Below are 576,716 nucleotides of genomic sequence, written 5' to 3' on the forward strand. Positions count from 1 at the left end.
TAATTTAGTTCATCGCAAAATTTAGAACCTAGAAAATGGGGCTAGAACTTTAAATCTAAGACTTTTGAATTTTCCTTCTGTCAAATTAAGCTCTGCTCAAGAAACATTTCATAAATTTTTTTAAGTGGTTTTCAAATATCCAGAAGATGGTTATCCACCTTTACAGAAACGATATTTTTTACTGGTTTTGACTATGCAGGTAGAACCCTGGAAGGGCTGATTGTGGAAGAACTTTCTTCAGAAAGCTTAGTTGTGTCAGCACTTTTGGAAAGCTCCCAGAAGGAAGTAGCATTTAGGGCTACCCTCTGGTACCTTTTGTCTTTTTGCAGGGTAAAGAATCATTGCTTAGGTTATACTTGAGACAAACCACCTTAGACCATGTTTTTGAGAGCTAAGATATGAATATTTCCAGATGTCTCCCAGATGGACACACGAGAGAAGGAACAATTTCTTTTAATGAGACAGGAGGCAATAGCCTTTGGGGCAAGATTTCAGTTAAGATTTCTATGTAAATGTGTTTGGAAGATAGATAACACTGTATATTACTTCTTTGAGCCTTCTCAGTTACACCAGTTTTTGGTGGAAGATTTATTATAAGCTAGCCAAATAAGCACAGGGTAGAATTATTAGTTCTAGGTCCTGCTTCTTTTCCTAGGCAGTTTATTTCTTTTATGCTCCCCTTATGACTATTGCAATGACCACACCCCACTACTGATGTGGACTATAGGCCTTGATTTATGTTTTTTTCTTTTGTCTATGTTTATATTACTTCTTTATTTGTTTCTATAGGGTACAATTTCTGTTCAAAGTTAATCTTTGTGAGCATATTCAAAACTGCATACAAAAAAATCATGCAAAACAAATATAAAATATTCTTAAACAGAATTTATTTTAACTACTTTGGAAACTATTGATAAAATTATAGTATCTATGAATATTTTTTTGAGAAGAAAATAACATGTAATCACTTTCAGTGAGAAATCTGAGATTGATATGGGGTTGAATGGTAGGCAAATTCACACTATACTTACTGTCAACATCAAAAAATCTTCACCTCTCTGAGGGTCTATACAGGGCATAGAGCTTACAGCTTGTCATACAAAACAAAGATATACTCAAATTCTGGCGTTACCCCACTAGCAGCCAAAATCAGTGCCAGATACAGGGGGTCTTTTACTAAAGCTTAGTTCGAGTTATCTGCAGCAGTGCCCATAGGAATAAAATGAACCCTGGTGCAGATAACTCAAGCTAAGCTTAGTAAAAGACCCTCACAGTGAGTTAAGTAACACAAAACCCTGCGAATATGCAACTCAGAAACTATTTAGCAAACAGATCTTATGGACAGCAGACCTGCAACATTTCCAGTTGGGGCTGGTGGCAATACTTATTATTGGCGCTAGTGGGGAAGCAGAAATTGGAACCAGTTAAGGAGATTTCAAGTACCTGATTCTCTGGTTCTCTGTTCTTTCCAGCTTGCAGGCACAGATGGTAGATGAGGAAAGGATAAGTTTGTTGTCTGCAGTGCAGTTTATGCCCAATTTTTGGTGACACAACTCCTACCTCTTTGTGACACATCAGTGTGTCCTGACACTGGTTGAGAACTGCTGGTCTTAATGGTAGCCCATGTTGATTACTAAGCCTTTAAATGTTTTTCTCCCAATAATATCTTGAAAATCTGGTACATCAGAAATAATTTTTTTAGAATTTTTAAAGTGCACATTAAGGTTTGATTTTCAGCTAGGGTAGCCATCAATTACAGTTAAATACTTAACTTAATTCATCCATTCAGGAGCATTATCCATTTAAGAAGCAGCCCAGTAGCCCGGCAGTACTTCCTGTATAGCAAGTGGTAAGCCCACATTGGGCTTACAGCTGCTTAGTAAAAGGAGCCCAATGTGCATACATTCTGGTAACATCTCCCAAAACTCCCATGTCCACGTCCCCTTGAAATTACAAACTATAGGAGTTCTGCATACAGAGTTATAGAAAACGATGTGCACATAACTCCCAGCTAAGGCCAATTAACCCCAATAATTGGCTGTTAGCAGCCTATTATTGGCACTGATTGGCTCATTAATCAAGTTGCACGTGCAAATCGGCAATGCGTGCTGATTTGCGTGCACAGCTTAAGTCCTGGACTCCTCTGTATTTTTGCCTCACTCCTTCTATGTTGTTCCACACGTTCGTGAAGTTTGGATTTTCTCCTTCTTTTGTTCTCTTTAACTTTAGTCACCATATATAAAATCTTGGGGACAGTAACTGAACATGCCAGCAAACGTATAACTTGGTTTGAATATTGATGCCTAAGATCCTTGGTTCATGCTAACTAATAAAGAGGGTCATTTTCAAATGATTTCTGTAGGGAAAGCACAGAAATAAGTTTAGGCATATATTTAGGCATGTAAGAAGTAATTTTATAAAGTCATTTCCACTCATATGTGGCCACATGTGCATGGCCTCTTATAAAACACTAACCAGCGTAAAAGTACAAGCCTTGATATAATAGTATTTACTTTGCCAGTGGGCATGCACAGGAGCAGAGTTTGGGAAGAGCAGAGACAGAATTTGCAAGTACCTGGATTACTCTCTTGCCTGCCGCCTGTATACTGACTGCCGCTTGTACCTGGATTACTCTCTTGACCTGCTGCCTGCCTGGCCGATACATTCATCACCCCGCTTCCAGCTCCGTCCCGTAAGTCCTGCAGGCCTCTCGCACCTAGGGGATCAACCTCTGGAGAACGGCGGTCAGCGCAGGTGAAACCCGGGATTGTCCAGCCGCCAAGCAGAACCTGGTCCGAGTACCGGGCTCAGCAGCGCTCTACTTGATACAAGAACTCACAAGTCTGACACCATTACAGAATATTAGCATAAGTCAGCAATTAGGTGCTTTAATTTAGGTGTGACTGCTTAAGATTGCTCTATGGCAGCTATAAATAGGCACACCTAATACAGTAGTTTGGGGTCTTTTTACTTAGCTGCAGTAAAGAGGGCCCTGCACTAGCGGCAGGGGCCATTTTTGACCACATGCTGATGCCCTTTTTATAGCAGTGTGTAAAAAGGCTGAAAAAAAGACATGGTCATGTGGTAAGAGTGCTCTTACTGTGGGGCCATGTGGGGGGAGCACTTACTAACACCCATTGAGGTGGCAGTAAGGGCTCATGCACTAAACCAGCGGCAACCGGGTAGCAAGCAGTACTGCCCATCACTGCCAGGTAGCCCCCAGTGGGAATATTTTTTAAATATTTCTGCTAGCACCAGAAATGCCATGCGCTGGTGGTGGAACTACCACCGGAGCCCGCATTGGGCCAGCAGTAGCTCCAGATTGGCACATGATAAGCCCACAGTGGGCTTACCGCCACTTAGTAAAAGGGCCCTTCAGGCAGCTAACCAAGGAAGTTTAATTGACAGGAAACGGCATTATCCAAGTAGGTTTAATTGCATCCCTACCCAGCTGCTGCCATCTTGATACACTCAAAATACATTACTTTGAATGGCAGCAAGCTCCGCCTACTGGCTTCAGGACAGATAATGGGTCAAGCACGCTTCCGCCGTCTCCTGTCAATTAACCCTCCATGCAGTTAAATGACAGTATATTTATGTTTATATTTATTAGCGACTTGTTATACCACCTTTAATAAGCGAGTGTATTCAATAAAGCATGCATTTAAAGTCAGAATGCCCATGACCCATTCATGCCTCTCCCATGTGAATGCCCCCTTACTAGTTATGCTCTAGAGCACTTAAGCACCAAATTATAGAATAGTGCCTATGTACACTAAGGCACTCATTTCGAAAGAGAAAAAAACATCTCAAATGTAGTACAAAGCAGCAGATGGATGTTTTTCATGAGAAAACATCCAAGTTGCGATTTTTGAATCTCAGATTTCAGATGGTTTTCTCTGCAGTTCATCTAAATTGCAAGGAGGTGTGTTGAGGATGTGTTTTGGGCAGGATTTGAGTGGAACCAGAATATGGGCATTTTTCAGGAATTATGGAACAAGGTAAAAATGCCTAAGTCAAAAATTGGTAAACCAAATGTTATTAATATAATCCCCTATTATACCACAGGTACACAAATTATCAATCAATAGCATAAATCAGGGTTTTTTGAACTAACAAAGAGGTTATGGGTAGACAGATTAATACAAATAAAATCATTATGAAAAAAATGTTTGTGAAAAGGAGAAATGCTCAGAGTAAGAACTCACCCAAGCGGAATGCCACCCTAAGGTCAAAGGCTATTCCGAGAGGTTGGACAAGCTTCTCTATCAAAGAAAATCTCCCAAGTACCAATGTACACAAATGTGAGCAAACTTAAGTGCTCCCAATCCAATCCAAAACAGTGACAAACATATCAATATCTGTTCAAATTATTATTTTTAACTAACTGACTAAATCTGTCTATCCATATCCTCATATATGAAAAATACTCACACATACCCATACACATACTCACACATTCTCAACTGCACTTTGTTGACTCTATCTTTCATATAGCAAATTTGTATCTTAGAGATTTGATGGCTAAATGCTGACTCTTATTCAAATAAATGCTGACTTTTATGCTAATGATGACTACAAATACTACCTATATTTACTAAACCCTTATACTTTGAACGCTGTAACTTTAAAGGCGTCACATAGTTCAATGGCTACAATGACTCACTATAGTATAATCCAAGTCTAGCAATAATATATTCAGTACTGATGTTATAAAAATATAACAAAAATATGAAGAGTGTGCATATATATGGAGATGTGAAGGCGCACTTATCTCAGTGCTGTCGGGTGTGTACACTACACCCGACAGCTGTAACTTTTCCAGGCGTTGTTATACTCTCTTCAACGCCAATACATTGCTGAGACTGGCAGAGTCCGTCTATTGTCCGACACTGCAGGGTTCTGAAGCGATCTTCATCAGGGACCAGGATCAAATCTACCACAATCTGTAAATAAATGTAAACTGCGCCATAATGGCCTAAACTGCGCCATAATGTGTGAAAGGCAATACTCTTTTGCACAGAATTACTTAACTGGGAGATGCTTTTTAACCACATTTTCTTTAAATTTGTTACTATTTAATTTAAAAAAAAAAAAACAATAGCAAATAATGATTGCAATAAACAATGTATATGAATACTATACCCCTGGTTCCCAAACCTGGTCCTGGAGGCACCCCAGCCAGTTAGGTTTTCTGGATACCCACAATTAATATTCATGAGAGGGATTTGCATGCACTGCCTCTATTGCATGCAGTCTCTTTCGTGAATATTCATTGTGAATATCCTGAAAACCTGACTGGTTGGGGTGCCTCCAGGACCAGGTTTGGGAACCACTGTACTGTACTATAGTATACTATACTCTAAAACACTCCTATTCCGCAAAACACCGGACCAGTTCATTGCGAATTACATAAAGAAGACTGGATCAAAACTTTCTAGAAACTACAATAAATTTCAAAAATAAAACAAACTTTAACTCCAAAAAACTCCTTAACAATTTATGAAAGGTAAAGTAATTTGAGATAATGTGAATTTCCAGAGGCAGAAGATTCCAAAGTACTTCAGCCTGATAAGAGAAATTGAATATAGATTTATATCTAAGCTGTCTAATTGAAGGAAACTGTAGCAACATCAATTTACGCATAGAATAAGAGGAATTAGAATAAAGCAAATTTGCCCAAGCAGTAAGATAAGTACATAAGTACATAAGTACATAAGTACATAAGTACATAAGTACATAAGTACATAAGTAGTGCCATACTGGGAAAGACCAAAGGTCCATCTAGCCCAGCATCCTGTCACCGACAGTGGCCAATCCAGGTCAAGGGCACCTGGCACGCTCCCCAAACGTAAAAACATTCCAGACAAGTTATACCTAAAAATGAAAGGGGCTAATCCAGTTAATACTGTAAACAAAAGAGCAAAGTTTAAACTGAGCTTCAATCGTAAGCCAGTCCCTTCCTCTCTGAACAGACCACCCGCACCCTCGTCCACTCACTCGTTACCTCTCGTCTTGACTATTGCAACCTTCTCCTCGCTGGCCTCCCGCTTAGCCACCTATCCCCCCTTCAATCTGTCCAAAATTCCGCCGCACGTCTTATCTACCGCATGAACCGATACTCTCATATCACCCCCCTCCTCAAGTCGCTTCACTGGCTCCCAATCCACTACCGTATACAGTTCAAGCTTCTTCTATTGACCTTCAAGTGCACTCAATCTGCTGCCCCCCATTACCTCTCTACCCTCCTCTCCCCGTATGTTCCCACCCGTAACCTCCGCTCTCAGGACAAATCACTCCTATCTGTACCCTTCTCCACCACCGCTAACTCCAGACTCCGCCCCTTCTGCCTCGCAGCACCTTATGCCTGGAACAGACTTCCTGAGCCCATACGCCATGCGCCCTCCCTGCCCATCTTCAAGTCCTTACTCAAGGCCCATCTCTTCTCCCTTGCTTTTGGCGCCTAACCACCTTCCCCATTCCTGTTACCTACACTGACTGCGTAGTCTATTACCGTTAGATTGTAAGCTCTCTTGAGCAGGGACTGTCCCTCCCCGTGTTTAAACTTGTACAGCGCTGCGTAACCCTGGCAGCGCTATAGAAATGCTAAGTAGTAGTAGTAGTAGTAGTAGAATCTTCCTAAGAAGTGGAGTAGCAGATTCAAATCTAGAAACTGAAAATCTAAGACGTGCTGCAGTATTCTGTACCAATTGTGTTCTAGTCACTAATTTCCGTAGCCAACAAGTACAATATTACAATAATCCAATCTGCTTAGAACTGATGCTTGAACCAGCAATGTAAATTCAGCAAATCCAAATATTTTCGAATTATTCTTAGTAAAGAAAGATTTTTGTACAATCTGTTTAACATGATTTGATAAGGTCAATAAAATATCCACTTCAATTCCTAAGATTCGTGAAGAATTCTCAAAAACAAAAGAATCAGTTCCTATTTGAAAATTATATGAAAAGTTTAGACACTCCAGTCCCAGCCATAGAAACTAAGGGTCCCTTTTACTAAGCCGCAGTAAAAAGTGGCCCGCGGCACTGTAGGCGCGTGTAATAGGCGCACGTCAAGCCAGTTTTTACCGTGTCTGCAAAAAAGGGGTTTTTTTTAATGTGACGGGAAAAGGGCATGCGGTAAAACTGAAACCAGCGCGCATCTAAAACCGGCCTGAGCCCTTAATGCCACCCATTGATCTAGCGGTAAGGGCTCACGCGCTACACGCACGGTGACGGTTCAGTGTGCGCCAACTGCCAATTATCGCCAGAAACGGCGCATGTGAGAGGAAATAAATAATTCATCCAGGCGTTATGGGCGTGCACCCAATCTGAAATTACCACTAGGGGGTGTGCTGGCCTGGCGGTAATCTCATTTGACTGCACGCTGCACAAACGTAGAGCCTACCGCGGCTTAGTAAAAGGGCCCCTTGGTTTTTTCTCGATTTAGTTTTAAACAATTAGTAGTAATCCAGTATCCATAAGTCTGACACAGTCCATCATGCTATATCTTTAGCTGTTGGTAACAATAAAGTGATGTCATCCGCATAAATAGAAAATGGTATTTTTAGTCGCTCAAGCTTAGAGCAACAGATTAAACAAAGTGGGAGACAGTGCAGATACTGACACTACTTATAGATTTTGTGATTGATGACCATGGATAAGTTCCATCTGAAGATGTTTTAGCTTACAGTTTTGGCTGCAAACTACATACGCTTCTACTGAATGCCTTATGATATAATCTTTAAAGAATTCTATAAACACAGGATATGCAATATGGGTTAACCACTTGTCAAGGAAGGAAAATAAGCAGACTGCTGCCCACAGAACACATCTTACACATAAACTAGCAACTTAGCCAGAAAAGTCATAATTCTAAATGTGAGTAAATAATACCCAAACCTCAAAAAGTGTACCGCAGCTCAAGGCATTTGAATGGGCGTTATTCAACCTAATTCAAACCAAACTGTTCATGCTCTTGTATTTTTTCTTTTCTTAATATTCCTACATCCAATCCAAATTAATTGGCATGGTGTGTGTCATTTTAAAGACAAATGCACAATTAAAGGAACAGTTTCAACTCTCATGGCATTAAGTAGCCCCCAAAATATAATTAGAAACATGAAGCCAATTTTAATAAACACTGTACAAAATGTGGATACCCTTGAAGAAAAATGATTTGCACAAACTAGAGAACACCATTTACATGCCTTCTTTGAGAAATTCCCTATGCTTCACTCTGTTGTAATACAACAAAGCACTTCAGTTAACTCAAATCTTACAAAATATACTCTTTTCAGAAAAATTGTTTTCTGCCAGAATTGGATCTGGTAAATATCTCCTCTCCAAACTTACCATAGCTAGATTTTTGCATTTCCTTATTTTTTCTGTGTATGCAGATATTCCCTTTGCATTTTCAAAAATGTTATTATTACTTTTATTAACCCTTGTTAACACAGGTTGCAACAAGTGCTACAGAGGTGATTCAATCTGTCCATATATCAATAGAAGCATAATAACTTCCACTAATCTGCATCGATTATTCTGAACATTAGGGGGAAAGACCACCATGAGGGTTCCTGTTCTGGGGCAGAGGGAGCAGGGAACCAGCGGAACCGACAGTCACGCGGCTGCTCCCAGCTTGTAAGAATGCACCCGGGGAGGGGGGGTGTCGATGCACCGGAGGGGGGGGGGGGACGCCGCTGCACCCGGTGGGGGGGGGGGGTGCACAGCGGCGATCCGCCCCGGGTGGCAGCCGACCAAGGATCACCACTGAAACAGGGTGAAATGGATGCATGAGTGATCAGAATATGATAGAGCAGTATAATTTTATGCTTTAATTTATTGTTTATATTTTATGACATTTTCAAATAATCAATACAAGTATCACTTGTTTACAGAAACATAAAGAAATAAAGGACTGAAATCAAAATAAAATAAAGGAATAAAATATCTAAGAATATAGGGGTTGATATTCAAAGTAATTTAACTGGCCAGAAATGACTCCTGGCTGCTTAAATCACTTGTTCAGGGTTAACCGCTAATTTTCAGCGGCACTAATAACTGGTTTGCACTGAAATGAAAACCAGCTATTTTGGGGGCATTCCAGGGGTGGAGTCAGCACTTGGCTGCTTAAGTGCCAATATTCAACATTTAGGGCCCTGTTTACAAAGGCGCGCTAGAATCCGTTAGCACACGCTAATGTGTAGGTGCCCACTATGGGTGCCTACCCAGTAAGCGTGCGTTAATTTTTAGCTCACACTGACAGATGCTAGCGCGCCTTTGTAAACGGGGCCCTTAGGCCAGGACATAAACCGGACTGCATAAAAGTCAGTTCTGTCTTCATGCGGTAGCCCATAGCTGGTTAAGTGCTGAATATTACACTTAGGGATCCTTTTACCAAGCTGTGGTAAAGGACGCCTTTGGTGGCATTGACAAGCAGGTTTGCCGCATGCTGAGGCCCCCTTTTACCACAGCAGGTAAAAGGATTTTTTCAAAAAGAAATGGCCGTGCAGTAAGTTATCCATTTGCTGTGCAGCCAATTCCCAAGGGAGCCCATACTGCCACCTATTTAGGAGGTGGTAAGGGCTCCCACGCTAACCTGGCGGTAATCAGGAAGCACTGCTCAGTAAGCCCCGGGTGCTAAACATTTTTAAAAACTGGTGCATCAGAAATGGTACGCTGTAGGGGAAAGCACTACCAACAAGCTCCAGCGGTAGGCAATACTACCATATTGGCATGGGCTTGCCGTGCCTTTGTAAAAGGGCCCCTATACCAGCTATGTGTTAGCTGGCTCTGGAAACCCATAAATTCAATGCTGGTGGCTAGACATGGCCCAGCATTGAATTTCTGGGCTTGTGGTTGGTAGTGGTCAGCCAAATGGTGATCACCACTGGCTGAATATTGGGATCATAAAGTCTGTATCCTTACTTTCTCTCATTAGACCACAAATGGATAAGGCAGACAGGAATTATCATTTAATTTATTCTGGTCCTTCACAACTTCTGACTCATCATCTTCAAACTATCCAGAATATCGCTGTTCATATTCTTTCAAATGCTAGCAGATTTGACCATATCACCAGGGCTTAATTTGTGCTGGAATGGGGTGAAATGCTGTTCTGGCACTTCTGGCAGGTCCTACAGTGACATCATCATCACCACCCTCCCTTTATTCTCCCCAGCAGCTGACTTTCCCATGATCTGGCTTCTCTCTCTTCCCTTTCCACTCCCCAGCCATTGATCTGGCATCTCTCCTGCCTCTAACCCCCCACATGTGTACCTTTCAAATGTCATTTTTGCTTGTAGAGCCTGCCAGCAGCGAGCAGTGATGCATAAGTGCTACTTGCGCCTTCCCCACAGCCTTCACTCTGATGCAACTTCCTGTTCCCGCATAGGCAGGAAGTGTCAAAGTGAAGCTGTGGGGAAGGCGCAAACAGCGCTTATGCACTGCTGCTTGCTGTTGATGGCCTCAAGTAAAAACAACACTTAAAAGGTACACGGGGGGGGGGGGGGCTGGATCACCGACTGGGTAAAGGGCACCATGTAGAAATTCTGCACCTTGGGGGGGGGGGGGATTGGGGTGGAGACATGCTACACTATTAGGGGATGAGGAGAGAAGGAAACAAGTCAGACTATTAGTGGGGAGGGAGGAGAATTGCTGGACCATTGAGTGAGAGAAAAAGAGGCATGCTGGACTGGAGGGGTGGGGAGAAAAGGAGACATGCTGAACCATTGGGGGGGTGGGGAGAAGGAGACATGATGGACCATTGAGGGGGGAGATAGAAGGAGGCATGCTGGACCATTGGGGTGGGTTATGGTGGAGTCAGGAGAAAAAGGAGACATGCTAGATCACTAGGATTGGGCCAGGAGAAGGAGATATTATGGACCTGCTGGGAATGGGAAGAGAGGGAGAGATGCTGGACTATTTGGGGATGGGGAGAGAAGACATCCTGGACCATTGGGGGAGGGAGGAAGGCTACATCCTGGACCATTGGGGAGTGGGGAGGGAAAGGAGATAATTTGGATCATTGATAGGTGGGGGTATGGAAACAGCTAGACCATGGGGAGGGGGAGAGAAGAAGGAGTGGCCTAGTGGAGTGGCCTAGCGGAGGAGTGGCCTAGTGGTTAGGGTGGTGGACTTTGGTCCTGGGGAACTGAGGAACTGAGTTCGATTCCCAGCACAGGCAGCTCCTTGTGACTCTGGGCAAGTCACTTAACCCTCCATTGCCCCATGTAAGCCGCATTGAGCCTGCCATGAGTGGGAAAGTGCGGGGTACAAATTTAACAAAAATAAAAATAAGAAATGCTGGACCACTGGGAGGAAAGAGAAGGTGAAATTCTGGACCACTGGAGGGGGTTGCAGGAAAAATGCTGGATAGGGAGGATAGGGGAAAACAGGATACAAGTGGAGGGAAAAGACAGTGGGATTCTGGATATGAAATGGGGAACAGCAGGAAGAAGCTGACTACGGGGGGGGGGGGGGGGGGAGCAGCAGCTTCATCAGAGGAACCAACTGTCACACAGCACATTTACTCAAGTCAATGTTTCAAGATGGTGCCAAACTTTATCCAATACGTCAAGGGTGAAGTGGACCAATGGCATTTAAAGTGACAACAAGCCCCTAACACTGTCCATAACACTGATTGAAAGGATCGTCTAGTAAAAATTGTAATGTACCATTGTTTTAAGGGAAATGGGACTTAAAGAAAGTCTTCCATCAGTTTGTGTGTTCAGCCCATGAGGCTCCATGGTCTTTAAAGAAAAAATTAATTTTTGTTCTTGTTGATGTAGAACTCTGAAGATATATCCCCCGTCTTGATGCAGACTGAAATTGATCTATTACATTACACGTTAAAACTCAGAGAATGTATGTTGTTTTTGTAGGCAATGTTGAACCAAAAGGTCTTCCAATTTGCCATGACAATGTTCTATCATGCATGTCTTTTGGGCTCATTTTCAAAACAGAAAAACATCTAAAAAGTGACATAAAGCAGCATTTGGACATTTTTCTCACAAAAACGTCCAAATCAGTTTTTCGAAACCTATTTTTAGACGTTTTCTCTGAAGTTCATCAGAAGTGCATCCAAATCTCAAGGTGGTATGTCAGGGGTGTGTTCAGGGTAGAACTTGGGCATTCCTAAGACCTAGATGTTTTTCAGCCATAATGGAACAAAATAAAACCATCCAGGATTAAAACTAAGATGTTTTGATCTAGACCTGTTTTTATAACAAATAAAACACAAAAAGGTGCCTAAATAAGCAGATGACCACTGGGGGGAATCAGGGATGATTTTTCCTTATTCCCCCAGTGGTCACTAATCCCCTCCCACCCCCTCCACAAAAAATGTGATGAAAAACATTACTTGCCAGCCTCTGTGCCAGGCTCAGATGATATACTCAGGTCCATTAGAACAGCATGCAGGTCCCTGGAATAGTCTAGTGGTGGGTGCAGTACATTGTAGACAGGTGGTTCCAGGTCCATACCTCTCCCTACCTGTTACACTTGTGGAGGAAACTGTGAGACCTCCAAAACTCACCAGAAACCCACTGTACCCACATATAAGTGCCCCCTTCACCCAGAAGGGATATGGTAGTGGTGTACAGTTGGGGGTAGTGGGTTTTGGGTGGGTTTCAGGGGGCTCAGCAGACAAGATAAGGAAGGAATGGTGAGATGTGTACCTGGGTGCATTTTATGAAGTCCACTGCAGTGCCCCCTAGGGTGCCCTATTGCTTTCCTGGGATGTCAGGGGGACCAGTCTACTAAAAATGCTGGCTCCTCCTACATCCCAATGACTTGATTTTGTGCATTTTGCACTTGGACATTTTTTGTTTGAAAATGGACCAAACAACAAAACGTCCAAATCACAAAACCTTGTATTTTCGAAAACAAAAGATAAACGTTTTTCTTTTTTGAAAATGACCTTCTTTCCAATTGAGATTTTCTGACTTAGACGTAATATCAAAAATGCCCCTCCATGTCTCCTATAACTTGAAGCTGAGTACTAAATGTATAAGTCATTGCTTTTAAAAGAAAGGGATGGTAAAAGAGGGAACGGGGTGGGAGGTGGGGAGGAAAGGAGGATGGGAATTTAATACTGGAGATGATGTTTTGCAATTAAGTTGTACATATCAAAAACGTCCAAATGCAAGCCATTTGGATGTGGGAGGAGCCAGCATTTGTAGTGCACTGGTCCTCCTGATATGCCAGGACAGCAACCGGGCACCCTAGGGGGCACTGCAGTGGACTTCATAACTTGCTTTCAGGTACATAGCTCCCTTACCGTGACCCCAAAACCCACTACCTCCAACTGTACACCACTACCATAGCCCTTACAGGTGAAGGGGGGCACCCAGATGTGGGTACAGTGGGTTTGTGGTGGGTTTTGGAGGACTCGCTGTTTCCTCCACAAACGTAACAGGTAAGGGGGCTATGGGCCTGGGTCCGCCAGTCTGAAGTGCACTGCACCCACTAAAACTGCTCCAGGGACCTGCATGTGCTGTCATGGACCTGAGTATGACATCTGAGGCTGGCACAAAATATTTTGAAAGATGTTTTTTTGAGGGTGGGAGGGGGTTAGTGACCACTGGGGGAGTAACATGAGGTCATCCTTGATTCCCTCCAGTGGTCATCTGGTCATTTTGGGCACCTTTTTGTGCCTTATTCATAAAAAAAAACACATCTGGGTGAAAACGTCCAAGTTTTACTTTAGGACGTCCCTGCTTTTATCGATTATGGCTCAAAAACGTCCAAGTATTAGGCATGCCCAAGTCCCGCCTTCACCATGCCTCCGACATGCCCCCTTGAAATTTGGACGTCCTTGCGATGGACTTCAGTTAGAGATGTCCAAAAATCGGATTTCGATTATATCGATTTGAACGTCTCTGGGAGATGGATGTCCAAGTTCCGATTTATGTCAAAAGATGGATGTCCATCTCGTTTGAAAATGAGCCTGTTGGTCTGTTCAGATCTAAGCACAATTGAGCCACTAATACTTCCATATCTTTTGAAAGTGTTATTCCTAATACAATTCTATGAAGCTCAGCTACCATTCCCCTCATACTCCTGCCAAAAACTCTCTAATCCTATGACCACGTCTAGAACTTAGACCTTTCATATTCAAAGAGGAAATATAAGGGCCTTTTTACCAAGCTGCAGTAAAAAGTGGCCTGCGGTAGTGTGGACACATAGGATTACCGCGCACCAAGACAACTCTTTACCGCGGTGGGAAACCTCTATTTTAAATGGCCATGCGCCAACTTTTCAATTGGCACATGGCCATTTATTGCCTGAGGCCTTACCGCCACCTATTTAGTAGGCAGTAAGGGCTCACATGTTACTCCCGTGCTAATCGGGTAGCATATGTTGATGGCTGTGTACTGCCCAATTACCACCAGTAACGCCTACTACCTGCCCCCGCGCTAGAAAATAAAAATGATTTTCTAGTGCCGAAAATGGTACACACCAAAAGCAGAACTACCACAGGGCACCTAGATGCACCCAGCAGTAGTGCTGTTTTCCCATGCGGTGGCCATACCACCCTTTTGTAAAAGGGCCCCATAGTGACTTAGTTGTCTATAAGCAAAAATATCCCTCAGATGTGTCAGGTATTGTACTGCTATGGATTAACAGCCTGTCTCACTAACACAGACTACTCAATAATGACTGTGGATTCTTTTGGATTTGTATTAGGTAAATGAGACCTTTATTAGAGGTGCTAAAATCTACAATGATTAAGATATATATACAATGATTAAATCATCTAACTAAAAGAAAGCTATGAGACAGATATTTACATATTATACATACAACATCACTGGTCAGGAATGTCAGGCCCTTATCTCATCAGCTGGGAGGCCCGTTGCAGCGAAAGCCCGAAGGTTCCTTATGACCAGGAACAATTCCTCTGCGCAATATGTCTACCCACAAATGAGCCTCAAAACTCTGCTGCAACAAGCCCCCCTTTTTATAAGGCTTAGAACTCATATTCAGAGCTAAGGAAAATTACAGAATGCTTCTCTGTTTAGGTAAACAAGCCATACTGTGGGAACGTGGTCATATGTTTTCCAAGTCCAGGTGGCCAGGCTGAACTCCGAAAACAAGCATCATCCTCCTCTTCACATACCAAATTAATTAGAGCTGTATCTTATCTGCTGCATTCCAATTTATTTTCATAAAATCAAAGTTAAACAATCATTTTTAAACAGAATTACTTCTAATCAACAATACAGACCCCGAGTGCACTGGTCGGTCAAGACAGAGTTGAAAAACAATCTTTAAAATTCACTTTTATTACATTCGGTCCTTGATTTTCAACTCTGTCTGAACGAAAGTCCATACATAAGTTATTACTCTACATCAGGTAAAACAACCAAAAAAAAAAAAAGGAACAAGGCAGATTATACAAATGGATAATATACTGAGCACTAATTTTAACAAACATACTAAAATTATAATTCAAGGGCAAATGGTAATATTGCTGCCCACTAATAACTAACCAAAATTCAGTATTACAAATAATACACACCGCTTAGTTATTATTATTAATAACTATATCACTTTGAAAATGGACTTTTTGTATTATTTTGGCAAAATATGCACAAATTGTCATGATAATGATGATTCCTTCAAAAACAATATATACAGGGTGTGTGTGAAATATAAATCTCTCTCTCTCTCTCTCTATATATATATATATATAAACAGAATGAAAGAAATTGATAGAGTGAGAGCTCAGTATTTCTTCTAATGCTAAAAACAATCTGACATTAAGGTGCCTTTTTACTAAAGTGCAACAAGTTTTTGTTACACACAGTATGAGATAGTGGTGCTCCTGCACTATCAGGCACTGCACATAGGGGTCCTTTTACCAAGCTGCGGGAAAAAGGGCCCTGCACTAGTGGTGGGGGCTGGTTTTCCTGCGCACCAGGGCTTTTTTTTTACCGCAGCAGGTAAATGCCCCCAGACAAACAAAGCCATGCGGTAAGAGAACTCTTATCGCATGGCCATGCAGTGGGGAGCCCTTACCACCACACACTGAGGGGGTGATAAGGGCTCCCTTGGTAACCCGGTGGTAACTGGGTAGCTGGGCAAACCATTTCCAGGGGTACGGCGGCCACACAGGGCTGGTGGTAGTCCCAATTTAGTGTTTGGTAAGCCGGCGCTTTATAAAAGATCCGCATATTGCAATGCTGAGCCACTCCAAAGGATAATTAAAGATATCACCGCTGTGAAAGTGAAACCCCCCATGACACATCTCCCAGCCTTCTGATCTCCTCTTGAACACATCTCTCATCCATCTGATGTCTCCTCACAACACCTCCCCAACATCCCTTGCACACCTGATGCCCCCTCCTGACACTCCCCCGACACCCCTTATATAAAAGAATGCCTCCTACTCATAGTACCAGGGGCCATGGTGCCATTTTTGATCCCTGCTCAGTCCTGAGCAGGAGCAAAGGGGTACCGCTCCCACCCAGGTTCTACTGGACCACCAATGGTAACCCTTGGTAGGTCCCAGGGGTGGAGGGAGGGGTAGGCTCCTGTGGGGCAGTGCTTATGTGTGTGTGTGGGGGGGGGGGGAGATTTTAGACTTTGGGGGTGGTATATGGAACATCAGTGGGTGTTGGGGGGATGGGGTTCTTCCCTGAGGGAGACCGGATGTTGTGGGGATATGTGGCCGGGGGGGGGGGGGGGGGGAGGATCAGATGGGAGGGTGTCAGACAATAAGGTAGGAGCACTGCCAGAGAATTTGTCGTGACAACAGCCATGCTACCATTCTGCTGACAGTGTGGCTATATCTACTGCTTTGTCTTGAGTTGGCATTAAATGCAGCTGCACTACTGGCAGTCGAGACAGCTAGCTCCTGGTAATGACTTGTGTGCTAGCTGTCATTACAGGCTACTGCTGCACTCTGCCCTGGTCACATCCACTCCTGCATTAAGCAGTTAGTGCAGGTTTTCTTTTAGTGCACTTGCTGGTTTAATAGTGTATTAGACCTTAGTGCACATCCATGCTGACTTTTACTAGGCAGTAAAATACATACTAGCTTAATGCAGCACAGTAAAAAATGCCCTTAAGAAACCGATTTACTTTTCCTCTATTGACACAGAACAAGAAGAAATATTATTACATCAGGTCCTAATTGCCTATTATACTGCAAGTAGTTAGAAAACATTGTCATTGTCATTTAATGACCATTTATTTGCACAGTAGTGTTTTATATGAAATTTTTTTATTTATTTTATTTGTTACATTTGTACCCCACATTTTCTCACCTATTTGCAGGCTCAATGTGGCTTACATAGTACCATAACGGCATTCGCCAGTTCCGGTATGAACAAATGCAAGGTGTAATAGTGGTAGAATAAGGTTCATGTATGATAGATAGGTTGGGGGAACAGTAGAGAGGAAGAGGGAGAGTTGGGGTGTGCCCATTACGATCTTTGGTTTAGTTGTGTTGCAGGTAACTTAGGTTCTTATGTTGGGTCGGTGGGATATGCCTTTCTGAACAAGTTTGTTTTTAGTACTTTCCGGAAATTTAGGTGGTAGTTGTGCATTGTTTTTACTATTTTTGGCAGTGCATTCCATAATTGAGCGCTTAAATAGGAGAAGCTGGATGCATATGTTGATTTGTATTTGAGTCCCTTGCAGCTTGGGTAGTGAAGATTAAGGTATGTTCGTGCTGATCTTGTTGTATTTCTGGTTGGCAGGTCTATGAGGTCTGCCATGTATCCTGGGGCATCGCCATAGATTATTTTATGGACCAGGGTGCAGATTTTGAAAGCAATACGTTCTTTGACAGCCAGTGCAGTTTTTCTCGGAGGGGTTTGGCGCTTTCAAAACATGTTTTTCCGAATAAAAGCCTGTCTGCTGTGTTTTGAGCGGTCTGAAGTTTCTTTTTAATTTGTTCTTTGCAACCCGCATAAATTCCACTGCAGTAGTCTGCATGTTTTAGTACCATTGATTGTATCAGGTTGTGAAATATTTCCCTCGGGAAGAATGGTTTCACACATTTGAGTTTCCACATAGAGTGAAACATTTTCTAAAAATCTGATTTGGGGAATATTTTGGCCTCTTATTCATCAACTGGTAGAGGCTAGAGATCTTTTGATGCTCCTGGGGTATGGGTACAGGCTGAAGCGTACTGCAAAACCATCAATGGTAGATATTTTTGAGCCGCATAAGACCTGCAAATACTGCTAGACTACCTTCCACTAAGGACTGTGTGCTTGCAAGGTTATAAAGGAGCAGCAGAGAATGTGGGGATTATGGGGAAGAGATAAAAGAGGTTTACAGAGCAATAAAATAAAGAAAAAAATCCCCCAAAGAATCATTTTGCTTTGAACTAATACAAACAAGTGGGAGTCTTGAAAATGGATATAAAGAAAGAGGAAGCACAGCAACTTTTTAATTCTTCCATAGGTTTCAGTATATATTTAGCAAATAAGTGTGCAAATAACTGTACAAAATGATAATCTCTTAAGACCATCCTATTTAGAAAAGCCTACCCCGAAGACTCAGCCAGTGTTACCACTACTTGATGCTCATCAATCTACTAATAATCTTGGACACACTTACCCTTCCCACCTCTCTCCCTGTTTTCCCTGATCCCTCTTGTTCCTCCCCTTTCCTCCCCATTCTTTCTTATGTAGAATTTATCTTCTATTAGTTTAATTTACTACTACTACTACTTATCATTTCTATAGCGCTACTAGACGTACGCAGCGCTGTACACTTGAACATGAAGAGACAGTCCCTGCTCAACAGAGCTTACAATCTAATTAGGACAGACAAACAGGACAAACAAGAGATAAGGGAATATTAAAGTGAGGATGATAAAATAAGGGTTCTGAACAAGTGAACAAGAGTTAGGAGTTAAAAGCAGCATCAAAAAGGTGAGCTTTTAGCTTAGATTTGAAGACGGCCAGAGATGGAGCTTGAAGTACTGGCTCAGGAAGTCTATTCCAGGCATAGAATTATTTATTATTTATTTACCGGATCGGCGTCAGCCTTTGCGGTACGATGTAAGCCACATTGAGCCTGATGCTGTTAGGAAAATGTGGGGTATAAATGTGATAATAAATAAATAAATAATTCAGATAACAAAATAAACCTAAAAATCTAAAGGAATGAAGGTGATGGAAATGAGAAAAGATACACATCTCCCACTACTAGAAAATAAGATTTGCATAGTTTGTTAAAAACTTAGAGCCAGGTGTAATAAAGGGTCTTCCTCATTTTGTGGTCTGTGTACTACTGGTTTGTTTTCCATTGTGTATCTATTGGAAAAATGCATAGTGAACAGGCCCCTTTCTACCCGGATTCTATATAGCGTGCCCAAAGATCCGTGCATTCTATAACTATATGTGCAATTTAACAAGCTTAATAAGCTAATGAGCGCTGATAACAGCACTTAACAAGCAATAACGAGCACTAATTGGCAGTGATTATAATTTAGGAGCACAACTCGCTAAGTGTATTCTATAACAACGTGTGCCGAACTTCTAACATGCACAGGCAAAAAGGGGTGTGGTTATGGGTGGGGGAAATGAAGCTTTATGGGCATTCCGAAATTTCCGCACCTAGTTATAGAATATGGCCCAGTGCACCTAAATCTGTGCACCAGGATTTACACCACGTTTTCCTTGGTGTAAATGGATGCGCGTAGATTTAGGCACTGAAATATCAACTAAGTGTATCCTATAATTGGCACCTAAATCTAGGCGCCGATTATAGCATGCACTTAGTCGGCACTGATTTCAGCGCCAATTTTTTAGGCACCATATATACAATCTCCCCCTTTGTGTCTACAGCGAAAATACATCTGGTCCTCTAGCGTATTTTGGTCATTTGTAGAAAGCATATCTAACACTTCAACCCAGGCTTTCTTCAAGTGAATCCCTACTGACTTTTTCTCAAGCAATCCCTGGCAGAGAGAAAAGTGTTAGAGGCAGCAGGCATTAATCTCCTCAACAGTCAAGGAGGCAACAGGCACAGCTATTTGTTTTCCTGTTGTTGTTGTTGTTAAGTGAATGTCACCAAGGAAATCCAAGGCTTTTTTTTTTTTTGTTACTGGTGCTTCAACCACAACTTCCTTTGACAACTCTATGCTGCTAACAGCAATAAGACAGCTACAGATGGTCGGTGTTGGTTACAAATGAAAAAGTAAATCATATTTCATAAAAATGACCAATTTAACAGTACATATAACACCTTCTCCACCCTATAATATACAAGTTGTGAGTAAATATTGATGTTTTGGGAAGGGAAAAAGCCTCAGAACTTCTCATGGGCACTCTCTTAGGGCCCTGTTCACTAAGGTGTGCTATCGTTTTTAGCACATGCTAATACTAGACACACCCATTATTCCTATGGGTGTCTCTAGTGTTAGTATGCTAGTTTTTAGCGTCTGCGAAAATCATTAGCACGACTACAGCACAGCTTGGTAAACAGGGCCCTTAATTTTCAGTGCTCAGTATGTCCAATCATCGGCAATACTCCTTCCCTTTTAGCAGAAACATTGCAATTAAACGTGCTTTTAAATCACAAAAACTTATTTTAAATGCCCTTATTTGACACTGGCTAGTGTTTCACAGTCCTCAAATTGCTGCATCAGGGAATGTCTTGGACATTTCAATCCTCCTAAGAATATAAATGTACTGCAGTTGGAGACATTCAAAATCAGGTTTCGATTATACCGATTTGGACATCCCTGGGAGATGGACATCCATGTTCCAATATATGTGGAAAGATGGACGTCCATCTCTTTCAAAAATGAGCCTGTAAGAATTAAGGCATAACCTCCCCCTTACTCCCCCAGTGGTCACTGATCCCCTCCCACCCCCTAAGATGTGACAATGATAGTACACACCAAACTCTACGACAACTTCAGATATGGTGGCCATTCCTATTAGAGCAGCAAACAGGTCCCAGAAGTAGCCCAGTGGACTGCAGAGAAGGGGACTAAGGCCCATATCCCACTCTAACTGGTATACTTGTGGTGGAACGTGTGAGCCCTCCAAAAAACAATAAAATACCTACTGTACCTATGTGACACCTTCAAACCTGAGAGCTATTGTAGTGGTGTACAGTGAGGTACAGTAGATATTTTTCTGCTCTTGGAGGGCTCACCATTCAATATAAGGGGGTTATGGTGAGATGTGTACCTGAGACATTTTATGTGAAGCCCACTGCAGTGCCCCATAAGCTGCCCCACTGCTCTGCAGGGTTGTCTGCGTGGCCAGTCTACTAAGAATGCTGACACCCCCCCCAATACATCCCAATGACTTGTTTTTGCGCATTTCTCCCTTAGACGTTTGTTTTTTTCCTGAAAATGGTCCTAAAAGATGCACTGAGCACAAAAACATCTAGCAAATGGCCATTTTCCAAACAAAAGTTGGACATTTTTCTGGTTTGAAAAATAGCATGCTTTGGGGAATGCCTAAGGGGCATGGCAAGATGGTGGCATGAACACTGCCAGCTGAACAGGTCTCTGTTTTCGGCCTTACCTTTGATTTAGATTGTAAGCTCTGTTGAGCAGGGACTGTCTTTTCATGTTAATTTGTACAGCGCTGCGTAAGTCTAGTAGCGCTATAGAAATGTTTAATAGTAGTAGTAGTAATTCCCTCAAGCAATGCTTCATATTAAAAGGGGGTCATCAGGACAGCACCCCCCACTGTGAGGACCTCCTCACCGGTTCAGCAAACGAAGGACCGATATGCTGTGCAGAAGTTTGTTCATTCTGGAGTACTGGACTCGGCTTCTTCCCACGTTTGGGTCAGATGTTTCACTCTCCCCTCCGGTTCTCAATCCTCTGCTGCAATTGACCGATAAGCAGGCAAACTCGGGAGCTTCTCAAGTGGAACTAATGTGAAAGCAGGCTACAGGCAGGGGTGAGACTGTTGAGCGAATTGGTAGACTACCAATTCGTGGGTTGGCGTCTCTGGACCCAGCAAGAGCTCCTGCAGCGGTGTCTCTAGAGAGCATATGAGATGCTCTCCAGAAGTTGAGTAGAACTGTGGAGAAGTTTGTGGGGTCGTTGCAGCTCTTGTGAGTAAATGGACAATTTGACTTCAGTTTTAGATTTTACTAAGAAGGAATTTACTATACAAGTTTCAACTCTCAAGGAAGAAGTTTTTGAAATTTAAAAGGTGGCTAGCTGCCTATTGTGAAAGATAAAACAGCTCTACATATGAGAATTGAAGCTATTGAGAACTTTAACAGAAGGCTAAACTTGTGTATTCTTAATTTCCCAAGATCCACTGGGACCTTTCCTATAGAAGCTTTCAAAAGATACTTGGTGGGTATTTTGGGCGTTTCCCCCTTTAAATAGTTTATTATATATTTTCCAAAAATTCACCCCATGAAATAAGTTCTGAGTTTTTGGATGTTTCAGCAGTTTTGGAGGCCTCTTTATCTGAGGATTCTGAGAGACATATTCTTTTTGTTTCATTTGTTCTTGAGCAAGACTTGAATTCTGTTTTGACGTTTTATTTTTGTAATTCCCAGAAACTTTTCTTTGGAAAAAGGATTTGGATGTATCCAGATGTGACGAGATAGACTTAGGAGGGTAGAAAAGTTTTTTTGGCTTAAAGGAAAGAAACTATCGGGCTCATGTTCAAAAGAGAAAAACGTCCAAAAAGTGGCATAAATCTACATTTGGACGTTTTTAAACATCCTAATTGGTATTTTCAAAACCAATTTTTAGACGTTTTTCTATGATGTCTGTCAGAAGTGCATTCAAACCACAAGGGGGCGTGTCAGGAACAGGATTTGGGCATTCCTAACACTTGGACATTTTTCAGCAATAATGGAACAGAACAAAACCGTCCAAGACTAACACTAAGACATTTTGAGCTGGACCTGTTTTTATAACGAATAAGGCATAAAAAGGTGCCCTAAATGACCAGATTACCACTGGAAGGAACAAGGGGTGACTTTCCTTACTCCCCAAGTGGTCACTCCCTCCCCCCCCCCCCCCCCCCCCAAAATGTGATTAAAAACATTACTTGCCAGCCTCTATGCCAACCTCAGATGTTATACTCAGGTCCATTTGAACAGCATGCAGGTCCCTGGAATAGTCTAGTGGTGGGTGCACTGCAGACAGGTGGATCCAGGCCCATACCTCTCCCTACCTGTTACACTTGTGGAGGAAACTGTGAGCCCTCCAAAACTCACCAGAAACCCACTGTACCCATATATAGCTGCCCTCTTCACCCGTAAGGGCTATGGTAGTGGTGTACAGTTGGGGGTGGTGGGTTTTGGAGGTGCTCAGCAGACAAGGGAGCAATGGTGAGATGTGTACCTGGGTGCATTTTATGAAGTCCACTGCAGTGCCCCCTAGGGTGCCCTATTGCTTTCCTGGGTTGTCTGGGGGACCAAGGTACTAAAAATAATGGCTCCTCCTACATCTCAATGGCATGATTGTGTGCATTTTGCACTTGGACGTTTTTTGTTTGAAAACGGATCAAAAACCAAAACGTCCAAATCACAAAACCTTGTTCAAAACAGTATTTTCCAAAACAAAAGATAGACATTTTTCTTTTTTGACCTTTTTTCCTATTCAGATTTTGGACGTTTTTTGCAAAACGTCCAAAGTTAGGCTTAGACATCATATTGAAAATGTCCCTTTTTGTCACTTGGTGCATCGTTTCTTTTTGCTTATCCTTGTAAATGTCTTGTTAAATATTTGGGAGTCAAACATGTCTATTTGAATCTGGAGCAGCTGTGAGCCTTCATAGACCTGAAGAAGATCATCTATGAATCTTATGGCTCTGTTTACTAAGGTGTGCTAGCATTTTTAGTGTGTGCTATCGCTAGAGACACCCATAGGAATATATGGGTGTCTCTAGCATTAGGATCATCACTATCTGTCTCCTCCCCCTTCCTCCTCCGTTTTTCTTTTTCTTCTGTGCCTTACTTTTAATTTGTTTTTGTAAACCGCATTGAAGCCTTGGCTAGGCCCTATGTGGTATATCAAGCATGTGAAATAAATAAATAATAAAAAAGAAATTGTACAATGTGATACCCGCCATCGAGCTTTCTCAGGAGTAGCCCCCATGCTCTGGAATTTACTCCCAGAGGGACTACATGTAACTCAAGACTATGTCTACTTCAGGAAGCAGGTGAAAGCCTGGTTCTTCTCCCAAACCTTTAGTACATAGGGTGACTGTACACTCATTCTGCACCTGGACTAGCTGCAACTACGATCAGTTACTTAAATCTTATTTAACTGTACAAAGAACTTGCCTTGAGTTTAGCCACCCATCTATTTATCAGAGATGGGTAGTAATGAGACTGCCACTGAAACTTGCAGCAGCTATTTTCAGTACAGAGAATGCATGTAGGAGCATATTAGGGTTGCTCCTCCCCAGCTCACCCCTGGACCACCAGAGCTCTAAGATAAGCCTGGGGAGGGGGCTATGCACAGTGTTCCCTCTAAGCTGCGCACCTTTTGGTAAGAGGCCTTGCAGACGTTCAGCCCCACCGCACAGCCAGCACACCGGGACCTCTCATACAGCAGCAGCAACAAACCAAAAATACAGCAGACACAGGAGTGCTAGTATTTTCCTCCACTCTATCCTGAGCTGGGGAAAGCCCACAAAGCATTTGAGCTTTTGCCTTTTCTGCTGCCAGTATTGTTATGGGAGTCAGTGTCAGCAGCACTGTCTCAAGAGAGAATTTTTTTAACACTACTTATTAAGATCTTTTTCCCGTCCCCTCTTGGTAGTGCAAAATTATGGACTGGGTACGAGACTGCAGTACTGCTACAAATAGTAGCTGTAAGTGCATGCCTGGCTTCTTTGCCGTAAAATTTTGTATTCATTGCACAGATCCTATTGTCTTTTTTCTTTGCAGTGGAGGAAACTGAGGTTTTTTGTGTGAATATGCACAATCCATAAGGTCTTAAGTATTTAAAATCTGGATAACTGACACATTGATTGATTTGAATCTGGGTAATAGGCTCTGAAAATGGTGAGAGATGCAGATGGGGAAGGTTGGAATGAGTAGTATTTTTGTACTCTTGCTATACCTTTTTGTTAATAATAATACCCAGAAAGCCTTCAGAATAAAGACCGTTATCTAGCTGTGTGTCTTTGGGGAATTATCCCAGTGCAGGGCAACTTGTGGCAGGTGGTGTGACGGAGTGCTTTCCATGTTTTAGAACGCATTAGCCTGAACTTGAGCAGGTCGTAGATCCATCCAGACCAAGATCCTGCCTCTGTTTAGAGGAAATGAATGAGAAAGAGGGCATATGTAAAACTGTCCACCAGTTAATACACAGTTTGCAGCTGCCATGCTGGCCACTGAACTAGTGTAACACCCCAGACCCTCATGCTAAATGTTTGAACAGGCAGCTGAAATATGGTCCATGTCTAATAATAGCACTTTTTTGCCCACCACTAAGTCCTCCCAAATGGTCCTCTTGCTATGGCCAGCTCTCCAATGATACTACCCCCCCCCCCCCCCGACTGCTGGGGCACCATTAAGTAATTAAATGACAAGCACCAGAAAGGTTAGAAGTCTGCAGCAGGCACCTCCATTTTCCCTGGTGTTTTATTAGTGACTTGTCAGCTTTCAGTTCAGGGGTTCACCAAAATGTTTCTGGCAGCTTCCAGCATGGTTTTCACAATTAGAAATGAATCACTGGCCATGCAATCTGGGAGTTGTTTGTTGTGGACTGTGCTGCTATTCATATTAATTTTTGCAGCGTGCAGTTTTTCACCTTCAGATCTAAAAAGCTCCAAGGCCCGAACGTGATATCATCAACCGATGCCCCTAGAGGATTAAAATGATGCTTTTGTGTCAATGAAGGAGTGCTATAAAGGGGCACACTCCTTCAACTGACCCAATGTGGTAACTTTATTTAAGCTGCAAAATTTGTAACAGTTTAAGATTCGCTTCTGAATGATAAGAATTTGCTATCTGAAATAGCTGATATTAATTTGGTATGTCAGGCATAGAATATTTTCCTACTGAGGTGCTATATGGTAATAGCCGCTGCTTTTGACACTGTCGATCACAGCATACTTCTCGATACCCTGTCCTCACTTGGATTCCAGGGCTCTGTCCTTTCCTGGTTCTCTTCCTACCTCTCCCTCCGCACCTTTAGTGTTCACTCTAGTGGATCCTCTTCTACTTCTATCCCTCTGCCTGTCGGCGTACCTCAGGGTTCTGTTCTTGGTCCCCTCCTCTTTTCTATCTACACTTCTTCCCTTGGTTCATTAATCTCATCCCATGGCTTTTCCTACCATCTCTATGCTGATGACTCCCAAATCTACCTTTCTACCCCTGATATCTCACCTTGCATCCAAACCAAAGTTTCAGCGTGCTTGTCTGACATTGCTGTCTGGATGTCTCAACGCCACCTGAAATTAAATATGACCAAAACCGAGCTTCTCATTTCCCCCCCCCCCCCCCCCCCAAACCCACCTCCCCGCTCCCCCCCGTTTTCTATTTCTGTTGATGGCTCTCTCATTCTCCCTGTCTCCTCAGCTCGAAACCTTGGGGTCATCTTTGACTCTTCTCTCTCCTTCTCTGCTCATATCCAGCAGATTGCCAAGACCTGTCGTTTCTTTCTTTACAACATCCATAAAATCCGCCCCTTTCTTTCCGAGCACTCTACCAAAACTCTCATCCACACCCTTGTCACCTCTCGTTTAGACTACTGCAATCTGCTTCTTGCTGGCCTCCCACTTAGTCACCTCTCCCCTCTCCAGTCGGTTCAAAACTCTGCTGCCCGTCTCATCTTCCGCCAGGGTCGCTTTACTCATACTACCCCTCTCCTCAAGACCCTTCACTGGCTCCCTATCCGTTTTCGCATCCTGTTCAAACTTCTTCTACTAACCTATAAATGTACTCACTCTGCTGCTCCCCAGTATCTCTCCACACTCGTCCTTCCTTACACCCCTTCCCGTGCACTCCGCTCCATGGATAAATCCTTCTTATCTGTTCCCTTCTCCACTACTGCCAACTCCAGACTTCGCGCCTTCTGTCTCGCTGCACCCTACGCCTGGAATAAACTTCCTGAGCCCCTACGTCTTGCCCCATCCTTGGCCACCTTTAAATCTAGACTGAAAGCCCACCTCTTTAACATTGCTTTTGACTCGTAACCACTTGTAACCACTCGCCTCCACCTACCCTCCTCTCTTCCTTCCCGTTCACATTAATTGATTTGATTTGCTTACTTTATTTATTTTTTGTTTATTAGATTGTAAGCTCTTTGAGCAGGGACTGTCTTTCTTCTATGTTTGTGCAGCGCTGCGTATGCCTTGTAGCGCTATAGAAATACTAAATAGTAGTAGTAGTAGTAGTTATAATGGTAAAATTATGTATAATCATACCTGATAATTTTCTTTCCATTAATCATAGCTGATCAATCCATAGACTGGTGGGTTGTGTCCATCTACCAGCAGGTGGAGATAGAGAGCAAACTTTTGCCTCCCTATATGTGGTCATGTGCTGCCGGAAACTCCTCAGTATGTCGATATCAAAGCTCCATCCGCAGGACTCAGCACTTAGAGAATTACACCCACGAAGGGACACTCTGCCCAGCTCACCACCGCCGAAACGGGGGAGGGGAATTAACCCAGCTCATCCCCACACAAGTGGGGGAGGGGAATCCGTCCAGCTCATCCCCGCGGAGCGGGGGAGGGACACCACACCCGCCGATGCGGGGGGATCTGGCTTATCCTGCAACCGCAACCGCGGGAGGAGCTGACTGACCCTAACACCACCGAAGCGGGAGGGGTACAAAGCTGCCCTACAGCCGCACGAAGCGGGAGGGAGTGCCGGCAGAATTTTAAGTCTCAATCCAGCCCCGTAAAACGGAGGGGAGAGGAACGCAGCAGCTCACTGTAACACAAACTCGTCTTAACTCTTGAAGAATCCAAGTGAAAAAACTCGAACACGAAGTCTTTCTGAAGTAACTGAAGACTAAACTTGAACCTGAAATGCAACCAGAATAAAAACAGTACAGATATCTGGGAGGGGCTATGGATTGATCAGCTATGATTAATGGAAAGAAAATTATCAGGTATGATTATACATAATTTTACCTTCCATATCATCAAGCTGATCAATCCATAGACTGGTGGGATGTACCGAAGCAGTACTCACCCAGGGCGGGACATTGAAATCCCTGACCTCAACACTGAAGCTCCAAACCGGGCCTCCGCCCGTGCAGCCACAGTCAAACGGTAATGCTTGGAGAATGTATGAGCCGAAGCCCAAGTTGCCGCCTTGCATATCTCTTCCAAGGAGACGGATCCGGCCTCTGCCATCGAGGCCGTCTGAGCTCTCGTGGAGTGAGCCTTCAGCTGGATAGGCGGCACCTTCCCCGCGGCCACATAAGCCGCTGCAATGGCTTCCTTGACCCATCTTGCCACTGTAGGCTTAGCAGCCTGCAGACCCTTACGAGGACCTGCAAACAGGACAAACAGATGATCCGATTTCCGGAAATCATTGGTCACTTCCAAGTATCTGATGATGACTCGTCTCACATCCAGATATTTAAGAGCAGAGTACTCCTCTGGGTAGTCCTCCCTACGAAAGGAAGGGAGACAGAGCTGCTGATTCACATGGAAGCGAGAAACAATCTTGGGCAGGAAGGAAGGCACTGTGCGAATAGTCACTCCTGCCTCAGTGAACTGCAGAAAAGGCTCTCGACATGAGAGCGCCTGGAGCTCGGAAACTCTTCTGGCTGAAGTGATAGCCACCAAAAAGACTGCTTTCAACGTCAGGTCTTTCAGAGATGCCCTCGACAAGGGTTCAAAAGGCGGCTTCTGCAATGCTCTTAGTACCAGGTTGAGATTCCACGCAGGCACCACTGAGTGCAGAGGAGGGCGCAGGTGATTAACTCCCTTGAGAAAGCGCACCACATCTGGCTGCGAAGCCAGGGAAGCACCCTTCAGGCGGCCCCTGAAGCAAGCCAGAGCCGCTACCTGGACTTTAAGGGAACTGAGCGACAGGCCTTTCTCCAGACCTTCTTGCAGGAACGCCAACACTGAAGAAATTGGAGCAGTGAAGGGAGAAAGTGAGCCTGCTTCACACCACGCTGCAAAGATACGCCAAACCCTGGCGTAAGCAGTAGAAGTAGAGCGCTTCCTCGCTCTCAGCATAGTGGCGATGACCTTGTCTGAGAAGCCCTTCTTCCTCAGACGCTGCCGCTCAATAGCCAGGCCGTAAGACCAAAGGGGGAGGGATCCTCCATCACCACGGGACCCTGATGTAACAGGCCCTGCTCCACTGGCAGCCGCAGAGGATCGTCGACTGAGAGCCTGATCAAGTCCGCATACCAGGGACGCCTGGGCCAATCCGGACCCACCAGGATTACCCTGCCGGGATGCTTTGCCACCCGGTCTAGCACCCTGCCCAACATGGGCCAGGGCGGGAACACATAGAGAAGCTCTTGTGTCGGCCACTGTTGGAGAAGAGCATCTACTCCCAGGGATCGAGGGTCCCGTCCTCTGCTGAAAAAGCGCGGCACTTGGCAATTGGCCGATGACGCCATCAGATCTAGGCTCGGCTGGCCCCAGCGCTTCGTGATGTCCAAGAACGCCTGAGCAGATAGCTGCCACTCTCCGAGCTCCAAGGTATGGCGACTGAGAAAGTCCGCCTTGACATTCATGACTCCGGCAATGTGGGCCGCTGAAAGCTGCTCCAGGTTCGCTTCCGCCCACTGGCAAAGATTCATAGCCTCCTTGGCTAGAGGGGCGCTCTTGGTACCTCCCTGGCGGTTGACATAGGCCACAGCCGTGGCATTGTCCGACAGGACCCGTACAGGCTTCAACACCAGTACCGGGATGAACTCCAAAAGCGCCAACCGAATGGCTCTGAGTTCCAGGAGGTTGATAGACCACTTTGCCTCTGCAGGAGACCAGAGCCCCTGCGCTGTCCTTCCCAAGCAGTGGGCTCCCCAGCCCGACAACGAGGCGTCCGTCGTGACGACAATCCACTCTGGGGTCACCAGAGGCATTCCCTCAGACAACTTGTCTGTCTGCATCCACCAGCTCAGCGCCTTGCGCACTGCTGGGTCCAAGGGAAGGCGCACAGCATAATCCTCCGACATCGGAGTCCAGCGCTGCAGCAAAGAGTGTTGAAGTGGTCTCATATGAGCCCTGGCCCAGGGCACAACTTCCATCGTGGCCGTCATAGAGCCCAACAGCTGCACATAGTCCCAAGCCCGAAGGGGAGAGGCTACTAGGAACTGGTCCACCTGAGCCTGAAGTTTGACAATCCGATTGTCTGGCAGGAACACTCTGCCCACTTGAGTGTCGAATCGAACTCCCAGGTACTCCAGGGACTGAGTCGGGCGCAGCTGGCTTTTCTCCGAGTTGATGATCCATCCCAGGGAGCTCAAAAGAGCAACTACCCGGTCCACAGCTTTGCCGCACTCTGCATAAGAGGGGGCTCGGATCAACCAGTCGTCCAGATAAGGATGGACTTGTACCCCTTCCTTTCGTAGGAAGGCCGCGATGACCACCATTACTTTGGAAAAGGTCCGCGGAGCAGTAGCCAACCCGAAAGGGAGGGCTCTGAACTGGAAGTGTCGTCCCAGGACTGCAAAACGCAGAAAGCGTTGATGAGGAGGCCAGATGGGAATATGCAGGTACGCTTCCTTGATGTCCAAGGATGCCAGGAACTCTCCTGCCTTCACTGCCGCTATAACAGAGCGGAGAGTCTCCATGCGAAAGTGCCGCACTTTCAAGGCCCGATTGACCCCTTTGAGGTCGAGGATAGGCCGGACAGAACCTCCTTTCTTTGGTACCACAAAGTAAATGGAGTAACGTCCCTTGCCAAGCTGACTTTCTGGCACCGGAACGACCGCGCCCAGGCGGATCAGATTGTCCAAGGTCTGCTGCACTGCCACAGCTTTGACCGGAGACTTGCAGGGAGAGAGTACAAACCCGTCTTTTAAGGGTCGGCAGAACTCTAGTTTGTAGCCGTCTCTGATGACTTCCAGCACCCACGCGTCTGAAGTTATTGTGGTCCACTCGCCCAGAAACGAGGACAGCCGTCCTCCAATCTGCACTGGGGCGTGGACCAAGACCCCGTCATTGGGTACGAGACCCTGGGGGAGGACCGGAGGGAGCACCTCCGGGACGGCGGTCTCTGCGAAAGGAATGCTGCTTGGGGGAGAAATTCCTCTTGAAGGAAGAGGGGGCAGAGGAACCCGACTTGCCCGGGCGGTACCGACGGGCTTCCTGCAACCGTCCTCTGGAGGTACCGGGACGAGTACTAGCCCGAGCCCTGACCTCTGGTAACTTCTTGCCCTTAGACGTGCCGAGATCGGTCACGATTTTGTCCAGCTCGACCCCAAAGAGCAGCTTGCCTTTAAAAGGCAACCTAGCCAGGCGGGATTTAGAGGCGTGGTCAGCAGACCAATGTTTCAACCAAAGCCACCGCCGCGCAGAGATTGTCTGAGCCATGCCTTTCGCTGAGGCCCTCAAGACATCATACAGCAAGTCTGCCAAATAGGCTAAGCCCGATTCCAGGGCCGGCCAATCAGCCCTCAAGGAATGATCCGAGGGGGAAGCCCGCTGCACCATAGTCAGGCACGCCCTGGCCACATAGGAGCCGCAAACTGAGGCCTGCAAACTTAAAGCAGCCGCCTCAAAGGACAACCTTAAGGCCGCCTCCAATCTTCTGTCTTGGGCGTCCTTTAGGGCCGTGCCACCTTCCACCGGCAACGCCGTTTTCTTAGTCACCGCAGTGATTAAAGAATCCACGGTAGGCCACAGATAGGCCTCACGTTCACTCACAGCCAAAGGATAGAGGCGGGACATAGCCCTAGCCACTTTAAGGCTCGCTTCTGGGACATCCCATTGAGCCGCAATTAAGGTGTGCATGGCATCATGCACGTGGAAGGTTCTAGGCGGGCGCTTCGTCCCCAGCATAATGGCAGAGCCAACAGGGGCTGAGGGAGAGACGTCCTCCGGAGAGGAAATCTTCAAAGTGTCCATGGCCTGTAACAACAGGTTGGGCAAATCCTCTGGGCTAAAAAGCCGCGCTGCAGAGGGGTCATCCGCTCCATCCGAGCGGGGATCCGTCTCCTCCAAGGAATCCGCAAAGGACCGTTGGGAGACCTCAGACACGCTGCCCTCATCTACATCGGAGGAGACAAATTCCTCCAAGGCCTGGGAATCAACCCGAGGACGTTTACCTCTGGGAACCTCAACCTCTTTACCAGACGAGGGAGCAGGGACAGCGTTGTGCATGAGGAAGGCCTGATGCAGCAGCAAAACAAACTCGGGGGAGAAACCCCCCAAACTGTGCACTTCCGCAGCCTGGGCAACAGCCCTAGACGCACCCTCAACCGGCGCTCGCAATAGCGGGGGAGAGACATGCTGCGCATCCAAAATGGCGTCCGGCGCGAAACTCCGCGAAGGAGCCGCGCGGGAAGAACGGCTCTTAACTTTAGCCGCTTCTGTGCCGTCGCCCAAATTAAGGGCGTTCATGGCATTAATGTCTCCAAAATCAAGGGCGGCCCAAGAAGAAGCCGTCCGAGCCGCGTGGCCGGCCAAGATGGCGGAGGCGAGGAGCGGGGGATGGGCGTTTATGGCGGGAAAAACCGCCACGCCGGAGGAAGGACCGGGACAATCATCGGTCACGAAACTGTCACCCAAGAAGGGCGAATCAGGCTTTAAGACCCCCGCATCCCCTCTAGAAGCGCTCAAGCGACCCGGGGAGCGACCCTTTGCGCCCTCGCCCTCCGACGCCATATGCCACGAGGAGAAGAATCGGGGAACCCCCTGCCCGCTATAAAAAGGTAAAAAGTACCTGCTGTCCGCTCCGAGTTGTAACGACCTGGTGTCCCAGTGAGTAGCTGCAATAGACGCTTAAATAAACGTCGAAATAAACGCCTTTAAGGACGTTCAAAATTTTTTTTTTTTTTTAACGGAGCCAGCGGGAGGGGGGAGAAAAGGAGGGACCTGGCACCACCAGGTTTGCACTTGCTCAAAAGAGCCCTCAACCCCAGGCACTCAACAAAACCTAAAAATTAGGCTTGGAGGCCTAGCCAGAGCTGCTGCTGTGTGTGACCACCACCTGCTGAGATAGAGAACATACTGAGGAGTTTCCGGCAGCACATGACCACATATAGGGAGGCAAAAGTTTGCTCTCTATCTCCACCTGCTGGTAGATGGACACAACCCACCAGTCTATGGATTGATCAGCTTGATGATATGAAAATGGCCATTCTTGTACTCATTTGAGTAAGATGTCATAGTTTGTGTTGTTGTAGCACTGTTTTCAAATTTTGGATATTTCCCCATGTAAGCTTTTTAGTCTCTTCTGTGTATTTCTTTTCTTCTTCTAAGCCGAGCTGTAGGCACGGTAGCATTTTTAGCATGCACTAATGCTAGGGACACCCATATATTCCTATGGGTGTCTCTACCGTTAGCACGCGTTAAAAACACTAGTGCACCTTATGGGCCCTTAGGATTTCAGTACCTCTTTTACGTTCCCATTATAGATTTTCTCATATGATTTTGCACTCTCTTTAGTATCATTTTCGTACTGATAGGTAGCTATTGGTACACTGCTCAATTGAGTATGCTGCCCTTTAAAGACCATTTGTCTATGCAATAAGGTATGTTTTTTATGCTTAACAATCGGTTGCGTTCTGCTTTTTACTCTGAAATGCATTTATATTTATGAAGGATGGTATTTCCATTATTTGTGCGTTTTTCATGAGTACATATGTATGGCCATACTGGGACAGACCAAAGGTCCGTCAAGCCCAGCATCCTGTTTCCAGTAGTGGCCAATCCAGGTTACCAGTACCTGGCAGGATCCCAAAACAGTACATTTTATGCTGCTTATCCTAGAAATAAGAGTGGATTTTCCCCAAGTCCATATTAATAATGGCTTAGGACTTTTTTTTTAGGAAGCTATTGAAACCTTTTTTAAACCCCACTAAGCTAACTGCTTTCCCTACATTCTCTGGCAATTAATTCCACAGTTTTAATTGCATGTTGAGTGAAGAAATATTTTCTCTAATTCGTTTTAAATGTACTACTTTGTAGCATCATTGCGTGCCCTCTAGTCCTAGTATTTTTGGAAAGAGTAAACAAGCGATTCACGCCTACCCATTCCACTCCACTCATTATTTTATAGACCTCTATCATGTCTCTTCTCATCCATCTTTTCTCCAAGCTGAAGAGCCCTAGCCGCTTTAGCCTTTTCTCATAGGGAAGTCGTCTCATCCCCTTTATCATTTTTGTTTCCCTTCTCTGTACCTTTTCTAATTTCACTATATCTTTTTTGAGATGCGGTGACCAGAATTGCATACAATATATTCAAGCTTTTATGTTTCTGTTCCATTGTACCCTCAGAGATCAAGACAGATCACAAACTGATATGTACATATTCAAAATACAGTACTGCTGCTTGTAAACATACTAGATTCTGTGGTTTGACTTAAGAATACTCTTTACTTTGTAATAAAAAAGTTGTTTTAAGAGCTGTACTTTTTTACTTTTTCTTGAGTATTTTTGGATAAGACTTTCTACTTTTATTTCACTACTTCTGAAGCCAGTACTTTCAAAAGTAACAAACCCATCTCTGCTATTTACCTCAACTGACTCTGTACCGTGCATTTTGTCCCCATCTATATATCTGCACTTGGCCCCTTAGCTATATAGTAAACTGTATTATAGAAAAGCATTAGTATCGTAGCTATGCTATTTCAATGTTCTAATGGGTGCTTATTAGATATTTCATTAGTATTATGCTGACATTGCATTATATCTCTGTTATTTGAATTTCATTGCTAAGTGTGTATATTTTTTTACTTGTTTCATGGTAGTCTTACATAGAGGCATATTTTCAAAGCACTTAGCCTTCCAAAGTTCCATAGGTTTCTATGGAACTTTGGAAGGCTAAGTGCTTTGAAAATATGTCTTCATGAGTCACAATTGGGTTTTCGACCTGCACACAGCACTGAAACAGTACTACTCACCTTAATATCCAAGTTCAAGCAAGAAATTTCATTTGGCAAAAACATACTTCTGCAGTTCGACCTATCCAGCGCATTCGACATGGTAGACCATGATATTCTTACAAAACTACTGGACAAATTAGGGATAGGCGGAAACATCATTAAATGGATAAAAAGTTTCATCACTACAAGAACCTATCAAGTCAAATCGACCTCATTGATATCATCTGCGTGGTCCTCACAATGCGGAGTACCCCAAGGATCGCCTCTATCCCCGATCCTCTTCAACCTCATGATGATTCCTCTGGCCAAGTCCATATCCAAAGCTGGCCTAAACCCCTTAATTTACGCTGACAAAGTCACTATATTCATCCCCTTTCAATCCAACCTTGCTGAAATCTCTGAAATAGTAATCACTGGCATGAACATCTTAGCCTCCTGGGCCAATGCCTTCAAAATGAAACTGAATAAAGAAAAAACTCAATGCTTACTCCTCTCTTCATGACACTCCACTCTACTCCCAACCACCTTAATCACCCCTGATGTCACAATTCCAATATCTGACAACTTGAAAATTCTAGGAGTAATGTTAGACAACCATCTAACTCTAGAAACTCACGCAAAAGCCATGACGAAGAAGATGTTCAACATGATGTGGATATTGAAAAGAGTAAAACCATTCCTTCCCCAAAAAACATTCTGCAATTTGGTACAATCCACAGTACTGACCCAAGCTGACTACTGCAACAGTATCTTCATTGGCTGCAAAGCCCAAATCCTAAAAAAACTCCAAACCACCCAAAATACAGCAGCCAGACTCATTTTTGGTAAATCACGGTTCAAAAGTGCAACACCTGTTTGAGAAAACTCCAGTGGCTCCCCATCAAGGAACGAATAAACTTCAAATCCCGCACACTGATCCACAAGATCCTCTACGGAGAATCTCCAAGTTACATGACCAATCTAATCGACCACCCAGCTAGGAACGGGTCCAAATCTTCTCAAACATATCTCAATCTTCACCTGCCTAATTGCAAAGGTCTCAAATACAAAACCTACTATGCATCCAACTTCTCCATTATAGGCAGCCAACTTTGGAACACCATACTAAGATTCATACGAATGACAAAAGAACATCTAAGCTTCAGAAAGATGCTGAAAACACACCTCTTCAAACAAGCCTATCCCAACGACCCAATTTAATTTATGACCATAATTCCATACTACTAACATTAAACATGCCTCAATACTCCCCCTACTTCTCTTCATCTTGTCCTTCTCTATACAATTGCATTATCTCTGTGACTTTTTTTTACCCACATATTGTATTACCTCTTTGATACCTTGTATTACCTCTATGACACTTTGTACCCATACATTGTGTTATCCCTGTGATACTTTGTACCCAAACATTGTGTCATCTCTGTGATACTTTGTACCCCTACATTGTAAGTCGCACTGAACCTGCTATCGAGTGGGAAAGAGCGGGTTATAAATGCTATAAATAAATAAACATAGTAACTGACGGCAGATAAAGACCTGAACGGTCCATTCAGTCTGCCCAAGATAAACTCATTTTACATGGTATGTGATACTTTATATGTATACCCAATTTTGATTTGTCCCTGCCTTTCTCAGGGCACAGACCGTAAAAGTCTGCCCAGCACTGTTCCTGTACTAAAGGTTCTGAAGCTAACATCGAAGCCCCTTTAAAATTTACACTACAGCCCATCCAGACTTATACGGTCTGTGCCCTGAAAATGACAGATACAAATCAAGGTAATGTATACACAAAAAGTAGCACATATGAGTTTATCTTGGGCAGACTGGATGGCCCGTGCAGGTCTTTTTCTGCTGTCATCTACTATGTTACTATGTATATCTATTCAGCCATGATCAGGGCGCAGACCGTAGAAGACCACCCAGCATTGCTTTTACTCTCCAATTACTGCTGTTGCCACCCAATCTCCGCTAAGATTTCGTAGATCCATTCCTTCTAAGCAGGATTCCTTTGTGTTTATCCCACGTGTGTTTGAATTCCATTACTGTTTTCATCTCCATCACCTCCTCAATAGGTTGCAGTAAGGGTTCTGAATGGTAGTGGCAGTAGCACACAGAAAACCCATGCCGACAGCAATGCTGGTCACTTTTTAGCATGGCTTAGTAAAAGGATCCCTTAGTTTATTTACTAGCCGTTGAGCCCGTTAAAACATAGTAAGATAGTAGATGACGGCAGAAAAATACCTGCACGGTCCATCCAGTCTGCCCAACAAGATAACTCATATTTGCTGCTTTTTGTGTATACCCTACTTTGATTTGTACCTGTGCTCTTCAGGGCACAGACCGTATAAGTCTGCCCACCACCAGCCCCTCCTCCCAACCACCGGCTCTGGCACAGACCGTATAAGTCTGCCCAGCACTATCCTCACCTCCCAACCACCAGCCCTGCCTCCCAGCCACCGGCTCTGGCACAGACCGTACAAGTCTGTCCAGCACTATCCCTGCCTCCCAACCACCAGTCCCGCTTCTCACCACCGGCTCTGGCACAGACCGTATAAGTCTGCCCAGCACTATCCCCACCTCCCAACCACCAGCCCCGCCTCCCGATCTTGACTAAGCTCCTGAGGATCCATTCCTTCGGCACAGGATTCCTTTATGCTTATCCCACGCATGTTTGAATTCCGTTACCATTTTCATTTCCACCACCTCCCATGGGAGGGCATTCCAAGCATCCACTACTCTCTCCGTGAAAAAATACTTCCTGACATTTTTCTTGAGTCTGCCCCCCTTCAATCTCATTTCATGTCCTCTCGTTCTACCATCTTCCCATCTCTGGAAAAGGTTCGTTTGCGGATTAATACCTTTCAAATACGGGCTAGTATTGGAATGGGGGTCTTCCAAGCCCCCCCCCCCGAGGTCACCGCTACCGGTAACCCCCCCAGAGTCACTGCCGCTGCCACCCCTCCACCCGGCCCGGGCCCTCTCTTCGCTATTCAACTTACATCGCCGCAGCACGCAGATCAGCTGAGCTCCCGTCGGCCTTCCTTCTCTGCCTGTGTCCCGCCCTCGTGTGACGTAACGTCGGCATGCTCTGGGGGGGGGGGGAGCGGTAGCGACCTCGGTGGTTCCCTCCCTCCCCTTTGCGCAGTTTCCCTCTCTGTCCTGCCCCCGTCATCACGTATTGACGCGGGGGCGGGACAGAGAGGGAAGTCTCTACTGTGCATTTGCGGGTGAGTACGGTCACTTGCAATTTATATGTTTGATTTGTAGCATTTGTATCCCACATTTTCCCAACAATTTGCAGGCTCAATGTGGCTTATACAGTATTTGCCATAATGGCGGTTGCCATTTCCGGGTAACAGAATTACAAATGGTAATGTGTTAAGTTGCATGTACATGGTAACATACATGTAACATAACATACGTGAACAGATCATGGTATAGATATATATCATGTGCATATATACGTTAAGAAAGAATAAATTATGGTAATACATGAAAGTTCCTGAGTAAGAAATTGGAAGAATAAATTATAGTAATACATGAATGTTCCTGAGTACGAAATTGGGTTGTATCATTCTTTAGGTCATCGACTATGGAGAGACCATATTCGACATAGAGATTGAAGTGGTTATGCTTATTCATTAGTGGTAAGGAGATTGATCAGTCAAGTGATAAGATTTCAATTATGTCTATGTCGTGTAAAGTCTTATTTTTTGGTGTTTAAGATGGGGGTTTATGGTATGCCTTCTTGAACAGATCTGTTTTCAGTAGCCTTCGGAAGATAGTTAGGTCTTGTGTTATTTTTATGGCCTTCGGTAGTGCGTTCCATAGCTGCGTGCAGATGTATGAGAAACTGGTCGTGTATGTGGATTTATATTTTAGTCCTTTGCAGTTAGGGTAATGGAGATTGAGGAATGTGCGTGCTGACCTCTTTGCATTCCTGGTAGGCAAGTCTATAAGGTCTGACATATAGGTCATATTTAGACATTTATTTCTTTACTAGCCGTTAAGCCCGTAAAAACGGGTGAGTATTGCAGCCCTCCTCTCTCCCCTGGCCTCACCCCATCCACCGATCCTCCCCCCCCCCCCCCACATCCAGCAACCCTCCTCTTTCCCTTGGCCTCCCCCTCCCCCCTCGTCCAGCAACCCTCCTCTCTGCCCTGCTCTCACCCCATGTCCAGCAACCATGCTGTCTCCCCCTGCCCTCCCCCCATGTCCAGCTACCCTCCTCCCTCCGTGCCAGGTCCCCTGCAATGATAGATTGCTCTGCTGCTGCCTGCAGCGCTTCCACACGGAGGTGAGAGGTGCTGTCAGGTCAGTGCAGGGGGCCCGATACAGAGGGGGGGGGGGCAGGGGCGGCAGCGATGGGGAGAGGGTGGAGGTTGGTTCGCGCGATGTTCGTTTCCAGAGGGCGTGCGACAGTCCGACTCCGTTTCCCCCTCTGTTCCGCCCTCTGACATCATGACATTTTGATGTGAGGGCGGGACAGAGAGGGAAGTCTGTACTGCACATATGCAGGTGAGTCGGTCACTTGCCGTTTATATGTTTAATAAGGGGACAAACTGGTAAAAAATGCAAATCTACAAATTCTTATTATTAGATTTCAATTTGCTGTTTTCAAGTTTACTTAATTTATTGTATTTATGTTTATACTTGGTCATTTTACTATTCTTATGCTGTTAACACAATTGTAACTGTACCTGCTGTACACTGCCTTGGGTGAATCTCTTTATAAAGGCAGCTAATAAATCCAAATAAATACGCATATGTGGGGCAACATTAGCTCCCTGTTAGTTTTAATTAAAAGTTCTAATTTTACCAAACTACTTTACAAAGTGTATTTAAATTACCCACATAATATCAGATATAATAAGTCACAGCAGCTTCTGAGGCACTTGCCTTTTCAGCTCTTCTTCAACCCCGATAGTGAACCCCTTCATCGTAAGAGTAGTCATTGCTCTTCCTACATCATGGCAATCATTTAGCTATCATCCCCTATATCAGCATGATTCTATCCAAACGCCCACATTTCATCCTTTTCCGTTCAAAAACACTAAAAGCGCATACTTAAAATTGCCCTAATGTGGAAATCAGTGGGTTGACAGATATTTTTCCCCGTTGCCCCTCTCCAGGAATAGGAAACACTATCTTCAGAAAAAAAAGCGAGAAACGAAAACTATGCATACAACCTTCTAGCACCAAAATAATGCTAATCATAATGAAAAAAAAAAAACACCCCGGCGAGGCAACCTTCTTCATTCACAGAAAGAATAGTGCAGTCTGCCAGTAAGGAAATAGCAGCTCAACGCTCCACCCTTCTCAACAGTCTACTGCACCATTCACTACTCCGCGTCCGCACCTCCCAAACCCGCCCCTTTCCAGCTCCCGCGAGACTCTAGTCCTCTTCGCCGGAGTCCCTTACTCAGCTGTCGCGAGAGCTCGCAAAGTTCCCACGCCTGTTGTGTCTGGGAGCGTGACGGAGTTCCCCTGCCCCTCCCCCATTCCCTCCTCCCCCCCCAGCGCCGCGGAGGACCGGCGACGGTGGTGGTGGCCCCAACTGCAGCTGCACGAGCGGTGGCCGTGGGGGAAGATCTCGCGAGGCTTGGAGTTTGAGCGAGAGTTTGTGGAAGATGGCGCCTGTTGTGACAGGGTAAGTGTGAGATTGAGGGTTATGGTGGTGGAGCTTTTCGCCTCCTCGGCTGCTTCCCGCTGGTGGGGCTTGCTCCTGCGGAGACGTGGGAAATCGGCGGTATGAAGCCGAGACCAGGGCTCCGTTGTTTTTTTTCCTTTCTTCTTCCTCTCTACTGTTGCTTCTTGTCGCTGTCCCTGTGCATGTCTGCCCGGCCGTCCCTTCTCTCCCCGGAGGCGGGGAAGGGACGGGCTCGGGCTGCAGAGAGGAAAGCGATGGAGAGTGGCCTAAGAAAGGGGTTCCTAAGTCTGAAAGGGTCGGTTGCTGGAGCATCGACTGTCTCCCCCCCCAGCTGCCGTTACCGTGGGATCTGAGGGCCTGGGACACCTCTATGGTGATAATCCCGAGAGGGGGTGTGGGGTTATCGGGTGAGTTTGATAGTGGTGGTAGTTCCTTATGCTGTCTTTTCGTCTCCTGCTCTGCTTGCGGCTCTAGAAGCGGTCGTGGGCTTTCCTCATACGGAGCAGGAGTGAGGCACCTTTTGTTTTGACATGAGTCGGAAAGTGGCAGCGCCTGGTCTGTAGTTTCATTGCTCAGCTTGCAGCAGCCTGTGGATTTTAGATATATGTATACATCAGTGTCGTTGCGTGTAGAAAAAAATTGCGTACAAGTTTTTGGAAAAGCATGTCGAGAAAGCTGATGAGTTTACACTTATGAGGTTTCTTTCTAGCTCTGTGCTCATCATTGAACCTTGTTGTAGGCATCGTATAATTTTGTTTAAATCCAGACATGTTTTGGTAAGAGTTCGTTCACTTGTATTGATTTTACCCCATGGGAGCTAGATGGCAAGCCATTGACCATTCTTACAATGTTTTCAACTTCATCTTTTATCACAACTATGCTTTAATAGTAAAAGAAAAAAATGCATAGGGTATAGTAATTGAAGGGCTAAGTAGGATTTAGGGAGGGAAGAACCAGAAGCAAGACTGAAAGATCTGGGGATTATTTCTGATTACTTCAAGTTAGCAAATCAGTGTGACAGATCAGCTGAGATAGTATACTTTGCATAAAGGGACCTATATGCTAAATGTGCACTGTTATGTTTTTTAAAATCTCATATTTCATAATTCATATGTTAAAATCAGGAAGAACTATTGTTGTACTGAATTAATGGCGCTGTATTTAGTTATCTTATACTTTGCTCAAGCCTTTATTTAAAATGCTAGCATCCCGGTTGGCATGACAACTGTTCATAAGTGGGCAGAAGGAGGAAGAGATCTTTAACTTGGGTCTTCACCTCCACCCTCACTTACTAGAATCCTGTTTCCTCCCTCCCACTTGATTGTGAACCACGCCAACTGTCATCTCAGTCCTAAGTTTCGTTCTCAGTACAAAATATTTGATCCCTCCAACCCTAAGCCATCTACAACCTCTTTAGAACCCTTCTCTTCCCCTCAACCCCACCCTGAGGGGAAATTTCTTTTTAAAAACCTGGACATCATCCAGAATTCTTAAACTCCATTGAGAAATCATTATAGCTTCTTTTCTGTTTTTCACCTTTTATCCAATTATTTTGTTTTAACATTTTTTCCCCCTCTACTTCTGCAGCCTAGCAAGAAAGTTTAGGCTTGACCTTGGTAGCAACTTCTCATCCTAGGTCTAATTTCTGCAAAAAGCACCTGGTAGACCTGGCACAAGAGTCTGCATGGGTAGGCTAGGGGTAGGTGGGGAATTGGGAGTGGGATTGATGTTGAAAAGCAGGATTGAACCTGGGGGGAGTTGGTCCCACTCCAAGACATGGCCTCACCTTCTTGTGAATAGTAAATGAAGGCAGATGACCATCCAGCTCATTTTTGAAAGTGATCGCTGGCCATCTTCCAACACAAATTGGAAGATGGCCGGCGATCTCCTGAAACCGGCCAAATCTGTATAATCGAAAGCTGATTTTGGCTGGCTTCAACTGCTTTCCGTCGTGGAGCCGGCAAAATTTCAAGGGGGCGTGTCAGTAGGGTAGTGAAAGCGGGACGGGGTGTGCTTATGAGATGGAAGGCTTCGCCCGATAATGGAGAAAAAAGCCAGGCTTGATGAGCATTTCGCCGGCTTTACTTGGTCCCGTTTTTTTCACGACCAAAATTCAAAAAGGAGCCCCAAATGACCATCCGAGGGAATCGAGGATGACCTCCCCTTAATCCCCTAGTGGTAACCAATCCCCTCCCACCCAAAAAAAAATCCAAGTGCTCGTCAGGGACGTCCTAAATCAAAACTATTTTTGCTCGGCTTTTTCAGTAGTACCAGTGGGATTTGAACCAGCCACCTCTGGATGGATTACAAGACCGGTACTCTAACCACTTGGCCACAGCACCACTTACTTGGATGTCCCTCCCTTTTGATTATGCCCCCTTCAGGTCTCTCTCAGCCAATCACAGCGCATTTAGCTGTCTGTGAGTGGCTGAGAGAGACCCCTGTCTGTGATTGGCTGAGAGAGACCTGAAGGGGCATAATCAAAAGGGAGGGACATCCAAGTAAGTGGAGCTGTGGCCAAGTGGTTAGAGCACCGGTCTTGTAATCCAGAGGTGGCCGGTTCAAATCCCACTGGTACTACTGAAAAAGCTGAGGCACTTAGATTTTTTTTCCACTTTTTTGAAGCCGGCCATCTGTAAACCCGGCGATCTCAACATTTGACCTAAACGTTGTGATTTAGCCGGCCCCAACCGTATTATCGAAAGAAAAGATGGCCGGCCACCGCCTCTTTGCGGAGTCAGCCCCGAAGATGGCCGGCGCCGTTCAATTATGCCCCTCCATAAGGCCTATCTAGTCTGCCCATCCATGTCATCTACTATCCCTTCCTCTCCCTTAGAGAGATTCCATCTATCTGTCCCAAGCTTTCTTGAATTCAGTTACTGTTTGTCTTTAACACTTCCACTGGAAGGCCGTTCCATGAATTCACCACTCTTTCCAAGAAGTATTTTCTTAGGTTGCTTCTAAATCTGGCTCTTTTTGCCTACAACCTATGCCCCTTCATTCCAGAGCTTTCTTTCAATTGAAAGAGACTCACCTCCTATGCATTTACACCACAGAAGTATTTAAACATCTCAATCATATCTCCCTTCTCCTGCCTTTCTTCCAAAGTACACATATTGAGATCTTTAAGTCTGTCCCTATTAACTTTATTTATTTATTTATTTATTAGGATTTATTAACCACCTTTATGAAGAAATTCACCCAAGGTGTTGTACAAGAGGTACAGTTTAACATAAAACTTACAATTTTGTTAACAGTATAGCAATAGTAAAATGATCAAATATAAACATAAGTACCTAAGTATTGCCATACTGGGACAGACCAAAGGTCCGTCAAGCCCAGCATTCTGTTTCCAACAGTGGCCAATCCAGGTTACAAAGTACCTGGCAAGATTCCAAAACAGTACAATACATTTTGTGCTGCTTATCATAGAAATAAGCAGTGGATTTTCCCCAAATCCATTTTATGGACTTTTCTTTTAGGAAATTTTCCAAACCTTTTTTAAAACTCGCTAAGCTAACTGCTTTTACTGCATTCTGTGACAACGAATTCCAGAATTTAATTAGAGGTTGAATGAAGAAATATTTTCTCTGATTCGTTTTAAATTTACTACTTTTTAGCTTCATTGTGTGCCCCCTAGTCCTAGTATTTTTGGAAAGAGTAAACAAGTGATTCATGACTACCCATTCCACTCCTCTCAGCCGTCTTTTCTCCAAGCTGAAGAGCCCTATCGCTTTAGCCTTTTCTCATAGGGAAGTCGTCCCATCCCTTTTATCATTTTCATTGCCCTTCTCTGTACCGTTCCTAATTCCACTGTATCTTTTTTGAGATGCAGTGACCAGAATTGCACACAGTATTTGAGGTGTGGTTGCACCATGGAGCAATACAAGGCATTATAACTTCCTCATTTTTGTTTTCCCATTCCTTTTCTAATAATGCCTAACATTCTATTTGCTTTCTTAGCCACTGCTGCACACTGAGCAGAGGGTTTTAACGTATCATCAAGGATGGCAACTAGATCCCTTTCCTAGTCGGTGACTCCTAATGTGGAACTTTGCATTAAGTAGCTATAGTTCGGGTTCCTCTTTCCTAGATGCGTCACTTTGTACTTAGCTCACATTAAATGACATCTGCCATTTGGATGCCCAGTCTGCCAGTCTTGTAAGGTCCTCTTTTGTTTTCACAATCCTCTTGCCATTTAATCACTTTGAATAACTTTGTATCCTTAGCAGATTTAATTAGTTCACTAGTTACTTCCATCTCTAGATCATTTATAAATATGTTTAAAAAAACAGCGGTCCCAGCACAAACCCCGGGGAACTCCACTATCTACCCTTCTCCATTGAGAATACTGACCATTTAACCCTCCTCTCTGTTTTCTATCTTTTAACCAGTTTTTAATCCACAATAAAACACTACCTGCTATCCCATGACTCTCCAATGTATTCTGGAGTCTTTTATGAGGTACTTTGTCACATGCCTTTTGAAAATCCAGATACACAGTATCGACTGGCTCACCTTTATCCATGAGTTTGTTCACCCCTTCAAAGAAATGTAATAGATTGATGAAGCAAGATTTTCTTTCATTAAATCCATGTTGGCTTTGTCTCATTAATCCATGCTTTTGAATATGATCTGTAATTTTGTTCTTTATAATAGTCTCTACCATTTTGCCCAATACCGACGTCAGGCTCACTGGTCTATAATTTCCCGGATCTCTTCTATAACCTTTTTAAAAAATCGGTGTTACATTAGCCACCTCCAAGACCCACTTGTGCTATCTGGATTGATTTTGTGACATTTGGGAGTTAAGGGCGGGAGGACTTGGGCCCACATGTGCCACCAGGGAGATCATCTTGAGTTGACGTGCCACACTTCACCTCAGATGGTCCTTTGCTTCTCTGCTGCATATTTACTCCGGTCATGAAGTGGAGTAAAGACTTGGTGCTGCAAAAGAAGGAAAAATAATTGCATCCAAATTTAGTACATTATTTTACATCAGGAGTAATTAAAATTTGTCCATTGGCATGCATTTTGTATGCAGTAGTTTTACTTCAAAATCCTTTGCTGCATTAGAAGTAAAGGTAATGCCATAAAATCAAAAGTAAACTTCTGTGCTAAAGATAACATAGCTTATTATATTTGGCCCATCATGAATAATTACATCACAAACGTATGCTTTACACATTTGCCTACAGTACCTATTACTTTGGGGTGCTCAAATTTTGTTAATTATTGAACCACCTGAGCAGTGATTAAGATTTCAAATGGATTTATTCAAAGCATAACTGATTTTTAAGCCATGTATTTAAGTATAACTATGAGGCATATTTTCAAAGCACTTGGCCTTCCAAAGTTCCATAGGTTTCTATGGAACTTTGGAAGGCTAAGTGCTTTGAAAATATGCCTATATGTGTATCAAAATTCTGTGATGTATTTGTCTGTATGCTAAGCGGTTAATCGGAGTATTGCTGCTGCAGTTGACAATAAATAAAATTGATGTTTTCGGGTAGAGCATGTTTTATTTGTAGGTTATTTTTACAAGCTAAAGAATGGTTTTATTAAGGGATCTGGTCCAGATGAATAATATGGCACTTATATGTGTAAAGGCAATCCAGTTTCTTGTGGAAAAATCACATTGGAAACAGTGATGTAGCTAGACAGCCAATTTTATTTTTTTTAATTGGGATTTATTAACCACCTTTATGAAGAGATTCACCCAAGGCAGTGTACATTAGGTACATTTTAACATAAAACTTATAATTTTGTTAGCAGCATAACAATAGTAAAATAACCAAGAATAAACGTAAATACAATAAGGTAAATTGAAACCTAATAATAGAACTACTGTGAAACAGTATAAAAATGCACACATTTAACAGTACTGGAATTCAGATACCAGAGATATAATACAATGTTAGCATAATGCTAATGATACACCTAATAAACATGCATTAGAACAGTGATGGCGAACCTATGGCGCACGTGCCAGAGAGGGCACGCGCGCCGTCACCTCAGCCAGTTCCAGCCCCCCCCCCCGCCCCGCCCTCTGAGCACCAGGGCCCACCTCCGAAATTTAAAAGTCATACCTGGTCGGGGTTTAGGCGGCGGCGGCAGCAGCAGCAGCAGTAGTGAAAAGCGTGCTGACTCGGTTCGCCTTCAGCCTTCCCTTCTGTCTCTCAAGCTCTGGTCCCGCCCTCATTTCCTGTTTCTGTAAGGGCGGGACCACAGAGCTTGAGAGACAGAAGGGAAGGCTGAAGGTGCGCCGAGTCAGCACGCTTTTCACTGCTGCTGCTGCTGCTGCCGCCGAAGCCGCCTTAACCCCGACCAGGTATGACTTTTAAATTTCGTAGGGGGGCCCTGGTACCCAGACGGAGGGAGGGCAGGCTGCTCAGGAAAAGCTTTTGTCTTTGACGCCATTGGAACTGGGATGGAGAGGGGAGGGGGGATACTGGCCCTGGAACTGGGAGGGAGGGGGACCCTGTGGAACTCAGAGGGAGGGTGGATCCTGTTGAACTGGGATGGAGGGGGACCCTGGAACTCGGGGGGGGGGGGGAGGTGGAGGGGGACGAGGGGGAATGGCACTTTGCGATAAATAATTAGATTTTGGGTTGCTGTTTGGGCACTCGGTCTCTGAAAGGTTCGCCATCACTGCATTAGAACATTCAACTAACATAGATATTCCATATCATCAAGCTGATCAATCCATAGACTGGTGGGTTGTGTCCATCTACCAGCAGGTGGAGATAGAGAGCAAACTTTTGCCTCCCTATATGTGGTCATGTGCTGCCGGAAACTCCTCAGTATGTTCTCTATCTCAGCAGGTGGTGGTCACACACAGCAGCAGCTCTGGCTAGGCCTCCAAGCCTAATCCTTAGGTTTTGTTGAGGCCTGGGGTTGAGGGCTCTTTTGAGCAAGTGCAAACCTGGTGGTGCCAGGTCCCTCCTTTTCTCCCCCCTCCCGCTGGCTCCGTTTAAAAAAAAAAAAAAAAATTTTTAAACGTCTTTAAAGGCGTTTAATTCGACGTTTCTTTAAACGTTCATTGCAGCTACTCACTGGGACACCAGTTCGTTACAGCTCGGAGCGGCAAGCAGGTAATTTTACCTTTTTAAAACGGGCAGGGGGTTCCCCGATTCTTCTCCTCGTGGCAATGGCGTCGGAGGGCGAGGGCGCAAAGGGTCGCTCCCCGGATCGCTGGAGCGCTTCTAGAGGGGATGCGGGGGTTTTACAACCTGATTCGCCCTTGATGGGTGATAGTTTAGTGACCGATGAATGTCCCGGTCGTTCCTCCGGCGTGGCGGTTTTTTCCCGCCATAAACGCCCATCCCCCGCTCCTCGCCTCCGCCATCTTGGCCGGCCACGCGGCTCGGACGGCTTCTTCGGGGCCGCCCTTGAGGTTGGAGACATTAATGCCATGAACGCCCTTAATTTGGGCGACGGCACAAAAGCGGCTAAAGTTAAGCGCCGTTCTTCCCGCGCGGCTCCTTCACGGAGTTTCGCGCCGGACGCCATTTTGGATGCGCAGCATGTCTCTCCCCCTCTATTGCGAGCGCCGGTTGAGAGTGCGTCTAGGGCTGTTGCCCAGGCTGCGGAAGTGCACAGTCTGGGGGGTTTCTCCCCCGAGTTTGTTTTGCTGCTGCATCAGGCTTTCCTCATGCAAAACGCTGCCCCTGCTCCCTCTTCGGATAAAGAGGTTGAGGTTCCCAGAGGTAAACGCCCTCGGGTTGATTTCCAGGCCTTGGAGGACTTTTGTCTCCTCCGATGTAGATGAGGGCAGCGTGTCTGAGGTCTCCCAACGATCCTTTGCGGATTCCTTGGAGGAGATAGATCCCCGCTCGGATGGAGCGGATGACCCCTCTGCAGCGCGGCTTTTTAGCCCAGAGGATTTGCCCGACCTGTTGTTACAGGCCATGGACACTTTGAAGATTTCCTCTCCGGAGGACGTCTCTCCCTCAGCCCCTGTTGGCTCTGCCATTATGCTGGGGACGAAGCGCCCGCCTAGAACCTTCCACGTGCATGATGCCATGCACACCTTAATTGCGGCTCAATGGGATGTCCCGGAAACGAGCCTTAAAGTGGCTAGGGCTATGTCCCGCCTCTATCCTTTGGCTGTGAGTGAACGTGAGGCCTATCTGTGGCCTACCGTGGATTCTTTAATCACTGCGGTGACTAAGAAAACGGCGTTGCCGGTGGAAGGTGGCACGGCCCTAAAGGACGCCCAAGACAGAAGATTGGAGGCGACCTTAAGGTCGTCCTTTGAGGCAGCTGCCTTAAGTTTGCAGGCCTCAGTTTGCGGCTCCTATGTGGCCAGGGCGTGCCGGACTATGGTGCAGCGGGCTTCCCCCTCGGATCATTCCTTGAGGGCTGATTGGCCGGCCCTGGAATCGGGCTTAGCCTATTTGGCAGACTTGCTGTATGATGTCTGGAGAGCCTCAGCTAAAGGCATGGCTCAGACAGTCTCTGCGCGGCGGTGGCTTTGGCTGAAACATTGGTCTGCTGACCACGCCTCTAAATCCCGCCTGGCTAGATTGCCTTTTAAAGGCAAGCTGCTCTTTGGGGTCGAGCTGGACAAAATCGTGACCGATCTCGGCACGTCTAAGGGCAAGAAATTACCAGAGGTCAGGGCTCGGGTTAGTACTCGTCCCGATACCTCCAGAGGACGGTTGCAGGAAGCCCATCGGTACCGCCCGGGCAAGTCGGGTTCCTCTGCCCCCTCTTCCTTCAAGAGGAATTTCTCCCCCAAGCAGCATTCCTTTCGCAGAGACCGCCGTCCCGGAGGTGCTCCCTCCGGTCCTCCCCCAGGGTCTCGTACCCAATGACGGGGCCTTGGTCCACGCCCCAGTGCAGATTGGCGGACGGCTGTCCTCGTTTCTGGGCGAGTGGACCACTATAACTTCAGACGCGTGGGTGCTGGAAGTCATCAGAGACGGCTACAAGCTAGAGTTCTGCCAACCCTTAAGAGACGGGTTTGTACTCTCTCCCTGCAAGTCTCCGGTCAAGCTGTGGTAGTGCAGCAGACCTTGGACAACCTGATCCGCCTGGGTGCGGTCGTTCCGGTGCCAAAAAATCAGATTGGCAAGGGACGTTACTCCATTTACTTTGTGGTTCCAAAGAAAGGAGGTTCTGTCCGGCCTATCCTCGGCCTCAAAGGGGTCAATCGGGCCTGGAAAGTGAGGCACTTTCGCATGGAGACTCTCCGCTCTGTTATAGCGGCAGTGAAGGCAGGAGAGTTCTTGGCTTCCTTGGACATCAAGGAAGCGTACCTGCATATTCCCATCTGGCCTCCTCTCCAACGCTTTCTGCGTTTTACAGTCCTGAGACGACACTTCCAGTTCAGAGCCCTCCCTTTCGGGTTGGCTACTGCTCCGCGGACCTTTTCCAAAGTAATGGAGGTCATAGCGGCCTTCCTGCTAAAGGAAGGAGTACAAGTCCATCCTTATCTGGACGACTGGTTGATCCGAGCCCCCTCTTCTGCAGAGTGCGGCAAAGCTATGGACCGGGTAGTTGCTCTTTTGAGCTCCCTGGGATGGATCATCAACTGGAAGAAGAGCCAGCTGCGCCCGACTCAGTCCCTGGTGTATCTGGGAGTTCGATTCGACACCCAAGTGGGCAGAGTGTTCCTGCCAGACAATCGGATTGTCAAGCTTCAGGCTCAGGTGGACTAGTTCCTAGTAGCCTCTCCTATTCGGGCTTGGGACTACGTGCAGCTGTTGGGCTCTATGACGGCCACGATGGAAGTAGTGCCCTGGGCCAGGGCTCATATGAGACCACTACAGCTATCTCTGCTGCTGCGCTGGACTCCGATGTCGGAGGATTATGCTGTGCACCTTCCCGTGGACCCAGCAGTGCGCAAGGCGCTGAGCTGGTGGACGCAGACAGACAAGTTGTCTGCAGGATTGCCTCTGGTGACCCCGGAGTGGATTGTCGTCACGACAGATGCCTCTTTGATGGGCTGGGGAGCCCACTGCTTGGGAAGGACAGCGCAGGGGCTCTAGTCTCCTGCAGAGGCAAGTGGTCTATCAACCTCCTGGAACTCAGAGCCATTCGCTTGGTGTTATTGGAGTTCATCCCGGTACTCGTGTTGAAGCCTGTACGGGTCCTGTCGGACAATGCCACGGCTGTGGCCTATATCAACCGCCAGGGAGGTACCAGAGCGCCCCTCTAGCCAAGGAGGCTATGAGTCTTTGCCAGTGGGCGGAAGCGAACCTGGAGCAGCTTTCAGCGGCCCACATTGCCGGAGTCATGAATGTCAAGGCGGACTTTCTCAGTCGCCATACCTTGGAGCCCGGAGAGTGGCAACTATCTGCTCAGGCGTTCTTGGACATCACGAAGCGCTGGGGCCAGCCGAGCCTAGATCTGATGGCGTCATCGGCCAATGGCCAAGTGCCGCGCTTTTTCAGCAGAGGACGGGACCCTCGATCCCTGGGAGTAGATGCTCTTCTCCAACAGTGGCCGACACAAGAGCTCCTCTATGTGTTCCCGCCCTGGCCCATGTTGGGCAGGGTGCTAGACCGGGTGGCAAAGCATCCCGGCAGGGTAATCCTGGTGGGTCCGGATTGGCCCAGACGTCCCTGGTATGCGGACTTGTTCAGGCTCTCAGTCGACGATCCTCTGCGGCTGTCAGTGGAGCAGGGCCTGTTACATCAGGGTCCCGTGGTGATGGAGGATCCCTCTCCCTTTGGTCTTACGGCCTGGCTATTGAGCGGCAGCGTCTGAGGAAGAAGGGCTTCTCAGACAAGGTCATCGCCACTATGCTGAGAGCGAGGAAGCGCTCTACTTCTACTGCTTACGCCAGGGTTTGGCGTATCTTTGCAGCATGGTGTGAAGCAGGCTCACTTTCTCCCTTCACTGCTCCAATTTCTTCAGTGTTGGCGTTCCTGCAAGAAGGTCTGGAGAAAGGCCTGTCGCTCAGTTCCCTTAAAGTCCAGGTAGCGGCTCTGGCTTGCTTCAGGGGCCGCCTGAAGGGTGCTTCCCTGGCTTCGCAGCCAGATGTGGTGCGCTTTCTCAAGGGAGTTAATCACCTGCGCCCTCCTCTGCACTCAGTGGTGCCTGCGTGGAATCTCAACCTGGTGCTAAGAGCATTGCAGAAGCCGCCTTTGGAACCCTTGTCGAGGGCATCTCTGAAAGACCTGACGTTGAAAGCAGTCTTTTTGGTGGCTATCACTTCAGCCAGAAGAGTTTCCGAGCTCCAGGCGCTCTCATGTCGAGAGCCTTTTCTGCAGTTCACTGAGGCAGGAGTGACTATTCGCACAGTGCCTGCCTTCCTGCCCAAGATTGGTTCTCGCTTCCATGTGAATCAGCAGCTCTGTCTCCCTTCCTTTCGTAGGGAGGACTACCCAGAGGAGTACTCCGCTCTTGAATATCTGGATGTGAGACGAGTCATCATCAGATACTTGGAAGTGACCAATGATTTCCGGAAATCGGATCATCTGTTTGTCCTGTTTGCAGGTCCTCGTAAGGGTCTGTAGGCTGCTAAGCCTACAGTGGCAAGATGGGTCAAGGAAGCCATTGCAGCGGCTTATGTGGCCGCGGGGAAGGTGCCACCTATCCAGCTGAAGGCTCACTCCACGAGAGCTCAGACGGCCTCGATGGCAGAGGCCGGATCCGTCTCCTTGGTAGAGATATGCAAGGCGGCAACGTGGGCTTCGGCTCATACATTCTCCAAGCATTACCGTTTGACTGTGGCTGCACGGGCGGAGGCCCGGTTTGGAGCTTCAGTGTTGAGGTCAGGGATTTCTATGTCCCGCCCTGGGTGAGTACTGCTTCGGTACATCCCACCAGTCTATGGATTGATCAGCTTGATGATATGGAAGGTAAAATTATGTATAATCATACCTGATAATTTTCTTTCCATTAATCATAGCTGATCAATCCATAGCCCCTCCCAGATATCTGTACTGTTTATATTCTGGTTGAATTTTAGGTTCAAGTTTAGCCTTCAGTTACTTCAGGAGGACTTCGTGTTCAAGTTCTTCTTTCACTTGGATTCTTCAAGAGTTGAGACGAGTTTGTGTTACAGTGAGCTGCTGCATTCCTCTCCCCTCCGTTTTACGGGGCTGGATTGAGACATAAATTCTGCCGGCACTCCCTCCCGCTTCGTGCGGCTGTAGGGCAGCTTTGTACCCCTCCCGCTTCGGCGGTGTTAGGGTCAGTCAGCTCCTCCCGCGGTTGCGGTTGCAGGATAAGCCAGATCCCCCCGCATCGGCGGGTGTGGTGTCCCTCCCCCGCTCCGCGGGGATGAGCTGGACGGATTCCCCTCCCCCACTTGTGTGGGGATGAGCTGGGTTAATTCCCCTCCCCCGTTTCGGCGGTGGTGAGCTGGGCAGAGTGTCCCTTCGTGGGTGTAATTCTCTAAGTGCTGAGTCCTGCGGATGGAGCTTTGATATCGACATACTGAGGAGTTTCCGGCAGCACATGACCACATATAGGGAGGCAAAAGTTTGCTCTCTATCTCCACCTGCTGGTAGATGGACACAACCCACCAGTCTATGGATTGATCAGCTATGATTAATGGAAAGAAAATTATCAGGTATGATTATACATAATTTTACCTTATGCTAAGGTACCAAATACAGATATATGATGGGAACAAGATGCGTAGTACAGAGTCAGTTGGGATAATTTGATGGTTTGTTAAAGACAAGGCAAGTACATTTTATAGTCAAGCAAGAGATAAGGAACTGATCTAAGTTACAGTGTGTGTAGCAAGCTAGTCCAGGTGCAAAATGAGTGTATAGTCAGTCACCCTATGTATTAAAGGCTTGGTAGAAGAGCAAGGCTTTCACCTGCTTCCTGAAGTAGAGGTAGTCTCGAGTTATACATAGCCCCTCTAGGAGTAAATTTCAGAGTGTGGGGGCTACTCCTCAGAAGGCTCGCTGGCAGGTGTCACATCATACAATTTCTTTTGATGAAGGTACAGATGGTGATGATCCTTGAGAGGACCTTAGAGGTCTTAAAGGTGTTTGAAGGGCTAACTTATTCTTTAAGTACTCTGGCCCATTTTGTCCGAGGACCTTGAAAATCAAACATAGAGTTTTAAATTTAGCCCTGTAAGATACTGGTAGCCAGTGTAGCTTTTGCAGGAAGGTTGTGATGTGGTCACGCCACTTTCAGCCTTCTATTAGTTGTGCTGCAGCATTCTGAATTAGTTGGAGCTGATACAAACTTTTTGGTTTGGTCAGTGTTCAAGACATTACAGTAGTCTAGTCAGTGATATTATCATGGCATGGACCACTGTGGTCAGACTCGTCTTTTCAATATATGGAGAGAGATTTCGTAGCTGCCGTAGGTAATAGAGACGGTTTTTGAAGGTTGTTTGAATTTGTCGAATAACAGTGGGAGTGGTGAGTCTAGCAGTATCCCAAGATTCCTCACCTGTGATTTTAGGGGGAGTTCATATTTCCCTAAAGGTATTTTGAAATTGAGTATTTGTCCATTTGTGTTTGGTACCCAAAGATCTGTGTTTTATTTAGATTCAGGCAAAGTTTGTTGTTGTTTTCCCATTCCTGAGTTGCAGTTAGGCAGCCAGTTTATTCAGAGCTGTGGGTAGATCTTGTTCATTGGGTATGAGTAGTTGCATGTCATTAACATAGATATAGAATTTTGTGTCCATTCACCGAAGCAGCTGAGGTAGATATTAAATAAAATGGGAGACAGTATGGATCCCAGTGGCATCCCACAGTCCAGTGCTCAAGGTGATGATGTGCTATTGCTGAACAGAACGGATTGTTGTCTATCTGACTGATAAGGATTTGAACCAAGTAAGTACTGTGCCACTGATAACCTGTTTCTGCCAGTCTTATAAGCATGATATGATCCACAGTGTCGAAGGCTGCCGAGAAATTGATAGTATCGAGGCAGATCCCCAATCACAGTTTCTGTGCAGATCATCAAGAAAGGGACACAAGAACTGTCTCTGTTCTGTACCCAGGTCTGATGTCAGATTGACATGGGTCTAGCCAATTACTTTCAATTAGCCAGTCGAGTTTACTGTGGACTGTCCATTCTATAAGCTTTGCCAGGAAAGGAATGTTAGAGACTGGTTGGTAGTTTTTGAGCTTGTCCTGGTCCAGTGAGCTCTTTTTCAGTAGGGGGCGCACCACAGCTCTTCTTTAATCATTTATTTATAATTTTTTTTCATTTTACAAGGATCACTTGCAAAATAGTAAAACAGAGATGATTGTTTTCTTCTAATATTGTTTTAATGTACAATCTCAACAAGATAAATGGATTTTACCACAGCTCTTTTTAGTGTTGTTAGCAGCTGCCCTTCTATAAGAGAGGAGTTAACAGTTTTAGTGGGCCCTTCAATGAGGCCTGTGCTCATTCATTTAGGTGGGCCTGAGCCCAGACTGGCTGTTCACAAAACTTTCTCTCAGCCTCCACCCTCCCCCTACTCTCTGCCATTCTCACTCCCCCCCCCCCTTTTGAGGGTTGTGTTAAGTCAGAGCCATGGCTGTGTCAGTAGCCCAGTTGAGGTCTTCCTCTATTGAAGGAATTTGCAAGGCATATGATCTTCAATCCACACATTCAAATCCCACCACTTTCTTGAACAGTATACCCAATGCGATAGTTGGTTTGGGTAGACAGTTCTGCAGAATATGTTTGGGGTCTAGAATCCAACTCCACTCCCCTTGGCCAATTTTGTTTTGTCCCAGTCTGCACTCACACAGTTGTATGTGGTTTCAGGGTAATTACTGTTTTGCCCTCTTCATTTCGAGGTCCAGTTGCCTATGGTGGTTTTCGGTGAGCTTGGTAGCTTGGGATTCCCACATGTGAGAATATGGCCTTTGTCCTCAGAGTAAGTGAAGATACTTACCTGTAGCAGGTATTCTCCAAGGAAAGCAGACCATTAATTCTCACATACCCTCCCACCTCTCTTTGGAGTTGTTTTTCATGCTATGTTATTGTACAGAGAGTGCTTTGCTCTTCCAGTGGGAGGAGAGGCACCCATTCATGCACCGTGGGGATGCTGCGTGTATTTTTAAAGCTATACTAGTTTGTTTAAGTTCCATATCGGGCAGTGTTCATTACATCATCCACGTCTGCTGACCTCATAGAATACCTGCTACATGTAATTATCTTCACTTTTTCTGCTTCTGTTGTCTGGACATTTTATTTTTCTATATCATGTTGCTTCTGGTTTCTTCTGCTAGTTCTTCGTTTCCTCCTTTTTGCTGTCTTGTTCCATTCCCTCACTGCACTTATCTTTGACATATTGACCCTTCACTTGTAGCTCTTTTCTGCCTCTGTCCACTCAAATTTCACCCTCCTTTCTCACCCTTCTAATTCTTTTTATTTTTCACCTATTGATTTTCCATCTCTTTCTTTCACCCCATAGTTCTCAAATTCAATATCAATATCAGGGTAATGTTTTTATACCTCTGTATCCCCTAAAAAGAGTTCACTAAGGCTTAGAAATCAACTGAATGCAGTATAAAATATACAAGAATAATAATTGCAACAATAAAATCTCAATCATTGTGACAAAACGCCTAGCCTCCCGCTTGGGGTTATCCTGCGGCCACTTAGAGGGTCTGTCCCCAGCACCTGCCGCTCATGCTATACACTAGCACTCTCCTCTCACTGACTGGGTCACAACCGCCTCTGGTTGAGTCTCCTGCTCTCAAATTATAGCCATTGATTTCTAGGTTGCTGGGACCACACTCCCAGTGCTCCCACAGTTCCCAGAAAGCACTCACAGACCCAACACACAAAACACCAGGATTCTTTATCAGTCCAGACAGGCAGAACAAACAAACAATTGTGTTTATTCTCATGAAAATATTGAACAGTGGAACAAAAATGTGCAAATAGCAAACAGTAACAAGTAACTGAAAAATGGATCAATTAGAAAGCTAACTAAACATCTATATACTGTCTAAACAGTACCTGGGAAGATCAGGGTCCAAGAAAGTTTTTAGTATAGAGACTCTCTACATCGAGAGTCACTAAAAGCATGTCTTTACTTGGTAGAATTGTTTCGAGTGTATTAATCATATCTGCTGAGTCTCGTATGTATGATGGAATCTTATGTACCAAAGGACGTAGGAATTTGTCAGTAAAAATAGACAAAGGTTCTAATAGTGAGCCACAAGCAGACACGATAGGTCTGCCTGGAGGTTTGGACAGGGACTTGTGTATTTTTGGTAGAATATATATTGTCGGTATCACAGGTTCTTTTACTGTTAGGAATTTAGCTTCCTTTTCTGTTAGATTTTGCGCTGCTCTGCCTATTTCAACTAATGTAGAAATTTCTTTCTGAATACTCTGTCGGATTTTTTGTTAATACTTTATAAAAGGTGGTGTCATTTAATTGTCTATGTACCTCGCGAATATAGTCTTCCCTATTCATAATAACTATGGCCCCACCTTTGTCTGCTGGTTTAATAACAATACTTTGATCTTTTTGTAGATTTTTAATTGCGGCATTTTCTTCTTTAGTCAGATTATAAAATGCTCTTTTCTTACCTTTTTTTTTCTAATGCTGCTATTTCTTTGAGTACCACGGTTTCATAGGCACTTCCTATTATCTGTGTGCCAAATAAAAGAAAGAGAAGTCAGTCCTCTGTAACATCTTTAAGCATAAACATACAACATCTGCTGTCCAAACAGGAGAAACACACTTCGGACATATTTAAGACAGGAAAATATCCAATGCAATTTGCAGGCTTAAAACACACTGTTTCTTTACAATCATCAGATAGAAAAGTTTTCAATTTCCTCCTAAATACAATGTAAGAGGATTCAAGACGCACTGGAACAGGTAAAATATTCCAAAATGGAATAATACTAGTGAGTAATTAATTAAAAATGTTAAAAAATAGACACTTTTCATACTTGGAGAACAAAATACCAATAATCGTTGTAACCATATTGAGTAGACAAATAGAAAGTTTTTTAACATATTTATTAATAACTCTGATGTAAGGCCATAAATTACTTGGAATAACAAGCAGGCAGCTTTAAATAATATTTATGAATTGGAAGCCAGTGAAGTGAACACAAGCAAGGAGAGATCAGTCAGACTTTTTTAACCTGAAGATTAAATGAGCAGACATATTCTAAATCAGTTGTAATTTAGACATCAACCTAGATGATAATCCTAAATATAAAACATTACAATAGTCAGTATGAGATAGAACAACTGCTTGAACAAGCAAAGTGAAAGTTGACTTGTGAAAATATGATCTGATCAGTCTTAACTGCCTGAGTTTAAAAAACGCTTTTTGCCATAGATGACTAATCAGTGGTTCCAAAGTTAAAGATGAATCCAGAATGAAACCCAGTACTCTGGATTTGGTCTCCACAGGACAAGACAAATAAGACTATCGGGTCAGGAACCATGACACTGGGATTATGAAACCATAATGATTTGGTTTTATTTGCATTTAATTTTAGCATTTTATTAATAGCCCAATTTTGAATATGATCCACACAACACAATAATCTTATAGCAGTTTCAGACGAATCATCACCTGCTAGGGTTAATATAAAGATATCGTCCGTGTAAGAAGGTAATAATGCATCTTTCTCCAACCTAATAGTTCCAAGAGATGACATAAACAGATTGAAAAGAAGAGGTGAAAGTGGGGAGCCCTGAGGCACCCTACAAACTGGAACCCAAATTTGAGAAGTTTCTTTATTCTTATGGACACAATAACTGAAAACCAGTTAAACACTGATCCAGAAAGCCCAATATCTCTCAATTTCTCTAGGAGTAGATCCTGATCTACTGCATCAACAATGGCAAATTCCACATCTTGCTACTTCCCCAGTCTCCTGTTCTCTTCCATTTTTCATCTGCTCCCCATTACCACATTTCTGCCTTTTAAAGTTGCTGTTTTCCTTTTTTTTCATCTCTTTGCTACCCCTTCCTAGGCTCTCCCTCAGGGTTACACCATTCCCAACATCTGCTCCCTCTTTCTCCTCCCCACCCTCATAGTCTAATACCTCCCTGCCCCTTCCATTCCATCCCACAGCATTTTTCTTCTCTCTTTCTTTCTCCCCCTCCGCCCTATGGTCCCGCATTTTTCTTCCCCCCCCCCCCACATGTTCCAGCATCTCTCCCTCCCTCTTTCCTGCTGTCCTTTCCCTCTCCCCAATGGTCCAGCATATTTCCTGCTTTCTTCCCTTGCTCCTTTCTGTCCTTGGGTCCAACATCTTTCTTGTTCTTTTCCCCCTCCTGTGCAACATCTCTGCCTCCTCTCGCAACCCCATGTTCAACATCTGTCCTTCTCTCTTCCATTGTTCACCATATCTCTCTTGCTCCCTTGTGCCCCAGATACAACAGTTTTTTTTCTCTCTCTCCCCTGCACCCCACCAGTCTACCTTAACAGACCTCTGTCTTCATGGGGTCGCTGACAGGAATTCACATACACTGCCTGCGGCTAATCCCGAAGCGTTCCCTTTGCCTCATTCCACCTGGACGGAAAGAGGAAGTTTAATCAGAGGAGGCGTAACACGATAGAGGGAAGGATTCTGGGTTGACTGCAGGCAGTGTGAGTGAATTGCTGCCACTGCCATTGACCCCATGAAGAAAGAAATCTCTTAAGATAGACTTGGGGAGGGAGGGAGATGCTGGACCAGGGGGGCCCAGTTTCCTCCCCACTTCCCCACTGACCCTGACAAGGGTGCACTGCTGCTAGGTGGACCTGAGCCCAAAGTGGACGAGCCCGGGCTCACCTGTTGCTTCACCACAGATTGAAAATCTTTTAAAATTCTTATTTTGTAGGATTATGTAATTTTCTGTTTTGCATAGCAGCTGAGGCAGACTTGACTAGTGCAGCTTCAAGAGCGTGAATGAAGTTGCTTGCCCTGAACACATTGGACAGAAGAGGTTCTGGTAAATTTTACCCTTAAGTATATGCTAATCCAAGTCCTGACAGGTTCCTGCTGGGCTAGTGTTTTTATTGGAGAGAGATTTGCTTTTCAACAGAGTTTGTTTAATAACTTCTGAAGAGAGATGTATTTTATCTTTTTTTTTTATTTAAGGTTTATCTATTAGCCCTTAAACAGGTCCATATACAGTTGTTTAGGGGTATGTTTACTAAGGCACGTTAGCGTTTTTAATGTGCCTTTAAAGTTAAAGCGTGTTAAATGCTAACGCGCCAGTGCATTCCTATAGGCACGTTAGCGTTTGACACGCGTTAAAAACGCTAACACGCCTATAGTGCGTGCCTTTGTAAACACAGGCTTTAAAGTTTAATGTTATTAAAGATATTTTACCCTTTAATACTATTTACCATTTCTCTAGTGATACTAGACACGAACTGCTGTATACATAGAGATAAGAGATGATCCCTGCTCTTAGGAGATTACATTTATTCAGCGCTGTATCTGTATCTGATCATTCTTATGGGATCTAAAATTAGATGTACATTTCACTTTTTTGAACTATTCAAAAGAAATTTAGTGTGCAACATTTATTCTTAGTATCCAGTATACCTCACAACAATGAGATATTAAGATACTGAACAGAGAGGCAGGCAAGGTGGGTAGTTTGTGTAGGAATAGTAAGGTAGTTGAGCAAGTTGGTTGGCTGATTGGAGGGTATAAGAGTAGAACTTTATCTGCTGCAATACAAATCTGGAGGCTATTGTAGCATCATCACCATGAATCCAATGCTCGACTGATCTTGACATGTACGGGATAGATAGGGATGAGAAGATAAGGGACAGATAAATGTAGTTGTTGGGGATTCTTGTTTGGAGCACAGTAGTATACACTACTGTTCGCTCTGTTTTAGTATGTATATGATGTTGGAGAACAGTTTATTTTGAAATTTGTTGTCTTTGGATTTTGAATGTATGTGATATTTTCTTAAAAAGTAAAAAAGATTTTGCATTAAAGATGCTGAACACTATAATAGGGCATGGGTGTACATTTTTGCATGCCTGAAAATTTAGCATTTGGGTCAGAAGGAAGATGCTAGTCAGACTTGAACCTGGAAGAGAGTTGCTACTACTTCTTCAGAAAGCTTGGAAGAAGCTGTTGCAACTTGGCCCTCTCTGAGCACAGAAGGGAAGCTGCATGATCGTTACAAAGTAAAAATGTATAAATAGATACAACTGGATAAAATCTAGGTGCCTAAAATCTGATGTTTGATGCTGCAGATATTGGGAATTTGCTCTGAGAACTGAAGCCTTTTTCTCAAATTGGGGGACTTGGCTTGGGCTGAGAAGCAAAAGCTGATGTTAGGGACCTGGTTAGGCCCGAGAAGCTGCTGCTATTAGGACCCAGCCCAAGATATGGTTGCTGCTGCCTAGTCTCTAAGCCTGTATTAGTGTGTTTGGAGGAGTGGTTAAACAAAGGATTAGAGGTGTGAAGGAGGAGACCTCAAAGATAAGCTAAAGGAAGGAAAACAAAAGAATTATTCAAACTAAAAGACAAAAAGAATGATTAAGAAAATGTTCCTCTCCCTTGCTAAATAAAAATGTAAAAACAAATCAAAGGTAAATAAAAATAATGAAAAAATAATTATCTGGCTGTTAAACTTGTGGCTGGTGCCTTGGGTTTTAGAATACACAAAACACCTAAGAGGCCCTATTACTAAGCTGAATTAGGCACTAATTCTCGTCTAATGCAACTTAAAGTGGCATACTGTGGGATGTGCTCAGGCATCCTGAGCTAACTGCTAAATGTGAATGTGCTAACCACGTGTTAATTTTTTGTTTTTGAGAATGGGCATTCCTGTGCTAATCAGTTAGCGCAGGGAAAGCACATGAGCTCTTACTGCCAACAAAATGGGTGGTGGTAATTGCTCATGCAGGAAATATTTTTAATGGCTGCATACTAATGACAGTGCATGACCATTAATACAAAAATACAAAAAGGCCATTTTTACAGCTACAGTTAAAATGGACTTAGCGTGCGTGAAAGACCCACGTAAGAGTGTGCTAAGGCCACTTTTTACGATAACTTAGTAAAAGTGCCCCTATGTAAAAATAGAATCCAAAAATGACAAAATAGAGCAAGAAAGCATAAAGGACAAAACAGTGGAAAAAACTTCCAAAATATAGACAGAGGAAGAAAGTCCCCCTCTCCCCAAAATATAAAAAAGCAACAAAAGGATCACAAGTTGTATGGCAAATTACATTTTTGCTTTGGCTTCCAGAAAGTTTTGACTGGTGCCCAAGTTTCCTAAATATTTTTCCACCACTGGTAATCAGTCAAATAAATTGTATAAAGAAAAGCAAAAGAACTTGGCATGCTAAATTCACCAGTGAATACTATTAATCCATAAACAGAATGAGTATTTTGATTATAAAGTCTGACTTTTTCATGGATTAAAATTATTCTTTTGACTTCTGGCATGTCAGGGTATTTTTTCTTCTCTTTCTTTTATTTGTTTGGATTTAGCTTCCACCTTTTTGTTTATTCAAGGTGAGTTACATTTTAAAGTCTCAAAGTTTGTGAGGGCGCACCATTGCTGTTGAAGTTGCACTGCCTACGGACAAATCGCATATTGCTTTTAAATTATGCTCATTAGTTTTCCTGATATTGCCAAAGAGAAATTCAAAACTAGAATCTAGAAAAGTTTTGAATTTTGCATTATCCAAACTCTAGGAATATTGTTTACAAGAAGATATTGTTAGTGACATTTTCATATCATTCTGCAAATAGATGGATTAAGTTACTGCAAATAAGATATCAGACAAATTATAGCAAATTTTGGAAATTGTTGAAGATTTAGAAATTATGTGGATATTATATAATTTTACTGTAACTTTCTGGGAAGGCCCAGCTTCTTAGCCTGTTTATCCACACGGAATTCAAGAGGTAAGTGTGGGATACAAATGTCATAATGTAATGGATAGTAGATATTTCTCTGTTCTCCTAGGACTTAGTCTAAGGACACAATGTAATAACTGTGCTAATCTCAGTACAGTGATTTACTTCCAGTTTAATGCTGATTTTTCGGTGTCTTATGCAAGTCACTTAACTTTCCATTTCCTCAGGTACGGAATCAATTGTAAGCCCCATCCCCACCCCCCAAGGACAGGGAAATACCTAGTATCTTTGAATGTAACTAGATTTTCCAACTTTTTGCCAAAGAAAAACCTGACACTTGCCCCGCTCCTGCCTTGCCCCAAGTCCCTTGTCACGCGTACTGTTGTAACCAGCTTCCGCCCTTCTACAACCAACACACTAGGGTTGACATCTCAAAAGAAAAAACTGCCACGTGTACATACATTCTATGATTATTTCACATACTTTACATAACAGAATTCTAGTAACCAAACTCTGCAGAAAAAACAAACACATTCTGGACTTATATAATTGTAGAAAACCTGTCCTAATAAAGCAGTACTAATGTCCAGGGTAGGGCAGGGAGTAGCTTAATACAGTAGCAGTCTGGGAATCAGATGGCCCAAGATCATAATCCCACCATAGTCCCTTCTAGCCTTAGGCAAGCCATTTAATTCTCCATTTGCATTGGAATGGCCAGGGGTGGCACTGGCAACCTTCCCCCATTCAGGGTCTGCCATCAACCATTACACTTGCAATTGCCCCATAAGCATTCCTTAGCAGCTCTCCTGACTGGGCCAGAAAATGACTGAGACCCCTGAGGGTTCTCTGTAAGCCTTGGGGGTGTCACACTCAGGTGGCTGAGTCCTTCTCTTCCCCCCCCCCCCCCCAAGCTTCCTCCTGTTAGTATTTTTGCTGCAGACAAGACTGGCTTACTTGTGAGAAACTGCACTAACCTTGACCCCTTTGAGGGAAGGGTGTTCATAGGTCTAGGAGAGACTGCCACTTTCTTCTCTAAAAAAAAAACAAAAAACTGTAGCGTGAACGTGCAAAGCAGCTGTATTTCAGGCTTGCCGGTTTGTGTAGCTCTTAGTTCTCCTGTTTGGTGCGATTTAGCGGTTGTCTTCGCTTTCTGTTAGGGGGGTTTCCCATACATTAGAAAAAAAAAAAGGTGAATGCTATGGTGGAAATACTTCGGCATTGTACTGTTTTGTCAACATCGGGATCTCTTGGCTTCTGGAGTCTGTAAATTTTGCACCGCTAGAGAATTGCTGTCTGTTCTGTGCCTTTTGAGTCCACATCTTTGACCTCATTCGTGATTACAGGTCCTTGCGAAGCAAATGCTTGTCTGCCTTGAGCTCTGGTTTCGGCGGGAACCACAGCCATTTTTGAGTAGCAGTCTGTCTCGTTAGAGCAGCCTGCATCTGTTCAGATTCAATTGACTGAGTCTTCTTCACAGCCCACGGCTGAGCACGAAGGTGTCCGTGAGGGGGGGATTTCCTCCTGAATTTGTTTTACAGATGTATCGGGCTTTTCTTTTACAAAAGTCGGGTCACAGCTCAGGAGCCAGTTCAGGAGATACTTCAGGTTTGTCTGAAAGGGTTTTGTCTTTGGTCAAACGGTCTAGAAGAGTGATGGCGAACCTTTTAGAGACCGAGTGCCCAAACAGCAAAGTGCTGGTACTCATTATGGGCGGGGTCACCACATATGACTCCACCCCTATGATAGCCACACCCCTTACACCAGCCATGGCGCATATAAACAGACATCATTGAAAATATTATACTAGTGTAGGAGAAAAAAATAACATGACTTTCTTCCATTATAAATCATTTCTGTAAGCTGTTACAGCTCCAGTATGCCCAGTGCAAAATAAGACAGCAGATGTAAATTCTCCAATTCGACATATTCCAAACACTAAAATGAAAATAAAATGATTTTTCCTACCTTTGTTGTCTGGTGATTTTGTTTTTCTATCCATATTGGTTCTAGTCGCTGATTCTGTTGCTCTCTATCTGTTCTCTTAACTCCGTTTCCAGGGCTTCCTTTCCATTGATTTCTTTACTTTCCTCCTTTCTTCTTCATTTCTTGCCCTCCATCCATGTCCAGCAACCATCCTCTCCCCTCCAGCCACAAATGTCCAGCAGCCCTCCTCTCCCCCCTGCCCTACCTCGCAGCACCCAGCACCAGGCCTCCCTCCCACCCAGCATGCAGCAGCAGGCCTCCCTCCCACCCAGCACCCACCATCAGGCTTCCCTCCCACCCAGCACCCACCATCAGGCCTCCCTCCCACCCAGCACCCACCATCAGGTCTCCCTCCCACCCAGCACGCAGCAGCAGCAGGCCTCCCTCCCACCCAGCACCCACCATCAGGTCTCCCTCCCACCCAGCAGCACACAGACAGCACCAGGCCGGCCTCCCGCCCTCCCTCCAACCCAACGAGCATCAGCCCGCCCGTCCGTCCTCCCTCCCTCCCAGCACCAGGAACCCCCCTCCTCCTAAAATTTAAAAAGCGTACCTCCTCAGTCGGGGTTAAGGCGGCGTGCGTCGGCAGCGGCAGCGAAGCGCCTGTGCTTCGCTCGACGCGCCTTCGGCCTTCCCTGTCTCTCAAGCTCAATGTCCCGCCTTCTTCTGATGTCATTGACGTCAGAAGAAGGTGGGACATTGAGCGAAGGGAAGACTAGTAGAGACGTTGGGAGCGCCGCCTCCTTTACTGACGCTGCGCCTTCGCTGCCAGCCGGACGGAGGTAAATTTAAAAGAGATTTTGTTGGGGGGAGAAGAGGGCGGGCAGTTGGGACATGGGAGCGGGAGGGCAGGGGAGAGAGGACAGCGATCATCTTCACGGGGGGGAGGGGCGCGCGCGCTCCAACCGCTTGTCTGTGGGGGGGCGTGGCACCCGATCCCCTGCGGGGGGGCGTGGCACCCGATCCCTTGCAGGGGGGCGCCACAGACCCTTGGCACGGCCCTGGTTTCGAGGGGCTGATGATCCCACTGCGGCTCAGTTGTTTCGGCAGGACGAATTGGGAAGCCTAACTGTCAGCGCCTTTGAGGTTCTGAATATAGTGGTTCCGGCTCGGCGGCTCCATCTATAATGTCAGAGACTAAGAGGCCGCCCCATACTTTTCACATTTACGATGCTATGAAGGTGCTCATTGCGGCGCAGTGGGACACTCCGGAGGCAGGGTTACGTGTGGCAAGAGCTATGATGCGTTTATATCTGCTTCTGGAAGGAGAACGAGACGGGTGGCGTTTACTCGCAGTAGATTCTTTGATCACGGCAGTGACTAAGAGAATGACTTTGCCGGTGGAAGGCGGGGCAGCCCTTAAAGACCCTCAGAATAGGACGTTCTTCGATAGTGTTTCCTACTTGGCCTCTCTGCGGCCAAGTTTATTTTGGATCACTCGCCACCAGGGTTGAGTCATTCTGGTAGCTCCAGATTAACCATGGTGCCCTTGGTATGCGGATATGATGTGGCTCCTGATGGCACCTTTGTTTTGGATCAGCTTGACTCCGGGCTCTTCCTTCTGGGTCCATTCCTTAGTGGATGATCCCTCTCGCTTTGGTCTTACAGCCTGGTTTTTTTGAGAGGCCTACTTTGAGGAACAGAGTTCTTTGGACGCTGTGGTTACTGTTCTATTGCGATCTTGTATGTGGTCCACAGTCCACTGCAACCGCGTATCCTCAGGTGTTGAGAATTTTTTGAGGCTGGTTGCGCCCCATGCTTGGTCTTCATTGTGGGCATCTGTTACTCAGCGATTGAGTTCTTTCTGTGGGATGAGTTGCAGAAGGGCCTGGCCTTGCACTCGGAGGTGGTGCATTTCTTGCAGAGTGCTTTGCTCCTCCGCTGCTGCGACCTTCTTCTCCCTGAAACCTCGTTCGTATTCTGTCTAGCTTGGGACTCCTTGTCTACCGAGCATTGCTTCGGACTCCTTTTGTTCCTTTGCAGAATGCTTTGCTTAGGAACTTACAAGCAGTGTTCTTGGTTGCCAGTTCTTCGGCACACGGAGTGTCTGAATTTTTAGCACAGCCATGCTGAGCTGTTTTTTTTTCTGCAATTTGCTGAGTCTGTAGTGACCCTGCCTTCGGTTCCTTCTTTCTTTTTCGGCTGTTTTGACTTTTTCAGCCTCTTTCTTCCCTCCTTTTGGGAGAGGGATTTTCATGCGGAGTACACGGTGCTTCGTCTTCTGGATGTTCAGAGGACTCTCCAGTATTCGCAGATGTGGCATGTTTTTCAGCGTTCAGATCTCCTCTTTGTCTTTGTTGCTGGTTCGTGCTGTGGGACCTCAGCTTCTGGTCTGATCTGATTTTTTTCTCGTTGGATTGCAGATACTTTGTGGATTTTTTGGAAAGGTTTCATCCCGCCGGTGGCATTCCAGGCTCATTTCTTGAGTTTGCTATCTACTTGGGCGGAACGGGTGTGCATTCACTATTCAGATGCTGCCTTTGCAGCTGCAGTTCTGTCTTGGGGAGCGGCGACTTCCCACCCTACTTAGGGATTGCTTTGGTACATCCTACCAGTTCTTGGATTCAACTGCTGCATACGGTAAGGAAGGTAAAATTATGCCTTACCTGCTGATAATTTTCTTTCCTTTAGTAGCTTCAGATGAATCCAGGATCCTGCCTTTTGTCAGCTGCGCTTGTTTTGCCTATCTGTTCTTGTTCTGGTCTTTAATTTAAAAAAAAAATAAAGGAGAAGAGGAAAGAGAACAGAAACCACTGAAGAGGACTCCATCGCAGTTGTGGTTTCTCTTAAGTCAGACTGATGAGTTTCTGTTTTGTATGGTTGGTGAGGAAGACTTCCTGGTTTCTTGTCTGATTCTGCTTGGTGATGAGACATGTACTGAGTCTGTCTGGTATCACTGCTTTCAGCTTTGTAATCTCTGGTAGATGAATACAACCCACCAGTTCTTGGATTCATCTGCTGCTACTAAAGGAAAGAAAATTATCAGCAGGTAAGGCATAATTTTACCTTAGAAAGGCTGGCAAAATTTTTCCTATGCATCAGGACGTCGGAGATATCATCCAGGCTCAGTGGGATGTTCTGAATGCTCTGTTTTGACTTTTAAGATCCATGGTTTGATTCTGTCCGGTTCTCGATCAGGACTAGTCTCTCCTCGAACCGCTGTTGGTGGATGTTATAGTTTCTGCAGATACCAAGAAAACTACTGTACCCTTGGATGGAGGCACGGCTCTTATTAATGTTCGGGATCAACGTATATGGAGACTCTGTTGAAGAATAGTTTTGATATCTCTGTTCTGCTAGTACAGGCTGCTATCTGTGGTTCTTTGGTGACCAGGGCATGTTTTCGCTGGTCCAAATAAGTTCTTGATAAGAGTTTGGATTATTTGACCTTTATTGACGCGGAACTAGCTAAGATTGAAATGGGTTCTGCTTAGGCTTCTTCAAAATCTGTGGCATTATGTGTGGCCGCAGGTAGATCGCTTTAGCTTTGTGGTTGGTCGACTGATGCGGCTTCTAAATCTAATCTTAGTAAGTTTCCCTTTCATGATTCTTTTTTGTTTAGAGAGGAATTGGACAAGTTGGTTAAGAGTCTAGGAGATACTAAATTTCCTCGACTTTCTGAGAATCATCCTAGGTCATCCGGTTGCGGTTTTGTTTCTGGTCGGGGCTGTGGCCAGGATTTTCGTTGGTCCTGAGCAGGTAGAGTATCTTCTGTTCACAGGTTGCAGTTTTTTCAGAGGTTTCAATCCTTTTTGGGCACCCGATGTGGATGCAGAGATGCTGGATCTTCCTTTCAGGCCCCAGTACGGCCTTCCCAATGAAGGTCTCCGGGCCCAGCCTCTATTTCCTGTGGGTGCTTGCTTACCTCCGATCAGTGGGTTCTTGAGGTTATTCGTGATGGTACAAATTCAGCGAGATAAACAAACTCTTCTGTTTAGTTAATTATTCTAGATCTTATGAATTATTTGTACAGCAGAAAATGCATCTTCATAAGTACATAAGTATTGCCATACTGGGAAAGACCAAAGGTCCATCGAGCCCAGCATCCGGTTTCCAACAGTGGCCAATCCAGTCACAAATACCCGGCAAGATCCCAAAAATGTACAAAACATTTTATACTGCTTATCCCGGAAATAGTGGATTTTTCCCAAGCCCATTTAATAACGGTCTATGGACTTTTCCTTTAGGAAGCCGTCCAAACCTTTTTAAAACTCTGCTAAACTAACCGCCTTTACCACATTCTCTGGCAACGAATTCCAGAGTTTAATTACACGTTGAGTGAAGAAAGATTTTCTCCGATTCGTTTTAAATTTACTACATTGTAGCTTCATCGCATGCCCCCGAGTCCTAGTATTTTTGGAAAGCGTGAACAGACACTTCACATCTACCCGTTCCACTCCACTCATTATTTTATAGACCTCTATCATATCTCCCCTCAGCCGCCTTTTCTCCAAGCTGAAGAAAAGGCGGCTGAGGGGAGATATGATAGAGGTCTATAAAAGAGAACAGAATACAGCATCAGTATCTAGTAAAGTGTTGGTTCGTTGGTTTCTATTAGCCCAAAATATTGAGGAGATCCAATAGTAAATAAGGATAAACTAAATACAAAGAAAAAAAGACAGACAGCCTTGTCTTAATTTTGAGGCTTGGGAAAAAGAAAAACTGATGCCACATAAGGCATGGCACAGCGTGGTTGATAGGTAATGGACTAAATTTCCATATTTATCTGTTGGTGAATTTTCATGCTTTCCTTTTGTGATTGTTTCTGTCATAGGCCTCCTTTGAGCTCACTAATTGCTCCAAATTGTGACCGAAGCAGCTTTGTGGTTTTGAGATTTTGATAAATATCCACTTAGGGCCAGGTGAATCCCACCATACTCATTTTGTATTGAGGTAAATTGGGTTTAAACCCCCCTAATTATGGTTAAAGGGCAGTACACTATGATGCTACCTGGGAATATACAATATAATGGTAGATTAAGACCTTTAGGCACATCTAATCTGCCCTTTTTATTCCTGGTGTAGTGTGCCAGAGACTCAAGATGATTTTGAGCCCTTCACTTATTTCTTTGCAAGCAGAGCCAGTCTTAAAGAAAGCATATTAAGGCATTCATGATGAAAGTACAAGTCAAAAGATGCTTTTTTCATTTATGTAAGACCCCCCCCCCCCCCCCTCATTTGTAAAGAGTGGTGATTCTCAAGCTCCTCTTTAAATCTGATCTCACCCTTGAACAATGTTCAAAAATAGGGCTAAAATGTTTCATACTACTTCTGGTTTTATCATTTAAGTTTTATTACTTTTATTAGAATCGAGTTATAAATCATTATTGAATGTGTGTGATGTTGAAACACTTTGCTTTGTTTTGCATTTTGAAATCAAAAGTAATCAAGGGATTACTTGTCCTAGGAATTGTTTCCAGTGTATGACTGAAAGGTTGTGTCTCAGTAGTGGAAATATAGGTTTGTGGATCACCTTGTAATTTAACTGAGGAAATGAATAGCAAATGGGACATTGAGGTTAGTTTTAATGGTTAAGATCATGAATATTCATTTCTGAGACCATGCTTAAAACAAGTCATCTGCTGATACTACTGAGTTCTGCTGAGAAGCAATGGAAAAAGACTTTCTAGGGCAAAAAGCATATTAAGATGTCATCCTTGGCATATGGCTCATGATTCAGGTTTGTTGAGATTCTGATCAGTAGGTTTTCTAATGGCTCTCTTGAGGGTCGTGACTGTTATTTTTTTTTTTTTTGTAACTGTGCAGTTGACTGACTGAATTTCCACAGCCATCTGACTCAGTGTTACCTTAATAACCTGAAATAATTGTTCAAATGGGGGTTGTTTGAAGTAGGATTAGTTTAGCTAGACTTGAGACAGTTCTAACCAATTTTATTACTTTATTTTTACATAATGCTGATAAATCAGGGAGTCAGGGCTGGAAGATGCCTTGGAAGCTAGGTGACCTGCCTGCTTATAATCGAACGAGAAAAACGCCCAAGTTCCGACCTAAATCGGGAGATGGACGTTTATCTCACAAAAACGAATAACGCGATATAATTGAAAGCCGAACTTGGACGTTTTCAACTGCACTCCATCGTGGAAGCGTACAAAGTTGACGGGGGCGTGTCGGAGGCATGGTGAAGGCGGGACTGGGGCGTGGTTATCACCCGAACAGAGATGGGCGCCTTTCGCCGATAATGGAAAAAAAGTATGCGTTTGTAGCTAGAATTTAGGGCACTTTTCCTGGACCCTGTTTTTTCACGAATAAGGCCCCAAAAAGTGCCATAAATGACCAGATTACCCCCAGAGGGAATCGGGGATGACCTCCCCTGACTCCCCCAGTGGTCACTAACCCCCTCCCACCACAAAAAATGATGTTTCACAACTTTTTATCTTCACCCTCAAATGTCATACCCACCTCCTTCGCAGCAGTATGCAGGTCCCTGGAGCAGTTGTTAGGGGGTGCCGTGGACTTCAGGCAGGTGGACCCAGGCCCATCCCCCCCCTACCTGTTACAATTGTGCTGCTTAATGCTTAGTCGTCCAAGCCCCCCAAACCCACTGTACCCACATGTAGGTGCCCCCCTTCACCCCTTAGGGCTATAGTAATGGTGTAGACTTGTGGGCAGTGGGTTTTGAGGGGGATTTGGGGGGCTCAGCACACAAGGGAAGGGTGCTATGCACCTGGGAGCTCTTTTACCTTTTTTATTTGTTTTTGTAAAAGTACCCCTTGGGTGCCCGGTTGGTGTCCTGGCATGTGAGGGGGACCAGTGCACTACGAATCCTGGCCCCTCCCACGAACAAATGCCTTGGATTTATTCGTTTTTGAGCTGGGCGCTTTCATTTTCCATTATCGTTGAAAAGCAAAAACGCCCAGCTCACAAACTGTCGAATAAAACATGGACGTCTATTTTTTTTTGAAAATACGGTTCGGTCCGCCCCTTCACGGACCCGTTCTCGGAGATAAACGCCCATGGAGATAGACGTTTTCGTTCGATTATGCCCCTCCTGGGCTCCTAATGTTTGAAAATTTGTTCCTATAATTTAGAAAAGAAAAAAAGCCACTTGTAAAATTAAAAGAAAAGAAGTTCAAAATTTAGGGCCCTGTTTACTAAGGTGCGCTAAAATTTAGCATGCTAATGCTAAAAACATCTGTATATTCCAATGGGTGTAACTATCATTAGTGTGTGCCGATTTTCTGCACTTGAGAGTGATAAGATATTTGTCTTTGTTTATATAACCTTTTCACAAATTGTGCAGCTTGAAACCTCTTTGTAAGTTATTACAAGGCAGTAATTGACTGCCCAGTAATAATGATTTCAATTAAACATGAAATGTTTTCAAAAAGCTAAAAACGCCAGTCCCCAGTGGGCTGGTCAGTCATAGTTTCAGGTGTCACTTTTCTATTTCTGTATTCCTGTCAATACCGTTAGTAAGAACTAGGAGTTAAAAGGAAGCTGGTGCTTGATTTTTGGAAGCTAGGAACATCTGTGAAGTTACCAGTTAGCCAGGCACTGTGAAATTTAGCTTCCATATGTTGGCTTTTATATAACTAATGTCGTATATTACCAGGTAGTCCTCTGTTGCTCAGCAAATAATTTTTGGCGATTGTTTTATACCATCATATTAGTAAAACTGGGTCACATCAACCCAAGTCAAAAAGGTATTTGTTATAGGCAGGGAAATTCACTTCCTCAAAGATTTGGGGCCCTGTTTGCTAAGGCACAGAACAGAAATTAGATTGGAGACATCACAGTGTGACCTGCATGAATAGGATGAGAGCTGATGTGGAGGACCAGGATTGGGATTGATATCCCCAGCGGAGAGCAGGAGAAGAGTAGAGAGGCATGATGACAGCTTTGAAGGCAAGATTTACTCAGATAGATTGGAGATGGTTGAACGGCATGATAAAAAACTAAGCTGTGCAAAATTTTAGTTCAAAAGACTAAAAATTGGAGGTTCTAGGGACCTCAAGTAAAGGGTTGCAAAATGTCGCCTGAGCAAAAATGACATTTTGGGCCAACTTCCAGAAGCAGTAAAACTGGAAGTTTTAGTAGTACAAGGGGGATATTTGGAGAACCTGCACTACTTTTAGGGCTTAATGAACTGGCAAAACCCCATGTTCCTAGTCCCCTTACTTTTTGAATGGTTTAGGCTCAAACTTTGCCAAAAAAACCCGGCAAAAATCAATTTACAGTGATGTTGAGGCTGCTGTAGTTTCTAAACTAGTTGGCCTTTCAGGTTGATTTTTGGTAGGTGTACTAAATGCACGGCTGTAATGAGGCATTCCAATTTGCAGCACTTTCCTTCAAGTGGTTGAAAAATTATAAGCGTTCAAAGTTGGTATAAAAAGCATTTTTGCCCATTTTGGGCTATCTTTGATGCCCTTGATCTCCAGTGGGACAGCTTCAATATTCTTTCTTTTAGCACCATTAGAAAGAGCAGATTTCCTTCTATCAGAATATGTAGTTTTCAATTTGGAGTCTTTCCATATAAGGATTGCAAAAAAAGTGTTTTTTGGCCAGTATTGTTGAATGATAGATGAAACGGATATAGGGCCCATCGATGTTTCTAATTGCTGTATAAGTCAGTTGCTTTAAGCACGCGTTGGTCCGTGGTGGCTACGCCACTACCAATTCAATAGGAAGTGGCAACCTCATCGCCAAGAGGTCACGCCCGATAGCCAGGCAAGTCCAGCCACTTGGCACAGGTTCCCAAGCCTGAAGGTGGGCATCTTACTTGAGGTTCCCAAGCCTCATTTGGTTGTCTTTGCCTAGTTTCTCAAGCCTAATGGGGGTGGGTTAATGGTTCCCAAGTAAAACCTCAGTGCTGAAGTGACAAGAATTTTTCACTGATAAGTTTCACTGCTGTTTCTGGAAATGTATACTGTCGTCCAAGTGCTGTAGTTGCTGGTACTGGAAGAACTGCTAGAATATGCTGTTCAGAAATCCAACAAGAATCTCTTCTGCTAGGCCAATGAAATGATCGTGCAGGACCGCATGGATGGATAAAGTTGACCAAGGCATCATGTTCTTCAAATGATGTGTCACAGACATTGCCAATCCACCATTTGTTGTCATAAACACAGGCAACATACTGCCCAGGCTGAAGTTGAGACACATTTATGCCAGGTACACTCACTGGGTCATCTGACTGACAAAGTTTGACAACAAAAGAGGAGGAATCATTTGACACTCTACTGACTGAAATTTGGTTCAAGTCAGTGGGAATAAACTGGTGATTTTCACGAGTTCCAGCAACTGTGGAAGCTTTACTGAATCTTTCCTCTTGTGCAGATCTTGAAGATTCAATTTCATCCTTGGAAACAAAAATGAACTTGATTTTATTTATTTTTTGATCACAAAATTCAAACAAGCCTTGTGCTGTGAGAATTTGGCTATTTTTAGGTCGTTGCAAACTAGCCTGAGCAGCTAGTCGCTTTGTTGTACCACCTATGGCATCACATGGTAACTTGCCATGGCTTGTGCCAAAGAAATTCCACTGTGCACTTATTCCAAATTCTGTTTGATGATAGCGATAGCACAAGTTGGCAAAGTTTTTGAAGTTCTTGTATTGTGCAGCTGAGCCATCACTAAAGTATGTTACATATTTTATTTCTCCAATTTTGCTTTTCAAGAACGCGATTAATTTTTCCAAGAATGCATGTTCAGCAGCTGCATCATGCCGCAAGCTGTCACTTATTATGCAAACACTTATGCACTGAATTTCACTTGAAGCATCACGCAAGTACACAACAAATGGATGCAGTGTAGCTTGACTGTTTTCCCAGTGGAAACCTTGAACAGCATCTTGGACAATAAAGGAGTAGTTTTCAGCAAAGTCCAAGAGAACAACAATTTCACAAGGATTTAGGTTTTCTTTAACAGTTTTTAAGTATTGTGTCTGATGTTTGGAAATGTAATGGTGAATTGACAGGTTTGAAACTTTCAATGCAAGCTCAGATACAAAATCATCAACATACATCTGTTTGGTCTCCAGTGTGGTGCGATCTGTATGAACCCACTGCTTAAACTCGATTGTTTCACCTGGGTCAGCATCACTGAACACTTCTGTCAGGTAATTTTCAAGCACATCTTTACCTGGACATATTTCACACCTGTGAAGCATGCATTCTTTGCATTCCAAATTGCACACAGTTTTAGCCATCAGTGCATTGTAATCTTCGTTCAGCAGATGGCTTCCAGCAAGCATAAGCTTCACATTTTGATGAATGACACAAACACACACTGAATGCATACCAGATGAGCCAACAGTGACACACCATTTTGGCCTTAGCTCACAAAATTTGGAAAAACTCACTTCTGGCCCATTTCGAGTACGATATGCAACATACATTTCTTTTAGACTTTGCAAGGTCTGATTCAGTTAGGGGCCGTGTCCCCGGTACCTCCCGCCGAACACGGCTACGGCCGATACTCCATCTACTTTGTGGTGCCGCGAAAAGGTGGGTTTTTTCCACATGGAAACCCTGCGCTCCGTCATTGCTGCGGTACAGCCAGGAGAGTTTCTCACGTCTCTAGACCTGAAAGAAGCTTACTTGCACATACCAATTTGGCCCCCGCACCAGAAGTTTCTGAGGTTTGCGGTGTTGGGAAAACATTTCCAGTTCCGGGCCTTGTCTTTTGGCCTCGCCACAGCTCCCCGAACCTTTTCGAAGGTAATGGTGGTAGTAGCTGCTTTGCTCAGGTGAGAAGGTATCAGGGTTCACCCGTACCTAGATGACTGGCTCATCAGAGCAGACTCTGTAACAGAGAGCTATCAAGCTACAGTCAGAGTGGTCTCAGTACTTCAATCTCTAGGCTGGGTCATCAATATGGCCAAAAGTCACCTGACCCCCTCGCAATCTGTAGAATATTTGGGGGCCAGGTTCGACACAGACTCGGGCTATGTATACCTACCTGAGCTAAAGCAGTGCAAGCTTCAGAATCAGGTCCGTCTGCTCCTGAGGATGCCCCGCCCACGAGTTTGGGACATTGTCCAGCTGCTGGGATCGATGACAGCCACATTGGAAGTGGTGCCCTGGGCGAGAGCGCACCTGAGACCTCTACAGTATTCCCTACTTCAAAGATGGTCTCCAGTTTCTCAGGATTATCAATGCAGACTTTCTTGGCTTCCTGCGGCCCGACTCAGCATGGAGTGGTGGCTCTCAGACAGCATGCTGCGGCGAGGAATGCCGCTGATGCTCCCCGATTGGTGTCTAGTAGTGACAGATGCCAGCCTGAAGGGCTGGGGCGCACATTGTAAGGGGAAGCATGCCCAGGGTCTATGGACACCCGAGGGGTCGGAGTGGTCCATCAACCGCCTGGAGTTGAAAGCGGTGTTTCAGGCGCTTCTGGCCTTTCAAGTGACCCTGGAAGGATTGGCTGTCAGAGTGATGTTGGACAACACGACAGCAGTGGCCTACATAAATCGACAAGGCGGCACTCAGTGCAGAGCACTGGCCGCGCAGGCCGAACAGATTTGCCACTGGGCCGAGCTGCATCTGCAGTTTCTGTCGGCAGCTCACATTGCAGGTCAGAGCAACGTGCAAGCCAATTATCTAAGCAGGCATCAGATCGATCCAGCACAATGGGAACTAGCAGACGAAGTGTTTCTGCAGATATGTGCCAAATGGGGCAAGCTCGTGATGGATCTTATGGCAACAAGTTCAAATGCCAAAGTCCCGTGCTTCTTCAGCAGACGGAGAGATCCTCGCTCAGCAGGGTTGGATGCCTTGACTCAACCCTGGTGTCCCGTCCCGGGTCTTTACCTGTGCTCCCGCGGGGGGGAGCGATGGTGGGCGGGGCTCGCGGGGTCCAGGACGGCGGAGACGTGCCGCCGACGGGGCCGGCGCTGCCGCGGGTCGGCCCGAGGCCAGCGACCCGCTGGAACGAACGCCGGCCTCGAGGAGGGGAACACGCCGGCCAAGATGGCGGCGCCGGCGTCGTCGTCTCCCCGGGCCGGAGCGGACCAGCGAGCAAGCTCCGCCTACTCGCGCCGGATTGGCGCATGGAAGTGGAGACTCCGCCTGATAGGCAGGCTGGCCAATCCAGGCGCTCCTTGCCTGCCAGGGCCGGGGGGATTTGCTCCTCTTCCTGGGAGGGGACGGACTGGCGGGAAATTTAAACGACGGAACGGGAAGGGTCCAGTGCTTCCGTTTCAGATGTCAGAAGCCGACACAGTGGATCTCGGAGTGTTGCTCTTCAGAGACTGTGTTCCTCTTCAGCGCTAGCCGTCCTTGCTAGCCACCTTCAGAGACTGTGTTCCTCTTCAGCGCTAGCCGTCCTTGCTAGCCACTTTCAGAGACTGTGTTCCTCTTCAGCGCTAGCCGTCCTTGCTAGCCACCTTCAGAGACTGTGTTCCTCTTCAGCGCTAGCCGTCCTTGCTAGCCACCTTCAGAGACTGTGTTCCTCTTCAGTGCTAGCCGTCCTTGCTAGCTGCCCTTCAGAGACTGTGTTGCTGACTACCAGCCAGGCCGGCCGTCACCCCGCGGTTCCAGCAGTCCTGCTTGGCCGCCTGCAGCTGGGGGCTCAACCCTTGGTGAACGGCGGTCGCCGCGGGTGAAGATTCGGTGTGCGCGGCTGTCCTCTGAGGTCTTGCGGGGCCTCAGGGAACCTAAGGGCTCACCTATAACAGAAACAGGACAGGAAACGGAAGCCATGAGCTCGCCTACGCAGCCTGATCTACGGGACCTAGCCAATGTACTTCAACAACAGCAGGAGCAGTTGAATGCCTTATCAGGGGCGCTCCAAAACGTGTGCTCTCAACTTTCCACGCTTCAGGTACAGACTCCCCGTTCGGGAGGGTTCCGCGCGGGACCTCGGTTCCCTGAGCCGGCACGATATGATGGGGCCCCCGGAGGGTGTCGGGGGTTCCTCAATCAGTGCAACCTGGCCTTCCGGATGCAACCGGAGGCATTTGCTTCAGACCAAAGCAAGGTGGGATTTATCATGGGCCTGTGCGAGGGGAAGGCCCTGGCATGGGTGTCACCATTAAACGAACAACAGGACCCCATCTTGGACGATTACGGCGAATTCCAACGCCGCTTCCGCATGGTGTTCGACCTACCGGGCAGACCGTCTTCTGTGGCGTCAGAACTGCTGCGGATTCAACAGGGGGAGGGGACGGTGGCGGACTATGCCATTCGTTTTCGGACCCTAGCTACGGAACTGCGCTGGAATCAGGAGTCCCTGGTGGCCATATTTATGGAAGGCCTGCAAGAGCGGATCAAGGATGAATTGGCAGGAAGAGAGGTCCCGGGACAATTGGATGCTCTGATTTCGCTCTGTATACGAGTAGATACCCGGTTCCAGGAGCGAGCTAGAGCCCGGGCGGAACGGCAAAAGTGGGCGCAGGGCGCCTCCCGGACCGGTAAAGGCCCGTCCCCCCGCCATGGGAACCAGGACTCCAAGGGGAATGGGGAGGAACCGATGGTGATTGGCCGGCAACGGCTGGCTCCCTCAGATCGGAAGAAGCGCTTGTGGGACGGACTGTGCCTCTATTGCGGTGAAGCAGGGCATTTTGTCCGTACTTGTCCTGCTCGGGCGGGAAACGCTTCCCCCAAGGCACCTTGAGGGGAGGGGTCTTGGGGCATTCCGCTCCCCTACCGGCTTCCCTGATAATACTGCCAGTAACTCTACGTTGGCACGAGACCATGATCCAGACCCAGGCCCTGGTGGATTCTGGGTCAGGGGGCAACTTCATTGGGCACGAACTACTACTACAGATGGGCTGGCCCACACTTCCTCGTCGACCGGCGTTGCAAGTCACCTCTATTCAGGGAACTACCTTACCGCAGCGGTCACGGACATCACCCCCTTTTTGGGACTTCAGGTAGGGGAGGATCACCAGGAGGAGGTTAAATTCCTGGTGCTGCCCCGGACCATTCACCCGGTGGTCCTAGGGTTGCCCTGGCTACGGTGTCATAATCCCGTGATTGACTGGATCGGGGAGAGGATCCGGTCTTGGGGTGACACCTGCCGGGAGACTTGCTGCAGGGGCCGGACCGACGGCTGCCCCGCATTAGCTATGGCGCCCGAGGGGGCCCGGGCTGATCTAGGCTCCCTGCCAGTGGCCTATCGGGACTTCATAGATGTATTCAGCCCCGTGGAGGCGGAGAGTCTACCGCCTCACCGCTCATTTGACTGTGCCATTAGATTGATGGCAGACACTATGCCACCCCGGGGCCGACTGTATACATTGTCCCGGGGAGAGTCCAAGGTGATGCAGGAGTACATCCAGGAAAATCTGCAGAAGCGGTTCATCCGTCCCTCTACGTCCCCTGCTGGGGCCGGATTCTTTTTTGTTACCAAAAAGGATGGCTCCTTGAGGCCCTGTATTGATTATCAAGGATTAAATGCCATCACCATCAAGGATCGGTTTCCTCTACCGCTCATTCCTGAACTCTTTGACAGGCTGCAAGGAGCCCAGATATTTACTAAGTTGGATCTGTGGGGGGCCTACAATCTGGTTCGGATCCGGCAGGGGGACGAGTGGAAGACTGCATTTAATACTCACGAGGGACATTTCGAGTATCGGGTGATGCCGTTTGGACTATGCAACGCCCCCGCGGTGTTCCAGCGATTCATCAATTTTGTGCTCGAGGATTTGTTGAACTCCACGGTGATAGTATACCTGGACGACATCCTGATCTACTCCAAGGATCTCGCCGAACATGTGGGGCATGTTCGTGCGGTGCTGCAACGGTTACGGCGGTTTCGCCTGTTCGCCAAGCTCAGTAAGTGCGCTTTTCATCAGCGGTCTCTGCCATTTTTGGGACATATTCTCTTACCCGAGGGGTTGCGGATGGAGCCTGACAAGCTCCGCGCTATTCGGGAGTGGCCGCAACCGCTGGGATTGAAAGCGCTACAGCGTTTTTTGGGATTTGCGAACTACTATCGCCAGTTTATTCCTCAGTATTTACAAGTGATGGCGCCGTTGACGGCGCTCACTAGAAAAAACGCGAATGTCCGGGATTGGCCGCCAGAAGCACAAGTGGCTTTCCGCCAGGTAAAGGAGGCGTTCAACTCAGCGTCCATCTTGTCAGCCCCGGATCCAGAGAAACCCTTTATTGTGGAAGTGGACGCGTCCGCTTTGGGAGCCGGGGCGGTCCTCTCTCAGGTGAATTCCAAGGGCCGGCGCCAACCTGGCTCTTTCTTCTCTCGTAGATTCTCCCCGGCAGAACGTAATTATACAGTAGGGGATAGAGAACTCTTAGCATTGAAGTTAGCCCTGCAGGAATGGAGACATCTGCTGGAGTGAGCTGAACACCGGTTCACGGTGATCACTGACCACAAGAATCTGCTGTATCTTCAAGAGGCTCAACGGCTCAATCCCCGACAGGCCCGTTGGTCATTGTTTTTTGCCAGATTTCATTTTCAACTGGTTTTTCGGGCTGCTGCTCAAAATACCCCTGCGGACTCTCTCTCCAGAGCATTTGAGGTTCCAGAGGAGACCAGGGAGATCCATTCCATGTTGGATCCGGCATGCCTCAGCGCGGCCGTGGGGGAGGTCGCTCCTACGAAAGAAGTAGTGCCGGCCGCCGATCGAGCGAAGGTAATGCAATGGGGGCATTCGTCCAGATGGGCCGGGCATTTCGGGTATCAAAAGACTCTTCGTCTCATTGCCCGACAGTATCGATGGCCTCAGATGAGGCGAGACATTCTTCAATTCGTCACCACCTGTCCTGTGTGCGCCCGAACTAAACCAGTAATCGGGACCCCCATGGGGAAGTTACAACCACTGTCCGTACCGACAGTCCCCTGGACAGAGCTATCCATGGATTTTATCACCGACCTCCCCAGCTCCTGGGGACACACGGTGATTTGGGTGGTAATTGACCGTTTTTCCAGGATGGCCCATTTTGTTCCCTTGCCGGGACTTCCTTCGGCAGTCTCCTTAGCCCAACTCTTCATTCAACACATTTTTCGACTTCATGGGCTGCCTCTTCGGATTATTAGTGACCGAGGACCACAATTCACCTCACGTTTCTGGAGGGCCTTGTGTACAGCATTGGGGGTACAGACCCATTTTTCATCAGCGTACCATCCTCAAACCAATGGCATGGTCGAAAGGACGAACCAAACATTAAAGGGGTTCTTGCGAGCTTTTGTCAACAAGCATCAAGATAACTGGGTCTCCCTGCTTCCTTGGGCCGAGTTTGCATATAACCACAGCGTCCACTCGGCCTCGGGAGACTCTCCATTCTTCTTGGTATATGGACGACATCCTCGGCTTCCAGCACCTTTCCCGTCCAGATCTCCGACCCCCATGGTTAATGTAACTCTGGCGGATCTGCAAAGGGTCTGGGAGATGGCCCGAGAACAATTACAGAGGGCAGCTGCCAAATACAAGATCTTCGCAGATCGTCGCCGGCGAACCGCTCCAGTCTTACAACCAGGGCAGAAGGTGTGGTTAAGCACGAAATACCTCCGACTCCGGGTGCCCTCTCGGAGATTGGGACCTCGGTATATTGGACCATTTGCAATCCAATCGCGAATTGGAGCTGTGACATATCGGTTGCGATTACCTAGTACCCTGCGGGTGCATAACGCCTTCCATTTTTCCCTATTGAAAAGTTTTCGAGGATCTCGATGGCACCCCTAACGGCAGGAAGCCGAAGCTCTAGAAGCAGATCCCGATCCGGAGTATGAGGTGGAGGATGTTCTGGATTCAAAGAAGCGGCGGGGAAGGCTATATTATTTATTGTCCTGGAAGAATTTTGGTCCCGAAGACAACTCCTGGGAGCCCGCGGCGAATGTACATGCGCCAGAGTTGATCAGAGCCTTCCACGCCCGGTCTCCTTCCAAACCCGGGCCCGGGGAAAAGGGGGCATCCGGGGAGGATACTGTCCCGTCCCGGGTCCTTACCTGTGCTCCCGCGGGGGGGAGCGATGGTCGGCGGGGCTCGCGGGGTCCAGGACGGCGGAGACGCGCCGCTGACGGGGCCGGCGCTGCCGCGGGTCGGCCCGAGGCCGGCGACCCGCTGAAACGAACGCCGGCCTCGAGGAGGGGAACACGCCGGCCAAGATGGCGGCGCCGGCGTCGTCGTCTCCCCGGGCCGGAGCGGACCAGCAAGCAAGCTCCGCCTACTCGCGCCGGATTGGCGCATGGAAGTGGAGACTCCGCCTGATAGGCAGGCTGGCCAATCCAGGCGCTCCTTGCCTGCCGGGGCGATTGGCTCCTCTTCCTGGGAGGGGACGGACTGGCGGGAAATTTAAACGACGGAACGGGAAGGGTCTAGTGCTTCCGTTTCAGATGTCAGAAGCCGACACAGTGGATCTCGGAGTGTTGCTCTTCAGAGACTGTGTTCTTCTTCAGCGCTAGCCGTCCTTGCTAGCCACCTTCAGAGACTGTGTTCCTCTTCAGCGCTAGCCGTCCTTGCTAGCCACCTTCAGAGACTGTGTTCCTCTTCAGCGCTAGCCGTCCTTGCTAGCCACCTTCAGAGACTGTGTTCCTCTTCAGCGCTAGCCATCCTTGCTAGCCACCTTCAGAGACTGTGTTGCTGACTACCAGCCAGGCCGGCCGTCACCCCGCGGTTCCAGCAGTCCTGCTGGCCGCCTGCAGCTGGGGGCTCAACCCTTGGTGAACGGCGGTCGCCGTGGGTGAAGATTCGGGGTGCGCGGCTGTCGAGGTCTTGCGGGGCCTCAAGGAATCTAAGGGCTCACCTACAACAGAAACAGGACACCTGGCCTCCGGGCCTACTATATGTGTTCCCTCCGTGGCCCTTGATAGGGCACGTGCTCCTGCGGATTCGTCTGCACCCAGGAGAAGTGGTCCTTATCGCCCTGGATTGGCCCAGGAAGCCTTGGTATGCGGACCTCCGACAGATGCTAGTGGAGGCTCCCTTTCCTTTACCTCTGGTACCGAATCTGTTGTCACAGAGCCCGGTAGCCATGGAGGACGCCTGCTGCTTTGGTCTTATGGCATGGCGATTGAGAAGGCGCAATTGAGGGACAAAGGCTATTCAAACACAGTCATTTCCATTCTCCTGCAGGCCCGCAAGCATTCCACTTCCGTGGCTTATGCCAGGATTTGGCGCCAGTTTGAGTCTTGGTGTGCTTCAAAAGCGATCACACCCATGCGGGCTCCTGTCTCGCCGATTCTGGACTTTTTGCAGGATGGTGTACAAATAGGCTTGGCCTATAATTCCCTGCGGGTGCAAGTGGCAGCGTAGGCCTCCCTTCGTGGTAAGGTTGAAGGCGTGTCTTTAGCTGCTTATCCAGATGTGGCATGGTTTCTTAGTGGGGTGCTTCGGCTCCGGCCTTCCGTGCGAGCACCCTGTCCAGCTTGGAACCTGAGGCTAGTTTTGAAGGCCCTGCAGGCTTCTCCTTTTGAGCTGCTTCGGCAAGCATCAGAGAAAGATTTGACACTGAAGGCCGTTTTTCTTGTGGCCATTACTTCGGCGAGACAGGTGTCAGAGCTCCAGGCGCTGTCCTGTAGAGACCCATTTCTGCAATTCTCAGAGTCCGGGGTCACGGTTCAGACCGTGCCTTCCTTCATGCCTAAGGTGGTTTCAGCATTTCACCTAAACTAGCCTATTTTCTTGTCCTCCTTTGATAAGGAGGAGTTTCCAGAATCTTTTGGGCAGTTGCACCTGTTGGATGTGCGCAGGACTCTGCTGCAGTATCTGCGAGTTACTATCTCTTTCAGGATCTATGATCATCTGTTTGTTTTGCTATCAGGTCCTCGCAGAGGGTCTCCAGCGTCTAAAGCCACTATTGCCCACTGGCTCAAAGAAACTATCTTTTCAGCTTATCTGCTTGCCGGCCGGTCTCCGCCTGTAGCCATTAAGGCGCATTCTACCAGAGCGATTTCTTCCTCTTGGGCTGAAACTGGAGCACTCTCTCGTCAAGAGATATGCAGTGCAGCAACATGGGCTTCTAAGCTCTCTTTTGCTCGACATTACAGGCTGGATGTGGCTGCTAGGAGGGATGCGCGTTTTGGAGCACAAGTGCTAGCGCGTGGTGTGACCTGTTCCCACCCTATATAGGGATTGCTTTGTTACATCCCATACGTAATGGCTTCATCTGCTTGATGACAAGGAAGGGAAAATTAGGTTCTTACCTTTGGTAATTTTCTTTCCTTTAGTCATAGCAGATGAAGCCATGAGCCCTCCCTGTATGATTGTCTGTATGCTGTGAATTTGTTTCAGGTTCTGTTCTTTCCTGAAGTTCCTTCCTTGGGAGAAAGTTGGAAAACAGTCTTCAGGATTCATGTTCACTTATAGGAGGATGAGTCCATTCCTTCCAGTTTATGTTTTGGAGGATGAGTTTATTCCCTCCAGGAGGTTGCGTGTATCCCCTCCAGTTATACAATAAGGAGGACGAGTTCATTCCCTCCAGGAGGATGTGTTCATTCCCTCCTTTTGAGTTCATGCCCTTGTTATGGGGCCATCGTTCGCTGTGAGGAAAGTTCATGTTATTCCCATTGCGGTTTGCCATACTGCTTTGGAAGCTTCAAATACTGAAGAGGCAGTGGAGCTGGCTGACCATGAGGCACTGTGAAAAGTTGAGTTCTCTCTATCTCCCCCTGCTGGTTGATGGGCACAACCCATATGTAATGGCTTCATCTGCTATGACTAAAGGAAAGAAAATTACCAAGGTAAGAACCTTATTTTCCCATCTTTTGAGACTGGCAGCTTTTGTAGGAGCATTTTTATCACTGCCTTGAATATGTGCTGATCTTGGCATCACAGTATTTGTCTTCATCTGGGTCCTCTGTCATACATTGACACACAAAATATTTTCCATCTTGAGTTATGGTGAAATGCTCAAATACAGCTGACTTCATGGGAAGCTTCTTTGGCATTATGAATTTTTATATTTAAAAAAAATAGCCATATAAAATTCCAAATATCTCTCCTTCCCTTCCTTTCAGTTATTAGCTGAAGAAGCTAATGACTGTCTGAGGTTTGTTTATGGCCGGTATTTAAGGCCATCATCTATCAGAGAGCATGCCACATCGGGTTGGGGAATTCTTATTGATTAAAATGGCCCTGGAAAAAGTGAATTGATATTGGGCTTCAACAGGACAAAAAATATAAAAAATAAAAAGATAAAATACAAAAAAGATAAATATAAAAAGTATAAAATGTTGTAAGTTTTTATTTTGAAGATAGTCAGTACATTTTTACCAACTCCAACTTCACCCAAAATTGTTTCTGACTCCACGGCCCTGTGTTCTAGTACTGGTGGTTGTTCTAATTTTTATTTTGGGTATTGATACCACTGGGAGAAGCCTCTTGTTGGCAGATATAAATAAATGAGATTTTCAAACAAGAGTTATTGAATTGGACCTATCGCTTCACTGATAGTGTTTTTCTTCAGGACCAAAGTAGATATGGTTGTCTAATTTTATTGGTTCTTGATACACCACTTTTCAGTGTCTATCAGTCAGAGTGGTTTATATAAAAACAAAGGGGGAAAGGAACATCAAGTTTTTCAGAGGAAAGAGAAGAGAGGAAAATGGAGTGAGGTCAGTTAAGTCTGGCTGCAGAGTTCTGGATTAAGTGCAATTTATTTACATTTCTCAATTTTTGACTATTATAGAAAGTGTTAAAATAAATACAATATTTGAATCTTGATAAAAGTAAGACAGGTAATATGGGCACAGGCCACGTGCATTTAGTCCTGTAAAGTCCACCTCTGTCTATATGGTCCCCTTCATTCTGCTTATTCCCAGTTGGCCAGGGCCCTGATTCCTTAGTACACATCCCCACTCATCACTCTTCCTTATAAACTTCTATTTGTGAAGAGGAAAGAGGTATGGAAAAACAGAAACAGACATCGTTTCCTGATCTGGGTCTCTGACTGTTAATAAGGAACCTGAGAAAACTCCTCTGTGCATAGGTAGTTTATTATGGAAGAACAGAGAAAGAAACAAATCTCAAACTCGGGTAATAAGATACACAAATACCCACTGCAGGTACACAGACCTCTTGTTTGCCAGCTAAGGTCTAATTTATGTAGATAAGCAATAAAGTAAATTACTGGGACCAGAACATCAGACTACTCCCTCCCCACACTTTACAACTAAATCACTTTGCCTAGCTAACCCTTGTAGAAGTATGAATTAAACCATTCTCCAGCCTTTTAGTGACTGATGCATCCTACTCCAGATCTAGACCTCTCTGAAACCAGAACGTTTCTCGTCACAAAGACTACCAGCTGCCTCCAATAAAATAGTGAATGCTTTGTAACTGACAGCTGGGTCACCCAGGTACTAAAAAAGGGTTCCATTTCTCTTCAGGATGCTACCTAGAAGAGGAGCAAGGGGTCAGAAAGCTCTCCGTATCTAGAACAGAAAAAGAAAAAGGCCAAAGTCTGACAAAAGAGCTAGAACACAAAACAGAGCTAAGATGTCAACAAGAGCAGAAGAGTCCCAGAGCTGCTCTGTTCCTTTCTCTGCTGAGTTACAAGATTTTTCCAGTCCTCCATGTGTTTGGTCTGCACTTAGTAAACACATCCTGATTGACTGCATCTTTAGACATCAGTTGATAATGATATTAATCTCCTGGTACGCAACACACAAGGAAGAACCAGATGCTGTTGCAGAAACTGCTGTACCTTGTCCATGATGTTTCATAACAAGAGGTATATGCTTCAGCTTGGACCTTAGGTGCACACCAAAAGCTTGGCTCGGCGTGGCCTACATTTGCTCCCCTTCAGGTGAGCTTCCACATGGGGACAGGTTGCATCTTAACCTAACTAATAATACAATTGTGCAGAACAGGACGAGCTGATAGAATGTTGTTATTGTTATTTGCAGTTAATACTGGTTGTAATATATGACAAAGCAATAAATGCAATGCTCATGAATACAAATTGCAGGTGCTCAACACTAAGGTATACTTGCATATAAATGTAAATTCAGTATGTGATATAATTAAACTTTTGCGATACACGCAGTGACAGCCAAAAAAGCAAACAGAATGCTAGGAATTATTAAGAAACAGATAGAAAAAAAGGCAAAGAATACTATAATTCCTCTGTACCACTCCATTGTGAGTAGTTCTGGCCACTGTATTTCAGAAAAGATATAGCGGACTTAGAAAAGGTTCAAAGAATGTCAACCAAAATAATTAAGGGGTCCGTTTTCTAAGGTGTGCCGAAAAGTGGCCTGTGCTGGTGTAGATGTGTGTATTGGATGCGCGCAGGTTCATTTTTCAGCACATCTGCAAAAAAGGCCTTTATTTTTTTTTTTGGCCAAGAATGGACGTGCGGCAAAATGAAAATTGGTGCATGTCCATTTTGAGCCTGAGACCGTACCGCCACCCATTGACTTAGTAGTAAGGTCTCGCGTGTTAACTGGGCGGTAATCGTCAGCATGAGTACAAGGCCGATTACCACCCGGTTAGCGCTGCACGCCAGAAACTTTCTAGCGCGCATAGGGAATGTGCATAAAAAATGAAATTACTGCCCCCAAATTGGCGTGCATTGGGCACCTACGCGGCTTATTAAAAGGGCCCCTCAGGGAATGGAACTTTTCTCATATGAAGAAAGACTTAAGAGGTTTGGGCTCTTCAGCTTGGGAATGAGGTGGGATATGATAGAGGTCTACAAAGTCTTGAGTGGTGTAGAATGAGTAAATATGAATTGATTGTCTATTCTTTCAAAAAGTACAAAGATAAGGGGACACTCAATTAAAGGTCGACTGGGGGGGGGGATTCAGTTTCAGCCAAAACCTTTGCCTGGTTTCAGCTGAAATGAAAACTAAAGTATGGTTGTGTGAACAATGAGGTCCACACTGGGGAGTGCCAGAGCTTGCAGGCGGCGGCCCTCTTCTAAACCCACAGGAGATTATTACCCTCCAGTCCTAGGAAGTGCACGCGCAGGCTGACAGCTGGAGGAGCCATTTTAACAAAGACTTCTCAACAAATCTGGCATGTTTAGGTTCCCAAGTCAATAGAGATGTAGTTAAATATCATGTGAGACAATTTGTTCTTCAGATGTACCAGGCCATTTTGTCTGCTCCAGCTTCGGCGGTGCTCCGGCCTGTCAGTTTCAATGGGAATCAGTCTGTGGCAGGGCCTTCTGCATCTGGGGTTCTGGAGGATGGTTTTTCCCCACAATTTGTTCTTCAGATGTACCAGGCCTTTCTTTTGAAGCAGTCTGGTTCCCAGTTATTTCCTTCTGTGGCTTCAGGGAATCCTCCTCCGCCCCAGTGCAGACCGGTCAAGCGAGTTAGAGAGGCGGACTGTTTAGAGGAATATCAGGTATCGGAGCAAGAGCTGGATATGCCCGCTTTGGAGGATTTCGAGTCTGAGTCTGAGTTGGAAGAATCTGGTCCAGCGGAGACAGCATCAGATTCGGTGTTTCCAGGTGAAGATCTGTCAGTGGTGCGGATTTTTCATAAGGAAGACCTTCAGGAGCTAATCTCCTTAGTGGCCGACACTTTGCATTTTGAGGAAGATTCTTCTGCAGTTCCTGAGGTGCGTAAGGTTGATCTTTTGGTCAAAGGAATTAGGTGCTCCGGAAAAACTTTTCCTATGCATCAGGATATTAGGGATATTATCCAGGCCCAGTGGGATGTTCCTGATTCTCCCTTTAGGTTAGCTAGATCCATGGTTTGGCTTTATCCAGTTCCTGAACAGGATAGATCTCTTCTCAAGGTGCCTGTTGTGGACGCTGTAGTTTCAGCGGTCACTAAGCGCAATACTGTTCCGGTGGACGGTGGTACTGCTCTTCGGGATGTGCAAGAGCGTAGGCTCGATTCCTTGTTGAAGAGTACTTTTGATGTTTCTTCCCTGGCAGTGCAGGCGGCCATTTGTGGTTCTTTGGTAGCTAGAGCCTGTTTTAGTTGGTCTGAGTGAGTTTTAGACAGGTCCTCTGATGACTTCTCTTCTGTTGATACGGAAGTGGCTAAGATTGAGACGGGTTCCGCTTTTTTAGCAGATGCCTTGTATGATTTGTTGAGGGCGTCGTCGAAGTCCATGGCTCTTTCAGTCGCGGCTCGTCGGTCTTTGTGGCTGAAAGGCTGGTCTGCGGATGCAGCTTCTAAGTCTAAATTGAGTAAGTTCCCGTTTCGGGGTTCCTTTTTATTTGGTCCTGAATTGGATAAACTGGTCAATAGTTTGGGAGATACCAAGGTGCCTCGTCTGCCAGAAGATCGTCCTAGAGCTTCTCAGCACTATTCTGGTTTTAGTTGGGGTCGAGGTCGGGATTTCTGTCGCTTTAGGCCCGTCTGAGCTGTTCCACCGCAGCGCTGTCATTTTTTAGAGGAATCAGTCCTTTCGCGGGTCCCGCCGGGGAGGTAAGGATTCCCTCTCTTCCTTTCAATCCTCTACACGTCCAGCCCAATGAAGGTGTGAGGGCCTTGCCTCTGGTTCCAGTGGGAGCTCGTCTGGCTCTGTTCTTTCAGAGGTGGGCCCAAATCACTTCAGATCAGCGGGTTTTGGAGGTTATTCAAGATGGGTACGCCTTAGAATTTGCTCGACCTCTCTCCGATGCCTTTCTAGAGTCTCCCTGCCGTTCTCGGCTAAAAGCGGGTGCAGTTCGGGACACTGTTAAGGCTTCTCCAGCTGCAGGCGGTTTGCCCTGTTCCTTCGTCGGAAGTCAGGCAGGGTCGTTATTCAGTTTATTTTGTGTCACGATTGTGACATTTTGTAGTTCCAAACAAAGAAGGATCCTTCTGGCCAATTCTAGATCTCAAGGCAGTCAATCGGGCGCTTCGGGTTCCCAGTTTTCGGATGGAGACTTTGCGCTCGGTGATAGTGGCTGTCTGGAAGGGAGAGTTCCTTACGGCTTTGGATTTGACGGAGGCCTATATGCATATTCTAATTCGAAAAGTGCATCAGCGATTTCTCTGATTTGCAGTCCTGGGACAGAACTTTCAGTTCAGGGCGCTTCCCTTCGGTTTAGCCACGGCGCCACGTACTTTCACCAAGGTCATGGTAGTAGTTGCAGCGTTGCTCAGATGGGAAGGCATTTTGATTCACCCATATCTGGATGACTGGTTGATTCGGGCAAAGTCATATCAAGAGAGTCTGCATGTCACAAATCGGGTAGGTCAGGTGCTGCAGTCCCTTGGTTGAGTGGTCAACTCAGCCAAGAGTCGGTTGGTGCCGTCTTAAACACTGGAGTACTTGGGAGTGGTATTTGACACGGGACAGGGTCGCATTTTTCTTCCTCAAGCGAGAATTCTCAAGATCCAATCTCAGATTTCCGCCTTGCTGCACAACCAGATCCCGTGTGCTCGGGATTATTTGCAGGTGTTAGGCTTCATGGCAGCAATGATAGCGGCAGTTCCATGGGCCAGGGCACACATGCGCAGTCTTCAGGCTTCACTCCTGTCCCGGTGGTCTCCTCAGACAGATTCAGTTCAAGTGAGGTTACCTTTGCTGATGCCAGAGCGCAGCAGCTTGTTTTGGTGGTTGAGGAAGTCCAACTTGGTCAAGGGCATGCCATTAGATCAGCCCAGATGGACAGTGATAACTACAGATGCCAGCCTCAAAGGCTGGGGGGCTCCTTGCCTGGGACAGTTTGCTCAAGGTCAGTGGTCTCAGTCGGAGACGTCCTTATCCATCAATCTCCTGGAAACCACGGCGATCTCGCTAGCTCTGGAGGCGTTTTCTTCCCTAATGAAAGGCAGGTCGGTGGCTTATGTCAACCGGCAGGGAGGAACGAGGAGTCGGATGTTGCATCTGGAGTCGTCGAGAATCATGTCCTGGGCAGAAGTTCATCTGAGTGCTCTCTCGGCGTCACATGTGGCAGGAACAGAAAACGTGCAGGCAGATTTCCTCAGTCGGAACCTTCTAGATCCAGGAGAGTGGGCTCTGGGAGCACAGGCCTTTCAGGTGATAATAGATCACGGGGGGCGGCCAGTAATGGACCTATTAGCGACTCAGGCCAACGCCAAAGTCAGTCATTTCTTCAGTTGCAGGAAAGATCCTCGGGCGGAAGGCATAGATGCTCTTTTTCAGCCCTGGCCTCAGGGTCTGCTGTACGTGTTTCCTCCGTGGCCCCTTTTGGGAAGGCTTCTCCAGCGCATCCAGGCGCACGCAGGAAAGGTGATTCTGGTAGCTCCGGATTGGCTGTGTTGACCATGGTACGCGGATCTTCTGCGTCTCTTGGATGCTCCTCCACTTCGGTTGCCAGACCATCCCGGCCTGCTTGTTCAGGGGCCAATTCTTCATCCAGATCCGGCTCGATTTTGTCTTACGGCCTGACTCTTGAGAGGGTGCGATTAACGAAGAGAGGTTACTCTTTCAAGGTCATTTCTACAATGTTTCGTTCGCGTTGTCGTTCCACTTCTCTTAATTATATCAGAATTTGGCGGATTTTTGAAGCCTGGTGTGCGGATCGAGATATTTCTCCTTTACGGGCTTCGGTTCTGCAGATGTTGGACTTCTTGCAGCATGGTTTTGATAAGGGTTTGGCTCTGGCTTCCCTTAAGGTTCAAGTTGCAGCGTTATCTTGTTTTTGGGGGCGCGTACAGGGCAAGTCCTTGGCGAGCCTTCTGGATGTTTCTTGTTTCTTGAAAGGGGTAGGTTTTTTGAGGCCTCCCTCGAGAGTGGTGTTCCTGGCTTGGGATCTTAATTTGGTTTTGTCTGTGCTTACTAGGCCTCCTTTTGAACCTTTAATGGATTGTTCTCTTAAGGATTTGACTCTCAAGACTGTGTTTTTAGTGGCCATTGCTTCGGCCAGACGGGTGTCGGAATTGCAGGCTTTTTCCTGTAGATTGCTGTTTTTGGAGTTTTCTAAGGAGCATGTCGTGTTGCGGCCAGTTCCTTCGTTCCTTCCTAAGGTGGTTTCCCGTTTTCATCTTTCTCAGTCTCCTTGATACGCTGTCCTCACTTGGATTTCAGGGCTCTGTTCTTTCCTGGTTTTCTTCTTATCTCTCCCAGCGTACCTTTAGTGTATACTCTATTGGATCCTTCTCTACTTCTATCCCACTGTCAGTTGGTGTACCTCAGGGATCCGTCCTGGGACCTCTTCTTTTCTCCATCTATACTTCTTCCCTTGGTCGTCTGATCTCATCCCATGGTTTTCAGTATTATTTTTACGCTGATGACTCCCAGATCTACCTCTCCACACCAGAAATCTCAGTCGAAATCCAGGCCAAAGTATCAGCCTGCCTGTCTGACATTGCTGCCTGGACGTCTCGGTGCCATCTGAAACTAAGCATGACCAAGACAGAGCTTCTTATCTTTCCCCCTAAACCAACCTCTCCTCCTCCCCCATTCTCTATTTCTGTGGATAACACTCTCATCCTTCCTGTCTCATCAGCTCGTAACCTTGGGGTAATCTTTGACTCCTCCCTCTCCTTCTCTGCACATATTCAGCAGACTGCTGAAACCTGTCGTTTCTTTCTCTATAATATCACCAAAATTCACCCTTTCCTTTCTGAGCACACTACCAGAACCCTCATCCACACTCTTATCACCTCTCGCTTAGACTATTGCAACTTGCTTCTCACAGGTCTCCCACTTAGCCATCTCTCTCCTCTTCAATCTGTTCAAAATTCTGCTGCACGACTAATATTCCGCCAGTGTCGTTATGCTCAGCCCTCTCCTCAAGTCACTTCACTGGCTTCCTATCTGTTTCTGCATACAGTTCAAACTCCTCTTATTGACCTATAAGTGCATCCACTCTCATCTCTCCCTACATTCTTCCCAGGGAACTCCGTTCACTGGGTAAATCTCTCTTATCTGCACCCTTCTCCTCCACTGCTAACTCCAGACTCCGTTCCTTTTTTTATTATTTTTTAATTTTTACTTTATTAACAATCTATAATTACAAGCACAAATACTTGAATAGGCAATACAGGCTATCCAGTTAATTATTACATTAATTCACATAATAATATGAAACATTTGAAGAAAAAATATTAGCCTTCTTTAGACCACTAATAGTGGGGAGAGAGTCACGCTATCAGAAGATATATAGAAAAATAATAAGTAATAATGAATATAGCTTAGCACACTATAAGCCTGAACAAACATTATATTGGCAATCAAACTTGAAAAGATATCAAGCCTTTCCCAACTTTTTAAGATCAACAAAAGCTTTTAAATGTTCTGGTTGAAAGAAAATGTATTTAAGCCCTAAGTACTTAATCACACATTTGCAAGGATAGTTTAGGTAAAAGTGAGCTCCTATTGCAAGTGTTTCTTTCCTTAGGGTCAAGAACGCTTTTCTTCTTTCTTGAGTTTGCCTGGTCACATCTGGATACATCCATATCTGTTTCCCATAGAATGGAGTCTTTGATTTTCGAAAGAAAAGCCTTTTTATAGCTTCTACATCTTGTTCAAAAACAAGTGATACTATTAGAGTCTTCCTTTCAGAGTTTTCAGACATGGATGAGTCAAGAATCTCTGACAGATTTAAATTTAGATCTCTTTCATCAAGTTGTTGAAGTTGTTGAGGATTTTTATCCAAGTCTGCTTCTGGGATCTTTTTTGTAGGCGCATAAAAAATGCGATTAATTGGCGGTATATGTTCAGGGGAATATCCCAGTATTTCTATGAGATATTTTTAAAAAACATCTAATGGTGCAATTCCAAACGCATAAAGAAAGTTCAAGAAACGTAAATTTAATCTGCGAGTTGGTCAGCTTGGTATCTAACTTTTGGAGAGCTTCCCATATGCTCTCCAAACTAACCGACTCCGGTCTTGTTATTGAAGATTTTCTTTCAGCCCTTAGGCTCAAAGGCCTCGGACCTCCGTCAGCTTGATTTTCCTCCGAGCCTCTCATCCAGGAACATTTATCACCGACTTCCGGTGCAATTATTCCTGGCGAAGAAAAAAAGCCTTCGGGCGGAAACGGTGGATTGCGCTCCGGGGGAGATAAGGTGATATTTAATCCCAAGTCACAGGGTTCTCCTCCTCCTGTGGCAGCGGGAGTCCCTCCGGTTTCTCGATCAGGCTTCCTCACGGCGAATTTCTCGGTTCTGGTCTGGAAAGGAGAAGAGATTCTGTTCGCTGAGGCTCCAGCTTTGACCAGACCCTTCCGCTTAGTGTGAGGCATAATGGGGGAAAAAGATTACACGCAGCTCAGCTCGAGATGTTTCAGCCGCGAAGAAAGCGTGCCGCCATCTTGACTCCCGCTGCTCTCGACTCCGTTCCTTTTATCTTGCTGCACCATATGCCTGGAATAGACTTCCTGAGCCGGTACGTCAAGCTCCATCTCTGTCAGTCTTCAAATCTAGGCTAAAAGCCCACCTTTTTGATGCAGCTTTTAACTCCTAACCCTTATTCACTTGTTCAGAACCCTTATTTTATCATCCTCACTTTAATATTCCCTTATCTCTTGTTTGTCCTGTTTGTCTGTCCTAATTAGATTGTAAACTCTGTTGAGCAGGGACTGTCTCTTCATGTTCAAGTGTACAGCGCTGCATACGTCTAGTAGCGCTTTAGAAATGATAAGTAGTAGTAGTAGTCAGTCTGTGGTTTTGCCAGTCTTAGGTTCTTCATCAGGTTCTGATGATAAACGTAGATTGTGGTCTCTTGATGTCAGACGGGTTCTTCGGCATTATCTGAAAGTTTCGGAGAATTTCATGCACTCTGATCATTTGTTTGTCCTTATCGGGGGATTCCGTAAAGGCCTGGCAGCTTCTAAGCCAATTCTGTCTAGGCGGTTGAAGGAGATGATAGTCTGCCTACATTCTTTCAAGTAAGCAAGCTCCGCGAGGGATCAAGGCTCATTCTACCAGAGGACAAGCGGCGTCTTGGGCCGAACGTTTTTTGGTACTCCCATTGGAGATTTGTAAGGCGGCAACCTGGTCTTCTTTGCATGCGTTCTCGAAGCATTACAGATTGGATGTGCAGTGCCGTCAGGAAGCGGTTTTCGGGGTAAGGGTTCTCACGGCAGGATTGCTGGGGTCCCTCCCTTAAATTGTACTGCTTTGTTCCTTCCCACGAGTCAGTTACTGGACCGGTCCGGAGGGACGCTAAGGAAGGAAAATTTAGATCTTACCTGCTAATTTGCTTTCCTTTAGTCCCTCCGGACTGGTCCAGATCCCTCCCAGATCTGTGTACGGTGTATATCTGTGTTGGTTGTTCCATATGATGTTGGGTTTTTGGTTCAAAGTTGGAGCTGTTTTGTTGTTTACATTAAAAAAAAAAAAAGAATTATAATAACAAGGAATTCATTTTCCATTGGGCAGTTCGGCACGGAAGTGTCGCTATCTTGCCTTGTATGGATTGGCTGCTCACATTCCCAGTGGCACAGAGGAAGGGGAAAGTTCTTTATTCTTCTGCTTTGTTACTTGTTTACTGAATCTGGGACTAGTGGCTTAGGGCTCTTACTGGCTCCCGAGATTCACAATTCTCAGTCTCCACCTGCTGGAAGGAGTACACAACCCATGAGTCAGTTACTGGACCGGTCCGGAGGGACTAAAGGAAAGCAAATTAGCAGGTAAGATCTAATTTCTCCTTCAGTGCTGGTGCCCAAACATGACCTGGCATTGAATATCTGGGAATACTGCCAGCAGCGGACATAAAAACGCTGATCTCCATTTATACATACCCAAACTGTGCACAAGTAATGAGAGAAAATAACATTGAGATGTTTCCTGTTTTATATTTAGTTGTTCTAACTGATTAAGGACAAGCATGATATAGATTCTTTCTAAAATAAGGTAAAGGAGAGCAGACACTGGTCTACACTACAGACATTATACCAGCCTGATGCACAATCCAGAATAAAAAAGTTCACTGATGTTACTAAATGCAAGGACACTGAAAAATTGCAAGCAAGAGCAATACATTTCTCAAATTATTTTAATTTCGTTGTAATATTTCCTATTAACACTATAAGCTGACCAGTACTTCTGCTTGCAAACAGTCACTGCATTCCACAAGTTTGATTAAAATGTTGCATTTTCATTATACCCAACAAAGCCAAAGAATTCTTTAGAATTATCCAAATAGTATCCAAGCCAGAAATATGTAATAATTTAAATAATGAAAGACCGTATTTAACTCCAAACAAAATTGCCTCTGCATACATGGACCTCAACTAATAAAAACTGGAACTAAAAACCACAATGTTTTTACAGTGGCTGACTTTGCACCACATTTAAGGCCCTGTTTACTAAGCTGCGCTGTAGGCATGCTAACTAACACTGGAGACACCCATAGCATGCGCTAAAAACACTAGCGCACATTAGTAAACAGAGCCCTTGGAGTGATAGCTGATATATCTCAATAGAGAGGGTAATTCCTAAGGAGCTTCTTATCCCAAATTTACAGACTTAAATTCCTGCTAAACATTTGAATCAAAAGCATTTATTTGGAGCACTCTATCATATAAACTACTATACAAGATCATGACTGTATTACTTGCAATCCTATTACACATACACACAAAAAAAGAATGCAAAGAGTAGTGCCACTAGAGATCATGGCAGTTATTTTGAGAACAGAGCCAGCATGGACAAGAGCAACTGGGGATCATTCCTGCCCTGACTATACCCCTAGACCACCAAGGATTGTAACATGGGCCTCTACAGGTGGGCGGGGGCAGAGGCAACTCCTGTTCAGAGGAGAGGCAGTGAGAGGAGACAAACAGTAGAAAGCACAGATTTTCAGCTTCCACCGAAAACATAGGGTCCATTTCAACCAAGCAACAATCACAGCAAGGGCGACAAAAAGAAGAGGGAACAACTGATGATATAAAAGATATCTGTTTGCATTCATCTATGTCCAAACGTTTATTGGAGGATTTTCTACAAGACAGAATATAAGGAATAACCTTTGAATATACGTGCACCTATCTAGTTTCATTTATATACACCCGTTTCAAGTGACTCCTGAGGAAGGCTTCTTGTAAGCTGAAACACGGCTCGTGTCGAGTTCTGGATGCTTAATAAAGTACTGTCTTTTATATTATCGGTTGTTCCTTCTTCTTTTTGTCGCCCTTGCTATGATTTTTGTGTCTGTACGACTGCAAGGGTTCCTGTTCTGTTTTTCGGTTGTGCCATTTCAACCAAAGCCATGGATCTTTTAACCAAAACCAGGCAGAAAAAAAAGATTTTGGGGAGTTTCAGAACCAGATAGTCATGCTCTGGAACTTGTTACCAGAAGATGTAGTAACAGTGGTTAGTGTGGTTATTGTACACTGCCAAGAATGGTAGATTGTGCGGTATAGAATTTTATAATAAATACATCTGGGTTTAAAATAGGTTTGGACAAGTTCTTGAAGGAAAAGTCCGTAGTCTGCTTTGAGATAGAAATGGGGAAAACTGGTTCTCTCCATGGGATTGATGGAATCTTTCTACTATTTGGCATTCTGCTAGGTACTTGTGACCTTGATTGGCCATTGCTGGAAGCAGGATACTGGGCTAAATGGACCATTGATCTGCCCCAGTATAGCTATTCTCATGTTCTTAATTAATAAAGCAATGTAAAAGCTCATATGCAAACCATAATAAAGCAAGATTGAATTTAATATAAGCAGTAGTTATACTTGTACATACAGTGGGGGAAATAAGTATTTGATCCCTTGCTGATTTTGTAAGTTTGCCCACTGACAAAGACATGAGCAGCCCATAATTGAAGGGTAGGTTATTGGTAACAGTGAGAGATAGCACATCACAAATTAAATCCGGAAAATCACATTGTGGAAAGTATATGAATTTATTTGCATTCTGCAGAGGGAAATAAGTATTTGATCCCCCACCAACCAGTAAGAGATCTGGCCCCTACAGACCAGGTAGATGCTCCAAATCAACTCGTTACCTGCATGACAGACAGCTGTCGGCAATGGTCACCTGTATGAAAGACACCTGTCCACAGACTCAGTGAATCAGTCAGACTCTAACCTCTACAAAATGGCCAAGAGCAAGGAGCTGTCTAAGGATGTCAGGGACAAGATCATACACCTGCACAAGGCTGGAATGGGCTACAAAACCATCAGTAAGACGCTGGGCGAGAAGGAGACAGCTGTTGGTGCCATAGTAAGAAAATGGAAGAAGTACAAAATGACTGTCAATCGACAAAGATCTGGGGCTCCACGCAAAATCTCACCTCGTGGGGTATCCTTGATCATGAGGAAGGTTAGAAATCAGCCTACAACTACAAGGGGGGAACTTGTCAATGATCTCAAGGCAGCTGGGACCACTGTCACCACGAAAACCATTGGTAACACATTACGACATAACGGATTGCAATCCTGCAGTGCCCGCAAGGTCCCCCTGCTCCGGAAGGCACATGTGACGGCCCGTCTGAAGTTTGCCAGTGAACACCTGGATGATGCCGAGAGTGATTGGGAGAAGGTGCTGTGGTCAGATGAGACAAAAATTGAGCTCTTTGGCATGAACTCAACTCGCCGTGTTTGGAGGAAGAGAAATGCTGCCTATGACCCAAAGAACACCGTCCCCACTGTCAAGCATGGAGGTGGAAATGTTATGTTTTGGGGGTGTTTCTCTGCTAAGGGCACAGGACTACTTCACCGCATCAATGGGAGAATGGATGGGGCCATGTACCGTACAATTCTGAGTGACAACCTCCTTCCCTCCGCCAGGGCCTTAAAAATGGGTCGTGGCTGGGTCTTCCAGCACGACAATGACCCAAAACATACAGCCAAGGCAACAAAGGAGTGGCTCAGGAAGAAGCACATTAGGGTCATGGAGTGGCCTAGCCAGTCACCAGACCTTAATCCCATTGAAAACTTATGGAGGGAGCTGAAGCTACGAGTTGCCAAGCGACAGCCCAGAACTCTTAATGATTTAGAGATGATCTGCAAAGAGGAGTGGACCAAATTTCCTCCTGACATGTGTGCAAACCTCATCATCAACTACAGAAGACGTCTGACCGCTGTGCTTGCCAACAAGGGTTTTGCCACCAAGTATTAGGTCTTGTTTGCCAGAGGGATTAAATACTTATTTCCCTCTGCAGAATGCAAATAAATTCATATACTTTCCACAATGTGATTTTCCGGATTTAATTTGTGATGTGCTATCTCTCACTGTTACCAATAACCTACCCTTCAATTATGGGCTGCTCATGTCTTTGTCAGTGGGCAAACTTACAAAATCAGCAAGGGATCAAATACTTATTTCCCCCACTGTAGCACAGTTATGCATTCTGATGAGGGTCCCCGAGTTCATAAACCGCATAGAAAAAGGCACAGGTTCCTTGGGGGAAAATAGTATGGTGTATAATCAATACCCGTCGACTCAAGTAAGTCACAATCAGAAATAATGTGGTCCATAGAGTGATGAAACAAGAAACCATGAATGTAGTAAGTACATCGTTATGTAAAATGCCCTCATCATGTATGCCAAAATGATAATGAACAACTTGTATCTCATGTTAGTCAGCAGCTCTACTGTATGAACTGCTAATTATTTATGTTCTCATTTACTTCTGGTTTTAAATTAGGCTTTATCATTACTTTGTATTTCACATGGAGTAACATAGTCTGTGTTTATTTACTCGTGTTTTTATAGCAGTAGGCCTTATTGATTTTATTGTGTATTCGGTTATGTCTGATTTATATAATTTAAGTTACTTATTCCTTGAAGCGTCAGTCTGCATTTGCATTAATGCATATCATTATTGCTCATGTAGTCATGTATTTGATTAACATTATGCCTTATGCATGATTCTTTACCTTTAACACACAGAGGCTCATTTTCAAATTATATAGACTTACAAAGTTACATAGGTTACAATGTAACTTTCTAAGTCTATGTGCTTTGAAAATGAGCACTATAGTGTCTTATACTTTATTGTTTGTTACCTGTAGTGTGAAATCCTGACCATTATGTTTATGGTGTTAAGTTGCCTAACACTACAAACAAAACTGCCTTATTTACTTACATGTATGTAGCTTTTGCTCTAGGTGCTACTTGGTTCTGGCTAATGGTAATTTCCTTGTCATCAGCAGCAGATGAATCCATTACGAATGGGTTGTGTCCACCTACCAGCAGGGGGAGATAGAGAACACTGAAAACCATAGTGCCTCTAGGACGGCTAGCTCCATCTGCCTTTCAGTATTTTTCTATCTCCCAGCAGGGTAGGACGCAGCTTGTTCAGCTCCTTGAAAATTTCTGCCTGGGGAGGCTCCTGTGCTTGGCCAGTTGAGCTGGGGTGTTGTGGCTGGTGGTGCCCACTTTAAAGGCACATAGGTTCGCCCTTTCCCTGCCTTACCCATTGTGGATGCAGGCACATAGGTTCGCCCTTTCCCTGCCTTTCCTACTTCCCCCTTGTGGATGTAGGCATATAGGTTCGCCCTGTCCCTGCCTTTTCCACCCTCTGCTGCCTCCGGAGTACCTCTGTAGCTGTTTGCCTCCAACTTTCCTCACAGCGTAAAAAAAAAAAAACAACAGCAACAAACAAACCCCCTGCGCTTTTTATGTGCTGCTATTCTGAGGCTTTTATTGACGTGCAGCGTGACTGGAGCTCGGTGGAGAAAACCCTGGAGGGACTGGCTGTCAGAGTTCTGTCGGACAACACGACAGCAGTGGCCTACATAAATCGACAAGGCGGCGCTCAGTGCAGAGCACTGGCCGTGGAGGCTGCTCTAATTTGCCACTGGGCCGAGCTACATCTGCAGCTTCTGTCAGCAGCTCACATAGCAGGTCAGAGCAACGTGCAAGCCGATTTTCTAAGCAGGCATCAAATCGACCCAGCAGAGTGGGAACTGGCAGACGAAGTGTTCCTTCAGATCTGTGCCAAATTGGGAAAGCCCGTAATGGATCTTATGGCATCAAGTACAAATGCCAAAGTCCCGTCCTTTTTCAGCAGACGGAGAGATCCTCGCTCGGCGGGGTGGGATGCCTTGGCTCAACCCTGGCCTCCGGGCCTCCTGTATGTATTCCCTCCTTGGCCCTTAATAGGGCGGTTCCTCCTGTGAATTCGGCTACATCAAGGAGTGGTGTTCCTCATTGCCCTGGATTGGCCCAGGCGGCCTTGGTATGCAGACCTCCGGTGGATGCTGGTTGAGGCTCCCCTTCCTTTGCCTCTGGTTCCGCACCTGTTGACCCAGGGTCCGGTGACCATGGAGGATCCCTGCTGCTTTAATCTTACGGCATGGCAATTGAGAGGGTGCAATTGAGAGACAAGGGCTATTCTAACAAGGTCATCTCCACTCTCTTGCAGGCCCGCAAGCGTTCCACTTCCGTTGCCTATGCTCGGATCTGGCGCCAGTTTGAGGCTTGGTGTGCTTCTAAAGCAATCACACCCATGTGGGCTTCTGTCTCACCGATACTTGACTTTTTGCAGGATGGTTTACAAAAAGGCTTGGCCTATAATTCCCTGCGTGTTCAAGTGGCAGCATTGTCATGCTTTCGGGGAAAGGTCGCTGGCCTCCCCCTGGCTTCACATCCGGACATTGCACGGTTTCTGAGAGGGATGCTTCGGCTCCAACCTCCCGTGCAGGCCCCTTGCCCAGCCTGGAACCTGGGGCTAGTATTAAAGGCTCTTCAGTATTCGTCCTTCGAGCCGCTGAAGCGAGCTTCGGAGAAGGATGTGACTCTAAAGGTGGTCTTTTCGGTGGCCATTGCATCGGCGAGACAGGTATCTGAGCTCCAGGCGCAGTCCTGTCGAGACCCTTTTCTGCAATTCTCAGAGTCCGGAGTAACGGTACGTACTATGCCTTCCTTCATGCCTAAGGTGGTTTCAGCATTTCACTTAAACCAGCCTATCTATTTGCCCTCCTTTCCTAGGGAGGAGTTTCCAGAATCCTTTGGGCAGTTGCACTTCCTGGATGTGCACCGGGCTCTGTTGCAGTATCTGCAGATGTCAAATGCTTTCAGGACCTCTGATCACCTTTTTGTAGTGTTGTCAGATCCTCGCAGAAGGTCTCCAGCGTCTAAAGCCACTGTAGCCCGTTGGCTTAAGGAAGCCATTTTTTCTGCATATCTGCTATCTGGCTGGCCTCTGCCTGACGCCTTTAAGGCGCATTCCACAAGAGCGATTTCCTCCTCTTGGGCTGAGACGGGAGCACTCTCTCTTCAAGAGATATGTAGTGCAGCTGCTTGGGCTTCTAAGCTCTCTTTTGCCCATCATGACAGGCTGGATGTGGCTGCCAGGAGGGACGCGATTTTTGGAGCACAAGTGCGTGCATGTGGTGTGGCTTTATCTAGGGATTGCTTTGATACATCCAATTCGTAATGGATTCATCTGCTGCTGATGACAAGGAAGGGAAAATTAGGTTCTTACCTTGGTAATTTTCTTTCCTTTAGTCACAGCAGATGAATCCATGATCCCTCCCTGATTGACTCTGTTTTGTGTTCAGTTTTTCCTGCAGACATGTTCCCTCATTGGGAGAAGTTGGAAAACAGTCTTCAGGATTTCTCTTCTACTACAGGAGGTTGAGTTCGTCCCTCCTGTATGTTGTTGCTCCTGTTCTGGGGCGTTCGTTCGCTGTGAGGAAAGTTCATGTTATGCTACTTTGCAGTTTAACACTGCTTTGGAAGCTTCAAAATACTGAGAGGCAGATGGAGCTAGCCGTCCTAGAGGCACTATGGAGTGGAGGAGTGGCCTAGTGGTTAGGGTGGTGGACTCTGGTCCTGAGGAACTGAGTTCAATTCCCACTTCAGGCACAGCTCCTTGTGACTCTGGGCAAGTCACTTAACCCTCCATTACCCCAGGTACAAATAAGTACCTGTATATGTAAGCCACATTGAGCCTGCCATAAGTGGGAAAGCGTGGGGTACAAATATAAATAAAGTAAAAATAAATACATTTTCAGTGTTCTCTATCTCCCTCTGCTGGTAGGTGGACACAACCCATTCGTAATGGATTCATCTGCTGTGACTAAAGGAAAGAAAATTACCAAGGCAAGAACCTAATTTTCCCATTGTTAGGTTTTCAAGGTGTGATATGCCCTTTGTGCCCTGTCCACCTTGAAAAGGGGGGGGGGGGGGGGTATAAGCGTTCCCAGTATTCTTAAGTTCAGCACAGAACCAAACTTATCCAGCCAAGATGGATTTCTGCTGCAGTCAGAAGATAGTGTTGGAAAAAATTGATGAAAGAAAACAGGATGGTAAAAAGTCTTTAATAACGTATAGCTGATTTGCTGATACAAAAGTCACCTGTCTGGTGCTGCCACATTTTGGCTTGTGCCTACTTCAGGAGCATATGATGTTACCTTAATAGGGAATCTCAAATGTAATTGACAAGATTTCAAACATCCAGCAATGATATCTAGTCAATTCTTTTCTGTAGTTCAAATAATCTTTTGAGCAAATGGGCATTCCCATGTGTCTCATAGTGCATTTGTTTTAGACAGTTGCAGCTTAGTTTGTGGGACAGTGGTGAACAGAGGCACTGTGCTCCTGTGTTTGTTCCTTGCTATGAACTAGTTCAAGCCAGCTTGAGACTTAGTGCCTTGAGAGAGCCATTTTCTGAGCAGAACTACCAACCAAGCCAAAACATGACATTCCTGGATGGGATTTGTCATGAGGACATTGATCCTTGGTATCCCTCGTGAGAAACTTTCTGAAATACTCAGTCTCTTGCTTGCACACCCTCTGGATTCTTTCAGCTCTCCACCTCTGGTTGGCTGGAAAAGAAAGAACAGTGTCTTATGAAGGATCACAGCTATAGCTAGGGCAGTGTTTCCTTTGGCAAAAGCTACTGCTGTACAAGATTGGGGTAGATAACTGTTTTATTCCTTAGTGTTCTTCCGGACTGGCCCAGAATGTGACTGATGGGTTGTGTACGCCTTCCAGCCGGTGGAGACTGAGAAGAAAACTGTGACTCTAGGAGCCAATAAGAGCCCTTGCCAGCCATAGAAAGATCCAGTGATCTCAGTCTCCAGCAGGTGGAAGATGGTGAGCCTTTCAGTCTCATACTTAATTTCTTTTATTTTTTATTCTTGTCTGATATTTCTTGATTCCTGTGCATCTTAAAAAAAAACACCCCCCCTGGTTTTCTGAGGCAGAGGTCCGTGGGGGTTTCTTGGTGCCTCGGGGGTGTTACACTCGGGAGGCCGAGTCCCTCCCCCCTTTCCCTCCCTGATCCTTGGTGCTGCTGTCTGCATTACTTGCTAGAATTCTTATTTAAACAAACAAAAAAAAGGATCGATTCCTCAAGCTTTTCAGGGGAAGAACTTTTGAGGTGGGGAGAGGTAGCCATTAAGGGAAAAAGTCTAGAGAACCAGCCGGTCTGCGTTTTATGTTCAGTGCTGTGCTGTAGTCGGTTCCTTTAAAACGAGCAGTGCAGCTCCTTTCTCAGTCGCGCCTTTTGTTTTCGGTTTGAGATCAGCTGTTAGCGATGTCGGAGAAACTCCGCCGCTGCTCCGTCTGTCAGTGGCGGGGTCTGGACGCGAGTAGGGTGTGTAAATACTGCACCGCTGCGGAGGAGCAGGGTGCAGGAGCTGTGAAATCATCGGCGCCGTCGGTGGGGGGGGTCAGGTTTGGGCGTTCTTCCGGCGGTCGCGTCTCCTTCGATCCCGGTGTAATTTTCGGCTGCACCTGAAGCTCCTCTCATTGCTGGGCCTATGTTGGCTATTCAAACGCCCGTTTTGGTATCAGCTGAAGGAGGTTTTCCTCCGGAGTTTGTGGTACAGATGTACCAAGCTTTTCTGCCGCTCCTGTGGATTTTCCAGAGAAAAGATCTCTGGAGGGTGCCTCTGTGGCTAGAAAATGAGTTAGTAGTGGATGCCCTAGTTTCTGCGGTTACCAAGCCAAAACACTGTCCCGGAAGGTGGTGGTACGGCTCTGCGAGATCCCCAGGATCGCCGTATTGAATCCTTGCTGAAGAATTCGTTTGATGTTTCTGCTCTGTCTGTGCAGGCTGCTATTTGTGGGTCTGTGGTAGCGAGAGCTTGTTTCCGCTGGTCTAAGAGAGTGTTGGACCGTTCTTCAGATGATTTTTCAGCTATTGATACTGAAGTTGCCAAGCTAGAAATGGGTTCAGCTTTTTTGGCAGATGCTCTTTATGATTTGCTTCAGGCTTCTTCTAAGTCTATGGCTTTCTCTGTAGCGGCCCGTCGTACGTTTTGGCTGCGTGGTTGGTCGGCGGATTCGGCTTCTAAGTCCAAGCTTAGTAAATTTCCCTTTAGGGGTTCTTTTCTTTTTGGCGAAGAATTAGACAAGCTGATACATAGCCTGGGTGAGGCTAAGGTTCTGAGATTGCCAGAGGATCATCCAAGAGGCTCCGGTCATAGCAATTTCTCAGGTCGTGCTAGAGGCCGTGATTTTCATTGTTTTTGGCCAGGCAGAGTTTTTCAGGATCAACGCTCCAGATTTTTCCAGAGGACTCAGTCCTTTCGAGGAGGGCGAGAGCTGGGCAGTTCCCTTTCCTCCTCCTCCCACTCTCAACAATGAAGGTTTGCGGGCCCAGCCTCTAGTCCAAGTGGGTGCTCGGTTGGCACAGTTTCAAGAGAGGTGGGCCCAGATTACTTCAGACCAGTGGGTTTTAGAGGTTATTTGAAACGGGTGCACATTAGAGTTTGCTCATCCTTTGTCAGATGCTTTCCTACAGGCTCCTTGCCATTCTTGCGTCAAGGCCGGGGCCGTCCGAGATACTTTCAACAGACTTCTGGATTTTCGAGCCATTTGTCCAGTTCCTTTGGCGGAGCAGCGTCAATGCCGTTACTCCATTTACTTTCTGGTACCCAAGAAAGAGGGCCCCTTCCGACCGAGTTTAGATCTCAAGGTGCCCTCGTTTCGTATGGAGACCTTATGGTCCATCATTGTCGCGGTCCGGTCCGGGGAGTTTCTGATGTCTCTCGATCTTACAGAAGCCTATTTCCACATTCCTATTCGTCCTGCACATCAACGTTTCCTTCGTTTTGCGGTTCTAGGTCACCATTTTCAGTTTTGGGCTCTTCCCTTTGGTCTTGCGACTGCTCCTCGTACATTCACCAAGGTCATGGTAGTAGTGGCGGTGGCTCTCAGAACGGAAGGCATTTTAGTCTATCCTTATTTAGACGATTGGTTGATCCGGGCAAAGTCTTACCTCGAGAGTGTTCAGTTGACGGCTCGAGTGGTGGAATTTTTACAATCCCTAGGTTGGGTAGTCAATATACAGAAGAGCCATCTTCAGCCTTCTCAGTTATTGGAGTATTTGGGGGTCCTGTTTGACACAAAGCAGGGTCGCGTGTTTCTTCCGCTGGCCCGTGTCATCAAGTTACAGACTCAGATTCGTCTGTTCTTGCAGTGTTCGAGTCTGTCAGCAAGGGACTATCTTCAGGTTCTGGGGTCTATGGCGGCAACAATCGAGGCGGTGCCCTGGGCCAGGGCTCACATGAGGCCTCTTCAGAGATCACTTCTGTCGAGGTGGTCGTCCCAGTTGGATTCTCTTCATCAAAGATTGCCACTCTCGCTCCAGGTGCGGACCAGTCTTCGATGGTGGCTCTGAGAGGCCAATGTGTCCAAAGGTATGCCTCTGGATCAGCTCAGCTGGACTGTGGTGATGACAGATGGCAGTCTCCATGGCTGGGCAGCTCACTGTCAGGGTCAGTTTGCTCAGGGCCTCTGGTCTCATCAGGAGACATGTTTTTCAATCAACCTGTTGGAAACCAGAGCGATTCGTCTGGCACTCCAGAGGTTCCTTCATCTTCTGGAGGGCCAGGCAGTCTGAGTGATGTCGGACAGTGCCACCGCGGTAGCATATATAAATTGGCAAGGAGGGACGAGGAGCCTGCCACTGGAGCGAGAGGCGTCACTTCTGCTTCAGTGGGCGGAGGTCCATCTGGTAGCTCTGTCAGCGGCTCACGTAGCAAGGGTGATAAATGTTCAGGCAGATTTTCTCAGTTGTCACTGGCTTGATCCCATAGAGTAGTCACTAAGCGAAGCGGCGTTTCGGCTACTGGTCAATTGTTGGGGGTCTCCCAGGATGGATCTGTTTGCCTCTGCCTCCAATGCAAAGCTTCCTCTGTTCTTCAGTCATCGCAAAGATCCCAAAGCGCAGGACGTGGATGCTCTTCTTCAATCCTGGCCAACCGGTCTAATGTATGCTTTTCCTCCTTGGCCTCTGATAGGGCGTCTTCTTCAGAAGGTCGATACTCACAGGGGGCGTCTGATTTTAGTGGCACTGGATTGGCCTCGCAGGCCGTGGTACACAGACCTTCGGCGTCTTCTTGTAGAGATTCCCTTCAAAATTCCTCTCTCTCTCTCGAGATCTGTTGACTCAGGGTCCGGTCGTTCTTCCGGATCCGGGTCGATTCTGTCTTACAGCCTGGCTCTTGAGAGGGCTAAACTGACTAAGAAAGGTTATTCCGCTAAGGTCATTGCTACGATGCTTCACTCTCGTCGCCATTCTACTTCGTCCTTTATGACCAGGCCCAAGATGAATTAGCTATGCTGAGACAGGAGAGACAGTCTAAGATATCTAGTGTTCTGGAAAACCAAACTGCACTGCATCATATAGAAGAGGAAAGGAATAAAGCAATAACTGACCTCAAGAAAGTGGCAGCAGAGAAGGAGAATCTACAGAAATTAAAGGTGAACTTTTTTCTGTTATCTATATGCTAAATAACTCTTGCATGTTGCATGCAAATACATCTCATGCATACTCATTGCCATATATCTATTGTTGATGCAGTTCTTTTCAAATAAACATAGTCAATAGAAATAAAACAAAATAAAACATGGAAAAGAAAATAAGATGATACCTTTTTTATTGGACATAATACATTTCTTGATTAGCTTTCGAAGGTTGCCCTTCTTCGTCAGATCGGAAATAAGCAAGTGTTGGTAGATGACAGTATATATAAGTGAAACATCAAAGCATTTCAGTGACAGTCTAACAGGATGGGGGTGGATAGGTGAGAGGGGGGTGACAAACAGAGCAATACAACTTTGTGGTTTATAATGGCCTAGAAAACCCAGATCTTTGTTAAGTCCTGTCTGGTGGGTGTCAAAATATTTAATCATTCTGACTTCAAAGGTCTTACGTTCCTGAATTATTTTAAAGTTACCTTTCAGGATTCTTACTATGAAATCACTGGTACAGTGTTCTGGTTTTGTAAAGTCAGTGGTACGCTGGTAAATTTTTAACAGGCGCTCTCCCCGGTCCACCTCGTCCCCCCCCCGTCCACCTCTGCGCCCCCCCCCCCACATCCACCTCTGCACTGCCCCCCATCCACCTCTGCGCCCCCCCAAATTGCAGAGCTGACTATAGTGGGGGGGGGGGGGGGGGGGCAATGCATTACTCTCTCCAGGAAAAAAATTAAATGATCCCAGGTTCCAATCTAATTCATGTTTAATATGGGATAAAATGCCATAAATAAGTAAATAAATATAAACTTTTAACGTTCAGCACCTGATTCTCAAAGTCTGGTGACTTTGTTTCTCTGATCATGCTGGCCCAGTATCTGATTCTGCTGCTCTCTGTCTGTTCCCTTGACTCTGTTTCCAGGGCTTCCTTTCCATTTATTTCTTTTCTTTCCTCCTTTCTTCTTCGTTTCTGGTCCTCCGCAGACTTGACTGTACAGTGGATTCAGCTTCTGCCTATTTTCTCCATCCATGTGCAGCTTCTCTCCTCACTTCCTTTTTCCTCATCTAAACGGTAACGGAATTCAAACATGCGTGGGATAAGCATAAAGGAATCCTGTGCAGAAGGAATGGATCCTCAGGAGCTTAGTCGAGATCGGGAGGCAGGACTGGTGGTTGGGAGGCGGGGGTAGTGCTGGGCAGACTTATACGGTCTGTGCCAGAGCCGGTGGTGGGAGGCAGGGATAGTGCTGGGCAGGCTTATACGGTCTGTGCCAGAGTTGGTGGTGGGAGGCGGGGCTGGTGGTTGGGAGGCGGGGATAATGCTGGGCAGACTTATACGGTCTGTGCCAGAGCCGGTGGTTGGGAGGCGAGGCTGGTGGTTGGGAGGTGGGGATAGTGCTGGGCAGACTTATACGGTCTGTTCCCTGAAGAGCACAGGTACAAATCAAAGTAGGGTATACACAAAAAGTAGCACATATGAGTTATCTTGTTGGGCAGACTGGATGGACCGTTCAGGTCTTTTTCTGCCGTCATCTACTATGTTGAATTATGTGCGTACCTGGAGAATTTTTGAGGCTTGGTCTAAGGAGTCTAGTCTTTCTCCTTTTCGTACCTCCGTTCCACAAATTTTGGATTTTTTGCAGCGGGGTTTTGACAAAGGTCTTGCTTTAGCTTCTCTTAAAGTGCAGATTGCGAGTTTGACGAGTTTTTGTGGTCATATCCAAGGGAGATCTCTGGCTAGTCATCCGGATGTGGTGCGTTTTTTTTTGAGGGGAGTTAATCTTCGTCCCCCGTCTCAATGTTCTTTTCCTCATTGGGATCTGAATTTGGTGCTGTCGGTTCTTACTAAGTCTCCCTTTGAGCCTTTGTCCTCTTGTACTCTGAAGGCGGTCTTTTTGGTGGCCATTACTTTGGCTAGGCAAGTTTCGGAGTTGCAGGTGCTGTTGTGTAGATCACCGTTTTTGGAGTTCTGTTCCGATCGAGTAGTCTTGCGGCCAGTCCCTTCCTTTCTTCCCAAGGTTGTGACTCATTTTCATGTGTCTCAGCTGGTGGTATTGGCTGTGTTAGGTTCTTTCTCCGGTTCTGAGGAGCAGCGGCATTTGAAGTGTTTGGATGTCAAATGGGTCTTGAAGCACTATATCAAGTCTACGAATGACTTTCAGCGCTTGGATCGTTTGTTCTGATCGGAGGCTCGCACAAAGGATTCATGGCCTCTAAGCCAACTATTTCTAGGTGGCTTAAAGAAATGATTGCCTCAGCTTACCTTCTGACCGGGAAACCTGTTCCAGAGCATGTTAAGACTCATTCCACAAGAGTTCAGGCAGCCTCTTGGGCAGAGCGTTGCCTGGTGCCTCCAGAAGACATATGTAGGGCAGCGACCTGGTCGTCTTTGCATTCTTTTTCTAAGCACTATCGTCTTGACGTCCTCGGTTGTCAGCAGATTGCTTTCGGAGCGCACGTCTTGACGGTGGAGCTACTAGGGTCCCTCCCATAATTTCACTGCTTTGTTACTTCCCATCAATCACATTCTGGGCCGGTCCGGAGGGACGCTATGGAAGGGTAAATTAGGCCTTACCTGCTAATTTGCTTTCCTTTAGTCCCTCAAGACCGGCCCAGATCCCTCCCTTCAGATATCTGTCTTTTTTCAGAACTTATAAGAGATTTCTTTGTTTGGAGTTGTGTTGCTAGTTTATTGCTGTATTAAAAAAATGGTTTACTAAATGTTCTATTATGCAAGAGCATGATAAGTTTGGAGGTACTCACCCTATGTTGGCAATGTGTTAATGGCTTCTCAGGTTTTTGGATGCACAGGTTATGTATTTCTTCAGTGCCTTTACTTCTGCTTTGGTACTTTATTACTGGATCTTTCTCTGGCTGGCAAGGGCTCTTATTGGCTCCTAGAGTCACGGTTTTTTTCTCAGTCTTCACCTGCTGGAAGGCGTACACAGCCCATCAGTCACATTCTGGGCCGGTCCGGAGGGACTAAAGGAAAGCAAATTAGCAGGTAAGGCCTAATTTACCCTTGGGGTGAATAAATGTGGCTAAAGGTGAGCCTGTCAATATGTGTATCTGGATTTTCAAAAGGCATTTGACAAAGTATCTAGATTTTCAGAAAGCTTTTGATAAAGTTCCTCATGAGAGACTGTTGAGAAAATTAGAGTCATGGGATAGGAGGCAAGGTTCTGTTGTGGATTAGGAATTGGTTATTGGACAGAAACCAGAGGGTCAGATTAAATGGCCATTTCTCTCAATGGAGGAGGGTGGAGTGCCGCAGGGATCTTGTGCTGGGACCGATGCTATTTAACGTATTTATAAATGATATGGCAATCGGAACAACGAGTGAGTTGATTAAATTTGCAGATGATACAAAACTATTCAAGATTGTTAAAATACGTGCAGGCTGTTAAATATTGCAGGAAGACCTTAGGAAATTGGAAGACTGGACATCCAAATGGCAGATGAAATTTAATGTAGACAAATCAAGGTGATGTACATTGGAAAGAATAATCTGAATCGTAGTTACCTGATGCTAGGTTCTACCTTGTGGGTCAGCACTCAAGAAACAGATCTAGTTGTCGTTGTAGATAATTCACTGAAATCTTCTGCTCAGTGTGTTGCAGCAGCCAAAAAAAGCAAACAGGATGCTAGGAATTATTAGGAAAGGGATGGTGAATAAGACCACAAATACTATAATTCTTTTGTATTGCTCCATGATGCATCCACACCTTGAGTATTGCATTCAGTTCTGGTCGCCATATCTCAAAAAAGATATAGTGGAATTAAGGTTCAAAGAAGAGCAACCAAAATGATAAAGGGGATGTCTAAATGATAAAGGAAAGGCTAAAGAGGTTAGGGCTCTTCAGCTTGGAAAAGAGACGGATGAAGGGAGATAATGATTGAGGTCTACAAAATCCTTAGTGGTGTAGAATGAGTAGAAGTAAATCGATTTTTTACTTGTTCCAAAAGTACAGAGACTAGGGGACACTCGAGGAAGTTGCATGGAAATACCTTTAAAACAAATAGGAGGAAATATTTTTTCATTCAACATGTAGTGAAGCTCTGGAACTCTTTGCTGGAGGATGTGGTAGCAGTGGTTAGTGTATCTGGGTTTAAAAAAGGTTGGACAAATTCCTGGAGGAAAAGTCCATAGTCTGCTATTGAGACAGATATTGGAAGCAACTGCTTGCCCTGGGATTTGTAGTATGGAGTGTTGCCACGATTTGGGGTTTTCCAAATACTTGTGACCTGGCTTGGCCACTGTTTGGAAAACAGGATACTAGGCTAGATGGATCATTGGTCTGACCAAGTATGGCTACTCTTAAGTTCTTATAAAGACTCATGAGGTAAATAAAAATTCATGGGATAGGAGGTAATGTCCTATTGTGGATTAAAAACTGGTTAAAAGATAGAAAACAGAGAGTAGGGTTAAATGTTCAGTATTCTCAATGGAGAAGGGTAGATAGTGGGGTTCCCCAGGGGTCTGTGCTGGGACCACTGCTTTTTAACATATTTATAAATGATCTAGAGATGGGAATAACTAGTCAAGTAATTAAATTTGCTGATGATACAAAGTTATTCAAAGTTGTTAAATTGCAAGAGGACTTTACAGACTGGGAAACTGGGCATCGAAACGGCAGATGATGTTTAATATGAGCACGTGCAAAGTGATGCATGTGGGAAAGAGGAACCCGAATTATAGCTACGTCATGCAAGGTTCCACGTTAGGAGTCACCACCCAGGAAAAGGATCTGGGTGTCATCGTTGATATGTTGAAACCTTCTGCTCAGTGTGCAGTGGCATCTGAAAAAGCAAATAGAATGTTAGGAATTATTGGGAAAGAAATAGAAAACAAAATTGAGAATGTTATAATGCCTTTGAATCGTTCCATGGTGAGACCACACTTCGAATACTGTGTGCAGTTCTGGTCATTGCATCTCAAAAAAGATATGGCAGAATTAGAAAAGGTACAGAGTAGGGCGCTGAAAATAATAAAGGGGATGGGACGACTTCCCTATGAGGAAAGGCTAAAGCGTCTAGAGCTCTTCAGCTTGGAGAGGAGACGGCTGGGGGTGAGATATGATACAGGACTACAAAATACTGAATGGAGTGGAACGGGTAGAAGTGAATTGTTTGTTTACTGTTTCCAGAATACTAGGACTAAGGGGCATGTAATGAAGTTACTAAGTAGTAAATTTAAAACAAACTGGAGAAAATATTTCTTCACTTAACATGTAATTAAACTCTGTAATTCGTTGCCAGAGAATGTGATAAAAGTAGTTAGCCTAGCAGGGTTTTAAAAAGAGTTGGATAATTTCCTAAAAGAAAAGTCCATAAGCCATTATTAAGATGGACTTGGGAAAGTCCACTGCTTATTTCTAGGATAAGCAGCATAAAATCTGTTTCACTGTTCTGGGATCTTGCCAGGTTCTTGTGACCTAGATTGGCCATTACTGGAAACATGATACTGGACTTGATGGACCTTGGGCTGTCCCAGTATGGCATCGCTTATGTTCTTAGATAAGAACTGTTTTATTTTTCATATAAGTGTGAGCCAAGCCAATTTGTGTCCTGTCTAATCTTGTTAGAGGATAATTGAGTGGGGTTTTTTTTTTTTTTTTTTGCTTAGTTAATCTAGATAACATGGACATTGGTAATAGGAATTTTAACTGAACCATTTTAGGAACCTGCATTGTATTAGTATTTATTAGCCAAGATAAACTACCATATTTTTTTAAAAATACTGGGTATCAGTCTCGTTTCCAACATATCAGGGCATAGTTGTCAACTTTTCAAAATGATTGGGGGTGCTCAACTCGGCATAGTTTACCAAGTCCATATAAAGGAAGTATGGTGGGTTGTGAACACAACTAGTCAGGCTGTCTTTAAATGAAGAGCACAGCAGGTGGTGCACACGCAGTGAGGGCTTGTGGGTAAAAAAATGCTAGGGGTAGCACTGTCCCACCAGTTTCTCTTCCTCCTCAACCCCAACTCATGGTCACAGTTTACCATCCTACTCCGAGCCCGTCTACACCACACTCATGCTGTGCCTTCCAGTCCAGTTTCAATAATTCCTCTTCCTTACCTATGCACACCATACACTTTCCCTACTTCTCTCTGTCCCTCCTCGCCTTAATGTCTACTTCCTCCTCTTATCTTATTCTTTTTTCCCCTCACTTCTTTTTCCAGTGCAGTTTGACTTTTGTTTTGGGGTAGGATGCTTAATTACCGCCTCCCCCCCCCCCCCCCAATTTCCCATATATACTCCATTCCTCCTTTCTATACTTCTCTGATCTCTATTTCTTCCTGACCTGACTTGCCCCATACTAATTCCTCCCCCCCATTAGGTTTCCTCTCACTCTGCGTTGGTCAGTGCCCCACCCCTGCAGGTTGGGCTCACCCTTCCATTATACATCCTATGCAGATTTATTGCACATTTCAGATTTTTTTAATCCTTTCCCAGAGCCTCAGATACCATTCATAACTAGAACTCACAGACTGAAATACGATAGCAATTCCACATTCAGAAAGGCCTTATGAGCTGCTCCACCACCTGCCTGCACAAACCTTACAAGCTCAGTAATCAGTTGCTCCATAGCCCCTAGGGCCACATTTGCATGTCATGCTTCCTGCCCTCAGACTGAAAATCCCAAAGATCGCATGCTGAGCAGGAAATCAGATGGTAGGGTTAAGTGGAAATTTTTCCTCATTGGAGATGGGTGAATAGTGGCATGCCTCGGGGATCTGTACTGGGACTAGTGCTATTTAACATATTTATAAATGATCTGGGAAATGGAACAATGAGTAAGATGATTACATTTGCAGATGACACAAAACTGTTTAGATTTGTCACAGCACATGTGGATTGTGAAAAATTGCAGGAAGACCTTAAGAAACTGGAAGACTGGGCATCCAAATGTCAGATGAAATTTAATGTGGACAAATGCAAAGTGATGCACATTGGGAAGAATAATCCGAATCATAGTTACCTGATGCTAGAGTCCACCTTAGGTCGGCACTCAAGAAAAATATCTAGGTGTAATTGTAGACAATATGCTGAAATCTTCTGCCCAGTGTGCAGCAGTGGCCGAAAAAGCAAACAGGATGCTAGGAATTATTAGGAAAGAGATGCAAAATAAGACCAAGAATATTATAATGCCTCTGTATCGCTCCATTGTGCGACCTCACCTTGAGTATTGCATTCAATTCTAGTTATCACAAATAAACAATCTGCAACGAGTGTGTAGTTATAACAAAGAAACTATCAAACACATCACTCCAATATAGTGTCACACTGGGGATTCAGATCTGAAAGATAAAATATTTTAAATTTTAAAAAATAGCCTCAGTGTAACAGGGAGCCTGACTTTTATGCTCCACTGTAAATATTACCATCACAGGCTTCCACCACCTTCCGAGAAAAGAAACACAGAGAAAAACTCCCAGAATATTTCAAAAATTGTAAAGAAGTGGGAGAAAAGTCTGTGTTTAAAAAACAGAAGGGAGGGTAACACAATTTAACACAATACAGATCCAAATACCCACAACACTAAATCTCACTATGAATATAAATCACCCAAATAGACGCTAATTAGCAATCCCTCACTAGACTAAAATCCTCATTCAAAAAGAGAAGCCTTCCTGCAAGTAAAGAAAACTAAAAAAAAAAAAAGTTTTCTTTACTTGCAGGAAGGCTTCTCTTTTTGAATGAGGATTTTAGTCTAGTGAGGGATTGCTAATTAGTGTCTATTTGGGTGATTTATATTCATAGTGAGATTTAGTGTTGTGGGTATTTGGATCTGTATTGTGTTAAATTGTGTTACCCTCCCTTCTGTTTTTTAAACACAGACTTTTCTCCCACTTCTTTACAATTTTTGAAATATTCTGGGAGTTTTTCTCTGTTTTTTTTCTCGGAAGGTGGTGGAAGCCTGGGTTGGTAATATTTACAGTGGAGCATAATAGTCAGGCTCCCTGTTACACTGAGGCTATTTTTTTTAATTTAAAATATTTTATCTTTCAGATCTGAATCCTCAGTGTGACACTATATTGGAGTGATGTGTTTGATAGTTTCTTTATTCAATTCTAGTTGCTATATTTTAAAAAAGATATAGCGGAATTAGAAAAGGTTCAAAGAAGAGTGACCAAAATGATAAAGGGGATGGCACTCCTGCCATATGAAGATAAGCTAAAGAACTTATGGCTCTTTTGCTTGGAAAAGAGATGGCTGAGGGGGGATGTGATTGAGGTCTACAAAATCCTGAGTGGTGTAGAATGGGTAGAAGTGAATCGATTTTTCACTCTTTCAGAAAAATACAAAGACCAGGGGACACTCAATGAAATTATATAAAAATACTTTTAAAACAAATATGAGGAAATATTTTTCCACTCAAACAATAGTTAAACTCTGGAACTCGCCGGAGGATGCGTTAACAGCAGTTAGCATACATGGATTTAAAAAAGGTTTGGACAGTTTCCTGGAGGAAAGGTCCATAGTCTGTTATTGATATGGACATGGGGGAAGCAACTGCTTGCCCTGGGATTGGTAGCATGGAATGTTGCTACTATCTGGGTTTCTGCCTGGTACTTGTAACCTGGATTGGAAGCAGGATACTGAGCTAGATGGACCATTGGTCTGACCCAGTATGGCTATTCTTATGTTCTTATGACCCCAAGGGCATGCATTCATATGAATTCACTGTGTGCTAGCCCACTTGCTAAAGCTCTAGCGGTCACAGAGTAAGTGGTTGGCTTGGGGAGTTGAGTTAGCATTAACTCTAGTGCTGTCTGCAAAAATGGAAATTGGCACCTCATCTGGTGGTCACAGCTTTGGCACAATGCTTCCTCCTTTATTAGTGGTGACTCCAGCACAACATCCCTCTTACTCTGTCCGTTTTACCAAACATCCCCTTCTTTCTCCTCCATTCTCTGCCCAGCACCGTTATCCACCTACTCCCCTTTTTCCCTGGTTCACATGATGTAGAAGGATAGGGGGGTGGCACACCACAACAGCAGTACCCTCTTACTCATGGTGCCCCGCACATCCACATAGGTCACACACCCCAAAAGCTAGCCTGTAGTAGAGCTGTGCTGGGAGTGAGAATGGAAAGCCAGGGCTTGGTAGCTGAGCCAAGAGGAAAACTGAGCAAGAACCCCTTACCCCTTTCCAAACTCCACCCATCTGTCCTGTAACCTTTTCCTGCAGCTGCCATGCTATTTCTTTGGGTCGATACAGCATAATGAACCCACTTAGTCCAACACCACTGTCTCCCATAAGATGTAACAAGAGAATGGCTGTGTGTTATTTTTGTGGAAGAAGGGAGATGGTGCTATTCTCTATTCCCCTTTCAATTTGAGACTTAATCATCGGTCTCTGCATTTCAGAGTTGCCAAAGAGAAGCAATTTTAAAGATTTGTTTTTCTGACTATGGTATCTGATGCTGGCACAGTGGCCTCCTGCTTCCTTCCACCCTCCCTTCAACTCCATATCCTTCTAGTAAAATAACATTAATTCTGGTGACTTTAGGCTTGGAGGAGAAGGCCAAAATGTAGCTATTGCCTGCCTTTGATCCATCAACTGGTAAAGAAATCTTTACTAAAAACTTAAATAATTTCCCAACCTTTGTGGCTATAGCTTAACTTCAGACCTCTGTCTCTACTTGTTTGGTTTTTGCTCCGTCTTCACATTCCTTTTAAGTATTCTCTTTTAGTCGTCCTCCCATGTCATTATCTTGTCTCTTTCCTCCATGGTGTACTTGTCTCTGCATGGTTTTCTCACTTTCTTCTAGTCTTTCTCCCTCCTCCACTTCTCACCCTTTTCTCACTTTCATGTCTGTTCTCTCCATCATGACCTCCCTTTCCCTCAGCCGCTCTTTTCCCATCCCACACAGCTGCTCTCCATCTCTTTCAGCTCCTGTCTGCAGCTTGTGTCCTCTATGCCTACCTTTTTTACCTCTCTCCTAGATCGTCTCCTCCTGCCAACAACCTTCTCCCACACATCCCATGCTCTCTCTCAGTTCCTCTCACCCTCACAGCCTGTTTCTGCTTTCTCTTCCTGAGCTGCACTATCTTGCCCCTATCATCCACCCTCTCTTCTCTTTACAGCTCCTTTCTGCCTCTTCCAGCATTTCAGAGAATGGAGATAAACAGATGTACAGGGAAACATATTGGGGTGCTCTGGCACCCATAGAGTTGGAGCTTATGTATTAAGGAGGGCTATTAGACCTGGAGCTGGGGATAGGTGTGAGTATCCCTGGATATCCTGTGAGCTACAGTCGGACCTATCTACCTCACACATCCTCCTTCCCAGAACTGTAGAGGGTCTCCAACCTTCTTAACATGCTGAATCTTATACTTAGTGGTGTACAATTTTAAGGAAGAGAGCATCCTTTGAGGTAGCAGAAGAGTTTATATGGGTGGGACAGATGTCTGGTGGTGTACAGGATGTGTGTGTATATACTCATAAGGGTGTGTTCTGTGGTGAATGTAGTTGTGTGAACTTTGTGAGTGGATAGAGCTGTATCTGTGGGGGGTGTCTTGAGGGTATAGATTGGATTTATTAATTTGATATACTGCTCAGTACGATTGTGTTAAAGCGGTGTACAATGAAACAATTCAGAATGTAAACATTTCAAAATACAACAACATTTTTCAAACAGCAGCAATATAATGAATTCACTATTTGATATCGACAACAAGTCCAGTGTGAGTGATATGGTGTCTGTGTGTGTGACTGAGCGCTCTAAAACTATCTTTCTTCTTCTGTCTCCCTTTGTCTGCCTTGCCCAGCCATGTCACCTTGACTTTCCTGTCTTCTTTCCCATCACCCACTCAGTTCATGGATGCCTGATCCTCTAGTCCATAGGACTATTGCCCTTCTTCCTCCATGCTTTTATCCCAGAGCAAGCACCAGACACCACCGGACATCTGTCCCACCCAAATAAACTCTTCCACTACTTCAAAGGATACCCTCTTCCTTAAAATTGTGCACCACTAAGTACATGATTCAGCATGTTAAGAAGGTTGGAGGCCCTCTATAGTTCTGGGAAGGAGGATGTGTGGGGTAGATAGGTCTGATTGTAGCTTACAGAATATCAAGGGGTACTCACACCTATCCCCAGCTCCAGGTCTAATAGCCCTCCTTAATACATAAGCTCCAACTCTATGGGTGCCAGAGCACCCCAATATTTTTCCCTGTACTTCTGTTTATCTCCAGGGCCGGGAGCAATGCTAGTTGTTCTTGTGCTGCTGGCAGTGACAGCAAGATGCAAGCCTACTCTAACATTGGACTGTGCATAGCATTATGTACTATATGCAGTCTGCACATGAACAAACTGGCTTATGTGAAACACATGTGAAAGCCAGGTACTGATCTGTCAAGAGCAACCTATTAACATCAAAGTTGAACATCCCCACCTATTCTGTCTTTGAGTTGTTATATCTCTATTTTAACTTCTCTCTTTGCTTTACATATGGTTGATGCTGTGGATGAATAAAATTAGTAAAATGTGTCTTGTTAAAGTTAGACATCACCAAATTAATTTAAAAAACAAATGACGCTGCATGGGGAGATTAGAAAAGAAAGTGCAAGTTGGCATGCTGAGTGGGCAGAAATGTACATACTGGTGTTCGCTTCATCTTTTGGTTACTAACTAATGAGTAAAGTCAGTTTATTCCTCATTTCGTAGATTACCACCTGCTCAAGTCCCGCTTAGAGGAAGAGTGTTTCACTGAGATGGAAAGGTAAAGGCTAAAATGGGGGAGAATATGCCATTTTCTATTCTGACTTGAAGTATGTAGATAGATAATAAAGTACTGTACCTTAATATACACACTAGGTTAACCCAGTATTAAAAATGGTCTCTAATATATATTCTTTATGTAGTGGATTCTAGTTGATTTTAAAGCACTTTAGAAAACTTCATATTTATCAGAGGCACAGACTAAAGAAAAATAAGAGAGTGTTGTCTATGAACTGATGTGGGGGGTTTTTTGTACCCTGAAAGGATTAATGAAAAACTAGAGGGTAAAAATCGCATAATAAGAAATGATATTTATTAGAGCTTTATAATAGTTGTAATTATTTTGAATGAGATGCCAGATTTTGATCACAGTAAAAGTACTCTCTAACTAAGCTTAGTTATATGTTTTTAATGGCCTTTTTGTGAGAGAAGTGCTGTTGCATCTGTCAGTCTGTACAAGGGAGATGTCCAGCATCATTCTCCAAAGGGCCATTAGTTGGCCTATTATTCAGGATCCTAATGAATTTGCATGAGGGATTTTCATCAGTACTGCTGCATTTGTGTACAGATTTCTTTTATGCACATTCATTAACGGTTTCCTGAAAACTCAACCAGTGTGTAGGCTAGAGGACTGCAGTTGACCACATCCACTGTAGTGGTGAGCAAGTCCAGGACCACAATTGGTATAGTTCTATATAATTTCCTTTTTCAGTCAAACTCAGTGGGATCACTCTGGTCTCTCAGATAGGCGTCACCTCTGCCACACAAAAATAAAGACTTACTGCAGAACCAAAGTGAAGAGGAGGAGCATTCAGAAAAAAAAGTCCTGAGAAGAAGTTGGATATAGGAATATTTTATAGAAAGACTGCTGCTAGTTTGCTGAGACAGCAACACTACTACATATGGTGCATCTTGGGAAGAGAGAGCAAGATTGAAATTTACTAGTCCATTTACGTACCAATTTTTATATTGACTACACTGTCTTAAAACACTTTCATTGAAATTTTAATATTTGCTAAATCAAGTATAGCATATGTTAGAAATCTATATTTAAAGTACTCTTTCTTGTACAGTGCAGACTGATGTGAATCATTAAAATGCAAAACAACTTGAGCAGCATCAGGACTAACAATTTTCAAAACATTTTGTAGCAGGATTGTCAATTCATTTGTTAAATAAAATATTCTGATACACTAATTTAAGTGGTACAGCAGAGTCCCATCAGTTATTGTGCAAAATTAAGAACAATTGAAAATTAAGTAGGAAAGAGAATTTGATGTGATTATGTTCAGTGATTTAAAGAGAATGAATAATAAAGTGCGGCCATAGCCAGATGGGATGCTAGGGTTCATTTGAAGAGAAAGTGATCGTTCTCCGAGGACAAGCAGGCTGCTTGTTCTCACGATTGGGTGACGTCTACGGCAGCCCCAGGATCTGAAGATCTTCCTAGCAACAGGTTTGCTAGCTCTCGCTTGATCCACGTGCATCGCGCAGGCGCGACCGTCTTCCCGCCCGAACGTGAGCATACTCGCCAGTCTCTCTTTTTCCGCGGTTCAGAATGGACGTGTACCGCTCGTTCTCTGCCCCAGAGAGGCCCCGCTGCGTTCTTTGCTGCGATCTTGCGCTTTTTCGGCTGTTTTCTTCAACTCTCGTGTGTTCTTTTTAAAAAAAAAGTTTCCGCTACTTCGTAGTCGTTTTCCTCCTTAAGTTTTCTTTCTTTTGTGTAAGCGGCTTTTTTGCCGCCCGTACGGGTCTTTCCCCTTTTTGGTGCCTCTTTTTTGGCATTATCGCGTTTGACCTCGCCGGCGTGATTTTTCTGCTCATGTCATCGAAGCCTGCCAGTGGCTTCAAGAAGTGCACGCGGTGCCACCGGACGATCTCGCTAACTGATAGACATGTTTCGTGTCTTCAGTGTCTCGGGGCTGGTCATCGCCCAGACGCCTGTACTTTGTGTCTCCAGCTCAAAAGGAGGACTCAGGCGCCGAGATTGGCTCAGTGGAACATCCTGTTCGGAGCCTCATCCGGTCTTTCGACGCCGAGGGAGCCAGCGGTACCGAGGTCATCGCCGGTATCGATGTCGGCATCGGAGGGAGCATCGACGTCCGGAGCGCAGGTGATGGCTGTCCAGAGATCCCACGCTGGTAGCAGTGAGCCATCGAGTAAGTCTCCACCTGCCTCGAGGGCTCCTGCGGTGCAGGCCCCCGGGACCGACCTCCTTCGGACCCGGACCCGAGGTGACGTTTGGATTCCACGTCGTCCTCTTCGGTACCAGGAGGTACCGCTGGCATGCTTCGAGCGAAGGTGAAGAAACACCACCATTGATCACCTTCCCGCCACGGTACTGAGAGCTCCGGGTCACCGAAGGATTTGGTACCCGTGAAGCGTCAACGCTGGGAGGACCGCTCGCCCTCCATACAAGAGGTGTCGATGCGCTCTGCTCCGGACAGCCTGGTACCGCCTCCGCACCCCAGGCAGGTTCTTAGCTCATCGCCGGTACTGGCCCCACTGCCTTGCTCGACAGCTACTCTGGACGAGCGCCTCAGAGCCATACTTCCAGAAATTCTGGAAGGGCTGCTGCGACCTTCTCCTCCGGTACTGCTGGTGCCTGCGCTGGCGGTACCGTCGAGAGATGCGGCAGTTGGCTCTCTGCCCGTGGTGCGGACTGCGATGCCGGTACCGCTTGCGGCATCGGCGTCTGCTGCCACCCAGGAGGACTCCCTGCCGACGTCGCTGGAGGGAGCTTCGTCGCCGCCGGCGCTGGTGTCTTCCTGTCGGCACCGCCATTGAGGACTGGGTTCCTCGGCGTCGAAACGGGCTCGGCTTCGGACTGAAGTTCGTGAACTTGTGTCTGATACCGACAGTGAGGCCTCGTGGGAGGCGGAGGAGGACACCAGGTATTTCTCTGACGAGGAGTCTTGTGGTCTTCCCTCCAATCCCACTCCTTCGCCAGAGAGAAAGCTTTCTCCCCCTGAGAGTCTGACTTTCTCGTCCTTTGTCCAGGAAATGTCTACGGCCATTCCCTTCCCAGTGGTTACGGAGGATGAGCCCAGGGCTCAGATGTTCGAGGTCCTGGACTATCCTTCACCACCTAAGGAGTCGTCCACTGTTCCCCTTCATAATGTCCTGAAGCAGACATTGTTGGCGAACTGGGCAAAACCATTAAGTAACCCCCACGTTCCCAAGAAGGTTGAGTCCCAGTATTGGATCCATGGGGACCCGGACTTGATGAGGACTCAGTTGCCTCATGACTCTGGAGTTGTGGATTCGGCTCTCAAGAAAGCCAAGAGTAGTAGAGATTACGCTTCGGCGCCCCCGGGGCGTGAGTCTAAGACTCTAGATTCTTTTGGGAGGAAGGCCTACCATTCTGCTATGCTCGTGTCCAAGATTCAGTCCTATCAGCTCTACACGAGCATCCACTTGCGGAACAATGTGCAGCAGCTGGCGGACTTGGTTGATAAGCTCCCGGCGGAGTAGGCCAAGCTTTTTCAGGAGGTGGTCAGGCAGCTGAAGGCATGTAGGAAATTCCTGTCCAGGGGTGCCTACGATTCTTTTGATGTAGCGTCCAGGGCCGCTGCCCAAGGTATAGTGATGCGCAGACTCTCATGGCTGCGTGCCTCTGACCTGGAGAATAGAGTCCAGCAGCGGATAGCGGATGCTCCTTGCCGGGGGGATGACAGTTTTGGTGAGCGCGTCGAACAGGTGGTAGAACAGCTCCACCAGCGGGACACCGCAGTTGACAAGCTCTCCCACCGGACGCCTTCAGCATCTACCTCTTCAGGTAGACGTTTTTAAGGGGGTCGGAAGAATGCTGCCTACGCTTACAATAAGTGCAGGTACAATCCTCCTTCCCGCCAGCCTGCTCAGGCTAAGACCCAGCGCGCTCGTTCCCGTCAACAGCGTGTGACTCCACAGGCCCCTGTGGCTCCCCAGCAAAAGCAAGGGACGGGCTTTTGACTGGCTCCAGGCGAGCATAGCCAAGATAAAAGTGTCTGTGCCGGACGATTTGCCGGTCGGAGGGAGGTTAAAGTTTTTTCACCAAAGGTGGCCTCTTGTAACCTCCGACCAGTGGGTTCTTCAAATAGTCCAGCTAGGATTCGCCCTCAATTTGATCTCAAAACCTCCAAATTGCCCTCCGGGAGCTCAGTCCTTCAGCTTTCCACACAAGCAGGTACTTGCAGTGGAACTCTCCGCCCTTCTCAGCGCCAGTGCGGTCGAGCCCGTGCCACCGGGGCAGGAAGGGCTGGGATTCTATTCCAGGTACTTTCTTGTGGAAAAGAAAACAGGGGGATGCGTCCCATCCTAGACCTAAGGACCCTGAACAAATATCTGGTCCGAGAAAAGTTCAGGATGCTTTCCCTGGGCACCCTTCTTCTCATGATTCAGAAAAACGATTGGCTATGCTCTCTGGACTTAAAGGACACCTATACTCACATCCCAATACTGCCAGCTCACAGACAGTATCTTTGATTCCGCCTGGGAGCATGGGACTTTCAGTACTGTGTGCTTCCTTTTGGCCTCGCCTCTGTGTCCAGGGTGTTAACGAAATGCCTGGCGGTGGTGGCGGCGTCTTTATGCAGACTGGAAGTGCATGTGCTCCCTTATCTCGACGATTGGCTGGTAAAGAACACCTCGGAGGCAGGAACTCTACAGTCCATGCAGGTGGCTAGTCAACTCCTGGAGCTACTAGGGTTTGTGATAAATTATCCAAAGTCCCACCTTCTTCCAGTTCAAAGACTAGAATTCATAGGAGCTCTGCTGGACTCCCAGACGGCTCATGCCTACCTCCCCGAGGCGAGGACAGACAATCTTCTGTCCCTTGTTTCCTGGGTGCAAGCGTCGCAGCAGATCACAGCTCGGCAGATGTTGAGATTGCTCGGCCACATGGCCTCCACAGTTCATGTGACTCCCATGGCCCGCCTTCACATGCGATCAGCTCGATGGACCCTAGCTTCCCAGTGATTTCAAGCTGCGGGAAATCTAGAGGACGTGATCCAACTGTCCACGAGTTTTCTCACCTCCCTGCATTGGTGGACAATTCGCTCCAATTTGACCCTGGGACGTCCCTTTCAAATTCTTCAGCCGCAAAAAGTGCTGATGACGGATGCGTGTCTCCGGGGGTGGGGAGCTCATGTCGATGGGCTTCACACTCAAGGGAGTTGGTCCCTCCAGGAAACAGGTTTTCAGATCCAACCTCCTGGAGTTGTGAGCGGTCTGGAACGCGCTAAAGGCTTTCAGAGATCGGCTGTCTCATCAAATTATTCAATCGGTTGGGCCGCTGGATGACCGAGGGGTAAAAGGGGCGATCAAGGAAGACAAAGACGTAGCGGAGAGACTGAATGAATTCTTTGCTTCGGTCTTCACCGAGGAAGATTTTGGTGGGATACCGGTGTCGGAAATGGTATTTCAAGCGGACGAGTCGGAGAAACTTACTGACTTCACGGTAAACCTGGAGGACGTAATGGGGCAGTTCGGCAAACTGAAGAGTAGCAAATCTCCTGGACCAGATGGTATTCATCCTAGAGTACTGATAGAACTGAAAAACGAGCTTGCGGATCTACTGCTAGTGATATGCAACTTATCCTTAAAATCGAGCTTGGTACCGGAAGATTGGAGGGTGGCCAATGTAACGCCCATTTTTTAAAAAGGCTCCATGGGAGATCCGGGAAATTATAGACCGGTGAGTCTGACGTCGGTGCCGGGGAAAATGGTAGAGGCTATTATCAAAAACAAAATTACAGAGCACATCCGAGGACATGGATTACTGAGACCAAGTCAGCATGGCTTTTGTGTGGGGAAATCTTGCCTGACCAATTTACTTCAATTCTTTGAAGGAGTGAACAAACATGAGGACAAAGGGGAGTCGGTTGATATTGTGTATCTGGATTTTCAAAAGGCGTTTGACAAGGTACCTCATGAAAGGCTACAGAGGAAATTGGAGGGTCATGGGATAGGAGGAAATGTCTTATTGTGGATTAAAAACTGGTTGAAGGATAGGAAACAGAGAGTGGGGTTAAATGGGCAGTATTCACAATGGAGAAGGGTAGTTAGTGGGGTTCCTCAGGGGTCCGTGCTAGGACCGCTGCTTTTTAATATATTTATAAATGATTTAGAGATGGGAGTAACTAGCGAGGTAATTAAATTTGCTGATGACACAAAGTTATTCAAAGTCGTTAAATCGCGACAGGATTGTGAAAAATTACAAGAGGACCTTACGAGACTGGGAGACTGGGCGGCTAAATGGCAGATGATGTTTAATGTGAGCAAGTGCAAGGTGATGCATGTGGGAAAAAGAACCCGAATTATAGCTACGTCACGCAAGGTTCCACGTTAGGAGTTACGGACCAAGAAAGGGATCTGGGTGTCGTCGTCGATAACACACTGAAACCTTCTGCTCAGTGTGCTGCTGCGGCTAAGAAAGCGAATAGAATGTTGGGTATTATCAGGAAAGGTATGGAAAACAGGTGTGAGGATGTTATAATGCCGTTGTATCGCTCCATGGTGCGACCGCACCTTGAGTATTGTGTTCAATTCTGGTCGCCGCATCTCAAGAAAGATATAGTAGAATTGGAAAAGGTGCAGCGAAGGGCGACTAAAATGATAGCGGGGATGGGACGACTTCCCTATGAAGAAAGACTAAGGAGGCTAGGGCTATACAGCTTGGAGAAGAGACGGCTGAGGGGAGACATGATAGAGGTATATAAAATAATGAGTGGAGTGGAACAGGTGGATGTGAAGCGTCTGTTCACGCTTTCCAAAAATACTAGGACTAGGGGGCATGCGATGAAACTACAGTGTAGTAAATTTAAAACAAATCGGAGAAAATTTTTCTTCACCCAATGTGTAATTAAACTCTGGAATTCGTTGCCGGAGAAAGTGGTGAAGGCGATTAGCTTAGCAGAGTTTAAAAAGGGGTTGGACGGTTTCCTAAAGGACAAGTCCATAAACCACTACTAAACGGACTTGGAAAACTCCAAAATTCCAGGAATAACATGTATAGAATGTTTGTACGTTTGGGAAGCTTGCCAGGTGCCCTTGGCCTGGATTGGCCGCTGTCGTGGACAGGATGCTGGGCTCGATGGACCCTTGGTCTTTTCCCAGTATGGCATTACTTATGTACTTAAATTCAAACAGACAATCAGGTTGCTATGTACTACATCAACAAACAGGGGGGCACCGGATCTCGCCCCCTGTGTCAGGAAGCCGTCAGGATGTGGCTTTGGGCTCGCCAGCACGGCATGTTTCTCCAAGCCACGTATCTGGCAGGCGTAAACAACAGTCTGGCCAACAGGTTGAGCAGGATAATGCAACCTCACGAGTGGTCTCTCAACTCGAGAGTAGTACGCAAGATCTTTCAAGTGTGGGGCACCCCCTTGGTAGATCTTTTTGCCACTCAGATCAATCACAAGGTCCCTCAGTTCTGTTCCAGACTTCAGGCCCACGACAGGCTAGCGTCGGATGCCTTTCTTCTTCATTGGGGGAAGGGCCTCCTGTATGCATATCCTCCCATACCCTTGGTAGGGAAGACTTTGCTGAAACTCAAGCAGGATCGTGGAACTGTGATTCTGATAGCTCCCTTCTGGCCGCGTCAGATCTGGTTCCCTCTTCTTCTGGAGTTGTCCTCCGAAGAACCATGGAGATTGGAGTGTTTTCCAACCCTCATTATATTTTATTTATATTTATTTCAAATTTACATTTATGCAATACAACATAAATCAATCAAGATAACATTAAAGGAACTTAAATCAAAACGGAAATTATCCTACATTATATCGACCACAAATTATGATCCAAGATCTAGGAAAATAACTAAAATCAAAAAGCAATCAAATTAAGTGAACAGAGAGAGATGGCGAAGATTCGCAGCCGAATAGCGCTTAATACAGTGCCTATTACAACATTATTCTTTAGAGGTAATAAATTCTTGTAATTTTCCTGGGTCAAAAAAAATATATGATATAGATTCAATAGTAATAAAACATTTACAAGGAAACCTCAATTGAAAAGTTCCACCTAAACGGAGAACTCTTTCTTTTAGTAACAGGAAAACTTTTCTTCTTCTCTGGGTATCCTTGGAAAAGTCTGGGAAAATCTGTATTTTTGACCCAAGAAAAGTGGAGTTCATATGGCGAAAATAAAGTCTCAAGATGTTATTACGGTCTGTTTGCAGTGCAAATGTAGCAAGCAGTGTGGTTCTCTCAGTTATGACCTCCATAGAACTTTCCAGGAAGTCAGTTAAATTTAAAGCAGCTTGAGGATTTTGAGGAATATCACCCTTTCTTGCACCAGAAATATATTGTACTCTTATAATAGGAGGGAATCCCTCAGAGGGGACACCCAATATCTCATGCACATATTTCCTCAACATTTCCAGTGCTGGGATGAGTGGAGATTTAGGAAAATTAAGAAAACGTAGATTATTTATGCGAATTTGGTTTTCAAGGAAATCAATTTTACGCTGCTGAAAGTTGAAACTTTTCATCAACATTTCTGTTGAAGATTTCACTGCCTTAAAGTCATTGTCCAAAACATTCATTCTAGATGTGTGCTCTGCAACTTTAAGAGAAATATCTTTTTGAGTTTGCTTTACCTCTGCCAACTCTCCCGTTAGGATTCGGGCAATCTGTTGTACGTTGAAATTTAGGCCTTGTATCGCTTCCCATAAAACTTCTAGGGTAATAGCTGAAGGTTTTTTCAAATCTCCCAGCACGACAGAGGACGCATTCAGATTCACTGCAGGCAGTACACTTGCCTGCATCGATGTTCCTTCTGGCGTTGAGGAAGCAGCGGGGTCTCCGCAAACAAGCGCAGGGGACCGACTTCCGGATACCACGCTCCGTTCCACCGCTGAATCCTGCCTCTCTCCTGGCCTTGGGGGAACAGCCATTGGGGGTGGGCTCAACGAGACTCCCTCAGCGCTCAGGTCTGTAAGATTTTCCGGACCGCCCGTAGCGAAACCGCCAGCTCCCGGCGTCAGCAATCCCATCTCTGCCAGAGTCATCTGCCGCAACGGGGCTGGTTCCACCCTGCGCGCGGAGACAAGTGCACTGGGTTTACCCTTTCGCTTGCCCATAACGGCAAGCGAAACTCCGTGTGCAGGTTTCAATGGAGGGAGGAGAGAGCTCGGCGCACATCCGTTCAGCTAGACGCCATCTTGGTTTCCAACCCTCATTACTCAGAAAGAGGGGGCGCTTCTGCATCCCAACCGCTGATCCCTGGCTGTCACGGCCTGGATGTTGAGAGCGTAGACTTCGCCTCCTTGGGTCTTTCTGAGGGTGTCTCCCGAGTGTTGCTTGCTTCCAGGAAAGATTCCACGAAGAGGTGTTATGCTTTCAAATGGAAGAGGTTTGCCATCTGGTGTGACAGCCAGGCCCTAAATCCTCGTTCTTGTCCTACACAGACCCTGCTTGAATACCTTCTGCACTTGTCCGAGTCTGGTCTTAAGACCAACTCTGTAAGAGTTCACCTTAGTGCAATTAGTGCTTTCCATTATCGTGTAGAGGGTAATCCTATCTCGGGACAACCTTTAGTTGTTCGCTTCATGAGAGGTTTGCTTTTGTCAAAGCCCCCTATCAAGCCTCCTACAGTGTCATGGGATCTCAGTGTCGTTCTCACCCAGCTGATGAAACCTCCTTTTGAGTCACTGAATTCTTGCCATCTGAAGTACTTGACCTGGAAGGTCATTTTCTTGGTGGCAGTCACTTCAGCTCGTAGAGTCAGTGAGCTTCAGGCCTTAGTAGCTCATGCTCCTTATACCAAATTTCATCATAACAGAGTAGTCCTCCGCACTCACCCTAAGTTCTTGCCAAAGGTGGTGTCGGAGTTCCATCTTAACCAGTGAATTGTCTTGCAACCATTCTTTCCCCGGCCTCATACCCGCCCTGCTGAACGTCAGTTGCACACATTGGACTGCAAGTGAGCATTGGCCTTCTATCTGGAGCGGACAAGCCCACACAGACAGTCCACCCAATTGTTTGTTTCTTTTGACCCCAAAGAAGGGGAGTGGCTGTCGGGAAACGCACCATCTCAAATTGGCTAGCAGATTGCATTTCCTTCACTTATGCCCAGGCTGGGCTGACTTTTGAGGGCCATGTCATGGCTCATAGTGTTTGAGCCATGGCAGCGTCAGTGGCCCACTTGAAGTCAGCCACTATCGAAGAGATTTGCAAGGCTGAGACGTGGTCATCAATCCACACATTCACATCTCATTACTGCCTACAGCAGGATACCCGACACGACAGTCGGTTCGGGCAGTCGGTGCTGCAGAATCTTGTTTGGGGTTTAGAATCCAACTCCACCCCACTAGGCCCATTTTTATTCTGTTCCAGGCTGCACTCTCAGTTAGTTGGTTGTATTTAGGTCAATCTCAGTTATGTCCTCGCCGTTGCGAGGCCCAATTGACCAATGTTTGTTGTTTTGAGTGAGCCTGGGTGCTAGGGATACCCCAATCGTGAGAACAAGCAGCCTGCTTGTCCTTGGAGAAAGCGAGGTTACTAACCTGTAGCAGGTATTCTCCGAGGACAGCAGGCTGATTGTTCTCACAAACACGCCCGCCTCCCCTTTGGAGCTGTGTTTTCCCTTGTTTTTTGCTATTTACTGGACTGGCGAGCACGCTCGCGTTCGGGCGGGAAGACGGTCACGCATGCGCGATGCACGTGGATCACGCAAGAGCTAGCAAACTTCTGTTGCTAGGAAGATCTTCCGATCCTGGGGCTGCCGTGGACTCACCCAATCGTGAGAACAATCAGCCTGCTGTCCTCAGGGAATACCTGCTACAGGTTAGTAACCTTGCTTTATTGTACAGATTATTAGTGGTGCCTCAGTTCTGGAAACCTAATTTCCAGAATGATATAGACAGAATCGAAGCAGTTCAGAGATCTACCCACCCTTCCACTCACTTTTCCTCTTAATCTCTAACCCTCTCATTTTCTGTCTTCTCTTCCCATATCTTTCTCTACATTTTGCTTGTCTTCTTCCCCACCTTCTCTCACTCCTCTTTGCTCCCAGCAAGTTCTGTGTGGCAACTCCATGTATTCTGTCTCCTCCTCTTCCTTACTCATCCTGCTTCGTCTTCTCCATTCCCCTTCTCAATTTCTTTCCCTTCTTCAGAAAAATGAATGTATCACAGGTACACTGAAAGATCATGTGCCATCCTTGCAGTGGTTCCATCTCCATCACCTCCTAGCTTCAGCTTCTAGAGTCAAATTGGCATTGTGAAAGAGGAAGCTGCAGTGATGGAGATGGCATACCTGTGCTCTGTCAGACCCCACAGTGCATCTTTAGGTTTTGATTACCATTACTAAACAGTATTTTTGGAACTCTTTGAATAATGATGTACCAAATCACCTGTTGCATATGCTGAAACTTTTAATGATGTTGGGAAAACCATAAATCATCAATTAAAACTTCCTTTTTTTTAAACACACACTTTAAAACCCGTAGCACAGAATTATGAGTTTAGGTGCTGATGATCAGAAGCCCCACATTGTTCTAAACACTCTAAAAATAGAACCGGAACAGCGTGGGGCTATAACGCCCCTATTAGCATGCAAATTTACACATGCTATTAGCTCTGAACATGGGGATACTTATGCGGGAGGATTGTGCCTGGGCATCCTCCTGCAGAAGTTGTTTGACAGCCCGGACCTGTCAAACAGCAGAAAAGGTTTGACTCCGGACCTGTCAAACCTAAGCCCGCCCCACCCCTCCAAACAAGACCTGGGAGTCCGATGGCCCCCAGACCCCCTACCCCTAAAACACAAAAACACTGGTGGTTCAGTGGGACCGCTAGTTATTTTATTTATTACATTTGTACCCAGCGCTTTCCCACTCAAAGCAGGCTCAATGCGGCTTACATAGTAATAGGGGTTACAGAGTGTTGCTAAAGAAAATATACGTGAAGTATATTAGAATAATGAGAGAGAAGGGAGATGGGATACGGGATAAACATAGGGAATTTTGGTGGGCGGTGTAGTTTGGTTCATTGTTTTTATCTCTTGGATATGTGTTAGGGAGATGGGTTCATAGGGTTAGTATTTGGGTAGGCTTGCACCCCCTCCCACCCCCCAACATCAAACAGAAATGTCGTGGTGGTCCAGTGGGACCGCTATCTAGCTAGCTAGCCCACCCTCCCTCCCCCCCTGTGACCTGCCGCTCTGTAGTAGTAGTTGGCGGAGGGAGGGACTAGCATTACCTCCCCTCCTCCTCGATTGCCTTCCCAAAATGGTGACGCCCTGCCTGGGATGCGCTTGGCGGGGCTTTTGAGAAGGTGCCCGAAGAGGAGAAAATCCTGGATCTGTAAAACCTCTTCAGTGGGTCTCCCTCATTCATTCCTCTCTCTCTAGCAAACCCTAATGCCAGCTCCAAGCTGATGTAGGGTTTGCAGCAATAACAGCACCCTTGTTTGGTGTGCTACCCGCTGATGATGAGGAAGGAATGTGGGCAATCCTTGTTTGCATGCATTTGTATACAATTACCATTCAGAGCTGGCGAGCGTGTTACTACACGCACTCGCCGGCTCTGATCATTGGGCAGGAGCAAACGCGAGCACTAGTACGGTGTTATTGACCTCTAGTGCCTGCGTTTGCTTCTGATCATTGGCCCCTTAGTTCTGTATACTGCTGTACGTTTATCAGCTCACAGAGGTCCATTGAAATGAGGCTGTAAAAAGTATCTGCGAAGCTTGCACTTCTGTTCTTAACACACTATTGTGACATGATTTACTTGATTTTAAGGGTCATCATCATGTTGTCAATATATGGTAAATACACCTTTTTGCAGAACTGTTGTTTTGTTCTTTTAAAAGAGATGCTAAAAGTTGTTTACTACTTCTGAATGCTATACTTTTAAATTGAAAAACATTAGCATGCAGGATATCACAGAAAAATAAACTAGGATTCAGAAGGTATGTTAAAGTTCTGTATGTTACCAAAGAACTTAAATGGTTAACTGTTTACTTTCTTCTCCATCCAGCCTAAGCTCGCTAGTCTAAACCTATCTAGCAAAACTGAAATATAATTTTAGCATCCGTTGAGGCTGTCAGTATTATAGGTGGCAACCCCAGGAGGTGCAATCACAGTTCTGCAGTACAAAACAAAACATCTTGTTTGTTTTAGCAAAGTGGAAGTAATAGATTGGATGTAATAGAGGGCAGGTGTTGGCATCAAATTTGTCTCAGTAGAGTGAGTGCTGGCATGGGATTTGTTTTTTGTCTTAAGAACACTGAACTACAAGTCAGGAATCTTCCTAGGGCTTGCAAGTTGAAATCCTGCTCTCTTGTTGACTCTGTGGCCACCTTCAAGCTACTTGATTCCTTTGTATCCGATTTTAACCATCTATTGTAGATAACACATTGTTCCAAGAAGCTTTAATGCAATCCACTTGCTAGATTTATGTAGATCTGAAGCATTAAAATATAAAGAGATTTGAGATCTTGTTTTGATAAGACTTTATAAGTTGAAATTAGTCTTAACTTTCTCTAGCTGAATGGTATGTCTGTCATACGGTATTATCAGTGAAATGTACAGTAGCTTTCTGAAAGAGAATTGATAATTTTATTTGCCTCTGAGGTTTGAATGGTTACATATGTAATATAGTATAAATCTATTTTATTGTGCTTATGTATATGATAAATAAAATATCTATTCTACTATATAAATGAAGAGTGACCGACGTGCCGCACATGCGCAGAACAGCGCAGCATGTCACAGATCTCTTCCGACGTTCTTACAGGCTGTAACAGCAGCACATATCGCCGGGACCAGCGGCACATCACAGCTGCCTCGCAACGTTGTGACAATAAAAACTGTACTTTTAAAGAACAATACACACTTACACAGACGACTTTCTCCTCCCGGTACCAGGGGCGTAGCCACGGGCGGGCCTGAACGGGCCCAGGCCCAGCCAGTTTCCCTCCAGGCCCGCCCAGCCAATGTCCGCCCTGCCCCGGGTGTCAGCAGTACTACTACTATCTTACAATCTAATAGAAGTTGAGGAGGGGGGGTGCTCTGCTGGCGCTGCAGTCCCCACCTGCCTATTAGCTCCATGATCGATGAGCAGACGACCCTTGTCTTCCACCCGGCACCAAGCCTTTAAAAAACAAAAACGGAGAAACGCCTCGTGTCTGCTTTGCGCTGCTGTAAAGCAAGCAGCAAATCGCTTCGTCGTGTCGGCCCTTCCTTCACTGTGTCCCGCCCTCGAGGGCGGGACACAGTGAAGGAAGGGCCGACGAGACGATTTGCTGCTTGCTTTACAGCAGCGCACCTCAGACATGAGGCATTTCTCCGTTTTTTTTTTTAAGGCTCGGTGCCGGGTGGAAGACGAGGGTCGTCTGCTCGTCGATCATGGAGCTGGTAGGTTTTTAGAGAAGTTTTAAAGTTCTTGAGAGAGGATACCAATCTAATGCCCTTGGGCAAACTGTTCCAAAGAGTTGGGGCATGTACGCTAAAGCAAGAGGCTGGTGTATGATCCATTTTTAATAATTCAGTGGGAAGGGGCAACTAAAAGGTTTGGCTGGTGGTAATGGAGTAGTCACAACAGTATTAGCAGATTAGATAGAAATAAGTGGAGACAAGAAAAAGAAACCTGAAATCAGATGGTTAGAATTTTAAACGGAATTTGATAGGGAATAGGAAGTCAGTGTTTAGATTGCAGGAGGGGAGGAACATGATCAGAGTGTTTCTTTCCAAGAAATAATTTAACAACTGAAGTCGACAGTAGTAGAATTGAAGGGAGCCCCTGATTGAGTTATAGTGATTCAGTTTTGTTATGATACGACCCAAAAGTAAGGTGCATAGTGAAGGGAGATCCAAGACAGAATGAACAAAGTATATGCGTTTCTGTGAGAGAGAAATCACTGAACAACAGATTTGATTTGAGGAAGAAAGCTAAGTTCTTTGTCGGTTTGTGATTCCCAGAATATTCATAAAGTCTTTCAATGGAAGTTAAATACTTTTAATAGATGGGCCATGAAGGGGAAAGTCAAAGAACATCAGGTAAAGAATATGGATTCAGATTGGCTTCTGCTCAATGAATTAAAGATAAATGTAAATAAATCTGAGATTTTATTAGAGAAGATGAGGCCAATAGAACCCAGGATAGAAAGAGTGAGTCAAGTGCATAGAGAAGTTGAATATCATCAGTATAAATGAAAAATATGTAACATTGAGTTTGGAGGAGCAGCGCAAGGGTGGACAAGATAATTATTAAAAAGTATAGGGCTTAAAATAGAACTTTGAGGAAAGGCAGTTGGCAAGGGCATGGGGAAAGAGTTTTAGGAATGCTAGTGGTCAAGGGCATGGGGAAAGAGTTTTGGGAACCATGAGACTATGAACATTCTGTTGTCAAGGTAGGGTTGAAAGCAAGACGGGGACAGTGCCAGAAATAGGGAAATTAGAAAAATGCTGTAGAAGAATAGAGTGATTAACCAGATCTCATGCAGAGGATAAATTAAATGAAATGAGGAAGACATATTTCCTTGAATCATGATGAAATTGATGATAAAAAAAACAGGGTAAATTCTGTGGAATGGTGAAGACAGAAACCTATTTTGTCTGGGATGAAGGATGTTAGTTTTCTCAATTAAATCACTTAATTGGCTTGTGGCCAATATTTCAAAAGGCAAAGTGAAGATGAATGAAAAAATAGATGCAGGGTTTTTGAGGTGAATATGAATGACTGCTTGCTCATGCACTTACCTGGTACATAACCATTTGTAAGATTGGAAGAGATCGTGGAGAGGAAATGCAGCAAAAGGGGCTCAGTGATACATTTAAGAAAGTAAGTAAATACTGCGGGTCAGTAAAAGGAAAGTGAGCTCCATTGGGAGCTATGGTTTTTGAAAGGGAGAGCTTAATGAGGGGGTTGAAAGTAGTGAGAGAGCTACAAGAAATAGATGGAGCAGTGTAGGAGGGAGTTACGGAATGAGGGGCTAGAGATATACGAGCTGAAGAAATGGGAGGAAAAAAATTGAGTAGCTTGGTGATTTTAGCTGTGAAATTAACTGAAAATTGTTCAGTGAAAAGAGGACACAATGATGTGGAATATAGAGAGCTTATGCATGTGGTTTAGTATCTTGAAGTTGAGAAGAATTGGTATCACATTGGGAAAGAAAGGAGAAATAGTGTTTCTTAGCAGCAGAATGAATTTGGCCATGGCCACAACAAGATAGGACTTCTGTTAGACTGTGTCGGAAATATCTTTTGCCAATCAGCATGGCAGAGGAGTTTTTAAGAAGGTGAAGTCCTAAATAGTACCAGAGATGGTATTTTTACCTTTGCTGATTTTGTGTGTGTGGGGGAGGGGGTGTTATGTTCTCGAGCTGCCTGGTCTAAAGTAATATGTAGAATGGAATTCCAGAATTAGGATTGATCAGATAGCAGGAAGGGATCACAAAGTAAAAATAAAGTATCAGGGTTAAGGGTAGTCAGATTTCTGGGTTTCCTGGGATGAGAGCCAGAGGAATGGGATAGTTAGGTAGGATACTTCCAAATCAGGAAAACCAGATAGTGATCAGACCAGGGGACAGGTGTCATATATAGAGAGCTAATAGAAAATAAAGAACTATACATGATGACAGCATCAATTATCTGGCTTGCAATGTGAGGGAGAGGAAAATAATTGAACCAGGCATGTATCCTTTAGAAGCCAGAGGCGATTTTGCATACAATTATGGGATGTATGAATTGAACATTAAGATCACCCAATAACATGGAGAAGGGAGAATCAAGAAGTTGTTGAAGACCTACATTCCTTGTCATCAAGCAGATGCAGCCATTACAGATGGGTTGTGTCCATCAACCAGCAGAGGGAGATAGAGAGCACACTTTTTTCAGTGCCTCATACCAGCTTGCTCCATTGCCACTCTTCAGTATTTTCTATCTCCCCTAGCAGAGTGGCTGCAGCTTCTTCGAGCTCCATCTAAAATCTGCCTGGAGGTTGCTCCTGTGCTTTTGCCAGTTGTTAGCAGGGGTGTTGGAGGCTATAGCAGCTTCACTTTAAAGGCACATAGGTTCGCCCTTTCCCTGCCTTACCCATACCTCCGTGGGTGTGGACACATTGCTTAGCTTTCCCTGTCCTTCCCCACCAACAGTGGATGCAGGCACATAGGTTCGCCCTTTCCATGCCTTTCCCACTCACCTGAGCCTCCGGAGTTCTATTTACCTCTGCTTTCCTCACAGCGTATAAAAAAAAAAAAAAAAAAAGAAGAGGTTTTTCCTTGCCTTTTTCTGTGGGACCGGAGCTGTGATACTCTGTCCAGTGAGGTAAGAGTGTTTTCTGACTCCTCCAGGGTGGGCCCGCGATCGGGGCGATTTTGAATTTTACCGCCATTTTCGGCGATGGCTGCGGAGACAGTAAAGCGCTGTTCCAAGTGTGGCAAGCGCAGATCAGCATCGGGGCTCTGTAAATCGTGCTGTACAGACATTAGAGCCGGCCCGAGCATGGCGAGCGACGATGCGCTCTGAGCTGGCAGCGGGCGCCATTTTGAATTTACCACATGGCGCGACCTCCGCTGAGACTGAGAGTCCTGAGCCTGGGGGGAGGCCTCTGAGTGAGGCTGATATGGGAGCTACTAGCCCTGGCAGAGATCCGGGTGCCCAGGGTGAGTTTTTCTCCCCTGATTTTGTCTTATTAATGCATAAAGCATACATGCTTAAAAGAGCTCTCCCACAAAGCCTGGCATGGGCCTCTTCTAATGCCCCCCCGGTGGATTCTAGCCTGGGTATGCCCTCTGAGGCGTTATTCCCTGATAATTGGCAAAATATGAAGCGCAGAAGGGCTCATTCCCCTTCAGAGAGTGCTGCACCTCCATTCCCTCCCCCCCCCTGGTCGGGCTGCGAGGATTCGGAGGACTCTGGTAGGCCTTCATGGTTTGAGGAGCCAGAGTCTGGTGCAGAAGTGACTCAGGATCTGGACGATCCCTCCGCGGTGAGGATTTTCCACCGTGATGAGCTGCCAGCGCTTATTTCTGATGCCCTGCAGGCTGTCTCTATTGAGGACCCTGCCAGTGGCACAGCCTCCTCTGTGAATTCTAGGATGGCTAGTACCAAAAAGCCTGGTCGAGCCTTTCCTTTGCATGACTCCATCCAAGAGCTTATTTCGGCTCAATGGGCTGACCCCGAGGGACCTTTGAAAGTTTCCAGGGCTATGGGGCAATTATACCCTCTGAGTGAGGAGCATATGGCTCGCTTTGCTATGCCTAAAGTGGATGCCCTAGTCACAGCTGTGACAAATAGAACTACCCTCCCTGTTGAAGGAGATGTTGCCCTGAAGGATATTCAAGACCGTAGACTGGAATCAGCACTTAAACGGTCATTTGAAATTGCAGGTCTCACTATTCGGGCGTCTGCATGCAGTTGTTATGCTGCTAGAGTCTGCCTGGCTTGGTTGCAACAGGCAGTGGAACAACCCTGGTGATGGAGCGGAGCCCTTTGCAGATGTGGCTCCGCGGACGGAGTTGGCCTTGTCTTTCTTGCTGACGCCCTTTATGATATTGTCAGAGCTTCGGCTAAACAAATGGCAGTAGCAGTGGCGGCTCGCCGTCTTCTTTGGCTATGACATTGGGCTGCGGACATGGCCTCTAAGCAAAGGTTGGTGAAGTTGCTCTTTCAAGGCCTTCTCCTATTTGGTGAGGAGTTGGAAAAAAAAATTGTTAAAGGCCTGGGAGATCCTAAACCCCAGCGCTTCCCCGAAGATAGGCCGAGGCCTTCCTCTAAGGGTGCGGCGGTCCACTCCTCTTACAGACCTCGGTTCCGTGAAGCTCGAAGGTACCGCCCGGGGCGTTCTACTGGGTTCACTTCTCGTGCCCGTTTTCAGCAGAGGAACTCCTTTCGCTCGGACAAACGTTCCACAGCCACTGGCTCAAGGCCTGGAGTTCAGGGGCGACCCTCTCAATGATGGTGCACCGGCCCTCTCCTCGAGTCCTGTCATCGGAGGACATCTTTCCCTCTTTCCCGAGGAGTGGGCCAACATTTCCTCAGATCAGTGGGTCTTGGACCTGATCAGAGACGGTTACAGAATAGAATTCGACGCCCCTGTAAGAGACGTGTTTGTGGAGTCCCGATGCAGTTCTGCCGCCAAATGGGCGGCGGTAGAGGAGACTTTACAAGGTCTGATTCAGATAGGGGCCGTGTCCCCGGTACCTCCCGCCGAACACGGCTGCGGCCGCTACTCCATCTACTTTGTGGTGCCGCAAAAAGGAGGGTCTGTTCGCCCTATTCTGGACTTAAAAGAATTAAACAAGTCCCTGAGAGTGCGGCATTTTCACATGGAAACCCTGCGCTCCGTCATTGCGGCGGTACAGCCAGGAGAGTTTCTCACGTCTCTGGTCCTGAAAGAAGCTTACTTGCACATTCCAATTTGGCCCCCACACCAGAAGTTTCTGAAGTTTGCGGTGATGGGAAAGCATTTCCAGTTCCGGGCCTTGCCTTTTGGCCTCGCCACAGCTCCCCGCACCTTTTCGAAGGTTATGGTGGTAGTAGCTGCCTTTCTAAGGCGAGAGGGTATTCGGGTTCACCCGTACCTGGACGACTGGCTCATTCGAGCAAACTCTGCTGCAGAGAGTCAGCATGTAAGAGCCAGAGTGGTCTCAGTACTTCAATCTCTGGGCTGGGTCGTCAATTTGGCCAAAAGTCACCTGACCCCCTCGCAGTCTCTAGAATATTTGGGGGCCAGGTTCGACACAGCCTATGGGTATGTGTACCTACCCGAACAAAGGCGGTGCAAGCTTCAGAATCAAGTCCATCTGCTCCTGAGGATGCCCCGCCCGCGAGCTTGGGACATTGTCCAGCTGCTTGGATCGATGACGGCCACCATGGAACTGGTGCCCTGGGTGAGAGCGCACCTGAGACCTCTACAGTATGCTCTACTCCAAAGATGGTCTCCAGTATCTCAGGATTACCAATGCAGACTCTCTTGGCTCCCTGCGGCCCGACTCAGCATGGAGTGGTGGCTCTCAGACAGCATGCTGCGGCGAGGAATGCCGCTGGCGCTCCCCGATTGGTGCCCTCCTCACCAACTATTATCCAAACTCTACAGATCTCACCGTGACCTCTCTAATCTCATCTCTATTCCTCTACTCCCCTCCTCTTCTCTCCCCTTCTCTTGCGCCCTATGGAATGCCCGCTCTATCTGTAACAAACTCCCCTATATCCAGGACCTCTTTATCTCGCGTCACCTCCATCTGCTCGCCATAACAGAAACCTGGCTCTGCCCTGATGACTCTGCTTCAGTCGCAGCCCTGTGCCATGGCGGTTATCTATTTTCACATACTCCTCGCCCTGCTGGCCCTGGGGGTGGTGTTGGACTACTTCTCTCTCCCTCCTCCAGATTTCAACCCCTTCTTCCACCTCAATCTCACTGTTTTTCCTCCTTTGAAGTCCACTCTATCCGCCTTTTCTCTCCTCTGCCTCTTCGAATAGCGGTCATTTATCGTCCCCCTGATAAGTCCCTTTCATCCTTTCTCAGTGACTTTGATGCCTGGCTTGCCTTCTTCCATGATCCTTCCTCCCCCTCTCTCATCCTTGGTGACTTTAATATTCCTGCTAATGATCCTTCCAACTCTTATATTTCCAAGTTACTCGCTTTAACGTCGTCCTTTAATCTCCAACTATGCTCCACCTCCCCCACTCATCAAAATGGTCACTGTCTTGATCTCATCTTCTCCTCCAACTGTTCACCTTCTAGTTTCCTTGCCTCTGATCACCATCTTATAACTTTCACACTTAAATCTTCTCCCTCCCAGTCCCGTCCTATCCTATCTAATTTATCTAGGAATCTTCACGATATTGACCCTTCATCTCTATCCTCCCATGTTTCATACCTCCTCTCTACTGTGGCACCATCCACGTCTGTCAACGAGGCTGTTTCTTCTTACAACAATACTCTGTCCTCTGCCTTAGACACTCTTGCACCTTTGATGACCCGCCCTGTAAGGCGTACAAAACCCCAACCTTGGCTGACTTCTAATATCCGCTACCTACGTTTCTGTACCCGCTCCGCCGAACGCCTCTGGCAGAGATCTCAGGCCCTTGCTGATTTCTTACACTTTAAGTTCATGCTGACCTCCTTCCAATCTGCTCTTTTACGTGCCAAACAGGATTATTATATCCAACTGACCAACTCTCTTGGCTCTAATCCTCGACTTCTCTTCACCACATTGAACTCTCTCCTCAAGGTGCCCCCTCCCCCAACTCCCCCTTCATTATCTCCTCAGACCCTTGCTGAATTCTTTCACAACAAGGTTCAAAAGATAAACCTTGCTTTCTCTACCTCACCACCTCTCCCTCCACTAGTCCGTTCCCCTCTCTCTCCTTCCCCTCATTCCCTTTCCTCCTTTCCTGAAGTTACTATTGAGGAAACTACACTTCTCCTTTCTTCCTCAAAATGTACCACCTGTTCCTCTGATCCCATTCCCACCCACCTTCTTAATGCCATCTCTCCTACGCTTATTTCTTTTATCTGTCACATTCTCAACCTCTCACTTTCCACTGCGACTGTCCCTACTGCCTTTAAACATGCTGTGGTCACACCTCTCCTTAAGAAGCCTTCACTCGACCCTACTTGTCCCTCTAATTACCGACCCATCTCCCTCCTTCCTTTTCTCTCCAAATTACTTGAGCGTGCTGTTCACCGCCACTGCCTTGATTTTCTCTCCTCACATGCTATTCTTGACCCACTACAATCTGGTTTTCGCCCTCTCCACTCAACCGAAACTGCGCTTACTAAAGTCTCCAATGACCTATTACTGGCTAAATCCAGAGGTCAATATTCCATCCTCATTCTTCTTGATCTTTCCGCTGCGTTTGACACTGTCGATCACAGCATACTTCTCGATACCCTGTCCTCACTTGGATTCCAGGGCTCTGTCCTTTCCTGGTTCTCTTCCTACCTCTCCCTCCGCACCTTTAGTGTTCACTCTGGTGGATCCTCTTCTACTTCTATCCCTCTGCCTGTCGGCGTACCTCAGGGTTCTGTTCTTGGTCCCCTCCTCTTTTCTATCTACACTTCTTCCCTTGGCTCATTAATCTCAGCCCATGGCTTTTCCTACCATCTCTATGCTGATGACTCCCAAATCTATCTTTCTACCCTTGATATCTCACCTTGCATCCAAACCAAAGTTTCAGCATGCTTGTCTGACATCGCTGTCTGGATGTCTCAACGCCACCTGAAATTAAATATGTCCAAAACCGAGCTTCTCATTTTCTCCCCCAAACCCACCTCCCCGCTCCCCCCGTTTTCTATTTCTGTTGATGGCTCTCTCATTCTCCCTGTCTCCTCAGCTCGAAACCTTGGGGTCATCTTTGACTCTTCTCTCTCCTTCTCTGCTCATATCCAGCAGATTGCCAAGACCTGTCGTTTCTTTCTTTACAACATCCGTAAAATCCGCCCCTTTCTTTCCGAGCACTCTACCAAAACCCTCATCCACACCCTTGTCACCTCTCGTTTAGACTACTGCAATCTGCTTCTTGCTGGCCTCCCACTTAGTCACCTCTCCAGTCGGTTCAAAACTCTGCTGCCCGTCTCATCTTCCGCCAGGGTCGCTTTACTCATACTACCCCTCTCCTCAAGACCCTTCACTGGCTCCCTATCCGTTTTCGCATCCTGTTCAAACTTCTTCTACTGACCTATAAATGTATTCACTCTGCTGCTCCCCAGTATCTCTCCACACTCGTCCTTCCCTACACCCCTTCCCGTGCACTCCGCTCCATGGATAAATCCTTCTTATCTGTTCCCTTCTCCACTACTGCCAACTCCAGACTTCGCGCCTTCTGTCTCGCTGCACCCTACGCCTGGAATAAACTTCCTGAGCCCCTACGTCTTGCCCCATCCTTGGCCACCTTTAAATCTAGACTGAAAGCCCACCTCTTTAACATTGCTTTTGACTCGTAACCACTTGTAACCACTCGCCTCCACCTACCCTCCTCTCTTCCTTCCCGTCCACATTAATTGATTTGATTTGCTTACTTTATTTATTTTTTGTCTATTAGATTGTAAGCTCTTTGAGCAGGGACTGTCTTTCTTCTATGTTTGTGCAGCGCTGCGTATGCCTTGTAGCGCTATAGAAATGCTAAATAGTAGTAGTAGTAGCATTCAGTGATAGCATCAGTGAGATCAGGTTTGTTTTTGATCTATCTTGTCTTTTAGAGGCTTTCTTTCATGTCACCATCAGGGACATACACACATGCTTTCTGGGGTTCTACATGCTTGGGAAGCATTTTCAGTTCAGAGCACTTCAGTTTGGGCTCCCACTGGTGCCTTAGACCTTCTCAAAGGTCATGGTGGTGGTGGCAGCATACCTGCACAAGGAGGGAATCAAAATTCAAACAATGTGGAATTACAGCAGATCATCAGCAAGCAGGTACAAAAACACATGCATTCTCAAAGCAAGTTTATTAATGAAGGAAATAAATAACAGAGTCCCAACATAGCCACATTTTGTCCAATTGCAAGCTTTGTCAGGACACCACTAGAAAGAAATTGTACAGCAGCACTTGACATCTGGAGATAACAAACAAATGACATTTAGCTACAGGTTCCCTCAGATTCGGCTTTGCAGTAATAAACTTGCTTTGAGACTACATATGTTTTTGTATCTTCTTTCTTGAAAGGTATTAATCCGCAAAAAAATCTTTTCCGGAGATGGGAAGGCGGTAGAACGAGAGGACATGAAATGAGATTGAAGGGGGGCAGACTCAAAAAAGATGTCAGGAAGTATTTTTTCACGGAGAGGGTGGTGGATGCTTGGAATGCCCTCCCGCGGGAGGTGGTGGAGATGAAAACGGTAACGGAATTCAAACATGCGTGGGATATGCATAAAGGAATCCTGTGCAGCAGGAATGGATCCTCAGAAGCTTAGCTGAAATTGGGTGGCGGAGCAGTTGGGGGGAAGAGAGGTTGGTGGTTGGGAGGCTAGGATAGGGGAGGGCAGACTTATACGGTCTGTACCAGAGCCGGTGATGGGAGACGGGACTGGTGGTTGGGAGGCGGGAAATACTGCTGGGCAGACTTATACGGTCTGTGCCCTGAAAGACAGGTACAAATTCAAGATATGAGTTTATCTTGGGCAGACTAGATGGACTATGCAGGTCTTTTTCTGCCGTCATCTACTATGTTACTATGTTACTATGTATCTTCTTTCTGGCAATCTGCTGTAATTCCACATCATTTGGAGTACTGCAGATCAGAAGCCTCGTGTCCATGTCTATCTGCATTTTTTGAGGATCCAAGTTCATTCATACTTGGGCAGTTGGCAGATTTGGAGGAAGATTCTCAGGTTCCAACAGCCAGGGTGATGGAGTTGCTGAAAATCTATGTTTGATAATGAATTTCTCCAAGAGCCATCTGGTTCTTGAGCAAGTCCTGGATTTTCTTGGGTTGTGCTGTGTTACAGGGATGGGACCAATGTTTCTCACTCAGAAAAGGGTAGACAAGCCCTTAGCTTAGTCAAAAGTTGTGACCTGGATAAAGATGCACATGAGGCTGCTGTAGCATTCTTTTCTCTCTTGATGATCTCCCAAATCTCAATAGTTAAATTCAGTCTTCCTCTCTTGTTGGCGATTCAGGAACAGTTGCTCTTGGTGGTGTCATTTGTCTCATCTTCTTAGGTGAATTCACTTGGACCCTCCAGATTCAGTGATGGTGAAGACCTATCATCATAGCCAGTTAACTTCCTGAAGGTGAGAGCCATTCACTTGGCTTTACAAAGGTTCCTTCCTCTCATAGAGGGCAAGGCTATCTGGATGATGTCCTACAATAATGAGTGATTTCAATTACCCTGATATTGATTGGGTAAATGTAACATTAGGACATGCTAGGGAGGTAAAATTCCTTGACGAAATCAAGGACTGCTTTATGGAGCAGCAGGTACAGGAGCCGACTAGAGAAGGAAAAATTCAAGACCTAGTCCTTGGTGGAGTGCATGATCTGGTGCAGGAGGTAATGGTGCTGGGGCCGCTTGATAAGTGATCATAATATGATCAGATTTGATATTGGCTTTGGAGTAAGTACACACAGGAAATATATGTTAGTGTTTAACTTTCAAAAAGGAGACTGACAACATGAGAAGAAGAGTGAAAAAAATTAGAAGAGCAGCTACAAAGTTAAAAAATTTACATCAGTTAAAAAATACCATCCTGGAAGCCTAGGCCAAATATATTCCGTGTGTTAAAAAAAGGAGGAAGGAAGATCAAAAGATTTGGGAGAGATGTCAGAAATGGTATTCAAAGCTGACGAGTTGGAGAAACTGAATGGAATCTCTATAAAACTGAAGGATGTAATGGAGCAATTTGACAAATTGAAGAGTAGTAAATTCATCCCAGAGTACTGATAGAATTGAAAAATTTACTTGCAGAACTATTGTTAATAATATGTAATTTATCTTTAAAATCGAGAGTTGTACCAGAATATTGGAGGGTGGGCCAATGTAACTCCGATTTTTTAAAAAAAAGTTCCAAAGGAGATCCGGAAAATTATAGACCGGTGAGCTTGACGTCGGTGCCGGTCAAAATGGTAGAGACTATTATAAAGAATAAAATTACAGAGCATAATCAAAAGCATTGTTTAATGAGACAAAGCCAACATGGATTTAGTGAAGGGAAGTCTTGCCTCACCAATCTTATTACATTTCTTTGAAGGGGTGAACAAACATGTGGATAAAGGTGAGCCGGTTGATATTGTGTATCTGGATTTTCAAAACATGTTTCACAAAAGTACCGCATGAAAGACTCCAGAGGAAATTGGAAAGTTATGGAATAGGAGGTAGTGTCCTATTGTGGATTAAAAACTGGTTAAAAGATAGAAAACAGAGAGTAGGGTTTAATGGTCAGTATTCTCAATGGAGAAGGGGTCTGTGCTGGGACCACTGCTTTTTAATATATTTATAAATGATCTAGGGTTAGGAGTAACACGTGAGGTAATTACATTTGCTGACGACATAAAGTTATTCAAAGTTGTTAACTCGCGAAAGGATTGTGAAAAATTACAAGAGGACCTTGTGAGACTGGGAGACTGGGCATCTAAATGGCAGATGACATTTAATGTGAGCAAGTGCACAGTGATGAATGTGGGAAAACATCATTATGTTTTTAATTACTGGCATTCAGTTTGATTCTTACATGTTACTTTTCTGTTACAAGGTAGCTTATTATTATAGCTATGTAATGCAAGGTTTCATGTTAGGAGTCACCGACCAAGAAAAGGGATCTAGGTGTTGTCGTTGATGATACGTTGAAACCTTCTGCTTAGTGTGGTGTGGAATCTAAGAAAGCAAATAGAATGTTAGGTATTATTAGGAAAGGATTGGAAAACAAAAATGAGGACATTATAATGCCTTTATATCGCTCCATGGTGCGACTGCACCTCGAATATTGTTTTCAGTTCTGATCACCGCATCTCAAAAAAGATGTAATGGAATTAGAAAAAGGTGCAGAGAAGGATGACAAAAATGATAAATGAGATGGGACGACTTCCCTATGAGGAAAGGCTAAAGAGGCTGTTCAGCTTGGAGAAAATACGGCTTAGGGGGAGATATGATAGAGGTCTATAAAATAATAAGTGGAGTGGAACGGGTAAACGTGAAGCGTCTGTTTACTCTTTCCAAAGATACCAGCACTAGGGGCATACGATGAAGCTACAAAGTAGTAAATTCAAAACGAATTGGAGAAAATGTTTCTTCACTCAATGTATTGTATTGTAACATTTATAACCTGTGCTTTCCCACTTGTCAGCAGGCTCAATGCGGCTTACATAATATAGCTAATTTACAAGATAAAACAAAATGAATAAAACATCTAAACATAGTATATAAAGAGGTGAACAATAAAAAAGGATAAGGGAGAAAGGTGATAGAGGTAGGGAAAAGGGAGAGGGTGAAATGTGTAAATAAACTCTGGAATTCATTGCCAGAGAATGTGAGTTAACAACTTTGAATAACTTTGTGTCGTCAGCAAATTTAATTACCTCACTAGTTACTCCTAACGCTAGATCATTTATATAGCGTGGTTTAAAAAAGGTTTGGATGTCTTCCTTAAAGGAAAAGTCCATAGACCACTGCTTATTTATGGGATAAGCAGCATTTATTTATTTATTTTTTTGTTGCATTTGTATCCCACATTTTCCCACCTATTTGCAGGCTCAATGTGGCTTACATAGTACCGTGATGGCGAATGCCAATTCCGGTATGAGAAATAAAATGTTTTGTACTTTTTGGGGATCTTACCAGGTATTTGTAACCTGGATTGGCCACTGTTGGAAACAGGATGCTGGGCTTGATGGACCTTTGGTCTATCCCAGTTTGGCAATAGTTATGTACTTATGTAAAAAGGTTTGGACAAGTTCCTGGAGGAAAAGTCCATAGTCTGTTCTTGAGATGGGCATAGGGAAGCCACTGTTTCCCCAAGATTGGTAGCAAGGAATGTTGCTTCTAATTGGGTTACTGCCAGGTACTTGTAGCCTGGATTATCCACTGTTTGAAGCAGGATACTGAGCTAGATGGACCATTGGCTTGACCCAGTATGGCTATTCTGTTATGTTTTTAGATTTCCAACAGGCCCGAGAAGGTAATCTATGGCCATTAAGAGCATGCATGATCCGAGAGGGAGCATAAGGAACAGTAAGGGCATCCAAGTAATCAGGGATACCATTATGTACTGCTCTAAAGGTCAAAATAAGGTTCTTAAATCATGTAGTGCCCTAAAGGTCAAAATAAGGATCTTAAACTGTATCTAGAATTTAATGGGCAGCCAATGAAATTTCAGGAACAAAGGGGTCACATAGTCTCAGTGCCTTGCCCTAAAGAGGAAATGGACTGCCATATTCTGTAAAGACTGTAGGCATTTAAGAGTACTCTCAGAGGCTCCCCCATAGATTATATGATGACAATCCAAGTGGGAGGTCAGATTAGCATGCTAAAGTGTGTGGAGAAACTTTGTGTCCACAAATTTATGAATATTGCAAAGTTGTCTCAATATGAAAAAAAAAACTTTTTTAGAACTGAGGAGATATGTTGACAAAAGGTAAGGTAGGAATGAATTATTACCCCTAAATAACAAAAGGAAGGGTCAGGAGAAATCTGTTTGCCAAACAGAATAGAATGTAACGTCGGAAGAGAGCCATGTTCACTCTTTCCCCACAGACAATGGTCTTGTCCTCATTGAGGATTAGATGGTTATCTTTCAACCAAACAGCCATTTTATCCTGACAGATTTGAAGAGGTGAAAGGTCAATGTTAAGAGGGTCCACGTAATGAACCAATAAGATGTCGTCGGGATATAGGTAGGATGAGATACTGCAGACTTGGGTGGACTTAAAAAGATATTAAATAATATGGGGGAGAGAATTGATCCCTGTGGGACTCTACAATGAGTTGAGTGAATGGCTAAATGATTAGCAGATATATGGTCTGAAGAAGAGTGATCCTCTAAGAAAGATGAGAACCAACCCGATTCCTTCCCTGCAATACCAATAGCTTCTAATCTATTCAACAAAAGAGAATGATTAACCAAATCAAATGCAGCCGACAAGTCCAATAAAACGGTCAAGGCTAGCTTACCAATGTCGGGACTGCTGTGAATCTTGCTTAACATGGATGCCATTATGGTCTCACAAAATGTCTTGCAGTAGCTGCAGCATAGCGGTGCAGAATGTGAGTACCCGTGTTTCATTACCTAGATGATTGGTCAAGAGCAGATCAAAGGAAGGCACTCAGCAATCCATGTGCAGAACTGTTTAGATGCAGTAGCTACTAGGGTTTGTCATAAAAATACCCAAAATGCCATCTCCTTTCTGTACAACAATTGGAATTCATAGAGCCCTGCTGGACATGGTTCAGGCTTGAGCTTTTTTTCCAGAATAGTGAGAAGAAGCATAGCCTCTTTAGTGCTGCAAGTTCCTTAGTCAGCTTGGCAGATGTTGAGATTGTTGGGCCACATGAATTCCACTGTGTACATCGCACGAGTAATGAAATGCCTTCATTTGAGGCCAGCCCAGTGGACTTGTAGCTTCTCAATGGTCCCAGGCCACAGGGAACCTAGCGGATGTCATTACTGTCACTCCTCTCCAGGAGTCTCTGTCTTGGTGGACAATTCAGTTGATATTGTTGGGCCACATGACTTCCACTGTTTACATCACACACATGAAATGCCAGTGGACTCTAGCTTCTTAATGGTCTCAGGCCTCGGGGAACTTAGCGGATGTCATTGCTGTTGCTCCTCTTCAAGAGTCTCTGTGTCGGTGGACAATTCACCTTGGGACTGCCATTCCAAATTCCTCCCCCTCCCCAAGACATTGATAACAGATGCATCTAATCTGTGCTGGTGGAGCCCATGCACATGAGCTTCCACACCCAGGATCAGTGGGCCTCCCAGGAGGTTCAGCACCACATCAACTTCCTGGAACTTCAGGATTTCAGAGATTGGCTGATGCACCCACTTATTTTAACCCAAATAGATAATCAGGTTGCAATATATTATTTCAGGAAGCTGGGAGGCATTGGATTGTAGCTCCTGTGTCAGGAAGCAATCAGGATGGGGCGTTGGGCATCCAGTAGTGGAATGGAATTCAGAGCCATGTACCTGGCAGGGAAGAAAAACTGCCTGGCTAACAGACTAAGCAGGACAGTGCAGCCACATGAGTAGTCTCTCCGCATGGTCATAGTCCCGATATTTTGAGAGTGGGACACCCCTCAATAGATCTCTTAATCACTCACCTGAACAACAAGGTCCATCAGTACTGCTCCAGACTGAGATCACACTGCAGACTAGACTCAGGTGCGTTTCTCCTTGATTGGGAAGAAAGGGTCTACTATACGTGTACCTTCCCATACCTCTCATATGGAAAACTCTCCTGGAGCTCAAAGCAAAATAGGCAAACCATGATTTAGCCTAGTATCCCATTTACAACAGTGCCGGTCCAGGTCACAAATGTCTGATAGAGTCCCAGAAAGTACCAAGGTTCCACACTACTTAACTGCAAGGGTTAGCAGTGGCTTTCCCCAGTTGTACCTCAATAAATTCCTTCAGAAATTTGTCCAAACATTTTTTTAAGTTAAGCTACATTTATTTATTTAGATTTTGCTCACACCTTTTTTCAGTAGTAGCTCAAGGTGAGTTACATTCAGATACTCTGGATATTTCTCTGTCCCAGGAGGGCTCACAATCTAAGTTTGTACCTGAGACAATGGAGGGTTAACTTGCCCACGATCACAAGGAGCAGCAGTGGGATTTGAACCGGCCACCTCCTTTAACTGCTTTTATCTCTTGCTCCAGTGGAGGAGTGGCCTAGTGGTTAGGGTGGTGGACTTTGGTCCTGAGGAACTGAGTTTGATTCCTGGCACAGGCAGCTCCTTGTGACTCTGGGCAAGTCACTTAACCCTCCATTGCCCCATGTAAGCTGCATTGAGCCTGCCATGAGTGGGAAAGCGCGGGGTACAAATATAACAAAAATAAAAAAGAGTTCCAGAACTTAAGCAATACTTTGAGTGAAAAACATATTTTCTCCTATTTGTGCTAATGTGCTGCTGTGTAACTTAATGGAGTGTCCCCTACTTTATATATTTATATTTATTAATTGCTCTGTATTTGCAGTCAACTGCTGTTATTAAAAGTTTCCTTTGGTGTTACCACATATTACATCATTATGTTTTTAATTACTGGCATTCAGTTTGATTCTTACATGTTACTTTTCTGTTACAAGGTAGCTTATTATTAAACTTGCAAAATAGGAAGGGCTCTTATAGGAAGGTACAAGAATCAAACACTGTGCAAGTTAAGCAATAATCTACTATAATAAAACGCAGCCTCAACGTTCTGAAGACACTGACGTCACTGAAGTCACTCACACACCGGTTCATGGTTTCATGGTGGTGAAGCCACCACAACATCTTCATGCCCCGCCCTCGCGTCACACGTGATGACGTCGAGGGCGGAACACGAAAACAAATTTACGCACGGGGAGCAGTCTCTTCCCCTTCCAACAAATCCCAGCCGCCGCTGACGTGCACGTGAACCCCGCCCCTTTCGTCACATAGCCCCGCCCACGGTAGCACACGCTTAACCTCACCAACCTCCCTCCCTCCCTGTCACCTCCCCTCCCCTTACGCGTGTCTCCCTGGTGGTCTAGAGGTACCTGTTCCGTCGGCCCAGGAAAGAAAGAGCCCCCTCTTTCCTCCCGTAGCGGTGGCTTCCTTGCTGCATGGTGTGGGAGTCCGGCTCTCGGCGTTTCAAAATGGCCGCCGAGAGTTCAAGCTGCCTTGCGAGACTTCAACTCTCGGTGGCCATTTTGAAATGACGAGAGCCGGACTCCCACACCATGCAGCAAGGAAGCCACCGCTATGGGAGGAAAGAGGGGGCTCTTTCTTTCCTGGGCCGACGGAACAGGTACCGGAAGGGGAGGGGAAGGGAGTCCCGTGCCCGCTAGCGCCCGTTTCATCGGCGCCAGAAACGGGCCATTTTTACTAGTAATATAATATTTAAGTAGATTGAAACTGATTAGCTTAATTTTCTATTTATATTAACTAGTAAGGCCAAGTAGTGACTTGCTGCTTGGCAAATACAGTTTCTGCCCCAGGAGCTGGTAGTCAGTGTATGGTTAAACAATATTTCTGTAAGCTTTTTTTTTTTTTTTGTAGTACCTTTAATTGTTAGAGAAGATGATCATAAAAATTGGTGGGAATAATTCAGATAATATAGGAGCACATCTGTTAATGTTTTGACTGTGCCTCATCTGTCCTGGAGGAAAAGTCCATAATCTGCTATTAAGATAGACATAAGATACATCACTACTTATATCTCAAATCAGCAGCATGGAATCTTTCTGCTATTTGAGATTTTGCCAGGCAATTGTGTCCTGGATTGACCACTTTTGGAAGCAGGATCCTGGGCTAGATGGACCATCAGTTTGGCCCAGTGTGGCTGTTTATTATTTTTTTTTTTTATGCTCATAGAGAGGCATAACCAGCAGAAGGAGGAAGTGATAATGTTCCTGTACAAGTTTGTTTCTGAAACTCCATTTGATGTACCTTGTTCAGTTTCCATGGCCTTATTTTGCGAACGATATAGAAAGACTTGATGTGGCTCAGAGGAAGGCAACCAAAATGGTATGTTTGTTTATTATGTACGCTTGATAAATCCAGCTAGCAAGCCAAGGTGGTTAACAAATAATAAAATCATAGATAGGGAGAAGAACACCAAAGTAATCAAATAGATGTCCCTCTACAAGTCTTTGGTGAGGCCCACCTGAAATATTGTGTTCCATTTTGGAGGCCATATCTAGCGAAGGAAGTGAAAAGACTTGTAGCAGTTCAAAGAAAAGCTATAGAAATGGTATGGAGTTTGAACTAAAAGATGTATGAGAAGTGACTCGAACTAAATATATATACCCTAGAGGAAAGGAGGGATAGGGGTGATAAAGTTACAGATGTTTGAAAGGTATTAAGATGCTAACAAATCTTTAAAAAAAAAAAAAAAAAAAAAAAAAGGAAAGTGATAGAACTAGATGACATGAATTGAGGTTGCAGGGGGAGGGGTCCACTTAGGAGTAATGTCAGGAAGTACTTTTTCACAGAGAGGGTGGTGGATGCCTGGAATGCCCTCCTGCGGGGGAAGGTGGAGACGAAAATGGTAATGAAATTCAAAAATGCATAGAATAAGCACAAAGAATTCCTATATAGAATGAGTCTGGTATCAAAATAAAGCTTTGAAATGTTTAGATAGTAACTCCAGTAAATGAGAAATAAGGCCAATGCCGGGCAGACCTCTGCAGTCTGTGCCTCAGTTGTGGCTAGATAGATCTGGATGGGCTGGAGTGGGCTTTAGTGGTATTTCCTTTAGTTGGGGAGTATGTTCAGTGCCAGGCAGACCTCTGGAGTCTCTGCCCTGAAAATGACAAGGATAGATCAAGAATATATATGTTATATTGTATCATATGCTATGAGTTTATCTCATTGGACAGATTGAATGGATCGTGCAGGTCATCTGCCATCATCTATTCCTTAGCGTCCATCTGGACCGGCCCAGGATTGGACTGATGGGTTGTGTACGCCTTCCAGCAGGTGGAGACTGAGAAAATACTGACTCTAAAGAGCCAATAAGAGCCCTGGCCATGCGACCCTAGCCTCAGTATTTTCTCAGTCTCTAGCAGGTAGGAGGTGAGCCCATTAGTCTCTCTCTTTCTGTCTCTATTAAAAAAAAAAAAAAAAAAAAGATTTAGTTTAATCCTTCTGTGCCTGGGGAATCTAGTGGGGCTAGGTTAAAGGATTTTTTCCTCTCCAGCCTCCGGGGTGTAAACTCGGGTGTCCCGGGTCCCTCCCCCCTTCCTCCCCATCTCCCTATGCTGTTCTGGGAAGGGCTATTGGGTGAAAGGGGTCCTTGCCTTTAAGGAGAGGCAGCCACTTCATTTTAAAAAACTTTCCAACAAGAGAAGCCTTTCTCTCCCCTTAGCACTAACGAGCAGGCAGCTCCGTTGTGCTCCTTGTATTTTTTCTGTGCTGTTTCCCTCTCAGCTATTCTTTAAAGCAAAATAAATAAATAAAGAAACCCGAGGTCTAAACGAGCAATTTGGCTTGAACTACCTTAGCTCCTCGTGTTTTCAAGGCTTTTCGGGTACTGTTTATTAAAAAAAAAAAAAGGCGCCAAGCTTTTTTATTGTGGGGAAACGGAGCGCTCAATGGCGGAAAAATTGAAGCACCGCGCTGTTTGCCACCACCGGGGAGTAGGTGTTCTCGGCGCTTGTAAATTCTGTACGGCGCTTGAAGTTCCAGCTGTCCTTCTCCGGTCACGTCTTCGACCATGCCTCTGTCTGCGCCTCTGGCCGCGTCTTCTCGTTTGCTTCCCTCTGCCTCAGTGGCCTCACGTTCATCAGAGAAACAGCCGGCTTCATTCGTTTTGGCGGGGAAGGCCACCATCTTGCCTCTGGCTGCAGTTCCTGTAGCGTATGATGTTTCTCCTGATCTGCAGTCTTCAGCAGTGCAGGGAGCAATGGAGACAGCTTCTCTGGTGCAGTCTGGAGGGACTCAGGAGGGGAGCTTTCCCCCTGAGTTTTGTCCTCCAGATGTACCAGGCTTTCTTACTGAAGAAGTCGGGTTTTGGAGTAGTAGGGACAGGTGAGTCCTCCTCTAACTTTTTTCCTCATAAAAGGCCTAGATGCTGGGATCCTCAGGGGGATTTACTGTCTGAGTAGGATCAGGATATCCCTTTCCTAGAAGAGGGGGAAGGTTTATCAGATGAGATTTGGGAGGAACAAGGTGCTACGGACCCTGGTGCAGATCCCTTACCTATAGGAGAGGATTCTTCTGTGGCTAGGGTTTGTCATAAGGAGGATTTGCAGGAAGTCATATCCTTAGTCTCCTCCACTCTTCATTTTGAGGAAGAACCACACCCGACTCCCAAGGTTCACAAAGTGGACCTGTTAGTTAAAGGCACCAGAACTTCAGCAAGAACTTTTCCCATGCATCAAGACATTTGTGACCTCATTAAGGCACAGTGGGAGATTCCCGACTCCTCTTTTCGTCCAGCCAGGTCGATGACTCGCCTATACCCAGTGCCGGAGGTGGACAGGACCCTTCTTAAGGTCTCAGTGGTTGACGCGGTGGTCTCAGCGGTGACCAAACGTAATACAGTTCCGGTAGACGGTGGAACAGCCCTCCGGGATGTCCAGGACAGGAGGTTAGATTCTCTTCTTAAGAATAGTTTTGATGTTTCCTCTTTGGCAATGCAGGCAGCTATTTGTGGTTCCCTCGTGGCCAGAGCTTTCTTCTGCTGGGCAGAGAAAGTTCTGGATAGGTCCTCGGATGATCTGTCTGCCATAGATTTGGAGGTAGCCAAGATTGAGACGGGATCTGCCTTTTTGACGGATGCCTTGTATGATGTCTTGAGAGCATCTTAAGTACATAAGTAATGCCATACTGGGAAAAGACCAAGGGTCCATCGAGCCCAGCATCTTGTCCACGACAGCGGTCAATCCAGGCCAAGGGCACCTGGCAAGCTTCCCAATCTTCCAAGTCTTTGGTGCTGGGGGTTGCGGCTCGGCGCTCCCTTTGGTTGCGAGGTTGGTTGGCGGATGCGGCTTCCAAATCCAAGTTGAGTAAGTTTCCCTTCACAGGTTCTCTGTTGTTTGGAAAGGAGTTGGATAAATTGGTGCGTTCTTTCGGGGATACAAAGATTCCTCATCTCCCGGAGAATAGGCCTCGCCCATCTAGTTGGGGTGCTTTGTTTGGTCGTGGTCGGGCGAGAAATTTCCTTAGGTTTCACGCTGCCCGGGGAGCTCAGGCTCAGAGGTCCAGGTTTTTCAACAGAACTCAGTCCTTTTGAGGATTCCGTAGAGGAGGTCGGGATTCAGGTGCCCTATTCCGGTCCCCCGCCCGTTCTTCCCAATGAAGGTGCGCGGGCCTCTCCTCTGATCCTTGTAGGGGCTTGGCTGTCGCAGTTCTTTCAGAGGTGGGCCCAGATTACCTCTGATCAGTGGGTCTTGGAAGTCATTCGAGACGGCTATGCCTTAGAATTTGCCAAGCCTATTTCAGACGCCTTTCTAGAGTCTCCCTGTCGCTCTCGTCTCAAAGTGGCCACGGTGCGGGACACTCTACAGAGGCTCTTAGATCTTCAGGACGTTTGCCCGGTTCCTCCTTCAGAGTTCAGGCAGGGTTGTTATTCCATTTACTTTGTGGTTCCCAAGAAGGAAGGCTCTTTTTGTCCTATTTTGGATCTCGAGGTCAATCGGGCTCTGAAGGTAACAAGTTTTCGGATGGAGACCCTTCAGTCGTTGATAGTGGCCGTTCATTCTGGAGAGTTTCAGACGGCTTTAGATATAACAGAAGCGTATCTGCAAACTCCTATCCGAGATATTCACCAAAAGTTCCTGAGGTTTGCGATTCTGGGTCACCACTTTTAGTTTCGGGCTCTGCCGTTTGGCCTGGCTATAGCTCCGCGCACGTTCACCAAAGTCATGGTAGTGGTGGCAGCGGCTCTCAGGAAGGAGGGGATTCTAGTCCACCCATACTTGGACGACTGGCTTATCAGAGCAAAATCTTATCAGGAGAGTTTGCAAGTCACAGACCGGGTAGTGAATTTCTTGCAGTCTCTAGGTTGGGTGGTAAATTTAGCCAAGAGCCGCCTGGTTCCTTCGCAGTCCCTGGAGTACTTGGGGGTTACCTTCGACATGGCGCGGGGTTGTGTTTTTCTTCCCCAGGGCAGAGTCATCAAACTGTGATCTCAGATTCTAGGGTTGCTTCACAGTTGCGCCCTCTGTGCTTGAGATTATCTCCAGGTCCTGGGGTCAATGGCAGCTACTATAGAGGTAGACCCCTGGGCCAAGGCACACATGAGACCTCTCCAATTTTCTCTTCTGTCCAGTTGGTCCTCTCAGATGGACTCCCTTCAGGTGAGGTTGCCTTTGCATTCTCTGGAACGCAGCAGCTTCTTCTGGTGGCTGCGGGCGGAGAACTTTACCAAAGGAATTCCGTTGGAGTCTCCTCAGTGGATAACGTTAATGACCGATGCCAGTCTCAGAGGCTGGGGGGCCCATTGCTAGGGCAGGTTTGCACAGGGTCTGTGGTCCTCTTTAGAAGCGTCCCAGTCCATCAATTTCTTGGAGACCAGAGCGATTTGTCTAGCTCTAGAGGAGTTTCGGTCCCTGGTGGCAGGCAAGGCGCTGAGAGTTCTGTCGGACAATGCCACGGCTGTGGCCTATATCAATCACCAGGGGGGAGCGAAAATTTTACTCTTGCGTCAGGAGACGGCGAGTCTCATGGCATGGGCGGAGCTTCACCTGTCCGCCATTTCTGCTGCTAATGTGGCGGGGGTTGAAAACATTCAGGCAGACTTTCTCAGTCATCACAACCTAGATCCAGGGGAATGGTCTCTCAGCCCTCAGACTTTTCAGTTGATAGTAGCTCAGTGGGGCATTCAAGTGCTAGACCTTTTTGCCTCCAGTCGCAACGCAAAGGTCCCCTGTTTCTTCAGTCGCCGAAGAGATTCAAGATCAGAAGGGATAGACACGCTCTTACAGCAGTGGCCTGCTGGACTCCTGTACGCGTTTCCTCCGTGGCCGCTTTTGGGTCGTCTCTTACAATGGATTGAAGCGCACGGAGGTCCGGTAGTTCTAGTGGCTCCAGATTGGCCTCGACGCCCGTGGTACGCGGATCTCCAGCATCTTCGGTCCGCATCTCTGCTTCGGCTACCTGTTCACAAGGACCTTTGTCGCGGCTCTGAGGTCCCGTTAGTGTAGGTGAGCTCTTGAGTTTCCTGAACTCCGCAGACCAGGAAAACCGAGCACCCCGAATCTTCACCCGCGGCGACCGCCGTTCACCGAGGGTTGAGCCCTCAGCTGCGGGCGGCCAGCAGGACTGCTGGAACCACGGGGAACGGCTGGCCTGGTCGGATCTGGTTACAGCGTCCTAGGTAACGTGGACTAGCGGGATGGCTAGCGGACAACAGGAACGTACGCTGACTAGACAGTAGCTAGCACAACGGCTAGTAGACTTGAGGCACCGCACAGTCTTGGAAAAGGCTAGCCGGACGGCTAGCTGTCTTGATGAACAAACACAACTTGGAAAAGGCTAGCAGGGCGGCTAGCAGTCTTGAAAAACAAACAAACTTGGAAAAGGCCAGCCGGACGGCCAGCAGTCTTGAAGAACAAACAAACTTGGAAAGGGCTAGCAGGACGGCTAGCAGTCTTGAAGAACAATTAACCTTGGAAAAGGCTAGCAGGACAGCTAGCAGTCTTGAAGAACAATTAAACTTGGAAAAGGCTAGCAGGACAGCTAGCAGTCTTGAAGAACAATTAAACTTGGAAAAGGCTAGCAGGACAGCTAGCAGTCTTGAAGAACAATTAAACTTGGAAAAGGCTAGCAGGACAGCTAGCAGTCTTGAAGAACAATTAAACTTGGAAAAGGCTAGCAGGACAGCTAGCAGTCTTGAAGAACAATTAAACTTGGAAAAGGCTAGCAGGACAGCTAGCAGTCTTGAAGAACAAACAGGCTTGTAATCCTCTTGGCAAGACGGCTTCAGACAGGAAAACGGAAGCACTGGTTCCCCTCCGTGCTTCCGTTTAAATCCCCCGCTTGCCTTGCCTGCAGAACAGCTGGCGCCCATCGTCTCCACCCCAGCCGGCCACTGGAACCGGATAGGTCCCTTCATTTGATGGGCGGTGTTCCCAGGAAGATGCGCCAATCCGGCGCGGGTGGGCGGAGCCTCCTCGCTGGTCCTGCTGCAGCGAGGAGGACGCCGACGTCGGCGCCGCCATCTTGGCTGGCGGGTTTCACTCTCCGAGGCCGGCGTTAGTTCTTTCGGATCGCCGGCCTCGGAGCACTCCATCGTCGCGGTGATCCCCGCGGCAGCCCCCACCCGTCGGTCCGCGCTCCCCTGGCGCCTTTGACGACCGCCACGGGCCGCGGGGCGCCAGGTAAGAGCCCGGAACGGGACAGTATCCTCCCCGGAAGACCCCTTCCTTCGAGGCCCGGGCTTGGATGGATATTGAGCATGGAAGGCTTTGACCAGTTCTGGAGCATGAACATTAGCCACGGGTTCCCAGGAATTATCTTCGGGGCCAAAAGATTTCCAGGATAATAAGTAATATAGTTTTCCCCGCCGCCACTTTGAGTCGAGAATCTCTCTTACCTCGTACTCCGGTTCTGGGGACACCTGGAGATCCTTTTCCTGGGCTGGAGGCGGGTGCCATCTGGATTCTCGGAACCTCTTCAATAGCGAGATATGAAAGGCGTTATGTACTCGCAGGGTGGCGGGTAGCCGCAAGCGATAGGTTACTGATCCAATTCGTTCTTGGATGGCATACGGTCCCACGTATCGCTGACCCAGCTTACGGGAAGACCCTCGGAGTCTCAAGTGTTTCGTGCTTAACCATACCTTCTGTCCTGGCTGAAGCACGGGGGCGGGCCGCCGATGACGGTCAGCAAAGAGCTTGTTCTTGGTCGCGGTCTTCTGTAATTGTTCCCTAGCCATTCTCCAGACCTTCCGTAGGTCGGCGACCACTTGGTCCCCAGCTGGCGTCATGGCGGTAGCCGGGAGCGGCCCTGGAACTCGTGGATGTCGTCCATATACCAGGAAGAACGGGGACTGTCCTGAGGAGGAATGGGTACTTTGGTTATATGCGACCTCGGCCCAAGGAAGTAAAGAAGCCCAGTTATCTTGTCGTTGGTTAACAAAGGCTCTTAAGAATCCTTTCAGGGTTTGATTTATCCTCTCAACCATGCCATTGGTTTGTGGATGGTAAGCGGATGAGAAATGGTTCTCCACTCCCAAGGCCTTGCATAACATTCTCCAGAAACGGGAGGTAAATTGGGGCCCTCGGTCACTGATGATCCTGGTGGGCAGTCCATGTAATCGAAAGATGTGCTGAATAAATGCTTGAGCTAGAGCGGCGGCCGTCGGAAGGTTCACAAAGGGAACAAAGTGAGCCATCTTAGAGAATCGATCGATCACCACCCAGATCACCGTATGACCCTGGGACCGTGGTAATTCCGTGATAAAGTCCATGGATATCTCCGTCCAAGGGCTGGTTGGTACGGGCAAGGGTTGTAGGTCTCCTACGGGAGGTCCTCCTATTGGCTTGGTTCGGGCACATATCGGGCAGGAAGTCACAAACTGGAAGATATCTCTTCTCATCTGTGGCCATCGATATTGTCGCGAGATGAATCGGAGCGTCTTGTGATACCCGAAGTGCCCGGCCCATCTTGACGAGTGTCCCCACTGCAGCACCTTCTTCCGATCCGCGGCCGCCACGAATCTCGGGATTTGGGTAAGCTTCCCCGTGGCCCCACTAAGACAATCGGGGTCTAGCATGGGGTGAGTCTCCGTAGTCTCTTCTGGTACCTCAAATGCCCGAGAAAGCGCATCGGCCGGAGTATTCTGGGAGGCTGCCCGGAACACCAGTTGGAAATGGAACCTAGCAAAGAATAATGACCACCGAGCCTGTCGGGGATTCAGCCGCTGGGCCTCTTGGAGGTATAGGAGGTTCTTATGATCCGTGATGACCGTAAACCGGTGTTCCGCTCCTTCCAGTAAATGTCTCCACTCCTGTAGTGCTAGTTTCAGGGCCAAGAGTTCCCTATCCCCCACCGTATAGTTCCGCTCGGCTGGAGAGAATTTTCGTGAGAAGAAGGAGCAGGGTTGACGCCGGCCCTCGGAGTTGATTTGAGAAATGACCGCTCCGGCTCCTAGCGCGGATGCGTCCACCTCTACCGTGAAGGGCTTCGCAGGGTCAGGAGTCACCAGAATAGACGCGGACTCAAAGGCCTCCTTGACTAGACGAAAAGCCGCTTGCGCCTCTGGCGACCAATCCTTGACCCTTGCGTTCTTACGGGTGAGCGCCGTCAGCGGTGTTGTCAAGCTGGAATAATGGGGAATAAATTGGCGATAATAGTTGGCGAAGCCCAAGAATCGTTGCAAGGCCTTCAGGCTCTTCGGTTGGGGCCACTCCCGAATGGCTTGGAGCTTGTCTGGTTCCATTTGTAACCCTCCTGGGAGCAGAATATGCCCCAAAAATGGTAAGGAGTGCTGATGGAAGGCACATTTACTCAGCTTCGCAAAAAGGTGGGCTTGACGTAGGCGGTGCAATACCGCCCGGACATGGCCCGAATGCTCCCTGGGGTCCTTGGAGTAAACTAGGATATCGTCCAGATATACAATCACCGAGGAATGGAGGAATTCTTCTAGAACACAATTGATCAGACGTTGAAATACCGCAGGGGCGTTACACAGACCGAATGGCATTACCCGATATTCGAAATGTCCCTCATGGGTATTGAAGGCCGTCTTCCATTCATCCCCTGACCGGATTCGTACTAGATTGTAGGCTCCCCGTAAATCTAGCTTCGTGAAGATCTGGGCCCCTTGCAGTTGGTCTAAGAGCTCCGGAATGAGGGGCAGAGGGAACCGATCTTTCACGGTGATGGCATTTAATCCCCGATAGTCAATACAAGGTCTCAGGGTTCCATCCTTCTTGGCGACGAAAAAAAACCCCGCACCGGCTGGGGAGGTCGACGGCTGGATGAATCCTTTCCGTAGATTTTCATGGATATAGTCTCGCATAGCCTTGAACTCTCCGCGGGACAGTTTGTACAATCGACCCCGCGGAGGCACGGTGTCTGTCTTCAGATTAATGGCACAGTCAAATGACCTATGAGGAGGTAATACTTCCGCCTCCTTGGGACTAAACACATCGGCAAAGTCTCTATACTCCGCAGGCAGGGAGCTCCCTTCACGTGGTTCTTCTCCGGGCACCGTATTTAACGCCGGACAGCATCCAGCCCGACCCTTACAACAGGTCTCTTGACAGGAAATGCCCCAAGCTTGAATCTTCCCTCTGGTCCAGTCAATAACTGGGTTGTGGTATCGTAACCATGGTAGCCCCAGAACCACCGGGTGAATGGTCCGGGGTAATACTAAGAATTCGGCCTCCTCCCGATGGTCCTCTCCAACCTGCAATCCTAAGATCGGCGTAATCTCAGTGACCGGTTGTGGAAGGGTAGTTCCCTGGATGGAGGTTATTCGCAGCGTTGGTCTCTGGGGGAGCATGGGCCAGCCCATTTGCTGGAGCAGTTCGAGTCCAATAAAATTACCCCCAGACCCCGAGTCCACCAGGGCCCGGGTCTGAAGCGTGGCCTCCTGCCACCGCAAGGTCACTGGTAGGACGAGCAAGGTCTCCTGTAGGGGAGCGGAGTGCCCCAAGAAACCTCCCCTCAGGGTGCCTTGGGGGAAGCATTTCCCGGCCGGATCGGGCAAGTCCGGAGGAAATGCCCAGCCTGTCCACAATAGAAGCACAGCCCCTTAGACTGTCGTTGTTGTCTTTCGGCGGCCGTCAACCGCTGCCGGCCCATTACCATGGGCTCCTCTCCGGGCTCCGTAGCGTCCCGGCTCGCCTGACGAGAGGCCAACCCTTTGCTCGTCTTGGGGAACCCTCGTCCCCACTTCTGCCGCTCCATCCGAGCTCTGGCTCGCTCCTGGAATCGGGTGTCTACCCGGATACAGAGTGAGATGAGGGCATCCAATGATCCGGGAACGTCCCGTCCGGCCAATTCATCCTTGATTCGTTCTTGTAATCCCTCCATAAAAATGGCCATCAAGGATTCCGGATTCCAACGCAGTTCTGCAGCTGCGGTACGAAACCGGATGGCATAGTCGGCCACTGTACCCTCTCCCTGATGAATCCGAAGCAGCTCCGATGCCACGGAGGAGGGTCTTCCCGGAATATCAAACACCATCCGGAACCGGCGCTGAAATTCGCTATAGTCCTCCAGAATGGGATCCTGTTGTTCATCCAGAGGAACCACCCAATCCCGGGCCTTTCCTGTACACAGGCCCATAATGTAGCCTACCTTACTGTGATCTGAAGCAAAGGCCTCCGGTTGCATCCGGAAGGCCAGATTACACTGGTGGAGGAACCCTCGACAACCTGCTGGGTTCCCGTCGTATCGTGCCGGCTCAGGGAACCGAGGTCCCACGCGGAACCCTCCCATACGGGGAGCTGCTGCGGCCCCTTGGACCGCAGCGGCCTGGTTCTGTACCTGAAGCGTGGAAAGTTGAGAACATACATTCTGGAGCGCCCCAGACAGGGCATTAAGCTGTTCCTGTTGCTGCTGTAGAACCTTGGCCAGGTCCCGCAGATCCGGTTGTGTCGGCGAGCTCATGGCTTCCGTTTTCTGTCGCGGCTCTGAGGTCCCGTTAGTGTAGGTGAGCTCTTGAGTTTCCTGAACTCCGCAGACCAGGAAAACCGAGCACCCCGAATCTTCACCCGCGGCGACCGCCGTTCACCGAGGGTTGAGCCCTCAGCTGCGGGCGGCCAGCAGGACTGCTGGAACCACGGGGAACGGCTGGCCTGGTCGGATCTGGTTACAGCGTCCTAGGTAACGTGGACTAGCGGGATGGCTAGCGGACAACAGGAACGTACGCTGACTAGACAGTAGCTAGCACAACGGCTAGTAGACTTGAGGCACCGCACAGTCTTGGAAAAGGCTAGCCGGACGGCTAGCTGTCTTGATGAACAAACACAACTTGGAAAAGGCTAGCAGGGCGGCTAGCAGTCTTGAAAAACAAACAAACTTGGAAAAGGCCAGCCGGACGGCCAGCAGTCTTGAAGAACAAACAAACTTGGAAAGGGCTAGCAGGACGGCTAGCAGTCTTGAAGAACAATTAACCTTGGAAAAGGCTAGCAGGACAGCTAGCAGTCTTGAAGAACAATTAAACTTGGAAAAGGCTAGCAGGACAGCTAGCAGTCTTGAAGAACAATTAAACTTGGAAAAGGCTAGCAGGACAGCTAGCAGTCTTGAAGAACAATTAAACTTGGAAAAGGCTAGCAGGACAGCTAGCAGTCTTGAAGAACAATTAAACTTGGAAAAGGCTAGCAGGACAGCTAGCAGTCTTGAAGAACAATTAAACTTGGAAAAGGCTAGCAGGACAGCTAGCAGTCTTGAAGAACAAACAGGCTTGTAATCCTCTTGGCAAGACGGCTTCAGACAGGAAAACGGAAGCACTGGTTCCCCTCCGTGCTTCCGTTTAAATCCCCCGCTTGCCTTGCCTGCAGCACAGCTGGCGCCCATCGTCTCCACCCCAGCCGGCCACTGGAACCGGATAGGTCCCTTCATTTGATGGGCGGTGTTCCCAGGAAGATGCGCCAATCCGGCGCGGGTGGGCGGAGCCTCCTCGCTGGTCCTGCTGCAGCGAGGAGGACGCCGACGTCGGCGCCGCCATCTTGGCTGGCGGGTTTCACTCTCCGAGGCCGGCGTTAGTTCTTTCGGATCGCCGGCCTCGGAGCACTCCATCGTCGCGGTGATCCCCGCGGCAGCCCCCACCCGTCGGTCCGCGCTCCCCTGGCGCCTTTGACGACCGCCACGGGCCGCGGGGCGCCAGGTAAGAGCCCGGAACGGGACAACCTTCTGTTACAAGGACCGATCCCTCATCCGGATCCAGCTCGATTTTGTCTTACGGCCTGGCTTTTGAACAAGCTCGTTTAACTAGGAGAGGTTATTCCGCTTCAATGATTTCTACCATGCTTCGGTCGTGCCCTTGGTCTACCTCTCTGAATTATATTTGCACCTGGAGGATTTTGAGGCTTGGTGTTCAGAGGGTGATATTTCTCCCTTCAGAGCTTCAGTGGCGGAGATGTTGGATTTCCTGCAACGGGGGGTTGATAAAGGATTGTCTCTCTCTTCTCTTAAAGTGCAGGTTGCGGTGCTTTCCTGTTTCTGCGGTAGAATTCAGGGTAAGTCGTAGGCTAGTCTTCCTGATGTCTCCCGTTTTTTGAAAGGCGTTAGTCTCCTTCGTCCTACTACTACTACTGCTTACTACTTAACATTTCTAGAGCGCTACTAGGGTTACGCAGTGCTGTACAAATTAACAAAGAAGCCAGCCAGGTCGATCTTTCCATCTTGGGATCTAAATCTTGTGCTTTCCGCTCTGACGGGTCCTCCTTTTGAACTGCTATCTTCTTGTTCCCTTAAGGATTTGACCCTTAAGACTGTGTTTTTGGTGGCCATTGCTTCAGCTTGGAGGGTCTCAGAGCTGCAAGCTTTTTCTTGCAGGTCTCCGTTTCTGCAGTTTTCCAAAGAGCGAGTGGTTCTTTGTCCAGTTCCTTCTTTCCTGCCTAAGGTAGTCTCTCGATTTCATCTTTCTCAATCTGTCTTCCTTCCTATCCTGGGGTCTTCCTCGGGTACGGAGACTCAGAGGAAGTTGCATACATTGGATGTTAAGAGAGTTCTTAAGCGCTGAGGGTCACTGAGGATTTTCGACGCTCGGACCGTCTCTTGTTCTCCTTTCCGAGTTGCGTAAGGGCTTCGCCGCTTCTAAGCATACTTTATCTCAGTGGCTTAAGGAGGTCATAGCTTCTGCTTACATTCTAGCCGGTAGAGCAGACCCTGATAGAGTTAAAGCTCACTCTACAAGGGGACAAGCAGCTTCATGGGCAGAACGGTTCTTGGTTCAACCCGCAGACATTTGTAAGGCGGCAACGTGGCCCTCTATTAATTCTTTTTCTAGGCACTACAGGTTGGATGTACAATGTCGTCAGGAGGCGGTCTTTGTGACTTGAGTACTCATAGCGGGTTTGCTGGGGTCCCTCCCTTAGGTATACTGCTTTGTTACTTCCCATCAGTCCAATCCTGGGCCTGTCCGGAGGGACGCTAAGGAAGGGGAAATTAGACTTTACCTTCTAATTTGCTCTCCTTTAGTCCCTCCGGACCAGCCCAGGTCCCTCCCATGTTTTCTGTCAAGGGTAAGAACTTGTACATAGTTTCAGAGTCCAGCTCTTTCAGTCTTTGTGATGAAGCTGCTCTGCAAGTTTTTCTGTGCAAAAAAAAAAAAAAAGAATTGATAGATTAAAGTTATGTTTCAGCCATACCTCTCCTCTGTTTGGAGTTGGTGGTGAGCATTGTTACATGGCGTAGCCGTGAATTAAGTACGCTTTATGAGTGCTTTGTGGCTGCTCTGATGCCACAGGTCACAGAAGATTGGTCTTTCCTTTCTTTCCTGCTTTGTTAGTCAAATACTGAGGCTAGGGTCACATGGCCAGTGCTCTTATTGGCTTTCTAGGGTCAGAATTTTCTCAGTCTCCACCTGCTGGAAGGCGTACACAACCCATCAGTCCAATGCTGGGCTGGTCCAGAGGGACTAAAGGAAAGCAAATTAGCAGGTAAGGTCTAATTTCTCCTTATGTTACTACGTTAATGACAGAATTCAAAAAGGTATGGGATAAATACAGAGAATCCTTATATAGCAAGTATATGGGATGAAAGAAACACAAATGATATAGAGGGGTGTAACCTGAACAGAATGGCAGGTACAATCCTAAACACAGGTATAGAGGAAGTAACCTTCATGTTCTGCACAAAGCAGCAGATACAGCTCTAGCCACTTTTCTAGTCAGAATAGATGAGCCATGCTGTTCTTTATCTACTCTTTGTTGTGTAAAGTTAATATTTTCCATGTTAGTTGGGTTTTAGGAAATGAGACAACACTGAATCAGCTCATCCTGCTATGATCATCTGAATGCAAATAGAGGCAAAGGGGAGAGAGAGATGTGCCCCTTTATCAGTTTTGATGTATTTGCTTATTATCTGTTTACATGTTTTGGATGCTTGATATCAGAGTGTGTCAAATTAGTTACATAGTAGCTATACACCATGCAGTTCCAGTTATAAAATAGTACAATATAGCATTCTCATAAATATATTTTTAAAACATTAAAAATAGTGAAGGTATAGTCTAATGCAGTGGTTCTCAAATGTGTCCTAGGGGAAATCCCAGCCAGTCAGGTTTTCAGTACAGTATATCCACAATGAACATTAATGAGAGAGAGTTGCCTTCATTACCTCCACTGCATGCAAATCTCTCTCATGAATATTCATTATCAATGTCCTGAAAATATGAGTAGCTGGGTGTTCCCCCAGGACAGATTTGGGAACCACTGGCCCCATGTTTGGAGTAGTGAACTGAGAATCAGGAAAGCCAGGGGGCAAAATGCACTGACCCTCCTTGTGATCTTGAATAAATTCTTCACCATACATTGCTTCAAGTACAAACTTGGGAGTATGCTTACTAAGGCGTGTTAGCATTTTTAACACTCCTTTAAAATTAAGGCGCGTTAAACGCTAATGCGCCAATACATTCCTGTAGGCACGTTAGCATTTAACACATGTTAAAAACACTAATGTGCCTATAGCACGCCTTTGTAAACACAGGTGTTAGATTGTAGGCCTTCTGGGGGCAAGGAATCTACTGTACTTGAAGTATAACTTGCTATGACCTAAAATACAAAAAAAAACCCAAAAATCTCATTTTGTTAGATTTGTTTCTCTTGGCTTTATCACTGATAATTCAGGAGCAGGAAAGGATTATCCCAGGTGTGGTCAACTGGATGAAAACATTGGTTGACTGACAGACAACAGAGGGTAGTTGTAAATGGAGTTTATTAGGAAGAATGAAAGGTGAGTTGTAGAGTGCCTTATGGCTTGGTCCTGGGGCCTGTTCTGTTCAAACATCTTTGTGTGTGACATCTGTAAGGGGCTAGAAATAAAATTTGCCTCTCTGCAGATGACATGAAGATCTGTAATAGAATGGACACCTTGGAGAGAGTGGCCAAAATGAGAAGTGGTTTACAGAAACTAAAGGTCTGGTTGGATGCTTTTCAAGGGTTAGTACGGTTTTCAGCTCTAAAACTGATGCATTTGTGTACTTCCTTTCAACCAACACTTTATGGTGGCCCTAAAAATAGCTCCCCAACAGTTTGGTACATATTTGCCCTTATAAAAGAAAATGGTAATAGCTTCCTGAGCACAGTTGTCAAGCAACACCTGTTTTTTAGCCCCTGTGCTGACTGGCATTTTTAACGTCTGAGGTATCGTGGCTGTATATCTGGTGAGAATGACATTTCTTTTGCAAGAGGGATCTTTACAGCACTCCTTAAGGTAAGTTGTATTGTGTCCACTGCTGGAAATCATCCTTAGATGTGCAAGACATGGGAAATTATCATTCAATTTTGAGCCTATCCCTATTGGCTAAAACAGTTGATTCCTTGTCATCAAGCAGATGAAGCCATTACGTATGGGTTATGTCCATCAACCAGCAGGGGAGATAGAGAGCACTCAAACTTTCACAGTGCCCTCTTGGCCAGCTAGCTCCACTGCCTCTTCAGTATTCTCTATCTCCCTTAGCAGGGTGGCTGCAGCTTGTTCGAGCTCCAGAAAAATCTGCCGGGAGGTGGTTCCTGGCTTGCCAGTTGTTAACCGGGGTGTTGGAGGCTATAGCAGCTTCACTTTAAAGGCACATAGGTTAGCCCTTTCCCTGCCTTACCCATACCTCTGTGGATGTGGACATATTGCCTTGCTTTCCCTGTCCTTACCCACCAACAGAGGATGCAGGCATATAGGTTCGCCCTTTCCCTGCCTTTCCCACTCATCTGAGCCTCCGGAGTCTTCAATACCTCTGCTTTCCTCAAAGCTTAAAAAAAAAAAAAAAGTTGCGTCGCGTTTTTAAACGCAGAGACGCTGGAACAGAGGTTTTTGACCTGATTTTCAGCAGGATCGTAGTTGTACACTAGATCCTTTGAGGTAAGAGTGTTTTCCAACTCCTCCGGGGTGGGCCCGCGATCGGGGCGATTTTGGCGCGCATCGCCATTTTGGATTTTACCGCCGTTTTTCGGCGATGGCTGCGGACAATGTAAAGCGCTGTTCCACTTGTGGCAAGCGCAAATCAGCAGCAGGGCTCTGTAAATCATGCTGTATTGGCGTAGGAGCCGCCCGAGCATGGCGAGCGATGTTTCTTTCCGCTCTGAGCTGGCAGTGGGCGCCATTTTGCTTACACCGCATGGCGCGGCCTCCGTGGACACGGAGAGACCTGAGCCGGGTGGGGCACCTCGAGATGAGGTTATTTCAGGAGTGGCTAGCACCGGACAGGATTTGGGTGCCCAGGGTGAGATTTTCTCCCCGGATTTTGTGCTTTTGCTGCATAAAGCATACATGATGAAAAGGGCCCTTCCTCAAGGGTCGCCTGAGGCTCCTCTGATTGCCCCCCCGATGGATTCTGGCCTGGGACTGCCCAGTGAGGTTTTTTTCCCGGATGCTTGGCCTAAAGATAAGCGCAGAAGGGTTAATTCCCCTTCAGATTGTGGTGCACCTTTTTCCCCCCCGTGGTCGGGGTGTGAGGATTCGGAGAACTCTGACAGACATTCTTGGTCTGAGGAACCAGAGTCAGGTGCGGATTTACCACAGGATCTGGATGATCCCTCCGCGGTGAGGATTTTCCACCGTGATGAGCTGCCAGCGCTTATTTCAGATACCCTGCAGGCCCTCTTGATTGAAGATCCTGACAGTGGCATGGCCTCCTCGGTTAATCCCAGGATGGCTAGTACCAAGAAAGCTGCTCGGGCCTTCCCTTTGCATGACTCCATCCTAGAGCTTGTTTCGGCTCAGTGGGCTGACCCCGAGGGACCTTTGAGAGTTTCCAGGGCAATGGGACAGTTGTACCCTCTGCGTGAGGGACATATGGCTCGTTTTCAAATGCCTACAGTGGATGCCCTAGTCACTGCGGTGACAAAGAGAACTACCCTCCCTGTTGAAGGAGGTGTTGCCCTGAAGGATGTTCAAGACCGTAGGCTGGAAACAGCGTTGAAACGGTCCTTTGAAATTGCAGGTCTCACTGTTCGGGCGTCTGCATGCAGCTGTTATGCTGTGAGAGCCTGCCTAGCTTGGCTGCAACAGGCAGTGGCTCAGCCCGGAGATGGAGCGGAGCCCTTCTTGGATGTGGCTCCGCGGATGGAGGTGGCCTTGTCCTTTCTGGCTGATGCCCTTTATGACCTTGTCAGAGCTTCGGCTAAACAAATGGCAGTAGCAGTGGCGGCTCGCCGTCGTCTGTGGCTACGACACTGGGCAGCGGACATGGCCTCTAAGCAAAGGTTGGTGAAGTTGCCTTTTCAAGGACTTCTCCTATTTGGTGAGGAGTTAGAGAAAATTGTGAAAGGCCTGGGTGATTCAAAACCCCAGTGCTTGCCCGAAGATAGGCAGAGGCCTTCCTCTAAGGGCCAGGCGGTCCACTCCTCGTACAGACCTCGCTTCCGTGAAGCTAGAAGATACCGCCCGGGGTGTTCTGCTGGGTTCACTTCTCGTGCCCGTGGTCAGCAGAGGAACTCCTTTCGCTCGGACAAACGTTCCGCAGCCAGTGGCTCAAGACCAGGAGTTCAGGGGCGACCCTCTCAATGATGGTGCGCCGGCCCTCTCCTCGATGCTTGTCATCGGAGGACGGCTTTCCCTCTTTGTCGAGGAGTGGGCCAAGATTTCCTCAGATCAGTGGGTTCTGGACCTGATCAGAGATGGATACAGAATAGAATTCAACGCCCCAGTAAGAGACGTGTTTGTGGAGTCCCGATGCGGTTCTGCCGTCAAACGGGCGGCGGTGGAGGAGACTTTACAAGGTCTGATTCAGTTAGGGGCAGTGATCCTGGTGCCTCCCGCCGAGCAAGGCTGCGGCCGATACTCCATCTACTTTGTGGTGCCGCGAAAAGGTGGGTCCTTTCGCCCTATTCTGGACTTAAAAGAAGTGAACAAGTCCCTGAGAGTGCGGCATTTCCACATGGAATCCCTGCGCTCCGTCATTGCGGCGGTTCAGCCAGGAGAGTTTCTCACGTCTCTAGACCTGAAAGAAGCTTTCTTGCACATACCGATTTGGCCCCCGCACCAGAAGTTTCTGAGGTTTGCGGTGTTGGGAAAACATTTCCAGTTCAGGGCCTTGCCTTTTGGCCTCGCCACAGCTCCCCGAACCTTTTCGAAGGTAATGGTGGTAGTAGCTGCTTTTCTCAGGCGAGAAGGTATCAGGGTTCACCCGTACCTAGACGACTGGCTCATCAGAGCAGACTCTGCAACAGAGAGCTTACAAGCTACAGCCAGAGTGGTCTCAGTACTGCAATCTCTAGGCTGGATCGTCAATATGGCCAAAAGTCACCTGTCCCCTTCACAATCTCTAGAGTTTTTGGGGGGCCAGGTTCGACACAGTCTCGGGCTATGTGTTCCTACCCGAGCTAAGGCGGTGCAAGCTTCAGAATCAGGTCCGTCTGCTCCTGAGGATGCCCCGCCCGCGAGCTTGGGACATTGTCCAGCTGCTGGGATCGATGACAGCCACGATGGAAGTGGTACCCTGGGTGAGAGCGCACCTGAGACCTCTACAGTATTCCCTACTCCGGAGATGGTCTCCTATTTCTCAGGATTACCAATGCGGACTTACTTGGCTCCCTGTGGCCCGTCTCAGCATGTAGTGGTGGCTCTCGGACAGCATGCTGCGGCGAGGAATGCCGCTGACGCTCCCCGTTTGGTGCCTAGTGGTAACAGATGCCAGCCTGAAGGGCTGGGGCAGGGCGCACACTGCAAGGGGAAGCATGCCCAGGGTCTATGGACACCCGAGGAGTCGGAGTGGTCCATCAACCGCCTAGAGTTGAAAGCAGTGCTTCAGGCGCTTCTGGCCTTTTCAAGTGACCCTGGAAGGATTGGCTGTCAGAGTGATGTCGGACAACACGACAACGGTGGCCTATATAAATCGACAAGGCGGAACAAGGTGCAGAGCACTAGCCGCGCAGGCCGAATTGATTTGCCACTTGGCCAACTGCATCTTCAGTGTCTGTCGGCAGCTCATATTGCAGGTCAGAGCAATGTGCAGGCCGATTATCTGAGCAGGCATCAGATCGATCCAGCAGAATGGAATCTGGCAGACGACGTATTCCTGCAGATCTGTGCCAAATGGGGCAAGCCCGTGATGGATCTAATGGCGACAAGTGCCAATACCAAAGTCCCGTGCTTCTTCAGCAAACGGAGAGATCCTTGCTCGGCGGGATTGGATGCCTTGGCTCAACCCTGGCCTCCGGGTCTACTTTATGTGTTTCCCCCATGGCCCTTGATATGGCGCCTGCTCTTGCGGATTCGGCTGCACCCAGGAGAAGTGGTCCTCATCGCCCCAGATTGGCCAAGGAGACCTTGGTATGCAGACCTCCGACAGATGCTCCTGGAGGCTCCTCTGCCGTTACCTCTGGTACCGAACCTCTTGACTCAGGGACCGGTAGCCATGGAGGACGCCGGCCGCTTTGGTCTTACGGCATGGCTATTGAGAGGGCGCAATTGAGGGATAAAGGTTATTCCAATAAAGTTATTTCCACTCTCCTGCAAGCCCGCAAGCAGTCCACTTCCGTGGCTTCTGCCAGGATTTGGTGCCTGTTTGAGTCTTGGTGTGCTTCCAGAGCCATTGTTCCAATACGGGCTCCTGTCTCGCCGATTCTGGACTTTTTGCAGGAAGGTGTACAAAAAGGCTTGGCCTATAATTCCCTGCGGGTGCAAGTGGCAGCGTTGGCCTCCCTTCGTAGTAAGGTGGAAGGCGTGTCTTTGGCTGCTCACCCAGATGTGGCACGGTTTCTTAGAGGGGTGCTTCGGCTCCGACCTCCAGTGCGAGCACCCTGTCCAGCTTGGAACCTGGGGCTAGTTTTGAAAACCCTGCAGGCATCTCCTTTTGAGCCGCTTCGGCGAGCATCAGAGAAAGACTTGACACTGAAGGCCGTTTTTCTGGTGGCTATTACCTCGGCGAGACGGGTGTCAGAGCTCCAGGCGCTGTCCTGTAGAGACCCATTTCTGCAATTTTCAGAGTCCGGAGTCACGGTTCGGACCGTGCCTTCCTTTATACCTAAGGTGGTTTCAGCCTTTCACTTAAACCAGCCTATTTTCTTGCCCTCTTTTTCAGAGGAAGAGTTTGCAGAATCTTTTGGGCAGCTGCACCTTTTGGATGTGCGCAGGACTCTGCTGCAGTATCTGCGAGTTACTAACTCTTTCAGGACTTCTGATCATCTGTTTGTTTTGCTATCCGGTTCTCGCAGAGGGTCTCCAGCGTCTAAAGCCACTATTGCCCGCTGGCTCAAAGAAACTATCTTTTCAGCTTATCTGCTGGCCGGCAGGGTTCCGCCTGTAGCCTTTAAGGCACATTCTACTAGAGCGATTTCTTCCTCTTGGGCTGAAACTGGAGCACTCTCTCTTCAAGAGATATGCAGTGCAGCAAGATGGGCTTCTAAGCTCTCCTTTGCCCGACATTACAGGCTGGATGTGGCTGCCAGGAGGGATGCGCGTTTTGGTGCACAGGTGCTAGCGCGTGGTGTGGCTTGTTCCCACCCTATCTAGGGATTGCTTTGTTACATCCCATACGTAATGGCTTCATCTGCTTGATGACAAGGAAGGGAAAATTAGGTTCTTACCTTGGTAATTTTCTTTCCTTTAGTCATAGCTGATGAAGCCATGAGCCCTCCCTGTATGATTGTCTGTATGCTGTGAATCTGTTTTTCAGGTTCTGTTCTAATTTCCTGAAGTTCCTTCCTTGGGAGAAAGTTGGAAAACAATCTTCAGGATTCATGTTCAGTTTAAATTTAGGAGGATGTGTTCATTCCCTCCAGCATGTTTTTTTTGGAGGATGTGTTGATTCCCTCCAGGAGGCGCGTGTGTTCCCCTCCAGTTCTATAAATAGGAGGATGAGTTCATTCCCTCCAGTGTGTTGGGAGGATGTGTGATTCCCTCCAGGAGGCGCGTGTGTTCCCCTCCACTTATACAATAAGGAGGATGAGTTTATTCCCTCCAGGAGGATGTGCATTCCCTCCTTTATGAGTTCATGCCCTTGTGATGGGCCATCGTTCGCTGTGAGGAAAGCTCTTGTGATTCCCATTGCGGTTTGCCATACTGCTTTGGAAGCTTCAAATACTGAAGAGGCAGTGGAGCTAGCTGGCCAAGAGGGCACTGTGAAAGTTTGAGTGCTCTCTATCTCCCCTGCTGGTTGATGGACATAACCCATACGTAATGGCTTCATCTGCTATGACTAAAGGAAAGAAAATTACCAAGGTAAGAACCTAATTTTCCTATAAATGGTATTTCAGCAAATCCAAGGTTTCTTGGAGGAGCATAGTATACTCTATTTTCAATCATATCCATACAGAATGTTTACTTGTTGGCTTCCTTGCTAGATGTTTGGTGATATCTTGAAAAAAATAGGGGTATTGCTGCCATGTTACATATATCGGTGGAATTTGACCTTCCAGAGAATTTTATTCTGATTACCAGATTGGAGGGTTTGGGATAGGGGTGGCAATCCTGTAAGTGGTTTGTTATACCTGCTTGATTAGATGCAAAAAATATGAATAGATGAGGAGACATGTAGCTGATTTGTTCAGTGCAGAAGGATCTCTCAGGCACTGTTCCCTCTGCAATACTGTTTAATCTTTGTTTGGTTCCCCTTTATGTGGGATATTATCTGATCTCGGGGCTACTTTGAAATCGCTTTCTGAATGCATCTGTTCGGTTTCAGTATGACTTGGCACTAATGTGTCATGCCTGAATTTGAAAAAAAAAATTGTTGAAGGCGATTTCTTGATGTGTTTAGTTTGTCTAAGCCAATTACGGCAGAAATTAACTTTCTGAGTGTATTAATTGATGCTCAGTTTTAATAGTTCTGCAACAGTTGGTGCATGATCCAGTAGATTTCCCATGTCTTAGTTTGGAGCATTACAGATTGTAAGCTCCTTTGAGCAGGGACTGTCCTTTTTTGTTAAACTGTATAGCGCTGCGTAACCCTAGTAGCGTTCTAGAAATGTCAAGTAGTAGTAGTAGTAGTGATTCAAAATGTGGCTGTTTTGATTGTTGGTTTGAACAAGTCCTGAGGATCTTATCACTCCTCTTTTATCCTCACATTACTGGTTGCTGGTAAGTTGGCCTATAAAACTTTAAATTGTCTTCATTCTGCAAATCACAGATTACTTGAAATTCCTTTATCAAACTAGCTCATAAGACAGACGCACTGAACTGTACCTTTTCTGTGGCAGTTGTTAGACTGGTAAATATCTTAAAATCAACCACCTGCTTGGAGGTTAATATTTTTGCTTTTTGCCAGTAAATGATTTTAGGTGATGTTCCATGTGTGGCAGTGTTCATTATTTTTGTTTGATTAAACCTTTTATATGCTTCTTTCTAATTAATATCAAAATGACTCACATTGTTGCACTGTAACTGTAACATACATCCAGATATAATTTTATACTCCAGGGCCGCCGAGAGACTGGGCCAGGCCCGGGACAAGGCCGCCCCTGCCCCCCCCCCCCCACCTGCCACTGGGCCCTCTCTCCACTCCTGGGCCTTCTGCACTGACCTTAAGCGCCTCACCTTCGAAAGCACAGCAACAAGCAGCGGCAGACCACTCCTTCCTTCCGTGTCCTGCCCTCGCGGAAGTTACGTCAGGCGAGGGCAGGACACGGAAGGAGTGGTTTGCCGCTGCTTGTTGTGCTTTCGAAGGTGAGGCGCTTAAGTTCAATGCCAGGGAGCGACGGTGGGCGGGCTGGACTGCGGCGGCAGCCCCCCCTGGAGGCCCAGGCCCGGGGAATTTTGTTCCCCCTGTCCCCTCCTCTCAGCGGCCCTGCTCCAGTCCTCTCAAATCCATGAACAGTAAATTGATACTCCTCTACTAAGTAATCCCACTCTAAGATCTCAGTCTGTTATTAAAGCTTGCCTTATATCTCTGCACCTCACACTGCATGCTACTTTTCGAGGACCATGTATGTGACTACTGTTTAAGACTGTGTTTGACTATTGTTACCCGCCTTGGATAAAGGCAGGATATAAGTGTAGTAAAATACTCTGTGTACTGGTAACCCACCATACGTTGTTCTAATTGATAATTGTATTGTTTGTGATTGTTTTTAGTAGTGTTATATATGGATTTAAAATGTGTTATTTGTCTCTACGAAGTTTGATATCGGAATATAAATTATTTATAAAAAGCAAAAACATACTTTTATTTGCTCCTTACCTGCGCACCTGATAATGCCTCTGCTCTGTCCAGGTAAACACGTGCAAACAGGCAGAACTCATATAAGTTTATACACATAATGGGCAGGCAGTTTTGTAAAAAAAACATTTTTTCTTGGTAAAGCACTGTTTTACTTAGGGAAATAGTATTGAAAATGAGCTTTTGAGGATTTTTTAAAAGATATTTTTCTTTAATAATAGAGGAATAGCCTAATGGCAAGTGCAGTCAGCTGAGAACCAGAGGAACAGGGTTCAATTCCCACTACAGCTCCTTGTGACTCTGGGCAAGCCACCTCCATTGCCTCAGGTACAGAAACCTTAAGATTGTGAGCCCAATAGAGGCAGAGAAAGTACACGTATATAATATGTATACTGCTTTGGTTGCACCACAGAAAGGCGGTATATCCAAATGCATGGCCCCATACCCATATTTGATGTTTCATATATTCTCTATGTAATGCTATTCATTTAGTAAGAAAGAAATACATCTCATTTGTTTTGGAGAGGTGTTTCAATATATGGAGTAAATGTATTCACTTGATCAGGTTTATTCATCAGTTTTCTTCCACTGTAAAGTCATGTGTTTTAATCTGTTACTCTGCATTATTCATGTTTTCCTTATTGAGAGAAAATATGTGTACTAGAGAATGACACGGTCACTTACTATGGATATACAGCGGTAAATCAGCAGTAAGAAAATCCTTTCTTCCAATGATCAGAAGCGAACACGGGCGCTAGAGGCTATTAGTGCCATACTAGTGCTCACATTTGCTACCGCCCCATGATCAGAGCCCCCGAGTGAGTGAAACAACGCGCTCGTAGGCTCTTACCTGCGAGTAGCACGCAAATGCTTGCTAAACAGGACTTTTATTATTCCTCCCCAATGATCAGTGGGCAGCTTGGACCTGGCGTTAGGGTTTGCAGACCATTGGAGAGGAATGAGGAGCCCTATTCAGCATTCATTTGCATGCTAGCAGGCCCCCCATTCCCCCAATGGACCCCCCCCCCCCCGCAGGAGCCCCCCACATCAAGCCAGCGACACGGAGACTGGAGGTCCAGCGGCCCTCCAGTCCCCCCACTCCCTGGCACAAGTTCATGGGGCTGGAGATCCGGTGGATCTCTAGCCCCTAACCCCCTTTGCACTCCCCCAAAAAGCCCTTCTCTTCCAGCACCGCCTTCAAAATGGTGGCACACAGCCCTGCCCAGTGCATCCTGGGCTTGTGGTGGGTGTTCAGGGAGGCACTAGGCCACCAGGGCCTTGCATTTGCAGGGGGATATGGGGGTCCCATGGACCTCCAACCCCTGCGTTTGACAGGTCTGGGCTTTTGACAGCCTGGACCTGTCAAACAAGTGTGGGAGGATTGTGTCGGAGCACATGCTCAGGTACAATCCTCCCGCATTTTTACACTATGATGAAGATAACGTGCTTAAATTTGTCTGCTGTTATCTCTGGTCTTAGAGGTGGTAAAGCCCCACGCTGTTCATTTTTAGAGTTCTGTTTGGAATAGCATGGGGCTTTTGATTATCTGCACCCTAGTTTGCCATGACACTGACAAAACTTCCTCTGCAGGAACTCTTCTTCTAAGGGAGTTTTGAGCATCACAGCTGTGACACCTCAAGCAGCATAACAAAGGGACTCCAGAAATCATTCCCCTACCTACTTGTCATGCATAGATAAGCCATTAGGCTAGTCCCTCTCTACCTCTAACGTCTGGATGTATAGTTGTTTAAACTACACATCCAGATATTAAGAACCTTAATGAAACTCTAAAACAAATTCTACTTGCCCTATTCTATAACAGAGAAATCTCATATATCATATATAGCTCACTTATTTTCATATGCTTCAGAGACCAGAGTACTGAAATTATTTTATGTATATCATGTGAGTAAGCATAATAAATCTGCTGTCAAAAATAGATCTAGCAACTCACTAAATTATTGGATTTGTTTTTACATTGGTAGGTTCAGGGCCGGTCTTAGCAAGTGCGGGGCCCTATGCAGACCAATTTGGTGGGGCCCCATCATAGCCCTGCCCCATCCTAGTCCCGCCCCCACTCCAGCTCCACCCCATTGATAATATTATTCAATTTTTAGAAAATTTTTTATTTATGAAATTTCAAATAAAGACAAATGAAGCTAAACTTGTACAGAAAAACTGATTGAAATAATAAGCACAATGCTATCATGACCCCCCCCCCCCCCCCCCCCCCCCGAAATTATTCAGTTCAAGTCCACTACAATTAGTTCCAATTCTCATAACCCCGGGGACGGGGGGGTCAGAGGTGCGGACACACAATCTCTCCACTGCAAAACACTATACACAAACTTGTGCAAAAACACACTCATAACCTTACCAAACCATAACAGCACTAATTCCATGGACAGGACGAGAACAACCTTATGCGTGGAAAGGCAGAACTGTAATTACACCAGGCTCTAAAACACCAATACACTACCTTGTGAAAACAAAACAAAAAGGGCTGCAAATGCTACACGCTAGCAGGATACTGCACCTTGATCACACATAACACAACAGATATGAAGGCAAAATACGGAATTGAAAAGTTACCTCAAGAAATCAGAATCAGCATGCAGCAATACTAGAAAAATTGAAACTTACATTCAAAATATCACAGATGCACATTTCCAAAAGCTGACATATTCTGAATAAAATACTTTTTTCTACCTTTGTTGTCTGATCATTTGTTTTTTTCTATTCGCTTTGGTCCCAGTGTCTTCTGTTTTATGCAGTGTCTTTCCATTTGATATTTTTTCTCTCACCATGTCCACCATCCTCCTGTGTCCTTATGTGTCCTGTCTACCATCTGTAGCCCTGTCCCTATCCTTTCTCCAGTTTCAGCATCTGCCTTCAAAGTGTTCCGATCCAGCCCTTAAATTCAGCAATTTCCCCTCCATGCATATCCAGCATTTCTCCTCACTCCCCTCCTTCCGTGTACATCTACTTTCCTCCCCTCCCCTACATCCATGTCCAGCATTTCTCCTATATCCCTTCCCCTCCATCCATGTGCATCTCCTTCCTTTGTCTTTCCTTCCCTCCATTCCTGCCCAACATTTCTCTTCTCTCCCCTGCCCTCCATGTCCAGCAATTTCTCCTCTCTCCCTGAGCCCTGCCCTCCCATCCATGCTCCTCTCTGTCCTCTGCCCCCTCCATTCATCCCTATCCAGCAATTCCCCTCTCTCCATGAGCCCTGCCCTCCCCTCCCATCCATGCTCCTCTCTGGCCCCTGCCCCCTCCATTCATCATCCCTATCCAGCAATTCCCCTCTCTCCCTGTGCCCTGCCCTCCCATCCATGCTCCTCTCTGGCCCCTGCCCCCTCCATTCATCCCTATCCAGCAATTCCCCTCTCTCCATGAGCCCTGCCCTCCCCTCCCATCCATGCTCTTCTCTGGCCCCTGCCCCCTCCATTCATCATCCCTATCCAGCAATTCCCCTCTCTCCATGAGCCCTGCCCTCCCCTCCCATCCATGCTCCTCTCTGGCCCCTGCCCCTCCATTCATCATCCCTATCCAGCAATTCCCCTCTCTCCCTGAGCCCTGCCATCCATGCCCAGGTCCTCTCTCCCTTGCCCTCCCGCTCCCAAGTTCAACTTCCTGCCTGTCCGCCCTGGCGCCCTTTTCTTCTCCCCCCAACCAAGGATTTTTCTTTTAAATTTACCCTCCGTCGCCGGCATCCCACAGCAGCGTGCTTCACTGAAAGCGCTCCTCCCCTACCGAGTCCCCCCGACGTCTCTAGCAGAACGCAAAATCTCTTCCTGATTCGTTCATTCTCGAGGGCGGGACACTGAGAATGAACGAATCAGGAAGAGCTGTGTTCTGCTAGAGACGTCGGGGGGACTCGGGAGGTGAGGAGCGCTTTCAGTGACGCACGCAGGACGCTGCTGTGGGATTCCGGCAATGGAGGGTAAATTTAAAAGAAAAATCCTTGGTTGGGGGGAAGAAGAGGGCACCAGGGCGGACAGTGGCGGTAAGCATGGCACGACGGCGCCCTCCAGCCATGCTTACCGTCCGTGTCGGAGTCGGACCGGCCATGGGAAGAGGCTGACTGAGGCACGCCGCGCGGGGCCCCCCTAAGCGCGAGGCCCTATGCGGCCGCCTCGGTCGCCTCGGCCTAAGACCGGCCCTGGGTAGGTTGTAAGTTCCCCTTTTAAGTGTACAAGTTAGCTCTTTAATGAAGTATTCAAACAGGATTTGAGTTTTACCTCACAAGCATTTTGCTTAGGAGGTGATACTTTTATTTTAGGATTAGCAAAATCTAGCATTATTGTAAACCACATTTTACTGGAACTTACTGAAGTTTATTTTTGTTCTAAACTAGGGTGCACACAAAGAAAATTTTATTATGGAAAGAATATAACGTTTTTAGGGATTGTTCTAGAACTCTTGCCTTTTGCACCTAAGGAAGCAGGTATTGGCAACCATTAGTCTCGTACAGTCTTTGGCTGAACCACTTTTTAAAATCTGGTGTGAAGTGTTCAGGAAATCTTTGAGCAATGTTCCAGTAGTAATCTTTAAAAAGAGGCAAAATAAAATGTGCCTTTAATCAGATGATTTAAATGGAAATGCACATATTTGTAATTTTTATTTTTCTATCATAAACAAAATGGAAAGCTTGCTGATTGACTACAAGTGTGGGTGTTTATAGCCAGCTCTTCTGAAGAAAGACATTCTTTTTTTTTAATTTCCATGAAGTCTTTATTAATTATTAGTACACAGAATCTGAAACATATTACAACATGAGTATCATATTACATGTCAATTGTGCAGAACATAGGTCTCCAGAAGTATAGCAAGTAAATAATACAAAGAGTAGTAAGAGTCTCATGCTATACCAAAAGAAGACTGCTTACTGTGTTAAAATTCCGAGTGAATTATTCAGAATAACCAGTTCAGAACTTCAACTTTTTTACTAAATTTTTTATGTATTAAACCCCGCTTCCATATCACTCTTGTCACTCAGAACCCCAACCCACCCCACCCCTCCCACCCTTCGGGCACCACCATAACATAGGACATCAGACAAATTACACATGAAGGAGAAAAGGGTCCCAGGTCAAGTGCCATCTACACAGTTGATTGCGCCATTCCGCTAGGAGTCTCTCCATCTCACAGATATGCCTCAATTTTTGAATCCACCTATTAATCGGTGGAGCTGTGGTCTGCTTCCAATGAGCAGCAATTATGACTCTCGCGGCACTTATGGCCTGTCTCAAGAAAATTTGCTGGGTGTGGGAGAGACCTGCAGCTAGAGCAGAAAATAGGAAAAGAGTCGGGCTCCAAGGTAACAGACTCCCCGTCCACCTCTGCAACCTGCTATGAACCGCTCTCCAGTAGGCCTTAACCTTCCTGCAGGTCCACCAAATGTGTCCCGCTGTGCCCCGCACCCCACATCCCCTCCAGCACAGCCCCGTCAATGCGGGATAAATACGCTGAAGACGCTCGGGTGTCAGGTACCAACGGTACAAAACCTTTACTGCATTCTCCTTAAAGGGTACATGAGACGACACTCCCATCACAGCCCGCTCCAATTTCTCCCACCCCACCTCCTCCAACTCCATGCCCAGCTCCCTCTGCCAACTCTTCCGGTGAAGTATATATGTCGGGGATTGCCTGTTGATAATGTGGTAGAGGCGCGATACCAACCCGCTTGTCTTAGGTGGGCCTTCACAGATGGTTTCTAGTGCTGTTTGTTCCCTGGCCACTACCTCCCGAACTGCCCTTGTCTTAAGAAAAGAGGCTAATTGAAGATAGGCATATCGGTCTGACCCCACTATCGGGAACTTCTCAAGGGCCTCAGAGTACGACAGCAAATTCTCCCCATCAAACAGTTGACCCCACATTCGTAAGCCTCCAGTGTACCATCTTGTGAACACTCCTTTTATCATTCCGGGGTAAAACAATGGATTGTGAGCTATGGGAGACAGACGAGATAGTGTAGTACGTCGATGGGGAAACAGACTGTCCCAATTTAAGAGGGTGACATATATAGAAGGACAGAGTCCTGCCTCCAAAGATCTATGCGAGCCTGGGATCCACATAAAAGCCTCCAGCGGCCTCTCACCCAAGGTGTATTGTTCGAGCTGCACCCATTGCCGATCCGGATAGTCCTGAAACAATTCCACTGCCGCGCGTGCCTGAACCGCTCTATAGTAGCAAGCCAAGTTGGGTACTCCCAGCCCTCCTCTCGTTCTGTCCTGGTATAGGACCGAGTGTGCCAGACGCGGTCTTTTCCCCGCCCAAATAAAGCGCATGATACGGTCCTGTAATGATGATAAGAATTTACGGGGCATTTTGATTGGGAGTGCCTGAAAGAGGTAGAGCAGGCGCGGTAAAACATTCATCTTTACTCGGCCAAACCAGGAAAGATCAAGATCACCCCATTTTCCCAAGTCCTCGATGAGTGCCCCTGCCAAGCCCCTATAGTTAATTGAGAAAAGATCAGAGAGGTCTGCTGACAAGTTCACCCCCAGGTAACGAAGGCTTCTGTTGGTCCACCTGAAGGCATAGGAAGACCTCAGGGTTCCCACGAGCTCCTCCGGAAGGGTCACATTCAGAACTTCAGATTTGGACATATTGACTTTAAATCCCGACACATTAGAGTATTCCTCTATCTCTTTCAAAAGCCCAGGGAAGGTGGTCAAGGGACTAGTGACAAACAACAATACATCATCCGCAAAAAGGGATAGTTTATGATTTCTCCCACCAATAGAAAGTCCTGAAATATTTGGATTGGTTCTAAGCCTAGTTGCAAAGGGCTCCATAACCATGGCAAAGAGCAGGGGAGACAAGGGGCAGCCCTGTCTAGTGCCTCTGTATAAAGGGATCATTGCTGAGTTACCCCCATTTACTCGAACACAGGCTTTAGGAGCGCTGTAAAATGCTTGGATCCACCCACTAAACTGCGGTCCTATCCCGAAGGCCTCCATGACTTTATACATAAATGGCCAGTGAACCCGGTCGAAGGCCTTTTCGGCGTCCAGACTAAGGAGACAGAGAGGCCTCTTCATTCTTTTGGCCAAGTATATTAAATCGACCACTCGCCTAGTATTGTCTGTGGCTTTCCTATATGGGACAAATCCCACCTGGTCAGGGTGGATAACAGCTGGAAGCAGTGGTGCCAGACGGTTGGCCAAAACTTTAGCTAAGATTTTAACATCGGCGTTTAAGACGGATATTGGACGGAAGGACCCACATTCTGTATGATCTTTGTTCGGTTTAGGCAATACCGCAATCCAGGCTTCCAACATGGAATTAGGCAAAGACTCCCCTTTCCCAATCATGTTAAACAAATCCGCGAACAGCGGGGCCAATTCGGGGGCGAATTTCTTATAGAATTCGTTAGGTAAGCCATCTAACCCTAGTGATTTACATGAGGGCAAATGTTGTATAGCTTTTTGTATCTCAACTGGGGTAACTGGTGCATCAAGAGCGGTCCTCTGTTAAATATTTATGGACGCTAAGTCACTCTCAGCTAAGTAATCTAAAATAGTGTCCTCAGAAGGGTTAATCTCCTGTGCATATAGTTCCTGGTAAAATTCGCTAAAACGCCTCTGTATGGACTCAGAGGTGTTCAGCAAGTTGCCCCTCGTGTCCCTAATGTGAGTGACCGTTCGATCCACTTTTCGCCTACGCAACTTTATAGCCAGGAGGCGTCCTGCTTTATTGGTAAATTCGTATGTTCGAACTTTATTTCTAGATTGTAACCAAGTTAATTGTTCGGAGTAGATAGAGTCCAGCTGGAGCCTCTGCCCATGCAGCTCCTCCAAAATTGCAGAGGAGCCGCCTGATTTGTGCTGCGCCTCCAAGATCCAAATCTTTTCCATGCACTGCGCCAGCTGGGCCCTACGAACCCTCGCACGCCTACTAGCTATCTGTATAAAGTAACCTCTCGAGACTGCCTTCATAGCATCCCATACAACACTGAGGGGTGGGCCCGATTCTATATTAAGCTCCAAGTACTCCTTCAGGACCTTCCTACAGCCCTCCACCACCTCTTTCTCCTGTAGTAATTCTGTGTTAAGCATCCATTTTTTTATCTTTGACCTCTGCTCTAATGGTCGGCAAAGTGACCCAGACTGGGGCATGATCAGAGATTGTTGCACTACCGATTCCTGCTTTCGGGCCTCTCTCAACTAGTGTAACGTCAAGAAAAAGATAATCGATGCGTGAGTACGACTTGTGTACGGGGGAGAAAAAAGTATAATCCCTAATTGTCGTGTGACTCAGCCTCCAGACGTCCAAGGTCCCCAGAGAGTTCAGTGCCAAAGAGTCCTTAGAGATCGGGTGTTGGGGTCTCCCGGACCTATCTAACACATGATCCATAACTTCATTAAAATCACCCCCCATGATCAGAGAGCCTCGGGTAAATGTAGCTAGTATGTTCTTCACTTTGGAGTAGAATGTCCCCTGTTGTTCATTAGGTGCGTATAAGGTTGCAAGAGTGAGCTCTATGTGTTCTAGGACAATTTGCAAAAACAAAAAACGCCCTCCCGGGTCTCGTTTGATATTTCGTTTGATATTCAGTATTTGGGCTGTTATGGATTTATGGAACAGCACTGCCACACCACTCTTTTTGGAGCCATCAGCGGAGGAGGCAAAAAAGGCACTAGGGTAATCTGGATGGGAGAGGAATCGCTCATGCACCCTGCGGAGATGGGTCTCCTGCAGGAGGACAATATGCGGTTTTAGCTGCTGTAACTCTTTAAACAACTTCTGCCGTTTTTGAGGCATATTCAGGCCCTTCACGTTATATGATAGAATTTTTAAGTCTGTATTCATGCCTGGGGCAGTATATCAGCTTTCTCCCCCATTATATAGGGTCCATCCATTTCACATGCTTGTGCTTCCTTATACCAGTGGTGCCCCAAGAAAGACATTCTTAAGGCTGCATATGTAGCCACAGTAACTTCATGGTTGCATGGTTGTAGCACATTAAAGAAAAAAGACAAATTATCATCTCCTACCTCCATGTCTGTGGCCCTTTTTCTGCTCCTTTCTAACCTCCACTCCCTTACTTTTCCTCTTCTAAGTGGACTTCAAATCCTTCTCTTTTCTCCCATCCTCACCATCTCATTTCCTCACCTTACAGTTTCTTATGTCCCCATCCTTTTGCTTTCCACAATCTAATTTCCCCTACACCCCAGAAGGTTGTGATTGCTGTTAACCCTTGCTTCCTTTTACCTACTTCCTCCCATTCTGCAAGACTTCATGTTGATCCCTAACACTGATCCATAACAACTGTTATGAAAAAGTCCAGGAAATGGGGATATAACTATGGAAATTGCCCTACTATATACATGTACACAATAAGCCAACAAGGTTCGTCTCTGATACTAGCAATTTTGTATATTCAAACAGATTATGAACTACTACAGTGGATAAAGTGATAGAGAGAGTAGATATATATTGTGGATTTCTGGTAAAATGTTTATTCAACCACTGCTTTATACTTAGAAGAGCTAAACTGCTGACTAACACAAAATATGTTTATAGATTAGTTTTGCCCAAGAATGTTCCAAACTATAGAGTCCACCAAGCTGCAGTTCCTGGAGACACTAGTCTGTTTCCTCATGGTCATCTCTCTTGTTTGTTCTGTTGCTAGTATTCCTTCTTCGACATAGTTAATCAGTAAATGACAACAGATAAAGACCTGTACGCCCCATACATTCTGCCTAACAAAGGTGAAGCTACACCCACCACTCTGTGCAGGTTATCGTCATTCATGCTTAAACACAGGTTGGTAATTACTATCATGCCAGCCACATATAGGTAGTTAAATATGATGCAGTTTTAGGACAATATTTTATAATCAAAAGTATTGCTAACAGTATTTTACTTGCTAATCTCAGTGTTAAGATTTTTCCCTCCTTGAGACGCACAGCACCTTCATTCATAGCATATGGTAATAAAGTGATATACAATACGCAGACTTGATCCTCATATGTCTTTTGCCATTTGCAAGACACAGACCGTAGAAGTCTAAGGCACTGGTCTTGGCCAATATAATACCTCATAATCCTAATAGGGGATATATATATATAATAGGAGGTACCTAAAACATCAACAACAAACAGTACTCCTGTTCTATATAAATTACAAAATCTTTATTAGTGAAAATAAGTCAGTGCATTAAAAGAATTACTAAATAATATCCCTGCAACTCACACTGCCATCCACACCAAACTTATACCCTGATCACATATGTAAATCCCACAAAGAACATTAAACATAAACCCTAAATTGCAGTTTCTTCAGTCTCTGTGTATCATCAGAGCACAGTCTCAATAAAGATCAGTCAGTGAGCCCTAAAAAAACAAGGGCGCACTAAACCCAGTTCTTAATAATTGTAGCAAATGTTGAACATTGCTGATCTTTGTATCCAACAAGTTCTCAAGTGAAGAAAGAAAAAAAACTCCACTGCAATATAGAGCCACTGTTCTTATCCCTGTGATAAAAAAAACCACAGAGAAGCACTGGGAATTGCAAAGTCACAGAAATCTTCCTGCACACGATCAAACCTTTAAATTAAAGGCAGCCAAAGAATGCTTCAGGTAAGTGGGAGGCTTCCAGGGATAAGTAAATTAAACCCATATAGTTGGTATACTCCAAAGTTCCCCAATATAATACCTCAACAGCCATGTTTTGTTACTGTCCTCCTATTTAGGCAAACCGTGTGCTTATCCCATGTATTTTTGAATTCCATCACTGTTTTTTTTCCTCCATCTCTCCTGGAAGGACATTCCAGGCATTCACTACCCTCTCTGTGGAAAAACTAATTTCTTGACATTACCCCCTAAGTCTACTGCTCTGCAGCCTCCATTCATGTCCTCTAGTTCTATAGCCTCTATATCTCTCAAAGAGTTTGGTTTGTATATTAATACCTTTCAAATACTTAAATGTCTGTATTGTATCTCCTCTCTCTCTCCTTCCCTCTAGTATATACATATTCAGGTCTTCCAGTCTTTTTTCATACGTTTTATGGTGCAAGCCCTGTACCATTTTTGTTGCCTTCCTTTGGACTGCCTTTGTGTCCCTTGAGAGATACAGCCTTCAAAACTGAACACAATACTCCAAATGGGTCCTCACCAATGACTTGTACAGGGACATCAACACCTTCTTTTTTTCTGCTGTTTATGCCTCTCTCTATTCAACCTAGCATTCTTTTGGCTACAGCCTTGTCACATGGATTTGGCTCCTTGAGATCCTCTGACACTATCTCCCCAAGGAGTCTCTCGCAATCTGTACACATCAGTTTCTCATCTTAGCACATACTGCTGTTCTGGATTTTTACACCCAAAGTGCATCACTTTGCACTTTTACATTAAATTTTAGCTGCCAAACATAATTTTTGTAGATCCCTTCTCATGTTGCCAACTCCCTCCGGCATGTCCATTCTGACGGAGATCTTGGTGTCATCGACAGAAAGGCAAACCTTTCCTTCTAACCTTTCAGTAATGTCACTCACAAATATGTTGAATAGAATTGGCCCCAGTACCGATCCCTGAAGCACTCCATTACTTACCTTTCTATCCTCTGAGTAAACTCCATTTACCACCACCCTCTGCCATCTGTCAGTCAAACAGTTTATGATTCCAGTTCCCAACTTTAGGTCCTCTCTTAAGCTGGCTGAGTTTGTTCATGAGCCTTCTATGAGGAACCCTGTTAAAGGCCTTACTGAAATCTAAATAGACTACATCTAGCACGTGTCCACGATCCAGTTCTCTAGTCACCCAATCAAGGAAATAATCAGATTTGTTTGGAACAATTTTCCTATGGTAAAACCATGTTGCCTTCTGATCTTATCTTTCTGCTTTTGCTTTCTTCAGTATTGATTGATAATTGCGTCACATAAATCCTCTCCAGTTGAGTGATTCACTTCTAGGAAGCCTAGGAAATATTCTTCAATGTCTACGTTTCCTTCTTTGCAGGAAACAAAGCAAATAATAACTGTCATCTGCTCAGTGTGACTGACATCTGGTGTACAGTCTAATATTATAGAATAGTACTTGTCTGAAGTCAAGAAAGCACTTTTCAGTGATGGCCTTGCCCAAAATTGCAATAATTTCATTTTGTATGTCTTTCCTGAAATAATGGATTTTGGAGTCCTTTCTTATAGCTCTCCTTATATGTGCCACCATGACAGAATCAAACTTTCCAAACAGTTGAACCAGTTTAAGAAAGTTGCCATTATTTTTTTTTGAAAAGCTTATCAGATGAGCCTTCTTGAGATCCAAGAAATTTGATTATTTCTATGAGCCTTGCAATCACATCCAACCAATTATTTGTTACTACCACATAAAGCCTTTGATGTGACTCAAGTGTAATTTTATTTTTGAGATTCCTTTCTGTAGTCGATCCACATTTTTGAATGTTTCATATGAGCCAGAGTTGTTTCATATACATGCAGTGCCTTGGATACTCTCCTCCAGTTGTAGCCAGTCGATATAAAACTACTGGATGATTTGCATGGATCTGTTGGTGAAAACAGTTTGCAACAGAAACAGAACACACAGTCTGTGGAAACCGAGTACAGTAACCACGGTCTTGGCAGTAGTTCACCATGTTCCACTTGCGTCCTCTAGAGTTTTCAGGATACAAAATGCCTTTCTTTAGAACAGGTCTTGATTCTGTGAGAATAGTTCTTATTTTGTCAGTGAGTTTTGGCCATTTTGCTGGATCAGATAGCTTGTGCCAATGAATCTTAAGTTGATGAAGGTAATGCTTACTGTGGCCTATGCTGTTCGTCCTCAAAGGTATCTAAATGCATGGCGGCCCAGTTTGCTCTTCCACGCATAATGCTTTTCCTTTTGAGAAATCATCAGTGAGAGTAAATGAACCAGAAGCTGCTGATTATTGGTTGGCAATGAGCTGCTTTGATGGGGTTGCTGCAGAGTTACTTGCACCTGGTTGGTCTTCTTTCCTCTTCCTCCTCCTGAGAGTGCTCACCAGTTACTTTTAATCTATATATATAAAACTCACCCTCAACATTCTATTTGCACTGACGTCACTGAAGCCAGGTTCGTAAGTTCGAAGCTCTGAAGCCACACAAAATCACAGTCTGTGGGCCCCGCCCTCGCGTCAAACGTTATGACGTTGAGGGCGGAGCACATTCTCAGCTCCAAGTTCCGTTGTACTGCACTGTAGCTCTCGCACGGAGGCTGCAGGGGGGCCGGCGACACACGGAGACACAAAGGGACAGAGGGGAGCCTTGCTAGCGCCCATTTCATTCCGATTTGAAACGGGCCTTCATTACTAGTCATTTGATAAAACCATATAGTGCTCCTGCTTGCCTCTGAATAGCCTTTTCTTTTCCTGCTTTGCCAACATGAAAGTTTCTTTTTGGTTGCCATCACAGCCACCGGTTTGTGTGAATCTTCAGAGAAAAGCTTTCGACTTGTGAACGGAAAAAAAAAAAAGTCAGTTTGTAGGCTTGCTTCTGGGATAAGTTTTGTCAAGAAATGTGGACCCCAGCCTGGCTGTATTTTACAGCTTTCATGACTGCACAAGATCAGAGTCCTGACTTCTGAGATGTCCCCAAAGTACTCAGAACCGTTAATGGCTGCTGTATGGGAAAATAACTGAAGCAGGCTGTTTCTCTCTGTACACCCCCCCTCCCCCCCCACACACACATGCTCAGGCAGAGGCAGCAGCTGCAGTTTCCTCCAAAAGGAGTATGACCCACAGAATTAGGAAAAGCTAACCAGAAACTGATGAAGCACTATGAACAAAGAACCAAAATCAGACAGTGTCTCAAGGGAAGGGATAAATGTGGGAACTCTTATTTGAATACATTTAAGTATTTCAAAAACATCACAAAACCTCACCTGGTCATTTCAAATGATATCTGTTCACAATGCTATAAATAACTAAAGTTTGTTCAGTGCATTCATTCAATCTTGGTGCTGTACATATTATAAATTTAACAAAAGGAACCTCAAATCTCCCAGTAGAGGAATTCTTACTGAGTATATAACCCTCTACTACATCAGGAGTCCATTCCTATCATCGGTTCCACTATCAAGGGGGAAAAAGGATTAATGTAAAAAAAACTCCCAATGAGAGAAAAAACATTGAAAAAATTCCCCTTGGTTTTAGGCTAGCACAACCTACCAGAGTGAATGTGCTTTATCAAATAAGCCTCAGTTCAAATTAAAAAAATCAGGCATGTGAGAAAAAGGTTCTATGGAAAGGCATCTTCCTGAGGCAGCAGAAGATTGGAAAACAAGGCGCTCTTGTTGAAGACAAGAGAGGAAGTTTGGTGGATCGACAGTGCGCTGCATCATTTGAAATATGAAGAGAGCTGGATTTGCGGTGGATTTATGAAGCCACACGTTGAGCTGCGGTAGCAGTTTTTTGCCGGCTAAGTATAATTTCCTCTTTTACATTACAAAATGGGTTCAAAACTGCAGCCCAGCCCACACCCTCCCCACTTTAAACCTGCAGCCCGACCCGTTAAACGTTTCAATCCCCTCCCCCCCCCCATGCCCATGGAAAAGATAAGGTGCCTGGTGACACGTACCTAACCTAGTCTTGTCCTTCGAGGGCATTCCAGGCATCAACCTTCTCCATGCATTTTTTCAGCATGGATCCTCGAGTGTCTTTAGCTTTCCAATTTAAAAATTCTGTTTTGTTGCATGCATTGTCATAGAACTTATCTTTGCCATCTTCTGCACATTGGAAGTTGCTGCTGCGTTATGCAACTGTTTTTCTCTTTCAGCTTTATTTTCTCTACATTTGAGTAGTTTTAAGTTTCTTCAGCTTGAGATTGTTACATTCCATGAATTCTGCTGTTCTATATGTACCCAATTATTGAAATGTTAGGTTGGAGGAATTTCGACACTCAATTTTTTATATCGCTGGGCCACAACTTTAGAATTGGCTTCCTTTGTGTATTAGAGAATTGCAGGAGATGAGTAGGTTCAGGAAATCGTTCAAAAGATTTCTATTTCGCCAAGCATAAATGCAGACTGATGTTTCTTGGGGGGGGGGGAGGGGTCTTTGTGTTGGTGACTTAGTTGTATTTAAACCGTATGTATGTAAACCGTTCTGTTTTGCAGTTGCAATAAGACACGGTATATAAATCAACATAAATAAAAAAATAAAATTTAGTTTATATTTTAGTTATGAACTATATTTGTCTTGTTTAGGTTGAGTTTGTGTTGATGGCTTAGTTTTATGTATTAGATCTTCTTATTATGTCTGTGTTTGTTGTACTCCGCCTAGAAGATTGTGGATAGAGTGGAATATAAATTTTTAAATAAATAAATATCAACCTATATTTCATTTGGTACTCTGTTGTTGGTATCCAGTGTGCCAAATCAATTTTGCGGCAGTCTGTAAATTCTAGTGGTATATTTTCAAGATCATACTTTGCTGTGCTCATGATAGGCTTGCTCTTTTTTAGCTTTATCTTGAGGTTACATACTTGCAGCTTACGATCTGTCCATATGTACAGTTGCTACTTGTGTTGCTGGAAGAAGGTGTTTGAAATGAACAGTTTGCTGGTCTTGCAGAATTCTGTCAAATGTTCACGGGCTTTCTTATTTGTTCCCAACTTTTGTTTTCCATTTGCCCATGACTATTAGTGCATCTTGTTTGCATGTTCTGTTGATTTCGGGTTAAATGTGTTCGTAGAGCTGATCAGCTTTGTCCTTTTCTGTATCTGTTGGTGCATATACCTGAATAATTATTGGTGGGTATTCCTCTTAGCTAGTGTAAATACCTTTAAATTCTATTTTTTAAATATTTACTTTGCTCAAGATGTAATGAATGCATTGAAGATATGCTGTGACTTTAGTGCTTTCATGTAGTGATGTGCCTTGTGATTTTGGGCAAGTCATATAACCCTCCATTGCCTCATATACAGAAATTAGATTTTAATCCCTCCAGAGACACAGAAATGCCTTCTGTACCTGAATGTAAAAAAAACATGCTTGGTTGATATCCAGTCCTTACATCTGTGAACATCTTGCTGGCATTTTCAATTACTGTCAAATACTAAAGGCATCAGTGGTCCTGTATCCCACAAGTTCACATATTCTAGTAGATGCATTACAAATAAACACATTGAGAAAGATGCAGTCTGTTAATATAGTTTCAGTGCTTAGATTAGATTCTTTCAATAAAGTACAGAGCAGAGTCCAACAAGCAGAAAAATGCCCTTCTGTGCTGTAGTCTAAGTCTCAAGTATGTACTTTTCATGATATTAATGTCTGAAATTGATCCTTTGAGATAGTCCTCACTGTGTGGAAATTCATCCTAGAATGAAATAAATTTAAATAAGTGACTATAGTAAAGTGAAAGTTAAATAAAAGCTTTTTGTTTTCCCTGTGTAGATCAGCCTCTGTTTTGACACACATTAATAGTGCTGCATATTGGAGGAATTGTAACATGTCTTTTGAATTTTAAGTTCATTTTATTATAATGGCAAATTGCTTTAAATTGATATTTTGTTGACAGTTTTCTAGCATACCTTATTTTGTTACTGTCATGTCAAAGAAATTAGATCAGAAATTCTTTGGTGACAGAGTTGTGGTCAAAAAAGCCTCAGGTTCATCTGCATCCTTCTTGTCCTTCAAGTTTCATATTTAGTCATAAGTTTACTGTCTACCTGAAACCACATAATGACTAATAAACACTCTTACACATTGGATTTGCACAACACCCAATGAAATATGGTGTGATGCTGCTACTAGTGCTACCCAAGGAAGAAAGTATTGATTCAGTTCTAGTCTCATTTAGTAGGGCAGCTGGTAGTTTATCAGTGTAGACTTTTTCCCAGTGTAGAAATAAGGGATGATTTGTAGGTGATAGCTTTTTATTGGGAGGACTAAATTTATCTTTTTTTTTTATTTTTATTTTATTTTATTTATCATTTTACTTAATTACATTCACATTTATCACATAAATGTAAGGAAATACAGAAATTAATATAAAAAGGAAAATGACTAAATTTATCTTTGACAAGCTTTCGAGAGCTGTCTTCTGTTCATCAGGTCAGTGGGAGGGTAAAATGCAGTTAACCTGGGTTTAAATAGTACAAACATCTGGGTTTTAGGTTGTCTGCATGTTAGTACAGCTCAATGAAAGGGGGTGGGGATGGGGACTAGCAGGAGGTGGTGAGACAGTAGTGATTCACATTCAAAGTCATCCTATGTCTGGTAATGGATGAGAAAGCCAATGTCTCTGAGCTCTTTTGTGTCAGTCTTAAAATGTTGGATAATTCTAATTTTTGAAAGTTTTCTGTTCCTGCGTGCTGCTGATATTTTCTTTAGACACTTTAGACAGATGAAAAAAGATCTGCGGAACCTAGAAGAATTGTCTAATGTTTGGTAATTAAAATTCAATGCGAAGAAATGCAAAGTGATGCACTTAGGGAGTAGAAATCCATGGGAGACGTATGTGTTAGGCGGTGAGAGTCTGATAGGTACGGACGGGGAAGAGGGATCTTGGGGTAATAGTATCTGAGGACCTGAAGGCGAAGAAACAGTGTGACAAGGCGGTGGCCGTAGCTAGAAGATTATTAGGCTGTATAGAGAGAGGTGTGACCAGCAGAAGAAAAGAGGTTTTAATACCCTTGTATAAGACGTTGGTGAGGCCCCACCTGGAGTATTGTGTTCAGTTTTGGAGGCCGTATCTTGTGAAGGATGTGAAAAAAATGGAAGGGGTGCAAAGAAAAGCTACGAGAATGGTATGGGATTTGCGTTACAAGACGTATGAGGAGATACTTGCTGACCTGAATATGTATACCCTGGAGGAAAGGAGAAACAGGGGTGATATGATACATAGTAACATAGTAGATGACGGCAGAAAAAGACCTGCACGGTCCATCCAGTCTGCCCAACAAGACAACTCATGTGTGCTACTTTTGTGTATACCCTACTTTGATTTGTACCTGTGCTCTTCAGGGCACAGACCGTATAAGTCTGCCCAGCACTAACCCCGCCTCCCAACCACCGGCTCTGGCATAGACCGTATAAGTCTGCCCAGCACTATCCCCGCCTCCCACCACCGGCTCTGGCACAGACCGTATAAGTCTGCCCAGCACTATCCCTGCCTCCCAACCTCCAGTCCCGCCTCCCACCACTGGCTCTGGCACAGACCGTATAAATCTGCCTCACACTATCCCCGCCTCCCAACCTCCAGCCCCGCCTCCCACTACCGGTTCTGCTATCCAATCTCGGTTAAGCTCCTGAGGATCCTTTCCTTCTGAACAGGATTCCTTTATGTTTATCCCACGCATGTTTGAATTCCGTTACCGTTTTCCTCTCCACCACCTCCCGCGGGAGGGCATTCCAAGCATCCACCACTCTGTCCGTGAAGAAATACTTCCTGACATTTTTCTTGAGTCTGCCCCCCTTCAATCTCATTTCATGTCCTCTCGTTCTACCGCCTTCGTATCTCCGGAAAAGGTTCGTTTGCGGATTAATACCTTTCAAATATTTGAACGTCTGTATCATATCACCCCTCTTTCTCCTTTCCTCCAGGGTATACATGTTCAGGTCAGCAAGTCTCTCCTCATACGTCTTGTTACGCAAATCCCATATCATTCTCGTAGCTTTTCTTTGCACCGCTTCGATTCTTTTTACATCCTTAGCAAGATACGGCCTCCAAAACTGAACACAATACTCTAGATGGGGCCTCACCAATGACTTATACAGAGGCATCAACACCCCCTTTCTTCTGCTGGTCACACCTCTCTCTATACAGCCCAACAACCTTCTAGATACAGCCACCGCCTTGTCACACTGTTTCGTCACCTTCAAATCCTCAGATACTATCACCCCAAGGTCCCTCTCCCCGTCTGAACCTATCAGACTCTCGCCACCTAACACATACGTCTCCCTTGGATTTCTATTCCCTAAGTGCATCACTTTGCATTTCTTCGCATTGAATTTTAATTGCCAGACCTTAGACCATTGTTCTAGCTTCTTCAAATCCTTTTTCATGTTTTCCACTCCCTCCGGGGTGTCCACTCTGTTACAGATCTTAGTATCATCCGCAAATAGGCAAACTTTACCTTCTAACCCTTCGGCAAGATCACTCACAAATATATTGAACAGAATCGGCCCCAGCACCAATCCTTGAGGCACTCCACTACTCACCTTTCCCTCCTCCGAGCTAACTCCATTCACCACCACCCTCTGGCGTCTGTCCGTCAACCAGTTCCTAATCCAGTTCACCACTTTAGGTCCTATCTTCAGCCCATCCAGTTTATTTAAAAGCCTCCTGTGCGGAACCGTGTCAAAAGCTTTGCTGAAATCTAAGTAGATTACGTCCATAGCTCGTCCCTGATTCAATTCTCCTGTCACCCAATCAAAAAACTCAATGAGATTCGTTTGGCACGATTTCCCTTTGGTAAAACCATGTTGTCTCGGATCTTGCAACTTATTGGCTTCCAGGAAATTCACTATCCTTTCCTTCAGCATCGCTTCCATTACTTTTCCAATAACCGAAGTGAGGCTTACCGCCCTGTAGTTTCCAGCTACTTCCCTATCACCACTTTTGTGAAGAGGGACCACCTCCGCCGTTCTCCAATCCCTTGGAACATTTCCTGTCTCCAAGGACTTATTAAACAAATCTTTAAGAGGACCCGCCAGGACCTCTCTGAGCTCCTTTAATATCCTGGGGTGGATCCCGTCCGGTCCCATGGCTTTGTCCACCTTTAGCTTTACAAGTTGTTCATACACACAGACGTTCAAATATTTGAAAGGTATTAATCCGCAAACAAACCTTTTCTGGAGAGGGGAAGACGATAGAACGAGAGGACATGAAATGAGATTGAAGGGGGGCAGACTCAAGAAAAATGTCAGGAAGTATTTTTTCATGGAGAGAGTGGTGGATGCTTGGAATGCCCTCCCGCGGGAGGGGGTGGAGAGGAAAACGGTAACGGAATTCAAACATGCGTGGGATAAACATAAAGGAATCCTGTTCGGAAGGAAGGGATCCCCAGAAGCTTAGCCGCCAGTGGGAGGCAGGGCTGGTGGGTGGCGAGGTGGGGATAGTGCTGGGCAGACTTATACGGTCTGTGCCCTGAAAAAGACAGGTACAAATCAAGGTAAGGTATACACAAAAAATGACACGTGAGTTTATCTTGTTGGGCAGACTGGGTGAACCGTGCATGTCTTTTTCTGCTGTCATCTACTATGTTACTATGTATTGTAAGTCATTAGGAGAATGATCTTCCTTTGAGAAATATTTTGCCTACTTTGCTGTCATTCTGGGTTTTAAAATTTTTTTTTACTCTAATAACGTCTGTCTGTGAAGATAGCTGTCCTCAATTTTAGCTTGTTTCTCCAGTGTAGCATCCCATGTCACCTTTTTTTTGTTTGGATTCTATCTGTCTGTCTGTCTGTCTATCCATCCATCCATCCATCCTGGTTAAGTGGTTGAGGCAAGGTTGGATTTTTTTATCATTTTCCTTAGGATTTCTAATTTATACAAAGAATAAGGCAGTTGTATTATACTTGCGCCTGTGTTTACTAAGCTGCACTATGGGTGCGTTAGCGTTTTTTAACTCGTGTAAATGGTTTACCTGTGTTAAACGCTAATGCGCCCATACAAATGTATAGGCACGTTAGTGTTTAATGTGCCTTAAATTTAAAGGTGTGTTAGAAACGCTAATGCATCTTAGTAAACATACCCCTAGATGCCTTCTGAGAGAGTTTGGGGGTACTACTTACTACTACTACTTATCATTTCTAAAGCGCTACTAGACGTACGCAGCGTTGTACACTTGAACATGAGGAGACAGTCCCTGCTCAACAGGGCTTACTATCTAATTAGGACAGACAAACAGGACAAACAAGAGATAAGGGAATATTAAAGTGAGGATGATAAAATAAGGGTTAGGAGTTGAAAGCTGCATCAAAAAGGTGGGCTTTTAGCCTAGATGTAAGGTACCAAGATGACATTAATGAATGCTATGCCTGATTGTGTTTTATACGCTTTCTTCTTTTTTTTTTTTTGTCCTAGTGTTTGTGATGTGTGCTTCCTTAACAGGTTGGAAGTGAGACGTAAGCAAGAAATTGGGTTTTCCTTTCATTTTTCCTGTGTGGCCAAACATTTTTGAATACTTTTTACATTTTTTTTTACATACTTTTCTGTTAAGAGAGAGAAAATACTCGTTCTGATCTTGCTGGAAATGTTGCTGCAGAATATGTTTTGGGAGTAGAAACCCACGAGAGACGTATGTGTTAGGCGATGAGAGTCTGATAGGTACTGAGGGGGAGAGGGATCTTGGGGTGATAGTATCTGAGGATCTGAAGGCGACGAAACAGTGTGACAAGGCGGGGGCTGTAGCAAGAAGGTTGCTAGGCTGTATAGAGAGAGGTGTGATCAGCAGAAGAAAGGAAGTGTTGATGCCCCTGTACAAGTCGTTGGTGAGGCTCCACCTGGAGTATTGTGTTCAGTTTTGGAGGCTGTACCTTGCGAAGGATGTTAAAAAAATGGAAGTGGTGCAAAGAAAAGCTGCGAGAATGGTATGGGATTTGCGTTCCAAGACGTATGTGGAGATACTTGCTGACCTGAACATGTATATCCTGGAGGAAAGGAGGAACAGGGGTGATATGATACAGACGTTCAAATACTTGAAAGGTATTAATCCGCAAACAAATCTTTTCCGGAGATGGGAAGGCGGTAGAACGAGAGGACATGAAATGAGATTGAAGGGGGGCAGTCTCAGGAAAGATGTCAGGAAGTATTTTTTCACAGAGAGGGTGGTGGATGCTTGGAATGCCCTCCCGCGAGAGGGGGTGGAGATGAAAACGGTAACGGAATTCAAACATGCGTGGGATATGCATAAAGGAATCCTGTGCAGTAGGAATGGATCTTCAGAAGCTTAGCCGAAATTGGGTGGCGGAGCAGGTGGGGGAAGAGAGGTTGGTGGTTGGGAGGCGAGGATAGTGGAGGGCAGACTTTTACGGTCTGTGCCAGAGCCGGTGATGGGAGGCGGGACTGGTGGTTGGGAGGCGGGAAATACTGCTGGGCAGACTTGTACGGTCTGTGCCCTGAAAAAGGCAGGTACAAATCAAGGTAAGGTATACACATATGAGTTTATCTTGTTGGGCAGACTGGATGGACCATGCAGGTCTTTTTCTGCCGTCATCTACTATGTTATGTTACTATGAAATGTGACCATCTGAATATGTTGTGAGGTTGAACTAATGCAAGAGGTGTTATGGATTGGTGGATATATGACTCTGCAAAAAGTCTTTACAGGTATGAACAGTTCTCTCATTTTATAATCTTTCAGTTCTTTCACAAGTAGTCTTCATATCACTTGGTTCATCACTCTTTCTCTCCTGAGGTCTGCAGACCAGTTTTGGAAAGAACACATACCCACACTACTTATGTTTGAAGTCAAAATTAAGTCAATTCTTCAATGAGCTAACTTAAGCTGTCTGTTACTTTTGATATGTAAAACTGCAGTGCTGCTAAGCTTTGCTGGGCTTTATTTTTACATTGAGATGGTAATGGGTGTTGCTGGCTCTTGTGAAATGGTAGATTCTGAAAAAATTGTTAATGAATGTAGTTTTTCTGTGCTTGGTACCAGTGCAAACTGGAAAATAATTTTGAGAGTAAAGAAGTAAAATGTATAAAGAGAGGTCTATGGGTTAATATGCAGGGTAGGTGAGACTTCCACCAAGTGAGATGAACAGTATTATGCGTAGATAGAGAGAATTTATAATCTTTGCATAATGCTCTTCATCTCATTTGCTGGAAGTCACATGTACCCTGCATATATATAAAATAAAAATGACTTTTCTCTTTTACAGGATATAGGATATGTATTTTTTCATGGATCATTTTCTTATGTTTTATCTTGGAAAAATTAATGATGATAAATGTTTGGGGAAAACCTGTATAACACAAAAAGATTCTGTCTACCTTTGCAATGTGTTTTGTATTTTAATCATGATTTGAATAGTATGTATAGAGTGAATTTAAATGATGAAAAGCTTTTGGTAAAGGAAACTTGTCCCGTTGTTCTTTTTCTGTATTGTTTTTGATTTTTCTTGTCTATTTTCACTGTATTTTATGACTGACATTTTAATTTTGAAATAATATGGAAATGTGAATATTTGATTTCTGATTATGTAAACCTTTGACTTTCATTTGTTTACAGAAAGTTTGGGGAGCGACCTCAACCCAAACGCCTCACAAGGTAAGCTGTGACCTGTTCATCATTTACTACAGAATTTACTTTGACGTGTGTAAATCTTTTCATTTAAAGATACTGCACCACAAGTTGAAATGTGTGCAGATGTAAAGGAGAGTTTTCAGTAGCTCAACATTTTTTTACTCTCAATGTTCTTAGGTAATAGAAAAATACATGTAACTTTGTCTTTGTAGAATCACACTTTAATATAGCCACTTACTGCGAACTGAGTTCGATTCCCACCTCAGGCACAGGGAGCTCCTTGTGACTCTGGGCAAGTCACTTAACCCTCCATTGCCCCATGTAAGCCGCATTGAGCCTGCCATGAGTGGGAAAGCGCGGGGTACAAATGTAACAAAAAAAAAAAAGGGGAAAAGGTAATTTTGGGGATGTTATAGAAATAACTATATAGTGGTTCAACGTCTAGAGGGAGGAGTGGCCTAATGTTTAGTGCAGCAGGCTTTGATCCTGGCAGCCTGGGTTCAATTCCCACTACAGCTCCCTGTGACCTTGGGTGATTCACCTCTATTGCCCCAGGTACAAAAACTTAGATAGATAAAATACTGAATTATAAAATTTACATTATAAGGATAACAGAATAAAAATCCTGCTGTTAGTATTTTGGGAAAATAGAAAAGTTTCATGAGTTAACTGAAAGCATTCAATCTAGACAACTGAGACATAATTGACTAGCATTTCTAGAAAATTAAAAAGCATTTACAGAATGTATTTGTAGGTGGCAAAGAAACTTTACTTTTTAAAAGAAAAATAAACTTGCTGATTTGTGGTATAAAATTTATAAAACATCAGTTATGCTAACTTTCCTTGGAATAACTTTGATAATATACAGTTTTTTAAATCTTCATAAAAGATGACCAAATTAACTTAATCTTAGAGCAAGGGTAAAGTTGAATGTTAAACAAAGGGGGATTTTGTAGAAAACTGAAGATGTCTCAGTTCTCAGCTTTTGGGTTAGTTTTTTTTTTTTATTCTAAACTTTAGGTTCTATACAGTTCCAACTGGTGTGATTAATTACTGCTACCAATTCCACCAGAATATCTCTGTGAGTTTGTGGTAACACAATTTTTGTATTTTTTATTATGCAGTGCTCAGAATTTGCTCAAGTGCCTTTATTCCATAAAAAATGGATTTGGCCCGTAGCAACCCTCCATCATAGCACCAGTCCCGCCTACCACCTGAGTCTCATAACTCGGCTATGAATTGTTCAATGATGAAATGAATCACTTATCTGTATGAGGTTTGCTGGTTGCCTGTTGTTATTTACTTTCATCGGGTTGGTTCCGGACCGTCACCCTTGTGCTCTAGTGTCATGAGGTTAAAATATCTGTCTCTATTCCCGACGTGGAGCCACGTTTCTCCATCTTGGCGTTATCAAGAGAATGTAACTGATCTGTAAAAAACAGGATGGGTCTCTTGACTGACTTCACCCTGTCTAAAAAACAGGTTTTTTTTAGTCAATTATTTCTTTGATGATTTTTTTTTTAATACAGCATGATGCATATTTTTAAAGCACTCACCTTCCAAAGTTCCATAGGTTTCTATGGAACTTTGGAAGACTAAGTGCTTTGAAAATATGCCTCCATATATTCAGTGTGTAGGGGTTAGGTTTGCATGTCATCAGCCACTGAGGATGTTATTTTGATCATCATTAATTCTAGTACTTAAATTGTATCTTAATATTATTACATGTTAGATTTGTATTTTTATACTGAATAAAAAAACACGGAGAGAACAGATTTGAAGAAATGGGAAGGATGGTGGGTGGGGATTGAAACTGGATGGGATAAGGTTGATGAAGAATGTGTTTTGAGAAATAAAATGTGTGTGAGGGTGGGTGGGGATTAGAAATTTTTGTTGTAGTGTGAGAATTTGTTGGACAACTAGTTTGTGGAAGAACAGACTTCATTTAGTAAGGAAAAGTGGTAAATCCAATGGTGTAGTTAAAAATGCATAATTTATTATACAGTAAAACAAAATGAAGAGGGTTTCCAAGATGGCAGATGAGAAGGACGTTAGAAGCTGAGCTCTAGTATCTTGCTTGCTTTTGTCATTCTATACCTAAGCACAAGGGGACACTTTGCAGACACACTTCCCTGCAGCAGTCTACCCTAGTGCTCAGCAAGCGATAATAGACAGCTATACCATGGTCCGATCACTACAAAGCAAACTTTTCCCTTCACTGGCGAACAAAAGATTCACAACATAAAGAACAATTAACCTACACCGCAAGAGGCAAAATTGACACGCTAATATTCTGGCAACAATTCTGTAACAACAAATGGACAACACCAACAGACTCATACCAATTTCTTCATGAATGGGACAACAGATGCAGAACCATACTAGACAACATAGCACCACTTCAAACCAGAACCTCACACAGAAAAAACTCAATCCCATGGTTTACTGAAGAATTGAAAGAATTAAAAACACAAGTCAGAAGATTAGAATAAGCATGGAATGAGAAAAAAGACGACTCAGCTCTCAACGACTGGAAACAACTACAAAGAAAATATAAATACACCATCAGACAAACTAAAAGATCATACTATAAAACTAAAATCAGACCAGACTACAAGGATACACATAAACTCTTCCAGCTCGTAAATAAACTATTAAACACCACACCGGTCACTTCTGACAACACAGACACCCCATCAGCACACAAGCTTGCGAACTACTTCAAAGAGAAAATTATAAAGCTGCGACTCATGATACCTATCAACACTACTGATTATGTAAACCTCCTTGAATGTTTAGATCCAATACCTGGGGAACATCCAGCAGACCGATCATGGACCAACTTTGACACACTCTCGATCGATAACATCTCTCAATCGCTTGGAAGATACGCCAAGTCCCAATGCAAATTAGACATCTGCCCTACTAACCTTATAAGATCTGCCCCCCAACAATTCAAAACAGACCTCACGAGGCACCTGAACTACATGCTACAAAATGGTCTATTCACAAAGGATAAAGGAAACATTCTACTTACGCCTTTACCTAAAGACACAAAGAAAAATACAAATGACTTAACCAACTATCGTCCAGTAGCATCTATTCTTCTGATAACCAAACTTATGGAAGGTGTAGTGATTAAACAGCTCACTAATTACCTAAATCAATAATTCTTTACGAGTCTCAATCAGGATTTTGGTCGAACCACAGCACTGAAACAGTACTAGTGACTTTAATGAATAAATTCAAACAAACAATTGTAACTGGCAACAACATACTTCTCTTACAATTCGACATGTCCAGTGCCTTCGACATGGTCAACCATGGAATATTACTACATATCCTAGAGTACTTTGGAGTTGGAGGGAATGTTCTTAACTGGTTTAGAGGATTCCTGACCACAAGATCATACCAAGTAACAGCCAACGCGGCCATATCAGCCCCATGGACACCTGAATGTGGAGTCCCCCAAGGATCCCCCCTCTCACCAACCCTCTTCAACCTAATGATGATACCCTTAGCCAAGCTGCTAGCCAATCAAAACCTCAATTCTTACATTTATGCAGATGATGTCAAGGTCTACATCCCGTTCAAACATGATCTAAAGGAAATCACCAATGCTATCAACCAGAGCTTCCAAATCATGCACTCCTGGGCGGATGCATTTCAGCTAAAACTTAATGCAGAAAAAAACACAATGTCTTATACTTACCTCACAACACAATACAAGTAATTTCACCACTATAACCACACCAAACTATTCACTCCCCTTCTCAAATACTCTGAAAATTCTTGGAGTCACCATTGATCGAAATCTCACACTCGAAAACCACGTGAAGAATATAACTAAGAAGATGTTCTACTCCATGTGGAAACTCAAAAGAGTAAAACCTTTCTTCCCAAGATCTACTTTTCGCAACCTAGTACAGTCAATGGTACTAAGTCACCTAGACTATTGCAATGCACTCTACGCTGGCTGCAAAGAACAAATTGTCAAGAAACTTCAAACAGCCCAGAATACTGCAGCTAGACTCATATTTGGAAAAACAAAATATGAAAGTGCAGAACCCCTAAGAGAGAAACTACATTGGCTCCCACTTAAAGAACGTATCACGTTCAAGATCTGCACGATGGTGCATAAAATCATTTACGGAGATGCCCCGGCTTACATGCTAGACCTCGTGGACCTACCTCCCAGAAATGCTAAAAGATCTGCCCGCACGTTTCTTAATCTGCACTTCCCCAGCTGTAAAGGATTAAAGTACAAGCTAACACATGCGTCCAGCTTTTCCTACATGAGCACACAGCTGTGGAATGCATTACCAACTAACTTGAAAATAATTAACGAAATAACTAACTTTCACAAATCATGAAAACCTATCTCTTCAATAAGGCCTACCACGAGAATCCTTAGCTTAATTATAACACTCCACCCTTATTCGGAAGTCTTCTTTCTATAACTGTTGCTTAGTTCTTTTATGTTAACCTTAATCTTTTTGTAACAACAGCTGTATCTTTTACCCTGGAATGGCGTTGCCATAACAGGTCTTTGTAAGCCACATTGAGCCTGCAAATAGATGGGAAAATGTGGGATACAAGTGCAATAAATAAATAATCAACTGTGCTTTACTTGCCATGTTGGGTTAGCCCATATCTACCAAAGTGAGGAAGTATTTGGCAGCAAAGTATTGTTGAGCCCACATGGTCCAGAGGTCCCTTCAGTACCTCAGGGAACCAGTGTTGCTGAGTTGTGTGACTTTACTGTGGAAGTGCAGCCTATCTAAGTGGCTGAGGGTGAGGCTTATCAACTGGCCTGTGCATGGTTGTGTTTGGAAATCTCATTAATCATACTGATACCAACCAAAGGCAATCTTGCAAACAGCTTGGTAGGTCTGAACTTCAGAGAGAGTCAAATGTGGACCGTGGCTCGAAGACAAGAGGAGGAGTTGGAGTCACTGTGTCATCGGGCACTTGTTGAAACTGACAGCTATTAAATTGTTTTTAGTATTGTAGCTTTGTTAGATTCTGAGTGATTGTATTTGCTTTTAGCACGGTTTGTTCCTGGTTATCGTCCAGCCTCTCGAAAAGTGTAATCCACATAGAACCGAGAAGTTAACTGTGGAATATACATGGCTGTAATATAATGAGTTAATTTGGTCATTGTTACTCTTTGCATAAGTTATGTTAGATTTGTAAAGTGGAACAAACAGAGTAAGTCAGAATACCATACAGGAAGAATTGCCGTCATCTGTGGAACAGCTTAAGGTAACTGAGGCTGTGATGATTAAGGACAAATTGATGACTTAGAAAATCAGAAATGTTTAATAACTATACTTAACATTTGAATCTAGGATTATTGAATGTTCCTAAGCTTCTTTTATTGCTTCTTCTAAAGTCCTGTTTTACAGATTTTACATGAAGCATTGAGTTATTCAGAGACTAGGCTTCTTTCATTACGAAAGGTTTATTACTTTCCAACTTCTATCACCATTCCTTGGGGAGAGCAAGTACTTCCTTAGCGCAGGCAGCAGATGAATCCATCAACTGGTGGGTTGTATCCATCTACCAGCAGGCGGAGATAGAGATCACTGACTTCAGTGAGTAGCATTGGACTACCAGCCCCTCTGTACGTTAGTATATCTCTATCTCCAGCAGGTGATGGACATATCCTAAACCAGCTCCTGGATTCAGCTCCTTGGGACTCCTGGGCTAGTTTTGGGCTAGCCAGTTGAGTGTAGGGGCGTTTGGCTATTGTGCCATCCTTAGGGGCATATTTCCTCAGGGGTCCCTGCCTCACCCTCTGTTCCCTTCAGCCTCCCTGCCTGATAGCTGTGTCCTTCCTCACCAGATTAAAAAAAAAAAAAAGAAGGAAATATACAGAAACAGCTTCAGGATTTCTGCTTCAGCTTGTCTGTTCTAATCAAGAAGCAAAATTTCAACCAGTTTCAGAGTGACAGCAGGAATTCAGGCTCGCTGTTGCTGGGAGGTTTGTTTGGTCCGTTTCAGCGGTGGGGTGAGTAGTATAATTTGTTTCTTCCCAGCGGGGAACATGGGCTATGGCCGCGGAGTTAAGCGTTGCTCCCGCTGCAGTAAGAAGAGATCCGCAGCGGGAGTGTGTGTAGCGGGCTGCGCTAAACTTTTGCCGGCTCTGCTCGAGGATTCAGCGTTTTCCCGCGCTGTGGGTGCTCCGTTGCGTGCCATTTTACCTTCCCCCGAGTCGGCTCCCGCCAGTCAGCTGATGGCGGTTTCAGAGCCTTTGCCTGCGGCGGTTTCGGACTGTGTGTCTTCCCTGTCAATTCGCCTGTCGGGGAAATCTCCTTTGGTGTCTGGGGACTCTGAGGTTCCTTTTTCCCCGGAGTTTATTCTTTCATTGCACCAGGCTTTTCTCTTAAAGAAGGCTCCTTCTCAGCAGGCCCGGAGACTTTTGCAGCCTTTGACTTCTACTATGCCAGAAGTGGAGCAGATTCTCTCCTCTGAGTCTGATTCTCTTAAAAGAAGGAGAATTTCCTCTTTTTCTGAGGACACTTCTTTGGGGCACGGGTCTCCCTTACCTTCTTTAGCTGCCCGCTCAGGGGATTCTCTTCCCCCTTCTAGGGTGTTATGTTCCTCACCTGATTCCAGGCCTGCGCGTCTGATTCTCCGGCAAGGTGCGGTCCGGCAGAGCTAGCCGGCTTTTTGATGTTTCTCCAGGATGGGTCGGTTTCAGTTTCCCAAGTCTGGCAGCCGTCATCCGGCTTAGAGCACAGGCAGCGGCCATCTTGGCTAGCTCAGGAGGGGGCGGCCATCTTGTATAAACAAGATCAGGAAGGAACTCCATATTTGGTCTTGGGAGGATCTCCTATGGGGGCAGCCATGTTGGCTTCACCTGAGTGTGGTTTGCTCAGATTTCCTCACTATTTAAAGCACTGCCTCCAGGCCTTCATTGCTTCGGCCTCATTTGTTCTGAGGAGTTGCTGTCGGAGTGCTGTTCACCGACTTCCTTCTGTTCCTGTTTTTCCTGTGTAGCAGACCTTGGCTAGTTATCTCGTATTTCGCTTGTTTGCTGCCTGCCTTGACTCTGGACTGATTTGACTATTTCTTTGCCTGTTGGTGTACTGGTTCTGGACAGTGTCTGTTTCCTGCTATCCTGGTCAACGGCTGTGCAACCCCGCCGGTTCCTGAAGTCCTGGTGGCCGCCTGCAGCTGGGGGCTCAACTCCCGGTGAACAGTGGTCGCTTCCCAGGTGAAGCTAGGGGTTGTCTGGCTGCTTGACCGATTGTGGTGTCACTCCATCTCTGCCGTGCTCAGTCGGGGCACAGGGGCTCACCACTACCGGGTCATAACATAGGGCTAATGAATTTGAGGAAGGGGATCTCAAGCAGGAAGAGCCGGATGGCCCTACTGCGGTGCGGGTTTTCCACAAGGAAGAGCTTCCTTCCTTGATTTCTAATGCGTTGGCAGCTTTGGATATTTCTGATACAGAGCCTCCGGTTTCCTCGGTCAATCTTAAGATGACCAGTACTAGAAAGCCTTCTAAGGTTTTCCCTGTGCATGAGGCTATTCAAGAGCTGATTTCGGCTCAGTGGTCTGATTCCGAGGGTTCTTTTAAGGTTGTTAAGGCCATGTCTCTCCTTTCTCCGGTGGTTTCGGATCAAGCGGACAAGTATAGTCTCCTTACAGTGGATGCCTTGGTAATGGCTGTTACCAAAAAGACTACTCTTCCTGTGGTAGGTGGAGTAGCGCTCAAAGACATGCAGGATCGTCGCCTTGAGGCTTCTCTGAAGTGTTCTTTTGAAGTTTCAGCCTTGGCTCTACAGGCATCTATCTGTAGTTCCTATTCTGCCAGAGCATGTCTTAGTTGGCTTCATCAGACACAGGAGCAGGAACTGGATGAAGGCTTGCGTTTAGAGTCTGTTTCTACTTTCTTGGAATCAGGGTTAGCTTACTTGGCTGATGCTCTTTATGATCTATTTCACTCTTCTGCAAAGCTGATGGCCCTTTCAGTTTCTTCTTGCCGTTTGTTGTGGTTGCACCATTGGGCGGCAGATTTGCCATCTAAGCAGAGACTCATTCGTCTTCCTTTCCGAGGCAAGCTTCTCTTTGGAGAAGACTTAGAAAGGATTGTTAAGGATTTAGGTGACTCTAGAGGACAACGCCTTCCAGAAGACAGGGCTTTGCCAATGCAGAGGACTTCCACGTCTTCTTTTTCTCATCCTTGCTTCTGTGAAGCGCGGCGTTATTGGCTGGGACGCTCTTCTCCTAATTTTCAGTGCAATCGTTTTCAGCAGCGAGGTTCCTTTTGGAATGATAAACGTTCTGCAGCCCCCGTCTCTCGACCTGGGGCTTCAGGACGTGCTTCGCAATGATGGGGCGCTGGTCCACTCTTCTGTTTTCCGAGATTGGTGGTCTGCTGACCCTTTTTTACGAAGAGTGGGCCAACGTTACTTCAGACCAGTGGGTGCTGGACATAATCAGAGAAAGGGTACAAGCTAGAGTTTTCTTCGCCTATCGGCGATGCCTTTTTGGAATCCCACTGTGCCTCTCCCGCCAAGAGGGTAGCTGTCGAGACTACTGTTTGGTCTCTCATGGAGCTTGGGGCAGTGGTTCCTGTCCCTCCTACCGAAATCCAGAAGGGCCGCTAATCCATTTATTTTGTGGTGCCTCGAAAAGGAGGTTCCTTTCGTCCCATCCTCAATCTCTGCAAGGTAAATCAGTTCCTGAGAGTTTGGCCTTTTGTCATGGAGACTTTGCGGTCCATGGTGGCTGTGGTTCAGCCAGGAGAGTTCCTCACAGCTCTAGATCTGAAGGAGGCTTATCTTCATATTCCCATTTGGCAGCAGCATCAGCGTTTCCTACGTTTTGCCTTGTTGGGGTGTCATTTCCAATTTCGGGTGCTCCCCTTTGGTCTGGCTACAGCTCCTCGGACATTCTCCAAGGTCATGGTTGCGGTTGCTGTGTTTCTGAGGAAGGAAGGGGTCAGGGTTCATCCCTACCTCGACGACTGGTTGATTCGGGTGGATTCGGCTCTAGAGAGCCGTCGGGCTACCGACCGAGTCCTTTGTTTGTTACAGTCGTTGGGCTGGGTGGTGAAGTTAACTAAGAGTCATCTGGTTCTGTCTCAGCAGTTAGTTTACCTGGGAGTTCGATTCGACACGGCGTGGGGACAAGTTTTTCTTCCAGGGGAACGTGTACTCAAGCTCCAGACTCAGATTTCCAATCTTCGTCAGGTGTCCAGCCCTCAAGCCTGGGATTATGTACAAGTCCTAGGTTCCATGGCAGCGACCTTGGAGGTTTTTCCTTGGGTCAGAGCGTACATGAGGCCACTTCAGTCATCTCTTCTATGCAGATGGTCTCCGATCTCTCAGGATTATCAGCAAAGACTTCCTTGGGTCGATGCGGCGAAGTGCAGCCTGTCTTGGTGGCTTCACGGCCCCCACTTGTGGAGAGGAATTTCTCTTGCAATTCCACAGTGGATAGTTCTTGTCATGGACGCCAGCCTGTTGGGTTGGGGAGCTCTTTGTCTTCAATGGTATGCCCAAGGAGTTTGGTCTGCGACTGAAGCCAGTTGGCCGATCAATTGGCTCGAGCTCAGGGCTGTGTTCAATGCCTTCCTTCAGTTTCAGTCTCTATTGGAGGGAAATGAGGTTCACGTGTTTTCGGACAACATGGTGGCGGTGGCTTATATCAATCGTCAGGGTGGCACTCGGAGTTCAGCCCTGGCAACAGAAGCGGGTCGCCTCCTTTGGTGGGCAGAAGTTCATCTGGAATCCCTGTCGGCAGCATTCATTGCGGGTATCAACAATGTCCAAGCGGATTTTCTCAGTCGAAGCACTCTGGATCCGGCCGAATGGGAGTTGTCAGATGAGGTGTTTCTCTTGATCTGTCAGAAGTGGGGAAGTCCAGCAAAAGATCTCATGGCAAACCAAAGAAACGCCAAGGTGCCCGTTTTCTTCAGCAGAAGAAAAGAGTCAAAGCCGGCAGGACTAGATGCTCTTATTCAACTGTGGCCGATAATGTTCTGCTTTATGTGTTTCCTCCCTGGCCCTTGATAGGGCGGGTTCTCCTCAGGATCGCTCGACATCCGGGTCGAGTCATTCTGGTGGCTCCAGATTGGCCTCGACGGCCATGTTATGCGGATCTGGTGCGCCTTCTAGTGGCGTCGCCCTTTCGGCTGCCAATTCTAGCCGATCTCCTTCATCAGGGCCCAGTAAACATGGAGGATCCCTCCCACTTTGGTCTTGCGGCCTGGCTATTGAGAGGTCACGTTTGAGGAAAACGGGCTTTTCTGATGTTGTTATAGCTACTCTTTTGCAGGCTCGTAAGCGGTCTACTTCGACTGCACGTTTGTGGCTTGGTGTAAAGCCCGCGAGTGGTCTCCTTTTCAGGCTTCGGTGGCTCAGCTGTTGGATTTTCTTCAGGACGGCTTGCAGAGGGGTTTGGCCTATAACTCTCTTCAGGTTCAGGTAGCAGCCCTAGCATGCTTTCGGGGTCGAGTGTCCGAATCCCCTTTGGCAGCTCATCCGGACATAGTTCGGTTTTTGCGGGGGGTGCTTCATCTCCGTCCGCCTTTTAGGCGACCCTGTCTGCCTTGGAATCTTAATCTGGTTCTTAGGGCATTGCAGACTTCTCCTTTTGAGCCTTTACTTGAGGCTTCGGAAAAAGATATCACCCTGAAGACTGTGTTTTTGGTGGCTATAGCTTCAGCGTGTAGAATCTCTGAGATTCAAGCACTTACTTGTTGAGATCCTTTTTTGCAGTTCTCGGAAGCGGGGGTCATGTTGCAAACTGTTCCTTCTTTTTCACTGAAGGTCATCTCAACTTTTCATCTTAATCAGCCGCTTTTTCTTCCTTATTTTCAGGAAGAGGATTTTCCCGGGACTTTTCGGACTCTTCATCTTTTGGATGTACGTCGTGTTCTCCTCCGCTGTTTGGCAATGACGAATGACTTCCGTCTCACAGACCATTTATTTGTGCTTCTTTCTGGTTCCCGGCGTGGGCAAGCTGCTTCTAAACCCACCATTGCTAGGTGGCTTAGAGGCTATTTCCTCAGCGTATTTGTTGGCTGGGTGAGTCGCGCCGGAATCTTTGCGTGCCCATTCCACTAGGGCGCAATCTGCCTCGTGGGCGGAGTCTTCAGTTTTGTCCTTGCAAAAGATTTGTCGGGTGCTAGTTGGGCCTCCGTTCACTCCTTTTCCAAGCATTATAGAGTGGACGTGGCGGCCAGATCTGGTGCTTCATTCGGTTCGGCGGTCTTGACTAGAGGGGCGACGGGTTCTCTCCCTGTTTAAAGACTGCTTTGGTACATCCCACCAGTTGATGGATTCATCTGCTGCCTGCACTAAGGAAGGTAAAATTATGTTCTTACCTGATAATTTTCTTTCCTTTAGCTGCAGCAGATGAATCCAGCATCCCTCCCTAGATTGCCATTGCGTTTTTCGAGTCTATTCAATCTGTCAGTTTGTTGTTCTGGCTGCTTTGTTTGTTTTTTGCAGTTAAGACATGAATATCAACGATTGGACAGTGTTGTATTTACAATTTATAATACTTTTGTTCTGTTGAAGTTTTCCTTCTGGTGAGGAAGGTTTTTTCCTGTTTGTACGGAACTATTCTTGCTTTGTGATGAGACATACTAACGTACAGAGGGGCTGGTAGTCCAATGCTACTCACTGAAGTCAGTGATCTCTATCTTCACCTACTGGTAGATGGATACAACCCACCAGTTGATGGATTCATCTGCTGCAGCTAAAGGAAATAAAATTATCAGGTAAGAACATGATTTTACCATCCAGTGTCTTCGGAATCAGCTGTGGGCATTTTGAATTTGATTGAGGTTTTGGAAAGATCTGATGATATTGAGGTGTATTTTCAAAGCACTTAGACTTACAAAGTTATGTAGTAACCTATGGAACTTTGTAAGTCTAAGTGCTGAAATGAGCCCCATTGTCCCTGAATGTAGACCCTTTTGGTGTCTTTCATTGCTACAGCTCCATTATAGAACTCCCAATCTTTCATTTCTGGAAGTGAAGGTTCAATTGTTTCCTGATATGTATAGTGTTACCCAGGGAATGAAAGTTGAATTTTTGTCAATGCAGCCAGAATTTCTACCTCTTTCACCACATTTTCAGCTTAGGTTTCTATATAAATTTGTTTGGATATTATTACCTATGAATCCTTCCAGTTGAGGTTTTTTTCCCCTAGATTACAGGCACATTGTGTAAAGGTTTAACTATGGACTTCAATTCTGGGATTTGAAATTATGGGTAGGGTTTCCTTTTCTTATTTTCTTTTTATCTTTTCCTTGTATCTTCCCCTGACATATTTATTGGATTCCTCCCTTTGGTGGGCTATCATTTATTTATGTTTATGTATATTCCGCTTTAATCAAAGCGGATCACAAAATAAAATTTGGCATAGATGTTTAAAAATATTTTATGAAATGAATTTGGGAGATATTTTCTGTATTTTAGCTTATTATATTTTTCAAACTATGTTTGATTTGAAAATCTGAAAAGCTTAAAAAAAAACCCAGAAGAAAACAAAAATAAAACCCTACCCCATTTTTGGAATCACACCATCAGGGGGTTAAAAATTACTTAAAATCTCCCCTTTAAAAGACTAAAGTGAATGATGTAGTATCTTGTTTTATTTTTTGAAAAAAGAAACTGCTTCTTTGTATAAAATCAAAATCAATTGTTTACATTGCTGATCATGCATCTTCAGAACAAATTAATGAATTGCAGCACATATCCCTCCTGATGAGCTTATGACTGTTCTTAAAGGAAATAAGACAAGGTACAACCCTGTTCATTTTAGTCTTTGAAAGGGAAGATTATAAGTAATTATTTAACCCCTGATTAAGATGTGATACTGAAATATGACCATTTAGGGCTTTATTTTGTTTTACTGTAGCAATAAATTATACACTTTTAACTATATTTGTTTGATTTACTACTTTTGCCTATCCTTTGTGTGTAAATCCCTGCCCTTTTTGACTAATGTAGACATCATTTAGTTATGAGGTGCTCATAAGTGCCCCTGAACAGCTGAACCAGCTCTAATATTACAGGGGGGCCTCCCCCTTGTCCAAAATGCCAAACTGCTTTTCCTACATGAGCACACAGCTGTGGAATGCATTACCAACTAACTTGAAAATAATTAACGAATTAACTAACTTTCGCAAATCATGAAAACTATCTCTTCAATAAGGCCTACCACGAGAATCCTTAGCTTAATTATAACACTCCACCCTTATTCGGAAGTCTTCTTTCTATAACTGTTGCTTAGTTCTTTTATGTTAACCTTAATCTTTTTGTAACACCAGCTGTATCTTTTACCCTGGAATGGCGTTGCCATAACAGGTCTTTGTAAGCCACATTGAGCCTGCAAATAGGTGGGAAAATGTGGGATACAAGTGCAATAAATAAATAAATAAAACTGGTCCTGTTCCTTAAATGGAAGTTGTGTTGAGAAAGTAGTCCCTACTTGAAAAATAGTGAAGTTTTATTGTACTAACCTGACCTGTTTGTATTAGGCTACCACTTCCTCACATTTATATCAGCTAAACCTGCCTAAAGCACTTATGAGATGCAAGATAATTTTGAGAAAATAAATAAACCAGACCAAAATTGAGCTCGTCCCTTTGTTTCCCCTCAAGCCATAAAACTAACAGGCATTTACACACCTGTGTTCTACTGCTACTGCTGTTAATTGCAGTTCTGTATAAATGTTTATCATTTGTATAGATTCAAGTATGGAGGAGATATATGAAAAACTACATCAGCTTGATTTTCTGACCAAAAAATATACATTAAATAGATTAAAGGAGATGTTGCCTCAAGAAGCCCCCGGCTCTATTGTATATGGAGCTCGTGAGGGCTGGACCGCTTCATCATTGGCAACACCCCCACATATATAAAGCAGCCTGTACCCAACATATGTTTTTATTCTTTTTTTCATATAAATTTTTAGCATATGATGGGCAATCGTAAAGTTAATACGTATCAGCTACTTAGCTTTACATGGTCCAATCCTTCTTTAGTTAGTTAGTTAGTTACATGCTGGACGCGACCAAGACCAACAATGGCCAGCGTTTCGTCGCCTGCGTCAGGGTCAGATGGTCTGCGTCTAACTAAAAAGGAAAAACACAAATGTTATAGTATTGGAACCTTCATACAACACTGCATTACTTATTTCTCTTCCAATATTCTTTACTCAACCACCTCAGCTGAAGGATCCAACATTTCCAACGGACCAACTTAAAATAAAGATGGCTTCACACATTTAAAGGTTTTGTTACGTCAGACGCCAATGGTTAGCTAGACCAATCAGCTTGTGTTCTTCACCCTACCTTCTAACTACGCGGAACACAATTTTTCAAAAAGCTATTGATGAATAATCTGAGCACTCTAAATGAAAAAGTATGTTTCAAATAATGTTACCAACTGTACATAATGTTTCTAATTTAGGAAAGAATATCTCCAATTAGAAAAAATGCCCCCATTCAATTTTTGCATTCAGACCCATAGGGGTTAATGAATTCAAACGGTATATCCACTTTTGTTCACATTGGAATAAGATCCTCTTTCTGTCAACCCCAATGCGGATTCGGGATGCTTCTATTTGTTGTAAAACAAAACATCTTAGTTCAGCAAAGGAGTGTTGTGCTGTATTGCAATGAAGTACCAGAGGTGTAATCATTCTTTGTGTGTTCCTTAGACCTTATGGTGTTGATTATCAATAAGACTACATCGACAGCGGTTTTAATCAAAGAGGAGATTGGAACGACCCTAGAGACGTTAAAAACTCAATGTACAGCGGATGTTTTCTCTAAACAACACGAGGAACTAAAGGCTAAGATTGATTCATTTCGGAGGTCTCTTCAAGAATCTAAGATCAAAAAATTGCGTAGAGATGAAGAGGATTATGGTAAGAATCGCGTATATCCTTGGTTACAACAAAAGGATAGACAAGAGGCTCCCCCTCCCTTTGGTGGTGAAGAGAGCGAACTTTCGGATATGAGCTCCTCTGGCTCCGATGGACAGCCTTTTTTAGGAGATTCCAGAGGGAGAAGAGGAAGAGGACACGGAAGCAGAAGCCGGCGAGGCCGGAGAGGAATGCGGAGAGGAGATCAATACCAACAAGGGAATTAATCAATGATCATAATTTGGAAGAAGAAGGATGTATAGTGATCAATTTGTCCAAATATTCCCTTTCAACTACTGAATTATCTTTATTGTCTAAAGGCCTCTCTTTTGTTCCCACTCATTGCCATGATTCCTTCCAATGTAGAGTTGATCTGGAAAAATTTCTACGTAAATTGCACTTGAGAGTCCACTTCTCACAGCTAACTGAGTCCAGAAGTAATGCGGTGGACACATCGAGAGTCAAATTAAAATCGACTTGGTGTCCTCCAGCCCCACCGGACCCTGCCCTTTCCATCTTTCGTCGAGTTGTTTTACAAGACCTTGAGAGTGTTGAGGAAACAACTAGCCGTCGTAATTTTAATCTGTCTAAAGAAGAATGGAAAGCTTTAAACCATTTAAAGAATAATACCCAATTAGTAATACGACGGGCAGATAAGGGATGTGCGGTGGTGCTACAAGATCGTTCTGCCTATGAACATGAAGTATATAGGCAATTAAATAACACGAATGACTATATACTTTTGGACAGTGACCCCACGGAGATGTTAAAGACTGTCATCTTCCAATTGACTGGTGCTGCTTATGCAAATAATTTGATTACTCAGAAAGAATTTCAATTTCTCAATTCAAATACCCCTCATATACCTGTTTTCTATACGCTACCTAAAGTACACAAGACCTTATGCAATCCACCTGGACGCCCGATCGTTTCAGGGAAGTGTTCGTTGCTGGAACCTCTCTCTATTTATATAGATACCTTTCTGCGTCCACTAGTTCCTGCAGTTAAATCATATATAAAAGACTCGACGCATTTTATGCAGAAGTTAAGCATGTGGAATAAAGACTTAGAGGATACTTTGCTAGTAACCCTTGATGTGGTTGCACTTTATACATCTATCCCTCAAGACGAGGCTTTGGAAGTGATAGAATTGTCACTACTGGAGAAACATGGAACGGCGCTCACGTCCTTCATATTGAAATTAGCTACACTGGCTATGAAGAGAAATTATTTTCAATTTGATCAAAAGATTTTCCAGCAGATTTCGGGTGTAGCGATGGGTGCTACTCTAGCACCTTCAGTGGCTAACTTATTTATGTCATTCTTTGAGGAGAAATTTGTATACACCTGCACTTTCTGGTCCCACATTAAGATGTGGTGTAGATTTATTGATGATATATTTTTTGTCTGGGAGGCTGATACACATACTTTAGAACTGTTTATTGAGTTTCTAAATCAATGCCATCCCATGATTAAATTCACAGGACATCATGAAGTACACACCATCAGCTATCTGGATGTGCAAATCAGTAAAGCTGAAACGTCCTTCGTCACCACAATATACCGGAAGGAGACTGATGTCAACAGCTTGTTACAATATACAAGCTGTCACCCAAGGTGTCTCAAGGATAGTCTCCCCTTTTCTCAGATGCTGAGATATCGTCGCTTATGCTCAGAAACTTTAGACTTCCAAGTACAAGCAAGAACACTCAGCAAGCGTTTGCATCGAAGGGGCTACCCGAAGAATATCGTGAGACAAGCATACCGAAGAGCAAAATTTAACCATCGAGAGACATTACTATGCCCGAATGACAACAATGAGAGATCTAGTGATGAAGAAGACTTTATCACTTGTGTTTTACGCTTTGATAAAGATGCATACAGAGTTAGTAAAATCCTTAGTAATCATTGGGGCATATTACAGACCCTTCCAGTATTCACTAATAAGAGAATTCGTTTTGCCTACAGCAGATCTAAGAACTTGAAGGAATTATTGTGCCCGTCGGTATTACCTTTTAATGGAGATGTGCTCCCTATTTTTGTAGGGCATAAAAAATGTGGTTCATGCTGTATGTGTGAGATAATGCTAGAGAAAAAGACCTTCATCCATCCAAAATCCTTTCGAGAATTTGACTTGAGAGTGAACACTAATTGCAAATCTGACCATGTCGTCTATTGTTTAGTTTGCCCATGTGGTTTACTGTATGTGGGACAAACGTCAAGGACTCTTTATGTCCGATTGATTGAGCACCGCAGTGTGTTAAACACACAAAGAATGATTACACCTCTGGTACTTCATTGCAATACAGCACAACACTCCTTTGCTGAACTAAGATGTTTTGTTTTACAACAAATAGAAGCATCCCGAATCCGCATTGGGGTTGACAGAAAGAGGATCTTATTCCAATGTGAACAAAAGTGGATATACCGTTTGAATTCATTAACCCCTATGGGTCTGAATGCAAAAATTGAATGGGGGCATTTTTTCTAATTGGAGATATTCTTTCCTAAATTAGAAACATTATGTACAGTTGGTAACATTATTTGAAACATACTTTTTCATTTAGAGTGCTCAGATTATTCATCAATAGCTTTTTGAAAAATTGTGTTCCGCGTAGTTAGAAGGTAGGGTGAAGAACACAAGCTGATTGGTCTAGCTAACCATTGGCGTCTGACGTAACAAAACCTTTAAATGTGTGAAGCCATCTTTATTTTAAGTTGGTCCGTTGGAAATGTTGGATCCTTCAGCTGAGGTGGTTGAGTAAAGAATATTGGAAGAGAAATAAGTAATGCAGTGTTGTATGAAGGTTCCAATACTATAACATTTGTGTTTTTCCTTTTTAGTTAGACGCAGACCATCTGACCCTGACGCAGGCGACGAAACGCTGGCCATTGTTGGTCTTGGTCGCGTCCAGCATGTAACTAACTAACTAACTAAAGAAGGATTGGACCATGTAAAAGCTAAGTAGCTGATACGTATTAACTTTACGATTGCCCATCATATGCTAAAAATTTATATGAAAAAAAGAATAAAAACATATGTTGGGTACAGGCTGCTTTATATATGTGGGGGTGTTGCCAATGATGAAGCGGTCCAGCCCTCACGAGCTCCATATACAATAGAGCCGGGGGCTTCTTGAGGCAACATCTCCTTTAATCTATTTAATGTATATTTTTTGGTCAGAAAATCAAGCTGATGTAGTTTTTCATATATCTCCTCCATACTTGAATTTATTATTTTGTTAAGAGAATTAGAAGGAGATTTCCTTTAGATTATTGATTATCATTTGTATAGGACATACCAGATGGCTGCAGCAGTGCACAAGACACACATAATGGATAGTCCCTACTGTTTAGAACTTAGGATCTAATAAAGACAGGTAGACAAAAGGCAACAAAATAAATAAGGGGCTTTGAGCTGAGAAAGCAAGGCCGTGGTTGAGGAAGTCTAAAGTAGGTTTTTGCAGTTGAGGTTAAAATGAGAATTTTGATTATCTATTGGAGCTGCAAATATGGAATATGTATGTGGTGTTATTCAGTCAAACATAAGAAGTAGTTCCTACCCTGTGGAGCTTACAATCTAATCAACACTTTGTCATTCTCCTTTATGTTCCCTCTGCTCCTCTAACCTTGGCCTTCAGTAAACTTTATTAGGTATTTACTCTTAACATTTGCTGTGGTCAGCTTACATAGCTAGTAGAACTGAGCATAAAGGAAAAATAAAGGCACAGAAGTTAGAAATTAGCATTTTAAGTAATGACAGCATTTTTAGTAATAACAAGAGATGCAGAGAGTTTCTTAAAAAGATAAGTGAAGACCTTTTTAAATTATGTTTATAAGAGAAAGGGAAGAGATCAGCTATAGAACCGATGTATTGAATGTGATATAGCATTAGTTAGAAATGAAGTGGCCTTGATGAGGCTATTTATGGTTTCACATAATCTCGAATGGCTAGGCCATTTGCTAACTCCCACAGTTATTATTTTCTATGTTCTTTTTTAGGCGTTTTTTTACAGTTTGCAGTCTGGTGTGACAGCAAGGCCTTAGATCCCCTTTCTTGTCCTACACAGACCCAGATTGAATACCTTCTATACTTATCAGAGTCTGGTCTCAAGACCTACTCCGTAAGGGTTCACCTTAGTGCAATTAGTGCGTATCATCAACGTGTAGAAGGTAGGCCCATCTCTGGACAGTCTTTAATTGTTTGCTTCATGAGAGGTTTGCTTTTGTTAAAGTCCCCTGTCAAACCTCCAGCAGTGTCATGGGATCTCAACTCGTTCTCACCCAACTGATGAAAGCTCCTTTTGAGCCACTGAATTCCTGCCATCTGAAGTACTTGACCTGGAAGGTCATTTTCTTGGTAGCTGTTACTTCAGCTCATACTACTACTACTACTTAACATTTCTAGAGCGCTACTAGGGTTACGCAGCGCTGTACAGATTAACAAAAAGGACAGCCCCTGCTCCAAGGAGCTTACAATCTAATGGGTCAGTGAGCTTCAGGCTTTAGTAGTGCATACACCTTATACTAAGTTTCATCACAACAGAGTAGTTCTCCGCACGCACCCTAAGTACCTGCCAAAAGTGGTGTCGGAGTTCCATCTGAACCAGCTGATTGTCTTGCCAACATTTTTTTCCCGGTCCCCATGCCCACCCTGGCGAAAGCAGCTTGCATATCTTGGACTGCAAGAGAACATTGGTCTTTTACATGGAATGGACGAAGACCTTCACATAGTCTGCCCAGTTGTTTGTTTCTTTTGATCCCAACAGGAGGGAGTCACCATAGGTAAATGCACAACTTCTAGTTGGCTAGCAGATTGCATTTCCTTTGTTTATGCCCAAACTGGGGGACTCTAGAGGGCCACGTCACGGCTCATAATGTCAGAGCCATAGCTGTGTCAGCGGCTCACTTAAAGTCAGCCTCCAGGAAGGGGGGCGTATCAAGATGGCGCCGAGAATGGATGGGTTATAAGACGCTCCAACAAGATTGACTCAAATCTTTTTCTTTCGTATCAAAATGCCTCATTCAAAACGTAAAGGGATGCTGGGGTTAGGTCCCCCGCCTACCTCAGCCTCCTCACTGATTCAATCAAGTTTGGAGCGATTCTTCCCCGGGACTCCCCAAGCATTGAGGGGAGGGGAGCCCATAGCAGGGATATCCAGAGAAGCGGATCCACTGTGGGGGAAATGAGACATCTCTCTCCCCCCCATCATTGTCGTCAATTCCTCCATGTCCAGCGTCGACAGCGATCCTAGAGGGAATCCAAACTGACACCGGAAGTGTGACGGGGGGACTGCCCAGCGGGTAACTAGGTGCGCTGCAAGGTACTCTGAGACCAGAGGTTTAGGATTTGCCTGAATACTCTGAGAGAAAATCGGAAGATATGGCTGAAGCTTCTAGAAATGAACTTGACCCTACAGAAATCCTCGGGAGAGGTAAGTACTCTTAATGTAAAATTTGAAGAACTAAAAACCACAGTTAATCGGTTAAACAAGAACTGACTTCAAGAGTTACAATTTTACAAAATGAAGTAGAACAAATTCAAGAATTTAAAGCAATAGTTGCTAAAGACAATATGGACATATGAGGGAAAATAGAGCAGATAGAAAAATATAACAGAAGATTAAATCTATGCCTGTTGAATTTTCCTTAGCTACCCAGGATTAGTCCACTGGACTTATTTAAAAGATTCTTAACAGAAAATTTAAAAATACCACAAGAAGCTATTCCCCCAATTAATAAGATCTTCTATACTCCTAACAATCCCAAGGGAGCATAAAGAGAAGGAAAAGGTGTAGAAAATTCAAATATTGATTTAAACAACATATCTGCAATTCTAGAACAATCCCTGGATGATGTAACGGAAAGGGCTACATTGGTAGTTTCTTTTATCTTTGAACAAGATCTGAACTCAATCATGAGACTTTAAGAATACTACCTCTCAATTTGGAGGCGAGAAAATTTGGATATATCCGGATGTTACTAAATTAACACAACAGAAGAGGAAAGCATTCCTGTCTATGAAAACCAGAACAATAGAACTAGGAGGATCATTTTTTTCTTGCCTATCCCTGCAGATGTATAGTTAGGTTGGGACAAACGAAATATGTCTTTTTCTTACCTGAACAGCTGAAATCTTTTCTGGATTTAAAACAACTAAAATAACACATTTTCCTTGTCATCAAGCAGATGAAGCCATTACGTATGGGTTATGTCCATCAACCAGCAGGGGAGATAGAGAGCACTCAAACTTTCACAGTGCCCTCTTGGCCAGCTAGCTCCACTGCCTCTTCAGTATTCTCTATCTCCCTTAGCAGGGTGGCTGCAGCTTGTTCGAGCTCCAGAAAAATCTGCCGGGAGGTGGTTCCTGGCTTGCCAGTTGTTAACCGGGGTGTTGGAGGCTATAGCAGCTTCACTTTAAAGGCACATAGGTTAACCCTTTCCCTGCCTTACCCATACCTCTGTGGATGTGGACATATTGCCTTGTTTTCCCTGTCCTTACCCACCAACAGTGGATGCAGGCATATAGGTTTGCCCTTTCCCTGCCTTTCCCACTCATCTGAGCCTCCGGAGTCTTCAATACCTCTGCTTTCCTCACAGCTTAAAAAAAAAAAAAAAAAAGTCGCGTCGCGTTTTTAAACGCAGAGACGCTGGAACAGAGGTTTTTGACCTGATTTTCAGCAGGATCGTAGTTGTACACTAGATCCTTTGAGGTAAGAGTGTTTTCCAACTCCTCCGGGGTGGGCCCGCGATCGGGGCGATTTTGGCGCGAACCGCCATTTTGGATTTTACCGCCGTTTTTCGGCGATGGCTGCGGACAATGAAAGCACTGTTCCACTTGTGGCAAGCGCAAATCAGCAGCAGGGCTCTGTAAATCGTGCTGTATTGGCGTAGGAGCCGGCCGAGCATGGCGAGCAATGTTTCTTCCCGCTCTGAGCTGGCAGTGGGCGCCATTTTGCTTACACCGCATGGCGCGGCCTCCGTGGCCACGGAGAGACCTGAGCCGGGTGGGGCACCTCGAGATGAGGTTATTTCAGGAGTGGCTAGCACCGGACAGGATTTGGGTGGCCAGGGTGAGATTTTCTCCCCGGATTTTGTGCTTTTGCTGCATAAAGCATACATGATGAAAAGAGCCCTTCCTCAAGGGTCGCCTGAGGCTCCTCTGATTGCCCCCCCCATGGATTCTGGCCTGGGACTGCCCAGTGAGGTTTTTTTCCCGGATGCTTGGCCTAAAGATAAGCGCAGAAGGGTTAATTCCCCTTCAGATTGTGGTGCACCTTTTCCCCCCCGTGGTCGGGGTGTGAGGATTCGGAGAACTCTGACAGACGTTCTTGGTCTGAGGAACCAGAGTCAGGTGCGGATTTACCACAGGATCTGGATGATCCCTCCGCGGTGAGGATTTTCCACCGTGTTGAGCTGCCAGTGCTTATTTCAGATACCCTGCAGGCTCTCTCGATTGAAGATCCTGACAGTGGCATGGCCTCCTCGGGTAATCCCAGGATGGCTAGTACCAAGAAAGCTGCTCGGGCCTTCCCTTTGCATGACTCCATCCTAGAGCTTGTTTCAGCTCAGTGGGCTGACCCCGAGGGACCTTTGAGAGTTTCCAGGGCTATGGGGCAGTTATACCCTCTGCGTGAGGGACATATGGCTCGTTTTCAAATGCCTACAGTGGATGCCCTAGTCACTGCGGTGACAAAGAGAACTACCCTCCCTGTTGAAGGAGGTGTTGCCCTGAAGGATGTTCAAGACCGTAGGCTGGAAACAGCATTGAAACGGTCCTTTGAAATTGCAGGTCTCACTGTTCGGGCGTCTGCATGCAGCTGTTATGCTGTGAGAGCCTGCCTAGCTTGGCTGCAGCAGGCAGTGGCTCAGCCCGGAGATGGAGCGGAGCCCTTCTTGGATGTGGCTCCGCAGATGGAGGTGGCCTTGTCCTTTCTGGCTGATGCCCTTTATGACCTTGTCAGAGCTTCGGCTAAACAAATGGCAGTAGCAGTGGCGGCTCGCCGTCATCTGTGGCTACGACACTGGGCAGCGGACATGGCCTCTAAGCAAAGGTTGGTGAAGTTGCCTTTTCAAGGACTTCTCCTATTTGGTGAGGAGTTAGAGAAAATTGTGAAAGGCCTGGGTGATCCAAAACCCCAGCGCTTGCCAGAAGATAGGCAGAGGCCTTCCTCTAAGGGCCAGGCGGTCCACTCCTCGTACAGACCTCGCTTCCGTGAAGCTAGAAGGTACCGCCCGGGGCATTCTGCTGGGTTCACTTCTCGTGCCCGTGGTCAGCAGAGGAACTCCTTTCGCTCGGACAAGCGTTCCGCAGCCGGTGGCTCAAGACCAGGAGTTCAGGGGCGACCCTCTCAATGATGGTGCGCCGGCCCTCTCCTCGATGCCTGTCATCGGAGGACGGCTTTCCCTCTTTGTCGAGGAGTGGGCCAAGATTTCCTCAGATCAGTGGGTTTTGGACCTGATCAGAGATGGATACAGAATAGAATTCAACGCCCCAGTAAGAGATGTGTTTGTGGAGTCCCGAGCGGTTCTGCCGTCAAACGGGCGGCGGTGGAGGAGACTTTACAAGGTCTGATTCAGTTAGGGGCAGTGACCCCGGTGCCTCCCGCCGAGCAAGGCTGCGGCCGATACTCCATCTACTTTGTGGTGCCGCGAAAAGGTGGGTCCTTTCGCCCTATTCTGTTCTTAAAAGAAGTGAACAAGTCCTTGAGAGTGCGGCATTTCCACATGGAATCCCTGCGCTCAGTCATTGCGGCGGTTCAGCCAGGAGAGTTTCTCACGTCTCTAGACCTGAAAGAAGCTTACTTGCACATTCCGATTTGGCCCCTGCACCAGAAGTTTCTGAGGTTTGCGGTGTTTTGGTGAAACATTTCCAGTTCAGGGCCTTGCCTTTTGGCCTCGCCACAGCTCCCCGAACCTTTTCGAAGGTAATGGTGGTAGTAGCTGCTTTTCTCAGGCGAGAAGGTATCAGGGTTCACCCGTACCTAGACGACTGGCTCATCAGAGCAGACTCTGCAACAGAGAGCTTACAAGCTACAGCCAGAGTGGTCTCAGTACTGCAATCTCTAGGCTGGGTCGTCAATATGGCCAAAAGTCACCTGTCCCCTTCACAATCTATAGAGGTTTTGGGGGCCAGGTTCGACACAGTCTCGGGCTATGTGTTCCTACCCGAGCTAAGGCGGTGCAAGCTTCAGAATCAGGTCCGTCTGCTCCTGAGGATGCCCCGCCCGTGAGCTTGGGACATTGTCCAGCTGCTGGGATCGATGACAGCCACGATGGAAGTGGTACCCTGGGCGAGAGCGCACCTGAGACCTCTACAGTATTCCCTACTCCGGAGATGGTCTCCTATTTCTCAGGATTACCAATGCAGACTTACTTGGCTCCCTGCGGCCCGTCTCAGCATGGAGTGGTGGCTCTCGGACAGCATGCTGCGGCGAGGAATGCCGCTGACGCTCCCCGTTTGGTGCCTAGTGGTAACAGATGCCAGCCTGAAGGGCTGGGGCGGGGCGCACACTGCAAGGGGAAGCATGCCCAGGGTCTATGGACACCCGAGGAGTCGGAGTGGTCCATCAACCGCCTAGAGTTGAAAGCGGTGTTTCAGGCGCTTCTGGCCTTTCAAGTGACCCTGGAAGGATTGGCTGTCAGAGTGATGTCGGACATCACGACAACGGTGGCCTATATAAATCGACAAGGCGGAACAAGGTGCAGAGCAGTAGCCGCGCAGGCCGAACTGATTTGCCACTGGGCCGAGCTGCATCTTCAGTGTCTGTCTGCAGCTCATATTGCAGGTCAGAGCAATGTGCAGGCCGATTATCTGAGCAGGCATTAGATCGATCCAGCAGAATGGAATCTGGCAGACGAAGTATTCCTGCAGATCTGTGCCAAATGGCTCAAGCCCGTGATGGCTCTAATGGCGACAAGTGCCAATACCAAAGTCCCGTGCTTCTTCAGCAGACGGAGAGATCCTCGCTCGGCGAGGTTGGATGCCTTGGCTCAACCCTGGCCTCCGGGTCTACTTTATGTGTTTCCCCCATGGCCCTTTATAGGGCGCCTGCTCTTGCGGATTCGGCTGCACCCAGGAGAAGTGGTCCTCATCGCCCCGGATTTGCCAAGGAGACCTTGGTATGCAGACCTCCGACAGATGCTCCTGGAGACTCCTCTGCCGTTACCTCTGGTACCTAACCTCTTGACTCAGGGACCGGTAGCCATGGAGAACGCCGGCCGCTTTGGTCTTACGGCATGGCTATTGAGAGGGCGCAATTGAGGGATAAAGGTTATTCCAATAAAGTTATTTCCACTCTCCTGCAAGCCCGCAAGCGGTCCACTTCCGTGGCTTCTGCCAGGATTTGGTGCCTGTTTGAGTCTTGGTGTGCTTCCAGAGCCATTGTTCCAATGCGGGCTCCTGTCTCGACGATTCTGGACTTTTTGCAGGAAGGTGTACAAAAAGGCTTGGCCTATAATTCCCTGCGGGTGCAGGTGGCAGCGTTGGCCTCCCTTCGTGGTAAGGTGGAAGGCGTGTCTTTGGCTGCTCACCCAGATGTGGCACGGTTTCTTAGAGGGGTGCTTCGGCTCCGACCTCCAGTGCGAGCACCCTGTCCAGCTTGGAACCTGGGGCTAGTTTTGAAAACCCTGCAGGCATCTCCTTTTGAGCCGCTTCGGCGAGCATCGGAGAAAGACTTGACACTGAAGGCCGTTTTTCTGGTGGCCATTACCTCGGCGAGACGGGTGTCAGAGCTCCAGGCGCTGTCCTGTAGAGACCCATTTCTGCAATTTTCAGAGTCCGGAGTCACGGTTCGGACCGTGCCTTCCTTTATACCTAAGGTGGTTTCAGCCTTTCACTTAAACCAGCCTATTTTCTTGCCCTCTTTTTCAGAGGAAGAGTTTGCAGAATCTTTTGGGCATCTGCACCTTTTGGATGTGCGCAGGACTCTGCTGCAGTATCTGCGAGTTACTAACTCTTTCAGGACTTCTGATCATCTGTTTGTTTTGCTATCCGGTTCTCGCAGAGGGTCTCCAGCGTCTAAAGCCACTATTGCCCGCTGGCTCAAAGAAACTATCTTTTCAGCTTATCTGCTGGCCGGCAGGGTTCCGCCTGTAGCCTTTAAGGCACATTCTACTAGAGCGATTTCTTCCTCTTGGGCTGAAACTGGAGCACTCTCTCTTCAAGAGATATGCAGTGCAGCAACATGGGCTTCTAAGCTCTCCTTTGCCCGACATTACAGGCTGGATGTAGCTGCCAGGAGGGATGCGCGTTTTGGTGCACAAGTGCTAGCGCATGGTGTGGCTTGTTCCCACCCTATCTAGGGATTGCTTTGTTACATCCCATACGTAATGGCTTCATCTGCTTGATGACAAGGAAGGGAAAATTAGGTTCTTACCTTGGTAATTTTCTTTCCTTTAGTCATAGCAGATGAAGCCATGAGCCCTCCATGTATGATTGTCTGTATGCTGTGAATCTGTTTTTCAGGTTCTGTTCTAATTTCCTGAAGTTCCTTCCTTGGGAGAAAGTTGGAAAACAATCTTCAGGATTCTTGTTCAGTTTAAATTTAGGAGGATGTGTTCATTCCCTCCAGCATGTTTTTTTTGGAGAATGTGTTGATTCTCTCCAGGAGGCGCGTGTGTTCCCCTCCAGTTCTATAAATAGGAGGATGAGTTCATTCCCTCCAGTGTGTTGGGAGGATGTGTGATTCCCTCCAGGAGGCGCGTGTGTTCCCCTCCACTTATACAATAAGGAGGATGAGTTTATTCCCTCCAGGAGGATGTGCATTCCCTCCTTTATGAGTTCATGCCCTTGTGATGGGCCATCGTTCGCTGTGAGGAAAGCTCTTGTGATTCCCATTGCGGTTTGCCATACTGCTTTGGAAGCTTCAAATACTGAAGAGGCAGTGGAGCTAGCTGGCCAAGAGGGCACTGTGAAAGTTTGAGTGCTCTCTTATCTCCCCTGCTGGTTGATGGACATAACCCATATGTAATGGCTTCATCTGCTATGACTAAAGGAAAGAAAATTACCAAGGTAAGAACCTAATTTTCCCGTATGATTGCAAGAATAATGGGGAGTACTGCACCTTAGTTTAATTTACTTTTATTCTTTATAATCTTCTCTATTCATTATCGCCCTCCATAAGATAGTGGTCTAAGAAAGCCATTTAAATGTTGATTGATGTGATTATATTTTTATATATTTTGTAATTTTCTTCACGATATGAAAAATGTAATTTTCTTTTGAATTGGAGGCTGTATTTCACTTGACAGGAGTACACTGTTAAAGAATTTAAAATAAATAAAGTCAGCCTCCATTGAAGAGATTTGCAAGACTGCAACTTGGTCTTCAGTCCACACATTCACATCTCATTACTGCCTTGAGCAGGATAACCGACGCGACAGTCGGTTCGGGCAGTCATATTGTAAACCCTCCCACATCCCCTTTGAGTTGTCTTCTATTCTCTCTCTTTTGGTCTTTATTGAACTGAGGAGCGTGGTTGTGCGACGGGTGGGAAGGCACTACGTGCATTAACAGTTGGGCGCGTGACATGTTTAAGAAGGCTTTAGCAAATTTTTTGTTATACTTAATGCCGGTTCTCGGGCCGACGTCGATCGTCGACCCACTTGTGAGAATAATCAGCCTGCTTTCCTTGAAGAATACCTGCTACAGGTAAGTATCTTCACTTTTCGATGTGTATATTGAAATCTCCTATGATCACCAGCCTAGGGTAATTCAGGGTCACTTGAGTAATCAAGTCTAGGAGTTTTTGCACAGATAATGTGGTGTTTCGAGGTGCTCGGTATACCACGAGCAGCCAGATTAGTTTCTCCTAGTTTCTCCTCTTCAATTTAGTTAAGAGATTCTGATTAATTTAGCTAGGGAATTTATATTATGCGCAGTTTGATAGTATCCCGAATCAAGACTGCTACCCCTCCACCCCGTCTTCCTGCTCTTGGTTGATGTTGAATGTTGATACCTGTTGGGCAAAGTTCAGCCAGTGGTAACACCCCACTTTCATCTAGCCAGGTTTCACTTATTCCTAGGATGTCAAGATACTGTTCATGTATCATGGATCACCGAGGATTTCTTTGCAGCTGATCTGGCATTCATCAGTCCTATAGTTCCCAAGGGTGGTCTGGGGCTAGCTTTGGTGTGGCAATGAGATGAGCTTTTAAGTACTGCTATGTAGGTTTTTGACCTCTTGCCTTTTTGCCTTCTACTTGGTTGGTGGGGTTTATGGTTTCCTCTCCCACACACCACTGGGATGCTCAAAGTCTCATGCTCTGTGGGACCAAGGCATATTTTTTTGTGTCAGAAGCAAGTTAGGCAAAATGTCACTGGGTGGCACTGCAGTTCACCCTGTGGAATTCACCCTGTGGATCAGCAGTTTTACTAGTTAGCAATGCAGGGTTAAGGCTTTAAATAATCTAAAAGAACAGACCTTTTTAAAGTTGTAAATTCAGACCAGGCCTGTGAGATCAAAGGCTTCCAGCAATAGAGAAACAAATGGCTGTACTTAGCACTTCTATGTGAATTCCTTTGAAGACTTAATGCAGAGGGGTTGATGTTTGACTTTAGTTTTAAGGAATCAGATTCAGAATTTTAGAAATAGTTACATAGTTGAACTAAATTTTTAACTTGCGGATTGCAGGTATGAAATTTATAGTTTCTGGTTCTGATATCCTTGGATGGTCCAATTGATGCAGGTTGCTGTAGGCTTTTTCTTTGTTGTCCAGGAGGAGGGTTAGATATAAATATAGATCCAGCTTCAATCACAGGGCACGAGGAGAGTTATTTGTAATGTGAAGGGAAGATAGAATTTCGTTTCTCTAGCCAAAATAAATTAAAGATGTTCAGAGTAAAATTGAGGACTGGTTCCTCAACACAGACTGAGCAGAAGTCAGTAGAAGTTTGAGTTGTAAATAAGCAAAAGGTATATTATTTAATCTAAGTTGCAGAGCCTGATGTGAACCCATCCAGTCAGCCACCCATCCAGCCTACTCTGAAAGAAACTGTCTGCAGTGAGACTATGCAGTATAAAACTTCCTTCAGTGAGGCGTCAAAGATCAGCAACAACTGTCCACAAGAACATTTCTTAAAAGGTGTTTTAAAAGCATAAAAAATAAAAATGTTCAAGACATATGCCATGTAATTTGATAATAAAGCCTGGCATAGAAATGTGATAGCAGATAAGGGCCAAATGACGCATCAGCAACCACTATCTCTTTGTTTTCCTAACAGATCCCAAGTGCCTGTCCCATGCTTTCTTAAGTTCAAATACAGTCCTCGTCTCCACCACCTCCACCGGTAGGCTATTCCACGCATTCACTACCCTTTCTGTGAAAAAATATTTCCTTATTTATTTATTAGGATTTATTTACCACCTTTTTGAAGGAATTCTCTCAAGGCGGTGTACAGTAAGACATAAGACATAAGCATCGCCATGCTGGGACAGGCCAAGGGTCCATCGAGCCCAGCACCCTGTCTCCGACAGCGGCCAAAAGAACAAGCATTTCGTCCCGCCCATCCCAGAAATAGTGGATTATTCCTACGTCCATTCAATAACATTCTATGTCCTTTTCCTCCAGGAAGCCGTCTAACCTTTTTTTAAACTCTGCTAAGCCAACCACCTTATCTGGCAACGAATTCCAGAGTCTTAACTACGCGTTGAGTGAAGAAAAACTTCCTCCGATTCGTTTTGAATTTACTACACTGCAGCTTCATCGCATGCCCCCTTGTCCTAGTATTTTTGGAAAGCGTAAACAGATGCTCCACATCAACCAGTTCCATTCCATTCATTATCTTATAGACCTCTATCATATCTCCACTCAGCTGCCTTTTTTCTAAGCTGAAGAGCCCCAGCCTCTTCAGCCTTTCCTCATAGGGAAGTTGTCCCATCCCCTGAATCATCTTTGTCGCCCTTCTATGCACCTTTTCCAATTCCACTATATCTTTTTTGAGGTGTGGCGACCAGAATTGAATACAATAGTCGAGGTGCGATTGCACCATGGAGTGATACAATGGCATAATAATATCCTTATTTTTGTTTTCTATCCCTTTCCTAATGATACCCAACATTCTATTTGCTTTCCTAGCCACAGCAGCACATTTAGCAGAAGATTTCAACGTATCATCAATGATGACACCTAGATCCCTTTCTCGGTCCATGACTCAAAACGTGGAACCTTTCATGACATAGTTATAGTTTGGGTTCGTCTTTCCCACATGCATCACTTTGCACTTGCTCACATTAAACATCATCTACCATCTAGACGCCCAGTCTCGTAAGGTCCGCTTGTAATTTTTCACAATCTTCCTGCGATTTAACGACTTTGAATAACTTTGTGTCATCAGCAAATTTTATTACCTCACTAGTTACTCCCATCTCTAGGTCATTTATAAATATGTTAAAAAGCAGCGGTCCCAACACAGACCTCTGGGGAACCCCATTAACTACCCTTCTCCATTGAGAATACTGACCATTTAACCCTACTCTCTGTTTTCTATCTGGTAACCAATTTTTAATCCACAATAGAACCCTACATCCTATCCCATGACTCTCCAATTTCCTCTGGAGTCTTTCATGAGGTACTTTGTCAAATGCCTTCTGAAAATCCAGATACACAATATCAACCGGCTCACCTTTATCTACATGTTTGTTCACCCCTTCAAAGAAATGTAGTAGATTGGTGAGGCAAGACTTCCCTTCACTAAATCCATGCTGACTTTGTCCCATTAGTCCATGCTTTTGAATGTGCTCTGTAATTTTGTTCTTTATAATAGTCTTTACCATTTTTCCCGGCACCGATGTCAGACTCACTGGTCTATAATTTCCCGGATCTCCTCTGGAACCTTTTAAAAATATCGGCGTTACATTTGCCACCCTCTAATCTTCCGGTACCACGCTTGATTTTAAAGATAAATTACATATCTCTAACAGTAGCTCTGCCAGCTCATTTTTTAGTTCTATCAGTACCCTTGGATGAATACCATCCGGTCCAGGAGATTTGCTACTCTTCAGTTTGCCGAACTGCTCCATTACGTCTTCCAGGTTTACAGATATTTTATTAAGTTTCTCCGACTCGTCAGCCTCAAATACCTTGTCCGGCACCAGTATCCCACCCAAATCTTCCTTGGTGAAGACCGAAGCAAAGAACTCATTTAATTTTTCTGCTATTTCTTTGTCTTCCCTGATCGCCCCTTTTACACCCCGGTCATCCAGTGGGCCAACCGATTCTTTTGCTGGCTTCCTGCTTTTAATGTATCTAAAAAAAATGTTTACTATCCGTTTTCGCCTCTAATGCTATCTTTCTTTCAAAATCCCTCTTTGCCTTTCTTATCAGAGCTTTGCATCTGACTTGACATTCCTTTTGCCGCTTCTTATTTTCTTCAGTCGGTTCCTTCTTCCATTTTCTGAAGGATTCCTTTTTAGCTCCAATAGCCTCCTTTACCTCACTTTTTAACCATGCCGGCTGTCATTTTGTCTTCCATCCTTCTTTTCTGATACGTGGAATATGTTTGGCATGGGCCTCCAGGACAGTGGTTTTGAACAGCATCCATGCCTGTTGTAGGTTTCTTACCCTCTTACTGGCTCCTCTAATTTTTTTTTTTTTAACCGTTCTTCTCATTTTATCATAGCTTCCTTTTTTAAAGTTAAACGCTAACATTTTTGACTTCCTATGTTTACCTCTTTGAAAGCAAATTTCAAAGGTGATCATGTTATGATCACTGTTGTCAAGCAGCCCCCGTACCGCAATCTCCCGTACCAGATCGTGCACTCCACAAATGACTAAGTCTAGAATTTTTCCTTCTCTCGTTGGCTCCTGTACCAGCTGCTCCATAAAGCAGTCCTTGATTTCATGAAGGAAGTTTACCTCCCTAGCGTGCCCTGATGTTACATTAACCCAGTCTATATGGCGGTAATTAAAATCACCCATTATTATTGTGTTGCCTATTTTATTAGCGTCACTGATTTCCTTTAACATGACTGCGTCTGTTTGCTCATTCTGGTCGGGCGGACGGTAGTATACCCCTATCACCATCCTTTTCCCCTTAACACTTGGAATTTCAATCTACAATTATTTCAAGAGGTCTTTTGTTTCCTGCAGAATTTTCAATCTACTTGATTCAAGGCTCTCGTTAATATACAGTGCTACTCCTCCCCCATTCCGGTCCACCATATCACTACGATATAATTTGTACCCCAGTATGACAGTGTCCCACTGGTTATCCTCCTTCCACCAGGTCTCAGAGATGCCTATTATATCTAATTCTTCATTCAGTGCAATATATTCCAATTCTCCCATGTTATGTTTTAGGTTCCTAGCATTTGCATATAGACACTTCAAGCTAGGCTTGTTATTCCTTATTACAGCATGTTGATTACATGACAGTATTAATTTGCTATCCTTTGTCGGGTTTTTATTATTTTTATCTAAGGACGTTGAATCTACTATAGTCTCTTTTTCATCCTCCCTATCAATAAACACCGTCTTCCCTGTTTGGGCGATACCCTTTGCAATATACCTTATTCCGAACCATACGCTTTTGTGCGACTTTCGGCCTTCCCCCAATTCCTAGTTTAAAAGCTGCTCTATCTCTTTTTTAAATGTTGATGCCAGCAGCCCTGTCCCATCCCGGAGCCCATTCTTTCGGAATATGTTCCCCCTTCCCCAGAATGTTGCCCAGTTCCTGACAAATCTGAAACCCTCCTTCTTGCACCATTGTCTCATCCACGCATTAAGACTCCGGAGCTCTGCCTGACTCTTGGGCCCTGTGCGTGGAACGGGAAGAATTTCAGGAAATGCCACCCTAAAGGATCTGGATTTGAGCTTTCTTCCTAAAAGCCTAAATTTGGCTTCCAGAACCTCTCGCCCACATTTTCCTACGTCATTGGTGCCCACATGTACCAAGACAGCCGGCTCCTCCTCAGCATTATCTAAAATCCCATCTAGGTGACGCGTGAGGTCCGCCACCTTTGCACCAGGCAGGTAAGTCACTAGGCGATCCTCCCGTCCACCAGCCACCCAGCTATCTATATGCCTAATGATTGAATCACCAACCACAACAGCTGTCGTACCCTTTCCTTCCTGGGCAGTACCTGGAGACATATCCCCTGTGTGAGATGATAGTCCATCCCCAGGTGTGTGCAGGTCCTGGATACAGGAGTACTTCCTACTTCACCTTCTGGGAGACCTCCCTCCTCCAAGGCAACACAGTAAGAATAGATCAAACATGAGCAGGAGGCAATTAGAGCAGTAAAAATATTCGAGGAACAGTACAAAGTATGGCATGGTATACTTAGATTACTTCTGAGCCTAAACACCTCTTAACTTCACCCTGTGCCCTCTCATTGCAGAGTTTTCTTTCATTTCAAAAAGATTCACCTCCTGTATATTAATACCACGGCAGTATTTAAATGTCTCTATCATATCTCCTCTCTCCTGTTTTTCTTCCAGAATATACATTTTGTGGTCTAAAAGTCTGTCCTCATACGCTTTATGACCACTGACCAGTTTTGTAGCTGCCCTCTAGACCGACTCCATCCTGTTTATATCTTTTTGTAGGTGCGGTCTCCAGAATTGCACAGTATTCTAAATGGGGCCTCACCAGAGGCTTATACAAGACTTATACACTCTCACCTTTTTTTTTCCCTGCTGGTCATCCCTTTCCTTCTGGCTTTGACCATACCCTTTTCTACCTGTTTGGCCACGATAAGATCATCAGATATGATTTTATTACATTTGTATCCCACATTTTCCCACCTCTTTGCAGGCTCAATGTGGCTTACAATAAATCGTAGCTAGTGGAAATGAACAGAGAGTTGACATCTAGTATTACAGAGTGTTTTGGGTTGAATAGTAATAGAAAACATGATGATGATGTAATGTATGGTGTTCTTAACATTGCTTGCTAGATATATGTGGGGATTTCATATGTTTTGGTCTTTGTGATATGTCTTATCGAAAAGATGGGTCTTTAGCAGTTTGTGGAAGTTGGTCAGTTCATAGGTCGCCTTTAGGTTACGTGGCAATGTGTTCCAGAATTGCGTGCTCATATAGGAAAAGGTTGATGTGTGCATTAGTTTATATTTTAGGCCTTTGCAGTTGGGGAAATGAAGATTAAAGAATGTGCGAGATGATCTTTTGGCATTCCTGGGTGGTAGGTCAATCAGGTCTGACATGTAGGCTGGGGCCTTGTCTTGGATGATCTTATGTACTAGGATCTTATGTACTAGGGTACATACTTTGAACTTGATGCGTTCTCTGAGTGGTAATCAGTGTAGTTTCTCTCGTAGGGGCTTTGCACGTTCGTACTTTGGTTTTCCAAATATGAGTCTGGCTGCTGTGTTCTGGGCTGTCTGAAGTTTTTTGAGTATTTGCTCTTTGCAGCCAGCGTAGAGTGAGTTGCAGTAGTCTAGGTGACTGAGTACTAATGATTGTACCAGGTTCCAGAAAACGGTTCTTGGGAAGAATGGTTCACCCCACGTCCTGCTCTTCTTTCATACACAGAAGTACTTCACCTCCTATACTGTATTGTTCCCTTGGATTTTTGCAACCCAAGTGCATGACCCTGCATTTTTTTAGCTTTAAATTTTAGTTGCCAATTTCTGGACCAATTTTCAAGCTTTGCTAGACCCCTTCTCATCCTATCCACACCCTTCTGTGTGTCCACCCTATTACAGAGTTTGGTATCATCTGCAAAGAGACAGACCTTACCAGACAGGCCTTCCACATTATCATTCACAAATATGTTAAAGAAAGCCGACTCTAGGACCGATCCCTGCGGTACACCAATGACAACATCCTGTTCCTTGGAGCAAGCTCCATTTACCGCTACCCTCTGTCTCCTTCCATTTAACCAGTTTTTAACCCAGTCAGTCACTTTAGGAGGGCACTCAGTTTATTTATCAGTCACCTGTGTGGAACCGTATCGAAGGCTTTGCTAAAATCCAAGTACACCACATATAACACCCCTCCCATATCCAGCTGTTTGGTTACCCAGTCAAAGATACCAATCAGATTTGTCTGACAAGACCAGCCGCTAGTGAAACCATGTTGCCTTGGATCTTGTAGTCCATTCAGTTCTAGAAACATCACAGTCCTCTGCATTTCCTTTAGTTTACTCACCACTGAGGTCAGACTAACAGGTCTTTAATTCCCCAATCTCCTCCTGCTCTTGTGTAGAGGGACCACATCTGCCCTTCTCCAATCCTCAAGGACCAGTCCAGATTCTAAGGAAGCATTGAAGAGGTCAGACAGTGGAGCCACCAGAACTTCTGAGTTCCTTGAGTACCCTCAGATATATCCCATCAGGTCCCATCGCTTTGTCTGTTTTTAGTTTAGCTAGCGCATCATGAACACAGACGTCTAAAAATTGGTCCTAGTCTACTACACATCCATTCCCATTTGCATTTGTTTTTTGTGGTCCTATTCCCATCCCTTCATTCGGGAACACAGAACAGAAGTGATTGTTAAGCATTTCAGCTTTATCCTTATCAGCTTCTACATATTTTCCCCGATCACTCTTGAGCCTCACAATGCCATTTTAGAGAAAGGAGTCGACGATGACCCCAAGGTTACGAGCTGACAAGACAGGGAGCATGAGAGTGTTATCTACAGAGATAGAGAATTGGGAAGAGGAGAGGTTGTTTTAGGGGAAAGATAAGAAGCTCAGTCTTGGCCATGTTTACTTTCAGATGGCGGTGAGACATCCAGGCAGCAATGTCAGACATGCAGGCTGATACTTTATCCTGGATTCCTGCTGAAGTTTCTGGTGTGGAGAGGTAGATCTGGAAGTCATCAGCATAAAAGTGATACTGTAAACCATGGGATGAGATCAGAGTGCCAAGGGAAGAAGTATAGATGGAGAAAAGAAGAGGTTCCCTGAGGTACAACAACTGATAGTGGGATAGAAGTGGAGGAGGATCCATCAGAGTATACACTAAAAGTATGATGGGAGAGATGAGATCCAAGTGAGGACAGCATATCAAGGAGTAGGCTGTGAGCAACAGTGTCAAAAGCAGCAGATAGATCAAGAAGGATGAGGATAGAATAGAGACCTTTGTATCTGGCCAGGAACAGGTCATTGGAGACTTTAGCAAGCGCTGTTTCAGTTGAGTGAAAGGGTGAAAGCCAGTTTGAAGTGTATCAAGAATAGCTTGAAATGAAAGAAAGTCAAGAGAACAGCAGTGAACACCATGTTCAAGTATCTTGGATAGGAAAGGGAGGAGGGAGATGGAACGATAGTTGGAATGACAGGTAGGGTTCAATGAAGATTTTTTGAGGAGTGGTGTGACTACGGCATGTTTGAAGCCATCAGGAACAGTTGCAGTGGAAAGTGAAGGATTGAGGATATGACAGGTAAAAGCTAAGACAGTAGGGGAGAGATGGTGCTAAGTAGATGGGTGGGAATAGGATCAGAGGAATAGGTAGTTAGTTTTGAGGAGGAAAGGGAATGTGCAGTTTCCTTTTCAATGATTTCAGACAAGGAAGAAAAGGAGGGCAGGGGTTGAAGGAGGGCTCAGAGAATGGACTGAGGGAAGGAGAGGTGGAGTGACTTGGTTGAGAAAGTGGTCAGAAAGTGAAGGGGGAGTTGGAGTTGGAGGTGAGGGCACTTTGAGGAGAGAGTTCAGTGTGGCAAAGAGAGTCAAGGTTTGGACCAAGAGAATTTGTCAACTGGATGTAGTAGTCCTGTTCTGGAAGTGAAAGAGCAGACTGGAAAGAGATCAGCCAGAATTTGAAATGTATGAAGTCAGCATAATATTAATTATTCCTAACACATAATACCACTCCTCCACCCTTTGCCTACCCTTTCATTCTTGAATAGATTATAGCCTGGTATAACTATATCCCAGTCATGGTTCTCTGTGGACTGTGTTAGCTGTGAAACCAGTCTCCAGTGCTGTATTGAAGCAGCTCACTACACAAACCCTGCCTACTAAACCAGGTGACTTCTTTAGCTATGATAGAGAAATGGTGTGGGAGAGGGCAGGCAGCTAGTTGAAAGTACTTTAAAAGCAATACAATTAGTAGGAGAGCCACAGATAAATGTCTAATTTCTGCAAAGACTATTGGTAGACAAATTTTTAAGATAGTATAAGCAGTGCAGAGCAAGACAAAAGTTTGATTTTTCTTTTTCTTTGTTGGAATAAGTACAGAAAACCTTTGCAGAAACAGAACAGAAAGCTAGAAATCTCACATCATCATTAAGGATTAGCCAGATAAATAAAAAGAGAGAATGCAGATATTTGATTTAGCTCAAGACCACGAGGTTCCAGCTTCTGCAAGGTTGATCCAAAAAGCATGTGCTTGAGAAGCAAAGGCCTGTTTCAGCACAATAGCCACTCTCTTGCTTTTCCACAAAACCTACCTAGTAAACCAGGTGACTGCTTTAGCTGTGGTAGACAACAGGTGGGGGAGGGGGCAGGCAGGAAGGCTAGTACTGATTTTATATATTTTTTAAACGGCTTAAAAACAACTTGTGGTTGTTAAGAGCACTAAAAATCTTCAAGGTTCTTAAAAGTTTTCAAAACTGGTCATAATCTATTGTCACGAAACCCGAGATGGTGAGCCCTTGGACTGCAGCCAGGCTGCAGCAGACAAGTCCTCTGGGGAGGCACAGAGCAGAGGCGAACCAGGCACTGAATACAAAGTTGCTAAAAAATGCAGGGTCATGCACTTGGTTCGCAAAAATCCGAGGGAACGGTACAGCATAGGGGATGTAGTGCTTCAGTGTGCGAAGGAAGAGCGGGACTTGGGGGTGATTGTGTCTGACGACCTTAAAGCTTTCAAACAGGTAGAAAAAGCGAAGGCCAAAGCCAGAAGGATGCTTGGGTGCATAAAGAGAGGCATGACCATCAGGAAAAAGGAGGTGATAGTGCCGTTGTATAAGTCTCTGGTGAGGCCTTATTTGGAATACTACGTGCAGTTCTGGAGACTGCACCTACGGAAAGATATAAACAGGATGGAGTCGGTCCAGAGGGCGGCTACGAAATTAGTAAGCGGTCTTGAATGCAAAAATTATAGGGACAGGCTTATGAACCTCAACATGTATACACTGGAAGAGAGGAGACATGATAGAAACATTTAAATATCTCAAGGGCATTTATGTACAGGAAGAGAGCCTTTTTCAAATGGAGAGCTCTGGAATGAGGGGGCATACAACAAAGTTAAGAGGGAATAGGCTTAGGAGTAACCTAAGGAAGTATTATTTCACAGAAATGGTGGTGGAGGCGTGGAATAGCCTCCCAGTGGAAGTGGTGGAGTCGAGGACTGTTCCAGAATTTAAAAAGGCATGGGATAAGCATGTGGGATTGCTTAGGAACAGGAAGAATTAGAGGTTACAGAGGATGGCAGACTGGGTGGGTCATATGGTCTTTATCTGCCGTCATGTTTCTATGTTTTTATGTTTCTAAGTTTTCAGACATGGCAAATAGAGCATACTCAAGACAGGGTGAAACCAGAGCCTGGCTAAAGCGAAAGCCAGGAACAGAAATTAAGAAAAGCAGTAACCTGGATCAAAGGAAGGACACTCAAGGCCAAACTGGAACCCACCCGTAACAGAGTCCAAGCATATGGGCCGCAAGGCCGAACTGGAACCCACTCATACCAGAGGGAAGGGGAAAGAAACAGAATGGAATCTCTTTAGCAAGTACTACACAAGCAGTGCACACACACTGCACTAAACAGAGCCACAAACAAGGGGTCAAAAGACCCTACACACAGGCACAAAGAAACTGAAGGGGAAAGGACAACCCCACTTAGACTCACATGATAGAAATCACAAGTAAAAGATAAGAAAAACATATAGGGAGGCAGTACAGGGCTGTGCTTAGAACCACAGCTATAAACGAATAGTCCTAACCAAGTCAAACAGAAATCACACAGTGAGGTAGCTCAGGGTTGAGCTAGTAGTCCCAGCTAAATGAAAGAGCAGTCCACTCGTGCCACACAGAGAGGCAGCTCAAGGCTGAGCTACTAGTCACAGCTAAACAGAAGAACCACCCACTCAACCACAAGCAGAACCAAACAGCTAAACGGAAGAACCTTCGTCCTTCCCTACACCCCTTCCCGTGCATTCCGCTCCATGGATAAATCCTTCTTATCTGTTCCCTTCTCCACTACTGCCAACTCCAGACTTCGCGCCTTCTGTCTCGCTGCACCCTACGCCTGGAATAAACTTCCTGAGCCCCTACGTCTTGCCCCATCCTTGGCCACCTTTAAATCTAGACTGAAAGCCCACCTCTTTAACATTGCTTTTGACTCGTAACCACTTGTAACCACTCGCCTCCACCTACCCTCCTCTCTTCCTTCCCGTTCACATTAATTGATTTGATTTGCTTACTTTATTTATATTAGATTTTAAGCTCTTTGAGCAGGGACTGTCTTTCTTCTATGTTTGTGCAGCGCTGCGTACGCCTTGTAGCGCTATAGAAATGCTAAATAGTAGTAGTAGTAGTAAGAACCACCCACTCAAACACAAACAGAATCAGAGAGGAAGCTCAGGGCTGAGCTAGTAGACACAGCTAAACAAAAGAACAGCCCACTTGTGCCACACAGAGAGACCACTCAAGGCTGTGCTAGTAGTGATAAGTAGTAGTAGTAGTCACAGCTAAACGAAAGAGCAACCCACTCAAACACAAACAGAAGCCAAACAGAGAGGACTCAAACAGAAAGCACACAGGGAAAACTCAAGACAAGGCCACACAAAGGAACACTCATGGCTATGCCACACAGCACTCAAGGATAAGGGAAGCCACTCATGAAGGAATACTCTAAGCTGTACCATACAGCACTCAGGGAAGAGGGAAGCCACTCAAAGGAATACTCAAGGGTGTGCCACCAGGCACTGAAGTAAAAAGGGAAGCCAGTGATAGAATTCACAAGGCTGTGCCACACAGCACTCAAGAATAAAGGGAAGCCACTCATAGGAATACACAAGGCTGGCCATACAGCACTCAAGGGTAAAGGGAAACCACTCATAGGAACACTCTAGGTTGTACCATACTGCACTCGGGGAAGAAGGAAGCCACTCAAAGGAATACTGAAGGATGTGCCACCAGGCACTCAAGGATAAAGGGAATCCATTCATAGGAATACACAAGGCTGGCCATACAGCACTTAAGGGTAAAGGGAAGCCACTCATAAGAATACACAAGGCTGTGCCACAGAGTCAAATAACAGACACTAGAGACAAAAGGAAAAGTAAGCAAAAAGGGAAGGCTGCCTTTACATACACAAATCAGATAAGGAGCAATGCTGACAAGAACCAGGAAACACAGCAAAGAGTTAAAGCAGGCTAAAGGGAAGGGCTGCTTCTAATACACAAGTCAGAAAGAAGCAGGGCTTACACTGCAGTCAACGGTTTAAAGCAAACAAAGGGAAAAACAAACAATGTTCTTACCAGAACTTATCACCAGCTCAATCCTCTAAATATAATTCATTGGAGGAGGGATGTTGCCTCAAGAAGCCCCCGGCTCTAATTTTTATGGAGCTCATGGGGGCTGGATTGCTTCATCATAGGCAACACCACTACAAATACAAATATAGCAGCCTCAGTCCAAACATATATTTTATAATATTATACTTTTTCCTTTCTTTTTTCTCTTTTTTTTCTTATTCAATTTTTTGACTCAGAGTAACAGTCATAAGATTAACTTGTAACGGCTACTTAGCTTGCTGAGGTCCTTGCAGTTAGTTGCTTTAATAACACGACCTAGACCGACAATGGCCAGCGTTTCGTTGCCTGCGTCAGGGTCAAGTGGTCTGTGTGCAAACTTTATTTTTTAACCATCTTCGTTAAAGTATCTTATCGTCTCGATAAGATACTTTAACGAAGATGGTTAAAAAATAAAGTTTGCACACAGACCACTTGACCCTGACGCAGGCAACGAAACGCTGGCCATTGTCGGTCTAGGTCGTGTTATTAAAGCAACTAACTGCAAGGACCTCAGCAAGCTAAGTAGCAGTTACAAGTTAATCTTATGACTGTTACTCTGAGTCAAAAAATTGAATAAGAAAAAAAAGAGAAAAAAGAAAGGAAAAAGTATAATATTATAAAATATATGTTTGGACTGAGGCTGCTATATTTGTATTTGTAGTGGTGTTGCCTATGATGAAGCAATCCAGCCCCCATGAGCTCCATAAAAATTAGAGCCGGGGGCTTCTTGAGGCAACATCCCTCCTCCAATGAATTATATTTAGAGGATTGAGCTGGTGATTACTTTTTGATAAATCTTCTCCACTTTTGTGTTTATTATTGCATTAAGAGAATTAGAAGGAGATTTTCCTTAACATTGTGTATAACTTACCAGAACTTAGCCAGCACCCACAGCCGAGTAGGAAAAGGAAAGGCAGGCAGAGACAGAACAGACAGAGCACAAATAGCTGCACGGAAGCAAAGTAATCAAGGAAAGTAGCTGGCAACAACCGGCTCTCTGAACAGTAAAAGGTAACAAGGGAAGCACACAGGGAAACAGAACAGGCTAAGCTGGAGAGCCTAATTAACAAGGAAGTAATCCATTCAGGTTCAAACCAGAACCACACACACAGAAAAACAGAACAGGGCTTTGCTTAGAAGCAAAAAATAACAGGCAAATAATCTATACAGTTCAAACCAAAACCACACACACAGGGCTCAAGGCTGTGCCCAGAAGCAGAGCTAACAAGGAGACCAGTTCCTTCAGAATCAACCAACAGTACAATAAGAAAAGGGCAAATAGACCTGTTGCAGAGGTCATGCAGGAAAGCTCCCTGGTTCCTTATAAAGGAGTAGGCTGATGATGTCACAAGTAGGAAATGAAGCAGAAACAGGGAGACCAATGTGAGGCTTGGCTTCAGGGACACCAAAGCGAGGCTTGGCTAAGAGGAAGAAAAACAACAACAGGAAAAAAGGTAGATTGTAGAGGTCACAGAGCTAGATACAGAGAAACAGTAGGTCTGGACAAAAGGGCATTTATAAATGAACACACAGCTGAATCACATCATTTTTAGAATGTTTATCCCTTTACTAAAAATACTGTGTTCCAAAGGCATTACGTTATAGTGACGTCATTGATTGTTCCATCCATGGGAAATCATCAGAGATTACTTAAGGAAGAATCTGATGCCAGTTAACTTGGATAGGCCCTTCTAATTCCACCCCCCCCCCCCAGCTCAGCATTTCCTCTATCCTTCTCAAGCCCCCACAACCATCATCTGTCCCCTCTGAATTCCCCTTTCCCTTCCTGGTGTATCTCGGAGGCATCCTGACAGCCGCAGCAATTTATCTAGTTTCCAGTGAGTGGGTGCAGATCTTCATCAGGAATCTGCAGAATTTAGCATGAGAGCACCTTATATGCTGCATGTTGAGGAGAAGGAGAGGTGGGGTATGTGATTTGGGGGAATCTTGGAGCCACACAGGATTGGGAGTCTTGTTGGCAGCTGAAGAGAAAGAGAACCTGGGGGGGAGCAGGGAAGGCTTGAGGGTTGGGGAGAAAGAACTACAGTTGGAGCAAGAGAGAAAGTTGAGGGAGGATGTCAGGCCTTAATGATGGAGGAATTCCCAAAAAAGTCGCAAAGTCTTGTCAGAATTTTGCAGTGTTTTTAACATACTTTGCACATAATTTTTCAATTGGTTTGTGCAGAATTTCCCTTGGAGTAAGAATTGTAAGGGCTTAGTGTAATACTTTTCTCATCTAATCTCTATGCAGTTTGTCATGTTTCTTTTTGGACAGTTGTTTCCTGCAGAAATATCTGTGCCATCTGGTCTTTTATAAATCTCATGATGTGGGCTCTTAAGAGGAGGAGAAATGTCTACAGTATTTAGAAAGACCATTTTAAGCTCTTAGTTGCTCCCTATACCTCCAGCTGCAGGTTCTACTAGATAACCCCTGTGATTTAAATTGCCTTCCTTTTATCCTCATCTCACAAAGCCACATTAGACGAATGAGAGGAGATATGATTGAGGTCTACAAAATCCTGAGTGGTTTAGAATGAGTAGAAGTAAGTCAATTTTTTGCTCTTTCCAAAAGTACAAAGGCTAGGGGGCACTCAAGGAAGTTATATGGAAATACTTTTAAAACAAATAAGAGGAAATATGTTTTCACTCAACAAATAATTAAATTCTGGAACTGTTTGCTGGAGGATGTATTAACAGCGGTTAGCATATCTGGGTTTAAAAAAGGTTTGAACGAGTTCTTGGAGGAAAAGTCCATAGTCTGCTGGAGACAGACATTGGGAAGCAACTGCTTGCTCTGGGATTGGTAGCATGGAATGTTGCAATGATTTGGGTTTCTGCCAGGTACAGGGTACTGGGCTAGATGGGCCATTGGTCTGACCCAGTGTGGCTACTCTTTGTTCATGATATAACTAAACTCCCCACTATGGAACATGAATGCCCAAATACCCATACCTGGCAGTTGAATTTTTATTTTCTGCCCTCTCCCCCCAAACATCATAAAGCCAATCCACCCCTACCTTAACTATCAAGCCCATGCTTTGCAACTGGGAAGGTAAAGATGGAGAGCCTGATGGGCAAAATCTTGCAAAAAGATACTCTTTGTCCAAGTACTTTCACGCTCCATGACTCTTGGACTCAATACTTCTCCCCAAGAGGGAAATAGCATCCAGTCTTGATAGAGGTGCGTACACCTTTGATTCCAAACACAGATAGTACAAACCCCTCCCTAACCACCCCCAACAACTCCACATACACCCTTTATTCAAAAACAACACCCAATAAAACCAGAAGAGAGAACAAACAAAACCCAGCCCTCATCCTTCCACTTATCCTCTGCAGAAAGTTGACTGCTACTCCCCCAGCTTTGTTTGTTTATTTATTTATGGCATTTGTACCCCGCATTATCACAAACAAGTTTGTGTTCAATGTGGCTTACATCAAACTTTTAAAGCAAATTACAATAAGAGAAGTGTAACGGAAATACAAAACAATAATAGGTAAAAACATCCATCAGTAAGATGAATGATGCTCAGTGAAATACCAAAAGAAAACAGTGACAGATGGGTCCACATATTCTGAAAGTCAGCGATCCAGCTTTAGGCAATCCACATGAATTGAGGAACTCCTTCAATGCCTGTACAAAGTCAAAGAAAACAGACTGCCCATCTGTTAGTGTTTTTAGCCTGCTTTTAGCCAAGCAGGATAAATATAGTAACATAGTAGATGACGGCAGAAAACAACCTGCACGGTCCATCTGGTCTGCCCAACAAGATAAACTCCATATGTGCTACTTTTTGTGTGTACCTTACCTTGATTTGTATCTGCCATTTTCAGGGCACAGACCGTAGAAGTCTGCCCAGCACTAACCCCGCCTCCTAACCACCAGCCCCGCCTCCCACCACCGGCTCTGCCACCCAATCTCGGCTAAGCATATATGTAAATCCCTCTCTCCTCAATTGCTGCTTTACTTCGGTGAATCCTTGCTGTTGCATAGAAGTTCTTGAGAAAAGCTGTGGAATATACCTTTATCTCTATATTTATCTATCTATATCCATATATGTATATAGATATATATCTATGTATGTATATAGATATATATCTATCTTTCTATCTATGTATGTGCTACAATCTTGAAAGTAGATATCCCCTTTCTTCTTAGCCATGTCTGGAATTGAAGGTTTGTCTTGAAGTGGTGTCTGCAGGATCACAGCACATAGTTGGGCCTCCTGGGTTGATGCTGACACCAACACAGTATGTGCTGTGTCAATCTTTAGTCAATTATTTTTGTAATCCAGTCCCAGAATCTTATCAGGATCTCCACCCTTGGCCTTCTCTACTAAGCCCACAATTCTCAAATTATTGCAGCAATTGCCTCTACACTAATTGCTTGATTTGGTGTTCCAGGAGCTCAATTTTCTGCCAGGAGTCCTCAATTCACTTATATGCTCTATAACTGCTGAGACTAGCTGTGCTATTTCTTTCAAGATCTGCTTGGAATTGACGCTGGTAGAAATTTTTTTAGCCAGGTCTTCTATCACTGTTCTAATTCACTCAAATATCTAGTGACACCTGGGACTCCACCCACTCCTCATCTGTTGATACCAGTTCATCAGCTGCTACTGCCTTCTCAGCCTTAGGTTTCCTCCTGGAACACTTGGTTTGGTTGCCTAATAAGCACGGATGGCTGGCAGGTATCTTTTATTTAACTGTTTAGGTGCTCTAGAAATGTTAAATAGTAGTAGTAGTAGTGTTTATCATCAGTCTTGGCACCTCAAACTACTGGAGAAAAAATATAGAATAGGATAAGTGAAATGGGCTGCAGGAACACCTCAAACATGCATTTGCTTGCTTCAGCTTATAACTGAAAGTCATCCTTGCCGTACTTTGTCAAATCCAGCCCTCTTGTCCTTCCATGTCTTCCCCCCCCCCCCCCCCCCCCACTACTTATTACTAAGTTTTTTATTTCTCTTCCATTTAAACATCTACTGAGCTAATGATTCTGTTGAAGAAATATTGAGCATATGTCTGTCACGGTACCTGTACCTTGTTGGATTGTACCTTGTTGATCCACAGTTCCAACAGATATGAAGTAAGGTTTCAAGCAAGTCTTTACTTTTTCAGCCCTTGAATGCTTTAAAGGCTTTAAGATTGAATTCTCACTCACACACACACAAGGAGTGACTCAGGCTGCACATACTGCAGCAGGACATGTTTATCCACTCCTCAGGCTGCACATACTGCAGCAGGACATGTTTATCCACTCCTTCCCTAGCTGATCACTGTTTGACTTGCTCAGCTATGTGAGTTGGAGATACTGCTACTCTTGGCGGTCTTTTACTAAGCCGTGGTAATATTTTTAGCTTGCGGGAAATGCCGAGATGCTCATAGGAATATAATGAGTGTCTCAGTATTTACCGCCAGATGATTTCTACCACGAGCTAAAAGTGCTACCGTAGTTTAGTAAAAGACCCCCTTAATGTCGTATTATACTTTTCACTATGCTAATGGACATTAAGTTAAAGGATTTCAAAATCTTTCCCTTTCTATTTTATTTTAGGGAAGCCATGAGAAATTATCTGAAAGAGCGGGGTGATCAAACAGTACTAATTCTCCATGCAAAAGTTGCACAGAAGTCCTATGGAAATGAAAAAAGGTAAGATAATAGCCAATTAATTATTGTATAAAAATGTCTATATAGGAAAATAGTTATGCATTGCAGATATATGTGAATAACCTACAGTGGGGGAAATAAGTATTTGATCCCTTGCTGATTTTGTAAGTTTGCCCACTGACAAAGACATGAGCAGCCCATAATTGAAGGGTAGGTTATTGGTAACAGTGAGAGATAGCACATCACAAATTAAATCCGGAAAATCACATTGTGGAAAGTATATGAATTTATTTGCATTCTGCAGAGGGAAATAAGTATTTAATCCCTCTGGCAAACAAGACCTAATACTTGGTGGCAAAACCCTTGTTGGCAAGCACAGCGGTCAGACGTCTTCTGTAGTTGATGATGAGGTTTGCACACATGTCAGGAGGAATTTTGGTCCACTCCTCTTTGCAGATCATCTCTAAATCATTAAGAGTTCTGGGCTGTCGCTTGGCAACTCGCAGCTTCAGCTCCCTCCATAAGTTTTCAATGGGATTAAGGTCTGGTGACTGGCTAGGCCACTCCATGACCCTAATGTGCTTCTTCCTGAGCCACTCCTTTGTTGCCTTGGCTGTATGTTTTGGGTCATTGTCGTGCTGGAAGACCCAGCCACGACCCATTTTTAAGGCCCTGGCGGAGGGAAGGAGGTTGTCACTCAGAATTGTACGGTACATGGCCCCATCCATTCTCCCATTGATGCGGTGAAGTAGTCCTGTGCCCTTAGCAGAGAAACACCCCCAAAACATAACATTTCCACCTCCATGCTTGACAGTGGGGACGGTGTTCTTTGGGTCATAGGCAGCATTTCTCTTCCTCCAAACACGGCGAGTTGAGTTCATGCCAAAGAGCTCAATTTTTGTCTCATCTGACCACAGCACCTTCTCCCAATCACTCTCGGCATCATCCAGGTGTTCACTGGCAAACTTCAGACGGGCCGTCACATGTGCCTTCCGGAGCAGGGGGACCTTGCGGGCACTGCAGGATTGCAATCCGTTATGTCGTAATGTGTTACCAATGGTTTTCGTGGTGACAGTGGTCCCAGCTGCCTTGAGATCATTGACAAGTTCCCCCCTTGTAGTTGTAGGCTGATTTCTAACCTTCCTCATGATCAAGGATACCCCACGAGGTGAGATTTTGCGTGGAGCCCCAGATCTTTGTCGATTGACAGTCATTTTGTACTTCTTCCATTTTCTTACTATGGCACCAACAGTTGTCTCCTTCTCGCCCAGCGTCTTACTGATGGTTTTGTAGCCCATTCCAGCCTTGTGCAGGTGTATGATCTTGTCCCTGACATCCTTAGACAGCTCCTTGCTCTTGGCCATTTTGTAGAGGTTAGAGTCTGACTGATTCACTGAGTCTGTGGACAGGTGTCTTTCATACAGGTGACCATTGCCGACAGCTGTCTGTCATGCAGGTAACGAGTTGATTTGGAGCATCTACCTGGTCTGTAGGGGCCAGATCTCTTACTGGTTGGTGGGGGATCAAATACTTATTTCCCTCTGCAGAATGCAAATAAATTCATATACTTTCCACAATGTGATTTTCCGGATTTAATTTGTGATGTGCTATCTCTCACTGTTACCAATAACCTACCCTTCAATTATGGGCTGCTCATGTCTTTGTCAGTGGGCAAACTTACAAAATCAGCAAGGGATCAAATACTTATTTCCCCCACTGTATGTGAGAAAACATCTTACAAAAATAAAACTATTTAGAAGTAAATTACAGATGAAGGGCATAATGAGATGAGATTATTTATGAACTGTGGAATGCATTACCATCTAACTTGAAAATAATTAACAAAATAACTAACTTTTGCAAATCTCTGAAAACCTATCTCTTCAATAAGGCCTACCACGAGAAACTTTTGCAAATCTCTGAAAACCTATCTCTTCAATAAGGCCTACCACGAGAAACCTTTGCTTAATTATAACACTCCACCCTTATTCGGAAGTCTTCTTTCTGTAACTGTTGCTTAGTTGTTTTATGTTAACCTTAATCTTTTTGTAACACCAACTGTATCTTTTACCCTGGAATGGCGTTGCCATAACAGGTCTTTGTAAGCCACATTGAGCCTGCAAATAGGTGGGAAAATGTGGGATACAAATGCAATAAATAAATAAATAAAATAGCCAGCACAACAAATTGTTTACAACTGTATAGCATCTGAAGATTTGTTGTTTACTGTGGTCACTGATGCTTCCAAATGTTTTTTCTCATACCTAAATCCTGTGTTATGTACCTTGCTAAATTTTCTGTTCTTTATGCTTAACATTAGGAATTTAATTTCACATTTGTCTACTGTGAAGGGGTAGACATTTACAATTTGCCTAATGGCTTCTTCCAAGTGAGTTTTATATGAAATATCACCACCTAGAGGAAATTGACTGCAAAGCAGTTTTTAGTAAAGGTGCTTTGAAAATGAGCCTCTTAATTTCTTTACTGGCTCTTGAAAATTAATTAATTGGTTTTCTGCTTGTTAAAGGCCAAAAAAAAAAGAAAAAAAATTAAGTAGTTTACCCCCTCCCCAACCCCACGGTCATTTGTGTAGCTCATAAGAGTTGGACACACCAAATGATAAAAGCCTGTGCATCCATTTTTGGAGTTGTGAACTGACCATATCTAATTAGTCATGGGAGCCAACTTTTCAAAATGATTGAGGGTGCTAGACTCAATGGAAATTACCCCTCCCTGGACACATTCAAGGAGTTTTTTCAATATCGAGGGTGTTCAAGCACCCACAGAACTGGCTCCTATGAATTAATTAGTTAATATAATTCATTACATTTTATTCTTTTCAATCGAACAGAAATTGCTAAGAGCTATACAAAAGGGGTCGAAAGTGTCTGTCTATCCATCTGGGGGCAAAATAACTCTCTGAAAATTTAACAGAGTAGGATGAAACTTGGTATGTGACAAAAACAAGGAAAAAAATCAAGTTTCAAAATTACATTACAGCTCCATTTGTATTCTGCATTTATAAAGTTCATTGTGAATCACAATAAGATAATCTAACTCAAGTTAGATACTGGGAACATACATAGCTAGAAGTATACATAACCACTTACAGTTAAAAATGTAATAATTTAAATACTGCTTAAATATAAAAGTTTTAAAGCATTTCTTAAATATTTCACTATTTGTTTCCAGCCTAATTTCTGTTGGTAAAACATTCCAAATCTTTGCAGATTGGTAAGGGATCGTTAGAGAATGGACACGTTTGTATCTAATATCATCAACAGATAGGTACTCTCATTTGAAGGAAGACCATTCCTGGAGGAAGAAAATGACAAATGTGAATGGCAAATGTGCAGAACCATGAATAATATTGAATGTTAACATACATAATTTAAGCAATGTTCATGCTTCTATAGGAAGACAATAATGCGTCTGTCTCAACCACTGAGCAAGATCGCATCGAGGGTTTCAGAGAAAAAAGCTACCCCCCCCCCCAATAGTCCTATTTATTCTTGCAGAAACTTTAAATGCAGTAAAACATAGGGAATTCTTCCTTTCAAACTGCCTTTCTATACTTCAACCCCTTAAATTGCCCAAGCTATCACCCAGCAATCTGCCATACCCTATAATGGACATTACCACAACTTCCCCACCCCTAGAAACTTCCCTGCATTTGGCCTACCACCCTACCTCACAAAGATACTCCCTGTAACTGCCTTGTCCCTGAAAGCTATACTTCCATGATTGTCCTTTCCCCACAATCTACCCGTCCCCGAAACACTATCCCCTGCAAACTTTCCCACTACTCTGCAAAATAGCTCACCCCTAAAAAACTATTCCTATGACTGTCCTATCATTGTGCAAATTGCTTCCAACCCCCAAAATTAGCCCTCCACGACTGCCTTACCATGCCACAGCCTGCCCCTTCTCAACTGTCTCACCATCGAGTAAATTGCCTCAATCCCAAAACTACATCCCTACAGCTGCTCTCACCCTCAGACCCTAAGCCCCCACAACTGCCCTACCATCACACAAATAGCCTCCAACCTCAAAACATACCCATCCCCAAAACCTATCCCCGTAAGTGCCTCACCAGTTTTTTTTCTTTTCTGGCATGCTATTGCCAGGATAGACGAGGTGGTGGTGTGCTACTGTATAATTCATGTATTCCCATCAGGGAAGTAAAGATTGATCTATATTATGATGTGGCATTATTATACAACCTTGACCTTGCAAACCATGTTCACTTTCCCATTCTTTACTGTCCTCTGTTACTTAAGAGGGAAGAATGAAAGAGATCCTACAATTGATTATAGATGTTGCATCCCAGTATCCCAGCCTGTGCATTTGGGGGGTTGCTCCCAACATGCTCAAAGATATAGACGGGCTTTTTTCTTTTAGGCAGCCTTGATCTATTACAGTTGCCCTTCTTCGTCAGATCGGAAATAAGCAAATGTGCTAGCTGACAGTGTATATAAGTGAAAACATTCAAGCATTACTATGACAGTCTGACAGGGTGGGAGGATGGGGGTGGGTCGGAGGTATGCATGGGGACATCAAAGCATATCATTGATATTCTAACAGGATGGGTGTGGATAGGTGAGGGGTGGGGTGATCAACAGAGACATACAGCTTTATGGTTTATAATGGGCTAGGAACACCAGGTCCTTGTTAAGTCCTTTCTGTTGGGTGTTAAAATATTCAATTATTCTGACTTCAAAGGTCTTACGTTCTTGTATGGTTTTAAAGTTACCTTTCAGTATATCATTCAGTGTAAAAAATGTAATGAAGGATGCTATATTGGAGAAACAGGCCAGATGTTTAAGACAAGATTCAATTTACGTAGACATCACATGAACAATACAGCCAGTAGGGCCCCCACCCCGGTGGGACAGCACTTCACAGAACCAGGACACTGTACCAGTGATTTCACAGTGAGAATACTGAAAGGTAACTTTAAAACCATACAAGAACGTAAGACCTTTGAAGTCAGAATGATTGAATATTTTAACACCCAACAGAAAGGACAACAAGGACCTGGGGTTCCTAGCCCATTATAAACCATAAAGCTGTATGTCTCTGTTGATCACCCCACCCCTCACCTATCCACACCCATCCTGTTATAGAATATCAATGATATGCTTTGATGTCCCCATGCATACCTCCGACCCACCCCCATCCTCCCACCCTGTCATACTGTCATAGTAATGCTTGAATGTTTTCACTTATATACACTGTCAGCTAGCACATTTGCTTATTTCCGATATGATGAAGAAGGGCAACCTTCGAAAGCTAATCAAGAAATGTATTAAGTTATGTCCAATAAAAAAGGTATCATCTTATTTTCTTTTCCATGTTTTATTTTGTTTGATTTCTATTGATGCTTATTTTACATAAAGCCTTCATGCTGAAAAGAGCTCTGCCACAGGTGTCTGACATTGCGTTGCTACCTGGTCCCCCTCCGACTGATGATTGCCCGGCGCTGATGCCAGATGTGGATGCCCCTGAGCGTTGGATGCACACTAAGCATAGACGGGTAAATTCCCCGTCGGAGAATGGCGCATCCCCCTTTCCCCCCGTGGTCGGGCTGTGGGGACTCTGAGGGATCTGGCAGGCCTTCGTGGTCTGAAGAGCCAGAGGAAGGTGCCGGTTTGCCACTGGATCTGGATGATCCCACTGTGGTTCGGATTTTCCACCGCGATGAGCTGCCAGCACTTATCTCTGATGCCTTACAGGCCCTCTCTATTGATGACCCTGTGCAAGGCGAGGCCTCCTCTGGTAATCCGAGGATGGTGAGTACTAAGAAGCCTGCTCGAGTCTTCCCTTTGCATGACTCCATCCAAGACCTTAATTCTGCTCAATGGGCTGACCCCGAGGGGCCCTTGAAAGTGGCCAGAGCGATGGGGCATCTTTACCCTCTGAGTGAGGAGCACTTGGCCCGTTTTAGGATGCCAAAAGTGGATGCCTTAGTCACGGCGGTGACAAAAAAGACCACCCTCCCAGTAGAGGGAGGGGTCGCCCTGAAGGACATTCAGGACCGGCGGCTGGAATCAATGCTAAAACTGGCCTTTGAGATTTTGGGCCTAGCCTTAAGGGCGTCTGTTTGCAGTTCTTATGCTGCTCGAGCCTACCTCTCTTGGTTACAACAGGCAGTGGAACAGCCTGTGGATGGTGCGGAGTCCCTCGCTGAGTTTGCACCGCGCATGGAGTCAGCCTTGTCATTTTTAGCTGACACCCTCTATGATCTGGTCAGAGCTTTGCTAAACAGATGTCTGTGGCGGTGTCCGCCCGCCGCCTTCTATGGCTACGGCATTGGGCGGCTGACATGGCCTTTAAGCAAAGGCTGGTGAAGTTGCCCTTTCGGGGCCTTCTGTTATTTGGAGAGGAGTTGGAGAAGATTGTTAAAGACCTGGGGGATACTAAACCCCAGCGGTTACCTGAGGATAGGCCGCGGCCTTCTTCCAATGGTCAAGTGGTTTCCCTCCTCCTCCAGACCTCGCTTCCGTGAAGCTAGAAGGTATCGCCCGGGGTGCTCTGCTGGGGTTTACTCAACGTGCCCGCTTTCAGCAGAGGAACTCCTTTTGCTCGGACAAACGCTCCGCAGCGGCAGGCTCAATGATGGGACAATGATGGGACGCTGGTCCACTCCTCCTTTACAGCTGTAGGAGGACGCCTTTCCCTCTTTCTCGAGGAGTGGACCAAGATTACTTCAGATCAGTGGGTCCTGGACCTGATCAGAGAAGGTTACCGATTGGAATTCGGTGCCCCGGTGAGAGACGTGTTTGTGGAGTCCTGATGCGGTACTGCCGTCAAAAGGGCGGCGGTAGAGGAGACCTTACAAGTCTTGTTGCACCTTGGAGCGGTGATCCCTGTGCCTCCCGCCGAACATGGCTGCGGTCGTTACTCCATTTATTTTGTGGTGCCGCGAAAAGGCGGGTCTTTTTGGCCCATTCTCGACTTAAAGAAAGTCAACGAGTCACTAAGAGGCGGCATTTTCACATGGAAACCCTGCACTCCATCATTGCGGTGGTACAACCAGGAGAATTCCTCACGTCTCTGGACCTAAAAGAAGCTTACTTGCACATTTCTATATGGCCCCCGCACCAACGGTTCCTCCGGTTTGCGGTGTTGGGAAATCATTTCCAGTTTCGGGCCTTGCCTTTTAGCCTCATGACAGCTCCCCGAACCTTTTCCAAGGTAATGTTGGTAGTAGCTGCTTTTCTCAGGCGAGAGGGTATCCGGGTTCACCCGTACCTCGACGACTGGCTCATCAGAGCGGACTCTGCAGAAGAGTCGTCATGTAACAGCCAGAGTGATCTCAGTACTGCAATCTCTGGGCTGGGTCGTCAGTGACCCAAAAGTCACCTGACCCCCTCTCAAATCTCTAGAATATTTGGGGGTCCGGTTCGACACAGCCTTGGGGTTTGTCTTTCTACCCGACCAAAGGTGGTGCAAGCTTCAGCATCAGGTCCGTCTGCTCCTGAGGATGCCTCGCCCGCGAGCTTGGGGCTTTGTCCAGCTGTTGGAGTCGATGACGGCCACCTTGGAAGTGGTGCCATGGGCGAGAGCGCACATGAGACCTCTGCAGATTGCCCTGCTTCAACGATGGTCTCTTATGTCCCAGGATTATCAACGCAGACTTACGTGGCTCCCTGCGGCTCGACTCAGTATGGAGTGGTGGCTCTTAGACAGCATGCTGCGGCGAGGAATACTGCTAGCGCTTCCCGATTGGTGCCTGATGGTAACGGATGCCAGCCTGAAGGGCTGGGGAGCACATTGCCAGGAAAGCTATGCCCAGGGTCTGTGGACACCCGAGAAAACGGGGTGGTCCATCAATCGCTTGGAACTGAGAGCGATATTGCAGGCTCTTCTGGCCTTTCACATGACTCTGGAGGGACTGGCTATCAGAGTTCTGTCGGACAACACGACAGCAGTGGCCTACATAAATCGACAAGACGGCACTCGGTGTCAAGCACTGGCCACAGATGCCGCTCAGATATGCCACTGGGCCGAGCTACATCTGCAGCTTCTGTCAGCAGCTCACATAGCAGATCAAAGCAACGTGCAAGCCGACTTTCTAAGCAGGTATCAAATCGACCCAGCGGAGTGGGAACTGGCAGACGAAGTGTTCCTTCAGATCTGTGCCAAATGGGGAACGCCCGTAGCGGATCTTATGGCCTCAAGCACAGATGCCAAAGTCCCGACCTTTTTCAGCAGACGGAGAGATCCTCGCTCGGTGGGGTGGGATGCCTTGGCTCAACCCTGGTCCCCCGGGCCTCCTGTATGTGTTCCCTCCTTGGCCATTGTTAGGGTGACTCCTCCTGCTAATTCGGCTGCATCAAGGAGTGGTGATCCTCATTGCCCCGGATTGGCCCAGGCGGCCATGGTATGCGGACTTCCGGCGGATGCTGGTTGAAGCTCCCCTTCCTTTGCCTCTGGTACCGAACCTGTTGACTCAGGGTCCGGTGACCATGGAGGATCCATGCCGCTTTGGTCTTATGGCATGGCTATTGAGAGGGCGCAATTGAGAGACAAGGGCTATTCTAACAAGGTCATCTCCACTCTCTTGCAGGCCCACAAGCGTTCCACTTCCATTGCCTATGCTCGGATCTGGCGCCAGTTTGAGACTTGGTGTGTTTCTAAAGCGATCACACCCATGTGGGCTTCTGTGTCGCCGATACTTGACTTTTTGCAGGATGGTATGCAAAAAGGCTTGGCCTATAATTCCCTGCGTGTTCAAGTGGCAGCCTTGGCTTGTTTTCGGGGGAAGGTCGCTGGCCTCTCCTTGGCTGCGCATCCGGACATTGTACGGTTTCCTAGAGGGGTGCTTCGGCTCCGGCCTCCCGTGTGGGCCCCTTGTCCGGTTTGGAACTTGGGGCTAGTATTAAAGGCTCTTCAGTGTTCGCCCTTCGAGCCACTGAGGCGAACTTCGGAGAAGGATGTGACTCTAAAGACAGTCTTTTTGGTGGCCATTACATTGGCGAAATGGGTGTCTGAGCTCCAGGCGCTGTCCTGTCAAGACCCATTTCTGCAGTTCTCAGAGTCTGGAGTAACGGTACGTACTGTGCCTTCCTTCCTGCCCCTCACTTATTCTATGATTTGTAAATTGCTTAGATAGTTTTGGCAGTATGTCAAATAAAGACAATGATTAGCGCTTTTAGTGGTGCGAGATATGGGGGATTGATTCGTGACTGAGGCTGCTGTCCAGGAGATCTGCTTTCCTTGTATGTTATGTTTTTTTTTCTTTTTCTTTTTTTTTCTGTCCTAATAATTGTGAACATTTTTTAATTTACATTTTCAGATTTTTTAAAAAAATTGTAAACCACTGTTCTTTTTGAAGTGTGGTATAGGAAATGTAATAATGAACAATAAACCTGCCCCCATAAATTACTGCTCCACTCTATCTACAAAGTGCCCCAACCCCCCCCCCCCCCCCCCCCCCCCACTACTACTGCACCCCTACCTCCAACTACACACTATTCTTTTGAGGTGACTATACAAAGCGAGCTGAGGATAACTCTTCTCCTGTTATTTGTTCTTTGGAACCGCAAGTATACCATTTCATTTATTCTCCCTTCCTCAATTTCTATTGCTGAGGCAGGGCCGCCGAGAGGGGGGACAAGGGGAACAAAATTCCCCGGGCCCGGGCCTCCAGGGGGGGCCCGCCGCCACAGTCCGGCCGGCCCGCCTTCCGTCGCTCCCTGGCATTGAACTTAAACGCCTCACCTTCGAAAGCGCAGCAAGCAGCGGCAGACCACTCCTTCCGTGTCCCACCCAACTTCCGCGAGGGTGGGACACGGAAGGAGTGGTCTGCTGCTGCTTGTTGCTGCGCTTTCAAAGGTGAGGCGCTTAAGGTCAGTGCAGAGGGCCCTGGTGGCGGGTGGGGGGCCCCAGGGGCGGCCTTTTCCCGGGCCTGGCCCAGTCTCTCGGTGGCCCTGTGCTGAGGTAAGTAACTGTTACTGAGAATGTCTTTGTTTCCGCAGTTTTTTTTTTCTTTTTATGCCTGTCTGCCTGTCTAGTTATCGAGTACCAGCGAGGTTCCTCCTTTTGCAGGACTTTTATATGTGAAGTTTTTATTGAAAGGATAATTTCTTCCTTCGAAGTGCTATTTCACCTTCTGACTGACATCTGTGCTCATGCATAGCAACTGTTTTTCCCCACGCTGGAAGTACGTGTTTCTTTGGTGGTGTACCTGCCTTATTCTAGGTGCTATGTTCCCTGGTTTGTTACTTTATGCTATGCAGCTGGTACCAAAGTGCTCTTTTCCCTGGCTCAGCAGTTTAGCAGGGTTGCTACGCTTTGCTGTTCCCGCACTTTCTCTGGTAGTTTGTGGTGTTCTGCTGATGGGTGGAAATTCTGGCTCCGGGAATTATGCTGGGGTACACAGTGTGCTGGCAAAAGTCCCGTTTGTCCTGAAAGATTCCTGATTACTGACTTCCTTTCTCCTGAGGCAGTACAAAGAGGAAGAGGGTGACTCAGGAAGTGAATTTCGTCAGCCGGCAGTGCTTCAGCTACTCCACCAGCCACTGAGCAGTTACTGTAGCTTTGAGGTGGGGGGCCCTGTGCCTTCACCCCTTCTCTCTCCCTCTCTTACACTGTGCCTCCCCCCACATTTACATTTTCCCTCAATTCTTCCCACCCTCCTGTGTTCTCATTTGCTCACCTGCCCACCCTCCGTCTCTCCCAGGTGGCAGTGGCAGTGGCGGCTCTCCCCTCCTGGTTTACCTCATCAGTTGTAGTAAATCTTCGCCCTGCAGCAGCTGGCAGCATATTGAAATGCCTCCTCGACCTGCATCTGGCCTTTCCTTCTGACCCAGCTCTCCTTTCTTAAAATAGGAAGTTACATCAGAAGGGGGCAGGGTGGCTCAGAAGGAAAGATCTGGTGCAGGCCAAAGCAGCATGTCAATACACTGCCAGCCGCTGCAGGGCGAAGATTTATAAGACAGCTAACAAAGTAAACCGGAAGGGAGGGGAGAGCTGCCAGTCGTCCCGGAGGGGAGCAAGAGATGCTGGACTGGGTAGATTTGGGGGGGTGGGGAGGGAGGGAGGGTGGTTAATTATTAACCTTGATAAGTTCTTTTAATCATGATTAATGATTACCACATTAATCACAGCGTTAATCTTGATTAGCATGCAACCTTAATATATATGGATCCTCTAAACAAATGAAAATGTAAAACAAGGACACATACCCAAGCTGTGCTTACAAGCCACATCACCTCCTTAGTAAAAAGCTAAAAAAAAGGAGAAAGCACCATATAAAATATCCTATGAATTCTCAATCACAACAGCGAAGAGGTGGCAGTCTCACAGCAAAAAGGAGAAAAAAGCTCTTACCAGTCTGTGCCAAATGATGGCAGCCTCACACAGCATTTCAGTAATGCAACTAGCAGCCTAATGGTATGAACAAAGGAATGATGCCAGTGGAATGGATATAGAATACCAAGCCTAGCTTTCATGTCCACTAATAACATCACTGGAATGCATAGAGAATACCAAGCCTCACTTTCATTTTTATTAATGATGTCACTGGAATGCATATAGGATACCAAGCCAAGCCTGACTTTCATTTCTACTAATGATTTTACTGGAATGCATGTAGGATATGAAGCTTCATTTATTGATTAATAAACATTTTAAACTCTGGTTTTTACTTTATTTGCTTTTATTGGTATGGCTTTTTACATGGTATGAATTTGTATCGTTATGATTGAGGTCACATGACCTATGACCGGAATACTCTTAAGCGACCTTTTCCTTTGTTCATATATGGTGCATTCTCCTTTTTTTTTTTTTTTAGCTTTTTACTAAGGAGGTGAAGTGGTTTAATGAAGAAGTAATTAAACTATATCACAGGGGTTTTATTTCTTCCTATAAAATGTTAAGAAGTAAAAGGCAGTACACATATTGTTAGCATAGACGAGTTTCTTTTTTTAATTTTTTTTTTTCTTTAAAGGTAGAGTAGTAGGTTCCTGATCTTCATGAATTCTGCAGCAGAAGAAAGATCAAGAATTCAATTTCAAGTGTCTGATGCAAGAAAGTGAAAGGGGAAGACTGCAGAAGAGAGAATTGACTATGATCCATCCTGTGCTAGTGTGTACTAGATTTTAATAGGCTCATGAACATGAAACTGAATTGTGACAGAAACCTGTCAGATATAGCTTATTTTAAATACCTGCAAAAGAAAAGAGAAACATTCAGAAAGAAATTTTCTTAAGAAGTAGAACCTGAAAAAATTTTATAACTCAGGATCTTGATAAGTGTGAGGGTTAAGTGATAAGTAATGCCAACACCACCATAACTTTTGTTTAAATGAAAATATTGTAATGAATAAAAAGTAAAAATAATGCTTGAAACTTGCTCTTTTATTATATATATCTAATTTTCTACATAGTCTCACCATTTGCCACACATTTCTGGCAATAATGGACAAGGTTTTGAAAGACTCTTCGAGTTAAACAGATGCCCAAAAGCTATTCTTTGAGGCCCATCTTCCCAATTGTCTCTGTAATATTTTGTGCTCTGTGAGGCAACCAAATTTCCTTCTTGTGCTTCTGAACTCTTCTCAATCGTTCTTCAAGGTTTTCAGGTTTGCAATGTAATGCTTTGAGTTATCCTCTGGTTGTCCTTTATGAGTTTGTCAACCTTTCTTGTATGCGACTTGTACGTTGCTGTCACAGGTCAGTCCTTACCAATCCACAATCTTTACATTTATTGACTAAGCGATGCATAGTACTCCCATCAACACAGTCATCACCATAAACAACCTGGATGTGGCGTCAAATTTCAATTGGAGAGACTGCTCCAGCAGTCAGAAATTCTGTCACTACATGTTGCTTAAATTACACTGATGAGCGCTCACTGCATTCTTCCATTTCACAAGCAGTGATAAGACAACCACACAGACTCTTCTTGCCCACTGAGGTGAAGGAAGAAATTTCAAAGAACAAGTGAACACATGTGATGGCGTATTTTCAAAGCACTTAGACTTAAAAAGTTCCATAGGTTACCATATAACTTTGTAAGTCTAAGTACTTTGAAAATATGCTTCATAGTAACCTAAGGAACTTTGTAAGTCTAAGTTCTTTGAAATGAGCCCTGTGGAGGGGCATAATCGAAAGGGACGTCCTCGTTTCGATTTGGACATCCTCACAAAACATCACAATCCAGGGGCAGGGAAACCCGGATTTTCGAAACAAGATGGACGCCCAAATCCTGAAATATGGTCGTCCTTGGAGATGGTCCTCCCTAGACTTGGTCGTTTCTGATTTTTGGCGATAATGGAAACCAAGGACGTCTGTCTCAGAAACGACCAAATCCAAGCCATTTGGTCATGGGAGGAGCCAGCATTTGTAGTGCACTTGTCCCCTTGACATGCCAGGAGACCAACCGGGTACCCTAGGGGGCACTGCAGTGGACTTCATAAATTGCTCCCAGGTACATAGCTCCCTTACCTTGTGTGCTGAGCCCCCCCAAAACCCACCACCCATAACTGTACACCACTACCATAGCCCTTACGGGTGAAGGAGGGCACCTAGAATGTGAGTACAGAGGGTTTATGGTGGGTTTTGGGGGGGCTGCTGTTTCCTCCACAAACGTAACAGGTACGGGGGGGGGGGGGGAATGGGCCTGGGTCGTTCTGCCTGAAGTGAACTGCACTACCCACTAAAACTGCTCCAGGGACCTGCATACTGCTGTGATGGACCTGAGTATATCATCTGAGGCTGGCAATCAATATGTTTAAAGATGTTTTTTGAGGGTGGGAGGGGGTTAGTGACCACTGGGTGAGTAAGGGGAGGTAATCCCCAATCCTCAGTGGTCATCTGGTCATTTCGGGCACCTTTTTGTGCCTTGGTTGTAAGAAAAACATGACCCGGAAAAGTTGTCCATGTGTTCGTCAGGGACACCCTTGTTTCTTTCGATTATGGGCTGAGGATGTCCAAGTGTTAGGCACGCCCAAGTCCCACCTTCGCCACGCCTCTGATGCGCCCCCTTGAACTTTGGCCATCCCTGCGATGGAAAGCAGTTGGGGACATCCAAAATCGGCTTTCGATTACACTGATTTGGACGACCCTGTGAGAAGGACGTCCATCTTCTGGTTTGTGTTGAAAGATGGGTGCCCTTCTCTTTCAAAAATGAGCCCAACAGTGTGTCAGTGCTGCATCTGTTGATGAATTATGGAGGTGAAAGCATTACATTTCATTTAATCCTTGTATAATTTTTTGATTCAAGAAGATTTCATACTGAAGAAAATGGCATGTAGAACGTATAATAGAAAAGAATTGTTTGTAATGGAATATATGTTTCAAGGATTATAAGGCAAAACCATAAACTATACTGAATTACTATTTTAGTAAATTTAACAGTAGAGTTTAATCTCATTTAAATAACTCTACCTTCCTTGTCATCAAGCAGATGAATCCATTACGAGTGGGTTGTGTCCATCAACCAGCAGGGGGAGATAGAGAGCACTGAAAAACCATAGTGCCTTATGGCCAGCTAGCTCCATCTGCCTCTTCAGTATTCTCTATCTCCCCAGCAGGGTGGTTGCAGCTTGTTCAAGCTCCTTCAGAAAATCTGCCTGGGGTGGCTCCTGTGCTTTTGCCAGTTGTAGCAGGGGTGTTGTGGCTGATGGTGCCCACGTTAAAGGCAAATAGGTTAGCCCTTTCCCTGCCTTACCCGGCCCCCAATGTGGAAGTAGACAAATAGGCAAGCCCTGTCCCTGTCTTTGCCCACGCTGTGGATGCAGGCACATAGGTTCGCCCTTTCCCTGCCTGTCCCACGCTACTGAGCCTCCGGAGTTGGAAATTTGCCTTTTTCGCTGTTGCCTCAAACTTTCCTCACAGCGATAAAAAAAAAAAAGTTGCATCGCGCTTTGGCGCTGCAATCCCAGAAAAGGGGTTTTCTTCTGATTGTGCAGCGTGACCGGAGCTCGGAGACTCGGTCTGGTGAGGTAGGAGCATTTTGTAGCTCCTCTGGGGAGGGCCCGCTTTCGGGACGATTTTGGTGCGAATCCGCCATTTTCGGCGATGGCTGCTGAGAAAGTAAAGCGCTGTTCCGTTTGTGGCAAGCGCAAATCTGCAGCGGGGCTCTGTAAGGCGTGTTTTTCAGACGGTAGAGCCGGCCCGAGCATGGCGAGCGATGTTCCTTCCCGCTCCGTGGAGCTGGCAGTGGGCGCCATTTTGGAACAGCATGGCACGACCCCCGCTGAGGCGGAGGGGTTTGAGCCTAGAGGGGCGCCTAGTGTAGAGGCAAATAAAAGAGCTGTTTCCCCCGGACTGGAACCGGGAGGCCAGGGTGAGCCATTTTCCCCTGCATTTGTTTTATTGCTGCATAATGCATACATGTTAAAAAGAGCTCTTCCGCAGGGGTCCTCTACGGCCCTGCTTTCCGTATGCCCTCCAGTGGAGTCTGGCCTTGGATTACCGTCAGGCGTGTTTTTCCATGACAGATGGCCGCAAGACAAGCGCAGAAGGGTGGATTCAGAGAGTGGCGCACCCCCTTTTTTCTCTCCCGTGGTCAGGATGTGAGGACTCTGAGGGGTCTGGCAGGCCTTCGTGGTCTGGAGAGCCAGAAGAAGGTGCAGGATTGCCACCGGATCCAGATGATCCATCCGCGGTAAGGATTTTCCACTGCGATGAGCTGCCAGCGCTTATTACTGATGCCTTGCAGGTCCTCTCTATAGAAGACCCTGGGAGTACTGAGACTTCCCGTAATCCGAGGATGGCAAGTACTAAGAAGCCTGCTCGAGCCTTTCCTTTGCATGACTCCATCCAAGAGCTTATCACAGCTCAATGGGCAGACCCCGAGGGGTCTTTGAAAGTCACCAGGGCTATGGGGCAATTATACCCTCTAAGTGAGGAGCATTTGGCGCGCCTAGCAGTGCCTAAAGTGGATGCCCTAGTCACGGCTGTGACAAAGAAAACTACCCTCCCAGTGGAAGGAGGAGTTGCCCTGAAGGACATGCAGGACAGTCGCCTGGAGGCAGCTATGAAACGGTCCTTTGAAATTTCAGGCCTATTCTTACGGGCGTCTGCATACAGCTGCTACGCTGCCCGAGCCTATCTCGCTTGGTTACAACAGGCAGTGGAACAGCCCGGTGATGGAGCGGAGCCCCTTACAGAGGTGGCACCGCAGATGGAGTTGGCCTTGTCATTTTTGGCTGACGCCCTTTATGATCTGGTCAGAGCTTCGGCTAAACAGATGGCTGTAGCGGTGGCGGCTCGCCGTCTTCTGTGGCTAAGGCATTGGGCAGCTGACATGGCCTCTAAGCAAAGGTTGGTGAAGTTGCCCTTTCAAGGCCTTCTCCTGTTTGGTGAGGAGTTGGAGAAAATTGTGAAAGGCCTGGGGGATGCCAAACCCCAGCGCTTACCCGAGGATAGGCCGCGGCCTTCTTCCAAGGGTCAGGCAGTTCCCTCCTCTTACAGACCTCGCTTCCGTGAAGCTAGAAGGTACCGCCTGGGGCGTTCTGCTGGGTTCACTTTGCGTGCCCGTTTTCAGCAGAGGAACTCCTTTCGCTCGGACAAACGTTTTGCAGCAGCAGGCTCAAGACCTGGAGTTCAAGGGCGACCCTCTCAATGATGGTGCGCCGGCACCCTCCTCGATTCCTGTGATAGGAGGACAACTTTCCCTCTTTCTCGAGGAGTGGGCCATGATTACCTCAGATCAGTTGGTCTTGGACCTGATCAGAGAAGGCTACAGAATAGAATTCAATGCCCCGATAAGAGACGTGTTTGTGGAGTCCCGATGCGGTTCTGCCTCCAAACAGGCGGCGGTAGAGGAGACCTTGCAAGGCTTGATTCACATTGGGGCGGTTCCCCCCTGCCTCCCACCGAATGCGGCTGTGGCCGTTACTCCATTTACTTCGTGGTGCCGCGAAAAGGAGGGTCTTTTCAGCCTATCCTGGACTTAAAACAAGTCAACAAGTCTCTGAACTTGCGGCATTTTCACATGGAAACCCTGTGCTCCGTCATAGCGGCGGTACAACCAGGAGAGTTTGTCACGTCTCTGGACCTGAAAGAAGCTTACTTGCACATACCAATTTGGCCCCCGCACCAGAGGTTTCTGCATTTCGCGGTGATGGGAAAACATTTCCAGTTTCGGGCCTTGCCTTTTGGCCTCGCCACAGCTCCCCGAACCTTTTCCAAGGTAATGGTGGTAGTAGCTGCTTTTCTCAGGCGAGAGGGTATCTGGGTTCACCCGTACCTAGACGACTGGCTCATCAGAGGAGACTCTGCAGAAGAGAGTCATCAGGTTACAGCCAGAGTGGTCTCAGTACTGCAATCTCTAGGCTGGGTCATCAATATAGCCAAAAGTCACCTGACCCCCTCTCAGTCTCTAGAATATTTGGGGATCCGGTTCGACACAGCCTCGGGGATGGTCTTCCTACCCGTGCAAAGACGGTGCAAGCTTCAGAACCAGGTCCGTCTGCTCCTGAGGATGCCCCGCCCGCGAGCTTGGGACATAGTCTAGCTGTTGGGGTCGATGACGGCCACTTTGGAAGTGGTGCCTTGGGCGAGAGCGCACCTGAGACCTCTGCAGTGCTCCCTGCTTCAGCGGCGGTCTCCAATATCTCAGGATTATCAATGCAGACTCGTGGCTCCCTGTGGCCCGGCTCAGTATGAAGTGGTGGCTGTCAGACAGCATGCTGCGGCGAGGAATGCTGCTAGCGCTCCCCAATTGGTGCCTGGTGGTAACAGATGCCAGCCTGAAGGGCTGGGGTACACATTGCCGGGGAAGGCATGCCCAGGGTCTTTGGACACCCGAGGAGTCGGAGTGGTCCATCAATTTTCCAGGCGCTTCTGGCCTTTCAATTGACCCTGGAAGGATTGGCTGTCAGAGTTCTGTTGGACAACACGACAGCAGTGGCCTACATAAATCGCCAAGGAGGCACTGAGTGCATAGCACTAGCAGCACAGGCCGCGCAGATTGCCACTGGGCCGAGCTTCATCTGCAGTTTCTGTCAGCAGCTCATATTGCAGGTCAGTGCAACGTGCAAGCCGATTATCTGAGCAGGAATCAAATCGACCCAGCGGAATGGGAACTTGCAGACAAAGTATTCCTGCAGATATGTGCCAAATGGGGAAAGCCCGTAATGAATCTTATGGCGTCAAGCACAAATGCCAAAGTCCTGTGCTTCTACAGCAGACGGAGAGATCCTCGCTCGGCAAGGTTGGATGCCTTCGCTCAACTCTGGCCTCAGGGTCTACTGTATGTGTTCCCTCTGGTGCCCTTGATAGGGCGAGTACTCCTGCGGATTCGGCTCCACCAAGGAGAGGTGGTTCTCATTGCCTCGGATTGGCCCAGGAGGCCGTGATATGCGGACCTCCAGCGGATGCTGGTAGAGGATCCCCTGCCATTACCTCTGGTACCGAACCTGGTTTCACAGGGCCCGGTGACCATGGAGGACACCTGCCGCTTTGGTCTTATGGCATGGCTATTGAGAGGGCACAATTGAGAGACAAGGGATATTCCAGTAAAGTCATTTGCACTCTCCTACAGGCCCGCAAGCGTTCCACTTCCGTGGCTTATGCCAGGATTTGGCGCCAATTTGAGGCTTGATGTGCTTCTAAAGTGATCACACCCATGCGGGCTTCTGTCTCGCTGATTCTTGACTTTTTGCAGGATGGTTTACAAAAAGGCTTGGCCTATAATTCCCTGCGTGTTCAAGTGGCAGCCTTAGCATGTTTTTGAGGGAAGGTCGCTGGCCTCTCTGGCTGTTTGCCCGGATGTGACACGGTTTCTTAGAGGGGTGCTTCGGCTCCGTCCTCCCGTACGGGCTCCGTGTCTGGCCTGGAACCTGGGGTTAGTTTTAAAGGCTCTTCAGTGTTCGCCCTTCGAGCTGCTTAGATGAGCTTCGCAGAAGGATGTGACCTTAATGACGGTCTTTTTGGTGGCCGTGACATCGGCGAGACGGGTATCTGAGCTCCTGTCATGACCCATTTCTGCAATTCTCAGAGTCCGGTGCCTTCCTTCATGCCTAAGGTGGTTTCAGCGTTTCACCTAAACCAGCCTATTTTCCTGCCCTCCTTTTCTAAAGAGGAGTTTCCAGAAGCCTATGGGCAGTTGCACCTTCTGGGTGTGCGAAGGGCTCTGTTGCAATATCTGCGCATGTCAAATGCCTTCAGGACCTCTGACCAACTTTTTGTTCTTTTGTCAGGTCCGCGCAGAGGGTCTCCAGCGTCTAAGGCCACTTTAACCCGTTTGCTCAAAGAAGCTATCTTTCAGCATATCTGCTATCTGGCCGGCCTCCGCCTGAAGCCTTTAAGGCACATTCCACAAGAGCGATTTCCTCTTCTTGGGCTGAAACTGGAGCACTCTCTTCAAGAGATATGTAGTGCAGCTACTTGGGTTTCTAAGCTCTCGTTTGCCTGACATTACAGGCTGGATGTGGCTGCCAGGGGGGACGCGCATTTTGGAGCACAAGTGCTGGCACATGGTGTGGCTTGTTCCCACCCTATCTAGGGATTGCTTTGATACATCCCACTCATAATGGATTCATCTGCTTGATGACAAGGAAGGGAAAATTAGGTTCTTACCTTGGTAATTTTCTTTCCTTTAGTCATAGCAGATGAATCCATGAGCCCTCCCTCAGTAGTTCATTATGTTACTTTTATGTTCAGTTTTTCCTGTAGATATGTTCCCTCATTGGGAGAAGTTGGAAAACAGTCTTCAGGATTTCTGTTCAGTTACAGGAGGATGAGTTCATTCCCTCCAGGAGGATGAGTCCATTCCCTCCTTTGACTTATAGCTCCAGTTTTGGGGCGTTCATCCGCTGTGAGGAAAGTTCATGTTATTATGCTTTGCGGTGTAACACTGCTTTGGAAGCTTCAAATACTGAAGAGGCAGATGGAGCTAGCTTGGCCATGAGGCACTATGGTTTTTCAGTGCTCTCTATCTCCCCCTGCTGGTTGATGGACACAACCCACTCGTAATGGATTCATCTGCTATGACTAAAGGAAAGAAAATTACCAAGGTAAGAACCTAATTTTCCCATATCACTCTTAAACTAGATATTAACAAAAATTGTTTTGAATTATTTATTTGTGCCAGAATGAGGTAACATTTGAATTTTTTTTTTTAAATGCGCTTTTCACAACACCGTTCTCCACCTCGGCAATGTGACAGGAGCTTCGCCCCTTCACAGATTTTATCAGTTACAGCCAGTTGGTGGGGCTTTCCTAAAGATGCATGTTCTACACTTTAGTGTGCATTTTAATGGGTAAGATAAGTTGATTGGATTGGTGTTTTTTCTTAAAACAAATTAGTTGTTGGTTTCAAGTTCAAAAGATTATAGATAAACTAAAATGGATAATGCTTTGGTTGTTATGCTGTCTGGAAATAGGTTTTGGATCACCACAGGTTTTTCTGGGACACAAACTAATCCCTGTAATTTACTTGGAACTGTCATTATAAATCTTCTCATGTTTCTACTTATGTCCCATTTGTTATATTTCTTCATAGACCTTGTTTACTTAAAAGAGGGTTGGATTTTCAATTATTTATACATTTTTTAATTTGTTTCTGGTAGATTCTGTGCACTTTCCTTGTTTAGAAATTTTAGCTTGTGAAATTTCAGATTCTACTCTTCAAGACAACTTGGGCTGTCTGTTAATTTACTCCACACCTGGATACTGGTCAAAGGCCAAGGGATGTAATGGGATTTTCTTTTGCAATTTGTTACCAAGTATAAATATTGTATCTTATTAGGAGATGTCAATCTGTGTGTAAAAGACAAAATAGATAGTACAGCTACTGAATATAATCTTTAGAATTATCTGGTTTTTAAGACTTTCGGGTGTTTGAATTCTCTTGAAAAAGATCATCAGGTATGTTAGCCTTTAGCTTAGAACCCAACCAAATCTTTGACTTATGAATGTACAAGCTACTAGGAAATGGAATTCCCTATCAAAGTCACTCATATATATTACTGACTACTTGAAATTTCATAAATTGTTGAAAGCATTCTTATTTAGTGAATTCCTCACCACTGTTGGTGATTATTATTCTTTTAGGGGCTCTTTTAACAAGCTGTGGTAAAAAGGGCCCTGTGGCAGCAGCTGTTTTTGCCACGTGCCAGGGCCCCTTTTATAGCAGTGGGTAAAAAAAAGGCTGAAAATCAACATGGCTGCGCAGTAAAATTGCATTTACTGCATGACCATGCTTGGGGTGGGGGGGGGGGGGGGAGTTAAGGGTTCCAATTACCACCAAGTTACCACTGCACTAATAATTACAGAAAAGCTTTCTGTAATGGCAGAAATGGTGCACACTCGAGGTGGAACTACCGCTGATGGCTGCGTTGGGCTGGCGGTAATTCCGGGTTGCCAGGTGGAAACCCTTTAATAAAAGATCCTTAATAAATTTGCTATTTCAATATGAGTCAGCTTAACTGCTTGGATGTTTTTACCTATTATTGTTTTGCATTTTCATTCTCTTATTGTAATTTGCTTTAAAAGTTTGGTGTAAGCCACATTAAACACGAACTTGTTTGGGATAATGCGGGGTAAAAATGCAATAAAGAAATGGTTCATATTCATCTTTGTCTGCATCCCCTTCTGCTGTAGCATTGGCTGAATATTTTCAAAATAAAATTATGAATTTAAGGAGTCAGGCGCTGAGAGCCTGTCTAGGAAGAGCTGGACAGGTATATTGTCTAACTTCTCAGATTGGGCAATAGAGGAGACTGTATTTGGAGTGAATTTGCACCATTAGATTTTGATGAGTTACTCATGTTATTAACAAATGTGTAAGGTCTCATTGTGAGTTGGACGCCAGCCCAACTTTTATGTTAAGGATAGCCCCTTTGATTTTTAAGGAGTGGCTCTTTTCAGTGTTATCAAAGTATCTGAGTAGAGATTTATTTCCAGACCATTTGAGAGATTTTACTTATTCCTATTTTAAAGAACTTTTCCTTGGACAACTTACTGCTATTGGGAAGGAAAACAAGGAATTCCATTACGCCCCAAGGATCTGTTCAGGCAAATGGGTTGTGACCATCCGCTATCAGGTGGAGATAAGAGGCACAACTCAATAGAGTTCTCTAAGCTCCTGCACTTAGCAACCAGACCAGTATTTTCAGTCTCCAGCAGGTAGGATATTTGCTCCTGTGCACTGTGGTGACTTCTGTGTGGCTTCCTGTCCTGCTTGCAGGTTTGAGTTTGGGGTTCAGAATATCCTGTGCCTCAGGTGTAAACTTAGTGGTCTAGCTCTCTCCCTGCTCCTCTGTTGCCACTGTCTACCTCTTTATCTCAGTGTTTCCTTCTCTTTTTCTCCTGCCTCTATCTTGAAAAAAAAAAAGCCACTGCAAGTTTTGAGAGCACTTGTGCTGTGGGAAGATTGTGGGACTACAGTGCCTTGGAGGTCACAAGACTGGCTGTTTTCTGTGAGTATATTTATTGTTCTCTGTCTGAGCCTGAGCCTATTAAGTCTTGTACACGCTACGGGGATAAGCTCTTGGCTACCGGTTCCTGCATGCTTTGCTTTATTTCTGTGAACATACCGCTTTTGTTTACTTTGGCCACCCATACTCAGTCTGGCCCTGCTCTGATGGCAGTTTTCACGGGCTCAGCACCAACGGCTCCTGCTCTCCACGAGGCTTTGGCAGATATTTTGTCAGCAAGCGTGTCCCAGGATGTTGGTTTTATGGGGGTAGAAGTCTCTGCCCTGCCACTTTTGCCTGAATTTGTTCTTTTATTACATCAGACCTTTAAAGTCAGCTCATGCTGCCTCTTCTTCCCCTCACGTTGCTTTTGAGGAGCAGCTTCCTAAGAAACAAAAATGTTGTTTCACCGGGGTTGGAGAATGTTCCTCCTTGGGACTCAGAGGAGGTTTTATCTGAGTATTCTGACTGTCCTAGATTTGCTGATGGCCCTGACTTGGACATTTCAGAAGCAGGCGAGGGTGATGATCCTACTGTAGTTAGGCTGTTTTTGAGAGCAGCATTGGCTCTGTTGATCACAAAATCTATGGAGGCTTTAAACATTTCTTGCCCTTCTTCTTAGTCCTTTGATCCTGCTCCATCTATTATGTCAGGTACTAAGAGACCTCCTGTATCTTTCCATATTCACGAGGCTGTGCAGGAGCTTATTGCAGCTCAGTGGGAGACCCCTGATTCTAACCTCTGGGTGGCTCGCGCTATGTCCAAATTATATCCCCTTCTGCTGTCTTAGAGCAGTTTGCTCTGCCTAAGGTGGATGCCCTTACTATGACGGTTACTAAACGTACCACTATCCCTGTTGAAGGCGGCAGTGCATTAAAGGATATGCATGAACAAAGTTTGAGTCTTCCTTGAAGCTTGCCCTTTAACTAGCTGTGTTAAATTCTCATGCAGCAATTTCTTCTTCTTTTGTAGCCAGGGCTCCTTTATTGTAGATTTAACAATTGCCCACGTTTGATTTGCCTCCATACTTTCTCCCTACCCTAGAGGCAGGGTTGTCCTATTTGTCAGATGCACTTTATGCTATTGTCCGAGCATCAGTTAAGGGTATGATCTTGGCTATTTTGGCACGACGCTGGCTATGGTTGAAGCATTGGGCCGCTGATGTGGCATCTAAATCTCGTCTGCTGAAGTTGCCCTTTCAGGTGAAACTACTCTCTGGTGCAAATTGTTAAAGACCTGGGTGATTGTAAGGTCCAGCGGCTACCTAAGGGCAAGTCTAAGCCTCATCTCCAGGCAGCGGAGTCTCATTTTTCAGAAGCTTGCAGATAGAGACCAGGGAAGGCTAATGTTTCTGCTCAAAAACCTTGCTTTTCTCAGATTCAGTCTTCCTTTCGGGGAGGCAAGAAGCCTTTTTACGTTTCCTCAAGAACCTCTCCTGCTTCGCAGCCCTCGCAGTGACGGGGTTGAGGTGCACTCCCTGTTTGTAGAGTTAGCTGGGTGTGTTTTCTGCTTTCACAAGGAGTAATCTACCATTACTGCAGACCAATGGGTCCTTGATATCATTCTCCATGGCTACAAGCCACTTGCAGATCTTTTCATGCTGTCCCCTTGCGGCAGCTCTGCAAAGAGTCGGGCAGTTCTAACTACCTTAGCCTCTTTAAGGTGACTGGGGGCCATTCAGCCCATTCCTCTTGCGGAGAGGGGCATGGGTCAATATTCCATCTATTTTGTCGTCCCAAAGAAAGAAGACTTTCGCCCGGTTCTGGATCTCAGAGGGGTGAACAAGTCTGTCAGAATGCTGCATGTCCGCATGGAGACTCTTAGTTCTGTCATAACCTCAGTCCAGCCAGGTGAGTTTCTTATCTCACTGGACCTCAAGGAGGCTTATTTTCATATCCCAATATGGCGTCACAGGAAATTTCTCCAGTTTGTGATCCTGGGAGATCATTTCAATTCAAGGCCATGCCTTTTGGCCTCACCACTGCACCTCACACATTTTCAAAAGTTATGGTGGTGGTGGCAGCCTTTCTTCATCTGCAAGGGATCCAGTTATATCCTTATCTGGATGATTGGCTAATTTGGGCGGTTAATTCTTATTCATAGAGCCTTTGCAGTACACAGACAGCCCTGTCTCTTCTATTTGCGCTGGGTTGGATGGTGAATTACAGCAAGAATCATCTCGCCCTCACCCAGACCCTGGAGTTTCTAGGAATGTGCTTCAGTACCCAGATGGGGAAGGTTTTCCTGCCTCAGCATCATCGGCTCAAGTTCAAGCAAGAAATTCTCAGGCTTCTCTCTGTTCCCTGCCCGCGGGCGTAGAATTATGCCCAGGTTCTTGGTTCTATGGCAGCAACATTTGGATGTTCTGCCTTTGGTGAAGTTCTACATGCGGCCCCTACTGTCATCCCTGTTGAACCGGTGGTTTCTGGTCTTGGGGACTTACGACCAGCTGGTGCCATGGATGCCTCATGCCAGATGAAGTCTGATTTGATGGCTTTTCCCTGCGCACACTCAGACGGGGTTGCCCTTACAGACTCCCAGTTGGTGTGGTCTCACCTCTGATGCCAGCCTCTTCGGATGGGGAGCACATTATCTCTACCACTCTTCACAGGACTGCTGGCCGAGAGTGGAGGCTTCTTGGTCCATCAACTTCTTGGAACTTCGAGCTGTCTGGAAAGTTCTATTAGCCTTTGTGCCTCTTCTTCATGGGAGGCCGGTGCGTGTGCTCTCGGACAATGTCACAACCGTGTCTTACATCAACAGACAAGGAAGAACAAAGAGTGTATCTCTAGCCCGGGAGGTGCGTCTTCTTTTGAAGTTGGCGGAATTGAACATTCTGATGATTTCAGAGTCTCACATAGTGGGTTCACTGAACTCACAAGCGGATTTCCTCAGCAGTGTCGCTGGACCCAGGGGAATGGCAACTGTCAAAGACTGCATTTCGCCTCATTTCCACAGTGGGCCCTTCCAGTTCTGGACCTCATCACATCCAGACTCAATGTGCAAGTACACAGATTTTACAGCTGCTTCAGGGAGAAAGACTCGGTAGGAATGGATGCACTGGTACAGCTTTTGCTGTTGGATGGCCTCCTTTATGTGCTTTCTAAATGGCCTCTCATGGGAAGGACATTGCCCAGCTCCTTGTCACTCTGGGCAAGTCACTTAACCCTCCATTGCCCGCCGCATTGAGCCTGCCATGAGTGGGAAAGCGCGGGGTACAAATGTAACAAAAAATAAATAGTGGGAAGGTCGGTCTTGTAGCTATTGACTGGCCCAGACGTCCTTGGTATGTGGACCGCATCCATCTTCAAATCGCTCTTCATTGACTCTTCTTCCGCAAACGGGCTTATTGCACCGATGTCCAGTACTTATGTAGGATCCCTCCCACTTTGGTCTTATGGCCTGGCTCTTGAGACAGTGTGATTGAGGAAGAAGGGTTACGTGGATGATGTTATTACTACCTTGCTGCAAGCCTGAAAGTGGTCCACTGCTTATGCTACAGTGTGAAGAGCTTTTGAGAGCTGGTCTACACAGAATGGTGTTTCTCTATTTCGTGCTTCCTTGCCTCAAATTTTATCCTTCCTTTAGGATTCAAAAAAGGTTTGGCTCTCAATTCATTCAAGGTTCAGGTGGCAGCGTTGGAATGTCATAGAGGCAAGATACAGAATACCTCATTGGCTGCTCACCCTGATAATAATGTGATTCCTCAAGGGAGTCACTCATCTGTGGCCCCCTGTCCGCAATGTTTGTCCCCAGTGGAGTCTTCAAGTGGTTCTTAAGGCTCTTCAATTGGCCACCTTTGAGCCCCTTCATTGGCAACTATCATAGATCTTACTTTAAAGGCCGTATTTCTAGTTGCCATTTCGTCGGCACGGAAAGTTTCAGAGCTTCAGGCTCTCTCTTGCAGGGATCCCGTTCTCCACTTTTCTAACTCGGGAGTTTCCGTACGGGTAGTTCTGTCCTTTTTGCTGAAGATTATATCTCCTTTTCATGTCAGTCAGGCTGTTTCTTCCTTCTTTTTCCAGGGAGGTCTATTCAGCAGAATACACTTCTCTGCAACTGTTGGAGTGAAGCCATCCTTACATGCTGTCTTACATCTACTAATGATTTCATGCGGTCTGATCATCTTTTTGCCGTCTTTGTGGGGCCCCTGAACGGTTTGCCGGCCTCCAAAGCAACAGTGGCTCAATGGTTTAAGGAGGCTATTTTTTCTGCTTACATTCTGAGGGGTAGAACTGCTTCCATGCATGTCAAGGCACATTCTACCAGGTCTTTGGCGACTTCTTTGGCTGAGTCTAGGGCTATTTCATTGGCAGAGATCTGTCGGTCAGTGATGGGGTAGTCTTCTCATTCCTTTGTTAAGAGTTACCGTTTGGATGTGTCTGCTCGAGCATATACTTTCTTTGGGTCCACGGTTCTTGCTGCAGGAATATCACAGTCCCTCCCCTCTTAAGGATTGCTTTTGTACATTCCATTTGTCTGGACTGATCCTTGGGATGTAGTTGAAGGAAAAATCAGTTAATTACCTGATCATTTTCTTTCCTTTAGTCCCAAAGGATCAGTCCAGAGCCTACCCTTCTATGATGGTTTTGTTTTTTCTGGGTTCTATGTAATTTCAGGTGTTTGTATTATTCTAGTTCTCTTATTTCTAAGACACACATTTTGCTCTTTATTTCATAGCTCTTTTCTTTATCTAGAGGCTGGAAGTCATTCTCTTTCACTGCTTTATTGAGTACTGGCTTGGTCGCTAAGCGCAGGAGCTTATGAGGTACAACTCTTTAGAATTCTCTATGTCCACCTAATATCGGTTGGTCACAACCCATTTGTCTGGACTGATCCTTTGGGACTAAAGGAAAGAAAATTATCACGTAATTAACTAATTTTTCCATAACCACTTGTTAAGTAACATTTCATGTCAGTAAGATAATCTCTGTAGGTTTCTTTTATTTTAAAGATTTCAGTTTAACTTTATAGGTTTCTTAGAAAACTTTCTTTTTTTAATTTATTCTAGGAACAAAAAAAACAAAACAAAATCTAATTTCTCATCTGGCTAGAACATGACATAGGCTCAAAAGCCTACAGTTATCCGCAGTGTTTTCTTAGTTTCTTCATGTTTTATGATGTTTTTCAGGAATGTAAATGTTGAAATTGTTTGGTTTTTAATGTAATGTAAAACAGGAAAGTAGAGGATAATATACAGACTTGGTGTCAATAAGAAGTTGTATCCTGAGGAGTGGTGGTTTTGGTGCCAGACCATTTTTGTGCAGTGACTTTTGTTGTCATAGTTTGCTTCAGCTATCATAGAGCTGTTTTACGTCTGGCACTAGACATAGTTATGTTGAATGTTGTATTTGACCCCTGAGGCAGAAGGGCTTACCCGCCGAAACATAGCCAGTGTCTGTTCTTTCATTTGTGCCAACAATAAAGAACTTATTGACACTCCCCGTGTGAAAGTCTGTGTGTTATCCTCTACTTTCCTGTTTTACTTTGATTCTATGTAGATGTAATCTCTTGTTTCTTTTGTAATTTTAATGAAATATGCCATTTTTCATAGGTTTTTTTGTCCCCCTCCATGTGTCTACCTTATGGGCAGTGGATGGAAGAAAAAGAAAGAACAAATGGAGCGTGATGGTTGTTCAGAACAAGAGTCACAACCGTGTGCTTTTATTGGTATTGGAAACAGTGACCAAGAAATGCAACAGCTGAATTTAGAAGGAAAGGTAAAGAGTAAGCTCCTTGTTTGCAAGCAGAGTCAAAGTAAGAAAGAGTCTAGAACAATAATTTATTTAGAATGTAATAAGTAACTTCTAAACTTCCATGTTCTTTGACTTTCTCAGAGACTGTTTGCAGATTATCTTCCAATTAATCCTAACTAGATACGGAACTACAGAAAGATTGTCCCGTGAGTAATTAGTATTGCTAGGTACCATAGCATCTACAGTGATACAGGAGGGGAGCAGCTGTCTTAACTTTGGAGGCATCAATACAACCTCCAACCCATGACATTTCCAGTTGTGGTCTGTCATTATTAGACTGAAGGACTTAAATATGTAAATCCTAGAGCAGTGCTTCCCAATCTCTTTATCCCTTTGACCCAATGATTGCAGCAAAATATAAATGCATGACCTCTCTGGAGTTGCAAAAGTACCTATGGAGAGCTCACCTAGGTCATGACACCAAAAGCAGGTTTTGTGACTTGCGGTCCTAACCCACAGTTTGGGAAGCATAGGATAACCTGCATGGTGTTGCAGTTATCTTAAAGCAGCAGTGGTCTGACTTCATTGTGTTTCCAAAGAAAGCATTTGGGTAGATTGCGCAAAGTGACAAGTTATAAACAGCAGACCTGCACAGAGTGGCAATTACAAAACCTGAACAGTAGCTGTTATGATTTTACTGGAGTTGGCCATCAGTGTAACAGATGTTGGGTACTTACGGGACAGATACAGAAAGAAGGTTGAGAAGGCAGTGTAGACAGGTGAGGGAACTAGTACTAGATTGTATTGGGAATCTGTATGCTCATTGACACAAAGTAGATAAATGTCAACTAGCATCATTTACTGTGTTAGGGAAAGAACTATTGCCCATGCAAACCTAGAACATTCTACTGTTAACCACCACCTCTTCTTTTGCAGTATCATCTTGTACAAGCAAATGATGTTACCAGACTTGTTGTTAAGATCTCACTATGATAAGCATTGTCAAAAACTTACATATATCATGACCTGATTTAGACTTGGTCATGTGTCCATGATTTTCAGTTGTTTTTCTCAACTGAATTTTCTGATACTGTTCTAACCTGAGGACTTCTCAGTTTTCAGTAGGGAACTGAGAAAAAAAATGATCTACTACTACTACTAATAACATTTGTATAGTGCTACCTGCCTGTGCTGGATGGTTTCTTGTAAGAGCATTGCCAAAAGGTAAAACACAATTTCATTTGTATTTTCTGTTTTAAATAATCCTATCTTCCCAGTTATTGGATGCCTACTGGGAAAAGCTTATCAAGAATAGAGATTCTCACAATTCCAGGAAAATGATTTTTCAGAATTCAAGTGACCAAAGTATGTCATTCCAGACAGGCATCCAGGTAGCAAGAGTCAGGTCCACATCTCTTTTATTGGGAACTTTTCATAGCAGTATACTTGACAGGAATGGCAAATGTTGGTAAACAGGATGAGTTGGAAAATGGACCTTCTCAAATTGGTCTGGATATACTGAATGAGATTTTCTCTTGGTGGGAACTCATAATATCTTTTTGCAGTTGCTTAGATCAGAAAAGTGCCAGTTCCAGAAGCAGATTAAAAAGCATTCTAGCTGTAGATACTTTCTCCTTTAATTGATAGAGAGAGCTTCCATATGAATATCCTGTAGTACATCAAGAGAGAAGAACTTTTTTAAAACTCAGAGGAGACCAAGGAGTTGTAATTTCATAACTTCTTCTTGACTGAGGCACATCGGGTTTCTAGCATTTGACTATTCAGAAAAATATCAGGTTGGAACTTTTTCCAGCCTTAATATTGCAGAATGAAGGAATGTTGCTTTATCCCAGCCTCCAGTCCCTCACTTTCATGCTTGGATATTAAGAATGAAGTAATTCATTTCTATGTTGTATCTGATACACTTAACTCGGATTCTTCTGGTTTTTAGGTAGAGATCAAGTAGGTCTTTTAATTGTAAATTAAAAGGCCTTAGATAATCCTTTCCCACACATAAACTGCTTAGATCTTTTGGCATATTTCGGATAGAGGCCAACTGAATTTTGGTTTCGGATTTGGCTAAAAAAAAAAACCCCTGTGTTTTTTCGGCTAAAATCAAAACTCCCCCTGCGATCATTCCCCCCCCCCCCCCCCCCCCCCAGTAAGATTACTCTCGTCCGCCCTACATAATTACTCTTGGGGCCCCTGACCCCACTCACAAATTACTCTTGGGGCTCCTGACCCCACTCACAAATTACTCTTGGGGCCCCTGACACCCCCTGCACAATTAATCTTGGGACCCCTGACACCCCCCCTACACACACAATTACTTTTAGGTTCACTGACACCCCAGGAAATTACTCTTGGGGACCCTGACACCCCTATGCAATTACTCTAGAGGCCTCTGACCCCCCCCCCCCAATGCAATTACTCTTGAGGCCTCTGACCCCCCTTCCCCCCATGTAATTACTTTTGGGGCAACTGTCCCCCCTGCCAGCAATTACTCCCCAGTCAAAACTGGTAGACCCCTGGCCTACATTAGGAAGCCCTTGTGGTCTAGTGGACCTTTGGGGGCAGGAACAAACCCTACTTGTTCCTATCCCGTGCTGCTGCTCCAATCAAAATGGCCTCGGAGACTTCCCATGGCAGCCTCGCAAGACTTCTACGGGAGGTTCCAGCAGCCATTTTGTGATTGGAACCAACATGGGCAGGAATGAGTCCCCTGCCCATTCTGGTTTCAGTTACAAAATGGCTGCTGGGACCTACTTTAGCAGTCTCGGCAGCATTCGATTGGAGCAGTGGCATGGGGCAGGAACAAGTGGGGTTCATTCCTGCCATGAAGAGGCCACTAGACCACCATGCCTTCCTAATGTAGGCCTCGGGAGAGCCTATGGGTGGGATTTGGGGGGGGGGGGGGAGGGTGATTGCAGAGGAGGGTGAAGAGAGAGAAAGGGAGGCCACCTCTGAAGGGGTTGACTCGGGAAGGGACTTTCTTGGTCGGGTGTTGGGAAGGGAACAGTTTCATTTATGGTTTCAGTTTCTGCCGAAACCGAGCTGCCAATTTTGGTCGCAAATGCAGTTTCTGCAGAAACAGAAGATCCCTAGATTTGGTTGGGCTCTAATTTCAGAGACTGGGCCCAAAACCATCTCTGTTAGACATGCTTCAGTGGAATTGTGTATACCACCATTATGTAGAACCTTAGTTGCCTGATTTATATGATTTGCTTCATTTGAAGTCTCTTTGAAGAAGTATCTTGAGACCCTGATGTGATTTTAACCTAACCTTTGAAAGCCCCTTTTAAGCCTTTAGTCTGTGGTGTACTGAAGTGCTTGACCTGAAAGGTTGTGGTTTTTTTGGAGGGGGGAGGGGTCAGTTAATTTATCACCCAGTTGGAGCGCCACAGGTCTTAGTAATTTATCTGCTTATACTAAGTTTCATCAAAGTAGAGTGCTGCCCATATGCACCCAAAATTTGAAGATGGTGTTTGATTTCTACCTTAAAAGTCAGTTGTCCTACCAAATCTTTTTCCCGATTTCTGTGCTGATGAACCTGAACAAGCTCTTCACACATTATTGCAAAATGCCATTACTGCAGTGGATGCAAGGTATTACAAAATCATCCAGCTCTTTATTTTTGTGCCCAAACAAAACTGGGGTAGCCATTTCAAAGACAAGATTATTTAATTGGATAGTGGATTGCATATCCTTTGTTTTATTTCCAGGCAACTTTGACCTTAAAAGGCTTTCTCAATACCCAAAGCCAATGCACACTGGTGGCCCAACAACTAAGGTCGATGTGAGATTTGATCCACACATTGACATTGCATTAATGTTTAGACAGTGACTCATTGTGTGACAGTGAGGCTCATTTTCAAAGCACTTAGCCTCCCAAAGTTCCATAGAAACCTATGGAACTTAGCCTCCCAAACTGCTTTGAAAATATGCCTCAGTGGGTTTAAGTAGTCCATTCTTGAGCGTCTCTTTAAGGGTTGTAGCTCAGTTGTCCCCCTAAGGATCACTTTTGTTATTTTGGTTTCTCTTGTTTAAAAAAAGGGGGGGGGGGAAGAGGGGGAGCAATCTAACCCACTAAAGATAGTTGGCCTGACCTTATGTGATGGGTGAACTGCTTGTGTCAGAGTGAACAAGATTGCTTGGCCATGATGGGTGATCACTGAACATAGCATTTTTTTTTTTAATTTTTTTATTTATACTTTCATAATATTTACACAAGCAAAAAAATCTTGTTACATGAAATTTAGGAATCCAAAAGGAATCTTAATACAGAATAAAAAGGTATACACTCTTATATATTTTTTTTTAATTTTTTTGTTTTTGTTACATTTGTACCCCGCGCTTTCCCACTCATGGCAGGCTCAATGTGGCTTACATGGGGCAATGGAGGGTTAATTGACTTGCCCAGAGTCACAAGGAGCTGCCTGTGCCTGAAGTGGGAATCGAACTCAGTTCCCCAGGACCAAAGTCCACCACCCTAACCACTAGGCCACTCCTCTACTCATATAGAGATATCATATAGGCAAACTTTTTCACTTTGTCCCTTCCTTAGACCACAAAATGAGGGGGGGGGGGGGGTTGACAAATAAATCAAGGAAATATTACTGAACATAGCAGTTTACCAGTTACCCAAATCCATCCTTCTGGAGATGAGATCCTTAATTTGTTTGTTATGAGATTCTTGATATACTGTCTTTCTGTGGTTGAACCAAAGCATTTTACAAATTACATAAAAAGAGAAGGCACATTACGAATGCATAGCTGCACAGGAATTACTGTACTTTCCTAGTGGAGCTGAAGAATCTCCAAGAGCCTCTTCCAGAATGCAATCTAGTTTGATGCTGTCAAAATGGCATCATCCATTTGTGTTGCTAGTGAATTGCTATCCTCAGGGAACACTCATTACAGCTAAGCAACTTTTTGTTATATCAGGAAACCAAATAGTGTTTTTGTCCTTTCACTTCTTAAGTTCTGTTTTTTATTCTGACTTGTCACTTTTTCTATTGAGACATTTTAAATATACACAACCTAGTGAAGTGTGTTAAGTTAAATACGAAGTGGATTTTTGAGTTTTGTTCATGTTTTTAGTACATATCATCAAATAATTCATATTTGTACTAGGTAAACTGTATATCCCCTGATTCCTTAGGTGAGTATCAGGCTCATTTTCAAAAGAGATGGACGTCCATCTTTTGACATAAATCGGCACTTGGACATCCATATCAGAGACGTCCAAATTGGTATAATTGAAACCCGATTTTGGACATCTCTATCGGAAGTCTGTCGCAAGGACGTCCAAATCTCATGGGGGCATCTCGGAGGCGTGGTGGAGGCGAGACTTGGGCGTTCCTAAGAGTTGAACGTCTTTGAGCCATAATGGAAAAAAGCAAAGACGTCTATGACTAAAACTTGGATGTTTTAACCCGGACCTGTTTTTATTACGAATAAGGCACAAAAAGGTGCCCGAAATGACCAGATGACCACTGGAGTGTATCGGGGATGACCTCCCATTACTCCCCCAGTGGTCACTAACCCCTCCCACCCTCAAAAACATCATTAAAAATATTCCTTGCCAGCCTCTATGCCAGCTGCAGATGTCATAGTCAGGTCCATGACATTGCATGCAGGTCCCTGGAGTAGTTTAGTAATAGGTGCGGCACACTTCAGACAGGTGGACCCAGACCCATACCCCCCTACCTGTTACATTTGTGGAGGAAACAGCGAGCCCTCCAAAACCCACCAGAAGCCCTCTGTACTCGCATATAGGTGCCCCCCTTTACCCGTAAGGGCTATGGTAGTGCTGTACAGTTGGGGGTAGTGGGTTTTGGGGGGCTCAGCACACAAAGTAAGGAGAACTATGTACCTGGGAGCATTTTATGAAGTCTACTGCAGTGTCCCCTAGGGTGCCCGATTGCTGTCCTGGCATGTCAGGGGGACCAGTGTACTACAAATGCTGGCTCCTCCCATGTCCAAATGGCTTGCATTTGGACGTTTTAGACTTGGATGTCTTTGGTTTCGAACATCGCCGAAAATTAAAGACCTCCAAATCGAGAGACGTCCAAATCCAAGGACGTCCATGGTATTTTCGAAATCAAAGATGGATGTCCATCTTTTTTCGAAAATGACCTTCTCCCTGTCTCCAGATTTGGACGTTTTACAAAGACTGTCCAAATTTTAACTTAGACGTTTCTTTCGAAAATGCCCCTCTATGTCACTCCTGATGTGTACTGTAAGGTATGTTTTGAGCTAAAAACATTGTGAGGCATACCTCAGAATTTTGTGTAAATTTTCTACCTTGAAGGAAAAAATGTAGCTAGTCCTGAAAGTTAACAAGTACACTTTCACCAATAAGGATATTCTGTTGCAATGATGTATCTTTTTCTTTTGCAGAACTATTGCACAGCCAAAACATTGTACATATCTGATTCAGACAAAAGAAAGCACTTCATGTTATCAGTAAAAATGTTCTATGGCAACAGCGACGACATTGGTGTATTCCTCAGTAAACGGATCAAAGTCATCTCTAAACCTTCAAAAAAGAAACAATCTTTGAAAAATGCGGATTGTGAGTGCTTTATTTTAAGCTTTGGTGAAAATGTACTGCTTCCTATTTCAAAATGACAGTCAACAGTTCTTTCAAACTTGTTGGAATGTCGAGAGCTACTAGCTTTTTTTTGGACAGTAACAATTGATTCAAGAGTAAAGGAGGTTCATGAGACTGAAAAACTCATTTTGTTGAGTCAAAATAGCAGTATTACATTTGTTCAGAATATTTTCTTTGTTTCTTGACTCTTGGCATCTTGTCTGTGGGATCTGAAAATTCTTACACTAAAATATCTTTCTGGTTGGTCCTTTTATAAGGTGTCACAACCTACAAAGATGCCAGTTTGTTTTTAATTTAATTTAACATGGCTTTATAGAATGCTTAAAAATCACTAAAACAATGCACAACGGGTATAGATGATCAAAGCACTAAAACAAAATCTAATACTGGAAATCCACTGAATGAAAAATAACTTGTATTATACCAAAAGAAAGGAAAAAGCCTCGAAGAGCTCAAATCTAAGCAGATTAACAGAGCTGCAAAGATCTAAATGATCTCATACGCTTTCATCATTGGCAAAAATACCCTTTCATTTTTTGATCTAAGTACTTCAAAATCATCAAATATTCAAATTCATTTCAATTATTATTGCTCAGTAAATATAATTCTGTCCAGTGTCAAAAAGCAGTCAGTCCAAACCAAAAGCATTTATCTTTAAAGAGCTAGGTGATATGCAGGAACAGAGCTCAATCGTTGCTTCTCGGATGGTATGTAATGCCGTCAGGCCAACGATGGCCAGCATTTTGCTTCATTGCTTCAGGGTCACGAATGGCAAAAAAAAATCTTCTGCAAGAAGCAAAAAACTATTACAAAGGGTTCACAGTAAGCATCCATAAAAAACACTTTACATACACAAAACACAATCTCATACAGTCTTCATCACACATCTCTGGTCAATGTGAGAGACAAAATAGCTCCCATTTATACATATTATGATGTCAGACACCTTCAGGTAAAAGTGACACCACTCAAGACACATATTAAGCCCTTTAGGCTGTAAAGATCTTAACTTAAAAATCTGCCTCTCTTCTTGCTGAAGTAGGATCCTACGCCGATCACCCCCTCTTATGAGGGGCGGTACATGTTGTAAAACAATAGAACGCAGGTCCTGAAAAAAATGTCCAAATTGTTCACAATGTGCCACCAGAGACAATCCAATTCTGTTGGTTGACAGCGAACTCTTATGCTTAGCCAGCTGAACAGAAAGCTTACAGGTAGTCTGACCCACATATACCTTCTTGCATGGGCAGACTAGGCAATATACAATAAAGTCAGAGCTGCAAGAAGTCTTAGCCCTCAAAAGATAATTTCTTTGATCAATAGGGTTAACAAAAAGAGCAGTTTCAATCATAAGTGCACAAAAATTACAATTCCCACACTTCATATGTCCTGAAGAATCCATATTCAAAAAGGCAACAATAGAGGAAGCCGATAAGACAGTCAGACACAAAGGTTCTTTAAAGTTCTTACATCTGCTGTAAGGAAACCTTAAAAAAGACTTCCTAAACTCATGAAGTATTCTCACCACTTCCCAGTGTTTGCGGATTGCCTTAGATACCCAGGAGGAGCATGAAATATATAGCATCACATATGTTAAAACCCCTTCTCCATCAGTATACATGTCAGATTTTGGTGTCAACAGAAAATCTCTGTTATTAAACTTAGCTCTGCGAAAAGATTTGTGAACCACATCTTTAGGGTATCCATGGGCTAGTTTACTATACAAGTCCTTGACTTGTTGTTTGAAATCTGATTCTGTAGAATAGATCTTCTGATACTGGAGGAACTGGGAAAAAGGTAAACTATTTCTCAAGGAGGACGGATGACTACTCCTATAATTAAAAAAAGTATTCTGATCTGTGCTTTTATGAAACACAGGCGTTAAGCTCTTTAGAGCCTAAAGGGCTTAACACGCGTCTTGAGTGGTGTCACTTTTTGTAGATCGTCATTGATTGGACATTTACCTGAAGGCATCTGACGTCACAATATTTATAAATGGCAGCCATTTTTTCTCTCACTTTGACCAGGGACGTGTGCTGAAGACTGTGATGAAGCCTGTATGAGATTGTGTTTTGTGTATGTAAAGTATTTTTTATGGATGCTTTCTGTGAACCCTTTGTAATAGTTTTTTTGCTTCTTGCAGAAGTTTTTTTTTTTTTGCCATTTGGGACTCTGACGCAGTGAAACGAAATGCTGGCCATCGTTGGCCTGAGGGCATTACATACCATCCTAGAAGCAACAATTGGGCTCTGTTCATGCATCCTGCATATCACTTAACTCTCTAAAGATAAGTGCTTTTGGTTTGGACAGACTGCTTTTTGACATTGGACACAATTATGTTTAATGAGCAATAATAATTGAAATGAATTTGAATATTTGAACATTTGATGATTTTGAAGTACTTGTATTAAAAAATGGAAGGTTTTTATGCCAATGATGAAAGAGCTTGAGATCATTTAGATCTTTTCAGCTCTGTTAATGTGCTTAGATTTGAGTTGTTTGAGACTTCTTCCTTCCTTTTGGTATAACACATATTTTTAATTCAGTGGATTTCCAGTTTATAGAATGCTTAGCCAGGAATCCAATACAAGGTAGATTATCATAACAGAATTAGCAAAATTCGTTACCCAGAGAATAAAAATATAAAGCCTACAATACTGTATATAAATTGGCAAAATGACAATTAACCATAAAATAAAAATATAAATATAAACATAAAAAAGAGTCCCTATGGTGTAGATCTTGAAGTGTAATTCCTTATAGAAAGGCATGCATACATACATATATATATATATATATATATATATATATATATATATATATATATATATATATATATATATATATATATATATATATATATATATATTAACTCCTAGGTCCAATGTTTCTAAAAGTCTAAAATAAACTGTGATTCTTAAAATATTGATTGTGAAACATCTACAATGACTTTCACTTTTGAAATGTAGGTTTCCATTGCCCTCATTGTGCTGGCAGTACTTCAGAGCCTTCGTTCTGTATGATTTTTTACTTTATTTCTGATGCCTTTATCCGTTTTCATTTATCACAGAATATGACCTGTCTTTACATATTTCATCTTCTGCAGTCCATAGCACCATCTTCATCCTCAGAGTGTTCTCTTCCATTTCCTCTCCTCGTTTGGTTTACAAGCAGTAATTTTCTCTTTTCCTATTTGTTAGTTGCCTATATAATGTTGTATCTTCTTTATATAGGAGCGCTATTTAGTCTGCCTCCTCCCTAGACTCTGATTATCACTTTCAGTTTCTTTACCTTCTCTGGTCCTGCTCGTACTTTGTCTCTGTGACTTCTGTTAGCCCCATCTTCAGTCCTTTTGCTAACCAGTGCACAAGTGTTTGTACTGCTATATCAAGGACATCCTGTGTTTATCTCTTGCATGTCTTTTCTTTGACCCATTGGTTTTATATGATCATATTGTTTATCCATATTACCTTATTATACAGAGTTCTGTATACTGTAAGTGCTTTTCATGTCAACAAGCAGGATTGAGTCAGGCACACAAGTTGGTGACATCGCACAGTGCCAGGATTGGATAGCTTTCCCAGAGCTCAGAACTAAGAGTAAAGTTCTAAGCATGCATAGCTTTTCTCACATGTAGCAGTTTCTTTGGTTCTTTTATTTCCACTCTGCTGAACAGATGCTAAAACAACTCTCTTGTTCTAAGGGTTTTTTCTTTTTATTTGTCTTCTAATAATATTTTTAATAGAAAAAATATTATTGCATTCCCTTTATTTTCCGTACTTGTGGAGAGATGTCACAGGCAAAACGGAGGTTCCAATTCTGCTCAGTAGAATGTTCCAGAATTTTGGCACACAGTCCAGATGCCTCATTTGTCTTGGTGTAAATTGTAATCAGGCTGAATGTTTCTATTATAGCAAAATGTGGTCAAAACCATCATCTGTTTGCTGCTGATATTCAGCTTTGGTTGGAGGTTAGGAGTGATCAGGTTACAGCTGTAAAGCTGATGAACAAATGTCTGCAGGAACTTTCTCAATGGTTTAGAAAACAGTTGAAAATAAATCTTTTTTAAAAACACATATTTTGGCATTCATTTTAGAAAGGCTATTCACATTTTATTTTATCTATTTATTGGGATTTATTAACCGCCTTTATGAAGATATTCACCCAAGATGGTGTACAGCAGGTACAGTTTAACATAAAACTTTCTATTTTGTTAACAGCATAACAGTAGCAAAATGATCAAGTATAAACATAACTACAATAAATGAGATAAATTTCAAAACAGCAAATTGAAACCTAATAATAGGACTACCATAAAACAGGATCAAAAATATACACATTTAACAGCACTGAAATTCAAATAACAGCGATATAACACGATGTTAGCTAATACTAATGAAACATCTAATAAGCACACAGAACATTCAAGTAAATAAGGACACAGTAGAACGGTTTTCTACAATACTTAATGGTTTTCTACAAACCTTAATGGTTTGATACTTAATGGTTTTCTACAATACAGCTTACCATAGCTGAGGGGCCAAGTGCAGATATATAGATGAGGATAAGATGTGTGGTACAGTCATTTGGGATAAATAGATGGGTTGCTAAACAAGATATAAGGGAGTAATATAAGTTTCAGTGTGTGTAGCAAGCTAGTCCAGTTGCAGAATGAATGTATAGTCAGTCACCCTGTGTATTAAAGGCTTGGGAGAAGAGCTTCCTGAAATACAGATAGGCTTGAGATATACATAACCCCTTTGGGAGTAAATTGCAGAGCATGGGAGCTACTCCTGAGAAGATGCGCTGGCAGGTATCACATCATACAATTTCTTTTGTTGAGGAGATAGATACTAATTTGAAACCCAGCAACTGGAATATAGGCAGGTGTATAGTGCAGAGTGCACATAGTAAGAGTAAATAATGTACAGAGATCGCCTGATGAAACCGCTGGTGAAACAGGTGCCTGTTGGGGTTCTGGATGAAAGATATGTGTTACTCCACTTCACTATTTTTTTCTGTGCTGTTGAATATAGACTGTTTTCAAATGAATTTTGTCACAGTGATTAATTGAAGTGTTAAATAGCACATACATAAATTATTAGGCATGGAGATTTTTGACTAGTGATTGAATTTGTCAAAACATGGTAATCAGTAATCAGTTAGCCCACCATATTTTGAGATATGCTAGTGGTCCGTGTGACATCTGAGGTCTTTTTCTCCATTTTATTGGTATAACTGGTGAATCAACTTAGTCCACTTTGTTATTGGGTTTCAAATTTAGGCTTTTGTGGACAGTTTTCTTTGCCATTGTTAGGAATATTAAGTGCTATTCACATTTGAGACATGCATTGTTTTATCTTGCATAATTGTCTAAGTTCCCATTTTACAAAGCCAGCATACGCATTTAGAACTTTAAATAAAAAAAAAAACCACTAGCCTGTGCTCAATTTAACAATTGTTTATTAATATTTTGATATATGAGGACATACCAAGTCTAGGGATAGACAAAGTATGTGCTAACCTCTGGACAGAGACCAGCTCCTTATATAGGGAATTTGGTATCTTGAATACATAGGATCAAAAAAATACATAAAAAGATTCATTATTACAGGAGCATAAGTTAGTTTACTGATGGCTGCATACATATGGTTTATAGCCTCTGTGATAGTCTCTTTCGTCACTCGACCATCAGATTACTCATTATATGTTGAAGTTATAAATTGCTCACAAGTCAAGGTACAAATGACTACAGTGTTTTTCTTTCCTAAAGGTCTCTGTGGGGCTCATTTTCAAAGCACTTAGACTTACAAAGTTCCATTGTAACCTATGGAACTAAGTGCTTTGAAAATATGCCTCTGTGTCAAATCACAGTATACCCTGCTGTTCACATTTGATGGTGAGGTAATGCACAATCAGCAAAGGGTCACATATAGGTTAGTTAGTGGCATATTCTAGTCTAATTGGAGCTACAAGTAGATTTCTAAGAATTATTTCCAGTTCCACCGTCCCCCCTGTGGTCCTTCCGATCCCCATAAAGATCGCTATGGACCAACTAAGGTTGCTAACATGTGAAATTCCTTATTAACATTTAGTTCTGGTAGCACCATATTACCAAACTTAACTAACATTTGAGGTACTTTGGCTTTAGCCATGCATTTAACCATAAGACTGGAGAACATTGGCATAATACACAAAGAATAATAATTCCAATTCCATATCATCAAGCTGATCAATCCATAGACTGGTGGGTTGTGTCCATCTACCAGCAGGTGGAGATAGAGAGCAAACTTTTGCCTCCCTATATGTGGTCATGTGCTGCCGGAAACTCCTCAGTATGTTCTCTATCTCAGCAGGTGGTGGTCACACACAGCAGCAGCTCTGGCTAGGCCTCCAAGCCTAATCCTTAGGTTTTGTTGAGGCCTGGGGTTGAGGGCTCTTTTGAGCAAGTGCAAACCTGGTGGTGCCAGGTCCCTCCTTTTCTCCCCCCTCCCGCTGGCTCCGTTTAAAAAAAAAAAAAAAAAAAAATATTTTTAAACGTCTTTAAAGGCGTTTAATTCGACGTTTCTTTAAACGTTCATTGCAGCTACTCACTGGGACACCAGTTCGTTACAGCTCGGAGCGGCAAGCAGGTAATTTTACCTTTTTATAGCGGGCAGGGGGTTCCCCGATTCTTCTCCTCGTGGCAATGGCGTCGGAGGGCGAGGGCGCAAAGGGTCGCTCCCCGGATCGCTGGAGCGCTTCTAGAGGGGATGCGGGGGTTTTACAACCTGATTCGCCCTTGATGGGTGATAGTTTAGTGACCGATGAATGTCCCGGTCGTTCCTCCGGCGTGGCGGTTTTTTCCCGCCATAAACGCCCATCCCCCGCTCCTCGCCTCCGCCATCTTGGCCGGCCACGCGGCTCGGACGGCTTCTTCGGGGCCGCCCTTGAGGTTGGAGACATTAATGCCATGAACGCCCTTAATTTGGGCGACGGCACAAAAGCGGCTAAAGTTAAGCGCCGTTCTTCCCGCGCGGCTCCTTCACGGAGTTTCGCGCCGGACGCCATTTTGGATGCGCAGCATGTCTCTCCCCCGCTATTGCGAGCGCCGGTTGAGAGTGCGTCTAGGGCTGTTGCCCAGGCTGCGGAAGTGCACAGTCTGGGGGGTTTCTCCCCCGAGTTTGTTTTGCTGCTGCATCAGGCTTTCCTCATGCAAAACGCTGCCCCTGCTCCCTCTTCTGATAAAGAGGTTGAGGTTCCCAGAGGTAAACGCCCTCGGGTTGATTTCCAGGCCTTGGAGGACTTTTGTCTCCTCCGATGTAGATGAGGGCAGCGTGTCTGAGGTCTCCCAACGATCCTTTGCGGATTCCTTGGAGGAGATAGATCCCCGCTCGGATGGAGCGGATGACCCCTCTGCAGCGCGGCTTTTTAGCCCAGAGGATTTGCCCAACCTGTTGTTACAGGCCATGGACACTTTGAAGATTTCCTCTCCGGAGGACGTCTCTCCCTCAGCCCCTGTTGGCTCTGCCATTATGCTGGGGACGAAGCGCCCGCCTAGAACCTTCCACGTGCATGATGCCATGCACACCTTAATTGCGGCTCAATGGGATGTCCCGGAAACGAGCCTTAAAGTGGCTAGGGCTATGTCCCGCCTCTATCCTTTGGCTGTGAGTGAACGTGAGGCCTATCTGTGGCCTACCGTGGATTCTTTAATCACTGCGGTGACTAAGAAAACGGCGTTGCCGGTGGAAGGTGGCACGGCCCTAAAGGACGCCCAAGACAGAAGATTGGAGGCGGCCTTAAGGTCGTCCTTGGAGGCAGCTGCTTTAAGTTTGCAGGCCTCAGTTTGCGGCTCCTATGTGGCCAGGGCGTGCCGGACTATGGTGCAGCGGGCTTCCCCCTCGGATCATTCCTTGAGGGCTGATTGGCCGGCCCTGGAATCGGGCTTAGCCTATTTGGCAGACTTGCTGTATGATGTCTGGAGAGCCTCAGCTAAAGGCATGGCTCAGACAGTCTCTGCGCGGCGGTGGCTTTGGCTGAAACATTGGTCTGCTGACCACGCCTCTAAATCCCGCCTGGCTAGATTGCCTTTTAAAGGCAAGCTGCTCTTTGGGGTCGAGCTGGACAAAATCGTGACCGATCTCGGCACGTCTAAGGGCAAGAAATTACCAGAGGTCAGGGCTCGGGTTAGTACTCGTCCCGATACCTCCATACCGCCCGGGCAAGTCGGGTTCCTCTGCCCCCTCTTCCTTCAAGAGGAATTTCTCCCCCAAGCAGCATTCCTTTCGCAGAGACCGCCGTCCCGGAGGTGCTCCCTCCGGTCCTCCCCCAGGGTCTCGTACCCAATGACGGGGCCTTGGTCCACGCCCCAGTGCAGATTGGAGGACGGCTGTCCTCGTTTCTGGGCGAGTGGACCACTATAACTTCAGACGCGTGGGTGCTGGAAGTCATCAGAGACGGCTACAAGCTAGAGTTCTGCCAACCCTTAAGAGACGGGTTTGTACTCTCTCCCTGCAAGTCTCCGGTCAAGCTGTGGTAGTGCAGCAGACCTTGGACAACCTGATCCGCCTGGGTGCGGTCGTTCCGGTGCCAAAAAATCAGATTGGCAAGGGACGTTACTCCATTTACTTTGTGGTTCCAAAGAAAGGAGGTTCTGTCCGGCCTATCCTCGACCTCAAAGGGGTCAATCGGGCCTGGAAAGTGAGGCACTTTCGCATGGAGACTCTCCGCTCTGTTATAGCGGCAGTGAAGGCAGGAGAGTTCTTGGCTTCCTTGGACATCAAGGAAGCGTACCTGCATATTCCCATCTGGCCTCCTCTCCAACGCTTTCTGCGTTTTACAGTCCTGAGACGACACTTCCAGTTCAGAGCCCTCCCTTTCGGGTTGGCTACTGCTCCGCGGACCTTTTCCAAAGTAATGGGGGTCATAGCGGCCTTCCTGCTAAAGGAAGGAGTACAAGTCCATCCTTATCTGGACGACTGGTTGATCCGAGCCCCCTCTTATGCAGAGTGCGGCAAAGCTATGGACCGGGTAGTTGCTCTTTTGAGCTCCCTGGGATGGATCATCAACTGGAAGAAGAGCCAGCTGCGCCCGACTCAGTCCCTGGTGTATCTGGGAGTTCGATTCGACACCCAAGTGGGCAGAGTGTTCCTGCCAGACAATCGGATTGTCAAGCTTCAGGCTCAGGTGGACTAGTTCCTAGTAGCCTCTCCTATTCGGGCTTGGGACTACGTGCAGCTGTTGGGCTCTATGACGGCCACGATGGAAGTAGTGCCCTGGGCCAGGGCTCATATGAGACCACTACAGCTATCTCTGCTGCTGCGCTGGACTCCGATGTCGGAGAATTATGCTGTGCGCCTTCCCGTGGACCCAGCAGTGCGCAAGGCGCTGAGCTGGTGGACGCAGACAGACAAGTTGTCTGCAGGATTGCCTCTGGTGACCCCGGAGTGGATTGTCGTCACGACAGACGCCTCTTTGATGGGCTGGGGAGCCCACTGCTTGGGAAGGACAGCGCAGGGGCTCTAGTCTCCTGCAGAGGCAAGTGGTCTATCAACCTCCTGGAACTCAGAGCCATTCGCTTGGTGTTATTGGAGTTCATCCCGGTACTCGTGTTGAAGCCTGTACGGGTCCTGTCGGACAATGCCATGGCTGTGGCCTATATCAACCGCCAGGGAGGTACCAGAGCGCCCCTCTAGCCAAGGAGGCTATGAGTCTTTGCCAGTGGGCGGAAGCGAACCTGGAGCAGCTTTCAGCGGCCCACATTGCCGGAGTCATGAATGTCAAGGCGGACTTTCTCAGTCGCCATACCTTGGAGCCCGGAGAGTGGCAACTATCTGCTCAGGCGTTCTTGGACATCACGAAGCGCTGGGGCCAGCCGAGCCTAGATCTGATGGCGTCATCGGCCAATGGCCAAGTGCCGCGCTTTTTCAGCAGAGGACGGGACCCTCGATCCCTGGGAGTAGATGCTCTTCTCCAACAGTGGCCGACACAAGAGCTCCTCTATGTGTTCCCGCCCTGGCCCATGTTGGGCAGGGTGCTAGACCGGGTGGCAAAGCATCCCGGCAGGGTAATCCTGGTGGGTCCGGATTGGCCCAGACGTCCCTGGTATGCGGACTTGTTCAGGCTCTCAGTCGACGATCCTCTGCGGCTGTCAGTGGAGCAGGGCCTGTTACATCAGGGTCCCGTGGTGATGGAGGATCCCTCTCCCTTTGGTCTTACGGCCTGGCTATTGAGCGGCAGCGTCTGAGGAAGAAGGGCTTCTCAGACAAGGTCATCGCCACTATGCTGAGAGCGAGGAAGCGCTCTACTTCTACTGCTTACGCCAGGGTTTGGCGTATCTTTGCAGCATGGTGTGAAGCAGGCTCACTTTCTCCCTTCACTGCTCCAATTTCTTCAGTGTTGGCGTTCCTGCAAGAAGGTCTGGAGAAAGGCCTGTCGCTCAGTTCCCTTAAAGTCCAGGTAGCGGCTCTGGCTTGCTTCAGGGGCCGCCTGAAGGGTGCTTCCCTGGCTTCGCAGCCAGATGTGGTGCGCTTTCTCAAGGGAGTTAATCACCTGCGCCCTCCTCTGCACTCAGTGGTGCCTGCGTGGAATCTCAACCTGGTGCTAAGAGCATTGCAGAAGCCGCCTTTGGAACCCTTGTCGAGGGCATCTCTGAAAGACCTGACGTTGAAAGCAGTCTTTTTGGTGGCTATCACTTCAGCCAGAAGAGTTTCCGAGCTCCAGGCGCTCTCATGTCGAGAGCCTTTTCTGCAGTGCACTGAGGCAGGAGTGACTATTCGCACAGTGCCTTCCTTCCTGCCCAAGATTGGTTCTCGCTTCCATGTGAATCAGCAGCTCTGTCTCCCTTCCTTTCGTAGGGAGGACTACCCAGAGGAGTACTCCGCTCTTGAATATCTGGATGTGAGACGAGTCATCATCAGATACTTGGAAGTGACCAAGGATTTCCGGAAATCGGATCATCTGTTTGTCCTGTTTGCAGGTCCTCGTAAGGGTCTGCAGGCTGCTAAGCCTACAGTGGCAAGATGGGTCCAGGAAGCCATTGCAGCGGCTTATGTGGCCACGGGGAAGGTGCCGCCTATCCAGCTGAAGGCTCACTCCACGAGAGCTCAGGCGGCCTCGATGGCAGAGGCCGGATCCGTCTCCTTGGAAGAGATATGCAAGGCGGCAACGTGGGCTTCGGCTCATACATTCTCCAAGCATTACCGTTTGACTGTGGCTGCACGGGCGGAGGCCCGGTTTGGAGCTTCAGTGTTGAGGTCAGGGATTTCTATGTCCCGCCCTGGGTGAGTACTGCTTCGGTACATCCCACCAGTCTATGGATTGATCAGCTTGATGATATGGAAGGTAAAATTATGTATAATCATACCTGATAATTTTCTTTCCATTAATCATAGCTGATCAATCCATAGCCCCTCCCAGATATCTGTACTGTTTATATTCTGGTTGAATTTTAGGTTCAAGTTTAGCCTTCAGTTACTTCAGGAGGACTTCGTGTTCAAGTTCTTCTTTCACTTGGATTCTTCAAGAGTTGAGACGACTTTGTGTTACAGTGAGCTGCTGCATTCCTCTCCCCTCCGTTTTACGGGGCTGGATTGAGACATAAATTCTGCCGGCACTCCCTCCCGCTTCGTGCGGCTGTAGGGCAGCTTTGTACCCCTCCCGCTTCGGCGGTGTTAGGGTCAGTCAGCTCCTCCCGCGGTTGCGGTTGCAGGATAAGCCAGATCCCCCCGCATCGGCGGGTGTGGTGTCCCTCCCCCGCTCCGCGGGGATGAGCTGGACGGATTCCCCTCCCCCACTTGTGTGGGGATGAGCTGGGTTAATTCCCCTCCCCCGTTTCGGCGGTGGTGAGCTGGGCAGAGTGTCCCTTCGTGGGTGTAATTCTCTAAGTGCTGAGTCCTGCGGATGGAGCTTTGATATCGACATACTGAGGAGTTTCCGGCAGCACATGACCACATATAGGGAGGCAAAAGTTTGCTCTCTATCTCCACCTGCTGGTAGATGGACACAACCCACCAGTCTATGGATTGATCAGCTATGATTAATGGAAAGAAAATTATCAGGTATGATTATACATAATTTTACCTTGTGACCACCAGTATTTGAACTATCTTCCTTCCTTCTAATCACTTTTACTCTGAAGTTCTAAATATCTGCAGAGTTGACTTTACATTTTTTTAGGAGTCGTATGTTACCTATTTTCTTATTCAAACATCTAATCTTTATCCTTATAAAACTGCTTTTTCTTACATAACAGGCAAATACTTTCCATCCCGTCAAGAGCTTACCACTCCACAGGTAATTAGTAAATAAACCCTTCACTTATTCAAGAAAGGACTCTTATCCTTAGATTCTCCTAAGAAAGGCTTTGACTAGTGCAGGCTTGATTTCTCTGGACATATTCAGGCCATTCTCACATATAGAGGTGTTGGGAAATTTGGGTGTCCATGCTGTAATCCGTCATTCTTTTAATATCAGCATTCCATTCCCTAATCCAGAAACTTCTGCCTCTGGGTGAGGAAAGTGGGCTTTACTTTACGGAGATCGCAAGGACCACAGGGGAGATGGTGAATGGAAAGAATTCTTAGAAATATACTTGTAGGTCCAGTTATTAGACTAGAATATGCCACTAACTAACCTATATATGACCGTTTGCTGAATTTGCATTTCCAGCTTTGTTGGGAGCATTTTTGGTCCATCCTTCAGCCTGCAGCCGTCTCTTAAACTAATTTGAACTCATATTCTTTCATACTGCACTGGGGAGGGAGGGATGGGTTGGGATGGGTATTTTTGTTTGTTTTTGTCTAAGCTTAATGAGTTTGCCTTGTATAATTATTGCTGTTGTAAGGTTCTGTTTTGAATTTTTACAGCTGTATTGTCTCTGTGAGTTTAATAAATATGATTAAAAAAAATAAAACTGTTAATGTACTAAGTATATTAGGCTAATATAAAGAGTCTTAAGGTTATATGGTATATTGTATGATTTATTTAGTGTTTGCTTCTCAGAATGCAATGAAAACTCCCCTCTTGTTAACCTAATGAGAATAACTGGCTATAAATTAAGACTATAAATGAAGAGATGTGCTAGGGTTGGGTGGGAATGAAGACTGAACTCTAAGCCCTGTTGTGCCTTCTAGAGGCTATCTGTTAATGCTGTAGGCAGTGGCAGAAAGTTCAGATTTTAAACTATAGGGAAAAGGGTTTTGCACTATGGAAACTAGTTAATAAAGTTTGATTTTTAAACTATCAATAAACCTACAATTTTTCTTTTATCCCCAGTCTTTAAATCACTAAGGCACAGAACAAAATAATCACTTATCCAGAGGAATGTCCTCTTCTCTCAGAACTTCTCGATCCTGGAGCTTCTAGCTTGTTTGAGGGCAGGTTCGACCACCAGAGTATGGTGAGGCAGTTAGACCCTCTTCAATCCAGGAGCCTTCTGGATACTATAATGAGTATCCACCTTTTTAGGTGTGATCTGTACTGAGATGGAGATATCCAGTTGTCTTAAAGGATAGGGTGCAATGGTACTGTGACCCCTTACTTAGGAGGAGACTGTTAGTTCAGGACAGTTAACATCTCCGTCCTGAGCTCTTCCTCAGTCTCTAACTTAAATGGGATGGCAGAGGCCATCTCCCTGACAAACCCAGTGAAAGAAAGACCCTCAGGTGGCGATTTACATATCAAGGTGGCGAGGGATCAGAAGGTACCTCATAAGACGCCTCCTCCGAGAAGTGATGTGGGTCTGTTTTTGAGTCCCATGAACTGTCTCATTCAGACTCCTCACCATATTGAGACTGAGCAGAGTGAGTCTGTGCCTGCCTCTGCTCAGTGGAACTCTGTACAGGCCAGCAAGTCTGACTTCTGTGTAAGTAAGTTAATGGAAACACTTTTAAAACGAAGAACAGTAAAGTGTTTGGAATCTAGTGGATTACAGGACCCGAGGTAATATGGTTTCACAAGAGACAGTTCTTATCAGACAAATCTGATTAATTTCTTTGGGTGACCAGAGATTTGGATTGAAGAAGATGGGGTGACCAGAGATTTGAATCAAAAGAGAGAACTAGATGTGGTGTATTTAGATTTTAGCAAAGCCTTTGACATGGTTCTGCACATACAATTAATAAATAAACTGAGTGCCCTTGTTATGAGCCCTTAAGTGACTGGGTTAGGAACTGGTTGAGTGGAAGAAGACAGAGGGTAGTGGTGAATGGAGTTCATTCTGAGGAAAAGGATGTTATCAGTAGTCTGCCACAAGGTTTGGTTCTTGGGCCGGTTCTTTTTAACATTTTTGTAAGTGATATTGCCGAAGGGCTATCTGGTAAGGTTTGCCTCTTTGCGGTTGATACCAAAATCTGCAATAGGGTAGACACCCCTCATGATGGTATGGATAACATGAGGAAGGAGTTAACGAAGCTAGAGGAATGGTCTAGAATTTAGCAAAGTAGATTTGACAATTAAAATTCAATGTAAAGGCATGCAGAGGAAGTAGAAATCCATGGGAGCCATATGTACTAGGAGGTGAGAGGCTGATATGCACATATAGGGAGAGGGATCTTGGGATGATAGTATCTGAGGATCTGAAGGCAACAAAACAGTGTGACATGGTGGTGGCCGTAACCAGAAGGATGCTAGGCTGTATAGAGAGAAGTGTAACCAGCAGAAGGAAGGAGGTGTTGATGCCCCTGTAAATGTCATTGGTGAGGCCCACTTGGTGTATTGTGTTCAGTTTTGGAGGTGGTATCTTGCTTGGATGTAAAAAGACTTGAAGCTGTCCAGAGGAAGGCGACAAAAATGGTATAGGGCCTGTGCCAAAAAAGTATGAGAAGAGACTGGAAGACCTGAATATGTATACCCTAGAAGAGAGCAGGGACAGGGGAGATATGATACAGGTGTTTAATTATTTGAAAGGTACTAATATAGAAACAAATATTTTCCAGAGAGGGAAAAACAGTAAAACTAGAGGACATGGTTTGAGGGTGCAGGGTGGTAGACTGAGGAGTAATGTCAGGAAATTGGTTTTCACAGAAATGGTGGTTGATGCCTATAATACCCTCCCGAGGGAGTTGGTGGAGAATAAAAACAGTGACGGAATTCAAAAAGACGTGGGATGAACACAGAGGATCTCTAATTAGAAAGTGAATGGAATAAGAAAAAAAAAACTTAAAATGATTTCACGTGTGTTTGTATGTCGTATGGCACTTTAGATGATGACTGAGGCTGTGACGAACTAAGGCCAGTGCTGGGCAGGCTTGTATGTTCTCGGTCCCTTGTATAACAATTCAGTTCAGGATGGGGTGGAGAGGCCTTGGACAGACTCCAGTAATTTGAAATGTGAAAGTGTGGGCAGAATTTTACGGTCTGTGTCCTGCAATTGACAAGATGGATTTGGATAGGCTGGAGTGGACTTCAACTGCAACTTTAGTTGGAAACTAAGGACAAGGCTGTGCGGACTTCAGCAATCTATGTCCCAGAAATGCCAAAGAGAAACAATGATCAATTATTTTATATCACATTCATTTGTTGGGTTAATCATGACTTGATAATGATTGTAACTGTTGGGCAGACTAGATGGACCATGCTATCATTTACTGTGTTACTATGTAATGCTAAAAAATGCAGAGTCATACATTTGGGCTGCAAGAACCCAAGAGAATGGTACAGTTTAGGGGGTGAAGTATGTTTGTGCATAAAGAGGAGCGAGACTTGGGTGTGATTGTATGTGATGATCTTAAGGTGGCCAAACAGGTAGAAAAGGCAACGGCGAAAGATAGAAGGATGCTTGGGTACATTGGGAGAAGAATGGCCAGTAGAATAAAGGAGGTGATGATGTCCACATATAAGACTCTGGTGAGACCTCATTTAGAATATTGTGTACAATTCTGGAAATCACACCTTCAAAAAGATATAAAAAGGATGGAGTCTGTCCAGATGGCAGCTACGAAAATGGTTAGTAGTTTTCATCATAAAGAGTATAGGGACAGACTTAAAGATCTCAATACGTATACTTTGGAAGAAAGGCAGGAGAAGGGAGATATGATAGAGAAACATTTAAATGCCAGTGTGGCATAAGTGCACAAAAGGTGAGTCTCTTTCATTTGAAACGGGATATAGAGTGAAGGTAAAAGGAGTTAGACCCAGAAGTAAACTGAAGAAATACTTCTAAACAGAAAGGGTGGTGAATTAATGGCCTCACAGTGGAAGTAGTGGAGATGAAAACAGTATCTGAATTTAAGAGAACTTGGTCTGTTATAAAAAGTAGACCGATACACATATATAAAATCAAAGAAAAAATTTATTCAAACCAAGATAAAAGCAGTACCCGACATGGCCATGTTTCGCCCTCAGGCTGCGTCAGGGGTAAAACTACAAATAAAAACAAAACTTTTTATTTGTAGTTTTACCCCTGACACAGCCTGAGGGCGAAACGTGGCCACGTCGGGTACTGCTTTTATCTTGGTTTGAATAAATTATTTCTTTGATTTTATATATGTGTATCGGTCTACTTTTTATAACAGATTTTTATGTAGCAAGTAGACTGTTGCCTTTTTTGTTTTTCTTTTTTTCAAGAGAACTTGGGACAAGTACATGGGATATATAAGGGATTGATGGGGAGAATAAATGGCATGGATATCACATATAAATTATGGGATGCAGAAACACAAAAATTCAACATATACGCTCTACATGCATTAAAAACATTGAGAAGAACCCAACATGCATGTAGATATCCACGTATGTGTGGCATCTAGGTTTCTGTATCTTATATATTTTATATGTGATATCCTTTTTACATCTATAATATATGTTACTACATCTATTTTATGTTGATTTTATCGATATGATAGATTGATTCATACATTTGTTCTAGATATCTCTGTTAACAGATATTTGACTGTGAGTCATCTGCTTTACAAGTTATTTTGCATCAAAGATCAATAGGTATGTTCCTTGTAATACACGGTCATATTTTATAGTTTTTATTTTAGTTTATAATCATTTTTTAAGTAAATTATATTATTTTTTGTACAAATTGTTTATGCGTTATATGTATATGTTTTTCATATATACGATTTTATGAGATGTAAGCATATTTTTTCATTTATTTCCATTTATGTTTATTATTGTGTTTACTTTATAGACCCCTGACGCAGGCCTTCACGGCCGAAACACGTTACGTGTCGGGTTGTTTTTATTGATTTGAAGAAAGACCTTGTTTAGGAAGACACCAACTGTGAGAGGACTCTTTTTCGATCCACAGTTTGTGTGTTTGTCTTTGCTTCTCCTGTGGAGAGATCACCTTCTGTGGGTGTTTGCTTCGATAGATGGGCAGACCTCATAGGCCATATTTTATCTGCCTACATTTTTCTATATTTCTGAGCACAGAGGATGTGTATCCAGGAACTTCTGCCCAGGATACAAGGGGTATAATAGCTGTTGTAGTTGGTGATTCAATCATTAGCCATGTAGATATCTGGGTGGCCAATAGACATGCAGATAGCTTGGTCACTTGCCTACCGAGTGCAAAGGAAGCGGACCTCACGCATCACCTAAATAGGATTTTAGACAGTGTTGGGTAGGGGCCTGTTGTCTTGTTAAATGGTAGGTACGAATGACATAGAAGAATGTAGTAGGGAGGTTCTGGAAGTCACATTTATGCTTATAGGTAGAAAGCTGCTCCGCGGTAGCATTTTCGGAAATGCTCCTCGTTCCTCGCTCAGGACCCAGGAGGCAGGCAGAACACTGAAGTCTCAATGCATGGTTGAGACAATGGTATAGGGATGAGGGATTTAGATCTGTTAGGAACTAGGCAACATTCTGGGGAAGGGGAGCCTATTCAGAAAGGATGGACTCCACCTTATCCGGAAAAGATCCAGACTGCTGTTGCAAACATTAAAAAAGGAGATAGAGCAGCTTTTAAACTAAAATGGGGAGGGGATCCGAAAATTACCCAGGCAAATGGTTTGGTATGGAGTATCCTTGAAGGATACTATTGAAACAGGACATTTAGGGGAATCCCAATAGAGAGATTTCAACAATGGTGAAAGAAAACCAGGAGTGTTTAAGGGGGGAGACCAGAGTAAAGGATGCACATTATCCCTATCAACTTTTAAGCAGCTTGTAGATTTATGGAAAACGCAATTTGAAGTGTCTGTATACAAATGCTAGAAGCCTAAAAGATAAGTTGACAGAGTTAGAGTATATTTCACTAAATGAAGAGGTAGATACGATAGGCATCTCAGAGACCTGGTAGAAGGAGGACAATCAGTGGAACACTCTGTTAACATGGTACAAATTATATTGCAATGATAGAGTGGATCGAATTGGAGGGGAATTTGCTCTATGTGTTAAAGAGGGAATTGAATCAAACAAAATAAACATTCTACATGAAACAGCAGTGTGGAATCTTGACAGATTAGAAATTCCATGTATGAAGGGAAGGAGTATTCTAGTAGGGTTGTACAAGAAAACATTCACATGCATATTACAAAACATAAAACAAAACAAACCATAATAGCCATTCAATCTTCAAATTAGAGAGGTGTGGTAGCCGTGTTAGTCCACTCTTAAAGGTTATCAATAGAAATCAAACAAAATAAAACATGGAAAAGAAAATAAGATGATACCTTTTTTATTGGACATAACAATACATTTCTTGATTAGCTTTCGAAGAAGGGCAACCTTCGAAAGCTAATCAAGAAATGTATTAAGTTATGTCCAATAAAAAAGGTATCATCTTATTTTCTTATGACCAAAGACTTGCTGACCTGAACATGTATACCCTGGAGGAAAAGAGGAACAGGGGTGATATGATACAGACGTTCAAATACTTGAAAGGTATTAATCCGCAAAAAAATCTTTTCCGGAGATGGGAAGGCAGTAGAACGAGAGGACATGAAATGAGATTGAAGGGGGGCAGACTCAAAAAAGATGTCAGGAAGTATTTTTTCACGGAGAGGGTGGTGGATGCTTGGAATGCCCTCCCGCGGGAGGTGGTGGAGATGAAAACGGTAACGGAATTCAAACATGCGTGGGATATGCATAAAGGAATCCTGTGCAGCAGGAATGGATCCTCAGAAGCTTAGCTGAAATTGGGTGGCGGAGCAGGTGGAGGGAAGAGGGGTTGGTGGTTGGGAGGCTAGGATAGGGGAGGGCAGACTTATACGATCTGTACCAGAGCCGGTGATGGGAGACGGAACTGGTGGTTGTGAGGCGGGAAATACTGCTGGGCAGACTTATACGGTCTGTGCCCTGAAAAAGACAGGTACAAATTCAAGATATGAGTTTATCTTGGGCAGACTAGATGGACCATGCAGGTCTTTTTCTGCCGTCATCTACTATGTTACTATGTTACTATGTTTTATTTTGTTTGATTTCTATTGATAATCTTCAAATTAAAATATTGATTGGATAAAATTCAAATATTGATTGGAGAGTGCTAGGGAGGTAAAATTCCTGGACTTAGCAAATGACTGCTTCTTGAGGCAATGTGTCCAGGAACAGACAAGAGGGGGTGCTATTTTAGATCTAGTCCTTAGTGGAATGTAGGGCATAGTACAAGATGGTAATGGTGTTGTGTCTGCTGGGAAACAGTGATCATAACATGATCAATTTGAGCTAGTATCTGGAGTGGTCACAAATTAAATCTACTATAGCAGCATTTAGTCAAAAAGGTTGACTATGATAAAATGTGGAAAATGGTCAAAAAGAAGCTAAAAGGAGCAGCTGCAATGGTTAGGATTTTAAATCAGTCAGGGATATTATTTAAAAATACTATGATGGAAGCCCAGAACAGATGTATTCCACGTATTGACAAAGGTAGAAAGAAGATCAAATGACAGCCAGCATGGTTAAGAGGTGAAGTAAAAGAGGAAAATTAGAGCCTAAAGTGTGTTCTTCAAAAAATGGAAAAAGGACCCAAATGAAAAAAATAAGAAGCAACTTATGCACGGCAAGTTAGATGCAAAGCATTTATAAAGAAGGCTAAAAGAAAATATGGAGAGAAACTTGCCATATAGGCAAAAATTCACAGTAATCAGTTTTTCAGGTACATGAGAAGCAGAAAACATTTGAGGGAATCCGTGGAACTGTTAGATCATGAAGGAGCAAATAGGGCACTGAGGGAGGCAAGGCCATAGCAGAAAGACTGAATGAATTCTTTGTTTTGGACTTTACGGAAGAAGATGTAAGAGATCTACATGTACCATGATTTTCATGGGTGATGATGCGAAGGAAATGAAAAATGTATGTGATTCTGGAAGATATATTGAGCCAAATTGACAAATTAAAGAGTAGTAAATCACCTAATCCAGATGGCAAGCATTCACAGGGGTAGTTTGACTGTCAACACCAACAGAAGGTGACCTCTCCACAAAAGAGCGAATGCCAAGCGAAAAGAAAGTGGATCCAAAATAAACTCCTCTCTCAAATGGTGTTCTTAAACAAGGTCTGTATTCAAAATGATAAAAACGACCCGACACGAGTCGTGTTTCAGCCCTATCAGCTTGCGTCAGGGGACTTTAAACAAATACAATAACATAAACGTAAAATATAATAGATCAAAACAAAATCAAAGTAAATGCAAACAATAAAACAATCATATGTATGAGAAAACATACCTAATGATTTTTGATACAAAAATTCTTTGCTAGACCGATTACTTTTCAGTCAGTTTTCTATGATGTGAAATATCTATGAGGACATAAAAAATGTATAAAAATCATAATACATATATAAAATATAAATTATTATGTATATGCAAATTTTCAGATAAGCAGCAACACAATAAGGCATTTTGTAATGCAAAGAAATAAATGTAAATATAACTTTAAATCTAATCCGAGTATACATAGGACCACTTATTCACCATTATAATATTACAGATAAGTAGTAATAAAACGAGGCATATTAAAATTCCATTGAGATGGGAATATTTTCCAACCCTCATCACACAGAATGAGGTATCTCTTCTCTATGTGTATCCTCCAATACCTCTCATAGGGAAGACTTTGCTGAAACTCAGGCAAGACCAGGGACCTATGATCTGGTTTCCTCGTCTTCTGGAGTTGTCCTCCATTCCATTGAGATGTGAATATTGTCTGACCCTCTTCACGCATAACAAGGGATCTGTTCTACATCTCAAATTCCAATCCTGGCCCTCACATCTTGGATGTTGAGAGCATAGAATTTGAATCCTTAGATTTGCTGGAGGGAGTCTCCCACATCTTGCTGGCTTCTACTAGGAGGTGTTACTTATTTAAGTGGAGGTGGTTTGCTGTCTGGTGTGAGGGCAAGGCCTTAGATCCCCTCACCTGGCCTACACAAAAACTGCTTGAATTCGTCCTGCACCTCTCTGAATCTGGTTTGAAAGCCAACACTGTAGGAGATCATCTAAGTGCAATTAGTTCTTATCTCCATGTAGGAGGTAAGCTCATCTCTGTGCAGCCTATAGTTCTTCCCTTCATGCAATGTTTTTTGTTATCAGAGCCCCCTTTCAAATCTCCAACTGTGTCATGGGCTCTCAACATTTTTATCACCCAGCTGATGAAAAAACTCCTTTTGAGCCACTTGATTCCTGTCATCTGAAGTATTTGACCTGGAAAGTTGTGTTTTTGGTGGCGGTCAGGGGCTCGCGGAGTCTGTGATCTTCAGTCCCTAGTAGCTGATCCACCTTACCTAAGTTTTACCACAACAGAGTAGTTCTCTGCACACACCTAGGTTCCTTCTTAATTAGTCAGTTGCTCTACCAACATTTTCCCCAGAACCACATGCCCATCCTGGTGAGAGCACAAGTGAGCCTTAGGCTTCTATCTGGAGTGAACTAAAGCCCATAGACAGCCAATCCAGCTTTTTGTTTCTTTTGACCCAAACTGGATGGGGTAGCCATTGGCAAATGCAGAATTTCTAATTGGGTAGCAGATTGCATCTCCTTCAGTTATGCCAGGGTTATGTCAAGGCTCATAATGTCAGAGCCATGGCTACATTGTTAGTCCACTTGAGGTCAGTCTCTATAGAGGAGATTTCTAAAGCTGTGACGTGGTTATCTCTCCACACGTTCACACCTCATCGCTACCCTGGTCAGGATGTCCGACTTGACAACCAGTTCAGGCAGGCAGTCCTGAAGGATTTGTTTGGTGTCTAGAATGCAACTTCACTCCCTAGGCCCTGTTTTCTTGTGTTTCAGGTTACATCTTCACAACTGGTATGTAAAATAATTTCAGGTTAATTGACTGTCAGGCCTTGACATTTCGAGTCCCTATTATCCTAGCATTGTTGTTTTCAGTGAGCTTTGGTAGCTAGGGATTCCCAGCTCTGAGAATACAACGACCTGCTTGTCCTCTAAGAAAGTAAAGTTACTCACACGTAGCAGGTGTTCTCCGAGGACAGCAGGCCAAATATTCTCACATACTGTTCTACCTCCCCTTGGAGTTGTATTTTTTAGCTTTTGTTAAATGAATGAGGGACCCGCACATGCGTGGGTGGTATGATGCTAGGAAATTCTAACTTAATCTTGCCAGTCAGCATCTGTCCGTCAGACAACATCACCCAGCTGTAGGAATACTTGGTCTTCTGTCCTCAGAGAACACCTGCTACAGGTGAGTAAGTTTGCTTTTTTGCTGCTTGAATGTATGAACCATCCAGATGATTACAATCTCCCCAAGAAGATTAAAGTACCAAGTGGACTTAAATTCCATTTCATAGTAATTCGGGATGTTAGGCCCTAAGTTGTGCAGTGATCTCCTTTTAGAACTATGACAGATACCATTTTATGAGCAATTTAAAAATTATTTGAAAGTATAGATTTTTAAACGTTTCTGATTGGAAAATTAATGACTGGGGACAGAAGATTCCGGTGTGCTATTTATGGGAATTGATGATTTGTAGTGTTAGATTTCTATCCTATTTGTTTTATGATGCAGGGATATAAAGTGTTCGGTTGTAATTAAGGAATAGGAATTTTTAATTTTAGCTCACTTTGAGCTAAGTGTGGATGAGTGTCATCGAGTAATGTAAAGTAAGTACTATTGGAAGGATATCTCTGTGAGCTCAAAAGCATTGTTTTATGGGCTCCATAATCGTTATGAAGCAAAAAAAAAAAAAAGGTTCCTGTTTGTGCAGAAGGAAGAGAGAAAAAAATCGGTAGATCATCTGCAGATGTTGCCTAAAAAGGTGGACTAAAAATACAACATAGAACCATCACCCGGATTAAGTAAAGTTCAGCTTTCATGTTCTGAAAAAATTGCAGACACTCATTTAATATGCCGCCTGGTGAAAATCCCAGGCCCATTTAGGTAAAAAAGAAACTATTTTAGGGTGTGATGTTGCCTGTAGAAATGACAGCCCATCACCTCTGCAAAATTCAGTACATGCATACCAGTATGTTTTCAGCATGTAGTGTATTCAGCACCTGTTTGAGAATCTAAGCTTCTGCCAGTACCATCAGATGACTCTCTTGACTCTGTGCTTCAGGTTTTAGTGATAAAGTTAAATATGATCTCTCTAGGCTATGAGAGGATCAATCTTGATATATTACCAATAATTAAAGAAGAGAATGACCCATATGTCCACAATCCTCAGGGGTCAAGGGAGAGAGATGTTAGTTGAACAGAAGAAGGGAAAGAAATTGTTTCAGAAAACGCACCGAATGATCCACAGTGGAAGCCCCCCAAAAGAAATCTTATATATGAAGTGAGTGTGGTAAAAGTTTCAATAAGATGAAATTTCACTGTTCTCTACAGCACCGTTCAATAGTAGCTTCACTATCTTCATCCTCTAGATTAAGAAGCACAACCTATTATCGCAGAAGCTTTTGCTATTGAAAGAGAATATTATTCCCTTCTCCAAATAACCCAAAGAAGCTCAGCATCAATTTTCTGCTGAGCCTCACCAATGAAAAATGATTGATGTTGGGAGTAACTATGCAACAAAAGCAGCCTCCTGACTCTTCTCCCCAGTCTCTGTTTCCTTACGGAATATACAGCTTGTCCTATATGTAAAGTGATCAGCTACACTTTTCTCTTCAGGTGTGGAAGAAAATTACCAACACAACAAAGAGGGATAATACCAAGTACAAGTACTACTGCAAAATGCAAGTAGTTGGCCACAGACAGCAAAGATGAACCACAGGAATTCTGAATAGAGGTGTCTCCTTTTCTCCTTTGGAGCATTTTTGTATCCTGACAACAGATACTTCCAACTTTAATTGGGAAGCCCATCTGAGCTCTCAGCTCAAGCCAAAAATACGGGCACAAGCCAAACAAATGCACCATATCAAACACGTGGAGCTCAGGGCAATATTGTATTCCCTCCAAGTGTTTGTTTACATATTATATTCAAGATGTTAGTTTTAGTTCAGACTAGCAATCAGGATACTGTGTTTTATATCATCAAACAAGGAGGTGTGGTTTCTTTTTGTCTGTGCTCGGAAGCAATGTGAATTTTTGGGACATTGCAATTTCTCATCGTATGAAATTCTAAACTAGGACAGTCAGAACCAGATAGTTGTTCAGCCCCATGGGTGATCTCTGAATCATTGCACCTTTTTCAGGCTTGGGGTCACTTCTCAAATAGATCTATTTGCTATCACCGAGTGTGTAAAACTGCTGTTGTATTTTTCAGTGTTCCAATCCCCTGATCAAAAACAGCCCAGCACAATGATTCTTGTAGCTGTACTGGCCTCATCAGAATTGGTTCTCCTTTTTAAAAAGACTCAATTGTTCTTCATGCAGGTTTCAATTTTTTGCAACTCTTGATCATGAAGAATGGAGGCTCCTTTTTGCTTCAAAACCTCGAATCACTAGTTCTGAGGACATGGAAAAGGGAGTAGCATTTAGTTTACATCTTAGGTCTACCAATTCTGATTTAGGATATCTTAAGTGGCAACAGGAAGCCTTCTACTAGTTGCAGCTGTTCATGCTGTCCTTACATCTCGCATGAAACCAGCATTTGAGTACATAGAATTGCTGTTTCTAGTTGGTCAAGAAAAATCAGTGAGCAAATTTTGGTCACCAATGAACAGTAGCTCTGTGTACTAACCTTAATTTCCTGTCAAAGGTAGTTACTTTTTTCTAAGCAAATGAAGAAATAGACCTTCCTGTATTTTACCCTAAACTGTTCAGATACCATGTGAGAAGTTCTGTCACATTCTAGATTGTAAAAAGGCTTTTGCTTAATACCCACAACAAACTTTTTATTTTATTTCTCATTTCTAACTCGCCTTTTATTTAGGCGGGTTACAATAAAACTCACATAATTAAAATAACATAAAATTAACTTGCAAACAATCAACCTCACTAACCTGCAGAATATATTTCATCAGAATGCAAAATTGCCTGGTAGAAGAAATATGCCTTTAGTTGCTTTTTAAACTTGGGAAATTCAGTAATCAAACATAAATTGCTTGAACATTTATTCCATAGCAGAGGACCAGCAGTGGGAAAAAATGCCTCCTTTGTTTCAACATAATGTAATCTCACTAATGAAGGTAGTGACAGCTGCCGTGTCCTGGGCTGTTGATAGACATGCAATGCCTGAGTCATATGCAATGGGGCCAGACCAATCAAATCTTTCTAAGTAAGCATCATAAATTTAAACTGAATTCTGTATAGTACACCGGAAGTCAATGTAGGTTTTTCAGAGATGAGGTAACACGGATTTAATGAGTCAGCCCAACCACCATATGTACTGCTGCATTTTGTATAATTTGCAGTTCTTGGCATTGAATCTTTGTCAAACCCAAATGTTGCACTAATCCAGCTTATACAAAACCAAACTCTGTACCACGACCTGAATGTTCCTCATCGGTAGCATCTGTTTTATCTTACTCAACGTAAGCAATTGATAAAATGCTAATTATCTAACTTTCATCACTTGAGTTGCATGGTCAAATGTGAATCCAGTATAACACCAAGGCTTAAAATTTGACTCTTCACATGCAGGGAGATATGTTGAAACACCACTGGATCATATTATGCATTATGATGGTGGAAGGCCCTGCCTTATCTTGACCAGGGATATGATGCAGTTGATGTGCAGGAGGTGGCTGGTGGAAGAAGAAACCAGGAGGTACAGACCTACCAAGAACTACCCGAGTTATTTACTGAGTCCTGACTACGCTGCTTTTTAAGTGAGCTTGTAATACTTGCTTTCTAGCCTCTAGCTGATTTAAAGTACAAAAATATATGTGCTTTGTAGTCATACCCAGGTGCCAATATGCTAGTTACTCAGAATGTCATTTTAAGGGGTAATGTTTAACCTCTACATTGTGATTAAAAGTGTGCAGCACATTTTACTGCAGTTTTTGCGTCAGTTGTCAAAATGAAAATTAGCCCTGGAGTTGTAGCATATTTGCTTGAAACACTGTACTCAGAATTTGGTGGTGCAGCACTTGGCCCTGCCCCCTTGACATCAGTAGGGGCTGCGAGTTTCCAAAATAAAGTTGCCAATTCTGAATGCACTGCCAAAGCAGTATGCCTGAGTGGTGTGTCAGGCCCCTTTGGCACTTTATGGGCCTTAATTTGGGGAGGAATTTGCCCAAGGGCTGTGCTTAATTGGAAGCTATGTATTTATAGCAAACTGTTTATTTGGTATTCTGGAGTTTAGTTTGGTTTTTAGTTGATATGGAATGACTGGGTTCATTTTAGTTTGGGGAGGTTGTGATTTTGTAGAGTCGTCATTTTGCTGCAACGAACTGTTCCTGTCAAATAGATATCTCTCAGATTCCATTATGGTGTAGTTTTAGGCCTGGGATGTTTAGGAAAATGTCCAGCAGAAATTTAAATAATTTGATTAAGTGCAAGACTAACATTATTTCTACAGGCCTGGGAAAACATATATTTGTTCTTCATAATTATCCTTGAAGATGGATTTCGTTTGAGAACATTGATAAATATTCCTATAGGTTCAGTACAACAAGAAACTGATAATTTTTCAGTGGCCTGTGTGCTTTTAATGAAGGAAAATTGTGTAATAAAATTGATTTGATTAGAGATCTGGTAGGTGATTCTCAGATTGGATTAGCTAGCATTACTAAAACTTGGCTTACAGGTATGGAGGGACCACGATTACAGGCCATCTGCCCTCAGAGATATTCATTACTATATTGTCCTTGTCCTGAACAGAAGGAGACAGCAGCAAGTTTTGTATATGAGTTGGTTGAGGGTTCATCTGCTATCATGGTCATGAATATCTTTCCTTTGGTATTGGTTTAAAAAAGGGAAAAGAACAGTTAGGTGTTTTGCTAATTGATCAGTCTTCTGGATATACTTGAGAAACGATATTAGCAGTGGAGGATTTCATCGTGCAACATTGTTCTCATTATAAAACAGTTTGATTCTTGGTGATTTGAATCTCCATTTTGCTATAGATTATTATGCTGTAGCATTATCTTATTTATTGGAGTTAGGATTATGGTTACCCCCTAATTCTATAAAAATCGCTAAAAATTGTACGTGCAATTTAATTGAATAACAAGCAAATTATCGCAGATAATTGGCTTTTTAACAAGCAGTTATTGACACTAGTTAGATTTAATTGAAATGTATGCATGTAAATTTAGGTGTGGTATCTGTGCATAAATGTTACGCATGAATCAAAAAAAAGGGGTGTGGAAATGGGAGGGTCATGGGTGGATCGGGGCATTCCTATAAGTTGCGCATGTAGTTGGAAAATAAAGGCATTTGCACCACGTTTTAGTTGGTGCAAATGGCCTCGCCTAAAGTTAGGTGCGATTTCTGTGCATAAGCACTATTATATAAACCATGCTTAACTTTAAGCGCGTTTTGTAGTATAATGCTTTTTTGGCGCCATATATAGAATTTCTTCTTTGTGAACACTTCTCCCACACATATACAGTGGAACCCCCAATATAACATTATGGTTGAGATCCATAAATATCATTGTTAAATGCGGGGATCATGTTATAGCAGGGCCAGTAGAGCATGTGCATAATTGAACCAAAAATTGATCTATTTCAAAAGTAACTGTGTGTAAATTAAAGGGGGAGCTAAGACATGATCACGTTATATGGGGATTTGTGTAATTGCAGAGTATGTTATATCGGGGTTCCACTCTATATGGTTATGCTTTAGATGTTCTTTGTATTTTCTTGAATGAGGTAGGAAATGGATTAGTAAAGTACTTGGAAATTAGTAAATTGGTTTGGACAGATCATTTTGCCATTGGTTTTAGCTTATCTTTTGACTTTAAAAACTAGGGGCCCTGTTTACTAAGTTGCGCTAAGGGCACGCTAGCATTTCAGTGCGTACTAATGATTAGCATGAGCTAAACACTAAGTCGCCCATAGGAACATATGGGTGCTACTACTACTACTACTACTATTTAGCATTTCTATAGCACTACAAGGCGTACGCAGCGCTGCACAAACATAGAAGAAAGACAGTCCCTGCTCAAAGAGCTTACAGTCTAATAGACAAAAAATAAAGTAAGCAAATCAAATCAATTAATGTGTACAGAAAGGAGGAGAGGAGGGTAGGTGGAGGTGAGTGGTTACAAGTGGTTACGAGTCAAAAGCAATGTCAGTCTAGATTTAAAGGTGGCCAAGGATGGGGCAAGACATAGGGGCTCAGGAAGTTTATTCCAGGCGTAAGGTGCAGCGAGACAGAAGGCGCGAAGTCTGGAGTTGGCAGTAGTGGAGAAGGGAACAGATAAGAAGGATTTATCCATGGAGCGGAGTGCACGGGAAGGGGTGTAGGGAAGGACGAGTGTGGAGAGATACTGGGGAGCAGCAGAGTGAGTACATTTATAGGTTAGTAGAAGAAGTTTGAACAGGATGCAAAAACGGATAGGGAGCCAGTGAAGTGACTTGAGGAGAGGGGTAGTATGAGTAAAGCGACCCTGGCGGAAGACGAGACGGACAGCAGAGTTTTGAACCGATTGGAGAGGGGAGAGGTGACTAAGTGGGAGGCCAGCAAGAAGCAGATTGCAGTAGTCTAAACGAGAGGTGACAAGGGTGTGGACGAGGGTTTTGGTAGAGTGCTCAGAAAGAAAGGGGCGAATTTTACAGATGTTGTAAAGAAAGAAATGACAGGTCTTGGCGATCTGCTGGATATGAGCAGAGAAGGAGAGAGAAGAGTCAAAGATGACCCCAAGGTTTCGAGCTGAGGAGACAGGGAGAATGAGAGAGCCATCAACAGAAATAGAAAATGGGGGGAGTGGGGAGGTGGGAGGTGGATGACTCCTAGTGTTTAGCGCGTGCTAAAAATGCTAGCGCACTTTAGTAAACAGGGCCCTAAGTAAGCTACTGAGAGCATATTGAGAAAAAGTATGATTACTAATGAAGCTTTTAGCTCCAGATTACTTGAATTTTTCCAACAATATGAGACTGCTAATGTTGAATTTATGATTAGAGATTGAAATGATCAGCTTTCATGTGTCAAATCAGATTGTTCCAGTAAGGATTACTCCTTGGTATACAGAAAATCTTAAGTTTTTAAAACCAGAATATAAGAAATTAGAGAGAATCTGGCTTCAAATGCTTCATAGGATAAATTGAATTAGAAGAAGGCTATTTCTGTTTACAAATGGGAAATTAAATGTCAAAAAACATTGATAGGATACAATTAGGATGAAATAAATCATCAATATTGTATAGGGAAATGTTCTATTTTGTGCTTATAAACCCACGACAAAGTATAGGAGCCCATTGACGGGTGACCTTGCAGAAGTCTTTAAAAATAAAATTATTGTCTTAAAGGGTTGTTTACTTGTCAAGTGGATTACAGTACTATAACTGAAGAAACTGACATCCATTAAAATTTGAGGGAGATTGCTGGGCTGAATTTTCTTCTATTTCTTCTGCTACTGCTAGTAGGTTAGTACAAAAATTTAGGAAAGTTTTCAATGATCTAGATCCCTGTCATTCACGTTTTTTTTTAAAGATATCTTTCTTTAGAGCAGTGGTTCACATCCTTTATTTACTCAAGACCTACCTGTCAGATGGTACTCTCATACATGACATACACTGCATACATGACCCTCAAAGACCTTTGGTGTGATATAGTATGGCAGTTCTTAATTAAATATAAACATGTTCTGCATCCACAAAAACTGTATCTCCCTCCAACAACAGGTGTGGATCAGAACTAGCACATTTCTACGTGGAAGTTATGTACAAAAAAATGTGGATTTTCATGTCATCTGAGTAATAGCCACTAAATAAATAATAACGGGGAATGGGAACAAAATTAATCGCTAGAATAAGTCACTGGGTGTCTCCCAATAGTATAGAAAAGCCAGCAGCTGTACACACTATGTAATTTATAGAAGGAAAAATGGCCTCAAAGAGCTCATGGATATCACTTATCTCTAAAGCTAAACCGGATCAAATAGATCCTCTCTTCATCATAGGCATGTAAAAAACCTTCAAAAATAGAGTCCAGACCAAAGACCTTTGCATGTGGTTACTCATCAGTTATTCATGCAAAATACATAAATTCAATCCAAAACTGTAGTTTAAGCTGTGAGCTAAATGGTACATCGAATGTGCTGCAGTAACAAAAAAGCACTTATCTGTGTGGCTTCTGCCAACAGGCTAGTCTTATGCCTGTGTACGCTGCATATATCCTTGTGCAATGAGTGCGCTGTCTACTGCTGCGGCTTAGGGCATGATTAGTTCAACTGCCGCAGCAGTAGACAGCGCACTCATTGCACAAGGATATATGCAGCGCACACAGGCATAAGACTAGCTTGTTGGCAGAATCCACATAGATAAGTGCTTTTTTGTTACTGCAGCACATTTGATGTACCATTTAGCTCGCAGCTGAAACTACAGTTTTGGATTGAATTTATGTATTTTGCATTAATAATTGATGAATAACCACATGCAAAGGTCTGTGGTCTGGACTCTATTTTTGAAGGTTTTTTACGTGCCTATGATGAAGAGAGGATCTATTTGATCCGGTTTAGCTCTAGAGATAAGTGATATCCATGAGCTCTTTGAGGCCGTTTTTCCTTCTATAAATTACATAGTGTGTACATCTGAGTAATAGCAACATACTCCACTACCAGGCACATTAAGAAAAAAAATACAAAACCTAAACATTCATAACTCAAACTACATGTAGCAAATCTACCTTCTAACAGAAGCACTAATTTCTATTATTCAAGCAGCATGAACCCTATCCAAGAATAGGCAGCATTACAAATACAATACACCTACTATTGGTAAAACTGAACAAGTGTGACTACTACAGAGTTCTACCCAGAAATTGTATTCGAACAGACTACCACACCTCTGTTGCATGCAAAACACAGAGAAACCATCACCAAATACAGATTAAGGAATCACAAATCAGAAACAGGAACATGAAAATAAAAATTGAACCGGGAACCCCAATAAGTCAAACTTGGCTTGTACCACACCATTGGAGAAATAAAAACAGAAATGCATTTCCTCTTGTACTGAACAAAATACAAAGATAGCTTTGGGAAATGCACATCATAGACAACATAATCCACTTAATAAATTCAAAATAAAGCACTTTATTTTCTACCTTTGTTGTCTGTGCATTATATTTTTCCAAGAATGTTGATCCAGTTTCTCTCTTCTGCTTTTCTGTCTTCTGCTCTCTTTCCATTGGATGCATTCTATTTGTTCTTTCCTCACTTTCCCTCTTATCTCCTTCCATTCCTTCATAACATCTGACATACATCCTTCCTTTCTTTCTATCTTTCTCTTCTGTTTGCCCACTCAAATTTTACCCTTTCACTTTTCAGGTTTCCATCTCTATTTCACTTATCTACCAAATTTCCATCTCCTCCTACTCCCTGGCTCTTCCATTTCTCCTGTCTCATTCTTCTTCAACCTCTTATTCCCTCTTCTTCACCCACTCCCCATTACAATACTTCTACTCTCTGTACTCACTGTTCACCTTTCATTCATCTCCTTAACAATCCCCATGACCTCTTCTTCATGGATCCACCGTGCCCAATATTTCCCCTCCCTACAGTCTAGTAGACCAGCATTTCTCTTTCCACTCCCACTTTGTAGCCCATCACCTCCCTGTTCCCACTCTCTCTACTAACACCTGAAGCAGCTTCCTCTCCATTCCTTTTCCTCTTATGGTCCAGCATTTCTCTGTCCCCTTCCCCCTCCATGACTCAGCTTTTTCCTGTCTGTTCTTGCTTCCCCACCACCCATATGGTCTAGAATTTTGTTATCTACTCTACCTTTCCCTTCATCCCTGTGCCACAGCAGCTATCTGTCCCGTCTTTTTTTCCCCCTTATGGTTCAGCATATCCTTTCCCCCATAATCCAGCAACTCCCTGTCTGCTCTCCCTGTCTCCTCTTCCTCCATCTCCTGCACCAGGCTGGATTTGTGCTGCCTGTCTTCCTTCCCAGCTGCTACTCTATTTTTGCTGGTTCCACGACACAGATAGAGAACTGCTTTAGAGAATTGTGTGGCTGCAATTTTTTATGAATTTGAGTCTTCGACAAGGAATTTTTACAGTATCTTCAGGTCCCATTACTTTAACTATTAGGTAAAAGACAAGAAGAAAATGATTAAAGAATGTTCAAATTATTATCCAGTAGCATGTATATAATTTTTGGCTAAAATACTTGAAGCAGAAGTAGCTGAGCAGCTTACTAAGTATTTATGAGACTTCAAGATATTAGATGATATGTAGTCAGGTTTTAGGAATTTTAGCACAGAAATTTCTTTGCTTGCATGAATTAGATAAAGGAGGTGGGGCCCTATTTTTACAGTTGGATTTAAGTTCAGCATTTGATTTGGTGTCCTATGGCACTTTGTTATTTCAGCTTCATTCTATAGGAACAACAGGTAATGTATTTTTATGGTTCTCATCTTTTTAAACAAAATAGACGCTGTAGAGCTCAACAAAATGAAGAGACCTCTGATTATTGGTCCCAGGATTGTGGAATCCCCCAAGAATTTCCATAGGACCAATAATTGAGGGGAAAAATACCCTTAATGACCACTATTTGTAGTTTGGGAATATTGATTGATCTTTAACTTTAGAACCCCAGATTAATCAGATAATAAAATCATGCTTTTGTAGATTGAAATTATTGAGTAAAACTCATGATTATTTTTCTCTAAATGATCTGCAATGATTTCTTCCAAATTTGATTATTATAACAGCCTATTTTTGGGCTGTTAGCTTGCCAAAGAAATTAATGGATAGGATTCAACTACTACAAAATACAGCTAGTAGAATTAATTATATAAAAGCACATATGATAGGGCAACACCTCTACTTTTTTCTTTACATTGGTCGCCTATTAAGGCACACATTGAATTTAAAATATTATGTTTAGTTTTTAAGATTATATATGGATTGTGTCCTTATCGTTCTGGTTCATATCTCTCTGATCTCAGATACGCTGTTCACAACAAGCCTATATAAACTTATTACAGTATTGTCACCATCTACGTTAAGAAAGTTAGATTCTTCTTAAACAACAACAAAAAAAAACAACTGTTTTTAGCTGTTACACCTAGTATGTGGAATTCTTTACCACTTGATCTGCTTACTGAAACTAATTATCAAACTAAGATAATTAAAAGCCTCGTCTTCAGCAAGAAGTTGCTGTAGATGAAGCTTTTTAAAAATATATTTTGCTTGACTTTGGACATTTTTTTAAATAAAATTTATCTTATGTGATTATTTCTTGTTTGTTTTTTTTGTTTGTTTTGCTGTGTTATGAATGCTAACATTTACATTGTTGTAAACTGCCTTGAGCTACTTTTTGGTAGAAGCGATATAGAAATTCTCATGTTGCTATCAACATGCTGCCCTACAATCATCTCCATTTTTGCTAAATTTAGGGCTAATTTATTAACAGTCATCCATGACTCCAACTTTCACCATCCTGTACAAAAATCATCAACAAGAAAAAACAATCGGATATCATCATCAAAAATCCTATACTCAATTCCAGTTCTTGCAATACTTTACAAAATGGTCTGAGATACTAATTAAACAGCGATTCAGATAATGCTGTCATCTATGGCAAGCCCATGCTCATAGGATTAATACAGCATTATTAACCATTTGCATTGACATCCCTACACCTTATCCACATTGCTCTTCCAGTTAAATATACCGTAAACTATGAATGCATAATCCTTCAAAACCCCAAGATATGCAATCTGTGTAGTAAGATCATATAATCTACAGTATCAAAGGAGATGTCCAGTGCTACAAAGCAAAATCTTACATTCCTATCTATACCCTTCCTAATCATATCCACAGTCAAAAATAAGAGTTTCTGTACTGTGTGCTTTCCCAATTCCATATTGATTAGGGTTCAATAATTTACCTATTTAAACTCCATTTGATTAAGCACCACTTTTTCAATCATTTTTGTCACACCTGGTAAAACTGATACTGGCTTATAATTCAGAATCATAGAAGAATCAAGAGTATCTTCAACAACAGTGTGACTGTTGAAGCCCCTAAAATATTTCCTTCCTTAAGTGACAGATCTACAAAAGTTTGGTGCAATTAATTCTAGCTGCCTTGAAGTGATTTAGTCAGGGTCAAGTTTCTTAGAATGTCAGACTTGCCCACCTTCCCAAAACACTCCCCACTTCCCCAAAACACTCCCCACTTCATAGTCAAATCAACCCCATCCTCAACCTGGTCAATTTGTAGCCTCACATCCAGCTGCTGTACAGCATAGTTAACTTTTGAATTAAAAAAGAAAAAAACTCAGCGGTTAGCGTCACATTAGCATACATGATGTTCTTTCTTCCATTAAAGAAAGAAACAGTATCAAACAATTCTTTAGGCCGATTCATAGTAACAAATATTTTAGTTCTAAAATAATTATTCTTGGTTTCCTTGCAAACTGCTATATATTCAGTTAATCAAATTTTATAGGAATCATAATCATTGGGACCCCCTTGACTTCCACCGAATTCTTTCCATACCTCTGTGTTCAGAATACAACAATATAATGGCCTCATACTTCCAAGGGCTAAAGTCACATACATTTCAGGAAGTCTTATTTGCTGTTTGTTTCCTTCATTCCCAACAGACTTGGCATTTCAGTGGTTAAATGGTCCTTTACCAATTGAGTAACATCCTGTATTCAATTTTGTTGGGAGCAGTTGGGTACTTCTCTAGCCAGTAAACTTAATCCTCATCAGATCAAATGCCAGTGCACCTGATGTAGGTCTCTTGAAGTCTGCTTCACTGTACAGTATACATAAAGCAGCTGTGTGGTTCTCTTATATATTCACATCTCTCTAATTCTTGGACCAGGTTCAATCAAAGAAAGTAATTTTGGTCAAGCTGTACTGATTGCAACTTCAGCAACTCTTGCATTGTTATCAATAAACTAGCCACTGCTGGAAAGCTGGTAAATTGCCTAACATCACTGAGTGGCTCTGGACTTGGGGATCATCCCATTGTGTATCTGATTCAATCCTGCTTATTAATGGAAAAAGCATGTACACATCTGTAACAATGTTTTCCGTGAACAGCAGGATTGATCAAGAACACACAATTCCTCCCACCTTCCCAAAAGTTGCCTATTTTCTTGAGCTATGGAACCAAGAGACTACTGCACATGGATAGAACCAAGCATGCTCAAAATTCTATTTAGTTTTGAACTCTCAGAGGGCTGTTCTTTGCTGGTACTGTGCAATAATGCCACCTATTTGTGTGCCTTCTCAATTCTGCTGACTAAGGAATATAACTCTTACAGGTGGGCAGCATATCTGTATAATTTCAGAATCTTTGTCCTTTAGTTGTAAAAACTTTTGCAATGTATGAGATGCTGTAATGTTAAAAATGTGTAATGAGTATGATAATCTTTATTTTCCAGTATGTATTGCATCAGGGACAAAAGTGGCACTATTTAATAGACTGCGATCTCAAACTGTTAGCACACGATACTTGCACGTAGAAGGAGGTAACTTCCATGCAAGTTCACAGCAGTGGGGAGCATTTTACATTCATCTCTGTAAGTATTTGTGTAAACATACCATTTTTGGAACAGGTTAAGGGACTGGGTTCCATTGAGCTGATAAAGAGTTTAATGTCAGCAGTGAAAAAGAAGAGAAGAGCAACATATGAGGTCCACTGAACCTAATTTTAAATAATCCGTGTGCAGCGCAAATGATCCTTATTAAGGAGATTTTCAGGAGTATCCAAGGCATAAATACTCACCATCTAAAGTGTTGTGACAAGAAATCTGTTTTATACCCCATAGCACTATTACTGTCTAAACTTCTACAGTGATGTAAAAAAGTACTCCCCTTCAGTTTCCCCATATTGTTACATGTGTCATACTGAATAGTTTCTGATCTTTAAAAAAAATATTATGCTATATTAGATGAAGGGAACATGAGTAAATATATAATACAGTTTTTAAATTATTACTTCATTTATTTAAGGAATAAAGTTATCTAACACCCCATATCACCCATGTGAAAAAGTAACTGCCCCTTAAACTTAATAACTGGTTATACCACTTTTAGCAGCAACATTGCAACCACATACGTCCTATAATTTGATAATCAATCTTTCAGTTCACTGTTAAGGAATCTTAACCACTCTTCTTTGCAAACTACTTTAATTCAGACACATTCATAGTTTTTATGCTTGAACTGCGCATTTCAATCCTGCTATGGCATCTCTGTTGGGTTTTGGTCAAGACTTTGACCAGGCCAATCCAGAACTTTCATTTTGTTTCTCCTCAGCCATTCAAATGTAGATTTGTTTTTGTGTTTTAGATCATTGTCTTGCTGTATAACCAGTTATGCTTCCGCTCTAGTTCATGGACAGAAGACTGGACATTCTCCTTAAGAAGTTTATGGTACTGTGCAGAATTCATGGTTCTTTCAACAATGGCAAATTTTCCAGATTCTGAGGCAGCAAAGCATCCCCACACCATCACACTACCACCGCCATGTTTGATTGATTGTTTATATGATGTTCATACTGTGAAATGTTATATTTGCTTTATGTCAGATATAATGGGACTTGTGTTATCCACAGAGTTCCACTTTTGACTTGTCTGTTCATAGAACATTATACCAAAGATTTGGGGATCATCCAGGAGTGTTTTTGCAAATTTGAGATGAATATTAATTAGTATTACTCTCAAATAACAGTTGTTTTCGCCTTGGTGCCCTCCTATGAATCCCAATCTTTCTTATTGAAGAGTCATGAGCACTGACCTTAGCTGAGGCTAGAGAGGCCTGCAGATCTTTGTATATTCTACTGGGAAGTTTTATAACTTCCTGTAAGACTTGTCGCTGTGCTTTTGGAGCAATTTTGGTCAGCTAGCCACTCCAGGGAGAATCCACCACTGTTCCAAGTCTTTTCCATTTGGAGATAATGGCTCTCATTGTGGTTCGATGGAGTCCCAGAGCTTTACAAATGGTCTTAACACACTTAAGCAATTTTTTTTTCTCATCCTTTCATTTTCTTTTCTCCCTCCTTTGTAGCATAGAATTCTTGTAGAAACTTTGTGTTGATTATCACTCTCATGGAAAGGTTCAAGATAAAGTAATGTTTAGATTTAACAGGACTGGCTGTAATTAAGCCAGGGTGTATTCAATCAACTGAATTCAATTATCAATGAAATTTGGTCAATTGGTTACTTTTTTACACAGGTGATATACGTGTTATCAAGTGTTGGATAACTTTGTTCTCCGAGGACAAGCAGGCTGTAGTATTCTCAAAGCTGGGTCGGCGATCCACGCTGGCCCGGGAACCAGCATTTAGCATAGCAAAAACGTTTGCTAGAGCCTTCCAGCACGCTGCACATCAAACTATGCATGCGCCGAGTGCCGTCCTGCCCGCCGCGCAGCCACACTCAGTTACTTTTTTCCACGTTAGGGGCGGGAGCTAATTTTCTGGCTCTGCTTCGTCGCCCAGGAGAGTCTCAGTGCCTTATTTCGCAGCTTTTTTGCCTTTATTTCTTTCTTTGTTTTTTATTTTAGTGTTGTTTAAAAAAAAAAAAGAAGAAGAAACAACTTTAGTTTCTTTGGACCTGCATACAAGTTTCCTTTTATTTTAGTCGTGGCCGTCCTTATGCCTGCTTGACCGGTATTTTTTCCCTTTTTTGTACACTTTTTTCGGCACCATTGCGTTTTTTTGATTTGGCTAGGGCAGTCTTCCCTTCCATGCTATCGAAGACTCCCAGTGGCTTCAAACATTGTTCTCGGTGCAACCAGACCATCTCAGGCACTGATACCCAGTCGTGGCGTATCCAGTGCCTTGGGCCCGACCATAGCCCAGAGCTCGTTGTGCCCTTTGTCTTCGTATGAAGAAAAGGACTAAACTGGCTTGAAAAGCCCAGAGACGAAAACATTTTGGGACTCGGTCCGGGTCGTTGGCATCGAAGGAGGCATCGATGTCAGGAATGGAGGTAGGCATGGCTGCTGAGAGACCTTGACACACTGGGAGCAGCGAAGCATCGAGTGGGTCTCCACCTGCCTCGAGGCCTCCTGCAGTGCAGGCCCCCCTGGGACCGCCCGTCGGACTCGACCCCGAGGAATTGGGATTGAACGTCATCCTCGGCACTGAGGAGCCTCGGTGAGGTGCATCTAGCGAAGGCTAAGAAGCACCGACACCATTCTCCGTCAACCCATGGTGCCGGGAGCTCCAGGGCACCGAGGTCATCAGCACCCGAGAAGCGTCGACGCCGGGAGGACCGCTCCCCCTCCATACAAGAGGTGCTGACACGTTGGTCTCCCAATAGCCCGGTTCCTGCTCCCAAGCCCCAGGAAACTCTGCCACCAACTGATCCACCGGCCCCGCAACGTCGTCCGATGGTGGCTCTTGACGAGCACATTCGGGCCTTGATTCCAGAGCTTCTGGAAGGACTGCTGCACCAATCTGCATCGGCGTTGGGTGCTGCTTGCGCCTACCTTGCCATCTGCTGCAGCTGTGTCTGGCTCTCCACCCGCGGTGAGGTCTCCAAGTTCGGCGTTGGTATCTGCTGCCACCCAGGTCAACTCTCCATTGGCGTTGATGGAGGAAACTTTGCCGCAGTCTGTGCAGGGGTCCGGATCTTTGGCGTCGAGGCAGGTCCGATCTTGGAAGTCACTGAGGGAAGTGCTTTCTGACACCGAGGAAGAACGCTCATGGGAGTCAGAGGATGTTCCCAGGTACTTCTCGGATGAGTCCTTTGGGATTCCCTCTGAACCTTCCCCTCCACCTGAAAGGTGACTGTCTCCTCCTGAGAGCCTCTCCTCCTCATCTTTTGTATGGGAATGGCCCAGTCCATTTCATTCCCCATAGACGTGGAGGATGAGCCCAGGGCTGAGATTCTCGAGGTCCTGGACTACACCTCTCCACCTAAAGAGGCAGTGACAGCTCCTTTGCATAAGGTACTCAAGGAAGTCCTTATGCAGAATTGGGCGCCCCTCTGTCTGGCCCTGTGATCCCTAAGAAGACAGATTCTCAGTATCGGATCTATGGTGAACCTGGGTTGATGAGATCTCAGTTACCCCACAACTCCATGGTGGTGGACTCTGCCCTCAAAAGAGCCAAGAGTTCTAGAGAATATGCTTTGGCGCCCCCAGGCAGAGAAGCTAGGACCATGGACTCTTTTGAGAGGAAAATGTATCAGGCTGCTATGCTCGCTGCCCGCATCCAGTCATACCAGTTCTTCAGAAGCATCCACTTGCAGAACTCTTGTCTGGCAGCTGTCTAGTTTGGTCAATGCCCTCCCTCCGGAGTAGGCTGAACCTTTTCGCCAGCTGGTCAAACATCAGAAGGCGTGTCATAAATTTCTAGCCAGGGACGCATATGACACTTTTGATGTAGCATCCAGGATCTCTGCTCAAGGTATAGCAATGCGCAGACTCTCATGGCTGCATGTTTCTGACCTGGATCACTTGGTCCAGCAGAGGATAGCGGATGTTCCTTGCCGAGGGGATAATGTTTTCGGAGAGAAGGTTGAAGATCTAGTTGATCAGATCAAGAAACACACAGATGCTATGGCTTCTTTCTCCTGCTGGGCGCCTTCTGCTATAACCTCCTCAACTAGGAGGTGTCTTGGTGGATCACAGAGTAATCCCTATTCCAGGCGTAGGCACACTCCCATTTCTCACCAGCCTACTCAGGCTCACCCCCAGCGCACTCGTTCCCGTCAGCAGTGTGCACCCAAGATCCCTACTTCTGCCCAGAAAAAGCAAGGGACAGGCTTTTCTTTGGCTCCAAAAGAGCATAACCAAAATAAGTGTCCATGCCGGACAATTTGCCAGTTGGGGGGAGGTTAATGTTTTTTCACCAAAGGTGGCCTCTCATAACCTCCGACCGGTGAGGTCTTCAAATAGTCCGGTTAGGATACACCCTCAATCTGGAATCCAAATCTCCAAATTGCCCACCGGGAGCTCATTCTTTCAGCTCTCACCACAGGCAGGTACTTGCAGAGGAACTTTCCGCCCCTCTGAAGGCCATTGCGGTCAAACCCGTTCCACCAGGGGAAGAAGGGCTGGGATTTTATTCCAGGTACTTCCTAGTGCAGAAGAAAACAGGGGGGGGGGGGGGGGGGATGCGTCCTATCCTAAGACCTAAGAGCCCTGAACAAATTCCTGGTACAAGAAAAGTTCAGGATGGTTTCTCTAGACACCCTTTTTCCCATGATTCAGGAAAACGATTGGCTATGCTCTCTGGACTTAAAGGATGCTTGCACTTATATCCCGATACTTCCAGCTCACAGGAAATATCTTCAGTTTCGGCTGGGAATGGAGCACTTTCAGTACTGGGTACTGCCCTTTGGCCTAGCGTCAGCGCCCAGAGTATTCACAAAATGCCTAGCAGTGGTTGCGGCGTCGCTACGCAGGCTGGGAGTGCATGTGTTTCCTTATCTCAACAATTGGCAGGTGAAGAGCACCTCAGAGGATGGTGCTCAGGAGTCCATGTGGAAGACTATTCAAGTGCTGGAACTATTACGGTTCATAATAAATTATCCCAAGTTCCATCTCACTCCGGTTCAAAAATTGGAATTCATTGGAGCATTGCTGGACATGAGAAAGGTTTGAGCCTATCTCCCTGAGACCCGGGCAGTCAACCTTCTGTCTCTATTGTCAATGGTTTGAGCATCTCAGCAAGTCACAGCTCAACAGACATTGAGAATCTTGGGGCACATGGCCTTCACAGTTCATGTTATGGCCATGACACGTCTGCACATGAGGTCTGCTCAATTGACCCTAGCTTCTCAGTGGCGTCAAGCCACGGGGAATCTGGAAGATATCATCCGTGTGTCCACCAACTTTGTCCATTCCCTCCAGTAGTGGACAATTTGATCCAATTTGACCAGGGGACACCCATTTCAAATTCTTCAGCCACAGAAAGTGCTAACTACAGATGCATCTCTCCTGTGGTGGGGGGCTCATGTAGGTGGGCTTGACAGTCAGGGAACCTGCTCTCCCCAGGAAACAGGTCTTCAGATCAACCTCCTGAAGCTTTGAGCGTTTTGGAACGCTCTAAAGGCTTTCAGAGATTGGCTATTCAACCAAATTATCTTAATTGAAACAGAGAATCAGGTTGTGATGAACTACACCAACAAAGGGGGGGGGGGGGCACCGGATCTCACCCTATGTGTCAGGAAGCCATCCAGATGTAGCTTTGGGTGTGGCGTCACGGCATGTTTCTCCAAGCCACTTAACTGGCAGGTGTAAACAACAGTCTGGCCGACAGACTGAGCAGGGTAATGCAACCTCACGAGTGATCACTGACTATGGGTGTAGCGCGCAGGATCTTCCGAGCGTGAGGCACCCCCTCAGTGGATGTTTTCGCCACTCAAATCAATCACAAGGTCACTCAGTTCTGTTCCAGACTTCAGGCCCAATCACGAACTAACGTCAGATGCTTTTCTCCTACATTGGGGAACAGGCCTTCTGTATGCATATTCTCCCATACCTCTGGTGGGGAAGACTTTGCTGAAACTCTAGCAAGACCGTGGAACCATGATTCTGATTGCACCATACTGGCTGAGTCAAATATGATTCCCTCTTCTTCTGGAATTGTCCTCCGAAGAACCGTGGAGATTGGAGTGTTTTTGGACCTTCATCACCCAGAACGAGGGGTTGCTTCTACATCCCAACCTCCATTTTCGGGCTCTCATGGCCTGGATGTTCAGAGCCTAGAATTCGCTTCCTTGGGTCTTTCGGAGGGTGTCTCCCGAGTCTTGCTTCCAGGAAAGATTCCACTAAGAGGTGTTATTCTTTTAAATGGGCAAGTCACTTAACCCTCCATTGCCCCATGTAAGCCGCATTGAGCCTGCCATGAGTGGGAAAGCGCGGGGTACAAATGTAACAAAAAAAAATTGGAGGAGGTTTGCTGTCTGGTGTGACAGCAAGGCCGTAGATCCTCTTTCTTTTCCTACATAGACATAAGTACATAAGTATTGCCATACTGGGAAAGACCAAAGGTCCATCAAGCCTGTTTCCAACAGTGGCCAATCCAGGTCACAAATACCTGGCAAGATCCCAAAATGTACAAAACATTTTATACTGCTTATCCCAGAAATAGTGGATTTTCCCAAGTCCATTTAATAATGGTCTATGGACTTTTCCTTTAGGAAGCCGTCCAAACCTATTTTAAACTTTACTTAGCTAACCGCCTTTATCACATTCTCTGGCAATGAATTCCAGAGTTTAATTACACGTTGAGCGAAGAAATATTTTCTCCGATTCGTTTTAAATTTACTACATTGTAGCTTCATTGCATGCCCCCCCTAGTCCTAGTATTTTTGGAAAGCGTAAACAGACGCTTCACATCTACCCGTTCCACTCCACTCATTATTTTATAGATCTCTATCATATCTCTTCTCAGCCACCTTTTCTCCAAGCTGAAGAGCCCCAGCTGCTTTAGCCTTTCCTCGTAGGGAAGTCGTCCCATCCCCTTTATCATTTTCGTTGCCCTTCTCTGCACCTTTTCTTATTCCACTAGGAGTTGTCTTCTCTATCTTCCTTTACTCATGACTGAACTGAGGAGCGTGGCAGGCGGGAAGGCACTTGGCGCATGCACAGTCACGTGCGGCGTGCTGGAAGGCTCCAGCAAATTTTTTGCTATTCTAAATGCCGGTTCCTGGGCCGGCGCCGATCGCCAACCCAGCTGTGAGAATACTCAGCCTGCTGTCCTCGGAGAATACCTGCTACAGGTAAGTATCTTCACTTTCCTTAAATAAATGATATAATAATGTAAAAACTATGTTATGTGTTTACTCAGGTTCCCTTTGTCTAGTATTTCATTTTGATTAAAGATCAGAATCCATTCAGTGTAACATATATCATCCATTCAGTGTAACATATATCAATAATAGGGGAAATCAAGAGGGGAGAGAAAACATTTTCATATCAATATATATTTTAATTTTTTTAATGCAAAATGTCAAAATGCACACAAATGCAGTAGTTACAAACGTATTTTCTTTTCCAAACCTTGATTACCTCAGTTCAATATAAGTGAATGTGTACAGGTGCCAGTAGTCCCAAAATGTCTTTTTTATTTTCTGGAAAATATAAGTATCAGACATGAATGTGCTGATAAAAATGTAGATGTCAGGAAATACTAGCACTCTGAGATCATTGCTCATAGTTATAAACAAAACCCTGTCTGCCCACCAGCTGTGAGTTTCTCTATTGGGGCTTATTCATAATTTTTCATCTTGCATTATGAAAATTAAGATATTACTCCTGGGGCAATTCTATGTATTTGCACTTAACACACATTAGCACAAATAATTAGTAAAAAGAGAATAATGGTGCTTCTGTCAAGTTGCTTTAATACATTCAAAAATATTCAAGTTTTCAAGTTTATTCATAAATTTTGTATCCTGCCCATCAGAGCTCTGCCTGAGTGGCTTACAAGTTTAATACAGGGTAGAAGGGATCGGGGAGAAAAAAAGGCCAATGGAAAAAGAAAGTCAGAGAGAGAGGGATAGAACTACAATGTTTGAAGGAAAAGGAGGAGACATTTAGGCAGCAAGTGATGCAGTTCTGTCTGTCTTTTTTTTTCCACTTTAAATTTTTATAACTTATACAACTCAAACAGAGATGAATAACTGGAAATTTGTAATTTTACATTGAAATAGTTCCCTTTACATACAGTAAAATAATCTAAATCTCATCAACCACAACATAGGAAAACAACCCTACCAGATCCAAAAAGGGAAAATAAAATCATACAATTATACAATTATATTATATATAGTTAGACTAATCGACACGGGAATTGCCACCATCCTATTTCATTCCTCCAAGCTATCTTATGCAGTGCCCTTTCTGTTAATCACACATTCGCATTTACATTTACTTCTTCTTTAGAAACCAAAAATTCCTCAAGCTGCCTCGGATCAAAGAATTGAAAATTTTTTCATTGATATAATAGTCGACATACATGGAAATTTAAGGACAAAATTAGCCCCTAAAGCTAAAGTCCGTTGACGCAATTCCAAAAAGGTCTTGCGCCTCTTCTGCGTCTCCCTAGATAAGTCTGGGTAAATTCTTGTCTTAGCACCAAAGAACAGCGAGTCCAAATGTCTGAAGATTAGTCTCATAACGGCATCTCTATCCATCTCCAGGGCAAAAGTTACTACAGCAGTACTTCTTTGAGTAATAACTTCTATTGACGATTCCAAAAAGGATGTTAAGTTCATACCATCTCCCATTTGAGGTAAATCTATTCCATTTCCAGACTTTACATTCTGAAGATAATATACACGAACTATAGGAGGCAGTGATTCACTCGACATCCCCAGGACCTCAACCATATATCTTTTAACCATATCCACGGGTGATATCAACGGAGATCTTGGAAAATTAGTTAGTCTCAAATTAAGTTTCCTTGATTGATTTTCTAGATATTCTATCCTACGTAAGGTAAAGTTCTTTTCCTTAATTGAGACTTGGCTTAAATTTTCCAATTTGCAAAGCTTTTCCCCAATCTATTTAACTTCAGATTGGGTTCAAATTATTAACTATCATAGTAGAAAAATTAGAAAATTGTTGTCTTACCAGACCTCTCTCCACCTCTGTACCAGGCACAGTCAGGTTCTTCCCCCCCCCCCCCCCCCCCCCCGCTCAGTCGGCTCCTCTTCTTCTGAGAGCCGAACGGCAGGCTCCGATACCTGCTGCCTCCTCCTGGCTGTGGAGGAGCCGCACGTTCGATGGGGCTCAGAGAAACCCCATCTAAACCCCGTCTACACTGCCGACTGACTCGAACAGGTCAGCACCAATAGCAGGAGAAGAGGTCAAAACAGGTCCGGTCGCCATTCCGATTTGTTCCAGTGTTGACTGCTGTGAAGAGTGAGTCCCAGCAGGGGTTGAGGGAAGCCCCCTTACTTTTCCTCTCCCCCATTTCTCAATGGGGTTCTGGCGTCCTCCTCAGCTCGAATTCCGGAGCGAATCTGAGGGCGTCCGGTGTAGCAATTCACAACTATGCCATCTTGGATCACCCCAACAACAATAGTCGATGCAATTCTGTCTTATCTCCGGCACACTCCACCGTGATAGATCAGCTGTAGGCATCGGCAAAAAGAAATGTTTTGAGATCTGTTTTAAATTGCTGTAAGGATGATGCAGGTGTTGTGGGAGTTTATTCTGTAACTCGGGGCCTTGCATTGTTTGTAACTTATTTTGTGAATAATTCATCCAACATAGTACCTGGTTCCTCCATGCAGCAAGCATGACACTCATTGGTCTTTCTCCTTTCCCCTGGAGGTTCAGCCCCCAGCTTTCCTATCCACCTTGCTATCTTCCCTGGAGGTTCAGCCCCCTAGCTATCTTACCAGTTTTGTTTTCCTGTGCTTCCCTGTTCTCTTCACCTATCCCCCAGTAAACCCCTCACCCATTCTCTCTTGCCCCTTCCACATGTTCTCTCTCCTCACTTTGCAGAACTGCCCCCCCCCCCCCATATCTCTCTCCTCCTCCCATGTCCCCTAGCATACAACCTGAGCTTCAGCTCTCTTACTTTCCATAGTTAACCCTCTAACTCTCTTCCTTATAGGTTCTGCAGCCTCCTTCCCCCCCCCCCCCCCCCCCCCATTCCAACTTTCTGTTCCTGGTCTTTCTTTCCCTCCCTCCTCCAATTCTGTAAGAGGAAGGGGAGGAGAAAGCTGTACATTGGGCCATTTTCCCCTCCTCTGCTATCTGGGGTCCAGCCACTGATTTGAACCATGTGGCTGTTTGGTGTCCCTTGTAATTCAAATCAGTACTTAGGCCCAGGGAAGGAGAGGAGACGAACACAGCTGAATGTACAACCATACTTGTCCTGTGATATGATCAGTCTGGGGAGGGGAGGAAGAGGAGGAGGGGAAGAAAGTTGAGTACATTGCTAACATACTTAGCAATGTGTCCCAGCCTGGGGTGGGAAAAAAAACTGCGGTGGAATTCAGTAAGGCATGGGATGAACACAGAGGATCTCTAATTAGAAAATAATTGATATAAAAGGTTGCATATGTGTTTGCATATCAAGTGGTGCTTAGATGGCAACTCTGCCTGCATCAGCTAAGGCCAGTTCTGGGCTGGCTTTTATGGTCTGATTCCCACATATGGCGATCTGGTTTAGGGTGGGCGGGGGAGAGCTTCGATGGAAACTCCAGCGTTTTGAAACGTGAGGACAGTGCCTGGCAGACTTTTACGGTCTTTGTCCCGCAAATGACAAGGTGGATTTTGATATGCTGGCGTGGGCTTTGACGGCAACTCCAGTAGTTGGAACATAAGGACAGAGCCAGGCAGATTTCTATGGTCTATGTCCCAGAAAAACCAAAGAAAAGACTTTGATCAAGTAAATAATATCACGTTCATTCTTGAATTGATAATGAATGTGACTGTCGGGCAGACTGGATGGACCATTTAGGTCTTTATCTGCCGTCACTTGCTATATTGGGAAGAATAATCTAAATCATAGTTACCTGATGCCAAGGTCCACCTTAGGAGTCAGCACCCAAGAAAAAGATCTAGGTGTCACTGTAGACAATATGCTGAAATCTTCTGCCCAGTGCGCGGCATCAGCCAAGAAAGCAAATGGGATGCTAGGAATTATTAGGAAAGGGATGGTGAATAAGACCAAGAATACTATAATGCCTCTGTATAGCTCCATGGTGCTACCTCACCTTGAGTATTGCGTTCAGTTCTGATCACGGTAGCTCAAAAAAGATGCAGTGGAATTAGAAAAGGTTCAAAGAAGAGAGTCCAAAATGATAAAAGGAATGGAACTCTCATATGAGGAAAAACTAAAGCTCTTCAGCTTGGAAAAGAGATGGCTGAGATATGATTGAGGTCTACAAAATCCTGAGTGGTGTAAACAGGTAAATGTGAATCGATTTCTCACTCTTTCAAAAAGTACAAAGACACTCAATGAAATTACATAGAAGTACAGTGCAATCCGCTTAAGTGCAAGGGTCTGGGACCAAAAAAATACATGCAGTTAACCGGAGCGTGCACTTAACCGTTGTGACACAAAGAAGCTTGACATCTGATAAACATATGTACCACACTGTTATACGTACAGTATTTATTTATTTATAACATTTATACCCCACATTTTCCCACCCGTTGGCAGGCTCAATGTGGCTAACATCAGTCCGTAAAGGCAATCGCCAATCCAGTAAACAAACAAATGAACTATAGTAAGGTGAATAGGAAGGATAGTAATTACAAGGGACGAGGGAAAAGAGGGGAAGGGTAATAGAGTCCATCAGGTCCATAAATTAGTTGTATTCCAGGAATTATGGATTTAAGACAGCTCCATTAGGATAAGCCTTTCCAAATAAGGTGGTCTTAAGAGATTTTCTGAAGTTCAGATGATCATGAATAGTTTTCACAGATTTAGGTAATGCATTCCATAGTTGAGTGCTAATAAAGGAAAAGGTGGAAGCATAAGTGGGTTTATATTCAGTCTCCATTAACTGACATTAGGCTTACTTGAAGTAATCAGTCATAGTCCTCTGTACACTCTTGTGTCTGTGAGTTCCATAGACTGCATCTGTCAGACTGTAAAAACTGTCATAGCACTGACATCCAGTGGCCTCCAGATAGGCCCGCATGGTGTTGAGACTCTCCAGCGCTCTTGGAAAAGTGACAGGATGCTGTTGAATTTTGTCAGCATGTGCCTCACTGCTCATTTCATCATCTGTTTCATCATCAGCCGTTGCCTGTGTGTAGGCGCATATCTGGACATCAGTGCTGTCGTTACTGTTTGTAGATCATAATCAACAGCTACGTAGTGATGAAACTCTTCAGTAACACTGGCTGGGATGTCAATAACCTGTTCATCTGACGCGTTTGCAACAGCTGCATCTGTTTCGTCCCTCTCCACATCCCTAACAAGGCTTGTAGCAGTTCACAATGGTTGGCTGTGTAACATGATTCCAGGCTTCTTTCTGCATATGTAGGGGGAATCCAAGAGTGATCGATTACGAGCCAGTTCAACAACACGTTTATCCTTGCCAGTCTGGTCATCCATAACGCTCATCAGACGACGTAGCACAAGAGCCCGATAATGTTGTTTGAAATTGGCTATTATGCCCTGATCCATAGGTAGGATCAGAGAGGTAGTGTTTGGTGGCAGGAAGACCACCTTGACATTAGACAGCCTGACATCATCACTGTGTGCAGCACAATTATGACAAAGCAACAAAATCTGATGCTTTTGTGCCCGCATTCTAGTGTCTAACTTCTTTAGCCACTGCTTCCAAATTTCCCCAGTCATCCATGAATTTGCATTAGCCTCGTATGACACAGGAAGTCGCTTAACATTCTTGAAGCAACGGGGCTGTTTGCTCTTTCCAATGATGAGTGGTTCCAACTTCTCACTCCCATCCGTATTGCAGCAAAGGAGGATCGTCAGTCGGTCCTTCGACGTTTTACCTTCTGTAGTTTCGGCTTGTTTGAATGCAAGTGTTCCATCAGGAATCGCTCGCCAGTAGAGACTGTTTTCGTCAGCATTGAAAATGTCACGAGGTGCAAACTCGTTCAAGATGGTAGGCAGAACGGAAACAACCTAATTTCCAGCACCAAAGTCATAAGCGTCTTGTTTTTCCGCATGCTGTTTCTTGAATTTTATGTTGTTCCTTTCCAACCATCTTTCCAACCATCCAACAGTGGCTTTGAATTCAGTTAGTCCAAGACTTTCAGCTAGCTGATTAGCTTTCTCCATAAGCAGTGGACCACTGACAGGAAACTGTCTGCTCCTGACTTGAGAAAAGCACTGAAGAAGAGCATCTTCTACCTCCTCAGCTTTTCCCGCCCGTTTTCGTTTCCGTTGTGGATTTCTATGTTTTTGCCAGTTTTCCAGAAGCTGGTCTTTCTGCTTCAAGATACGTGAAATTTGACTGGGATTGACACCATATTCTTTAGCAATAGATGCTTGACTTTGTTTGTTTTCTAATTTTTTAAGAACTTCTATTCGTTCAGCCAGTGTTAAAGTCTTACAGTTGCGCGATAACAACGACCCCAGTGTACAACATTCTTTCGCTTATTCTGCCTGTGGCAGTTAAAGGGGCGGTAAATTTGAAATCTCGTTTGTTGTCACGTGCCAATCGGCTTCCATATTCCATGCGCGTGCTTATGCGGAGTCTTTCCTGCAGAGGAGCAGTCTTAAACCATGCATATAAGCAAATCTTGCACTTATCAGTGGTGCGCTAAACCTAAGTTTGTCCCCATAGAAATTGATGGTGCCAAAAACGGGACCGAAGTACGGCATGCAGTTAAACAGAGCATGCGCTTATCCGACGTGCACTTAAATGGAGTGCACTGTACTTCTAAAACAGATAGGAGGAAACTCATTGCCGGAGGATGTGGTAACAGCAGTTAGCACATCTAGGTTTAAAAAACATTTGGACAAGTTCCTAGAGGAAAAGTCCATAATCTGCTATTGAGACAGACATTGGGGAAGCCACTGCTTGCCCTGGGATTGGTAGCATGGAATGTTGCTACTATGTGGGCTTTTGCCATGTACTTGTGACCTGGATTGGCCTCTGTTGGAAGCAGGATACTGGGCTAGATGGACCTTTAGTCTGACCCAATTTGGCTATTCTTATTTTCTTATGATGAGAGCAGATTGTGAAGGAGCAAGCATAAGTAGGAGGAAGATTGTGCTGTGGGGGCATCCTCTAAAATAACTAAGTGCTTTTGCTCTAAGCCTTTACACTGTAGCCAATCCCAAATCCAGATGGGACATTCTGGAAAGCCCATCAAAACTGCCCTTTTCAGAATGCAGTGAAACCTATTAAGATTGGAAATCTTTCTTCATAGAGGCCCATGTGAGTAAATTTGCCCTACTGCAGGAAAAAGATGTGAGGTTACCTGAAGAAGAAAAAATGTAATGCTTCTGGTGTGGATATGATCCCCGCCATCCTGCTCAGCAAAAGCAAAAATGAAGACAAAAAGTTCATCCAAAGAAAAGCTTTGGTCACAGCAGCAAACAGGCGACCTAAGAATAATTCTTTAAAGAAAAATTCCTAAATTATTTAAAACTAGTAAAAAAGGCCCGTTTCTGACACAAATGAAACTGGCGCTAGCAAGGTTTTCCTCGGAGTGTGTATGTTTGAGAGAGTGTATGTGAGAGTGACTGTGTGTGAAAGAGAGAGTGAATGTGCGAGTGTGTGTGTGTGAGAGAGAGAGAGTGTGAGTCTGGGTGCGAGTGTGTGTGTGTGTGTGTGAGAATGAGAGTGTGTATGTGAGACACAGTGTGAGAGAGAGAGTGTGTTTCACACAGATACAGTGTGTGCGAGATAGAGTGTGTGTGTGAGACACAGACTCTCTGTGAGACTGAGTGTATAAGACCAAGAGAGTGTGTGAGTGACTGTGACACATAGAAAGTAAATGTGATATAGTGTGAGACGTAGTGTGAGAGACAGTGTGTGAGAGTGAGAGAGAGAAAGACATTGACTGTGAGACAGAGTGTGTGAGAGAGTATGTGTGTGACAGAGATACCTCCCCCCACCCTCTGGTGTCAGGCCCCCCTCCCTCCCTCTCTCTGGTGTCAGGCCCCCCCCCTCCCTCTCTGGTGTCAGGCCCCCCCTCCCTCCCTCCCTCTCTGGTGTCAGGCCCCCCCTCCATCCCTCTCTCTCTGGTGTCTGAACGTTACTGTGCAGGACGTTGAGCTCTGGCTGTGCTTCAAGGAACTGACCAATCCTATTTAATAGAATGCACCTCCAACATTCTGAAGCCGAGAAACCTCGTGTGGTTGGTCACTTCTGCTTGTGAAGAACCTGGAAGTACGTGATGTCAATTCAGGAGATGGATACAGAGAGCAGGAATGCCTCAGCCATGCAGTCAGCTTCAGAATGTTGTGTTTTATTATTTAGGATAATATAAGCAGGAGGAACCCTCATATATAAAGCTAAGTCATCAGTGCAGCCACTTCACCCGTTCCGATGATGTCAGTGCAGCAAGAAATAACAGTAATCCAGAAAGAGCATAAATTGGTCAGATATTAAGAACAGAACTTATATTAAACCAGCAGCTTATAATTACAAAAGGAAATATACAGGCACATTGAAACAATGTGGAGCGTATATGCCTTCTGCTGGGAACATTGAGACACCAAATCACCATTATTTAATCTTCTGGCAACACTAAGCACATTTATGTGTAGCCTTAGCCAGCACATTATAGCAGTTCCCAAACCCCGTGAAGCAGGACACGAAACTCAGCGAGTCGGGTCTCTTGGGACAGCGTTGGTGCATATTAGTCCGTTCTTCACATGGACCTAAAGAGAGTTTTTTTCTGACAAGTGCTTCAGATTTTTTTTTTTTTTTTTTGCAGGAGGTGGAGAGGGGGTTCATTAGTTTAATTTATTCTCCGAGGACAAGCAGGCTTCTTGTTCTCACTGATGGGGGACGTCCGACGGCAGCCTCAGGATTGGAGATCTTCCTAGCAACAAAGTTTGCTAGCCCTCGCGCGCACATGCACGACCGTCTTCCTGCCCATAGCGCGAGCATGCTCCTCAGTCTCTTTTTTTCCGCTGCTCAGGACAGCTGTTTTCGGTTGTTCTGCGCCTCAGAGAGAGCCCTCGCCGCGTTTTCGCTGCTCTTCGGGTTCTTTTTCTGAGCGAGTTCACTCGTGTTTTTTGTTTTAAAAAAATAGTTTACTTTTCCTGTATTTTTTTTAGTTTTTTTCCCATAAGTTTCCTTTCGTTGTGAGCGGCCATTTTGGCCGCCCGTACGGGTTTTTCCCCAGTTTTGGTGCCTTTTTTCGGCATCATCACGAATTTTGACTTCCCCGGCGTGATTTTTCCACCCATGTCCTGGAAACCTGCCAGCAGCTTCAAGAAGTGCACGCGGTGCAACCGGACGATCTCGCTCACTGATCGGTACATTTCGTGTCTTCAGTGTCTGGGGGATGGTCATCGCCCCGACGCATGCACTTTGTATCTTCAACTGAAGAAGAGGACCCAGGCAGCGAGATTGGCTCAGTGGAACCTTTTGTTCGGAGCCTCGTCCGGTACGTCGACAGCGCCAGTGGTACCGAGGTCTTCAACGGTATCGATGTCGGCATCGGAGAGTGCATCGACATCAGGAGCGCAGGTGATGGCTGTCCAGAGCCCCTCCCACGCTAGTAGCAGTGAGCCATCGAGTGGGTTTCCACCTGCCTCGAGGGCTCCTGCGGTACAGGCCCCCCGGGACCGACCTCTTTCGAACCCGGCCCTGAGGAGACGTGTGGATTCCACGTCTTCCTCGTTGGTACCGGGAGGTACCGGTGACGTGCTTCGAGCGAAGGCGAAGAAGCACCGTCATCGGTCGCCTTCCCCTCACGGTACCGAGAGCTCCGGAGCACCGAAGGAGTCGGCACCCGTGAAGCGTCGATGCCGGGAGGACCGCTCACCCTCCATACAGAAGATGTCGATGCGCTGTTCTCTGGACAGCCCGGTACCGCCTCCTCGCCCCAGGCGGATTCTGACTTCGTCACCTATACCGGCCCCACTGCCTTGCTCGACAGACACTCTAGACGAGCGCCTCAGAGCCATTCTTCCAGAGATCCTGGAAGGGCTGCTGCGACCATCTGTTCCGGTACTGCCGGAGGAGTCTTGTGGTCTTCCTTCTGATCCTACTCCTTCACCAGAGAGAAAGCTTTCTTCCCCTGAGAGTCTGTCTTTCTCTTCCTTTGTATGGGAAATGTCTATGGCCATTCCCTTCCCAGTGGTTACTGAGGAAGAGCCCAGGGCTGAGATGTTCGAGGTCCTGGACTATCCTTGGCCACCTAAGGAGTCGTCCACTGTTCCCCTGCATAATGTCCTCAAACAGACATTGCTGGCGAACTGGACGAAACCATTAACTAATCCCTCCATCCTCAAGAAGATTGAGCCCCAGTATCGGATCCACAGAGACCCTGAGTTGATGAAGACCCAGTTGCCTCATGACTCTGGCGTTGTGGACTCCGCTCTCAAGAGGGCCAAGAGTTCTCGGGATTACGCCTCGGCGCCCCCAGGGCAGGAGTCTAGAACTCTAGACTCTTTTGGGAGGAAGGCCTACCATTCTGCTATGCTCGTGTCCAAGATCTAGTCCTACCAGCTCTACACGAGCATCCACTTGCGGAACAACGTGAGGCAGCTGACGGACTTGGTCGATAAGCTCCTGACGGTGCAGGCCAAGCCTTTTCAGGAGGTGGTCAGGCAGCTGAAGGTGTGTCGCAAGTTCCTGTCCAGGGGTGCTTACAACACTTTTGATGTTGCGTCCAGGGCCGCTGCTCAAGGTATAGTGATGCGCAGACTCTCATGGCTGCGTGCCTCTGACCTGGAGAATAGAGTCCAGCAGTGGATTGCGTATGCTCCTTGCTGGGGGGATAACTTTTTTGGCAAGAAGGTCAAAAAGGTGGTAGAGCAGCTCCACAAGCGGGACACCGCATTCAACAAGCTGTCCCACCGGACGCCTTCAGCATCTACCTGTTCAGGTAGACGTTTTTATGGGGGAAGGAGGAATGTTCCCTATGCTTCTAATAGGCGTAGGTACAATCCACCTTCTCGCCAGCCTGCTCAGGCTAAGCCCCAGCGCGCTCGTTCACGTCAACAGCGTGCTCCTCAACAGGCCCCTGCAGCTCCCCAGCAAAAGCAAGGGATGGCCTTTTGACTGGCTCCAGGCGAGCATAGCCAACATAAAAGTGTCCATGCCGGACAACCTACCGGTTGGGGGGAGGTTAAAATTTTTTCACCAAAGGTGGCCTCTTGTAACCTCCAGGAAACCGGTCTTCAGATCAATCTCCTGGAGTTGCGAGCGGTCTGGAACGCTCTGAAGGCTTTCAGAGATCGGCTGTCCAATGAAATTATTCAAATTCAGACGGACAATCAGGTTGCAATGTATTACATCAACAAGCAGGGGGCACCGGATCTTGCCCCCTGTGTCAGGAGGCCGTCCAGAGGTGGCTTTGGGCTTGCTGTCACGGCATGTTTCTCCAAGCCACGTATCTGGCAGGCATAAATAACAGTCTGGCCGACAGGTTGAGCAGGATCATGCAACCTCACTAGTGGTCTCTCAACTCGAGAGTGGTACGTCAGATCTTCCAAGCGTAGAGCACCCCCTTGGTCGATCTCTGTTCCAGACTTCAGGCCCTCGACAGACTAGCGTCAGATGCCTTTCTCCTTCATTGGGGGAAGGGCCTCCTGTATGTGTATCCTCCCATACCTTTGGTGGGGAAGACTTTGCTGAAACTCAAGCAGGATCACGGAATCATGATTCTGATTGCGCCCTTCTGGCCATGTCAGATCTGGTTCCCTCTTCTTCTGGAGTTGTCCTCGAAGAACCGTGGAGATTGGAGTGTTTTCCAACCCTCATTACTCAGAATGAGGGGGCGCTTCTGCATCCCAACCTCCAGTCCCTGGCTCTCACGGCCTGGATGTTGAGAGCGTAGACTTTGCCTCCTTGGGTCTGTCGGAGGGTGTCTCCTGAGTCCTGCTTGCTTCCAGGAAAGATTCCACTAAAATGAGTTACTCTCTTAAATGGAAGAGGTTTGTCGTCTGGTGTGACAGCAAGCCACTAGACCCTCGCTCTTGTCCTACACAGACCCTGCTTGAATACCTTCTGCACCTGTCTGAATCTGGTCTTAAAACCAACTCCGTAAGAGTTCATCTTAGTGCAATTAGTGCTTATCATTACCATGTAGAAGGTAAGCCTATCTCTGGACAGCCTTTAGTTGTTCGCTTCATGAGAGGTTTGCTTTTGTCAAAGCCCCCTGTCAAACCTCCACCAGTGTCATGGGATCTCAATGTCGTTTTCACCCAGCTGATGAAAACTCCTTTTGAGCCACTGAATTCCTGCCATCTGAAGTACTTGACCTAGAAGGTCATTTTCTTGGTGGCTGTTACTTCAGCTCGTAGAGTCAGTGAGCTCCAAGCCCTGGTAGCCCATGTTCCATATACTAAATTTCATCATAACAGAGTAGTCCTCCGCACTCACCCTTAGTTCTTGCCGAAGGTGGTGCCGGAGTTCCATCTGAACCAGTCAATTGTCTTGCCAACATTCTTTCCCTGTACTCATACCCTCCCTGCTGAACGTCATTTGCAAACATTGGACTGCAAGCGAGCATTGGCCTTCTATCTGGAGCGGACAAGCCCATTCAGACAGTCTGCCCAAATGTTTGTTTCTTTTGATCCCAACAGAAGGGGAGTGGCAGTCGGGAAACGCACCATTTCAAATTGGCTAGCAGATTGCATTTCCTTCACTTACGCCCAAGCTGGGCTGACTCTTCAGGGTCATGTCACAGCTCATAGTGTTAGAGCCATGGCAGCGTCAGTGGCCCACTTGAAGTCAGCCACTATTGAAGAGATTTGCAAGGCTGCGACGTGATCATCTCTCCACACATTCACATCTCATTACTGCCTACAGCAGGATACCCGACGTGACAGTCGGTTCGGGCAGTTGGTGCTGCAGAATCTGTTTGGGATTTAGAATCCAACTCCACCCCACTAGGCCCATTTGTATTCTGTTCCAGGCTGCACTCTCAGTTAGTTGTTTTTGTTTAGGTCAATCTTTGTTATGTCCTCGCCGTTGCGAGGCCCAATTGACCAATGTTTGTTGTTTTGAGTGAGCCTGGGGGCTAGGGATACCCCAGTCGTTAGAACAAGCAGCCTGCTTGTCCTCGGAGAAAGCGAAGTTACTTACCTGTAGCAGGTATTCTCCGAGGACAGCAGGCTGATTGTTCTCACAAACCTGCCCACCTCCCCTGTGGAGTTGTGTCTTCCCTTGTCTTTGCTTTCTACTTGACTGAGGAGCACGCTCGCGCTACGGGTGGGAAGACGGTCGCACATGCACAGTGCGCGCGAGGGCTACAAACTTTGTTGCTAGGAAGATCTCCGATCCTGAGGCTGCCGTCGGACGTCACCCATCAGTGAGAACAGCCAGCTGTCCTCGGAGAATACCTGCTACAGGTAAGTAACTTCGCTTTTTTGTGGACTTTGTTTTGAGTGAATCTTTCATTTTTTCACTATTGCACAATTGTACGTTTATGTAACTGTACATTTTGGTGGTTACCCTGTGATTATAATTGAAGCAAAGGTATAAGAAGTTTAGACTAAGTGGCCAGTTCAGTTAGTAGACTGCAGTGATGGATTTAACTTTATATATTTATTTATTTTATTTTTGTTACATTTGTACCCCGCGCTTTCCCACTCATGGCAGGCTTAATGCAGCTTACATGGTATGAAGGTTTCTCCTTATATTGTTAAATAATTTAGGAAATTTTGATTATAAATATTTTGCATTTGGGCACATATACAAGATGAATAATGGATACGTTTTAATGCCTTCTAGTGGTTCTCTCTAGTGAGTGGAACATCAAATGGCACTACCAGACTGAACCCGGGGGAACAGCTATCCCCCCCCATAAAAATCACTGGTTAAGGTAATCTTTAGCAGCAGAAGTGCTCAGCATTTAAATTAATATGTATATTCAGCAGCCCTGAATAATACATGTACTGTGGTAAGCACCGCCTAAACTAACCATATAACTTATCTATGCAGAAGCCAAATATCCTTGCCATATGGATGATTTTGTTGTTCCACTCTCCCTCTGCTCCTCCATTGTATGGATAGTGTTAGGGCAGTTAGGCATATTTTCAGCCTGATGTTATTTGTTAGTATTTAAAAATACACAATTGACAGTGGTAAGCATTTACTGACTATGTAACTCCAGTTTGGAAATTGAACCCATGATATAACTTTTGGTAGAGAACTGTAGTGTATTTTCTACTATTGCTGGAATAGGCCATAAGATCACAAGTATTCTAAATAGTGTCTGCGCCCAGTGAGCAGAAAATGGCGATGATCTGCAAAGGACACACAAGAGTTCTTTCCACTTGTTTCATTATGATATGCATTTATTATTTGTGTTTAGCACTATGATGAACTGCTGTAAGAACATATAGACCACTATTAGTAAACCTGGCATGGCTTCAGCTGACCTTGTCTATGGATATGATGGTAAAGTTTAATGGCAGGTGCACGCTTTTATTTTTTTCTGTTCTTTTCCTCTCTCCTTCCATGGTACTAATGGGGATACAAATAGGTTCTCTCTTTAGTTTCTCTAATAGTGATTTCCAGCAAAGCATCATTCTATTTTTCCACAGAGATGTAACATCCTGCTTTATAGGCCTTTGTAAAGCATAATTTTGCAGACAAGAGCCAACCTTTGTAATAGAGGAGGGCAGAGGAGCAAGTGGTAGGGAAGTTGCACAGCTTCTCAGTCTAGAAAAAATTCAGTGCAGATGTTTGGGTTTTTTTCATCATTCAAAACACTTACATTGTGTCTTCTGATTTTCATGGGCTCAAGAATTCCCCAGGAGGTGCAAGGAGGTCACATGAACACTAGCTAGAAGCCACATTTTGGTCGTGCTCTTGGGTCTCGACCATTTCTTAGCCCTTTTGTTGGGTCTCCATTTTTTAGCCTTTTTCTTTTAAATCTTTATTATTGACATGGGGAGAAGGGGCAGAAGGCACCCATTTAACCCTGCTATGCCATCATCCACTCCATTTTGGAGACCCATGGATCAGTTTACCACCTTTCTAATGATCTTGCACAGTGCCAGCATGGGTAATTTTGCTGCCAGGAGCGCTGAAACATTATTAAGCCTTGAGATCTACTATGCCTCAGCAGATCCAGCATGTCAGACCCATGGTTCTGCAGGATGCGTAAATAAACTAGTGGATAAAGGTGAGCCAGTTGATGCTGTATATTTAGCTTTTCAGAAAGCTGTTGACAAAGTTCCTCATGAGAGCTGAGAAAATTAAAAAGTCATGGGATAAGAGACAATGTCCTTCTTTGGATTAGGAATTGGTTATTGGACAGAAAACAGAGCGTAGCATTAAATGGCCATTTTTCTCAATGGAGAAGGGTGAATAGTGGAGTGCTGCAGGGATCTGTACTGGGACCGGTGCTATTTAACATATGTATAAAATGATCTGGAAAAAGAGTCACTTGATGCTGTGAGCAGCTCCAGACATGTCTGTACAGAGCTGCTCTGGACCCCATCCCCATTTTGAATCATACATGCTCTCATCGGTGACCAGGACCCTTCTTATCACTTGATTCCTTTCCTAGTATTTGGACAGATATCTTACCAGATCGGTGATGTCAGTAACATCAAAACCACCGAGAAAGGAGGAACAGTGCTGGAGATGTCAGAATCTAACATGGTGTCTGTCTCCTCCCCGCAACGGCCACAACCAAACTCTGATGAACTAATCTCTGAGCTTACAGAATCAGTGGTCCGGGCTCTCGATTCTCAGGTTATACAGCTCTCCAAACAAATCTCGGGCATTGCCGCACTTACCTTGGACCTTACCCGGCGCACAGGAGAGTTGGAAACACAGATTTCTGAAGTAGAGGACATGCAGCAAGAGCAGGCCGCGACCATAACAAACTTGGGACAACTATCTCAGGCACTTCAAGAGAAGGTCGATGACCTAGAGAACTGCTCTAGAAGAGATAACCCGCAGTTCCTAGGGCTGCTGACTATCCCTGAGCATAATCTACACCAAACCTTGGACACCTAGTTATTTAGCAAACTTCCCAGAAGCAGGAGAGGGGAGCGCCATTTGATTAGAGGGATTCCCTCCCCTATAAAGTGTACCAAAGTCTTACAGAAGATGCAGCGCCCTATGATAGACGTGGTGTGCCTACAGGAGACCAGGTTGACGGATGGGGAGCATCAAAAACTGAAACAGAAATGGGTGGGAGATCTGTATTATACTTCCTCTGGAGGAAGGAGAGGAGGGGTGGCGATATTGCTGCTCAAAAACTTAAACTACAAAGCACAAATCTTTTTTAAAGACAAGGGAAAGGTATCTACACAAAATTTGGGTTCACGGTATATGGTACCAACTGCTGGTGTTGTGTGGCCCCACCCCTTCGAGCCACCGTTTTATCCCTTGTTGAGTCAATTGCACCCTCTAAGTTAGGAGAATTTAATAGGGGTAGGTGATACTAATCTTGTCCTGGACCATACCTTAAAACACTCTGGGATACCAGGAAAGTCAAGGATGAAGTATCCCATGGATGGAATTCTACGCCAGTTTGCTAACAAATTAGACCTAGTAGTAGACCCTTGGCATGTTCTCCATCCCAGGAAACATGACTATGCACATGTCTCTTGCACTCACTGCACCCAGTCCAGAGTAGATTATATACCGATAGAACGTGAAATATTCCAGAGGAAATTGGAGAGTCATGGGATAGGTAGTGTCCTGTTGTGGATTAAAAACTGGTTAAAAGATAGAAAACAGAGAGTAGGATTAAATGGTCAGTATTCTCAATGGAGACGGGTAGTTAGTGGGGTTCCCCAGGGGTCTGTGCTGGGACCGCTGCTTTTTAACATATATTTTTTTTTTTATTTTATTTATTGAATTTCAAAATAATACATTCACAATAATAAATGTATAGAAATCAGGAAATACATCCAAAAGATTAAAGAACCATCCATTACATTTCCATGGATTTTCAAAATATCTTTCTTACTTAGTCCACTATAAACAATCAAGATACAAGGTATTGATCATAGGAAACAAAAAGAGTAAAGAAACTCTTACAGTAAACTTAAGGAGGATAGAATCACAAGTTTGCCTGCGGTTTCAATTCCCTACTGATGCCTCCAAGGCTTGAAGATCCCTGCTTTCTTTACTTACTAATAGGAGCTTCAATTTTTCTGGATCAAAAAAAACATAATGAACATTACCAAAAGAAACAATACATCTGCATGCAAATTTCAGCTTAAATGATCCTCCCAGGGAGAGAGTTCGAGGCCTAAGCCCCAAAAATTCTCGCCTTTTCTTTTGTGTAGATTTGCTGACGTCAGGAAAAATCTGTATCTTTGACCTAGAGATGGGAGTAACTAGTGAGGTAATTAAATTTGCTGATGACACAAAGTTACTCAAAGTTGTTAAATCGCAAGAGAATTGTGAAAAATTACAAGAGGACCTTAATAGACTTGGATACTGGGCGTCTAAATGGCAGGTGACGTTTAATGTAAGCAAGTGCAAAGTGATGCATGTGGAAAAGAGGAAACCGAATTATAGCTACGTAAATCAAGGTTCCATGTTAGGAGTCACCAACCAAGAAAGGGATCTAGGTATCATCGTTGATGATACGTTGAAACCTCTGTGTGCTGCGATGGCGGCTAAGAAAGCAAATTGAATGTTAAGTATTATTAGGAAAGGAATGGAAAACAAAAATGAGGACGTTATAATGCCTTTGTATCGGTCCATGGTGTGCCCGCACCTTGAATATTGTGTTCAATTCTGGTCACTGCATCTCAAAAAATATATAGTGGAATTAGAAAACGTGCAGAAAAGGGTGATGAAAATGATAAAGGGGATGGGACAACTTCCCAATGAGGAAAGGCTAAAGCAGCTAGGGCTCTTCAGCTTGGAGTAAAGATGGCTGAGGGGAGATATGATAGAAGTCTATAAAATAATGAGTGGTGTGGAACGGGTGGACATGAAGCATCTGTTTAATCTTCCCAAAAATACTAGGACTAGGGGGCATGCAATAAAACTACAAAGTAGTAAATTTAAAACAAATCGGAGAAAATATTTCTTCACTCAACGTGTAATTAAACTCTGGAATTCATTGCCAGAGAATGTGGTAAAAGTGGTTAGCTTAGCGGGGTTTAAAAAAAGGTTTGGACGGCTTCCTAAAGGAAAGGTCCATAGACCATTATTAAAATGGACTTGGGGAAAATCCACTGCTTATTTCTAGGATAAGCAGCCTAAAATGTTTTGTACTTTTTTGGGATCTTGCCAGGTATTTGTGACCTGGATTGGCCACTGTTGGAAACAGGATGCTGGGCTTAATGGATCTTTGGTCTGTCCCAGTATGGCACTACTTATTATGAGTGGGCCTAGACAATGAACCTACTACTCTCAAAGGCATAGGTTCTTGCCATCTTCCCGCTTTGCCCAGCATCCCCAGGCCCAGCATTCTCAGCCTCATCAACCCTATCGTCAGAAGCCCCAGCCAATATCCCAGTTGAAGCAAGAGCCGAGCTTTTGACTGGCTCCAAGAGAGCATAGCTTCTCCCAAAGTAACCGTCCTGGATGGCCTACCAGTAGGAGAGAGGTTGAATTTTTTCCATCACAGTTGGCCCCTTGTAACCTCCAAACAGTGGGTTCTTCAAATAGTCCATCTCAGTTACACTCAGCATTGGCATCAAAAGCCACCAAATTGTCCACCGAGAGCATCATTTCTCAGCTCCTCAGCACAAGCAGGTACTTATAGAGAAGATCTCCGCCCTTCTCCAGGCCAGTGTGGTCAAATCTGTGCCAACAAGATTAAGATAAGGTATTCTATTCTAGGCACTTCCTTGTGCCCAAGAAAATGGGAGAACTTTGTCCCATCCTAGACCTAAGGGCCCAGAACATATTCCTGGTCAAAGAAAAGTTCAGGATGATTTTCCTGGGCATCCTTCTCTCCAAGATTCAGGAAAACGATTGGCTATATACTTTATGTCTATATCCACATTTTGATACCTCCCAGTCACAGGAATTATCTCAGATTTTTCACTGGGAAACACCATTACCAGTATCACCTACTGCCATTTGGCCTTGCATCAGTTCGCAGAGTATTTACCAAATGTCTAGCGGTAGTAGCAGCTATTTGTGCAGACTGGGAGTGTGTGTGTCTCCCTGACTGGACGATTGACTGGTCAAGAGCACATCACAGGAGGGGGCATCAGAGTCAACGCGCCTAACTATTCAGGTGTTGGAGTTACTAGGATTTGTCATAAATTACCCCAAATGCCACCTTCTCCCTGTAGAACAATTGAATACATAGGAGCCCTGCTAGATACATTTTAGGCTTAGGCTTTTCTTCCACAATCGAGAGCTGAAACCTTAACAGCGCTCACCTTACAAGTCCAAAACAGCAAGCAGGTCACAGCTCAGCAAATGTTGATGCCCACATGGCTTCAACAGTGTATGTCATGTCCATAGTACGTCTCCACTTGAGAGAAGCCCAGTGGACCCTAGCTTCCCAGTGGTCTCAGGTAGCTGGAAACCTAATGGATGTCATCCAGATTCCTACAGAGTTGACTCATGCCCTTCTCTGGTGGACAATTCGGATGAATTTGACTGTGGGTCTACTATTCTAAATTCCACCGCCTCAGAAAGTTTTAACAATGGATGCATCCAGCCTAGGATGGGGAGCTCATGTAGATGGGCTTCACACCTAGGAGACTTGGTCTTCTCAGGAAGCAGATCCTCCATATCAATTTCCTCAAGCACAGGGCTAGTTGGAACACTAAAGGCTTTCAGAGATTAACTACAAAACCAGATTATTCTTATCCAAAGAGACAACCAGTTCGCAGTGTTTTATGTAAATAAGCAGGGAGGTACGGGATCCTACCGCTTGTGTCAGGAATCAGTGGGGATGTAGCAGTGGGCCCGCCTTCATGTGCTGGACCTCCGAGCCACATAACTCCTAGGAAAGGACAACTGCCTGGTGGACAGACTTGAGCAGGGTTTTACAATCATATGAGTGGTCTCTCAATATAGGCATAGCCCGCAAGATCTTCTGAGAGTGGGGCACCCATTCGGTGAATCTTTTTGCCACTCATGTCAACAATAAAGTTCCCCAATTCTGTTCAAGGCTCGGATCACATTGCAGCCTAGAGTCAGATGCCTTTCTCTTACATTGCGGGGGGGGGGGGGGGGGGGGGGGGGGGGGGTCTTCTGTATGCATATCCTCCAATACCACTCATAGGGAAGACATTGCTGAAACTGAAGCAAGACCAGGGAACTGTGATTCTAATCGTGCCTTACTGGCCGAGACAGATATGATTCCCTCTCCTTCTGGAATTATCCGCCTAAGGTCCATGGAGATTGGACTGTTTTCCAACCTTCATCTTACAGAATGAGGGATCTCGTCTACATTCCAACCTCCAATCCACGGCCCTCACGGCTTGGATGTTGCAAGCATAGAATTTGAAACCTTGGGCTTGCCGGAAGGTTTCTACCGCATCTTGCTGGATTCCAGAAGACACTCCACTAAGAGGTGTTCTTCATTTAAGTGGAGGAGGTTTGCTGTCTTGCATGAGAACAAGGCCTTAGATCCCCTCACTTGTCCTGCACAAAAACTGCTAAAATACCTTCTCCACTTCTCCCACTCTGGTTTGAAAACCAAATCTGTAGGGGTTCATCTCAGTGCAGTTAGGGCTTATCGCTGTGTGGGAGGTAAGCCCATCTCTGTACAGCTTCTGGTTCGCTTGAGCGTTTCCTAACCGGGACTCCCCTGGCAGGAACGAGAGGGGTAGGTCCCGTTGCAGAGGTAACCTCTGCGGGAGAAGAGGAACCTCTGCGGGGAAAATGAAATATCTTTGTCTCCCCCCTCAGCTTCAAAAGTGCCTCCATGTCCAGCAGCGGCAGCAGTTAGCAAGGGAGACGCGAACCTTGCCGGAAGTGCAACGAATGTGTCCTCTGGTCGGGATCCTGACTTGCTGCAAAAACCTCTGGAGTTCGAGTCTCCAGACTTACCTGCTGACTCGGGAAAATCAACGGAGATAAATTTAGAAAAGATATGGACTATGCTACAGAAAATGGATACATCTATACAAGAATCTTGAGGAGAGGTAAACCCTTTAACTTATAGATTTGGAGAATTACAGGGAATGGTTGAATCAGTGAAAGAGGAGCTCTCTATATGAGTTAAAACTTTACAGCATGAAATAGACCAGTTTAGTGAATTCAAATCAGCTGTTGCAAAAGATAAAATAATTCTCCATAACAAAATCGAACAAATTGAAAACTTAAACAGACGTTTAAACCTACGAATCCTGAACTTCTCTAGATCTCCTGGAATTTGGCACTAGAGCTGTTTAAAAGATATTTGAATGAAAATTTAAAGATGCCACCTGAAGTGTTTCCCCTGATAAACAAGATCTTTTATTTGCTTCAACGTAAGGGAAAGGAGAGGGAAGACGAAGGAACTATAGAAAATAAAAGTTTGGATCTTAATAACTTATCAGCAATATTAGAACAATCGGTGGAAAATATAACAGAGAGAGCAACACTCTTAGTATTGTTTATTTTTTAGCAAGATTTAAATGCAGTATTGAAATTGTACTTCAGAAATTCACAAATGTTTGCTGGTGCCAAAGTTTGGATTTTTCCTGATGTCACCAAATCCACTCAACAAAGAAGAAAACTTTTTCTAGAAATAAAACAGAAAACTTTGGCACTGGGTGGAACTTTCTTTTTGGCCTATCCTTGTAAATGTATAGTCCGTTTGGGATTAACAAAATAAGTTTTCTTCTCCCCAGATCAATTAAAATCTTTCCTAGATTTAAAACTGAAGCAAAAAGAATAGAAAACTGGGGGATAGCATTAAGCCTTTCATTAATAAGACTATATGTTATTTAATAATATTCTCTCATATGTACACGCCCCCCTCCCCTATATTAGTGGTCTGAGGAAGCAGTTCTTTATGCATGATATAATAAGGGAAGCAGTTCCCATATTTCTTTTTTGTCTTTGTTTCTATTGCTGTATTTCTTGTGGCAAATTTATTTTGTTTATAGTGGAGTCTGTTAGGGCCTCCTCTGACAGCCTAGTATCAGTGACGATCGTGATTATGTGGGGATTATTTCTCTGATATATCTACATACCATAAGAAATATACAATTTGGAAGTATGGGACAAATAAGGTTTTTCTACCTCCTTACACCCACCCCAGATATGATGGACCAACCACCCCCGAGGTTAGGAGTGATAGAAAGGACAGGAGCTATTTTCCTTCCAAAGGGATAGTCTTTATTCCAGTACAGATATTAACAAGGCAATAAGATGATAAAGCAATTAGACAATAATCTATTTAGGCAATAAAACAATTAGACAAAGTAATTAGGCAGTAATTAGAAAGCAATTGGAATTAGGAAGTAATTGGAAGTAGTTGGACAGTAATTAGAAAGTAATTGGAATTAGGAAGTAATTAGAGTAATTAGAATAATTAGATGGACGCGTAATTAGGTAGAGTAATTGGACATAGTAATTAGATAAGGTAATTAGATAGAGTAGGTTGGATATTAGGTAATTAGGAAATAACAAATAGTAATTTGTTATTGAGAGGGAGTGAAACCACAGCTGCAAAGAATTACTCTCTGTTGGTCATCTCAGCCCTCTGACTAAATCCAGCACAGCAGCATCTTATATACACTGGACTGAGCAAAAATCCCCTCCCATCCAGTCTACAACTTGCAATGTCAGCCAAATTTATTGTAACATCAGCTAAATCCTGTCTTACGTTATTTTTCACAAACCGGTGAAGAGAATAACAACCTAAGCGAGAATTTAGGGTCAAAATGGAATTCTTCACACCTGATACCAGATGACCCACGTGAACAATTGACTGACACAACAGTGTGGACTCACCCGTTTGGCCTGCTCCTGTCTAATCTGGACACTTTTGCATTTGCACTCTTACTCTACAACGTCTTTCTTTCAAGGACTTTCTTCCTGTACAGTTTGGGACTCTTTTGATGATACTGCCTATCTAGACCCTATGGAAATTCCAAGAGGGGTACCTGATCGATTTAAAGCCAGAACTCAGGTCATTTTTATACTTGTATTCCCAATAATACTGACACCTGTTATTGCAAGGCCGTTCCACTTTAGCCAACAAATTAGCTACTAATTCAGGTATTGATACTAACTGGACATCCTGGTGGAATACAATTTTTAGTAACTGGAAAACCTTTTTCATGTCTATTTTTAACTACATTTTGATTGTCATTTTAGTTTTTGCTTTAATTGTTGCATTATTGTCTATGCTTGTGAGCTTGTCCTCAAACCTCTTAGTTCTACTCTCAGTACAAAACAAAATACACTTCCTTTTTGAAGGGTCTGCTTTTGACCTTATTACTTTTATTGTTGTTAGTACTTTTACTGCCTGTAATGCAAGTACACCTCCTGTTTAAAGAAGACATTTATTCTGCTCATGCTGCTTTTAGTTGAAATATTATATGGTTTTTTTGGGGGGGCCTTTTTAATATTTTGCTAATTTTGTGTACCAACTGCGACTTTCCATTATCAGAAACAACACTTGCTTCTATTGTCTTATCATTTTGCTATTTCTTTCTTAATTCAGAGTTGAATTTCTGCAATGTTTCACAAACTTTGAATATTGTCTTTATATAATGTTTGGACTTATCTTCAGCGTTTTTTAAATAGTTTAGCCATTTATTTGTTATATGGGTTTCTCTGGTTAGAGCTTATTTCCGCTCACAGGACAAATCCCTCCTCTCAGTACCCTTCTCCAACACTGCCAACTCCAGGCTCCGCCCTTTCTGCCTCGCCTCACCCTATGCTTGGAATAAACTCCCTGAGCCCATACGCCAAGCCCCCTCCCTACCCATCTTCAAATCCTTGCTCAAAGCCCACCTCTTCAATGTCGCTTTCAGCACCTAACCATTGTACCTCTATCCAGGAAATCCAGACTGCCCCCAATTTGATTGACTGCACTTTTTTGTCCTTTAGATTGTAAGCTCCTTTGAGCAGGGACTGTCCTTTGTTAGATTGTACAGCGCTGCGTAACCCTGGTAGCGCTTTAGAAATGTTAAATAGTAGTAGTAGTAGTATTCCACCATCCCTGACAGAGTCGGTGCCACTGAGACTACTCCACAAGGTTGGAAGACGGAGAAGTGTTGAGGATCTAGATAACACTTTGATAAGCCCTAGGTACTACGAAATTCCTATAACAAAATGGCGTCTTTAATCCTCTGTAAAAGAACCTTGAACTTATTTTAAGATGCTGAGTTTTATAAACATTATTTTGTATTCTGTAAACAATAATGTAAGACAGGATTTAGCTGATGTTACAATAAATTTGGCTGACATTGCAAGTTGTAGACTGGATGGGAGGGGATTTTTGCTCAGTCCAGTGTATATAAGACGCTGCTGTGCTGGATTTAGTCAGAGGGCTGAGATGACCAACAGAGAGTAATTCTGTGCAGCTGTGGTTTCACTCCCTCTCAATAACAAATTACTATTTGTTATTTCCTAATTACCTAATATCCAACCTACTCTATCTAATTACTATGTCCAATTACTCTACCTAATTACTCCGTCCATCTAATTACTCTAATTACTTCCTAATTCCATTACTTTCTAATTACTGTCCAACTACTTCCAATTATTTCCTAATTCCAATTGCTTTCTAATTACTTTCCAATTACTGTCCAATTACTTCCTAATTCCAATTGCTTTCTAATTACTGCCTAATTACTTTGCCTAATTGTTTTATTGCCTAAATAGATTATTGTCTAATTGCTTTATCATCTTATTGCCTTGTTATTATCTGTACTGAAATAAAGACTATCCCTTTGGAAGGAAAATAGCTCCTGTCCTTTCTATCACTCCTTACCTCGAGGGTGGTTGGTCCATCATATCTGGGGTGGGTGTAAGGAGATAGAAAAACCTTATTTGCCCCATACTTCCAAATTGAATATTTCTTATGGTATGTAGATATATCAGAGAAATAATCCCCATATAATCACGATCGTCACTGATACTAGGCTGTCAGAGGAGGCCCTAACAGACTCCACTATAAACAATTTTGAAACTTGTCATTTATTTTTGAAAATCATAAAATAAATAAAAATAGGTTTCAAAAATACTGATTTGGACGTTTTTGTGAGAAAAACGTCCAAATGCTGCTTTTTGCCATTTTTTTTAGACGTTTTTCTGTTTTGAAAATGAGCCCATCTGTCTCCTTCCATTTGACCAGTTTTTATCTCAGTCACTCTAGGTCCCACACCAAGGGCACTCAGTTTACTTATCAGTCACTTGTGGGGAACCATGTCAAAGGCTTTGCTGAAATCCAATTACACCACATCTAGCGCCCCCCCCCCCCCCCCCCCCCCAACGTCCATCTGTTTGGTCACCCAGTCAAAGAAATTGATCAGATTTGTCTGGCACAACTTACCTCTAGTGAAGCCATGCTGCCTTGGATCCTGCAGTCCATTTAATTTGGGAAACCTCACGATCCTTCGCTTTAGAAGCCTTTCCATTAGTTTATTCACCACCGAGGTCAGACTAACCGGTCTGTAATTCCCATCCTCCTCCTTACTTCCACTCTTGAGCACAGGGACCACATCTACCCTTCTCCAGTCACTCCAGACTCTTAAGGAGGCATTGGTCAGACAGCAGAGCTGCCAGACCATCTCCGAGCTCCTTCTCCACACATACCCCAAGTTTCTTCTTAAGGTAGTGTTGGAATTCCATCTTTATTAGTCAGTCGTCCTAACAACATTTTCCCCAAAACCACACGCCCATCCTGGCGAGAGTGTACTGCGTACCTTGTTCTGCAAGCAAGTCTTAGCTTTCTATCTGGAACAGACTATAGCCCATAGACAATCCACCCAGCTTTTGGTTTCTTTTGACCCAAACAGGATGGGGGTAGCCATCAGCAAATGCACAATTTCCAATTGGCTAGCAGATTACATCTCCTTTACTTATGCCCAGGCTGGGCTGACTCTAGAAAGACATGTCAAGTCTTATAATGTCAGAGCTGTGGCTACATCAGTAGCCCACGTGAGGTCAACCTCCATAGAAGAGATTTGCAAAGCTGTGATGTGTTCATCTGTTCACACATTCACATCTCATTACTGCCTTGAGCAGGATACCCGACGAGAAAGTCGATTCGGGCAAGCAGTGTCTAGAATTCAACTCCATCCCATGACTCTCCAATTTCCTCTGGAGTCTTTCGTGAGGTACTTTGTCAAACACCTTTTGAAAATCCAGATACACAATATCAACCGGCTCACCTTTATCCACGTGTTTGTTCACCCCTTCAAAGAAATGTAGTAGATTGGTGAGGCAAGATTTCCCTTCACTAAATCCATGTTGGGTTTATCTCATTAATCCATGCTTTTGAATATGTGCTTTAATTTTGTTCTTCATAATAGTTTCTACCATTTCGCCCAACACCGATGTCAGGCTCACCGGTGTATAATTTCCTGGATCTCCTCCGGAACCTTTTTAAAAAATCAGTGTTACATTGGCCACCCTACAATCTTCCGGTACCACGCTCGATTTCAAAGATAAGTTACATATTACTAACAATAGTTCCACAAGTTCATTTTTCATTCTACCTGTACTCTTTGATGAATACCATCTGGTCCAGGAGATTTGCTACTCTTTAATTTGTCAAATTGCCTCATATCCTCCAGGTTTATAGAGATTCCATTCAGTTTCTCTGACTCGTCAGTTTTGAATACCATTTCTGGCACTGGTATCTCTCCCAAATCTTCCTCGGTGAAGACCAAAAAAAAAAAGAATTCATTTAATCTCTCCGCTATGGCTTTGTCTTCCCTGATTTCCCCTTTTACCCCTCGGTCATCTAGCGGTCCAACCGATTCTTTTGCTGGCTTCCTGTTTTTAATATACCTAAAACAATTTTTACTATGTGTTTTTGCCTCCATCGCAATTTTTTTTTCAGTGCCCCTCTTTGCCTTCCTTATCAGCGCTTTGCATTTGGCTTGACATTCCTTATGCTGTTTCTTGTTATTTTCAGTCGGTTCCTTCTTCCATTTTCTGAAGGATTTTCTTTTAGCTCTAATAGCTTCCCTCACCTCACTTTTTAACCACGCCCAGTTTCTAGTTTAAAAGCATCTCTATCTCCTTTTTAAATGCCGATGCCAGCAGCCTGGTTTTGGTGGAGCTCTGCCTGTCTCTTGGACCCTGTGTGTGCAACGGGTAGCACTTCAGAAAATGCTACCCTAGAGGTTCTGGATTTGAGCTTTCTACCTAAGAGCCTAAATTTGGCTTCCAGAACCTCTCCCACATTTTTCTGAGAGCCTGTCTAGGTGACGCGTGAGGTCCGCCACCTTCGCACCAGACAGGCAAGTCACCAGGCGATCCTCACGTCCACCAGCCACCGAGCTGTCTATATGCGCAATGATCGAATCACCAACTACAACAGCTGTCCTAATTCTTTTCTTCTGGGCAGAACTTGGAGACATATCCTCGGTATGAGAGGATAGTACATCCCCTGGTGGGCAGGTCTTGGCTACAGGAGTACTTCCTACTTCACCAGGGTGATGCTCTCCTTCTAAGAGACCTTCCTTCTCTAAGGTAGCACCTTAGATTTTGTTAAATTGGTATCCCATATTCCCACCCTGGCGGTGAATGCAGAACTCTGGGAATGTCAGTTTAGAATTTTACACAGAGCATACCTCACCAAGGCACAAATATTTAAGATGGTGGGTACTGACACGCCTTTATGCTCAAAGTGTCAGCGAAGTCTGAGCTCATTCTTTCTATCTGGGAATGTTTTTTGGTAAAGGCATTCTGGTCTGCTATTTTCCACTATTTAGAAGTTTTGTTGCAATCATACATTGTTGTAAAGAGGTGGAAAAATGTGGGATACAAATGCAATAAATAAAATGCAATAAACATTAATTTTGCCCTCTTGGTGCTCTTTTGGATAAATTTGAAATATTTTTCTCCGAGGACAAGCAGGCTGCTTGTTCTCACGACTGCTTGTTCTCACGACTGGGTTGACGTCCACGGCAGCCCCCACCAACCGGAACAAAACTATGCGGGTGGTCCCGCACGCAGGGCACGCCCACCGCGCATGCGCGGCCGTCTTCCCGCCCGTGCGCGACCGTTCCCGCTCAGTCTTTTCTTTTCTGCGCTGGAGAGAGCCGCGTTCGTCTCTCTCTCTGTCAGCCCCGGAAACCGGATCACGCTTTCGCCGCGAGATTTTCTTCGTGTGTTTTTTCTTCGCTTCTTTGTTTTATTTTGTTTAAAAAAAAAATGAGAAGAACTTGTTTTCCCTCGTCTTTTTAGCGGGGGCGTCTTGTTGCGGTCGATTTATTTTTCGAGGTGTGAAATTTACCGCCACCATCAACGACTTTGACTTCGCCGACGCGATTTTTCCGTCGATGTCCTCGAAGGTCCCGAGTGGATTTAAGAAGTGTGGTCGGTGCGGCCGACATATCTCGCAGACCGACACTCACGCTTGGTGCCTCCAGTGCCTCGGGCCAGAGCACGATACCAAGACGTGCACCTTGTGTCTCGGTTTACGGAAACGGACACAGGTGGCGAGGCAAGTTCTACGGGACCGTCTTTTTGGAACTTGCGCCGGCCCCTCGACGTCGACTTCGACGGCATCGGTATCGACGGCCGGATCTTCGGTACCGGTACCGATGTCCACGAAATCGGCACCGACGGCACCGACCCCAGGAGTACAGGTCCCGTCGGCCCGCCGGTCTTCTGGAGACGGCAGGGGTGAGCGGCCGCGTGGGCAATCGGCCCCGGTTACTCCCTCTACCCAGGGCCCTCGGGACTGAACCCTGTCGGACTCGAGGCCGAGGGGGATCTACCTCCTCCTCTTCAGTACCGCTGAGCGCCGATGATGGGCACCGGAAAGAGACAAAAAAGCACCGTCATCGGTCGCCCACGGCGCATTTGGCTCCTGGCTCCAGAGACGATTCGACACCGAGGAAGCGGCAGCGCCGAGAGGAGCGGTCCCCCTCTGTAGTAGAGGTATCGTCACGTCAGGGTGCCAGCACTTCGGTGCCGTCTCCTGGACCCGAACAGCTTCCGGCACCGACACCTCTACCGGCCCCCTCGCCTTTCCCGACAGCGGGCCTGGACGAGTGCCTCCGAGCCATCCTTCCAGGGATCCTGGAAGGGCTGATGCGCCAGACTGTGCCGGCGCCGGGGGTGCTTGCGCCTTCGGCGCCGTTGATGGAGGCGCCGGCGTGCTCTAGCCCGGTGCTGAGGCCTTTGATGCCAACGCCGCTTGCGGCGCCGGTCTCGACCGCCACGCAGGTGGAGTCCCCGTCAATGGAGGGAGCTTAATCCCCGCCGGCGCGGGAGTCCACCGCTCGACGACGCCACCGAGGACTCGGTGCCTCGAAGTCGAGCTGGGCCCGGTTGAGGTCTGAGCTACAGGAGCTCATGTCCGACACCGAGGAAGAGGCCTCGTGGGGGGAGGAGGAGGACCCCAGATATTTCTCCTCAGAGGAGTCTGTGGGCCTTCCCTCCGACCCCACTCCTTCACCAGAGAGGAAGCTCTCGCCACCTGAGAGCCTCTCCTTTGCCTCCTTCGTCAGGGATATGTCGATCTGCATTCCCTTCCCCGTGGTCTCTGTGGATGAGCCGAGGGCTGAGATGCTCGAGGTCCTCGACTATCCATCACCACCTAGAGAGTCCTCCACGGTACCGTTGCACAATGTCCTCAAAGAGACACTGCTTCGGAACTGGTTGAGACCGTTATCTAATCCCACCATCCCCAAGAAAGTGGAGTCCCAATACAGGATCCACTCTGACCCAGAGTTAATGCGGCCTCAATTGCCTCATGACTCGGCGGTCGAGGACTCTGCTCTCAAGAGGGCACGGAATTTGAGGGATACCGCCTCGGCGCCCCCGGGGTGGGAGTCTCGCACTCTGGACTCGTTTGGGAGGAAGGCCTACCAATCTTCAATGCTCGTGACCCGCATCCAGTCCTACCAGCTCTACACGAGCATACACATGCGGAATAATGTGAAGCAACTGGCGGACCTGGTTGACAAGCTCCCCCCGGAGCAGTCCAGGCCTTTTCAGGAGGTGGTCAGGCAGCTGAAGGCGTGCAGAAAGTTCCTGTCCAGGGGTATATATGACACCTGTGATGTAGCATCTCGTGCTGCGGCCCAAGGTATAGTGATGCGCAGGCTCTCATGGCTGCGTGCCTCTGACCTGGACAACCGCACCCAGCAGCGGCTGGCTGATGTCCCTTGCCGGGGGGGATAATATTTTTGGTGAGAAGGTCGAGCAGTTGGTTAACCAACTACATCAGCGGGAAACCGCCCTCGACAAACTCTCCCACTGGGCGCCTTCAGCATCCACCTCAGCAGGTGGACGTTTTTCCCGGGCCAGGCAGGCTGCGCCCTACGCCTACAACAAGCGTAGGTACACCCAGCCGGCACGAAGGCCTCCTCAGGCACAGGGACAGTCCCAGCACGCTCGTTCCCATCAACAGCGTGCGCCTAAGCAGCCCCCGGCGCCTCCACAGCAAAAACCGGGGACGGGTTTTTGACTGGATCCATGGGAACATAGCCGCCATCAAAGTGTCCGTGCCGGACGATCTGCCAGTCGGGGGGAGGTTAAAACTTTTTCACCAAAGGTGGCCTCTAATAACCTCCGACCAGTAGGTTCTCCAAATAGTGCGGTGCGGATACGCCCTGAATTTGGTCTCCCCTCCACCAAATTGTCCTCCGGGAGCCCAATCCTTCAGCTCCCAGCACAAGCAGGTACTTGCAGAGGAACTCTCAGCGCCAATGCGGTCGAGCCCGTGCCACCCGGGCAGGAAGGGCAGGGATTCTATTCCAGGTACTTCCTTGTGGAAAAGAAAACAGGGGGGATGCGCCCCATCCTAGACCTGAGAGGCCTGAACAAATACCTGGTCAAAGAGAAGTTCAAGATGCTTTCCTTGGGCACCCTTCTACCAATGATTCAGAAAAATGATTGGCTATGTTCCCTGGATTTAAAGGACGCATACACTCACATCCCGATACTGCCAGCTCACAGACAGTATCTCAGATTCCGCCTGGGCACACGGCACTTTCAGTATTGTGTGCTGCCCTTTGGGCTCACCTCTGCCCCACGGGTGTTCACGAAGTGCCTCGTGGTGGTAGCGGTGTAACTACGCAAGCTGGGAGTGCACGTGTTCCCATATCTCGACGATTGGCTGGTCAAGAACACCTCGGAGGCAGGAGCTCTCCGATCCATGCAGTGCACTATTCACCTCCTGGAGCTGCTGGGGTTTGTGATAAATTACCCAAAGTCCCATCTCCAGCCAGTCCAATCTCTGGAATTCATAGGAGCTCTGCTGAATTCTCAGACGGCTCAGGCCTTTCTTCCCGAAGCGAGGGCCCACAACCTCCTGTCCCTCGCTTCCCAGACCAGAGCGTCTCAGCAGGTCACAGCTCGGCAGATGTTGAGACTCCTAGGTCATATGGCCTCTACAGTTCATGTGACTCCCATGGCTCGTCTTCACATGAGATCTGCTCAATGGACCCTAGCTTCCCAGTGGTGCCAGGCCACCGGGAATCTAGAAGATGTCATCCGCCTCTCCACCAGTTGCCGCACTTCACTGCACTGGTGGACCATTCGGACCAGTTTGACCCTGAGACGCCCATTCCAAATTCCACAGCCCACGAAAGTGCTAACGACGGATGCATCTCGCCTGGGGTGGGGAGCTCATGTCGATGGGCTTTACACCCAGGGACTGTGGTCCCTCCAGGAAAAAGATCTTCAGATCAACCTCCTGGAGCTCCGAGCGGTCTGGAACGCACTGAAGGCTTTCAGAGATCGGCTGTCCTGTCAAAGTATCCAAATTCGGACAGACAATCAGGTTGCAATGTATTACATCAACAAGCAGGGGGGCACCGGATCTCGCCCCCTGTGCCAGGAAGCCGTCGGGATGTGGCGTTGGGCTTGCCAGTTTGGCATGCTTCTCCAAGCCACATACCTGGCAGGTGTAAACAACAGTCTGGCCGACAGACTGAGCAGAGTCATGCAACCGCACGAGTGGTCGCTCCATTCCAGAGTGGTACGCAAGATCTTCCGAGAGTGGGGCACTCCCTCGGTGGACCTTTTCGCCTCTCAGACCAACCACAAGCTGCCTCTGTTCTGTTCCAGACTACAGACACACGGCAGACTAGCGTCGGATGCCTTTCTCCTCCATTGGGGGACCGGCCTCCTGTATGCTTATCCTCCCATACCTTTGGTAGGGAAGACCTTACTGAAGCTCAAGCAAGACCACGGCACCATGATTCTGATAGCGCCCTTTTGGCCCCGCCAGATCTGGTTCCCTCTTCTTCTGGAGTTGTCCTCCGAAGAACCGTGGAGATTGGACTGTTTTCCGACTCTCATTTCGCACAACGACGGAGCGCTTCTGCACCCCAACCTTCAGTCTCTGGCTCTCACGGCCTGGATGTTGAGGGCGTAGACTTCGCTGCGTTGGGTCTGTCTGAGGGTGTCTCCCATGTCTTGCTTGCCTCTAGGAAGGATTCCACTAAAAAGAGTTACTTTTTCAAGTGGAGGAGGTTTGTCGTTTGGTGTGAGAGCAAGGCCCTAGAACCTCGTTCTTGTCCTGCACAGAACCTGCTTGAATACCTTCTGCACTTATCAGAGTCTGGCCTCAAGACCAACTCAGTAAGGAATCACCTTAGTGCGATTAGTGCTTACCATCTTCGTGTAGAGGGTAAAGCCATCTCTGGAGAGCCTTTAGTCATTCGATTCATGAGAGGCTTGCTTTTGTCAAAGCCCCCTGTCAAGCCTCCTGCAGTGTCATGGGATCTCAACGTCGTCCTCACCCAGCTGATGAAACCTCCTTTTGAGCCACTGAATTCATGCCATCTGAAGTACTTGACCTGGAAGGTCATTTTCTTGGTGGCAGTTACTTCAGCTCGTAGGGTCAGTGAGCTTCAAGCCCTGGTAGCTCATGCGCCGTATACTAAATTTCATCATAACAGAGTAGTGCTCCGCACTCACCCTAAGTTCCTGCCAAAGGTGGTGTCGGAGTTCCATCTTAACCAGTCAATTGTCTTGCCAACATTCTTTCCCAGACCGCATACCCGCCCTGCTGAACGTCAGTTGCACACATTGGACTGCAAGCGAGCGTTGGCCTTCTATTTGGAGCGGACACAGCCCCACAGACAGTCCGCCCAATTGTTTGTTTCTTTTGACCCCAACAGGAAAGGGGTCGCTGTCGGGAAACGCACCATCTCCAATTGGCTAGCAGATTGCATTTCCTTCACTTACGCCCAGGCTGGGCTGACTCTTGAGGGTCATGTCACGGCTCATAGTGTCAGAGCCATGGCAGCGTCGGTGGCTCACTTGAAGTCAGCCACTATTGAAGAGATTTGCAAGGCTGTGACGTGGTCATCTGTCCACACATTCACATCACATTACTGCCTCCAGCAGGATACCCGATGCGACAGTTGGTTCGGGCAGTCGGTGCTGCAGAATCTGTTTGGGGTTTAAATCCAACTTCACCCTCCAGTACCCGAATTTATTCTGGTCAGGCTGCACTCTCAGTTAGTTGTTCTTCGTAGGTCAATTTCGGTTATACCCTCGCCGTTGCGAGGTTCAATTGACCTGGGTTCTTGTTTTGAGTGAGCCTGAGAGCTAGGGATACCCCAGTCGTGAGAACAAGCAGCCTGCTTGTCCTCGGAGAAAGCAAATGATACATACCTGTAGCAGGTGTTCTTCGAGGACAGCAGGCTGATTGTTCTCACCTACCCTCCCTCCTCCCCTTTGGAGTTGAGTTTTTGATCATTTTTGCTTGTCATTCAACTGAGCGGGAACGGTCGCGCACGGGCGGGAAGACGGCCGCGCATGCGCGGTGGGCGTGCCCTGCGTGCGGGACCACCCGCAAAGTTTTGTTCCGGTTGGTGGGGCTGCCGTGGACGTCAACCCAGTCGTGAGAACAAGCAGTCGTGAGAACAATCAGCCTGCTGTCCTCGGAGAACACCTGCTACAGGTATGTATCATTCGCTGTATTGCAGAATACAGATACTCAACAATTGATTTGTAAAGCTTGTATTTTAAGCAAGCGAGTTATTTTGAGTGGCTATAAGAGTGAGCAACCCCCAGATTACTGGCATTGGTGTAATCAGTTTCATGACCTTATGCTGTTGGAACAGAGGGGAACATGTTCATTCCCAAAGAGTAGAACACATTTCTTTCCCTATGGGGTCCATATATACAGTCATTCTCTGCAAGGCCGCAGCCTCATGATAAATTCTCTTTAGTTTTCCGGATAACAGGGGTGAGCTTTTATACACTTTCTATTATTTGGGTATTAGACTCTCATACTGAATCATACCTGTTAGGGTGTGGAAGGGGTTGAGAGTGGTATAGGGAAGGAGGGGAAAACCAAGCATAATTTTTTTTGGTATCCTGTTTTTTTTTTTGTATATTTATTTATTTAAATTTTCCAATATATCACCACATAAAGTGAATATGCAATCGGCATTATTTAACATTAGGAAACAAAAATGATAAGTATATATCTTTACAGCCCATTTGTCCACAAGTTAAAGAAATTTGATTCCAAGATTAAGGAAATTAAAAAAGAAAAAAAATACAAAAATTAATAATCAATAGATGCTTCCTCTGGTTCAGACCCCAGCCTGCTAATTAGGGAAGGTTTACTATATTCACATCAACTCTTGCATCAATAAACTCTTTCAACTGTTTTGGATCTACAAACTGAAAATGTTTACCCTCAAGCATCACATTACAAAAACAAGGAAATCGCAAAACAAAATTTGCTCCCAATGCCACCACCCTGAGGCGAAGTTCCAAAAAGGCCCTTCGTCTCATCTGTGTAGGCCGTGAGAGATCTGGAAAGATACGGACCTTTGAGCCCAAAAACAGATTTTCTAAGTGTCTCAACGAAAGCCGTAGTACGGCATTCCTATCAGGCTCCAACGCAAAAGTGGCAAGCAGAGTTAACCTCTGAGTAACTATTTCTAATGAGCTTTCTAGGAATGAGGTAAGATTCATTCCCTCCCCTATTACGGGGGGGGGGGGGGGGTTCCTACCACCACCACTCCACTACTCCCGATGTAATAAGCCCGTGTAATGGGAGGGAGTGAGTCCTTGTCCATTCCCAGGATGTCCAACAAATATTTTTTAACCATCTCCAAAGGAGAAATTAACGGCGATGTGGGAAAATTAAGAAACCTAAGGTTAAGTCTTTTAGTCTGATATTCGAGGTATTCAAGTTGTTTATGTAGGAAATTATTGTCTTTAACCAAAGCTGTTTCTATAGATCCCATTTCTTGAATTTTGATATCCACATGTTCCAATTTCTGGGTTTGCTGTGCAGTCACTTGTGCTTGAAGCAGGGCAGCCTCAGAAAGAACTTCAATATCAGAAGAATTCTGCTTTAAAGTAGTTTGCATAGAGGTTTGGATATTGTAAACCATGTCCCATAGTGACTCCAGCGTCACAATTGCTGGTCTAATCACTCCACTAGCCACAAGAAGAGATTGAGATAGACTATCAGCACGAGCTAACTTGGAAACAATAGCTTGAGGCAATACCTTTAAAGCCTGTTGTAGTAATGTTTCCCGAAGTTGAGAATCTATCTCCGTTGCTGCAGTCACACCCTCATGCAGGACCAGCTGAGCCACTTCGGCGTCTGTCTCTGTTTGAACAGCCAGCAACTCTCTTCCAGGCTGGGGAGGTGCAATTCGCTCCACAGGGCTCAAGGAAGCCCCGTTTCCACTCTCAATCGACTCCGAAGGGCCGAGAGCTGCAGTGGGGGTCGAAGTTCCCTGAGGACCCGGTTGCTGCCTGGGAAATTGCAGGGTTGTTTGTTTCATCGTCGAGGAGGTCACAGGAACCGAGGGATATTCCTTCACCTTCCCCCTCCGCTTCCCCATCGTTGACGAGGCTACAGAAGCACTGAAAGAAACTCACAAACACAGCAGCCTCCAGGAGCAAACACAGGTGCGTCTATTCACAGCGCCATCTTGGAATCGCAATGGCACTAATCCAACCGGTATCCTGTTTTTAACCTACAAACCCCTAGCGAGCGGGCTTTTTGTTGTCTGTCCTAGTTTGTTTCAGTATATAGATCTCTTTGGAGTTCCTTTAGCCTCTATTATAATTTGGGTTGGCCTTGGTTGGTTATATTGTGTTTTAGCTAGGACATATCGGCATGTATTACACTAATGGCCCAGCAAGAGTTTTGCATAGGGATGGGAGGGTGAATACTGTAAAAATATTCTGATGATGAACTATGTTCTTTTGATTATCTGGTGAACATCTTTTTGGTCAATTGTATTTTGGTGTGCTTCAATTGGTTCTTGTATACATTTTGATTGGTCATCAGTAAAAGTGTTGAAATATAAAGAGTAAACAAATTACAAAAAATGTATTTTTTTTTTTTGAGTTCAGATAGCTGCAGAGCCAGTCCATTTTAAAGATTTATAAAGGTTTTTTTTGATGATGATAGATACCAGCAGGTTAAAAGATCTTCATACCTGCATCACATGTGAGGCTTTTTTTTTTAAAAGGTCTTATTTTGTTTTGTGTGATTTCTAATTTATAAACACAGTATTTAGTGAAGTTGCTTTTACTTGAGAGACTTCATTCCTTATATTTTTGGTTGTGAGCCAGCAGAATGAGGCATACTGTTTTTATCTATCCCTCTCTAGACCCCCGCAGGACCCTTCCCCACGGAGGTGTACAGAGGGTTTGCTCTTCTAAGATCTTGTTAATCACCCCCTCCCTGAATTCCAGTGACACCCCATTCCATGGTGTTATGTCACGGGGTTCTAAGGAGCGCCTCCGGTCATGGAGGCGCAGGGGGGGTGTCAGAAGGCGCAGTTCAAATCTAATTCCCATGACCACAGCTTTCTGTCTATCTGGATCTAAGTGAATCTTTGGCCATTTATGTTCCCACATGAAATCTATGTGAGTGAGAAAGAAAGAATCTTACTTGTGTGTGTAGTATTCTGTGAAACAGGTGGAGGAGAGAGAATAGATTGAAACAAAGACTGAAACAGTTTAGTGAAAGAAATAGTCATTTATTCTCACCCAAATCAGGACTTCAATTTGGTACATTCATCGGACAGATTCTGGATTCAACCGGCCAGAGCTTCGCCTTTCGGAGATTCGTTGGGGAAAATGTTCCAACGATAGCTCTGATGCCCACTTCTTATATAGCATTTTCAGTACATACAAGTCAATTGGAGAGGGACTTTTTTCTCTAATCTTGCTTCATCTCTGAATTACACTTAACCGCAGATCAGGTGCCCACCTGCCCCTCCTTTCAAAGATTTCTTCATAGTGCCAATTTCAACACTTTTAAAACTTCTTTCCTAATACTGAGAAAGATCTGTGTCTTTATATCTTGTGATACTGGAAGCCATGTTGTAAAGACAGACACCATTTTATGAACCAAGCTTTTTACCATTTTTGTCATTAATCTCTACATCATAAGTGTTACACTCAATTTGAAAGTTGTACCAGGTTTCAATAAGACTCACCAAGCAGTCCTGCTCTTGCAGGCTCTCTGCTATAAGGCCATCAGCTGGTTATCAGGCCTAGTTAGTGCTTTTCAGCTGGTTTAAGCTATGTAGCTTGGCCCACCACCATTCCAGTGGATAGGTCTCAAGCTAGAACACATATTAACAATACATAAGTAAACAGTTTTGTTCTTCTGCCAGGTCAGTGAGGATCGTGTAAAATTTGGTTTGTACCGTGAAGACAGAAGAAATTCAAAAGTATATCATAAAAATAAAGATTGAGAAGCCTTGCTTTGGGGATTCATTTAAACATACAATAGACCAGGGACACCTAAATATTTGCATACAAGTTCATATACAATTACATTTGAACTGAAAAATCTACAGAATAAGAATTTGAATTTTTAACTTCTGATCACTGGGGACATAGGTGCCCGGTATAAGAGGCTTGGGGAGGCTAAGACTCCCCAGCCGGCGCCCGAGGGGTTTTGGCCGCCCACCCGCCCGTTTGTCCGAATTTCTGGGCGAGCAACTCCCCTTCCCTCCCCTTCCGCTTCCTTCCTATCTGCCCCGCGCCACCCTTTAAATCTTTAATTTACCTCATCCCAGCGACGGCCGCGTCATTTCAGCCCGCCCTGCCCATCTCTAGTCTTCTCTCCCTTCGTGACGTGGTTCGTTCCGCAGAGTCCGCCTTCTGACATCATTTCCTTGAGGGCGGGACTCTGAGGGAACGAACTCACGAAGGGAGTGAGTTCGTTCCCTCAGAGTCCCGCCCTCGAGGAAATGATGTCAGAAGGCGGGACTCTGTGGAACAAATCACATCACGAAGGGAGAGAAGACTAGAGACAGGCAGGGCGGGCTGAAATGACGCTGCCGTCGCTGGGACGAGGTAAATTAAAGATTTAAAGGGCGGCGCGGGGCAGATAGGAAGTAAGGGGAGGGAAGGGGAGACCCAGGGCGCTGCTCGCCCAGATGGATGGAGGCAGGGGAGAGGAGAATCGCGCTGGGTATGGATGGAGGGGGAAAGGGGACAGAATGGAGGGCAGGGGAGAAGAGGTTTGCTGGACATGGGTGGATAGAGGGGATGGCAGGGGAGAGAGGAGGGTTGCTGAACATGGGTGGATAGAGGGCAGGGGAGAGGAGATTTGCTGGACATAGGTGGATGGAGGGGAGAGTAGAGTTGCTGGACATGGGTGGGTGGCTAGAGGGGAGAGGAGGGTTGCTGGACCTGGGTGGATGGAGGGGAGGGCAGGGGAGAGAGGAGGGTTGCTGGACATGGATGGCTAGAGGGGAGAGGAGGGTTGCTGGACATGGATGGATGGAGGGCAGGGGAGAGAAGAGGGTTGCTGGACATGGATGGATGGAGGGCAGGGGAGAGAGGAGGGTTGCTGGACATGGATGGAGGGGAGGGAAGGGAAGACAGGAAGGAGATGCACATGGATGAAGGGGAGAAATTCTGGACATGCATGGAGGGGACGGAAGACAGAGGAAGGAGATGCACATGGATGGAGGGGAAGGGAGAGAAAAGAAATGGTGGACATGGATGGAGGGGAGAGGGAAGAGAGAAGAAGGAGATGAGATGAGGGAAAAGGGAGAAAACCTGCATATCGATGGAGAAAATAGGCAGAAGCTGGACCCACTGGACAGTCAAGTCTGCAGAGGACCCAGCTTTTACTTACGGATGTAAGGCAAGAAATGAAGAAGAAAGGCGGAAAGTAAAGAAATAAATGGAAAGGAAGCCCTGGAAACGGAGTTAAGAGGACAGATAGCAGCAGAATCGGATACTGGGCCAGCATGATCAGAAAAACAAAGTCACCAGACAACAAAGGTAGAAAAGATCATTTTATTTTCATTATAGTGTTTGGAATATGTACACTTTGAGAATCAGGTGCTCAACATTAAAAGTTTATATTTATTTACTTATTTATGGCATTTTATCCCACATTAAACATGAATTAGGGTGTTTGGTGGCTCTATATGAGAATTGTGATATTATGATCCCTTGTTTCATATTGTTGACGGTCTACATTTTCCGTATGGGTTGTATATTGGTGTATTAGGTTCTGCCCAGTGTAATATTTATGGTACAGTAAGGTTCTGAGTGTGTTTTTGCACAAAGTTGTGCATAGTGTTTTGCAGTTGAGCGATTGTGGTTAACTATATGCTTTGAGCAACCACTTTATTCTTTGACATATGATACTTATCTAATATCTAAATTTAATAAAAGGTATTAATTGTGACTTTTATTTTTATTTATTTATTTTTTCTGTGTGTTATCAGACAATTATGGATTTAAGCTCCACCCTGGCCCCACCCCTAACCCTGCCCCCTAACCCCACCCCCTTTAGCCTCCCCAAACAGTTGGGCCACCGACCGCCTATGACTGGAGACCAAAAACAGTTCTCGAGCCATAGAGATTTCTTGTTAAGACCCTGTTTTAAGGAAGGGAACTTTTAAATTGAAGAGAAATAAAAATCTGAAATAAGAGAGAGTGGTTATTGACATCTTCTGTAAATGTTGACCATTGGTGGTGGTTTGATTCAGTGGCGTAGCTACGTGGGGCCTGAGGGGGCCGGGACCCCCGCAGATTCACCCCAGGACCCCCCTCCCGGCGAACCCGCCCCCGCCGCCACCTACCTTTACTTTTGCTGGCGGGGGATCCCACTCCCCGCCAGCCGACGTCTTCTCAGTCCTTCCTGCTCTTCAATTTGTTTGCTGATGTCCTGCACGTAATTGTACGTGCAGGACATCAGCAAACAAATTGAAGAGCAGGAAGGACTGAGAAGACGTCGGCTGGCGGGGAGTGGGATCCCCCGCCAGCAAAAGTAAAGGTAGGCTGCGGCGGCGGCGGGTTCGCGGCAGGAGGGGGGGGGCAGCAATGTCGGCGGTGGGGGGGCGGCGCCGGGGGGAGGGCTAAAATGTGCCCCCTCCCCCCGGGCTCTGGACCCCTCCCCCACGGAAGGCTGGCTAAGCCCCTGGTTTGATTGCGGGTTTTTTTGTTTTGTGTAAAACAGTAAGACACTAGGAAACAATACCTGTTAATTAACATGTCAGTAGTGGCAAAAGGTTTCAGAATTCCAGTCTACAGATTTATCTCTTATGTTGTAAACCTTATATTGTGGTTCTTTTGCAGTGGATGATGAGGAGTCTGAGGGAGAAGAATTCACAGTGAGAGATGGCTACATTCATTATGGACAGACTGTCAAACTTGTGTGTTCAGTGACTGGAATGGCTCTCCCAAGATTGGTAAGATTCACTTTGTATATTTTAATGTATGATCTGACTTTATAATTCTGACACTTTCTGGGATATGATGGAGCTTATAGTATTCCAAACATTCAGAGAATTCAGTCATTGCCATTTTTCTGCAACCATTAGAGAGCTCTGCGACTTGGTCAATGCTTTTCAAGAGAGAGATGTGAAAATTAATTGGAAAAAATAATAAATGTAAATAACTAGTAATACATATTAAAATAAATTCACACACAGTGTTCAAATTGTGAAATGCACAAGCAGGTAATGGAAGCCTTGGTCCAAAATGTTAACCAGATGTGTCAAAGTAAAATGTCTTAATTAACAAACAACAAAAGAATGTAATTTCCTAGTGTAACACCCATGAAAGAACCACAGATCTTCATTCTTGGGGGAAAAAGGGAAATAATATTATTTCTACATAGGTCTATAATGAGACCCCACCTTGGAATACTACATGCAAGTTTGGAGATCACATCTATGAAAGGACATTGAGAAATTGGTGTCAGTGGAAAGGAAGACCATCAAAATGGTGAATGGCTTGTTCTGTAAACCATACATAGATAGATTTAAGGAGTTAGAGATGTGCTATCCCAAAGAAAGAAGGGAAAAGGAGATATGATACAAATATTTCAATACCTGATTGGATTCAATTTGGTACCAAGAAGGTAGCACTTTTCATAGAATGAGAAGCTTAAGGACAAGAAGTTGTCATTATAAACTGAAAGGAAGAGGCTCAAAGAAATGTGAGTAAATGTTTTCACTGAAAGAAACTTCAGGAGAAAAACAGCAAAATTAAAGCATGTATAGAATAGATATAAATAGATCTTAATGGCAGGGAGAAAGAGGGAGAAGACAAAAGTTTAAGACAGATCTGTAAAAATTCAGTAAGCAACACCAAACGAGCAGACTGAATAGACCAAACAGTCCTTACCTATCATCATCTCTTTTGATAAACATCTCCATCACAGGTTATATATTTGTCTATAACGCACTGTTTCTATTCAAGAGTAAGTGCAGTAGGGTAACTTGAATTTTGTTTTAAGCAATGTGAATTCACGTGTCAGTGTGGTAGGTCACAATACTTTCCCAGACACCACATTGATACTAAGCTAACCACCTTTACCACATTCTCTGGCAACAAATTCCAGAGTTTAATTACACGTTGAGTGAAGAAACATTTTCTCCGATTCATATTAAATTTACTACTTTTTAGCTTCATCGCATGCCCCCTAGCCCTAGTATTTTTGGAAAGAGTAAACTAACAATTCACGTCTACCCGTTCCACTCCACTCATTATTTTATAGACCTCTATCATATCTCCCCTCTGCCGTCTCTTCTCCAAGCTGAAGAGCCCTAGACACTTCAGCCTTTCCTCATAGGGAAGTCCCATCCCCTTTATCATTTTCGTTGCCCTTCTCTGTACCTTTTCTAATTCCACTATATCTTTTTTGAGATGCGGCAACCAGAATTGAATACAGTATTCAAGGTGCGGTCGCACCATGGACCAATACAAAGGCATTATATTATTTCTGCTCTGTGTTCATGGATGAATGCCAGAGGTAGGACTGCAGAAAACAAATGCTAAAGGGGATGGATGTATAGTAGACCAAGACCCATTCACAGAGAACTGTGTTCATGAGGAGCTAGCTAGACTAAAAGTAGACAAAGCGATGGGGCCTGATGACCCGAGAGTGCTCGAGCTCAGAGATATTCTGGCGGCTCCACTGACTGACCTCTTCAGTGCTTCTTTAGAGACTGGAGTGGTCCCAGAGGACTGGAGAAGGATGGATGTGGTCCCTTTGCACAAGATTGGAAGTAAGGAAGAGGTTGGGAATTACAGACCAGTCAGTCTGACCTCGGTGGTGAGTAAACTAATGGAAATGCTTCTAAAGCTGAAGATTGTGAGGTTTCTCGAATTAAATGGAATGCAGGACCCGAGGCAGCATGACTTCACTAGAGGCAGGCTGTGTCAGACAAATCTGATTGATTTCTTCGACTGGGTGGCCAAACAGTTGGATGTGGGAGGGGCGCTAGATGTAGTATACTTAGATTTCAGCAAAGCCTTTGACACGATTCCGCACAGGTGACTGATAAATAAATTGAGTGCCCTCGGTATGGGACCTAGAGTAACTGATTGGGTTAAAAATTAGTTGAATGGAAGGAGGCAGAGGGTAGTGGTAAATGGAGCTTACTCTGAAGAAAAGGATGATATCAGTGGAGTATCGCAGGGATCGGTCCTTGGGCCAGCTCTTTTTAACATCTTTGTGAGCGATATTGCATAAGAGCTGTCTGGTAACATTTGTCTCTTTGCAGATGATACCAAACTCTGCAACAGGGTGGACACCCCAGAGGGTGTAAATGACATGAGGAAGGACCTAGTGAAGCTGGAGGAATGGTCCAATGTTTGTCAACTAAGATTTATTGCTAAAAAATGCAGAGTCATGCACTTGGGTCACAAGAATCCGAGAGAATGGTACAATATAAGGGGTAAAGTGCTTCTGTGTATGAAGGAAGAGAGGGACTAGGGGGGGTGATTGTGTCTGATGACCTTAAAGCTGCCAAACAGGTAGAAAAAGTGACGATCAAAGCCAGAAGGATGCTTGGGTGCATAAAGAGAGGGATGATCACCAGGAAAAAAGAGGTGATAGTGCCCTTGTGAAAGTCTCTGGTGTGGTTCCATTTAGAGTACTATGTGCAGTTCTGGAGACCGCACCTATGGAAAGATATAAACAGGATGGAGTCGACCCAGAGGGTGGCTTCAAAATTGGTAAACAGTCTTGAACACAAAACATATAGGGACAGGCTTGTGAACATCAGCATGTATATGCTGGAAGAGAGGAGATATGATAGACACGTTTAAATATCTCAAGGGCATTAATGTACAGGAAGTGAGCCTTTTTCAACTGAAGGAAAGCTCTGGAATGAGAGGATATATGGTGAAGTTAAGACGGAATAGGCTTAGGAGGACAAAAGTATTATTTCACAGAAAGGGTGGTGGATGCATGGAATTGCCCTCCCGGTGAAGGTCTTGGAGTCAAGGACTGTGTGAGAATTTTAAAAAGCATAGGATAAGCATGTGGGATCCCTTAGGAAAAGGGTTGCAGACTGGATGGGCCATTTGGCCTTTATCTGCCGTCATGTTTCTGTGTTTTAAGTTCTCGTACTTTTTGCCTCAACCTTATCCCTGCCTTTTAGATGTGCTTTTTGACTCGGTGGGGCTCATCAAATTGAGTAGCTTGATTTTTGTGTTGGCTATACATTTTTGCTATGAAGACCTTCTGATGCTTTTAAGAAGTACAGGTGGTTTATCAAAACTATGTATGATGCACATACCCACAGCTGGTACTTGCAGTGCTTGGGCCCAGATCAAGAGGCCTATGCCATTTGTTTGCAGATCAACTTCAAATAAAAATTGTTTCAAAGAGCAGGAATAATTATACCAAAATCTGAAAAGCTCTATAAATGATTTCAGACTAAGTTGGGCTCTCGATAGATTACATTTCTTCTCATAGCTCTTCCACAGGCTCTTCCATAGTTAGAGCCTGCTTTCATTCGCTCTGCTTTACCCGTTCCTTCCTCTTTTACCTAGATGATGTCTCCTATGCTAGTTTATTATGCTCATTGGTTTTCTCCTGTCTGGATTATTGTAACATTTTCTCTGGCCTTCCAGAACTCCTTTTCAAACATCTTCAAACACTTCATTGTACAGCTGTCCATTTGTTCTCACATACATACATGTCTGATCATGTCTTTCCCTTTCTTGCCTACCATCACTGGCTTCCTGTACCTTTTTTTACATACATTTAAGATTCTCAAAAGGTCTTAAATTCTGGTACCCCTTCCTATCTTTCTGTCCTTATTGCCCCCTACACTCCCTCCAGGATTTTGCATTCAGCTTTAACTTTCCGGTTGACTATCCCCCCCCCTCCCCCATTCATTGTTCTTATCTAGAATCAACTGACTATTCAGCCTTCTTTTGCATCGCTCCCACCCTCTGGAATACCTTTCCCATGAAACTTAAATGTGAACAATGCTATTTCTGATTTCAGACCCTTCTTAAAACATATCCGTTCTCAGGCCTTTCCTATCCTCACTCCTTGATAGATCTGGCTCTGTTGCCTGTGCGGAAACAGATCTTCCCTCTCAGCTGACCTTTGTTCTGTGTTATCCGTATTATTATTTTTATGTAGTTCCTTTCTTTTGTATTGATTTTATTGTACTTGCCTTCCCCTCTGCCCCCCACCCCATGATTTTGCTTGGGAATCTCCTCCTTGCTGAAAGCCCTCCCAACTGACATCATAGGGGCTTTCCTCAGTGGATTGGCTATCTGCTGATTTTTCACTGAAGGGTGGTATATCAAGTTCCAAACAAACTAATCAAAACTTCTAATTTTTTTTTTTGAGGGGGGATCTTCAGTGTTGTTGGGACTGTGATAAACAGCTCAATAAAGCATGTTGGTCAATACACCCTCTTATATTAGATTGTAAGCTCTTTGAGCAGGGACTGTCTTTCTTGTATGTTTGTGCAGCGCTGCGTACGCCTTGTAGCGCTATAGAACTGCTAAATAGTAGTAATAGTAGTAATGTAGAGCTGTGAGGAGGGACTCGGGCCAATGTTCAAAGCTTACCGTGCTAGCAATGTCTGATTTAAATTGGTTCTAGCCAGTCTAGAGATTACGTTATTCAGCATCTAATGCACAAAGGAGTTCTGCGTGGTTTTTACCGTTTGGGGTAGCAGCCAACGATAATCCTATGTAATGTATTACACAGAGCTCATTAGTGTTAAAATGAGCATTCTGAGCGATGCACAGAAAGGACCACCTACCTTTAAATATATAGAATTTTCTGTCAGGTCTGGAGCTGTCATGCAAGAAAGAAAAACTTGTCGGAGAGCATAGAACAGCTTTAGAGAGGCGAGAAACAGCTGGGTGGGGGATGCTTTCAGCAAGGAGGAGATTTTTTTTCAATAGCAAACCATGTCATAGAGCGAAGAAGAACTTAGGGGTGTAGAAATAAGCAGACAGCCAGTCGGCTGGAGAAGGCCCTTGTGATGCCAGCTGTGATATCAGCTGGTGTCAGAGAAACAAGTAGGCAGCCAATCAGTTGGGAAAAGCCCCTGTGATGTCAGTTACGATGTCAGCTAGGAGACAGAGAAATAAGCAGACAGCCAATCAGCTGAGGAAAAGCCACTGTGATGTCAGCTGGGGGGGCTTTCAGCAAAGAGGAGATTCCCAAGCAAAATTATGGGGTAGGGGGCAGAGGGGAAGGCAAGTAAGCTGCAGGAGAAAGATGGAGCCAGCACCACAAGGGAAAAGAGACAGAGGAGCCAGCAAGTACTGCAGAGGAAAAGAATGAGTACCCCAGCCCTAGCAAATGAGCAGAACAGGGACACTTACTGAGAGACTGATCTGCACATGTGCTAGGCACTTTCCCTACCGAGCTGCTTCCTAAAATTCCATGGAGCTCATTTGCATGCATTTTCCTTTGAGCTTCACTCACTATTCAAGTTTCAATTATTATTAAGAGTTTACTATCCTGCCGATCAGGGCATGTGTCTAGGCAGCTTACATACTAAAAGTTACATTAAAATAGTTTGACCTACATGTAGTGACAATACAGGGCACACAAGATGAAGAGTACAGAACTACAATAAAAAATAGAAAGGGGGGAAGGACTGCTTTAAGACTATGCTGTCAGTCAGGTTCATTCTCCAAGGTCACTGAATAGAGGGTTATAAGAAAAATGGAGAATTAGGAGAATGCGTCTGGGAACAAAAAAGTTTTGAGCTCTGCTTTGAATTTTTGAAGGGAAGTTTGGTGGCAAAGGGATTGTGGTAGTTTGTTGCAGTGTTCAGGACCTTATACAGAGAAAATTGCGTTTCTAGTGTGTTCGTGTATGAGTTTCACAAAAAGACGGTATAACCAACAGATTTTGAGAATCGGTAGTCGGGATAGATAGGGTGGTTCACCAGATTGATGGGTCTTGTAGGCCAGCAGCAGAATTCTATAAACAATACAGTGGGGTAATGGGAGCCAGTGGGCGACTTTGAGGATAGGGCTAACATAATCATATTTCTTTTTACCGGATGTTAATTTTATAGCAATATTTTAGATTATCTGTAAGTGGCTGATATCAGTGGTTTTAAGACATATTAATGAATTACAGTAGTCTAATTCTGCTAATCACGAAAGAATGTATAAGAGGGTTAATTGCTGTTGAATTGAGAAATGAACGAATTGAGCAAATCTGTCTAAGCCTATAAAAACAATTCTTAATCACATAAAACATCTGCTGGTGAAATGAGTGATTCCTCTAAGTAAACACCTAGGATTTTAGTATTTTGCACTTGCATGACAGGTGTAGAATTAAGGAGAATTGGATGTGTGAGGGTACCGTTTGGAGAGTTGGAAAAGAGAATGCATTTCGATTTTTCAGGGTTAAGTTCTACCAAGGATCTAAACGCATGCAATTTTTAATGGAGACCTTTGTCCATTGAGCCCTCAGTGTGTGACCAGTTCTGAATCCTGCTTGATGTGAGTGAAGATCTAATGATTTTTCCAAGAATGAGTAGATGGTCAGTATGATTTTTTTCCCCAAGATTTTAGAGAAGGATGGCAAGTTAGTATATTGGGTGAAAATTATTTGGGTCAGAGAGTTCCAGGTGCGATTTCTTAAGGAGGGACGTTACTACTGCATGTTTACTGTGGTTAGGTATTTTGCCATTTTTAAGGTTAAGTTGAAGTGGGAGAATGGGTGGAAACATATGAGACAAGTGATGCTTAAAATGAGCAGGTAAGGTTCAAGGGATGGCAAAGTGGGATTGAGATTCACCAAAACAAACCCAAAGGTAAAAAAAACCCTTGTATAGTCCTATCAGAAAACCAAAAAGTAGGGTTGAACCAAAACATCTTCACAACCAGAAGTCCATAAAAGCAATTTTATTCAGCACCACACATGTATTTGACCTGACACAGGGCCATGTTTTGACAGAAAAACCGTCTGCTTCAGGGGTCTAATGCTGTACGTAAAAAAAAAAAAAAAAAAAATATATATATATATATATATTTGTAGCATTTGTATCCCACATTTTCCCACCTATTTGCAGGCTCAATGTGGCTTGCATTGTGCCGTAATGGCGGTCGCCATTCCGGAATGAGAAACACATATTATTATTACATTTAAAGTACAGTGGAGGAGTGGCCTAGTGGTTAGGGTGGTGGACTTTGGTCCTGGGGAACTGAGGAACTGAGTTTGATTCCCACTTCAGGCACAGGCAGCTCCTTGTGACTCTGGGCAAGTCACTTAACCCTCCATTGCCCCATGTAAGCCGCATTGAGCCTGCCATGAGTGGGAAAGCGCGGGGTACAAATGTAACAAAAATAAAATAAGTTATAAGGAGTAAATATACAGTTCATTTCAAGCATTAAAGAACAAGGGTAAATGTAAAAGATTCAACAGTAATGGTGTTAATAAAGTAAAACAAATAAAAGAGTTCAATATTAACTTTTTTCATTAAAGTTTTGATGTCTGGTCATTTATGAAGGATCCTTTAGGTAAGTCTCTTTGAACAAATTAGTCTTTAGTAATTTACAGAAATCTGTCAAAGCGTGCATAGTTTATATATATTGTGATAAAGTCACCTCCAGGATAGTTGGGTTAAGGCAGTTTCAGTCTGAAATACAAGTCCCAGAAGGCATTGCAGGCAAGGAGCCAGAGGGTGAAATGAAGAACCCGGACTGGACTCCTAGCTGCAATCGGGGAAGACATGGGTGTAAACTGGCAGGTTGTGTAGAGTGGCTGCCACTAGGCGGAAAGAGAGTTAGGAAACCCTGTGTGCAGGAGCTCATCATTGGTCTCATTAGTTTAATGCTCAACTCAGCTGGTATGGGTGTGGGGAAGCTAATGGAAGGAGAATGATTGGTGGTGGTAGCGGAAGCCAGGGATTGATTAGGCCGGTGGGAAGGAGTCCCAGCAGTTCAGTTCAGGAGAGAGGAGCTGAAGGAGAGAAGCAGTTGCAGGCTGAAAACCCTTGGGCAGGGAGCCTGTGGCTGGAGGAGATTGTTCTATCCTTGGCTGCACAAGAGAGGTACCTGGTTACTATATACATAGTATATGTATATAGTAAAGACACAAAAGAGGGGGAAATCAGTATCTAAACATTAGATGATTAAATGTACATACACTTGTCCCAATCTCTCTTGAATTCAGATACTGTTTTTGTCTCCACCACTTTCACCGGGAGGCCATTCCATGAATTCACATCCTTTCTGTGAAGAAATATTTCCTCACATTACTTCTGAATCTATCTCCTTTCACCTTCATCCTATGCCCCCTTGTTTCAGAGTGTCCTTTCAATTGAAAGAGACTCACCTGTGCATTTATGCCGTGTAGGTATTTAAATGTCTCTATCATATCTCCCCTCTCCCACATTTCTTCCAAAGTATTCATATTGAGATTGTTAAGTCTGTGCCCATACTACTGACCTTTTTGTAGCCACCCTCTGGACCAATTCCATCCTGTTTTTATCTTTTTGAAGGTGTGGTCTCCAGAATTGTATACAATATTCTAAATGAGGTTTCACCAGAGTCTTATACAGGGGTATCATCACGTCCTTTTTCCTGTTGGCTATTTCTCTCCCTGTGCATCCAAGCATCCTTCTAGCTTTTGCTGTTGCCTTTTCGACCTGTTTGATCACCTTAAGATCATCACATATGAGCACACCCAAGTCGCCTCTTTCGTGCATAAACGACAGCGAATAAAAAATAAACGTCCACACAACTCCAAACCTAGAAGACCCATTCCAAACAATCCACGTGGGCTACATCGACGCCAGATCCACAGTAAACAAAACAGCAATACTAACAGACTGGATCATGGCAGAAGACCTTGACCTTCATCAATGAAGCCTGGATCCATGACCAAAAGGACCACATAATCCTAATCCTGTGTCCCCCCAGGATACAAAATCACACACTGGATCAGAAAGGAAAAGAGAGACGGAGGCATAGCATTAATCTATCGATCCCACTTTACCACCAAAACCACTGCCGAGTCCATGACACCTCAATTTCAAATGGCCTCAATCAGAATCCACAACAAAACACTTTGCGATCATTTGAATTGTGTCCTGTTCTACAGACCTCAAGGTAATTGGAACGAAGGCCAGACTAACTTCATGGACTTCATTTCAAACACATGTGTAACCAGCTCCAATGTACTAGTAATAGGAGACATCATCCTTCACTTAGAAGACCCAAACTCAATCAGTGCACGAGAATGTAAGGAATTCCTCCAGTCATGGGATCTAAAAGGGCCACAAATGCAAGCAACCCATGCCAAAGAGCACACACTTGATCTGATCTCACACAAACTTTCAACAGACCAAAACTTAATAATAACAGATATTAAATGGACAGAAACACCCTGGACTGATCACTACAAACTAAACTTATCCCTACACTGGAGGAAGAAAGGATTACACCAAATACATCCTACAGAACAAGAGGTCAAGTAGACACGAAAACATTCTGGCAACAGATATGCAACAATGAATGGACAGCGCAAACAGACTCCATATATTACCTCATGGAATGGTATAAAAAAGATGCAAATGCATACTAGATGAAATAGCACCCTTAAGAACAAGATCTTCACATAAGCATAACTCGATACCATGGTTCAACGATGAACTGAAAAAGCTAAAAACACAATCCAGAAAACTTGAACGAGCATGGAACACACACTCAACACATGGAAACAATCACAAAAAAAGTACAAATACGCTATAAGACAGACCAAAAGATCATACTATAAAATTAAAATAGGGACAGATTACAAAGGCACGAAGACATTATAATAACTCGTGAACAAACTCCTAGACACCAACCTGGTCACTACATCTAATACAGACATCCCATCTGCAGATAAACTTGCCAAATATTTCAATGAAAAAATTGTACACCTACACAACACGCTACCTTCAGGACAACACTGACATCGAAAACTTCCTAAATGAGTTAGACCCAACCACTGGAGAATACCCGGCTGAACGAACTTGGCTAAATTTTGCCCTCCTCACCGTCGATACAGTTGCACAGGCGATCAGCAGGTTCTCCAAAACTCACTGTAAACTAGATACCTGCCCCAACTACCTAATGAAATCCGCCCCTGACCGCTACATAGTAGACCTCACATCCCACCTAAATTACATTCTACAGCAAGGTTTCTTCCCTAAGGAAAATGGCAATATTCTACTCACCCCGATACCAAAAGACACCAAGAAAAAAACAAACGAAATCAATAACTACCATCCAGTAGCATCCATCCCGTTGTCAGTCAAACTGATGGAAAGCATGGTAGCCAAACAACTTACAAATTATATAAACAAATTCTCAATATTACACGAATTACAGTCAGGTTTTCACCCCCTACACAGCACAGAAACAGTACTACTCACTCTCCTAGCCAAATTCAAGCAGGAAATAGCAATAGGCAAAAACATGCTCCTCCTCCAATTCGACATGGTAAACCACAATATATTGATAAGATTACTAGATAAGTTCAGGATCAGTGGAAACATACTAAACTGGTTCAAGGGTTTCCTAACCACAAGAACCTATCAAGTAAAATCAAACTCAAACATATCATCACCGTAGAAAGCAGACTGCGGAGTACCACAGGGATCACTGCTATCACCGATCCTCTTCAACCTAATGATGACCCCACTAGCCAAGTCCTTATATTGTGACAATGTCACAATATACATTCCTTACAAATCTAAACTGACAGAAATCACCAACGAAATCAAGATCAGCTTGAACATCATGGACTCTTGGGCAAATGCATTTCAACTAAAACTCAACAAAGAAAAAACTCACTGTCTTATCTTCTCATCCCAACACAGCGCATACAACCCCACAATTATCAACACCCCAGATTACACCTAGAGAGCCAAGTGACCTCCACAACAAAGAAAATGTTCCAATCAATGTGGAAACTTAAACGCATGAAACAATTCTTCCCGAGAGAAACATTTTGCAACCTGATACAATCAATGGTACTAAGCCAGGTAGGCTACTGCAATGGAATTTATGCGGAATGCAAAGAACAAACCTTAAAGAAACTTCAGACCGCTCAAAACACGGCAGCTAGGCTTATCTTCGGAAAAACACGATTTGAAAGTGCAAAACCCCTCCGTGAAAAACTACACTGATGCCCAATCAAAGAACGCATAGCTTTCAAATTCTGCACTCTGGTTCACAAAATTATCTACGGTGAAGCCCCGAGATACATGACAGACTTGATCGACCTACCAACTAGAAACACATCCAAATCAACATGAACGTACTTAAATCTGCACTACCCAAGCTGCAAAGGACTCAAATACAAATCAACTTATGCATCCAGTTTCTCCTACATAAGCACACAACTGTGGAACACATTACCAAAAGCCGTGAAAACTACTTACGACCACCTAAACGTCCAGAAAAAACTAAAAACTAACCTGTTTAAACAGGCATACCCTACCAATCCAACATAAATGCCTGATCTCTGCTACACAACAAAACTAAAGTACATAATGGACATAACACAACTCTTCCGTTGTATGATTCCATAATGTGGCTGTGCCACATGAACTTTATCAAACCACAATATCACTTTGTATTTGTTTACACCGGAGTCTGCAAACGTCTCTCCGGTGCTGTATAAGCCACATTGAGCCTACAAATAGGTAGGAAAATGTGGGATACAAATGTAACAAATAAACGTTCTTCACCCCGTAAACTGTACCGTTCTCTCAGGTTTTTGCAGCCCAAAAGCTTTTTTTTTTTAGCATTAAATTGTAGCTGCCAAATTCAGATCATTCCTCTAGCTTCAATAAGTCCTCCTTCATGTTATCCACACCATCAGGGTTTTCTACCCTAGTGCACATTTTGGTGTCATCTGCAAAGAAGCAAACCTTACGAGACAGCCCTTCAGCAATATCACTTATTAAACTGTTAAAAAGAGTTGGCCTAAGAACCGAATCTTACAGCACACCACCGGTAACATCCTTTTCCTCAGAATGAACTCCATTTACCACTACCCTCTGTTGTCTTCCTCTCTTCTAGCTCCTAACCCAGTCAGTCACTTTAGGTCCCATACTGAGGGCACTCAGTTTTTTTATTAGTCGTCTCTGTGGAACCGTGTCTAAGACTTTGCTACACTCTAAATACGTACTCCCTTGATTCAACTCTTTGGTCACCCAGTCAAAGAAATTAATCAGATTTGTCTGACAAGACCTGCTCTAGTGAAACCAAGTTGCCTTGGGAACTTCCATTAAATTTCAAAAAACTTTATTATTCTCTGTTTTAAAAGTGTTTCCATTAATTTACTTACCACAGAAGTCAGACTTACCAGCCTGTGGTTCCCAACCTCTTCCTCACCTCCACTTTTGTGAAGGGGGACCACATTTGCTCTTCTCCAGTCCTCTGAGACCGCTCCCGACTCTAGAGATGCATTGAAAAGGTCTGCCAGCAGTGCCGCTAGAACTTCCCTAAGTTCCTTCAGTAACCTCGAATGTATGACATCCGGCCCCATCACTTTGTCCACCTTTAGTTTAGCCAGGTCCTCAATAACCCAGTCCTCTGAAAATCGTTCAGGGACTACCACCCCTCCATTCCTATTTGTGTTTTTCTACTGTCTTGCTCCCTGCCCTTCAGCTGTGAATATAGAACAGAAATATTTGTTAAGCAATTCTGTCTTATCATCTTCTACATATTCTTCTCCTTCACCTTTGAGTCTCAAAATGCCACTTTGGCACTTTCTAGTATCACTAACATATCTAAACGAAAATGTGGGGCAGATCTAAGATGATGTCAAAGAGGACAGACGCTGACGAGCTCCACATGTGATCTTCGAGGATGGGAAAGAAAACATAGGGTTATGTGAAGGCGACTACCTATCAGGGTCTAGCCTTACTCTGACCTTGATCCAGTCCTCGATTTGGAGCTTTGCCTCATCTGGAGTTGATGCGCTGCAGTTTAGTGACTTGAGGATGGTATTTGGAGGACTCGTCCCAGCGGTATTGGAAACAGCGCTAAGTCCTTAATAATGCAAGACTCCTCCCAGACCGGGCTTTCCGGTTACACCAGAGCGATCTCCAGGAGTTTCTGATGGGGAAGGTGCTGCAGCGGTCTGTGGAGATAGTGGGGCCATTTTGGCTGGAAAGGTATTGCTGCCTCACTCTTCTGACCCTCGATCTGCCTAGATAAGAGAGAGATGAGAGAGGTCACATGTTGGTCTGGATCTGATTGGTTTGCCATCGAGTGAGAGTTCAGCAGAGACATCAGTTAACCCTCGGAGGAAGAATCCAGGAACGTTTGCTGAGGAATGTAAAGCTATTGAGAAATTGGAACATTTAGAGGGGCATAATTGAAAGGGGCGCCCAAGTTTTCCTGAGGACGTCCTTGCAGGACGTCCCGGAGAAAGGGGCAGGGAAACTCGTATTATCGATACAAGATAGGCGTCCATCTTTCGTTTCGATAATACGGTCAGGGATGCCCAAATCACAAAATTTAGGTCGACCTTAGAGATGGTCGTCCCCGATTTTTGGCGATAATGGAAACCAAGGACACCCATCTCAGAAACAATCAAATCCAAGCCATTTGGTCATGGGAGGAGCCAGCATTTGTAGTGCACTGGTTTCCCTGACATGCCAAGACACCAACCGGGCACCCTAGGGGGCACTGCAGTGGACTTCAGAAATTGCTCCCAGGTGCATAGCTCCCTTACCTTGTGTGCTGAGCCCCGCAACCCCCCCCCCCCCCAAAAAAAAAATACCCACTCCCCACAACTGTACACCACTATCATAGCCCTAAGGGATGAAGGGGGGCACCTACGTGTGGGTACAGTGGGTTTCTGGTGGGATTTGAAGGGCTCACATTTACCACCACAAGTGTAACATAGGGGGGGATGGGCTTGGGTCCACTTGCCTGAAGTGCACTGCACCCACTAAAACTGCTCCAGGGACCTGCATACTGCTGTCAGGGAGCTGTGTATGACATTTGAGGCTGGCATAGAGGCTGGCAAAAAATATTTTGAAAGTTTTTTTTTTTTTTTTTTAGAGTGGGAGGGGGTTAGTGACCACTGGGGGAGTAAGGGGAGGTCGTTCCCGATTCCCTCCAGTGGTCATCTGGTCAGTTCGGGCACCTTTTTGAAGCTTGGTCGCAAGAAAAAATGGACCAGGTAAAGTCGCCCAAGTGCTCGTCAAGGTCACCCTTCTTTTTTCCATTATCGGTCGAGGACGCCCATGTGTTAGGCATGCCCCAGTCCCGCCTTCGCTATACTTACAACACACCCCCATGAACTTTGGTCATCCCGCGACGGAAAGCAGTGGAGGACGCAAAAAAATCAGCTTTCGATTATGCCGATTTGGGTGACCCTGGGAGAAGGACGCCCATCTCCCGATTTGTGTCGAAAGATGGATGCCCTTCTCTTTTGAAAATAAGCCTGTTAATGACACAATGCATTTGGACAAACTTGGAAAATGGTTACTCTCCCTCTGAGGGCAAGTGGATCAGCATCGAGAACTCTTGGAAAAACATTCTGGGGAGTTTAGTAAGATTGATAAATCTTTTAGGGAAATTTCAAGAATGTCAACAGGAATTAAAGACAAGAACTGGATCCACCAGAGAATGGAAATAATAAAGCGTCCCTGAGAGGCTCCAATTTTTCCTCCAAATGCTGCTCTACACCCCCCCCCCCCTTTTTTTTCTATCCTATTAATAATGGAGTTCTACCCCTCTCCACCACTGTTCCCTTTTGTCCAGGTTTTGAGCACATAACTATAGGATTGTATGTTGCCTAGATGTTTTTCCTTTTGGTGGGATAGTAAATATGAATAAACTTGGAAATTTGGAGAACTTTAATAGGAGATTAAACTTAAGGTTTTTGAATTTTCCCAAGTCTCCTTTAATCTCACCTATGAATATGGTGAAGCATTTTGAAGAAATCCTATAGATTTCTAAAAATTATTCCTCCTCTCACAAGAGCTTTCTGTGTTACTAAGGGCAATGTTGGTAGAGAAGAAGTTGAAGGGAAGAATGAAGCAATGAGTTTAGATTTTAATTTTTTTTTTTAACTCCGTCTGTTTTAAAATTAGCTAAAGGCAACTTTGATTGTCACTTTCGCCTTAGAACCTGATAGGAATTGGATTCTTCAGTTGTATTTTTATTATAAGGATACTAAATTATGTGGATCCAAGTGTGTTGGTTTTACCTGATTTATCCAGAGCAACAGAGAGCAGTTGCAAAGCTTTTTTAGCAGTGTGTCAGCAAGTATTAGCTCTGGGTGCAACTTATTTCCTTCAGTTTCCCTGTAAGTGCATAGTAAAGTATCAAAGTAATACCTATGTTTTTGTTCAACTGTTAACACTTGAATTTTCCTTATTTAGAAGAGTTACCCTCCATTAATTCTTGATTCCATCGATTTTTGGATCCTGCATTGTTGTCTCAGACTTTACATTGTGAATATCTTTCCTTAATTTTGTTGGTATGTGTAATATGTAATATCAGTGTAAAGGTCTTTTCTGTTGCTGTCATTTAGCCTGTATTTTTTCTTGTGGAAAATGTCAAAATTCAATAAATAGGAAAAAAAAAGTCTCGCCAACCCCCCCCCCCCCCCCCCATTTTACCATATTGGCTATTTTTCTCTTCTATTTGCTTCTCTGCTATTCTGACTACTTTACCAACTTCTCTTAGCTTTTCCGTCTGTTGTCAAGCCTTTTCCTCTTTCTGCAGTCTTTGGCCTTTATTTTGATATTAGTGCTATTCAGTTAATTTTTAAACTGCCTAAAGCCATTGGTAGGTATGTTATACAAAAACCTTATGATGATAGTTCTTTATTGGCTTAGCACAGTTGTTGGCACTGTACTACATTGGGGCTAAAGCTCTCCTTGAAATCTTTAAATGATTATTTTATTTATTTAATCAGTGTGTAACCCACCTGCTGACAAAAGCACACAAGGTGACAAACAGCAATCATTAAGGCAGGACAATTACTGACAAAAAATACAAGCACAAGACTACTACTACTACTACTACTATTTAGCATTTCTATAGCGCTACAAGGCATATGCAGCGCTGCACAAACATAGAAGAAAGACAGTCCCTGCTCAAAGAGCTTACAATCTAATAGACAAAAAATAAATAAAGTAAGCAAATCAAATCAATTAATGTGAACGGGAAGGAAGAGAGGAGGGTAGGTGGAGGCGAGTGGTTACAAGTGGTTACGAGTCAAAAGCAATGTTAAAGAGGTGGGCTTTCAGTCTAGATTTAAAGGTGGCCAAGGATGGGGCAAGAATTAGTATAATAGCATTAAAACCTTTCCCAACCCACCAATTAGGTGCACTACCAACGTGAAGCCATTCAATAAAGTACATGACCTACAGGTATTATTCTGTTAAAGTGCTGTCATTTGAGAACAAGTATTACGGATAAGTGATTTCAGTCTTACAGTGCGCCCATTTAATAGAGCTTCAGTGTTTACCAAATAACACTTATTCCTCGAGATGAGATTTTTTATTTATTTAAATCTTTGTGAAGTTATTATATTTTTATTTTACACAGAATACTTAATATCATTTTATGTAAGAATTTCTTCATGGATTTTTAGTTTAGTTCAGAGTAGGGGAAGATGCAAAGTAAATCCAGCAGAGGGTGCCATATGAAAGGCATGGACCAGGTGTAACAAAATTGAATGTGAGCAGTGTTTAAAATAATTGAATGATTCTTTTGTATTTATAAATTGGATTATTACAATTATGACTTTGAGTATGTAAGAGTATATTTAGTTTTTCAGAAATTAGTTATCTTGATCTCTGGATATGGGCGACGGTGAAAGCTAGAAGGATGCTTGGGTGCATAGGGAGAGGAATGGCCAGCAGGATAAAGGAGGTGATGATACGCCTGTATAAGACTCTGGTGAGATCTCATTTAGAATATCGTGTACAATTCTGGAGACTGCACCTTGAACAATATTTAAACAGGGTAGAGTTGGTCCAGAGGAAGGCTACTAAAATGATCAGTGGTCTTCATCAACGCATATGGGGACAGACTTAAAGATCTCAATATGTATACTTTGAAAGAAAAGTGGTTGAGGGGAGATATGATGGAGGTATTTACACAGCATAAATGTACAGGAGTTGTCTTTCAATTGAAGCTCTGGAACAAGGGAGCATAGGATGAAGGTGAAAAGGGATAGACTCAGAAGTAACCTGAGGAAATGCTTCTTCATGGAAAGGATGTGAATTTGTGGAACAGCCTCCCGGTGGGACTGGTGAAAACAAAAACAGTATCTGAATTCAAGAGAGCTTGAGACAAGTACATAAGATCTCTAAGGGAGTGATAGGGAGAGTAGATGGTATGGATGGGCAGACTGGATAAGCCATATTTTTGTGTTTTTCTATGAGCATCACAGGTTTTGATTACTAAAGACCTACTGGTGTACTTGAAACTCTAGGAACCCCTGTTGAAGTTCTTTAATAAAGATAAGATTACAGATGGTTCAGTGAGGACCTATTCCTGACAAGCCAATCTTTTATTCTTAAAAAGTATGACTTTATCATTTTAGGATGTAGTCTACTTTTTTTTAAAGCAGAAGTGTTTTAAGCATATTGATTATTGTTAAATTATTTTACTTATGAAGTTTTACAAGTTTATATGAGATCAGATTGTAAGTAAAAATATTCATTGTGCAAATGAAAATATATAAAGAAAAATATATAAAACAATTCTGAAGAAATCACAAAGGGATTCTTTTTCAAAGCTGTCAGCTCACCCTTACGTAGGTTTATCCCACGTGCTAAGACCATTTTTACAACAGCTGTAGTTTTTGTAGTAATGGCCAATGAGCTAATGTTGCCATTAGTTCAAATCTATTAAAAAATTTACTGTGGAAACACCACCACCCATTTTATAGGTGATAAGGGCTGATGCGGTATTTCTGTTAAAGCCAAGTAGTGTGCGGTAATTTTAGCTGCAATGATCAACACAGGGCCGCTCTAATTTGGCAGTTACTGCAAGGGGCCTCAGCATGTTCCACAGTATGCCATTTTAAGCTGCACTAAAGGGCCACAAAATATGTGCTCAATTTGTCTATGGTAAACAAAGAATACCCAAGTCTCTAGCAAACAAGACAAAAAGTAATATACTAAAACCTGCAGGAAACCTACTAATCCACATCTTCCAAAGGAGTCGTCCCCACTCAATAGAAATACATGAAATACCACCTAGAACACATCTGCCATGAATCTACATAGTCTTGTATTTCAAAAATTTTAACTAAGAGGGTTCAAAGAATAAGCACCTATTATTCTGATGTTTAATCAGTCACTTATATAGGTACTGAAGAAACATTTGAATCCCAAGGGATATTTCCCCTTGTCTTAAAGCAATATATTTTTTATGTCAGCAGGCAGGATTGAGTCAGACACATAAGTGGGTGATGTTATCGCACGTTGCTGGGACTCAACAGCCCTCCTAGAGCTCAGAACTTTCTGTAAATTTCTGAGCATGAGTGGCCCTTCCTGCTGAAAGTGGTCTCCTCAGCAACTCAGATTTTTCTCTTTTTTTTTTTTTTTTCCTGTTCAGCCAAATGGGCATTAAACAAAACTCTTGTAGTCATTTTTTTTTCTAAAACTACATATTTTGGGTTTTTTTTGTAATTTTCATTTATCCAAAATCAAGGTTCAGATCCTTCCCACAGTGTAACAGATTTGTCCCCCTGCATGGCAAGAGAAAGGTACCTTTTTAACTACAACAAGAAGTAGAACTTGCATACATTTTTGACCCTCTGAAGTACATACAAGCCCCCAAAACTCAGTTGCAGTACATATTTCATGGTTGCCTATAAGGTCAACAATTCGTATGTGGCAAACTTCTTTTACTGCATGGCTTGTCTCCAAGAAATTGAATGTGAAATATAAGGTCCAATTGGCCCCAGGTTTCAACAAGGTCCCACTCTCACATTCGTCTGTAGTAGTAGAAGCAGCCACAAAGAAAGCCAAAAAGTGCAGGGAGTTCTCCAGTACACCTGTTAAAGTTCTGTAGCTGTTAGAACACTTGGACAAGAAAGTATTTTAAGATGCCATGCTTTCTGCTGGCATCAGCCTTATATAGTCCAATATATATGCATACCATCTTCCGAAAAATACAAGCATTCTCACCTCTTCTCTCCCCACAGGCTCAGACTCAACTAGCATCAATTCTAGTGGATGATAATGAGTGTGACACACAGCTTAAATGCATAGCATATGATGTCTAAAGCTTTTTCCAGATTTTCCACTTTTAGCTGTTACTACCAAGCACTTCATATGGTCGCATGCATCTCCCCTTCTCTCTTCTACAGGAAAATAATAATTTGTGGAGAAGGATACAGTTGACATCATAAAAGATCATTGTTCCCACTCTTCAGTATCTTTATGTAGTTCTGCCACCAACTTGTTCATTCTCTAGGCATACCAGCTCAATTCAGAACTGCTGCAGTCTGCAGAAGAACCTACCCTTATCAAAGGCAACCTCAACAAGCCCAGTGTCCTATATTTGTCAAACTCCAACAAGAAAGAGCTCAAGCAAAGCAGGCTATGCCCATTCAATCGGAACTGCAGTCTGCTCTTCCTGAGGGGGCAGGGGGTGGTGGTTAGGTTTGCTTTTTCTACTCCAGATATTTCCTCATTTCAAAGAAGACTAAAGGCTTGTGCCCCATCTGGATCTTTGAAACCTCCATCTTTCTAATTCAAGATAAGTATTCTTACCTCAATTCTACCATCTCTAAAGAAAGAATGGCTGTGTACAATGGATCTCAAGGATGCTTATTGATTGCTGTGTACGCTGGATCTCAAGGATACTTATGTATATATAGCTGAACTATCCTCATTAGATTCACTTCCTCCAGCATACAGACCACTAGTGACATAGAGTACTTCCTTTTAGTCTTTCTTTGGCTCCCCGAGTCTTCACAACGTACCTCATAGTGATAGCCACTCACCTTCAAAAACATGGTCACCTAGTCTTTCTGTACCTCAACCATTGGCTCTTGGCAGCTACCATAGAAGACCTTGGTATAGCCCTCAGGAACAAGATAATCCAACTATTGAGCTTCATTATCAACTTTCAGAAATCAACCTTATGCCCTACAAATAGCGTTTGTTATAGGCACCATTTTGGGCACAATTCAAGTTAAAGCTTTTCTGCGAGTGGACAGACTGTAGTCTTTGAAATCACATGTCTACTACATACATACCTCTTACAAATGCTGGACTACATGGCTGCTGCCAACCATGTAGTTCCCCTTTGCTCCACCTCAATGGAACCAGTGTACCCAACCCCTTTCCACCACCTTTCCTCCTCCAGTTGAGCTTTGACTTATGCTTCAGTGATGGACATCCATATCCATTGTGAAACAGGTGTCACATTTCCTCAGCTGGAACATTCATGCTCCAGCACCAAATGGAGAACTCTCATACTTTTTCACAACACTCAGAGCAGATGGTCAAGGAATGAGGCATTCTCCGAGGACAAGCAGGCATAATATTCTTATATATGGATAATGTCATCCACAGAGCACAGTGTGGAAACTGTCAAGGGGCTGTCACTTTAAATCTTTTAGACAGTGCCCTCACCACGCATGTGCAGGTGTCTTCCTGCCTGACACTCAAGCTCGGGACCAGCAATCTGTCGTTGTCCGTGGAGCAGAGAAGTGTTTTTTTAAATCTGTCCTCAGCACATCGCCTTTTTAGTTCCTTTCCTTTTTAGGGATTTTTTCTTCATATTCTTCTTTTTTTTCAATACGAATTTGTTTACTCGTTTTTTTTTAATTATTTTTCATTTTTGGTCTTTGAGGCCTCTGAGCCCATCTTTTGCCCGAATAGCATTGACCATTCTCGGGTATGCAGCTACTCGAGCTCCCTGGGCCATTGAGCCTTTTGGCCTTGCGTCGGCCGTTTCTCCCTCCATGTCAATGAGAGTGCTTAGTGACATTGAGAAGTGTACTTGATGCAATAGGGCTATTTCAGACACAGACCCCCATAACTGTTGTGCTCAGTGTTTGGGTCCAGGGCACCAGGACATACAGTGTAGCCTCTGCCTACGTGTCCAAGTGATATCCTTAAAGCCTGCAGAGTCCAGTGTGAAAAACATTTTTGTTCTGCATCAACATCCGCATCGAACATGGCAGGAGATTGGACACTCGACGCAGACCTGCATCGGCGCCAGCATTGATATCCAGTGCACTGGTACAACATTAAGAGAGTCCGATGTTGGACTTGGTACTGCAACAGCATAGGAACTCTATATTCTCTTTACTGGTGCTGCGAGCATTGAGGGACCTGCAGTGTAAAAGTCCTTTAAAAATTACCATCATTCTCCCTCCAGGCACTCTGCCAACACCTCCGCTGCATTAGCTTCCTCAATGCATGGGAAGCGTCCATGCCGCAGTGACCGCTGTCTTTCGCTGCAGCTTATTTCTCATAGAGAGCCTTCAAGATCTCCTCCGCTTGCAAAGGCTATTACTCAAGCTATGTCCACACCGCTTTCCCAGCCGGCATCGACACCTACTCTACATGAAGAAATCTGGGCTATGCTCAGGAAGAAGCATTCAGGGCTACTGCATTTGCAGTCTATACAGACTTACAGGGTGCTTGCACCAGCCTCAGTCCACCCATCGATACATTGGAGAGACAGTAACGGGGAGGTCCCACACACCAGCTTGGCATCATAAGAACATAAGTATTGCCGTAGTATCCTGTTTCCAACAGTGGTCAATCCAGATTACAAGTACCTGGCAAGATCCCAAAACAGTACAATACATTTTATGCTGCTTCTCCTAGAAATAAGCAATGAATTTTCCCCAAGTCCATTTTAATAATAGCTTATGGACTTTTCTTTTAGGAAGCTATCCAAACGTTTTTAAACCCCACTAAGCTAACCATTTTTACTACATTCTCTAGCAACGAATTCCAGAGTTTAATTACACATTGAGTGAAGAAATATTTTCTCCGATTAAATTTAAATTTACTACTTTGTAGCTGCATTGTATGCCCCTAGACTAAAGTGATTCACATCTACCCATTCCACACCACTCATTATTTTATAGACCTCGAGCATATCTCCCCTCAGCCGCCTTTTCTCCATGCTGAAGAACTCTAGCCACTTTAGCCTTTCCTCATGGAGAAGTCATCCAATCCCCTTTATCATTTTCGTTGCCCTTCTCTGTACCTTTTCCATTTCTGCTATATCTTTTTTGAGATATGGTGACCAGAATTGCACACAATATTTGATGTGCGTTCGCACCATGGAGCAGTACAAAGGCATTATAACATCCTCATTTTTGTTCTCCATTCCTTTCCTAATAATACCTAACATTCTATTTGCTTTCTTAGCCGCCGCACACTGAGCAGAGGATTTCAACCTATCATCATCATCGATGACACCATGTTCCCTTTACTGGTCGGTGACGTCTAGTGTGGAACCTTGCATTATGTAGCAATATCTCGGATTCCTCTTTCCCACGTGCATCAGTTTGCACTTGCTCACATTAAATGTCATCAGCCATTTGGATGCCCAGTCTCTCCGTCTCGTAAGGTCCTCTTATAATTTTTCACAATCCCCTTGCGATTTAACAACTTTGAATAACTTTGTGTCATCAGTAAATTTAATTGCCTCACCAATTACTCTCATCTCTAGATCATTTATACATATGTTAAAAAGCAGCGGTCCAGCACGGACCCCTGGAGAACCCCACTATCTACTCTTCAAAATACTGACCTTTTAACCCTACACTGTTATGATTTAGCCTATGTTTCATGCTCTCATTCATCTCGCCACCTGGTGGCTAGACATGGTAGCTGCTGTGGACTGACTACTTGCTGTTTTCTATGTTCCAGAAGATATTCCGGTCCGGTCCGGATCTTCCAGCCGTCCAGTTTGTCTTGGGGATTTTTTGGAACTTAGCAGCACCCTTACCTAGTGAACTCCCTTGTATGTTGCCTTTATTAACCACCTGGAAACTTTCTGCTTTGCCTTGCATCAGAGGTCCTCAGAGGAGTTTCCTTCGATGAGTTTGTTGCAGTGCTTCTGAGTTATTTCCGGTTTCAGCTTTGACCCTGCTTGTCTCCTGGTTTATTCTACTGTCTGCTGCCTGCCAAAGACCTGGCTTGTCTCCTGGTTTATTCTACCGTCTGCTGCCTGCCAAAGACCCGGCTTGTCTCCTGGTTTATTCTACCGTCTACTGCCTGCCAAAGACCCGGCTTGTCTCCTGGTTTATTCTACTGTCTGCTGCCTGCCTAAATCCCGGCTTGTCCTGCTGTCTGCGGTTGGTCCTGGTTCCTGCTCACCTGCCTTGCTGCCCATGTATATTCCTTTCCCCTATGACCCTCAGTCCCTGTTCAGCCTAGTTGGTATCCAATTCCTGCCCTGTCTGGTAAGTCCTGCCGGCCGCCTGCACCCAGGGGTTCAGAAGGGCGGTCAAGTGCAGGTGAAGTCTAGCTGTTTCTGTCAGAATTCTGCCTCGTCTCTGGTGTTTGGGTGGTTTTCCTGCCGCTGCCGGTTATCGGTAGTGGCCCAAGGGCTCACCATTCCTGACAGTTGTGACAAATCTCTGTTTTCTGTCTTTTAGCCACTTTTTAATCCACAATAGAAAACTACCTTCTAGCCCATGACTCTCCACTTTTCTCTGGAGTCTTTCATGAAGTACTTTATCAAATGTCTTTTGAAATCCAGATACACAATATCGACTGGCTCACCTTTATCCACATTTGTTCACCACTTCAAAGAAATGAAATAGATTAGTGAGACAAGTTTTCCCTTCACTAAATCCATGTTGGCTTTGTTTCATTAATCCATGCTTTTGACTATGCTCTGTAATTTTGTTCTTTATTATAGTCTCTACCATTTTGCCTGGCATTGACAGGCTCACCGGTCTATAATTTCCCAGATCACCTCTGGAACCTTTTTTAAAAAATCGACATTACATTGGCCACACTCTAGTCTTCCAGTACCATGCTTGATTTTCAAGATAAATTACATATTACTAACAGTAGTTCTTCAAGTTCATTTTTCAATTCTATCAGTACTCAGGAATGAATACCATCCGGTCTAGGCGATTTGCTACTCTTCCGTTTGTCAAATTGTGCCATTACATCTTCCAGGTTTATAGAGATTTCATTCAGTTTCTCTGACTCGTCAGCTTTGAATACCATTTCTGACACCAGTATCTCTCCCAAATCTTCCTCAGTGAAGACCGAAGCAAAGAATTCATTTAATCTCTCCGCTATGGCTTTGTCTTCCCTGAATGCCCCTTTTACTCCTTGGTCATCTAGCAGTCCAACTGATTTCTTGCGTATAATATACCTAGAAAAGTTTTTACTATGTGTTTTTGCCTCCAACGCAATCTTTTTTTCAAAGTCCCTCTTTGCCTTCCTTATCGGTGCTTTGCATTTGACTTGCCATTCCTTATTATGTTTCCTATTATTTTCAGTCTGATCCATTTTCTGAAGGATTTTCTTTTGGCTCTAATAGTTTTCTTCACCTCACTTTTTAACCATGCCAGCTGTCATTTGGTCTTCCTTTCTCCTTTTTTAATACATGGAATATATTTGGCCTGTGCCTTGAGGATGGTATTTATGAACAGCATCCACACCTGATGTTAATTTTTGACCTTTGCATCTGCTCCTTCAAGTTTTCTTTCGCTGCTCTTCTCATTTTATCATAATCTTCTTTTTGAAAGTTAAATGGATTTCCTTTGTGTACTTAATCCAAAGTTGGTATCAAACCTGATCATGTTGTAATCACTGTTATCAAACGGCCCCATCACCATTACCTCCTGCACCAGATCATTCACTCCACTAAGGACTAGGTCTAAAAATTTTCTTCCTCTTGTTGGCTCCTGTACCAGCTGCTCCATAAAGCAGTCCTTGATTTTGTCCAGAAATTGTACCTGCCTAGCATGCCCCGATGTTACTTTTACCCAGTCAATATTGGGGTATTGAAATCAATTATTATTGTGTTCCCCAGTTTGTTAGCCTTCCTAATTTCTTTTTCTGTTTTTTCTTCTTTTTTTAGCCTTCCTAATTTCTGATAACATTTCTACATCTGTCTGTTCATCCTGGCCAGGTGGACGGTAGTACACTCCTATCACTATCCTTTTCCCATTTACAGATAGAATTTCAATCCATAGAGATTCCAAGATGTGCTTTGTTTCCTGCAGAATTTTCAGTCTATTTGATTCAAGGCCCTCCTTAACATACAAAGTTACTTCTCCACCAATTCAAACCACCCTGTCACTATGATATAATTTGTACCCTGGTATGACAGTTTCCCACTGGTTATCGTCCCTCCACCTGGACTCAGAAAAACCTACTATATCTAATTTTTCATTTAGTGCAATATATTCTAATTCTCCCGTCTTATTTCTTAGGCTTCTGGCATTCACATACAGGTATTTCAAACTGTTTGTTGTTCCTTATGTACATCTTGCTCAGCAGTTGCCAGTGTTAATTTGCAGTCTTTTGTCTGCTTTATATTTAATGACACCTGGAGGGGCATTTTCAAAAGAGACGTCTAAATCAGAATTTGGACATTTTACAAAGACATCCAAATTCCAAACAGGAAAGAAGGTCATTTTCGAAAAAGATGGACGTTTATCTTTTGTGTTCGAAAATACGATGGACGTCCTGTGATTTGGATGTCCTTTTTTATGGTCCATTTTCGAACAAAAGACGTCCAAATACAAGACATCCAAAACAGAGGAGTGGCTTAATGGTTAGTGCAGCGGACTTTGATCCTGGCAACATGGGTTCAATTCCCACTGCTGCTCCTTGTGACTTTGGGCAAGTCAAATGCACAAGGGGCATTTTTGAATATGACATCTAAGTCTGAATTTGAACGTTTTTTTGAAAAACGTCCAAAAGCAGAACAGGAAAGGTCATTTTCTACAAAATGCTGTTTGGATGTTTTATTTTTTGGTCCATTTTCAAACAAATACATCCAAATGCAAAACGTACAAAATACACAAGAAAATCCACAATAAAGTGAAACCATTCACATGTTCTAAGTATGGTAAAAGCTTTGGTTGTAATGTAAATCTCAAAGTGTATCAGAAAGTTCACACGTGATAGAAACCATTTGCATGTATAGAGTCTGATAAAAGCTTTGGTCAGAAGGTAAGCCTCACAATGTACCATAGTATACACACAGGAGTGAAACCATTTACATGCACTGAGGCGGTAAAAGCTTCAGTTGCATTGGAACAGGTTATTAGGGAATGTACACTCTTGCTATGAAGTATGGAAAAATAGCACTTGCCCAAATCTTCTGATAAACAATAGACACAAGGCTCAGATGTTATTAAAAAAATAGAAAGCTTGGCATCAGGTAGAATAGTGGAAAAGTGACATCCCAGAAAAGCAATAAGGCATCCTTGGGGGCACTGCAGTGGACTTTATAAAATGCTCCCAGGTACACATCTGACTATTGCTCCCTTACCTTGTCTGCTGAGCCCCCCACCCCCCCCAAAAAAACCCCACTGCCCCCAACTGTACACCACTACCATAGCCCTTACAGGTGAAGGGAGCACCAATATGTGGCTACAGTGGGTTTCTGGTGGATTTTGGAGGGCTCACAGTTTCCTCCACAAGTGTAACAAGTAGGGGGAGGTAGAAGCTTGGGTCCGCCTGTTCAGTGCACTGCACCCACTACTAGACTACTCCAGGTACCTGCATGCTAGTGCGAGATCTCATGCTTCTGCTCCTCCAAGAAGAGAAGGTAGAACATTGGACTCTTTTGGCTGAAAATCTTTTCAAGCTTCAGTGCTAACCAATCACATATTGGATTGTCAACTTTATTCCACAATTTACCTAAAATGTTTAATACAGATTTCTCTGAGGAATTCTATAAGCTTCACAGAAAGCTTCTCGACTGTCATAAATATCTGGCAAGTCAGGCCTTTGAAGTCTCTTCATATATTTCCGCCTTAGCTGTAACAATGTGACATATCTCCTGGCTCATGGTCTCTGACTTCGAAACTGCTTTTCAGGACTGTATAGCAGTTGTCCCTTGTCGTGGAGAAAACTTGTTTGGTGATAAAGTCGAGGAAGTGGTCTACCTAATTAAAAACATACAGGTACTATAAATACTCTGTCCCGGCCACAAACATCTGCTGCTACTTCTAGAAGATTTGCAGGAGGTTATAAACGCTCCAATTATTATAGGGCTAAATGTCGTTACACTCCTCCTCCTCCTCCTCAATGGACTACACTTCAATGCTCACGTCTAAGGCAGCAGTGGTGTCAAAATTCATAGACACCCTCTCAGTCTAATCTAGTGGTTCCCAAACCTGGACCTTGAGGCAAATGAATATTCATGAGAGATTTGCATGCAGTGGAGGCTGAAAACCTGACTGGCTGGGGTGCGTCCAGGACCAGGTTTGGGAAACACTGGTCTAAACAGCCCAATTTCTGACTTTTTCCTAGAGAGCATTGCCCACCGTACAGTTGTCCATGCCAAGCGGCCTACCAGTTGGAGGGAGGCTTATTCTGTTTCAACAGAGGTGGCCTCTCATAATCTCCGACCGTTGAATGCTACACAGAATTCAGTACGACTACGCTCTGCATTGGCAAGGACGACCTCCTGACCATCCACCAAGAGAGTCTTGTTTCAACTCTAAATGAAACTACTTCGAGAGGAGCTCTTGGCCTCCTCCGGCAGAATGCAGTAGAACTACTACTACTACTTAACATTTCTAGAGCGCTACTAGGGTTACGCAGCGCTGTACAGATTAACAAAAAAGGACAGTCCCTGCTCCAAGGAGCTTACAATCTAATGGGCGAAATGTCAAGTAGGGGCAGTCTAGATTTCCTGAATAGAGGTATGATGGTTAGGTGCCAAAGGCGACATTGAAGAGGTGGGCTTTGAGCAAGGCTTTGAAGATGGGCAGGGAGGGGGCCTGGCGTATGGGCTCAGGGAGTTTATGCCAGGCATGGGGTGAGGCGAGGCAGAAAGGGCGGAGCCTGGAGTTGGCGGTGGTGGAGAAGGGTACTGACAGGAGGGATTTGTCTTAGTTCCTTTGCCGGACAAGGGTCGTGAGTTCTATTCCAGATATTTTCTCATACCAAAAAAAGAAGGGGGTTGAGGGGTACATCCAATTCTTGATCTGCAAGACTTAAACAAGTTTCTATTATTGAAAAATTTTGTGTGGTATTCCTGGGTTCCTATGATACAACTTGATGATTGGCTTTGCTCTCTGGTTTCAAGGAGACATACACACACATACCTATTCTTCCTGCATGCAAGAAAGTTCCTCCGCTTCTGCTGTGGGACACTCACTTTCAATACAAGGCATTCAAACATCAGTGCCCGACATGGCCATGTTTCGCCTGAGATACCAGCTGCATCAGGGTCAAGATTACCAGCTTTATGTAAAGCTACAGACCTCACCTTGGCTGGTCCAACAGATAAAATGAAGCATGCAATGCCCCTGTTCCTGGATGCAGCAGGTATCACAGGCAAATCATGGCCATGTAAGTCACAGATGTTTGAATGCCTGGGAGCTTTTAGTTAATAAATAGACTGTTTTTTTTTTTTTCTCACAAGGTCTGTCTCTTTGTTTTATCTTTCATTTTGGATTTGGTGAACTACTTGCCTTGTTGTTTTCTGACTCCCTATCAATACAAGGTCGTACCATTTGGCTTGGCTTCAGCTCCTCCTATCTGGATGACTGATTAATCAAGGCAGAGTCCCAGGAGTCAGAACACACATTCATTCTGTCTACCATAAAGCTCCCAGAACTCCTCAGGTTTGTGATCAATTACCCCAAATCACGCCTTCAAGTTCAGACCTTAGAGTTCACAGAGGCTCTCCTTGATACTACTCAGGGCCTGGCCTTCCTTCCTCAACCAGGAGCAAACAACATACTGACTCTTGCCACTCAAGTGTTCAAAGCCACCCAAATATCTGCTGATCAGATGCTCCACCTACTCCATCACATGACTTCAACAGTTCTATAACACAATTGGCTCGTCTCCACTTCCGAATTCCTCAGTAGACGCTCTCATCTCAGTAGCCCTAAGCCATGGGATTGCTCTCAGCTCAAATTTAAGTCACTCCACAGCTACGCCACCTCTACAGTGTTGGATGGTGTCCCAGAATCTCACTCGGGGTATTTCATTTCATCCTCCTTCACATCACAAGATTCTCACCATGGATGCTTCTATGTTAGGTTGGAGCACTGTCCTCGACGGGCTCCATCTAATCGATCCTATGGCTTCAACAGTCCTGTAACACAGTTGGCTCATCAGCAGTCCAGCAGCGAGAGGGGTGCTATCCAGTCTTTTCCATTGAGTGTCACATGTATGATTATCTCCCAGTTGGTGAGATGTCATATGTGTGTGCCCGATGCAAAGAGCTCCTAGCTCTCAGAGAACGTTGTAACCAGGCGCCTCTCTTGTGCAGCCAAGGATAGAACAATCTCCTTCAGCCACAGGCTCCCGGTACAATGAAGAAATAGATGTCCACCAGTAACTTCAATCTTAAGGACTTTTATTCCATGCAGGTTTCTAGTACACAGTTCCAACAGCAGCATAGCACATACCAGGATTCAATGCAGGCTTACAGGCTCCAGTCTGGGCTCTTTATCCAGTGCACAATAAACAGTAATTGAATTCCCAAGACAAACAGTTCTTTCAGTTCATCATCACCGTTCAGTCACCAAGCAGCATTTTCTACCTTCTGTCCCCTTTACCTTCAGGAGAGTTCAATATTTTAGGGACTCCTTCTACCCAAGGGTTTTCCCCTGCGTCAGCTTCACAGTGAATTCAATACTTTTGGGAATTCCTCTCACCCAAGGAATTTCAGCCTGCAAATACTTTAGGGACCTCTCTGCCCAAAGGTTTTCAGCCTGCAACTGCCTCTCAGACTTTAGTACTTTAGGGACCTCCCTGCCCAAGGGTTTTCAGCCTGCAAATACTTCTCAGACTCCAGTACTTTAGGGACCTCCCTGCCCAAGGGTTTTCAGCCTGCAACTGCTTCTCACCTTCCTTGCTGCTCTCCCTGAACTTGAACTCCTTAGACTCCTTCCCACCTGCCTAATCAATCCCTAGCTTCTGCCTTCACAACCAATCATTCTCCACTCATTAGCATCTCTACACACCCATACCAGCTGAGTTGAGCATTAGCCTAATGAGGAGCTCCTGCACACAGGGTTTCCTAGCTTTCTTTCCCCCTAGTGGCAGCCAATCTACACCTCCTGTTAGCTTACACCCATGTCCTCCCTTATTGCAGCTAGGAGTCCAGTCCGGGTTTTCCATCTCACCCCCTGGCTCCTTGCCTGCAGTGCCTTCTGGGACTTGTGGTTCAGACTGAAGCTGCCTTAACCCAACTATCCTGGATGTGACTATCACAACGTGTCCGTTCTCTTGAGGCTAGAGTAGCAGACTTAGTGGAGCTGAGGGAGAAAGAGAGGTACATAGAGGAGACCTACAGGGATGTTGTAGAGAAGTCCCACCTCTAGTCTGGTAGCCCCTGTGCTACCTTGGAGGAGGGAAGTCTCCTAGAAGGAGAGCATCACCCTGGTGAAGTAGGAAGTACTCCTGTAGCCAGGACCTGCCCACCAGGGGATGTACTATCCTCTCACACCGAGGATACGTCTCCAAGTGCTGCCCGGCAGGGAAGGGTTAGGACAGCTGTTGTAGTTGGTGATTCGATCATTAGACATATAGATAGCTGTGTGGCTGGTGGACGTGAGGATCGCCTGGTGACTTGCCTGCCTGGTGTGAAGGTGGCGGACCTCGTGCGTCACCTAGATAGGATTTTAGATAGTGCTGCGGAGGAGCCGGCAGTCTTGTTACATGTATGTATCAATGACATAGGAAAATGTGGGAGAGAGGTTCTGGGAGCCAAATTTAGGCTCTTAGGTAGAAAGCTCAAATCCAGAACCTCTAGAGTAGCATTTTCTGAAATGCTACCCGTTCCACGTGCAGGGCCCAAGAGACAGCCAGAGCTCCGGAGTCTCAATGCGTGGATGAGACAATGATGCAGGGAGGAGGGTTTTAGATTTGTTAGGAACTGGGCAACATTCTGTGGAAGGGGGGGGAGCCTATTCCGAAAGGATGGGCTCCACCTTAATCAGGGTGGGACCAGCCTGCTGGCATCGGCATTTAAAAAGGAGATAGAGCAGCTTTTAAACTAGAAACTGGGGGGGGGGGGAGGCCGACAGTCGCTCAAAAGCACATGGTTCGGGATAAGGTATCTTTCAAAGATATCACCAAAACAGGAAAGATAGGGTATCCTGATAGTGTGGTTGCAAAAGAGACCATAGTAGGTCAGGTGGAGGGTTAGCATTGTATATTAACGAGAGCCTTGAATCAAATAGATTGAAAATTCTGCAGGAAACAAAACACTTCTTGGAATCACTGTGGATTGAAATTCCATGTGTAAAGGGGGAAAGATAGTAATAGGAGTGTATTACGGTACGCCTGGCCAGGATGAACAGACTGATGCAGAAATGTTAAAGGAAATTAGGGACGCAAACAAACTGGGCAACACAATAATAATGGGTGATTTCAATTACCCCGATATTGACTGGGTAAATGTAACATCGGGGCATGCTAGGGAGGTAAAATTCCTTGATGAAATCAAGGACTGCTTTATGGAGCAACTGGTACAGGAGCCGACGAGAGAAGGAAAATTTCTAGACCTAGTCCTTTGTGGAGCACATGATCTCATGCGGGAGGTAATGGTGCTGGGGCCACTTGATAACAGTAATCATAATATGATTCGGATTTGATATTAGCTTTGAAGAAGGATACATGGGAAATCAAATACGTTAGCGTTTAACTTTAAAAAAGGAGACTATATTAAAATGAGAAGTTAGGCTGCGAGGGTCAAAAATTTACATCAGGCATGGATGCTGTTCAAAAACACCATCCTGGAAGCCCAGGCCAAATATGTTCCGTGTATTAAAAAAGGAGGATGGTAGACCAAACGACAGCCGGCATGGTTAAAAAGTGAGGTGAAGGAAGCTATTAGAGCTAAAAGAAAATCCTTCAGAAAATGGAAGAAGGAACCGACTGAAAATAATAAGAAACAGCATAAGGAATGTCAAGTCAAATGCAAAGCCCTGATAAGAAAAGCTAAGAGGGACTTCGAAAAAAAGATTGCGTTGAATGGAAAAGCACACAGTAAAAAATTTTCGTCGGGAGCAGGAACTCCGTTGTCGGAGAGTGCGGGGGAAGGTGAACTGCCACTCCGCTTGGAAATAGAAACAACACTGAGCCCCGAACAGCGGTTAGCCCTCCCATGCCGGCAGATACGCTAAGAAGGGTTCGGGAAACCCATAGTTCCCAAGAGGCGATGGGGCCTACCGAAGCGGGACCCAAACCGGATGAAATTCTGCCGAGAGTAATCGCACATGAAGTGCTGGAACCAAGGGAAGAGACAGTCCTGACTGGAGACCATCAGATGAAGGGAACGGGACCGACAGAGGAAAGAAAGCACGTAGATTTACCAAGTAAGTCTTTGTTGAGGGAGAAACCAGATAACATAACTTTAGAAGCCATCTGGGAAGTGTTAAAGAACTTGGAAACTCTATTTACACAAAAATTTTCCTTATTACATGAACAATCTCAGACCTCACTAAATAAAATACCAATTTTAGAAGGAAAGTTACAAAACTTGGATAAATCAATGGAGAACACTAAGAAAGAAATTCAACATTTTCAATTGGTACAAGCCAATTTAATTAAGGAAAATCAGTATCTTCATAACAAAATAGAAAATTTGGAGAATGCACAGAGGTCTAATACACTTAGAGTGATTAATTTTCCAAAACAGGCATTAATAGCTCCATCAATAACTTTTAAAAAATATCTAAGTGAAGTTTTGAAGATAACAGAGAAGGCATATCCTCCAATAGCAAAAATATATTACCTGCTGCCATTTAAAAAAAAGGAGAAGAAACAATTGGAAGATCAAGGAACTGAAATATCATTTGATATTCTGGATTTGAACTTAACACAAACTTTGGAAAATGATAATTTAGGCTTAACACCAATGACTTTAATATTCTCCTTTGTATTACAACCGGACAGAGATTGGATACTTAAACAGTTTTTCCTACATAGAGAACATCTTTTCATGAACTATAAAATAAGAATGTTTCCAGATATTTCTAAAGCAACCCAAAAACGGTGTAAAGAATTTCTTAATTTACGCCCTAAGATACAACAATTGGGTGCTCTCTCCTGGTTAAACTTTCCATGCAAATGTGTTGTTAAACTAAATGCTGTAAAATATGTGGTTTTTTGATCCTAAACAGTTTAATGCCTTTTTAGATTCTAAAATAGCCTTGTTACCCTCAGAACAGTCTCAAGACAGATTATTACATCTACTCCGTGAATATGTTAGTGTCACAGTTCTGCCCAGGTTCCTTGCTTACAGACACCTCGGGCCCCTGTGGTTAAACCTGGCGGGTGTTGGGAACTGATGGCTTACCGTTTCCCATGTTCCAGAAGATATGCTGGTCCGGCCCAGATCTTCCAGCCTTCCAGAGTGTTTTGGGAGTTTTTTGGAACCAAGCAGTACCCATACTTAGTGAACTCCCTTGTAGGTTTCCTTTATTAACCACCTGGGTAGGTCTCTAGTTTGCCTTGCAACAGAGGTTCTCAGAGGTGTTTCCTTTGGTGAGAGTTGTTGCAGTGCGTCTGGGCTGTTTTTTCCCTTTTGTGCTTTTGACCCTGCTTGTCTCCTGGATTATTCTCCTGCCTGCTGCCTGCCCAGACCTGGCTTGTTTCTGGACTATTCTTCTGCCTGCCCAGACCCGGCTTGCTTCTGGACTATTCTTCTGCCTGCTACCTGCCCAGACCCGGCTTGTTGTTGGATTACTCTCCTGCCTGCCGGCTGCCTGCCTTACCCGGCTTGTTTCTGGACTATTCGTCTGCCTGCTGTCTACGTGGGACCCCAGCGTGTTTCTAGTGTGACCTGCTGTTTGTCAGCCGGCTGCTTTGTCCTGCAGTTCCTCCTTCTTGTCCTGTCCGGTAAGTCCTGCCGGAGCTCAACTCTAGGTGAAGGGCGGCTAAGTGTAGGTGAAGCCTTGCTCCAGTCCACTGTGTTCCAGTTCCGTTTGCCTTGCCTGTGTTTGGGTGATTCCTCCTGCCGCTGCCGCTCTCGGCAGTGGCCCAAGGGCTCACTTACCTAGAAGTCCGATAGTAGCATGACAGTTAGATTCCCTGGAACTCCTCTCAGTCTTCAATTTCCTAAAGGAAATAATTAAATTGTTTTGTCTTTTCTTTCCTATATTTGCTTTTCCTCAGATATAGTGTTTTGCCTCCAATTGTGGACTACAGATGAAAAAATAATGAAAGTTTGGTTAAAAAAAAATTTTTTTTCATCTTGTATTGTAAATCTAATTTTTTTAAATTACTTGTCAATATAGGATGTATATAATTACATTGTTTAGTCCCTCTTTTTTTTTTTCATTGTTAATCATCTTCTAAGAAGTATTATTGTAAAATTCTTAAAAATAAAATAATTTTTTTTTAGGTATATTAAAAGCAGGAAACTGGCAAAAGAATCGGTTGGATCGCTAGATGGCCGAGGAGTGAAAGGGGCGATCAGGGAAGACAAAGCCGTAGCGGAGAGATTAAATGAATTCTTTGCTTTGGTCTTCACTGAGGTAGTTTTGGGTGGGATACCGGTGCCAGAAATGGTATTCGAAGCTGACGAGTCGGAGAAACAATGAATTCTCTATAAACCTGGAAGATGTAATGGGGCAGTTCTACAAACTGAAGAGTAGCAAATCTCCTGGACTGGGTGTTATTCATCCCAGAGTACTGATAGAACTGAAAAATGAACTTGCGGAGCTATTGTTAGTAATATGAAATTTATTCTTAAAATCAAGCGTGGTACCAGAAGATTGGAGGGTGGCCAATGTAACACCGATTTTTTAAAAAGGTTCCAGAGGAGATCCGGGAAATTATAGACTGGTGAGTCTGGCGTCAATGCCGGGCAAAATGGTAGAGACTATTATAAAGAACAAAATTACAGAGCATATTCAAAAGCATGGATTAATGAGACAGTCAACATGGATTTAGTGAAGGGAAATCTTTCCTCACCAATCTACTGCATTTCTTTGAAGGGGTGAACAAACATGGATAAAGGTGAGCCGGTTGATATTGAGGGGCATAATCGGGTCCGCGAAGGGGCGGGCCAGACCGTATTTTCGAAAAAGATGGGCGTCCATCTTTTGTTTCGATAATACGGTTTGTGCCGGGCAAGTGCATCGCATTTGGGCGGATTTGAGCTGGGCGGTATTGGTTTTCAGCGATAATGGAAACCAAAGGCGCCCAGCTCAAAAATGAACAAATCCAAGGTATTTGGTTGTGGGAGGGGCCAGGATTCGTAGAGCACTGGTCCCCCTCACATGGCAGGACACCAACCGAGCACCCTAGGGGGCACTTGTAACAATTAAAAAAAAAATTAAAATACCTCCCAAGTCCATAGCTCCCTTACCTTGGTTGCTGAGCCCACCAAATCCCCCCCAAAACCCACTGCCCACATCTCTACACCATTACCATAGCACTTATGGCTGAATGGGGGCACCTAGATGTGAGTTTTGGGGGCGGTTTGGAGCGCTCCCATTTAGCAGCACAAGTGTAACAGGTAGGGGGGGATGGGCCTGGGTCCACCTGCCTGAAGTCCACTGCACCCACTAACAACTGCTCCAGGGACCTGTATACTGCTGTGATGGATCTAGGTATGACATTTGAGGCTGGCATACAGACTGGAAAAAAAGTTTTTAAAGTTCATTTTATTTTGGTGGGAGGGGGTTAGTGACCACTGGGGGAGTCAGGGGAGGTCATCCCCAATTCCCTCCGGTGGTCATCTGGGCAGTTCGGGCACTTTTGGGGGACTTGTTCGTGAAAAAAAGGTACAAAAAAAGTGACCCAAATTTTTGCTTCTGACGCCCTTCTTTTTTCCATTATCAGCCAAGCGTGCCCATCTCTCCTCAGCCGATAAACACGCCCCAGTCCCACCTTCACCACGCCTCCGACACGCCCCTGTCAACTTTGTCCGTTCCCGCAACAGACTGCAGTTGGAGGTGCCCAAAATCGGCTTTCGATTATACCGATTTGGGCGCCCATGAGAGAAAGGCGCCCATCTCCCGATTTGGGTCAAAATATGGGCGTCTTTCTCTTTCGAAAATAAGCCTGATAGTGCATCTGGATTTTCAGAAGGCGTTTGACAGTGTACCTCATGAAAGACTCCAGAGGAAATTGGAGAGTCATGGAATAGGAGGTAGTGTTCTATTGTGGATTAAAAACTGGTTAAAAGATAGAAAACAGAGAGTAGGGTTAAATGGTCAATATTCTCAATGGAGAAGGATATTTATTAATGACCTAGAGATGGGAGTAACTAATGAGGTAATTAAATTTGCTGATGACACAAAGTTGTTCAAAGTGATTAAATTGCGGGAGGATTGTGAAAAATTACAAGAGGACCTTACGAGACTGGGAGACTGGGCGTCTAAATGGCAGACGACGTTTAATGTGAGCAATTGCAAAGTGATGCATGTGGGAAAGAGGAAACCGAATTATAGCTACGTCGTGCAAGGTTCCATGTTAGGAGTCACAGACCAAGAAAGGGATCTAGGTGTCGTCGTCGTCTGATACGTTGAAACCTTCTGCTCAGTGTGCTGCTGCGGCTAAGAAAGCATATAGAATGTTAAGTATTATTAGCAAAGGAATGGAAAATAAGAATGAGGATGTTATAATGCCTTTGTATCTCTCCATGGTGTGACCGCACCTCGAATATTGTGTTCCATTCTGGTCACCGCATCTCAAAAAAAGATATAGTGGCATTAGAAAAGGTACAGAGAAGGGCGACGAAAATGATAAAGGAGATGGGACGACTTCCCTATGAGGAAAGGCTAAAGCGGCTAGGGCTCTTCAGCTTGGAGAAAAGGCGGCTGTGGGGAGATATGATAGAGGTCTATAAAATAATGAGTGGAGTTGAACGGGTAGATGTGAAGCGTCTGTTTATGCTTTCCAAAAATACTAGGACTAGGGGCATGAGATGAAGCAACAATGTAGTAAATTTAAAACGAATCGGAGAAAATGTTACTTCACTCAACGTGTAATTAAACTCTGGAATTGGTTGCCAATTATTTCTGACCTGGATTGGCCACTGTTGGAAACAGGATGCTGGGCTTGTTGGACCTTTGGTCTTTCTCAGTATGGCAATACTTATGTTGTTCACATAGACAACCAGGTTGCAACGTATTACGTGAACAAACAAGGGAGAACAGGTTCGTACCACCTCTGTCAGCAAGCCATACAGATACGAACTTGCATAATGTCTTGAAACATCTATGAGCCTTTTACCTTGCCGGCAAACAAAATACTATAGCAAACAAAGTGAGCAGAGTACTGCAACCTCACAAATGGTCCCTCAACATGTCTGTAGTTCATAAAATATTCTAGCAGTGGGGGCCCCCAGCAATAGACTTATTCTCTTCTCAGAACAAGCAGCATTGCTGCTTTTGTTTCAAGACATATGCACCTAACCGTACAGTCCTGGACACCTGGGGAATCTTCTATATGCCTTTCCCTTATTACCTCTCATAGGGAAAACTGTAACTCTTTAGAGACCAAGGCACCATGATTCTTGCTCCCTACTGGCCTCATCGAATCTGGTTCCCTCTCTTCCTAGAATTATTGTTCAGAGAACCATTGTAGTTAGATCCTTTTCCAACCCTAATAACGCAGAACAAGGGGTCCCTTCTCCATCCAGTCCCTCATTTTCTAGCCCTGATGGCTTGGTTCCTGATGACGTAGACTTATATTCCTTAAATCTTCCTGAAGCAGTCTCATGGATACTCCTGGCCTCTAGAAAACCACCTACACAGAAATGTTTATATTTATTCAAAAGACTTGCTTTATCGCCAGAATTGGACTGGTCAGGACTAGACAATGTATAATTAAAATTCATAAAAGAAAACTGAAAGGAACTCCATTAAAAACAGAAAAGGCACAAAAATCACACCAACAAACAAAAAAGGGAAAGGAAAAGAAGAAAAGGGGAATGTAGTGACCAGTGCTGGTATCTATTTTCCATCACTCTCATAAAGTATTAAAAGCTACTGAGAAAAGAGAGGTTTTCAGGTCTACTTTAAAATTCTTATAAAATATAAAAAGCTCTGAGCAGAGCTGCTGGGGCAGCTTATTCCACAGGGAAGCCCCCCCCCCCCCCCCCCCCCCCCATAAAAAAAAGACTGATGTTACCATTTAAAGTGTGTTTATAGTGGAGTCTGTTCTTACATGGCCCCCCTCTGACAACCTAGTCTCAGAGAGAGCTGTAATTATGTGGGAATTATTTCGCTGATATATTTCTACTTACCATAAGAAATACACCATTTGGACAGGTGAGGCAACGGGGTTTCTATCTCCTTACATCCACCCCAAGATACCGTGATAGAAAAGGCAAAAAGGACAGAAGCTATGTTCCTTCCAAGGGGATAGTCTTTATTCCAATGTAGATAACTAGTATAAAAGGCCCGTTTCGGAAGGCAATGAAACGGGCGCTAGCAAGGTAATCCCCCCCTGCAGCGTCCTTCCTATCTCCCCTGCCCCCCCTGCAGCCACCCATCTGGTCTCAGGACCCCCTCCCCACCAACCCTCCTCTGCCCCTGCAGCCACGCATGTGCAGCGGCCCTCCTCTCCCCTGCTCCCCCTGCAGCCACCCATGTCCAGCGACTCTCCTCTCCCCCTGCCCCCCCTGCAGCCACCCATGTCCAGCAACCCTCCTCTCCCCCTGCAGCTACCCATGTCCAGCGACCCTCCTCTCCCCTCCTGCAGCCACCCATGTCCAACGACCCTCCTCTCCTTTCCCCTTGCCTCCCCTATAGCCACCCATGTCCAGCGACCCACCTCTCTCCCCTGCAGCCACCCATGTCCAGCAACCCTCCTCTCCCCCTGCCCCCCCTGCAGCATCCCTTCTGTCTCCCCTGCCCTCCCCTGCAGCCACCCATCTGGTCTCAGGACCCCCTCCCCACCTCCCTCTTCCCTGCCCCCCCTGCAGCCATCCATGTCCAGCGACCCTCCTCTCCCCCTGCAGCCACCCATGTCCAGCGACTCTCCCCTCTCCCTGCCCCCCTCCAGCCACCCATGTCCAGCGACCCTCCTCTCCTTTCCCCTTGTCCCCCCTATAGCCACCCATGTCCAGCGACCCACCTCTCTCCCCTGCAGCCACCCATGTCCAGCAACCCTCCTCTCCCCCTGCCCCCCCTGCAGCGTCCCTTCTGTCTCCCCTGCAGCCACCCATCTGGTCTCAGGACCCCCTCCCCACCTCCCTCTTCCCTGCCCCCCCTGCAGCCATCCATGTCCAGCGACCCTCCTCTCCCTCTGCAGCCACCCATGTCCAGCGACCCTCCCCTCTCCCTGCCCCCCTCCAGCCACCCATGTCCAGCGACCCTCCCCTCCCCCCTCGGCGCATCACCAAAGCCCCTACCCCCCCCCCCCCCCCTCGGGCACATCAACCCTCTCGCCACCCACAGCCGCCAGTACTAACGCTGTCCGGCTGCTGCTGCGTCTCCTGTTGAGCAGCAGCGGCCAGTACAAAAAGAAAAAAGCCAAAAAAAGATTTTAAACCTGAAACACGGCTCCGTAGACAGCCATCTGGCATTGGCTGTCATCTCTGCAGCCGCTCCTCCTCTCCCCTCTGACTTCGCTGCGCTCCTCTGGGGTCTTTCTGCAGGGGCAGTGACGTGGAGGGGAGAGGAGGAGCGACTGCAGTGACGACAGACAATGCCAGATGGCTATCTACGGAGCCGCGTTTCAGGTTAAAAATCTTTTTTCTTTTTGTACCGGCCGCTGCTGCTCCACAGGAGAAGCAGCAGCGGCCGGCCAGCGTTAATATTGGTGGCTGCGGGTGGCGAGGGAGTTGATGTGCCCGAGAGGGGGGGGGGGGTAGGGGCTTTGGTGATGCATCGAGGGGGGGTAGGGGCTTGGGTGCTGCGCCGGGGCGGAGGGGCTTGGGTGTTGCGCCAAGGGGGGGCACTGACAGCTGTTTCCCAGGCAGGGGGAGGGTTTCCCTACTCCTCCCCTTGCCTTGGAATCAGCTGTCAGTGACATCACTGACGTCAGTGCATTCTAAACTGCCTAACAGACCACCTCCGAGGGAGCCACGGTCCCAGGCACATTAGAAAGTTGGAGGTGAGAATTATTATATTGGATAACAGAGCAATTAAGCAAAGTAATCAAGCAAGGTAATCAGACAAAGTAATTAGGCAAAGTAACAAATGGCAAAGAAATCAGGCCATAGCAATTTGTTACGAGAGGGAGAGAGAGACCACTGTGATAAAGAGTCATTCAGTTGGCCATCTTGCCCCTCTCTGACTAGATACAACACAACCGTGCCTTATATACAGTGAATTGGGCATCAATCCCCTCCCAACTTGCAATTTCAGCTAATTTCTGTCTTACTTTATTGTTTACATAAAGTAGAGCACACAGAACATTTGTTTATAGAACACAGCATTTCCAAGATTTCTTTTACTGAAGATTGTAATTGCCATTTCGTTACAGGAATTTCCCCAGCACCCATGTTTATCTTAGTGTTATCTAGATCCTCAACATTTCTTTGCCTTCAAACCTTGTAAAGTAGTCTCAGTGGCACCAACTCTGTCAGGGAGGGTGGAATAGTGCTCTTAAGAGTCAGCCTGACCCAGAATTTACAGTTTCAGCAGAAAGTATAGGAATTACTGCTTTAAGGGCTCTGCCTACACAGAATGCTTAAGTCAGAGCTTTTAGCCAGAAAGATTTTTTTTTTTAACATTTGTACCCCGCGTTTTCCCACTCATTGCAGGCTCAATGCGGCGGGCAATGGAGGGTTAAGTGACTTGCCCAGAGTCACAAGGAGCTGCCTGTGTCGGGAATCGAACTCAGTTCCTCAGGACCAAAGTCCACCACCCTAACCACTAGGCCACTCCTCCTATAGCAGCTGTCAGGCTTCTTTAAGTTTGAGCCTTTAGACATGCAATTCATAGGTCATAATCTGACTTGTCGGTGGTCAGAAAAGAGCAAATCAAGTGTAAAAGATTTTCTATCAGGTTTGCAGCCAGAGCACTCGACCCTGCTAGGTGCTCCTTTTCTACCCTTATGGTGTATCTCCTCCATCTTTCAGATTCTGGCCTCAAAGCTAACTCAGTCAGAGTACGAGTGCTATCAGTGCTTCTCATTCTAGAGTAAAGTCAGTTTCCATTCATCCTTCGATGGTTAGATTCATGAAAGGTTTATTTCATAACAAACTTCCTATCAGACCACCTCCGGTGGTACAGGATCTCAGTGTCATCCTGACAGCTCTTGTGAACCCATTTGAACCACTTCATTCTTTTTCTCCGAAGTTCCTCACATATAAGGCAGTGTTCTTTATAGCTCTCATTTAAGGTAGTGTTCTTAATAGCTCTCACTTCTGCCAGAAGAGTCAGCGAACTTCAAGCCCTTGTGGCAGACCCACCTTACACCAGGTTCTACAACGACAGGATCGTGCTCTGAACCCACCCAGATTTCTTGCTGAAGTGAGCTTGGAGTTTCACCTGAATAAGTTCACTGTACTTCCTGTCTTCTTCCCTAAGCCACATTCTCATCCTGGAGAAGCAACTGCATACCTTAGACTGCAAGTGTTCTCTAGCATATTATCTGGAACATACAAAGCTCATAGGAAATCACCCAGCTTTTTGCATCCTTCAACCCTAACAGATTACTGATGCCTATCACCAAATGTACTATGGGACTCATTTTCAAAACAGAAAATTAAAAATGGCACAAAGCAGCATTTGAATGGTGTTTTCTTCCCCAAAATGTCCAAATCTACTATTTTCAAAATCCATTTTTAAGACGTTTTTCTATAGTAGTTCGTATGCACTGCATCAAAATCACAAGGGGGCATGTTGGAGATGGGATTTGGATATTCCTAATGCTTGGATGTTTTTCTGCCATAATGGAACAAAGCAAAATCATCCAGGGCTAAAACCTAGATGTTTTGGGCTACACCTGTTTTAATAATGACTAAAGTCACACAAAGGCACCCCAAATGACCAGTGGAGGGATTAAGGCATGACCCCCCCCCCCCCCACTTTACTCCCCCAGTGGCCACTGACACCCCCCACCCCCAACGCTCCAAAGGTGTAAAAGAAACAGTACATACCAGGCTCTATGATGACGTCAGATGTCATGGTCAGTCCTTTTTGAGCAGCAAGCAAATCCTTGGAGCAGCCTAGTATTTCGTGCAGTGCACTGTAGAGAAGGAGACACAGGCCTATAATCCACTCTGTTACACTTGTGGTGGAAAGTGTGAGCCCATCAAAACCCACCAAAAACCTACTTAACCTACATATAGGTGACACTCCGCAGGCATGAGGGCTGTTGTAGATTTTTGATGGGTTTTGGAGGGCTCACCATATACCATAAGTGAGATGTGTACCTGCCACCTTTTATGTGAAGTCCGCTACAGTGCCCCCTAGACTGTCACACAGATCTGCTGGGATATCTGTATGGCCAGTCTACTAAGAATGCTGGATCCTCCTACATCCCAATGGCTTGATATTTTGCGTTTTTCACTTGGACTATTTTTTCCCCCCAAAATGGTCCAAAAAGATAGGTGCTCTGAGCATAACATCTAGCAAATGTCCATTTTCAAAAAAAAAAAAATAAGATGTTTTTCAGGTTTGAAAATGACCATGTTTGCTATTGTATTTTTGGACCTTTTCTGCAAAATGTCTAAAGTCGAATTTAGATGTCATATCGAAAATGCCCCTCCACATCTACTTGGTTGGATGACTGTATCTCCTACATATATACTCAGGCTGGTCTTTGCATGTAAGATTCGATTCCTACTCTGCCTCCATTGAAGACATTTGCAAAGCAGCTACGTGGTCTTATATCCACACCTTCAGAATTCAGCAGAATTCTAGGTGGGATAGTTGATTTGGACAAGTAGTCCTGCAGAATCTTTTACTATATAAAAGTCAGCTGTGCCCTCCAGCCCTTTTTCTTCACCAGGCTCACTATCAACTAACCTGCAGAATTCATTTATGTTGTAAGCCTGGTAACTAGTGAGTCCCATATGTGGGAATATTATGCCTTCTGTTCTCAGAGAAAGCTAATTTATTTGGTGTTCTCTGAGGACAGAAGGCATATATTCTCACATCCCTCCCTCCTACCTTTGGAATTGTTGTCTTGGCTTTAGTACTGTACTTCTGGTCCCGCACTCAAGCATTTTTCTCATGCACAGTAAGAACTCTGCCTCAAAGATTTAAAGTGATAGGGCACTTGGCAGTGTCCGCACTAGGTGCCATGGATGCCGTCACATGTGAGAATATATGTGTCTTCGGAGAACATCTGTTACAGACAAGTAACTTAGCTTTTCAAGTGGAAGAGGTTTGCCCTCTGTTGTGAGGGCAAGACCTTAGGTCCATTTTCCTGCCCTACATGAAAACTGCTTGTATACCTTCTACACCTTTCTGAGTCTGGTCTTGAAACCAACTTCGTAAGGATTCATCTCAATTCAGTTGGTGCTTACCATCACCATATGGAAGGTAAGCCCATATCTGTACAGCCTCTAGTTGTTTGTTTTGTGAGAAGTTTGCTTTTGTCTATGCCTCCAATCAAGCCTTCCACAGTGTCATGGGTCCTCAACGTCTTCTTTTTCCAACTGATGAAAGCTCCTTTTGAGCCACTTGACACCTGTTATCTGAAGTTCTTCACTTGGAAGGTTTTGTTCTTGGTGGCAGTCACTTCACCTCTGAGAATCAGCAAGCTTCAGGCCCTAGTATCTGATCCACCTTACATAAGATTTCATCACCACAAAGTGGTTCTCCACATCCATCATAAGTTCTTTCTGAAGAGTGTGTCTGATTTTCATCTTTAATCAATCAAAGTTGATCTACCAACATTTTTTCCAAAACCTCATGCCCATCCTGGCAAAATTACTCTGCACACCCTGGACTGCAAGTGAGCTTTTGCCTTTATTTGGAGCGGACTAAAGCCGATAGATGGTCTACCCAGCTTTTTGTTTCTTTTGACCTGAACAGTACGGGGGCAGTCATAGGTAAATGCACTTTGTCGAGTTGGCTAGCAGGTTGCATCTCCTTCACTTGTGCCCAGGCTAGGCTGGCTTCAGAGGTTCATGTCATAGCTCACAATGTCAGAACCATAGCTGTATTGGTAGCCCACTTGAAATCAACCTCCATTGAAGAGATTTGTAAAGCTGCAATGTGGTCTTTAGTCCACACATTCACATCTCACTACTGCCTTGAACAGGTTTCCTGACGCAACAGTCAGGTCAGTCAGGGAATTATATGCACTACAGTATATACCTTCAACTATTTAATCAATGTTTTTAAACCCAGGTGTGTGATCTCTTTCATGTAAACAGGCAAAGCTAAACCTATTTCCTACAATTGTGCACAGCCAGAACCCGCATTACCCCTATTATCATTAGTTACATTTTATTGTCCTCACCTTCTAATGTTCAAGGCAGGTGACAGATACACATACACAGCATCATGTTAAAACAGTACAAAATATAAAAACATAAATCTCAACAATACATAAATTGATAAGAGTGGCCAGTAACCTATACCAATACTAGACAGTATCAGTTCTCATCAGCATAATGATCACAAATGACTATATTATTATTATTATTTATTGCATTTGTATCCCACATTTTCCCACCTTTTTGCAGGCTCAGTGTGGCTTACAATACATTATGAGTAATGGAAATACAATTTGTTACAATTCAGGTTATGGATTACATTGTGAAGACAAAATCGAAATCATTAAGGAATAAATCAATAGAAAAGAACATTGAGACATTGGAAGGAGACAACGGGAAATTAAGGGGCGCTATATGAAGCATATGGTATACATTTTTCTGTGAGTAGAGGTATGGGTGTGGTGAGATTAGGGGTTGAGAATTCATAAATGGATGTATTGATGTATTACTGAACAGTGAGTGTGAGCTTTATGTGTTTTGGTTCTTTCCGTAAATTTTATCAAAAAGATGTGTCTTCAGTGATTTACGGAAGTTGGTTTGTTCGTAGATCGTTTTCAGGTTCCACTGCAGATTGTTCCAGAACTGCGTGCTCATGTAAGTAAAGGTTGATGCGTGCAGCGTCTTGTATTTCAGGCCCTTGCAGTTAGGGAAGTGGAGGTTGAAGAAAGTTCGGGATGATCTTTTAGCGTTTCTGGGTGGTAAGTCGATTAACTCAGACATGTAGGCTGGGGCTTCGCCGTGAATGATTTTGTGGACTAATGTGCATACTTTGAAAGTAATGCGTTCCTTGAGTGGGAGCCAGTGTAGCTTCTCTCGTAAGGGTTTTGCACTTTCATATTTTGGTATTCCGAAGATGAGTCTGGCTGCTGTATTCTGGGCTGTTTGAAGTTTCCTCAAGATTTGCTCTTTGCAGCCTGCGTACAGTGAGTTGCAGTAATTCAGATGGCTGAGTACGAGGGATTGTACTAGGCTGCGGAAGACGGATCTTGGGAAGAATGGTCTTATTCTTTTCAGTTTCCACATGCAGTAGAACATCTTTTTGGTTGTGTTGTTTGCATGGGTTTCGAGTGTTAGGTGTCGGTCGATAGTAACTCCAAGGATTTTTAACGTTTCTGAGATTGGAAGGCTTAGGTTAGGTGTATTTATGGCGGTAAATTCATTCATGTTGTATTGGGAGGTAAGTATCAGGCATTGAGTTTTTTCTGTATTTAGTTTCAAACGAAATGCATCTGCCCAGGTGTTCATGATGCGTAGACTTTGGTTGATTTCATTGAAGATTTCTTTGATGTCTTGTTTGAAAGGGATGTATATTGTTACATCATCGGCGTAGATATATGGGTTGAGGTTATGGTTTGATAGGAGTTTTGCCAAGGGGGTCATCATTAGGTTGAAGATGGTTGGTGAGAGAGGTGATCCTTGTGGTATCCCACATTCAGGTGTCCATGCGGCAGACGTGGCTGAATTTGATGTGACTTGGTATGAACATTGGGTTAGGAACCCCTTGAACCAGTTTAGGTCATTTCCTCACATGCCAAAATATTCAAGTATGTGTAATAGGATTCCGTGGTCTACCATGTCGAAGGCACTAGACATGTCAAATTGTAGGAGGAGTATGTTGTTGCCGGTTGCAATCATTTGTTTGAATTTAGTCATGAGGGTAATTAATACTGTTTCCGTGCTGTGATTCGATCGGAATCCTGATTGGGCATCATGTAGTATTGAGTATTTGTTTAGATAGTTAGTGAGTTGTTTAGTTACCATTCCTTCGGTTATTTTGGTTATTAGTGGTATGGATGCTACTGGTCTGTAGTTGGTTATTTCCCTTGCGCTTTTCTTTGGGTATAGGGGCGAGTAAAATTTTTCCTTTTTCTTTTGGGAAAAGTCCGTTTTGTAGCATGAAGTTTACGTGGTTTGTTAGGTCTATTATGAATTGTTGAGGAGCTGATTTCATGAGGTTATTTGGGCATATGTCTAGTTTGCAGTGGGATTTGGCATATCTTCTAAGTGTTTCAGAGATGATGTCTTCTGATAGTAGTTCGAATTCGGTCCAGGTTCTGTCTGCTGGGTATATTCCTTCTTCTGGGTCTAGACAATCTAGGAGTGTGGCGTATTCAATAGGGCTGGCAGGTATTTGGAGTCTTAATTTTATTATTTTCTCCTTGAAGTATTTCGCAAGGTTATCAACGTCTGGTATATCTTTGCTGTTGTTTGTGACTGGTGTGGTGTCTAATAGTTTGTTCACGAGGTAGAAGAGTTTGTGTGTGTCTTTGTAGTTTGGTCCTATTATTGTCTTGTAGTGTAGTCTTTTAGTCTGTTTTATGGTATATTTGTATTTCCTCCGAAGTAGTTTCCAGGCATTTAGTGTTTGTTCATTTCTTTTTTTGTTCCATGCACGTTCTAGTTTCCTGACTTGTGCTTTAAGCTTTTTCAGCTCTTCGGTGAACCATGGGTTTGATTTTTTTCTGTGTGATGTTCTGGTTTGGATTGGGGCAATTTTGTCTAATGTTGTTGTGCATAAATCGTCCCATTCTTGTAGGAATTGGATGGTGTCAGCATTGGTTGACCATTCGTTCTGGTAGATCTGTTGCCAAAATGTTGTGGGGTCTATTTTTCCTCTCGTGGTGTATGTTGTTCGCTCATGTTTATTGGTTGTGTTTATGTGTGTTTTTTGCCAGTTGAGAGAGACATTTGCTTTATGGTGGTCCGACCATAATGTAGGTGTCCATCTTGTGTTGGTAAGTGTGATAGCTGAGTCCTGGTCGAATTTGTGTGTTATGATGTCCAGTGTATGTCCTTTTTCGTGTGTTGGTTGCGTGTAGGGTGCATGTAGATCCCAGAGTTTTAGGAATTCTTTGCATTCTCGTGTGCCTGTTGAGGTGTCATCTTCAAGGTAGGTTGATGTCTCCTATTATAAGGATGTTTGTGGCAGATACACATGTGTTCGAGATGAAGTCCATGAGTTGTGTTTGGGAGTCTTGCCATTTTCCTGGTGGTCTGTAGAATAGGATTGCATTGAGGTGTCCTATTAGGTTTGGGTGATTAATTCTTGTCGATGCAATTTCTAGTTGTGGTGAGGTAGATTCACCCGTGGTTGTGATGGTGAATTCGGGTTTGTAAATTATGGCTATTCCGCCCCCCTCTTTTTTCACTCCTTGTCCAGTGGGTGATTTTGTATTCTGGTGGGCATGCTTCTAAGATGGCGGGGTCTGTAGGGCTGTGGAACCAGGTTTCTGTAATAAATAGAAGGTCTAAATTATCTGTGGTGATCCAGTCTAGTATATCTACTGAGTTGCTTACTGCTGATCTTGCATTGATGTATCCTAGTTGGATTGAGCGATGTGGTTCTATGGGGGGGTTCGATGTGTTTATTTTTATTAATTGCTTGTTTCTTCGGTGGTTGAGTTTGTTGTTGTTGTTGTTGTTTTCCTCTTTTTGTTGGTGGTGTTCATGCTCGGAGATTTTTCCTTTTGGTTGGTTGTTGTGTCTTTGGTTTGGCGAGTTATTGGTAGGCTGTGCGTATGGTTGGTGTGTTGTGGGTAGGTTATTATAGATGTTCTTTAGGGTGGGCATAGTGTGTATGTGAGTGTTGTGTGATTTGTGATTTATGGTGTTGTTGTTATCTGGGTTAAGGGTTGTGTTTGTGTGTGAGAGTAGGGTGAGACAATAAATGGTTAGCAGTGTTTTGCTGATATTCATATCTGTGTTTGTGCCCTGTGGCAAATATTCAGCTGGTTAGCATTCAAGTAGGTAAAGCATAGTATAAACTTATATCCAAGTTGAAGGAAGTGCATGCAATTAAAGTCTTCTATTTAAAGCAAGCAATGCAGAGTATAGGCTTTTGAGTCGATCTGGAAACAATAAAAGCCTTCTATGTAAAGCAAGCAATGCAGAGTAAACTTTTAAATCGAGCTAAGAGCACATAAATAAATAAAGCCTTCTATTTAAAGCAAGCAATGCAGAGTGTAACTCTTAGATTGGGCTGAGAGCAATTAGATTAAAGCCTTCTATTTAAAGCAAGCAGTGCAGAGTATATATAGCATCAGCATTCTTATGTACAACTTATTGTAAGCCTACTAAAACAAATACATTTTTAGTTGCTTTCTAAATTCCATTCTTTTAGAGAGAGATTTCAAATTTGATGGCAGCGCATAAAACAATAATATGCAGTCACTTTGTGGTATATTTTTGTGCAGTAGATAGCTCTGTTGGAGGTCAGGTCATTCTACAAGTATGTCATATCTTGTACGCATTCATCTACTCAAGTATGCGTGCATCATTTATAAATTAAAAGCATATTTTGCCTTTCAGTTTATGAAAATGGAAATGTCCTTGTCTTCAATATATCTATATTTTTATTTTCACTAGATAATTCGAAAGGTGGATAAACAGACAGCTTTATTAGATGCAGATGATCCAGTGTCACAACTCCATAAATGTGCATTTTACCTTAAGGATACTGAAAGAATGTACTTGTGCCTTTCCCAGGAGCGAATAATCCAGTTTCAAGTGAGTTATTCAACATCTAATCTTGTCTGCCGACAAGAAACATAATTCAAGTATATCTAATCAAAAGCTGAATTCAAACTATAGCACTCTTAGCACTGTTCGCACTTATTCCAATTTTTTAGAAATCTCTTGACAATAAATATTAACTACTAATGCTTCTCACCCATTTGTTTCTCTTTTCTTTTTTTTTTTCTTTTTTTTTAATTTCTAGACTGGGGCTTCAAGGAAGGGGCTATGATAACAGGGATTTGTTGATTCTTGAATCGTAGACCCAGTGTACAATGCTGTGAATAACTATGATTCAGAGAGTTATGTCCTGTTCCCTGAAAACTACAAAGCCTAATTGCTACAAAATTTTCTGAAATATGTCATTATATTGTAGTGTTTAAAATAAAGTTCTCTCTTCCTTCTCATGTGTGTTATAATTGCAGACAGCCAAGACCTGTCGCTTCTTTCTCTATAACATCAGCAAAATTCGCCTTTTCCTCTCTGAGCACACCACCCGAACTCTCATCCACTCTCTCATTACCTCTCGCCTTGACTACTGCAACCTACTCCTCATTGGCCTCCCACTTAACCATCTATCCCCCCTTCAATCCGTTCAGAACTCTGCTGCGCTCATATCACCCCTCTCCTCAAGTCATTTCACTGGCTTCCGATCAGGTACCGCATACAGTTCAAGCTTCTCTTACTAACCTACAAATGCACTCAATCTGCAGCCCCTCACTACCTCTCTACCCTCATCTCCACTTACGCTCCTACCCGTAATCTCCGCTCACAGGACAAATCCCTCCTCTCAGTACCCTTCTCCACCACCGCCAACTCCAGACTCCGCCCTTTCTGCCTCGCCTCACCCTATGCTTGGAATAAACTCTCTGAGCCCATATGCCAAGCCCCCTCCCTACCCATCTTCAAATCCTTGCTCAAAGCCCACCTCTTCAATGTCGCTTTTGGCACCTAACCATTGTACCTCTATCCAGGAAATCTAGACTGCCTCAATCTTGATTGACTGCACTTTTTGTCCTTTAGATTGTAAGCTCCTTTGAGCAGGGACTGTCCTTCTTTGTTAATTGTACAGCTCTGCACAACCCTGGTAGCGCTTTAGAAATGTTAAATAGTAGTAGTTATGAATCAGTGCCAAGGTGTGCACAGAATTCACAGATTTATCGGAATTTGACAGGCCTCTATAACTGAGCAGAGATCATCGGCTCTTTTCACATGGTCCATTTTTTTCTGGATTTAAACTGACGACTTAGTGTTACAACAGAGTGTTTTAGCTCTAACGATTCCCCAGTCAGATGACCATTCGAATAATTGGTGGAGTCATTTAGTCACTACCTTGAATAAAGACGATCTTAGGAAGAACAGTTGTTAAGAGTTAGTCAGTAGTATTTGAGAAGTCATCAATAAAGGAACTGTGAACAGTATCATACTTGCCATAAACCATATGGGACTATATTCTATATATCATGCCTAAAAGTTAGGTGCTGAAATGAAATTCGCCTAAGCGCATTCTGTAAAGTACACCTTCATTTAGGTGTACTTTATAGAATAAGCTTAAGTTTCTGCACAGTATATAGAATATGCCAAGCTGCCATGATGGTGCCTAACTGTAGGCATGGCAATTTACACCAAGTAAAGCTTGGTGTAAGTACCAGCACCTAAGTTAGATGCGGAGCTGGTGGATTCTGTAATCCTGCGCGTAGATTTCTAGAATGCCCACAACCTGCCCATAGCCATACCTCCTTTTCAGCAGCATGCATTAGAATTTATATGCACCACTTTGCAGAATACACTTAGCAGGTAATGCGTGTAAATTCTAATTAATGCCAATTAGTTCTGATAATTGCTTGTTAACATCCAGTTATCAACATTGATTAGCTAGTTAACTAAGTTGTGTGTATTGCTATGGAATACACTTCGATTTCCATACAGAAATAGCGCAATATCATACGTTTCCCTTAGCTTGGTCGACCGGAACTTTAAAATATTTAGGAGTGTATTTGCATGCGGATATGAGAGTGGTATATCGTCGCAATATACAGGACAAGCTAGATTGCATTAAAAAACTGTGCCACAGATGGAGAGATTTGCCCCTTTCTTTATTGGGGCATGTAGCATTAGTAAAAATGGTTATGTTGCCCAAGATTCTATACCCCTTATAGATGATGTCATTTTGGATAACACGGAAAGATGAACTATACTATAAGGGGTTTATTGGTACTTTTCTTTGGGCGGGAAAGCGGGCCAGGATAAGTTTTGCTAAATTGACGCTTGCTAGGAATAAGGGAGGATTAAATCTTCCGGACCTGTGGTTATACAATGTGGCAGCGCTACTTAGGTGGATTTTTGAGCTCCATTCTGGGTCTGCTAAATATGCCCCAAAAGGTATCTGGCAAGGTGAGGTGCTTCCGTATTCGGTGTTTAATAGTTTACAAGTACAGGGAAGCTCGAAAGGAGACCTCCAGTGTTTGCTTCAGCCTCTGAGAGAGGCCTGGAATTGGTGGCGGGGTGGACTGGGAAAGGCCACAGGACCATCTCCGTTTCTGACAGTAGTAGATAACCCCTCATTTCCAGCGGGTCAGGGGGCATCGCGGTTCAAAGTGTGGGCCAAGAATGGGTGTCGTTATGTGGGACATTTTACGGTTGAGGGACAGGGGATATTCCCCACATTTGAGCAGGCTCGGAATTTTTGGAGGTTGGGGCAGGAAGATTATTTCCCTTTTCTTCAATTGAAGCACTATTGTGCGACCTTGTCTTCTAAGGAAGAGGGGGGGGGCCTAGTTTTTCGCGGCTGGATAAGATGTTTTGTCAGATGCCGAACGCTGCAAACAAATTGGCGGTATGGTATTCTCTAGGAAAGGAGCAAAAGGAGGACTTCTTCATTGCTGGCCTGGCAAAATGGTGGGGTGAACAAGTGGGGGAGGAAATCACAGGTAATATGCTGGCAACCTACTTTGCAGCATCATTTAAAATGACAGCTAGTGCAAATTTGCAGGAGATGCCGTTTCGGTTGCTACATGGTGCTTTTATAACAAGAGAGAAAGGAAAGCGGATGGGGCTTTGGGAAGATGACACTTGCATAAGATGTAAACACAGTAAAGGCACCTTAGTACATACCTTTTTGGAGTGTACTGAGTTGTATGTATTCTGGAAAAGGGTGCTGCAAGTGTTGGAGCGTTTGTTGGCACAGGCTGTAGAGTGGTCCTACCGGATTTTGCTGTTGGGGGATGAGTCTCAGTTGCGTGAACAGGGGTTGCATCCATCTCAGGTCCGGTTTGTATATGTAGCGCTGATGCTGGCATGAAAAACGGTATTAGCACACTGGATTTTGGAAGACCCGCCGGCTATCAACCAGTGGTGGACTACAATGCTGCAGATGGCTAGATGGGAAACGGAACGCAGTAAGTCCACTGGAGGGAGAGGTCAGGCATATGGTTCTTTATAGAAGCTGTTTGAGGTACTGTACTTTGCAAAGAAGGCATCTCCAGGAGGGGGGTGGGGGTTAGACGGGTATAAACTAAAAAGTTAGAGGGAAGGGCAGAGGATATATATATATATATATATATATATATATATGTTTAAAATGGCCTCATTTTGAAAGTTGTATTATGTTAAGGTTATACAATAAGGTTTGTTAGCTGACACAGGTAGTCAATGTATTCATTGTATTCATAGGTTATTATCGGCTGCTAGATATTGGAAATAGTTGGCTTCATTGAGCCGGAATGTGATGTTCAAATGTTACATGTCTTTTCTTCTAATAATAAAGATATTTTCAAAAAAAAAGAAATAGCGTAATATATAAAATCCGGGGGATAAAGGGAAAAGAGGAACAAAAGAGCAATTAGCCTATTAAAGTTAATCTAACTAAAAAACCCACGTGAAGAACACTACGAAAAAAATGTTCCACGCCATGTGGAAACTCAAGAGTAAAACCCTTCTTCCCTAGATCTATCTTCCGGATCCTGGTACAGTCAATGGTATTAAGTCACCTGGATTACTGCAACGCACTCTACGCTGGCTGCAAAGAACAAACCATTAAGAAACTCCAAACAGCCCAGAATACTGCCGCCAGACTCATATTTGGAAAACCAAAATTTGAAAGTGCAAAACCCCTAAGCGAGAAACTTCACTGGCTCCCACTTAAGGAACGTACTACGTTCAAGATCTGCACGATCGTCATCCACGGAAACGCCCCAACCTATATGCTAAACGTAGTTGGAGGCAGGCTTGCTGCAAGGCCCCCCTTCTGTGGATTTGATAACCACTGCTCATTCTCTCTTCTACTTCCAAAGAGTCATTATCCAGTCCAGGTTTTGGATGTATATAAAAAAAAATATACACCCTGATATTCAGCCATCAGTGGTCAGCATTCAGCTCCCCACCCCTCCCAACCCACTGCTTAAGAGTGAAGATCCCTTCCCATCCCCACTTCCAACTCAGGATAGGGCCCTCCCTCTCCCCACCCCCGCCTCCTCGAGCCTACCTGAGATCTCTAGTGGTCTTTTGAGCAGGGACTGTCCTTCTATGTTAAATTGTACAGCGCTGCGTAACCCTAGTAGCGCTTTAGAAATGTCAAGTAGTAGTAGGAGCAAAGCCCACTTGCTCCTGCCCCTGCCTCTTGCAGCTACAAATCCAAAATAGCTGCTGCTAGGAGCAAGAACAAAAACAAGTGGGCTTTGCACTTCTCAGGTAGAACCACAGGGCCTATTCTGGGTTGGAGGGGTGGGGATGAGAGGTATAAGGACCTGGGGGGGGGGGGGGGGGGATGGAGGATCTTCAGTCTTAAGCAGTGGGTTGGAAGGGGGGGCATAGACCATGGAAGGGGTTGGAGTGCAGAAGGAAACTTGAATATTTATTTTTATGCAGGTCCTGGATGGTTTAGTGCCACTGAATATCAGAGGTTAGGCAGCCCCAGGCAACTTAAGCAGGCAGGAGCCTCCTCTGCATGCTTAAATCGCTATGAATAATGGCCGGATAGACTTTACTGGGTGGTTAAATCAGAATAAATAATACAATACAATATAATTACTTATATACCATAAAAATACCAGATACACAGTTCAATGCTCATAATAAAAGAGAGACTTGGCATTTCCTAGGAGTTGTATTTAACTGAAATTAGACTAAAATATTACTATAAAAACTTAACTTTCAAAAAATCATTTAAACAAGTAAGTTTTAGCTGTTTCCTAAAACGTAAATAAATCTAGATTCATTCTGAGATTTGAGGGCAAAAAAATCTGTATTTGTGCAGCCTGGTACGAAGCAAAGAAAAATAGAATCGTTTAAATTGTATGTGTATATTTGAGCATTTGCTATACCTCCTAATCCAAACTGGTAGGTCAAGACAGTTTACACAACAATTTTTTTTAATCAGAAAGGAATTTCCTCTTGAGACAGAAACAGCCATATCAAGAGACCAAGCAATCCAAAACAAAAGTAAAAACATGTAATCATTAAATTAAGACATTAACTAGAGTTTAAATAGTCAAAGCCTCCAAGTCTTGCTGAAGCAAAATTAATTTTCAACTCAGTTTTATATTTTTTTGTATTCTTTTTTGTATGTTTTTTAAATTTTACGTTCTTGGCTGACGGAATGTGTATAGTTAACTGGTTTATATTGTGGATTGTCTTTGTCTTTATTTATATTGTGGATAAACGAAAGGTAATAGGATAGCGCCATGCCATGGATAATTCTATATAAATTACATTACAGTAATCTAATTGGGCCATTACACAGGCTTGCACAATCGTTTTGAAATGTTCCAAATAAAACTATGAAGCTGGCTGAGTTCCCAGAATATTTTTTTTTTTCTCATGAGGTTAACCTGGGGTTCTAGAGATAACATGGAATCAATTGTTATACCTAAATGTTTTAGGGTGGATTCAGGGGAAAGAGAGATAGTATTAATAGTTAATAGTTCTCCGCTGTTCTATCCCCAAATGATACCCTGTATTTACTTTGTTTTCGATAACTTTTCACAATGTAACTCAGAATTGTACTGCAACCAATTGCAATTCCATCATTCACAATGTATTGTAAGCCACACTGAGCCCGCAAATAGGTGGGAAAATGTGGGATACAAATGCAAATAAATAAATAAATAAATACCTTACTGAGAGGAGAAGGTAAGGTTGGTTCTATCCCCACAGTATTTTAGTTTTTCCAGTGTTTAATTGCAGGCAATATTAAGTAGCCCAAATTTCCACTAAATTAATGCAAATCTGAACAGTAGTTGAGGGAGTAGTGTTTTTAAGTGTTACCAGCATAAATAATGTAATCTCATCAGAGTAGGTATGTGATTTTATTTGAAAGAAAATGTCCAAAAGAGCTCATTAATGTATTAAATAATATGAGAGATGAGGAAGATCCCTGTAGTACCCCACAGTTTGTCTTCCAGGGTTTTGAATACATCTCTTATATTCTTTACACTGTAAATTCTCTCCATCAGAAAACCACTGAACTTGTTCAGTACTCTATTGGTAATGCCAATATCACACCACAACTTTAACAGAAGTTGATGATTTACCATGTCAAAGGCAGCTGATAGATCAAATTGAAGAGTTATGGCCTGATGACCCTTATAAAATAAATCCTTAAACTAATCCAGTAACATTCCTAATAGGGTTTCAGTACTGAAGCCCTTTCTGAATAGGAAAAAGAATGTTGGAAGAGTCTAGGTAATTAGTTAATTGATTAGCAACTAGACTGTCCATAATCTTTGCAAAAAATGGGTTATTAACAATTGTCTTATAGTTACTAGGATCTTGTTTAGCTTCTGAAGGGTTTTCCAAAAGGGGAGTTAATAGGATATTTCCCAATGAAGATGGAAATAGACCAATTTCCAATGTGGAAATAATCCAGATACAAACCCAATTTATAAAACAATAGAGAACGTAGTAAATATGTGGGACAATAATTTAACTCACAGTGAGAACAAGAACAATTTTTAAGCATAGATTGCAATTCCTGTAATTGAATAGGGTGGAATTTATTCCAGAATCTATCAGCAGAAGGTCCCATCATAAAGTCTGTTATTAAAGAAGTCCATGAGTGTTTCTGTTTTTTGCGCAGAATCTGTCTTCTAATGTTTTGAATTTTTTTTAAAGAAAATTTGGCTAAGTTATTGACTGATCGAAGGGTTATATAGGGAGAGTTGATTCATAAGGTGTTCTACTATTTTAATACCCAACCAAAAATAGTGGACAGTATAGAATACTAAGGGGCTCATTTTCAAAGCATTTAGACTTACAACGTTACATAGAAACCTGTGGAACTTTGTAAGTCTAAGTGCTTTGAAAATACGTCTCTATGTGAAACAATAGTCTAAAAGAGAGAAAAAAGCCTCAGAAGTCTGTGGTACACAATATTTCATACAGCACCCTACAGACAATGTTTCTATCATTGGCCAAATAAATTTCTCCTCAATCTTTTAATTTTTCAAAACATTATTTTATCATTTTGTATATATTTTCTTATTCTCATATCAAAAACACTCTAATAAAAACAGCACACTTATTTTCTACTACTACTACTTAACATTTCTAGAGCGCTACTAGGGTTACGCAGCGCTGTACAAGTTAACAAAGAAGGACGGTCCCTGCTCAAAGGAGCTTACAGTCTAAAAGAACAAAATGTCAAGTTGGGGCAGTCTAGATTTCCTGAGTAGAGGTGTAGTGGTTAGGTGCCGAAGGCGACATTGAAGAGGTGGGCTTTGAGCAATGATTTGAAGATGGGCAGGGAGGGGGCCTGGCGTATGGGTTCAGGGAGTCCGTTCCACGCATGGGGTGAGGCGAGGCAGAAAGGGCGGAGCCTGGAGTTGGCGGTGGTGGAGAAGGGTACTGAAAGGAGGGATTTGTCCTGAGAGCGGAGGTTACGGGTAGGAACGTAAGGGGAGATGAGGATTGAGAGGTAAGGAGGGGCTGCAGATCGAGTGCATTTGTAGGTTAGAAGCAGAAGCTTGAACTGAATGCGGTACCTGATCGGAAGCCAATGAAGTGACTTGAGGAGAGGGGTGATATGAGTATATCGGTCCAGGCGGAAGATAAGGCTTGCAGCAGAGTTCTGAACGGACCAAAGGGGGGATAGATGGCTAAGTGGGAGACCAGTGTCTCCCACTAGATTTACACCTGTCTTTTAGATTGTACACTTGTCTTTAGATTGTACACCTGTCTTTTAGTTTGTAAGCTCCTTGAGCAGGGACTGTCCTTCCATGTTAAAATTGTACAGCGCTGCATAACCCTAGTAGCGCTTTAGAAATGTTAAGTAGTAGTAGTAGTAGTGAGGAGTAGGTTGCAGTAGTCAAGGCGAGAGGTAATGAGAGAGTGTGGATGAGAGTTCGGGTGGTGTGCTCCGAGAGGAAAGGGCGAATTTTGCTAATGTTAAAGAGGAAGAAGCAACAGGTCTTGGCTATCTGCTGGATATGCGCAGAGAAGGAGAAGGAGGAGTCCAAGATGACACCGAGGTTGCGGGCAGATGAGACGGGGACGATGAGGGTGTTATCAACCGAGATAGAGAGTGGAGGGAGAGGAGAAGTGGGTTTGGGTGGGAAAACAAGAAGTTCGGTCTTGGCCATGTTCAGTTTCAGGTGGCGGTTGGACATCCAGGCAGCAATGTCGGATAAGCAGGCCGATACTTTGGCCTGGGTTTCCGCAGTGATGTCTGGTGTGGAGAGATAAAGCTGGGTGTCGTCAGCATAAAGATGATAGTGGAAGCCATGAGATGAGATCAGGGAGCCCAGGGAAGAGGTGTAGATTGAGAAAAGAAGGGGTCCAAGGACAGATCCCTGAGGGACGCCAACAGAGAGTGGGATAGGGGTGGAGGAAGAATCATGAGAGTGTACTCTGAAGGTACGATGGGAGAGATAAGAGGAGAACCAGGAGAGGACAGAGCCCTGGAACCCAAAAGAGGACAGTGTGTCGAGAAGTAAGTTGTGATTGACAGTGTCAAAAGCGGCGGATAGGTCGAGGAGGATGAGGATGGAGTAATGACCTTTGGATTTGGCGAGGAACAGGTCATTGCAGACATTAGATAGTGCCGTTTCTGTCGAGTGTAGTGGGCGAAAGCCAGATTGAAGCGGATCGAGGATGGCGTGAGAGGAGAGAAAGTCAAGTCAACGGCTGTGAAAGGCGCGTTCAAGTATTTTGGAGAGGAAGGGTAGGAGGGAAATGGGGTGGTAGTTGGAGGGACAGATAGGGTCAAGTGATGGTTTTTTGAGGAGTGGTGTGACTACAGCATGCTTGAAGGTGTCAGGGACAGTTGCAGTGGAGAGAGAGAGGTTGAGGATATGACAGATGGGGGGGGGGTGATGATAGTAGGAGAGATGGTGTTAAGTAAGTTGGTGGGGATGGGGTCAGAGGAACAGGTGGTGCATTTCGAGGAGGAGAGAAGATGGGCGGTTTCCTCTTCGGTGATATCAGGAAAAGAGGAGAAGGAGGCCTGGGTTGGTTGGTTGAGGGAGTGGGTTATGGGATGAAGAGGAGGAGAAGGTTTAGTGGTGAATTCGAGGTTGATCTTCTGGACCTTGTCGCGGAAGTAGTCAGCCAGTGATTGAGGAGAGAGAGAGGGGGTGGGTGGGAGCGGAGGGCACTTATTTTCTATTAAGTATTTCCTTGCACTTCCCAAAGGAGACCCTTTAACTATACAGCTTCATTGCCCCAGGTACAAACTTAGATTGTGAGCCCACTAGAGACAGAAAAAAGTACCTGCATGTATATGTATGTAAACTACTTTGGTTTCCCTTTACCCTCAATACCCACAACATTTTGAATCCTGTCGTCATGTTATTTCAGATATTGAGACAAGCCTATTCATTGGAAATATCATTGAGGTCAGAGGTACATTTTGGTGACACTGAGCATTTTGATAGCTATGAATGTATTTTTGTTCCAAAGAAAGAAATTAGGTATTCTGAAATATTCATACTAGAGAATGGCATGGGGACAAAGTTTGTCCATCTCCGCACCCTATCCTCTCCTCACGGACTCTGTCCTCGTTCCATCCCTGCGGGTTCTGTCTGACCCCGTCCTGTCCCCATGGGCTTTGTCCTCATCTGCACAAGCCTTGAACACTTATGATTTTATAACTATAAAAAGGAACAATATTCTTTACAATTGTTCATAAATCACAAATAGAAAACAAGTATATCAACAAGCAACTGTACTAACCCCCCATCCCGCCACTCTCTACCCTTCCAACCTCAACAATAGGTGACTTCTGCTACCCCAAGGAACCCTAATCCACCCTGTTAAAATGTCCAGGGGTACAAAATACAACCTGTTCTCTGGGGACAAGCAGGCTTGCATATTCTCACACACGGGTAGATGCCGATCCACATAGTCCAGTCCAGCATTTCTGCCAACGTAAAAAAAAAAGAGCTTTGTGAATCATGAGCTGTGCTCCACTGCGTATGCGTGAGTGCCTTCCTGCCCGCCGCAAGAATACAATCATAAGTACATAAGTAATGCCATACTGGGAAAAGACCAAGGGTCCATCGAGCCCAGCATCCTGTCCACGACAGCGGCCAATCCAGGCCAAGGGCACCTGGCAAGCTTCCCAAACGTACAAACATTCTATACATGTTATTCCTGGAATTTTGGAGTTTTCCAAGTCCGTTTAGTAGCAGTTTATGGACTTGTCCTTTAGGAAACCGTCCAACCCCTTTTTAAACTCTGCTAAGCTAACTGCCTTCACCACTTTCTCCGGCAATGAATTCCAGAGTTTAATTACACGTTGGGTGAAGAAAAATTTTCTCTGATTTGTTTTAAATTTACTACACTGTAGTTTCATCGCATGCCCCCTAGTCCTAGTATTTTTGGAAAGTGTGAACAGACGCTTCACATCCACCTGTTTCACTCCACTCATTATTTTATATACCTCTATCATGTCTCCCCTCAGCCGTCTCTTCTCCAAGCTGTATAGCCCTAGCCTCCTTAGTCTTTCTTCATAGGGAAGTCGTCCCATCCCCGCTATCATTTTAGTCGCCCTTCGCTGCACCTTTTCCAATTCTACTATATCTTTCTTGAGATGCGGCGACCAGAATTGAACACAATACTCAAGGTGCGGTCGCACCATGGAGCGATACAACGGCATTATAACATCCTCACACCTGTTTTCCATACCTTTCCTGATAATACCCAACATTCTATTCGCTTTCTTAGCCGCAGCAGCACACTGAGCAGAAGGTTTCAGTGTGTTATCGACGACGACACCCAGATCCCTTTCTTGGTCCGTAACTCCTAACGTGGAACCTTGCGTGACGTAGCTATAATTCGGGTTCTTTTTTCCCACATGCATCACCTTGCACTTGCTCACATTAAACATCATCTGCCATTTAGCCGCCCAGTCTCCCAGTCTCGTAAGGTCCTCTTGTAATTTTTCACAATCCTGTCGCGATTTAACGATTTTGAATAACTTTGTGTCATCAGCAAATTTAATTACCTCGCTAGTTACTCCCATCTCTAAATCATTTATATAAATATATTAAAAAGCAGCGGTCCTAGCACGGACCCCTGAGGAACCCCACTAACTACCCTTCTCCATTGTGAATACTGCCCATTTAACCCCACTCTCTGTTTCCTATCCTTCAACCAGTTTTTAATCCACAATAGGACATTTCCTCCTATCCCATGACCCTCCAATTTCCTCTGTAGCCTTTCATGAGGTACCTTGTCAAACGCCTTTTGAAAATCCAGATACACAATATCAACCGACTCCCCTTTGTCCACATGTTTGTTCACTCCTTCAAAGAATTGAAGTAAATTGGTCAGGCAAGATTTCCCCACACAAAAGCCATGCTGACTTGGTCTCTGTAATCCATGTCCTCGGATGTGCTCTGTAATTTTGTTTTTGATAATAGCCTCTACCATTTTCCCCGGCACCGACGTCAGACTCACCGGTCTATAATTTCCCGGATCTCCCCTGGAGCCTTTTTTAAAAATGGGCGTTACATTGGCCACCCTCCAATCTTCCGGTACCACGCTCGATTTTAAGGATAAGTTGCATATCACTAGCAGTAGCTCCGCAAGCTCGTTTTTCAGTTCTATCAGTACTCTAGGATGAATACCATCCGGTCCAGGAGATTTGCTACTCTTCAGTTTACCGAACTGCCCCAGTTTCGTTTTTTCCGCGTGAAGAGAAGCTGCGCTTTTTGGTCTCACGTCCGGTTAAGAGTTTTTTTTAGTGCCTTTCTTTTTTCTTCTATATTTCAGTTTGTTTCTTTAAAAAAAAAAAAAAAGTACCCTTTATTTTCTGTCTACTTTTGCCTGCGTTTTAAGTTTTCTTTTATTTTTGACGTGGGCTCCTTTTTTCATGCCTTTGCCCCTTTCTCAAGCACCATTGAGCCATTTGATTTGGCTGGCGAGGTCTTCCCATCCATGTCCACGAAGTCTCCCAGTGGCTTCAAGCATTGTACTCTGTGCAACCGGACCATCTCGAGAATGTACACCCATTCTTGGTGTCTGCAGTGTCTTGGGCCCAACCATAGCCCTGCTAACTGTGTTCTCTGTCTTCAGATGAAGAAGAAGACCCAGATTTCCCAGGAGGCTCAACGTGAAAAGATTTTTGGAGTCAGGTCCTGCTCCTCGGCATCGAGGTCAGAGGCGTCAGCATCAGCATCGAGTGTCGCATCGGGAGAATCGGTAGGCATGGCTGCTTCGAGACCTCAAGACACTGGGAGCAGTGAGGCATGGGTCTCCACCTGTCTCGAGGCCTCCTGCTGTGCAGGCCCCCTGGGACCGGCCATTGTCGAACATGACCCCCAAGGTGACGTGAGGATTCGATGTCGTCCTCGTCGGCACCGAGGAGTATGGGTGACGTGCTTCGTGCGAAGGCCAAGAAGCATCATCAGTCACCCTCGATACACGGTGCTGGGAGCTCCAGGGTGCCAAGGGATTTGGCACCTGAGAAGTGTCTATGCCGAAAGGACCACTCTCCCTCCATACAGGAGGTGCCAATGCAATTGCCTCCAAGTGGCCAAGATCCTACTTCCATATCGGCCCCAGCTGTTTTGCAACCTGTGCCTCAGCCGATGCCCCAGCTTTTCCCAATGTCAGCCCTCGATGATCACATCTGGGCCTTGCAGCCTGAGCTACTGGATGGCCTCATACAGCGATGTGCTTCGGTATCGGGGTGCTTGCACCTGCCATACCTCCTGCTGTGGCCCCACCTAGCCCTCAACCTGCGGTGTGGCCTCCAACTCCGGCGCTTCTTGCAGCTTCGGTATGGACAGCCGCCCAGGCCAGTACCCCCCCCCCCCCCCCAACGTTTGTGGAGGAAACTTCACTGGTGTCGAGGTGGGAGCCCTGTCTGTCAACGCCGTTCTCGAGGACATGGTTCCTCGGCATCGAGGCGGTCTCGGTCATCTCGTAGGGAGATTTTATCTGACACTGAGGAGGAGCGCTCATGAGAATCAGAGGAGGTTCCCAGATACTTTTCCTTGGACAAGTCTTATGGGATTCCTTCTGAGCCCTCCCCACCACCTGAGAGGAGACAGTCTCTGCTGGAGAGCCTCTCTTTCCCATCTTTTGTGAGGCAAATGGCTGATGCTATTCCATTCCCTGTAGAAGTGGAGTATGAGCCCAGGGCCAAGATGCTTGAGGTCCTGGACTATACCTCCCCTCCTAAGGAGGCTGTGACGGCTCCTGTCCAGGAGGTACTCAAGACAGTCCTCGTCAGGAACTGGGCTTCACCTCACCCTTTTGTCCCCAAGAAGATTGATACCCAGAATTGGATCCACGGTGAGCCTGGGTGTGTGTAGCCTCAGTTGCCTCGTGATTCCATGATTGTGTAATTCACTCTCAAAAGAGCCAGGAGTACTAGGTACTATGCCTCAGCTCCCCCAGGCACAGAAGCTAGGACCCTGGATTCTTTTGGAAGAAAGATGTACCAGGTCTCTATGCTCATCTCTCATATTCAGTCATACCAGCTCTTCATGAACATTGTCTTGTGGAACTTGGTGAAACAGCTTTCAGACTTAGTCAGTACACTCCCTCTGGAGCAGGTTGAGCCTTTTCACCAATTAGTCAAGCAGCAGAAGGTGTGTTGAAAAGTCTTGGCCGGGGCACTTATTACACTTTTGATGTGGCATACAGAATATCTGCTCAAAGTATAGCAATGCACAGACTCTCATGGCTGCATGTTTCTAACTTGGAACATTCTGTACAGCAGAGGTTGGCGGATGTCCCTTGGGGGGGGGGGGGGATAATCTTTTTGAAGAGAAGATTGAGAAGGTCCCTGACCAAATCATGAAACACATTGATACTATCTTTTCTCTCTCCTTCCGGGCACCTTCTGCATCCACCTCCTCATGTAGGAGGTTTTTTGGCAAGTCAAGGAGTGCCCCCTACTACTACTGTAGGCATAGGTATACTCCTTCGGCTTGTCGGCCTACTCAGGCTCAGCCCCAGTCTGCTCGTTCTCATCAACAGTGTGCACCTAAGGCCCCCTGCTTCTCCCCAGTCAAAGCAAGAGACGAGTTTTTGACTGGCTCCAGCAGAGCATAGCCGCAGTACAAGTGTCTGTTCTGGATGACTTGCCAGTCGGGAGAGGTTGAAATTCTTTCACCAAATGTGGCCTCACATAACCTCTGACTAGTGGGTTCTTTGTCTCGGATACACCCTGAAGTGGCATTCCAGACCTCCATATTGCCCACCGAGAGCTCATTCATTCAGAGGCAGGTACTTGCAGAGGAACTTTCCGCCCTTCTGAACTCCCATGTGGTCGAACCCATTCCACCAGGAAAAGAAGGGCAGGGATTCTATTCCAGGTACTTCATTGTGCAAAAGAAGACAAGGGGGATGCGTCCTATCCTAGACTTTAGGGCCCTGAACAAATTTCTAGTCCGAGAGAAATTCAGGATGAATTTCCTGGGCGTCCTTCTCCCAGTGATTCAGAAAAACGATTGGTTATGCTCTCTGGACTTAAAGGGCACATATGCTCATATCCCAATACTGCCAGCCCATCGGCAGTATCTCCGATTTTGACTGGGAAACATCACTTTCAGCACCGTGTGTTCCCCTTTGTCTCATTGCAGCTCCCAGGGTCTTCACCAAGTGTTTAGTGTTAGTTGCAGTATCGTATTTCCATATTTCAATGATTGGCTGGTGAAGAGCACCTCAGAGGACAATGCTCGGGAGTCCGTTCGGATAACTATTTGGTGCTAGAGCTGCTAGGGTTCGTTTTAAACTACCCCACATCCCATCTTCACCCTGTCCAGCAATTGGAGTTCATAGGAGCCCTGCTCGACACACAGAAGGTTTGAGCTTACCTCCCAGAAGTCAGAGCACACCATCTTGTCTTGCTGGCATTCAAGGTTTGAGCTCAGCATGTCACAGCTCAGCAGGTGTAGAGATTGCTGGGCCACATGGCTTCCAGTGTACGTTACACCCATGACACGTCTTCACATGAGACTGGCTCAATGGACCCTGGCTTCTCAGTAGTATCAAGCCATGGGGAGTCTGGAGGATGTCATCCAAGTGTCCCCAGAGGTGGTTCGCTCTCTTCAGTGGTGGACCATTCAATCCAATTTGACTCTGGGACTTCCATTCCAAATTCCTCAAAAAGTGCTGACGATGGATGCCTCTCTCCTGGGATGGGGAGCTCATGTAGGTGGGCTTCACACTCAAGGAACTTGGTCCCTCCAGGAAATGAATCTTCAGATCAAACTCCTGGAGCTTCGAGCGGTCTGGAACGCTCTAAAGGCTTTCAGAGATCAGCTGTCCCATCAAATTGTTCTTGTTCAAATAGACAATCAGGTTGCAATGTATTACTTCAACGGGGGGGGGGGAGGGGGGTTGGATCATGCCGTCTTTGTCAGGAATTTGTCCCGATGTGGCATTGGGCTCGCCACCATGGTACGTTCCTTCGAGCCACTTATCTGGCAAGCGCAAACAACACATTGGCCGACAGGCTGAGGAGGATAATGCAACCACACGAGTGGTCTCTCCTCATGGGCATGGCCCGCAAGATCTTCCGAGCATTGGGCACCCCCTCATTGGATCTTTTTGCCACTCAGATCAACCACAAGGTCCCTCAGTTCTGTTCCAGGTTTCAGGCCCACAACAGACTAGCATCAGATGCCTTCCTTCTCAATTTAAGAACAGGTCTCCTGTATGCTTATTCTCCGATACCTCTAGTGGGAAAAACTTCGTTGAAACTCGAGCAAGACCGCAGAACCATGTTTCTGATCGCACCGTACTGGCTGAGACAGATTTGGTTCCCTCTTTTGGAATTATCCTCTGAAGAGCCATGAAGATTAGAGTGTTTTCTGACCCTCATCACACAGAATGAGGGGTCACTTCTACATGCCAACGTCCAATCTCTGGCTCTCACAGCTTGGATGTTGAGAGCTTACAGTTCGCTTCCTTAAGTCTTTTGGAAGATGTCTCCCGAGTCTTGCTGGCTTCCAGGAAAGATTCCACTAAGAGGTGTTACTCTTTTAAATGGAGGAGTTTTGCCATCTGCTGTGAGAGCAGGGTCCTAGATCATCTTACTTGTCCTACACAGACCCTGCTTGCGTATCTTTTATACTTGTCAGAGTCTGGTCTCAAGACCAACTCCGTAAGGGTCACCTTAGTGCAATTAGTGTTTATCATTGACATGTAGAAGGCAAGCCTATCTCTGGACAGCCTTTAGTTGTTCATTTCACTAGAGGTTTGCTTTTGTCAAAGCCCCCTGTCTAAGCTCCACCAGTGTCATGGAATCTCAATGTCGTTCTCACCCAGCTGATGAAAGCTCCTTTTGAGCCTACAAGTTCCTGCCATCTGAAGTACTTGGCCTGGAAGGTCATTTTCTTGGTTTCTGTTGCTTCAGGCCTTTGTGGTGGATGCACCTTATACTAAGTTTCATCACAACAGAGTAGTCCTCTGCACACACCCTAAGTTCGTGCCAAAGGTGGTGTCTGAGTTTCATCTCAACCAGTCGATTGCCTTGCCTACAATTTTTCACTGACATCATGCCCATCCTGGCGAAAGCAGCTTACACACCTTGGACTCAGAGAGCATTGGCCTACTACATGGAGCTGGTAAGGCTCAACAGACAGTCCATCCAGCTTTTTGTTTCTTTTGATCCCAACAGGATGGGGGTCGACATCGGGAAACGCACCATCTCAGTTTGTCTGGCAGATTGCATTTCCTTCACTTATGCTCAGGCTGGGCTGGCCTGGCCTTGGAGGGTCATGTCACGCCTCATAATGTCAGAGCCATGGCCCACTTGAGGTCAGTCTTCATTGAAGAAATTTACAAGGCTGCAACATGGTTTTCATTCCACACATTCACATCTCACTACTGCTTTGAGCAGGATACCTGACGCAACAGTCAGTTTGGGCAGTCAGTGTTGCAGAATCTGTTTGGGGTCTAGAATCCAGCTCCACGTAGGCCCGTCTTATTCTGTTCCAGGCTGCACTCTCATTCAGATTGTATATAGTTTCAAGTTAATATTTGTAATGTCCTTGCCTTTGCAAGGCCCAGTTGGCCAATGTTTGTTGTTTTGGGTGAGCCTGGATGCTAGGGATTCACCGTGTGTGAGAATACGCAAGCCTGCTTGTCCTCGGAGAAATCGAAGATACTTACCTGTAGCAGGTATTCTCTGAAGACATCAGTCTTCATATTCTCACAATCCCTCCCACCTCCCCTTGGAGTTGTCTCCATCATTATTTTATTTTTATTCTTTTGCTTTGAAATTTATCTGAGAGGACTGCGTTCTCATGGCAGGTGGAAAGGCACTCGTGCATATGCAGTGCAGCCACTAGCGCTTCACAAAGCTCTGTTGTTGTTTTTTTTTTACTTTGGCATAAATGCCAGACCAGACAATACGGATCGGCTTCTACCCATGTGTGAGAATATGAAGTCTGCTGTCCTCAGAGAATACCTGCTATAGGTAAGTATCTTCTCTCTCTGCTCCTGTCCTTGTGAGCTCTGCCCCGGTCCCCTTCCCTTTGTCATTTTCTAATTCATACTTCTTGTTGCCAGTAATCCAGAGAGAAGTGTAACAGGGTTTCTCAACTTTCTGGTGACATTTAGTTAAAACATGAGCCAGAAGTGTGAATGATGAAAAACTGAGATTTTATATAGGTAAATGAGTGCTGCGTTTTGAGAGGTAAAACAAGGGGGGAGTGGGAGTCTATTTAGATTTGTTTGGCAGTGTTATACACAGAAGAGAGGTACTGTACATACTCCAAGGGAAGAAAAAACTTAAAAAAAAAAAAAAAAAAGCAAGCAATAATATAGAAAGCGCTTTTTGTAGATGTTAGGAAATAATCAGTAGCATAGTAGATGATGGCAAAAAAAGACCTATTGCTCCATCCATTTATTTTTGTTCATGCTGCCAAGGATTTGGATTTGAATTTTAGATTTGATAACATGCCTTTCCAAATCTGAGCTCAAAGTGAGTTACATACAGGTACAGTAGGTATTTTCTTGTCCAAAAGGGCTTGTTGTCTGAAGTTTGTAACTGAGGCAATGCAAGGTTAAGCAGCTTGCCGAAATTTCAAAAAGAGTGTCAGTGAAAGAAGGTAGATTTGAGCTTTAGCTTTCCTGGTTCTTTGCATGTTACTGTAAAGACTAGGGGGAAGATGCACTAAAAAAATTGTTAGAGCCCTTCCCTTACCGATTCCCTTAACAAATCGGTAAGGGAAGGGCATGCATCAAGGAATAGGAATGCAAATGAGCTGCTTGTAGCTCACTTGCATTCTGTATTCCATCGGTAAACAGTCGCTCGTGGAGCATGCGCAGAGCAGCCAAGCGTTATTCTGGCTGCTCTGTGCATGCCAAGAACGTCCTTTATGGACGTGCTTCACTTTAAAAAACAAAACTTTAAAAGCCTGTACCTCAGACTGAAAAACTGTACAGCCACAGCAAGAGAGGGCTCAGCAGTTCCCCTTTCACAGGCTCCCTCCCTCTGTGTGTGATTGGGATCCAAGAAGAAGGCACAGCTCCCTCCTCCAGGTCTATCTCCCCTCCTCCAGGTCTATCTGAAAAGCTGCATAGCCACAACAACAGAGGGCTCAGCAGTTCCCCTGTCACAGGCTCCCTCCCTCCGTGTGTGATTGGGATCCAAGAAGAAGGCACAGCTCCCTCCTCCAGGTCTATCTCAGCCAATCACAGCACGTTTTGCTCGGCTAAACGTGTTGTGATTGGCTCAGGGACTTCCAGGTCTCAGCTGAGTGAAGCACTGCCAAAAAAGACGTTTATATTATTGCATGGGGGGGGAGGAATGACAGCCAAAATGGACGGCCATCCAAAATAAAATGTCTGTTTGGACATCTCTGAGCCAATCACAGCACGTTTAGCTCAGCTGAACGTGTTGTGATTGGCTCAGAGACTTCCTGGTCTCAGCTGAGTGAAGCACTGCCAAAAAAGACGTTTTTATTATTGCTTGGGGAGGGGGGAGGGGATGACGGCCAAAATGGACGCCCATCCAAAAAAACCCGTCCATTTTGGCCGTCATTCCCCCCTGCAATAATAAAAACGTCTTTTTTGGCAGTGCTTCACTCAGCTGAGACCTGGAAGTCCCTGAGCCAATCACAACACGCTTAGCCAAGCTAAACACGCTGTGATTGGCTGAGATAGACCTGGAGGAGGGAGCTGTGCCTTCTTCTTGGATCCCGATCACACACGGAGGGAGGGAGGGAGCCTGTGAAAGGGGAACTGCTGAGCCCTCTCTTGCTGTGGCTGTGCAGCTAAACATGATTTTTCCTCCTCCTCTGTCTCCTCTCACTGCTCCGTTTTACACTTGTCTTTCTAAATAAAGCATTTTTATTTGTCTGGCTTTTGCGCATACTTAACAAGAGATACAGACCTCTCGTTAGATTTTTCAGCGTTAAGGCAATCGAAAAAGGTTAGTGCATCTCATTACAATAGGGTTTCTACACAATTTGCTCATCTGCATTCCGTTTTCGTTAGCTGCTACCGTCATCAGAAAGAAGTCTTTAGTGCATGCCAGGGTTTACTACTTGCTCGTTAAAGGCTCGTTAAGTTTAGTGCATCTGGCCCTAGGTCACTTCTCCAATCTGTCCCAGCTGGTAGATTGCTTGAAAGATATCACTCCTTATCCAAGACTGATTTTTGCCATTTTCTTTCTTTTGCCCACTCGGGTTGATGAGCATTTATGATCCACTGCTTAGTTCATCCTTAGCATCTTTCCCTTCCTAGGGCTAACACAGAAGTTTGTAATAATCTATATAACCACCAATTCTCGTGTAGCTGTTGCGCAAAATATTAATCCTCTTGCATCTCCATAGCCTTTCCAGACAAGTACCCCACCATCACCAACCTCATGCACCAATCCAGTTGTAGCTAGACCTGGCTTCTAGTAATTATTGCACTTAAAGACTTTCAGACAGGTTCAGTTTCTAGTTTATTCTGATATCACAGTTATTCAATCAGTCCAAATCCAAACAAGAAGCAAGTGAGAAACAGAACACCAGGATGCATTTCCCATTGCTTTCCTCAAAAACATGAAACATGCGGCAAAGGCCTTGCTTGGAGCATTTCCTACTTTGTGTTTTATAAAATGTATTAAAGACTACGTTTTCCTATTATATATGGTTTTAGCTTCTTAGTGTGTTTCAGCTCTAAGGAAATTTATTTTTAAGTTGGTGTGCAGTGGGTAAAGAGAGAATTTATTATGCAAATGGTTACAACAAAAGTCATTAGTACAAATTTTCACTCTTACGGAGTGTCACAAATGGCAGCAACAGTTGCTTCTACTGTAGACTGCTATCCTCCACTTATAGTGTTATAAATTCAATTAGGTATGCAAAATATAAAAAGGAAAGAGGAACTCTGCACCACACATTTTTAGAATGCACTGCACTTTGTAATCTCTGGAGTTTGTAATGGCTGCTCTTAGGAACATCCTGGGTAGAAGTATTCCCACACATACACGTTGCTGATGTTGGGGGATTAGGAACCAAATGAAGGCAGGGAAACGGACAGAATTGTTTCATTTGGACAAAATAGATTTATCTTGCATGCACTCTTATTAAGAAGTTGATCTTAAAGGAATGGGTTACGGAGAATCTTGTGATGCTGTGAGCCAAGACGGACGTTTGAGTTTGGAGTGGCTCTGCTCTGCCTTAATCCACATCTCAGCTACTTATTTCTCCTTGGGAACACTGTCTTAAGTTTTTGGAAGTTTATATAGACAAGTTTGTGGTGAAGGACACTGAGCAAATGTCGAGTAAAGGACGTAAATGAAATGGAGGTGCGGCCTAAGGCTATGGATGGCAAAATGGTGGAATCCTCCCCTACTTCACCAGGGCCGGCCTCCATAGCCCTACAGGATGATATTACATCTGCAGTAGTTGGAGCATTGGATCCCCATTTGGCACAATTGTCAGAACAACTTACCTCTGTATAGCAACTGCTGTCAGATTTGTCCCAGCGAATGGGAGAGCTGGAAGTGAGAGTGTCAGACCTAGAGGATGTCGTGCAGAACTGTCAACATGACTTGCACGCCCTTATGGTACAGGTGAAAGAGCATGCAGCGAAGACCAGCAACTTGGAAAATCAGTCACGGAGAAATAACCTCTGCTTTATTGGATTCCCCGAATCGCCTGCTGACCATGTTGAAAGATTGGCTGGTGGCCCAGTTTCCAGTTCTGTAGGGTGCAAGGCCTTTTCATTTGGAGCATACACACCGCCTGGGCCTGCATCAGGAGGGAGTGGTTTGCCCGCGGCCTATTATTGCTAAATTTCACAATTACACCCAAAAAACAGTTGCTACGTCTCTATAAACAGCAACGGGATATGGTAAAATATGTCAATTGTGTCATATGGATTTCCCAGGTTTAATCAGTTGCAATCACAGAAAGGAGGCAAGCTTTTACACCTTTGTGCACACAGTTGTCAGAACGCAAGATTAGGTTCATGCTCTTGTACCCAGCTCAGCTGAAGGTGAATGTGGACGGGCATTGGATGTCTTTTAACATAGTAAAAGAGGCTCAAGACTGGATTAATACTTCTGTGGGCACCTCAGAAGCTACAGATGGAGGCGATGGCCTATTTCAGGTGCTCCTTAATTATCTGCAAAAGGATACCCGTGAGATTCTCAATAGATATGCTTTTTTTTTTTTGCTTATTTGTCTACAAATCTTTATTTGAGGGATGAGGATGGGGTGCCCCAGTAGCATCATGACGTGACTTGCCATAGGCCACTTGGTTTTACCAGGGTGCTATGGGCAGCTTGGGATGGAAGGGATTTGAGTGGGTAGAAGAAGGGAAACTAGAGGGTAGGGAAGAGGAGAGGATGGTATGTGGGTGGGTTGAGATGGAAGGTTTGGAGGGACCATTTTCTTATTTGGACACTTTTTTGTTATTTGGACTGTATTTGTCTGTAGGTTCCTACTTCAACTTTATGCAACACAGATGACTATTGTAGCTAAAATATATTTGTTAATGGAGGACATGATAGCAGTCCTAGTGGTGGCTGGGATGCTGGTACAGCTCTGAATAATGTATTTCTCTCCACCTTTGGACTCGTTGTGTTCCTTTCCTGGGTGATAGCTATCTGAGTGTACTGTCTTGGAATGTCTTGGGGATCTCCTCACCTGTGAAATGAACCAAAATTCTCTCATTATTGAAGCTCCATCATGTTGATATTGCCTGTCTCCAAGAAACTAAATTGTCTGATTCTGAACATCTTAATTTGAGGAAAGGATGGGTAGGTGCGGTGTACTACTCCTCTGCAGTTCACAAAAAAGGAGGAATGGCTATCCTAGTTTGCAGAAATCTACCCTGTGAAGTAAGGGAGGTTGGTACAGATTCCCTTGGAGCATTACCTCTTATTACAGTTAATATATAAAGGTATGAAATTTTACCTGCTAGTGGTGTATGCTCCTAATGAGTATGACCACCCCTTTTTTTGAATCGGTATGATTGGGTTCTCTAGATCTTTCAGCGCCTCTCTTTTTAGCAGGCTCTTTGAATTGTGTCTTGGATTCAGACCTAGACCGTTCTGGAGGGCATGCTTACCATGAAGAACGTAGTGAAGTTAAAGGAGTACATTATTTGTGTAACACACTGAATTTAGTAGACCCTTGGAGATTACTGCACATGGTGAAAGGGATTATACAAATCTGTCCCGGACACATGGCTCATGGTCTTGTATAGATTTGGGACACTGCTAAGACAGTCCTCAGGGGGGATATTATTGCTTTTGTAAAATTGTTCAAGGCATGCTACATCTTGAGAAAAAAATGATGATTTCAAAGCGGGTATATTTTGGACAAGCCACACTAGCAGCCCATGAGGCCTTTTTAGCCACACAGGCAGCCTTAAATTCCATAATTCAAGAGCGGACCCGAGAGATACAGCTTTTCCATAAATGTCACTGTTTTGGCAGTCACCCAGGGTGGCTCTTGACTCAGGTCACTAAGCAATGCCAGGGGTCTTGGTATGTTTCTAGCCTGATTACTGCAGATTTTCTGGTGTTGCATACACCTCATGAGATTGCTCAGCAATTCTGTTCTCATTTTCAGCAAATTTATGTGGCTCTGCCCACTAATACTGGTCCATTACTTGTAGACTATTTAGAAGATTTTGGGTTGCCAATGTTAACTTTAGATCAACAGGAGGGTTTCAGTGGTCAGGCAAAGGAGCTGCAACTGGCTATTTATGTTTAAACTGTTTTATTGATGTCACAGTCAATAACAAATATAGTCAATAAACATTTACTTAATCCAAGTCTTTGTCCGTTTTGTTTCTTAACATAATCATATCTAAAGTGTCATCAAAAGTTTTAAAGGTACCCTTCCCCTTCCCCCCACCTCCCTTCCCCCCTATACCTGAACCGTATAATTCTCATATCACCATTAATCAATAAACATATATATCATTAACTTTCCTTCCCTTCCTTTCCCGTGAGTGTATTCACCAATAAACTACGAGCTCTGCTTGATAGAGCCTGTACATATGGTTCCCAGACTTCCCAAAACCGTCGTCTATTTCTAGGGCTACTGGACATAGCACGTGCTTCCATTCGCACCAGGGAGTGAAGCGAGCTCCTCCATTGCCAGAAGGATGGTCCTATATCTTGTGTCCAATGTTGTAATATACATTGCTTCCCAACAATTAGTACCTTATAGATAAATAGACTTTCTTTATGTCGCATTATTGACCCTCGTCCCCTTAGTCCAAGCACAACAGTTTTAGTCTCTAACCGAAGCTTCCTGTGCAGCAAGGCCTCACAATATTCCAGCACTGGACCCCAAAATTTTTGTATAACCAGACATCCCCAGAACATGTGATACAGTGTTGCTCTCTGAAAATTACATTTACTGCAATGTGTTTCTTGCAATCTACCTGCGTAATAAGCCTGTATGGGAGAAAAATACGCTCTCATAATGATTCTAAATTGTATCTCCCTATATCTGGCACTAGCCACTTTATGCACTATCTCCTTTAGTGATTGGACTATATCTCCACTGCTGATCTCTACCTGTAAATCCTCAGACCATCGTCTTGCCACTGCTTCATAACTACGATGCTTAGCAATCAAGCTTAGCTGTTTATACAGTGTGAACACCGTAGTCTGTTCTCTTCCCTGAGGCAAAAACAAATTCACCAGCAACTCATACATCCCTCTATCACATTTTTCTCTAAGTAATTTCTCAATATAGCTGTGGATCTGGCAGTAAGCATACCATGTCACGTTCTCTACTCCCACCAAGTCCTCTAAAGCCTCCCTTGATATAATCTTTCCCGTATCTTGCATAACATCTGCCACTAATACCACTCCCTCCTGTGCCCACTTAATAAATTTCGGGTAAGCATTCCCTGGTTCGAATGCTCCATTTCCTACTAGTGGGAGGAGGTCCGTACATCGTGGGTTCTTATTTAATCTCCTCAATATGTACTGCCATATACATCTCATTGGGTGCAATAAAATATGATGTTTCCATTCCTTTGGTAACATTTTGCTCTCAACGTGCATCATATAATAGGGGTGATATGGTCTAAACAATGCACACTCAATATTCCATGCCGTATGCTCTTCTGTTTCCATAATCCAATCTGCTAAGTGTCTAGCTAAACAGGCCCAATTATATTGTTTAATGTCAGGCAACCCCAGGCCTCCCTCTGTTCTTTTCCCATAGAGATATTCCAATTTAACTTTAGCCTTTTTCCCACTCCAACAGAACCTAGTCAACATGCCTCGAATCTTCTTTATATCTTTAGTCTGTAAAACTAGTGGCAACTGTCTTAATACATAGAGCCATTTTGGAAAAAGTATCATCGTAAATAAACCCACTCGCCCACTTAAAGTTAAGGGTAGTCCCTCCCATATTGCTAGTTTGTGGCGCGTATATTGCAATAACTTATCAATATTCTGTCTATATAATCTACTCGGATCACTTGTTAGAGTTATGCCTAGGTATTTAAATTCCTTGTTCGCCCATCTCAGTGGGAACCTACCCTTCCATTTCTCCCTTACCTGATTAGTTGTGGGCAATCCCTCTGACTTTTGGAAATTCAATTTAAATCCCGAAAAGGCCCCATATTCTTCAAAAACCTCCATCAACACCGGTAGCGAGCTCTCCGGTCTAGCTAGATGAACCAAAATGTCATCGGCAAACGCCGAGATCTTAAATTCTCTGGTTCCCAAATTTATACCTTCAATCTCAGGGTTATCTATGATTTCCCTGACCAACGGGTCTAGCGTAATAGCAAACAGTAAAGGGGACAGAGGGCATCCCTGTCTGGTACCTCTATTAATTACAAAATTTCGAGAGTACGCTCCATTAACCTGCACTCTCGCCATAGGGTTCTTATATAATATAGAGATTGCTTGTGTAAAGAAGCCTTCAAATCCGTACGCTCTTAATGAAGCAAACAGGAACTCCCACTCTACTCGATCAAACGCCTTTTCGGCGTCGAAGCTGATCAATAGGGAATCTCTACCCCCTCTGCACACATTCTCTATTGATGCCAATATCAGTCTAATATTTTTCCCACTCTGTCTCCCTTGTATAAATCCCACCTGAGGAGTTGCAACTATGCTGGGAAGCACTTTTGCCAATCTCGAGGCCAGAATTTTTGCTAGCAGCTTAGCTTCATAACTAATCAGTGAAATTGGTCTGTATGAGTCTGGTATAGTTGGATCTCTCTCAGGTTTTGGAAATACCACTATATCCGCAAGTCGCAAAGACTGTGGAAGTTCCCCTGATTCAACTGATCTATTAAAGGCTTTAGTTAAGGGACCTCCTATGTCTTGCATTAATATTTTATAGAATTCAGCCCTATATGCAACTGGCTATTTAAATGCAGTTGTTTTTTGTTTTGTAAATTTAGCCAAAATGTGTCAAGTTTTGGGGGATGAGGATTGACATCCACTAGATATGCTTCCCTATGGAAGATTAGAGACCCTATCGAAGATTTAGGGGGAAGGGAATGGGTGGGTAGGTGGGTGTGTGGTATTGAGTGATTGCATGGGTGTTGACTACATGAGGGGCTAAGGATAAAGACTCTGTGAGATGCATGATTTATCTGTTCAGCGCATCGGATAAGAGCCCGCTGATGGGTTAATTGTACACCAGCACTTAATGTGGAGGCTGTAGCACTGGCTTTAGGTTGTACAAATATGGTCAATTCAGTTACACTGTTCTTTGTGCTTAATTAATGCTGTATTAGTATTGGCAGTGAGTTTATTGATGTATCATGTATTGCTGTGGTATAAAGTACTAAAAAAAATGTTAATTATCTCTTTAAGGCCACTCCATGCCCAAAGGAACCAAATAAGGAAATGATTAATGATGGAGCCTCTTGGACAATCATTAGCACCGATAAAGCAGAATACACATTTTACGAAGGGATGGGACCTGTTCATGCTCCAGTAACACCTGTGCCTGTAGTAGAAAGCCTTCAAGTAAGTTCGATTTGTGTGTTTCTTGCTACTGCCAAGATTATTTTGAAAGTTGGAAGCTAGTGCCAACTTGAATTAGTCATACATTTGCCTGTGCATCCAGGACAGTGGTTCCCAAACCTGGTCCTGGAGGCACCCCAGCCAGTCAGGTTTTGAGATATCCACAATGAATATTCATGAGAGAGATTTGCATGCACTGCCTCCACTGCGTGCAAACCTCTCATGAATATTCACTGCGGTTGTCCCAAAAACCTGACTGGCTGGGCTGCCTCCAGGATCAGGTTTTGGAACCACTGCAGGCGATATTTCTGTTCTAATTAAAACTACAAAGTCGCACAGGATGTAGACCAAAGGTGTCAAACGCTGCAGATTTTCAACCTATCCCTAATAAATATTAAGATACGTGCATGCACCACTTCCATCGAATGCAAATATATATCTAGTGCTGATTTTACCAGTAGCCAAAAGGGACAGCTGCCCAAGTCCCATCTTATCAAGAAGCCCACTCCAGTCCATCATCTCCCTTCTTCTCCCCCAGTGCAGCTGCTTCCAAGGGACAAAAAGTGTCATGGAGCCGCCATCATTCCACGCTACTGTTGGCTCTGCTGGTCACACCCATTCAGACTTCCTGTTTCTGAGGTCCAGCAGAGCCAACAGTGGCATGGACTGATGACAGCACCACACATTTATGCTTTTTTTTTTTTTTTACCTAGGGAAGCAACATAAACTGCACTATTGAACTGGAGATAGAAGGTTATCCACAAAAGTTTGCCAAGGGCCCCATGGGTTGTTAGTTTGACCCTGAATATATCTGATACATATTCATTACTGCTACACTTAAAGTAACCACTATTCACTCTTAAAATGCTATTCAAAAAAACTTTATTACACTATTAAAGTGCTCCAATACGAAATACAAGTCCCTTTATAAAACCCAATACCCTCCCCACTGTTCTCACATATCATTTGCAATGCATTCACACACTATCACTCAACACACAGCTCAGGAAAATTAGTACTCCAACATCTGGATATTTAGCTGCAGAACCATAACCATCAGTTCAACATAGAATCTTAACTCAAGAAATTGTAGAGAAAACCCTACTGCATATCCGTCACCAAAGCTTCAATGCTTGAACTGATGTTGTTCGCATGTTACTGCATAATGATAATTCTTACAACACAAAGTTCATTCAGTGTCCAGAACTGTGCTTGGCTTGACAAACTGCCAGTAGATAATACAATTCCTTCTTGCAACATGTAATACAACGGACTGCCAAACTTGTAAATATTAGGAAGGAAAAAACCTCAGATATATATATACAGGTCTTTGAAAAATGTATACCTGTATATATCTGAGGCTTTTTCCTTCCTAATATTAAAATAATAAGTATCTCTGGTCTATGAAAATACTGGACATGAGTTTAGTGGTGTGATTTGACAGTGATTTGTGGTTTACTAAATATTTTAAAATAGCACCGCACAGATCCCTTCAGCACTCCACTATTCATCCTCCTCCACTATTCATCCACCTCCACTGAGAAAAATGGCCATTTAAGCCTATCTGTTTTCTATCCATTAACCAGTTGCTGATCCACAAAAGAAGATTGCCTCCTATCCCATGGCGTTTTCATTTTCTTGCGAGTCTCTCAAGAAGAACTTTGTCAAAAGCTTTCTGAAAACCTAGATACACTGTATCAACCAGCTCACCTTTATCCATGTGTTTATTCACGCCTTCAAAGAAATAAAGCATATTGGTGAGGCAAGACTTCCCTTGACTGAATCCATTATGACTCTGTCCTATTAGGCAATGTTTGTCTGTATTTAGTAATTTTATTCTTTATAATAGCTTCCACTATTTTGCCGGCACTGACCTCAGGCTTACACGTCTATAATTTCCTAGGTCACCCCTGGAACCCTTTTTAAAAATTGGAATTACATTGGCCACCCTCCAATCTTCAGGTACTATGGATGATTTTAATGAAACGTTACAAATCGCTAACAGCAGATCAGCAATTTCATGTTTGAATTCTTTCAGTACCCTGGGGTGCATACCATCCAGTCCAGGTACATAAGTACATAAGTATTGCCATACGGGGAAAGACCAAAGGTCCATCAAGCCCAGCATCCTGTTTCCAACAGTTGCCAATCCAGGTCACAAATACCTTGCAAGATCCCAAAAAAGTACAAAACATTTTATACTTCTTATCCCAGAAATAGTGGATTTTCCCCAAGTCCATTTAATAACGGTCTATGGACTTTTCCTTTAGGAAGCCGTCCAAACCTTTTTTTAAACTCCACTAAGCTAACTGCCTTTACCACATTCTCTGGCAATGAATTCCAGAGTTTAATTACACGTTGAGTGAAGAAAAAGTTTCTCCGATTTGTTTTAAATTTACTACATTGTAGCTTCATCGCATGCCCCCTAGTCCTAGTATTTTTGGAAAGCGTAAACAGACGCTTCACATCTACCCTTTCAACTGCACTCATTATTTTATAGACCTCTATCATGTCTCCCCTCAGCTACCTTTTCTCCAAGCTCAAGAGCCCTAGCCGCTTTAGTCTTGCCTCATAGGTAAGTCGTCCCATCGCGTTTATCATTTTCGTCGCCCTTCTCGGCACCTTTTCTAATTCCACTATATCATTTTTGAGATGCGGAGACCAGAATTGAACACAATATTTGAGGTGCAGTCACACCATGGAGCGATACAAAGGCATTATAACATCCTCATTTTTGTTTTCCATTCCTTTCCTAATATTACCTAACATTTATTACTCTTTAATTTGTCGATTTGCCTCACTACATCTTCCAGGTTCCCCAAGATTTCTTTCAGTTGCTCCACATCATCACCCTTTAAAACCATTTCTGGTACAGGTAGATCTCTTACGTCTTCTTCAGTAAAAGCTGAAGCAAAGAATTTATTCAGTCTCTCCACTATGGCCTTGTCTTCCCTGAGTGCCCCTTTTGCTCCTTGATGATTTGACGGTCCCACAAATTCTCTCAAAGGCTTTCTGATGTACTTGAAAAAGTTATTACTATGAGTTATTACTCTATCCCGCTGTCAGTTGGGTGTACCTCAAGGATCTGTCCTAGGACCTCTCCTTTTCTCCATCTATACTTCCTCCCTTGGTGGTCTGATTTCATCCCACGGTTTTCAGTATCATCTTACACTGATGACTCCCAGATCTATCTCTCCATACCAGAAATCTCGGCAGAAATCCAGGCCAAGGTATCTGCCTGCCTGTCTGACATTGCTGCCTGGATGTCTCACTGCCACATGAAACTTAATATGTCCAAAACTGAGCTCCTTATCTTCACACCTAAACCAACCTCTCCCCTTCCCCCATTCTCTGTTTCTGTGGACAACACGCTCATTCTTCCTGTCTCATCCGCTCGTAACCTTGGGGTCATCTTCGACTCCTCCCTCTCCTTCTCTGCACATATTCAGCAGATTGCTAAAACCTGTCGTTTCTTCCTCTATAATATCGCCAAAATTCGCCCTTTCCTTTCTGAGCACGCTACCAGAACCCTCATCCACACTCTCATCACCTCTCGCTTAGACTACTGCAACTTGCTTCTCACAGGTCTTCCACTCAGCCATCTCTCTCCTCTTCAATCTGTTCAAAATTCTGCTGCACGACTAATATTCCGCCAAAGTCACTATGCTCATATCAGCCCTCTCCTGAAGTCACTTCACTGGCTCCCTATCCGTTTCCGTACACAATTCAAGCTCCTCTTATTGATCTATAAGTGGTGCATTCACTCTGCAGCCCCTCACTACCTCTCCACCCTCATCTCTTCCTACACTCCTTCCCAGGAACTCCATTCACTAGGTAAATCTGTCCTTAACTGCACCCTTCTCCTCCACTGCTATCTCCAGACTCCGTTCCTTTTATTTTGCCTGGAATAGACTTCCTGAGCCGCTACATCAAGCTCCATCTCTGGCCGCCTTCAAATCCGGGCTAAAGACCCACCTGTTTGATGTTGCTTTTGACTCCTAACTTTTCACTTGTTCGTAACCTTTATCTTGTCTTCCTCTCTTCAATAGTCCTTTAGCCCTATCTGTCCTACCCTTATCCCTTATTTGCCCTGTCTGTCTGTCCTGAATTAGATTGTAAGCTCTCTTGAGCAGGGACTGTCTCTTCTTCATGTTCAGTTGTGAAGCGCTGCGTATGACTGGTAGCACTATAGAAATGATTTGTAGTAGTAGTAGTTTTTGCTTTTGTGGAAAGTTTCTCTTTATATTCTTGTAGCCTTTTTTATCAATGCTTTGCATCTAACTCACCGGTTCTTACGTTGCTTTGTGTTTTCTTCATTTCCATTTTTTTTGAAAGATTTTTTTTTTGTTCTAATAGCCTCTTTCACTTCACCTTTTAGCCAAGCTGGCTGTTATTTGCTCTTCTTTCCATCTTTATTAATACGTGGAATACATCTGATTTGGGCTTCCAAAATGGTATTTTTAAACAGTGTTTATACCTGATTTAAAGTTCTAACCTTTATGGCTGATCCTTTTATTTTCTTTTTAACCATTTTCCTTATTTTATCATAGTTGCCCTTTCAAACATTAAATGCTGATATAGTAGATTTCCTTGGTGACTTCATTCCCAATATTAGCTCAAATTTGATCATGTTATGATCACTGTTTCCTGTGAACCCAACACCATTACTTTCCATACTACTACTACTTAACATTTCTAGAGCGCTACTAGGGTTACGCAGCGCTGTACAAAATAAAAATAAACAAAGAAGGACGGTCCCTGCTCAAATGAGCTTACAATCTAAAGCCCTGCATTCCACTAAGGACTAGATCTAAAATAGTGTCCCCTCTTGCCAGTCCTTGGACCAGTTGTTCTTAGAAGCAGTCATTTATTGCATCTAGGAATTTTACCTCCCAAGCAATCCCTGATGTGACATTTATCCCGTCAGTATTTGGGTATTTGAAATCAGAACGTTAAAATTGTCAGCTCATAGATAAGCAGTAACACTCTTTGTATGGAAATCCACTTCCTTAAAAGAAACCAGGAGGCTTTATTAAAAAAAAAAAGCTGTGGAGAAAAAAGGACCTCATGAAAAAACTGACAGTACTATGAAATGCAGATTGCAGCACCTACATCACTGGTCAGAAAAACTGTCCAAACAAATATCAGATAAATCCAGTGGTGTGCTGGAGCCGGTTGTTAATTTTTGAAGAATGTTGCGAGCTGGTTATTCAGCTGTCAGCAGGGACGGGACAAAGTTGTTTTTTTTTCCCTACAAATTACAGCGGGAGGCTGGAGGCACGAATGCCCAAACACACCAGCTGTCACCTGATATTGGTGCATGCGTGGTGTGTGGCAGCCCTGCCTCCTCGAGCTGCATTGGCAAGATATTTGTGTGCTCGTCACTCGTGGGCTGCCTGGTTCACCTCAGCAGCGCTCAGCTGGTTGGGGAGCTATACACCGTCACAGCAAGCAGCATACACATACCCTGCCTCTGGTAAGATAAGAATTATTTTAATCAGACTTGTTGCTGGGTCGGGGGGCCCATTTGTTGAGGGAGGACAGATTTGTAGTAGTAGTCAAGTGGTTGGGGGAGCATTGTCCCCCGGCCGCCCCCCCCCCCCCAAAAAAAACCCACTTGCTGCACGCACCATCCCTGTTCCGATTCTCTCTCCCCTGCTGCCCTTCCCGCTGCGCTGCCAATGCATTTTAAGTTTTATTTTGTCCCTTCAGTTTCTCTCTTCCCTCTCGCATCCGCTCCCTCCCTCCCTCCTTCAACCTCTCCGCCCCCGCCTGTCGTTGTTGTCGTCGTCCACTCCTCTACCGTACCTGTAGTAGCTGCAGGCGGTGGTTAGAACAGGTCAGGATGCATTGCCAGCGTCGGGGGTGCCACGTCCCGCCTACTCTGATTCAACTTGCTGTTTCCGCGTAGGCAGGACACGGCAGTCAAAGGACACTGTCGGGAGTTGGGACCAAGGAGGTTTGAAAAATGAGCCTGCTGCGCTGCCTATCTACTCCACCACGGTAAGGAAGCCAGTTTGGTAAATCTCTGTTTTCACTGCCCTCCCCCCCCCCCCCCCCCCCCCAGCACATCTGTCGTCATCTCAAACCAAAGCAAGCAAACGTATGAGCTGCTGCATCCACGTTGTCGTTCTTTATTGCCCATCTTCTGTGTACCAACTCTAAAGCTGTTTCAGTTGGATAGGTAGTGCCTTAAAAAGTAGAGGTCAAAACTGTTTTTGGTTTTTTTTACTTATTGGACAGCTTTTTAATTTATTTGAAAGCTTCCCATATAGTCTAGATATAAATTTAATGAAATAACAATTGAATATCACTAACACATGTTAAGACATTATAATGACTGGTAGAAACAGCAATTTTAAACTCTGTATTTTGTGCTCATTTTTCTACACTATAAAAATAAATAAATAAATACACTGTAAACAATACAGATGGCCAAATTTCAGTGAAGATATCCTGTTTCCTGATGGGTTCGTCTTAACTGTTGTTGTTGTAATCTACCATGGGAAGCCTGGTGTTATAAAGTTGATGGAATATATTGAAATTAAATGGAAGTAGAATTAAACTCTCCTTTCATTGGGGCACACATGGAATCAGATCTTCATCTGTTTTGTAGAAGTTTACCTTTTAGATACACAAATGGATTATTCTGTTTTGAACATGTTTCAGGGGGGAGTGGTTTTATTAGTCAAAATAAATATTTTGTTTCATGCAGATTTCTTTTGTTTATACATAAATGGGCTATATAAGCCCCTAATGCAGCCCATATTGGTTTTCTTATATTTTGTTTTTGTGATAACTTATACTGTGCCAAAACTGAAAACTCTTATCTCTGTCTGGTCGGTTATAAAAGGAGCTCATTGTGAACACTATCTACCCTAAAAGGTTGTTTTGTGGCTGTATGAAGAATTGTGATATTGAATAAATAAGCATATGTGTGTGTCCCTAGTCATGATGCATCCTAAGTTTATATAATCCTTTCAAGAAATCCAGTTAATCTTTTAACTTATTAGTGGAGCATTACCACAGAGGCTTGGTATGGTCACATTTTCAATATGGTAATACTAGGGCCCAGCTAAGGAACAGCCAGGTTATTTTGAGTTAGTCTTCACTGGACCAAACTTACTTTCCTTGTGTCATCAGGGGGCAGGGGAGCGAAGAGAATCGCTGGGTGGGTGTGGATGGCTGGAGGGGGGCAGGGGAGAGGAGAGAATCGCTGGGTGGGTATGGATGGCTGGAGGGGAGCACGGGAGAGGAGAGAATCGCTGGGTGGGTATAGATGGCTGGAAGGGGAACAGGGGAGAGGAGAGAATCGCTGGATGGGTATGGATCGCTGGAGGGGTGCAGGGGAAAGGAGAGTTGCTGGACATGGATGGAGGAGAGGGAAGGGAGAGAGAAGAAATGCTGGACATGGATGGAGGAGGAGAGAAGAGTGAGGAAGGAGATGAGATGAGGGAAAAGGAAGAGAGGAGAAAAAACTGCACATGGATGAAGAAAATAGGCAGAAGCTGGATCCACTGGACAGTTGTCTACGGAGGACCCAGCTTTTATTTACGGATGTAGGACAAGAAATGAAGAAGAAAGGCGGAAAGTAAAGAAATAAATGGAAAGGAAGCCCTGGAAACGGAGTTAAGAGGACAGATAGCAGCAGAATCGGATTGTGGGCCAGCATGATTAGAAAAACAAAGTCACCAGACAACAAAGGTAGAAAAAATAATTTTATTTTCATTATAGTGTTTGGAATATGTCCACTTTGAGAATCAGGTGTTCAACATTAAAAGTTTATATTTATTTACTTATTTATGGCATTTTATCCCACATTAAACATGAATTAGATTGGAACCTGGGATCATTAATTTTTTTTTTCCTGGAGTAATGCATTGCCCCCCCCCCCCCCCCCCCCAGGCTCTCTCCCCGGCTATAGCCAGCTCTGAAATTTGGGGGGGCGCAGAGGTGGAGGGGGGGGGCACAGGGGTGGACCGGGGATGGGGGGCACAGAGGTGGACCGGGGAGAGAGCCTGTTGTTAAACGTTTAACAGCACACCACTGGATAAATCAACCATACAAGCTAGCAATTTTGATGTTCTGAGTTATACAGTTCATCCCTAGTACATTATTGTTATCACAAGGTAATTGAAATTACCCATTATACTGTTGCCCAACTTGCCAGCTTTACTAATTCTGTTTGCATTTCTTCATATGTCTGTTCTTTCTGTGCTGGCGGACAGTAGTAGCCCTAACCAGTATACTCTTTTCCTACTCATGAAATTTCTGTGCATAAGGATTCCACGCTGCTATTTGTTTCATGCAGAATGTTTATTTTGTTTGACTTAATTCCCTGTTTAACATATAGTGCAACCCCTCCCCCTCCAACATATAACGCAACTCCTCCCCCTCCCACATATAACGTAACTCCTCCGCCTCCAACATATAACGCAACCCCTCCATACTTACTGTAAGGCAGTCCCTGCCCATTCCCCACCTTAAAATGGCCTTTTTTAAATTAGTTGTTTAATGTGTAAGTTAGTACTTGATGACTGATGGGATAAAATAGCTAAAATAACTTAGTATATGGGCCCCTAAATCAGGGAATATCCTTATAGGAAACCCATAGATATCCATCCCTGGACCATAGAAAGAGTCAATGTTGTCTTAAAGATTAAAGCAAAACCCCTGCTCCTTTTCTCAATCTTGACAGATGATTTAAAATATAATCTGAGGTAGAGTGCTTGATAGAGCCATTCCATCTTCTAGTGTAAACCAAGAATTCACTACCATGGTTTAATCTAGAGAGCAGTTTCATATAAAATTGTGAACCATGAGGGCCCTAATGTATATTATCCTAGGGGTATCTAGCTTGTGTTGTATGTCCATATGCTGTAGAAAACCAGCATATGATTATAAATCTGGGGTAGAGTGCATGTTAGTTCTTCTGTAACAGTTATTTGTCATTGTCTTGCAAAGAACAGTGCATCAGCAAAGTCATGTTGCATGTTTAGGTTTCTTACATTAACCTAGCTTTATATATTTATACATATTTGAGCCACTGAAAACTATTTTTACATAATACATAATTTTTAGGGCCCTGTTTACTAAGCCACGCTGTAGGCGCGCAAATATTTTAGCATGTGCTAAAAATTAACACACGCTAACGCTAGAGACACCCACAGGAATATATTGGTTGTCTCTATCAGCGCAGCTTAGTAAACAGGACCCTTAAGTTGAAATAAGACTACTATCCCTTATACTTCTTTGTAAGTTTTGAAATGTATGTTTTATCATTTTTTTTTTCATTTTTGCTGCTTTTCTGTGTTACAGGATATAGTATAATACCTTCACAAAACCTTGAGATAACTTACTGTTGTTTTTTGTTTGTGAAATCCTCTTTTCAGTTGAATGGTGGTGGGGACGTAGCAATGCTAGAACTTACAGGACAAAATTTCACTCCAAATTTACGTGTTTGGTTTGGGGATGTGGAAGCAGAAACCATGTACAGGTACAGTGCTGACTTTGCAGGTCTGAATTTTAAGACACCATTGTTTAATTGTTTTTGTGCAGTTGTTTAGTGTTAACCAAAAATCTTCTTCTGATACAAATTTGCATACAGCACCAACAGTTTTTATTGGCTGTTTTGAAAAAAAAAAAAATCAATGAAGAATGCAAACTTTTTTCACCATTTATTTATGCTTGTACGGTTTTAACTGTAGCTTTCCAATAATACATCATCTTACATGAAAACAAATTAAAACTCGGAGGGAAAAACGATCAAGGTCCAAAATGACGCCAACATTTTAAAGACTTTATTATATATATTAAGAGGGTATTTTTTATCAGATAAATTTTTTATTTTGAATTAGTGAACACATTTCATTACAGCATATTAACAAGTCAATCACTCAAAACACAAAGAGTACTACAACAAAAATTTTGTAATCATTGGGAGAAATGGTAGTCAGCGCCAAATCAAATACATAAAATTTAAATAAATGGCACCTCAAAGCTCCAGGATTAGGAATTCTCATATACCTTAATCTTTTAAGGAGTCACCAGTACTATCATTGGGTTCCACAAAAAATGGGGAAAAAACAGGAACATTAAAAAAAAAAAAAAAAAAACCTCTTGACCACAGTTTTTATTTTTCCAGAGAACTGTGGTATAGAGTTTATTTTTCCATTGTTCCTGTTTTCTCCATTTCTTTTTTTTTTTTTTTTTTTAGGAAACCAGTGGTAGTATTGGTGACTCCTTAAAGGATTAAGTTGTATGAGAATTCCTAATCCTGGAGCTTTAGGTTTCATTAAAAAAAAAAAATTCAGTATTTGATGTGGTTCTAACTACGGTTTCTCCCAGTGAGAGCAAACTTTTTGTTGTATTCTTAGCATATTAACAATAAAATTAAGAGGGTGTTTTTAATGGCTACTTGATATAAAACTGTAAGTTAATGTCAGAAAAATATTCCTGCTTTAGTCTAATGTTCATTTTCAGAATTTTTGTCGTCAGTATTGTCCATTAGTAGGCACACATTAAAAATTTCTTGTGCAGTCTGATAACAAAATCACTTCAGTCCTTGCAAGTACAAGTACTTTGCTCTAGACAAACAAGACTGGTACTTACTTCAGTTATCAGTTGTAGCTCACTGATTTCATTAGAAGACGATGCTACTGCTCCTTTGGATTTGTTCCGCCATTTGTTTGCTTTTTTGGATGTGTTGTCAGGCATAAATTTTTTCATGAAAGAACACTTGTTTGCTATGGTCCATTGTACGATGACCAATACTTCAGTAGTACTGGATGTTCCAATTCTATAAGAAGTTACTTCACTGGATGAGTTTCAAATGGATATTGTGGCGCATAATTTGACTTTTGCCAGTTTGTATAGTTGAAGAACATGACCTGATTGCAGCTGACTACTGTGAATTGCAATGCATGCTTGGTAACGTAATTAAACTCTTCTCGCCATTCCTCTGCTGTTTTGATGTGTTTGTTGTGATTTAACAGGCCCATGTTCTTGTTGCATTCAAGATAGAAATATCCATATACAGGGGAAAAAACATGAATTTCATCAAAACATTTCTTTGTGGAGGTATCAGAAGGCAGTGTAGTTTTTATTTTGACTGGCACAAGAGTCACAGAAAACATTAAGGGAGCAAACTGATTTTGGTAGTTTCGCAATGCATCGATACAACTTCTGTAATTCATTGCTGCAGAATGTGGTAAAAGCAGTTAGGGTTTAAAAAAGGATTGAATAATTTCCAAAAAGAAAAGCCAATTAGTCATTATTAAGATGGACTTGGGAAAATCCACTTGTTATTTCTAGGATAAGCAGCAAAAAATCTGTTTTACTTATTTGGGAACTTGCCAAGTACTTGTGACCTGGATTGGCCACTGTTGGAAACGGGATACTGGGCTTGATGGTCCTTCGGTCTGTTCCAGTATGGCAACACTTATATGCTTATGTTCTTATATATGTAGAAGTAACATTCACATGAACCAAGATTGTGTGTGTTGAAAGAATAGGGGAGCTGTCTTTTCTCCAAGGGTAAGCAGGCCAGATGTATTCTCACAGCTGGGTGATGTCATCTGACAGAGCCCAGTGTGGACGCTGATTAATGAAATTAATGTAGAGTTCTCTAGCAGCATCCCACCATGCATGTGCTGGTGCCTTCCTGCCCAATGACTCAATCTTTGTTTTTCCGCATAGCAGGAAGGGCGCGTCATCGTGTTCTCTCAATGCACTTTTTCTCTGTTTCTCGGTGCCTTCTCATTTTTGTCCCTTTCATGATTTATTCCTTCCTCTTTATTTTATTCTGCTACCCTTTAATTTTCGTAGTGTTTTCTGCTCTTCAATTTTCCTTTCTTTCTCGGAAGTTGATAGGCGTGTTTAGGTTGGAGTATTGACCTCAGTTTGAACACTACCCATTTTTACAGTTCACAATTGAAGAGTTTAATTTGGCTGTGATTCTTTTCTCGATGTCCAAGAACATCCCCAGTGGCTTCAAAAGGTGCGCCTAGTGTAATATGGTGATTTTCATGATGGATTTGCTCTCTTGGTGCAGTGGGTGCCTTGGGCCTGATCATGAGCCTAACTCTAGTTGTCTCTGTTTGCAAATGCAGCTGAAGACACAGAGGGCACGGCTGGTCCGACAGGAGAGACTTTCTGTCACCTTGAAGGTTGATCTATCAACATTGACATTGGAAGCATTGACTATGGCTGCTAAGATTTTGACTACCACTGGAGTTTCACCTACTTTCAATGTCGAGCACTGAAAGTAGGCCCCAGGACCAGTCGGAATCGGACACTACACCAAGGGCATGTACAGGTTCAACATCCTGCTTGTTGGCACCAAAGGACGCTTCTGTGTGGTTTACAGGAGACTTAATGAATGTACTGTATCTGACGCCTATCCGATGCCCCGGATGGACCTGACTACAATGGACCTTGGCCGCGAGTACTGGCAGATTCCCCTAACAGCTGCTGCTCAGAAGGGATCAGCATTTATTACCCCATTTGGTCTGTATGAGTTTTTCTGTGATGCCTTTTGGAATGAAAAATGCACCTGGTACATTTCAGTCCTTGGTGAATCGTCTGTTAGATGGACTGCAGGAGCATGCTAGGGCTTATTTTGATGATATTGCTGTGTACAGTCGGACTTGGATGACCACCTGATCCATTTGAGTAGAGTACTAGACTGGATCAGGAAGGACTGCCTGACTATAAAACCCAGCAAATGTCAGATGGGGCTGGCAGAAGTGCAATATTTAGGGCACAAAGTGGAAGGTACACAGCTGAAGCCTGAACCAGCTAAGGTGGAAGCTATACAAAATTGGCCCACTCCCCAAACTAAAAAGCAAGTGTTGGCCTTCCTTGGAACAGCGGGGTATTACAGGAAGTTTGTGCTGCACTACAGCACTATAGCCAGTCCCCTGACTGACTACCCCAAATTGTTATCTGGTCACCTTCCAAAAATTAAAGACAGCATTAGCTACCGATCTAGTACTCTCAGACGGCTCGTACCTATTTTCCAGAAGCGAGAGCAGACAATCTTCTGTCTCTAGTTTCCATGGCGTCTCAGCAGATCACAGCTCGGCAGATATTGAGACTTCTAGACCATATCTCCACAGTCCATGTTGCACCCATGGCCCGACTTCACATATCAGCTCAGTGGACCCTAGCTTCTCAGTGGTATCAAGCTGCAGGGGATCTAGAGGATGCAATCCAGCCGTACACCTATTTTCACAATTCCTTTCAGTGGTGGTCAATTCGATCCAATTTGACCTTGGGACGTCCCTTTCAAATTCCTCAGCCACCAAAAAGTGCTGACAACAGATGCATCCCTCCTGGGGTGGGGAGCTCATGTCGATGGGCTTCACACTCAAGGAGTTTGGTCCCTCCAGGAAACAGGTCTTCAGATCAATCTCCTGGAGTTGCAGGTGGTCTGGAACACTCTAAAGACTTTCAGAGATCGGCTGTCCAATCAAATTATCCAAATTCAGACAGACAATCAGGTTGCCATGTACTACATCAACAAGCAGGGGGGCACCAGATCTCGCCCCCTGTGTCTGGAAGCCGTCCAGATGTGGCTTTGGGCTCGCCGTTACGGCATGTTTCTCCAAGCCACTTATCTGGCAGGCGTAAACAACAGGCTGGCCGACAGGTTGAGCAGGATAATGCAACCTCACAAGTGGTCGCTCAATTCGGGCGTCGTACACAAGATCTTCCGAGAGTGGGGCACCCCCTCGGTGGATCTTTTTGCCGCTCAGATCAATCACAAGGTTCCTCAGTTCTGTTCCAGACTTCAGGCCCACGACAGACTAGCGTCGGATGCCTTTCTCCTTCATTGGGGGAAGGGCCTTCTGAATGCATATCCTCCCATACCTCTGGTGGGGAAGACTTTGCTGAAACTCAAGCAAGACCGCGAAACCATGATTCTGATTGCTTCTTTCTGGCCGCGTCAGATTTGGTTCCCTCTTCTTCTGGAGTTGTCCTCCGAAGAACCCTGGAGATTGGACTGTTTTCTATCCCTCATAACTCAGTACGAGGGGGCGCTTCTGCATCCCAACCTCAGGTCTCTGGCTCTCACGGCCTGGATGTTGAGAGCGTAGAATTCTCTTCCTTGGGTCACTCTGAGGGTGTCTCCCGGGTTTTGCTTGCTTCCAGGAAAGATTCCACAAAGAAGTGCTACTTTTTCAAATGGAGGAGGTTTGCCACCTGGTGTGATAGCAAGGCCCTAGATCCTCGCTCTTGTCCTACACAGACCCTGCTTGAATACCTTCTACACTTGTCAGAGTCTGGTCTCAAGACCAACTCCGTAAGAGTTCATCTTAGCGCAATTAGTGCTTATCATCAACATGTAGAGGGTTAGCCTATCTCTGGGCAGCCTTTAGTTGTTCGCTTCATGAGAGGTTTGCTTTTGTCAAAGCCCCCTGTCAAACCTCCACCAGTGTCATGGGATCTCAATGTTGTTCTCACCCAGCTGATGGGAGCCTCTTTTTCAGCCACTGAATTCCTGCCATCTGAAGTACTTGACCTGGAAGGTCATTTTCTTGCTGTCTGTTACTTCAGCTCGTAGAGTCAGTGAGCTCCAAGCCTTGCTAGTGCATTCTCCTTATCTCAAGTTTCATCACAACAGAATAGTCCTCCGCACACACCCTAAGTTCTTGCCAAAGGTGGTGTCGGAGTTCCATCTGAACCAGTCAATTGTCTTGCCAACATTTTTTCCCCACCCTGCTGAACGTCAGTTGCACACCTTGGACTGCAAGAGAGCATTGGCCTTTTATGTGGAGCGGACAAGCCCCTTCAGACAGTCCACCCAAATGTTTGTTTCTTTTGATTCCAACAGAAGGGGAGTCGCAGTCGGGAAATGCACCATTTCCAATTGGCTAGCAGATTGCATTTCCTTGACTTATGCCCAAGCTGGGCTGACTCTTGAGGGTGATGTCACGGCTCATAGTGTTAGAGCCATGGCAGCGTCGGTGGCTCACTTGACGTCGGTGGCCCACTTGACGTCAGCCACTATAGAAGATATTTGCAAGGCTGTGACGTGATCATCAATCCACACATTCACATCTCACTACTGCCTTCAGCAGGATACTCGACATGACAGTCAGTGCTGCAGAATCTGTTTAGAGTTTAGCATCCAACTCCACCCCCCGCCCCCCAGGCCCATTTTTATTCTGTTCCAGGCTGCATGCTCAGTTAGATGTTTCTGCTTTAGGTCAATCTCAGTTATGTCCTTGCCGTTGGTAGGCTCAATTGACCTTTTTTGTTGTTTTGAGTGAGCCTGGGTGCTAAGGATTCCCCATCAGTTAGAACAAGCAGCCTGCTTGTCCTCAGAGAAAGCAAAGATACATACCGAGGACAGCAGGCTGATTGTTCTCACAAACCCACCCACCTCCCCTTTGGAGTTGTTCTCCTTTAATTCTTGCTTTTGGATATAACTGAGCGGGACTCTCGCGCGACGGGCAGGAAGATGGCTGCGCATGTGCGGCTCGCGTGCTGGAAGGCTCTGGCAAAGTTTTGTTTATTTTGCTCTGGAAAATTGCCGGAGAATACCTGCTACAGATATATATCTTCGCTTTATCATTTACTTTGTTAGAAGTATCTCTGTTTGTTACTAATCAGAAAAGGTCACATAGGTTTTTGCTAAATTGGACAGCTATTATGTTTTGTTCCAATTTTTGAGTCTTTTATTTTGCAAAGTATGTGACAGTAGCATTAGAGTGTAGTTAATAGGTATTGTTGTCTTGTTTCAATACATTTCTGCATATTTATTGAAAATTTGGCTTAAATAGGTACACAGTACTAAAAATTCAGCTTAACTTGGGTTACTGTCCACCTATTTATGAGGTAAAATATGCATTTTTCCTTTTTTTCAAATCACAGTGTATAACAGCTATTCCTTAGCCCAAACAACACAAAGTGTACAAAATCATTTATGGAGTCAATTTACTAACAGTTAACGTTTTCCCACATGAACATAATATATGCTTTGTTTGTTTGTTTGTTTGTTTGGTTGGTTGGTTGGTTTTGTTTTATTGTTAATCAGAATGTTAGGGCGTAGTGTGTTAATTCAGTGCATAAAATACATGCAAACACAGGAATCACCAAGGTCCTCTTTAGACAGTTTGGTATCGTACAGGATATTGTGTGCGTTGTATGTCCCAGATTATTTTTAAATTTACACCAGATTCAAAATAAGTTTGCATGCATTCATAACATAAATCTAGATTGAACACAAATACCAAACTTCTCATGTGTAATGTTCTAAAGAATAGACTCGTATGACAGTTATTGAAGTACAGAAATTCATAGTGCATAGACAGTTCAAGCACTTTTATGTAATGTATTCTGAGAATAATTTGTATCCCTTTTAATTTTTCCTTGTGCGTTTCCTTGTGCCTTTCTTTTCTTAGATGTGCGGAAAGTATGTTGTGTGTGGTTCCAGACATTTCTGCATTCCGAGAGGGCTGGAGATGGGTCCGCCAGCCAGTCCAAGTCCCAGTAACGTTAGTCCGCAATGATGGTATAATCTACTCTACCAGCCTTACCTTCACATACACACCGGAGCCAGGGCCGCGACCACATTGTAGTGCTGCTGGAGCTATCCTTCGAGCCAACTCAAGTCTCATGACTTCAAATGAGTCTAACAGCAACAGCGAGGGAAGTTACACATCAGTCAGCACAAACTCAACAAATGTCACATCATCTACAGCAACTGTAGTATCATAACTGTGGGCCTGCCTTTGGACTTAACTGACTCTCAAGTGCTACAAACAAGAAACGAACAATTTGTCTTTGTGGTTTCATGTGAAAATGACTTTCCATTCTAGTTGAAATCGCTTGAACCTTGTTACCTGCAAGTGCCCAGTGAAAATGGAAGCCACAATAATAATTCAACAAAAAAAGGCATCAGATGGATATGTATAAACTGTATTGAAAATCTATTTTTTAGCTTTTTTTTTTTAAGGGCAAGAAATAGAAATGTGGCTGGGATAAAAGTAAAAATAGAAAGCATGAACATAACATAGTTTTTATGGACCAAGGAACTTGTATAAGCTTTAGTAAAAGGTACATTTTCACCATACCTTTTTTGTATCACAACATATAGTACACTTTTGTTACCAAATAGTTTCTATTTTTTTTCTCTGAAGTATATTCAGGTTCCAGGCCTGACCATGCTTGTATAATCTAATTACCATACTCTTCCAGGTTAAAAATTCTATATTTTTGGTCTGTGGCTGGAACTGTTCCTTTTTTTTAAACTGAAGTCTTGTGACTTTTTTTATAAGCTGAAATTTTTTTTTTTATTTCAGCGATTAGATCCTTGTAAAGGCCAGCATATTTTTTTTAAGATTATATGAAGTCTGTGCAAAAGCTTTAAACAATGCCTCTGCCTTGCCTGCAATACATGCAATGTATGTTAATCTTTTTCTATTGCTCTGTTTCCAGTCCTTGTCAGAAGTAATGTGTTTTCTTGAGGGGGGTGGGGGGGGAAGAGGTCATTGTTCTTTTTTTAAATATATTTATAGACCTAACTCATGAGGTTCTTAATGTACCTGAATTCAAAAACATGGCATTTAAACAATCACGTTCATTACTGCTCTTCACATTGCAGCTACCCTGAGTGTTTGAATGTTTCATCGTAAATCCATCAGGTAGTTTTCCAGCTTCTATTCAGGTTTATGAATCTTGTATATAATTTGTATTAAGCATAAGTTAAATATTTTTTATTATTATTTTTGAAGGTGGAATGTTCCCAAAATTTTCATTTGGCAGTTATATGTGTGTGTGTTTGTGTAACGTCTTGTTGGCACATGATTGAGGTATCATCAGAAGTATTTACGTATCAGTGGGACTGTTCTTTCTTTTATATGAAGCAATCAGTTGCAACAAAAGCATGGTTTTTTCTATTACACTTTCAGCTGGTGAGGCCAGAAATGGTGGTGTCTTCCTAAAATAGGAGCATCCTTCTGCTGTGAAGTCATAAAACCAGAAAAGCTGGAAGCAATACTCAGAAGTGGGAAACTTACTTTAAATGACATATTTTGAAATCCATGTGGGCAGCTCTACCCACCTTTCAAAAGTACTTCCCATTTCATAGTCCGGTCTAATTCCTCCATTCATGTAGGTTAAGGCTAAGGACATATATACCAGCTTTTCATATGAAGCATTTGTATCAGTTTTACCCCACTGTACCATTCCTTTTCCTAGATTAATTGATAATTTCAGTTTCTATGCTGAAGAAGGGAAATTATCAGCTCCCAAGAGCTAGTGAAGATGCATATTGTTAGTCCAATAAAAAGGTATAATTTTTTTGTATGTTAACCTTTAATTCCATGGACTAACACAGCAGCCATGGTACTTGTTGCACAGCCTGAAATACAGTTCAGTGACTCCACTGTTTTTGCAGTTTCTTACTAACACTTCTAAGAAAACAATCTCTGCAATCTGGTCTGTCTCCCTTATACATGAAACAATATCCAGAAATCTGAGCCCAAGATGTAGTACCTCATTGATCTTTCCTAAATAAGGGGGTGGGGGGGGGATTATACCTCTCTCTTTTTTTTCTGTGCCTAAATCATCTCTGTCAACTAATATAAAAAATATAAGGGAATAAATTGGTTTTAGGAATTGAAACATGGCTGCCAGTTAACCCGTGGGTTTTAGTGAACTGTTTCAAACATAAGTTTGCTGGAACCATCATGCTAGCATATTAAGTAGTGAGGAGAATGGGGAAGAATGTGCTTATTTCAGGTATTATGATACCATTACACATGTGATGAAACAAGTCCTTTAAATGTTTTATTCAAAAAGCTTTAAAAGCCAAACATAGATTTATTACATAGAGGTCTTAGAGAAACTTAATATAAAATTAGATGTTATCTATATTACAGATTAAATATATTTATGATTTACTTTCTTGGAATAATGAGCTGACTTAATAGCTTAAGTGCTGGGTAATATCATGTGGAGAGATCTGACTTTAATTCCCAGCTTCTGTCTGGCCAGGGTTTAGTGATGATTCAGAGCAAGGTTCATAGCCCCTGGGGACAGAGAGCCTCAGTCATTGCATAATAGCAACACCCAGTGGCCAAATTCATGTTTGCAGTGTAAGATGTTATCTATATTCTCCGAGGACAAGCAGGCTGATAATTCTCACCAATGGGTTGTCGTCTGCAACGGCCCAGGAGACCGGAAAAACTTGGGAGCAAATGAGAAGTCTCTGGAATGCTCAATCGCGTGGGCCGAGCACACCGCACATGCGCAAACGACTTCCCGTCCACGGCGCGAGCATGAGTCCCTTAGTCTTTTTTGATCTGCGATCTGGAGTGTTCGTCTTTTCTTGACTGCGCTCTTTTTTCGGCTCAGGAGATTTGGACTTAGCGTTTACCGCTCCCCTTTTTCTTTTTTTACTTAAAGTTATAGACTTAGTTCATAACAAAAATAAATAAAAGTAGTTTTCCTTTATTTTATTAGTTTTTTCTTCACCTTTTTCGCAGCCGCCTTTTAGGCTGCTCGGCTGGGTCATTTTTTCCTTTTTTGTGCCTTTTTATTTGGCACGATCGAGTCTTTTAATTTCGCAGCCGCTGTTTTTCCGTCCATGTCATCGAGGACTCCCAGCGGCTTCAAACGTTGTACTCTCTGCAACCGGATCATCTCAGGTACCGACCCCCACGCATGGTGTCTCCAGTGCCTTGGACCTGACCATCTGGCAGCTGCCTGTAAGTTGTGTCTTTTGATGAAGAAACGGACCCAAGAGGCTCGGGAGGCTCAACGTGAGAAACTTTTTGCGATCGCTCCGGTCCATCGGCATCGACATCGGTACCGAGGTCGGCGACGTCAAGGGAAGCAGCAACATCGAGAGTCCAGGTAATGGCTGCTGAAAGACCACATCGCACTGGAAGCAGCGAGACCTCGAGTGGGTCTCCACCTATCTCGAGGCCTACTGTTCTGCAGGCCCCCCGGGACCGACCTGCGTCGGACCCGGCCCCGAGAAGGCATGAGGATTCCACGTCCTCCTCTTCAGTACCGAGGAGTCTCGATGACGGGCATCGAGCAAAGGCTAAGAAGCACCATCATTGTTCTGCTTCCATGCACGGTACCGAGAGCTCCGGAGAACTGAGGGAGTCGGCACCCGAGAAGCATCAGCGCCAGGAGGACCGCTCACCATACAGGAAGTGCCGATGTGTCGGTCATCTGGCAGCCTAGTACCGGCTCTCGAGCCCCCTCAGATTCTGCCACTGACTCCTGCACCGGCCCCCCAGCCTTTTCCGATGGAAGCTCTCGACGAGCGCATCAGAGCCCTTCTTCCAGAGCTTCTGGAGGGATTGCTGTGCCAATCTGCTTCGGTGTCGGGGGTGCTTGCGGCATCTGGGCCCTCGCCTGTGGTGAGGTCCCTGTCTTCGGTGCCACTTCCGGTAACAGTGTCGGCCACCACCCGGGTCGATTCCCCCTCGACCTCGGTGGAGGAAGCATCGCCGGAGTCCAGGCAGGGATCGACTTCTCGACACCCCCCACGAGGTCGTCGTTTCTCGACGAGACAGGCTCGGGTTCGTGCTGCTCTTAGGGAGCTTTTGTCCAATATCGATGAGGAGCGCTCATGGGAAGAGGAGGAAGACCGCAGATACTTTTCGGAGGATGAGTCATATGGTGTTCCCTCTGATCCTACTCTGCCAATTGAAAGAAGACTGTCGCCACCTGAGAGTCTCTTTCATCTTTTGTTCGGGAAATGTCTAAGGACATTCCATTCCCTATGGAGGTTGTGGATGAGCCTAGGGCCAAGATGCTCGAGGTCTTGGATTATACTTCTCCACTGCTGAGGTTGCAATGGCCCCCTTGCATAATACACTCAGAGAAGTGCTTATGCGTAATTGGTCGTTCCCTCTTTCTAACCCAGTGGTCCCCAAAAAATCCGAGTCCCAGTACAGAGTCCATGGAAAGCCTGTATTGGTGAAGGCCCAACTTCCTCACGATTCCATGGTGGTGGACTCTGCTCTCAGAAGGGCCAAAAGTACTAGAGACTATGCCTCGGCGCCCCCATGCAGAGAGTCTAGGACCTTGGATTCTTTTGGGAGGAAAACGTATCAGGCTGCTATGCTTGCCGCCAAGATCCAAACTTACCAGCTCTACACAAGCATCCACTTGCGGAACTCGGTGAGGCAACTGTCTAGTTTGGTTGAAGCACTCCCTCCAGAGCTCGCCGAATCTTTTACCAGGTGGGCAGGCAGCAGAAGGCGTGTCACAAATTCCTGGCCAGGGGTACTTAAGACACTTTTGATGTGGCATCCCGAGTAGCTGCTCAAGGTATAGTGATGCGCAGCCTCTCATGGCTGCGTGTCTCTGACCTGGATCATAAGACCCAGCAGCGGATGGCGGATGTTCCTTGCCGGGGGGATAATATTTTTGAAGAAAAAGTAGAGGACATGGTCGATCAGATCAAAAAGCACCATGATGCTATGGATTCTCTCTCCCACCTGGCATCTTCTGCTGCCACCTCCTCATCCAGGAGGTTTTTTGGAGGGAAGAGAAGTGCTCCCTATTCCTACAACAGGCGTAGATACACTCCTGCTTCTCAGCAGCCTGTCCAGGCTCAGTCCCAGGACGCTCGTTCACGTCAACGGCGTGCACTTAAGGCCCCTAGGGCTTCCCAGCAAAAGCAAGGGACGGGCTTTTGACTGGCTCCAGTGCAGCATAGCCTCGCAAAAACTGTCCATGCCGGATGGCTTGCTGGTCGGTGGGAGGTTGATATTTTTTCACCAAAGGTGGCCTCTTATAACCTCCGACAGGTGGGTTCTTCAAATAGTCCGGTTAGGATACACTCTCAATCTGGAATCCAAACCTCCAAATTACCCACCAGGAGCTCAGTCCTTCAGCTCCCAGCACAAGAAGGTACTCGCAGAGGAACTCTCCGCCCTTCTAAAGGCCAATGCGGTCTAACTCATTCCACCAGGGGAGGAAGGGCTGGGATTGTATTCCAGGTACTTCCTTGTGCAAAAGAAAACAGGGGGGATGCGTCCCATCCTAGACCTAAGGGCCCTGATCAAATTCCTTGTCCGAGAAAATTTCAGGATGGTTTCCCTAGGCACCCTTCTTCCCATGATTCAGGAAAACGATTGGCTATGCTCTCTGGACTTAAAGGACACCTATACCCACATCTCGATACTCCCAGCTCACAGGAAGTATCTTCGATTTCGGTTGGGAACTCGGCACTTTCAGTATTGTGTACTGCCCTTTGGTCTCGCGTGTGCGCCCAGGGTTTTCACAAAGTGCCTGGCAGTTGTTGCAGCATCACTACGCTGACTGGGAGTGCATGTGTTCCCTTACCTTGACGATTGGCTGGTGAAGAGCACCTCGGAGGCAGGCGCTCTACGGTCCATGCGGATGACTATTTGGGTGCTAGAACTTCTGGGCTTCGTGATCAATTATCCGAAGTCCCATTTTGTCCCGGTTCAAAAATTGGAGTTCATTGGAGCCTTGTTGGACACACAGACGTCTCAAGCTTATCTTCCCCAGGCAAGGGCAGACAATCTCCTGGCCCTAGTGTCCTTGGCTTGAGCGCCTCAACAGATGACATCTCAGCAGATGTTGAGACTCTTAGGGCACATGGCTTCCACAGTTAATGTAACTCCCATGACACGCCTACATATGAGATTAGCGCAATGGACCCTAGCTTCCCAGTGGTGCCAGGCCACAGGGGATCTAGAGGATGTGATCCATCTCTCCACCGACTTTTGCAGTTCCCTTCAGTGGTGGACCATTCGATCCAATTTGACCTTGTGACGTCATTCCAAATTTCTAAGCCAGAAAAATTGCTGATGACAGATGCATCCCTCCTGGGGTGGGGAGCTCATGTCGATGGGCTTCACACTCAAGGAGCTTTGTCCTTTCAGGAAAAAGATCTTCAGATCAACCTCCTGGAATTAAGAGCGATCTGGAATGCTCTCAAGGCTTTCAGAGATCAGCTGTCCAACCAAATCATTTTAATTCAGACAGGCAATCAAGCAGGGGGACACCGGATCTCATCCTCTGTGTCAGGAAGCCGTCTGGATGTGGCTTTGGGCTCACCACCACGGCATGTTTCTCCAAGCCACGTATCTGGCAGGCGTAAACAACAGTCTGGCCGACAGGTTGAGCAGGATCATGCAACCTCACGAGTGGTCACTGAACATGGACGTTGTCCGCAAGATCTTCCGAGCGTGGGGCACACCCTCGGTCGATCTTTTTGCCACTCAGATCAATCACAAAGTCCTTCAGTTCTGTTCCAGGGTTCAGGCCCACGACAGACTAGCGTCAGAGCCTTTCTCCTTCATTGGGGGACAGGCCTTCTGTATGCGTATCCTCCCATACCTCTAGTAGGGAAGACTTTACTGAAACTCAGGCAAGACTGTGGAACCATGATTCTGATTGCACCCTTTTGGCCCCGTTAGATCTGGTTCCCTCTTCTTCTGGAGTTGTCCTCCGAAGAACCCTGGAGATTGGAGTGTTTTCCGACCCTCATCACCCAGAACGAGGGGTCGCTTCTACATCCCAACCTTCAGTCTCTCACAGCCTGGATTTTGAGAGCTTAGAAGTTGCCTCCTTATGTCTTTCGGAGGGTGTCTCCCGAGTCTTGCTTGCTTCCAGGAAAGATTCTATGAAAAAGTATTATTCTTTCAAATGCAGGAGGTTTGCCGTCTGGTGTGACAGCAAGGCCCTAGATCCCTTTTCCTGTCCTACACGGACCCTGCTTGAATACCTTCTACACTTATCAGAGTCTGGTCTCAAGACCAACTCCGTAAGGGTTCACCTTAGTGCAATCAGTGCTTACCATCAACGTGTAGAAGGTCAGCCTATCTCTGGACAGCCTTTAGTAGAGGTTTATGAGCTTTATGAGAGGTTTGCTTTTGTCAAAGCCCCCTGTCAAACCTCCCCCAGTGTCATGGGATCTCAACGTCGTTCTCACCCAGCTGATGAAAGCTCCTTTTGAGCCACTGAATTCCAGCCATCTGAAGTACTTGACCTGGAAGGTCATTTTCTTGGTGGCTGTTACTTCAGCTCATAGAGTCAGTGAGCTCCAAGCCCTGGTAGTGCATGCACCTTATATCAAGTTTCATCATAACAGAGAAGTCCTCCGCACACTCTCTAAGTTCTTGCCGAAGGTGGTGTCGGAGTTCCATCTGAACCAATCAATTGTCTTGCCAACATTTTTTCCCCGGCCTCATACCCGCCCTGGTGAAGACAAGTTGCACACTTTGGACTGTAAGAGAGCATTGGCCTTTTACATGGAGCGGACTAAGCTTATAGACAGTCTGTCCAGTTGTTTGTTTCTTTTGATCCCTACAGGAGGGGAGTTGCCATCGGAGAACGCACAATCTCAAATTGGCTAGCGGATTGCATTTCCTTCACTTATGCCCAAGCTGAACTAACTCTGGAGGGCCATGTCACGGCTCACAATGTTAGAGCCATGGCTGCGTCAGTGGCTCACTTAAAATCAGCCTCCATTGAGGAGATTTACAAGGCTGCAACGTGGTCATCTGTCCACACATTCACATCTCAATACTGCCTTCAGCAGGATACCCAACGCAACAGTCGGTTTGGGCAGTCAGTGCTGAAGAATTTGTTCAGGGTTTAGAATCCAACTCCACCCTCCTAGGCCCATTTTTCTTCTGTTCCAGGCTGCACTCTCACTTAGTTGTGTTTCTTTTCAGATCAATCTCTGTTGACCAATGTTTATTGTTTTGAGTGAGCCTGGGGGATAGGGATACCCCATTGGTGGGAATTATCAGCCTGCTTGCCCTCAGAGAAAATGAAGATACATACCTGTAGCAGGTATTCTCCGAGGACAGCAGGCTGATTATTCTCACATACCCGCCCTCCTCCCCTTGGAGTTCTTGTTTCTGATTTGCTTTTTTATTAAACTAAGGGGCTCGCGCCGCGGGCGGGAAGCCATTCACACATGCGAGGTGCACTCGGCCCGCGCGACGGAGCGTTCCAGAGACTTCTTGTTTGCTGTCAAGTTTTTCCGGTCTCCTGGGCCGTCGCAGACAACAACCCATTAGTGAGAATAATCAGCCTACTGTCCTCGGAGAATACCTGCTACAAGTATGTATCTTCATTTTACAGATTAAATATATTTATGATTTATTTTCTTGGAATACATTATAATGAGCTGACTTAGTAGCTTAAGTGCTGGGTAATGTCATGTGGAGAGATCTGACTTTAATTCCCAGCTTCTCAGTCTGGCCAGGGTTTAGTGATGATTCAGAGCAAGGTTCATAGCCCCTGGGGATAGAGAGTCTCAGTCATTGCATAATAGCAACACCCAGTGGCCAAATTCATGTTTGCAGTGTTCCAGCTAGCCCAGGACTGAACTAAAATTGGGAGGGGATGTAAAATATAGGGAAAATATCCCTAGGTAATTTGCAAATTATGGCTTATATCTCCCAGTTCTAACCATGGTTCCACTTGAGATGAAAGCCCAAAGGAGCAGGAGGAAGCTTTACTCAAAAAATGTATTATTACTGACTTCTGATGCGGAAATCCAGATTAAATCAGCAATTCCGAGAGGCCTTTTTCTAGAAGTTTGTGTGTAACCGCAGACAGAGGGGGGGGGGGGGCAGTAGGTTAGCTGTTCTATTTTAAGGCTATATTTTGTAGGGATGTACCTATTTTGATTTGTTTTGTAACAGCACTCACTATTTAATTTAGGGATAAGTTTATCAAAGTGTGCTACTACATTAGCACACACTAACAAGTTGACGAATGTTATCAGTAAATAGTTCCCATGGTATAAAATGGAGCCTGTGGTAAATAATGCACATAAAAGCATTTAGTGTGTAGTAGAACATTTTAGTAAATCTAACCCTTAGTGCATCTAAACAATGCACACTACTGCACAATGAAATAAATGATGCAAACAAAACACAAAACAGAATGAATAAAAAATAAAGCTAAAGTAAATGAAAGTATTCTGTCTGCATTCTCCTAATATTTTGTGCTGCTTCTCCTCTAGCAACATTTAAATATTTCATTTCACATGGAATATTTTAGAGGCCCTTTTACTAATTTGCGATAGATGTGGGTAGAATGTGGCAAAATAGCACTACCGCGGGGCGTGTCCAGGCACCCTGCTGCAGTTTTGTGATTGCCACACTGCGCTTCCCGTGCCAAAAAATACTTCACAATTTTCTGATGTGTAGGTGTACCCGGCAGTAATTTGCCATCGTCACGCATTTGTCTGATTATTACTAGGTTAGCGTGTGTGCACTTACCGCCTACTAAATAGGTGACAGTAAGTAAGGGCTCAGGCAGTAAATTGCTGCATGCCAATATTTATATTGGCACACGGCTATTTACCTCTGTGCTTGGCAATTGCACATGCCCACACTAGTGCAGGCCACTTTTTACTGCAGCTTTGTAATAGGACCCCTTAGTCATTTTCAGCTAAGATGTTAGACCAGGTATAAATTAATTAAATCAATGATTTGTTTAAAGGAAAAGGAGGCTAGAAACTAGAGGCTCTGTTTACTAAAGTGCGCTAGAATTTTAGTGTATATTAAATGCTAGAGACACCCATGTATTCCTATGGGTGTCTCTAGCGTTAGCGCGTGCTAATTTTTACTGCGACTTAGTAAACAGGGCCCTAGCTGTATTAAACCAAAATGAGTATGGAATGTTGACCCTAATGTTTATGAATTCTATTTTATTCATGTAGTTTGAAATTTTGATTGTTACATAATTTTATTTGAAGAGCTAATTAACATATGTCAGCCTTTTTTACTTTACAGCGCAGTTGTATTAGCCTTACTAGTCTTAGAAAAACTGAAATCTTTGTAGGTAGTTAGACCTTTTTGTGGACCTGAAGAAGGGGACCTGTGTGATCTTAAAAATTCATGTACTAGACCATTTCTCTTTTTCTTTTGTCCAATAATGTAATTAGCTACAACAATTCCAATTTGCCTTTTCATTTAAAATAATTTGCATCTTTGCCTATAAATACATCAAAATTTCTGATAAAAAATAGTCACAAAGTAAAGAAAGTATTTATTTGGACAAGCACATGTATTTCAGTTTGATACCCTAATACCTGAAATAGACGTATACCCAGTTGTGTGTGTGTCTGTATGTATGATAATATATATTTTTTATCACCCTCTTTTCCCAAATCACAAGCTTCTCTTGTTAGTGAACTCTAAAACCGAACATCTTTCTTATATCTAAGTAACACTGCTCAAATTGTAACCCATTTTATAAAATGGGCTCAAAAACTGCAAGTTTAACAAATAAAATATATTTGATTAGCAAATCAAATTGGGGTCAGTCTTGCCAGTATGTAAGGGGCTTTGCTAATTATAAACAGACTATTTCATGCAATCCACCATTTTCAAAGCATGGTTAAAATGCTAGTGCTAACCATGACTGAGTACTGCCTCTATTGGACTCCATTTTAGTGGCCAAGGACAAAATCATTGTGGCCTTGTTCCTCTGTATTTTTAAACTGTTTACTGGCATTTTCTTGAAAACCTGTTTACTTGTACTGTTTAACTTTCTGTTGACTGAGCTGCTAGCAGCAGGCATTTCATAATTGTCAGAATTTTGTGGGTTTTAATACAGTACTGTTTCATTTATCGTGGGCCACATGTTTTCTTTTACATACTATCATTAACATAAAAATAATACTGAATATGCAAAATAATTTATATAAAAATAAATTAGCAAAGGCAGATCTTTGAGATTTGTAATAACCCATTTAAAAAGATCCACTTAAATTAAAAGGCTAATAACAGAGCTTGTCAGTCAGACCATATGATTGATTTATATATACACTGAGAGTGTGTGTGTGTATGTAAGTGTGTATATACACACACACACACACAAACATATATATATATCATATGGCCTGACTGGCATGCTCTGTTACTAGCCTTTTAATTTAAGTGGCTCTTTTTAAATGGATTATTACAAATCTCAAAGATCTGCCTTTGCTAATTTATTTTTTAATTTAGAAAATGGCATTCAGATGCATCAGTTTTTCTCTTGGGAATAAACTTCCATAGCATAACACATTTCTGGATGTTCTTATAAAAGAAAGACCCATTGTAATGTGCTTTTTGATCTAGTTTATTAAAATTCTATACACTAAAATTTAGTAGTTATAAAATCTGTTTTGACGTTGTTTTGCCAAGTATAACTTTAAATTATACTTGCTTTTTTTTTTTTTTTTTACCAGCTGACAATTTTCCTGAATTTGTGGCTCAGCTGCGATCATCAGTTGATGATTGATTACTAAACTGCTGGAATTCTTTTCCAAATGCCTTCCCCCCATAACATTCTTGTTTGTAATTAAGTATAACTTTTTTTCACCGTTTTTCTTTTCAATGTATTTGTAAAATGGTGTTGGTGAATCGTTTTTTAGCTGTCATCTGCTGAACACTTGGTTTTCAAGTGATCTCTCTCCAAAAACCTGTAGATATATCACACTAGAAACAGTTTGTGTCCATGTTTCAAGTCAGATTTTGTGGTTCTGACTCATTTGTGTATTGGGATCGCAAAAGAAGTTAACTGATAAAAGGCTCTTAGTTTTGTGGGAGTGTTGTATTTTGAAATGCAACACTGTACTTTTGCTGCTTTTTTCTTACCATTTCTATCTGAAAATATTCCCATATTCAAGTCTGAAATATAAGTACAAAATTGTTTGTGTTTGTATAAGTTTATTAGGGATTGGGATTACATATTGTAATGGAAATGAGAAAAAAATATGCATCCACACATACCATGATGGCACACCTGTGAAATTGACATGCAATGGTGATACAAATGAGCTACCCATTTTATTATCATGATTTAGACCAAATAACTCCATAGAGGTTTTATTTTGAAACAAAATGCTCTTCAATTATTAACCGTGTTATTTACTTTTTCTTTTGGAAGCAGCTGTGTTTATGTTGAGTGCTGAACAAATGTGTGTATACTTTTCTGTGCCAGATTTTTGACATTGTTTTTAAGCACTGTGTAATGTGGGATTGAGTGGCAGCTTTGTTAAAAACAGTAATAGTTTTCATGTAACCCTCTGAGGACTGAACTGCTTGTTCTTCCTTCGTGACTGTGTATAATGGCTCCACACTGTTAGTGGTGTAATAGTTTTTGTCTGCATTCAGAATTGTATTTTATACATTTATAGGCTGAAGCCTTATTTGTAGCTTACATCCTTTTTACCATGCATTTTGTTTCAGTCCTGAAGGGGTTATATTCTACAAACTGTGCACCTGTAAGGTTTCTTAGCAATAAAATAGGTAATTCAGCAACTTTTTATCATAATTTTATAAAAAAAAATCTGCTCAGTTCCATATTTCATCAAGAAAAACCTGCAATATGGGCAGTTTTAAGAAATAAATAAAAAGAGAAATGTAAACCATGTTTAGTGTATTGTCAAGTATACTGGATATGTACCAATTCACCTAGGATTTCAGTTAAACATTTATATTAAGTTGTACAGTAATTGCATGTCACTAAGGGGCCCTGTTTCTAAAGCACAGCACACACTATGCCCTGTGGCCTATAAGTATAAAATCGGACCTTCAGCATTTAGGACTAGATTCTATATATGGCACCTGAAAAATCTGCCAAAATGTAGATGTACTTTATAGAACAGGGCTGAATTTCTGTGTGCTTTATAGATTATGCTGAGCACCTATCTGCACAACTAAACTTAGTCATGGGCAGTTACACCAAGTAAAATGGTATAAATCCCAAGGCCTAAATTAGGCATGGACCAGGCGTATTCTATAACAATGCGCATGGATTTGAGAAACGCCCATGGTCACGCCCCCTTTTCAACTATGCAACTTAGAATTTACATGCATTATGTTGCAGAGTATGCTTAGTTCTGCATGTAAATTCTAATTACTGCCAATTAGTGTCAAATAATTGTTATGTGGCAATTATCAGCTCTGATTGGCTTGTTAACTAATTAAGTTACATGCGCAAATTCAGAATATGACCTAATTTATGTGCGTAACGTAAGTCGTGCTGTATAGAATCTGGGAGTTAGTGGGCTAATGTCTGTTAGCTCATGCTAAATTTTAGTAAAAGGGTTTCTAAAGTTGTAATCAACTTTAATTTTTAAAAATTGGGATTGTGCAATTACTTCCACCCATTTATTTTGATATTTTCTTTGTCCTTTCTTTTTTAAGAGATGTTTGGAAGTAACAAAAGTAAACCTCTTTTATCTGGAGTAACTGAAGCGCTACACAGTACTACCACCATCATCATGATAATATGCGATGATGTACTTATGGTATTCATCAATCTGTAGAGCTTCATTCCAGCAGTGGCTACAAGGTGACAGTATCCTTCTGTTATAATAAATTGAAATCTTGTGGACAGTGTAGGTATAGCAGCTTCTTTTGTTTTTCTGTCCAAGCACAAAAGTATTATCACACACTGGTAGAAAGTATGTGGCATTGGAAAAGATAAGGAATAGATGTTTTGCCTTTGTGCCTTGTGGAAACTGAATTTCCCCTATTAATGCTGCTCTAAATTTGTCACACATTGCTTCCATTAGTGCGTGCCCTCCACCTCATTCCCTAAATGTGAAGACTCTCTTGTTCCTTCCCAGAGGGAAGAGCAATCCTGAGTCACTCCTGCTCCACCGACAGTACCAGTCTTATGCTAACAGCATATTATGGCAAAGTAAGAATGCATCCAGTGTGTGCCAGGGTGACCATATGGGCACACATGTTTATATAGTCAACCTGAATAGTGACATACTCAATAACATAATACAGTGGGGGAAATAAGTATTTGATCCCTTGCTGATTTTGTAAGTTTGCCCACTGACAAAGACATGAGCAGCCCATAATTGAAGGGTAGGTTATTGGTAACAGTGAGAGATAGCACATCACAAATTAAATCCGGAAAATCACATTGTGGAAAGTATATGAATTTATTTGCATTCTGCAGAGGGAAATAAGTATTTAATCCCTCTGGCAAACAAGACCTAATACTTGGTGGCAAAACCCTTGTTGGCAAGCACAGCGGTCAGACGTCTTCTGTAGTTGATGATGAGGTTTGCACACATGTCAGGAGGAATTTTGGTCCACTCCTCTTTGCAGATCATCTCTAAATCATTAAGAGTTCTGGGCTGTCGCTTGGCAACTCGCAGCTTCAGCTCCCTCCATAAGTTTTCAATGGGATTAAGGTCTGGTGACTGGCTAGGCCACTCCATGACCCTAATGTGCTTCTTCCTGAGCCACTCCTTTGTTGCCTTGGCTGTATGTTTTGGGTCATTGTCGTGCTGGAAGACCCAGCCACGACCCATTTTTAAGGCCCTGGCGGAGGGAAGGAGGTTGTCACTCAGAATTGTACGGTACATGGCCCCATCCATTCTCCCATTGATGCGGTGAATTAGTCCTGTGCCCTTAGCAGAGAAACACCCCCAAACCATAACATTTCCACCTCCATGCTTGACAGTGGGGACGGTGTTCTTTGGGTCATAGGCAGCATTTCTCTTCCTCCAAACACGGCGAGTTGAGTTCATGCCAAAGAGCTCAATTTTTGTCTCATCTGACCACAGCACCTTCTCCCAATCACTCTCGGCATCATCCAGGTGTTCACTGGCAAACTTCAGACGGGCCGTCACATGTGCCTTCCGGAGCAGGGGGACCTTGCGGGCACTGCAGGATTGCAATCTGTTATGTCGTAATGTGTTACCAATGGTTTTCGTGGTGACAGTGGTCCCAGCTGCCTTGAGATCATTGACAAGTTCCCCCCTTGTAGTTGTAGGCTGATTTCTAACCTTCCTCATGATCAAGGATACCCCACGAGGTGAGATTTTGCGTGGAGCCCCAGATCTTTGTCGATTGACAGTCATTTTGTACTTCTTCCATTTTCTTACTATGGCACCAACAGTTGTCTCCTTCTCGCCCAGCGTCTTACTGATGGTTTTGTAGCCCATTCCAGCCTTGTGCAGGTGTATGATCTTGTCCCTGACATCCTTAGACAGCTCCTTGCTCTTGGCCATTTTGTAGAGGTTAGAGTCTGACTGATTCACTGAGTCTGTGGACAGGTGTCTTTCATACAGGTGACCATTGCCGACAGCTGTCTGTCATGCAGGTAACGAGTTGATTTGGAGCATCTACCTGGTCTGTAGGGGCCAGATCTCTTACTGGTTGGTGGGGGATCAAATACTTATTTCCCTCTGCAGAATGCAAATAAATTCATATACTTTCCACAATGTGATTTTCCGGATTAAATTTGTGATGTGCTATCTCTCACTGTTACCAATAACCTACCCTTCAATTATGGGCTGCTCATGTCTTTGTCAGTGGGCAAACTTACAAAATCAGCAAGGGATCAAATACTTATTTCCCCCACTGTAAGTGATGGCAGATGAAGACTTGAATGGTCCATCCAGTCTGCTGAACAGTCATTCATTCTCAATTCTAGATTAAATCAACAATGTATGTGATATTATATACTTGATAATGGTCTTTCTTTATTGTTTCTGGGGCATAGACCATCTGCCTGGTGCTGTCCTTATGTTCCAACTACTGGAGTTGCCGTCAAAGCCTATCTGAATCCATCTTGTCATTTGCATGACACAGACCGTAAAAGCATTGTCCTCATGTTCCAAATTACTGGAGTTACCATCAAAGCTCTCTACAGCCCATTCTAAATTGGATTGTTATATGCGGGACTCAGACCTTACATGTATACGCTGGAAGAGAGAAGGGAGAGAAGAGACATGATTGAAACATTTAAATATCTCAAGGGCATTTATGTACAGGAAGAGAGCCTTTTTCAAATGAAGGAGAGCTCTGAAATGAGGGGGCATATGACAAAGTTAAGAGGAAATAGGCTTAGGAGTAACCTAAGGAAGTATTTCACAGAAAGGGTGGTGGAGGTGGTGGAGTCGAGGACTATTCCAGAATTTAAAAAGGCATGGGATAAGCATGTGGGATTGCTTAGGAACAGGAAGAATTAGGGGTTACAGCGGATGGGCAGACTGGATGGGTCATATGGCCTTTATCTGCCATCATGTTTCTGTGTTTCATGTTTCTACAAGCCAGCTCAGCACGGGCTTTAGTTGATACAGCCAGAGTTGCCATCTAAGCACCACTTGATATGCAACCCTTTAAATTTTGTTTTTTATAACATTCATTTTCTAATTAAAGATCCTCTGTGTTCATCCCATGCCATTTTGATTTTTTTTCTCCACCACCTCTGTGTGTGTGTGGGGGGGGGGGGGGGGGGAAACGACATTACAGACATCAACCACCCTCTCCATGAAAAAAAAAAATTTCTGACATTACTCCTATGTCTACTATTCCACAGCCTCAATTAATGTCCTCTAGTTTTACCATTTTCGTTCTCTGGAAAATATTTGTTTCTATATTAATACCTTTCAAGTATTTGAATATCTGTATCATATGTCCCCTGTCCCTCCTCTGGGGTATACATAAGCCTTCCAGTCTCTTCTTATGTGTCTTTTGGCACAATCCCCATATCATTTTTGTCATCTTCCTCTGAACAGCTTCAAGTTGTCTTGCATCTTTAGTACGTTACAGCCTCCAAAACTGAACACAGTACTCCAGGTGGGGCCTCACTAATTTGTACAGGGGCATCAGCACCTCCTTCAGCTGATTACACTCTTTGTATGCAACCTATCATCCTTCTGGCTACTGCCACTGCTTTGTCACACTGTTTCATCACCTTCAGATCCTCATACTGTCACCCCAGGGTCCCTCTACCTGTCTATACATATCAGCCTCTCACCACCTAACACATATGTCTCCCTTGGATGTCTACTCCCTAAGTGCATCACTTCTTTGCATTAAATTTTAATTGCCAAACCGCAATAATGTTGAGAAGAATAGAAAGGAGAGGAAGAGGAAGAAAAGAGCAAGAAAGGGGGCGTTTCTATAGAAATACTTACTGGATTGCAATTAATAGGCAATTTTATTTCTCCTGCCATCCACATATTTAATTAAATGTAAAAGCATATAAAAGGGCAGTTTTACTGAAGTTTACATTCATTCAGATGTTGTCAATTGTCATGAAACCCAATGATATGATTTTTGGCTCGCAGAAATCAAGTAGAAAGCGTAACATGGACAGTGTTTACCTGAAAAAAAAAAAAGCCTACAATGAAAATAATATTCTGGCATTCAAAGTAAGCATTGCAGTGGAAGTTATTTGCGTAATACATTTTACATACAATGGCCTGAATACTATATAAGCTTTTAGCATGAAACTATGAATATCTGGCATCCAAAAATGGCTGGTAAATAATTTCCTAAACTGCCAAGAAAAATGCTATTGCTGCCACAGGAAAGACACCTTTAGAACCAGTAGGGACCCATCATTTCCAACTCTAGTCTGTGTATCTTTTATTCTCCGAGGACAAGCAGGCTGCTTGTTCTCACTGATGGGGTGACGTCCACGGCAGCCCCTCCAATCGGAAACTTCACTAGCAAAGTCCTTTGCTAGCCCTCGCGCGCCCGCGCGCACCGCGCATGCGCGGCCGTCTTCCCGCCCGAAACCGGCTCGAGCCGGCCAGTCTTCTTTTGTCCGCACTCGGTACGGTCGTGTTTTCGCCGTGTCGAGCCCCGGAAAGTCGACCTCGCGCGTCCAATTTGTTTTGAACGTATTTTTTTCCTTCGGGAAAGCTTTGTCCTAGTCGGGAAGTGCTCCGGAAACCCCTCGCCGGGTTTCGTGTAAATCCTCCCCGTACTTCTAGCTTTTTTGCCCCGGTAAGTTTTCTTTCGTCGTCGGGGTAGGCCTCTTTCGGCCTCGGTCGAGATTTTTTTCTCCCTCTAAATTTTGGTGCTCCAAATTTCGCCATTTCGGCTTTTGATTTCGCCGGCGTGATTTTTCCGCCCATGACATCGAAGCCTTCCAGCGGCTTCAAGAAGTGCACCCAGTGCGCCCGGGTTATCTCGCTCACTGATCGACACTCGTCGTGTCTTCAGTGTCTGGGGGCCGAGCACCGCCCTCAGAACTGTAGTCTGTGTTCCCTGCTTCAAAGGCGGACTCAGGTAGCGAGACTAGCCCAGTGGAACGTGTTGTTCTCGGGCTCTTCGTCGGCATCGGCACCGGGATCTTCGAGTGCATCGACGTCGTCAGCGTCCAGACCATCTTCCTCGGCCGCCCCTGCATCGAGTGCATCGAGGCATCGGGCCTCTGCATCGGCGCCGAGACATCGGATAGCTGCATCGACGTCGGTGGTACCAGGACCTCGTCTGCTGATGTCGTCGGACGGTGGTGCATCGGGTGGAGTGCAGGTGAGGGCTGTCCATTCCCCTGCTGGTGGCGGTGAGCCCTCGGGTGGGTCTCCTCCTACCCTGAGGGCTCCTGCGGTACAGCCCCCCCGAGATCGACCTTCTTCAGTCTCGGCCCCGAGGAAGCGACGGGTGGATTCGACGTCCTCCTCGTCGGTGCCGGGGAGCTCCGGTGACATGCTTCGGAAGAAATCGAAGAAGCATCGACACCGGTCTCCTCCCCGTGTCGGCACCGAGAGCTCTGGGTCGCCGAGGGATTCGGCACCCAGCAGGCATCGGCACCGAGAGGACCGCTCACCCTCTGTTCAGGAGGTGTCGATGCGCTCCGTTCTGGACAGCCCGGAACAGCCTCCACGCCCGGAACAGGTTCTGACGTCGACGCCTGCATCGACCTCTCAGCCTTTCTCCGCAGCCACTCTAAACGAGAGCCTCCGGGCCGTTCTCCCAGAGATTCTGGGAGAGCTGTTGCGCCCTACCCCTCCGGTACCGGCGGTGCTTGCGCCTCCGGTACCGTCGAGCGTGGCGCCGGCTGGCCCATCGCCCAGGTTGAGGTCCCCGACGTCGGTACCGCGTGCGGTGCCGACCGCGGCCACCTCCCAGGAAGGCTCCCCGACTACGTCGGCGGAGGGAGCTTCGCCGATGCGGGCCAGGGAGTCTACCTCTCGACGCCCCCATCGTGGACGTGGCTCCACAGAGTCGAGCAGGGCGAGGTTGCAGACACAGGTCCGTGAACTTGTGTCTGACACCGAGGGCGAGGCCTCGTGGGAGGAAGAGGAAGATCCCAGATATTTCTCTGACGAGGAGTCTGAGGGTCTTCCGTCTGATCCCACTCCCTCTCCTGAGAGACAGCTTTCTCCTCCCGAGAGTCTGTCTTTTGCCTCCTTTGTCCGGGAGATGTCTACGGCCATCCCCTTCCCGGTGGTTGTGGAGGACGAGCCCAGGGCTGAAATGTTTGAGCTCCTGGACTATCCTTCTCCACCTAAGGAAGCGTCCACTGTTCCCTTGCACCATGTCCTGAAAAAGACATTGCTTGCGAACTGGACCAAGCCATTAAGTAATCCCCACATCCCCAAGAAGATCGAGTCCCAGTACCGGATCCATGGGGACCCAGAGCTGATGCGCACGCAGTTGCCTCATGATTCTGGAGTTGTGGATCTGGCCCTAAAGAAGGCTAAGAGTTCTAGGGAACATGCTTCGGCGCCCCCGGGCAAAGACGCTAGAACCTTAGACTCCTTTGGGAGGAAGGCCTACCATTCCTCTATGCTCGTGTCCAAGATCCAGTCTTACCAGCTCTACACGAGCATCCACATGCGGAACAATGTGCGGCAGTTGGCGGGCTTGGTTGATGCTCTTCCCCCCGAGCAAGCCAAGCCTTTTCAGGAGGTGGTCAGGCAGCTGAAGGCGTGCAGAAAATTCCTGGCCAGAGGAGTTTATGACACTTTTGATGTTGCGTCCAGGGCCGCTGCTCAAGGTGTGGTGATGCGCAGGCTCTCATGGCTGCGTGCCGCCGACATGGAGAATAGACTCCAGCAGCGGATTGCGGACTCGCCTTGCCGTGCGGACAACATTTTTGGCGAAAAAGTCGAACAGGTGGTAGAGTCTCTCCACCAGCGGGACACCGCATTCGACAAGTTCGCCCGCCGGCAGCCTTCAGCTTCTACCTCTACAGGTAGACGATTTTTCGGGGGAAGGAAGACTGTTCCCTATACTTCTGGCAAGCGTAGGTACAATCCTCCTTCCCGACAGCCTGTGGCCCAGGCTAAGCCCCAGCGCGCTCGCTCTCGTCAGCAGCGTGCGCCTCAGCAAGGCCCCGCGGCTCCCCAGCAAAAGCAAGGGGCGAGCTTTTGACTGGCTCCAGCAGAGCATAGCCGACATCCAAGTGTCCGTGCCGGGCGACCTGCCAGTCGGGGGGAGGTTGAAAGCTTTTCACCAAAGGTGGCCTCTCATAACCTCCGATCAGTGGGTTCTGCAAATAGTCCGGCAGGGATACACCCTCAATTTGGCCTTAAAACCTCCAAATTGTCCACCGGGAGCTCAGTCTTACAGCTTCCAGCACAAGAAGGTACTTGCAGAGGAACTCTCCGCCCTTCTCAGCGCCAATGCGGTCGAGCCCGTGCCATCCGGGCAAGAAGGGCTGGGATTCTATTCCAGGTACTTCCTTGTGGAAAAGAAAACAGGGGGGATGCGTCCCATCCTAGACCTAAGGGCCCTGAACAAATATCTCGTAAAAGAAAAGTTCAGGATGCTTTCCCTGGGCACCCTTCTCCCCATGATTCAGCAAAACGATTGGCTATGCTCTCTGGACTTGAAGGATGCCTACACACACATCCCGATACTGCCAGCTCACAGACAGTATCTGCGATTTCAGCTGGGCACACGCCACTTCCAGTACTGTGTGCTACCCTTTGGGCTCGCCTCTGCGCCCAGGGTGTTCACAAAGTGCCTAGCTGTGGTAGCAGCGGCGCTTCGCAGGCTGGGGGTGCACGTGTTCCCATATCTCGACGATTGGCTGGTGAAGAACACATCCGAGGCAGGAGCCCTGCAGTCCATGCAGATGACTATTCGCCTCCTGGAGCTACTGGGGTTTGTGATAAATTACCCAAAGTCCCATCTTCTCCCAGTGCAGAAACTCGAATTCATCGGAGCCCTGCTGGATTCTCGGACGGCTCGCGCCTATCTCCCAGAGGCGAGAGCCAACAACTTGTTGTCCCTCGTCTCGCGGGTGCGAGCGTCCCAGCAGATCACAGCTCGGCAGATGTTGAGATTGCTGGGCCACATGGCCTCCACAGTTCATGTGACTCCCATGGCCCGCCTTCACATGAGATCTGCTCAATGGACCCTAGCCTCCCAGTGGTTTCAGGCCGCTGGGGGTCTAGAGGACGTGATCCACCTGTCCACGAGTTTTCTCGAATCCCTGTATTGGTGGACGATTTGCTCCAATTTGACTCTGGGACGTCCCTTCCAAATTCCTCAGCCACAAAAAGTGCTGACCACGGATGCGTCTCTCCTGGGATGGGGAGCTCATGTCGATGGGCTTCACACCCAAGGAAGGTGGTCCCTCCAAGAAAGCGATCTACAGATCAATCTTCTGGAGTTGCGAGCGATCTGGAACGCTCTGAAGGCTTTCAGAGATCGGCTGTCCCACCAAATTATCCAATTCAGACAGACAATCAGGTTGCCATGTACTATGTCAACAAGCAGGGGGGCACCGGATCTCGCCCCCTGTGTCAGGAAGCCGTCAGCATGTGGCTCTGGGCTCGCCGTCAAGGCATGGTGCTCCAAGCCACATATCTGGCAGGCGTAAACAACAGTCTGGCCGACAGGTTGAGCAGGATTATGCAACCTCACGAGTGGTCGCTCAATTCCCGTGTGATGAGACAGATCTTCCAGGCGTGGGGCACCCCCCTGGTGGATCTCTTCGCATCTCAAGTGAACCACAAGGTCCCTCAGTTCTGTTCCAGGCTTCAGGCCCACGGCAGACTGGCGTCGGATGCCTTCCTCCTGGATTGGGGGGAGGGCCTCCTGTATGCTTATCCTCCCATCCCTCTGGTGGGGAAGACTTTGTTGAAACTCAAGCAAGACCGAGGCACCATGATTCTGATTGCTCCTTTTTGGCCGCGTCAGATCTGGTTCCCCCTTCTTCTGGAGTTATCCTCCGAAGAACCGTGGAGATTGGAGTGTTTTCCGACCCTCATCACGCAGGACGAAGGGGCCCTTCTGCATCCCAACCTCCAGTCCCTGGCTCTCACGGCCTGGATGTTGAGGGCGTAGACTTTGCCTCTTTGGGTCTGCCAGAGGGTGTCTCCCGCATCTTGCTTGCTTCCAGGAAAGACTCCACTAAGAGAAGTTACTTCTTTCATTGGAGGAGGTTTGCCGTCTGGTGTGACAGCAAGGCCCTAGATCCTCGCTCTTGTCCTACACAGACCCTGCTTGAATACCTTCTGCACTTGTCTGAGTCTGGTCTGAAGACCAACTCCGTAAGGGTTCACCTTAGTGCAATCAGTGCATACCATTACCAAGTGGAAGGTAAGCCGATCTCAGGACAGCCTTTAGTTGTTCGCTTCATGAGAGGTTTGCTTTTGTCAAAGCCCCCTGTCAAGCCTCCTACAGTGTCATGGGATCTCAATGTCGTTCTCACCCAGCTGATGAAACCTCCTTTTGAGCCACTGGATTCATGCCATCCGAAGTACTTGACCTGGAAGGTCATTTTCTTGGTGGCAGTTACTTCGGCTCGTAGAGTCAGTGAGCTGCAGGCCCTGGTAGCCCAGGCCCCTTACACTAAATTTCATCACAACAGAGTAGTCCTCCGCACTCACCCTAAGTTCCTGCCAAAGGTGGTGTCGGAGTTCCATCTGAACCAGTCAATTGTCTTGCCAACATTCTTTCCCCGTCCTCATTCCTGCCCTGCTGAACGTCAGCTGCACACATTGGACTGCAAGAGAGCATTGGCCTTCTACCTGGAGCGGACACAGCCCCACAGACAGTCCGCCCAATTGTTTGTTTCTTTTGACCCCAATAGGAGGGGAGTGGCTGTAGGGAAACGCACCATATCCAATTGGCTAGCAGATTGCATTTCCTTCACTTACGCCCAGGCGGGGCTGGCTCTTGAGGGTCATGTCACGGCTCATAATGTTAGGGCCATGGCTGCGTCGGTAGCCCACTTGAAGTCAGCCTCCATTGAAGAAATTTGCAAAGCTGCGACGTGGTCATCTGTCCACACATTCACATCTCATTACTGCCTGCAGCAGGACACCCGACGCGACAGTCGGTTCGGGCAGTCAGTTCTTCAGAACCTGTTTGGGCTTTAGGATCCAACTCCACCCCCCGAGGGCCCTGTTTGTTCTGTTCCAGGCTGCACTCTCAGTTAGTTGGTAAATTTTTTAGGTCAATCTCATTAATGTCCTCGCCGTTGCGAGGCCCAATTGACCATGGTTGTTGTTTTGAGTGAGCCTGGGGGCTAGGGATACCCCATCAGTGAGAACAAGCAGCCTGCTTGTCCTCGGAGAAAGCGAATGCTACATACCTGTAGAAGGTATTCTCCGAGGACAGCAGGCTGATTGTTCTCACAAACCCGCCCGCCTCCCCTTTGGAGTTGTGTCTTCCCTTGAAGTGTATTGTCTTGCTACATACTGGACTGGCCGGCTCGAGCCGGTTTCGGGCGGGAAGACGGCCGCGCATGCGCGGTGCGCGCGGGCGCGCGAGGGCTAGCAAAGGACTTTGCTAGTGAAGTTTCCGATTGGAGGGGCTGCCGTGGACGTCACCCCATCAGTGAGAACAATCAGCCTGCTGTCCTCGGAGAATACCTTCTACAGGTATGTAGCATTCGCTTTATATGCCCTACAACAATTAGAAGCCCTTTTACCAATCTGCACTAAGTAGTTACTATAAGCATAGGCGGTCGGTGGCCCAACTGTTTGGGGAGGCTAAAGGGGCGGGGTTAGGGGTGGGGCCAGGGGTGGAGCTTAAATCCATAATTGTCTGATAACACAGAGAAAAAAATAAAAGTCACAATACCTTTTATTAAATTTAGATATTAGATATGTATCATATGTCAAAGAATAAAGTGGTTGCTCAAAGCATATTCTAACCACAATCGCTCAACTGCAAAACACTATGCACAACTTTGTGCAAAAACACACACAGAACCTTAATGTACCATAAATATTACACTGGGCAGAACCTAATACACCAATATACCACCCATACGGAAAATGCAGACCGTCAACAATATGAAACAAGGGATCATAATATCACAATTCTCATGTAGAGCCACAAAACACCCTAATTCATGTTTAATGTGGGATAAAATGCCATAAATAAGTAAATAAATATAAACTTTTAATGTTGAGCACCTGATTCTCAAAGTGGACATATTCCAAACACTATAATGAAAATAAAATGATCTTTTCTACCTTTGTTGTCTGGTTGTCCGATTCTGCTGCTATCTGTTCTCAGTGCAGGTCAGGAAGTCATCCTCCTTAAATATCTCCCTGGCAACCCAACCAACCCCCCCCCCCCCCCCCCCCCCCCTGCTCTCCCAGCAGTAAGGTAAACAAACCATAAACCAATTTCTACAATTGGATACACAAGGCTAGAGGGCTTTCACTGCAGCTCCTGCTGTGAGGATGGAGGTAAATCAACAATTTAAACCTCTCAGAGCACAGCAGGGGAGGCTTAGCCTGTCCAAGCCTCTTATACCGGGTGCCTATGACTATAAAAATTAGTGCATTAGAACGCAACCACACTAACTGCATAGCCTGTTATGGGACAAGAAATGGTAGTGGACTGCTCATGGTAGTTAGTGCAGATAGCATGGATGCATTTTACAGCTTCCTGTTTGCATTCACACTATCTGTGACTACACTTACCGCATGGTAAAGTTTTTCTCTGTATGATAACTATGGGAAGATGCTGGAAAAGTCTGCCCCAACTCTCACTGCACAAACTTTGCACCTACCGTATGGTAATTTTCATAGTGATGCAAAACGTCAAGCGTCACCTAAATAGGATTTTAAATAGTACTGGGGTGGAGCCAGCTGTCTTGATACATGCGAGTACCAATAACATTCGAAAACGTAGGAGGAAGGTTCTTGAAGCCAAATTAAGGGGGTCTTTTACTAAGGTGCGCTCATGTTTTTAGCGCAAGCTAAAAATAGGTACGTGCTAAACGTTAGAGACGCCATTGCATTCCTATGGGTGTCTAACGTTTAACGTGCGCCCAATTTTAGCACATGCTAAACACATGGGTATACCTTAGTAAAAGACCCTACTACCACTACTACTTAACATTTCTAAAGTGCAGCACTGTACAGTTTAACAAAAAAAACCCTTTGGCTCATAGGTAGAAAGCTGAAATCTAGATCCTCCAGGGTAGCATTTTTGGAAATGCTTCCCCGTTCAGGGCCACCGAGAGACTGGGCCGGGCATGGCCGACCCCGGGGCCCCGCCCCTGCCGCCGCCCCCCCCCCCCCCCCCCCGAGGTCACCACTGCTCCCCTCCCACAAGATCACCGCAGCCACTGCTCCCCCCTCCACCCCCCCCCCCCAGGTCACCACCACCGGGCCAGGCCCCCTGCATTGAAATCACAGTCTCACCTCCGTGAAAGCAGTGCTGCAGGCAGCAGAATGCCTCCCTTCGGCCCTCCTTCCCTCGTGCTCCGCCCTCGCAGAAGTTACGTCAGATGAGGGTTGGAAGGAGGGCCGAAGGGAGGCGTTCTGCCTGCAGCGCTGCTTTCACGGAGGTGAGACTGCGATTTCAATGCAGGGGGCAGACGGTTGACGACGGAGGGCGGGTGGGAATGCAGTGCCGGGCCCCCCTTGGAGACATGGGGAATTTTGTCCCCTCTGCCCCCCCCCCTCTCGGTGACTATGTCCCCGTTCCACGTGCAGGACCCAAGAGACAGGCAGAGCTGTGCACTCTCGATGCATGGTTGAAATGATGGTGCAGGGACAAGGGATTTAGGTTTGTTAGGAATTGGACAACATTCGGAATTGGACAACATTCTAGGAAAGGGGAGCCTGTTCCAAAGGGATGGATTCCATCTTAACTGGGATGGAACCAGGCTGCTGGCGCTAACATTTAAAAAGAAGAGAAGCTTTTAAACTAAAATGGGAGGGAAAGCAGACGGTCACCCAGGAGCACATGTTTCAGTGTAGAGTATCCTTGAAGGATACTATTGAAACAGGATCTTTAGGGAATCCCAATAGAGAGGTTTCAATAATGGTGAAAGAAAACCAGAAATGTTTAATGGGAGAACAAAGTAAAGGATGCAAATTATCCCCATCAACTTCAAAGCAGCTTGTAGATGCAAGGGAAAAAAACACAATTTCAACTATCTATATACAAATGCTACAAGCCTAAAAAATAAGATGGGAGATTTGGAGTATATAGCACTAAACAAAAAGGTAGATAAAATAGGCATCTCAGAGACCTGGTGGAAGGAGGACTATCCAAGAGACACCGTTATCAGCATACAAATTACATTGCATTGATAGAGTGGATCAAATTGGAAGGGGAGTTGCGCTATATGTTTATTCTACATGAAACAGCAGCGTGAAACCCTTGTAGATAGAAATTCCATGTGTGAAAGGAAAGCATATATTGGTAGGGATTTACTAACATCCACCAGGACATAACGAACAGATGAAGAAATGTTTACGGAAACTAGGAAAGCTGGCAAATTGGGCAACATAATAATGGGTGACTTCAGTTACCCCAATGTTGACTGGATAAATGTTAGATCAGGGAGCGCTAGGGAAGTAAAATTCTTAGATGTAATACATGACTGCTTCTTGGAGCAACTGATCCAAAAACTAACAAGAGGGGGAGCTATTTTAGATCTACTTCTTAGTGGAATGCAGGGCATGGCATGAGAGGTAACGATGTTCGATCCACTGGGGAACAGTGATCATAACATGATCAAATTTGAGCTGATATCTGGAGTGAAGTCACAAGAACATAAGAGTAGCCATACTGGGTCAGACCAATACTCCTAGCCCAGTATCCTGTTTCCAAACAGAGAACAAGCCAGGTCACAAGTACCTGGCAGAAACCCAAATCGTAGCAACATTCCATGCTACAAATCCCAGGGCAAGCAGTTGCTTCCCATGTCTGTCTCAATAGCAGATTATGGACTTTTCTTCCAGGAACTTGTCCAAACCATTTTTAAACCCAGATACGTTAACTGCTGTTACCACATCCTCCAGCAAAGAGTTCCAGAGCTTAACAATTAGTTGAGTGAAAAAACATTACATCCTATTTGTTTTAAAGTATTTCCATATAACTTCCTTGAGTGTCCTCTAATCTTTGTACTTTTGGAATGAGTAAAAAATCGATTTACTTCTACTAATTCTATACCACTCAGGATTTTGTAGCCCTCAATCAAACCTCCCCTCAGTCTCTTTTCCAAGCTGAAGAGCCCTAACCTCTTTAGCCTTTCCTCATACTTGAGGAGTTCCATCTCCTTTATCATTTTGGTCGCTCTTCTTTGAACCTTTTCTAATTCCGCTATATCTTTTCTGAGATATAGCAACCAGAACTGAATGAAATACTCAAGGTGCGGTTGCATCATGGAGTGATACAGAGGCATTATAGTATTTTCAGTCGTATTCACCATCCCTTTCCTAATAATTCCTAGCATCCTGTTTGCTTTTTTTGGCCGCCGCCACCACACACTGAGCAGCGTATTATCTACAAAGACACCTAGATCTTTTTCTTGAGTGCTGATCCCCAAGATGGATCCTATCTTCAGGTAACTATGATTTGGATTATTCTTTACAATGTGCATCACCGTGCATTTGTCCACATTAAACTTCATCTTCTATTTGGATGCCCAGTCTTCCTGCAATATTTCACAGTCCACATGTGTTTTAACAACCTTGAATAGTTTTGTGTCATCTGCAAATTTAATCACCTCACTCATCATTCCAATTTTCATATCATTTATAAATATGTAAAATAGCACCGGTCCCAGTAGAGATCCCTGCAGCACTCCACTGTTCACCCTCCTGCATTGGGAGAAATGACCATTTAACCATACACATTGATTCATTCATTGATTCTGTTGAGCTGGCCTGCAGGTTTTGTCTCCTGTTCAACTGTGCCAGCATACCCATCTGTTCACATGTTTTCTTTCATAAGACCATCTTCTATCAAAGAGAATATTTCTTAATGTGATTTTGCCTCAATTATTGTATTACAGTGTCTGAGAAGCAGTCCAGTGGCTTCAAATAATATCTCAAGTGCAAACAGAAGGTGTTCATAATGAATCATTGCAAGGTCTGAACAAGGCCATGATGATTCCAGCACCAATACCTACATTAAGATGTCAGTCAAAGCAATCTAAGCCTAGAATAATAAGATCTGAGTCTTCCTAGCCACTAAACTGAAGTTAAGCTCTCTAAAAAGATAAAATTACAAAGATTACAAAAATAAAATATGAGATTACACAGATAAAATTCGGAAGGCTCAGTATTTCACTGCACGGATTTGTGGTGATAATTTAAATACCCACCAGCTCTACTAGCTGGTGCACAGAGTTTTTTCCCACTAATGAGGTCACAGTTGCTAATGTGATTGCTCCTACAGTGCAACAGTTGGCTTCCCACTTCGAGTTGAAAATAGCTAAAATTAGGGGGGCAGTTTCTCAGTTTGTTTGCTACAGTGTTGCTCCTCCTTTGTCAAGGGTTGAGTATTGGGTTGGAATACCTGCCGATAGACTCTGGCCTTCTTTTCAGTTGCCCTCCTTGGTTTACAGTTAAGTTCTTCCTTTGAAAGTATTCCTCGTCCTATTGTATTCTTGATGCCTTATCTGCTGAAGAATGCCCCTGGCTTGTTAATTGGGCTTCTTAGGAAGCATATATCTTTCCTGTTCACTCAGGGCTTCTTCCCAGTCGAGAAGGGTTCTATTGTATTAACCCTTATACTTAAGAATCCTTTGAGCTCTATGAGCGATGTTGCCAACTACAGACCAGTTGCTCGCTTCCATACCCTTACAGAACCTGTTTCAGTTTCCCTGTTTGCTTGACCTTTGTGCTTGACTATTTCTTGTAAACTACCTGATTTCTGCTAAGGAATGGTAGTTCAGAGGGCAGGATCTCAGAAACCACGATTTTCCAGTCTGGGTCCAAAGAACATTCTAGCAAGGGGCAGTCACGTATGCACAGGATATATTTATCATGCAGTTGCCAGTATTAGGGGGATAGACATGATGTGCTAAGGAATCATCTCATTCCTTCTCCCCTACAATAACCACTCTCTTTTATATTATCTATCTAGGATCCTTCTATTGCTTTTGCACTGTTTGGGTTGCTGTCTGTTGTGCTGAATAAAGAAAGGTAATGGGACTTGATATACCACCTTTCTGTGGTTTTTGCAACTACATTCAAAGCGGTTTACATTGTATATACAGGTACTTATTTGTACCTGGGGCAATTGAGGGTTAAGTAATTTGCCCAGAGTCAGAAGGAGCTGCAGTGGGAATCGAAGCCAGTTCTCTAGGATCAAAGTTTGCTGCACTAACCATACAGTTTGGTGCCTCCGGAGTGCTATTTGTGGTATAGTACAAGTAGTATTGGTAAGCCCCCCCCCCCCCATATGCGTGAGGGTGGGGGAGGGTCATCCTCCACCAGAGTGAGTGTGGGTGAGATTAGGGACAACCCTTGCTGGCCTGGGGACCCCAAAATCATCTAAAGGAGCCCAACTCACTGACTACCTCTATACCTGCCGCCTGCTTCATGCATCCAGTCTGGCTTCAGGCACTGTTATAGTATTGAGACTGCCCTAACCACTTTAGTCTCTGACTTTAGGAAAGAAATATGCTTAGAGAACAGAACATAAGAGTAACCATACTGGGTGAGACCAATGGTCCATCTAGCCCAGTATCCTGTTTTCCAAACAGTGGCCTAGCCAGGTCACAAGTACCTGGCAGAAACCCAAATTGTGGCAACACTCCATACTACAAATCCCAGGGCAAGCAGTTGCTTCCCATGTCTGTCTCAGTAGCAGACTATGGTTATGCAACTCAACATGTCAAGTGCTTTTGATATGGTGGATCATGATCTCCTGTTAAATATATTAGACCAATTTGGGCTTTGTGGGAAAGTCATGTCCTGGTTCCAGGGTTTCCTGAAGTCAAGGTCTTACAGGTTAAAGATGTCAGGCTCCTTATCTCTACCTTGGTCTCCTCCTTGTGGTGTACCACAAGGCTCTCCTCTTTCTCCAATACTATTTAATGTCATAATGGCTCCGCTATGGGGGAGACTCGATTCTATGGATTCCTGGGCCTCTGAATTTGGACTTAAATCGTGATAAGACAAATTTTTGGTATTAACCAGTCTGTCTGACAAAGATCCTTGCAGCAATTTTAGCATTGACTGCATTACTTATCCCTTGGAAACCACTCTTAAAATATAGGGGGCTGTTGTTGAGCAGCACTTATCCTTTGAATCTCAGGTGTCCTCTGTAGTTGCTAAATCTTTTAACCCTTTAGTGTCCAATGTTCCCGTAATAAGCCATATGAGAACAAATTGATGGGAACATTGGACATTAAAGGGTTAAGGTACTTTGGAAGCTGAAGTGAATCAGGCCCTTTTTTTCAATAGATATTTTCAGGTTACTTGGCACTCTCTAGTCTTGCCCCAATTTGATTATTGTAATTCTCTCTATGCTGGTTGCAAAGAGTGTATTTTAAAGAAGCTTCAAACTGCCCAGAATATTATGGCCAGGTTCGTCCTGCATGTGCCACATCAGGGCCACCTCCCCCCCCCCCCCCCCCCCCCCCCCCCCATACACACAAACACACACTCTCATTCCAGCATCTCCTCTCTTTAACCCTTATCCCCCCTCCCCCCTGGTCTGGTTTCTCCCTCACCTGCCCAGTCTAACTTTAAAATGTTTTTTTCTAAACAGAGGTTTTCATCGTGGGAGCTATTCAAACACTCTCTCTCTGATGCCGCGGTCCGCCCCACCTCTGATGCAACTTCCTGTTTCTGCCTGGGCGAACTGCGGCAGCAAAGGGAGAGTGCCAAGGAGGCCAAAGGCAGCATGCTTGAATCACTTCAACACCAGAAACCCTCTGTTTAGAAAAGAAAAAAAACATTTTTATGTTAGACTGTGCAGATGAGGGAGATGCCAGACAGGGGTAGAGAGAAAGGGAAAATATGCCGGGCCAGCGCGCATTGTTTCTGGTGCTCCCAAATGTTGGCACCCCCTGCCGTGCATACCCCGCTTTACCGCATTCTTCTGACCCTGTGCCATGCTTTGGAAGGGCTACTCCACTGCTGATTCAATTGCATTGGCTTCCTATTAAGGCTAGGGTTGTTTTTAAGCTCTGTGCACTCATATTTCAGACTTTATATGGCTCTGCCCCTGATTATATGTTGCCCCTTGTCAATTGATGGTGCGAGAGACTACCTGCATCTTCATTTTCCTATCTGTAAGAAAGAAGTCTATGGGGCTCATTTTCAAAAGAGAAAAACATCTAAAAAGTGGCATAAAGCAGAATTTAGATGTTTTTTTTTTTCACAAAAGCATCCAAATTGTTATTTTCAAAACCAGTTTTTCCAGAGGTTTTTTTTTTTATGTTGTTCGTGTGCAGTGCATCCAGATCTCAAGGGGATATTTGGGTGTTCCTAAGACTTGGACATTTTTCAGGCATAATGGAACAAAACAAAGCCATTCAGGACTAAAACTAAGGCATTTTGAGCTAGACCTGTTTTTATAACAAATAAAGCACAAAAAGGTGACCTAAATGACCACTGGAGAGAATCAGAGATGACCTCCCCTTCCTCCCCCAGTGGATAGACAATTTTTTGTTTTTCAAAAATGACCTTCTTTCTTATTAGGATTTTGGACATTTTGTGCAAAACTTCCAATGTCAGGCTTAGACTTCATATCGAAAATGTCCCTTCATGAGTCAATTTATTCAGCTACTTTTTCTTACCAAGGTACTAAGTTGTGGAATTTCTTACCGAAATATATTAGATCCCAGCATGATTACTTAGTTTTTTGCTTGTTTTTGGATCTTTCCTTTTTTTAAAAAATTGTTGTTAATTTATTCTGATGCCTATTTTCCCCCCTCCCCTCCCCTCCCCCCATTGCATATGTATTTACTATTCTTTCCTTTGTTGATATGTGTGAGATTATAGTTTTTTTTCCATATTTTATGCCATCTTCTTGTAGCTTTGTTAGCCACATTCAACTTGAATTTGTGAGGGAAAATGTGGGGTATAAATGTCATAAATAAATAAAAAGAGCATTGAAGCCTTGACATTTATTTAGGCATATTTGATATACCACGTTCAATATAAATATCAAGAAGGTTTCCAATACAACCTTTACATACAAATAATATTAAAAAGATAAAACATGTAATATTTAATTAAAAAAAAACAAGAGAGGGAGAGGAGATACTTTACACAACAATAAAATCTAAAAGACATATAAACCAAGAGGCACACAAGGAGCTTGCAGGCTAACTTTGTCTCATTGATAGCAAATAAGATATATCTATCTGTATGTAATATTCCAAGAGTGTTGAAAAAGCCAAGTCTTAAGGCTTGCTTTAAATTTCAGATAGGAAACCTCATATCTTAGTTCCAAGAGAAGGGAGTTCTACAACATAGAAACCACATAGCTAATGGCCATGTGCCGATAAGTATATAACCATAGACTTGAGTGATGGAATCAGTAAAAGGTTTGCCAGTAAAGATTCAAAGCAGTGAGAGGGATGAAAGGGAAAAGCACTGAATACAGATAGTATGGAATGCCAGTATAAAAGGTCTTGTGGCTCAGTGTGTGCGGCAGCCAAAAGAAGCAGACAGGATGTTAGGAATCATTAGGAAAGGGGATGGTAAATAAGACCAAGAATGTAATGCCTCTGTATCGCTCCATGGTGTGACCTCACCTTGAGTATTTATTTATTTTAAAATGTTCTATACCATCTATAACTAGATGGTTTACAAAGGACCATTCACATTATTCATATCACAAAACATAAAACAAAACAGACCATAATAATTCAATCTTCAAAATTAAAAAAATGCCAAGACAAACAATTTTGTCTTCAACAATTTCTTAAACTGTGCCACACTACTACAATGTCGAAGCTGACCTGACAATGCATCCACAGTGTTATCCCTGCAGGAATAACCGAAGTTGAGTTATTAGCTAGCTTATTTTCGAAAGGGAAGGACGCCCAACTTCTGACACAAATCGGGAGATGGGCGTCCTTTTCCCGAGGTCACCCATATCGGCATAATCGAAAGCCGATTTTTTGCGTCCTCAACTGCTTTCTGTCGCGGGGATGACCAAAGTTCCGGGGGCGTGTCTGCAGTCTACAGAAGGCAGGATGGGGGCGTGGTTAAGAGATGAGCGTCCTCGGCCGATAATTGAAAAAAGAAGGGCGTCCCTCACGAGCATTTGGTCGACTTTACTTCATCCCTTATTTTCATGACCAAGCCTCAAAAAGGTGCCCAAACTGACCAGATGACCACTGGAGGGAATCGGGGTTGACCTCCCCTTACTCCCCCAGTGGTCACCAACCCCCTCCCACCTTAAAAAGGAAAAATAAAAAACATTTTTCCAGCTTCTATGCCAGCCTCAAATGTCATACCCAGCTCCATGACAGCAGTATGCAGGTTCCTGGAGCAGTTTTTAGTGGGTGCAGTGCACTTCAAGCAGGCGGACCCAGGCCCATCCCCCCCCCCCCCCACCTGTTACACTTGTGGTGGTAAATGTGAGCCCTCAAAAACCCACCAGAAACCCACTGTATCCACATGTAGGTGCCCCCATTCATCCCTAAGGGCTATGGTAGTGGTGTACAGGTGTGGGGAGTGGGTTTTTAGGGGGGGTTGAGGGGCTCAGCACCCAAGGTAAGGGAGCTATGCACCTGGGAGCAATTTGTAAAGTCCACTGCAGTGCCCTCTAGGGTTCCCGGTTGGTGTCCTGGCATGTGAGGAGGACCAGTGCACTACGAATGCTGGCTCCTCCCATGACCAAAGGGCTTGGATTTGGTCATTTTTGAGATGGGCGTCCTCGATTTCTATTATGGCCAAAAACTGGGGACGACCATCTCAACATTTAGGTCGACATCCCCGACCGTATTATCGAAACGAAAGATGGACATCCATTTTTTTCGATAATACGGGTTTCCCCATCCCTTCGCCGGAACGTCCTTAGAGATGGACACCTTTAGAGATGGTCATTCCTGTTTGATTATGCCCCTCCACATCACTTGAAAGCCTCACAGCAGCTGACTGCAATTCACGTTTTGGATGGTAAACAGTCAATATGTGTTTCAGATAGAATGGAGCAACTGGAATCAAACAACACATCAGAAATTATAAACAAAAGGCATAGGTTTTAGTCGATACAACATATGCAAATGTGTAAATTCCACCTGAACTACATTCACAACCTGTGATCTCATTGTCAATCTACTATCCAAAGTAATCCCCAGCAATTTCATCTCCTTCCTTACAGGTACACACATAGCCCCCAAACGTACAGTAATCGTCCAGGCAAACAATTTCTCTTTACCTACAATCATAACTTCTATTCAACACCAATCGATGTGTAGACATCCATTTCTTCACTGCCTCCATACAATCACTTAATTGACTACCAAATCCTACTTCTCTAGATATTATTGGGAAAAAAATTGTACATAATCCGCATAGAATCGATATAAAACACCTAAAGATCTAAACACATTGCCTAGTGATGCCAAAAAGTGATGCTGACACCTGTGGTATTCCACAGTCAATCTCAGCCACATCTGAGATCTACAAGATACACTAACTGCTGTTACCAGCAGGTCTATCAGATTTATGTATGCTAGATTTTTTTCAATAACGGACAAATATTTAGAACACTTTCATGCCGCAGGAAAGATTCCCTGCTCTAAGCTTGAATTTAGAATATTACAAAATAAACTGGCACAAAAGAGAACCAATAGTTCTTGAGTAGTTTAGGAGGAATATCATGTACTAAAGAAGCTGAGCTTTGAACAGAAGTCAACAGTTTATGGTGTAAAACACTGTAAGACGCTTATTGGGGTATTGCTGTATTGCTGTTGATTAAACCTGGAAGAGACAAACTAGAGAAATGGTTAATGACAGGAGAAGATTTTCTATGAAGGGAAAGTACATGATGACCAAGGAGCCACACTGACTGCTGATGACCAAACTATGCAAAAAAAAAAAAAAGGCCTTCATCTCTGGTTCAAGATCAGCCCTAGCCATCAATAGAAATCTCATTCTCCCCACAGAGCTCTGATCATTAAAGCGAGGAGCTGAGAATAGTCTGTGTTGAGCCTCAGGTTCAGACTTTGATTTTGAAGGCTGTTACATAAATTTTGTAAGGGAGGGCCATCAAAGTAGTTCTTTGTTACACAGTTCTGAGAGCTAATAGGTGCAGCTGGCTATGCACTATCTAGAACAGGGATTTTCATTCCACTCCAGGCCAGACAGTTTTCAGAATATCCATGGTAAATATGGATGAGATAAATTTGTACGTACTACTTCAGCTGTATGCAAATCTATTTCATGCGTTTTCATTGTGGGTATCCTGAAACTAGATTGGGCAGGTGTGTCCCGAGAAGTGGGTTGAGAACCACTGATCTTTAACAACTGAGTATAGAGGGGCATTAAGCCTCTCGGGCACTGACAATGACTTGCCAGCCTTCAGAGGTTCAGCTAGAAATCTTTGACAATATCCTCCAGTGAGCACTAGAGGATGTCCTCTTCCCTATGAGGCCAACTTCACTGCAATCATCAGCACTTTTCAAGATGGTGTTAGATAGGAGAATAGCTGATGTGTTCACTCATCAGATCCATTGTGATGAACCCCTGGTTAGAGAATGACACAGGAATAAAATTTGTCCCCGTCCCCGTGGGCTCTGTCTCCATCCCCGCAGCCCCTTCTCCATCCCCATCCTGTCCCCGCAGGCCATCTCTGTCCCTGCAGGCTCTGTCCCCATCCCTGCCCCATCCCCGTGGGCTCTGTGCTCATCTGCAGAAGCCTCGAACACTTATGATTTTATATTTAAATCTTTTTATTAAAGTATAAAAAGGAACAATATGCTGTGCAACTGTTGTGTATAAATTACAAACAGAAAACAATAATAACAACTACAGCTATAATAACCCTCCCACCACCACCACCCTCTATCCTTCCATCTCCAACAATAGCTGACTTCTAATACCCCAAGGAATCCCAATCCACCCTGTTAAAATGTCCAGGGTTACAAAATACAACCCATTATGTATGCCCTAGAGTTGAGAAATATGCCCTATGAAGCACTGTTATGCTTTTCTAATCTGTGGATAAATAAGTCATCAACAATCTCAGGATTCAGAGTAGCTTTCCTGTCTTCCACAGTCCCTCCTGCAGTAGATGTCTTCTTAGAAGATGTGCTGGTGGCAGGATGTACAGGATCCCCCAAGCAAAATTTTCTAGTTTTTCCAAAAAATAAAAATATTGTCATCTGCATCAATCAAACTTAAACAACAGTCCAGTTCATTAACAGACTTCAAAGTAAAAAGTGACACAGGGACAAAGTTTGTCCCCATCCTCACGGGCCCGGTCCTCATCCTCGCCCCATCTCCATGTGATCTGTCCCTGCTCCATCCTCGTGGGCTCTGCACCCGTCCACATCCCCGTGGTTACTGCGGGTCCTCGTCCCTGTGTCATTCTCTAGTCCTGGTGTCAACCAAATTAACTTCCTCTGAAGTGTTGAATAATCCTTTTTTAAGCACTTCCCCTTCAGTGTCAAGCATGTTGGACTGACACATCACCCTGAGCTTTTCTCAACACTATCCATGCTGAATCATATTTGAACAGAATGTAGTAGTCAGGTCATTCATATGTACCAGTCAAGATAGAATGCAGGCCTTCAGTCAATCAGGGAGGGATTCAGCAGTATTGGCTGAAATCTCGACCTCCATGAGCTGAAGTAATTTCATCCTGTCTTCCTGGGAATTTCCTTAAATGCTCTAATCTTTTAAAGCTTGAGGATCATGACCTTTATTTAGGGAGCATAAAGATTCATGTTTTGATATCCCTTGGAGGTGAAGCTCAGCCTTGAGACCTTATGAGAGGAAACATTAACAGAACAGTATGCTCCACACCAATGATTCTCAAACCTGTCCTAGGGGCACCACCAGCCAGTCAAGTTTCCAGGATATTCCTAATGAATATGCATAAGAGGTTTGTATATAATGGAAGTGACAGGTATGCAAATATGTTTCACGTATATTCAGTAGGGATTTCCTGAAAACCCAACTGGCTGGTGGTCCTCAGGACAGGTTTGAAAATCACTGCTCTACACCCTCATAGCTTCTTGCCAGATCTACACAATGCAAAGCTGACATATAGTCCCAGAAGGGTCCCAGGAATTCATGGTTTTTCCCTCAAAAGAAACAGGCAGTGTTTCATCACCTTATGTTAACTTGTGAGGACAAACCTCTAGTTTATGTAGCCTATGATGTTTTTGAAACAGCATAGAGACTCTGTTATGGCTATTCATGCCTGCCATGCCCTCTGCTCTAGGCTTAAGGCCTTTGTGAGAATTGCAGAAAATGCTCGCAGGCATGCCTTGCAGGGTTAGAAATCTCTTTAGCAAAAGGTTAAGAAAGCAATGCAGCTCATGAAAAACCATCATTCTATGCTTCATACTTCATTTATATCACTACACCACAAAATCCATATGAGAAACTGTTTATTTTCAATTGAAGTGTAGGAATAGTTTATGCAAGATTTACAGGCCTGTGGTAGTTTGCCAGGGTTTTTTTTGTTGTTGTTTTTTTTTTTTGTTTTTTTTTGTGTGAACTGCATTACCTAATGAAGCCTGGAACGTTCTACTGAAAGTGCCGACCTGCATTAGATAAAGATAAATGTTTGAAGGTCACACAGGTGTACAGAATCACACACATGTTGGAACAGCATGAAAAAGCATAAATGTAGATATACTTCTACACAGTGGGCAAGGACAAATATGATTAAATAGAATTTTATTTACAAAACCTCTTGTGCCGTAAGGCAGATATTGAAACTAAACAGAAGACTGCTTTTAAACGATAAGTAGACAAACGGAACACATGAAAGATATTCATTGTTTGCTTTTTTTGGTAGGATAAGCATAATGATTGCTAATCTGGAAGCAGTTGCTTGGGAATATCTGCAAAAATATGCAAGTTAACTGTTTTCAGGCTTGGTGCTGATATCACCCCTATTTTAATTGTATATTATTTTTTATATTTGCTCCCAAAGATGTTTCAAATGCACATTGCACTATCTTTAATAGAGACATCCACGCTTTTAACTTTCTCCATTACGTTGAAGGAACAAAATAATTGCAATAGTGTGTGGCAAAATCATACTACTGTAACATATATTTTAATGAAAAAACTGGATTACAGGATTATTATAATTTGAAAAGATATGAATAAAAATGAAAAAGTTGAGTTATGACTGCATTGGCACAGTTGAATGTATAATTTGAAGAAAATAATGGCTAAATATGTAAAGTGAAGTGATAAGATTTTTTTTCAGGTACATTGGGGAAAGGAGGAAGGCCAGAGGTGTGTGGAAAGGAATGAGCAAAAGTTGAAATGCTCAATAAATACTGTTCCTTGTTCATGGAAGAAAAACCTGGAGAAAGTTGACAGATGATTGACAAGGATACATATGGAGATGGCATAGATATCCCATTCACAGACGGAAGTGTTTATAGACTACTTGCAAAACTGAAAGTTGGCAAAGTCATGAGACCCAATGAGATAGATTCCAGGATACTGAGGGAGTTCAAAGGTTTGAGAAGAGAGACCAGAGAAGAGGTGGGAAACTATAGGCCGATGGGAAAGATAATGGAAATGCTGCTCATTGTGAACTTTCTACAATGCAATGGGTTACAAGATCCAAGGCAACATGGTTTTAACCAAAGACAGGCATGTAAAAAAAATAAATCTGATAGATTTATTTTCACTGGGTGACAACAGATCTGGACCGTGGACATGCACTAAAAAGTCTATTTAGATTTCAGCCAATTTTGTACTGTTCCACATAGGAGATTCTTGAATAACTGAACAGACTGAGAATGAGATCCAAGGCAGTAAACTGAATTAGAAATTGGCTGACTGATAGGCAATATAGAGAGGGGGCAGTGGCGTACCAAGGGCAGGGCGGTGGGGGAGGTCTGCCCTGGGTGCACGCTACAGGAAGGGTGCAGGGATCAGTTGCATGGCTGTCGGCTCCGCCGGTTCCCTGCTCCCTCTGCTGTTACTTCCTGCTCTGGAGCAGAGGGAGCAGGGAACTGGGGGAGCTGACAGCCGCGCAGCTGCTCCTAGCACCCTAGCAGGCAAGAAGAATGCATCTGGGGGGGAAGGGTCCTGCTGCACCCGGGGAGAGGGTGCAGCAGTGATCCGCCCTGCTTTGCAGCTGACCAAGGAACAGCACTGAGAGGTGGTAAATAGAATTCACTCTGAAAAAAGAAAGTTGAATAGTGGAGAACCTCAGGGATCCATCCTGGACCTTCTGTTCAATATTTTTGTGAGCTATATTGAGGAAGGTTTAAAATGACAAGTATACTTTTGCGGGTGATGTGAAGAGTAGCAACAGAGAGGACACCCCTGTCATATACTAAGTTACTATACAAACATCTAATTTAGTTTCAAATAACATTCATATTCAATGACTATCCATTTAGGTGATGCCATTGAATATCCACATATAGCTTAAAACACCTACGCTAGACATTTCAAGTTGTACCTGCTATTTGTGTGAGTCACTTAGACATGTGAAAGTCCTTTTCAAGTGAAATGCAGAAAATGAAATTCTTGTGTCCAAGTCAGGATGTGTACAGTTTCGATAATATTTCAGAAAAAGATCTGCTAATATAGAACTTTTCTAAAAAATACATAGATGCAGGAGTGTAATGTACTGTATGTGGTGGCTACATGTGGCAGGAGGATCCATTTTATAATTAACAATGTGGAAAACAACAGAGGCAAATTGGCAACATGCATGTACGTCAGCCATTTTAGAAATGTATACATGCAAATGCTCCTAATTAAGTATAGAGGCCACAGTCTTTCTGTACTTTCAATTTTAAGGAGCAAAAAAAACAATGTAAGATTAAGAAAGAGACCTCCTTTAATCACTCCTGTATAGGACTGTGCAAAATGAGCATTTTTAAAAGTCATATAGGGGCCCTTATACTAAGCTGCGGTAAAAGGGGGCTGCATTAGCACATGTTTTTGATGTGAGCTGAGGCCCCTTTTCAAAAAGGCTGTCTTTTTTTCAGAAAAAGAAATGGCCGTGTGGTAACTGAAACACTTACCAAACAGCCATTTCAGGGGGGAACCCTTACCGCCACCCAATGAGATAGCGGTAAGGGCTCCCGCTCTAACCCGGAGGTTGCGATTACTGCCAGTTAAGTTCTCACCCCAGAACGGGGTGAAAACTACCGCCGGGCTCCTGCAGTAGCCCGGTGGTAGTTCTGGATTGGTGATAAGCAAGGAGAGAGGGGTAGGTGCTGCACTAGTACAGGGTGGGCACCAATTTATAGGTTACAGGGGGCACCGGACACCCTAGCGCCAGCACTGTAGCAGTGTGCTTTAATTGCAGTTGGCACCTGAGGAGAAGTAACTTTAGAGGAGCAGGGAGGAAGGGAAGGAGAGATGCTTGATTTGAGGTGGGGAGTAGAGATAGGGACACAGGCGTAGGGTTTACCATATGGTTCCGGAAAAAGGAGGACAGATTGAGCCAGTCTGGGTTTTACTTCCACTGCTTTCAATGGAAGCAAAACCCGGACTGGATCAATGTGTCCTCCTTTTTCTGGAGCCATATGGTAACCCTATCTCTGCCACAGTCAGCTGGATTAAAGTTGGCAATGTGTCTGATTTTGAGTTCTTGTGTTCCCCACAGACTCTCTGAAGACAGACTTGGAAAATATCACCTTCTCCACCATCTATGTTCTCTGCTGGGCTTTATCCTGCAACAGGAAAAAAAAAACATGTCCTGATTACTCAGCTGCTTTTAATTTGTTCTTGATGTGGTCTGTTGCCATTTTATAAGAGTAGGGGGGGGGGGGTTTCTGCCCAAACCCTATCCCTTACATAGCCAACCCATTAGTTTGTCTGTTCCCTTTTCCTCTACTGCTAATTCCAGACTCCGTTCCTTTTATCTCGCTGCACCTCACGCCTGGAATAGATTTTCCATGCCTGTACGTCTAGCCCCGTCTTTGGCCATTTTCAAATCCAGGCTAAAAGCCCACCTCTTTAACGCTGTTTTTGACTCCTAACCACTATTCACTTGCCCTGTACCCCTTTTATCCCCACCTCTTGAATTTCCTTACCTCTTAATTGTTCTGTCTGTGTGCCTGTCCTACTTAGATTGTGGGTTCTTTGAGCAGGGACTATCTTTTTCATGTATGGTGTACAGCGCTACGTATGCCTTGTAGCGCTATAGAAATGATAAGTAGTAGTAGTAGTAGTTTCTTGCTGTGCTGGTGATAGAGATGTGCATTAATTTAAAAGGACATATCCTATATCATTTCATGTCAATGGCAAACGAAAACCAGCAGAAAAAAAATAAAAATTTTGTGATTTTCATGTGCCATCAACTGTGCACACATGCACATGCTTTTGGGAAAGCGTACACGTTTTCCCCCAAATTCTACAAATGGAGCCTTAAGTTGTGTGCACTAATTTGGCCACACGGCCATTTTGCAGGTACAACTTAATTGAATAACAAGCCAATCTGGTACTGAGAATTGGTACTTAACAACCAATTAGCATCACTAATTGGCTTTAATTAGAATTGACATGCATAATTTTATAGGCATATTATATAATGTGGTGCATGTAAATTCTAATGTGTGCAGCCAAAAAGGAGGCGTAGCCATGAGCATGGAATGGGCAGGTTGTGGGTGTTTCAAAACTGAGGGGTCCTTTTACAAAGGTGTGCTATGCGTTTTTAGCACGCACTAAAAATAAGCATGCACTAAACGATAGAAACGCCCATATGTTCCTATGGGCATTTCTAGCATTTAGTGCACGCTAATTATTAGCGCACACTAAAAACACTAGCATGCCTTTGTAAAAGAACCCCTATATTATGGAATATACCCGATAGGTGTGCCTAAATTTTATTTGCAAGAACAGCACGTGAGCATATTCTATAAACCACGCCTAACTTGAGGCATAGTTTCTAGAATCACGTTAAGCATGTGGTTTTTAAGGCGCCATTTATAGACTTTGGCCCTTTGTGAGTAGTGTGCATTCTTTGTGCATGCTCTTTCTGAAAGTGTGCTGTCTTAACAACATTGCTCCCACGATAACATAATGAAAATCATACAAATATTCCCAGAAATGACACAGGAAACAGTACAAAATGAACATTTTCTGGCTGCACATCCTATGTTTATTGATCATTTAATATACCGCCTTTCACAAAAAGCAAAGCAGCTTACAATGTATAATTAAAATTGAAAATAAAAGAACTCCAGCCCCAGTTGGCAAGTGCTTGACTTAATCCATAAAAATTTAAGTGATAGTGGTCTCTCAATCCAGTGATCTGAAATATAAAGGGTTGTAAGATGAGGACCTCCTTCTTCTGGTTATTGGACACTTCATTTTTATATAGCCATATAAGAGGCTAGTGTGCCATGAGTAGACTTCTAGGATTCACCTCAAGACAAGGGCTTCTGTCTTTATAGTGAAATATCTCACTTTTGAGCTATTAGTTTCTGGCTGGTGTCTCTTATCTTCTGCTTTTTCTGTCCAAAAGCTCCTAGGCAGATATCTGATGCAGTCATTTGGGCAGAGAAGGGTTTTGAGAAGGCCAGACTACATAGACTCAGTTCACAACAACTTTTACCCTTTAGCATCTGGAATGCATGATGTGCCATTTTTAATGACTTACTTTTTCTAGGGTTTGCTTCTTGAGAAGAAGCTCAGCTTTCATAGTGAAGCTTAGAATAAACTTTTGGTATTATCTAATCATCTCTAAAGAGGACTTTACCTGGCATAGATAGCTCAATAATGACTGCAATACTTCCTATTCAAAGTATCATAACTCCTGGACTCCCAACATGCACATCTGTGGGTTAGCTATGCATGCTTCCCAGACAGTCTAAGGAAAGATTGCTAGTCTTTATTATATACTAGGATAAAATGCCCGTTTCTGAGCGGAATGAAATGGGCGCTAGCAAGGGGCCCCCTCCCTCCGTCCCTCGAAGCTACTTGCCTTGTTCGCCCTCCCTCTGTCCCTCGAAGCTACTTGCCTTGTTCGCTGTGGGCCGTTTTGGCCCTCGAGTGTCAATAGCTCCGCCCTCGACGTCATGACGTTTTGACGCGTCATGACGTTTTGACGCGAGGGCGGTGCAGACACTCCAGGGCACACCGGATATCTCGGGCGCCTCAACTTCCGTGGAGGCTTCAGAACGTTGGGGTTGCCTTTTATATATATAGATAAGTACATAAGTACATAAGTACATAAGTAGTGCCATACTGGGAAAGACCAAAGGTCCATCTAGCCCAGCATCCTGTCACCGACAGTGGCCAATCCAGGACAAGGGCACCTGGCACGCTCCCCAAACGTAAAAACATTCCAGACAAGTTATACCTAAAAATGCGGAATTTTTCCAAGTCCATTTAATAGCGGTCTATGGACTTGTCCTTTAGGAATCTATCTAACCCCTTTTTAAACTCCGTCAAGCTAACCGCCCTGTACCACGTTCTCCGGCAACGAATTCCAGAGTCTAATTACACGTTGGGTGAAGAAAAATTTTCTCCAATTCGTTTTAAATTTACCACACTGTAGCTTCAACTCATGCCCTCTAGTCCTAGTATTTTGGATAGCGTGAACAGTCGCTTCACATCCACCCGATCCATTCCACTCATTATTTTATACACTTCTATCATATCTCCCCTCAGCCGTCTCTTCTCCAAGCTGAAAAGCCCTAGCCTTCTCAGCCTCTCTTCATAGGAAAGTCGTCCCATCCCCACTATCATTTTCGTCGCCCTTCGCTGTACCTTTTCCAATTCTACTATATCTTTTTTGAGATACGGAGACCAGTACTGAACACAATACTCCAGGTGCGGTCGCACCATGGAGCGATACAACGGCATTATAACATCCGCACACCTGGACTCCATACCCTTCCTAATAACACCCAACATTCTATTTCGCTTTCCTAGCCGCAGCAGCACACTGAGCAGAAGGTTTCAGCGTATCATCGACGACGACACCCAGATCCCTTTCTTGATCCGTAACTCCTAACGCGGAACCTTGCAAGACGTAGCTATAATTCGGGTTCCTCTTACCCACATGCATCACTTTGCACTTGTCAACATTGAACTTCATCTGCCACTTGCACGCCCATTCTCCCAGTCTCGCAAGGTCCTCCTGTAATCGTTCACATTCCTCCTGCGACTTGACGACCCTGAATAATTTTGTGTCATCGGCGAATTTAATTACCTCACTAGTTATTCCCATCTCTAGGTCATTTATAAATACATTAAAAAGCAACGGACCCAGCACAGACCCCTGCGGGACCCCACTAACTACCCTCCTCCACTGAGAATACTGGCCACGCAATCCTACTCTCTGCTTCCTATCTTTCAACCAGTTCTTAATCCATAATAATACCCTACCTCCGATTCCATGACTCTGCAATTTCTTCAGGAGTCTTTCGTGCGGCACTTTGTCAACGCCTTCTGAAAATCCAGATATACAATATCAACCGGCTCCCCATTGTCCACATGTTTGCTTACCCCCTCAAAAAAAATGCATTAGATTGGTGAGGCAAGACTTCCCTTCACTAAATCCGTGCTGACTTTGTCTCATCAGTCCATGTTTTTGTATATGCTCTGCAATTTTATTCTTAATAATAGCCTCCACCATCTTGCCCGGCACCGACGTCAGACTCACCGGTCTATAATTTCCCGGATCTCCTCTGGAACCCTTCTTAAAAATCGGAGTAACATTGGCTACCCTCCAGTCTTCCGGTACTACACTCGATTTTAGGGACAGATTGCATATTTCTAACAGTAGCTCCGCAAGTTCATTTTTTAGTTCTATTAATACTCTGGGATGAATACCATCAGGTCCCGGTGATTTACTACTCTTCAGCTTGCTGAACTGACCCATTACATCCTCCAAGGTTACAGAGAATTTGTTTAGTTTCTCCGACTCCCCCGCTTCAAATATTCTTTCCGGCACCGGTGTCCCCCCCAAATCCTCCTCGGTGAAGACCGAAGCAAAGAATTCATTTAATTTCTCCGCTACGGCTTTGTCCTCCTTGATCGCCCCTTTAACACCATTTTCGTCCAGCGGCCCAACCAACTCTTTGGCCGGTTTCCTGCTTTTAATGTATCTAAAAAAATTTTTACTATGTATTTTTGCTTCCAACGCTAATTTCTTCTCAAAGTCCTTTTTTGCCCTCCTTATCTCCGCTTTGCATTTGGCTTGGCATTCCTTATGATCTATCCTGTTACTTTCAGTTGGTTCTCTTCTCCACTTTCTGAAGGATTGTTTTTTGGCTCTAATGATTTCCTTTATCTTACTGTTTAGCCACGCCGGCTGACGTTTAGTCTTTTTTCCCTTTTTCTAATACGTGGAATATATTTGTCCTGAACCTCCAGGATGGTGTTTTTAAACAGCATCCACGCCTGATGCAAGTTTTTTACTCTGCGAGCTGCTCCTTTCAGTCTTTTTTTCACCATTTTTCTCATTTTGTCGTAATCACCTTTTCTATAGTTAAACGCTAGCGTACTTGATTTCCTAGTTTCACTTCCTTCAATGCCAATATCAAAACCGATCATATTATGATCACTGTTATCAAGCGGCCCTCGTATCGTTACCCCCTGCACTAGATCATGAGCACCACTAAGGACTAAGTCTAGTATTTTTCCTTCTCTTGTCGGCTCCTGAACTAGCTGTTCCATGAAGCTGTCCTTGATTTCATCAAGAAATCTTATGTCCCTTGCGTGTACAGATGTTACATTAACCCAGTCTATATGCGGGTAATTGAAATCCCCCATTATTATTGTGTTGCCCAGTTTGTTTGCGTCCCTGATTTCCTTTAACATTTCCGCATCCGTCTGTTCGTCCTGGCCAGATAATGGCATCATTTACAAATCTGTTGTATCGGTTTTGTGAGTTTCCAAGTTTATTAAGTACTTGATTGACTGCCCTCGAGGTACCTTTCAGGCGGTTTATATATTAAAATATAAGACTAGAGTAAAATTATAAACTGAAAAACGGAGTGAGAACTACAGGGAAGATAAATGTAATGGAGGTAAAGAATTAGGGTCTGGGTGCTGCAGCACGCCCATATGTTCACACTACGAGACATGAGTGAAAAAAGAGGGTCATGAATTCAAGGGCTCTTTTCCAAAGGTGAGGTAGGGCTACCACACAGGTAGCGTGCGCCAAATGTAAGCCGCATTGAGCCTGCCATGAGTGGGAAAGCGCGGGGTACAAATGTAACAAAAAAAATCGACCCTACCGCCGGGGTAACGTGAGAGCCCAGTGGTAAATCTGAAGTTGGCATGTGCAGTATCCCATTGTAGAAAATAATTTTCTATTTTCTACCGTGGTGGGCATTCTCGACGGTAATTGGCAACACAGCCACATTTCCACATGCTGCCCGACTACTGCAGGGTTAGTGCCTGAGCCCTTACTGCGTACTAAATAGGTGGCAATAAGAGCTCATGCAGTAAATAGCCACACACTCATTTTAATATTAGTGCATGGCCATTTACTGCTCCATTTTTTTAAATGCCTTTTTCCTGCCCTGGTAAAAAGTGGCCCAGCAAGTGCCAATTTCACAGGCCAAAACTAGTGCAGGCCACTTTTTACTGTGGCTGAGTAAAAGGGCCCCTAAATGCATCCTGAATTTAAAAGGTTTTGAGGGCACCTTTAAACTTTTGCAGTGAGGGTTCAAGACTTAGGGTGAGGAGAAGAACAGTGGCGTAGCAAGGGTGGGGGCGGTGGGGGCGGTCCGCCCCGGGTGCACGCTGCTGGAGGGTGCAGAAAGCAGCTGCACGCCTGTCTGCTCCACTGGTTCCCTGCTCCCTCTGCCCCAGAACAGGTTACTTCCTGTTCTGGGGCAGAGGGAGCAGGGAGCCAGTAGAGCCGACAGGCGCGCAGCTGCTCTCTGCACCCTCCAGCAGCCAAGAATGCACCCGGGGCCGGGGGGGGGCCTTGATGCGCCGGGGAGGGGGAGTGTCATGCTGCACCCTGGGGGGATGGATGCCGCTGCACCCGAGGGGGGTGCGCAGCGGCGATCCGCCCCAGGTGGCAGCTGACCTAGGATCACCACTGGAGAAGAGCATTACAAAAAGATGGACCGACTACATCAACAATTCTCAAACAGGCATGCTCAAAGCAGACATTATGATAGGAAGGAATCACAAGACTGCAGGGCTTGCATTGGGAAACAGGGAATGAGTAGTTTGGAAAGATATAAAGGAGTGCCAGAAGTATATATTTTATGGACTAAGAGAAGAATCTTGTATGTGATACAGTGTGTAATTGGAAGCCAATGTTCTTTTTGAAGAGAAGGGGTAATATGAGCAAATTTTTTTAAATCCTAAAATGAGTCTATTGCGTTTTGAACTATCTGGAGTCTTTGAATATCTTTTACTCTAAGTCATGTAATAGAGAATTACAGTAATCAATTCCAGAAATGACCAAGGAATGTATCAAGATAAGGAAAGCATTCTCATCGAAGAATTTTTAAATAGAATAAATCAATCTAAGGGCCCTGTTTACTAAGGTGCGCTAGCGTTTTTAGTGCATGCTAAAAATTAGCACGTGCTAACTGTGTGGACACCCATAGGAATATTATTAATTAATTAATTTATTTATTTGTAACATTTTGTATCCCACATTTTCCCACGTATTAGCAGGCTCAATGTGCCTTACAAAATTTCTTAATGGTGAACGCCAAGTACGGTAGTTATTAAAAAAATACAATTAGAAAAAGGGTCAGGTAAGGTAGGGATAAATGGGTACAATAAGAGACAAGGAAATAAGAAATAAAAATGTCCATTGCCATGTATGTATAGATGCACTGTAGAGTTGAGGCATTTAAGTAGAACCAATAGGGTAGGCCTTGCAAAACAGATAGGTCTTTAAAGATCGCCTGAAATTTTGATGGCCATGCATCGTTTTCACACTCTTTGGTAATGCATTCCATATTTGCGTACTTAAGTAAGAAAAATTGGATGCATAGGTTGATTTGTATCTGAGTCCAATACAGCTTGGATAGTGAAGATTCAGATAAGTACGTGATGAACTGATTCAGTTTCTGGCTGGAAGATCTATTAAATCAATCATATATCCTGGGGCATCACCGTAAATTATCTTGTGGACGAGAGAGCAAATTTTGAAAGTAATGCGGTCCTTGATAGGGAGCCAGTGTAGTTTCAATCGAAGAGGTTTAGCGCTATCAAATCTTATTTTGTTGAATATCAGTCTGGTAGCTGTGTTTTGGGCTGTCTGGAGTTTTTTCATAAGCTGTACTTTACAACCTACATATATTCCATTGCAATAATCTGTGTGGCTCAATACCATTGATTGTGTCAAGTTAAGGAATATCTCCCTCGGAAAGTAAGGTCTTATTCGTTTAAGTTTCCACATAGAATGAAACATCTTCTTTATACTGGCGTTAACTTGGCTTTCTAGTGTAAGATGGCTATCAATAATAACTCCTAAGATTTTAAGGCTATCAGAAATAGGGAGAGAATAAGCAGGAGTGTTTAGGGTTGTAGTTTCTAATTATTGTATGGGCATATACACGGTTAGTACATGCTAATGCTTAGTGTGTGCTAAAAATGCTAGTGTGCCTCTAGCGCGGCTTAATAAACAGGGCCCTAAATTTGAAAAAAGAGCATTTGACAATATTGGAGATTTGAAATTGGAGAGTCAATGTTTGATATATGATTACACCAAGAATTTTGACATGTGGTACAAGGTTAATTTGAGAGCCTACCAAAAAATAGGGTTAATAAGAGATGGAGAGTTTGTGTGTGAGAACAAAATGCCTTCTGAACTTTCAGGATTGAGAATTAACCTATTTGCTTGAAGCACATTTGCAATCTTTCTAAATTTGGTATTTATTATGTGAATTTGGGATGCATCCTCAGGATTTCAATGTTATTCTCATAGATATCACAAGTTGCTTTCAAGGATTGGATGAGAGTAAAAAGGGGTGATAGAAAAATATTAAGAAGTAAAGGGGCCAAAACAGAGCCCTACAATTTGTCAGATGTGTATAGATGTCCTGTTTTGCCAATTAATTCTATTCCAGTGATCTTGGAAATAAGAGCTAAACCAAGCTAAGGCCGATATTGCACAGTCTGATGAGCAATATAGAATGATCTACAATGTTAAAGGCCAAAGACAGGTCAAGGCAAAGTAGAAAAGTAAACTTATCTTGATCCATAATGAAAGCTGTGATACCTAGGAGAGCTGTCTCAGTGCTCTGTGTCTTCCTGAAACCACATTGGTGAGGGTGTAAAAAGTTGATCTTCTCAATAAAATAGTCCAACTATTCTAACACAATACATTCTGTGAGGGAGGAATAATTTAATCCATAAACTGCTAAGACATAGTGGTCACACCATACAAGACTACAAACAGAAATAAGCCTCTGTGCATGGTAAAGACTGTTTTATTGATTTGCTCAGTGGCATCTCTCAGTATTATCTTGTGAAGTGTAGGGAGACTAGGGGATGGGCACAGCCTGTATTAGAAATCATTAAAACAGTCTTTACCATGCACAGAGGCTTATTTCTGTTTGTAGTCTTGTATGGTGTGGCCACTAATGTAATACAAACTTGGCTTTCCTTAATCTCTCTGTAACTCCAGGTTGGGAATATGTCCCCATTTCAAGGCTATTATAGTTCTTAGTGATCTTGGTCCAACAGGCACAGTAGTAGACCTGGGGGTGAGTTTTCTCACTGAAAAAGGATGCACTGAACCTCTCTATAGAGGAGACAAGCTCTCCTGCTTATGAAAGTGATTCAGAGCACCTTGCAGAGGCTCTCATTCATCCAGACTAGCAGTTTGTAAAACATCTAGGCTCAGAATAACAGTTGGAGTTCCATACAGTGCAATGTTATTTACAGACATACAAGATATCAACAGATCCCATCCACAGGCTTATTCACAATGAAGAATGATAACTTCCCTTTATTAAAAAGTAGCAAGAACAACCATCAGTACCTTGCAAATTGTACACATTCAGATACACCAGGCCAAAGATTGAATGTTGGCTCTCATGGAGGATTCAACATTATTGGCTGAGGTCCTGATCTCCATGTGCTCTTGTAATTTCATCCCTCTTTAATGGGAATTTCCTTAAGTATTCAGGCCTTTTAAGCCCAGGGATCCTAACCCTTGTTTAGAAAGAACCACAAACCAAACAGTGGCCAATCACCATAACACAAGAATCAGTCACAATAATAGAGAATGTTACAGTAACAGGGGAAAACTGTCAAAAGTGTTGAAGGACCACAACCTTAATTAATATAATCCAAACATGCAACTAGCCTGTGTCAGGGGCTAAGAACATAAGAGTAGCCATACTGGGTCAGACAAATGGTCCATCTAGCCCAGTATCCTGTTTCCAAACAGTGGCCAAGCCAGGTCACAAGTACCTGACAGAACCCCAAATCATGGCAACACTCCATACTACAAATCTCAGGGCAAGCAGTTGCATTCCATGTCTGTCTCAATAGCAGACTATGGACTTTTCCTCCAGGAATTTGTCCAAACCTTTTTTAAACCCAGATAGTTAACCGCTGTTACCACCTCTTCCAGCAAAGAGTTCCAGAGCTTAACTATTTGTTGAGTGAAAACATATTTCCTTCTATTTGTTTTAAAATATTTCCATGTAACTTCCTCGAGTGTCTTCTAGTCTTTGTACTTTTGGAACGAGTAAAAAATCGATTTATTTATACTTGTTCTACACCACTCAGGATTTTGTAGACCTCTATCATATCTTCCCTCAGTTCTCTCTTTACCAAGCTGAAGATCCCAAGCCTCTTTAGCCTTTCCTGTTTTGCCAATGAATTGTACTCCAGTGATCTTGGAAATAAGAGCTTAACCAAGCTAAACCAACCATCCCCTTTATCATTTCATTGCCCTTTTCTGTCCCTTTTCTAATTCTGCTATATCTTTTTTGAGATGCGGTGACCAGAATTTCATACAGTATTTGAGGTGCGGTCTCACCATTGAGCAATACAAAGGCATTATAGCATTCTCATGTTTTGCTTTCCATTCCTTTTCCAATAATTCCTAACATTCTATTTGCTTTCTTAGCCGCTGCTGCACACTGAACAGAGGGTTTTAATGTATCATCAACAATGACACCTAGACCTTTTTTCTGGTCGGTGACTCCTAATGCAGAATCTTGCATCATGTAGCTATAGTTTGGGTTGCTCTTTCCCAAGTGCATCACTTTGCACTTGCTCACATTAAAGGTCATCTACCATTCAGACACTCAGTCTCCCAGTCTCGATAGGTCCTCTCGCAATTTTTCACAATTCTCTTGTGATCTAACAGCTTTGGAAAAACTCTGTGTCACCAGCAAATTTAATTACCTCACTAGTTACTCCCATCTCTAGATCATTTATAAATATGTTAAAAAGCAGGAGTCCCAGCACAGACCCCAGTGGTATTTCAACATTTTTGGAAGAGTTCCCTTGTTAAAGAAGCACAGAGAAAATAGTATTAATTCTCCAACGTTATTAGATGTTAAAACTTATAAACAGCTCTTGGAAAGGTGGTCACTGGAAAAAGGACAGAATTCCTCATGTTGGGTTAGAAGCATAAAAGAGAGGATGTTTACTCTGAGTTCATCTCCTTAGAACTGTTCAGAACTCTGGGGTCCTTTTACAACGGCGCGCTGAAAAATGGCTTGCGGTAGTGTAGGCGCGGGTTTTGGGTGTGTACCAATCCATTTTTTAGCGCACCTGTAAAAAAGGCCTTTTTTAAAATTTTTGACGAAAATGGACATGCGGCAAAATGAAAATTGGCCATGCGTCCATTTTGGGTCTGAGACCTTACCACCAGTCATTGACCTAGCAGTAAAGACTTATGCGGTAACCGAATGGTAATGACCTATGTGCGCCAAATGCCACTTGGCAAGTGTCCGTTATGCACTCTCAGAAATAAAAAATATTTTTCAGACGTGCATATCGAACACGCACCCAAAATGAAATTACCACAAAAGCCATGCGGTAGTTGGGTGGTAACTCCATTTTGGTATGCGTTGGACACACGCAGACGCTTACGTGGCTTAGTAAAAGGTTCCCTCTGTGTGATTTCTACACTAGGAGTCTCTAAACCCAAGCATTCATTGGTGGTTGGGAGGCGGGGAATAGTGCTGGGCAGACTTATACGGTCTGTGCCAGAGCCAATGGTGGGAGGCGGGGCTGGTGGTTGGGAGGAGGGGATAGTGCTGGGCAGACTTATACGGTCTGTGCCCTGAAAAAGACAGGTACAAATCAAGGTAAGGTATACACATATGAGTTTATCTTGTTGGGCAGACTGGATGGACTGTGCAGGTCTTTTTCTGCCGTCATCTACTATGATACCACGTATAATAGGTTACACTATCTAGAATGTCCAGAGCGCCTATTTAAGTTATGAACCAAATCTCAATCATTTCATCAACTCTTGTCATGAAATTGGCTTTTAGCTTAAATAAGTCATCAATCTTTTGAAATCAATTCAGAATTTAATGAACCCATCAAAGTTGGGGACCAGAGCAATAGATGAGGACTAGCTGCTGTTTAATTCTTCAGTTACCGCCTACTTGAAGCAGTTGCTTTACTTCCTGAGAAATTATCTTCTATGGTTTTGTGCATGCCATGACTGTAATGAACTTCACTCCTAAGCCAAGGTATGTGGACTATGTTCTCAGGTCTTTCAGATTTAGTACTAACACTCGTTGTAGTACTTGCATCACGCAGAAGAGAGCTTCCTTCTGGAATTCATAAGATAGACCTGATTGGGGTGTGCTCAAACAGAGATGTTTTCTGTTCATTTTCAGAAATTTGACTTTTTCTGTTGTTTAAAACATACACTGATCAATAAAACCCCACTGAAACTTAGTATCAATACTGGTGATCTGAGCAGGCTAAACCAGATCATCGGAGGAAAAAGCCTCAGCGATATACTTGAGCCAGGGGTGGACTGACCATTTGGGCAACCAGGCAGTGCCCAAGGGCCCAGCACAATGAAAGCATGACATCTGCCCCAATGTGCTAGTAGATAGCTGTCAACACAGTGATAGATATCTACCAGCACATTCTATTGAGATATGATGGCAGAATGAATCAGTGTTTCTGCCCATAGCAATACTGTATCAATATAAGCACCTACAGTATTTTTGAACTAGATAGGCATAAAATCATTCAAAAAACATTTGTCCTTAAAAATGACTGAATCCGTTAGGGTTTATTAATTTTCAGTAAAGTTTATGAGGGGCTGAGTACACCATCTCTCATTGAAAAATTAACTGCAAGAGTCATTATCAAAAGAAAGTTACATGATGGCTAAAATGAATGCGTGTTAGGCAATTACACCTAAGGGTATTCTAAAAACCAATTTGTAAATCTACGCACGGTACTTAGAATACACTTAGACATAGTTTATGTGACTAAATCTACGCGTATCCATTTACACCAATGAAAAGCTGGCGTTAATCCCTGCATGTAGATTTACACGCACTGGCCCATATTTTATAACAATGCACATAGATTTTGGAATGCCCACAAAATGCCCATTTCCATGCTCCTAAGCGTACCCCCTTTTGTCTGCATGTGTTAGAATTCAAGCAAAGTACATTACAGAATACACTTAGCAATGTACACATGTAAATTCTCATTTTTTATTTTTCTTACATTTGTACCCCGCACTTTCCCACTCATAGCAGGCTCAATGCGGCTTACATATTATATACAGGTACTTATTTGTACCGGGGGCAATGGAGAGTTAAGTGACTTGCCCAGAGTCACAAGGAGCTGCCTGTGCCTGCAGTGGGAATCGAACCCAGTTCCCCAGGACCAAAGTCCACCACTCTAACCACTAGGCCACTCCTCCACTTAGTGGTCATTATTGCTTAAGAGCTGTTAACAAATGCTTAGCAGCTTGTTAAAACAATTAATCTTTGAGCGTAGTTAAAGAATATGCCTAGATTTATATGCAGAACCATGCAGAACTCTAGATGCACTATATAGAATCCAGGGGTAAACGCTAGAGATGACCATAGGAATACTTGAGGCAACTGTATTCTGTTGTGTAATGTAATAGCAGCCAGGTGTGTTCTCACCATTTATACCATCTAGGACAGTAATAACAATTCATGAAAGATATATTCTTTAATAGGATTCTTAGAGTTCACAGCATCATTGTTGCTTAAACTGGATTATGCCAGAACAACTGTCCATATCTTCATCGATCCAATTTCATTTAATTTATTTTTCTAGTTTTTTTTTTTTTAAATGATGTTATGATTATATTGTTTCTCATTGAAAAACATTCAATAGCTTTCACCATAATTACATTTTAGTAAGGCATATCATGAAATAATGCCACTTAACCTGCAGCCTATTCCAAATTCATAAGAACCCCCACCAACATGGCCAGGTTTCGATACTTGATCAGGGAAGAGGTTCACTGCAAAACACAACGGCACTCAATACAGGCTTAAATTCAAATGTGAATAGGCTGCAGGTTAAGTGGTATTATTTCATTATTTGCCTTACTAAAATGTAATTATGGTGAAAGCTATTGAATGTTTTTCAATGAGAAACAATAGAATCATAACATCATTGAAAAGAAAAAAAGCTAGAAAAATAAATTAAATGAAATTGGATCGATGAAGATATGGACAGTTGTTCTGGCATAATCCAGTTTAAGCAACAATGATGCTGTGAACTCTAAGAATCCTATTAAAGAATATATCTTTCATGAATTGTTATTACTGTCCTAGATGGTATAAGTGGTGAGAACACACCTGGCTGCTATTACATTACACAACAGAATACAGTTGCCTGGATAATTACAAAGATAGAAGATTTGATACGTGTCCCTGCACAATATTTTTTTGTTACATTTGTACCCTGCGCTTTCCCACTCATAGCAGGTTCAATGCGGCTTACATATTATATACAGGTACTTATTTGTACCTAGGGCAATGGAGGGTTAAGTGACTTGCCCAGAGTCACAAGGAGCTGCCTGTGCCTGCAGTGGGAATCGAACCCAGTTCCCCAGGACCAAAGTCCACCACACTAACCACTAAGTAAATCAGTCCTATTTATGAGACAAAGGAATATATGGGCATCTCTATCATTTAGCACACGCATATTTAACACATGCGCTAAAAACGCTAGCATGCCTTTGTTACAATGACCCCTTAATGCGCACTAATTAGTGTGTGTTAAGTGCCAAGCACCCTATAGGTATACAATGGGCTGTACGGCATTTAGCATGCGCTGATCATTAGTGCACCTAAGTAGAAGGCCTTTTATGTTTATGATGGAGTAGTAGATATACCAAAACCCCTGGATTCTATAAAGGTCACCTAAATTTGGGTGCAGATCCCAGATTGGCAACCAAAATAATTAGTTAATGGGCTGCAATAATTGGGGCCAACAAGCACTTACCTGGCTCTAGTTACAATTTAGGCACTGATCTGCCTACCTACTATTCTGTAACAAAGGAGTGTCTAAATTGGATTGTGTGCAACTCAAAAGGGTCATGGGTGGGTCAAGAGCATTCAGAAAAGATGCACACAGTATTACAGAATAGAGGGGATCCATGCCCACTGCTTGCACCAGGATTTATATCAGGTTTCCCATCCGGTCTCCAGCCCCAAAGTGTCCTCTTCTGCCAGGGCGATCACCACCATCTTGGGTACTCCCTCCTTCGAGAAAAACTTGCATCCACATGCATAGCACTTCATCTGAACAGCTATGGCGTAAGTCCTTGTGCCCAATGTTGAGCACCAAATTCGGTGCTCAATGCTGTTCTATAGAGTGCTCATCCTGAAGTGCCCTTTATAGAATAGGGTTCAGTGCCAAATTTTCAGCACCATTTATAGAATCTGTCCGAAACTGCTCACTGAAGCCCTTCATAATGCAGAAAACAAGGTCTAGAGAGAATCTATAATCTCTATAATCTATAGATTAGAATGACATTACAAAAAAGAAGCATTTTTATAACTTTTTAAATTAAAACATGGTTGAATTATTAACATTGGACAACATACCACCCTTTATTTATCCAGATCATATCTGGCATCTATTCATAACAAAGTCTAACTTTTTTATGATTACAAATTGGATTTTCTTAAACTTCAAGATTATTTTTCAAAACAGATTGACATTTCTTTTACTTCTACTGTACAGAATGAATTCCAAAACCATTTATTTGTAGCTGACTAAAACTCATTGATCTCGTTCAGTAATATAGAGGATGAAAGAATATATGTATGAAAATCACAGTAAATACCTCTCTCAAACAATGTGCAAAGTACTATTAAGACACTATATTCCTTGGCGTACAAAACAGTATGAAAGGGAAAAAGCCTCAGCACCCACGCCTCCACCCGACCTACACTTACTGAGTAGAAAGGACTTTAACAGGGTCAAATCTCTTCATCGGCATAAAAAACCCTTTCATACAAAATGTTGTTAAAACTCCACAGAATGTTCAATTTAAATGGATCCACCCAAAATGTGGCAAACAAAAGAAAAAAGCAAACACTTAGCTTTAACTTAGCTGAAGATTCGAAAGTGTTTATAAAGTCAATCACACTGACTGTGGCCAGAGTTTCGCTATAGCCAGCTCTCTCAAGGCATGAACAACCAATCAGTTTATTTGAGCACAAACCGTCTTCATGCCACTGTTTTATTAATGGATTTGTAAAGTCTTCATGATGATGACACCACTACCCCCTGCCCCCCTTATCTATCATTATATCTTTCTCTTGAGATAATGTATGGATGGCCCTGTTCTCTTTACTTCAATTGAAAAATCTCTGGCTCTTTTTATGTTCTAAACTAGAAACTTTCATAAGAATGCATTGATCAAATGTACGTATAAGGACATCTTTCGGTGCCAGGGGAACACATTTTGAGTTGTTTCTCACTATTCATAGATCTGAATGTCTAGCTGTAGTTTTGGTGAAATGATGTATTATCTGTAGGTTTTGACAAAAACAACATAAAACTACCCTTGTTTTAAATGTTATAGCAAGTCGTTGGAACAAGGGATAGACCTTCCTTAAGCAGACTTTATGATTTCAATGTTATGGTATCTGATAAATTGACTATAAGTATGTCTATGTCCATTGGGCCCTTTTTTCTTCTCCCCCATTCCCACTCCTTTACTTCCTGTTCACCTCCTTTCCTTATTTTGCTTCTCCCCTTTCCCCTTTCCTTTCCTTTATCCTTCCCCTTCTATTCTCTCCCCCTTGTACCCCACGCCTTCCCATCCATACACTTTCCCCTTGGTATTTGTCACCTCTTTTTATTCCACTCCACTTTCCCTATCACCATTTTCCCTCCAGTTTGTTTCTTCACACATCTTAATCCTCTTTTCTCATCGCTCCCATCCCCTTCCCCCTCCTTTTCCTCCTATTCCATCACCTTCCACTTTTTTCCATTTCTCCATCCTCCTCCCCACCCTTCCCTGCCCCTCATTTCCTCTTTCTTTCCCTGTCCCTACCCTGATATTTGTCATACTAGGATAGACCAAAGTTCCATCAAGCCCAGTATCCTGTTTCCAAAAGTGGCCAATCTAGGATACTAGTACCTGGCAAGACCCAAAACAGTAAAACAGATTTTATGCTGTTTATCCTAGAAATAAGTAGTGGATTTTCCCAAGTCCATCTTAATAATGGATTACGGACTTTTCTTTAAGGGACTTATCCCAATCTTTTTTTCAATCCTGCTAAGCTAACTGCTTTTACCACATTCTCTGGCAACAAATTCCAGAGTTTAAGTAAACATTGAGTGAATAAATATTTTCTCCAGTTTGTTTTAAATTTATTACTTAATAGCTTCATTGTGTGCCCTTCAGTCCTAGTATTTTTGGAAAAAGTAAACAAGCAATTCATATCTATGAATTCATGATTCATGTCAATTCCATGCCACTCAATATTTTATAGACCTCTATCATATCTCCCCTCAGCTGTCTTTTTTTACAAACTGAAGAGCCCTAGCTGCTTCAGCCTTTCCTCATAGGGAAGTCATCCCATCCCCTTTATCATTTTATTCACCCTTCTCTGTACCTTTTCTAATTCTGCTATATCTTTTTTGAGATGCGGTGGCCAGAATTGCACACAGTATTTGGGGTGCAGTTGCACCATGGAGCAATACAAAAGCCATTATAACATTCTCATTTTTGTTTTCCATTCCTTTCCTAATAATACCTAACATTCTATTTGCTTTCTTAGCCACCGCTGCACCCTGAGCAGAGGGTTTCAACGTATCATCAATGATGACATCTAGATCACTTTCCTAGGCGGTGACTCCTAATGTGGAACTTGCATCATGTAGCGTGTTTGGGTTCCTCTTTCCTACATGTATCACTTTGCTCTTGCTCACATTAAATGTCATCTGCCATTTGGATGCCTAGGTCTCCCAGTCTCGTAAGGTCTTCTTGCAATTTTTCACAATCCTTTTGCAATTTAGCAACTTTGAATAACTTTGTGTCATCAACAAATGTAATTTTATCACTAGTTACTCCCATCTCTAGATCATTTATAAATATGTTAAAAAGCAGCAGTCCCAGCACAGACCCCTGGAGAACCCCACTATCTACCTTCTCCACAGAAAATACTGACCATTTAACCCTACTCTCTGCTTTCCATTTTCACCAGTTTTTAATCCACATTAGAACATTGCCTCCTATCGCATGATTTTCTAATTTCCTCAGAAGGTTTTCGTGAGATACTTTGTCAAATGCCTTTTGAAAATCCAGATACACAATATTGACTGGTTTACCTTTATCCACATGTTTATTCATCCCTTCTACGAAATGGAGTACATTGGTGAGGCAAGATTTAAGAACATAAGAATATCCATACTAGGTCAGACTAATGGTCCATCTAGCCCAACATCCTGCTTCCAACAGTGGCCAATTCAGGTGACAAGTCCAGGTCTCTCAGCTATGGCTTTGTCAGTGCCCCTTTTACCCCTCTGTCATCTAGTGGTCCAACTGATTCTTTTACCGGTTTTTTGCTTCTAATATATGTAACACAATCTTCTTTTCAAAGTCTGTTTTTGCCTTCCTTATCAGCACTTTACATCTCCTTATGCTGTTTCTGATTATTTTCAGTCATACGCTTCTTCCATTTTCTGAAGTATTTTCTATTAGCTCTAATAGCTTTCTTCGCCTTACTTTCTAACCATGCCGACTGTCATTTGGCCTTCCTTCCTCTTTCTTTCATACATGAAATATATCTGGGCTTCCAGGATGGTAGTTTTGAATATCATCCATGCCTGATATACATTTTTTCCTTTACATCTGCTATTCTAATTGTTTGTTTGTTTGTTTCACCATTCTCATTTATCATAGTCTCCTTTTTGAAAGTTAAATGCGATTTCCTGTATATACTTACTCCAAAGATTATATCAGATCTGATCATGTTATGATCACTGTTATCATGTGGCCCCAGCACCATTACCTCCTGCACCAGATCATGCACTCCACTAAGGACTAGGTCTAGAATTGTTCCTCCTCTTGTTGGGTCCTGAACCAGCTGCTCCATAAAGCAGTCCTTGATTTCATCAAGGCATTTTACCTCTCTAGCATGCCCTGATGATACATTTATTTAGTCAATATCAGGGTAATTGAAATCATCCATTATTATTATGTTCCCCAGTTTGTCAGCCACCTTAATTTCTGATAACATTTTACATATATCTGTTCATCATGGCCAGGTGGACGGTATTACACTCCTATCACTATACTTTTCCCTTTTACACATGGAATTGCTATCCATAGGGATTCTGAGATGTGTTTTGTGTCCTGCAGAATTTTTAGTCTATTCAAGGCTCTCCTTAACTTATAATGCTAGCCCTCCACCAATTCAATCAGCCCTTCAATGTTTCCTTTCCTTTATCTTTTTATTTCTTGCCTTTTGGAACAGTGACACAGTAGATTCCATTTATATCACTGGTTTCCACATATATGCAAATGGGTGCTGTTCATACAGGGGTCCTTTTACCAAGCTACGGGATAAAGGGTCCTGCGCTAGCAGTGGGATCCATTTTTCCTGTGCGCCAGGGCCATTTTTACCACAGCAGGTAAAAAGCCCCCAGCACACATGGCCATGTGGTGAGATATCTACCTGTTTTCAAATCTATGCTGAAAACCCACCTTTTCACCACTGCTTTTGGCTCCTAACCACTACTCAATTCCCCTATCCTTGTTCCTTCTCACCCAGTACTTTCCTCGCCCTTAATTGTCTTGTCTGTCTGTATTTTTAGATTGTAAGCTCTATCGAGTAGGGACTGTCTCTCTGTGTCAGGTGTTCAGCGCTGCGTGCGTCTGGTAGCGCTATACAAATGTTAATAATAATAATAATAATAACTCTTACCACATGGCTATGTGGCAAGGAGCCCTTACCACCACCCACTGAGGTGGCGATAAGGGCTCCTACGCAATCTCAGCAGTAACTGGGCAGTGTGCGGCGATTACTGCTGGGTTATCGCTGTGCAAACCATTTCCGGGAGGGTTTTCCCCCTGGAAATGGTGTGCACTCAGGGCAGGACCCCCACCGGCAGCTGCGTTGGGCCAGTAGTAATCCCGGAAAAGCGAGCGGTAAGCCCACATTGCAGAGCGGCAGTAAGCCATGTTGGGCTTACTGCCGCTCTACAAAAGGGCCCCACAATAAGGAGAGCACTCCTGATAAACGTTATTTTTATTCCAATGGGCTAATTTTCGAAAGAGAAGGACGTCCATCTTTCGACATAAATTGGAAGATGGACATCCTTCTCCCAGTGACATCCAAATTGGTATAATCGAAAGCCAATTTTGAACGTCCCCAACTGCACTCCGTCGCAGGGACGGCCAAAGTTCAAGGGGGATGTCGGAGGTGTAGCAAAGGCAGGACTTGGGCATGCCTAACACTTGGACGTCCTTGACCCATAATGGAAAAAAAGAAGGACATCCCTGACGAACACTTGGATGTTTTCACCTGGACCTGTTTTTATTATGACTAAAGGAAAAATTATTTTATTAATGAAAACCAAATATTCAAATCAGCCCATCCTAGGATGTGTACTTTTATTTAGTAATACCTCTCTAATGATTTCAATTGATTCTCTCTGTGGGATATTTGTGTAAAGGCTCTCTACGTCAAAAGTTACTAAGAACATATCATCACTGGGAGTTATTGTATTAAGTATATTGATCATATCGGCAGAATCTATTATTTAGCTTCTACTATTAAAAATTTGGCTTCTTTTTCAGTTTTGTGCTTCTTGTCCAATTTTAACCAATGATAAAATCTAATTCTTTATACATATTGTAGGATCTTTTTTTAAAGATTTTGTAGATGGTCTCGTCATTTAGTTGTCTATGAATCTCCTGAATGTAATCCATTTTATTCATAACAACTATAGCCCCGCCTTTGTCTGCAGGCTTAATGATGATGTTAGGAGCTTTTTGTAATGTTTTTACTGCATCATTTTCTTCTTTAGTCATATTATAAAAGGTCCTCTTTTTATCTTTTTTTTTTTCTAATATTGCTATTTCAGTAAGAACTACTGTTTCATATGTTTGTATCAGATGATGAATATTACCAGGTGAAATCCATTTGCTATTGTGTTTTACTATTGACTGATCAGTGCTAGCAGTTTTATTTTTAGAGAAAAATTCCATAATCTTAACTTTCCTTATAAATTAAAAAAGTTCCACTCTGGTTTTGAACGCATTATGTTTTGGTGTGGGTACAAATGACAAACCCCTACTTAAAACTCTATTTTCTATATCTGTTAGTTCTCTATTTGAAATGTTGTATACTGTACTAAAAATAAAACTACTAGCACTGATCAGTCAATAGTAAAATCATGGTTAGGTAACAATTTGCAGAAGTGTTTTATGGGAGATTTATAGAAAAGCACTTATTTTGAGTAAGAGAATTACTTCTTTAAGAGAATATTTTTCTAAGGATAAAATTGTCTATTAGATTGTAAGCTCTTTGAGCAGGGACTGTCTCTCTTTGTTAAATTGTACAGCGCTGCGTAACCCTAGTAGCGCTCTAGAAATGTTAAGTAGTAGTAGTAGTAGTAGTAAAATTACTCTGATATATGCCTCTATTAATATGTTTACATGAATATTCATTAGCTGACATGATTATCTTTATATGCAAATTTACCTTTGCTGAGCTTGGTTGGCTAGGACAAGAATTATATTTACAAAGAAATATTGTAAAATGTATGCAATGTGATAGTTTGATTAATATGGTTTTAATGTTCTAATATCTTTGTAGTATTTAAAACCTGAGAAATAGTTACATAGTGAGGGGCATAATCGAAAGGGATGCCCAAGTTTTGCTGAGGACATCCTCGCAAAATGTCCCGGTGGAGGGGCGGGGAAACCCGTATTATCGAAACAAGATGGACGACCATCTTCATTTCAATAATACGGTTGGGGACGCCCAAATCTTGATATTTAGGTCGTCCTTAGAGATGGTCGTCCCTGATATTCAGCAATAATGGAAACCAAGGACACCCATCTCAGAAATGACCAAATGCAAGCCCTTTGGTCCTAGAAGAAGCCAGCATTCGTAGTGTACTGGTCCCCCTGACATGCCAGGACACCAACCGGGCACCCTAGGGGGCACTGCAGTGGACTGCAGAAATTGCTCCCAGGTACACAACTCCTTTACCTTGTGTGCTGAGCCCCCCCAACCCCCCCCCCCAAAACCCACTACCCACAACTGTACACCACTACCATAGCCCTTACGGGTGAAGGGGGGCACCTAGATGTGGGTACAGTGGGTTTCTGGTGGGTTTTGGAGGGCTCACATTTATCACCACAAGTGTAACAGGTAGTGTGGGGTTTGGGCCTGGGTCCGCCTGCCTGAAGTGCACTGCACCCACTAAAACTGCTCCAGGGACCTGCATACTGCTGTGATGGACCTGAGTATGACATTTGAGGCTGGCATAGAGACCGGCACAAAATATTTTTAAAGATGTTTTTTGAGGGTGTGAGGGGGTTAGTGACCACTAGAGGAGTAAGGGGAGGTGATCCCCGATTCTCTCTGGTGGTCATCTGGTCAGTTTGGGCACCTATTTGTGGCTTGGTAGTAAGAAAAACAGGACTAGGTAAAGTCGTCCAAGTGCTCGTCAGGGACACCCTTTTTTTCCATTATGGGTCAAGGACGCCCATGTGTTAGGTACGCCCAAGTCCCACCTTCGCTACGCCTCCAACATGCCCCCGTGAACTTTGGTCGTCCCTGTGATGGAAAGCAGCTGGGGACACCCAAAATCGGCTTTCGATTATGCCGATTTGAGCGACCCTGTGAGAAGGACGCCCATCTTTCGATTTGTGTCAAAAGATGGGTGTCCTCTTTTGAAAATGAGCCTGTGTTCCATAATCAGAACATAAATAGTTTTAGTTATGTCTTATTATCCCACATTAAATATGCATTTTTCTTTTTGTAGTCTGTGAAGTGTTACTTAGGCTGCTGATCAACACAGTTTTCAATTACCTTTAGATGCATGTACCCTTGGTTGTCTATTTTATTTCACATTTTTAAAGATGATACAGATGATTCTTATAATTGTATGTTGTCCCTCCCTCCCTCCCTCCTTCCCCCCCCCCCCCTTCTCTCTCTCTCTCTCTCTATATATATATATATATATACCTTATGGATTCCTGAAGCAAGCGTACTTCGCCAAAATATGGCTGTGTAAGGTCATTGGGTCAGCAAGATTCCCATTTTAAACAATTTGGATCACTGAGACTGAATACACCTTTTGTATCTTGTAATAAAGCACTTTTGGAATTCCTGAGATCCTGGCCTCCATCACTTTTTTTTTGTTGGGTCATCGATCTTTGTAGACTGGTCCCCTTACATATTTCACTGCCAGTTATCTTGGAAGTTTTGTTTACAGAACAAAATAAACTTCTTATAAGAGCATTCATATTTGTGAGAGAATTCCTGAACACATTTGGGTGAATTGGGGCTCTCTTTTCCTGCTAGGTTATCTAGGTACAGTACATAAAGGGATCCTTTTACTAAGGTGCACTAAAGTATTTAGCATGCACTAAAGTATTTAGCATGCACTAATGATTGGCATCCACTAAATGATAAGAAGCCCATTATATTCCTATGGGCATCTGAACATTTAGCGCACGCTAATCTATTAGCATACCTTATTAAAAGCAGTGGGGTAGCTAGGGGGTGCCATGGGAGCAGCCGCTCCCCAAACGGAGTTCTGCCGACACCGGCGCCTATTTTTTTCTCAACGTGTTGCATTGAAAATGTGCTCCGATGGATGTCCGCTCTCACGCCGCTTTCGCTCCCCACGCGCTGTGATTAAAAGGACCCCAAAGTATGCTATTCAAACAAAAAGGGGGCAATTCCAAAACATCATGTCTCCATTTAAGTGCGTCATACTGCATGCTGAGCGCCAAATGTATAACAGCATCTGTGCACCAAAATGCAATTATAGAATACTAGTATAAACCCAAATTGATATGCCTAGATGTAGGAGCAACCATTTACACCAAGTCAATGACAGGCATAAATGAGTGTACTAAGTGCATCTTGCAAAGCATATCTAATATAATAATTTGCTCCTCCAACATTCCAATGTGTCTCACTAGGATCATATCCACCTGCTGACATCACTCCTCCAACGTTCTCCTCCAGCGTTCTCCTCAAATGTTCTCCTCCAACGTTCCAATGTGTGTCACTGGGATTGTAACCACCTGCTGATGTCACTCCTCCAACGTTCTCCGTCCCCCCTCCCTCCCAGTTCCATGGGACCCTGGAACTGGGAGGGAGGGACGGAGGGACAGAGGGAGGGGGGACCCTGGAAATGGGAGGGGGGCCTGGAACTCGGAGGGAGGTGGAGGGGGCAGGGAAGAGATGCTGCACATGGATGGATGGAGGGGGCAGGGCACAGAGGACGTTGCCTGCATATGGATGAATGCAGGGGAGAGAGCATAATGCAGGAGAGGGAAGGGACCCTGAAACTCGGAGGGAGGCAGGGAGGGGACGACCCTGGAACTCGGAGGGAGGGAGGGAGGGAGGGGACAACCTTGGAACTCGGAGGGAGGGAGGGAGGGGGGATGACCCTGGAACTCAGAGGGCGGGAAGGAGGGGGGCCCTGGCACACACATTCTCTCTCTCACAGACACACTCGCACCCAGTCTCACTCTCTCTCTGTCACACACACACACTCGCACATTCACTCTCTCTCTCTCACACAGTCACTCTCACATACACTCTCTCAAACATACACACTCCGAGGGAAACCTTGCTAGCGCCCATTTCATTTGTTTCTGAAACGGGCCTTTTTACTAGTAACTTATAGAATTCTCTAATAAGCTGCGGTAAAAGGGGGCCTGTGCTGGCATCAGCATGTGTTTTTGATGCGCGCTGAGGCCCCCTTTTACTGCAGTGGGTAAAAGACTGTCTTTTTTCTCTCAACAAGAAATGTCTGTGCACACAGCCATTTCAGGGGCAGCATTTACAGGGCTCTTGCGCTAACCCAGCGGTAACCGGGCAGCATGCACAAAAATAGGAAATATTAATGTAGCGCAGGAAATGCTGCTTGCTCGGGGTGGAAATTACTGCCGGGCTCCTCTGGTAGCCCGGCAATAATTCCAGATTGGTGCACAGCAAGCCAATTACCGTGTGCCAACCCTTTAGTAAAAAAGGCCCTAAGTTATGCACATAAATTGGAGACACACCCATCACCTGCCCATGCTCCACCCACACAGATACAGCCTTTGCAAGTTACGCGGTATAGCACTTAGGAATGAGTAACTGCCAATTTTAGCACCTCTGATGCACGTAACTGTAGGTGCCAAGTTACAGAATTGCCTTTAAAATTTTCTAGTTTTATCATGTCTCATGAATAAAAACTGAAAGATATGTTTTGTACGTTCTAAGGTTTATAGTCACATCTATTAAAGATCTCTAATATTCAACCAAACTTTATTATTTAAATTAATACAGCATTTGCTGAAAATATATCTGAATCTTGGGATTTTGACTTTGTGGGCTAAGTTATCCATTCAAAGGATATTCTGTCAGCCTAGGGAGCTTAGGAATGCCAGGATTCCCAATCACTAGGAGGATTTTCTTCATAGCTGCCAAGAAATGAACAGCAAATGGAAAACAAAACAATGATACAAAAGCTAGGGCAAAGTACTAACTGAACCCATGACAGAGAACCCACATCTTTGCTGATCCTCTAACTCTCTGGCTCCATCAATCAAAGCTGCTTTTGCTCTTCGGAAACAAGGTCATCTTCCAATCAAAACCAGGTTCCACTTTCATAACAGAATCCACCCCCTGTGGAACTATGAACTTGAACCTCTTGATTGGTGCTCTCTCTCTCATGTGGGAGCCATAGCATGAGCAGCACCAGTCATACTGGCATTCGTGTATGTGTACCTGGAGAGCATGGCCCCTGTGGTTCTGCTGTCTTCCTCTGCCACCCCTGCTGCCATCGCTCGGGCTTGAGTGTGGCGCCTGGGACAACACGTAAAAGTGGCCAGGAAGCCCAAGCGGAAGCGTTTGTTCATGAAGCAGTAGATGATGGGGTTCACACAGGCAGAGGTATAGGACAATAAATGAATAAACGAGATTGGGGCCCCTGAGAGCCACAGGTCTGCTGATGTTGTATCGAAGGCTCTCCAAGCATTCACGCTAAATATGGGAGTCCAGCAGAGGAAAAACAAAATCACAATGACAATCAGCATCCGAATTACTCGCTTCTTAGCCAGCAAGTTTGCAGCTGAGCTGTTGCTTCTTGCCCGGTTAATCTTTGTGCTGCTCCTGGTGGATAGCTGTTGCATTTCCAGCCTTTTTCTCCTCTTGCTTTTCTGCAAGTAGCATCCATCACCATCCTCATATCTATTGCTACTGATGCTGCTTTTTCTCTCTGCAGACAAAAGGAACAGATTTGTTGATTGTAGCAGTTTTGGGGGGTCTTTTACTAAAGATTAGCTTGAGTTATCTGCAGCAGGGCCCATAGGAATAAAATGGGCCCTGCTGTAGATAACTCGAGCTAATCTTTAGTAAGACCAGTGCATTTTTTTCTAGCAAAAAAGGTGCAGGTACTCAAATGCTAAGCCACCCTTCACTGGTGGGGTGATCACTGAGGGACCCATCCCACAATAGCCAGGCCCCTGCAACCAGTCACAGAATCTATGACAAGGCATAATTGGTGTATAGAGCCTAAGCTCTTTCATTAAAACTTGGGGACCATGGGTCAATTTTAGCAGACAATGGAAAAGGTGCCAGTACTCAGTACCCCCAAATACCCCCTCAAAAAAAGCCCTGAGTAAGACCCCCCTTAGGTAGCTTGATCTCCAAAAATATAAATGTTAATGGGTGAAGTTAATCAAAAGCAAGGAATCCTCCACCCCAACTCCCTTTTACAATGCTGCACTAGCAGCTGCTGCGTGGCAATGCCGACACAGCCCATTCAGTTTGAATGGGCTGTGTCAGCATTACCGCACCGGCAGCCGCTAGCACAGTTTTGTAAAAGTGGGGGGGGGGGGGGGGGGGAGGGGAGCAAATCTTCTGTCCTTATGACCTCTCATGTGAAATGTTGTCAAAGAAACTAGAAAAAGGAAAGCAGTTTTACCTGGAGAAAATGTCCTCTGACTGACTTCAAACTGTATTCCTTGGTACAGCTCCAGAGAAATTAAACCATAGGCAACCATCATTACAATCCCAGGCATCAGAAAGAGAATCAGTAACAAGAAAATGTACCTGAAAAGCCAAATATATGTATTGAGTCCAGGAAGCAAAAGAAATGTTAGCTTCAAGATGCATTTCTGTACATTTTTAATTAGTTTGCTGTTGAAGGACAATGTGGATGCAGAAGGCACAGCAAGTGAACATGTTAATGAAACTAAAATATTTACTATTTCAAGCTATAATGTAACACTTCACGACACAATTCAACAGACACTGAATTGTTGTAATTGGTTGTGTTCTCAATGGCATGTTATCTCTTTTCATCTACTGAAACATAGACTTTTCCCTTTTCATTCTTATCTATGCTCCTTCCTTTAAACAGTAAGGGGTCAACATTTCCAATAGTGAAAGCAAAACTCTGATAAATCAATGGGCTTATATTGATGAAAAATAATTTGTGCAATTGATAATGTCACTGCTAAACTAAATACCGCTCACATGGTTTAAAGACCACAGCAGTCAAGAAATGCAAAAGACTTAAAGGTCCTTTCACTAAGGTGTGCTAATGATTAGCATGCACTAAATGATAAGACATTCATTATATTCCTATGTACGTCTTATCATTTAGCATGCGCTAATCGTTAGCATGCAATACATCTGTTAGCGCACCTTAGTAAAAGGACCTCCTAGTAATCAATAAATAAGAAAAACGAGGTGCAACTAGTACAAAGTGGCAAATTCATAAATACATAAGCATTGCCATACTGGGACAAATCAAGGTCCACCAAGCCCAGCATTCTGCTTCCAACAGTGGTTACAAGTACCTGGCAAGATCCCAAAAGAGTGAAATAAATTTCATGGTGCTTATTCCAGGAATAAACAGTGGATTTTCCCAACTCCATCTTAATAATGGTTTATGGGCTATTCTTTTAGGAGCTTGTCCAAACCTTTTTTAAACCCTGCTAAACTAATTGATATTACCACATTCTCTGGCAACAAATTCCAGAGTTTAATTATACATTGAATGAAGAAATGTTTCTCTGGTTTGTTTTAAATGTACTATTTTGTAGCTGTGTTGCGTGAACCCTAGTCCTTGTATCTTTGGAAAGAGGATAACATGTGATTCTCATCTACCCATTCCACTGCACTCAGGATTTTATAGACCTCTATCATATCTCTATTAGGAATAGCTGGTGCAGTGGCCTGAGAATGAGAACAGGGTTCAAGTCCCACTACAGTTCCTTGTGCCTCTGGGCAAGTCACTTTAACCCTCTATTGTCACAGGTACAAAAATAGTCCCTTTATATGTTGTGATCTTCACTGTAAAACGTCAGTGTGCACGCTGGCATTTCATTGGAGTACGATTCGACCTTGGTTATGTGAATTGAGCTTGTGCTGGCTTTTTCTACTATGGTGCGGTTCACGTTTATGTTGGAGAATAGCTTACACATCTTGTAACGAGCTTTTTACAGTGAAGATCACAACACAGCTCCTGACGCAGCCTTTCTGGGTGAAACACAGCCTGTGTCAGACAACATACTATAGTTTGAAACTCTACTATTAAAGTCTGTGTATATCTACCACTGATCTGCTCTATTTATTTCCAGTGTTTAAATCACTTGTCCAGGGCTAAGCAGCAATATTCATCAGTACTTAAGTGGACAGGTTAAGGGCGGGCCAGGGGTGGAGCAGCCACCTAGCCAATTAATGGCGATATTCAGCCTTATAACCACCTAGGACCCAGCATAAAGTTAGGACAGAAAAAAGGCTGTCCTAACTTTGGGGTCCTTTTTCTAAAGTGCGCTAATGGATTTAGTGCAAGCTAATGATGTTTAGCGTGTGCTAAATGATAAGACACTCATTATATTCTGATGAGTGTCTTACCATTACCATGTGCTAATCATTAGATCTGTTAGCACACCTTAGTAAAAGCACCCCTTTATGCGATGAAGGTAACCAGGCATCAGTCTGAATATCAACTGGTGCCCAGTTACCTTCCAGATGGTGGCTCCAGCTTCCCCTCTTCCACCCCCGGAACAGAAATAAAACCCCCCACTACCACCACTACTGAAGGTGCAATATAGGTCCGGGCCCCCACTGCAGAATCCCTGGTGGTCCAGTGGTAAATGGACAGGAGCGATGCTAGAAAAAAAATGCCGAGGGCGACCAGCTGAATACCAGCAGATCTTCAGTTCGCTCTTCCCTGTGTTACATATCTGTCTAAGGAACTCGCTTTCCCTGGCCACTAGAACCAGAGGCGTAGCTAGGTGGGGCCACGGGGGCATGGGCCCCCATAGATTTAGCCCTGGCCCCCCTGCTTTCACCCACCCACCGCCGACCCTCCCCTGCCACATTTGACCCTCCCCCTCCCACCGCCGCCAACCCTCCCCTGCTGCCATCAGGTACCTTTGCTCATGGGGGTCCCCAAACCCCGCCAGCCGAAGTCCTCGTCAGCGCTGGTCTCCAGCGCATTGCTGATCTGGATTCTGTTTCTGTGAGTCCTGATGTCCTGCAGAATCCAGATCAGCGAACACACTGAACTTGGAGACCGGCGCTGAAGGGACTTTGGCTGGTGGGGGTTGGGGACCCCCACCAGCAAAGGTACCTGACGGCGGTGGGGGAGAGTTGGCGGCGGCGGGGGGGGGGTTGAAAGGGATGGAGGAGGGGCGTCATCGTCAGGGGAGGCAAAAGTGGTGGGGGCACTGGCACCAGGGGGGGGCTAAAATGTGCCCCCTCACCTCGGGCTCTGGACCTCCCTCCCACCAGAGCCTAACTACCTTAGTTTCCAGAAGAGGTTAAAAACTGACCTCTTTCCAGAGACTACTACATAACAATTACCATCACATTATATCCCAGACTGCCTACAGGACTAAGTAAATTCACCAAGCCTTCGAAGATCACTTAACATGGCATTCAACCATAAAAACTGTACACAACCAATGTCCTTTCTAAAAAATTATACCTAATCTAGACCCATCTATAAACTAAACTGCACTGAATCCTGAATAGGGGATATTAGTGGTATTTAAGATCTGAATTGAACTGAATTGAAATGGCAGGAGTTCTGAAAATTCTAATTAATTTTCTGATACATTTTTAAAATAGTTTTAGAAACAGAATGCATTTACTCAGTGTCTTTTGATTTATACAGTTTTCTCTGTTTGTTTCTAGTCTGTTTCCTGCTTCAAAACTGGTCAAATAAGAACCCACACGATAATGCTCCTGTGCTGGGCTCCTGGCCAACATTCCCTATAAAAGTGTAAGTGGCCATAAAGCAAACTTCCAGTAGCTGCCTGAACTGCAAATCTAGCCATGCAGAGCAGACCACTGGGCCATTATCATTCAGGACCTGACAAGAAGAGTGACGGGAGCCTGTTGTGCTAGAACTGCAAGCATTTTAAAAATTCATGGGTCAGTACTTCCTGGCTGCTGGTTATAATATCCTTGAGACAGATATCCTAGTAGTAATCAACAGGATTTATTCGTACTTCCTACTAGTTCAGTTTTGCTTATGCTCCACCCCTCCCAGGGATCAAATGTTCAGGCTCCACATTATAAGGTTGCCCGACAGGGGTTGATCCAGTCCTGGGTTTACCCCATTGCAAGCAGGGACTTGTGGTCTTACTTTTCTTAGGAAATGTATAGGAAAATCAAAACCAAAAGTCCCTGCATGCAATGGGGTAAACCCAAGACTGGATCAACCCTCTTTGGCGAATCTGGATCCAGTTGGCAACCCTATCCACATACAGGCAGACTAAAAGATCATGACAGCAACTACCCTGATTTCGAGCTGCACTGCATTTGTTAAAAATGTGTTCAGTTCAGTCTCAAGCCTTGGTTTTTGATTTCTGGGATTGTATACTTATTAGTATGCCACAATGTGCAGGTCCACAAGGTTGGATGGCAACAGAATGCTGGGCTCCTGTCACTCAATTAGGTTTCCTGAGCAAGGCAGGGAGACAGAGTAAAGGAAAGGGGTATAGGGCAAGGGGGAAGAGCAGAAATGCTGGAGAAGGAAGAAGTGTAGAATCTAGCCCTTCCAAATTACCCAGTTCCAGGAGGGAGATTTGAAACCAGTCCTGGATTTCTGACACTCACCCTGATACATTATGGGACTTGGAACACTGATTTCAATGGCTATAATCAGGGACTACAAATACCACACTGCTTTGGGATGTAAGTTTACAACTGGGACTAGCCCAAAAGTCTCCCTCCTGGAACTGGGTCACTTGGCAACTCTGATTGGGTGAGGTAGGTGTCACACATAGGAAAGGCATAGAGACGAGAGGTGGAGAAGCAGAAGAGCTAGAGGAAATGGGATACAAAGAAATGATTGGAAGAGGAGGAGACAGGAAATGGAGTGGAGGAAAAGCTGCAGAGTAGTGAAAGAGATACCAAATTAGGTTGGAAGGTGATAACAGAAAGATGGAGTAAATGAGGGAGAAAGGAAGAGAGAAGGGAGAGCTCAGGTCCCTGGTGGCAGCAGTGGTAGAAGTAAAGGAGCATGGAGATGTCAACCATCGAGGTGTAGGAATCTAGAACATTACAAACAAAGATGAGTGTTGGAGAAATAGTGTAGCCAACAAGAAGTAAAGGAGCAACAGGAGTGTTGATCCACTATCCCCACTGAAATATATGTACTGTATTTTTAAGAATACCATTCTTCTGAACTGGAGAAATATATAGCAAGTGTTTTGATATTTAAGAACAGATTTAAACTATATGCATCAATTCTCATTTTCCCCAAATTGGTTATTCATTCCCCTCCTTACACCTCCAGGGGGAGCCAAAGTCTGTGGCCCTGTCTGCAATGACTAAGCTGTAGTCATAAACTCTATTTTTTAAATTTTTTTAAATTTTACTTCAGAAAAAAAGTCACCTGAAATATCTTACCATGACTGCTGGGTGACATCACTTGGCCAAAGAAGACGGCACATGTTGCCTGTTCTGTTGTGAGATTTTGTAAAAGGTACCAAAGTGCTGTAAATTGGGTAGGGCACCATGATGGTAAAGGAGCAAAACCAGGTAGCAGCTATCACCTTCAGTGCATGGCTCTTTGTCTGCCATGCTCTGGACTGCAAAGGTTTGCAGATAGCACTGTATCTCTCCAAAGATATGGCAACCAGGTTGAAAGTGGATACACTTACAGAAATTCCTGCGTACATTAAAACAGACATAAAATGGACACATATTTACCTGTTTTGAAAATAAACTAGCAGGCAACATTTTTATTATAACCACTAGTAAATTTATAGTCCGACATGGTATCAGATTAACATTACTGTAATTCCGTATTTGCTCACAAAACAGATCATGCCTACAGCCTCAACAATCCAAATATATATCCACAGAAGTGCTCTGGTTTGCACCAATCCTCTCCTGAAGTAATAACTTCAAGTGATGAGACTGTAGTTTTCTTCGTGACTCATCAGATCTTAGTCTGTCTTCTTTGAGTACCAACTAACAACAAATGGGAAAAGAATTCCTAGTTTAATATCTTACAAAGGGTGCCTGCCTACTAGAAATTGGACTAAGACCACCAAGTCATCTGCTCTAGGACACTAACAGGGGCATTTTCGAAAGAGAAGGGCGCCCATCTTTCGACACAAATCAGGAGATGGGCGTCCTTCTCTCAGGGTCACCCAAATCGGCACAATTGAAAGCCAATTTTGGGCATCCTCAACTGCTTTCCGTTGCAGGGATGACCAAAGTTCCCATGGGTGTCGGCAGTGTACCGAAGGTGGGACGGGGGGGGGGGGGGTGTGCTTAACACATGGGCATCCTCAGCTGATTATGGAAAAAAGAAGAACGTCCCTGATGAGCATTTGGTCGACTTTACTTGGTCCATTTTTTTTCATGACCAAGCCTCAAAAAGGTGTCCAAACTGACCAGATGACCACTGGAGGGAATTGGGGATGACCTCCCCTTACTCCCCCAGTGGTCACCAACCCCCTCCCACCTTAAAAAAAACTTTAAAATTTTTTTTTGCCAGCCTCTATGCCAGCCTCAATGTCATACCCAGCTCCCTGACAGCAGTATATAGGTCCCTGGAGCAGTTTTAGTGGGTTAAGTGCACTTCAGGCAGGCGGACCCAGGCCCATGCCCCCCACCTGTTACACTTGTGCTGGTAAATGTGAGCCCTTCAAAACCCACCCAAAACCCACAGTACCCACATGTAGGTGCCCCCCTTCACCCCTTAGGGCTATGGTAGTGGTGTACAGTTGTGTGGAGTGTGTTTTGGGGGGGGCTCAGCACCCAAGGTAAGGGAGCTATGCACCTGGAAGCAATTTATGAAGTCCACTGCAGTGCCCCCTAGGGTGCCCAGTTGGTGTCCTGGCATGTGAGGGGGACCAGTGCACTACAAATGCTGGCTCCTCCCACGACCAAATGCCTTGGATTTTGTCATTTTTGAGATGGGCGTCCTCGGTTTCCATTATCGCTGAAAACCGGGGACGACCATCTCTAAGGATGACCTAAATTTTGAGATTTGGGCGTACCTGACCGTATTATCGAAACGGAAGATGGACGCCCATCTTGTTTTGATAATAGCGGTTTCCCCGCCCATTTCCCGGGATGTCCTTAGAGATGGGTGCCTTAGAGATGGTCGTCCCCGTTCGATTATGCCCCTCCATGGGCCATTTTTACTAAAGTTTAGTGGATGCTAAGTGCTGCATGGTCTATCTTATTCCTATGAGCCATGCGGCCTATTAGTGCCTGCTAAGCTTTAGTAAACATGGCCCTAAGGGGCCCTTTTACTAAGCCACGTAACCGTCTACATGTGCCAAAATGGAGTTACCACCCAGCTACCATGTTGCTCTTACGGTAATTTCATTTTTGGCGCACATCCGATACATGCATCCTAAAAATAATTTTTATTTTCGGACGTGCGTATTGGACGCACGCCAAGTGGCATTTCACACACGAAGGTCATTACCACCGTGTGAGACTTTACCGCTAGGTCAATGGCTGGCGGTAAGGTCTCAGACCCACAATGGATGTGCGGCAATTTTCATTTTGCTGCACGTCTATTTTCGGCAAAAAATGTTAAAAAGGCATTTTTTACAGATGCGCTGAAAAATAATGCTGTGTGCGCCTAAAACATGTGTCTGCACTACCGCAGGCCACTTTTCAGCACGCCTTTGTAAAAGGACCCCTAAATGACTTGTAGAGCCCAAGATTTGCATTGGTCAGAAGCTCTCTCTCTTTTTACCTATCCTCTGACTCATCACCATTTATTTATTTGTTGCATTTGTATCCCACATTTTCCCACCTTTTTGCAGGCTCAATGTGGCTTATAGTATGCCATAGTGGCAATCGCCATTTCCAGAATGAGAAATACAAAGTAGTGTTGTATTAAAGATCATAAATAAAACAAGATAGGTTTGCTCACATATGCAGTGATTAAATAATAGTGGAATATATCTACAGGTAATACAGATAACATTTATGTTACAGTGCACATGCAATAAAAATAAGTAGACTCACCTTGCTGATAAAAATGTTTCTATTATATTACAAGAGGTAAGAGGGTGACATTATCAATTTGTACAATAGGAGCAATTGTTTAAATTATCATCCTTCTATGTAATGGAAATAATAGAGATTTGGATTGTTAGATTTGTTTTAACTTGTGTTTACATTATAGTAAATTTGCAAGGCTGTCAATTAGTGGAATGAACATTGTGCTAAAAGCAAGCAAGGCTTCCATTCAATGGTGTGTGTGTCTATCTGTCTGTGTGTTTTGCTTATTTTAGAAGCCCTTATGTGTGTTTTAGATGTGCATAATCCAGCATTTAGACGTAAATATTGCATACACACCTAAACCCCAATTTTTCAAAGCCAGGAAGTAGATGTCTAAAACTTAAACATGAATATGGTGGGTGGGGGCAGGGGATGGTCTGGGCATGTTTGGGGTGAGATGTTGGGGGCAGGGCCATATTAAGGCCATCTCTTACAAATGTAAACAAATGCAGTAAATGCTAGTGTTTAATACAGGTAATCTAATACTATCAATTGCATACACTAGCCTATAACATTCTAAAGCAGCTGTGATATTACTATGTCAAATTGGAGAAAAGCCCTTAGAACAGTGGCGTAGCCACAGGTGGGCCTGGGTGGGCCGGGGCCCATCCAGTTAGGGCTCAGGCCCACCCAACAGCAGCACATATTTAGTGGTAGCTAGTGGGGATCCCAAGCTTTGCCAGCTGAAGACCTTCCCCTGATGGTGCTGAAAACACTGCTTTCCACTTCAGCAGTCTAAGCTTCCTAACCTGCTGATACTGGCCTCATCGCATTGGGGGGGGGGAGGAGGACAACACTTGGTGCCCACCCACTTCTTGACTAGGCCCACCCAAAATCTGCTGCCTGGCTACGCCCCTGCCTTAGAAACCAAAGGAAAATAATCCTTGGTTTTGAACGCTGTTTACGGGGCCACCGTTTCACCCCCCTACCAGGCTTCCTCAGGAACAAGTGCTGTTTTACACTGTGAAATTATCTGGAAAAGCAAAATATGTCATTTATACTCTTAAACATAACACTCCCTTAGAGTTAAAATCCAGCAGCTAAAACAACCCGCTGGTTCACCTACTTTCATTTAAAGGTCCTTCATTTCAAAATGGCGCTGCAACGTCACACGCCAAGTCAGGATGTTTAAATAGGAACACCCGCTTCAAAATTTAAAGGAACAGCGTGTTCACTGGCAACTGGGTAGCTAGCCTTCAATTAAGTCAATTGGTGAAACATTTATTAACTGAAAAAGTCAGTAAAATATGTGCCAGTCAAAGGCACTGTTCAAACCCGATGGTGCTAAAGTTTTGAGTGATTAATACCAACTGATGTCCTAAGCACAGCCCAACTATGGTGCCCCTCGGCCCTTCCATTGCTTAACTGGCAACACATTAAGATTCAATAAGTGCTGAGAAATATCATTATTGTAGAAAACATCATATATATTTATGTTTAAATATGTTTTATTGAAGAAACAGACAGAACACGTTAAGTAACAGTTTAAACTACACAACTTTCCTCTTCAATGATTTTACATTCCCCCCCACAAGTTACCCTTTTCCTTCTACCGCCCCTCCCTCCCTACCCCTCCCTTATCCTTCGTATTCCCTCCCTTCCCTCCCCTCCCGCCCCCTACCCAACATCCAGCTCCTTAGATCCTCCACAACATTCATTCACATTCGACCCTGTTTAAATATTCATTAACTGCCCTCTGGCCACAGGTGTCAGTCCAGCTTATAATCGAAACTTTTCGCCGGCGATCTTCCGACATAAATCGGGAGATTGCCGGCTATTTCGCAAAAGCGGCTAAAAGCGTAAAATCGAAAGCTGGCTTTTTTAACAGCATTGCCGCTTTCCCGTCGCCTCACCGACGAAAGTTCAAGGGGGCGTGTCACCGGCAAAGCGAAGGCGGGGCATGGGCGGGCATGGGCGTGGCTACCAGATGGCTGGCTTTCGGCGATAATGGAATAAAAAATCGGTGTTAAGCGGTATGTGGCCGGGTTTACTTGGTCCTTTTATTTTCACGACTAAGTCTCAAAAAGGTGCCCCAACTGACCAGATGACCACCGGACGGAATGGGGGATGACCGCCCCTTACTCCCCCAGTGGTCAACCCCCTCCCATACTACAAAAGTTAAAATGAAAAACTTTTTTGCCAGCCTGTATGCCAGCCTCAAATCCCGTACCCACCTCCATGACAGCAGAATGTGTTGTATCGTCAGACAGCCTTTCCGTGGTTGCGATGTGGTTCTCGGGTGAGTTTGACACCTTTTCTGTTAGGTGCCCTGCAGAGTCACATCAGCAATGCATTGTGGTGGGTGTAGAGTATTGGGCTATACTCCCATGGTGCTTTTCCCCCCTGCTAACTGGGTCAGAGTGTGCCCTGTTTTGTTTCCGGTAGTCCATGAGGTAGTGGCCATTTTTGTAAGCCAGTTTTAGATCCCTTTCATGTGTTACGCACGTTAGAAAACGTTATTACCTTGAATGTTGCTGAAAGAGGGCATTGTACAGCATTCTGCCACCTACTGCTAATCTCAGTATCAGGGAGACTCTTTACCAGTGGGGCACAATCTCTGATCTGCAGTTAACTGTGAGTAAAGGTGCTTATTCAAATAAAGCACTTTTTCAAAGACATTAGTCTTCAGGTGTCAACTGCTGTGCCAAGGTTATACAGCAGCAACAAGTCCTAGAGGCCTGAGTGTGTGCAGGTCCCTGGAGCACTTTTAGTGTGTGCACATTTGTGGGTAGGGGGTTTGGGGGTGGCTCAACACCCACAGTAAGGGAGCTATGCATGTGGGAGCTGTTTCTGAAGTCCACCACACTGACCCCTAGGGTGCCCAGTTGGTGTCCTGGCATGTAAGTGCACTACAAATGCTGGCTCCTCCCATGACCAAATGCCTTGGATGTTGCCGGGTTGGAGATGGCCGACATTTTTTTCCATTATCACTGAAAAACAAAAACGGCCATCTCAAACCCAGCGACATCCAAGGCAATTGGCAGGTCCAAACCGTATTATCGAAAAAAAAGATGGCCGGCCATCTTTTTGATAATACGGTTCCGGCCAGCTGTTGCGCCACCGCCAAAATAGATCACCGGCAATCTATTTCGCCGGCGACATTCAATTATTCCCCTCAGTGTCATCCAAAAGGGGCCCCATCTTTGTTGAAAAGTTCTGTCTTTTATCGGCCTTTGTATGTTCTGTTCCATTCTTTCAATTCTCATCAAATGAATCAAGCTCATATATATTTATAATGATAAGGAAAATACTGAAATTCATGAAGGATAATGGGTGTGGCAGAAAGCAGTGAAAGAGTTAAGAGCAAAATAGCTAGGGGCAAAAAGCTCTGTGGTAACCTCCTTCCCTTGTTGCCCTAAAGACATGTGTATTTTGCTTAATGGTTAAGCTGGGGGGGGGGGTCAAAAACATGCAGGGGAATGCATGCCTATGTCCACAGGTTTTAGAAAAAAATCTTGTTTCATGTAGATATTAGGAGAAGTTATCTCCATAGTCCCCTGGAGATTATTGTTTCCCCCCCAAAAGCAATACTGGCCAAGGATATTGGGATCTCTGACAGTGTTGTATATGCTGGCCTATATACATGTATAATCTGAAATATCAGCACATATACTTGTTTCTCAAGTTAATACATTAACACAAAGATCTTTTTTATTATGCATAATTTTCAATGGGTGTGTAAATATTTTGAACAAGATCATTTCTGTCTAATCATACAATCCTTCACTTTGAGTATGTTGGACTACTGTAATATCATTTTTTGTGTGTTTCAAAACAGCTACTGAGATGACTGCAGACAGTTCAAAATACTGTTCTTCATTTGATTTATTGTCTAAAAAATCTGATTCTATATCCCAGTTCTTTGTAAAGAGTCATTGGCTGCCGTTTATGCTAGAGTTCAATTCAAATTTTGTTGTTTTATTTACAAAGTAATTTATAGATTAGCTCCACCTTATCTCTTAGGTCATTTCATCTTCTCTCAAAAAATTAGGGGTATGTTTACTAAGGTAAGTTAGCGTTTTTAATGTGCCTTTAAAGTTAAGGTGCATTAAACGCTAATACGCCAATATATTCCTATAGACATGTTAGTGTTTGACGCACATTAGCATTTAACGTGCATTAAAAATGCTAACAAGCCTATAGCATGCCTTTGAAAACACAGGCATTAGAGTTAAAAGATCAATATCTCTATTTACTTTTCCTTTTTTCAAAAATATGTGAAAAGATTTAGATTATTAGATACTCTTTTTTTCCTTTTCAAGCAGCACATCTCGGTAAAGATGCTCAGATTCTTCTATTTACCACTTCAAGTTACTTTCAATTTCAGAAACTTATGAAAACTCATTTATTTCAAAATTTTATTTTGCGAACTAGATAATTAGCTTGGACTGGTAGATTTCAAATGAGAATGTAGATTTCTGTTAATTACTTTTGTAACTTCCTGGATGTGTGCAGCTTCTTGTAGATTTGTAATCCACTTAGAACAGCGAAGTGTTAGCGGAATATAAATTACATTGTTAATGTTAATGTTGTGTCAATAAGTTGTGACCATTGGTATTTTAGATGTTTGTGCATCTAAAATGGAAGTTCCTGCCACACATAACCAGTGCATAAGTGTCCATTCTTTGACGTACTTTAGAACATGCTCTATGCCGCAGATCCTGTTCTACAGTACTAGTGGAAATTGGCACACCTCAACATGGACAACTCAATTCCAACGTGTACACCCTACATGCTACTCTGTGTGCACACACTTAAAATGCTGCTACTGCTATCGGAATTGGGCACAATATTTTTAATATATTTTAATTCAGGGGTTTTGTAAAAGTATGACAACTAGAAATGAACACACACACATTCCCCCGGATTCTATGTACGGCACCCAAATCTAGATGCTGAAATTTCAGCAGGGATCGATGAAGTGCACACAAATAAATTGTGCAACATGCCAATAACTAGCAATTAATTGATGCTAGCAATCAGTTATTGCAGTTAAGTACATAAGTATTGCAATACTGGGACAGACTGGAGGTCCATCAAGCTCAGCATCCTGTTTCCAACAGTGGCCAATCCAGGAACAGTAGAATACATTTTATACTGCTTGTCCTAGAAATAATCAGTAGATTTTCCCCAAGTCCATTTTAATAATGGCTTATGGACTTTTCTTTTAGGAAGCTAGCCAAACATTTTTAAAGCCCGCTAAGCTAACTGCTTTTGCTACATTCTCTGGCAACGAATTCCAGAATTTAATTACAAGCTGAGTGAAGAAATATTTTCTCCAATTCATTTTAAATTTACTATTTTGTAGCTTCATTGCAATGGGATTGCTGCACCCAATCTAGAACTACTGCCAAGCTATCGTAGGAGCCTGGCAGTAGTTCTCACCCCCAGCATGCGCCATTTCCGGCGCTATGAAAATATTTTCTATTTTTGTAGCTCTGGTGCTTACCCGGCAGTAATCAGGCAGCGCCATGCGCTGCCCGGTTACGGTCGGATTAGCACAGGAACCCTTACTGCCACCTCAATGGGTGGTGGTAAGTGCTTCCCCCCCCCCAAATGGCCGCACGGTAAGTAGCTCACTTACTGCACAACCATTCTTGTTGAGAAAAAAATACAGCCTTTTACCCGCGGTGGTAAAAGGGTGTCTCAGTTTGCGTCAAAAAACATGCGTTGACGCTAGCACAGGCCCCCTAAATGCAGTGTTTAAGCTGGTGAGAGAGAAGGTCTGCAGTGTTACCACCAGTAGTGAAAATTTTTGTATTTCCTGTTAATTTCTATGGGGACAATATTCAAAAGCACTTGTGAAGTGAGAGCAGCAGCATAAGTGCTTTTTAAATGTTTTTTAAATTAAATTTCTTGCCAGCTAATAGATACATTTGAGACAGACAGCTCAATGGAAGTCCAAAATGTATCTGTACAGCATGAGGTTGGGCCAAGGGTGTTCTGGGGGCTGGACAAAATTTAACAAGATCATGGGAATGTTCAGCTTTTGGGAAGAGGGGGAATGACTATATAGCAGGGCCAAAATTCAGAGACAGTGCTGCCTTACAATATTCAAACAATCACACGGAGTTTGATTCTAACAAGATTGGATTACTGTAATTCCTTGTATCAGATCAAAAAAAGTCAATCTCATAAATACAAAATGGCAGATATCTACTGAGAAACACATAACATGACAATGCCTTCTAATAAAGAGCCAAAAAGAGAGTTCAGTATAGGCTGTCACCGCAGCCGAGCACAAATTTCAGTGAGACAAGCCGCAACAGCAGCTCACTAAAAGGCTTTATACATCATATGCTACTCTCTATAAGTAAGGCTCTAAATTAAAGTAAAACATGAACCGCCCAATGAGTGACGTGTAATAAATTAAATAAAGTGAAAATATGTGTTATTCAATAGATATCCAAAAATAGCTCGGACCCCCTAATGAAGGGGGTACAAACTTTGCCCCATAAACAATAGAACCATCTGCCACTACCATAAAAAGTAGCAAAGATGGTAAGTTAAAGGCACTGGAGAAAAATGAAGCTAACAGGAGCAGACTTATCTGAAAATTCAACTTGGTCGCTAATTCACTGAAAGTCTCCAACATCCTACAGAAATTTCTGTTTCAAACCTTCTTCCTCAGGGACGCCAGTGCTCAATTCTCCAAAGGTTCTCCATTTTGGCAGCTTGTCTCACTGAAATTTGTGCTCAGCTGCGGTGACAGCCTATACTGAACTCTCTTTTTGGATCTTCATTAGAAGGCATTGTTATGTTATGTGTTTCTCAATAGATATCTGTCGGCACCCCCGTCATAATAGCCCTGACAAAACAGTCTTGTAACAAAATAACCCTTGACAAAATTGCCCCTCCCACAAAACAACCCTTGACAAAATAGCCCCCTTAACAAAACAGCCCCCTCAGAAAAAATAGCACATCACAAAAAATATAATAAACTACAACTGAAATCTTCACTGATAAAGATTCCTACCAGCATTCAATTGCATAAAGCATATATAAATAAACAAAATTCTATAGCTACAAACTGGCATTCATGATCTGTTCTGCTATTTAAAGAAGCTATTCTTCCATCAGCATGCTAATATTAAAAAAAGCGATATTGTCATCATTTTCATAGTCTTACCTACCTTATCCTGTTTGACAAGGTAAGATTAGAAAAAAATGCAGTCCCATATTCTGAGCAGCCTGATCGGGCCCTTTTGTCATGCGGCTAACTTGTCAAGGGTTATATTGTGGGCAGGCCATTTTGACAGTTGCTGTTATGTCAAGGACTATTATGTCAGGAGCTTTTTTTTGTTTGGAGCTTTTTTGTCAGGAGCTATTTTGTCGGGGCCATTTTGTCGGGGCTTTCTTGACCAGGTACCATATCTGCCATTTTGTATTTATGGGATTGACTTTTTTGATGTGACATAGTTGAGTTGTCGCTCCCAGAGGATTCTAACTAGTATTGATTGACTCCTTGTATCAGGGCATGTCAGCTGCCAGAATACAAGCATCGAAGGTTATGCAAAATGCAGCAGCAAGGTTATTGACTGACTCGCAGAGATCGGATCATGTGACTCCAATGTTTAAAAAAACTTCATTGGTTACCTATTAAATGCCATGTGTTGTTCAAAGTGCTCATGTTGATTCATCAAAGAGTTCATGCTATAGTATCGAATTATTATTCGGATGCTTTGATCTTACATCAACCAAGGCAGTCTCCACGTTCAGAAAGTACTAAGCAACTATGTGTCCCGATTTGTAAATTGGCAGATACTTGTACAAAAAGCTTTATCAGAAGCAGGGGCTATGTTTTGGAATCAATTACCTGGTTATTTGAGATTGGGATCAAATTTTAAGAAACTTTTAAAAACATATCTTTTTGTGAGATACTTTGAGGCTGACTAATCTCGAACTCGATATGGATTTTTTTCAAGGCCAGCAGCAAATTTTAGATTTTAAATGTAATGATTTTATGTCACTGTATTGTTATGTGAGTTTTTGAATTATGTATGTTCACATTGTAACCCGCTTTGGGATAAAGTAGGATATAAATAAATAAAATTTAAAAGCCTGCTTATCGTTAGCCAGTGCATCTGATTAGGGAAGAAACACTGAATATGTAGTCCTAAACTGATCCATTTTAAGTTAGAACTGCTATCTGCGTGGACATCCTAAAAAGATAATTGCACTTAGATAATGGATAAATGTCTGTGCAAACTGGATACATTTTAACCCTGCCCTACTACTACTACTACTACTATTTAGCATTTCTATAGTGCTACAAGGCATACGCAGCGCTGTACAAACATAGAAGAAAGACAGTCCCTGCTCAAAGAGCTTACAATCTAATAGACAAAAAAATAAATAAAGTAAGCAAATCAAATCAATTAATGTGAACGGGAAGGAAGAGAGGAGGGTAGGTGGAGGCGAGTGGTTACAAGTGGTTACGAGTCAAAAGCAATGTTAAAGAGGTGGGTTTTCAGTCTAGATTTAAAGGTGGCCAAGGATGGGGCAAGACGTAGGGGCTCAGGAAGTTTATTCCAGGCGTAGGGTGCAGCGAGATAGAAGGCGCGAAGTCTGGAGTTGGCAGTAGTGGAGAAGGGAACAGATAAGAAGGATTTATCCATGGAGCGGAGTGCACGGGAAGGGGTGTAGGGAAGGACGAGTGTGGAGAGATACTGGGGAGCAGCAGAGTGAATACATTTATAGGTTAGTAGAAGAAGTTTGAACAGGATGCGAAAACGGATAGGGAGCCAGTGAAGGGTCTTGAGGAGAGGGGTAGTATGAGTAAAGCGACCCTGGCGGAAGATGAGACGGGCAGCAGAGTTTTGAACCGACTGGAGAGGGGAGAGGTGACTAAGTGGGAGGCCAGCAAGAAGCAGATTGCAGTAGTCTAAACGAGAGGTGACAAGGGTGTGGATGAGGGTTTTGGTAGAGTGCTCGGAAAGAAAGGGGCGGATTTTACGGATGTTGTAAAGAAAGAAACGACAGGTCTTGGCGGTCTGCTGGATATGAGCAGAGAAGGAGAGAGAAGAGTCAAAGATGACCCCAAGGTTTCGAGCTGAGGAGACAGGGAGAATGAGAGAGCCATCAACAGAAATAGAAAACGGGGGGAGCGGGGAGGTGGGTTTGGGGGGGAAAATGATAAGCTCGGTTTTGGTCATATTTAATTTCAGGTGGCGTTGAGACATCCAGGCAGCAATGTCAGACAAGCACGCTGAAACTTTGGTTTGGATGCAAGGTGAGATATCAGGGGTAGAAAGGTAGATTTGGGAGTCATCAGCATAGAGGTGGTAGGAAAAGCCATGGGATGAGATTAATGAACCAAGGGAAGAAGTGTAGATAGAAAATCTCTAGTCCCTGCTCATCTTATAGAGCTAAACTTTGACTGGACATCATGCTCTGAGGCCAAAGTGAGTGGGTTAGCTTGCAAGGAATTTAAATTTTAAAAACACTTACGTGGTTAGCACCTGATTGCTTTTCAATATTGCACCCAACTGGCCTAATGTAAAGAGAGAGATCCAGGGCTAGAACTAGGATGGGTCAACTGGGGCTTTTCAAATAGCATTTCTGGCACTGCTGTGGAGTGGAGGGAATGGAGACTGGAGTGATAGTTGGAGGGTATGTTTTTTGTGATGTGCCCCAGGTACTGAAATAGTTCATTCTCACACTGGACACAGCCTGCTGAATATTGAGCATAAAGATAGCTCAATAAATAATCCACTTGTCTTTTATATATGGAGACCCTGTTTATGAATTGCGGTCCCCTATAATGTTGTGTTTGTGTTATGCATGGTTGTATAATAACTCAGAGTTGCATTATTATTTTTTAATGCTTAATATTAAACATATATATACAGACTGAGATTCATTATATTACCAGTCTTGGAGTCAAAGTAGATAGTAAGATAGACAGTCAGATCTCCTCAGTGGCACATGGCTCTTATTTTCCTCTAAGGTAGCTTCACCTTCTCTGCCCTTAGTTTGATGAAACTGGTTTTGCAGCCATCATCCATGCTAGTAGTACGGTTCACCCTACTTTAACATCTACCTTTGATGTGAAGAAGTTTCTTCACAAGCTGCAACTTCTTCAGAACTAGATTGATCCAGTATGTTCCTTGTGGAGTACCTCACTCTCAGGATGCTTATTTAATGGAACTGCCTCTGGTTAAGGCAATACAGTCTAAAATCATTGTACTAATATTTTAACTTAACCCTCCTGGCTTTGTGGATGAAATGATTCTCCCAGAAAATCAAGGCTTTGTCCGATTGGTTAGATGTTCCTCAAACCTTAAAAATAAAGTTCTTTAACAGCCTACTTTCAGCTGATAAAAAAATTTGGAGGGCACTGTATTTTATGTTTTGGGTTATTTTTTTTTATGATTTAGGGTTGGGAAGGGTATATATTCCTATGAATTATCTTACTGACCAATAGATTGGGGATTGACTTGTAACATGTCTTATCTATGACTTTTTTGTCCTGTTTTATGGATACTGATCACCTTCTGAGGCAGCCTGAAATGTGGCACTCTTCCCCCAAGATAAATATTCCTCTATTTAATAACCTGGTTCACAATTTCCAGTATGATTTTTTTTTTAACTTCAGCAAGAGCTTAAACAACATAATCAACACATTCTAGTGGCTTCTGGATTGTGAATTAAGAAATAAGGTGTCTGCTGATTATTATTACTAAATCTTGGGGGGAAAAATGAAATGAATTTTGCATGGATCTTATTTTAAGCCAAGGTGATCTGATAATTTTTAGTGTTCCAAAGTACCACTATAATTTTAGGTTAGACTTTTAGTATGTATGTGTTCTTTGTTACAATAATTTACTAATATTATATTTTAAATCCTATACTCTTCTCAATGTTTTATTTCTAATTGCACATAATGTGGAACAAAGTATAAAAGTATTTTTTAAACCTTGAATATACTTATTCAGGTATTCTCTCTACACCTGTGGACGTTGCTTCCAGTTTGATTCAAATGTATATGCAGTTTTATTTTGACCTCATTAAAGCCCGTAATCGGGATTTCACATGCATTTGAAAAACAAGATTCTTTATGCACCTGAACGAATAACTCAGTACTACCATTCTATACTTAATCCAGGAGTACTGATCAGACACCTATGTCTGTGTTACTACAGTATTACAAGTTGAGGCCGTGTTTTCTTATCTTTCTTACCCTTTTTATGCATTACACATTAGCCGAAACATTCAGATGCAAAGGTTAGTAGCTGCCCCTAGGATATGTGACTTCTAGAAGCTATGTGCACACACCTTCGTTCACCTTGTGAGTGAGTAGCTGGAGGCGGCATTACACATGGCAGAGTCTCAAGTCATTCACTCAGAAGAAGCAAACTGATCCTAATAAAACTTACTAGGTAACAAGTTGGAAAGGGGTTCTTTCTTTTTCTGATGGATTTATTCCGGATTAGCATTTGGGGATAGCGAAGTAGGGAGACTTACCCATGAAATAAGTGGCAGTTTTGCAAACGGTGCTGCCAAAAATAAAATCTTTCAGCAGGTTGGGGATGAGGGTGAAAGGCATGCAGAAGAAGGAGAGCATCAAATCACTGGCAGCCAGGGAGAGCAGGAAGATGTTGGTGACCGTCCGCATCCGTGCGTTCCGGATCAGAACCGCGATGACCAGGCTGTTGCCCAGGACGCTGAGACAGAAGATCAAGGAATAGAGCAGGATCCGGACCGTCTGGTGCAAATCTGCAAAGCAGCACAATGGAGAACCAGGAAGTGAGGAACTGCATGTGGACCCTTATGTGAGCAAACTTTTCCTTTTCATTATTATTATTTTTTTTAACTCTAGCAATTCTTTTGTATCAATCTAGGGGAACAAATGGCTCTCAAGCATGATATTTCACGTCCTGTACTGTTCAATGAAGGGGAAAACATGAACATACTCACTATAATTCAGAGATAACTCTAAACTTATTTTTAAAAAATCAGTCTTTACTGCAAAGAATTTCCTGGAATGCTTAAGCGAATGACCTGTATTGTTCTATTCTGAACAACTATGACAACCCTTAATTTAATAAATGACTAGAACATTTTCTTTTTTTTGTTCCAGCTCATTTGCTTGTTAAGCTTGACAAGTAACATTCAGTCGATTCCTAGAGAATCGCCTCCCACTGCCTTTCCTCCGAGCGCATTTTACTCTTCCTACCAGAAAATGCTTCATTAATCTTGCCAGCCTCACACCTGCCCCACAGCTTCCCTACTAAACCTATCCACAAAGGACAGCAAGTCACCTTTTCCAGAAAGCTTTGCCTTTGATTCAGAGTGCAAACCCTAATTATACCTGGCGGAAGCACAGTGTTACGGTGAGAGTTTTCCAGACAGGTGAAAGTCCCGTTTTCCATTACGATTTCGCACGGCAGATCGGAGTAGTCCGTCTCATTCAAAGGCAGATAGTCGTAAACTGCTTCCGTTCTCTGCATTTTGACAGCTGTTCTTCTAAATACAGTGTTCACGTTGCACTATCTGTTCATTCTCTCAGTGGTCAAAATTTGTAGATGAAGCCCGGGGTGGAAAAGCTTGGCAGAGGTCTTTTCCCAGCAGCCCGGGAGGAATAATCTGTTCACAACGTGCAATGCCATAAGGAACATGTTCATTTCATCAACATGCAGCAGACCGCAAAGACACACGCTCACACTCACGTTTTTTTTCTTGCACCTTCTAGTTCCACCCACCTCTGTAACTAGGCGAATCATAGGACCATAAACTGAATACTTATTAGTGTATTAAATATTGGCAGCCTTAATTTCTTTTCAACAGGCACATACAACTTGATGTTTTCTATGTTATAAACTAGCCTCCAATCTAATGTTATAGTTATATGTCAGTATTCAAAGATGGCGGCAACTAGTTAGAAGAACATAAATAAGCAAAGCCAGTGTTATTCAAAATACTTAAGTAAAAATAAATGTATTTTTAATAACTAAAATAAAAGTACTTAAGTAGAAAAGTTATTGCCTTATATAATACTTTTTGAGTAAAACATAAAAGTGAGCTAGGTGAATTCAACTATTGTTAATGTTTTTATCCCAACAACTTTCTTGCTCTACAATTCAGTCCACTTTGCTTTTAGTAAAATTAAATTTTCGGAAATGACTATCACTCATGCCAGTGCTTGTGAGTCATTAATTCAGCACAGCTGAAAAGGTCTCCAGTGCTAACAGGAAGTGGATTGTTCAGGCTGATAAAAAGGTTCTTCAAATCAGGCAAGGTTGCAATATTACTGATGCCTTTTGACAGGGTCTGCAGGTATTGATCAAAGGAATCTCTGAAACACTTGACTTCAGTATAGCAAAGAATACTTCATCATCATTATTGTCATTATCATCTGCATTATCTTTTGTGTCTAAATGGCAGATGACGTTTAATGTGAGCAAGTGCAAAGTGATGCATGTGGGAAAGAGGAACCCGAATTATAGCTACATCATGCAAGGTTCCACATTAGGAGTCATGGACGGGATATAGGCTTCGTTGTTGATGATACGTTGAAACCTTCTGCTCAGTGTTCTGCTGCGGCTAAGAAAACAAATAGAATGTTAGGTATTATTAGGAAAGGAATGGAAAACAAAAATGAGTATGTTATAATGCCTTTGTATTGCTTCATGGTGCGACCGCACCTCGAATATTGTGTTCAATTCTGGTCGCCGCATCTCAAAAAAGATATAGTGGAATTAGAAAAGGTGCAGAGAAGGGCGATGAAAATGATAAAGAGAATAGGACGACTTCCCTATGAGGAAAGGTTAAAGTGGCTACGGCTCTTCAGCTTGGACAAAAGACAGCTGACAGGAGATATGATAGAGGTCTATAAAATAATGAGTGGAGTTGAACGGGTAGATGTGAAGCATCTGTTTATGCTTTCCAAAAATACTAGAACTAGGGGGCATGCGATGAAGCTAAAATGTAGTAAATTTAAAACGAATTTGAGAAAATATTTCTTCACTCAACGTGTAATTAAACTCTGGAATTTGTTGCCAGAGAATGTGGTAAAGGCAGTTAGCTTAGCAGAGTTTTAAAAAGGTTTGGACGGTTTCCTAAAAGAAACGTCCATAGGGGAAAATCCACTATTTCTAGGATAAGCAGTATAAAATGTTTTGTACTTTTTTGGGATCTTGCCAGGTATTTGTGACCTGGATTGGCCACTGTAGGAAACAGGATGCTGGGCTTGATGGACCATTGGTCTTTCCCAGTATGACAATACTTATGTACTTATATTAGAAGTAGTGCTATCTAATTCTTCACTTGCATCTTCATCTTCATTATCATTGTTATGCTGTCCAATTACAAAGAAGGCTTTCACAAAGTTGTCTGTTGTTCTAACAATTTTTCATCTAATGGCAAACAGTTTGAATATTAAGAACTGATGCAAGAATATCAAATGTGCCAGATGAACAGACTTCCTCTCTAAAGACATTATCAATCCAATGGACAGTCACACCAATGTAAAAATTTCCATGGGATGTCCAGCAGTATGTTGTGTTAGAGACATATGTCTGTTCACCAAGAATTGCCTAAAGCTTCAGCTTCAGCTCGGCTTTAAAATGACCCAACTCATCACTGTTCTGTTTGGCTGGAGATCAGTAACCACTTCAATAAACGCAGGTAACTCCACCATTCTCATAGGCTATATTCACCGAACAGCAAAATTTAAGATGAGATGATCAGTATTTGTGTGACAAGGTTTGCAATAGCAAAATCCTGTTCCCTGTTTTGCTGTTTCATTTGGTGTACTGTGGAATTGTCATTTACATCTCACTTCCGCTTTTACTTTTTACTTTTAACTGCAAGTATCAGATGTAACTGAGTAAAAGTAGTAAAAATTGGCAAAATTATTACTTCAGTAAAAGTAAAAGTAACAAATGTTATCCTGTACATCTTTACAAGTAAAAGAAAAGTTTTTACTTAAGTACAGCAACTTCTGTAGTTACATTTACTTAGAAACTCTTTTACTAAGCTGTGGTAAGAGGGACTCTGTGCTAGCAGTGGTAGCCGTTTTTACTGAATGCTGAGGCCCCTTTTACCGCAGCAGGTAAAAAGGCCGAAAAAAGAAATGGCCATGTGGTAACATTGCAATTACCATGTGGCCATGTGGGGGGAGCACTTACCACCACCCACTGAGGTGGTGGTAAAGGCTTCCACACTAACCCGGTGGTAACTGTCCTATTACCGCTGGCTAACCCTATGTGGAAATATTTTCCAAATATTTCCGCTACCACTGGAAATGCTGTGTGCTGAGGGTGGAACTAACACCGGCACCCACATTGGGCCAGTGGCAGTTCTGGATTGCCATGCGGTAAACCTGCGGTGGGCTTCCCACTGCTTTGTAAAAGGGCCCCTTAGGTACTATACAACACTGGGCAAAGCACAAGGTTTGTGAGTTCCCTAGTCTCAGAAAGGAGATTCCCATTTTAACTTTTCTATATGATAGTTTTCCCATGGTCTGAAATGGTTTTGGATAATCTGAAGGACAGCAGGATAAAAAGCCGAGGTTTACAAAATGATCACTTTGGTAACCCTGGCGGTTTGTGAAGGAATATGCACACACTCCCTAAGGAGTCCTTTTACTAAAGTGCGCTAACCAATTTAGCACATACTAATGAATCTGTATACATTAGGGTCTCTTTCATCAAGCCGCGCTAGTGGCTCCCGGTGTGGTAATGCCGACAAAGCATATTCACTTTGAATGGGCTCCGTCGGCATTGCAAAATGGGAACCACTAACACAGTTTGAGAAAAGAGGCCCTAAGTGCTTTGCAGCCCATAGGTATACAATGGGCGGCGCAGCATTTAACATGCATTAAATCTTTTAGCACAACTTTGTCAAAGGACCCCTAAATCTTCTAGCTAGTACCCCACATTCTTTTACAGAAATAACCAATTACAAGAAAACAAATCAAAATTTAAACCTTTTGCAGAACATCTCAAGAGACCAAAAGCAGCAGCATCTAGTCTTAGTTGTTCAAAAACATATATTATCCACCAGCTGTCTTGTGGGCAGGTACATCAAGCTCTGTTAAACTTGAAACTTGATATGCATAGCATCCAAGCGTTCTTATTTTCACAAAAATACACAACAATTATTATTTTTAATTTTGATTTACATTTTAAAGGGAAACGCATAGATTTTCATATACCTTTCTACTACCTCATAATGCTGATTAATTAGATAAAAATACATATTGTATGCATAGCATACCTCCTAAATAAATAAAGGAAAGTGGAAGGGGAAAACTCAAACATCAAAGACCCCCCCTACCTACGTATGGCAGGTCTCAAAACACAATACAATCATCATTGCTCAACCCCTCAAAAGCAATCCAATCGACTTATCTTAAAATCCAATACAGGAGCTTCAAGTTCTCATTGATATTGTGTATTTTATGTGGTGATGTTTTAGGATTATATATAATATGGTAACTTAACAAAAAAAATTCCCACGGAACAAATACACAACACTAAAAGAGGGGGAAACTGAAGAAGGCTCGACAAACGAGGGGACTTCTGTAAAAACAGTACTTTAATTCATGTGATATATAAGGAGACAGTTCTTATATTGCTGTTACATAAACGACTCGACATGGTATCATGTTTTGCCTGCCTCAGAAGTCTTGTAGTTGTTCGTCCACCGATTAAAACTAAAACTGCTTCAATAAATGATGTCTGGTGGTCTTTAAAAAGACCGTACACAAAAACAATTCCATGAAAAACCACCATAAAGATTGAATGACAACGGACTGTCCTCTGTAGTCCACGTGGAGGGGCTTTTTCGAAAGGGACATTCAAGTTGCGATTTGGATGTCCTTGCAAAACAGCGAAATCCAGGGGTGGGGAAACCCGTATTTTTGAAACAAGATGGACGTCCATCTTTTGTTTTGAAAATACCATCAGAGACGTCCAAATCCTTAAATTTGGATGTCCCTATGTCGTCCTAGACATGGACATTTCTGACTTTCGGCGATTTTCGAAACCAAAGACATCCATGTCAAAAACGGCCAAATGCAAGCCATTTGGTCATGGAAGAAGCCAGAATTTGTAGTGTACTGGTACCCCTGACATGTTAGAACACCAACCGGGCACCCTAGGGGGCACTGCAGTGGACTTCATAAATTGCTCCCAGGAACGTAGCTCCCTTACCTTGTGTGCTGAGCCCCCCCAAAACCCACTACCCACAACTGTACACCACTACCAATTCACAACACATGACATAGTTTGAAAGATGTTTCTTGAGAGTGGGAAGGGGTTAGTGACCACTGGGGGAGTAACGGGAGGTCATCCCCGATTTTCTCCGGTGGTCATCTGGTCATTTCGGGCACCTTTTTGTGCCTTAGTCGCAAGAAAAACAGGTCTGGGTGAAAATGTCCAAGTGTTAGTCAGGGACGTCCTTGTTTTATTCGATTATGGGTCAAGGAAGTCCAAGTGTTAGGCACGCCCAAGTCCCTGCCTTCACTATGCCTCCGACACGCTCCCTTGAACTTTGGTCATCCTTGCGACGGAATGCAGTTGGAGTTATCCTAAATTGGGTTTTGATTATACTGATTTGGACGTCCCTGGGAGAAGGACGTCCATCTTCCGATTTATATTGAAAGATGGACGTCCTCTTTCGAAAATGAGCCCAATAGTTTCAATGTAGAATGCAATGTATGGACTACAGAGGATGGTAACCAGCTAAGTTTAGTGGTTAAGATAGGCTGCATAAATAGCAGGCCTATCTTTAACTGCTAAACACTTAGCCAGTTAGCGCTGAATATTGGCTTAATCGGTTAAATTGTCACAGACAAAAGTGAAACTGGATATTCAATGCCGGTCGCCAGATACGACCTGGTATTGAATATCTAGGATCTGCGCCAGTGGTGATGTCCCAGCAATCCTCCCCAAACTAAGAACAGTTCTACATAAATCCTTTCAAGGACCTCTGACATCATAGTATGGAGTGGAGGAGTGGCCTAGTGGTTATTGATTTATTTATTTATTCATTTATTAGGATTTATTTACTGCCTTTTGGAAGGAATTTACTCAAGGCAGTGTACATTAAGAATAGATCAAACATGAGCAATAGGCAACTACAGCAGTAAAAGAACATTTTAATTGATAGTGAAGGGTATAAGCAAATATGGAACATATAGATAGGTAAGAGAGTAAGAAGAGTTAGAAAGTAAGCTGACTAATTTCAAGAAAGTTGAATATGAGGTCAGAGAGATGGTTAAATATTATCTCAGCTAGGGTAGGAGTAGATAAACATGTCCTGCTGCAGTATGTGCAGCCTGTGTCACTCCTTATGTGTGTGAGTGAGACTAACAAGTTAGTTACTTCTTCCATTAAAGGCCTGGTTAGAACATTGGTCTTGACATCCAGAGGTGCCAGTTCAAATCCTACTGCTGGTCCTTGTGATCATGGACAAGTCACTCAACCTTCTATTGTCTCAAGTACAAACCTAGGGCCCTGTGCAGGTGCTACATTTTAAGCGGCTCCATAGGAATATATGGGTGTCTCTAACGTTAGCATGCAATAATTTTTAGCATGCGCTAAAAATGCTAGCGCACCTTAGTCTTTAGCTTATGCTGTCATGTACCAGTCAGCCCACCCAGTGGCATAGCAAGGGCGGGATGGTGGGGGCGGTCCGCCCCGGGTGCAACCGGTAGGGGGGTGTCGCACGCAGTGTCCTATCTTTGTCCCGCTATCAGTTCTTGTTTGGAGCGGTCTGCCTCCTGGCTCCCCCAAGTTGAGTTCCTTTCCCCTCACTTATTCCGTGGCGCCAGCGCGCACCTTCCAGTTCTGCCACGTGCTGCTGTTCGCTGCCTCCCTCACTGCATCTTCTCCTCCCACCGTATGGCTCCTCTCTACCACCCAAGGAAGTTTGCTCCACCTCCAGCCCATCTGGACTAAACGTCTTCCTTCGGCACCCTGTGTGCCAATCACGCCAGTGCGCCCTTCCTGCTTTTTTAAAAAACATTTTATTTAATTTTCTGCTACTGCTAGTTAAGTTTCTTTTCTGACCATTTATCTCATTTCATGATTATTGCTAAAAAAATAATTTTTTCATGGGGGGGGGGGGGTTAAAAATAGGTCGGCCCCGGGTGTCAAGTATGCTAGCTACGCCACTGAGCCCACCAAAGCCAGTTTATCAGGGTCTGATATCTCCATAATTTCTACATGCAGGTTTCTAGGGCAGGTTAGCCTGGCTAATGGCTTCAAATTGCTGTAGCTGTGCAGTGATAGATGAATGCACCATGGGACTGAGAGATGAGAATACGTCAGCTTTAGCAGTTAAAAAGCTGTTAACCTCTGAAACCTGTAAATAAAAGAAAATAAGAAAAGTTTCTCACTGTTCTGGCTTGGCAAAAAAAGAATAAGGCAAAACATGACCAAATAACTGAGTTTTGTTTTAGATTTAGGAACTGTGTGCTGATGTAATAGGTTGTCCAAAATGAATCTTGAGCCAGTAATTGAATTGTTCACTGGTCATGGCGTCATGGTTTTATCCCTAATGTCTAGTTAATGCCCAGTGCTGCATACAGAAATAACATATTCACTGCTGTCCTCCAGAGGGTGCGTTAACCCAACAGAATATGGGAATAAAAGAGTATACCCTACTCATGAGAAATAGTCTGTGACTGCTCAGGATGTCCAAAAAAAATCCAGACCAGGGAGTAAATGTTCCAGAGCTTGATGTGATTTACGCTGTCTATTAGTGTGAGAGTGGAGCAGGGAGGGCACTGTATTGCCTGGGAGAGAATGTGAATGAGGGTGTGGATGAATGTTTAAACTGCTATCTTCTGGTTGACTGTATGTCTTTCCTATTTTACACTGTAGTTCATTTCTACTTTTATTAATTTAGTTTTAGTATTTGCTATCCGCTTTGCTCTGTTCGTCAGCTAAGACGGTATATCAAGTCAGAAATAAATAAATAAATAACAGTGCAGCAGCTACCTAATATAAACCTTTGGCTCCACAAATGTTATCAAAATCACCTTGCTACATGGCACAGGATTTCAGTTTATCACTTGAGAATGAACTTGTAAATATTGTATGAAGAGACATTATAATTCTAAACTTACCACTTACAATGACATACTTACCACTGCTATTTATTTGGCCTTCAAAACTTCCTGCTCCAGCTGTTCAAACTGCTCAGCTTCTATTGAGGGCAGATCTATCTGCTGCAGAAATGCCTCAGTCTTCTCCCTTGTGTCCTTTGCACATAAACTCTGCAAAACTGAGACAAACCTTTCTCACATTTCAGAAGCTGTATACAAGAGGTCCCGCCTCTCATCATGTTATACCTGCTGGATTAAATTGCACTGAATGGGCCGGGAGCAGGATATTCAGCAGCACTGAACCAGACAGCGTTGCTGAATATCTGCTCTGACTGCCGCAGCACTCCCTGGTTAGTGCCACGGCAGTCTGGGGGTGGAGTCTGATGGAGCCGAGAGTTATGCAGTTACTGGCTATATTCAGTGTCAGTGCTTGCATAGCTAACCAGGCATGTTGGACCATATAAACAGTAGTGCATCAATATTGACTACACCCGTATAGCTTCCAGGCACAGCCAGAAATTTGGATATTCAGCGCTGGTGCTTGGATGGATCCCAGACTAAATATCTGGATCTAATTTAGGTGATGGTGAATATTGACCCTTAAGAACTTATCTGCTTTGTTACGTCTTTCACAGTACCTCTATTTGACTCTGTCAAGTTTGTACTCCAAATCTTGGGTTACTAGTTAATCTAATTTTGTTCAGAGGAAATGTAACTCCTCCAACACTCTTTTGGATCTCTACAGTTTTGATATTTCTTCCCTGAGTGACTCTGTTTCATTATTTAGTACTCTTTTCCAAAGAACTTCATGTTCTATTAAAAAAACAAACCAAGGTAAATGCCTTGAAGGCAACCCAAACTATTGGCAATGCTGTTGAAGTATGGCAATCTAATGTTAAGAGTCCATCTCTTGTCCTCTATCCTCATAGTCCATTGCCCGTTCAATCCAACAGTGGGGTATGATCAAACTACAAAATGTCCCCCACGTCTGATGATCCTCCCGGAGCAAAGACAGCTCATTTCACACCGGATTTCCAGTTTTTCAACAAAGGTCTTGTTCAAGACCATTTTTCAACATCTTCTTGTACTAACGTTCATTGTCCTTTTGATGGTTTTGCATATCTCTCTATATAAAACGCACCTCCAACGTTCTAATGAAGCCGGAAGTCAGCCTGAAACCAGAAGATGTAGTTGCCCATGAGTGTAAGCCCCACCCTCGCGTCAGAATGTGATGACTTCGAGGGTGGATCAATGACACTCACCGAATTGCATCGCACCGAAACGCACAACCATTGCTAAGTGACAAAACGAGACATCAGACGCAACACGGACCTATCAAAACGACCTGCAAGACAGAAGGGAGGACTACCAGCAGCTGACAATGAAGGGATTGCCGAACCGTTGCCAGGCAACGGAAGGAGACATCAGACGCATGATGGACCATTCAAGAGCAAGGGAACATGGGAACAAGGGAGGAGAATGAGCAGCACAGCACGGAAACAAGGAACATCGCTGGAAGGAGAACACTCTTTTGATGCCCATGCTCCTGCTGTCGGTATGTGACCCCCCCACCCCCTCCCAAAATCCAGTCGCCGCCTTCCTCACAAATGGCCTCATACCCAAAACTGTCAAACACAAAATCTACATCTCTCACTAACACACACACACACACAGTGCCATGCACAGACAGCATCTCTCTCACTCACACACACACACACACTCCCCCCCCCCCCAAACCCCTTCATTCACAAACTCTTACAAGGAAATTAGACACCTATGTACCTCAATCACCCAAACACACCCTCTGACCCCCCAACCCCTCCAACCCCTCCACAAACAACAGAAACACATACAATGATGTGGATCAACGGTACCCTCCTCCCCCACAAACCCCCAACACCAAAATGGCAGCACTGATTGCTCATGCAACTCACACACTCCCAAAAAAAACAATAACTAAGCCACCCACAAAATCCACCTTCTCCTACAGGGCAAAGGAAAGGGAAGTACAGGGGAAAAACAGCAAATGTCCCACATACTCACACTCTCACAAAAACACGCAGATACCCTCCACCCCACACACACACACTCCCCCCAACCACCACCACAACAACATACAAAAGAAATATACAAACATATGCAAATGTCACACAGCTCATTTTCATACATTATATTACACATAGTACAACAATAAAAACTATTTTTAAACATGAAAAACCATTTAAGATAACACTTCCATTTGAAACATTAATGGCAGAAACTCATCACCTTGCTAGCGCCCGTTTCATTTGTTTTGGAAACGGGCCTTTTTTACTAGTGTTTTATAATCCTGAAGCAGGTTTACTGCTGAAACACAGTGCTGTGTCGACAATAAGTCTCCTCGTTTGTTCCTGGTCAGCCTGGTCTATTTCCCTACTCTCTTCTTTTCTCTGTTACTTCATTGTGGGATCTCACTGTTCCTGAACATTAAAACAGGAATAACATCCTAGTCATCCTGCAAGATTCAACAGCAACAAAGAATGGCAAGAAGCAGAGGGCAGAAGGAGGTGATCAATCCAAGCAACCAGAGCCACCTGTGAACAAATGTATCCAAGTTCCACTGAACAGCTCTCTGCTCAGACAAGGAACTATAGTGCAATCCGCTTAAGTGCAAGGGTCTGGGACCAAAGAAATACATACAGTTAACCGAAGCGTGCACTTAACCGTTGTGACCCAAAGAAGCTTGACATCTTATAAACATATGTACAGTACTGTTTATTATGCATACAGTATACAGTCTCCGTTAACTGACGTTATACAGTCTCCGTTAACTGACATTAGGCTTATTTGAAGTAATCAGTCAAAGTCCTCTGTACACTATTGTGTCTGTGAGTTCTACTACTATTTAGCATTTCTATAGCGCTACAAGGCGTACGCAGCGCTGCACAAACATAGAAGAAAGACAGTCCCTGCTCAAAGAGCTTACAATCTAATAGACAAAAAACAAAGTAAGCAAATCAAATCAATTAATGTGTACAGGAAGGAGGAGAGGAGGGTAGGTGGAGGCGAGTGGTTACAAGTGGTTACGAGTCAAAAGCAATGTTAAAGAGGTGGGCTTTCAGTCTAGATTTAAAGGTGGCCAAGGATGGGGGCAAGACGTAGGGGCTCAGGAAGTTTATTCCAGGATACAGACTCTAGGAGACAGCATGGGCTAGGGTTTCATTGTTGGTGGTTTATGATTAAATTGTTTTACTACATCTGCCAGATGGTAAAAACTGTCATAGCACTAACATCCAGTGGCCTCCAGATAGACCCGCACGGTGTTGAGACTCTCCAGCGCTCTTGCAAAAGTGACAGGAGGTTGTTGAATTTCGTCAGCATGTGCCTCGCTGCTCATTTCATCATCTGTTTCATCATCAGCTGTTGCCTGCGTGTAGGCGCATATCTCGACATCAGTGCTGTCATCAGCTGTTTGTAGTTCGTAATCAACAGCTACGTAGTGATGAAACTCCTCTTCAGTAACACTGGCTGGGATGTCAATAGCCTGTTCATCTAATGCGTTTGCAACAGCTGCATCTGTTTCGTCCCTCTCCACATCCTTAACAAAGCTTGCCCGCTTGTAGCAGTTCATAATGGTTGCCTGTGTAACATGATTCCAGGCTTCTTTCTGCATATGTAGGGAATCCAACAGTGATAGATTATGAACCAGTTCAACAGCACGTTTATCTTTGTCAGCCAGGTCATCCATAACGCTCATCAGACGACGTAGCACAAGAGCCCGATAATGTTGTTTGAAATTGACTGTTATGCCCTGATCCATAGGTTGGATCAGAGAGGTAGTGTTTGGTAGCAGGAAGACCACCTTGACGTTAGACAGCCTGACATCATCACTGTGTGCAGCGCAATTATGACAAAGCAACAAAATCTGGTGCTTTTGTGCCCACATTCTAGTGTCTAACTTCTTTAGCCACTGCTTCCAAATTTCCCCAGTCATCCATGAATTTGCATTAGCCTCATATGACACAGGAAGACGCTTAACATTCTTGAAGCAACGGGGCTGTTTGCTCTTTCCAATGATGAGGGGTTCCAACTTCTCACTCCCATCCATATTGCAGCAAAGGAGGATCGTCAGTCGGTCCTTCGACGTTTTACTTCCTGTAGTTTCGGTTTGTTTGAATGCAAGTGTTCCATCAGGAATCGCTCGCCAGTAGAGACCTTTTTCGTCAGCATTGAAAATGTCACGAGGTGCAAACTCGTTCAAGATGGTAGGAAGAACTGAAACAACCCAATTTTCAGCACCAAAGTCATCAGCGTCTTGTTTTTCACCATGCTGTTTCTTGAATTTTATGTTGTTCCTCTCCTTCCATCTTTCCAATCATCCAACAGTGGCTTTGAATTCAATTAGTCCAAGACTTTCAGCTAGCTGATTAGCTTTCTCCATAAGCATTGGACCACTGACAGGAAACTGTCTGCTCCTGACTTGAGAAAACCACCGAAGAAGAGCATCTTCTACATCCTCAGCTTTTCCCGCCCATTTATGTTTCCTGTGTGGATTTGTATTGTTTTGCCAGTCTTCCAGAAGCTGATCTTTCTGCTTCAAGAAACGTGAAATTTGACTGGGATAGACACCATATTCTTTAGCAATAGATGCTTGACTTTGTTTGTTTTCTAATTTTTTAAGAACTTCTATTTGTTCAGCCAGTGTTAGTCTTATAGTTGTGCAATGCCGACGACGACTCCAGTGTACACTCTAACAACTTTCTTTTGCTTATTCTACCTGTGGCAGTTAACCAATGAGATTTCAAATTTATCGCCCCTTTGTCACGTGCCAATCAACTTCCATATTCCATGCGTGCGCTTATGCGAAGTCTTTCCTGCAGAGGAGCTGTCTTAAACCATGCATATAAGCGAATCTTGCACTTATCAGTGGTGCACTAAACCGAAGTTTGTCCCCATAGAAATTGATGGTGCCAAAAACAGGACCGAAGTATGGCATGCAGTTAAACAGAGCATGTGCTTATCTGACATGCACTTAAATGGAGTGCACTGTATTTCACAGAAACAGTTTGATCATGAAGTCTTGTTGATGATCGCAGAAGATATGATGCCGCTTGCAGCAATTGAATGAAGTGGCTTCACAAAGATTTGCCAATGATATATGCCTGCTGTCCAACTTCCAAGTAGATGCAATCTAACCCAAAGCATAAATGACTGTATGACAGTCACAAGACACTAGCCTATAAGGGGAATTTTATATCAAACCGGAGTACAATTACTCAATATGTCTACCAAGTACTCACTGATCTTTTTAATCAATAACTTTTATTGCTTACACCAAATATAAATCCAAGGGGGGCTCAGCCATGGCACCAGAGTTTTCTCTCTCCTGCTCCTGTCGGGACGCAATCGCTCGGGTCCCGTATGGAGCAGGAGAGAGAAAGAGAGAAGAGAGAACCTGGCACCAGGCCCCCCTTGGTGGCCTGGGCCCGGGAATTCCCCCCCCCCCCCCCGCCCCCTGCCTCCCCTTCTCGGTGGCCCTGCATGCTGCCTAAGATCCTGCAGTCCATTTGATTCTAGAAACCTCACAATCTGCTGCTTTAGAAGCATTTCCATTAGTTTGCTCACCACTGAGGTCAGACTAACAGGCCTGTAATTCCCAACCTCCTCCTTACTTCCACTCTTGTGCAGAGAAACCACATCTGCCCTTTTTTCAGTCCTCTGGTACTACTCCAGACTCTAAAGAAGTATTAAATAATCAGACAGTTTTGCTGCCAGAACTTCTCGGATGTATCCAATCTTCTTCTGTAAGACTCTCTTTTTTTTTTTTTTTTTGAATTATGATTTAAAGCAAAGAGAACAGATTTGGGAATGATGATCCTGTACTACTGATGTGTAAAAGGGTGTAAATAAATAATAAATAAATAATAAGATTTTGCCCATTCTGGGCTTACCTGGGGTCACGGAGACCATTGCAGGGCTAATCTGGCCTCACCCTGATGTTTGGGGGAGGGGAGGGACTTGCCTGCAGCTCCAGAGGTCTTTGGGTTGTTTCTGGACCCATTTTTATTTCTATACTGGTGGACAGTCAGTGGCCAATTTGGAGCCCCTAACATTGTGGGGCCAGTCCAGGATATCCAGGATGCTGCGGGGCCAGATTTGTTAATTTTGGAGGTAATCTGGGCTGGTTCCTGTTTTGTTGGGACCCATTTCCGGTCTGGATCGGCTCTGCAGTGAGTCTGGGGCTCGTGGGGGCACAGAGCTGTGTAAAAGCAGCTGGCGTGACTGGAAGTGCCACCGCGAATGAGGAGAGATAGGGTTACCATATGGCTCCAGAAAAAGGAGGACAGATTGAGACAGTCTGGGTTTTACTTCCATTGCTTTCAATAGAAGCAAAACCTGGACTGGATCAATGTATCCTCCTTTTTCTGGAGCCATATGGTAACCCTAAGGAGAGATACAGGGCAGCCCAGCAGGAAAATGCCTAGCTTCATGCCTGTCCTGCCGGATCTTCTGGACATGCGCAGTGGGTCCTGCGGATCTTGCGCATGCACAGTAGAGGTCCGGAAGCTCCAGTAGGCCACAGTTGAAGCTGGGGGCCTCGAGTTTTGAGGCTTTCCGGCAGCCTTCCGGGGACTATCGTGATGGGACTCCAGTGGCATCAAGGGTCCAAAAGGGACATCTGGGGATCAAGGTAGGAGGTCTTTTGGCCTCAGGTTTATTTAATTTAATCTAACTTTAATGGTTTTTGGTGACTTTTGTCTCGGCTCCCTAGAATTATTTTAAAAAATTTTCTTTTTATGGTTGGTGGGTCTTGAAGTTGTCCTTAGGTGGGCTCAGGTGTTAAAAATATTTGGAATGCATTTTCAAAGGCTATTTTGGTTAGTTGTGGTGTGGAGCACCTTATGCCATCTGGGACTCGGATTTTCAGAATCCAACAGTGGCGTCCACGAGTGTAAATTTATTCTAACCTATGCTGAAAGTTTGGTGAAGTTTCGTTAAATTTTAAGGTCAATTTTTGGTAAAATTTTGTACTTTGGTTATGGAAAATGGATTTTAAATTTTAAAATATGGACTGCATTCAGCTTGGTGTGACTAAGATGATGTTATGGTTTTTATTGAAATTCTGTGTAAATTAGACTATATTTCATGGAGAAATACATTTTTCCCATTAAAGTCAAATGGAAAAGTGGGTTTCAAAATGGAGACTTCTATCAGATTCCAAAGTGTAAAAAAAATTAAACATTCCATGTACATGTGCCTGATTGGCTATGGAGGGTCAGGTGACCCAAGCCAAAGCCTGGAAGCCTGGGCATCAACAGTTGTAGCTGTTGGCAGAGGAGCCCTGGATGACAGCGAGGCTGGAAGTACGTGTGCCTGTGTCCATAGCTTGAGAGCTACAGAGAGTGTAAATCCTAGTGTAAGATCAGAAAAAGTGGCTTGAGAAAAATTGAGTAAAAAGTTGTCTGAGTAGCCTGTGGCTAAAAAGGAAGCAGTTTCTTTAAGGAACTGGTAATTAAGTTAAAGCTGACATGAAAAAGTTGAGGCCCTGTGATATTTGGACCTGGGCATTTTTAAGAGAGATTGTGTGTGAATGAGAGCAGTTCTTGGACAGAGGTGATCCAAATCCTGATCAGTGACAGAGCTTGTTTTCAGCACTAGAAGTTGAGTGTGTAACTTGGGCCTGGTAGGTGTCAGTTATAACTGAGGGACATAGGCGGTCGGTGGCCCAACTGTTTGGGGAGGCAAAAGGGGGTGGAGTTAGGGATGGGGCCAGGGGTGGAGCTTAAATCCATTATTGTCTGATAACACACAGAAAAAATAAACAAAAATAAAAGTCACAATTGATACCTTTTATTACATTTAGATATTATTTATGTATCATATGTCAAAGAATAAAGTGGTTGCTCAAAGCCTATTCTAAGCACAATCACTCAACTGCAAAACACTATGCACAACTTTGTGCAAAAACACACTCAGAACCTTACTGTACCATAAATATTACACTGGGCAGCACCTAATACACCAATATACCACCCATACGGAAAATGCAGACCATCAACAATATGAAACAAGGGATCATATCATCACTATTCTCATGTAGAGCCACAAAACACCCTAATTCATGTTTAATGTGGGATAAAATGCCATAAATAAGTAAATAAATATAAACTTTTAATGTTGAGCACCTGATTCTCAAAGTGGACATATTCCAAACACTATAATGAAAATAAAATGATCTTTTCTACCTTTGTTGTCTGGTGACTTTTTCTGATCATCCTGGCCCAGTATCCGATTCTGCTGCTCGTTAAATATCTCCCTGGCAACCCAGGACACCTCCAGCCAACCCCCCCTACTCTCCCAGCAGTAAAGTAAACAAATTAAACCATAAACCAATTTCTACAACTAGTTACACAAGGCTAGAGGGCTGTCACTGCAGCTCCTGCTGTGAGGATGGAGGTAAATGAACAATTTAAACCCCTCAGAGCACAGTAGGGGAGGCTTAGCCTCTCCAAGCCTCTTATACCGGGCGCCTATGCTGAGGGAGTTGGTAACTGACCTCTAGCTTCTCACAATAGAGAAGAGGCTGAGCCTGTGTTTGAGTGGTGCTGACTAGGTTAATAAAAGCCTGAATGGACTGCTACTGGATCAGCTGACAAGTCAGTACCAAAAGAGGGTAGCGAGTGGTGGTGTGAGTGGGCCGAGATTCTGCAAGAAGTAGCCTGGCTTCTTTAATTTAGGAACAAAGTGAAAGAACAGGAAGGTTTATAGGGAAAAAAAAATAATTAATTTTATTCTGATGTTAGTTAAGAGCCCACAGTAATCCCATTCCCAAATTCAGGGAACCAACTTGTGTACAAGAGTCAGGGATATACAGTTTTTTTCCCTTTCAGTTGGTTATAAGGACAGGTGACAAACTACTGAGAGCACACACCTCTGAAGACAGTGTCAAGGAGCCCCTATACAAGGAAGGCCAAAGTCCTTCTCAAGACAGATCCAGATAAATAGCAAGTGCACCTGTACCTTTACGCCTAAGGAGGGCTACATTATATGTTAGGACTTAGATAGTGCTGGGGAGGAGTTGTCACTTACCTAGGAGGGTCTGAGGTATCCTGGTTGAAGAACCTATAAAGCAAAATAATACTACAAAGGATCAGTCCTTTTAGGAAAATTTGGGGTTAACAGAAAAGTAAAAAAAAACCTAAAAGGAAATACTTATCTGATTGAGAGTTCTGGTGGTATTCGTATTGATTTGTTGAGTTGTTAGAAGTAAATCCTAGATTATTGAGTTCAAGAAGAACATTAGTTGAAACTGTTAAACCAAAAAGTTATTTGTGTCAGCATTGTTATGAAACTATTAATTTAAGCCCTTTAAAAACACTACACGGTGGAGTCCTTTTACTAAGCTGTGGCAAAAAGGGGGCTTGTACTGGCATCAGCATATGTTTTTGATGTCTGCTAAAGCCTCCTTTTACTGCAGCAGGTAAAAGGCTCGTTTTTTTTTTTAAAGAAATGACCGTGTGGCAAGTGAAGCACTTGCTGTGCGGCCACTTTGGGGTGGTAAGGTCTCCCGCACTAACCCAGTAGTAACCGGGCAGTGATTACTGCCAGGTAAATAATGGCGCTACAAAAATTTAAAAAAATTTGTAGGACTGGAAATAGCATGCACTAGGGGTGGGAACTACCGTCGGGCTGCTGTGGAGGCCCAGCAGTACTTCCAATTTAATGAGCGGTAAGCCCGTGTTGGGCTTACCACCACTTAGTAAAAGACCCCCCTTTGTACTTGAGTGCTCAACAACTTGCACTTTATTCAATTTTAATGCAGCTGCATATTTTTTAAACTGAATTTTAAAAGTTAAATTATATTTGTATTTTTAACCATTTTAATGTTTTTAAAGTATTTATTAAACATTCTTGTGCAATTAAAAAATATGTTAAACATCACAATCTTGTCTTTTTCTTGTGAATTCCCTATGCAGTGTTGATTTATAGGGAAACCAAAAAGCCGTGACTAAAATTCCATCAAAAGAGTTATAATACCATCCCACGCCACTAGGGGTCTACAATAAATTATTCTAGAAAAGACAGACATGCCTTTTACTAGTTCCTATTAGCAGGACTTTGAAGACCAGCAAAAATACTAGGCCACAAAAGTATAGAGAAACCCAAGAGAATCACCCAAGTTCTGATGCTTGATAACTCAGAACTTAATACCTTATGGTATATGTTTCCTAAAATACAGAAAGAAAGGAATCTGGAGTGGTTTATTATCCCTGGAATTTAAACATTGAAAGTATCTCTGGCTGGGTAGGGTAACATTCTTAAACCACTGTTAAAGCTAACTAGGAAGGCAAAGCTTAAACAGACCAGATAGCACAAATCAAGTATTAACCTAATAAGGATTTTATCCATAAAATTTTTTTCTTCATTCCTTATGTTTGGGGATGGTGACAGGAATTAGGCTGATGCTCTGTCAAACAGACACTTTCCAGACATTCCCCTAATTGCATACAGTTTAAAAGAGCTTGAGAAAGAATTGCAGATCCTTATAATGTGGTGTTACTGTGTTGACTGTAGCAAACAGTATTAGTAATAAATATGTATATCTTTTTGTTTCTTGCCAGATTTCTAAACCATGCAATAAACTTTTGACAGAAGATCCCTTTTGTGCTGTCCTGTTCCTCATAAACTCCTAATATTTTATTAAAATGTCAGACAATATCTTTATTTTTCATATCATAAAAATAAATCATAATTCTTTCCCACAGTTTATTTGTCTGATTTTTGAGTCAGTAGAGGCCATCATTATTTTTACTTCAGTTTTGACCCTTTAAAGCAGCATTACTAGCAATTCTTGTAGATAATTCAGTTCACAATGAAATCAGACAAAATTATCAAGATTCTGATTTTTGTAATAATTGTATCTCCTTTAAGAAAAGACGCTGGGGGTCCTTTTACTAAGGTGCACTGAAAAATGACTTGCGGTGGTGTAGGCACGGGTTTTGGGCGCGCACCAATCCATTTTTCAGTGCGCCTGTAATAAAGGCCTTTTTTATATTTTTGCCGAAAATGGACATGCAGCAAAATGAAAATTGCCGAATGTCCATTTTGGGTCTGAGACCTTATCTCCAGCCATTGGCCTAGCGGTAAAGTCTCACGTGGTAACCGGGCGGTAATGACCTACGCGCACTAAATGCCACTTGGTGCGCATAGCTGATGCGTGCCAGAAAATAAAAAAATATTTTTCGGGCGAGCATAGCGGATGCAAGCCAAAAATGAAATTACCACAAGGGCCACACGGTAGCTGTGCGATAACTCCTACACGGCTTAGTAAAAGAGCCCCAGTAATATTTAAAATTGCTGGACATTCCTCCTACTAAGTCACATTCTCCACTATGAATTACATTAAACTGAAGTGCTGTTGGGCTGATCTTTGTCAAAACACTAGTACAGGTAAAACAGCGCTTAGCATGAACAGCTGAAAAATGACCTTGGGAAAGGAGATTTTTAAACAGAAATCAAATAAGAAAAGGTTACACCACTGATTACTAAGGAAAGAAGATCAAGGACAAGATTACAAAAGGCAGAAAAAGCGAAAGGGATGTTTATAGTTTGAAGAATCTTCCTAAATATAACTGGAGACAAATGCACTTCCATCAAGGCCAGCCACACTCTAGCCAGTTAGTCTGTCAGTGGTTCTAGACATTATAAACATTGGTAATGATAACAGTGCATTGATTTATTTATATTCATAATAGTAGGGGAGGCAAAGCACAAGAAGTTTTCAAAAGCTTTAAACTTTTCTTTTATAAATCATGGTTTGATTAAAAGGAAGCATTAATGTGGAAACACACGTAGAGGTATGTTTACAGGAATGATTTCCAACATAGATTTGTAGAAGAAAATGGTGGGGCTCTTACTGTACTTTAAATACAATTTTTTAAAAAGTCAAACCCCCTGTTATTCCTGCCATATATATACACCCTTCCAAAGGCTAACAAATCACTGGCTGACTCACAGAGCAAACCCATTGTATTTACTCCTTGAACTATTTTCTATTTTCAAAAGACACCTTTTTTTGCAGCTGTCTCCTTAATCCAGGGGTTCTCATCCCAGTCCTCAGGACACATCCAGTCAGTCTGGTTTTTAGGTTACCCACAATGAATATACATGAATAGGTTTGCACAGAATGGAGGTAAAGCATACAAATTTATCTCATGCATATTCATTGTAGATATCCTGAAAACCGGACTGGCTAGGAGTGTCCCCAGAACTGAGTTCACATTTCACCTTTATTTACTATATTGCAAATAAAAAATATTAGCTAAGCGGTTTACACATAAAATAATAGGGGTGAGCAAAGAAATGGGGAGAGAAACAAAATGAGGAAACCTAGGGGTATGTTTACTAAGGTGCATTAGCGTTTCTAATGCACCTGTAAAATTAAGGTGCGTTAAACGTTAATGCACCTATACATTTCTATGGGCGCATTAGCATTTAATGCATGTAAACCATTTACGCATGTTAAAAATGATATCACACCTATAGCGCACCTTAGTAAACATAGGCGCTAGTTTACAATATCAAACATATAAAATACGAGTGACCGTACTCACCCGCAAATGCACAGTAGAGACTTCTCTCTCTGTCCTGCCCCCGTGTCAATACGTGATGACGAGGGCGGGACAGAGAGGGAAACTGCGTGAAGGGGAGGGAGGGAACCGCTCCCCCCCCAGGTCGCCGCTACCGCTCCCCCCCACCCGGAGTCGCCACCGACGCCCTTCCTCCACCTGGCCCGGGCCCTCTCTTCGCTATTGAACTTACATCGCCGAAAACGCAGCAGGGCAGATCAGCTAAGCTCCCGTCAGCCTTCCTTCCCTGCCTGTGTTCCACCCTCACCGACGTTATATCATACGAGGGCGGGACACAGGCAGAGAAGGACGGCCGACGGCAGCTCAGCTGATCTGCCCTGCTGCGTTTTCGGCGATGTAAGTTCAATAGCGAAGAGAGGGCCCGGGCCGGGTGGAGGGGGCGGCAGCGACTCCGGGGGGGGGGGGGGGACTGGTAGTGGCGACCTCGGGGGGGAGGGGCGGCGGTGACCTTGGGGGGGACGGGAGGGCAGGAGAAATGCTGGATATGGGAGGTATCAGAAGGAGGGGGGCCTTGGAACTGGGAGGGAAGGACAGAGGGGGGCCTTGGAGCTAGGAGGGGGAGGGACAGAGGGCCCTTGGAGCTGGGAGGGAGGGCCAGAGGGCCTTGCAGCTGGCAGGGAAGGAGGGGGCCTTCGAGCTGGGAGGGAGGGATAGAAGCTGGCTGGGAGGGAGGGATGGAGGGGGCCCTTGGAGCTAGTAGGGCATGGGGCCTTGGAACTGTGAGGGCAGGCAGGGGGCCTTGGAGCTGGGGAGGGACGGAGGGGGGCCCTTGGAGCTGTGATGGGGGGAAGGAACGGAAGGAGGCCTTTGGAGCTGGGAGGGACTGGGGCCTTGGAGCTGGGAGGGAAGGACAGAGGGGGCCTTGGAGCTGGCAGGGAAGGAGGGAGAGCAGGGGGCCTTGCAGCGGCGAGGGGAGGGGGCCCTGGAAAACCCCCATACCAATACTCACCCGTTTTAACGGGCTTAACGGCTAGTTGATATAGAAACTAAACATAAATTTACTAAACATAATTGTACTAAGACACAAATAGAGGGGAGGAGGTGAAGAAGTAGACAACACTGTAATGGGGGATGGAGTCTGCTAACAAGTTGTCTCCATCCGAGTCAAGAGAAATAAAAATCTGGCATCACTTTTAAAGCCTGAACAGGGAAGGCCTTCACAACCAGGCGAGTCTCAAGAGCCACTTTGACTCTCAGAAAATAAAGTTCTAAATGGAATTCAGTGAGTAAAGCATTCCATAAGGTAGGGGCAAAAACTGAAAACAGGAAATACGGGCAGAATAATAATGAACCTGAAGATGGTTCTGGTGGGCAGAACATAGAGAACAAGTGGGTAAGTAAGGAATAAGAGCCCTGCTGAAAAAAAAGAGGTACCTGAAAGAGAAATCTGAAAGATAAGGACTAAAACGTTATAATTGATGCTGTGGTAAACTGGAAGCCAGTGTTCAAATTGGAGTAGGGGAGTTATGTTGTCAAATTTTTAGCTCCATGAATTCATTTGACTGCCACGTTTTCACCTAATTGTAAACTGCTTAGTTGATACTGAGGGACACCTATCTTAATCCCATTTTATAGTATAGACTCATCACATGCTATTCAGAGTCTTGACAACTTTCACAATATAGACAGTAATATTCTTATAGCAAAATTTGACAGTCACATTACATAAACATTCTTTAGTAAGAAGCTATTAAGCTGATATTTATTTATTACTAGTAAAAAAGGCCCGTTTCTGACACAAATGAAACGGGCGCTAGCAAGGTTTTCCTCGGAGTGTGTATGTTTGGGAGAGTGTATGTGAGAGTGACTGTGTGAGAGACAGAGTGAAAGTGTGAGTGTGTGTGTGTGTGTGAGAGAGAGAGTGAGTCTGGGTGTGAGTGTGTTTGTGAGAGAGTGTGTGTGTGAGAATGAGAGTGTGTGCAAGTGTGTATGTGAGACACAGTGTGAGAGAGAGTGTGTGTGTGTGTGCGAGAGAGAGAGTGTGTGAGACACAGATTCTCTGTGAGAGTGAGTGTATGAGACCAAGCGAGTATGTGAGTGACTGTGTGGCACATAGAGAGTGAATGTGATACAGTGTGAGACAGAGTGTGTGAGAGTGAGAGTCAGAAAGACATTGTATATGAGAGAGAGAGTGTGTGTGTGTGACAGAGATACCTCCCTTCCTGTGTCTCTCTGGTGTCAAGCCCCCTCCCCTCTGTCTGTGGTGTCTGAGATTCCCGCCACTGCACCCAAGCAATTGGTGTGCTGGAGGAGGGGGAGGGGGAATGTGTTGGGGGGGGGGGGTTCAGGTTGGAAGAAGAGGGGTGCGGGGGGTTCAGGAAGCGCTACCAGATGCGAGTGAGAGAGTGTGTGTGTGTGTGGGGGGGGGGGGGTTCAGGAAGCGATGCCAGATGACTGAGTGTGTGTGTGGGGGAGGGAGGGCAGTGGGTTCAGGAAGCGCTGGCAGATGAGAGAGAGAGTGAGTGTGTGTGTATGGGGTTTCAGGAAGCGCTGCGAGATGAGTGAGACTGTGTGTGTGTGTGGGGGGGGGGGGGGGTTCAGGAAGCGCTGCCAGATGAGAGAGAGTGAGTGTCTGTGTGTGTGTGTGTGTGTGTGTGTGTGTGTGTGTACGGGGTTTCCGGAAGCGCTAGCAGATGAGAGTGAGAAAGAGTGTGTGTGTGTGTTGGAGGGGTGTGTGGGGGGGGTGTGTGTTGGGGGTTTCAGCTTGGAAGAGGAGGGGTGTGTGGGGGTGTCTGTAAGTGCTGCGAGATGAGTGAGTGAGTGTGTGGGGGGGCGGTTTATCAAGTGTTTCCACATGAGAGTGTGTGTGTGTGTGCGGTGGGGTGCTTCAGGAAGCGCTGCCAGATGAGCGAGAGTATGTGTGTGTGTGTGGGGGGGGGGGGTTCAGGAAGCGGTGCGATATGAGAGACTGAGTGTGTGTGTGTGTGTGTGTGTGTGTGTGTGCGTGTGGTGGGGGGGGGTTGCCACATGAGTGAGTAAGTGTGTATGTGGGGGGCAGGGATTTCAGGAAGCGCTGCCAGATGAGAGAGAGAGAGAGACTGAGTGTGTGTGTGTTGGGGGGGGGGGGGCGTTGAAGTGTGGCCAAATGAGAGTGAGTGTGTGTGTTTGGGGGGGGGGGGTCAGGAAACACAGCCAGATGAGTGAGTGTGGGGGGGGGGCAGGGGTTTCAGGAAGCGCTGGCAGATGAGAGTGTGTGTGTGTTGGGGGGGGGGGCGTTGAGGAAGTGTGGCCAAATGAGAGTGAGTGAGTAAGTGTGTGGAGGGGGGGGGGGGGGTAAGGAAGCGGTGCCAGATGAGGATGAGAGTGTGTGTGTGTGTGTTGTATGGTTCAGTTTTTGGGGGGGAGGGAGGATCCTGCTTTTTAGAAGAAGAAGTAATGAAGCGTGTCCTCCGCGCGATGCCCCCCCTCCCGCCGCCTTCCCACCCACAGCGATGCACCCGGTCGCCGCCATCCCACCCACCGTGGCCATCGCACCCACCATCGCATAGTTTTGCTGGCGGGGGGACCCAAAATCCCGCCAGCAGAAGTCTTGTGTGTGTGCTGAGTGAGTCAGACTCCTCCAGCGATCTTCGGCATTGCTAGCCTGTGCAGGGCGGGGTTCTTTGCGTCTGATGTCCTGCACGTGCAGGACGTCAGATGCACAGAAGCCCTGGCTGCCTGCACAGGCTAGCAACGCCAAAGATGACGCCGTAGTCAGCAGACAGGACTTGTGCTGGCGGGGTTTCGGGTCCCCCGCCGGCAAAGCAACGCGAAGGTGGGTGGCTTAGTAGGGGGTTGTTGCGGGGGGGGTGTTGGACCTCCTTCTTTTGACCTGCAGCTTTGGGGGGGGGGGGTTGGGTCGGGGCGGAGGTGGGCGGATCTACAATTATGTGGGTGGGGCTTCTAGTTTTTGAGGTTTGGCGTGTGGGCGGGGGGGGGGGGGGGTGTTGGATGTCGGGACTGTGGACTCCGGAGCTTTGGAGGTGTTTCCCTACTCCTCCCCGTGCATGGGTGCGATCTGTTTGTTTTGTTTTTTTCCGCCCTCGACGTCATGACGTTTGACGCGAGGGCGGGGCAGAGACGGCTGGCTGGCTTCACCACATGAATCCACGAACCCTTCAGGGAGTGTTTGAGTGTCTTCAGAATGTTCACGGTGCGTTTTATTATATTAGATGATTTATTTACTGCCTTTTTGAAGGAATTCACTCAAGGCGGTGTACAGTAAGAATAGATCAAACATAAGCAATAGACAATTACAGCAGTAAAAATATTCAAAAACAATACAAAGTATGGCATGGTATACTATTTACAATGTCAACACAACATGTAATAGAACATTATAGATGATAGCGAGGGTAAAGCAAAGATGTAACATATAGAAGGGTAAGAGAGTAGGGTTAGAAAATAAGGTGATTGATTTGAAGAAAGTTGCACATGAGGTCAGAGAAATGGTTAAATGTTATCTTAGCTAGGGTAGGAGTGGGTAAACATGTCCTGCTGCAGTATATGCAGCCTGAGTACTCCTATTGTGTGTGAGTGAGACTAACGAGTTAGTTACTTCTTCCAGTAAAGGCCTGGTTAGTTGAAGAGCCAAGCTTTCACCTGCTTCCTGAAGTAGAGATAGTCTTGTGTTAAGCGCAGTCTTTCAGGCAGTGCATTCCAGAGTGTGGGGGCTACTCTGGAGAAGGCTTGCTTGCGGGTATCACATCATGTAATGTCTTTTGGAGAGGGTGTGGTTAGTGAAAGTCCTTGGGAGGACCTCAGTGTTCTTGGCAGTGTGTGGAGGATCATCCTATTTTTCAGGTACTCAGGGCCATTTCCTTTCAGGATGCTGTTCAAAAATACCATCCTGGAACCCCAGGCCAAATATATTCCCTCTAATAAAAAAAGAAGGAAGGAAGACCAAACAACAGCCAGCATGGTTAAAAAGTGAGGTGAAGGAAGCTGTCAGAGTTAAAAGAAAATCCTTCAGAATATGGAAGAAGGATCTGACTGAAAATAATAGGAAACAGCATAAACACTGGCAAGTCAAATGCAAAGTGCTGATAAGGAAGGCAAAGAGAGATTTTGAAAAGAAGATTGTGTTGGAGGCAAAAACATATAGTAAAAACCTTTTTAGGTATATTAGAAGCAATAAGCCAGCAAGGGAATCAGTTAGACCTCTGGATGACCGAGGGATAAAGGGGGCACTCAGGGAAGAGAAGGCCATAGCGGAAAGATTAAATGAATTCTTTGCTTTTGGACTTCACGAAGGAAGATATGGGAAAGATACTGGTGCCAGGAATGGTATTCAATGCTAACAAGTCAGAGAAACTGAAACAAATCACTGTAAACCTGGAAGATGTAATGGGGCAGTTTGACAAATTGAAGAGTAGCAAATTGCCTGGACTGGATGGTATACATCCTAGAATACTGATAGAATTGAAAAATAAACTTGCAAAACTATTGTTAGAAATATATAATTTATCTTTAAAATCAAGCATGGTACTGGAAGATTGGAGGGTGGTCAATGTAACACCAATTTTTAAAAAGGGTTCCAGAGGTGATCCGGAAATTACAGACCTGTGAGCCAGACAAAATGGTAGAGACTATTATAAAGAACAAAATTACAGAGCATATACATAAGCATGGATTAATGAGACAAAGCCAACATGGATTTAGTGAAGGGAAATCTTGCCACACCAATCTACTACATCTCATTGAAGGGGGGAACAAACATGTGGATAAAGATGAGTTGGTCGATATTGTGTATCTGGATTTTCAAAAGGCATTTGACAAAGTACCTCATGATAGACTCCAGAGGAAATTGGAAAGTCATGGGGTTGAAGGTAGTGTTTTATTGTGGATTAAAAACTGGTTAAAAGATAGAAAACAGAGAGTAGGGTTAAATGGTCAGTATTCTCAATGGAGAAGAATTGATATTGGGGTTCCCCAGGGGGTCTGTGATGGGGACGCTGTTTTTTAACATATTTATAAATTATCTAGATATCGGAATAATTGCTGAGGTAATTAAATTTGTTGAAGACACAAAGTTATTCAAACTTGTTAAATCGCAAGAGGATTGTGAAAAATTGCAAGAGGACCTTACGAGACTGGTCATCCAAATGGCAGATGACGTTTAATGTGAGCAAGTGCAAAGTGATACATGTGGGAAAGAGGAACCTGAACTATAGCTATGTGATGTAAGGTTCGATATTAGGAGTCACCGACCATGCAAATGATCTAGGTTTCATCGTTGATGATAGGTTGAAACCCTCTGCTCAGTGTGCAATAGCAGCTAAGAAAGCAAATAGAATGTTAGGTATTATTAGGAAAGGAATGGAAAACAGAAATCAGGATGTTACAATGCCATTGTATCGCTCCATGGTGCGACTGCACCTCGAATACTGTGTGCAATTCTGATCACCGCATCTCAAAAAAGATATAGTGGAATTAGAAAAGGTACAGAGAAGGGTGACGAAAATTATAAAGGGGATGGAATGACTTCCCAATGAGGAAAGGCTAAAGCTTCTAAGGCTCTTCAGCTTGGAGAAAAGATGACTGAGGGAGATATGGTAGAGGTCTATAAAATAATGAGTGGAGTGGAATCAGTACATGTGAATCGCTTGTATACTCTTTCCAAAAATACTAGGACTAGGGGACACGCGATGAAGCTACAAAATAGTAATTTTAAAAGAAATCAGAGAAAATATTTCTTCACTCCACATGTAATTATACTCTGGAATTCATTGCCAGAGAATGTGGAAAAAGCAGTTAGCTTAGCGGGGTTTTAAATAGGTTTGAATATCTTCCTAAAAGAAAATTAAACAATTATGTTAGCGGAGAGTGTATAACACAGCAGTAATTGTGTCATCCTAATGTTTTCCCCCTCCCCCTCTTTCTCTTTCCTATATGATATTATAATACTTGTGTCAATATGTCCCCTCAGTTAAGCATATGTAATTGTCTTTTCTTTCCCCATTAGATTGTAAGCCGCTCAGATACCAGTTTGATGGGCAGGATAAAAAGCCCTTAATAAACTTGAAATTTGATTATTAAGATGGACTTGGGAAAATCCACTGCTTATTTCTAGGATAAGTAGCATAAAATGTATTGTACTGTTTTGGGATCTTGCCAGATATTTGTGACCTGGACTGGCCACTGTTGGAAACATGATACAAGCATAGGCGGTCGGTGGCCCAACTGTTTGGGGAGGCTAAAGGGGGCGGGGTTAGGGGTGGGGCCAGGGGTGAAGCTTAAATCCATAATTGTCTGATAACACACAGAAAAAAATATATAAATAAAAGTCACAATTAATACCTTTTATTAAATTTAGATATTAGATATGTATCATATTTCAAAAAATAAAGTGGTTGCTCAAAGCATATTCTAAGCACAATCGCTCAACTGTAAAACACTATGCACAACTTTGTGCAAAAACACACTTAGAACCTTACTGTACCATAAATATTACACTGGGCAGAACCTAATACACCAATATACCACCCATACGGAAAATGCAGACCATCAACAATATGAAACAAGGGATTATATCATCACAATTCTCATGTAGAGCCACAAAACACCCTAATTAATGTGGGATAAAATGCCATAAATAAGTAAATAAATATAAATTTTTAATGTTGAGCACCTGATTCTCAAAGTGGACATATTCCAAACACTATAATGAAAATAAAATGATCTTTTCTACCTTTGTTGTCTGGTGACTTTTTCTGATCATGCTGGCCCAGTATCCGATTCTGCTGCTATCTGTCCTCAGTGCAGGTCAGGAAGTCATCCTCATTAAATATCTCCCTGGCAACCCAGGACACCTCCGGCCAACCCCCCCCCCCCCCCTCTCCCAGCAGTAAGGTAAACAAACCATAAACCAATTTCTACAACTGGTTACTTCAAGGCTAGAGGGCTTTCACTGCAACTCCTGCTGTGAGGATGGAGGTAAATCAACAATTTAAACCCCTCAGAGCACAGCAGGGGAGGCTTAGCCTCTCCAAGCCTCTTATACCAGGCGCCTATGGATACAAGGCTTAATGGACCTTTGGTCTATCCCAGTATGGCAATTCTTATATTCTTATGACATGCATTTAACTGTCATTCCCTGTCACCTCTCCCCCTCTCCCTTCTCCCTTCCCATCTACACTGTGCAGTGCAGATAAATAAGCAATACAAATCAACATAAAGAGTGACCCCCATGTTTCATCCTTCACCCTCATGTCATCCCTTACTGCTGCTATTTCCTGCCACACCCCAACCTGATCTTGACGGATGCCATCAAGCTTCTCCCACATGCCAGTGACCTCTTCCCTGAGCAGGGCCTGTTATTTAATTATCTCTCTTCCCAACGCTCTAACATTCTCTCCCTCTTCTCCTTCTTATTCCTGCTCAGGGTGGCCAAGAACTTCATCTGAATATATGGAGGCATCATCCTTGAGCAGTTCTTCCTCCCCTGATGATGGCTCCAGCTCCAGATCATCCTTCTGCTCCCATGCCTCCATGCCTATGTCCCCAGTATCCTCTTCATCTGCCTCCAGCAACAGAATGTTGGCATCCTGTGTCGCTGCTGCACTTTGCTCACTGGTGGGAATATAAACTCCACAGCAGTGACAATGTGAGATACTGTAGGGTTTGGAAAGTGGCCTAGTCATTAGGGCAGCAGCCTGGGAGCATCATTGTTCAGTTGTCAAGCAAGATTCTGTGGAACTGTACAGTTGTGCTGTATTGTTATATACCTCATGCCATTTGCTGAACTGCTCAATGCATGTTTGTTTTAATGTGATTGTGGAAGACCAATAAAAGGTTCACTACCTCTTACTCATTCTATGAATTTGTGGTGATATGTAATAGGAGTGCCTGGGCCCATTAAGATGAGGTACTGCAGCTCAGAGATAACATGGGTTCACACCATCCATCGGAATAGCATGTCTTGCATATTAGACTTGCAGGTGATACATGCATCTGACAGGAACGTTGTGACAGCACTCGTTATCCCTCTCTCCCTTCCGCTCTTCACAGTGCTCAGGAAACCTGTGTAGTAACCTCAGAACCTTGATATCAGATACAGCAGCTATAAGCTTTGAGATAAAAACACAAGACACCCATATAAACTTCAAATATAAAACTTTTATAATAAAATTGCATAAATAAAAAAACATATTCACATAAGAGAAGGGAAAAATTGAATGACACCCATAAAAAGGACAAATATATAATAAAAACAAAAGGTTGAGGGAAGGGGAAGGGATCACTGTATTGGAGAGGATGGGGGAAGATGCAGGAGGCCATTGCCCTCTCCTGGACAGCTAGCAAGCCCCTCCTGAGACTGGTCTAGCTGCTACTGGGGTGGTACATGGGATCCAGGGTGAATGGGTGGGGGAGGGGAGAATGGATTCTGTAGGGGGCAGGAACGGTGTCCTCCTCCTCCTCTTCTTCATAATCCTCCTCCTCTGCTCTCTAGGCCATTGGGGCTGACCCTGCAGCAGCAGGTCCAGCAGGTGCTGATGCTGGTGGCTGAGCCACAAAGGTAAAAAACATAGACATTGGTTACGGATATGCTCTCATCACCTGCACATTTGACCTTGACATATTCTAAGATAAGCATTATAGTTTGAGAGTTGACCATATGGGTTATGGACCAATCTTTGCCTATTGGTTATACATTGGTCCCCTAGTGGCTACCATAGAAATGAGTGAGAAGTCGAGAGGGAGTATAAAAAGACATCACTCTACATATTTTTCAAAAGGAGAAAAAGGGTCCTCAGTAGCCAATATAATTCAATACAATCTTGACAATCATCTATACGCAGCTATTCAATCATTCAAGCATGAGAGAAACCGAAGGAGACATCTTAGTACTGCACTATCCCAACGGGGACCTATTTCACGTCCGCTTCTTTAGGGGAAGTCCTAGGTATGTCTCCAATACACTATCCACATTTGGTTTGAGCATTGAGACAGCACAAGTGTGGACAGTGAATTGGATGCTACAAATTATTAGGAATGGGATAGAAAATAAGACAAAGGATATTATAATGCCTTAGTATCGCTCTATGGTGCGACCACACCTTGAGTATTGTGTTAAATTCTGGTCACCATATCCCAAAAAAGATATAGCAAAATTAGAAAAAGTTCAAAGACCAACCAAAGTGATTAAGGGGACGTAACTCCTCTCACATGAGGAAAGGCTAAAGAGGTTAGGGCTCTTAGTCTTCAGCTTGAAGAAAAAACAGTTGAGAGGGGATATGATTGAGGTCTACAAAATACTTAGTGGTGTAGAACAGTAAACGTAAATTGATTTTGTACTCTCAAAAAGTACAAGAACTACGAGGCACTCAATGAAATTACATGAAAATACATTTAAAACAAATAGGAGGAAATATTTTTTCACTCAAAGAATAGTTAAGTACTGGAACTCATTGCCGGAGGATGTGGTAACAGCAGTTAGTGTATCTGGGTTTTAAAAAGGTTTGGACAAGTTTCTGGAGGAAAAGTCCATAATCTTCTATTGAGATAGACATGGGGGAAGCCACTGCTTGCCCTGGGCCCTGGGATTGGTAGCATGGAATGTTGCTACTATTTGGGTTTCTGCTAGGTACTTGAGACCTGGATTGGCCACTTCTGGCAGCAGGATACTGGACTAGATGGACCACTGGTCTGCACCAGTATGGCTATTCTTATATTATTAAGCTCTCTGATTTCTGCAACCTTATAGGGGGTACATACTGTGGCAAAGGTTACTGAATTCTATGTACTCTTTTTAACAGCCAGTGGCAGCTATGCAATGTGTTTAGGTTAATTTGCATATTAGCATCTTTCACATTTTTGCTACTATAATTCAAGATATTTAGAAGCATTTATTTAGATCACTGTTTCAAACTGGGTGCTTTTTCTAAGAGATCAATCAGATTTTCCCTACAGAGACTTTGGGGTAATAGCAATATTTTCTCATTCATTGTCCTGAATCTTTCAAATTGAGGGTCATACCTTGAATGGTATTAGGTCAATACTGGTCCATGGCTTACTAGGATCAGGCCTTTAATGCAGCCTAAGATAGGTGGTATTCACTGAAGGCTAAATACCAGACAAGACCAAGAGATAATAAGCACTCTAGGAACGGTATTAGAGAAACAGAAGACAATGTGTGTGTTTTGGGTTTGGGGGGGGGGGGGGTACAGCAGAAGCACAGGCATTAACATCCCAAGTAACCAAAAATAGGTAAAGGGAACCAACAACAGCGACTGCTGTTTGAATCATAGGATCTAGTGCTACTGTTGTATGACAGGTTTGCTACTTGTATGTTGAGTTTGGATTTTTCTCAGGTTTTATATTTCACAATGTGCGTGGTAGTGGAGAGATTTGTGTTGCTGGAGAATCCGAATTTTTCTTTGTATTCAAGGACAAATGTCCTACCTGTTGCTGGAGGAAAGTTGGATTTTTGTGGATGCAGTTTCTCCTGGATTCTATATATCGCGCCTTGATTTCAATGTAGAAGTCGAAGCGTATTCCATAACAATGTGCATAACTTAATTAACAAGCTAATCAGCGCTGATAATTGGATGTTAACAAGCAATTATCAGCACTAATTGGCATTAATTGTATTTTACACACAGTACTTGCTAACGTATTCTATAACATAGTGCATATAAATTCTAAGTCACATAGTTGAAAAGTGGGTGTGGTTATGGGAGTAGAATGGGCGGGTCATGGGCGTTTCTACAATCTACGTGCGTTGTTATAGAAAATACCCGTTCTGCACCTAATTTAGGTGTCAGGATTTACACCAGATTTTTGTTGGCATAATTGATCATGACTAAATTTAGTCACACAGAGCAGCACTTGGTGTATTCTATGACATATGCCTAAATTAAAGTGTATGTGGAAATCAAGGTGCAATATGTAGAGTCTAGCCCTTTATGTTTACATTTACCCCCAAATTCTATAAATGGTGCCCAAAGTTAGACATTCAATTGAGTGTGCAGTTTTGAAATAGGGCCAGTTGTGTGTAACATAATTAACTAATTGCCACTAAATTGACGATAAATACCAATAATTGGCAATAACCAGCACTAATTTGCCATTGCACATGCAAATGCAAAGGAGGCATTAATGTAGGAGGGGTATGTGTGTCCAAATACAGAAAGAAAATGAGTATTTCCACAGACAATCAGCAGTCAAGAAAAGGAGTGGAAGCAGTCAGTAACCAGGATGATCCAGGGTGGTTTAAAAACCTTTAATTGGTAGCTGTAATTCATACAATCTCAAGTAAGGTAAGACTTTTTCAGGAGTCCTCTTTGTCAACTTGTTGAACCAACAAATATGACGAATCATCTAAATCCTAATAGGTGAATTCCAGACAGCGATGCCTATAAGTACATAAGTAATGCCACACTGGGAAAAAACCAAAGGTCCATCGAGCCCAGCATCCTGTCCATGACAGTGGCCAATCCAGGCCAAGGGCACCTGGCAAACTGCCCAAACGTACAAACATTCTATACATGTTATTCCTGGAATTGTGGATTTTTCCCAAGTCCATTTAGTAGTGGTTTATGGATTTGTCCTTTAGGAAATCATTTAACCCCTTTTTAAACTCTTCTAAGCTAACCGCCTTCACCACGTTCTCCGGCAACGAATTCCAGAGTTTAATTACGCGTTGGGTGAAGAAAAACTTTCTCCGATTTGTTTTAAATATACTACACTGTAGTTTCATCGCATGCCCCCTAGTCCTAGTATTTTTGGAAAGCGTGAACAGACACTTCACATCTACCTGCTCCACTCCACTCAATATTTTATATACCTCTATCATGTCTCCCCTCAGCCATCTCTTCTCCAAGCTGAAAAGCCCTAGCCTCTTTAGTCTTTCTTCATAGGGAAGTCGTCCAATCCCTGCTATCATTTTAGTTGCCCTTCGCTACACCTTTTCCAATTCTACTATATCTTTCTTGAGATGCGGCGACCAGAATTGAACACAGTACTCAAGGTGTGGTCGCACCATGGAGCGATACAATGGCATTATAACATCCTCACACCTGTTTTCCATACCTTTCCTAATAATACCCAACATTCTATTCACTTTCCTAGCCGCAGCAGCACACTGAGCAGAAAGTTTCAGTGTATTATCGACGACAACACCCAGATCCCTTTCTTGGTCTGTAACGTCTAACGTGGAACCTCGCATGACGTAGCTATAATTCGGGTTCTTTTTTCCCACATGCATCACCTGACATCTGCCATTTAGCCACCCAGTCTCCCAGTCTCGTAAGGTCCTTCTATAATTTTTCACAATCCTGTCGCGAGTAAACGACTTTGAATAACTTTGTGTCATCAGCAAATTTAATTACCTCGCTAGTTACTCCCATCTCTAAATCATTTATAAATATGTTAAAAAGCAGCGGTCCTAGCACAGACCCCTGGCAGCAGGCCTATGGCAGCATATAAAAAATGTTTAAAATCTAGAAAGAAAAAACAGCATTTTTCTGTTAGGCTTGCAGCCACAAGTTTCTAGTTATGGTAAGGGGAGTTCATTTGGTGATTCTTTGTTGTAGTTTTTGTGTATTCTGCTATGCTTTTTGTGTCTTTTGTTGTGTATGTCCTGATATACATCGCCTCGGACTAATGGATAGTGTGATTTAGAAATGTGTCAAATAAATTAAATAAACAAATAATGGATGAGGAAATCCTTATCACTATGAAGTCCTTTTATGCTACTTTTGAAGTGGCTAAATATTTGACTTTCTAATGTTTTACGTTCATGGATAGTTCTGCAGTTTCCTTTCAGTAGTATAATTATAAGGTCATTGATGCAGCGATCTGGCCTGGAAAACTGTTCCCCACTGAGTATAGCTGTTGAGAGCTTGCAGTAACATATTAAGTCCAGTAATATGGTTATCACCTACAGCTTGTTTGTTGACCTTTAATTCTGCTTATATTTTAATTAAAATGTACCTGAAATTCACTCTCAATGTAACTTGATTGTTTACATGGAAATCAGCTTTACAACAGATTTAATTACATGCATTTAGAGAATTTTGTATTTTAAGTTACTGTGCGTGGCTTCCTGGGCAGGGCCATGCCTAGGGTCTCTGGTGGCCCCCTGCAGACTATCAGTTGGTGCCCCCCCCTCGTCTAGCATAAAATACCATAAATACCAAAATACCATACTGTGCAAAATATAAAGACAGCAGATGTAAACTTGAAAAAACTAACAAGTACCAATCAGCCCTCAGTTCATCCACTATTTACCCTTCGCCATTGAGATTATTGATAATTTTTTTTGTTACATTTGTACCCTGTGCTTTCCCACTCATGGCAGGCTCAATGCGGTGGGCAATGGAGGGTTAAGTGACTTGCCCAGAGTCACAAGGAGCTGCCTGTTTCGGGAATCAAACTCACTTCCTCAGTTCCCCAGGACCAAAGTCCACCACCCTAACCACTAGGCCACTCCTCCACTTTAACCTGTCTTTTGTTTCTTTTAACCATTCATTTTTTTTTTATTCTATCAGTACTCTGGGATGTATATCATCAGGTCCATGTGATTTGCTACTCTTTAGTTTGTCAAATTGCCCACTACATCTTCCAAGTTATTCCCTTTATTCACTATCTAACTCCTGTCTATATGCTCCACCATCGCTTATACCCTATGCTAAATAGTTTGAAGTTTTATTGTGTCAACATTATAAGTAGTACACTATCCTGCTTATAATCGAACGAGAATAACGCCCAAGTTCCGACCTAAATCGGGAGATGGGCGTTCTTCTCACAAAAACAAATAAAGCGGCATAATCGAAAGCCGAACT

At 44.3% G+C, this 576,716-nt stretch overlaps 2 protein-coding genes across 4 annotated transcripts; one reads left to right on the forward strand and one right to left on the reverse strand.

Moving 5' to 3' along the window:
* Positions 1-40,472: 40,472 nt before the first annotated feature.
* Positions 40,473-456,062, forward strand: RBPJ (recombination signal binding protein for immunoglobulin kappa J region). Of its 3 annotated transcripts, XM_030191260.1 has the most exons (12): positions 40,473-40,594; positions 118,328-118,382; positions 196,826-196,864; positions 242,722-242,817; positions 270,708-270,873; positions 277,252-277,426; positions 313,260-313,397; positions 360,987-361,099; positions 410,055-410,195; positions 436,909-437,064; positions 446,454-446,557; positions 453,471-456,062. In XM_030191260.1, the coding sequence occupies exons 2-12, from the start codon at positions 118,375-118,377 to the stop codon at positions 453,784-453,786; spliced, it is 1,452 nt and encodes a 483-aa protein (XP_030047120.1). In that variant the 5' UTR covers positions 40,473-40,594; positions 118,328-118,374; the 3' UTR covers positions 453,787-456,062. The 3 variants fall into 3 exon arrangements, with proteins under 3 accessions (XP_030047120.1, XP_030047119.1, XP_030047121.1); XM_030191259.1 differs by lacking the exon at positions 118,328-118,382; XM_030191261.1 differs by lacking the exons at positions 40,473-40,594; positions 118,328-118,382 and adding an exon at positions 173,961-173,985.
* A 64,015-nt stretch (positions 456,063-520,077) lies between these two features.
* Positions 520,078-541,854, reverse strand: CCKAR (cholecystokinin A receptor). Its single transcript, XM_030192611.1, has 5 exons — positions 541,577-541,854; positions 540,730-540,981; positions 526,636-526,897; positions 521,687-521,814; positions 520,078-520,978 (listed from the first exon to the last, which is right to left on the reverse strand). Exons 1-5 carry the CDS (start codon positions 541,713-541,715, stop codon positions 520,431-520,433), a joined length of 1,329 nt encoding a protein of 442 aa, XP_030048471.1. The 5' UTR covers positions 541,716-541,854; the 3' UTR covers positions 520,078-520,430.
* Between the last annotated feature and the right edge of the window lie 34,862 nt (positions 541,855-576,716).

This window comes from Microcaecilia unicolor, chromosome 2 (genome assembly GCF_901765095.1).
Source record: "Microcaecilia unicolor chromosome 2, aMicUni1.1, whole genome shotgun sequence".
In the NCBI taxonomy this organism is placed as follows: domain Eukaryota; kingdom Metazoa; phylum Chordata; class Amphibia; order Gymnophiona; family Siphonopidae; genus Microcaecilia; species Microcaecilia unicolor.

Bases quoted from the DNA above. Each gene is read 5' to 3' on its own strand.
- RBPJ (XM_030191259.1), top strand. From the start codon at position 40,575: ATGGCGCCTGTTGTGACAGG. The intron at 277,427-313,259 runs GTGAGTGCTTTA...TTTATTTTCCAG, and splicing joins ATCTTTGAAAAATGCGGATT to TATGTATTGCATCAGGGACA. The intron at 446,558-453,470 runs GTACAGTGCTGA...TTCTTTTCTTAG, and splicing joins GAAGCAGAAACCATGTACAG to ATGTGCGGAAAGTATGTTGT.
- CCKAR (XM_030192611.1), bottom strand. From the start codon at position 541,715: ATGCAGAGAACGGAAGCAGTTTACGACTATCTGCCTTTGAATGAGACG. The intron at 526,898-540,729 runs GTAAGTCTCCCT...TAATGTACGCAG, and splicing joins AACTGCCACTTATTTCATGG to GAATTTCTGTAAGTGTATCC. The intron at 521,815-526,635 runs GTAAGATATTTC...TTGGCTTTTCAG, and splicing joins GATGTCACCCAGCAGTCATG to GTACATTTTCTTGTTACTGA.